At 42.4% G+C, this 576716-nt stretch overlaps 4 protein-coding genes across 22 annotated transcripts; 1 reads left to right on the forward strand and 3 right to left on the reverse strand.

Moving 5' to 3' along the window:
- Window positions 1-16010: 16010 nt before the first annotated feature.
- Window positions 16011-50116, reverse strand: st3gal3a (ST3 beta-galactoside alpha-2,3-sialyltransferase 3a). 4 transcript variants are annotated; one of them, XR_015106096.1, is made up of 13 exons: window positions 49852-50116; window positions 44344-44495; window positions 38078-38120; window positions 37802-37894; window positions 29036-29130; window positions 27232-27295; window positions 24924-25019; window positions 24260-24446; window positions 20033-20179; window positions 19480-19626; window positions 17164-17702; window positions 16957-16988; window positions 16011-16870 (listed from the first exon to the last, which is right to left on the reverse strand). XR_015106096.1 is itself a non-coding variant. In XM_086146112.1 (11 exons), exons 2-11 carry the CDS (start codon window positions 44456-44458, stop codon window positions 17598-17600), a joined length of 1092 nt encoding a protein of 363 aa, XP_086002238.1. In that variant the 5' UTR covers window positions 44459-44495; window positions 49852-50116; the 3' UTR covers window positions 16011-17597. The 4 variants fall into 4 exon arrangements, 1 of the variants encoding a protein (XP_086002238.1); XR_015106094.1 differs by having other exon boundaries at window positions 16011-16988; XR_015106093.1 differs by having other exon boundaries at window positions 16957-17702.
- Window positions 50117-53236: 3120 nt separating this feature from the next.
- On the forward strand, window positions 53237-59742 carry polr1b (RNA polymerase I subunit B). The gene is made up of 15 exons (XM_086146135.1): window positions 53237-53748; window positions 54413-54580; window positions 54651-54797; window positions 54882-55014; window positions 55383-55519; window positions 55603-55826; window positions 55905-56076; window positions 56371-56542; window positions 56633-56914; window positions 57124-57257; window positions 57340-57510; window positions 57895-58051; window positions 58143-58339; window positions 58416-58666; window positions 58763-59742. Exons 1-15 carry the CDS (start codon window positions 53575-53577, stop codon window positions 59643-59645), a joined length of 3402 nt encoding a protein of 1133 aa, XP_086002261.1. The 5' UTR covers window positions 53237-53574; the 3' UTR covers window positions 59646-59742.
- Window positions 59743-61218: 1476 nt separating this feature from the next.
- Window positions 61219-84781, reverse strand: kdm4aa (lysine (K)-specific demethylase 4A, genome duplicate a). 7 transcript variants are annotated; one of them, XM_086146160.1, is made up of 22 exons: window positions 84643-84781; window positions 82535-82699; window positions 82078-82253; window positions 81880-81994; window positions 81607-81800; window positions 79087-79136; window positions 78840-78943; window positions 77669-77806; window positions 74592-76186; window positions 74269-74396; window positions 73783-74192; window positions 72655-72757; window positions 72378-72562; window positions 72082-72286; window positions 69864-69940; window positions 68188-68243; window positions 67915-68023; window positions 67265-67453; window positions 67000-67170; window positions 66357-66476; window positions 65590-65682; window positions 61219-65512 (listed from the first exon to the last, which is right to left on the reverse strand). In XM_086146160.1, the coding sequence occupies exons 2-22, from the start codon at window positions 82670-82672 to the stop codon at window positions 65372-65374; spliced, it is 4497 nt and encodes a 1498-aa protein (XP_086002286.1). In that variant the 5' UTR covers window positions 82673-82699; window positions 84643-84781; the 3' UTR covers window positions 61219-65371. The 7 variants fall into 7 exon arrangements, 6 of the variants coding, with proteins under 6 accessions (XP_086002286.1, XP_086002292.1, XP_086002270.1 ...); XM_086146166.1 differs by having other exon boundaries at window positions 72655-72754; window positions 82535-82703; XM_086146144.1 differs by having other exon boundaries at window positions 82535-82703.
- A 9911-nt stretch (window positions 84782-94692) lies between these two features.
- Window positions 94693-411328, reverse strand: ptprfa (protein tyrosine phosphatase receptor type Fa). 10 transcript variants are annotated; one of them, XM_086146222.1, is made up of 33 exons: window positions 410929-411328; window positions 378830-379002; window positions 353123-353268; window positions 345333-345474; window positions 298806-298994; window positions 290710-290820; window positions 272335-272604; window positions 263192-263773; window positions 257756-257892; window positions 252211-252355; window positions 244853-245158; window positions 236540-236733; window positions 209654-209771; window positions 205181-205762; window positions 203520-203617; window positions 200334-200590; window positions 197669-197750; window positions 183429-183641; window positions 162294-162457; window positions 151667-151779; window positions 146227-146259; window positions 143964-144061; window positions 130479-130602; window positions 130222-130397; window positions 117778-117897; window positions 116891-117045; window positions 115037-115322; window positions 112624-112802; window positions 101599-101725; window positions 100307-100432; window positions 98361-98515; window positions 95393-95528; window positions 94693-94853 (listed from the first exon to the last, which is right to left on the reverse strand). In XM_086146222.1, the coding sequence occupies exons 2-33, from the start codon at window positions 378921-378923 to the stop codon at window positions 94785-94787; spliced, it is 5727 nt and encodes a 1908-aa protein (XP_086002348.1). In that variant the 5' UTR covers window positions 378924-379002; window positions 410929-411328; the 3' UTR covers window positions 94693-94784. The 10 variants fall into 10 exon arrangements, with proteins under 10 accessions (XP_086002348.1, XP_086002338.1, XP_086002321.1 ...); XM_086146212.1 differs by having other exon boundaries at window positions 162294-162454; window positions 203520-203629; XM_086146195.1 differs by having other exon boundaries at window positions 203520-203629.
- Between the last annotated feature and the right edge of the window lie 165388 nt (window positions 411329-576716).

Consider the following 576716-nt stretch of genomic DNA (forward strand, 5'->3'; position numbering starts at 1 on the left):
GTGATCCCCCTCCACCGTGGGATGACAATGAGCTCATCATCGCGTCGTGCACGCACCGACGCGCACGCAGCGTGCGTTCATTCACCCCTTCATTCATAATTCCCATGTTTCAGTCATTATTTACACAGCAATTGCTCCTGCGTGGATGTCAAGTTGTAAAACTTTTCTGAACCTTTCGAATTTATTTTCCCCCTTTGAACTGAAAAAATACGATCAATTATGACTTAATGTTGCTCTTTTTTTCCGATCAATTTAAGAAAAAAATGTATTTTTTCATTTTTACTTGCCATTTGTCACTCATCAACTCACCATTAATTACATAGTAATAGCCCCTACATGGAGGCCAATTTATCAAGTAGAACCACTTTTCTAAACATTTCAAATGCACTTTTTCCCATTATCTTCCAATTTATTTTCCCTTTAAACTTAAAAAAAATTGTGGCCTAATTTTGCTCATTTTTCCCATCCACTTAAAAAAATGTAATGAATGTTCAGGGGACACTGTTTTAAAGACTACAATGCAAGTGAAAGTTCGTCAAGTGGATGTCTGTGCTTGTTGTAGTAGTCGTAGTTGATGTATTAGAAGGAGCAGAAGTAGTAGTAGCAGTACTTGTGGTAGTAGTAGTGATGTACCTGTAAAAAGTAAGCTACTTACATAGTATTGAAAACATTGACATTTCTTCTTCTTCCTTCGGCTTTTCCCTTCAGGGGTCGCCGGACCAAATCAACTTTCTCCATCTAACCCTATTCTCTGTATCCTCCTCTCTCACAGCAGCTACCTTCATATCATCTCTCGCTACGTCCATAAATCCTCTCTTTGGTCTTCCTCGAGACCTCCTGCCCGGCAGCTCCAATTCCAGCATCCGTCTAGCAATATATTCACTATCCCTCCTCTGTACATGACCCAACCATCTCAGTCTGGCTTCTCTGACCTTCTCTTTGAAACATCTAACGTGTGCTGTTCCTCTGATAGACTCATTCCTGATCCCTTCCATCCTGGTCACTCCCAAAGAGAACCTTAGCATCTTCATCTCTGCAACCTCTAGTTCTGCCTGCTGTCTTTTTGTCATTGTAACTGTTTCTAGTCAATACAGCATCATTGATCTCACCACTGTCTTGTACACCTTTCCTTTCATTCTGGCTGATAGTCTTCTATCCCATAGTACCCCTGACACTTTTCTCCACCCATTCCAACCTTCTTGAACCCATCTCTTCACCTCTTTTCCACACTCTCTGTTGCTCTGGACTGTTGACCCTAAGTAACTAAACCCCATAAGGGTTCCTCTCATTTACACACATATAGTCTGTCTTCCTATGACTAACCTTCATTCCTCTCCTTTCCAGCGCATACCTCCACCTCTAGATTTTCCTCAACCTGTTCCCCGCTCTCACTGCAGATCGCAATGTCATCTGCAAACATCATAGTCCATGGAGATTCCTGTCTAACTTCATCTGTCAGCCTGTCCAGCACCACTGCAAACAAGAAGGGGCTCAGAGCTGATCCCTGATATAGTCCCACCTCCACCTTGAACTTCTCTGTTACCCCTACAGCACACCTCACTACTGTCTCACACCAAGCATACATGTCCTGCACCAGTCTAACATACTTCTCTGCTAACAGTTCCTCTGTTAGCACCGTGTCATGACTTTTCTGGGTCTACAAAAACGCAATGTATCTCCCCCTGGCCTTCTCTGTACTTCTCTATTAGTATTTTCAGAGCAAATACTGCATCCGTAGTACTCTTGCTACAACTGTAGTACTCTTCAAAACATTGAAATTTCAATTTCAATACATACAATGTACATACATAACATGTAGACTGTGTAATATATATATATATACGTGTTTGTGTGTGTGTGTGTGTGTGTGTGTGTGTGTGAGTGTGTGTGCGTGTATAAAATATATGTGAATATAGAATACTTATTTGGAATAAATTACATAATCTTAAAAACAAATACCCTGTGCTAAGCTAATCATACAAAGTATATTCAACACCTATAATCAAGTCCTACTACTATTGGGATAGTACTTCAATTTTGTTGTATTATTGTGCAATGATGCAAAAAGAGATTACTTTCCCGTCTTCCTTTTTCTTTCTTTTCAAAGTACCTGACGTCAAATCATGAACACGATTTAACCAAAATATCAAAATAACAACTTTCATTTTCGCTAATCGGTTCCCGGGACTTTGTTGCATTTTTTTCGACGTCTTGTCGGATTTAAATTGCTCTTGATTGGCGGGAAACGATGACAATTATTCAAGAGCAACATTTGCATTTCCATTAGATGGATGAAACAGGAGGATCAGAAAGTGCAGACCTTCATTAATAAATTATCTAAAGCTCTTATCCCTCAGGCTTGCAGGAGGGGGGGGGGCAGCTGTCAGCCTACAGGGAGCTGGGGCTGAACCTGAACCGCGAACCTGTCAATCACAGGGCCAAATTTCAAAAAAGGGGATGATACCTGCTTGACACTTGGTTCTCCCGTCTGAGTTCTCCACATTCCCGTGCATGGGTTCTCCCAACTGAGTTCCAACAGTCCAAAAAGCAGTCAGTAAGCAGTCAGTTGTCCCTATGTATGACCCCTGTGATTGACAGGTGACCTGTCCGAGTCAAACCCCGCCTCTTGCCCCAATCTCTGCTGGGATTGGCTCCAGACAAGCATTATTAATGAAAGTAAAATTCAAATCTCAGGTTAATATACAAACACATCCAATCTCTGATTTAATGCCAACAATATAGTAAAATTACAATTATGCGGATTAAAATTACAGTAAGCTGCCCAAACATGGCTGCCTGTTGCCAAGTTTAGCCTTAATCGCAGTGTAACGCTCATTTCGCCGGCATGTAGACACGGTAATTGGACGCACGCTCACTATTCGGCGATTTCACACAAAAATGTTGATGTTTTTACATTTTGGAAGAACTGCTGTGGTACTTCTGGATTCTGGTATTTATCTATTTATTTATGTGTTTATTTATTTTGCAGGGTTCCAGGTCTATTGGTGTTCAGATGGCTTATACAAGTGGATGGTAAATCATGGGAATAATCATTATGGTGATAATAAAAGAAAGTATTTCTACGAAACGCGAAAATGAGGTATTCAACGGTTATAAGAACGTCAAGATGAACGCTGTATCTTGACTTTCGAGTGAAGGAGCTATTTAAAACCTCTATAAACTGGCGCAGGAGGGAAATAGACGGTGCCGGTCCAATCAAGTGAAATGAAAAAGAAAAGAAAAGCCCACCTGGCAGGCTGTGGCTGTGTGGTCGAACCAAAAAACTCAAAACGAGTCTTCAGGCTGATAAAGCGCGGCCACCATCGGAGGGGTTTTAAGAACACATTTCCTGAGAGTGAATCATGTGTGTGTGTGCGCATGTGTGTGTGTGTGTGTGTGTGTAGGGCAATGCACACACACGGTCCTGTGAGACTTATCAAGATTGGCTGGGAGTCAAATAAAACTCAGCCGCAGCCGCTTAAACCCCTCTCCTGATTGTGGCTCACACGCACGCACACACACACACATGCACACACGCAAATACGTGCACTCTCCCTCTCCTGCACGTAGGACCCCCTACACCACCCCCACCCGAAAACACATGATTAAAAAACCCTCCGAAGGCCGCAGCTCCTTCTATGGGCAGCGGCGGCTGGCAGATGGCCGCCGGAGCCTGACCCCCGCCACGATCCAGCGGCCAGAGTCCCGTTCCCTGCCCCGGCACCTCGGCCCGGAGGGCTGTCTCAAACCGGGCCTGACAGGGGCATCGGTGCTTGAGACAGCGGCTCAGAGGGGCACTGAGGGGTGACACACACACACACACACCTTTTATTCATGGCCAACACATGCTTCCCCCAGAACTGCCAAAGTTTAACTCCAGAAACTTGTGACTCCTGGAAAAAGAAGAAGAAAGGATGATGAGCTCTTTAACTTCTCCTGTATCAGACTCAGAAATGGGGCGTGACCCCCCCCCCCCAAAAAAAAAAGGAAACAGGGAGGAGTTTGTTACTGATTTCACTGCCCCTAGTGGCCAAACGGTAGTATTGCACTGTAGCATTCACCAGCGTGAATCCAGAACATTTTTTTTCCTACGCCAACTGCAACAACCAGTTAAATGTTTCTGATGTGATTGCTTTGGTCTGATAAAGCACTGAAATTCACTGCCACTAAAAGTACGTCCAGATTGAAGTATGTTATCAGCGTTCAAACAGCCGGGGTCTCCGCCCCGGCTTGACCCTTTTGGACCCACAGTGCGGACCAATGAGCTCTCCTGCTTTGCGTCACATGATGCAGAGGGTGATGGGAGGCAAAATAAAACCAAGTTCTGTAGAAGCATCAGCTTAAGATGAGTGCACATGAGACGCCGATGAGATGTCCAAATTCTTTTGCATTTTTCCAAAAATATAGTGAAAATACCTTTTTATACAGTATCTGAGCTATATGGTCTATATATCCATCTACCCATTTTCACAGTTTTTCGCAGGGGATGCTGGAGCCTATCCCAACTTTCAATGGGCGAGAAGCGGGTTACACCCTGAACAGGTCGCCAGTCAATCACATAGAAAGACAAACAACATTTCCTGACTCATTCGGGGCCAACTCCCAGTTTTTTCCCAATTAACCTGCTGCATGTTTTTGGAATGTGGGAGGCAACTCACAGGCTGAAGGCTGAAGCACTAAAAATTACAATTAAAATATTATAATTGGTTAAAAATAGTATTTAAAAATGATAATGAATCTTACTATTATTATTAATACTGGTAAAAACAACGAGATCGGAGTGACAACTGAGAAGGTTAAAGATAATCCAATAATTGCGGCATCCATCCATCCATCTGTCTGTAAATTTCCTTTCTGTTGGATGAATACAGGTCCATCTGAGCTTAACTGTTCACCCATCAAATTCCCTACTGTGGAAAACAACAAAAGTCCATCCATCCATCTATCTATCCATCTATGACAATCCATCTATCCATCCATGTATCTGTCTGACTGGATGGAAAACCTCAGGTCTGAGCCGGATTCGGGCCGGGAGGTCCTGCCCCTTGACAGCGCCCGGATACAGAACAGGTTATAAAATATCTTTGTATCATTTCTAGTTTCAACTTTAAAATAACCTTTCAACAACAGTGTATGTATGTCCCGAGGTCATTTCACTCGGCCCTGCTTCTCATCATCCTCCTTCTCCGGTCCCATCGGCACCATCAGCCGCCCGATTATTTCCCCATCAGTCGCCGCCCGCCACCAGATCATCAGTCCTCTCCACCGAGCTTCCCAAAGGATGTCATTACCATTTCCTCGCCAACAGAATGATGGCTCGACCCTTCAGGAAGGAATTGACGGCCAAAATCATTTGATTTCAATTTTCATTTAAACTCAATTTGGCCGCTGCCAGGATGATGTATGTTCAGGTGCGCGTGTGTCAGCTGCACAAACACTGTGCCGGCACAGGATGAATAATGCGGAGGAAATGGGACCTCAGGGTCGGAGGGAGGAGGTGGGTTGAACAAACCGCAAACTGACCTTTTATCGAGAAGCAGGCGGTTTATTTGATGTTCGTTGTAGCTTGTTAGCCGCTACTTACAAGGCCATACCGGGGGCCAAAACCAACACATGCGGGCAAGGGGGGGGGGGGGGGGGGGCAGGGACGGAGCGGACTCCGGTCATAGGCGTAGGTGTTGTGTCAAAAATAACACCGGCTGCCCAGGTGCATGGCGAGACGGCTAGAATTAACCAGAATTGAGTCGCGGAGGCCCTTCCATGCGCCAAGGTTACAGGAAACCCAGAACCTTCCTTGTTGAAGCAGACCCTTTGTCTCCGTAGCCCCCCTCCCGAGGTCCGGCCAGTATGGAAGGGTGACAGGGGTCGCTTTTATCCTGGGTGGTCACTCAGTGGTCCCTTTACGGTGATGGCTGCAGACGCATTCTTTGGCTCCTTCAAAGCGGGGAAGTTACCTTTCTGGTCGCCAACCTGGAGGACTGAAAAAAAACGTACACCCGATTTCAGACTCGAGTACTAACCAAAGTTATGAAGCTCTCTCACTCGTCCAGATATTCACAAGAGCTCTCCATGGTTTGGAAGCCCCGATGCCCACAGTAGGGTTTTGACATGTTTCATGGCACGCGGTCAATCGGTTGGTTTCCATCAGACTCACATCGACGTCTCATTAGAACTGCAATGACCGATTTGTTTAGATCGATTGCCGCCAAGACGAGAACGGTCACATTTCGTCACGTTTCATCATGTTTCCTCGGTTTCCCAGCATCACCAGTTCGAGAACTGACCAGCATGAATTTTGTTCCGAGAACTACCCTTCTAGTTTTTAGTTTTGTATTTGTACAGGTAAGAGGGACCACGGTAGGGACCGGTTGGAAATGAGCATCTGTGACAGTAGCCATCTTGGCTAACCATCCATCCATCCATCCATCAATTCATCTATCCATCTTTGGAAGGAACAGGTGACAAAAGATATAATTACATAAAGACCTTTGTACTAGCTGGATTCAGATAAGATAAGATAAGCAGAAGATGGATGGCTGGATATAAATAGAAGAGGCATATGAATAGAAGAGACAAGTGAGAACAACAACAGCTAGGATAAAAATAAACAACAGAATGACAACAACAAGGATTCATTTTTAACTCTATTTTCCAAATTACCTTTTTAAAAAGTCATTCTGACTTTACCTTAAGCGACGTGTACCTTCAACGCCGACAACACGGACAGCCACAGTCTTCATGTTCTGCATGGCGGGAAAAAATAAGCACGGACTTTCAAAGGTTCACGGCATAACGAAAATCCTACTCCCTAAAAAGGTTTCTAATAACTTCAAAAAGTTACTACAGTGCCAAAGGGGCTTTAGAACACATGTTGTGAATATAACTTAAATAAGGAGATGCATTCAATGACTTCTAATTTCCTGGAGTCAGCATCGAAATCATGTTCTAATGTCGCAGCAGCTCTGAGAAGGACACGTCGCTGCACTCAAACCAGAACCGTCACCTCGACTGATTATGGCAAACTTGACAATTGCAAACCGCGAATTCAGATCCCGAGCTTAACAGGATGAAATCCTGAAAGAGGAGGTTAAAAAGCCAAACTAGCAAACGGATTATAGAATAAGGTTCGAACATGTAATCCCGCCCCGGTTTTGATCTCGATTAAACCTTCCGTACGCGGTGTCAGAAACCATTTAATAGGATTGTGATCCCTTTAAATGAAACTAAAAGAAAAATCCGGATGATCCTGATCCAAAGAGAGCACGTAGATGTACCTTATGTAATGAAATAAATCCAGCTCCCCTTCGTCAAGTGATTTGGAACTAAAGTGACGGGATGTATTATTTTAGAAGTGGAAAAAAAGTAAATCTGGGAGCATAATAACACGGTAATAACCCATTTATTCTAACTCATTAGCTCCATCCATTCATCCATCTTCCCCCGCTTATCTGGAGTCGGGTCGCAGGGGCGGCAACAGGAGCAGTGAGCCTCCCTCTCCCCTTCCACATGGTCCAGCTTCTCTTGGGGGACCCCAAGGCGTTCCCTGGCCAGCCTGGAGACATAGTCAGGGTGTCCAACGTGTCCTGGGTCGTCCCCGTTGCCTCATCCAAGATGGACATGCCTGGAATACCTCCCGCGAGAGGCGTCCAGGAGGCATCGGCGCCACCTCATCCGGCACCTCTCTCTGCGGAGGAGCCTCTCTATCCGCTCCTCGGGGATGACCGAACTACTCACTTTCTCGCTAAACGGAGAGTCCGGCCACACCGCGGAGGAAACTCATTTCGGCCGCGTCCGACTACATCAAGTCGGAATCTCTCATCCTCACGCACCAGCTCGAGCTCCTTCCCCGCCAGAGAGGTGACATTCCATGTTCCAAGAGCCAGCTTCTGCAGCCGAGGACGGGACCGCCAAGGATGATCCTTCCAGGGGTATGAAGCCCCCGACAACATAGCTCCCAGGATCACGCAAACCCTCCACCACGGTAAAGTGGCAGCTCACAGAGGGGTAACTCATTATCTATTAAAATATTTGTTGCTCAGTTTCAGAAAATGCAAAATGAGAAAAAAGAAATTGTGTGTAGCGAGTGTGAGTGAGCTGAACCCATCCCAGCGCCAGTCGGCCGCCCCTCGATGGGCCAAACTTTATATGAGTGTGTATTTTTTTCGACGCTTGCCAACATTAGGGCGAAAGGTGTGTTTTACCCGGGCGAGGGGCCTGTCACTCGCAGGGGTCAACTAAGAATGGGACATTCATCTCATTCACATCTACGGACATTTTTTATGTCTTCAGGAGAACATGGAGACTCCACATAAGGATGACCCGGTCAGATTTGAACCAGGAACCTGATTTAAATAACTCTTAGAGTCATACTCGTGCAATTCAGTCTTCTCAGAGCTCTCAAAGCATCTCCCTCTCCGTGGCATCCTTTGGAAAGGGAACAAGCGGGTCAGAGCTGCAAAAACTCAACTTGCTCCAGCATCAGCGGGGGTCCATCTTTTAGAAATGAGCCGCTATTGATCATAAACACGGTTTTACCACCAGCGGGAATTGTAAAACATATAGAAAACACCTGCTTCCACATCTGCAAACTACCCCCAGCAGCCCCCGTGTGTGTGTGTGTGTGTGTGTGTGTGTGAGCGAAACTGAAACTGTAAATCCTCAGATAAAGTATCCTGTCAATCAAAGTAATGGGAATGTAGAAAACAGATATTAGAGATAATTTCTAAACGACCCCTGACCCTCGAGGGCTTTTTAGTTTCGAGCCGATGGCGATATCTCCATTACGCCGGCTAGTTCTGGTGTCACGTTGCACCTCAAGCAGGTGTGCTCTCTTGTGAGCTCTCTCAAACCGTCTACGCCACTTTGAGCCACAATCCGTCGGTCCTTTATGTCTGGGAGGAGGAAAAAGGTCAACCGCCTAAATTTCGATTTCATTCATCGAGATTCATTTTCTCAGTCGACTTGATTGTCACGGTCTTGTGGACCATGTACCCAAAAGTCTCTACGGTTGTTTTACACTGCATTTCCGTGCTTGGTGATCGGTGGAACTCAAATGCCGTGCCTGAAACCAGATAATTCTCGCGGACCGCCATTTTTAAACTCAAATATGGTCCCTGGCCAACGAGAAATGGGCCAACAAAGATTCCTGAACTCCTCTGGCCTGCGACGTCATTGAGGGATTTGCAGGCCTCGCAGCAAAACATCAGCATTTTGGCCAAATAAGTACCGAGTTAGCCAATGGCAAGGTAATACACTAAGCGGTGCAGGGAGAAAATTAAAACACTTTGACGCATCAACTAGTCCTCGATTGTTTCTGAGTGTGGCCTTTAAGGTACAAGTCACATGGTCTAGACCTTGGCCCCTTACTGGCTGTGCAAATACAAAGCTAAAAGGTTCCCCTGGAGGAGGGGAGCTCATGGACAAAATTCGAGTTGGAGATTTCTAAGAACTGTTATGTGCCAAAACTGTCTGATAATCCAAAGGAGGAAATCAGTGATCGGAACAAAGTTGGACCACAACTTGATCCTTTGGTCCCGACCAAGATCTGACTGATACTCCTGTTTGGACTCAACCAAGCAAGAGGTGTTCACGAATCCCCGTGTTCTTGACTATAAATCTGCAACACTGGAGCCCGACAGGAAGGGATTCACCAAATCTTCCTCCACGTCACCAACAGGGAGAGAAAATGGCGTTCTTCTCCAAGCTCTCAGCTGCATCCGTTATCCAAGCGCACTCGTATGCCTCTGCGGTGCTGAACGCTCTTCAACATGACTCCAGGGTCCCTCCCGAGCTCCAGTTGCATCATGGGTACTCTGAATGTCCCCTCTAGGTGTTGTAAAGAGGGAGACATTTACTTTTTTTTTTTTTTAGATAATTTGAAACCACCTAGTGGTTAAAGGTCATATAACCTCCCTGCATGAACTGGTAAAAAGGAATACTTCCTGATGTACAATTCTCGGTATCTCTGTAATCCTCGTGTTGTTCTTGGGTTGCTTCGAACCTTCAACAATAGTCAGCCACGTTCTGGAAAGACCTTCGAGAGCACGTTAGCTGCGGAAAAGGCCGTAAACGTTAACAAGACAATTAATCAAAACTTCTCCGATGTACCATTTCATAGCGTTCTGGGATCCAGTGAATCCAGTCCGACCGGAAAACGTTGACCGTCGGGGGGGTGGCGGCCAGGAGATCTATCAACATCGGATTCCATTTCATGGTGGCTATCATTATTTTGTCCACAAAAACACCTGGCAGGTGTAAAATAAGATTCATTTCTCTCCGGGCGCCAGGCGCAGTCAGATCTGGGATGGTTTTAAGGAGATCTCCTGCATCGAGGGTTTTCATGCAAGCTGCCAAATATCCAATGAATCCGCCGGGTCGCTCGTGCTGGGACGGCGAGTGCATGGGCAATACGACCCACCGCGGGAATAACCCTCCGCCCCCGACCCTATGTGTCACATTACATCGCTGGAATGGAGACATAAAAAAGGCAGTTGTCAGAGGGTGTCCTCTGAGATGTCTTTATGGCAGGTAAAGAGATGCATGGATTACGTCTGCAGGAACCCCCACATGTACCGTTGGGGGCGAGGGGGTGGGGAGGCGGCAGGTTCTACCCAGTACAGATGAATTGTCAGTGGGAATAAAGGGGAACGCAACCTGAGCCTGCGCAGCCGCGCTCTGCCGCCGAGCAGAACGGCGGTTCAGCCCCCGGCTCCCGGATTAATTAAAACAAAATGACGAACCACAGGCGATTGACCCGGGTCGGGTTTCATGCACGGAGAGCCGGAGGGACGGCAACTGGAGCCACAGCGGGCCGTTTGTACCTGGCATGCAGGCTGGCCATCCCTCGACGTCCTCGCCATTCCCATGCTGCCACTACGAGGCCACCTACATAGCAGTGGGGAGCTTCTGTTTGTGTGCACTCACCCGCTGACCCCCCCACCCCCACCCCAACACACACACACACACTCACACAGCTTGAGAACGTGTCCGGGTCAAGGACCCTCTTTTTAAATAGTGGCCACCTGCTTGTTTGGGACATTGCGAAGCTGCTTGTGATGTCCGCATTGGCTCGCTAGGAAACGGGATGCATCCTTGAAGGCAGCGTCTGTGGACGCACGCTTTATGTGTAGCAAGATGCATTTCCTCGTCTCGTTCCATTCGCGGTCGTTGGCAATGAAAAAAAAAAAGAAAAGAAAGGTCGCTCTGTAAAGTCGACACACTCGGACGAACAACAATGCAGCTAGAGCTACAATAACAACCAACCCCTTCGGCCGTTGCGGTAAAATGTTTCTTCTGCTTCCTTGTGCAGAGTTTGGAAGTGTCTTAGCTTGAGTCACTTCAGCATGACTCAGCAGATGAGTTTTTCATGATGCTGCAAAAAGAAACCACTTCTGAGGTAATCTGAAGGTAATACTGAGGTAATCTTCTTCGCATGCCGGGACAGGACAAACCTCCAGGTCAATTCACCTTAAACTTTAATGCTCTATTGGTTAGTAATAATTAAGTTTAGTCATATAATTTTTTTGAAAAATATGTTTAAAATTACAATTAAATATATTTATGTATATATTCAGCTTACATTCAGTGTCAGTCCGGCTTCTATTTTGTTAAATCCCTGCATACATCAAGCCCGTGTTCGGGACAGGCTTAACGTCCAAAAAGAAGGCGGGGCTTTTTCTCCGGGCTCTGTTGAATGTGATTGGTTTATCTGACTGCCGATCGGAAGCAGTTTGACAATGTCGTGGTGCATATCCTCCACGTGCTTTCAAAACCATTCACATTGGATTGCACTGGATCAGTGTCTTGCCCAAGGATGCTTCTGAGGATCGAACCGACAAACCGCCCATTAGAGAGGCACCCAATCCATAAACATGTTGCTTTTTTAAAATGGCACGTCGCAGTCCGCAGGGAGCATCTGGTGATGGGCTCGGCTTATGAGTTCCACCAAGCACCTTCGTCATATAAGGTCCTATCGAAGACCCTGCTTTGGAGTCGCAGCTAAAACAGAACTGAGGTCCATGGTCCCTGGATCCTATGCTGTACAAATGCATGAAAACCCAACCTACTTTCTGAAAAGGTTCTAAGAACTACAAAAAGTTTGAAACAATTTATGAAAATTATAGTTTATATTTATTTTATGGCCTTCATATTATCTTTCGTTGCCTCGAAGCTTATTTTGCCGGTAGTGACTGCAGCGCCAAGGAAAGGGTCCATTCGATTTAAATCTGTGAAAGTCAATAGGTCAACTTCAATGCGGCAGCAACAATAATCTGGACGTTCTCAAAGCCGTCCGAATAAACTCGCCCAGACACGTCAAAACCTTGCGAATTCCTCGGAAACCCATGCGCCTCATTAGCATAGCACACGTGTGGGCTAACGTTCATTTGATTTGAGGACGTTTTTTTAATTAAAAAAATGATTGTCTGTTTCTGGAGAAGCAGGCATGATTGGTCACTCAGTAAAATACCATAATTCCCCGCTTTGCCCGTGGAGACATTTCAGAAAAGCAGTATTTTTACAATTTTTTTACGCTACATATGAGATAACTCAGACTGCTCACTGTACTCCCTAGTGGCCAAAACGCAGAAGATCAGGTGGGATTTAAGTCAGTGGTCCCCAAACTACGGCCCGGTGGCCAAATACGTCCCGTCTCCACATTTTGCCCGGCCCCTGAACAATACCAGAGATGCATTATGTTTTTTTTTTTTTCATGCTGGCCACGTAATCGTGACTTGTACATGCATAGAACGTAACATTCTATTCCAACCTTCTGCAGTCTGTACCTTATATGAAACCCCTCCCTCAAAAAAAAAAAAACCTGGACACACCCCTGTCAAATAACACGGAATAATGGCGAAAAGATTAGGTAAGTGGAAAAATAGATTCAGAATACATTTATTTCATCTGGAGGTGTAGTTAATTTGGTGGTGTTGGTATCAGTTCGGTTTCATAGCCTGCTTGCTTTTTGGTTTTCACAGTAAATTTGATATGAAAGAGCTGCAAACAGTTGTGTCTACAATAAAGTTAATGTTACTTGATCTTTTTTTCTTTGAAAAACATGAAAAGGGTCATTTGGTTTTTATTTATTTCATAAATAGTGTTATTTATTTCGTTAATAATTTGGTTATTTATTTTCTGATTTTTGCTTTCTGTCAACATCCCAGAAAGGGTTAATTTTTGGTTATGCGTGCCTTTCTGGAAAACAACAAATGCTTACGTTTAGACACCTCTGCGATCGTCACACTTTTTGTTACAAAAAGTCAGAGAAGGGAAAAGTTATTTGGCCCCCGCAGGAAAAAGTTTGGGGACCCCTGATTTAAGTGGTCTCTTCCTCATTTCCAGTTGATTCATTTGGGTGACTTTTTAAAGAAAAGTCATGTAACACTCCCGCCGCCCTAGATTAACAGCTAAAGAATAACACAGGTAGGAAAAAAAAATAAAAAATTAGGGAATAAAAGACAAAAATATGACTTATTAAAAACAAAAAATATTCTAACACCTGAAATCGAGGGAAATACCTAAAAGGTCTACCTTCCTTATTCCGGCTTTAGAAGCAAAATCGACATCGGTGAGTCACGGCGAAGGAATGAGGGAACATGTCGGGAGGGAACGCGGTGAAGGGAGAGTCTCGCAGGCAGTGATTAAGGAACCATCTGCCGTCCTCTGCGACCGTACATATCTCCCGCCTCATCCAGGTTTTCCAGTTATTCCGAGACGAAGCGGCGTGTCAACTTGATGCAACGTGCAGGCAGGGAGCTCCTCAGGCCTGAGGCGACTGTTCCCACTCGCCTGGCGCTCCAGCGAAGGATCTGACTTCTGACGGGAAACTTGACAATTAAGACTTCCTGTTTCCAGTTTTGTGTAGGTTTCTTTGATTACGCTGTTTTCTTTTTTTTTTGTTAGCACACTGTATATTTTCGTTTTCTGGCTTACTCAACAAATGTATTGTATCCGATACAGTAATGAGCTGACCTTTAAACACACAATAATAAATAATGAGATTTAATAAACAAGATACTGAGGTTCCTTTAATATTTTTCAGTCTATTTTTCAACTAGCCTTTCTTTTTCATGAGTGATTTATCAGTTTCCCCTGATTTTAGTTTACACAGGATTTTGTACCTTGTTCGATTTTGCTGCAAAATTTCTGATTTGTACCTTCAAATATTTAATATTTCTTATAGTGGTAAAATATGTATAGATATTTTGCTAATTTCTAATGTTACCACCAGTTTCCCTGTAATTGATGTTTAGGTGATTTCTGATGTTTTGTTCTGTGGTTCACGGACAAGGACTTGCTCGTCTAAAACACTGACACTCAAAGAGGGCCTGCTCAGCTCGCCTCAGTTGATCCACTTTTGAAAGGTAAATTTTTTTCATTGGTATTTTTTGATTTGCGCTTCATGTATAATTTTGAATTATTTCAGAGCACAAAAAAAGTCATTTAAAAATGTTGGTTACATAATTACCAGATCAGTTTAAATAAATTATTGACTTTTTTCTCTGCTAGCAGAACCCATCAGTTCACCTCAGACAGGAAGAAGGTGAAGCCATACATTTATCTTTCAGCCATCTTTTTTTGATTGACTCAGATTTATTTACTTTTATTCTTGTGCATGTTTTACAATAAATACATGGATATAGTTTGGCTTGAGCAACTGGCCAGTACTGACATGGAGGTGACCGACCAGAGAACATGGAGCATCAACACACACACGCACGCACGCACGCACGCACGCACGCACGCACGCACGCACGCACGCGCTGGGGTTGATTCAAGCTGACAGGAAGTGTGAGGTTCTCAAGAACGTAACGACCCGAGAAATGTTTTGGTTTCTCTTCTGAAAGGTGAATTCAGGTGAAAAAGTGTGTGTGTGATGGAATCCAGTGACCCTGACTGGCTGGAAAAGTCCAAGATTAAAATCAGACCTGGACCCAGATCCTCTCCTCCTCTCCGACCTGACAGCAGCTCAGTTGGAGTCATCAACTCCAGCCCTGCCTGTTGTCTATCACTGCTTCACCTGGTGTGACCTGTGTGTGTGTGTGTGTGTGTGAGAGAGAGAGAGAGAGAAACACTTGTCTCAGTTACAGCAGGGGGTCCAAACTTTTCACACCCCCCAGAATAAAGATGACAGACTCCTGACACTCGCTATCCCCCAGAGGTAATAACATTGCAATAAACTGCTCACGGGCTCGCCTTAGCTTAGTCGAATATAGATTATAAAAAAAGGGCAAGATTTAAATGCATTGAATGGGGGAATGGGGGGAGGGGGATGATAAAATGAGGCTGGTTAAATTTGTTTTACATACATTTGATGTTATACTTAATACTAACTCAACCTGCAGTTTTATAACTGCCTTTAAAAATGAAAATTATATTTTTTGCCATTGCTTTTGTTTTTTTTTATTCATCTGGCAGTTTAATGTTTTTTTGATCACTTACCAATGAAATCTGGTGAACCAATTCAAATGGGAATTTTTATACACAATTTATATTCCACTAGTGTCATTATGTAAATGTCATATATTAAATGGCATGTTGAAACAGAAAAAAAAATCTCTGTGATAATAAAAGTGTAGTTGTTATTCCATATAAATTGTTGAGGGTTAGTTTCTGTGACGTGTGATGCAAAAACTGGTTATGGAAAAATCTGAATGGTTAGAGATGATCTACTTTTTCTGACCAACAGTCTTGCTTGCTCCATGTTACATAACTGGGTTTATGGTCGTGATGCGGCTGCATTTTGTAATTTTGTAATCTTCACAGACATGTCTTTGAACGGGATGGCAGCAGGGGATTTCCCGCCACCTTCGTGATTGTGCAGTCTGTCCCACTGCGGGAAGGTCTGGGGAACTTCGGCTAATTGTCAACTTCCTGTTCGGACGTGGCTGAACCTACGCGGACTGATTCTGGGTGGAAGACGCTGGCGCGGTTGCGTTTGTCCAGGATGGACGAAAACAAACTGACAACCTGGGAAACTGCTGGTGGGGGGTGCAACCAACAGTGCCAAACACTTGCTATTTCAGATTTATTGAAATTACATTCGTTGAACATTAGGGGTGTAACAATCATGCGAGCTTGAAGAGATGATGGATGACATAAAAATTCTAAATGTAACGATTCATTTATTCCTGCATATAAATTTGGAAAAGCACCTTCTGCTGAACTCTTGCTCTTCTTAAAATTACAAACGGCACCTACATTGTGATCGGGGGATATTTTGTCATACAAAGAGAAAAAAAAAGGCAAAATCCAACTTTTTCACATTAAAATGCGTTTTTTAAATTCGGGATTCAGGATTGACAGCCACAGCACCCTCTAGTGTTCTGGTTGACCTATTCATTCACTTAATGCAGCTATCACCCTTTTCTGCTTCGGGACGCTTACATATACATATACATATACATATATGTATCTACACATATATATACTATATACTGTAATTATATATATGTGTGTGTGTGTATATGTATATGTATAATTAATTAGTCTTTGCATTGTTACACCCATACTGAAAACGAAATGTCGAATCTTTTTTTCCATGGCTGAGATATACACCTGAATGAATCTCGAAGTATTTGCATTGATCACAAAAGCTGGAAGTGATACCACATGGGTGCGGTCCATACAAGGATCCCGGAGAAACGTGTCTACTAACAAGGGCAAGGACGAGAGACAACTGGCGGTTTTGGGCTTCCAGCGGTGCGACGCCCGCCATCTCTGCTTCTGTTTGTTAATGCACCTTAGGCACCTTCATGGCTGTGAGAATCTATTTATAGCTGACAGTTGATGGAAGTGCAGGTATCACGATGGGCCGCTATTGCTGTTTTCACACCATGATGCTGTGTGAGGTGTAACCCACCTTGATTGTCTGAGTAGAAAAGAAAAGAAGGAAAAACAAATGCAGCTCGGAGCAAAACGAGGAAAATGGTGCATTGCAGCAGAGCGTAGGGTCACCTTGCGCATGTCCACTTTCATTCCGAGGTCTGCTGCTAATTCGTCAACATACAAAACAAAAAAAGGATTATAAAAATTGCACTCTGTCAAAGGGCCTATGGGATAATAGTTGCAACATGATAAAAAGGAGTCTGGATAATGCAGGTGCAGGTCAGTGCAACCAGATGAACTGGGAGTAGATCTTTGAAATGAAACGCAAGCTCTGACCTCAGGCGGCAGGAGGTTCCAGGACGGCTTGGTCAGGGGTCAGATAGCGTGCGCCGTATTTAGAGCCCGTACAAGTCGGACAAACTTTGATGGAGATGACATTCGGATGAGCAGAAGGACACTTTGAGGGATTATTGCCCAGGCTGATCGCTCAGTCTCTCCCTTCTATGTCCACCTTTTGCCAGCCACGTTGGTCCATGTAACCCCAAGCCCCAGAGAGAACGCGCCGGGGTGGAGAGGGAGCATGGAGGTGCTAAATACTGAGAAAATGCAGAGGCCGTTAGCGTTCAATATGTCAACAAGCAGCCCCCGGGGGAAAAGCGGAGTAGAATGTGTCCTCCCCCTGGACCACCGCAGCGCCTCCCTGCTGGCGGTACAGTCTCTGTTGTCAGATGGAGGTGAGATCGAGTAGCCCCCCTCCGCCCCTTCGCACATCAGCATCCTGCGCCGCAGATGCCGCCGGTCCAGTCCTGGATGACGCCCGCCTTCACTAGCTTCACCAGGAACTCCTTCTCTTTAGATATGTTATGTGTCCATGACTGCAAGGGGGGGGGGGGGGACAAGAGACGACACACGCAGGAGAGCACTCTTTCAGTCAGATAGAGCAAGCGCTATCAACAATTTCCTTCGGCGGGATAAGTAAAGTTATTCTTATGCTTATTCTTACACAGGCGGTTGGGGCGCCGGAGCAGCTGGTTAGTGTTCCGCAGGAGAGGACGGACTAATGTCAATGTGACATTATGACAAAAGGTTGCTCGTCAACATAAGAGTTCGGTGGAATTTATTGCCTGACGGAAGTAATGACAATGCCAAAAGAGAAAACAACAAATGGGAATTTGTGTTTCAAAAAGATCTGGGACCTCTCTAACCAGGTCATAGCTAGCCGACAGCTCGCTGACTGTACGGTAAAAAGCCGCGAGCACTCACGTCAACGATGATAAATGTACGCACTTCCCAAGCTGCGGGACACAGTCAAGATGATCATGTGGCTGATTTCCACTTGCTGACCTTCACAGATTGTGGGGGGAGTTAAGCTGCAAGTGTGCTCACTCTGTTATTGTGTGGTTAGCATACAATAATAAATTATTTGTTATTTTAAACAAATAGCTTCCCCGTGCTTTTTCATGCCTGATATGAATTATAAATAGCTGTAAAGGCACTGATCTAGCTGATATCCTTTTGCTAACATCCACGTCTGCTTCTAGAGTGTGTTTATTTAAACAGTGTTTCCTAATTGGGTGTTTCCTATTCATTTCACTCTCCATGCTACTTTGCCAAGATTTTCAGAGCTTGAGGGACACATTCAGGCATGTATTTTTATTTTATTTTTTTGTCTTTCTGTGAGAAAAAGGCAGTGCAGGACAGAAAAGTTTCCTTCGAAAAGTACTTATTTGAAAATTGTACTCAAATCCTTTTTTTTTTATACTAATTAACTTTTCATTGAAAAGCTCACATATTTTCATTTACATGCAATTTGTGGCTCTGTTGGTTTTGCTAACACGGGTTGGCATTAGTTTGCAGAATCACCAGGAATCGATTATATAAAATGTATCAGAACCCAAGTGTACGAGTAACATCAAAATAGTATCAAAATTAGGCACCATATCAGTACTAAATTAGTACTGAAGTACAATATAAATTTAGTACTTAATCTATGTAATAGACAGAAAGTACATTATGTGAGAAACTAAGAGGTTTTTCAAAAGATTGTAAGAGAGATGACAGTTGAATATTTCTGAGTGAAAATTTTAAACTTCAGAGAATTCTGACCATTCCCTACAAAAGATGCACTTTGACAGAAGCTTTGGTAACAGTTTAATGGAAAAATGAAAATCAGCGCCATATCTGACGACTAAGGTCTAATGTTCCTCATTTGCATTCATTTTGAAAAACAATTCTGAAAGTAAAGGTGACTTTTAGTGATGCCTTCAGACACCGTGGTTTCAGTGACTCCGGCTGACAAATGTGAGAAGACACATCTAGCCCGCAGGTGCATAAATTCTGTCCAAATTCCTAAAAAAGTGTTTTTGAATGGAAGGTCACGGTCAGTGGATGTGACGTGGCGTAAACCGTGGAAACCAGTACCCGGCGGGGAGGTGTTTGGCCGACACGACGTTTGAAATAGGAAGACTCACAGCTTGGGGATTTAAGGTCAGCTGATTTTTGGAAAGATTCATACCTTACTGAATTTTCTACAACAGATCGAAAAAATGGTATGTCGAAAAATCCAATTGCATAAATGAAACAACAATACAATGTAAACTTGTTGCTGAAATGTACTTTGTAAAATCCCCACCCGGTTTTAATCCAGCTCACCTCTCTGATGGCTGACATCCTAACCATCTCGTAGTAATGCAGCGGCGCGTGGGGGGTACTCATGTTGTAGCCGAATCCAGCCACCGCCACTTCGTCACAGTTGTGGAGGGCCATCGTTATGGCGACCGTGCCGAGGGTGGGGATATTCTGAAAAGCAACGGTGGCGCACAGGTGAGCAACCCGTGACCTGCACACTGGCAGCTTGCGGTCACGATCCGAAGGAGCTCTCAGAGGAGCTGTGCGGATCAAAATCTGGAACGTGGTTCTATTTACGAGCCTCATGGCAGTTTTCATGCTGTGCGTGCGTGTGTGTGTCAGTGTGTATGCTCAGCTCTGCTGTGTGTTCAAAGAGGCCTCCATAATGCAAGCAGACAGACCGGGCGGTCCGCAGTCCTCACCATTAACTTACTGTTTGCCGCCATATGTGTGTGTGTGTGTGTGTGTGTGTGTGTGAGTGTATATACGTGCGCGTGAAAAACACCACCGTGCCTGGTATTTCTTCATATAGACTGAATATGAAGTGTGTGATGGAATACAAAACAGGATTTCTCACCCCCCGTCCCATCTGTCCATTGTTTTGAGGTAAGCCAATCAGCTTGAAGGAGGCCTCCTGGATGAAGTAGGGGTTCAGGATGCGCATCTCGCTGGGCTCCCTTGGGACAGACTTGGCTACTGACTTCCAGAAGCCATCAGTGCTGCGCTGAGAGGCAGAGCGGAAATCAAATCAGCGTGGTGAGTGTGAGGGAAAGTGAAGTCAACCGCGAAAGACTGACTGTACGACATTAACACCGCCACGGACAGGAAATACCGCAAACTCCACGGCTATGGATCAGCATCCAGGAACTAGCAGGGCGTAGTGGCCACATCATTTCTAGTTTTTTAAAACAAAAAGCACTGATGGATGCAGCCAACAATGAGACACTTTTACTGCTTTGGTAAGATGTGATCATATAAAACTGTGGAAACAGTAAGAATTAAAACCTTATTTTTATGTACAATTGTGTATAAGAGTAAACTTTCATACAACTTGGGTTGTTTTCAGATGAAGGGGATAAATGAGATCAGCTGAAATACTTCATTTAAAGTAGATGTGGAACCCCAAAATACAGAGAAAAGGCCCGGAGCTCAATCGGAAGAGGAAAAGGTTAATTCTCGTGACCTACACATTGACCTTCGAACAGAGTTTTGGCCGAAAGTGTCTGAGAAAAAACAGGATAGTAGGCCATGGCCCTTCGAAAAAAAAAAAAAAAACACGGCAAGGTGGGCATTAATTATAAATTATCAACGCAATTCAACGGTGGAGTTATCAGCTATGATATTACAGGTACAGATGAAGTCTTCCCCTTAAGTGACAGGAGTGGAAAATACGATGAGGCTGAAGCGTCCAGTGAAAGCAATACCTTGTGAGAGGTCAGGGGGAGGAGGGAAGAGGTGGCCGGGGGAGTCAACACCATTAAGACGCTGATGAAAAACAAGAGGAGTGCACGAAGCTGGATGGAGAGGAAGTGGCTGTATCGGAATACCTGAACCATTAGGTTAATGAATGTCGGCTTGATGGCTCCTAATGAACAGTTACTGGGATGAGCCTCTGGTATATCACAGGGCCGGGAGAAAGCAAACAGCAACGCCATGAGCCATTAGTTGTCTTAACATAGCGCTGTTACCCCGCTTAACGTTGGGGATGACAACCTGTCGCGGCTCGGTTGTCTAACAGTCCAACTGAGGCCTATTTGCTGGTCTATCCCAGCTTAGAACCCAATGCCTCAAAACAAACCGCCAAGACCGAACGCTCCGTCCTTCAGAGCTCCCTGGAAAATATTCATCTGGGTTCCGAAGTGAAAGAACTTTTGAAAACGTCCTTTCGATGACCTTACTTGTTCTGTTGTGTTTACTGATGTGCTTTCATACCAGACACCGATATGATGTTTTTGTTTTTAACTCTTATCATTTCCTTTTATAAATGCTTTCCATTTGCTATGGAATTAAGTTACTTTAATTGTTTATTTGGACATAAAGTAAAATGAAATTAAAAAAATAAAATAAAAATCTAAATAGCCATATTTCCAAAAGTGACAAGATGTGTATCTCAGAATGTGTATCAACATCTTACGCCCAATGGACAACAGAAACCCCGGGCAGTGGCATATAGCTGTGGGCACTGAATAGAAGACTGAAGTCAAGGTTTGGTGTTTGATTTTGGCTGAGACATACAGTTGGCATCAGTAGCTGACGCTGTCCTGATACCGAACCATGTTGAGAACAACCTCGAGTCTTATCTGAACGGCTGAGCTCTGCAAGATTCCTGACAGATTGCAACCTTACTTTACTCGTGCTTCATCGGGGCGTAGTTCTCAAACGTCCAAATGCGTCTCTTGGTTTAGATCTACTGGACGGTCGTGAACATTCAAGTCCATGTGCGAGTCCCTCAGGCGATGACGAGAGAGTACAAAGCAGGTATGTTGTGACGCCGGAGGCGGGAATGTGGTTACAATCCCACTCAAGCATGTGTGATGGCAGAGCCAGAAGCGACAGCCAGGTCTTAGAAAGCAGCCTTGGTATTCTGAAGCTTGTTGTTAAAAAGCCAGAGACGCTATTAATAAGCAGGTATGCAATTATTACATCTTTATAAATACACGTTGACTTGTTCACTCCTTCTACCATCCAAACTCTCCAAAAGTGAGAATGCGATCTAAGACAGAACCTTCCACCAACTGGATCCCAAATTCTGTCTGTGAACGTGCTTATTGTCCACAGACACGGCCAACGAACTGGTCATGACTTTAGGCTACAATTACAACCATTTTCTTATTCATCACCTTGAAATACAAACAAAAAAAAAGATAGTGCAGCTGATGGTTCTATGCAGGTCTTCTGGCCACTGTATATAAAGGGCTTTAATTTGATGAAAATGAATTGGTGATCAAAACACCTCGCTGATCTGTTACTTTTCTGACACCTTTAATAAGATGACTACTTGCTGGGTGGCGGTCTGTTCCGGTGCCCTCTAGAGGGGAGAGCTTCCTTCTCCCAGCTTCAGATAATTAGGGGCAGCAGACTTGGCAAGACGTACTGTGTTACAACCTCCGGGGAATGTGAACGTGTCCTTGGGTTAAAGATATCAGTGGTAACAGAACCTGCACTGTGCTATGAAAAGCCTCGAGAGTGTGTGGTGTATATACATACAGTACAAGTGCTAATTATCAGACAAAGGCAAACACTTGCCACACGATCTGCTGCGGTCCCGTTAATGACACAGAGCCGTGGACTTTATGGAGACGCTTGCGATGGAAAAATTCAGAAAAAAAACGCTTTTCATGCCCCCCGGTGTGAAAAAAAATATCATCAGAAATGCATCTGTAGAGTTGATGAACAGCTATTACACGTATTTATCCTCTTCATCTCTTGCCGATTACGGTATCGCCTCTCAGAGACTTCTGAGTTCAGCTCAAGCTGGATAATTTGCGTCATAGGTTTCCAGGATTGAAGCGTCCCTTAGAAATAACCTACAATAAAGTCACATTTGCACAATAATGGACATCGAGAATCATTTAAGTTTGTTTTTCTTTTCCCTCTTGGAGGTAGAAAAGTTCCCTTATCAACAGAGGGTCGACGTGGATGGAAAGTGACAGCTTATCATATAAAGTAATTAGGTTACTTGTACTGAAAGAAAAATAAAACAAAGTAAAATGTTGGTGCACGTCAAAAATTGAGAGGAATGATTGCTATGTCAAATGGGAAATCAATGGCTGCCAAGTATTTTAAATATGTGTGTATGTGCGTGAGCGCCTGTGAGCCCTCATCCACTGCAAAGATGATGACTGCCAGTGATTTGAGAATTTACGCCGCCAACTGCTTCTCCTTATGAACCAACACCCCATAACTGTCATGGACAGAAAAAACAAACTAGCATTTCCTTTCTCTAACTTTTTAGAAACCTCAAATTGCATTCCTACGGAAATCCAATTATGTGCTGCTTATTTATATAAAATCTTGCCTTTTTGTTATATCTGTGTTCCTGAGTTCACACAAGGCGAGGGTCAGGCACTAGATAACAGGGAGACATTTTGTGAAAACCACGTGCTTTGTTTTTTTAAGAGCTGCCAGTCAACGTGCGTGTTTTTCCTGCCGCACACACACGGCTAGTAGAGGTTGGGGACCTCAGGAGGCACAGCGTACACTGGCTCCCACAATGTTAATATGTAAACAAACAAGAGAACCTCTTGAGGAACACCATTAATCATTTCCAGTTCAAAACAGCAATAGTTATGATAGACTTATTTGATAGATTTCCTTAAATCTATCCCAGGAGCATTCAGCGTCTTTAAACAAAACAATGACAACTCCTGTTGCAAAACTATCGCTGAGCTTTTGCAGCATGCCCACGGAGCAAAGGGCAAATACCTCATCGATGTGCTTTTTATGACACATCCATTACATGAAGCTGTAGGCGGGGGCCACTATGCAACGTGCCAACTTGCAAACACATTTGCACACACTCGACCCCGCTGACAAATGCAGGTACGCGGGAAAAATAGCCTGCAGGCCACAGTAGGTCTTCTTACACACTTGGAATAAGAGGGGTGACGAAAGGGATTGTAAAGTGCAACGTGGCTGTCACCGGATCCGTTGTACGGAGCCATTCAAATCCCCGGGAAGTATGAATTACACATAATCTAAAAGTACATGTGGGATTGGATGATGACTCTGTACTAATAGGAATTTCTCAGAGAGCAACATCAACCCAACTCCGCAGAGTGACAGACAGTGTCAAGCTACTCACCAGCCTCTGATTGAAGACCATGTGTCTGAGCCACTTGAGGTCCAGAGCTTTGAAAGCGGAGAGAACAAAGAGGGAATGAGCCTCGTAGTGCTCCGATTTCTGGATGGCACCCTCGGGGTAGGTGATCCTCATGGTGGTTTTGGAGCCGACGTCTTTCTCAAAGCCTTTCACTGGGGCCTCATTCAACCTGCCAATCATGACGGAACGATCAAACAATCGCTAGGAAAATAGCCCGAGCGTTCATTCATTCATTCGTTCATTATTGATACACACGAAGCGGTGGGGGCGGGGGGTACCAAATAACAAAATAACCGTACCAAATAACACTGGTCCCTTGTCAATCACAGAGCTAAATGTAGAGACACACAACTAACGACTTCTTGTTGAACCTGGAGAGAGCATGAAGACGTCACACCAAAATAGCCCTGCAGCCTGCTGGAATTGCACAGGCAACCTCAACGCTGCAAGGTGACACAGCCTTTTCCAATCTAATGAAATATAAATGTCACTTCCCCCCCTTTGAAGACACTACTGCGGTGGGCACTATGAGACACCCCTATATGATGGAAGGACAAATATCAAGATAACACCTCTGAAATCATTAAACTTCTCACAAATAGTACATTTTAGTATGATCAATGCACGCTGTATTTTTTTTACGTACCTGATCACCACATCAAACTCATCAATCCTCCGTCCGAGAGAACTGTTGACCAATATCCCTCCGTTCCCGACAATGACGCAAGTCTTACAGCTCAAACTGTAACAAAAAAAAAAGAAAAGAAAAATTGATAATGATACCGTCCTGATGTTGTACATTGTACTGTAGTAGTATTTAGGCCATAGCCAGTTCAAGCAAGCTGGAGGTGCATTAAAAGGATATTTGTGTACTACTGGCTATTTTCACGAATCTGCAGAGAAAATATTTTAATGGAAGAGGGTGTAAGGTCTATTAGCTTTCGAAAACATATGGTGTCCCTCCAAGTGAATCCAAATCTAGGATCTTCTTTGAGCCCTGGAGAGATAATGCAACATATGTGAAATTTCAATGTAAACATGCATTTTTCTTATTTATTTTATTTACTTATTTCCTTACTTTCTTGTATTAAATTAATTTTTTTCTCATTCCAAATAAATGGTCACCGAGACCAGGCAATATTTTTTGGGCCGCGAAAAGTACAGAAGCCATATTTGGAGGACCTTGGGATTGTACAAGAAACAAATGGTCTGAGCGCCTCCAGAACAACATAACAAAGAACAAGAACGGGACCAATCAGGAATATTTTGATGACCTGCAGTGTGCTGTCTCAGCATTTGGGCTGGAGATGATTTTTGTTGAGTCAAGGCCAAACGCGACTGGCTATTTCGAAGGTCAATGCATGGCCTACTGCACCAAAGCGATTGTCCAAATCCCATCGTTATTAATGGGTGAATTTGGGGCAAACAAAATGACCCAACCCAAAGGTCAGCTCTCGTGCAGTTTGAAAGGCAGGTGTGCAATCCATGCAGTAATCCACAGAAACATAACCAGTTGGTATGATTGTCTTTGTGAGGAGGAAAATGAAAGAATTGAAAAAAGTCATGTATAAAGACTAGATGATGACCCCGTGCGGTGGATGACATATGGGAGTGGATGGCTGACTTCCTGTAACTTCTGGCATCTGGGTTGTTGTCATGAGACGAGAACCAAAAGGCTCGCCTCCGAATGGAAGCAGACTCAAGTTGAGAGAAGAAAGACAGGAGTATTTGCATTTTAAAAGGTCGCTTGTAATGGGGGCTTTCACTGTGATGCGTCAAACGGATAGTGCCTGCCCTCCTGAGACAACACGGAAAACATTCCTCTACTACACATTCACACTATTTTATTTGCTATCTACAAATGTGTAAAATGACTAATTTGACAGCTGCTTGTGTTAAGCCTGCTGTATATACTGATTATTTAACGATTGGCATCATCACGACATCCATGAATGTTACAAACAGGAAGAGCCAAAAGGGACAACAGCGCCATGTTTATCTCCTCCTTTCAGGATTTTACTCCATGAGCAAGTGAGAAAAGTAAATTCTCTCTATCACAGTTGGTTGATAGTATGGCCGCTTTGTCAATATTGCAGACAACGTGTGTCCCGTGTTTAGTCTGGGCGGCTTAATTCTGGGAGGGAAAGTAAACACATTCCTAATTGTCTTGGTTGGCTGATGAAACGGGCTCACAACAGAGTGTCTGGAAAAATGATGAGGCCCATATAAAGACAAGAGCTCCTACATGAAGGGAATCCCAGTTCGAGCCCAATGACAGACCCGAGGCATCGCCAGATCGTAGTTTCAGATGTAATTTAAAAAAAAAAAAAAAAAAAAGAGACTGGTTTTGGGGAATATAACAATGATAATAATACTAATAATAATAATATTTTTATGCACTGGAGGCAAGTGGTCACTAATTATCATCACATTACTAAGCCAGTAGAACCTAACACCTTGTTCCAACTGCATTTTACACTGCATGAGGATATCCACCCCCAAAAAAGATGCTTTTGAGATGAAATTATCTTTAATGACTGGTCACCAAGCGCATTATTCATTACCACCTGGTTATTTTTTAAACCAGACCCACAACAACTTGACTTTAACATTATACATTGTTTGTCTTGAAATATTTTCTGTATCGACAACAGACAATACACAAGTTTATGAAAGTATGGCTGCAGCTCTAAATGTAAGAGATAAAAATAATACTGCTCCAGATATTGGCAAATCCCAGTATCATTTTTTTTTCTTCAAAATTAGTGCACTGGCACGATATGTAGAGGAGTGTGTTCCTGATAAAGTTATCTATGTACTATGTTCTTTCTGTTATCCAGAGCTGCGTTTTACAGCTGCGGCGTTAAGATTTCCATAATTAAAGAAGTTACAACAAATAAAAGGAAAGGGTTGTTGTGGATCGGTGCATTCCTGGGCAACAATTGCCTACTTACCTGTCAAGTTCCTCCCCCAGGCTGTAGCTCTTGGTAACTGACAGAAGGACATCTATGATCCTCTCTGCAGATATGAGAGAGAGAGAGAGGGGGAGAGGGAGAGAGAAAGAATTAATAACAGCCTTAAATTAAGAGAAAAGTGAAAGAGTATAGCTCTCATGATTGTATTAAATCACCAGGATAACTGCACTTACAATGCTAAACGACGCAGGGGTCAGCACCAGCAGCTGGGTGGGCTTACAATGTTATACAATTCTTCAAAATGGGTGCTTGGACACACCACTTGCCGTAGGAACAGGATGTATACAGTGTAAGACAGTGGAAAGACTGGGAGGTTGTGAATGAATGGCTACAGACTCCTTAACAGCATTCCCTGACAGATAAGCGCCAATTGAGAGGAAGGGGTCATCAGCCTGAGCAGGCTTTGACCCGGCAATGGGCAACGCCGATGTCCCTATCGCTTCTCTTCAGCCATCTTTCTCAAGCGCGAGCATTCTGACCTTGGTGCAGTCACGATCCGGGAGTACACTACCCTCACAGCGCTAAGTACTTAGAGACATCCAGATCATATATAATTGGCTCTCATAGACCATTAACCAAACATATTAATGATGTACAAAAAGGATTACGTTTCAGAATAAGACAGGATCAGTAGTACAAATCGTTCTCTTTAGCAAAGTTAGTCCTGTGGCAAGCCGTCCATAAAGATGACTCCTCCCCCTCACATTCATACGTTATGGCAGTTGAGACTTAAATCACCCCAATATGCCTATTTTGGTTCTTCTGAATGGAACCTGCAGCGCATGCAGGTTGGCGTCCCGCTATATCTTGCTGCGCTGCATGTAAAGCAGTGTCAATTCTGCACTCAGACGGCCCTGCAGGGGGCACTGTCTTACAATATGCAGCATTGACCCGCCAAATTGAAGATCTCTACACTATCAGTGCTCTATTGGCATGGTTTCCTCACTTTGTCTTGGCGGGTAGCCTTAGAATACTAAGGATGAGATTCTGGAGATTCTAACATCTGAAAATTGGACAACACATATTAAATATTTCTGACAGGAAAATAAACAGATGGTCTTAACTGGGGTTAGCTAGATCAAGATTTTGCACGTTTTCACCAGCCTCTTGTGCGATTGTCGAGGTAAGGTGAGATGTGTTGTTGATGGTAATTTTCAAGATGTGGTTGTTTAGAGAAGCATGCCTCTGCCTGTTTGTCAGTTTTAGTAGTTTGTTTAATAGTGGAATTGCTTTGTGATTATTTTGTCCATTTGTTTTATCTCGGGTTTGCACATGTGTCTGTGTTTGTGAATGTGTTTGATTGTGTTCTGGGGTGATTTTCTACCATGGGAGATGATGAAAGTAACCTTAGCTGTTAACCTTTTGCCTTGTGAGAAACGTGATTTTATAGGGATTTACATAAGGAAGCATTTTGTTGCAGTCGGGGACCGGAACTGGGTGCTTTTTCTCGGCAACAGCCCTAAAGTTTTCACCTTGCCTTTTTTTCCCATGGTGCCTAAAGGAATCATGACTCGGTGTTCTAGAACTCACCAGGTGACGCTCAAGTATTATGTGCAAGAATGCAACTGGAGAATCTAAAAGTCGTTGACCTGGTGTGCCAGAACCCATGCAGTGTTCATCAGTGCACGTGTGTTTTCATATATGGAATCACAGAATAAAACAAGCCGAAGTCTTTCGGGAGTGGGATGTGACTGTTCTTTTGTGTGTAATAAACTCAGACTTCTCAAGCAGAGTGGATTCGTGTAACTCTTAGCTCCAACAACCCAAGAAACGGTATCCATACCTTGTAATTTTATTCCAAAGGGTGGGGAATAATCACCAATCTTGAGGAACTGCTTGTAATTTGGATCAAGGAACATTGGCGCCAGTTTGTTGAACCTGTTGATAAACAGAATCATGTTACCACATGTTAGCATAGCAAGGTGGCGCTCGGTGCAACGTCTCTCCCAAACAGCCCCGATGTGAGCACTATAGATGCACTGATTAACAGCAGAGTGATTAAGAGGATTTAGCGGATCGTGTTTCCAGCTAATCCACTGTCTGTCTGAGGTTACCGTCCCCCATCCCCAGCCTTGAGATAACAGCGAGGGAGGGGATGGGGCTGAGGATCAACTTTCATCTCTGATCTGTTGGACAGCCCTAAGGGACGGGCGTGTGAGATGATTTGCTGTTTCGATGGCATTTCAAATGATAGCAACATGGGGAGCAAGCGAGCCTGACTAAGCCCCTTGTTAACCCCAGTGTGGCTGGTCATTTCCGCGGTTGGATTTAACAAACAGGGCTGATTTTGAGAGTGATAAAAAGATAACGGCAAATTGAAAAATTGGTGTTATGGTTGCGCGTATCCACCAAAAGTACTGTTGTTTACATTCATGTGATCATCTTTATATGATGATAGTTTTGAAGTAATTTAGTAACGCCAGTGTCTATTATATGTATTCAGATCCATTTAGACATTGAGTGGAATTCTGTTAATTCTTCGGTTAAGCCCAACAAGTGAAAATATGTTTCTAGAGGCCGCAGCAGTCCTGAGCATCATTAATATATCCTTGAATCCAACGTGGTATTTGTGCCAGATGTACAAACATTTTTGGCATTCCTGAGTTACCATCTTTGTTTCAGTGACCTTACTTTTGACCAAAAAAGTGGAATCAGTTCATTTTCAAATACAAGTGGCTGTTTGTGCCCAATTGGGATTGAGCATCCTCATGATGTTCCTGAGATATGTTAATTTGAACTGGATGAACATAAGGTGAGATTGACCTTGACCATTGACCACAAAAACTATGGGGTGGGAATGGGGTGTCTGCTACTTTTAATGGAATTCCAGGCATATTTCATGAGAATGGGATGAGGTGAGGGGTCACTGGCACCAAACCTTTGACCAACATATCATTAACAGTTAATTGTTAGTGCAATAGGACATTCGTGCCAATTTATTTAACAAATTCCTGCGATGTTATATTCATGAATATAGTGTGTAGTTGGACATACAGAAAGGGCACTGCAGAAAACATTAGCCAATGATAAGAGACTTGATGCTTCTTCTCCTTTGAGTGAGAGATACGTATTATCTTTATCATCTCTTCTGAGAGCAAACCGGGACATGATATGTGTTTTATTATCAAAGTGATGCCGAGGCACAGTTTGTGGACAGCAACACTTTGATGTACAAATTAAAATGCCATCTTGTCAAAGTCAAATTGCATAGACCACATGACTGTCACATCAATTTACTGGGTATTGTTCGATGTCCTCTGTGGCCTTGAAGCATGAATTCTGCGCTCAAAGGCTTACCAGTGGCTTAAAGAAAATCAGTGCATCTGCAAGAACAGTGATGTCCAGACATTCGGATTCAGTCACTGGCACAGTAGGTGTGTTGCTGTTTTTATCATGCATGCTAAAGAATTTACGAGCTGTATTCTTTAAAATTAACCATATTATAGTCATCAAAATCATCAGTCTTCGTAGTGCTTGAATGATTCCCATTAGTAAAAGTAAGAGGAGTAGCATCACGTTTTTTGTATCGCAAACAAAGACCTGCGTGTTTATCTACACTGCGGCCTGAAAGGTTAGATATTCAGAGGACAACATTCAAAGACCTGCTTTAACTCGTGAGCCAAGAGTAATTTATTGTGGAGGAAAATGTTGTTTTTAGGGAGACAAGGGTCAGTAAACACAACATAATTTGAAAGGTAGATCAATGGCTGAGCATCCATTAGCTTGGCATACCGATGAGATGGTTGCTGTGGAGTCACTGTGAAATTGGTTGACTGGCTCTGAGGCAGACAGCTTTTGGTGGCAATTATTAAATCAAACCTTTAATTTCCATGTTCTCCTTGCTGTGATAACTGACATCAAAACTTGTTCGACAACAGTGACTTCTCATTAGAATGTCAACAACCAACCATGTTAAGACTTTTAGTGAACAGGAGCTCAGAGAAGAAATGATAGGGGCAGATTCTTAAGTTTTTAGAAACTTAGAGGGTGACTTAGCAGCAAACAGTTAGGGCTTAAAAAGGTCAGTGTATTGCAGTAATGAGTTTTGAAAAGGCGAGCTTGGAAACGTTGGCCTGTGCCTGTACAGAGCGCATTGCAGTTCAAAAAAACCTTTAATACAATTTTGCTGGATTCACAATTTTTAGCCTACTTGCGATATGTGCCTGTCAGGAAGAATAGATTAGGCGGGATTAAGATACCCTTATCTGGCATGAAGGATAATGCACCCTGTGTTTTGCTGTGCCCTTGGGATTTACTTATCACGAGAAGTTTACTGCCTGACTTCTCAGTCCTGAATATCCCCCCACCGACACAAACTGTCACTTCAAGACATCTCTAAATATACATACCTTTCTTAAAACAAGTATATAAATGCATTGCTGTAGCTCAGTTCAGAGAGGAGTAAACAAATGAGACTGCATTTGGCTAAAATTACCATTAAAAAAAAAAAAAAAAAAGAGCATGATGTGCAATGGTGCAACTTGTCATATTCTATTCTGAGAAAGTCTTTTGCATACCAGAGTGTCACAGATGGCCAGGATTGGAGAACAGCGTTGTAATTACATTGTGGCAATGACTAAACCCATCAGAAGCAGATCCCCAAACTCCTGTGGGTTGTGAAGTGGGGCCCTCATTGGGCAGGACAAAAATGTCGAGCCGATCCCACTGATCCTCGACCGAATTGAGATTAAGGCTGTTTGCAAGCCAAGTCAACAACTTGAAAATCGCGGTTGTAGTACCTCCAATTGACCCTGAAACTTTATTTGCAGTGCAGCAGGGAGTGATACCCTGCTGGTAGAGGCTCTGTCTCCAGTTTTCACTCCACAGACTGCCCCCTGCAGACCGTTACGAACACCCTGTGAGAGTTAGGGTTTTAGTCAGGCTCTGGCCTATTGAACAACTTGGCCCTTGTTGAAGTAACTCAAATCATCACACTGAGCGCTTCCCACTTTCCAAACAGATACGCACTCATAGGATGACTGTTGACTTGCTGCTGGATCCACCCCGCCATCAATAATATTTATGACACCTGTCAGTTGTCGTCATATTATTGCTGAGCTGTGTATAAATTTCAAAAGCCTGCTTTTCCTGTAATTGCTTTTAATTCTTTCCGTTGAAAACAATTACTATCAACTTAATAATTTTCTAATTGCTAATGATTTATTGGAGCAGGTAGCTGATTCAGCAGAAAGTATGCCCACCTGTGTGGTAAATGTGTAAAAGGGTATTGATGGTAATATGGGATGTAAAGTAACGGGCTTGTTGCAACTGAAAGCAACCAAAACAAAAATTCTTTAAATAAGTGTTGGAGATTTCCATTCCGTTTCGCTAACATTTTAGGCAATCTACCAGCATATCGACTAACTCAGAAAATGGTGTAATTTTGTAAATAATATATTTAAATTGTATACACACACACACACACACACACATACATATATATATATATATATATATATACATATACATATATTCATACATTATATATATACATATACACACATACACACACACACACACATATATATATATCGACTTTATCACAGTGTGTGATCAAGTCAAAAGAGGAAGAGACTTGGCATTAGAAATAAACCGATATAGTTGCAATGCGCCATCTTGTGGTACCAATCAGGTATTGCACAGGAAAAAATTCATCGTATGCGACAAATTTTAATTTAGAATTACATAGAATAGACACTGTATGGCTGTTGATAATGTAAATAGCTGGCGGACTAGGTTAAAAAATGCCAGGGGTTTAATGTGGACTGTGGGCAATAGTTTGCCCACCAATGTACTAGCTACTTGGCAATTGGAATGCAAAACCACAAAAATAAAGATTTGATGATGAAATAATGAGGAGACAAGGTCAGCAACAGGTACATAAGGCATGTTACAGTGTCAGTTGGATGTGGGACTGAGATATTCTATAAGTAAGACGTTAATCAAAATATTGCTTTATTTACATAGTGTTGGGATGAGTAGAGGGATAGCTCAGGTTTCAATGGCTGCCCTGTAATCCTGCATGACTGACAGTGGTCAGCTGACAGCCAAACAGCTGCTGGATCAGGGACGAAGCACCTGACCACGCTCCGTTTACGCAGTCGCGGTGTTCGCTGCTCTTTGCGACAAAACTGCTCATTGGTTATAGCCTACCCTTCAAGTTGCAAAAGGCCAAGAAATGCAAGATCCAAGATGCAAACACAATGGGTGGGCGGGTGGTTATGTGTAGTGTTCAGGTGTGTAAACTTTTACTTGGGTGATTTACTCACCACAAACGCAGTCCATCTGCCTGGGTGTTGCTGAACGTTTGTATAGTACTTTGCACAGTTGCACAAAAAATTACATTTAACTAAATTTACTTGGCCTGCTGTATCACAGCATTAAATGTGTTCTACCTGATTTCCCCCCCACATCTGTCTCCATTTCAAGGTATTGACCCCTTCATGACTTACTTTCTTGAGTAAAAGTGGACATTAAATCTACATGGAGGAAAAACATACAGTAGAGATCACAGAAGCTGACAGTCAAACATGCTTAAGTCCTTATGAACATCACTTTAAAAGGTTAAGATTTTCATATCATGAATGCACGGATATAAGTACAGCATGAAAGGAGGTGTTTTTGGGGCGTGGATGGTAGCTCCGTGTCTGTGCCGCCCTGACATTTCATCAGGCCTTGATGTATGATGAGTCTCCCTCTTAAAAGATAAAACCATAAAAGCTTGAGCCGGTGGTTGCATAAGGCCTTATCAAATATGCAATTAGTCTGCTAGCTGGTTTTAAAGGACCCATGGGATGACTGGTAGGATATACATTAAGCATCCTTATTAGATAACTGCCCAAGGACTGGAGAACACTTGTTGCTGTAGTGGATATCGACTCATCCTGGGACTATCTGATGATGTGTGCTGGGTGTGGGTGGTGGTGGCAGACTGGAAATGGAATAAAACAATGAGGCTAATGAACTGCATTTATACTTGGAAAGAAGCCCTCTTAAGATAATGCTACTTGATTCCATATGGACTTGGTCATGATTGAATGAAAAGCCAGAGCATAAAGAACCCACCAATCATCTCTTTCCTGACCAAGTAGTTAGTCTGGGCTTCCTTTAATATCTTGATAAAGGGGATAAAGGTACTACTGTACAAACATCATTTTTAACTTAACACTCTGAAATTACTTTAAAAGCATTATCAGTTTCAATAAATGGCTGAATAAAGCCACAGCAAAGATTCTGATTCTCGTAAGCAGTCACTCCAACTTCTGGAAACCAGGAGATCTACATTAACAGACATGGAACGCAAACTTGAGCCAAACTTCTTGTCACACATTGTGACAGTTTAAACAAGTCTCACTTAAGACACAAATCTAAGAAATAAGAAGTTGCAAAATGTTTGCAGCAAAATATACCTCTCTCATCCTGTCAGAATTCCTCGACCAGCACAACTCCAAGAAATATGTATCAGGGCCTCACAAATGGCGTTTTGTAAGAGCCAAAAAATATTAAGTTTATCAAGGCTTGTAAGGGATTTCAGGTTCAACTGAAAATCACTCAGTGTTGTGGGGATGCCAAAACAGAAGTGTATATCGAGATGAGTATTGAGTCCTATTGAAAATATATGGAATTTGATTTAGAGCATGGACGTGAACACGATGCGACAGAGGATGAAAAAAAAAAAAAGCAAATGACAAACTGCTAAGCCTCTTTTGACAGATACAAATAGATCTGAAGAGGAAACCAATATCGGAGATGGACAGCCATTAGGAAGTCCAGAGGGGAATAAGGAATGTGCTCAGTCAGGGAAAAAAAAAAAAAAAAATCTGAAAATGAATAAAATCCCCGGACAGTCAAGTGATTCTGCTGTGAAAAGGCTCAGGAACCCATAAATAAGTCTCGAGGTGAATCTTGCAAAAAAAATTTGACAGGTATACAAATAGCCATGTATATTAACAGCAATTTCTCGCAGGGGAATTGTTGGGATCATTAACAGCTGAGTGTCTTAAGGAAAAATGAAATCCTTTTGCTCAAAGCACATCATCATCCACAGCCTTGGCAGCAGAATAGCAACCCAGGTCTGATTTTGGGGGAAATAAAAACTGTGCTTCGGTGAGGATTATTTTCCTTAAAAGCGGCAAAGGAACCGGCTAATAGTTCTAGCTTCACGGACTGCCACCTCTGGATTTCATTTCATACAGATACAAACAAAGAGACAGAAATGTTAAAGTGTTGAATAAAAGTTTGTGCGACTAATCCTGAATAAATATAGAGGTAGAAGCCCTATTTGTTTGTAAACAAAGAAATGGGCTGAGGAACATGCAGACTGTCCCAGATGGAAACGTTCAGTGGAGCCTGCCTTGTTTTGTGTGGATTTGTAACAAGTCCACAGTTGTGCTGAGCGGTCTGCTTGTCATGATCCGAACAGCCGACAAATATGTAAGTTATGCTTGTGTATTTTTATAAAACGACTACAAGAGTTTGGCAGCACGAATGTGCCACTTGATAATTACATCCAACTTTGTGAGAGGGATTAATTATTAAAAATATATATTTATTTGTTCCACAGACTTTTAACCTTGATTTCATGACATAGAAAGGACAGAGGCAGCAAGGTCAGAACGATTATGAATGGTTCCTCTTCTCTAAGAGCTTCTGGGCTCTCATCTCACCGGCTGCCAGCTGTAGCCGGACCTCCACCTGCGCAAAGATGGGAATAAATGGGTCATTGACGCTCGGGGCACTTGAGCACTTCCTCCTACCCAGGGAGGAACCCTGCATTCTTTGGACAGGTTCTGGAGTCTGGATGTTGTTGGAGCACACTTCATTAATGAAGCGGCAGGGTTGCGTGTCTCCGGTGCCCAGAGAGACGAGGAAAGTGAACTGGCCCGAGGTCTTCTCACGCACAGGGAGAAGAATGGAGCCCAAGAGGCCAAAAATAGATTTGTGCTGCACATGAGCCCATTTAGGCCGCTACATCTTTGGATGCATTTTATACATAGTGCTAAAAACATAAGCAGGTGGAAGGGCTTTCACGGTGTGGGGGGCTTTGTTGGTCTTTAATAATTCAGGGGCAGAAATGGGATCTTCACTCTCCCATACTGTTCTGACCTCAAAGAGTATTCAAGAAGAACAGGACTGTTTCTTTGGGAAATACCTGACCTGGGATGATTTTTATACCTACAAGTGTTTCACAGAACTGGCTTGGTGGCCTGAGCACAGGGGTGGGGGGCCAGTCAGTTCAGGTGACATTGGTTACTATGATGCTGAGATGCAGAAAGTACAAAATCACATCACTACTCAAAAATCTCACACAGCCCCAAACAACAGAGAGAATCCCCTCAGTTATTTCTAAAGTCATTGAAGGACATCAACTAGATTACATAAAAAGAAAACAAGTTCAGTGAAACTTGGACAGGAGGACTGTGGCGTAGAAAGAAACAATAATAAATAATAATAAAGAATTACTATCTGACAGACGTTTCAACTTTCAGTTGGCTCTGTTTTTCAGCTGCCAATATCGTCCAAACACTAGCCATCTTTTTTTTGGTTTCCCAAAAGTATCAGCCATAGTTTGATGACATGCTGACCTGTGATGGGAAAACTGGGGCCTTTTTGTGACTTGGAGCAGAGACCCCGCTTAACTGTAGCGGCACAGATACCTACTGTCAGGTGAACATTAGGCTTCCATTTGAGTGAATCACACAGATCAAAGAGGTTTTCAGAAAATTTTCAGAAACAAATAGAGACCTTTGTGTGTTTCTATCCACGTGGTCACAGAGAGCTGGCTGAATGTTTCCGATAGGATGCAGATGACATTAAGTGCGCGTAGATGCCAGCACAATAGTAGCCATTTGTTCGTGTCCCATCCAACATAGCATGATTTTAGTTCGACAGAGGTTGCACTTTCTTCAGTACCTAATGTTTTCATTCACTTCTATTTTTCTTTAAATGTCACTTTTTTCCTTACTTCCCTCTTTTTGATTCATATATGAACAGAAACATATTTGTCAGACTTTGTACGCTGAAAAAAAACCAAATGGAAATTGGAAATGTACATAAACAGAGGTAAAGCAATGGAAGAAATAAGGCCGGAATCTGACTAGTGCACTGGGATAAATCCATTATGTAACAACAACAGAACGTGGGAGAAAAAGGTCAACTGCCTGCCTGCCTGCATGGCACTTCCTTGTTTTTTCGGTCACTTTCTTTGTTTCTTCAACAGCATTTGTTGTGTATAAACAGTACAGGGTAATCAAGGGTAAGAAAGACAAGTTGTGTTTTTTTGCCCCCAAGATTTAACATCACTCCAAAGTGAAGACCCATGTCGGCCGTGGCAACCAACATCTGTGATATCTCGGAATTACAAACATGGCAATACCCTGCTTTGCCATGATGGTCATGGGGTTGATTTGGTTTGACTGCATAAAGGAAGAGGAAGAATAATCAACCAGGCTAATTCCCTTCCAAAATCTAGATGATCAGTTTCAGAGTCAAATATCTAAGATGTTTATACTTACTCGGGCCTTTCAAACGTGTACGAAAAGATTCTTACTTTGGATAAATAGCAGTCATCTTGGCAGCCGCAAAGCCAGGCTTACAAGCTCCATCACTGAGATTGCTGTACTTGTACATCAGCTCCAACGGCCTGCAGGAAGAACCGAGTTTGGAATCACTGGATACGTACAGTGCAAGCAAATGAGCACCAGCAGGGAGCATTTGACATGACGACCCGCCGCTCATGCCAGAAAGCCCACCAACAGAACTACAACAAAAAAGACTTAGCGGGAAGAGAATGTTTGTGCAAATGTGTGTTAAAATATGTACTCACAGGGGAGCATCAAGCTTCAGGAGGAATCCTTGCTTGTCATACACTAAAAAACAGACAGTGAAATCGTCTTATTAAAAATGGGGTCCGAAGGTTCCTGTCGAGGCAGGTTCATTCAGTCGTTTCCAGCATTGAAGGAAATTATACAATTTAGCAAATTAGCAAAGCTAAATAATGTCATGAGGCCGCTGGAAAAAAAAAAAAGGTAATTCTTTAAACGTCTTGGGAATGTGTCAGTTGAAGAGAATGAACACACATTTCACCCACCAGGAGTGAAACGGGTTAGATGTGGTGACAAAACATTAAAATAAAATAAAAATTATGTGTAAATAAATACATAAATCATGCAACTAATGCACAAACATGCACCTCTCCTGCATGACTGTTCTTGATTCTGCACAAGCTGCAGCCCATTTGTATAAATGTCAGTTAAACAAAACTTTCCCTTAATACAGTACATTTCAAAACATTGTTTTTTTTTACATGACAAATTTTAAGCTTTTTGATGCAAAAGATGCACGGAAACATTTAAAAAAACCTAGCCCTGGTTTTTGATGAGCACTGTCAGCGCTGATCTCATCTGGAGATATACCGTTGCCTTCTTAAAATAATGGCCTATGTCATTGTTACGGTTTTTCAGAAAACACAAAAAACTGGGCCATACATTGAATGACGAGTTGATTTCAACAAAAAAATAATTTTTGTCAAATAATGACTTGGGCAATTATTTTCAGCAGGTGATGTTATGTGAGGTTGTGTGTACTGACGTGTGACAAATATTTCCAAAACATAAACACACACATACAACAGTGTTAGATTACAACATGATCCTGATGATGCGCTGTCTGAGAGTTTTAAACTGCAGGATTTCTTCTTAAGACTGAAAAAGGTATATGAGAAACAAATGCTGCCGAGTGTTTGAAAAATCCATGGCTATTGCAAGATCTTCCCTTTAGCCATCAAAGAGTGGATGACAAAGGGCAATACTTCTGATGTGTGTGTGTATATATGAATAACACATTTTGAGCACCTTTTATAAAGGGCATGTAAGTTCAATACAATACTGGCTTATAGAGACAATGAAATCAGCCTGATATGATAAAGCTGCCGCCGCCGAGGTTTCTAACTGGACAAAGCTTCAAACAGTCAAAATTGAAACCCAGTCTTGGTCTTCAGAATTTTTGTGGGGGTTTCGATTTCATATCTTTACAAAGAAGAACCGGGTCTTAGACTATCGTCTATTTAAGTGTTGAATAGAGCCCAGAGCTTGTGGCAAAAAAAATATGGAGAAACAGATTCGACTTTTTCAGATGGAGAAAATCCAAAAACTGAATGTATCGGTGGTTCAATAGAAGTTAAGGAATTTTCTTGTCAGCATGATTTACTAATGGATTTTTTTCATTAAAACCGTATTAATTTACTAAATGAAAGGTATTGATGTGTGTCACACATGCACACACACACATATTGTATGTGTATATTTATAAACACACACACACACGCAGACACACACACACACACACACACGCACACACAAATTATTGTATATTAAATATAAATGCATATACATATTGATATCATAGATGAAACTTAAATGAATTATAAATAAGTAATTAATCAATCCATGCCGCTGAGCTTTGATCCATGCCTGAAATATTCATAAATATTGTAATATTTCATCATCCTTCGTTTGGAGAACGATGGACTAGTAAGGAGTCATGGATTTGGTCCATTTATAAAGGTACAGGAAATATTTCATTGCGTTTCATTAGTGGCTGTCTTAGTTGGATTTGGTTTTATTCACATCCCATTAATGTCCAATTTTCCCGGGAAATCAGGCTTCCTGTACCTTTAACACTTTTAAGTACTTTGCGGAAATCCATGTCGTGTCTGTGTATAAGGCGTGTTGGTCCTGACCAAAATGACCAGCATGGGCGTACTGAATTGGATGTGGCCAAGCAGTGAGTCTATACCTGAGTTTACTATTCGTCCCACGGGGAAAATACTACCCGCATCTGTGTCTGCAACGTAGAATTGTCCATTAGTGGCCCTTTGCACATTTGTTAGTCTGTTCACTGTGAAGCATATACTATGCAGCTAAAAAAAAACAAACAGTCGGATGTCATTTAGGCAATGAAACGCAGCATCAATTGGAATCTATACCCAACTTCATCCTGCTGCGTGTGAAGAACCTTCTTCACGGCAGTTAGATCCAGGTGGTCTATTTGAAAATTATACCTGGGCGCAAACAAAGCTGTTTGCCTGTCAACATAGCTGCCTCTACTGGTGAAGGCGAAAGCAATAACCTCAGCATTTCTGCTTGGTTCTGGTATTTCCACATTGTCTCATGTTAAACAAGCCAAGCCATTTGACACGCATGTCAAACAGACACCCTTGTTGTTGATCTGCCCGACAGAGCATATCCCGGTAGGAGTCACTACCATTCACTTATGAGTGCGAAGTGTTTGGGAGTTTCGATTATAGGCTGTTATAATACACAGTACTGTCCTCTTTGGAAGATTAACTGCTTTGTGTTAGGTCATAATTTGTAAAATGGTGACATTTTACACAATGAATGCAGTGGAGATGAGAATCCAAGGGCCGTGCTGCATCCTCCAACGTCAGCATCACGGTGCCACAAACATGCAATGACGAAATGACCTTTAAAGGGATTAGTTAACAGCTGGGATTGTTTGGAATACAAATGTTTTCAGATCAAATGTGCTAAAACACAAACAGTTGCTTGGCTGTCTTTAACACACAATTTTCTAAACAAGCCCCAACTTCAGCAGACGATCAGCTTCAGCTTCAGCAACTCTTCTATGAACTTTGAGCGAGGCCTTTATTCGGAGCCGCCAGTGTAAAAACGACCAATCCAGCCATTTCCCAAATTGCTAGCAAATGCCGATTAGCCCGAGGTGAAAAAGTAATTTTCTTTTCGTTTGAGTCAAAGCAGCATTCTGAAGAGATTACAGACCATGCTCCATAACTAGAGAAATCAAGTGAATAATAAAGGCCAAACAATTTCCCGGTGGATTTCTCGGCTTCCATGTCTAAACATGAGGAGTTGGAATTGGAATGTGAGATCGGCTTGTGGACAATCTGGACCTGAACATGAATTCTGTTATAAAACTGCCATCGACAAGTCGGAGAAACTAAGCAATGCCCTTTTTGATTAGCTGCTCCCATTTCTCTTTTTGGAGGGTCCAGGATGTCAAGTAAGCTGATAATCTGGTTTAGGGCGACACCTGATATAGTCCAGAAATAGGCCGATGCACAATATGGAAGGGGATAAGCACTCTGCAGTTTTATCAGGCAATGAAATTGACTAGGTTTTTTTTAAGTGCCTTGAAATGACACAATACATATAAAATAAATAATACAGCGCAATAGCCCTCTTATGATTGTTTGTCACATTATTATGATGACTTATCCTTTATTAATCCCTTGTGAGGAAATTAATTGTCAGGAATGAACTCAACATGGATGAACCATGAGTTTAGTAGGCTGCCATCCACCAGCACAGTTCAATGTCTTGCTCAACAGCACTTCGACACACTAGGAGGAGCCAGCAATCGAACCAGGACGATTGCTCTGCCTACCGCCACGCAGCCCCTGAGATTATTTCCTCCCCGTCAAGGAATTGAACCCTGATCTACCGCGTGACAGGCAGAGATACTGTCCACTATACATTACATTTTTTAAGACATTAATAACCACATCTAGCAGAAAGAAAGGCATTGTGGAGGACCAAAAATACTGCCCAAAAAATCGGTTATTGTGTCCCATCACTTGAGGACATCTATAAAAAATGCTGCGTGTTTGTAACTCTGAGGAACGCACACACCTACATACCTACAGGGTTATTTTTCCACTTTCCAGTTTTTTACTTTTTTCTTTCTGCATATTTATCTATTTATTCTGCAATATGTTATTGTATATTTTTTGTCTTATACTTTTTTCTATCTTAAGTCTCTAACCCAGAGATGCTGCTATTATTGTATTGTTGTGTCCTGCCATTTAATGTTGTTGGTGTCTCTTTTTGATTACACTGAACCTGAGAGCTGCTATCTCCAAATTTTGTTGCACTCTGTAATGAAAATAAAAGGCTTTGAATCCTTTGAATAAGAGATAAATTGATCAAACAAATAAAGCAGTATCCAATAATTCTTTATACTTAAGAAATTTCTGATGAAGAAACAATAACTATAATTGTGATTATTTTAAAGTTTGGTTTCATTTAGTTTCAGAAGGAAAAACAGAATGGTAAATCTGTAAGTTCTTTACTGTCTACAGTAAAAAGGTTTAACATCATGAATCAAAATTCAGGAGCTTTTAAATAACTACATCAAGCTATACAATTCAACGATACTTACTGTATTCTTTTATTGAGGGATATAGATATTTTGTAATTATATTTGCTTCTTGTATTCAACAAGACCAAGTAACCTATAAAGAACCAACCCACAATATCCTGGCACTTCAAATTGAAACGTTCACCAATACTAATTGGGATTCTCAGATCACATTCTTAACATCTTGCTCAATTTCAAGGTCTCTTACACTGATTTAGATGTTCTTGTTTTAGGACTGTCTGAAAAATGAAAAAAAATCATCTTAAGAAACAATTGGGAGAGATGAAGGGAATCAATAAAAATGCCCAGTTGACCACACAGTAACTCTCTTTGCAATTCATTCTACAAAGCTGTAAGGAAATCTCTTCAGAAAGCTCATTCAACATCTTGCACCTTAAGTCAGTTGACTGGCTCCCTCATCTGGTCAGAAAACAAACTGTATATGGCTTGCAAGATTTCTCAGCACGCCCCCAGCTGAATTTTCCCATGATGCATTTCCATGACTCTTTCTCCTAGAGGTTCAACTGGAGCAAGAACTCGATGCTCACATTACTTTACACGGGTGTGTGCTAAAGATGTGAGGGATGAGGGAGACTAGATATGAAGACATGGCTAAAAACACACAAAAAGTGTCAGCCAAAAAAGGAAAATCACAAGTGAGTTTCCTGGAAAACATGATCACATACTGATGACTTATGTGCAAAATCGATGTTAATTAATGTCAATTAACATCAACACATTAGGTTTTGGTATTTTCGTTCCCCTTTACCAAAATAATTATTGCTTCCGGTTGCTGTTGTAACTTAAGCCTGAAGCACAACGTACAACATAACAACGCGATAATTATATGTATAGTGTGAAACCCATCGGGTGAAGTAATATAATTCATGATTTGTGACACTGCACTGAATAGCCTGCCAATCACAGCTGCCATTGGCCAAGAGTTCAACCTGGACCGGGCACCCGAAAAACACACTGCCATGTACAGAGACTTAGAGCAATTCACTCTCATTCCCACCTGGAGGCAATCTAGAGTCTTCAATCAACCTGCAAGATGGAGAGCATGTCACAGTTGGGAGCAAGGACATGTCTCTCAATTTTTGAGGTTTCTTAAAACTTCCAAAAGGTATAAGATCACAAAGATTGGACATGTGACCCTCACAGAAAAGCCGCTCTTTGTTCAGTGTGACACGGAAAGAAAAGTTTTGGATCTATTCCCTTTCACCATCTACAGGGAATTCCATCCCGTCCGGTTTGCCCTATGTCCCAAAAGACCACTTCCTCTTTCCCACAATGTGAGACCCCTTATTTGTTTGTTAATATTAGTTCCTTGAGCACCAAGACCGCCTACTAGAATCCTCCTACTGTATAGCAAAACTAGGCATTGTGATGCAATCAATACAAGTCCCAGCTAAGGGAGAACCGTATAAAACTGGTCCAGATTAAAACACAAACATTCATGTAAACTCAAAAAAAATGTATGCTTTCTCAACGCATATCATGATGACTGATTTTTTTCTTGTATTATTGTTGAGTAAATGCAATTTAAGTGGTGATCTTTTGAGAATAAAGTTTCTGCATGGGTGCATTATTCAGTCAGCTGAGAAATCCTTAAGTATCTCCTAGTGAATTCTTTCTGCCACCCTGAGCTAAGCTGACTCTGGAGACCTGTCTTGGCCAAAAAGGAGGCAATGTATTCCCGTGTGTTCCCTTGGACTAATCTGGAACCTTCCATTGCACTGAATGGATTTGGTCTGTGTCCATGTGCTGCAGCAAACTCATGTGTCCTATAAGCTTAAATATGGTTGTCGTTTACTTCCTTGTAGAAAGTACTAACATTTAGAAAGTTCCACCTGTCAATGAGTAGTACATTGATAACGTTCATCACTGCATTCACAAACGGAAGAGACTCACATGATTTTTGGCCCCAGCCCCGCAGGCTGACCCTCCCAGAGGAGAAGTAAAGAAACCCCAGGGCCAGCGTGGAGCAGAGGATCAGGAGGAGGTTACGACTGGATTTCATTCTCATCTCAGGCTACCAAACATGGCACATCCCTGGCCGAATCCTGTGAGGGCAAAGGATAAACTGGTTAAATGTGTTCTCAAGACATGGCAGATCACTCAATGCCCATCCCCTCCAAAACGCATGTATTTCATCAGCCGTGATTTCATTTGTAATGATCTTCTCATTTAAGTTTCTCTCGGTCAATTCCAGATACCCAGCGCATCTGCTTTCTTCCCCTTGGGATTTTACAGTTCTGAATTGCAACCGGCTGGATCTGGTTCACATTCCAATCGGCGAATGGTATGTAACCAGCACTCAGGTAAACAAGTTGCCTCAGGTGTCAATCTTGGAATTTGCACAGCGCGCTGTCAATTTAGGGGAACATTGAGGGTGACGGAAAGAGCTCAACAAAGTAAATGATGTAATAATCTGTGAATTGCAGCTCACATGAATAACTTATCGCTTAGTGCAGCAAAATTATATTATAAAGATGTTAATAATAATCAATTACAGACAAAAACCTTCATATGACTCAGATTTCACTGACAGCACCCATAAAATGCCTTGTCTAGACAGAGGCCTTTACAATCATCACTGTTTGAGCATGGCTCTTGGGCACGATGGTTACGCGTCAAGGTTATAGTCATTAACTGCAGTTAACAATATTTTATTCTTTCTCGTACAATGAGCTGTACACTTACGCTTTAGACTAAAGATTTTCAGATTTGAATAAATAACGGGTGGATTTTCTTTCCCAGTCGGCAACAATTAATTTAAAAAATCTGTTAATTCATTTTTGCAGTGATATACACAGCGGAGACCAATTACGGCACCTTGTACTAGCTATGCTTACTTATTCTGCCAAGTGTAGCAGATTTATATAGAGGGGCCACAGGGGTTATTCATATGGTAATAATGCACTTCATTAATATCTGATCAAAAAGGATATAAATGTTGAAAGTTAGTTTTCTCTGTAGGGTGGGCTGTGAGGTGGATAAGCAACTGTATCTCTCCAATAAGAGAGTTTAACATAATCTTTTCATTGGTGTGTAAAAAAACATTTCAGAATTTCAGATTTCTGCTTTAATTGTATGCTTACTTACTAATGAACTAAACGCTTCATTAACATTTCTGCAGGGCCTCTCAGTTTATTTTGCACTTGAAGTAGAAACCATCACAGCCTAGAAAAAAATACACATACATTTATTTCCGGACTTTAAAACAGCAAAACAGCTGATAGCTTTCAAGGAATGGGCGTCAGCCTCATGAACAGGTGGATATATTAACACATGTTGATAACCAGTAAGCTGATGAACTACAAACAAAATCCTTTTCTTCAAACCACATCTCCTGACTACTGTCTGTTACTTGTTTGTTTTTGTAGTGTGTCAGACTAACAAGTCTGTATATTCAGGAATAATAATGTTTACCCCCGCCCCTTTGGCATGAGTGCTCCAACAGCAAGCTAGAAATGATTTACTCAATAACTCCAATCACAAAACCATTTATCTGCAACTGTGGTTCTCTGGTTCACTTGGACAAGATCTACTAGGTATGTCAAATTCTTCTTTGGTTGAACAGTGTCTGATAGTTTGGACATGGCTCAGTGGCCAACTAATGTTCTCTAAAGGAAGCCTCTCATGACACTAACTCATGAAGGTTCCTCAGACTTTCGATGGGCAGCTGTCTTTAGAGAGCAGCTGGTTTGTTGTCGAAAGGAGTGTCGCTCAGTGTGTTTCTAATTGTGAAATTTTGTTTATGCACACAAAGGACATTTTCAGTCCTAAAACTCATATCATGACCTCTATGTAACACGAGGCAGTTTGAACTACACATCCATGGCTTATTGCTATGACAGAATGAGTGAGGGTCTTTAAGAAATACTAGTTTGTTCAAGACCATCTCTTTAAAGGTTCACTTTATGATATCTTGTCAGAAAAGTCAGAGCTATACAAAAAGATGGGCCATTGAGAAGATTTTTCCAGACAACTTTTCAATATTAAAAGTCCATAGAGTTTTATATTTGACTTTCAACACCACTACATTCAATCGTATTTGCACATGCAAAGATGTCAACATTTACATTTACATAAGGAGGTTCTTTTTCTGTGAATTATTGTCCCTTTAAACAATGGCTTGCACATTCATGGATGGTAAGTGTGTTTCTGTATACTCAGTCTCCACAATCATGAACTCTCACCGCTGTAAAAGTACAGCACATTAACACATGATTTTTAAGCTTTAACTTGTTTCTTAGATCTATACTATCCTTGCTGCAGCACCAAACAGGTAGAGCTGGGCTGTAAATGCATGTTAAGTTGCCCTGATCAGCTACAAAGGACATCTAAAGGGCCCCTCCAAATAAAACACATTTCAAGTAACAGCAAGATGCCAGCAAATGTCACTTGGTCTGCAGAGCTGTACTTTCAACTGCAAGTTCAAACACGTTTTAAAACTAAATGGTAAAAGCGCTGCATTTACATAGCACTTATGTGGTAAGCTCAAGGCATAAAACACAACCACACACACACACAGTTGGCATTAGGTGCTGAGCAATGAACAAGGGGCCAACATGCTAACATGCCCATCGTTGTACAAATGTACGTCAACATCGGAAGCAATAACAGGGGCTTGGTATTTCGCTCAAGAACTCCTCAGCGTGGTCCTCTGCCATGGATGGAAACACTAACATTTCTATTACTTCATGGCCACTTGACAACCTGAGCCAAACCACACCGAGCGGACAGAGATGTATTTTTGGTATAAGTATTTGTACTTTTGGAACTTATTCTTTCCCCTAATCTTTGTCCTATTCAGGAGACACATCGTACCGACATTCTCTCACTATTGCTGTTGGCACGACCAAACTTTTTTTTGGTGGGCGGGTTGGGGGGCTGGCTTTCCTCTCACAAGGGAAAAAAAGAATGCGGCTCATCTACAAGAATGAAAGCACCTTTCACTTTGCAATTTTTGCACCAACTGCACAGAATTTCTCAGATACTTTCATTTTGATTATAAATATCAGTTTTTTTTAGAAAATTATTACAATTACTACATCTTAAAAATATTCATGGCTTTTTTTCCCCAATATGCCATGCCTCCTTTTCCATTGCTGACAAATTGCAGCCCTGAATGTGTGGATGCATTGCGTGCATTTTTTCTATATATGACTATCAGTAGTGTATATATGCATTTAAAAGACAGACTATGAAGCAGAGTGGGTATTACTTGTTATATGGGTATATTTTGATAGATTTCAAATGTTTCAAACAGCAAAGAGTCAATTAATGAAGGAAATAATCATCAGATTCACCTAAAACATGTCAAATGTCCCATGACTCTTAGTCAGTACTGATTTAAAATAATTTAGCTACAAACCACTTCCTTGAAAGATGTCTGATGGCAGCAGGCAGCTGTGTATCAACACAAAACAATGGAGGAGACGTCCGTTGCTGGAACAGCTTGTCAGATTTTCATTTATGCAAAAAGACGAACAAAAACACAAAAAACCTTCCAAATCTACTTCCAGTCTGAAGAAAATTTATCAGGAACCTGAAATGTGAACCAATTTCCACAACTCAGCCACAATTCTTATTCATTTGCTTAGGAACACTCAGTCAAGGGCTCTTCTCGAACACAAGTCAAAACCCGCTGTTTCAGAAGCCCTACCCCTCCCAGGGTGGGGAAGGGCAAACAGACACCTGACAGACAGCTCAGTTTATAAAAATAACTGTTTTTATAAACGCAGGCCATATCATTAGAGTAAAAATCCACCAATTTTTGTGATTTGTGTTCTTCAGTTTGTTTTTGTGACAGCGGGGATTTCTGCAGCCAGCTCCCTTGTATGTTATTTCAGTATCAAATGCTAAGTAAACTTTCATATCGAGTTCCTTCATATAAAATTATTCACGACACAATTTTACTCTTGGCATCCAAGCACCTATCACTGTCACATTGTTTCTTTTTTCGTGCAAATATATGCTACTTGAGTAAATTCTTTGTATACTTGTTGTTCATTTTGCTGTCTATTTTTTGTGGATGTCTTTTTCTACCTTTTGTCTTTTATTTATGTTTATACTCATATTTATTGATATTGTCATTGCTGCGCTGCAGTGACAAAAGAATTTCCCCTATGGGGATCAATATAGTGTTTTTTATCATATCAGAACATGAAAAAGCATGATGCAAAAAACAGCACACATTTTTTTTCCTATGACCAGATAATAGATTACAAAGGTCAGCTAAGCAAAGGACTGTCATTTTCTACCTGAGAAAAGGCCGAGGGTCCTTTTAATAATTAACATTAATAGCAAAGTCTTCCGTATCCAACATGTGAATTTCCAAGCAAAGTTGACCCTATGTGTACACATAACAAAATGCATTAGTCAAAATCCACGTGTTCATGGTGGAGAATTTTGCAACTGTGGCCAACAACATGTCAACTGCCAGTAGTCAAATCATTAACTATTTATGGTACTACATTAAAACTCTAGAATTCTTGTTAATAGAAACAGTCTGGCTGAGATATTTTTTGCAAGTGGCAGACAAATTACTTGTCAAAACATGGGCACAGATATCAGCAGGAAATGACATTAAAAAAATACGCCAGAACTAAGTCAATGACAAGATAAACTTGCAGTTACTGAAGTTTCACATTAATAAGATAGCCTTGCAAAGCTTGGTAAAATTTATCATGCAAGACATTCAAATGCCTAGTGTGATAAAAAAAATAAAAAAATAAAAAAAAAGATCAAAGTACTTGCAGTATTATGTATCTAGCATTTTAGCCTCCACTCTAAAGCGTATGTTGTCAGGTATGTCAGTATCAAAAAAGACTTACCCGTTTTCTGATAGTATTGTGCAGAGTTCAATTATGTTGAAAGTGGAAAACGTAATGTAGTACCAAAATCACTTGAACCAATCGCATTTATAACACTTTAAATTAGACACTGCTGATGCAGGTTTAATGTATGCATTGTAATAAAATGTAGTTTTTCCTCCGACTATTGACACCTTTAGTTATTTTGAAGTGAAACTACTGACCAATGCAAAGTTGAGGCGAGGTGAAACTGTTAAGTTTTATTCCGTGACTATGTATTAATCCACTTAGGATCAATTAGAGGGTGTAAAACGGCCGATGGGGAGTGAGCGGCGACAAAAGGTGTGTACTAATCAGGCTAATAGCCGTTAGCTCAAGATGTATATATAGCATATTAGCTAACTAGAAAACAGCCCCGCCGCGACTTCTTCGGTTTGGGTCGGGAAGAATGTGGAATCCCCCGCTTCTTAACACATGACACAAGCTTGGCGAGCTAGTTCAAACCCGACGGCGCTATTTACAAAAAAATAAAACATAAGTGGCAAATGACCATGACTAGCAGGCTAATAAACCAAATAAGCCACTGTCACGGACTCACCGGCGGACGAAAACCGTTAAATTTCAAGTTGACCTCAGATGTGTCGATGCTGCCTGCCGCGGCGTCGACCGCCGAGTCACCGACGTGCGTTGGTCTGTTCTACCACCACATGAGGACATCATGACGAACTGATTCTAAGTAAGCATTTTTTGATTTCTTTTTTTTTTTTAATTTCGTCTTCTCCGTGCGGAGGAAGGAGTAACGTTTGACCACGACTGTGTCCGCTCAGCCTCAGTGTGGCGGAACCGCTACGCCCGCGCCTGTCTGTCTGTCTGCGGACGGAGACGTCACGCCAAACTCTGTAGACGCTTGGCTCGGGGACCCCTGGTATCCAAGGTGTCCGCGGCTGTTGGAAGCCAACGCTCGGCCCGTAAAGTGTAATTAAATGTCGTGTTTGGTCAACTTGTGGCCGGTTGTACCGGATCTGTCCAAACGAACCGGTTTCAAACGGAAAGGAAAGTGACCCTGGAGACCACTTCCTTGTGAAAGAAAATCAATAAATAACATTAAATTAATAAAAAAACAGACCCCCCCCCTACCAACCTCCTCTCACTCACCCACCCCATCAGCGTAATGAAAAATAAACAAAATGAAGAACATTAATACAAGATAAAATAAAATAAATAGAAAAATACACTTTCACCATCGCTGAAATAACATACATAAACCACCATCCACACACATTCTTACCACTGAATGAGTCAACACTGACATACATTTCCAATAACTGCAGTGTTGCAGATGGATCTATCTATCTATCTATCTATCTATCTATCTATCTATCTATCTATCTATCTATCTATCTATCTATCTATCTATCTATCTATCTATCTATCTATCTATCTATCTATCTATCTATCTGGCAAACAAGAGGGTCAGATTGTTTTTGATTATATTGGAGGTTTGGTTGGCGTTCACTTCAGCTGCCACACTATTGTTCCTGCTCAAACCTCCTATCAGGATAGGGCCAGCCAGAGTGATTTATTTTACATTTTCACAAATGAATTTTTACTTTTGAATGAACTTTTCCTAGTTTAGGGACAGCAGCCACACCCTGACCTGAATCACTGTGCACCAGTCATGATGACTGGAAATGGATAAAACACACACACTTACACTTAGTGTAGTGAGAGTTGGGTACTTCAGTCATAGCTACTTCCCTCTTTCCCTCAAAAAAACACGATCATCACAGTTATGTCATATAAAGTTGATGGTCTTGAATTGCTATTATGGCAATAAACATCAATTCACGTGAATATATACTTTCTCTCTCTCTCTAGATATATTTCTAATTTTAAAACTGCAGGGAAGAATATAATGGTAATGCTACTAGACAATCATGAATAAAGAAATACAGCCTGTCAGAATCCCTTCAATCAATTTAGAGTGTGTGTTATTTATGGGATCTGCCACTGCAAGTGAATATAGAATATATATGGGAAGGTACTGAATGGAACATACATCTCTTGCATCTATCACATCAGTGATGAGAACAGATGCCGTTCAGATGGAATGGCACAAATAATGGACCTCCTGCATGACATCAGCCTCTGGATCTATAAATACTCTTTCGCTTTTTGAAAGGGATAGCAAGAATGACGATAGGCTGATTTCTTTTATTGATTTATTTTTACAAAGAAGAGTACACATTTCATAAATGTGAAACTTTCCAGGTTGTTTTGACATTTAAATGCAAAATAATCAAAATTGTTTTTTGAGTGGCAGTTTTTCCTCATTATCGACTTATTTTGTCTCCCAAAACACAAAGGAGACTCTCAGTATTTATGGACATGAAAGCAGATTCCATGTTTGAGAAAAACTGCTTTGTTGAGGGTTAAATGTGTATCCCCATCACTGAAAAAACTGTTTGTTTTTCTTTAAAAAGGTAAAATTTCAGATATTTCTGTAAAGCTTTTCTTTGATTAACCAAGCCACAACATGCAAGCTGTTTGCTGTAAATCTCCTTTTATGCATTTGTTATTGCATGTATGGTGTGATTTTGATGTAAATTTGAATCATGGGGTCGGATTTCATTGTTAATGTGGAACAACTCCCTGCTGGGGTGTTAAAATGTTCACATTTAATCCATATTAATCCCGTTATAAGTGGGGAAAGAGGGGTCAATACTGTCCTTGCTGATAGGGTTTATTTTCTCTGAGGAAAGCACACCAGCACCCAGTGGCGGTTCTTGATTATATAACGCCTTCCTGGTTCCCCACCCGTCTACAGTGTATCCTCCCACCCAAAACACACACTCAACTGTTGTGTTTACAAATCCACATGTTAGAGACTTTGCTCTTTTTTCTTTGCTCACTTTTTTTTTTTTTAAAGATACATACTAAGACTACTACAGTCATAAACTAAATAGGGACTCTTGAATATTCTGATTCAGATTCATAACATGGACAAAATCTGATAAGAATAGAATCAATAAAACATACTTAGCCTTCTAATACTATAATATGCAATTAAATACAACGCAATAGAATTTAAAATTCTTTTTCTGTTATGCACAAATCCCTCAAACATGAAATAAAAATCAGTATGATTTCTGTGGCAGCCTGTGCAAGTGAGGAGGACGCAGATGGCTCATTGTCCTGGCTGGCCGCAGAAGGTATCCCCAAAATATTTCAGAGGTCCCTCTTAATGTGCATTGGAAATACAATATATCAATTACACAATTAAATCTCACAGTAGAGAAAACAATGGGGTTTGCATATCCTCCTGGTGTCTGTGTGGGTTTCCTGTGGGTTCACTGGGTCCCCCGACATGCTAAAAACATGTAGAGAGTTAATTGGAAAAAATTGGGAAAAAGGCAAGAGGGAATGGTTGCTTGTCTTCGTATGCGGCCCTGTGACTGACTGGCGACCGGTTCAGGGTGCACCCTGCCTTTCGGCCATCGAAAGCTTGGATAGCCACCAGAATGGCCTGTGACCCTTAGTGTTGGATGGACAGTAGATAATGGATGGATGGATGAAAATATAATAAAATAGACACCCCCTTGCGCCTTTTGTTATTTCACCTTTATGATATTTATTTGCATATTCTCATATTTAATTTAAAACTTAGTAATCCATAGTGTTGACTTCACGTGATTAATTTTGAAAATGTATTATTAGTATTTCATTATTATTACTGCATGTGTTTGATTATATAGAATTTACTTTTAAGTTTAGTTTCGTCCACCTCCATGGCAATTGAGGGAAGCGACAATTGACCACTAGGTGTCAGTCATGTAATAGTCACGGTGCGAAGAAGAAGAAAAAGATTTTTTTTTTTTTTTTTTTTTTTTTTCTTAAAAAAAACTGCGAGGGGAATATAACATGTATTTAACTTGGTGGTTCACAAGGAATCTCAAACATTAAACTGTATATATATATTTTTTTTTTCCTTAAGTTTTAATGATTTTTTTATATAATTCAAAATCGTTTATAAAGAACGTAAACTAGGGGGAACACTTTTGCATTCTGTTTTCGTGAATGAAGAACTTGGTTAGGCCTAAAATAACATTGAAATTTCTTCATATCTTTTGTTGCTTAAAAATAAACCAAATGTTATAGCATCTCTTGAGAAGGAAACTGGTGACGATGGAAAATTGAGAAGAAGAGGAAGAAGGGGAGGCGGAAGCAGACACTCACCTAGTTCCGGTACAAGACAGACGCACTTCCTGTGTCAGCACACACGTGCGGTAAACAAGCCGGTGCGTGCACCGGCGAGCTAAGCATGGACTTTTCGACCAAATGGAGCAAACTGCCGACGGCCCCGAGCCTGAAAAACCTGAGCTCCGGATTCGGTGCCCTGGAAAAGACTCAGAATGGCGCCGTGCAGGACCTGACAAGGGCCCATGTCGAGTCTTTCAACCAGGCTGTGGGCGACGGGCTCGGCCGCCTGGTGCAGGTCGGTGTGCCCGTCGTCCTTCGACATCACCGGACCTCATGCTAATCTGTTTTCATGTGTCCTTCCGTCGACACCGGAGCGTTTGTCCCGCATGAACAATTATAGTTAATGTGCAGAAATCTGACTTTACTGAGCCTAAATGTGTCGAACTTAAATTTTGTATGCCTTATATCGCGTGTTACTGACAAACTCCTTTCATTTAAAAAAAATCCTAGTTTCCCGTTACCTTAACTATTAGAGCGACGGCACACAAGACCGTCCTATGGGCTTGGTTTGTAAAGCTCTGATGTGAAATGTTAACACTGAAACAGCAAGATTAACGATTATTTATGATAAAAACTAACACGAAATTTTGAAATATAAAGGTGTGAGACGTTCAAAAGAAAATGTGGCCATACGTTATGAATTTTACCTGAAGTTAGCCTGTTTCTTTGGGGCGTAGTCACAATCTCCACATGTTTATATATTTTTAATAGTCCTATAACGTTTGTAAATGTTTTATCTGATGTCCAAACCTCAGCATCACTGATCTGACATCGAAATACATTAAATATTGAAAGAAGCTCTTGGTCGAGATGATGAGTTTGCTTTTAGAATGGTTACTGTTGTAGTTTTTTTGCAAATAAGATATCCATGCGTTGTATTATTTCTTTTATCTCTCAAGGCTATCCAGCCCATTGAGTTCACCTCAAGAAATGACAGGATCACCCTAGCTTTCGTCGACCTTGCCATTTTCAACCCGGTGGTCTCCAAAGGCAGCGTGTGTGTGGAGACGAAGGTGTTCCCGGCGGAATGTCGAGGGAGGAAGTGCTCGTACAAGGGCAAGATAGTGGTAAGTGTTAGCTGAACTGTGGTAGCCTGCCTGAGACGACTTAAACCCACCCATCTTTTTGTCGTGGCAGGCGGACGTCAGCTGGTCGGTGAACGGGATCCCCAAAGGCATCATCAAGCAGGCCCTGGGCCAGTTGCCCATCATGGTGAAGTCCCAGCTGTGCAATCTGCACGGTATGACCCCCAGGCAGCTGGTCCAGCACCATGAAGAGGCTGAGGTTGGAGGCGTGTGCAGCACCAGCAAACCCATGGGTGAGTCCGCCACAGTGCGTCCCAACAGTAATCGGTGTCTCATCTCTCAGGAAATGGGCGGGTACTTCATCGTCAACGGCATGGAGAAGGTGGTCCGCATGCTGATCATGCCAAGGAGGAACTATCCCATCGCCTTGTGCAGACCCAAGTGGAAGGGCAGGGGTCAGGGATACACTGAGTACGGTATGTTACGAAGACCCTTTCTGTATGCTTCTAAAGTCACCATTTGTATCAAGTCTAAGGGAATCAATTTTTTTGCCCCTGAAATATTTCTTCTGTTGTACCGATTTTATTTTGCTCATAACGGCCAGCCTCAAAAATTGACCAGTCCACCACTCAAAGTCAACAACGTATTGCATAAAATTTCCGACGGATTTGTAGGATAGTAAGAAATGACAGTCGAAAAACTCTGCGGGAAACGCCCTGAAATTCAGTCCAAAGTCACCCCGATGGCAGAATATCAGCAAGGAGTTGTTGAAACGTCTTAGAAATTCCTAGAAAAATGCCGAAGTGCTGCGTCTCATTCATCACCTGTGCCCTGTGTCCCCAAGGTATTTCCATGCGCTGCGTGAAGGACGAGCACAGCGCCATCAACATGAACCTGCACTACCTGGAGAACGGCACAGTGATGCTGAACTTCATCTACCAGAAGGAGCTCTTCTTCCTGCCCCTGGGCTTTGTGTTGAAGGTAGCCTTGCCGGGTCACCCGCCGTCCCCTCCAACCCTCATCTGATGGCGTCCCTGAGCCGTGTGTGTCCCCTCCCCCCTCAGGCGCTGGTCGACTTCACCGACTACCAGATCTACCAGGAGCTGATCAAAGGCCGTGAGGACAACGCGTTCTACAAGAACTGCGTGGCGGAGATGCTGCGCCAGGTGATGGAGGCGGACTGCCTCACCCGCCCCAAGGTGCTCAACTACCTGGGCGAGCGTTTCCGGGTGAAGCTGTACCTGCCCGAGTGGTACACCAACGAGCAGTGCGCCAACTACCTGTTCAAGTAGGTTCCCGCTCGCGCTGCGAGGTTTCGGGTGCGCCGCGTGGCCCGTAACGCCACCTTTTTTGATTTCCGCCGCAGCGAGTGCGTTTGCATCCACCTGCGGTCGGACATGGAGAAGTTCTACATGCTTTGCCTGATGACCCGGAAGCTCTTCTCTCTGGCCAAGCAAGAGTGCATGGAGGAAAACCCCGACAGCACTACACTACAGGAGGTGCTCACGCCTGGCCAGCTCTACCTCATGTTTCTCAAGGTGAGGGTTCGATGCTGTGGAGGGAGGTGCGAGACAAGTTTGATTCAGGGGATCCTCTTCGTGTCCTCCCGACTGTCCCGTCTTCCTCCCGCTATCCAAAAAGGGAAGGCTGAAGTGTCTGTAGGTGTGTGTGATCAATTGTTTGGATGGGGTCTCGATTGACTGCTGTCCAGGTCGAACCCTGCCTCTCATTCAGTGCCGACAGCGTGGAAGACGGACGAATACCAGAGAAACCACCGTGAGTTGTAGAGTTCTGATCAATCAATCAATCAAACGCGGCGCTGCTGTCCGCAGGAGAGATTGACTGCCTGGCTGGGGTCAGTGAAGCTGTCCTTCGACAAAAGAGCGAGCAGACTGAGCGGCGGGTGGACTGCCGAGAACATGATAAAGATGTTCAACTCCGGGTCCGATTTGACAAAGTCCTTTGAGTACCTGTTGGCCACCGGGAACCTGAGCTCCAAGACAGGTATCACACAACATTGAGCAGGGCAGTGGGAGGGGGAGACGCCGACGCCATTTTCCTGTGTAGCTAACCTGCGTCCTTGTGTGTGATCAGGTCTGGGCCTGCTGCAGAACAGCGGCCTGTGCGTCGTCGCCGACAAGCTCAACTTCCTCCGCTACTTGTCGCACTTCCGCTGCATCCACAGGGGGGCGGCGTTTGCCAAGATGAGGACAACAACGGTCCGCAAGCTGCTGCCCGAGTCGTGGGGCTTCCTGTGTCCGGTGCACACGCCCGACGGTGAGCCCTGCGGCCTCATGAACCACATGACAGCCCCCTGCGAGATCGTGTGCCAGTCCTGGTCCACCATGGCGCTGCCAGCGTTGCTCTGCACCCTGGGTGAGCCCCACACACGTTACATCACAGTAAATCACTTGTGTATTTTCTATACCTTAGGGAACTTTTATAAAGTTATTAAAAAGGAAATACCACCATTTTATAGGGTAAGAAATTTACCTTTGAGTTGAAGTGATGAGTTAGCTGTTTTTTGTCTTTTTTTTTACAAAAGAAGATGAGTGTGATTGTGCGGGTTTGGATTTCCCCGTCAGGTGTGACTCCATTGGACGGGCGCCCCGGCGCCCCCATCGCTGACTGTTATCCCGTGATCTTGGACGGGGCTGTTGTCGGCTGGGTAGAAAACGATCTGGCCGCCGCTGTCGTTGACTCGCTGCGCCGTTTCAAGGTACGCGTCTGGTGGAGCGGCGCCACCGGGGCGCGCCGCGTGTGTTACAGTGAACCCGATGGTGACGTGATGCTCCCCCCAGGTGCTGAGGCAGAAAAAGATCCCTCCCTGGACAGAGATTGTTCTGATCCCCAAGACGGGGAAGGCCAGCTTGTACCCGGGGCTGTTCCTGTTTACCACCCCCTGCCGGATGGTTCGGCCCGTGCAGAACATCACCTTGGGGAAGCAGGAGCTGATAGGCACCTTAGAGCAGGTGAGGGAGGAAGGCAGGGGGGACTGTATCACATTGAAGGGTCATTTGACTCAGTCTCACTGTAATCAGTTTGAAAATATATTTGAGATAATCTATGTTAACCAACAGGTATTGTTTAGTCTGAGTCTTATCTGTCGATGCCAACGCTCACACGTCCAAAGAGCAGGCGCAGCAATGCCTCATGAGTTGATACATCAGCACTCGCTGGTGGATTAAGTAAACGCTGCATAAGGAAAAATGAGATTTGTAACACCTGTTCTAGTCCCAGCTAAATAATAATGTTGGAAAAAAAAACAAAAAAACAAACAAAAAAAAAACCCTCAATTGTCTCTCAAGGTTTCCGCGTTCTGCCATTGACCCCGGGTCTCCTTTGTACCGCCGCAGCTTTACACTAACGTGGCGGTCACAGCCGATGAGGTGGAGCCGGGTGTGACCACGCACCAGGAGCTCTTCCCAACCAGCATGCTCAGTGTGGTGGCCAACTTCATCCCCTACTCGGACCACAACCAGAGCCCCAGGAACATGTACCAGTGCCAGATGGGTACGTCAGATGGGGGTTGGGGGGAGCTGGCAGACGCCTGCGAGTTGGCAGGGTACGGATTTCCACAATTCCTTTCTCCCCCCCCCCACAGGTAAGCAGACAATGGGTACCCCGTTGCTCGCCTTCTTGGCCCGCTCCGACAACAAGTTGTACCGGCTGCAGACGCCGCAGAGTCCCCTTGTCCGGCCCTACATGTACGACCACTACTGTCTAGACAACTATCCCAGCGGCACAAACGCCATCGTGGCCGTCATCTCCTACACGGGCTATGACATGGAGGATGCCATGGTGAGCGTGGAGTTAACAAATAAATCAGCAAAAGCCTTTTCACACGCAACCTCCTGAAAGACACCTCGGCCCGCAGATCGTGAACAAGTCGTCGTGGGAGAGGGGCTTCGCTCACGGCAGCATCTACAAGACCGAGCTGGTGGACCTGGCTGACAAGGTGCGGGGGGAAGACGCCGTGGTATTCGGCATCAAGCAAGGCGACCCCAAGGTCAGCGGCAAACTGGATGCGGATGGGCTGCCCTTCATTGGATCCACACTGAAGCACGGCGACCCCTACTACTGCTACACCAACCTGAACACCGGGCAGACCTCCGTCATCTACTACAAGTAAAGAGCCGCACACGGCGTCCGTTTTCAATTTGAAATAATGTCAGATGAAATAAGCGAAGTACCTTCATACTCCCGTCCTTCTCTTTTCCCCAGGAGCCAGGAGACCTGCGTGGTGGACAACGTGAAGGTCTGCAGCAACGATGGCGGCTCGGGCCGCCTCAAGCGTGTTTGCATCACCATGCGGGTGCCGCGGAACCCCACCATCGGCGACAAGTTTGCCAGCCGCCACGGCCAGAAGGGCATCCTGAGCCGGCTGTGGCCCACAGAGGACATGCCCTTCACCGAGAGCGGCATGACCCCGGACATCCTCTTCAACCCGCACGGCTTCCCCTCCCGCATGACCATCGGGATGCTCATAGAAAGCATGGCGGGCAAGTCAGGCGCCCTGCACGGCCTGAGCTACGACGCCACGCCGTTTAACTTCTCTGAGAAGAACTCGGCCCTGGAGTACTTCGGGGAGACGCTCCGCGCCGGAGGCTACAACTACTACGGCACGGAGCGGCTCTACAGCGGCCTGAGCGGCCAGGAGCTGGAGGCGGACATCTTCATCGGGGTGGTGTACTACCAGCGGCTGCGCCACATGGTGTCGGACAAGTTCCAGGTGAGGACCACGGGGGCGCGGGACAAGGTGACGAACCAGCCGGTGGGAGGGAGGAACGTCCAGGGCGGGATCCGCTTCGGGGAGATGGAACGGGACGCCCTGCTGGCCCACGGTGCCTCTTTCCTGCTCCACGACCGCCTCTTCAACTGCTCGGACCGCTCGGTGGCCCAGGTGTGCCTCGACTGCGGCAGCCTGCTCTCTCCGCTCCTGGAGAAGCCGCCGCCGTACTGGTCAGCCACGCGCCACCGCAAGACCATCTGCCTCCTGTGCAACAAGAGCGAATCCATCGACACCGTGTCCGTCCCGTACGTGTTCAGATACTTCGTCGCCGAGCTCGCCGCCATGAATATAAAAGTCAAACTGGACGTAAAGTGACCATCTGGTTGGGGGGGGGGTTATAGGAGGGACGACGGAGGAAATGGCCTTGTCAAATGAAGATTGTTATATTTTTAATAAAAAAAGAATTACCTGACCAGTTTCCCGCTGAGTTGATCTTCTGGTGCCGCGACAGTCAGTTCCTCAGTTGGTGTATTCTGAGTGAATACAATTAACTGTAGAAAGTTTGCTCCCAGAGGCCCCGGGTGGATGCACACAAAAGTGCATGAATTTCAGCATCTCAAGGCTGGAATTTCATGCTAAGAGTTCATTTATTATACATCTATCGTCTGCCACTTATCCTATTCAACAACCTTTCTCTCATTCACACATCAGAGCAATTTTCTCAGTTGTTTCTAATGAAACTGCTGTGTGTTTTTGGTCTGCGGGAGGAAACCGGAGAACCCGGCGAAACTCACGCAGACTCAAGGAGAACATGCAAACTCCACATTGAAAGGCACCCTGTCAGAATCGGCCCAGGGTTCTTCATTATCTTTACTGCTTATTCTTTAGTCAGGGTTGGAGCCTACCCCATCCAGCCTTGTTCACATGTGAAGAGACATACAAGCATTCACACATTACACTAATCCACATCTGGGCACAATTTCAGATCTCCAATGTGCCTAATGCAGGGGTCAGACTCGTGGGCCAATTGCGGCCCTCTGAACAATATTTTGTGGTCCCCTGCCTGAAATCAAATCTCTTTTTCTCGCATCTGGGGGTATTATATAGGGGTTCTCAAAAGAAAACGGGCAAGGGAAAAAATGAAAAAGTAACTTAGCAATGTATTTTTTCCTTCAAAATTTAAAAAAATGACTCAAATAAAGGTCCACTGACATTGTTAAAATTATTTCTATAAAAGACCCAAAATTGCTAGCAAAAAAAAAACAAAGCAAAATTAAGATTGATTTAATAACCAAAATAGCCTTGTAAACATTTAACTTTATACATGCTACCAATCAATTTTCTAATAAATTCTAGTGGCAATTTTTCTCACTGTGACTATTTTCTCTTAACTCAATATTTTTAGGGTGTAATTTTGTAATTTCATCTGTTTTTTAATATTCATTTTTAATACTAATTCGTCATGTATTTTTTAGAGGAACGGTTCATGACAAAGATTTTTATTATTTACCTGTTAACCTCCTTTACACTAAAACAAAGGAAAAATTTGGACTTAGTGTTACTTCGAGGTAATGATTTTACTGGTCCGGCCCCCTTGATATCAAATTAGGCCGTTTGTGGCCCCCGGAGCAAAATGAGTTTGATACCCCTGATCTAATGCAATGTTTTTGGACTCTGGGAAAAGACTGGCAAACCTGGTGGAAAACCATGCAGACACAGGGAAAACATGCAACATCCACACAGATGAGACAAAGGTCAAAGACCTCCTTGCTGGAAAACCACAGCCCCAGTGTTCAAATAAAATTTGCAAAAAAGTTTTTGATCAGCGAGCTGCAGTTAAGGACCGTATTGTTTTCATACATGCAGAAACAACCATCGATGCAGGAATTCAAACTTCCTCCTGACTTCAACGTCCACGTCGCCGAAAGACCAGTAGAAACTAGACAGGTGCTCAAGCAGATTTCTTTACTTAAATCAAATGGTCTTTTACAAAAAAAAAAATGTCTAGACGACAATCTGGAAGGTGAACCTGTTTTTTTTTTTTTTTTTAAATGAGGAAAAACCCTAACCCACCTTCCCGCCTCGACATCTTTAAAATAGACTACATGACATTTACACTCCAGAGAGGCTTTCTGTGAAAATACAGAGGACATGTTTTACAAAACAAATGCATTAAACCAGAATATATCCCCAAATAACTCCCTTCCCTGTGTACAATAAGAATCTGACTACTGGACTGGTGACATGGCGTCCGCTACGAGGGAGGGAGGGGGCTGCAACTCTATAAATGTACAAATAAACATTGCGAGACAAGTTAGCTGAATGGCAGCCACTACATTGCGGCCTTGAAAGAAAGTGCAACGCACAGCTGTAAGTAGGGAAGGGAGGGTGGTCGTAGACAAGGCGCTTTAAAATTCTGAACCACAATGAGATTTTTTATCTCTTTGCTGTAGAAAAAATAGAAACGTACACAATCTCGGCCAAAAATTAGACCGCCGGCCCTGCCAGAGCTCGGCGTCCGCATCGCAAAAAAACTGGCGCCGAAGGAATGCAGCATGGTCGGCGGGTCTGAACTGAAATACAACTTGCAGTGAAAGATGTACTTTCTAGCGTGGAATGTTGGGCGGTGGGGGTGGGGTCAGTTTTTAACCTTTTTTTTTTTTTTTTGACGGCTAAAGACGGAGAGCCGTTGTTTCTTGCGGGAAGTAATCACGACCTCCCAGGCCTCATGGCCATAGCTGCCGTCATCATGACTCCGTCAACGCGTCACATTACGAAAGAGGATATTCACATATATTTAAATCATCATTCTTCAAAGCATTTGTAGGTTAAACTGGAATCAAAAATATTTCTAAAAAATTAATGTGCTTTTAAAATGTTTGCATCTTCTTAGGCCTTTTTTTTAGTATATTTATTTTTATAGTATATTTACAGAACAGTATATTTATTTTAAGATTTGGAACTTTTGATTGGGTTTCCATGAAAGGGCTAGATCATTAAAAAAAATAAAGTAAATAATTACTGATGCTGATGTATCAGGGGAGACATCAACGAAGGGCGACCCGGCAGTGAAGAACGTGGAGAATCAACAATATTTTGGGATATTTTGGTCTGATGGCAGACAAAAAAAGACATAAGAATAATAATAAACAGCTGTAGGTCCAAGAGCATTGGGTTCTTGGAGGGGGGGGTCTTTTTTTTTTACGTTATCCCGCCATTTACCATTGGAGAGGTACTGAACACCAATGTCTTGCGTTAAGGCTCATTAGCACAATGACTAATAAATAAAACATTGAACTCAAAAATAAATTAAGTGGAAAGGGATTGACTTAATGTGAAGAAGTTTTGAATTTCTAAATGACCCTTCTGTTTTTTCAGCTGAATATGGTTTTGTATTTGAGATGGGTTGGACTGTGCAAATCGTAGATTGGCCAAACTCAAAAACACCATATTGGACCACGAGGTTGCTCACAAGAACTCATGGTTGAAGAAGACCCGACGCCAAAGACCAATGGAAGGGGTCTCAAAAATGGACGCATTCGGTCGAGAACCATAACCGTAAAGGTTGGGATGGGGGACCCGGGTCATCCGCGGTAGCTGCTTCCTGGGAGCTTTGGCCCGAAGGTCATCCGTGCTGGTTGTGGTGGCAACCTGTGGTCGGAGACGGCAATCGTGTGGCTGTCTTGACTGACGAGCCTCACCAATGTTACGGGGTGGTCGCCCCTACTTTTAAACAGGGACTAGAGAACTTGCACCAACCGGAGAACTTGTCCTAACTGCGAGGGGAGGGGTCACACATATTAGTCGTCAACTCCGCTCGACTACGGATAACCAGTCAGTAAATGTCGGCAAAGAACTAGTCCTCCATAGATATTTCTAGTAACACTAAATATTGTATAAATGTATCTTCTGACTAAAAAACAACAACTGTCAATATCAAACAGATCGAACACTGTGTGATGTGGATGTTGTCCATCAGACAATACAAACAAAACTAACTTTTAACTTGCAAAATCTATTTTCTTACTACCTATTATTCATGTAAATAGAAAAACATCCCAGGTTGAACTGTCCGAACTGTAGACGTTTTGACTGAACTAGACTATTCTTGGGCACCGTCATTCTAGAGTTGAGTAACTCACAGATTGACTTTGACGTCCTGGATAAAGTATAACTTTAATTATGTGATAGCAGTGCAATTTAGTTTTCTGGTTTATGCCTGTAACACAGACGAGCCACATCGTCTGAAAACTATGGTGTTCATTCATTTTTGCTACGAGAAAAAATACACGTTAATTACTGTCTGTGCGACAGTGTTCATCGGGCTGTTGTAGGAAAAAAATAAATAAATTATCATACTTATTAATCTTACTAATATCATAAATTACACAGTCAAGATGTGCTGTAAGTGGAAAAAAAAACTCAAGAGTTCTAAGAGCAATTTAAGACAAAGCCGCAATACAAAAAAGTTGGATGTTATCTGAGATGATTGAGTGGCGAATGTGCAGGAGAGAAAGAGAAAATAGATTAAAAGTGGTAAATTGGGATTTAAAAAAAAAAAAAAGGAAAAAAAAACAACAACAAAACCTCAGATAAAATTCAAGAATCTCTATCTGTGGTGAAGCTACGTGGTTCCTTGACAAAAAAAAAAAATTAAATATCTTCTCTTTACAAATAGCAAAAAAAAAAAAAAAAAAATGTTGCTAGTGTAAAAAAAAAAACAAAAAACAAAGTACAGCTCCTCGGTTGCAGGATGACAGAGACTAACAAGGCAATGGCGTGATGAGCTGGTGTGTCTGAAGAGGTAAAAGCGCCTTTGGCGTGGCGATGGAGACGACCGCGCCTTTGCTGCTCATCCCTTTGTCCTTAGCAACCAGTCGAGACAAGAGATCACCGCTCGCCTTTACTTCAGAGCAGCTCAGGTTTTTTCTGAGATGCTACCTGCCGGTTGGAACTGGGAAATTCCTCCCTGTTGGACCCCAACCCCACGTGGAGCTAACTAAGAGCTGCTAGTTAGCTCAGCACAATATAAGTCGGTCGATGGTACTGGTAGCAAAACTCCAACGAAACATCAAGCGCGCTCTCCTACACACTCGCGTTCGTCATTCGGACCTGTTCTTTCACAGTGTTGGGATGTAAAGATTGTAAAAATCATGACGCCCTGTGAATTTCAGCTGCCATGAATTTTATGACACAAAGTCAAAAATTTTTGTGGATTTTTGCAGCCCAAACGTATCTAAATTAGCAAACTCACGATGCTTATCCTCACTAAAATGCTAACTACATCCTTAAATGCAAAATGCTAACATTTTCCAATGTTTCCTCCCTCAACCAATTACGATTTTCCTATAATTCGCTCTAAAATTCTATTACACAGTGAATAAATAAATTAATTTTGAACTCGGAAATGTGCTTTTGATCATTTTTTTGACAGCTGTCGATACCATAAATGACCAGTCATTGTGCTAAGCTAGCAAGCAGGATGTGGGTTGCTAGCACCCCTTGTGCCTTCAGTTAAAGCTCCTTTAACTAAAGGAAATAAGGAAATAACCTGACCACAGACTATGTTGTTACACCAAATGTGGTTGAGTCAGGTGATATTAATGCTATATATTGAGCTGTTCTGTCATATAACTCTTGTTAGGCAATAATGGCAACAGGAAAGGACAAACAACACGGATATTATTCTGTGAAATGAGGTAAACACTGGAGTGGCAGAGATCGATTCCAATATTGAACACTTCCTTTAAACCTACTGCTTCCTGGTATCCTCTTGTTGGCGTCCCGTGGTCGACGGCGTGCCGAAGCGTCGACCGGGTAGCTGAGCTCAATAAAAAAAAAAAAAAAAAAAAAAAGTACTGCAGTTTCTCAAATCACCGTTCTTAGAAAGCGACTTACCTATGAAGGTGACTGAGAAGAAGATGACGAAAAAAAAAAAAAAAAAAAAACAACAAAAAAAAGTAGAAAGCGTGTCCTGGAGGATCTGAAGCTACACAGTCAGAGGCTAGCTGCTAGCTGCTAAAGTAAGGTTCAGTGACACAGTCCGGGCTGTCAGTGCTGGTGCGGGTGAAGGAGGGGGGGGGAGGTGGCGGAAGCTGGAGTCACTCCATGATGGCCCTGTAAATCACCGGCTCGATATAATCCCCCCTGTAGCGCGAGTTGATCACCCTCTGCCTTTTGGACTCCTGGATGATTTCCTTCTCCTCGAAGATGCCGTCGAACCGCATGTCGGACGCTTTGGACTGTGCGGGGGAGGGAAACAGACGATGATGGACGGGGGAAGGGGGATGGTGGGATACGGCGTTTCACTCGCACTCACCAGTCTGGACTTGACTCTCTTGGGCAGCTCCTCGTCCAGTGTGTACACGTCGTCTCTCTTGGTTGTCAGCTGCGACCCGTCCTCGAACTCCACCTGCGGTCGGTAAGTACACGCACCGTGAGAGCCCAGCATCCGGAGGCGAGTGTCTGCGCGTATTCTCCTGTGACGCGGCATCGTAACCAAGGAACCGAGGAGGCCGGTGCCGGCGAGAAAAAGCCTGCTTGTTTGCCCGATCATCCTGGGGCTGTAATAACACTGCTTTTTAGGAACCTGCCAATTAAACGATCAACGGAAATGAATGGAAATGCATTGCAAAAAATTCCGGTTTCGCTTCTGTTGTCATGGTTTGACCCTACGCAGAATTGATTAAATGTACCGATTGTATTTAATTGCTCGGCATTTCCATAAAATGTGTTAACATGGGAAATAATTGTCACTTTTATGTAATTTACTAAGACGAGATATTTAAACGATAGCGTTAAATGGATGATTTATCCTCGCAAATCAATGGTGACCCTTAAAATGGGTCCAAATTATAGCTGTATCATGACCAACATACTACTGAACCCGGTGAAAACATGATTTCCAACGCAATTTGATCATTTTATGAGTGGGCTGTCGTACAAGTCCGAAGAGATAGCCTGGAAATGACTCCCACAAATCCAGCAACCGTAAAGATCATGTGTTTTAGCTGACTTTATAAACGATGCGATGCAAGGTATGAGTTGAGGTGTCGGTTCAGGTCATTGGGGCTGAACAACTCCTACCAGGTACATTTGGATGACGTGAGATGCCACGAACTTGGCCCCGTAGACCAGACCGTCTGTCCATCGCACCTGGACCACGTCCCCCTGGGGTGGGGGTCCCAGTTGGGCACAATCCCTGCTCTGTGAGACACAAGGGTAGAAGCGTCACTAAATCCAATCGCTGAAAGGCGACCGTTGTGAAACGTACAAAGATGATGATCAGTGTGACAAAGTGGTTTTATTACTAAAGAGCACACGGCTGATGTTGCGTTGTTAAATGTGTGTGATGGTGGCGGCGCCTTGTGGGGATAACACAAGGGCCAGAGCTTCAAAAAAACCACATATCGATCTTGCAGTGAGCCAATGAAAGCCTTCGATTCCGGCGGATATTATAAGTTCAGGACATGGTCTTTGCAACAAATATCTCCCGAAATGACCCCAACACCTAAGTGATGCATGTAACAGGGTTGCTAACATCCCAGATGCTAGCGTGAGTGCTAACTAGCATTATGTAGTTGACTTTCTCAGTGCTCTCGGGAGTCGGAAAGACTCTACACTTGGGAATTTGAATAAAAAATGCACTGGCTCATGAAATACTTGCATCGGATCAGGTGTTTCGGCACGCTCGCAAGCTGGAATGCAGCTCCAATTTGGCTAAACGTACCACGATGTCCTCAGGGAAGAGATTGTCACTGAATGACCCGTCGTCGAAGTTGACTTCATAGAAGGTCTCTTTGGAGAGCTGCACCACATCGCACTGGTAGTAGCGGCCGTTCTTGTGCTTGCAGATCACCTTCTGCCCAACGGTCAGCTCATGCATTGCTGCTTTGTTCCGCTGTCGAGACGAGAGACGGGTGAGGCAACTTTTGAGGCAACCGCTAACAGAGTCCGGATGTGATCAGGTCCCAGCACCGTGAGCTCGAGCTTACCTCGATTTGGGCAGGACCTTTGTGTCGACAGCAGGTGACGTGCACCACGAAGGGCCACTCGTCAGGCTGCATGAGGACGCCGGCGGCCTGAGCGCAGGTGGGGTGGTAGGCAGTGGGGCAACGGCCATGAGAGCACTGGACGCAGCAGCCTGAGGCCTTCTTCATCCTCTTCTTGCAGTAGTAGCATTTCTGTCACGGAGCAAAAAAAAAAAAAAAAAAAAAAAAAAGATCAAAAAGGCACACTGGTCCAAGCAGCAGAGATGATTTGAGAATAATAAAGTCCCACGAAAGGGCGAGGGACTTTAGAAAAACCCAAGTAATATGAGCTCTTTTTATGAGCCAACAGTTTGCCTTTCTTGTTCCCTAAATGCTTGCTGTCAAAATCAGCAGTAAAACTGTGGCGTTACAGCCCTTTTGGAGACAAAAGGACCTCTGATGAGTAAAATCCAATGAGCTCATCCCCTGAGTTCAGGAGGCCCAATTAGAAATATTTCCCTAGGGATGCATTAACACAAACAGGATAATCTCTCAGAGAGACAGCTCACCCTGTCCATACATATTTTGAGAAGTTTTAGAGCATGGCCCGCTCTAAGCAACTGGCTGGCTTAGGATTCCACGAGAACTGGTGATCGATAGCTGTTCTGGCTCACCAGTTTGAATCTCTGCAGAGGGATTCCGCTCAAATCCACGGGGCTTCGTTCGGTGATGTTGACAAAGCGGGCCTCCTGCACCGCCACCGCGCACAGCACGTGGACCCATCTGCGATGACAAAGACAGAGCGCTACAGTGAGTCGGGAAAAACAAGGAAGATTTATACAATCGCAATGAGCCTGGTGTGGTGGAGGCACTGGGACTGAGCAGAGGAAGTTCTGATAGTGATGAAATCACAAAGATGCGTGGAGAAAAACAACAGAAAAACCTACTTGTTGTTGTTTGCTTTCTGCAAGGCTCCACCCCTCAGAGAGCACAAACAGCAGTTCTGCATCACAACACAACATTAGTCAGAAGGTTTCTCAGAAACAGTCAAAACCAGCAGTACATCTGAGTGGAACTAGCAAAAGTTCAATACACTGACACTGGGGAGCGATGCTGCACACTGATTTAATATACCGTATTTTCCGCACTATAAGGCGCACCGCATTATAAGGCGCACCTTCAATTAATGGCCTATTTTTAACAAATATTCATGTATAAGGCGCACCGCATTATGAGGGGCATATAATAGAAGCTACAGTAGTGGCTGGGGTTGCGTTATGTATCCACTAAATGGAGCTGCGCTAAAGGGAATGTCAACAAAACAGTCAGAAGAGTCAGTCAAACTTTATTAATAGAATACAAACCAACGTTCAGACAACTCTGTTCACTCCCAAAAAAAAGTTGGTGCATTTACTATACGGTACCGTACGTACCGGTAGCTCTTACCGGTATTTGCACCGCCTTCGTTCAAACAATGTATTTACAACTCAATTGGTCACAGTTCAAAACGTTTCATAAAACGAAAGCACCAGAAAGGACCGCCTCTAAATTAACTGATGTTAAGTTTACATGCTAGCACTGTTGGCTTCATTGGAATAGTGACCGTGGTGACACTTCTACTTGCTGCTCTCTGTTCAACAACCTACTTTTCAAGTTTGTCCTTTAACTGTAGCCATCACGCTTTGTTCCCTTCGAAACTCTGTTTGGTTTTATTTACTTGGCGCAGGTCATCTTATTGCTTCCTGCACTTCCGCACCATTGGTTCGTTTATGTTGAATTCTCTCGCTGCAGCTCCATTCCCATGTTCTACTGCATGACTGATCACCTTGAGTTTAAACTCTGAGTCGTAAGCGTGTCTCTTGAAAGGTGCCATTTTGGGGTCTTAATATACACACAAGTGGTGTGGGACTGGAATTCCCCTTTACCGCTTTGACCGCTGCTACTGCGGCGACGCGTACACACACACACACACACACACAAAATGGAAATGAAAATGCAGGCTTTGCGCAGTCATATATCTCAGCATGCAGGGCGCACTACTTCTACTACAGGAGAAAATGGAGTCAGCAGCCGCTTCCCGTGGTTGCGAGACCTCTTGCAGCTCAATATTGATCCATATGTAAGGCGCACCGGATTATAAGGCGTACTGTCGGTTTTTGAGAAGATTAAAGGCTTTTAGGTGCGCCTTATAGTGCGGATAATAAGGTACCTTAATCGTAATGCAATCCCTGCTAATGTCTCTTTATTATGTGTGCTCTTATTATGAAATCCCTGATGTAGCCAATGCTATTTGAAAAACTTAGGACAGCATGACTGTTCATCTCTTGGTCATTATTTCAATGGAAACTCAACAATGTTATTGTCCTATATTACTGAAGGACCTGAACTGGAGACTTTTAAATTGGCAAATGTCTGACTTTTCACAGACAATAATCTGTATTAAAGTAATATGTTGACGAAACCTGGAATTTGAACCCAGGATTTTGAGCACTGAATATTCTTAACTTAAAGAGACTCACAAAATGGTATAAATGCGGTGATGACTTTAAGTTGCTAAATGAAAAAACTAGGCTCCTCGAGGCCGCCGTTGCCATAGCAATACTCTGCACGGAAAATTGCTGACCTCAGTCATGGCGTTAGCCTTGCAGCGTGCGCACTTCCACTCCTTGCTTACGCTGGAGGGGTTGACGCCATAACAACCTGCAGCGACAGTGAGTCAATGCACAAATTGTATTTTATGGGCATAGAAACTGGGCTACTGCAGGTCAAAGAAGGAGAGGAGGAAGGCGTGTTCGGAGGCAGAGAGAGAAAAGGCAAGAGTCTGGGACTGAGAGTAGGGACTTTTAATACTGGGACTATGACAGGAAAAGGTAGAGTTGGTTGATATGATGCAGAGAAGGAAAGTGGATATACTGTGTGTCCAGGAGACCAGGGGGAATGGTAGTAAGGCTAGAAGCTTAGGAGCAGGCTTTAAGTTGTTCTATCATGGTACTGACAAGACGAGAAATGGAGTCGGAGTTATCTTGAAGGAGGAGTTTGTTAGGAATGCTCTGGAGGTGAAAAGAATGTCAGATAGACTTATGAGTCCTCTGAAAAGAGAGTAATGTTGTATGGTTTTCAGGTAGTTGAGAAAGGCTCTGGGTTGTCTGGGAGAAAATGAAAATGAAAAGAAAATGAAAGAGAGGCAAGGGTAGAAGAGGTGACTATTGGGAGACCAGAGATTAGTAAAAGTGAATTGAGGAGGGCATTGAAGAGGATGAAGAGTGGAAAGGCAGTTGGTCCTGAAGATATACCTGTGGGGGTGTGACAGTGTCTAGGAGAAGCAGCGGTAGAATTTCTGACTACATTATTCAACAGAATCTTAAGAGAGTGACAAGATGCCTGAGGAAATGAGAGGAAGTGTGATGGTGCCCATTTTTAAGAATAAGAGGGATGTGCAGAATTGCAGTAACTATAGAGGGCTAAAGTTGATGAGCCATACAATGAAGTTATGGGAAAGAGTAGTGGAAACTAGACTGAGAGCAGAAGTCAGCATTTGTGAACAGCTGTATGGCTTAATGCCTAGAAAGTATACTACAGATGCAGTATTTGCTTTGAGATTGCTAATAGAGAAGTACAGAGAAGGCCAGAGGGAGCTGCATTGGGATTTTGTAGACCTAGAAAAAACATATGACAGGGTGCCATGAGAGGAACTCTGGTATTGTATGAGGAAATCTGGAGTGGCAGAGAAGTATGTTAGACTGGTGCAGGACATGTATGCTCGCTGTGAGACAGTGGTGAGGTGTGCTGTATGGGTAACAGAGAAGTTCCAGGTGGAGGTGGGACTCCATCAGGAATCAGCTCTGAGCCCCTTCTTGTTCGCAATGTGATTGACAGGCTGACAGATGAGGTTAGACAGGAATCTCCATAAACCATGATGTTTGCAGATGACATTGTGATCTGTAGTGAGAGCAGGGAACAGGTTAAAGAACATCTAGAGAGGTGAAGGTATGCGCTGGAAAGGAGAGGAATGAAGGTTAGTTGCAGCAAGACAGAATATATGTGTGTGAATAAGAGGAACCCGGGTGGAACAGTGAGGCTACAGGGAGTGGAGATCAAGAAGTTGGAGGATTTCAGGTACTTAGGGTCAACAGTCCAGAGCAACGGACAGTGTGGAAAAGAGGTGAAGAGACGGGTCCAAGCAGGTCGGAATGGGTGGAGAAAAGTATCAGGGGTACAATGTGATAGAAGAGTATCAGCTTGAATGACAGGAAAGGTGTACAAGACAGTAGTGAGACAAGCGATACTGTATGGACTAGAAACTGTTACAATGACCAAAAGACAGCAGGCAGAACTAGAGGTTGTAGAGATGAAGATGCTAAGGTTCTCTTTGGGAGTGACCAGGATGGATAGGATCAGGAATGAGTCTATCAGAGGAACAGCACATGTTCGATGTTTTGGAAAGAGGGTCAGAGAAGCCAGACTGAGATGGTTCTGTCATGTGCAGAGGAGGGATAGTGAATATATTGGTAGACAGATGCTGGAATTGGAGCTGCCAGGCAGGAGGTCTCGGGGAAGACCAAAGAGAAGATTTATGGATGTAGTGAGAGAGGATATGAAGTTAGTTGGTGTGAGAGAGGAGGATACAGAGAATAGGGTTAGATGGAGAAAGTTGATTCGCTGTGGCGACCCCTGAAGGGAAAGCCGAAAGGAGAAATAGAAGAAGAAGAAAAAAAGACTTACAAATGTATATCAGTTCATAAGTCCAGTGTGCACACTCAGACGGCATTTACGTTTCAGCCTTTATCTTACGATGATCACTATATTTATTGCTATGACTATTACTGGCAGTCTACACTCACTGGTGTGAACCCGGACGCTGCACTGGGAGCAGCTGATGAGGAGGCTGGTCCCGTCCTCCTCCAGGTGCGGCCTGGCCGATGGTTCCTTGCACTCCGAGTCTTCCTCTGTAGTGATGGTGAAGCACATCTCGGGGATCAGGGGCTTGGTGCGCATGCGTCCGCCGGCCGCCATGACGGGGCTGTCCGTACTGGCAGCACACTCGGTCTGAAAAGGACACACAAGCATGCAGACACTTTCGTTCGTGCGTTAATGTGTCACCCGCTTGTGGTGTGTGAGTGTGTGTGTGTGAATATACCTGCTGGTATGTGTGAAACAGCATGCATATGGAGCAGTATGGGGGCTTGGAGCCCACACGCTGGTTGTACTCTCTTTCCTTCTTCATGTTTGGGGGTCTGCTCTGCCACAGGTGAGCCAGGGGCTTGGCCCAGCTTTCCCCTTCCAGGCCCCCCTCCTCCACCGGGGACGCCTCCTCTGGGGCCTCTGAGACGCAGAGGCAAATGGGGGATGTGGGTGAATACGCAGCGGTGGACGGAACTCAGACGGACCAGTAAACAGCCTCTGATGCGACAGACCTTCGTCGCTCATGCCGTCCTTGATGAGCGGGTGGTGGCCCGGCAGCTTCCCCAAGTCGGTCTCTCGTTCTCGGACAACTATGGCCAGCTCCTCCGCCCCCTGCTGGACAGAGGCAAGTAGCGTTAACACCGGCTTCCAAGCTGTGTCCTAGTGAGGGGCAGGTCCATGAGCTGGACATACAAAATAGTACTTTGGATTATTTCCTTTTTCTTTGGATGGCAAACCAGGCGGGGTTAAACGAGGGCGCATCAACAAAACCTGTCCGAACCGCCGTCCCATCACTTTGGGTGGAACCAATACATTTATATAAAGAAGCCAAAGCAGATTCTTTCACACTTTCTTTCAAAATAAAACATTCTCCATCTTGAATGCAATACTTGTGCGAACCCTCCAGTCTAACAGAGTGAACTGTGTTACCGGGTCCTTTCTGAAAATATGGATTTGAAGGTAATTTGTGTGAACTTGAAATTTGTTTTCGTCCCCCTCTGTTTCTGCTGGCCCTTGAACTCCAGAGTCAGGAAAGGGTCAGTCGGTAGCCTCTCCAGATTCCAAGGACCCGGAATTTTATTAAAGCTCACAATACCTTTTTTTTTTTCATATTCGTGTCATACCCATGCATTTCGAGTGGCTCTCGAGCACTGGTGCATACCTACCAACAAATCAAAATCAGAATTTGGAAACAGATGAATCTCTGCAAAAAAAAAAACCAACACAATAATAATTGGAATAACGACAACATTCGCATTTGGGGGGTTGTGGGCTTATAAGTCACAGCAACGCTCTTCCATCCATCCGTGCATTTAGAAGATAATAAAACACTCGGTCCGTAAATGTTGTGTAGAGCGTATTTGAGGAGTATCCGCTTTTGCAGCTGCAGCGTCGCCATGGTGACAGAGATTATTACTTTTCCCTCCGGTAATGTTTGCTCTTTGCGTTTATTTCTCCCGCCAGGGAACATGAACACACGATCAAACTTCAGCTCCTGACTCCTCTGATGATACAAGTTTTGTGTCCTGGATGTCAGACACCCTAAAGGTACCACAGGGGTTAAAACCCCATACCTGCAGTGAGCGTACTGGAATGGATTGAAGTAAATAACCTTGAATGTTTTCTGTGTCATTGCTTACTGTTTTGATGTGTGTGCTGTCTTTGTCTGCCTCCGTGTCGCTCTTCTTCTCCTCCTTCGGCGGAACGTCCCCCTCGCCGTAGTCTCCCTTGGCATAGCTGTGGACGTGCAGGACGTCGGCGGGGCTGAGCGTCCTCTGGAATAGCCTCTGTGCGGGGCTGCAGCCGCTGGCCGGCTCCGGCTCCTCACCGCCGCCGCCGCCGCCGCCGCCGCCTGCCTGCACGGAGCACGGCGACGGTGTCTGCAGCTCGGTGGGCTCGGAGGGACAGTTGTCTGCCACGAACGCCCCGTTCTTCTCTTTCTTCGACGGGCTTCTCCTGTTTGATGTTTTCTTGCCGTTTGCTTTGGCCTGCGACTTGGACGGCGGCTTTGCCTCTTTCTTCCCTTCTGACTTGACCTTCACTGACGGGTCTGTGAAAAGAAAAAAAAAAAAAAAAATCAGCTGCAAGATTAAGACAATCCAGCCTCCTCACCGCGGGACATTTACCCGGCTTGGCAGGGGCTTCGGCAGGCGCCAGCTTGGCCTTCTTCGTTTCCACCTCCTTCGGCGTGAGCTCAGGCTTGATGTCCTCGGGCGCCTGGCTCTGACGCTTCGTCCCCGCCTGAGGCTTCAGGCTGATCACAGGGAGAGGTTAGCAAAATGCTGGTCTGGCAACATCACTTTTCTGATCTATGCCTTGTTTAAATAAAGCTAAAGAACAACCTTCAGATAAACAATCCTATTGTTATGATGGTTCTGAATTGCATCTAAATAGCCAGAAAACTGCTGCTTCCTGCTTGATGCCCAAGGAAAAGGTTAGTGAGTCTCACCTGATTTTCTCCTTGGAGGGGACAGCAGGGGTTTCGGCGACCGATTGAGGCTCTACCGAAGGTGGAGTGTCTTGTGGAAGCTCTCCCAGAAGCCCTGCTGGGACTTCTGCTGTCGAGTTTTCTAGGGCTTTTGCATTCATTGCTTCTTGACGCTCTGCAGGAACTTCTGCTTCAGGAGCTTTTGGATGATCTGCTGTAACTTCTTCTGCAGGCAGTTCTGGAACTTCTGCTTCAGGATCTTTTGAATGCTCTGCCGGAACTTCTGCTGCAGGCTCTTCTGGAACTTCTGCTTGAGGACCTTTTGGATGCTCTGCTGGGACATCTGCTATAGGCTCATCTGGAACTTGTGCCTCAGGACCTTTTGAAAGCACCGCTGCAACTTCTGCTGCAGGCTGTTCTGGAACTTCAGTTTCAGGATCTTTTGGATGCTCTGCTGGAAGCTCTGCAGCAGGCTGTTCTGGAACTTCTGCTGGAAGCACTTCTTGAACTTCTGCATTAGGATCTTTTGATTGCTCTTCTGGGACTTCCACACACCCTTCTGGATGCTCTCCTCGAACTTCTTCTGGTACGTCTGCTGGAAGCTCTCCTTGACCTTTTTTGGTAGGTTCTTCTGGACCCTCTGCTGAAGGCTCTTCTGGACATTCTGCTTCCTCTGCTTTTGGCTCCTCTGGATGCTCTGCTTGAATTTCAACTCTAGGCACTTCTGGACACTCTGCTTGATCTTCGACTCTAGGCTCTTCTGGACACTCTGCTTGATCTTCGACTCTAGGCTCTTCTGGACACTCTGCTTGATCTTCGACTCTAGGCTCCTCTGGACACTCTGCTTGAACTTCGACTCTGGGCTCCTCTGGACACTCTGCTTGAACTTCGACTCTGGGCTCCTCTGGACACTCTGCTTGAACTTCAACTTTAGGCTCATCTGGAGACTCTGCTTCATCTTCAGCTCTAGACTCCCTTAGACATTCTGCTTGAATTTCGGACCGAGGCTCTTTTGGACGCTCTGCTTGAATTTCGGATCGAGGATCTTCTGGTTGCTCAACTTGAACTTCTGCTGTAGGCTCTTCTGGATGCTGTTCTTGAACATCTGCTGTAGGCTCTTCTTGATGCTCTGCTTGAACATCAGCTGTAGGCTCTTCTTGACGCTCTGCTTGAACCTCTGCTGTAGGCTCCTCTGGATGCTCTGCTTGAACTTCTGCTGTAGTCTCTTCTGGATGCTGTTCTTGAACATCTGCTGTAGGCTCTTCTTGATGCTCTGCTTGAACTTCTGCTGTAGGCTTTTCTGGATGCTTGGCCGGAACCTTAGCGGTCTGCTTTTTTGGATGCTTGGCCAATGTTTTTGTAGGAGGCTCTTTGGGATGTTCTGCTGGAACCTCTGCTCGATGCTTGGCCGTAACTTTTTCCAGAGGCTCTTCCGGACACTCTGCCAGGGACTCGGCCTGCTCCTCCTTCAGGAACTGGGCGGCCTCGGGGGTGGGCTTGGAGTGGTCGATAGCGGCTGTGTCTTTTCCCGCCTTCCACTGCTTGTAACGCTCGGGCTGGTACTTACGCACGAACACATCCATGGAGATCTTCACCATGTCCTGACGACACGAACACTGAGGGGCAAATAAAAGATGAGCGGTCAAAGCTCGAAAGTATGCGCAGGCAAAAAGAACTTTGCTCTAGTAAAAGTTCGTGATATCTCTTTGCCGTCTTTAGCTGTGGGCTAAAAAGCGCAAGGGTGACGCTCTGCGCCTGAGAACGCCATCTCGATGCCGGCTACTAGGTCTCCCTGCAACTATTTATATCCCTCCTAACCGATACAAACAGGCGTTGACACTTCCTCTTTTGTTTCCGTCTGCTCGCTGTGTCAAGCGCGTCTCCTCCGGCACGTTGAGCAAACCCGTGCTCCGTGAGCTCTCCACTTAAAAAATTAGATCACAAGAGGGATGGCTGTGAAAGCCACGAAAAAACAGAGAAGTTATGTTTTAGTTTTATCCATCCATCCATCCATCTTCTTCCGCTTATCCTGCACTCAGGGTGGCGGGGGATGCTGGAGCTTATCCTAGCTGTAATTGGGGGAGAGGCGGGGTACACCTTGGACAGTCACAATCTCAGGGTCACATATATAGACAAACAACCATTCACTCACTCAATTATTTGGGGAAATTTTCCCAATATTTGGGGAAATTTTCCCAATTTTTGGGAAAACATGCAAACTTCACACAGAATGGTCCCCTGGTTGGAATCCAACCAGGATCTACGTGCTGTGAGGCCAAATCGCCAACCACTGCGCCACTTTTAGTTTGTACAGTATACCCTTGTTTTTTGCGGGGGTTACGTTCCAAAAAGAACCTGTGATAGGCAAAATCCGTGAAGTAGAAACCTTTAATTTTTTTTACAATTATTAGACAATTAAATAGACTATTATACATTGCTGCTGTCGTCCTTATGTTTTTTTCTTCCTTCTTTATGGAACGAACGGAAGATTCATTAATTCCGGAATGCCGACCTACAGCTGCATAGCTTTCACCTTCCCTTCGCATGTCCAGAAGTTTAACTTTATTTGCGATAGATAGCATCTTCCTCTGCCTTTTGGGCCCTGCCGCAGGTGCTTTTGTCGGTCCAGAGCGTTTGGTCAACATTATGGGTTTTAGAGAAACTCGAAATTGCAAGAGAATTCGCGCGTACGTAATGGAAATTTGGCAAGCTGTTTTACGTACGTGTACATATTAAACTGCAATGATATTGACACACAGGTAGAGAAGAAGCGGAGTTGCTTTTTAGCCAATCAGAATGAAGAAAACAATGCACGATGCAAATCCACGAAGTAGCGAAACCGTGAAAAGTAAACCGCGTTATAGCGAGGGATCACTGTATTGGGAAACAAAAGTCCAGTTTAGGTTCGAAAGCTGTTTTACACTTAGTGATTGCGCTAAAATGTGATAAAGATGCGTTCTGAGACGCATCTGTTAAAAGTCATGACTTTTACCCCAAATGCATACAGTATCGTACCTCAGTCCTTCCCCATGTCAATATAGGTTGTTTTTTTTTCTGAATAAATCACGGTAAAACCTTTTCCCAGCCATCCTGCCCACCAGAGTTGCTTGCTTGCCGTAGTCGATCCAGCGCTGGGTGGCAAAGTTGGTGGACTCGGCGCAGTTGAAGCCGTGGTTGAATCCGGCGTGGTAGCCGAACGGGAAAGTGACGATGAACTGGCCGGCCTCCTGGGTGACCTGAGAGACACAATGACAGCCCGTGAGAAAAAGGCTGCTTGGTCAGAAAGAAAACAAAAAAGTGCATGGCACTTGCCGCTCTAATGGGAACGCTCATTTCAAAATACGACAGTTTGGATTCTGAGAAGGAAAAGTCGAGTCTTCTTCTTTTTTGTTTTGGACTTTTATTCCCTTCACGATGCAATGAAAAAAAAAAATCAACATGTTTTTAAAAAAAATGCTACAAGGCTGAGAAAGGATAATGAAAAAAGTTTCTCTAATCCTTCTGGTGTTAAATGGACTGTGAGGTTATCAAAACCCTGGAAATGACAGCTATTGAAATGAAAAAAAAAAAGGCGTCTATGATTTCATTTTCTGCTTATGAAACCATGACTTCTGCTCATTTGTTTTCTTTTAACACCTGCAAAGAGAGGGAGAGACTTGGCGGTCTTGTGCCGTGTTTTACGGGTTTGAACGTGCTAGTGACATCTTGTGGTGAAACTGCAGTTTGCGGTGAGCCTCCATCACCCGTCATCTCAAGGAGTCAAAACCTTCTGGGGCGTCAACAGAAAACGTGCCATTTTTGGGGGGAAAGACCACGGCAATATTGCCCTGCGGCAGCTCAACGGATTCGTTACGCTGTTCTTCTTTAACATGGAGAATTCCAGTGGTTTTCGCTCCAAACATGAACTATCTGCTTTGAGTTTGGGTTTTGAGCAGTTACACCAGCTCTGGAACGCAAACAAGGCGGTGACTCTCCCGAGCCGATTCATCTTGATCACATGTACTAAAAAAAAAATATTATTTGCCGCTTTTTGCTCTGTGTGCTTTTAATGGTTTTGCCGGTGCTGCGACCGTCTTGGCCCTGGCTCTGAAATTGGTATGGCTCACCTGCCTGAATAAAGGTTGCATTACACAAACTATTAGGGGAGGTTTTGTTTCACAAAGAAAAATTACCTTCGGGTGAAGGAACTATAAACAGCAATTGCCTCTGATTTTTTTTTTTTACGGCCGTGTGTATGCGCGTGTATGTCTTGACTGAACGAAAGGTCACCTTCTCGAATGGAATGCCGTATTTCTTGAGGATGGAGGGCGATATCAGAGTCATCTTGTGGCGTAGGAAAGCTTCGCAGCTCTGAGCGTTGCCTGGAAAGAAGCCTGGGCAACACGCACACACACTCTTTAGCAATTTAGAAATTGGGAAGCATTACAATTATCATTCTCGAGTATATATGAGGAAAAAAAAAATTCATGTTCTTAATAGCATGGAAATCACGCATATGTAAATACCCAGAACATACCCTTGGCCAGTCGTTCCAGTCTCTTCCCATGCTCTGGAGGCACCGCGTACCTGAGGAGAAGGTGCGCAACAAGTTAACTCAACACGTAACAACATCCTGAAAAATGTTTATTTACACTTAACGGTAATGATTGATATTGCTTATAAACTGTTTGGAAACTGAGACAAACACAAACAAACAAAAAAAACAAGGGTTGGGAATTTTCAGGCAGTGGAAAACACAGGCAGTTGGAAATTTTGCCTTTTCAGGTCAGTGAAAAATTGCATCTGTTTAGAGACTGCTCCAGCCAAGGGGGAGAAACCGCACTAGAGACATTTTCAGAAAGTTAAACTACTACTTTTTGGTACTTTTTACACGCTGAGTGCACTAAAGGGGGGGTTTGACAAATGACTAATGGATTTTGATATAAAACCACCCTAATTTCTGTCACAAAGATGTTAGGTTGTCACAACATGGCCTTTGGTTGTGACTTAGCGCCCTGACGCCGTCAGATCTTGATCCTGTTTAGAAATCAAAATCCTGAAAACAAAGAAAACACCGTGAATGTAGAATTTGTCCCTGCCACATAACGAAGAGTGAAAGTGCCGCACCGATCGGGGCTGGGGTGAGTTGAACTCGAGCATGAGGACTGTAAACTGCTGACATGTTATTTCAAAATCCCACTATTATTACCTGGTATTGAATATTCGGGTAATATAAAACTGTATCACAAATGGCATTGGGCTATCACTACACTAAATACCTGCTCACTGACCTGTATGGGCAAATCTAATAAATAGCACATTTATCAAAACAGTCCAAGTCAGGTTGCATCATATAAAACCAAGCTTTAGATTCAGAATTAGCAGAAGATGTAATTTCAAGAACATCAGAGCATATAAGCAAATATCAAAGAATACAATAAACTTTTACAATAAAAGAATAGGATGTTGCCCAGCATGTACGTCTACCACATTTGTACATTTTTTAACCTTCAATCTTTTAATGCCATTCTGGAAGCTTTAAATTCACTTTGTACATCTGTTGTTTCTGAATGTACTGTGAGGCCGCTAATTTGCTTGCTGCTTATGCAAGAGGTGAGGTATGGAAAAAAGGACAGATAAAGGATTGTGATGATGAAGAGGCACAGATGAAGTACAGAAGCCATGGTTGCGGAAACCCTCAAAACCCTGAAAATCTTGATTATCCATTCAGATGTCTGCTGTCTCTCAAACTTGCTGGAGGTGAGCGGAAATTCTTTCCTAAAGCAAAAAAAAACCAAAAACTCAGTGGCGATGTGTCTTCAGAAACCAAAAAGTCAATTTACTGAAAATCGAAATACGGAGAGCCCTCAAGCAGGCAGGACTGAAAACAATTTTTATATTTTTCTGGCTCACAACAAAATCTTTACTCTGTAAACAAAAGAAGCTGAATGCAAGCTTTTTTTTTTTTGTTGACAGAAAGGCCATAAAAAGGTTTTGTAAAGGTGATTTTCAGTCAAAAAATAAATATTATCGAAATGTAAATGAAGAACGGCTGAAGCCAAGGTTCGGTGCTATTCGGTTTTCTGCTCTGTTTCAAGCTAGCAGTAGGAAACTTTAAATGCCCAGTTGTGCCGAATTACTAAAAAAAATGCTGAGGGCTGTGAGAGATATGTTTATATTTATTTAGTTGCATGACCTAGCATTTTGTGACGTGATGGTTAAATATTCAGGGACGCTCACAAGGGCGGCTGGACACATCATGAACCTTTCCCACCCCGACAAGAGGAGATAAACATGACACAACTGAATAGAGAAGTTGGAACTCTAAGCGAGAAGCTATTGAGCCCTAAAGCGAGTTTAATGTTGGCAAAAATGAAATGATGTTGTTTGCCTGAACCAAACCAGCTACTGGACAGGGAAGTGGTGTCAAAGAGGTGCCTTTGAACGTGAAGTGGGTTCTCTGTCTGCTCATGAGGGCGCTCACATTTGCGTTTGGCACATGCGCCACATGAATTTGGCGTACGTTGGCCAGCCGGATCCATTCGGAGCCTCGTGGTTCAGTGAGCAGGAACGTGTGGATATCCAGATCAAAAATACAGACTTTTGAGTTAACGGACTGAAATAAATGGCAGCGGCGAATGATCGGGACGGAGAGGCTGGAAATGATTTCGGATTATTGGAAGGCAAGCTACAGGCACAGTGGAGTCAAATGTAGAGAGCCTTGTGGACTTCTGGCAGGAACCACACCGCTGTGATTTCCCAGATAGAACGGTCTAAAGGCAACAATTTAAAACTCTCTCATTTCTTACCCAATCCAGGTTTGGTTTCAGTATCAGCTGCCAGACTGACAAATTCAAACAGAAAATTAAAACACCTTCATGATGCTGAAACCCTGGAGTGAACGGGAGGTCACTTGCTAACACGCTACATGACCGAGGTGTCAAACATATGATCAGGACATTGTGAACCGACAATAGCTGATCACGTAAGGTGAGTTGTGGTGTGTGTGTGTGTGTGTGTGTGTGTGTGTGTGTGTGTGTATGTACGTGTCCTGTACCAGGACTTGGGCTCGCCAAAGTGCAGGTAGTTGATGCTGTACAGATCCATGTCCTCTGTGTGCCAGGCGAAGGCGCTTTTCCACATCCCGAAATACAGGTACGGCGTGTTGACTCCTTTTATCTTGATCCCGCTCTCGCTCTCCACCGTGTCCAGGATGGTGTTGAGGCGGCCGATGTTCCACTCCGTCACGTCCTGGAAAGACGGAAAACCGAACCGTGTCAAGAATGAATACAAGGTGCAAACGAGATGGCGCCGGCTGCTGTGCACCCACCGCATCGTAGAGGGTCCCGCTGACATCAGCGCCATATAGCGGCGGGTTGAATGTCAAATTCTTCCAGAACTTCCTCTCCAGCTCCTCAAAATCCACATACCTGGGGTTACAGAACCTGCAGGCCAAATTTTTGCGGTCAATTTGATGAAAACTAGTCCAAAAACGAGAGCTGCTGTGGGATGTTTCTCAAAAACGTACTTGTCCATGTTGGAGGTTTTGCGGAACTCATGGACGTTCATCGGTTTCTTCTGGATGTTGTACTGGGTGAAGAGGCCCGACTGGCCCGTCACCACCTGCTGGATTGGAGCAGGAATCATCAGGTTGTCGATGTCATCGTAGGTCTTTCTGGGCCTCCAGCCTTTTGGAGGAATAACCTGGGTGACAAGAGCAGAAACATACAGTGAGGTTCTATGCAGCGTAACTGCAGGATGTAAAAAAAAAAAACAACTCCACTTTTCCAATTATAAATATCTCATAGTCTTTGCTTAGGGATGGCAAAATATCCCCCAGTTACACATGGCTAACAAAGAGTCCCCCTGATGATAATATGGAGAAGATGAATGCGGGGAGTTATTTCTGTGTAATTTTGTCAATAACTTCATGCTAGTTTTCCAGGTAAACCAAAAAACATCAAAAACTATAAAACAGTGCTTACTTTGGCCATGCCAGCTCTGTGAGCGCCTTGTGACTCCATGTAGGCAATGTACCGGCTGAAGTCCTTGAACTCCTCCTTAGAGGGGGTGAAGGTCATTATCCTGGAGCCCACGCTCTGGGCTGGAGTGTCCGTGGTCATCCTGGGGCAGTCTCGTTCACCGCCACGCTGTCTGGTGGGAAGTCACATACGGGTGAAATAAATTAGATCACCACTGAATGACCACTTGCTCAAGAGTCAAGAGATATTACATATCCTTCTACACTTGACAAAGAAAAAACATGTAAAAACACTCACATTTGACTGCTAGCTGATCAGTTTATTGCTGTCTGTCAAGTGACACCAGGGTAACATTAGGGAGATCCTTTGCTAAAGTTATTTAATTTAGAAAGGTGACTTAAAGGCATTAAAAATCAACTACCAAATCAAATAAAATGTTGCATTTTGAGCAGACAAGTAAAAATTTAATTTTACTGGTACTTTGCTATCATGTTTGGATACTTCCTGTAGGATTCAATAGAAACCTCCTCTTGTTTTAGACTTGATCGGTTCCTTTAAGACCCCTGGGATCAGCTGATAAACACATCATTGCTTGCCTGTTTTTCTGACTTTCTAGAGATAATAGGTTCATAGACGTCACAGGCGTGACGGCATTATAGATTAGGCAACCAGGACGCAAAGTAACTAAAATGGCCTTTAACCTTTAACAGTAAAATACAATAGACCTGAATCCAGCACTAATGAATTAAAAACACCCGATGAAACGTACAATAATTGACTGCATCACTACTTATTATACTTATACTATTTCACACTTATGTATACTAATTGTGTTTACACACATTAAAATTATTAAAGTTTTTTATGAAAGTAGCACTGTCACCTGCACTACAGCGTAGCTTCGGTTTGTGTCGTTTTGAGTTTGGGACCCAACTGAAACAAGGGTCTTGCAAGTACAGCTGTCCATGTACAACTCAATTACTAACAATATGGCTTCGCTGGGTAAATACTGCTAATAAGTTACAGTTGGTCTCATTATATACCAGAGGCTGCATAGCAAACAGGTATAATTTGCACACCATGGCCCTTGGGGATGGAAAAAGGTTGGCATCATGTGTTAAAAAGTCTGTTTTAAGTTTTTTATTTTTTCCAGAAAACCTAGTGGTAGATGTTGTGCAAACACTCGTTGTCACATGTAAATATCCGGTGATGGGATTTGGGAGCTTATTTTTATCGCAATGTTTTAGTTAAGCCATTTGAGATACAATTTCCCTGGTTGGTTCAGACTTCTTAAAATCCTGCCTGATTAGAAATCCCGTCTTTTAAATGTCGACTACAGCATCATGAAGTTTTCTCGATGGTTTCATTAATGTATGCAAGGCTCCTGGTTGAACGTATTATGTCAAAATAAACTTCGGCTAACGGAGTGACCATCGACCAAGTTTGAATACGCGAACAACACCGAAAGGGGAAGTTAGGGATTGGATTTCAGGTCTTCTACTCCAGGTTGGCTCCCGCTACTTTTCGTTATCATTCTCTCTTGAACACAATTTTTTCCAAAGTATCTAACACAGATGCTACATTGTTGCTTTGTACCAAGTTCCCACGGGCTACTATGCTAGCGTTACTTCTGAAAACGCATCCGCCCATTCTTGACTGTGATTGGTTGTATTCACCATTGCCTCTCATCCTCGGGCTGTGATTGGCCGGACGACACATCCACTAAAAAACGCCGCCCAATGGCACCGTTACTCCGCCACCAAATATTTGGCTATTCCGCTAGCTAACGTGCTACCCCAAACACAGCTTGTAAAGCGCCCATGGAATTTCAACGATGATCGAAAAAATAAAAACACTACCATGGAGATAGGAATACAGTGAAAAATATAAATAGTTATGGACAGGGCGGTAAGCGCTGTCAAAGCAGAGGGGAGTAAAGAGAAGCGGAGATGCCGCTGAGAGTAGCGAACTCATCTGACAGATGCCCACTCTCTGCTAGCAAACTAGCAAACATGGCTTGTTGCTCACCGTCAGCTTCTTGAGCACAAACTTAAAGTTAGTCACACCTAAACACACGTGAACAACAACTAAAGTGTAAAACACTCACTTACACAAGACGAAACGCAGGCGAGATGTTTTGTTACATAAAACACGGGTAGTAGAGTAGAAATACAGACATCAGTCCGGGTATAAAAGACAGTCCTCCATTATTCCGGTGACGCATGCCCAGTGTGTATTTGTTTACATGGAGCTCAGCTTCTGTATCATCTCAGCCAATCAGAGCGCAGTATTTTCTTAACCAATCCTCTGTGGCCTTTTAGTGCAAAGAGTTCAGCTGATTCTGATGCCAACCTGTGGAGGAGCCATCATGAGAGTACAAAACAAACAAACAATACTTGAAAAAACTACCTTTTAAAAATAACACGATTACCTTCAATGTCTACCAAGTTATCTGGTGGACTTAGTCTCAATTGATGTCTAGATTAAACATGCACAGAATTTATAACAATTTAATAATTTATTAATATCGTCTCAAAAGCAATGCAACAATCCAGAGGAAAATAAAATTAATATAAATACATTTTTAACATAAATTCATGTTCACTGGGACAAATGCAAAGCGTCTATTCAATGCTGTACTTGGCTTATGTTTGCTCATTGTTTTCATTGGGTAAACAACATTTTAAACACGGTGAATCCACAGTTTTGTATCATTGCTTCTTTCATAGCATTAATTGTTGTGAAACATTACTTGTATATGCTCATGTTTGTACATGGACATATGCACACATATGCATATATGTGTGATTATATGTATATACAGTATTCATATGCATACATATATTCATGTATACAGTATATACATACCTATATGCACACATAGTGTATTTTTCTGAAATAGTCATCATTTATACAGTGTTTTCATCACCTTGCGGTTTCAAATACCTAAAAAAAGATTGCGTTCATCCATATACACTCACAAACACACACATTCAAGTCCAGGACAGTGGAGCTGCCATGTTAAGTGTTTACCTGACCATGGAGAGCAGCTTGGGGTTCAGTGTCTTGCAGACATGCAGTCTGGCATTGGGGGTGGGGAAGAATCAAACCGCCAACCTTTCGATTGGAGGGACGCCTGCTGTTCAAGTTGTAAACAGCCACATCCACCCCATGAGCACGTATATGTATATGCATATACATTAATACACGGTGCATTTTTTTTTTTTAGAATTTTTTACTTATAAATGCATTTTGTATTTACCTTTTCCTAGCTATTCAACCGTTTCAACATGACAGAAATGCTGCTGTCTGTAAGCATTTTGAGGGCCTTTAATTTTTTTTCCTCACACATTCAGCTTCCTTGTGTTGCCCCTCTTTCGGTCACAGTTAAAATGCTAATGTTGAAATTATGAATTCAATATTGCCATTCTTTCACACATGATTGCACTTATTGGAGGAATCGCCGGGTGAAAGATCACATTTGTGATTCATTACTGCTGCCACATTACATTTGCCTGAAGTAGAGTAATGTATCACATTAGTGTTACAAGAAACAGCATAGGCATAATGAACAAGAAAAACAATAGCATTTAATGCACTCTTCTCTTGTTAATGAATAGATTATTCCAAGGCATTTTTTCCACAGGCAGTGTTAAGCATGGTGTTGTCTTGAATTTTTTTTATTTATTTATTTTTTATTTTGAGATAGCTATGGCCCGCCACCAGCTGAATTCTCCCACAGGCCTTGCTCTCCCCTTTTGTTCTGTTTATTCACCGCATATGCTGTCAACGGCATGGTTTTACTTGAATAAAGAGCATCACTTATGTATACCATTATTTGGTGTTTATGCTTTAATGTAATCAATGCATATAACGTTTATAATTTATTTTATTCATATATTATTGCATGCACATTTCCTTCGATAAATATTTGAGCATCTATTTGGCTGCTGTTTTTTCCTTGAGTGCACATATAGATTACATTAAATTAAAGTACAACAATGCATTGACTCACAAGCAGCTCCTTGTTACTGTGTTGTTTCTGTTTATAATGCAGCACATTATCCTGTTTGTTGTCGGTAAGTGTTCACATTTGGCCCAACTCAGCTTTAACGCTCTGCTGCTTCAACTGTTTAATACACACACACACACACACACACACACACACACACACACACACACACACACACACACACTCACGCGCATACACACACACACATATATATGTGTTTGTAAAGCAGTTGAAGCAGCGGAGCTATATATATATATATATATATATATATATATATCTTCTATCTTATTGCACTGCCACTGTTCTATTGCACTGTTCATACTCATATCTATAACAATATTGATAATCATGTTTACACTCTTCTTATCAGCACACATCCAAATACACTGCGGACAGCAAAGTAGGAATTTCACTGTACGGAGGAACATGTTTCTACACTGTGCATGAGATGATTTAAACGCTTTGAATCTGAAATCAATAGCTCTGCTGCTTCAACTGCTTTATGTATATGTATATGTATATGTATATGTATATGTATATGTAGATGTAGATGTAGATGTAGATGTAGAAGTAGATGTAGATGTAGATGTATATCTATGTGTGTGTATAAAATGTGTCAATTTATTTGGTATGAGGAAGGTATAGGTAAAATTATATTATGAAGTTGCATGTAATAAGAAAAATTATGTCTATGTGTTGTGGACATTATCCTGTCCGGACATCCGCGCTTTAACGAGTATCAGCCTTTGTTAATGGAGGATGTGAAGCCGATTTCATCCTTTGTGCTCCCGCATGAGGCACTTTTGATGTAAAACCCAAGCGTTGGTTTGGCGTTAATACACTGTCTCTGTGGGTGATGTGATAACTGTCATTATTTGAATATGGGGCCGGAGATGATTGATGTCACAATTGTTGCTGTTGGAAGCTGCCGACTCCTGGGAGTCTCATTGAATGGAAACAGAAGTTTGCTGCTTTTGAAAAGTGTCAGCGCGCCGGTGATGGCAATTCAGAAGGGAGTGGGTTGGAACTACCTCACCCGCATTCGTGACTGGTGCGTGGCAGGTTGCTCTTTACTCAATTTTGTTCCTTTATAACGCGCACTAAACAGTGTTCGACGTACATATTAGTGGAATGTTCTCAAAATAAAGTGAACTGAAATCAAATTGACACGTGTGGTGTTGAGGACTTTTGCAGAATGAGGGTGGGTGGAAGTCTAACTCTGCAGGATGTAATAAAGTATTTTTGCTTATTTTGTATTTTTTAAAACCAGCAAGGCAAAATTAGCAACAATTTTTTTGTTAAATAAAAAAAATAATACAATCACGTACAGAAATTTTGGAAGAATGATATTTTAAGGCAGGGGTGGGCAAACTTTTTGACTCAGGGGCCGCATTGACTTAAAATTTGACAGACGGGCCGGGTCAGCACAAGATATGATACCTTTGAAAAAAAAAAAAACGGATTTGTTAACATTTAGCATTGTTAGCATTTGACATTTGTCTGCTTTGAAAATAAAACCAGCTTGGTTTTGAAGGCTCTGACGTTTGCTTGCATTTCACGCACAAACCGTTTTTTTCCCTTGTAGCTTCACGTCCAGCTCATTCATGTGCGTCAGTATGTCCACAGTAAAGGCTAAATCACAAAGCCAATCTGTGTCATTCTCAAGTGTTCTCACGTAGCCCCAAGAATAAAATCATCTCCTGTTTGAGCTCCAACATTCATCGATCCAAACATTCAATCATTCAAGTCAAGTATGAATTGTGAACCAATCTTTGGCGGGCCGGATTAAAAAAGCGAACGGGCCGGATGTGGCCCGTGGGCCGTAGTTTGCTCACCCCTGTTCTAAGGGAAAAAGTGTTTGAAATGATTAAATAAATATGTCTGAGGTCACACCAGTAATGCTGTGTCAGGGGGCAGGTGCGAGTCGCTTGCATGCTGTGTCAGTCGAAAAAAGATTGAAACTCTTCTTGACAGGAAAGCTGAGCAGATGAGGGGGTGGGTGTTAGAAGTCTTCATCATGCAACCCTGCATTATTTTTACGGTCTGTCGTGCGGAGTGAATGTAAAGGAAATGGGCTCTATTTATATCGCACTTTCCATCTAAATGGCACTCAAAATGCTTTACAGTGTTACCTCATTCACCCCTTTGGCACACAAAGACACACACACACACACATATAGGCTGCCATTCGAAATTCCCCTCTTTTGTTTTCACCCTGATGTTTCATGACAATGAGAGGGAAGCGAAAATAAATCCACCGGTCTTTAATATATAAAAAAAAAATAAAAAATCCCTGATTATTCATGTGCCACTTTATTAGCATCAAGCTTTCCATGACATCTCTGTCCTCTGCTTTGTATTAACAAATAGAAAACAGACCCCGACGGCATGACTCTGTGAAACGAATCCTCTTTGTTGTTTATTTCGGAAACCTGCCGGAGCACGGAAATACCATTTTTTTTTTTTGTTTTGCACATCAGCTCATCGGGCTGCGTGTAAAGCTCACTAAGAGACACGGGGGTTATGGTACGCTGGAACGTGAGGACGGCTTTTCCCCAAACAAACAGGGTCACGCGGTTTCTGAAGGAAAACGGCTCAGCCTGAGTTCGCTTCACTTGTATCGGCACAATGTACTGGAAACTCTGCAAAATGAGAAATCCATATTTTTTCAGCAGAAATCCAAGCGCTCGCCTGCGTAAAACCACTTGGACTCTTTATTTATTATTCAAAGATCCCCTTAGACATAAGACATAAATGACATAAAATCATAATAGTAATTTCTTTAAGCTGATTTGAAGGGGCAACACTTTGAACAGACCCCGGAAGGGAAGTACACAACTTGTTAAAATCCTTGAAAAAAAGACTCAAAACCAAATCACAGCCTACACAGCGTGGATTATCTGCCGTATTAATCGGATTCAGGGCAACAACCGCTGAAAAAAAAAAATCTTCATTTATCTATTTTATTTCATCCACAAGCCATCAGTGAGATTTTGGTTTGTCTTCCTCCACATCTTTCGGCATGATCGTACTCGACGTCACTCCCACTTCACGTCCTGACTAGCTAAGCGCTCGCATCTTAACTCTACTTCTCCAACATCCTGCCTGGTACACCATTTGCATGTAAGAGCGTCATAGTCGTGAAGAAGACACAGTACCGTCTCCCGACCTTACAGCAGAAAGGGAGTGAATAGCTAATCTGCCGCGTTACCTTTCGAGTGCTACATATTATTATCCTTTATTGAAAAATTCCAGACCGTCTCAATCTCAATCTGCCTTTTAAAATCTGGCTTTTGAAGGAGAATGGACTTTTTCATCGGCGATTCTGGAACCGGCTGTCAAACTCTGCACATCCATCACTCCCGGCAGTGAAGGTCAAATGTTCGAAGAAGAGGAATAAAACACTCACACGCACGCACGCGTTTTAAATCACATTCTGACTGGAAGGCCACTGTAAAAAGTTGAAATTTAAGATAGTCTGTGCAACAGTGGGGCTGATCTTTAAAACACCTGGTGAGTCAATGAGAAAGTTTGTTTATGTGCAGTTTGGCTGAACATGTAGTTCCAGATCATATTTCAGAGTGTCTGAGTAACGAGTGCTATCTCCCCATCCCAAGATTTCTTACACCCTTGTGTTTTCCTACAGCGTTGTGTAGCTTGTCAATCATTTTGGGAGAGTTTACGACAAAATCAGGCGAGCGCGGTGGACGTCTGGCGATAGTCTGTGGTACATTTGTTTTATTGTCAGCAAATCTGATGGAAGCACCAAAATCCAACCATAAATTTTTTCGCTGTGTATCAAAGCCGTCTGTCCTCTGTCTATTCCTTGCTCTGCTTGACAAGGATTTTATGATATAAACACACACACACACACACATACACACACGCATGTACCCGCACACGTGCATGCGCACAGCCGCATATCCTGCTCGCACAGCGGAGCATGTGAATTAATCTTCGCAACGCTGTCTTTTTCTGCGAAGATTTTAGCTTGTAAAGAAACCGCTGAACTCCTGGTACACAATAAACGCTGTTTCAGGTCAATGCAGACCAAGAGACCATAATTTCAGAAGGGCAATCCTATCGTTGCTTTTTCGCTAAAGGCCTGTAAGCGCTGTAAAAGTTGCTCTTTTTCACGAGATGCCAAGAACAAGAAAATAATTACTTGTGGTCATATTTCAGGGGAAGTCAGGTGAAGAACTCCTGGGAAGTCCTCGCCGACTATTGGAGGAATCTTGACAAAAACTGCAATACGGTGACAACACGTACAGCGGCAACCGCTGGGAGCGCAAGAGTCGCGTTGGTGGTGGTTCCACGTTGTTGAGTTTAACTTCTTCTTTATCCATATACGCTGTTTGGCCTTTACGAAATTTGTCGGGAATGTGTCTTTTATAGGAGTGGATCCTCAAAACTACCTAGTGTACAACTGTTAGCGCCAGAGGAAAAGCAGAAAAGGCAATACTTCCACATGAACCATGCTCCGCTTTACAATTCCAACCAATCACACAATAGTTTTCAGACAACACATGAGGAAAAAAAAAAAGTGTCCAGATGACGTGTCTAGAACAGTGTGACGCCGTCGTCAATTTGTCGCTTGTTGCGGCGAATGTACGAGCCCTGAGTCATGTTAGCTGTTGATATGTATCACTCAGCAGCTCTGCGCTTGCTTAGGTTTGTGTGATCAACGTCATGGGAGCACAACTTGTTTCAATACTTTCCATTAAAAACAATTAACAAACATGAAAAAAAGAAAAATCACTGGATCTTGGAAATTAGGTCCTCAGGCGGTGGTCCTAAAGGTGCTCATGACATGGCTCATAAAATGGCTCACTTGAGGGAATGCTAATAGGTATTAAGGTATTAAATTTCCATATTGGCTCAGAAATAATCTATTCAATTTAAAGAACTCTCAAAATATTTCAATAAAAATAGAACAAAACCAGTGAAACATAAATACAATAATAAGTTAAGAGCAGCTGCAGTCATTAGATCAGATTGGCAAATGACTTGTTAGCTAATCTTTTAAAGCTAGCATATTAGAGGTTTACACATCAGTGATACTTTTTAAAAGATTATCTCTGAAAGTTGAGATTGTGTCTAAAGTGTGCACTGACGAATGAATAAAACTGAGCTCGACATCAACCTAACAAAAGGAACATTTTTGCACCTTTTTCCAACTTACAGAGTCCGACATCACTTTGATTTACGTGGAAAATAAAGGTGCGGACCAGGGGTGGGCAAACTTTTTGACTCAGGAGCCTCATTGACTTAAAATTTGACAGACGGGCCGGAGTAGCACAAGATATGATACCTTTGAAAAAAAAAAAAAAAAACATTTGTTAACATTTAGCATTTAGCATTGTTAGCATTTGACTCATCTGACATTTGTTTGACATTTGCTTTGAAAATAAACCCAGCTTGGTTTTGAGGGCTCTGACGTTTGCTTGCATTTCACACACAAACCGTTTTTTTTTCCCTTGTAGCTTCACGTCCAGCTCATTCATGTGTGTCAGTATGTCCACAGTAAAGGCTAAATCACGAAGCCAATCTGTGTCATTCTCAAGTGTTCTCACATAGCTCCAAAAATGAAATCATCTCCTGTTTGAGCTCCAACAGTCATCGATCCAAACATTCAGTCATTCACCTCAAGTATGAATTATGTACCAATCTTTGGCGGGCCGGATTAAAAAGGCGAACGGGCCGGATGTGGCCCGCGGGCCGTAGTTTGCCCACCCCTGGAGCAGACAATGAAATAACAGGGAAAAAGTCCCACCATCAAAACTAATGGTGTCATACCATTGATCTTATTGCAATTTTGTATTAAAGCGATGAAAAACTTTAGGGCGGAAAAAAATACAATGAATTTCACCAGCTAATACGGCACCACTGGAATTATCACTGACATGTACAATGTCCATAAACATTTAATATCCAAATATCAATCCCCGGGGTGGTGCAGTAGGTAGGTAGCGCTTCCGTCTCACAGCAAGAAGGTTCCTGGTTGGATTCAAACAGGGGGGCTTTCCGTAAGGAGTGTGCACGTTTGCTCCCAAGTTCTCCAGTTTTCTTCCACAGCCCCAAAAAAACATTCACTGGAAACACTAATTTGCCTGGATGTGTGAATGAGAGTGTGAATGGTTACTTGATTCCATATGTGCCCCCCCCTGCGACACTGACTGCAGTATAAGTGGTAAAGATAATAAATGATGAATTAAATCAATTCACATTTTAATTCATATATTTCATATACATATATTTATGGGTCATTTTTGTCATGTTGGTTTCTACGGGTGACAAAATGTCAGAGGTTGTCCTCGTGAAAACGAGTTCAATGTTATAAACAAGTATAAAATAAATGTATTCCTTTTATTTGAAGCAGGCGAACACGCACGCGCGCACCCGCACGTACACGTGTGTACACACACACACACACACACACACACACACACACAAACATACACACATATACGCACACTCACACAGTCCCATGGACGTGATTTAACCATCCCCTGAAACTGTAGAAGGAAAAAAATAAAGGAAGTTTTCTAAAGCTTGTTTAAATACTTTCTCAGAATTTGACGGGGAGATTCCACGCAACCTGTCCTTCCGGTAACATCCAGTGACCTCTTTAATCATTTTTAAAGAATTATGGATTTTTGTCCTCCAATTTAAACGAAAGAATTTTTGATTTTTTTTTTCACTTTTTCCTTGATGACTTTTTTTGCCGTTTTTTTTTTTTTTTGCTGAATTGTGGGCTGCAAAACAAAGTAGCTGTGGGCTTTTTTAGTGGAAGAATTCCAATTTTAGAAATAATCATGCCCTTTCATGAGGTTGATGGGAATTTAAAAAAAAATATTTTAAACGTTTTTTCCACCAAAATCTTCTCATAGCAACTGGACATGATTTTCTTCCTTTAATTCCCCCCCTCCCAACTACTTCACTTCTAAACATCATTATTTTGACACTAAAAACAAACTCTCCCCCAAAAGTGTTTTGGTTTCTTTTATCCAATTTCCTCTGCCAATTTTCATTCTTTTCTTGAAGCAATTTTTCGAAATGCAGCTATTCTCTGAGCACGTCTGAAGTTTGAAATATAACACGGAAGTATTCATTTGTGCATCTCATCCAGCCGCCCTATTTCGAAATTGTCATCCGTGAGTCCATTTTGTTGTTGCCCGGAAGTTTGCTTGGATATTCTGCTGAGTTTCTCGGGCGAGCTCCCGTGTCGGCGTAGAGATGGGAGGGGAAACACAGCCTTTGCCAACAGCATCACATTTCTTTACTTAAAATTCTCCAGATCACTGACAGTTTGAAATCAAAAAGAACGAAAGAAAGAAAAAAATTTGTGTCAACAGTTATGAACAAGAAACTGTACATGTTCAGATGCTAAGAGTCTTTGCACATTTATAGCCACAGGTTCATGTTGTACTGGAGATCACATGGTTTATTTTCGATCTGTTTGGTAGATTTCGTCACCGTTCTGCTGGAGGACGTTTGAACCCACGCTGCCCCCCCTCCCCACACCTCCCCGCTCGGCTAAATAAAAAGAATAATGACAGCTTTAGTATATCATATCTATGGTACAAAATAAAAATCATTAGCAGCCGTGAGTATATGCTCTCCAATGTTAATAAACCGGAGCATGTGGAAAATACATGTCCTTAATGGTAATAAAAAAAAACCAAAAAAAACGAACAAATGTGAGAAGCAAATAATAAAAGACCCATTAAGACGCATAATAACCAGTGTAAGTGATTACAAAATAAATTCTAAGTATCCATAATGATGTAGCAATGCTGGATATAAATGAATATAGCAGAAAAATAGTTTTTGCTATGGGATGGAGGCAGAGGAGGGAGTGACGGGATATGCATTGGGGATGAGTCTGTCAGGGTGGGTGGCTTTTTTTCTTCTTTTTTTTTTTTTCTTCTTTTCTTTTATCAAGGGTTTGGGAGGAGGTTTCGGCGTCACTGGCAGAGTCCGGGACCCGCTCAGGGAGGAGGAGGAGGAGGATGAGGAGGAAGCCGGGGGGGGGTTGACAGGGCAGGGGGTGGCAGGTGGGTGGAGGGCGATCCGGGTTCCCTCTCTCCTCAGTCACCTCCTCATCGGTGGCCCCCGCCCGAAGCCTCGGCGTCAGCTCGCGGGACCCGGCGGGGCTGAGTGGATATGGCTCAGAGGAGACGCCAAAACACTTCGGAGGGTGTCTGAAGGGGGCGTGGCGGGGGCGGGGGCGGGGGGGGGTTATGTTGCATAGTGATCGAAGCTCCCCAGGTACTCCAGGGCGGCCCGGTAGCACAGCTGGTACTGGTCCTGGCGACATGGCAACAACAACAGGAAGTTCCATCAGTCGTAATAAATACCGTAATTTCCGGACTATTGAGCGCACCTTAATATAAGCCGCGCCGGCTAGCCGATCGCTATCTCGGGCTTCCTCCTGCCCACTAAAATCGTCAAAGTGCTCTTCTTCGGTGTCGGAGTTGAACAGACTCAGAATTTCCCGGTCATTTCATCGGCCCGATGTGACGGGGATAAACGTTTTAGCGGCGTGAAGCTCGTTAGCATCCCCCACCCAAAAAAGTCCATATATTAGCCGCATCGTTGTTTACGTGAAAAAAGTCGCGGGTTAACGTCCGGAAATTAGACGAAATTAGACGCTGACGATGTTCAGTAGTTCTGGACTATTTGAATAAAAAAATACACAACTCAATGAACTCCATGAATAAATTAATGTGAAAATAGTGCACCAGCTAAACGCTAACTAGATGTAGAGGTTGTTTGGGTAGTTTGTTGAGTAAAAGTACATGCGTGAAAGCAGATGTGTGTGGAACAGTGAGGCGCTGGGCTGTTACCTCTGTCTGCACCATGGCTGGCCTCTGAGTTCGGAGCATCTTCACGGTCTGAAAGAGGTCGACCACACCTTCGTACCTCATCCTCTCCAGGACAATGCTCAGGGTTATGAACACGCCGGTCCGGCCGACACCAGCACTGACGGGCACAAACGCACACACAGATATAAGTTTAGATATATCATGCTTTTGCACTGTTGGAACTTTTTGCAGTTGAACCTTTTCAGGTACTAGGCCATTGCTCTGTGCATTCGGAAAGAATAGTGACCAGGGACAAAGGACCTTTTTTTAGTCTCTACTCCAAGGCAAGGTCTTTTTACAGTTTCTTAGGAACTCATACCACACTTGTGTTTGGTGGAACCCATAAGCCATGCCCGTCATTAATACTTCTTGCGGACTTCGGAGTGGCATTTTTAGAAAACTATTGTGATCTCTGGTCAAAAAAATGGACATAGCTAGCGAGAAATGGACCGACAAAGAGGTCCAAACTCTCCTGATGGAACATAAAGATTTTGGCCAAACTAAGTAGAGCGGTAGCTAACAGCTGGGTTTTCCACACGGTGAAGAAACGCAAGGAGAGAATAAAAACACTGCCCATTTGAGAGTCCCTGGTTATTATTCCCGGAGTGCAGAACATGACATTCAAATATAAATTCCCTCTCCATCTTGTCATCTTCCTCTTCTTCTTGGTAGTTTGATTTTGAATGTGGCCCTCGTTGCAGATGCTCTCGTAGTCCTTCACTGACCGTGCAAATGCAAACCTGAAAGTTTCCCTTAGAGGAGGCTAGTTCCTAGAACCAAATTCTAGCTGGATAAGTCTTAGAACTGTTTTATCTGAAAGAGGCTAATATCAAACCATGCACGGAGGAGTTTCCAGCTGCAACATGCACTCTGAAACATTAGTTAGCATACCCACATTTAAATTCAAGCTGTTGTAGGAATTTCTCTGAGCCGGAGAGCGTGGAAGTTATGAAATGTGATATATATATCATATGGTGTGTGTTGTAGCATGTGCTTGATCTAGGGCAGGGGTCGGCAACCTTTAACACCCAAAGAGCCATTTGGACCCGGTTTCCATGGAAAAGAAAACACTGGGAGCTGCAAATAATTTTTGACGCCTAAAATAAAGGTACCATTGTATATATTGCTTTTAATTACCTTTACACTTTATATAAACAAGTGTGTAGTGAGTTGCTTATGAAATCCACAAAGTGCTTCGGGGAAAATTAAATTTTATTTACAGAATGAACACATTTTGAACATTTTAAGCATTGGGCTTTCAGAGCGTGTAGCATGGCCTTGACCGAAATTTCCTGAATTTTAAAAATAAATTGGGAAAAAAATCACTGTGTCAGTGAACAATAAAAAATAAATATTTGGAAAATATCTTCATAAATATTTATTTTACCTGGTTAATAGGACTTCTGAACTTCTGCACAAAGCATCTGCAAATCAGGACTATACCGGCTGGCGGGTATACTGGTTTCTGTGAGCATGACTTATTTTGAGCGGCGAAAAATAACACATATAATTTTATTTTCATATTTCAAAATCACAATAATCTTCCAACTTAGAACTAAAATTGAAAAAAGGAACTAACGCAAATAAAATACACTTCAATTAAATATTTATAATTTATTTTCCCGAGCCACTCGGCTTGTAAGGATGAAAGACCTGCGGGTTGCTGATCCCTGATCTAGGGCTATCTCACTACTAGATTGTACTGTTAATCAGAGCTAAACAGCGAACCACTCAAACAATTTGAATGTTTATGCATTTTTAGAGACTATATTTTAAATTCTATAAATTAATCAAATTTTGTTGCCTCAATGTCACCTGGGTCAGAGATGCTAGCTCTGTCGCTGTAAGCTTAGCACTAGTGTTGCGTTAGTGTATAGTTGTCAAACTCTGGCCCGCGGGCCAAATTTTGCCCGAACTGTAATTATAGCCATACTGAATGAATATTAGAGCTGGCCCCCCGGTATAGTTTACAGTGCATGTATCGCTAATTCTACAAATACCAGAATTTTCTGCTGGTGTTTTGGCACGAAAATCACAAGACCCATTAACGCCCTCTCCTCTGTGTACAGTAGTCATAGCGACCTTATGCTAATACTGGCACCCTGCTACTTAGGCAGAAAACATATTTTGCATGTGTGCAATATTATGTTATATATTGTATGGTATTAAACTATGCTCGTTCCGTATTTCGTTTTGAGGCAAAACTTGTTTGGGTTCATTGTTAAATCTGAAGGAAGATTTTTTTCAATAGATATCAATGTGGGCATACGACTTTGTCCCGGTTTTGAAATTTTGGCCCACAGTGTATTTGAGTTTGACACCTCTGCGTTAGTCAAACATACTGCAACCATGCTGTGGGTGAGCGCCCCCCACTGTCGGACTGATGCATTTACAATTTCTGAAAAACAACTGAAGTTGGGAGCTCTATTGGAATGGAAAAGAATGTTTAAATCAACATCTAGCGCTAAAAAAACAAAACAACAGATGGAGGATACTGAACATCGCTAACCAGCAGTTACCTGCTTATTCTGAGAATGGAAACACCCGCGGATGGTAAATCTTACCCAGTCAAATAATCGGATCATCTAGACCATTGTTATCCCTGACCTTCAAGATTTGTCATTTCATTGCAATCTGAATAAGGCTGTGTTGTCCAGATAAGGAAAAATCGGCTCCTGCCTTTACGCTTTCATCTGCCGCTTTTTTAATATGTCAAAATCTGAATCCCCCGCCCTCCGGGGCGAAAAACCTGTTTTGCGAGCCTCGGCGACGTCAGGGCCAGAACCTCTGGAGATAGCATCACTCAAGGACAGCTCAGCCCCGTGTTATCGTTCTCTGTTGTAAAACGAACTCGGGTGAAATGTCGGGGGGACATTTCTTTGAGAAGATCGGCGCGACTTCCCTTCTTTTCGGCCCACGCCGATTAAACGGCTCAAGTTACCGCACGCACCTGCAGTGCACAGTGATCGGTCCGTCCTGCCCGAACTGCTCCTTAGTTTTATGGACTTGGCCAATGAAGTCGATGAATCCCTCCCCGGTTTTTGGCACTCCCTGCTCCGGCCAGTCTGTGAACTGGAACTGCCTGATGGTCCTTGACTGACCGTCCTGCGGGGGCCAGAAGATACCGTTAGTATGTTCCCTGTCCGATGGAGCGGTGAGGTGTAACTTTGATTCTCACGCGCCGTCCAATTCCAAACCATCGGGGTTTTCCCTTTTTTCTGTTTGTCTCAATCTCTTATTTTGAAAGGAGACGCTCATCGGCACACAATTCCTCCTTTTCCCCCTCCCCCATCTCTTCATGTAAATTTAAAACGGTCGAATCAAAGGAAGAGAATACTCTCGTCCGTACTGGCGGATTTGCTCGATATCTTCAACTCCCAAAAGAAAAAAAACACTCTTTGATGCGCTGGAAAAGTCGGACACAACACGGATCGCAGGATAAATACAAGCGCAATTCCGTACATAAACTACCGAAGTTATTTCCTTTCTTTTTTTACAGGGTTGCAGATCTTGTATGGTGGATATTGGGTAAAAATTGAAAGTACATGACGCAGAACAGAGCAGGGCGGTAATTAGTTAGCTGATTGATAAAGTCAATTATAACCCTAATTTTTTCGCACAAGCTGCCAACAACAGGACAAGGTGATTCGTCACATGGCTGCAGGGGATCGGGTTCCCCTCCCGTTCCCCAAACCCTCCCGTCCGCGGTGGTTCCCTCCGCGGGCGCGGTGGTGGTTAGTTTGTGGAGGCGGGTGGCGTTCACCAGCAAACTCCCGTGCGTCTGCACTTTTGTGACCTATTTTACCTGCTGACTCACAACACTGCCCCCCCCCCCCCGCAAACTAAAAATACACACACACATTTGCAGGGAACGCGTTAATAGTATAGGCATCTTGATGTGTAACTCATTTTTAGAAAAAAAAAGCATACACGAGAAATGGAAATTGTATAAAATATTTGAATTTTGCATTGTTGTGCTACTTATTATCCACAATATGGGTACATAAGTGGTTGTGTATAAATAATATTATAATAGCGCCAAGTGGTAAAAATCCGTTCACAAATCATTTTCCTCAAAATACACGGGGGGAAAGGAGTTCAAGCTAATGTTAGCATGCTAGCGCAACACCTAATAACGTTGGAAAAGTGGTTACATTAAAAAAACAACAGTCTGAAGGTCAAGAACAATTGTGAGATGTTCATGGAAATTTCGGTGTTTATTTTCTCCAATACAAACTTTATGATTTGAGGTATTTTTACATTTATTTATTTTTTTCTCAATGTGATTTCTCCCAATAGCAAAAGCCAACACATGCTTTACGTGACAGGATTTCAGGGTGTTTTAGACTTTTCTTTCTTTTACTTCAAGCTTTCAGAACATCTTACAGCAAAAAACGCTTTATATAAATGCTATATGTAGCATTTACAATTTGATAGATTTATTTGATTCATGATTAGAGGTACTTTTGCATTTATTTATTTTTTCTCATTGTGATTTCTCCCGATAGCAAAAGCCAACACATGCTTTACGTGACAGGATTTCAGGGTGTTTTAGACTTTTCTTTCTTTTACATCAAGCTTTCAGAACATCTTACAGCAAAAAACACTACATAAATGCTGTAAGTAGCATTTTCAATTTTCTAGATTTACTTAAGAACATGAATAAATACATTTATTTATTTGTCCGGAGCATCATCCTGCCGGCGTCTTCACTCCGGCAGCCAAACATGCAGAGCAAGGGGAAATCTCTGCATGCAAGAGAAACGCTTCTTCGCCTTCTGAGCTTCAAAAATAGACCCTTAAGTGGCGCCGGTGTACTTTCCAATTAATGCAAGATGAGCGGACACCATTTCCCCGCCGCTACGTCACGCAACGGAAACGGCGAGGAGAACCTACCCGGGCGTCTGTCACTTTGAACTCCCTCAGGATGTACTGCGGCATGTTGTACTCGGCCATGGGATCCACCACAAAGTACTGGTACCGCGCTGAGCGCTCGGCGGGCCAGTACTGATGGCACTTCTCCTGGAGGACGAGAGGAGAGAGGCGTCAAGAACGTTTTGTACCCGAGATCCACCTCAGACTTGTTACCTGAAGCTGCATTTATAATCCGATATTGACGATAAAAATAGAATATTTACGGCGATTTAATTATCGCTTTTTCAAAAAGCTGGATTAGCCTGTTAGAAGGCAAAATTCTGGTCATGCGCCGGCGGCCCGCGTGCATCCTGCGCCGTCGGGAAAACAAACGGAGCTCATTCCGCAAGGCGGGCAAACACGGCAGCTTCATTAGTTTTCCCAACAGATAACCAGGGATCCGTTGCCGGTGCACAAACTGAGGGAAACGGGGGTCAACCATTTCCACGGTGATCACGAGTTGAGGTTGAGCTCAATCTAAATGAAAATAAGGCGGGTGCGGAAACCGCCCTCCCGGAAAACAAACGAAACGGCGACGGGTCAGTGCTGGGTCTCAGCCAGCTGTTTTTTCAATTTACACAAGAATTTATAACTCATACAATATAAGGTAAGTGACAGTAATACGTGCAGAAGTACTTTTGTCCCAAATCTACGCTATTTAGTGTTTGAAACTTATAAAATGTACATATTCCTTTCGGTAATTATTCAACCGAAGTTGAGAAAATTGAGCAGGTTGGTTCTACATCAGCATAGCAATGGCAAATAATCAAAACATGATTTTAGGAAAAGATAAAAAAAAATGACTAGATGAATAGAGGAAGAAATGTTATTAATGAAAAAAACTACTGCAACTGAAATTCTTGAAAAAGTAAAAAGTTGTAGTCATTATTATGGGCTAGGGGTGGGGTTACAGGAGGCTGTATTTTCTGATAGTGTGGGCAATTAAAATGACATTAGTGCAAAAATGTTTCTAAAGAAGTTATGTAATTGCAATTTAATGGTGTCAAAAACGCCAAACCGAGTGCATTTACCGTGAGTACAGTCGAGTACATGAAGTGGTACTAATGATATATTGTCACTACATTAAGCCTCCAGTTTTCACAGGCACTTCACGTAATTAATCATGAGAGCAAATCTGAAGTATCTCCTTTATCGGGATCGTCCGTCTCCGGGAAGTCACTCTAAGACGTCGCCAAAATGACACGCATCGTGGCGGACGGTGTGAAAATTTGAGGACGCGACGGGACGCGCTGTGTGACGGTGGCTGTTTATACCCGTCCCATCTCGCGGAGCTTGGTGAGCATGACCACGATGGTGGAGTTGTGCTCCCACAGCATCCTCCAGAAGTCCTCGGTGGTCTCGGCCAGCGGGCCCTGGGTCGCCATGTACGCCTTCTGCTGCCTGGAGAGTGAAAGGTGGGAGAGAGACATAATGTCTAATGTCCCGAGAGAACTACTCCTACCTTTTGTGACAAAATATTCATTAATTCCCCAATTTCAGACAGCTCATATGCCTGTTTCTTTGTATAACACATTGACAACAATAATATCGCAATTGGAAAAATCGCAATAAAAAAAAAAAAAAATTGGATTATTTTCCGCTTTCTCTAAATATCGTCACCCTCTTAAAATAATCATCGTTAATTTTTCTTTTTTTTTTTTCATTTTTCTTTTTTCAGATTTTTCAGGAAACGACCAGGAAGCAACCCGTAACACCCAAAGAGCAATTTGGACCCGGTTTCCTCGGAAAAGAAAACACCGGGAGCCGCAATTACTTTTTGATGTCTAAAATGAAAAAAAAAAGGTACCACTGTATATATTGCTTTTTATTACCTTTACACCTTGTATAAATAAGTGTGTAGTGTGTTGCTTCTGAAATTCACAAAGTATTACAGAGAAAATTAAATTTTATTTATGTAATGAACTAATTTTGAGCTTTGGGCTTTCAGAGCATTTAGCGGCGCCTTGACCTGAATTTTAAAAATAAATCGGGAAAAAAATCACTGTGTCAGTAAACAATAAAAAATAAATTTTTGCAAAATATCTTCATAAATATCTATTTTATCTGGTTTATGGGACTTCTGCTCCTGATCTTCTGCGCATCTGCAAGTCGGGACTTTACCGGCTAGCGGGTATACCGGCTTCCGCGAGTGTGACGTTATTTTGAGCGGCGAAAAATAATAAATATAATTTTATTTAATATTTCAAGATCACAATAATCTTCCAACTTAGAACTAAAAGTTAAAAAAATGAATTAACACAAATGAAATATACTTCAATTAAATATTTATATTTTGTTTTCCCAAGCCACTCGGAGCCGCAGTGTAAAGATGAAAGAGCCGCGGGTTGCCGACCCCTGACATAGGCAATTTCTACTAAAGGGGAAGAATGGCACAATCTGTTTCACTGAGGATGTAGGCAATTTTGCCAGAGGTGGTCAGCATCATGAGGAGATGATTTAGGAAAAAAAAAAAAAAAAAGTGAAAAAAATGACTTAGGCGATTATTTTAAGAGGGTGACGATATTTAAACAGTTTCGGTGCTTATAATTTTATTCCCCCCAACTTTTAACCACTGTTGACATTTGCCCGTGCCGAGCGTGTAAATGGGGAAATAAAAGAAACCAAGGAGGTGAAAATATATTAATATTAATGGAATATTTAATGCCCCGCTTCTGTCATATTTGCTAATTACTGGTTATCTAATCAAAGGTTTTTATTTGTAAACAGTGTGTATGCATGTATGTGTTTGTATCTATCATGTGAGATGACTATTTATTTATGGCTTCATTTAACAAAAAACTTTATTTGCTGATATCTTTCCTGGATTTCTCAAATGAATATTGTATAATATTTGTGATACAATATACTATATATATATGTATATATAAATATGAATTTCCATAGTTATTCACATATGAATAAATCAATGAAATATCAGATATGATGACAACCTTAATTTATTGGAGGCTGTTCTATTTGCATACATTATAAAAAAATAATAGCATAGTAAATTAAAAATAATAACATTAAAATGTTTCCCCAGCCCCGAGGAAAGAGTGTGTGCGTTGAGGTGGAATGTTTTAAACCTCTGGCTTGTAATTACTCTATTTTTACATTGTGTCTCGGTGCGTGCGCGCATGAGTTTATGTGTGTTTATGATTTTTTTTTAAATCTCAAATCTAAATAAAATGGTTCTTAATATTGCTGATCATAAATGCTATATGGCGTAAATGTCATTTATATGTCATAGTAGGGACAAATATGTCAACGTCTCATTGCTTCTAACTGGACATCAGAGGGTTAGGACTTTTAAATGTTAATTAATGATTTATGCTGTGATATTTAAACGCCTTTGCATCAGAACCGTGACAGATGCGCCCCCCCGTTTGATTCCCCCAGTTGCCGGAGGGGTTACATTTGCATGCCTGGCCACCAGGAGGCAGCACAGCAGCGTTTTGTGTGTTTATTTATGAAGTGCACCAGCACGACAACACCGAGGACGTCATCTGCCCACATCGGTGTGTGCTGGGCTGCGGGCTCTGCTTGCTCCAGCTCCCTTTACCTCCCTGCAAGAGCGGTGCGGCACACACACACACACACACACCACACACACACTGGATGTATGGCCGCATTTTGTCACTCAAATTATGTTGGCTTCACCTGCGGCTTGGGGCCGTGCTGCAAAATCAAATTTTTGAACATCGGGCTTTTTCATCATGATGGAGGCTTGTTTTGTAACCCCTGCCCATATTTGGCCTCCGAGCCCAACCGCTTGAAACCGGAGATGTGGATCGGCTCCCCCCCCCCCCCAAAAAATATAAGCAGCCTATTTAACGGCTGTTTTAAGAGCAGCCATAGCCAACCCCGTTGTTGGATCATCGACAACAACAAATATCATGTCTTAGTAATAAGGTACTGAGATCTCCAAAGTGCCCGAGGCAGCTCAGATTGCGGGCAGCATTTTCATTCTGACCCCCCCGATCCCACCACCTCCATTTAGCACTTATTTTTCAAACATTTTATTTATCTATTTTCGTGGCGAAGTATGCCGGACCGTCGTTCGGCGTTCAGCAGAGCAACTAAAAAGCATTTATCTAAATTTAGTCAATTTAGTCACTGCGCTTGAAATAATACAGACTTAATTAACACACGTTAACACAGAAATATTTAACAGTCATTATTTGGGACATTTAATGATTTATGAAATCCCAGGTCAAGTTTGTCCAACTGCATTTGCAAAGCTGATTTTATGAAAGGGGAAAAAAAAAACAAAAACAAAAACTGCGTTTATTCTCAGGACGGTCCTTCTGCCCGTCCCGTTGAAGACACTGAAAGTAATAACACTAATTGTTTTGGTAATTAAGTGCTGAACGTTAAAAAAAACCATTTATAGTCTACGCTGTTTATCCTGCGCAGCTAGCTGACGTCGGTCCAAGAGACGGAGTTTAACCCCATACCCGAATCTCACCGTTCACTCTCTTGATCACATCGTCAGACAATTCAGCCACTTTGAATCGGAGGGTTGTTTTACAGAAAGGGAGTAGGGGAGGCGAGGGGAAGAGCTTATTACCATATCATAGCGCTTATTACCATAATAGCGAGTCAGTCGGTTAGTAACATGGAGAAATGCATTAGATCGGCTCCTGTATCAAAACTAGGGAGCTTTAGGCTAAAAAGCTCTTATATAATTTAATTTATTCGTTAAAAACCCTGTCTAAGACCAGATATTTGCATTCGTCCATTTTTTTGTGGACTTTTTTTATGACCTTATCCTAAACAGGAAGGGTCAGGGGGAGGCTGATGTGGACGGCGGGCGAAAGGCGGAGTTTAACCTGGACGTGAGTTCGAACCGCCGACGCCGTGGTCACCGAGAAATTTAAATCCCGTCGTCATGAATAATTTATCATTCGGACCGGTCCTCCTGACGGCCAGCAGAACCGGGGAAAAGGATCCAGAAATAGGAAGAAAAAAAAAAAAAAAGCAAATATAGATTAAAATAAAGGCTGTTCAAACACCGCGCACCCTGAGGAACAAATCATAAGGGAAATAAGATATTGAAATAATCGCAGCCAGAACGCTCAGGACCACGGGACCCTGTTCTAGTTTCGTCTTTGACCTTTTGAGCGGTTACAAATCCCTGGCAGCGGGGCTGAGGGGCTGAGGGGCTCGGGGGCCGGGGAAGGAGTGGGTTGGGGGGGCGGGGTCACTTCGACCCTTAATTGCCGCAATCAAACCTCAACCTGTAGAAACAATAGCCAATCACGCGCGGGAACCGTATAATAGCGCCATTATCGACGCCGGCCATCGCACATGGTCATTTCTCATGGCGCGGCGGTCGGGATGCCGTTTTAATTCATCATCGCAATCATGCCTCCGACAAACACACACACCTTAATCTTTCCAAATCCATCTCGTGCACTTTAAAACCCGCGCTCGGAGCCCCGGCCTCCGGCACCTCCATTCACTCCTAATTACTGCAGGAGGAATTAGAAGGGAATTATAGGACAACCCAGCACCCCCTTCCCTCCGCGGTGTCCTCCCCAAGGTGGGTGGGGGGCCCGGGGGACTTCATTAGGAGCCAGATGCTAACACGCCCTCGCCGAAAGAGAGCGGTCTCTCTTCATTAGCCGCTGCCGTACTCTGATAGTCGTGTGAAAAATCTTTCAATTAGCCTTTAATTTTTAATAAGGAGGACGCCGGCCGGCTGCCCCCGATGCGGGCCACCACAAAAAGACAACATCTAATAGACCTTCGCGATCTTAATTTAGCTGCCACAGAGGGATGCGGTGAGGTACGGGGCGAGAGCGAAAAAAGAAAAACTGCCCTGCGAGCAAATTCAAGCCCAAAATAAATGAACCGCGACTGCAACCGCTGATCGGTTCGCCGTTGGCTTTTCAGGGAGTCCGATGATCAATATTGTTCCGTGAACTGGGATAACCGTCTGGTTTCTGGTTATTGGTAGTATTGATAAACATTTTTTGGACGGAGCGATGCCCCTAACTGAGTTTGGCCATGGTTTTGTGACATTACTAGTTGATTACCAGTTGATTACAACCTTTTGGTGCAGAAACCTGCAACTTCCAGCCGAAGCCTTCAGTCCAGTTTTAACAGAAAATCCCTATTTTGATCTAGCGCAGGGGTGTGAAACTCATTTTGGCCCGGGGGCCGCATGCGGCCTAATTCGATGTCAAGGGGGCCAGATCAGTAAAATCATTACCTAGAAGTAACACTAAGTCCAAATTTTTCCTTTGTAAAATGAGGTAAACAGGTAAATACTAAAAATCTTTATATGTCATGAACAGTTCCTCTAAAAAGTACATCACAAATATTAAAAATGAATATTAAAAAAGAATTGATGAAATTACAAAGTGACACCCTAAAAACATTGAGTTAAAAGAGAAAATATTGTGGGAAAATTTGCCACTAGAATTTATTAAAAAATTGTTTGGTAGCATCAATAAGGTATAATGTTTACAAGGCTATTCTGGTTATTAAATCTACCTTTTTAATTTTGCTGTTTTTTTTTTGCTATGGTTTTTTTTTTTTTTTTAGAAATAAGATAATTTTAACAATGTCACTAGACATTTTTTTAATAAAAAGTAATTTTGTTTTTCAAATTTTGAAGCAAAACGTACATTGCAAAGTTACTTTTTCATTTTTTCCTTACCCGTTTTTTTTAAACCCACTGTATAAAACCCCCAGATGAATGTGAGAAAAAAGTGCGGGCGGCACTGACACAAAGATTTGATTTCAGGCAGGGAGCCACAAAATATTGTTCAGAGGGCTGAAATTGGCCCACAAGTCTGACCCCTGCATTGTTTTAGTGTAAAGGAGGTGAACAGGTAAATTATAAAAATCTTTATTTGTAGTGAACTGTTCCTCAAAAAAAAAAATACATGGCGAATTAATATTAAAAATTCAAATTTAAAAAAAGAACTGATGAAATTACAGCCTGAAAATATTGAGTTAAAAGAGAAAACCTTGTCACTGTGAGAAAATTTGCCGGTAGAATTTATTAGAAAATGAAATTGATTGGTAGCATTTATAAGAGGAGGTATAATGTTTACAAGGCTAATGGTGGCTGTTCTGGTTATTGAATCAATCTTTTTAATTCCCATTTTCTTTTTTTTGCTATCATTTTTGTGTGTGTGTTTTTTTTTTTATGGAAATAAGAAAAGAATAGATCGTTTTAACAATGTCACTAGTCGTTTTTTCATCAAAAAGTCATTTTGTTTTCAAAAAATTTTGAATCAAAAAATTTTGAATCAAAAAATATATTGCAAAGTTAATTTTTCAGTTTTTTCTTGTCTGTTTTTTTTAAACCCACTGTATAAAAACCCCCAGTGAGAAAAATACGCGGGCCACACTAACACAAAGATCTGATTTCAGGCAGGAGGCCACAAAATATTGTTCCAAAGGGCTGCAATTGGCCTGCTGGCTGCGAGTCTTAGACTCCCAATCTAGCGGGTCATTGAGGCCCAAAGCTGCTAAAAGCTCTGTGTCAACAAAGCGAGTTACTTCCAGCCTTACGGATTTAAATTACAACATAAATATTGGGACTGATTAACGCAGTGATTTTCTTCTTTTCGGCTGCGATCGCTAAATAATTACACAATTGAGTTTGTTTTTTTTCCTAGTGGGCTGAGAGCGGATCCCTGAGGCACTCCAACCTTGTTGTCACACCCCATAGCACAACGCGTAACTGTCTTTCCGCTTTCATACGTGTTCTGCATCATACATCTATCATATTTGCAGATGACATTGTGACATTCAATGAGACCAGGGAGCAGGCGAGGTGAAAAAGAGGTTGTAAGTATGTTCTGGAAAGGAGAGGAATGAACATTAGCCGCAAAAAGGTGTGTGAATGAGAGGGACCCAGTTGGAGCAGTGAGGCTATCGGGAGTGGAGATGAGGAAGGCGGGGGATTTTAACTACTTAGGGTCAAAAGTCAAGAGCAGGGGTCGTCAAATTTTTTCCTGCGAGGGCCAAATAACTTTTCCCTACTCCGACGGGGGGCCGGGCCAGTTTGTAACAAAAAGTGTCTAAACCTAAACATTTATTGTTTCCCAGAAAGCCACGCATAACCAAAAATTACTTTCTGGGATCTTGACAGGAAAAAAAAAAAATCTGAAAATACATAATAACATTATTAATGACATAAATAACAATATTTATGAAATAAATAATTACCAAATAACCCTTTTCAAGTTTTTCACAGAAAAAAAATTTACTTGCTTGTATCAAATTCACTGTGAAACGCAGAAAACAAGCAGGTTATGAAACCCAACTGATACCAACACCTACCAAGTTAAATACCCTGCATTCTGAATCTATTTTTCTATTGAATTAGTCACAAAGTCACGATTACGGAATGAAAGAAAAATTCATAATGCATCTCTGGTTGTTGTTCAGGGGCCGGGCAAAATGTGGAGGCGGGTTTGGGGACCAGTAGTTTGGGGACCACTGGTCAAGAGCAATGGAGAGTGTGGAAAAAAGAGGTGAAGAGATGGAGAACCCGGTGAAAGGTCCAGAGTGAGAGACGACATATAGAAGATGGTGATGAGACCAGGCTGCAGGGGACGGACGGCGAAGATCTTGGTGGAAGGATGCTGAGGTTGGAGTCCAAGAGGAAGACTGAAGAGGTTTACGGCCGGAGCGAGAAAACCAAATTAGATATGAGAGAAGAGGATGCAAAAGAGGACTAGATGGAGGATTTGCTGTGGTGATCCCTGAAGGGAGCAGTCCAAGGGCTATGAAGATACACTTGAATAATAATAAATATCAAGGATATTTTTAATAAACAAAAGGTTGATTCCTCGTGTGGATCCTTGTCTATGTACTTACAGATATAGTTATAGTAATGAAGTAAATTAATGCATTGGTTATTTTGGCACACCCTGTTTGTTTTTTTCCCTGTAGGTTTCTTCCTTTTAATATCTTGAACACACACATACACACACACACACACACACGCGAGCTTGCGCTGAAATTAATTGCTCTTCATCCTGCTGCCGAGGAAACCTGTGTGACCATCACGCTGTGATTAATGTGCTGCCGAAAACAGACTCCTGACCGACAAACATATACAAAGCACGGTTTAGTTGCATCAGCTGCCAGGTGAAAAGACTGTGCGCCGCGTCGCCGTGGACGACGGGACATGACAAATGGGAGAGGCGCGAAAGCAAATCACAGAACCGGTGAGGCGTGCGGGAAAAGAAAATTCAGGGAACGGGGCGGCGAATGAAGAATCGAGAAGCGACAAATCAAATTACCTGAGGGTGTTTTAGAAAATATAACTGCAAACTGGAAATCTTGATGAAAAGAACAAGTGCCTTCAGGTCTTGGTTTGGTTTTTTTGTCACATTTGCATGGGAATTCATATTCACCTGTGTGACATCATTGTATGACATCACTGCGCAACATCTCTCCGCATCTCCACTGTATGACATCACCGTGAAGATCACTAAAATTCATGTGAGGCCCTTTTGTCAAAGCATAGTGACATCATCACTGTGTGACATCAGTGTGCAGCATCATCACGTGACATCATTCTGTGGCAACACATGGTAATGTGATATCGTGGTAATACAACCAGCCATGACATCATTATGCAAAAACACTGATATCATGGAGAGACGGGAAGGCTATATTCGCATCCAAAAACTTATTTTATATTTTTACATTCTATCCTCGTGACTGAAAGAAGGAATGAGTCGCAAAGTGAACATAAAACTGAGCTCACCCTTACCGCAGACTAGCATTCACCGTGCTAAGCTAAGTTCTTTGCTCCATATAGCATGTGCAAGTGTGCTTCCTTGTGCTTATATTGGAATCATTGCAAGCAGGTGGATCTGCTCCTAAAAAGCCTGTTTAATTCTTTATTTTCACAAAATTTACGAAAATAAATTTGTAAGCATTGTTGTTTCAGTGAAGTGGGTTTGTTGTGAGATTTCTGTGCCTCTTCCCGAGCAGCACGAGCCTCACTGACACTCCTCATCACCCAGGAAGGAAACTGCAGCTCTAACACCTTGGCAAAAAAAAAGTTTATATAAATACTTTAAAAACTCCAGTGTGCCCCAAGCATTTCCCCTAATTAGGTTTTTGGCCCTCCTGCTGAGATGCAATGAGCTTGCCTTGCTGCGTCCTGCCTCCCACACCGTGCTCGAGCAGACACGGCATACTTCCTGTCTGCCCTGGAAGTTCCTTCAGTCATGTCCAAATTGACTCATCAACATATTTTGTGTGTGTGTGTGTGTGTGTGTCCATACATGACGCACCAAAACCTGCCCTGCCAGTATACAGCAGATGATTATTAATATCATCGTCATCATGAGATGATATTATATATTAATAAGCGATAAGTAAACCTACTTATTACTTTTACTACAAGTTTAATGATGAAAAAAATTCAGTAATAATCGTATTCTCTGTATCCTCCTCTCTCACACCAACTTACTTCATATCCTCTCACTTGGTCCATAAATCTTCTCTTTGGTCTTGCTCAAGACCTCCTGCCTGGCAGCTCCAATTCCAGCGTCCGTCTACCAATATATTCACTATCCCTTCTCTGTAAATAACTCAAAAATCTCAGTCTGATTTTCATACATTGTATACATCATGTAATATAATGTATAATGTTGTATCACCCAATGTCAGCTGGGCTCAGCATACCCAGCGACCCTGAGTGCAGGAGGAAGATGGATAGATGGATGTTGTGCCACCCAATGTCAAAGCGGTAGATCATGGATGGATTGATAATACTCGATAATCTCAGTCTGGCTTCTCGGACCTTCTCTGCAAAAGATCTAACATGTGCCGTTCCTTTAGTTGACTCATTCCTGATCCAATCCATCCTGGTCTCTCCCAAAGAGAACATCAACATCCTTATCTCTGCAACCTCTAGTTCTGCCTCCTGCCTTTTCGTCATTGTAACAGTGTTTAGTCCATACAGCATTGCTGGTCTCACCATTATCTTGGTCACCTTTCCTTTCATTCTGGCCTTCTATCCCATAGTACCCCTGACACTTTTCTCCACCCATTCCAACCTGCTTGAACCATCTCTTCACCTCATTTTCCACACTCTCCGTTGCTCTGGACTGTTGACCCCAAGTACCTGAAATCCTCCAACTTCTTGATCTCCACTCCCTGTAGCCTCACCGATCCACTTGAGTTCACATACATATATTCTCTCTTGCTGCGACTAACTTTCATTCCTCTCCTTTCCAGAGTATACCTCCTCCTCTCTAGATTTTCCTTAACCTGTTCCCTGCTCCCACTACAGATCACGATGTCATCTGCAAACATCATGGTCCATGGAGATTCCTTTCTAACCTCATCTGCCTCGTCAGCCTGTCCATCACTACTGCAAACAAGAATGGGCTCAGAGCTGATCCCTGGTGGAGTCCCACCTCCAAATTGTACTTCTCTGTTACCCCTACAGCACACCGCACCACTGTCTCCCAGCCAGCATACATGTCCTGCACCAGTAAAACCAGGTTTAAGGCTATAGGTTAAAATCATATAATAGCTGAAATAATCATGTGGAGGATAAAAAAAAAGGTTACGAAGTTTGCATAAGACTATTATTAGTATCATCATCATCATCATCATCATCAACATCATCATTATTATCATTACTGTTATTATTGTTATAATTGTTATTTTATACTACAGTTGATATAATAATAATAACAAGAATAATTAAAATAATCTCTAGTGAGTGAAATATGAAAGGAAACTGATCTGGATACATTTTTGCAAGATGATGATGAGGAGGATAATGATGATTAGGATTAATCTTAATAACAATAATAATGATAATGATAAAAAATAATCCTGAATAATCAAATAAAATTGTAAAATAAAAACATAAATAAAAATATACCAACAAAGTAAAGTATAATGCATCTTAAGGTATTTTTTTTTCAAATTGGGAACGGTGATACCATCGCAAATAAAATGAATAAAAGAATACATAAATTTGAAGAATGGGACATTGATTTTTGTCTATTTCTGTTCTTAAAGCCTGCCTCTGCCCTTTGTTTTTTCAAAAACACTATCCATACAAACGAAGGAAGGAACAGGAGAGAATTAACAGGCCTGTCAATGAACCCAATTTGTTTTGACAACCGACACAACAAAAGAGTGTGTGTGTGTTTGTGCGAGCCTCTAATTTACAGCCGGGGGGAAAGGTCTACCTCAGTGCTCATTAGAGCTGCAGCCTCTCCACACGGGATCTCCATCCCTCAACCACCACTTCCACATTCCATCGTGCGTCCGCTGAAAACGCGTGGACTCGCCTGTATCCGTCAATGAAGCTGGCGTTGATGTAGTCGGAGCCCTCCACCCCTCTGATAGGCTGCAGACACACGCGGCTGGACTCGAAAGGCATGATGTTCACCAGGCGGTTCTTGAACTTGTTGCACGGCAGGTTGGCACTGATGAATCTTGAGGTATGTGCTTTGGAGTTGGCTAGCTTCTGCGGAGACAAGGCGGAGGACACATCTCAGGCCGGAGGTGGATTTTTTTTTTGCAGCTACGCCCACCGCCATCTACCCAGCGGCCCCCCTTTCAAGTGCTAATGCGGCTAGTGGATGTGGAGTGAAGTGTATGGGGAAGGTTATTAGAGGGCGCCGCACTTTCGCAGATGCATGAGGGTGATGCACCCTGAGCAGATCCCCTTTGTTCTCCGACTTCAAATAAACGTCTGACGCCGCGTGAAAACTCATCCTGAGGCCATAGAGTATAAAACTTTTATCAGTAACGTCCCAATCCGCTGTTTTTTTTTTTTGACAGGCCCTAATGTGATTTCTGTCCACAAGTGTCAACTTGAGGGGCGCTGAACATTTTTCATGGGGAGGATCAGAACCTAATTATGCCCGGTTTAGATTTACAGCCCTCAAGTCGCGTAATTCCAGTAGTGCAGGCCTTGCAACAACTGCTACCCTCCCCCCACCGCCAGCCACGTTAATTCACCAGGGTTCAGGTCAGATCATGGTGAGACCTTCCAGAACCTCCTCGGTTTCCCCTTCACTCTTCTACTCCTGCCATCGCCACCTGTCAGTGCAACCTCAGAAGTTAAGTTTCAGCAGCCAAACATTATCTCTTTTTTGTTTTGTTTCATTCAAAAGATGGTCACTGTTTGTCTGCTGGAATCTCATGGTGACGCTAAGCTAAGCTAAGCTAAGTTAAGCTAAGCTAAGCTGTAACATCTCAGTTAGTAGTTCTATCTTGATTGTTGTTGTGGCATTGAGTCAAAGGTTAAGGTCAAAGATCAACAATAAAACAACGCAGTTAAAATAAATACAAATAAATCTAATTCTATGCCGCTTAGTTAACCTTGATGGAATATTTAAAAAAACACAAGTTACAAAGAAAATACTTTTGAAAAAATTGGCGTATGGATTGGGCCTTGTTTTAAATTCAAAAACATTAGATTAGATTAGATTAGATGAAACAGGTATTCCAACTTCAGTGGCTCACTGAGACCCCTAGTGGCCAGAGCCAGGATTGTAAACTAACATAAGAATGATGGCTGAAAATACAAAAACAAACTAAAAAAGAAAAATTATTAGTCTATATCTTCAAATACACTTAAGGCTTGTATTTATATTTTATTTAAGAGGTTTCGGAGTGATAAAAGTCATAAATTAAGTGAAATCAAAATATTCTATTTCACTCCATAACATTCTGAAACTTTTATCATTTCACGATGTTTCCTGCGGAGAGTGGGAGTCACGCCCCCACCCACCCCCTGGCGTGCGCGCCTGCGTGCACGCCGCAATGTTCAAACTGCACCTCAGGGTCTCCGTAGTGATTTTAGACCCTTTATCAGTAATTCATCCATCCTTTCCTTTGATTTCGCCTTCTCCGGGCACTGCGGATAAAATGTAGCCACGGCGGTTGGAATCACAACATAAAAGTTTAAATTTCTTTTCAATCCTCTCTAGAAGAAGGGGGAGATATCATATAACTACATTTCACATAATAAACTCCTTCAGATATTTATATGTGGAATCCAGTAGCCCTAAAGGGAAAGTATAAAGAGTTGTGTTATATATCCATATTTACTGTATTTTTTTTTCTGGAAAACAGGTGAAAAAGACCTTCTTTTCTTTTTTCATTCGATAAATGGCTCTTTTTTATTTTCATGACTTGAAAGTAATAATGGAATATTTTTTCAATAGCAGTAGCTCTCTATATCACAGCTTGTTGTTCCTTGTTTCGGTTGTTATTCATGACGATGTATCTCATATATAATTTACGGAAAGGCCTTTACTCACAGATAAACTCTGCTTCACATTAAGTGTCTATTAATAATAATAATATAATAATAATAATAACAACAACAACAACAACAACAACAAAAACAACAATAATGATAATGATAAAGAAAACAACGACAATAATAATAATAATAATAATAATAATTATTATTATTATTATTATCATAATAATGACAACAACAACGACAATAATAATAATAATAATTATAATAATGACAACAATAATAATAATAATGACAACAACAACAATAGTAATAATAATAATAATAACAATAATGATGATAATAACAATAATAATAATAATAATGACAACAACAATAATAATAATAATAATAATAATAATAATAATAATAATAATAATAATAATAATAATAACAATAATAATGATAATAATAATAATACAAAATAAAAAGACCAAGGAACCCACCTTAAACTCCAGTTCCATGGCGGTGATGGCCTCTCCCAGAGGAACCTGGGTGAGCTTCTGGATGTGGGCGTACAGGTTCCGGGCGGGGACCTCTGTGTTGCCGCAGGCGGCGGCTTCCAGCAGTGCCTCATGGATGAAAATGTACTGATCCTCCGTCTGCACCATGTAGTTCCTCTGGGCACGCATGCACGTCACGTGGCCATAAATGTCCACCGATTTCTCATGCTTCATCCTCTCCAGCATGGCCTCGATCACGATGAAGCAGCCCGTTCGACCCACTCCGGCGCTGGAGGGGAATAAAAATGGCGGTCGATACACATGACCTTCAACCTCTTTATAATGAATCTCCAGCATGTTCTACAATCTGGGCTCCCCCATTAAATGTAGGAATATGTTTAAATTCAATTCAGAGTCTCTTGTGTGTTTGTGCAGGAAACAGATTGGGGCTTAAAAATCAACCGCAGTGTTACTTAGAAGGTCTGGGGTTGAGATGAAAATATTCTTGAAAATATACTTGAAAATACAAAGTAATCCATCCATCCATCCATCCATCCATCCATCCATCCATCCAACATCCAGCTGATGTTGGGGAAAAAGGCGGGGCTTAACCTGGACCTGTCAATCACAGGGCCACATATGATGACATCCAATCATTAACCTTCGCTTTCTCTTCAATGAACCTACTGACTGGTTTGGGACTGTCGGAGGAAGACAAAAAACGAATGAGAAAATGGAGAGAATCCACACAGAAAAGTCAAACCAACCCACACATACCTTGGCTCTGCATACACACAGTCTAAACATAAAAATGCAGGGGAATACTGATCAGCTGGTGGTAAGTGCAAATTTTATTATTTTATTTTCTCACCACGTAACACCTCTGAATTTCATTAATATTTCACAATTTCTTACTGTTTTCAGAATTCGCCAAATATCATCTATTCTCCTGCTTTTTTGGTAAAGAAAAATACTATTTAAGACAACAGAGTGGTTAGTTTTAGGCCTGACAACGCTGATTTGCAGCTGTAAAGTCAGTAAAAGTAAACTGAGTAAAATCATTAACTAGAAGTAACCCTAAGCCCAATTTTTTCCTCTGTTTTAGTGCAAAGAATGTAAACAGGTAAATAATAAAAATCTTTATATGTCATGAACTGTTCCTCTAGAAAATAAACGATGAATTAATATTAGAAATTAATATAGAAAATTAATATTAAAAAAAGAATTGATGATATTACAAAATTACACCCTAAAAATAGTGTTGAGTTAAGGGAAAATCTTGTGACAGTTGGAAAATTTGCCAATAGAATTTATTAGAAAATTGATTGGTAGCATGTATAAGGTATAATGTTTACAAGGCTATTCTGGTCATTAAATCAATCTTTTTAATCTTGCTGTTTTTTTTTCTCTATCCTTTTTTGTAGAAATAAGAAAAGAAAAGATAATTTTAACAATGTCACTGGACGTTTTTTTAACAAAAAAATCATTTTGTTCTTCAAATTTTGAAGCAAAAAATACATTGCAAAGTGACTTTTTCATTTTTTCCTTGCCCGTTTTTTTTAAACCCACTGTATAAAACCCCAAGATGCTTGCGAGAAAAAAAGCGGGGGCCGCACTAACGCAAAGATTTGATTTCAGGCAGGGGTCCACAAAATATTGTTCGAGGGCCACAACTGGCCCGCGGGCCACGAGTCTGAGACCCCTATTTTAAAAGGATGAATTTGTCCTTGTGTTTTTAAGCTTGAATCCTCAAATCTCACAGCCAATCAGGTCAGTCGATGGGGCTACATGACTTGCTCTCCGCATGATCTTGCAAATGTGCAACATCGCATGCAGGCACATCCTCAGACGACGTACCTGCAGTGGACCACCATGGGTCCTGCATCTGGGGGGTTGCAGGCCTTGACTCTGCGTAGGAAGGCCAGCGTCGGGGTCGGGTACTCTGGCACTCCGTGGTCGGGCCAGGCCATGAACTGGAACTGTCGGACCTCCCTCTTCTCGCTCGAGCCGTTCTGTTGGCCAAAACACGCGGGGGACATTCGGGTGGCTTTGAAGGGTCAAAGGTCAACAAAAGCTCGGTGCACCGCAGTGAGGAAGTTCTCCTCTTTCGGTATTTTATGCAGCGGTGCGAAAAGACAATCCCCGAAACATTTCAACCTGGAAACTTTCATCTTTAAAAATAAGTCTGGGGGACACGTCGCAAGATTTTTTTGCCCAATTTTACCCACAGTGCATCGGTCGGGATCAGTGGACTAAAATCTGATACAAGTGACTTCAATCGCAGTCGACCAAACATGTTTTGAATTTTTGAGCCAGCTCCGGACTAGAACATGAGAACCAATCCAACTGCAAACATCTGTTGCCAAATGGCTAAGAAAATAGCACTGGAAGACAAAAGAATTGGCGATTGCTAAACAACGATGGTGAACAGCAGTGGACGGTGAGGGCCAATGAAGTCAAACTCGACTCAACTAATGGAGGGAAAGGAAGATAGCTGATAGTTTTTCCTCCATGTTTGTTTAACGTCTTGTCGACGTGGTCACTTTGGTGACATGTTCAGTGTTTCAACCCTTATTAGAAAAATCCGCTGAAACCAGCTGGTAAGCGTGAACTCCAAGTCTTTTCAATCAATGGTAACCACAGCGACAGTTGCGTTGTGTATCCCCGACATACGATTCGCTGTCTTTTTAGCGTCTTTCCCACTTTGCTCCTTTTCAAAATAGAGAAATCGAAAAAGTTCTCACCTTATAGAGGGCAAAAGTTCGTACGCTATAGGTAGCAAGCTCCACCGTGTCCAGCATGGTCACCTGGATCATCCCGTAGGTCTCTGTGCCACGGCTCGGCCAGTACTGGTCGCACTTCACCTGGGCGCGCACACACACACACACACACACACACACACACACACGTTTCCTCTATCAAACAATGACGCAGTTATCCAGTGAAGCAAATGACAACACAAAGTGCACCAAAAACATTCAGATAAATGGATTTTATCTTGTTTTCCTGTTGAACAAGCTACAAAATAAACCCCAGGCTTGCGGCCAAACAAAGGTGATGAGATACCGCTGTTATCACCCCTCTTTCTTTAGAGGTGTCAGAGATTTTATTTTCCTTTTTTTATCTCTTGGCTCTCCGAGCGATGACTTTGGCTATAAACTGGCGTTTTTTTTTTTTTTTTTTTTTTTTTTTTTTTACAGTTCGATTATACCGATTGGGTTGGTCAAAGTCAAAGAGGGCACAGCCGCTCCGCCCCCCACCTACATGAGATATGTAGATTGAAGCTCTTTGCCAAAATGCGAAACGGAAAATGAACACGTGTTATGTTAAAAGGGGGAAAAAAAAGCCATTTGGCAGCTATATTTTCACACAATGTATCTTCTTCTTCTTCTCCCTTCAGGGGTCGCCACAGCGAATCAACCTTCTCCATCTAACCCTATTCTCTGCATCCTCCTCTCTCACACCAACTACCTTCATATCATATCTCACTACCTCCATAAATCATCTCTTTGGTCTTTCTCTAGACCTCCTGCCTTGCAGCTCCGATTCCAGCATTCGTCAACCAAAATATTCACTCCTCTATACATGACCCAACCATCTCAGTCTGATTTTCATACATTGTATACATCATGTAATATAATGAAGTCATATTCAGCTGGGATAGGCTCCAGCATCCCTCACAAAGTGTAGGATAAGCGATAGATAATGGATATATTGATAATACAATGCGATATAAAAAATGAAATTAACCAAATGTGAATGAGGGAGTGAATTGTCTGTATGTGTCTTAATGATGTGGGAATGAGAGAATGAATGGTTGTATGTCCCTATATTGGGCTCTGTGATTGGCTGATGACCGGGCTGGGATAGGCTCCGCCCCCTTCCTGACCACCCTGCGACCCCGAGTGCAGAACAAGCAGTATACGTGCTGACTATATGAATAATATATTATAAAGTGGAGTTATGAAACAATTCTGAACTGAACTAGACCAATGTATATAAAAAAAATCTGATAAAACCTGATGTTGATGTACAATTATATAATGTATGTATGTATATATATACATATATATACATATATATATATATATATATATATATATATATACAGGACTGTCTCAGAAAATTAGAATATTGCGATAAAGTTCTTTATCTTCTGTAATGCAATTACAAAAACAAAAATGTCATACATTCTGGATTCATTGCAAATCAACTGAAATATTGCAACCCTTTTATTATTCTAATATTGTTGATTATGGCTGACATCTTAAGACAACTCAAAAATCCTATCTCAAAATATTAGAATATCATGAAAAAGTAATCTTTTTTTTTTCAATTGCAATACAGAAGATAAAGAACTTTATCACAATATTCTGATTTTCTGAGACAGTCCTGTATAAGTGGCCATCACCTGTAACAAGCCTTGGACAATCTCGAAAAGGACAATGCTGTGCATTTATTTGCAGGGAAATGTGAACTATGATGTAATGTGTATGTGAAATGTGAAACAACACCAAAAAAAATAACAATCTCATTTCAAGAGGCTTCATTGTTCTTCTCATGGCCGTGCAAATCTAGCATCCAAATAATGACGGCTATTCAATGCCGCAAACAGCTGCTAAGTCTAGCGGGGATCGACCAGGGGTCATCACTGGGTCCTCTTTTCTTCATCCACCGCTTTCTTCCGCTTGGACAAATTCTCAAACATCACGGCCGGACTGTTTCCACTGAACTCCCCACAGGGACCATAAATACGCTACCTCACCCCCGACCCTTGGCTTGCTCATAAACATGGAAGTCTTGGAAAAAAAAAGGAAAATAAAAATCATTATTGACGGTACTAGAGTTTCACACCTCATCTCACATCTACAGACTTTGTACCTTCCTTGACCCCACCTGTCTTTTCACCCACAAGTGAACAAATTCACCTAATCGCATTTTTTTTTCTCACCCGATCAATGCTCGACACCACCTCAGCTCTTCCCTCTGTACATCCCAGATGGGTTTTCATAAAAGCATCTTATCAGACATTCACGGTCATATCCACTGTGTCTACATGCTAACCTCCACCCTTATCCACTATCAGATGTGGCAGGAGTGTCAAACTCAAATACATAGTGGGCCAAAATTCAAAACTGGGACAAAGTTGAGGGCCAACATTGATATTTATTGAAAAAAATCTTCCTCCAGATTTAACAATGAACCCAAACAAGTTTTGCTTAAAAACGAAATATGGAACAAACATAGCTTAATACTATACAACATATAACTTAATATTGCATGTATGGAAAATCCTGTTTTCTGTCTAAGTAACAGGGTGCCGATATTAGCATAAGGTCGCTATGACTACTGTACACAGAGGAGAGGGCGTTAATGGGTCCTGTTGTGATTTTCGTGCCAAAACACCAGCAGAAAATTCTGGTATTTGTAAAATTAGCGATACATGCACTGTAAACTATACCGGCGGGCCAGCTCTAATAGTCATTTAGTATGGCTATAATTATAGTGCCAGCAAAATTTGGCCCGCGGGCCAGAGTTTGACAACTATGCACTAACGCAACACTAGTGCTAAGCTTACAACGACAGAGCTAGCAGCTCTGACCCAGGTGACATTGAGGCAACAAAATTTGATAAATTTATAAAATTTAAAATATAGTCTCTAAAAATGCATAAACATTCAAATTGTTTGAGTGGTTCGCTGTTTAGCTCTGATTAACAGTACAATCTAGTAGTGAGATAGCCCTAGCGATACATGTACCGTAGACTATACCGGCGGGCCAGCTCTAATAGTCATTTAGTATGGCTTTGCGGGCCAAATATAATTACAGTGCGGGCAAAATTTGGCCCGCGGGCCAGAGTTTGACACCTATGAGATACGGTGTTTATTTTGAAATATTCTTCCCCACCAGCTCCTGCAGATGCTAATCTAGTTTGGGGGCTAGCTATATGACCTGGGCCCTCGGAGTTGTTTCCTTGATGGAACCCCTGCCCCCTTCCCTGCTTCTACCGACATCAGCTTCAAAAAGAAACGAAAAAAAACCTTCAGCTCTACTCTCGCTCCATCCCTTCCTCTTCACTCACACTGTTATTGTTATTTCATCCGTCTTTACTGCCACTAAAGTCATTTGTTATTATGACGATTTGAGCAATTCAGCTTTAAATTGTTCCCGTCACCGCCGTGGGAGGGTCGGCAGAGGATCTATGTGTGTGTGTGTGTGTGTGTCTGTGTGTGTATTTGGGGACAGGAACATACATTTGGACATCCGTGCTGACTTAAGGGGACTGGTGGCCTCAGATTGCCAGGCTGCAGGAGGGTTGGCGTAACAGATGGGAGAATTACGCTTCACAGAGTGGGTTTTTAGGGGTGGGGGTTGAGGGGTAGGGGTACATGAGGCCGATTGCTGAGCACAAAAAGCTTTTTCGCCACCTGGATGATTCTCACACAGCCCATTGAGTCTCGCAAGCAAACACAACTTTTAATTTGAAATCAGAGGGTCTCTCCTCGCCACAAAAACGATGCCATCCGTCAGACCGACAGCGACCCGTGGTCACGTTCCCAGAACCTTTTCACATCACGTGAAACCATTTGTGCGCTACATCGCATTTTTTACATCGTTCATTGTTATGTCCTCCTGTTACAGCGCTTTTTTTTTCAGAACGTTTGTCCTCATTATGGACCCCCTTCCCAAAATGAGTACCCTATTTTCCGCACTATAAGGCGCACCTAAAAGCCTTTAAACTTCTCAAAAAACTACAGTGCACCATATAATCCGGTAAGCCTTATATATGGATCAATATTGAGCCGCAAGATGTATCGCAACTGTGTTAAGTAGCCGCCGACTCCATTTTCTCCCATAGAAGTAGCATGCGGTGCATGCTGGGATATATGACTGCGCAAAAAATGCATTTTCATTTCCATTTATGTGGGTGTGTGTGCGCGTGTCGCCAAAGTAGCAGTGGTCAAAAAGGGGAATTCCAGTCCAACACCACTTGTGTGTGTATAAAGACCCCAAAATGGCAACTTTCAAGAGACACGCTTACGACACAGAGTTCAAACTCAAGGCGATCGGTCATGCAGTAGAACATGGGAATAGAGAAGCAGCGAAAGAATTCAACATTAACGAATCAATGGTGCAGAAGTGGAGGAAGCAACAAGATGACCTGAGCCAAGTAAAGAAGACTAAACAGAGTTTCCGAGGCAACAAAGCGAGATGGATACATTTAAAGGACAAACTGGAACAGTGGGTTGTTGAGCAGAGAGCAGCAAGTAGAAGCGTCACCACGGTCACTATTCGAATGAAGGCAACAGCGCTAGCTAGCGACATGAACATCGAATAATTTAGAGGCGGTCCCTCTTGGTGCTTTCTGTTTATGAAACGTTGGAAATACATTGTTTGAACAAAGGTGGCGCAAATACCGGTAAGAGCTACCGGTACGTATGGTGCTGTATTGTGGATGCACAACTTGTTTTGGAAGTGAACGGAGTTGTCAGAACGTTGGTTTGTATTCTAGTTATAAAGTTTGACTGACTTATCAGACTGTTTTGTTGACATTCCCTTTAGCTCAGCTCCATTTACTGGATGCATAACGCAACCCCAGCCACTACTGTAGCTTCTATTCTATGGGCTTTGTAGTGCAGTGCGCCTTATATATGATTTTTTTTTTAAATAGGCCATTCATTGAAGGTGCGCCTTATAGTCCAGTGCGCCTTATATGGCGGAAAATACAGTACTAGTGGTGTTAAGATGAAGTTAAGAATTACAGTCAATCTGAGGAAGGAAAAAATAGCTTAACCTTGTGTTCGTGTTACAGATCTCGCCAAGACAAGTAAAACGTTTGTACAATCCTGAAGAGCAAAGACGGCGGATGCGACTAAAGGGCTGACTACGTTAAAGAAGCAAAGATCTCAAGTCTTAGAAGACGTTGAAAAGTGATTATTAGTCTGGATGAATGAAATACAGCTTACTGGAGATAGCGTTAGCAAGGGTCTCATATGTGAGAAGTTTTTACTTTTGCATGCCGATTTAACGTATGAAAAGCTGAATGCAAGAGCTGGCAAGAAGAGAAAGAACACATGAAACACTAATAACTATGGTTGTCTTTCATTCCTTTCTGTTTCGTTTTGGTAACAAATAGGCCCATAAACAAGTTTCAAAAGAGTGCAATATGTTTTTCGGGGCTGGAGAATGGCTCAGTGGGGTTTAGGTTGATTTCAAGGGGAAAAATTGATTCTGTATGCAAACATTTTGTTTTGGGAACGGAGTCAAAGGACGATTTAAATTCGTAAACTGAGGTTCTACTGTAGAGACGTACAACCACTCACTGTCTCATTCACGCAACATGTAGACGCCTTCATCCTTTTACTCTCATTAACATTCTATGGAGAAATACTGCACGACTAATTTATAACAATATTCATTCAAGCTAAATGAAAATTGCAAGTGAATTGAAAAATTGGACACGTGTGACCTGCTTTTTATACGACAAACAGTCGTACCCCTCAAACCACGCCTTCCCCGCCTCCTAAACCCGGTTCCCCCCTGGCGCCGTGGTCGCCCTCCCCGGCAAATATATAATGGCGTGATAATAAATCAGAACACGCCAGCTCTACTTTCAAAATGCAACATTCTGACCTGCTTAGAATGTAAATTAATAAACAAACCTCCCAAAATGCTGATCTCGCTGAAATGCAAATGGCCGACTGTAAATAGCCGCTTTGTTTCCTGATGGTGCAGTTTAGGCAATTAAACAACCGCCGTGATTTGAAATAATGTGCTCCCATGCAACAACTGATATTTAAATCATGTATTAGTGAAGGATTTTATGTTTGTGCAACTGTGCACTGACATATCTCGCCCAGATACATCTTGAACTTTGATATTTACCCCCTCTGCCCCTGAAACTTTTCCACGGCGTGAACGCTACATTTTATAATGAACAAAAAAAAAAATCACATGAATATGTGAGATATTCACAGCTTTCCAACTCAAAAGGTCTTTGGGAAAATAAAGGAAAGCGGGATTAATATAGAAAATGTATGCATGGTTGTTTGGTGTGTGAGCGCAATATTTTGGTTTTTGTTTCGGTTAAAGATTTTTTTCCTTGAGACACCCTTTTTTGTCATAGAAAGATGATAGAAAATACAACACAAAAGAATAAAACCTCTGTGAAAACCTGGATCGAGACTTAAAATGCATGCGGCAGTTGCTAAATATTGTACCAGGATAGGCTTCTGAAGTTTTTTTTTTAGCTACCTATTAAAATAAAATCTATGTGAGCTCAAAGAAACTCCACACAGGGTGAACCCATCCTCAGCTTTCCCAGCTAGAAGAACAAGAAATATATCTTTATGTAATAAGTGTAATATTTTATTATATATACATTTACTGTTATTGCTGCTTTGTACAAGCTTGGAAAATACACTGGTAATAATACAATAATTATGTAGTGATAACGGACAAAAATGCCTCGAACGCATGAGAATCATCATCAATATCATAATTTTATATAACTTTTTTTTTATCTTCACTTCAAGAATGGCTGATCTAGCAGTACCACTTGTGACACCAGCATGAGACATATTCCACTTCCACAGTCCACTATTAGTGCGTCCTCTCTGACACTTCGGTCCCATCTAATTACTGCAACGACCTTTAAGGAAATGTTACGTAACTTTGTAGGGCAACAGGATCAGGCACTGATTGAGAGGAGCTGCGTTCCAGGAAACTCACATGCGCTTGAGGGACGCCTTTATTTTCTTTGAATGAGCGAGAAAACTGAAAACAAAATTCTCAATTCCGTCCACAGTCATCGTATCCAGCCAATCATATTTTCCCATCCTTTCTAAGAAACGGAAGAGCTTGTTGTCAACAAATCATTGCTGTAAAAAAGAAGGACAACTACCAGTAGCAGCAGAAATAATAATAATAATAATAATAATAATAATGATGATTATAATAATAACAATAATAATAATGTAATAATAATAATAATAATAATGATGAGAACAATAACTGCAATAGTAATAATAATAATAACAATAACAATGATAATTATTATTATAATTACAATATTATTGCAATCTTTTTAGTGTAATATTACATAATTATATATATTATATAATTATATTATAATCACTTTCTCTCTCTATAATAATAATGATAATAATAATAACTATTATTATTATTATTATTAGCATTATTATTATCACTATTATTATTCACAGTATGAGAAGCATTTTTGGCATTATCGTTTTAAACATATCATGTTAAATAATAAAAAAATTATAATAAAATTTCATTTGACTTTAAATATATAATAATTCAAAACAGTATATTCAAAGGGCAGATATGTGTAACTGGATTACACTTCCTGACCCTTGCTGACAATCAGCCAATCAAGAACCATCCAGGAAATAGAACACAGACGGGTGGCTTAATAAAAAACATCTCTTTCTGGCATTCGTGATGTGACCTGGGTTCCAGGTGAAAGAGCAGCAAATTATTCCCACACCTCCACTTGTAGCACAGATGGATATTACTCACCTCGGCGGAGGCGGCTGATGGTATCTGTCAGGACAGATCAGGGTTTGCTCAGTCCTACCCTTTGGTCGCCGAGTTCTTAAGAGCGTCACCGGAGGGGACGGCATCATCACTCCCTGGCGGTCGTGTGCCTCACGCCGGGTTGTGATGGCGCCGTGGAAGTCTCATCCTGTCACTTGTGTGTGTGTTTGTGCGTGTGTGCGTGTCCTTTACGACCGGTCGGAAAGCGTGGCGATGTTTTGATGAGTGTGTGTGCGAAGGGAGTGTGTTTACACTGCGATTTTCTAATCTACCTCTCGCTCGGGTGTTGACCTCCACCTCGAGGGCCGGCGATTAAAGCTGGAGCCTTTTGCGGAGGGGGCCCCTCCGAGCCGCCCCGGCCTCGGACGCTCATAATTCCTCGCCGGCCGCGGCGAAGAGCTCAGAGGATTATTTGTGAGGGGAAGTTTGAAAAAAAAAAAAAAAAAAAAAAAGGATTGACTGATAGTCTTGTTGAAGTGTCCTTGAGCAGGAGAGCAGGCCCCTAATTGCTCCTGATGCTCTGCCATCCGTGTGTGTGTTTGTGTGTGTGTGTATGAGAGACTGTGTTAGCGAGTTTCCAACTTATCTGTCTGCCAGAGGTGTGTGTGAATGGATGAATGTGACAGGGTTGTAAAATGGCTCTGAGTAAGGGAACTAGGAAAGTTCTGACTATCTATCTATCTATCTATCTATCTATCTATCTATCTATCTATCTATCTATCTATCTATCTATCTATCTATCTATCTATCTATCTGCCTATATTTCATCAGCCACAGATTGCTATGATGACATCACCCTTCAACGTAGGCATTATATCTCACACACACACACACACACACACACACACACACACACACAAACACACACACACATGAACAGACAGCAGCATTTCGACGTCCGCCTACAGCCGGTCGCCAGCTTTGGTCGTTGACCAGGAAAATGGGATTGCTGAAGCCCGAACACTGGGATTGGCCAGGAGGTCCCGCTCCCGTGCCACGCCTTGTTACACAGTTAGAAGCGCGTTAACAGTCGTAGCAGTTAATTCGACAGTTCAGGGCGGGGAACCTCAGACTCGACTGGTACATCCCGAGGTGAGGCGATAAATCGGAGGTAGACTCAATGACACTCAAGGCCGAAATCTTCCCTCTAGAGGACATAAGAGGAAGTGCAAAAGAGGCCCTTTGCTTGTATGACAACAAAATAACTCCTGACGCACTGGCGCAATGCTGGAATTCGGAAATGAAAAACGAATGAGCCGGAATATTTGAATTTTGAGTATTAGTTCATTCGTGCATTACCTATATTGCTGTTCATACCGTTCATGCTCTCGTTCAAATGTAAAAGAGACATTCGCCGTTCACCCCTTCATTCACCATCATAGAGAGCAGGGGGGCTCACACTTTTTAGCTTGTGAGCTACTTTTAAAATTACCAAATCAAAACGACCGACCAACACTTAATGAATTATATATGTTAAATACAATATTATATACCCTATTTTCCGCACTATAAGGCGCACCTAAAAGCCTTTAAACTTCTCAAAAAAAGCGCCTTATAATCCGGTGCGCCTCATATATGGATCGATATTGAGCCGCAAGAGGTCTCGCAACTACGGGAAGCAGCCGCCGACCCCATTTTCTCCCGTGGAAGAAGTAGCGTACGGCGCATGCTGGGATATATTACGGCAAGAACAATGCATTTTCATTTCCATTTGTGTGTGTGTTTGTGTGCGTGTTGCCGAAGTAGCAGCGGTAAAAACGGTAAAGGATCAATTCCAGTCCCACACCTCTTGTGTGTGTGTATTAAGACCCCAAAATGGATCCTTTCAATAGACACGCTTACGACGCAGAGTTAAAACTCAAAGCGATCGGTCATGCAGTAGAACATGGGAATAGAGAAGCATGGAGAGAATTCAACATAAACAAATCAATGGTGTGGAAGTGGAGGAAGCGACAAGATGACCTGCGCCAAGTAAAGAAGACTAAACAGAGTTTCCAAGGCAACAAAGCGAGATGGCTACAGTTAAAGGACAACTTGAACAGTGGGTTGTTGAACAGAGAGCAGCAAGTAGAAGTGTCACCACGGTCACTATTCCAATGAAGCCAACAGTGCTAGCATGTGAACTTAACATCAATTAATTTAGAGGCGGTCCTTTCTGGTGCTTTCGTTTTATGAAAAGTTGGAAATACACTGTTTGAACGTAGGCGGCGCAAATATCAGTAAGAGCTATCGGTACGTACGGTACTGTATTGTGGGTGCACAACTTGTTTTGGGAGTGAATGGAATTGTCAGAACATTGGTTTGTATTCTATTAATAAAGTTCGACTGACTTATCTGATTGTTTTGTTGACATTCCCTTTAACGCAGCTCTATTTACTGGATGCATAACGCAACCCCAGCCACTACTGTAGCTTCTATCATATGCACCTTATAATGCAGTGCGCCTTATATATGATTTTTTTTTTAAAATAGGCCATTCATTGAAGGTGCGCCTTATAATCCAGTGCGCCTTATGGTGCGGAAAATACGGGGATAAAGTATATATATATCCATCTATCCTCCGCTGCTTGTCCTGCACTATCCCAGCTGTCAACGGGCCAGAGGCGGGGTACACCCTGGACAGGTCACCAGTCATGCCAGTCAATTGTAGAGGCCACATACAAAGACAAACAACGTTCACTCATTCATTTGGGCCAATTTTCCAAATTTTTTCCAATCAACCTGCAAAACGGAGAACCCACACTGACACGGGAGAACATGCAAATGCCTCCCACAGAGGATTGAACCAGGGTAACTTGCATAGCAGTATGAACATGTATGGCACAATACAATACTGTACATGCTTGGACCCTTTACCTTAATTTGACGATGTCTTGCACTGAATTTAATCATCCAGGGTTGCATAGTCACACTTACGCCTGATAGTACAGTGATCCCTCGCTATGACGCGGTTTACTTTTCACGGTTTCGCAACTTCACGAATTTGCATCGTGCATTGTGTTCTGCATTCTGATTGGCTAAAGAGTCACTCCGCTTCTTCTCTACCTGTGCGTCAATAACGTTGCAGTTTAATATGTACACATACGTAAAACAGCTTGCCAAATTTACATTACGTACGTGCAAATTCTCTTGCAATTTGGAGTTTCGCTATAATCCATAATGTTGACAAAACGCTCTGGACCGACAAAAGCACCTTGCAGGGCCCAAAAGGCAGTGGAAGATGCTATCTATCGCAGATGAAGTTAAAGTTCTGGACATGCTAAGGGAAGGTAAAAGCTGTGCGGCTGTAGGTCGCAATTCCGGAATTAATGAATCTTCCGTTCGTTACATAAAGAAGGAAGAAAAAAACATAAGGACGACAGCAGCAATGTATAATAGTGTATTTAATTGTCTAATAATTGTAAAAAAAATTAAAGGTTTCTACTTCACGGATTTTGCCTATCACGGGTTCTTTTTGGAACGTAACCCCCGCGAAAAACAAGGGTAGACTGTATTATCGAGATCTCAGATTGGCTGTACTGGATGTCAGTCAAGCTCCAAATTTTAGCCTAACAGCTATAAAATACGCAACGCGTAATGTAGTGTATATTTTTGTAGGAAGAGCTTTGAGATCGACCCGTGCTGCCTTTTTTGATTCCATGGGTAGATCGTGATCCATGTATCGGGTCTCCGATAAACCTCCTGCATGCTACTGGAGAACCCGGCGGGAACGGGGAGGACATGCAAGCAGGCAGAGGCGCTAACCACCGCTCCACTGTGCCGCCAGATTTTGTTTCGTGAACCACGAAACGAAATAAAACAATCAAAATCCCTGTTTTTTTCCCTGACGCTGGATTTTGCTCGTCTGCATCGACACCTTGGAACGACCAAAATCGAGTTACCAGGACCGACTCTTCTATTTACGACACTTTCTGATTTTGTTTGATATTTACGCATCAGATTTATTGACAGCCAATTTTTGCGCTTGCCCAGCACAGCCACCTGCATCTTACCGTTCAATAAATCCCGGCTTCTCCCCTGGTTTCTTTGCTCCAGCTCAGGTTTCAGTGATTAAAAGCAGCCGTTTATCACAGAATCTTGCAGCGAGGAGTTCAGCCGTACATCCCGAACTCCTACTGCAGACTCTGTGAGAGGTTCGAATGCGATCCGGGGCCCCCCTGATGAAAATCGATGATTTAGCGGCGGCTCGAGAAGCTGAAAAGCTGAGACTTGGGTCTCCAGCAGTCTGATCCTCGGGAGGGAGCAGCGGGTTCCCGCTCCTGCCGCTGTCACTATGGCGAGACCCCGGATTAGACCTGTGCCCGATCGGTGTGTGTGTGTGTATGTGTGTGTCATCACTCCAACATGGCCGCCACTGATATTTAATCAAAGCGCTCTCAAAAAGATACAAAACAAACCGCGACCGCTGCTTCTGCCATCTTCTCATCTCATATGGGGGCGCGGTCCGGCGGTAGCTCACCACCTCTGTATTTTGTTGCGTGCGATGGAGAAAACATCCAAGCCCAAGGCCACACCACGTACCTATTTTGAAATTCAACGCCCCCTCCTCCGTGTTTTTAGGTTTTCCATGCCGTGTCACACGATCGCCGTGTGTGTGTATGTGTGTGTGTGGATGTAAACCCTCACCCTGGACTTCTCCTCCAGGCGGGTCATCATGACAACGGTGGAGGTCCTCTGCTCCCACACCAGCCTCCAGAAGTCACTCAGCGTCTCGGGCAGCGGCCCCTGGGTGGCGATGTAAGCGTTCTGCTTCCTGTAGCCGTCAATGTAGTTGGCGTTGATATAGTCGCTGCCGGGAACCCCTGCAAAGGAGAATTGGGGGGGGGGTGAGGAAAGCCTGCAGTCGGCATCCTGGAAAATGGACAAAAAAAAAGCGGCCTTACCATCGACGGGCGTGAGGATGACTCTGGAGTGGTCGTAGGCGATGACATTTGCATAGCGGTTCTTTGGCTTGTTGACCTCCAGGTTGGAGTGCTCCCATGTGAACTGCTGCCCCGGATCGATGGACTGACATGCGGAGGCGGGGGTTAGGAACGGCGGCGGGAGAGAGAAGAGCTTGATTAAAAAAAAAAACAAAAAAAACCTGCGTGCGTTTTTTTTTTTTCTTTTTTGTTGCTGTTTTTCAGTTCGGAGGCGTTTCAATCAATGCTACACGGACGCTAAATCAGTCATCTGAAAAGCCCTGGGTGATGTTGACAGAGTCTGGACGCCGCTATCATCCCCGCCGGCCTTCCACTTATCGCCTCACAGCCTGGACAAAGAGCAGACTCTGTCATGATTGGAGAGGCCGTCGCCGGCGCAGATGCACGGCGCGTCGCCCCAGGATATGGTGATACAGTCCGGTGCGTGCGCGAGAAACCCAAAAATATATTGCCTTTTAAAGCACATTCTAGCTATACAAGTTTCTTTTCAAACAAAAAGGTGAGCTGAAGCGCCCTCCCAGTCCACTGGGTCCAAATGAGACCAACAAGATGAGAAAGCAATTTGGAGAAACGGCTTCGTTCATCCTTTCCAGCATTATCAATACCGACTATTGGCCGCTCCTTTTTTTAAGTGCTTTGAACATTGCGGCTTAACAAATGCGGCTGATTTATGGATTTTTAGGGGCTAATGAGCTTCAGGCTGCCAAAATATTTAGCCTTGTCACATCTGACCAATGAAATTACACGCAGACACCGCCGAACACGCGATTTTAGTGGTTTTAATGCGCAAAGATGAAGATGGCAATCACTTTTCCTGTTAGGCTACTGTATTTTTAATTTTGTTGTAAACCAGATAGGCACTGTGTGGAAAAAAAATGATTTAATTAAAAGTTAAACATATCTTTCTACGTAAATATCTCATGCTATAAATGGATACTTGCAGCTTCTAGACAAGTGTGGCCTTTATATGTACAAATGTTTTATTCTTTTCAAATATAGTGAGTGCGGCTTATACTCAGTTGCGCTCAATATGTATGAAAATTACAAAACAGCGTTACAAAACTTTACTGAAACACTGAAAGTTTCTTGAAACAGGGTTTCTACTTGCAGACGGACAGCACCATGCTTGATGAGCTCGCGTGTGTTCACAGCAGTTTTTTTTTTTTTTTTTAAATTGTCTCACAATCACGCTCGGCGATACGGGCGCGGGATTCTCGACACGCCGAAGATTGTTATTCCTGATTGACCTTTCACGCTCCCGCTACATATCTTACACCATCTGAAAAACAAACACACACACTCGTACACGCACATGTGCAGACAGAATGAACCTTAATATCCTGCCGCTGTTCTTCCAGAACGGCTGATGATACTGACAACGGAAAAAGAGGTTGAATGCACATCTTATTTAACAGCCTGTTAGGTAAGGCTTCCACCAGGCTGCGCTGACAAACCACTCCCATTACCGCTAATGCGCTAGGCCGGTGTGTAAATCAGTTACGGGGCATGTAGGCATAATCACACACACACACATGCGTGCACACATACTGTAGCAAACAGGTGAACACATAGAGCAACAACCATGCGTAAAGCACAGGGGTTACGGCTGTGTGTGTGTGTGTGTGTGTGTGCGTGCGTGTGTGTGGATGATGGAGGGGAAGTTCTGCACAGCAATCACAATTCACTGCGCTTTAATGCAAGTTTAATAACTTCTGAAGTGACGTGAACGTGACGAGAGGCGTTCAAGCAGGCTGGGAAAAATGGGTTTTCAATAAGGACAGGTTTATCCGTACAAGGCAATGATCACCGTGTTGCACTGTTTTCTAATCAAATTCTGGAATCTTACGGATCAATGGAACACTCAGGTAATCCACAGGAAGTCCTCAGATTGAGGGCCAGCACTTATTGAAGGAGCACTCTGACACACACTTACACATACACACTTGCTCACGCAAGCACATAGAGATGCTTACACTTATGTGAACGGAGACAAATACATGCATGCACACACAAACAAACAGAATATAACAAAAACACACACGCACGCATACACACACACATACGCGACTCACACATGCTCACAAACAAAAATAAACGTACACACGTAAAAAAAACAGAAACAAACACCCGTCACACGTATACACACACATTCGCACTTGCATAGATAAACATACAAACATGCTCACACGCACTTTTTTACAAAAATACTTGCCCACTTGCACGTACACACACACACCCACACACACAAGACTACCTCGACTATTACATAACTACTACTGCAATACTAATCCATCTGGCCATCGTCAGTGGCTTATCTTGCACTCAGGGTCGCGAGGGATGCTGGAGCGTATCCCTACTACTACTAATAATAATGCTAATTGAAAAAGTAATAATGATGATGACGATTATGCTTCTATTAATACTATTAATACTAATGATAATGATAATAATAATAATTACACTGCTGCTACTGCTGCTGCTGATTATAATTATTAGGATAACAATAGCAATAACAATAATGTAAAGTGATGATGATGATGATGCTATGTCTTACCTCTACTATTACCATGACTACTTTAACTAATATTACTATTAATGATAATCAAAAAAATATTGATGCTGCTGCTGCTGATGACAATGCTTATAACAATTATTTTGATAATAATTACAATTGAAAATTTAATATTAATGATTTTACAATAACAACAGCAAAAGCATTATTTTTAGTATAAATAATAATTATAACAATCATTATAATCATCTTCACTATTGTGTATTTTTGTTGGTTCCTGTCTTGCCCATTGGAAGGTACGTTGTGATGTACTGCGATTATAAGAGTATTTATTTGTGCTTTTATTTTGTCCTTTCGCGCACGATCCTTTATTTATTTACTCTGTTCCATTGATTTCTCCTTCACTTTATGTTAACATTTACACAGCCGCTGTTGTATCATGACTGTGAAATACTGCAGAGGGTTATTTTCTTTTTGTTGAAGCACAGCTTTACGATAGCTGACACCCCGACTATTTTCTGTGTGCCTTTTCTAAAAGCCCCCTTTCAAAATAAGTGCACAAGGGAGGAGAAGAAGCTTTCCTGGGCTGCGCAGAGGTGGAATTACCAAAATCCACCTGCCTATTCACATCGGGCTTGTTGGAATTAAAATTAAATAAAAATAAAAATCGCATCATGGTGTCGTGGTTTCTTCAAAGCGAAATAAATCAATGTTATTTTTTGTTTCCTTCAGCTCCTCCCCAATATCACACCACTTTCATGATGCTATGGTTTTCAGTGAAAGTCAGAATTATGAGGCAAATGATCTCTCCCTCTAAAATTACAAATCATTCCGCGGTGCAATATCAGTCAGAATAATCACCGCGGGATATTTCCTGGAAATTGCAATGGCCCGATTGCACAGTATAATTCCCGTATTTATTATTTCATATATCACATTTATTGTATCAGCATGTTGGAGGAAATGACGCACAGGGTTGCATTCGAGATTCTGGCGCCTCTGCAGGTGATTGAAATATAAGCTACGTGTCCCGTGTGGTGGGTCAGAGCTCGATGTGCAGGTAAAGGGCTGCGGTGTTTGCCCGACTAGCTTTGCAGAAAAGCTGGACCAGAAGAACAATAACTACAGACATACATACAGAATGAAATAATTTTTTTCTCCCTTTTTTCTATTCATTTAAACAGATCGGGGGGAATTGCAGCAGGTCCTTCCTATAGCCCTGACAACTTTAGCCCAAACAAAAGTAATGCTGAACGCACAAATGCTAATGCTAATGTTAAAAAAAAATACAAAAAATACAAAAAATGAAATCAGCAGTAGTTATAAAACGCATCGGCATGTTTAGTTAAGGGATGGCGTTTTGTGGCCGTCATGAAAACAAACAAACAAAAAAAAAAATGCTCCCAAAAATGACTGCAATTTGTTTCATTTCAAAATGTGACATTAAATTGAAAGATTATGGCGATCTTGTAACATCTAAATAAAACATGTTGAAATATTTTTGGCGTACTTTCTGCATGTGCCAGTAAAAGAAGGACAGCGCACAGAGAGGACGGCATTTTTGGTTTGCTTCCGGTGGATAATTTAAGTGTGTCTTTTTTTCATAAATACAAAAAGGACTCAAGTAGACATTGAGTATTTAGCTTAAAAGTTACCTTCAATCCAACGTCTTTTTTCGCAGTTGCATGCAAAAACGTAATTTCGTTTTCTCTGCAGTCGTTCAGAAAGAAATCAGAAATCTAAAAAAAAACTTTATTTGTTTTATTTGTCTCCCGGTGTTTTCTTTACTGTGGGGAAACGGGTCCAAATGGCTCTTTGAGTGGTAAAGGTTGCCAACCCGTGTCCTAGATGGTGCAGCTATCAACAACAATAAAAAAAATGCCTTTTTTAAAAGAAAATATTTAAAAGGAGCCTATTGCGCGGCGCTGTACAAACAAATATGGGAGAGGAAGCACTGAAGAGGCAAAACCGGTCACCTGTCAGTCACAGGGTTTTCAATGAACCTACTGACAGAATTTGGACTGCAAGAGGAAGATGGATTACCTGCAGAGAACTGAGGCGGGTAGGGAAGTAGACCTCCACAAAGAGAGATCCTTTCAGAGCCCCAGAACTATTGTGTGATTGATCAAAAATCTAAAGCGGTTGTTGTTCATGCGGAAAAGCGGCAATGTTGTCGTTGTAAAGTGATGGATAGGTTTTTGAGGATTGACAGTGCGAGAGGGTGAACACGATGTAACACGTCTAATAAGGCATATAGAGACGCGCGAATGGCTAGCTGTTCTCGGAAAGAGGTAGCCTGCACATCGGAGGGCGTCTGCCACAAACAACGGTGATACGCTTGCCAATTGGCCGATTTTCAGATTCCTCCAATGCTCGGTGTGTGTGACCTGTGGGAGGGTCCCATTAGGACTCCCCTGCAGTTTCAATGAGAACGCGAACTCCAACGCCGCCGTGGCTCAGACAGAAAAACATCACGTATATATTTTTCCGACGCCTCTCAACCAACCACCAAGCGGAGGATGTTCTTTTGAAAGGCTTTATGTGAATATAGCTGGCGAATTCACTCCCAGCCGTCGTGAAAAATGCATTTCCTGCAGCGAGCGAGAGCCATTTAAAGGCGTCTAGTGATGAGGAGCAGCCTGGAGGGGCAGTTAACCGCCTGGTATCTGCTTTAAAAGTACAACCGGGCCTCAAAAAAAAAAAAATATATATATATAAGTATCCATTATTGTGTAATGGAGGGATCTGGCGTTGCGGAGAACATATGCGTTATATGAAGTGATCTTCGATAGTGCAGAGAGGCAGGCTCATTCATCAGACGTAACAAGCTGTGAGATCTGCTGGCGGGACTCATTTTCAACGTGCCCATTATCAACTTTTCATTTCAAGGCCTGCTGCTCGCACCGCGGGCTAATGGCCGCTGGCCCTGGCGCTTTGGGGATGCGGGGGGGGCATGGTAGGCTGCTTGCGGGCCTGGAGGAGAAGGCGAGGGGTCGGATGCACAGCACCGCATGCAAAGAATTCTAATAGGGTGGTTTAATTTGGAAAAACACTTTCATTATACGTAGATGTATGTTTTGCATAAATGTAGGGTCCAGCCATAACATGGCTAAGCTATGCTATGGCTAAGAGCTGCAAGAATGCACACGCAATCATGGCAAAACACGAATGATGCGCATGCACACAAGTAGACACATGCAACTATTACTACTATTACTGCAACTTTTCTTGTTCCTCCTGCTACAGTAACTACTAAAAAACAAAAAAATATAATACTAATAATAATAGCAATTATAATAATTATGAGGATAATAAAGATACAACAACTACAACTACTACTACTGCCAGTAATAAAGTACTATTAAAAATGATGATGAGTCTGCTACTAATGATGAAGAGGAAGATAACAACGAAATAATGATATAATAACAATGATAATGATGATGACACGATGACTACTAGTACTACTATAACAAGCACAATAATACTAATACTAATAATCAATATACAAGTACTACTACTACTACAGCTAGTAATAATAATAATGATGCTGCTGCTGATGATGATGATGGTGATGGGGATAATAGTGATATAATAATAATGATAATGACACTATGACAGCAATAACTACTAGTATAAATACAAAAACAAAGATAATAATAAAAATACCACAACTACTACTACTACTACTAACAATAATTATGATAAGGATGACAATGATACAACTGCTACCACTATTACGACAGCTGCAAGTAATAATAATGAAGAAGAAGAAGATGCTGCTGCTCCTGATGATGATGAGGAGGATAATAGTGATATAATATAATAATGATAACGATGACACAATGACAAGTAGTAGTACCAATAAGGTAATGAAAATAAATCGGTCGAAAAAAACGTCTTATTTATATAAAGATGTATATTTTGCATAAATGTAGGGAGCAGCCATAACAAGGCTAGGCTACCAATGGCTAATGCTATAGCAAACAGTTACAGTGTCCAACGAAGCTGAAAAAAAGGAATACAAAATACGTCAAAACAATACAGCTGTGTTTGTGTGTCGTGGGTCTGCTTTATAAATCTCAGTGACTGTGTAATTACTCGTGCGCCCTCTTCCACAAACATCCATAAATGGAGGCTGACGTAGCCTTAATTATCTCATTTCCATATAAATAACAGTTTTTTTTATTCACTCTTAGGACGTGGCTATAAAATGATAGTGGGGACAAGAGAAATGATCAGGGAGCGCTAAAGGGGGAACTTTTTCTTCTAAAAAAAAGTGTCATTATTATTATTATTTGGATCAATATAACGTTCCGAGAAACCAAGACGTTCAGTGCAAAAGGCGCAAACAGGTCCAGCATTGGCTTCAAAAATTGTTACGAAAGGGTGAGTGATGACAGCGTGTATGTCTCACAGTGGGGTGGTTGGGGATTAACATGGAAGTGGCGACGATGTGGGCTGATTTATCTGACAGGAAGGCCTTGAGGAGGTCATATCTTCATTACCTCACTTTTTCAATCGGGGAGCTGCGAGGCTGGGACTTTCAAAATGAAATTTGGCTTCTAGAGAAATCGTCTTTGGAACCGACCGTTCCTCGTTCAATTCCCGGCTCCTCCTAGCGTGTCGAAGCGTTGTTGAGCAAGACGCTGAATCCCTAACTGCTCCCCTGGCGCTGATCGACGGCATGCCTACTGCTCATGGTTCGTCCATGATGGGTTAATTGCAAAGAACGAATTTTCCAAAGGGGATAAATTATCATTATTATTATTAAAGTTCACTCTCATTCACACCACCAGACAATTCAGAGGCCTGACTTGACCCGAGTCAAGGTTTTGGACTGTGGGAAGAAGGCGGAGAGCCTAAACAGAAAGACCCCACACAGAGAGAACCCCATTGATGAGTAGACCTGAACAGGCTCTTATTGATCTCGCGCCTCTTGGGAATTTCTCCCTGCTGCTTTATCGTTTTCTTTGGACAGTTTCTCTAATGCTCTACCCTCGGTGGTTCACTTGTCTCCGTTGTGCACAGTTATCGACCAACTGTCACCTTGCAAGAAGAAGAATATTTTATCAAGCGATGTTTGCTGATTTAGTATTTTAGCATGGATGCTAGCATACTTTTGACTTACGGCTAACTGCAACGCCAGTTGGCTGATCACTCTGATAGCTCTGGAAATTATACTTTAGAAAATGTGTTTGAATTCAGCCCAGGCGGACATTTTGAAATTATATGATTATACATTTCTTGTTATTCTGACTTTGACCCTCGAGGTCAGGAGTTGGCAACCCGCGGCTCTTTCATCTTTACACTGCGGCTCCGAGTGGCTTGGGAAAATAAATTATAAATATTTAACTGAAGTGTATTTCATTTGTGTTAATTCCTTTTTTTAAACGTTTAGTTCTAAGTTGGGAGATTATTGTGATCTTGAAATATTAAATAAAATTACATTCATTATTCTTCGCCGCTCAAAATAACGTCACACTCGCGGAAGCCGGTATACCAGCCAGCCGGTAAAGTCCCGATTTGCAGATGCTGTGCGCAGAAGTTCAGGCGCAGAAGTCCCATAAACCAGGTAAAATGAATATTTATGAAGATATTTTGCAAATAATTATTTTTTATTGTTTACGGACAGTGATTTTTTCCTGATTTGTTTTTGAAATTCAGGTCAAGGTTCCGCTACACGCTCTGAAAGCCCAAAGTTCAAAATGGGTGCATTACATTAATAAAATTTAATTTTCTCCGTAATACTTTGTGAATTTCAGAAGCAACACACTACACACTTGTTTGTACAAAGTGTAAAGGTAATAAAAAGCAATATATACAGTGGTACCTTTATTTTAGACATCAAAAAGTAATTGCGCCTCCCAGTGTTTTCTTTTCCGAGGAAACCGGGTCCAAATGGCTCTTTGGGTGTTAAGGGTTGCCGACCCCTGGTCTAGGTAAAGGCCTGGTTCAGTCGGTAAGAGTGATCTTCCCGGAGGTTCCTGTTTCGAATCTTGAGCTCCTCCTAACCTTTGGAAGTGTTGTTGAGCAAGAGAACGAACCCCTGACTTTTCTCCCAGGGTGCTGCAACTATGGAAGTTGAGCTGCTGCAACAAGATGTTCATTACTGGGATTGGACAACTTTTCTTCTGTATACACCATTTGGCCTTTTTGCAAAGGTGTTACCATCTGATGCTCTCCTCTGTACACAATGTTTGAGGTACATCTTTCCAAGAATTAATAGCCGCAAGACGGAATATATGTGTGTGAATGAAAGGAACTCGAGTGGATCGGTGAGGCTACAGGGAGTGGAGATCGAGAAGTTGGAGGATTTCAGGTACTTGGGGTCAACAGTCCAGAGCAATGGAGAGTGTGGAAAAGAGGTTAAGAGACGGGTTCAAGCAGGTTGGAATGGGTGGAGAAAAGTGTCAGGGGTACTATGTGATAGAAGACTATCGACCAGAATAAAAGGAAAGGTGTACAAGACACTGGTGAGACCAGCGATGCTGTATGGCCTAGAAACAGTTGACAAAAAGACAAAAAGACTGGAGGCAGAACTAGAGGTCGCAGAGATGAAGATGTTGAAGTTCTCTTTGGGAGTGACCAGGATTGATAGGATCAGGAATGAGTCTATAAGATGAACAGCACGTTAGATGTTTTGGAGAGAAGGTCAGAGAAGCCAGACTGAGATGGTTCGGTCATGTACAGAGGAGGGATAGAGAATACATTGGTAGACGGATGCTGGAATTGGAGCTGCCAGGCAGGAGGTCTAGAGGAAGACCAAAGAGAAGATTTATGGACGTAATGAGAGAGGATATGAAGGTAGCTGGTGTGAGAGAGGAGGATACAGAGAATAGGGTTAGATGGAGAAAGTTGAATCGCTGTGGCGACCCCTGAAGGGAAAAGACGAAAGAAGAAGAATAGCCATTTGCGTGTTGTCCATCGGAAGCAAATTGGGGTTCAGTGTCTTGCCCAAAGACAAAAAAGTGTGAGCTGCTGTTGTTATGTCCTTCTCTCTTGTCCTTTCTCTTTATATCCCAACCCGTCGAGATACTGTAGAAGGCCACCTGCGTTGAGCTCGGATCTGTCCAAGGTTAAAAAGACAGTTTTCCTCGGCACCGTGGCTCATGTGCTTGGTCGTGGGGGACCGTCGGGTACCTGTAAATCATTTTAAAGAATCTACATCGCAAGTGTCAACTCTGCTATGATTCGGCGGCATAGAAATAAATTCTGACTTGACTTCGACATGCAGACGGAAGGAGTCTGAATTGAACCTCCGACATTCTGATTTGTCTGCTCTATCAACAGAGCAACAGCCAACCCAAAATTTGCTTAACTATCTTCCCAGCTGGCAGATCCTCAAAACTACCCATTTGCTGTACGACCTTCCGCAACAGCGGGAAAGCAGAAATGACAACATTTCTGTGTTTTCCATATTAACCATGTCCACTTCAAATTTCTAACCAATCACACGTTGGTTGTCGGACACCACGTGAGAAAATAGACGATGCACCCTGAATGCGTTGTGAGAACAGAAAGTTGCTCTTAGAGCCCATGTGGTATCCTGAGTGCCTCTACAATGGTGGCTACAAGTATGAATTATTCATCCATTCATTTAATATCTATCGCTTATCCTGTACGCTGGATCGGCGGGATGCTGTAGCCTAAAAACGAACTAAATAAAGAAAAACAAAACATTTCACGCATTGATTTTCGAGATCCCAACGACGGACCGGAAGCCGATCCCGTTCGTTTCCGTGCAAATATGAGCGACAGAAGTACCTCCTGTTCTTACGGAGCCGGTTATTAGTCAGACGGTTTATGCTAAACACAAACCGCGACTTCCCGAAACAAGGTAGACGTTCATCATTGAGATTCATCCATTCATTCAGGGAGACACCCACGGCTTCCAGAAACAAGGTCAGCGCTCATCATCAAGATTCCCATCGGAATACAATGTTATCTAGTTTGTCCAATGTGGACACCTGTATGCCTCTGTTTCCCGTTATGTTCGGCCGTGTGGGGAGGGGGGTTTAAAAAAAAAAAACGGGAGAAAAGTTGATTCAGTAGCTGTTCCCATAATTTATATGCCCTCTTCCTTCTGCTGTGCATAAACAGTGCACCCATCTGTCCTGGTTTATCTGCCTGCAAATTCACCACTTTAAATGCAAATTACCTTCCTTTGTAGGACATCAAGAAGCCATAATCCCTCGCTGGCGTTTACAGTAGGTAAAAGCAGTGTGATATTATTTGCGGAAAGGAGAGAGATAATTCATGCATACTTAGCAGCCTCCTTTTCTTTTCGTTTTCACTTTTTTTTCTTTAACCGTCGCCGAACTTCGCTGTCAACCGTAGTAAGCGTGTTTTTTTTTTTTTTTTCAATTCTATTTTATTCATTTTTTTTTTATTTTTTTTTTTTACAGACACAAACAGGTAAACATATTCCTCCTCCAGCTCGCAATGAATAAATGGCGGGTTTATAAGAGCACTTGATAACAAGCAAAAACAAGAAACACAAGCTTCTCAGAAGAGAGAGAGAGTAATTACCGCCCTATTACACATGCTAGTTATATCTCAACTGTTTGAACTTTCAGTTCGGGGCTTTCGGTATTGCTCTTCAACAGCCGCTTGGTTTTCTCCGGCATTCCGTCACATAAATTAATTCCTTTTTGATAGCTCGTGTGGTTCCTGACTGCTCCTCTCGCGCCCCCCGGAAACGCAACTCGGCCGACCCGAGCGCGCCATCGGTCGTTTCCCTACCCAAGCGCCCCGAGAAAACAGATCTCACGTCGCTTCCTCAAAGCTGTCAATCGCCTTAAAAAATGCATCGGGGTATCGATCAAAAGGTGATTTTTAAATATTCCCTGGGATCTTTGCAAACACCACCGGAGAACGTCATTACGAGGCTTCTCTTAATTTGGAAAGGCCTCAGTTTCGGTGCATTTACACCCACGGAAAGGTAATTGAGCGACTGAATAATTTATTTTCCACAGGCGGTCAGCTCCCTAATAGGAACCCATCTCAGTTGGAACAAGTCATGTTATGTAACAAAAACAAAGGAAAGGTTGATTTATGGTTGGAAACTGTTCAGCAGCATGCATTTAACCCTGTTGGCTTCACTTGGTCAGTGCCGACACCGATTTTTAACTTTGACTTTGACGAAACAAAGGACCACTCGTCCAAGGGAGAAAAGCGACGCTTGCGTATTTAGCTAAAATCGGATATTTAACCTCATGCCTCAAAGGGGAGACCCAAACTAATGTCGGGTTGGCTCGGTCAGTGTCAGATCAGCAGCACCACTGTTTCGAGATCCGACACTCCGTCTGCTAATTTTACCTGACGGAGAGATGCTGCTAAAATTTTTGCATCAGCAGTGTGGTTCCAATTGGGATTTTTCGGTGTTGGATCGTTCTGGCATATGTGTCGCAGATTCCTCCCGGATTATACGGCGCAGATACTCATCCAGGTTCTAGTCATCTCTCTTCTGGACTACTTTAACTCGCTCCTTGCCAGTGGCCCAGCGGTGACCATCATACCTCTGGAGCTTATTCAGAAAGCGGCAGCCCTCCTGGTGTTCAACCGTCCCAAATTCCCCCGCACAACTCCCCTTCTACTGTCCCTTCACTGGCTCCCGGTAGCCGCCCGCAACAAGTTCAAGACCCTGGTGCTCACCTACCGGGCAGTTAATGGGAGAGCCCCGTCTTATCTCCAGGATATGGTCAATCCACATGTCCCTACCCGTCCCCTCCGATCTGCCACCTCTCGATCTGCCGATCTGCCACCTCTGGAACCAACTCCCAAAAAAGGTCCGAACGGCGAGGACGCTGCCCATCTTCCGCAGTGAGCTGAAAACATACCTCTTCACCAGGCACTACCCCACAAATCGCACTCAGCCCCAACCCCCCCCAAAAAATGAAGAAATGAATGTATGTATGTACCGTACCCTGACTATTGAGCCCGCCACATTACAAGCCGCGCCGGCTGGCCGATCGCTATCTAGGGCTTCCTCCTGCGCACTAGAACCGTCAATGTCGTCTTCTTCGGTGTCGGAGTTCCACGGACTCAGAATTCCCCGGTCATTTCATCGGTCCGATATGACGAGGATAAACGTTATAGCGGCGTGAAGCTCGTTTGCCCATCCAAAAAAATTCATATATTAGCCGCATCATCGTTTCAGTGAAAAAAGTTGCTGCTTATCGTCTGGAAATTACGGTATATGGTTTTGAGATGGCTATTTGTTAGAGTGGCCACACGTGACTTCCAACTACTGGTACTTTGGATCTTCGGTGACGGAATTGCACTTTTTGTATGTCGCTTTGGATAAAAACGTCCACCAAATGACTGCACTGTAATGTAATGTACTGTTGCTGCATCAACAGGAATATTTATTCATTCAATCATTAATATATTCAGGAACTATACCGCTTGTCCTGCAGTCACAACTGTGTGTCTGTGTGTGTGTGTGTGTGTGTGGGGGGGGCGCTAGAGCCGGATTTAAATGATATAAAATGATTAAAACAAACAGGAAGTTGAAGAAACAGCAAAATAAAACATAACATTTAGAAAGTTTCCCGTTGATTGAAGGCCAATGCCATCGAATCAACACCTCCTAATTGGCATCATCTTAACTCGTTAAAATTGCTCATTGGGTTGCAAATTGAAACGAGAAACGCGGCGAAAGTTTCAGAGAACACGCGTGCGCCAGGAGACCCGGCACGCCTCGCTACGGGGATCCGCCTCACCGTTAATGTACTGATGTTACTTGCCACCAGGCGGCGCCAAATGATGAATGAAGCACAAGACGTGCAGATTGAGATGTCATGGTTTGAGGACTTGGATTTATATGAAGCAATTTGGACCAATAAGAAAAAATTAAACATCCCTTTGCATAACTTTTTCTGTTAATGTCACAGTTATCAACACTCAGGTTGCATCACAGAGGTACGTACCTCGTATTCCTGGGAGAATCGCAGGCCGTCGTTGGCCTTGAGCCTGTCGATGTGGTCTGCCAGGTCGCACGTGGCGATGGGCGGATGTTCCCTCATCCCTGCGCGGAGAAGCAGGGCGGTGAGTTCGGTCACCGCTTGGGCGTGCGCACACACACACACACACACACACACACACACATGTGCGCTCACACACACACAAGGACAATATAAGCAGAGTGCAAATGCATGTTGAAAGGCTCAGCGGCGTGTAGCAATGGTGAGCAGCAGGGATGAGCTGAAGCCACCGGTGACGTGAGTTTCAACCCGCATGCTGAATAATTACAGACGCGCCGCAGAGTGAAGAGTTGCATCATGAGAACCTGTGCATCCTATTTTTCGTTTTGGTGTCATGGCCTGACGGGAGACGGTGTTTGAGCCGAGAACGTCAACTGTAGTGACGGAGGCCAAAACACAACACTTCACAAGACAAACAAACAATAATATATGTATTTTTATACATATAATATATATACATCGATGAATTAAATGTATGTATTTATGCATTGTGACTTATACGTAGTTGCCATTTCATATGAAATTTGTCGCTTTGCGGTGCCTAAATAAGCTGGAGGTCGGTGGACTGATCCAAGTGAAATACCGTTTTAGCTAACCTTTGCTAATTTATCTTGGCTAATGCGTTCATACAGTCTGGTCGATCCATCGCAAACACTTGGAGTTATTAAACTATACTGCTCAAAAAAATAAAGGGAACACTTGAACAACACAATGTAACTCCAAGTCAATCACACTTCTGTGAAATCATAGTGTCCACTCAGGAAGCAACACAGATTCATTTTGACTTGTTTTAAGGACATTACATCAAAGTTGGATCAGCCTGGAGTTTGTTTTTACACTTTAATTTTGAGTGTGATTCCTAATCCAGACCTCCATGGGTTGATACAATTGATTTCCATTGATCATTTTTGTGTGATTTTGTTGTCAGCACATTCAACTGTGTAAAGAGCAAAGTATTTCATAAGAATATTTCATTCATTTAGATCTAGGATGTGTTTTTTAAGTGTTCCCTTTATTTTTTTGAGCAGTGTATAATATAGATATAAATAAAACTTAGATGGAATGAATGGACTTAGTTGCATGCACACAGTTCTTTTAAAAAATTGTAACTAGTGTTCGCAACAGCTGAGCACTGGATCTCAGAACCGATGGAACCATTCTAACCGACAAGACGCGACAGATAAATCGTGACGGTAACTCGCTGTCTGACTGACGAGTTTTCGAATGAAAAACCTCAAACATCTCAATCCCAAAGCCCTCAAGAGTAATGCCGCTTTCCCCACTGCACATTTCCAGCAAGACTCGACTGGTTTCTTAATATTAGCAATACTTTTTTCAAGTTCCTGCTCTGGTGAGGTGATGTTAGCAGACTGCTAGCCAGTGTTTGGCCAGAGGATGTAATCACTGAAATTCAAACTGCCATAAAAAAAAAAAAACGCATATTAGCCTTCTCTGGCTCTTCTCTTTGGTTGACCGGTAGCCACAGCTACTTGGATAGCCCACCATCGCCTCCATTGTTTGTGTTTTGGTTGTCACGTACAAAACGATCTCTACGCTTTGCCGCCACCTTGCAGTATCGGCCCCGCCCATATTGAGGTTCTATGAAATAATGGAAAACCGCCTAAAGCATGTTGAGAAGAGTTGAATTGGGCTGGAACTTTGTGCTGGAAAAGCGCAAAAAAAATGTTTGTAGTGGTGAATGACTATTTGAGTGACTGTGTGTCTCAATATGCTGCTCTGTGATTGGCAGGCGACTTCACACCCCGCTCCTTCGAATTTGTCTTGGCCCACCGCGCAATGGCATCCAGTGGAATTGTTTTTTTTTTCTCTAATGTTTTTCTTTCTTCATCTGTTTTTTTTTTTTTCTGTCTTCAAATTCTGGAAAGCCATTGTGTTCCTTTCAGGCCACTGCTGTTTTTTTTTTTTTAGCGAGATTGTTTATTTTTCATTGTGTTCTGTGAGCGACGCTCCTCCTCTCAAAAAAAACAGACAAAAAAAAAAAAAACAAAAAAAAAAAACGCTGTTGTGTTTCAACCCCACTGTTGAGGTGGTGAGAGCTCAATTCCAAATGACTGCGGTGTCGAACGAAGCGGGGTTGGGGGGTGGGGGGGTGGGAGTGGGGGTGGGTTGAAGGTTCGGGGGAGGGATGGGGGGGTCAGGCGGGGATGGGAGGAAACATTAGTCACACACAAGAGGAACGGAAACTAACTTGGAGTGCTTGGGCAACTGAGGGCACTGGAACCTGTGGGGAGAAAACCAGGCAAAACACACAAGACAGGGGTCAGTTAGGAGGAGACGGGGGAAAAGAATAGAATAACAGAAATGAGAAGGAAGAACTGGGGAAAGAGCTGGATGTTTTTTTTTTTTTTTAGCTTATGAAAGGCCCCCCAAGCTTAATGCAGCCTCCTTAATCCTGATGCAGTTGACAGGAACTTGGGTCTTTTTGCTTGAGAACAAACTGATACTGGATTTTTCTGGAAATAGCTATACTTAGGACTGAAAATGTTGAGTACTTTTTATAGATTTATGTTATATAGTGTAGTATCTAAAGTCACAGTTACTGTTTTATATATCACATAAGGTCTTGAGCAGGGTCATATCTGAGACGTACGAGCAAATGTTGTTCCAAAAAGAAGAAGAAATAATAGCATCTGTGAAAAAAAACATCCGAAAACATTCAAAAGAATTATGTTTTTCGGATATTGACATTAAAAAAGACGGCCGATATTTGGGTCACAATTAACAAATGGCACAGCCGCATTAGGCGACATAAACATATTAAAAATGTCGGGCTTGTTTGATGAGACAAATAAAAACCAGGGCTAGTCTGCAAAGAAAAGCGCACGCTAACATGCTAAATCATGTCACGTCTGACAGGTTAACCTAACAGCCACTATTATATTTAATAATGCCTCTTATTTCTGGTCTCTGTCGGTGCGATCGCTGTCAGCTCGCGGCTCTCGGCCACAGGCCGAGCTTCCACTGCGACAAAGGCTGGCCTGCGAACAAAAAACAGCTAAAAGTGAGCCGACGCATTTTTTTTTTTCTCCTCTTTCTCGTCGGCGTAAACAACATCTGCCGGTTTCCCTCCTACTGCTGCCGGGGGTAAATGCCACCCATCTGATTGAGCTAAGAACACCGCCCCCCCCCCCCCCCCGTAAAAAAAATAAAAAGAAATAAGTAAATAAATAAATAAAAGAAAAGGACAAAAAAAGAAACAATGACAGCGAGTTTAAAACCTCCCACTGAAAGACAGGTGAGAGAGAGAGATAAGACGAGTAGCTGGAGGAGGGAAGCAATAATCAGCGAGCTAAGAAGAGAAAGAGCGGACACAAAAGAGAAAGTGGAACAGAAAGTTATGGAAAGTTTGATCAATACTTTGTGTCAGACCAAATAACAACAGTTGGATCGCCGTGACAACACAAACGGCGGTCATGTTTTGATGCCGAGGGCAGGATGAGTCCACGTTGCCATTTTTTTTTTATTTTATTTTTTTACCACGCCTGCTTTTCTAACACAGCTGCAACACAGCCGTTGAAGAAATACTCCGTTATTTACTCTGCGCCTCGCTCTGAATGGCACCCTGCATCCATTTACAGTAAACACCTTCTCGCTGTGATTCACTTGAGTAACGTGGGAGGATGAGAAGGTATCGCCGAGTTTACGTCTGCCGTCGCTTTGGCACGAACACGTTTCATGTTCCGGTATGCGTGAGTGATACAACGGGCCTCGGTAAAAGCGACTGAAAGAACTACAATCCGACAATCCAGTTCAGACTTAACGCAAAGCAACAGCTATTTATTGACCTCCGAGCATCTTTATCATTTAAAATCGATGTTTGCCCGGTAACAATGAGCTGAGCCGATCAGGAAAATAACAACTGCTTGGTAGGATTGTGGGTAATGTAGTTCTCCAAAGTGCCCTGCGCTTTCTCTTTTTCGAGATTCCCAGGGCCATTCTGAATATTAAAGTTATTATTGCATCCTGTAAGTTATTAGCACGTAACTGTTAGCGCTGTTGTTATTCTTAGTTGCGCTCTAAGCTCTAAGCACTCTAAGCCTCAATGGGATCATTTATCATTTATTTTCAAAATTCTTATCGTAAAAACCTGCAAACACTTTTACAAATTGTTATCAGTATCTTGGCATTGGGTTTCAACCCAAGTTGGACTGCTTTAAATAGATAGAAAATAAGGATTTCCCTTTGCTTTCGGACTGTCGATGAATTCAAGATAAGATTGCAGAATATATATATACAGGACTGTCTCAGAAAATTTGAATATTGTGATAAAGTTCTTTATCTTCTGTAATGCAATTAAAAAAACAAAAATGTCATACATTCTGGATTCATTACAAATCAACTGAAATATTGCAAGCCTTTTATTATTTTAATATTGCTGAATATGGCTTGTATCTTAAGAAACTCAAAAATCCTATCTCAAAATATTAGAATATCATGAAAAAGTAATATTTGTTTTTTTAATTGCATTACAGAAGATAAAGAACTTTTATCACAATATTCTAATTTTCTGAGACAGTCCTGTAGACCCCAATTTGTCATTTGAGGGTGGACTGACTCACCTGTCACAACATCTTCCTGTTGACATTTATTTAATTTTCATATCAAATATTCCTCTTCAGCATCAAAGTTGATTTTTTTTAAAAAAAAGTATCAATATTATATATTACTATTATAAAACTCGGGCCAAAATAGTGATGATGATACAGACTCCATACTGGATTTATTACACGACGGCGAGGGGTGAATCCAAACAAAACGAAGCTTTTATTTCGCTAAATGTCAATCCAATATACATATAAATCGTGGGGAAATACGGGGGAATAAAACCCAGCGGCCCGGTTTGAAATAAAGCATTGTATTCTTTGAAAGCTGTTTTATTTATGATACCGCTCCCCTCAATGCACTTAACAATACGCTGTCTGGGGCTTTTTGATGTGCATGTCAGAGATCAGTCAACGTCTGGCTAGCAGAATAAGAAGGACGCGGTCTTTTGTGCTCACTCGGAGAGGAGGATGATGCATCCGTCACACACATCCGGACAACTCAGCTGCAGAATTCCGCCCCTTGAGCCGACCCTACCCGATGTGGCGCTTTAGGCGATATCTCATTTGTTGGCCCTCTCCATTGGTTATTTTTATATGTTTACCAAATAAATGTTTTTTTTTTTTTCCACTATCTTAAATCTATAAGATAACTTCACCATATTTTTTTTTTTGCTGAACAAATTACAAATAAATTCCCAAAAAACTGAAATAAATTATAAATACCCTTGACACAAAATTAAAAATCCTGTAACTAAGTGAATAACCAACAATAATGGTCATAATAATAATGGGAACAAGGGATCACATCAATAAATATGCCCTTCCACCCCCCCCAAAGAGGTCAAGCATTGAGGCATGAGGAGGAGGGGTATTATAATATATTAAATACTTATTTGGTATTATCATTTATAGTGATATCAAGGTATCAATGATATCAATGTTTTACATTTAAATCAGGGTGAGCTTTTCCTTTTTAAGTATTAATTGTAATAATTTTAAAATGATTATGGAGAAGGGGATTTTTTTTTCCTGATTTTGTGGCACCCCGCATTAGCATTAGCATTAGCATTAGCATTTGCAGCCACGTGTGGCGGGGGTGACATTCACATCTTTTGAAATTTTGCCAACCTTACCACCATTTGCCAACCTTACCTCGATTCCCTTCGGACGAGAAACTTCAATCTAGCGCATCGTCTCGCTTTTGTTGTTAATCGGTTGCTTTTAACTAAACCACTCCCTGAGGTCTGTGCACAATCACTACACGCAGGAAAGTAGTTCCGTCTCTCCCCAGCTACTCTTTTCACATTAAATAACTTGCCATTCCTCTTCACGTCTGACTTCTGGCACAGCTCCGGTTTCCGCCACCTCCAGAAGTTCTCCGATGACTCTTCCATCGTTGGACGCGTCAACGATGACAACAAGGAGGAGTACAGAGGTCTGATCGCGAATTTTGTTGAGTGAAGCAACCAGAACCAGCTGCTACTCAACATCTCCAAGACCAAGGAGGTGGTTGTGGACTTTCGGAAGTATCGGAGGAGACGGGTACCGATCACCACCCAGGGTGAGGAGGTGGAGATAGTGGACTCCTACATGTACCTTGGGGTCCACATTAACAACAAACTGGACTGGTCACACAACACTGACGCACTTTACAGGAAGGGTCAGAGCAGGATGTTCTCCCTAAGGAGACCGAGGTTGTTTGGCATCTGTAGCGGGGGAACCCAAGACCTTCTACCAGTCTATGGTAGCCAGTGCACTCTTCTTCGGTATAGCGTGCTGGTGGGGCGGTGCCAGGACTGGTGAGGTCAATGGGCTCAACAAGATAGTGAGGAAAGCTCGCTTGGTAGTGGGACTGAACCTGGACCATCTTCAATAGGTGGCAGTGGGGAGGGTGAAGGACAAGCTGGGAGCTATCCTGGACACTCTTTCCCACCCCTTGCACGACAAGCTGTGGCTGATGTGCCGAACCGAACGCTTCGGTTCTCCCACGGTTATCAGACTGTATAACAGCAGTCTGACCGGCCTGAGGTTAACCTTACCCCAGTCACTACCTCACCCATTCACATGTCATTTGCTAACACTACTGTCTCTCTTATCCTCGTTTCTCCCAGCCCGCACACATCCTGCCTATTTTTGTTTATTTGTTTTATTTATTGCTATTCATTTCTGTCACTCTATTTATATTATTGTTTAGTTCTAGTTGTGTATTTTCCTTGATGCTGCCCATTGTCATCCCTGATGTTGTTGTTGTTGTCTGCTGTCTATTTATCTGTCGTTTATTTATTTGTGGATTTTTTTTTTTTGTCTTGCTATCTTATCTTATCTTATCTTATCTTATCTTATCTTATCTTATCTTATCTTATCTTATCTTATCTTATCTTATCTTATCTGAAATGGTGCCAAATAGACTCCCGTAACGCACCGAAAGTTTTTAAGTAATGTTGGAACGTGCATGAGGTGACTTTCGATTGAGCGGGGATGCATTCTGCAGCTGACCGCTCCTTGCGCTAAGCAAAGGTGAACTGTGGCACTGAGATACAGTGCATCCATCTACTTCCCCTTCTCGCTACAGGGATCATTAAAAACTGGTGAACCAAAAAGTTGGCACATCCCATCATGCAGTCCAGATTTCCATTATGGAGGAGCCATGACCTCGCACATACAGTAGACACTCTTGCCTTTATAGATTTATATATAACCTTTGATAGCTATCAGGTGGGATACTTTTCTCTAGCCACGTGTGTGTCTATATTGCGTCGTAAAACACTTTGCAGAAGTATACGAAGCGCTAACGGGAGCTGAGGTTACATCCCTTGTATACACCTAATAAAACTGAATCTGTGCACGTACAACATATAGACGGCACGACGGTGAGCTGATTTGGACCGCAGAGCTTTCTTGCACGGACGATTATGCATGTATGTGTGTGTGTGTGTGTGTGTGTGTGTGTGTGTGCATGCATGTCTTTATGCATTTCATGATGAATACATATGAGCTCATTTGAGCTAAGACCATTGTATGCGTGTGTGTGTGTGTGTGTGTTTGGGTGTGTGTGTGTGTGTGTGTGTGTGTGTGTGCCCATGCCTTGTGTTTGATAGTTGAGTCTCCTCATCTCCACAGGGTCCGAGGAGTGGGCCAGCAGTGAGTCCTTAACCCCCGCCATGTGTTCGTCCTTGGATGAAGGAGACGTTCGTTTCCTGGGGAAAGAGGATTGGCGTCACGACAGGAAGTAGCAAACAGTAAACAAACGGTAAACATCCCAGATTGTGGTGGCTAGCTTGTCGAGGATACAAAGATTCACAAGAGGAATGTAGAGTAGAACCATTTTAAAAATGTAAGAGGGTTAATAATTAAAAATGAATGGTGATTGTAAGTGGTCAAAGACAGGATCCTTGTGGGACATTGCTCATCACAACCGTGAGTTACTTGATTCCTTCAATAATAATATAGATTAATTTCTAACAAAAATAATTGAATCAAACACAGCCAATTAGTAGTTATTTATTTCTATGTTTTTTGATATTTTTTCAAGTTGTGAAGAAGTTTGAACCACAAAACGTAAGTCGACGATACGACCACAAAAATGTATCTTTGACGACAATACATTTTTGCCTTGTAATTCCCTGCAATTTTTTAAACTGATAAGCTGCTTTCGGCAATTCTATTGTCGGTAGCACTTTGCTGCGACAGATTTCTGATATCCCGTCCCGTGACAACATGACGCCAATTGGTCATCGGATAGCATCTGAGCTATGCTAGCTTCTCTTGTATGCTCTGCCAAGCCTCCGGGTTTTGGGATTAACTGTTTAATCGAATGATCCACGACAATTTATTTCCAACTCGTGCCTTTTTTTTTCATTTCTTCAGTCCTAACTTTGGACTTTTCCACAGCTGTAAACTATGTCACCGCTCATGTGTTTCTGTCCAATTTTCAGTCTGTTTCTGTGAAAGCACACCAAAGAAAATGGGCACAAGCCATGTGACTTTGAAATGAGGGCCAGTGCACTGAAGCTGATGTTAAAAGAGGCTCTCAGCCCCTCCGTTCCCGTCCCTCCCCCTGGTGGGGAGCCTGCCATCTGAGTGAAATCAGCGTAGGTCATGGATGGCGGTGAATTTCACTGCATGCTACATCAGGTTGCCACTCCACTTTGGCTTCGAGTGCCCACATGAGTGCTTCCAGCTGTAGATGCTTGAGATTCTGTTTATTTAAAATGCTTAATTGCGCTTGTATGACAACGTGAAAACTGGAGGAATCAGCGCGGCAGCCCGGTGTCTAAAAGACTCAGGTAATTATGATAATGAAGCATTACGGTGACATGAGCTGCTAGATTTACACCGCTTGTGCCTCGCATCATCATTCTGCCCAGACAAAGAGGAGACAGGCGTTCACACCGGCCTTTTTTACGGTCGCCTTACAGGAGAAGAACAAGACCGTATTATCTGAATCAAATGTTTTTAAGCAAAGACACCAAATAAGGACAATTTGACACACACGCAATCATGTCTTGTTCAAAAAAAAAAAAAAAAAATCAAGTCTATTTGTTTCTCGCAATGTCAGCGTCTGACCTGAATTTGGTTGCTGTGTTTAAACAGGAAACTGCAACCCTTTCTCATGTGCGTGAGTGGAGCTTGAGGATCTACAATGTGAATGTGAAGCAAAATCAAATTGTAAACTTGTGAGTGCAGGTTTAAGTTGCCTCCTTGTTTCAGGACGTCTTCGCCAATGGTGCCGATCGACCTACCTGGCTAATCCGGACGCGGCCAGGCGAGTGGAAATTCCAGATTTAAAATAATTTGTCTTGCCGGGACACGGCTTCATGAGATTTTGACAAACCGATATCTTTGCTTGGAAGTCCGTTTCTCATTTTATTCAGAAAAACTAACAGAGGAAAAACCATTGACTAAACTAGCCTCTAACATTAACCAACCGGAGTGTTTAGATTGGGCCGGATGTCTTGTCTCCGTTACTTTGTAAGACAACAGCTCTAAACTGAGCAAGTACTTTGCTAATCTGATTAGCTTTCATGCTAAGTTTGGCTAACTTTGTCCCGGCATAGCAAACAGGCTACCCAGAAATGTTCATGTTAAACATATAGTCCAGTAGTTTCTCTGAGACTAACTGCGACAATTCAACATCTGGGACCGTCAGTCATTCCATGCAACACCATTGGGTGGATGCCTGTTGCTGAGGGGCTCATAGATAACAAAAAAAAAGAACAATGCTAACTTTTGCAGCCATGCTAAAAACATAAGAAGCATATTATTTCCATTTTTAGCGCGAAGCCAAATCCAGGCGGCTTCTTTGTTCCTCCACTGTCAAGATCGCAAATAACGACAGATTAGCTACTCTCGGTCACAAAGCATCACTAAAATTTATTGATCTGAAAGGCATTTTTTTCCACAAAATGCCAAAAGTCATCAAAACATTGCATTTATTAGGCTGCACAGGAACTGCGATTCTAAGCGTGAACAGGGTCAGGATTTGCCGTCATAAGGCTGAAAGTCCTGAATCTACCACCTGGAGATCAGTAGCCAAAGTGCTAATGCTACATTAGCTGCAAACAAAACAAACTCGGACGCGCACCAGATAAGGTCACGTCCAAGTCTAAGATTGGGTCTTATCCAGCATCCAGTTTTTTCGTTTTGCGGGTCAAAATAACAACTTTGTCTTTTAAAAACACTAACTTTCACATTCCGCATGAATCTACATTTGTCCGACTTTATTTGATCGTAATGATGATCAAGTCAATTGATCCGTCGAACCTTCAGGAAGCAGAAAGGCCTGGATTTCGGACAGCGGGGAATAAATTTCAGTTATTTTTTTTTCCCTTCCTCTCAAAAAAGTACAAGAGAATGAATGTGTATGTATTAGTGATGAAGACCATCAGCAGTCGGGTCAGGTGTGTGTCAGACCGGGCAAGTAACAAAAGGAAAGCCGTGAAAAGGTTGTTGTGATGTCTAGTTGTTGCTCCGAGGTGATATCAGTCTCGGGTTTCTCAAGTCTGGCATTTGTTTTGCAGGCGAAGCCGCAGGTGTGTGAGGGGTTGAGGGGTGAAGACGGCGCTGAGGGAGGATTATGCCGAGGGGAAGATCGGTGGGATCGGTGAACACGGCACTCGGAGCCGAATTACGGAGAAGAAAAAAAAAAAAAAAACAACATGCACTCAAGATGCCATAAAACACAAGTGGCGAATGCTGGCCGTGAATCAAGGCTCGTGATGCATGTGTGTGTGTGTGTGTGTGTGTGTGTGTGTGTTGGCAGGGCAGTTCAGAGAAGCTGACAGGGCAGTGTGATCCTGACAATGTAACAGAAGCAAAGACTATCTGTCACTTCAAATCATGGCCGTCAGAAAACACCGACACGTCTGACCCAGAAGCGTGTTCCCCGCCCGGCGAGGGGAGGTGGGGAGGTGTGTGTGTGTGTGTGGGGGGATGCAACGTGGCGGCGGTGGGCCCTGCGGCCGCGGGGAGGTAAAGGGGAGGTGGGGTGGTTGAAGTGAAGTGGCGAGAAAAACAGACACAGACACTAACCTTTCTTGTTTGCTGCATCCACAGAAAGCAGGGAGACAGAAGAACAAGGTGGCAGGGAGAGAAAAAAGGATTAATTTACAAGTTGTCAGCAGCCGCAGAGAGTCCCAGTCAACAGAAAGTGCACCTGACAGAGCAAATTACACCACCTTATTTACCCCACCCGCCTCAATTCACAGCCCCCCCCCCAACTCCATCAGAACCTTTTATGTTTTCTATCATTGTATAAAGTGCCGCGTCTGCTGGGGGTGGGGTGGGGGGGGCGTTAATGGATTGTGACACGGCCCTCCAATTACGACGGGACGACACGCAACAAGCAGATATTAATCCATTCGTATTCATTTACATCACAAGCGTCCGATGCGGGCGTTCCGCGTCAAAAAAAAAGAAAAAAAAGAAAAAAAATGACCCCCCCCCCCCCAAGACCCCCAGCCCCTCGGCTTTTGGACGTGTGAAGATGTTCAATGGGTGGACAAAAAAAATAAAAAATAAAAAAAAAATAAAACCCTCACAGCGCCGGGTCCTTTTCTTTCGTTTAAACCTTTAAACATTGCTCCCAGTGCCGGCATAGAAAAATGTTAAAAAAAAAAAAAAAAATGTCAAGGGGAGTAATTTAACCGTTATCTAGCAGAAAATGAAATAGTCATTTTTATTTGTTTAAATAATTAATAGCTTTTCTAACCGGTATGGTTCGTGTTATCTTCCTGCCAACGCAGCCGTCTGCGCCCTGCCGCGGTGGCTCAGCTTGGCTCCACGGATGTACAAATGGAACAAAGTGCACGTCACCCGAAGCAGTCCTAATCTACATTACGTGTGTGTGTTTTTTAAACTTATTTTTAATTTTATATATTTTTTCTACATAGTCCCTGTTGGCCGCAGGGGCTGTGATTGTATTCCCGTGATAAACAGCAACAGTCGCCGTCCATTAATAATGGCTCCTCTTGCAGTGAAATACAAAGAAAAGACACACAACCCGATTTCCTTTTTTCGTCCCAACATTATGAGAAACTAAACACAGAAATATCGGGTGGTGTAATCACTGAATTGGGCTGATAAATAAGTTTATAATAAAAACATATGATATGCTAATTCATTGTCAGGGTCAGGGGTGCTGTAGTTTGTCCCTATTGAACCGTTCAATCTCTCATTCACATGTTTGGGCAATTTAGGGTACCCTCGTCCTGGATTGTTGCTTTGCCTCTCACGTGCGTAACTCTTGACATCTCCTCTCGGCATGTGACGGTTCTGATTGGATGGCCTCTCTGCGGGTTCCCCCCGACCTGCTAAGCGACACCTGGTGAGGAGCGGCGTGATTTAGCATGAGCAGCTTGCTTCGCTGTCACCCGGGCTCATTGTAGCCCGGAGCTTAGATTAGCATTCGAGCCGCGCTAAAAGCTGCAAGACACCTGGCGCTCGATTGATTCGTCTTGGCTGCTCGTCCGGCGCGTGTAGAGACGTAGCCGGCGTGGCGGTGTGGAGGAACGCAGGTTTGGCTTTGACATCCCAGACAGCTGCCGTCATTAGCGCCACAGAAGAAGAGTGTGCACAATGGCATTGAAACACAGTATTGGAGGTGCTAACGCAAATCAACTCTGTCATATTTCAATTTTTTTTTTTTTCTCGCCTTTTATCACATTTTTTTAAACACAACGATCCCCAGCGCACGTGAAAACCACGTCAATCAAACCACCCGTAGCCTCATATCATCCTAGAAACATCCAACAACATGACGGTTTTCGTTTATTGCCATCGCATGTGTTCCTCCAGCATCAAAACGGGAACCTCTTTTTCTTCCCTTTTTGTTGAAATCTAGCGCTAGCATCTGTTTCTTTTCCCAGCCGAGCGCATCGTCTCTTTCTTTTACCTCTCCGCTTGCGCACCATTTCTGGACGGCCACCAGCTCGCATAATTCCCGGGCGAAGAACTACAGCGCCTCTCTTCCCAAAAATGTAAATAAACAACATTTTCATGCGAGCGAGATGGAGCTGCGTGGGTTTGAGCGAGGGGCTTCGGTGATTGCCAGCCTGTAATTGGTGCCACAACAAGCTTGCAAGGGAACCTGTCAGTATTTCTGACGAGAGGCGCCGGCGGGGAATAAACGCAGAGAATTATTCAGCGGTTGGCCTTTTCGAGGAGTCTAAAAGCTCCTGTGCCACAAGTGACAAGAACGCCACTCCGCATCCCGTCCTCCGAGTTACAGCACTGTTTCCCGTGCTTCACTTTGTTTTCGTAATATCCGTGGGACGTGCTAAATTCATAAATGAGCTATGGGTTTCTTTCCCAGAGGACGCTTCCACCAAGATTCTGCTTCTGCTCCTGATCTGACACGAGAAGGAAGACAACTTCCTGCTTTCAAACCCGGGCCTGCGGAAGAGTTAGGAGAGTCTGCAATGTTGCCTACAAACTATTGCTAAATCCTAATTGTGAAGATGCGGCTTGTTGTGCAGAGACCAGTATTTTCCTATGTTATTTGGATTTAAATAACTCGTTCTTTTCGCGTATGTTCTCTGGTCTGGGTTCTCCAGGTTCTCCTGTCTGGGGTTTTGTTCTTGACAATCATCTTGTCAATGAAGACGCTGAATCGTGAATGAGCGGATGAGTGAAAGGTTGGATGTCTCTGTATGTGGCCCTGTGATCGACAGGCTAAACCTCGCCTCCTGCTGAGTGACAGCAGAATTAGCTCTACCGCGATTCTCCATCTCAGCGAACAGGATACGTTATGTACCCTGTTATGGGTATTCGTACCTAGGGTTGTACAGGTGCGAGATGCCTGTTGGATTTTTCCTGCGTTGTGCTCGGTTGACAAACAATCTTGAGGAATCTTGGAAAAATTAGCGGACGTGTTTCCAAGTTATAGAAAGAGAATGAAGAAAAAAAAAAAATTATTGCTATTTATCTTTATCATCATGGATTAACGTGATCGGGGGCAGGAGGTTGTGCGATCGTCTCTGGAGCTGAACATGCCTGGTTTGATATCCGGCTCTTCCTAGTGTGTCGAAGGTTGTTGAGCAAGACACTGAACCGCTAACTGCTCCCCTGGCGCTGGTGGACGTCATGCCTCCTGCTCATGCTTCATCCATGATGGGTTAATTGCAGAACTAATTCTCCCCCATGGGGATTAATAAAGGATAAATTATTATTATCATTATCTTTAAACGGGAGTTAATGGGTGTTTTTAATGGTGATTTTTATTGAAAATGTTGCTTGTTCGCTTTAAGATCTCCTTATTTTCTCTTAAATGTATTCATTTTCAGTCGTTCAATTGTTCCTGCTTCAATTGAACAAAAAAAAAAAAATCCATAAAACACGATCCTGTTAATTAGAGGTAAAAATAGGCAATTTGATCAGCCGGACAAATGGCGGTAGTTTCCGATCACCATCGAGAACCCCAACAGGATTGAAAGGCGTATTTACAAATAAATATTGCCGCCCCGGACGCTAATTCGCCGGGGTTAATGCAGGCCCGATCTCTCCTTGCGAAGCGAAATGAGAACCACAAGGAGGAACAAACACGAGAACAAGAGGGATGGGGGATTCCAACGGAGCAGAAGAAACAGCCATATGGAGGCGCCTTCCAGCGGAGTTGGCGGCTGCAGATGTTTGACCCGAGCGCAGGACGCCGGCCAACTGTCAGCCCGGGAGTGGAGGGGCCGGGGCCGAGGCCGGGGCCGGGGCCCCCCCTTCCATCTGTCACCCGCGCCCCCCCAGGCCGCCGCCGCTAAGAAGGCCGTCTGTCTCTGGCATGAGGACGGGGACGACAAACTCACGCTGCCTTCAAGGTACACAAAAGCTACACGGCCCAACGAGAGCCGATGGCCGCGAAAGACCCAAAACTTAGAAATAAATGTCCAAAGAGTCAACGGGTTGGTATTTACAAATGGATATATCATGTTTTAAGGTCATTGTATGTTTATCCAAAGTCCAATGCCGATGAATGGGGAATGTTTTTTTTTCTCACTGAAGGATTTCTTGAATTTTTTTTTTTTCCACTATCCACCGCTTCGTCTTGGAGCGGACTTATCCCCGGACAAATCGGTTTGAAGAATAATAATGAAAAGCTTAAGCACACAAATGAAATCGGGATTGACGGGCAAGCTAGCTGCTAACGGCTGGCTAACCGCTAGCTGAGCTGCAGCGGTCATGCTGCAGCATCCCTTGTGCTAACGCCGTGGTTCCTCGAGTTCTTCGTTTTCCATTGTTATTCTTCTTATTCTGGGAATAAGGATAGAGTTGAAAAATACCATGGATCTGTTCCATCTAAAAAATAAAAAGGCAATGCAGAGAGATGATGTTCCTGGATAGGGTCTTGGACAAATTGGGAGTTTATCCTGAACCAAGAATGGCTTCTAAAGAAAAGGTTTCTTAAATGAATGTTTTTATTTTCTGTTTTACATTGTTTCTAATGGGAAAAAACGGTTTTGATTTATGAAAATTTCGGAACAAATTCAATCTGAAAACTGAGTTACTGCTATACTGAGATCCATGAAGTCAAAAGTTGGATGCTAGCTTAAGTGTGCATTTTTATTTTTTGGAAACTTTTATTTTTTTTTCCACTGTCTAACAAAAAATACTAGTGAAAACACTACTGTATATATACTCTCACAATGAGAGACAATCTATTTTAACTAATAATGTCATTAGTTTGACTTAAGTAATATAGTCTTCAAAAAAATGCTAACATGTTTAATAACTCGAAATACAGTTTTAGTGGAGGTTTGACTACTTTTGAGAAATCCAGAATAAAGTCCACAAAACATAAATAAAAAGTCTCCTTTCTCCTGATGCAGCTTCTTAAATTTGACCTTTGACCCATGAAAGCCCATTATAAGATGCAGCCTGAGATGTTCCCTGTCTGGAAACTGCAGAACCCCAGTTCTCAGGTAAAGATCATTCCTCATCCACTGTTGCATTTTACCCCCCCCCCCCCCAAAAAAAAAAAATGAAATAAGGTTAATAAATAATATGTGCCAATGTCACCAATTACCCCTCGCTTGTTTAATTATCAATGCAATATCATATGTCCATATACATGTGGTTGTATTTCTTTAGAGGAAACCCCAGGGGGCGCCCTGCATACAAAGTTTTCACAATTCCCAGGGGATTTTCTGCTCCTCGAAATTATAACTTTTCTTTCTCAAATAATGAGCATAAAAATGGAGGGGATTTCTTTGAGAATTTTTAGTGCTGATAAAAGAAAAAAAGGGAGAAAAAAAAGAGGAAAACTTTGATGTTCAGCTGCCATGCTGACTTTAAAAAATATGAATATGAACTATGAAGGTTTTTTAACCATCATGATTGAAAGCACATGCGTTATAGATGTGTAATTACACATTTATACACATTTTATAGTCTCCTCCACAGACCAGACACGTCTACACTTGTGTGTGTGTTTGTTTGCACCGAGGATTCACTTGAAAGAAACTCGAAAAACACTTAACGTATATCGCACGTTTAATGTCTTTACGTTGACCCGATTAAAATCAGTAGGAGAGTCAGCAGTTGTGTTTCGTGTTGTTTCTTGATTTTTAAACAACAATAAAACAGTTCAGAAAAGAAACCGTGAATGAGCTGGAGATTTCACTCAGCAGTACGTGAACAGGGACGCGGGTCTACTTTTGAAACGTGGCGATTAGCTATGTTTGATTTAATGCACAAGTACGTTTTTCACAACTGGTCCGCAGACGTCAAGGAATGCTGCTGGTGTCCGCCAATGAAATTACACACATTCTCGCCTACATGTTAAAATGTTTTTATTTTGGGTGGAGGGTGGGGGGGGTTCTGTTTTTGCTATTTTAAAATGGATGAAGTAAGAGAGAGAGAGATGAAGGTTTTGGTATTCGTACCAGCAAGAATTTAAAACTGCTTTCATCCCAGGACAACGGAATTTTTAAAAAAGTTGCTGACGAGTGGAAACCCAATTATTAACCCAATTATATAAGGTTTATAAACCAACCAATCCTGGATGACATTGTGCAAGAAACCTGGACCTGTCAGTCACAGGGTCACAACCAATCCCTCTCTCATCGACACCTAACGGACAACAGAGGCTCCGATGAACCTACTGCTTTCGAAAGATGGATAACCTGGGGAGAACCCAGACAGAAGAACCCAAAGATGGATAACCTGGGGAGAACCCAGACAGAAGAACCCAATAGCCGAGACAAGCAGACGTCGGAAAAGTTGGATGGTCGGAGAACACGGCCAAAAGCAGATTCGCAATAGTCTTCTAAATTTAACACATCTCAACCCACTTCTCTCTAGACCAGGGGTGGGCAAACTTTTTGGCTCAGGGGTTGCATTGACTTTTAAAATTTGACAGACGGGCAGGGTCACTGCAAGATACGATACATGTTTATATATAAAAAAAAAAAAACGCATTTGTGAATAGTACATATCAGACTCATCTTACATTTGCTTTGAAAATAAAACCAGCTTGGTTTTGAAGGCTCTAACGTTTGCTTGCATTTCATGCACAAACCGTTTTTTCACTTGCAGTTTCACGTCCAGCTCATTCATGTGTCAGTATGTCCACGGTAAAGCCCCAGATCAGGTTGGCAGCAAGTTAGGCTATGCAGTGTGTGTGTGTGTGTGTGTACATTTGTGTGTCTCTGTAAAAAAAAAAAAAAAAAAAAACAAAAACCCTCACTAACCCAAGCTTACTGTTCTGTACATTTCCTGTGCATCGTGTATTTGCAAGTGTATTTGCAGTCCCTATGTCCTCTATTGTAAGTCGCTTTGGATAAAAGCGTCTGCCAAATGCAATGTAATGTAATGTTATGTAAAGGCTAAATCATAAAGCCAAAGTGTTATTCAGCTCAGGAAAATTCTCAAGTAGCTCCAAAAATGAAATAATCTCCTGTTTGAGCTCCAACATTCATTGATCCAATCATTCACATCAAGTATGAATTCTGTACCAATCTTTGGCGGGCCGGATTAAAAAGACCAACGGGCCAGAAGTGGCCCACGGGCCGTACTTTGCCCACCCCTGCTCTAGACAGTAACAAACACCTAGATGATGCAGCAGTGCCATGGCAACAGCCCCATCATTGTGATGCTTTGTTTTGAAACGCAGAACCGGACAAACCAAATGGTAATAACCAACGGCGGATTACTTTCTTCAGAATTAGCCTTCATATTATTCAACTTCAGTGGAACAAGAACACACAGTGTGATAAAGACTGACCTCTTGAAGAGCAGGATGGCAATGACGATGATGATGATGAGGATGACGGCCAGAACCGGCCCCATCACCCACAGCATCTCGGGGTCTTCGCTGTGCCGGGCCACGCCGCTGTGGAGCTTCACCATGATTGGCTCGGAGAAGGGGCTGGCTGCGTACGTCCTCTGCTGCGGGGGAGGAGGACCGGCGATTAGACTACGCATCAAGGCAAAACAGCGAGAAAATATAAAAAAAAAAAACAAAAAAAAAATAAACGCAGAAGATGAAATCCTCCGATACTGGGTTTGACCCGTTGACCCGTCTTTCCTGATGATTTACAGATTTTGTCTTGACAGCTGATGAGCATAAATTTGAATTTTATCTTGATTAAAACTTTTTTTTTTTTTTTTTTAATGCAGCCCAGAGGCTCTTTAAAAATGAGAAAGGAAAAAGTAATCTTGACACTTATTACACAGTTGTGAAGTCTTAACAACGGGGAGGATGATTTCTTCTGCGGTATTTTGAGGAATCTACTAATAGCGGCAGCAGTGCCTACAACAGGGGTGTCAAACCGGGGGCCAAATACGGCCTAATTTGAGGTCAAGGGGGCTGGACCGGTAAAATTATTACCTACAAGTAACACTAAGTCCAAATTTTTTGTTTGTTTTAGTGTAAAGGAAGTAAACAGGTGAATAATAAAATCTGTATATGTAATGAACTGTTGCTCTAAAAAATAGATGATGAATCGATATTAAAAATGAATATCAAAAATGAATTGATGAAAATATACTCTAAAAATATTGTTGAGTTAAAAGAGAAAATCTTGTCATTGTGGGAAAATTTGCCACCAGAACTTATTAGAAAATTGATTGGTAGCATGTATAAGAGGAGTTATAATGTTTACAAGGCTAATGGTGGCTATTCTGGTTATTAAATCAATCTTTTTAATTTTGCCCATTTTTTTTTCTTGCTATCGTTTTTGTTGTTTTTATAGATATCAGAAAAGAAAATTTTTAACAATGTCACTAGATATTTTTTCATCAAAATTTTTTTTTTTTTTTTTCAAATTTTGAAGCAAAATATACATTGCAACATTACTTTTAAATTTTTTCCTTGCCGTTTTTTTTTTTTTTTTGAAACCCACCGTATAAACGCCCCGGATGTTTGTGAGAAAAAAAACACACAGATTTAATTTCAGGCACGGGGCCCCAAAATATTGTTCTGAGGGCCGCAATTGGCCCGCGGGCCGCAAGTCTGTGACCCCTGGTCTACAAACTAATAATGTATCGTGCCTTTTAGCACCAGATAATATGTTACCATTGCACATTTAGCATCATGCTAATGTCCAGTAGTCTTGGGAACACACTTGTATCTAGGAATTTATTAATTTTTTTTCCCAACTTCTGTACAACCTTGACCCCTCCATTTAGCATCTAAATGCTAGTTGCGATAGCAGTCATCAGCATTACATGCTAGCAGACAAAACAAATATAAAGAAAATAAGAACAATTTCCGAAATATTCGTAAACCAAAAATAATTTCTATTTGATTGTTTTCAAATGTTGGGGATAAATAATGTGTATGTGTGTGTGTGAGTTGTAGCTTTAGTTTGACAGTTCTGGATGATTTTATGAGGTCTCTGACTGGGACATTCACAGCCATATCAGTTTATAAAAAAAAAACAAAAAAAAAACCAAAATAAATAAAAGGTGCCACGGAGGGTTGTCATGGTGGTAGGTCTACAACCTGCGACTAAAAAGGGCTCGACAGATTTTTTTTTTCCGCGGTCGTTGACAGGTTGACGAACCCACTCAAATTCGGTCCCACCTGAGCTGCTGTCAAACAAATCATGTGGTAGCGCGCCGCTATTTCATTTATTTATATATTTATATATTTTTATTTTTTTTTAGGGCATGAAACAAGACACCTCAAATAAAATGGAATCCTCTACGAAAAAAGACTTAGCGGGTAAATTTAGCACATATTTCACTGCCCTAAAAATAATCTTGAGATGATCTGCCGCCTTCAGAGGGTGCCTACTAATGTCTGTCAACCGGAGACGTGTGACATCATTTATTTAAAGAGCTTCCTTGAAAAAAAAAAAAAAAAGGAAATCTTGGTGAATTTAATAGAGATAGATTTTAAATAATTGTCTTTTTGGATTACATGGTGTAAAAAGTGAATTTATAAAATTAAAAAACAGGGATGAATTGAAAGAATCTACACAAATAGGATGTAGTAGCATCTTAAGCTTTGTTAGCCTGATGATGTCATCATGTTGTGATGTCACATTGGCTCCGGAAGAAAACCAAACTCAAGTCACAATTGACTCCGAAGTAAATTTAAACGGTTTCAAACACATCCTGCCTCCTTAAGAAAACATCTTGGAACGTGTTGAGCCTTGTTGAGCCGCATTTTGTTTATAACAGTGCATTTTGTAATAAACGTCCAAAATGTAATAACTTTTTCGTTTCATTTTGTAATAAAGCCGCATTTTGTAATAAATTTTGTCGCATTTTGTAATAAATTTTGCTGCATTATGTTATAAGTTATAACATATTGAGAAGATTATTACAAAATGCACTTTCAACTTTTTTATTCTCTAGGAAATGTAATAACATGGTGCATTATGTAATAACAATTCTAAAGCGTAGTTTATTTGTTTGTTAATTGTATTTTATTTACTTTAAAGTATTTGTAAAAGCTAGGCCTATTACTAGTATCACTGTATTAGCCTAGTAGCAGTACTTAGCAATTATTATCAGTACACTATTCAAAGGTTGCATTAACAGAGAATAATCTCAAAATGTAATGACTTATTACATAATGCGGCAAAATTTATTACAAAATGCGCTGGGGCAGTTTATAATAAAATGCTGCTTTATTACAAAATGAAATGAAAAAGTTATTTCATTTTGGATGTTTATTACAAAATGCACCGTTATTACAAAATGCGGCTCAACATATCTCAACGCGATCGGGCCATTGGTTTCAAGTCCGATGGGAATGGAACAGTTTGGCAACTTTTTTTGTTTTAATTAAGCAGCGTATCAAGCGAGACACCTGGGATGGGATTAAATGTGTCTAAAATCGGGGTCGGCAACTTTACCTGGGATAAATCAAACAGGTGAGTTTACTCTTTAGTGATGAATCTCTGCCTTGTCTTTTGAATCTCAGGTGCAAATGTACTTTTAATGATATTTTAATACTCTTTTGATGACGCCTTCTGTCTTAAAACAGACAAGTAAACAAAACTCACCTCGCAATTTATCTAGAGGAGAGAGGATTAAAAAAAAAGGGGGAAAAAGCAAGCGCGACGATTACATTTTGCTTGATAAGAATTTTTTGGAAATGTCTAATTTTTTTGAGTTTTTTAATGATGCAGATGATCCCTGGGGGGTTCAAAGGGGTCTTTCCAGTCATCTTTCATTTGATTGGCGAGGCAACACGCGCTGCGTCACGTATCACGTTCCGACGATTCTGTTGATGCGTCCGTCGCGCCGATAAGTGTTGTTATTGTACCTTTAACTTTTGGCTCAGAGCCGCGGTGGTGAAGAAACAGGGGAAGGGAGGCTGGCGCCAGGGCATTGGCCGTGAGTGATAAAAAAAAAAAAAAAAAAAAAAAAAAGAAAAGAAGAGGAAGGATGACTCAAAGCACCAAAAAGCAAGAATAGCTGCCATAGCTGAGGATAGCTGACACGCTAAAGCAATAAGGTGTTTCGGGCGCAAATGCGAGCTGGAAACCTCTGCCCCAGCATTGGGGCGGAGGTTTCCCTTCATCTTTCCCTTCATGAAAGATGCTCTGGCACACCAACAGAACCAGAAATACCAAAACAGAGGACTGGCTACCCGCAGCGCTGTGACAATTAGCGCAAAGGCCCTCTCTTTTCCCATGTCTAGGTTTCTAAATCCAGCTGTGTTGTGGAGATGCTGATTAGCCGAGGCAGCTAAAGGTGAAAATGAAGGCTGAGAGAGCCGCTGTTTTCCCACTTGAGGCGTGAGAAGTACCAGGGGGTCCGCTGTGTATCACGGTGTTTGGGTGGGTGATGTTAATAGCACCAAAATACGGGGAGGTCTGGTCTACATAACAAAGCTGTAGTAAATGTGTACTTAAAAATTCAGTGGGTTAGAGTACGATTTAACCCAGATGGATCGGTTGTCAGTCACTTAGAAACGTCCAACCACTGAACCTCTCATTCACACTTATGGAACTTTGAGTCTTGAATGAAACCAGGCAGGAGAACATGGAGAACCCAGTCTGAATCAAACCAGGAATCTGGTTCAGAGTGGAAGAGAGATCAGGTTTATAAAGAATAAAAAAAAAAAAAAATCTTTACCGTATTTTCCGCACCTAAAAGCCTTTAATTTTCTCAAAAACCGACAGTGCGCCTTATAATCCAATGCGCCTTATATATGGATCAATATTGGTTAATTATGGCTACCGTAGTCAGGGGCGTCGCCGAAGTAGCTGCAATAGAAAAACGGTAAAGGGGAATTCCAGTCCCACACCACTTTTGTGTGTATAAAAACCCCAAAATGCACCTTTCAAGAGACACAGTTATGACACAGAGTTCCAACTCAAGACGATCAGTCACGCAGTAGAACACGGGAATAAAGCAGCAGCGAGAAAATTCAACATTAATGAATCAATGGTGCGGAAGTGGAGGAAGCGACAAGATGACCTGCTCAAAGTAAAGAGGACTGAACAGAGTTTCCAAGGCAACAAAGCGAGATGGCTACAGTTGGAGGAAAAAACTCGAACAGCGGGTTGTTGAACAGAGAACAGCAAGTAGAAGTGTCTCTACAATCACTATTCGAATGAAGGCAACACGCTAGCTAGCAACATGAACATCAATGAAGTTAGAGGCGGTCCTTCTTTGTGCTTTTGTTTTATGAAAAGCTTTGAACTGTGACAATTGTAGTTGGAAATACATTGTTTTCAACGAAGGCGGTGCAAATACTGGAGTGCACTAACTTGTTTTGGGAGTGAATGGAGTTGTCAGAATGTTGGTTTGTATGCTATTATTAAAGTCTGACTGACTTAACGGACTGTTTTGTTGACATTTCCTTTAGCGTAGCTTCATCTAGTGAATCCATAACGCAACCCCAGCCATTACGGTAGTTTCTATTCTATGCGCCTTATAATGCGGTGCGCCCTATATATGAAAACAGTTTTAAAACAGGCCATTCATTGAAGGTGCGCCTTATAAGCCGATGCGTATTATTGTGCGGAAAAAAATAATTTATTCATCATCTGTACCTCCTCAGGTATGTGATACAGATCTGAGGAACCCCAGCTGACATTGGATTGAGAGGTTTAACTTGGACCTGTCAATCACTTGGCCACACATAGAGACATCCAACCATTAACTCTTTCATTCACAGCAACAGACAGATTAGGGTCATCAATGGACCTACATACTGTTTTTGGACTTTGGCGGAGGGGGACGGAGGACAGGGAGAACCAAAGCAAAACAGTTTGTCAAAAATCAGGGATACAACAATGGCAGACGTTTATGTGGTGGTAACTAAACGCGGAAAAGTATAAATAAGAGGAAGCTGTCGCACAACGCTGATAACCCCTGACACTGACGCTTAATCTTCGCATTTCTCCATCTGTTAATCTGCATTTGTGCACCATGGCGATGCGTTTAATGCCACTCGGCAATGATTTCTCTCTGTTCTCCCACGACAGCAGCGGGATGGTAAAAGAAAAAAAAAAAAAACAGAAAAAAAAAAAAACAAGAAGTATCCGAGTAAAGCTGCTGGAGTCAATGTTTGTGATAAAGGAAAAAAAAAAGGCATTGATTGCTTGTGAGTACAAACACAGAAAATAATAGGCACGGGTCGCATTCCAAGGTAAATACAGTCAGACTCTTAGTTAAATGTCAGACAAAGAAAAGCAAAAGAGAAGTTTATATACGCCCTGCAGTCAAATTACACTCCATTGATCCCCAGGTTCAAATTATACTTTAATGAGCTCAAAAGAAAAATGGCTGCCCGCTATTTATTTCATTTGTCGGAACTCGGTGAAAAACCTAATAGGAAAAAAAGAAAATAAATTAGATGAAAAAATGAAAATAAACAAATATATATATATATATATGTGCAAATGAGGCATTTAAATGCATGTTTCAATATAGTTATTAGCTATTTTCTCGGCATCATCTTGTAAAAAAAAAGAAAATAAAAAACCAAAGTTGTTAGAAACTACAAGATAAACGGTTACCATGGTATTATGACTTCACGTGGAATAAAAGGTTTTACAAAAGCCACTCAGGTTGAAATTGCAGCAACATTAAAGATGGCTGGTTGGCAGGTTTAATACCAAGGTTTCACCTCTTTTATCCGACATTTTTAGGAGGAAAATACTTTTATTGCATTATTTCATTTATCTATTCATTTTAATATCACTAGCAAAAACCGTGTCGTGGAGAGAGATTCAATTCTGGATTATAATCTGTCAGCCCCAAAACTGTGAAACCATTTGAAAAGAGGATGTGTGATTTATGATTGACAGCTACAGGAGGAAGCATGTTGCCCAAAATGAGGATTTTGGGGAAAACTTTTGCAATGATGACTTAGGTGAGTGAATTCACAGACAACTGTCACAATTTACATTTGTTTTGTCAAAATTGCATACCAATACAACTTGTAACAAATAGGTGGCGAGATAAACACAAAGATGATCCCTCTTGCAACATAAGCGACACGATCGTTCACAAGTCAAATTATCTCCATTGACCGTTCATTCAGAGAAGTATTGTTTTCCTTGAGATATCTCTGAATACGAACGGAGAGGTCTGTTGCCCATATGACGAAAGCATGTATTGGGTCTATGAGAGTCTGTGAGAGAACTCTTTCTCATCGAGAGACCCTTTTTTGGGGTGATTTCAACCTGACTAAAAGTCGCCACCGAAAAAAGGGGCAGCCTTCAAAAGGGGCCGATTGGACATTCAGAGGCAGTTACAATGGTGTGAACTACTGTGACAGCGGTAGAATGTGATTTTTTAAATTCTTTTGGTGAATGAACCGACCAAAGACTTTTTGGGTTGGAAAAAGTACCTTTTTCCTCCTTCATGTAAGGTTAATCATTCATTATCTTTACTCCTTATCTTGCAACTACAGTCACCTTGGGACCTGGAGGTTACAGAGTGGTAGGAAAGTGACATGGGAAGGTGGACTATTAGAGGACAGCCAATCAAGGGTGAGACAAAGAAAGGGGACGAGGCGGAGGGTTCGCATCAACGATGACATTTTGGAGCCAATGGCGTATCAATCTGCTGGTCTGCTCCTGTTGTTCGCCCGCCATCGTTAGGTGATGGAGGGGGGCGAAACCAAAGCTGCCGGGCGACGGAATCCGCTCCGGGAAGCATCAGCCTGACGAGTAATTAATCATTATCCTCCAACACGGCGGAGGTGTTGGGGGCGCCATCCTCATTTGTCAGCACGTCCCCTTCTTTAGGATTGCTGAGAGACAACGGCAGTCGGCCCGAGATACGTCCACCGTGGAGAGGAGAATCTCCGAAGTTCTGACCCCCTGCTGAAGTATTTGAAGCTTGTTATCCATCTCTTCCGGAAAAAAAAAAACAACTAAAAGTGGAACTATCGTGCAACTTGAATAAGCAGGCAAGAGAAGAGTGGGTGTGGAGAGTTGCAGGGACTTTGTTTGTGTCCATGGGAACCCCCTCTGTATCATGTCGCCGTAAAGCGTTGGACGATTCTAAATAGTCCATTGGACGGAGATTAAATAATCCAGGCTTTACAAATGCGGAGGAACAATCAGTCACTTGCAGTTCCCGGGTTCGGCCACTAGGAGGAGATTGCCGTCAACTCACAGATGTTAAGCTAGGTTGATTTCAGGTTTATCAGGAAAGATATCAAGGTTTCTTTTACGAACTGTTCACCTGCTGCCAGAGCGTCAGTAAACTCTGTGAGCTCTTTCTTTGCAGTCGTTGGTTTCGGTTGATTCCTTCACCCTCCTGTTACAATCTCAACTCTGATTTTTCTCATCAAGGGAGAAAGAACAGATGAGCCTCTGGGCCGAGTTTTCTTATTCGCTTCCCTTTTTGAAGAGAGGCGAGAGTGTTGAATTATGTACTTAATGCATTAATCATCCTGGATTTTACAGAAAAATAAAATGCCAGCACTTTTCAAAATGTCCAATTAACCAATCTTGGAATTCAAGTTGCCGTAGTTACAGCCAGCATGTAGCCAAAACATTATCTAATCTTGAGATATATTTGAGTATTTCATGCAACACCCTGTTCAACCGGACTATATAGTATCCTCAGAATATTTCATATGCATTTTTATTGAAGTACTTGCACGTATTAAAAAAATCAGACGTCTATTACAACTGTATAAAGCAAAATACCCGTGTGGACCTTGTCCGGTGTGGACATCTTCCACTCCGGTATGGTTAAATGTCATCCGAAGAACAAACTATGTATTTTAAATGCAATTAATAGAAATTTGGTGCTTGATAAAAAGATTTTAAGTGTTTCCATCACTGGTGAGAAGGGCTGGGTTAGGGGTCAAAAAGTGTGTTAGTTACAATGAGAACTGTTAGATATCGGTGATGTAATAAGCATTAAAAAGCAGCCGCTGGGATTGATTTACGAACCGGAGTTGGGTGTGTGTGCGTGTCGGCTGCAGCGCCGTTTGTCGGAGGCTTCTTTCTTTGATTTAATGGACTTTCCTGCGACAATGGGCCTGTGTTACACGTGGCGGCCACCATAGCTAGCACCACCTTTACAGATAGGCGGAACATGATATGGATGATGGAAACCATCCTGACGAGTTTGGGGTCCTGGATCTCGCCAGACATCTTTCACGATTCAATGCTAATGGATTCCAGTTGGAACAAAACACCCATCTGATTACAATAATTAAATTTCTATGTTCTGTGATAATGATCTTGAAATAGATGCAGAATAACAATGTAATGACAGAAATCCATCCGGATTACTGAAATATGACTAACCTGATACTTGCTGGTAAAAAAAAAAGAAACTCAAATTGATTTTTTGCAGCTTTAGCTGTTCATCAATGGTGTTTAAAGGAGGTAAATATAATCAAAAAGTAGAACATTTATTTTTTCTGAATTTGTTCTTGATTTTCCATCTCTGAGTTTTTCTTTCTTTCAAAGCCCCCGAATTATGGTGTCACTTGTTTCCTGCTTCACCGTCGCCATCGTCTAAAGCACAAGAGAGCATAACTTTTGTCTTGTGGGCCACTAGGGGCTCTAGAATTTGAGGGATGCGTCGGGCCAGGAAAACAAGGACAGACAATGAAGTGTTTGTGAACCAAAATAAATGAAATAGAGTAGAAGTACATGTCAAAGCTATTACATGATAGGCTTAGGCCTGTTAGCTAAGTATCAAAATACAAGGCTCATTGTACAAATTGTTTTCCGAATCCATTGATTTCACAGAAGGGAAACTCACATTCAGTTTCAGTGGGAGCAGTGTCGTTGGTCTCCCTTTGTTTACCGTGGAGAAAAGTATGGAGTTAGTTTTGTTTTGTTGACAAAAGGATGTCAGGGTGGAGCCGAGGCGGTGGTCAGCCAACTGGGATCTATGATGGACTTTGTTGGCGTTCATGACGCTGAATGTCCGCTCCCATATGTAGCTCAAGCCAAACAAATTCTTGATTTTATGTAAAATCATAAAACTTGCTTTGTATGTCACGGTTCTCTTTTTTCCTGTGGTTCCACCTCGTCTGCTTATTTAGTCCACCTGGACACACAGCTGCTGCCCATGGCAGGCCATCTGCACGGACCTAAAAGTTTTGTTTCAAGTCCCACTAGTTGCCAGGGCATTTTCTTTCCCTCCCCAGAGGAGGAGTTGCCTTGTTTGCCATGGGAGACCTCCAAGAACTGACCCTGCATTCTGCTGTCACCCTCTTCCAGAGCCTCAGTAAAGTTTGTTGAACTCTTTCTCTATTTATGTGGAATAGGGGTGTTGCAAATGGGTCCATACCACTCCTGTTACATTGGTACTCGACTCTCGAATTGCTGGTTGCTGGTGGAAAAGTGTATAAATCAGCCATCAACCTCCAAGCTTTTGCCGCCTGTTCATGTTGAGTCTCATCACTTGCATAGTTAGCATGCTTCTTGGCAAAGCGACATCAGATATTGTATTCTTTGAAAATCGCAACAGTTTTTTTGCATTTCAGGCACAGCCTCTGATCGTACTTCAAGTGAAAAATATTTTGATGTCCACTCCTTGTTAAACACTCAGCACTCACTGTGCCTTTTTCTTTTCTGTGATCTGCTCATTTTTATAGAAGGGTTCAAAGGGCAAAGTGAAAAAGAGACGGCACACCCCACCAACGGTCTGTGTGTGATGAGTGAGCCATTATTTCTATTATTTCTAGGTGTGTGTTCTCCAAACACAGGGTGTTGTGATGTGTCTAGTGCAGTAGTTAGAGGGAAGGTGCAAACCTACTTCAAGCCTACTGCTTGTTACCTCTTGCTTTCAGAGGTACCGCTGGCTAGCCCTTGTGGTGAATGAAGAAGCAACTCATGTATCAGTCTTTTTCTGCCAGTACAAAGCCTCTCCATCACCAAGACTCCTGCCAGTTCTCCTTGTGGCACACATGGTAATTGGTGCCTTGTGGCTCCAGGCTAACTTGGTAGGGGTTCTGGGAGTAGCAGTGGGTCCTATAGATATAGTGCGCAGGCCCACCAAGGTGGATATACCCTGGCACTTATCAACCTCTGCCCCACTGCCTTGTGGGTAAGCCTGGGAGGACCAAAGGCTAAGGGAGCACACCCTGACAAAAAAGCATCGTGCTGGAGGCACATGTTAGGCAGTACTCCTGAAAACTGGTGCTCCGGTAGCCCCCTGCAATTGCCAAAGAATGCCGGCTGTCTTGGGCCCTTCTTGCCACTGGATTACACCCTCCTGCAGTGAAGAAATGCTACTGGGACATATGCATATCACTCTAAATAATCTCCCTGCAGAAACATCCACCTCTGCTTTGGTGAGACCAGCAACTGGAAATGGTAAAAGTCCGGTGGCGATGGTATGTCTGGTGATGGGAGCAGGTCTGAATGTGCTGGAAGCTTCTAGTCAGAACAACTGTACACCAGCGTCACAGGACGATCTCTAGTCGTCAGCAGCTGGGGTTGAGCGGCAGCTACTCCCATCAGACCCCTGTGCATCTAAACAGCCCATTTTTAGGAGCCACACTGCTTACCCCGCTTGGGGAAGGGCCTAGAAAAGGTGGTCTAAAAATTGTCCACTCAGAACATCCAGGATGGGGAACTGCAACTATCGGGACATTCCACTTTGGATTCGAAATAAATAGAAGAAAATAATCCCTCTCGAATTGACTACATGGAACATACAACCCCTCCTGGACACTGATGGAGTCAGTGACAGGCCACAGAGGAGAACGCATTGCAGTGGAACTTAACCGCTGCAATGTTGACATCGCAGCTCTGAATAAAACCAGGGTCCTGGATGAAGGCTCCCTGAAGGAAGTACCGCAGGGTTACACCTTCTTTTGGAAGGGAAACCCAACCTGCCCGCATCAGCATGGCGTGGGACTGGAAATAAAAAACACACTTCTACCAGGACTCCAAGAAACACCAATGGGCATAAGTGAAAGGCTTATGTCACTAAGGATCCTTACGGCCAAGAAGTGATAGGCCACCCTTCTTAGTGTTTACTCCAACTCTTCCATCGAAGGATGACTTGAAATAACACTTCTACCAAGCATTAGATGAGGCTCTCTGTCGCATACCCAAAGACGACAAGGACTTCTCATTGGGTGATTTCAATGCCAGAGTGGGGAGGACAGCAAGGTGTGGAGGGGAGTCCCTGGGGGTCATGGTATCGGTCAGGTCAATGCCAAGTGCCTGCGGCTGTTAAGTCTCTGTGCTGAGCACGACTTGACCATCACAAACACCCTTTTCCAGCTCAAAAATAAACACAAATCATCCTGGATGCACCCACACTCCAAACATTGGCCCTTGTTGGACTACATCATTGTAAGACGTTCTGATATAAAAGACATCTTGCTTACCCGTGCAAAGAGAAGTGCAGAGTGCTGGAATGACCATCGATTAATATGAAATCAATTTTATGAAAATATGCCCCGCCATCCATCCCCAGAGGTCAGGGCAATAAGAGGCTAGACTGTGCCAGGCTTGAACATCCTATAGATCAGGACAATCTTTGCCTTTCCCTGGCTGGAAACCTGAGGGACCTTGAGTCTTTGCTATGTACAGACACCAATGGCTAATGGGATACAATCACATACAACTTTTATGATGCAGTGAAAAACATCTATGGCCCAAGAAACTGCTCAGTCTCTCTCTTGAAGGCTTCTGATGGTACAACCCTCCGCAAAGACCAGAAGCTCATCATCAACAGATGGCTGCAAGAAACAGTCCCTAACAGTGGAGGGACGTGGACATCATCACCTTCAACAAAGGCAAAGGAGATAAGTCCATCTGTGGCAACAGCTGTTACATTTCATTAATTTTGGTTACCGGCAAAGTCTTGGTCAAAGTCATGCTGCACAGACTGGTGGATACCATCTCGGAGCAGCTGTTGCCTGAATCATTGTTTGGATTCAGAATGAACAGAAGCACTGTGGACATGGTCTTTACAGCAAGGAGAAGCGCAGAGAACAAAACCAGGACCTCTTCATGGCGTCCATTGACCTATCAAAGGCATTCAACCCTGTCAACAGGGAGCTCCTATGGAGTGTCCTCCTCAAATTTGGCTGCACAAGAAAATTTGTTACACCCCTTCAACAGTTCCGTACTGGGATGATGGCACATGTCTGTACTGGAGGCCAGGAATCTGCCCCTTTCAGGGTCTGTACTGGTGTGTCAGGGATGTGTCCTTGCTCCAGTACTTTTTAATATCTTCCTGCTATCTGTGACACTGCTGCTATGTGAAAAAAATCAAGAAGGATAGTGGAATTGTGGTGGATTTCAGGCCTGATGGAAACCTTTTTAACATCAGAAGGCTTCAGGCTGTCACGAAAGTAACCTCTGAGCGCGTCGTTGAGCTACAATATGCAGGTGACTGTGCGGTTGGCAGCTTCCTCTCCAGCGACCGCAGCATGGAAAGAGAAATTCAAAACTGGATCAAGCAAGCATCATCTTCTATCAGAGATAGGGTCTTTCAGAACAAACACCTCAACCTCCATACAGAAGTATCTGTTTACCAGACAGCAGTTCTAACAACACTCCTCTGCACTTGTGAAACATGGACACTGTACCCACGACACGTAAGGATGCTCGACACCTTCCGCATCAGATGCCTACAATGCATCCTGGATATCCGTAAGACAAAAAGCATCGGTCTCGAGGCCACAGTCAGCCAGCATCAGCTCCATTGGGTTGGCCATGTCATCAAGATGCCCAAGGATCGCCTGCCCCGGAAAGTTCTCTACACCCAATTACATCTTGGTCGCTGCTCTGCTGGTGGCCAGAAAAGGCAATACAATGACCAACTGAAAATCCTGATGATGAGGCGCAGCTTGAAACCAACCCAGCTGGAGGAGGCCGCCACCCGACACTCCACCTGGCGCAGGCTCTGCCAACAAGGTGTGCACAGACTTGAGGAGGATCAAAATGATAGACGGATAAAGAAACACAAAAGGAGACATGAAGCCAGCACTGTATCTACAACCCAACCCTGTAGATTCACTTGTCCTGACTGAGGCAGGAAGTGTGGATCAAGGATTGGACTCCACAGCCAAACAAAAGTCACAAGTAGGTAGGACACGATGGACCACCGACAGAGAGATCAGTTCAGGGAAAAGTTATATGGTTGTATATGGCCTACGGGCCATACTTTACCCACGCCTGATCTGAAGTGTTTTGAAGTAGTGGGATTCGAGGAGTGGGTGTAGGAGAGAAGTAGAGGGACAGGCAGTGGCGACAGGATGGTCTAGACAGGGTTTAGACAGGTATAAATATTTCAGCGACGCTGGCAGCATCGCTCTGGAGGTTTGGTTCACTTGGAGGTTTTCAGAACGGCGCTGCTTTTTGAGTCATACACTAAAACTGCAAACGTCCTTGCAAACGTTCTTTATTGGGGATTTACCTCTTGTTTGAACGTCTACCTTTTCGAGATTTCGAGAGAAGAACCTCATATTGGTATTCTCATCATGTTATGAAGAGAAAAACGAGGCGGGATTGAAGTGGTAATCCATTACTTCCATTCATTCATTCGTTATTTATACCGCTTATCCTGCTCTCTGGGTTACAGGAAATTGATGCTTAACCCAGTTGTCATTGGGCGAGAGGCGGGGTTCAACCTGAACTACTAGTCAACCATTCACTCCCTCATTCAAACGTCATATGAAGACGTGCAATTATTCACCCTCTCATTCACATGTCATGTCGAGACATAAAACTATTCACTCTGTCATTCACGTTTGGCCAGTTAAGGGTCTCCAATGAATCTCCTGCATGTTTTATGGCCTCCTGTCAGAATGGAACCAGGCACCTTTTTACCATGAGGTGGCAGTACTAACCACTGTGCCACTAATAACTTATTCTATTAATTATTATGCTGTTTGTCATGCATCCCACCTTCATCACCTCATCCTTCATCTTATATTATTTTATTTTGTTTTCCATCCATCTTCTTCCGCTTATCCCGCAATCAGGGCCGTGGGGAATGTTGGAGCCTATTCCAGCTGTCATCAGGCAAGAGGCCGGGTACACCCTGGACTGGGCGCCATTTTTTTTTATTTTATTTTGTTTTATTTTATTTTATTTTATTTTATTTTATTTTATTTTATTTTATTTTATTTTATTTTATTTTATTTTTGGACCAAGACTTTGCAGCTAGAAAAGCTTCCCCTGTAAGGCGAATAATGGCTCACTGCACTGCTGCGAAATATTAAGAGACGGTAAACGTTTGATTATTTGTCTGTTTAAAATGTAGAATTTTCATTCAACTCGGGCCCCGGGGTTCTGACGTTGTAAGCGCGGAGTGATTATCACATTATCATCTTTAATGAAAAAAGCCGTGGGGGTACAGTGGTTGCGTGTCATCATACGTCTTACTCGGGAAAAGGTCAGGAAACTGTTGGTAAAAATTTGTCAAAAATTAATAGTCCAACACTCGGGGATGAAGAGATGCTGAGACTATGAGACTCCAGAGATACTGAAAGAGAGCGGGCAACAAATCGCACAATTTATTAACAATGAGATTAGAAGAGGGATATTTTATGGGAGAAAAAATACAGCTGGACTTAAGGGTTTGTTTTTCACTGTGCATTTTTTCAATTGCTGTTGTACAATTGTAGTAATCATTCCACTATCCTCACTGCCATTGCCCAATAGTTGTTGCCATTAAAGACTATAATAGTTGCCATTGCACTGTAGTTGATGCCATCGCACAATAGATGTTGCCATTGACCAATAGATGTTGCTATTGCTAAATAGTCATTGCCATTGTCCATTAGTAGTTGTCATTTCACAGACTCTACCATTGGACATTCGTCATTGCCATTGTCCAATGGTTGTTGCCATTGCCCAACAGTTGTTGCTATCACACAATAGATGTTGCCATTGGGCAATCGTTATTGCCATTGACCAATAGATGTTGCTATTGCAAAATAGTCATTGCCATTGTCCATTAGCAGTTGCCATTTCACAGTAGTCTTTACCATCGGACAATCGTCATTATCATTGTCCAATAGCATTTGTACGATAGTCTTTAAACTGGTCAAACAGCTGTGAACTCCCTCAGGATTTGGCCTTTTTGCACTTTACTGTTAACCCTCCGATTCACAAACTCTTCCAATGACCATGGGATGAATTGCAATGAAGGTTCCCTATCCACAACACCTTTCATTCGCTGCCCTTTACTGTTTTTATTTATTCGTATCACACTAAGCTACTATTGTGTCTGCCACACTTCCTGCCACTCGCTGCAGACAGCAATGTAAGAACTCTTTTGCCTAAGGGGGTTCTCTGTCATCCAGGTCACGGTGAACGGTCTAGCTAATGATAAATCAATGACCTGGTGCAATTTCATTGCACTGGGAAAACTTATTTTCCTTACCGTGCCTATGACAATGAACACTTTGGTTGAATCCTTGGTTTGTTGACCACTGCAGGTGGATCTGCAGGTACATGTGTACATATCTGTGTTGGGATGGTGTTGAGTGTAGGTGAAAGATGGCTTGGAAGCCCCCACGGTACAAACCGAATGAGAGAGGTTTCTCAGACGGGTGGTCAAACGTCTTACGGTTACGCTTTGGTAATGATCGACGAGGACTCGGATGACTGAGAGCATTCACACACTAGATTTTGTTCAGGTCAGCGTATTAAAAGTTGGGAAATCAGAACGGAATACATTACAAGCAAGTCTTTAAAATCTTCCTGGGGGATAACAGTGATGAATGAGACAAACCGCCGCGTTTCCTGAGGAGGACAGAGCTTTCATCACAAACAGTCGACGGAGGAAACCTGAAGAGCTGAGGAGGCTCGGAGCTTGATAAAGCCTCCGTCTTCATCTGCCTGCTCAGCTTTCGCGGCTTTTCTCGTCTCTGAAGCACTTTTTCGGCGGCGGCAAAGTGCTGCCTGCGGCTCGGAAAAGTTTTTTTTTTTTTTTCTTAGATACAGCAGACACATATTCTAGGGATATTTAGATAATCTCAGGAGGAGAGTTTGGGAGTGATCAATCTGAACAGCGCAACCCGATAGAAAGCAATCCTCCGGGGGTTGAGTGATGCGCCGCTCCTGCGTGTGCGTACGGCGGCGCAAAGACCAGGAAGAAAGAAGTCGGGTTTTAATAGCAGTGGGAGGATGAACATTTCTCTTTTTTGTTTTCTCTCCCTAATATACCTGGTAAAATATGAGGCGGCTGATAAAATAAGCGGAGAGCGAGTGTGATCCTAATGTCTTCTGACAGCTCTGTTATTTCCCACAACTCGGAAAGATTTCCACCGCGGCAGGCACCTTCCGCTAACAGCTCATCTATCTGTGACAAACTGGAAGCAGTCCAGCCCATTTCCCCACAACACACACCTTCACTTCCTTGCGTGTTATTTCCCCTCAAAAACTTCAGCGTCTCCGTCTCCCGCGGAAGTTCACCCCCGACATCCGAGGCTGCGGACTCGCCCTCCTTCCAATCATCGCCGCGTTTCCTGTCCTCTCAAGAACGTCTATGCGTTTTCCTCAGGTGCCCCTCAACCCCCCCCCCCGACACACACACACACACACACACACACATCGCCAATCTTATCCCTGCATTAAGCTCCCTTTTTTTTTTTTCCTCCCACCAACTCCCGCCTCCTCTTCTCACCTCTCTGTCACTCCCACTGGGCTCAGTGTTGAGAGGGAACTGCCTGGCAATCCCCCTACCCTATCCCCCCCCCCCCCTGCCCCCTCCCCTCAGCGGTAAGTGTTTATAGGGCCTTTTTCTTTTTATCCAATTTCACACGTCCTGGCTTGTTTACCAGCAGTGGGGGCCGCAGAAAGCTGCAGTGCCCTTTTCCTTCAGTCTCCAGAACCCCCCCACCTCCCCATCTTCTTGGTCTTCTTCTTTCCTTCCCCCCCCCGCCCCCCCAAGCTCGCCTCCACCCTTCCAGCAGCTTTGCGGCGGCAATAAAAGCTAAGCTCACTTCCCATGTTTTCAATAAATGTGATTAGAGTTTCTATTTTTGTAACGGAATCGCATCCGGCCGAATGCCATTCAGCCGCTCCGCTCTGAGCGCGCCTTCTCCCGTCTTCCAGACGCAACTTTCGGAGGTAGCGGAGCGTGCAAGGACAAGAGCCGCGTGGCGGGATGACCCGACATGTGAATGCTGGACGTGTGAAAAGATGACGGCGGCTCGCCGGAGAGGACGGCGCGGTGACCTGGCCTGTTTCCGTCCATAACCACTTTTTGCTTGAAATACACGGGCGAAGTATTTTTATTTATATATTTTTTTCAAACAAAGGCAGCCGCGTCTCTACGAAGCAAATCTAATGATGCAGGAAATTGGTAACCGAAAGACTGGTTGCCAAACTGCTGAGTTTTCAAAATAAAACACAAAAACGTCGTACACACCTTTATTCAAAGGGATTCGGAGCTAAGGGATCGGGTCGGATGTCTAGCTGTCAATGAAGTTAATAACACAGTAACTGAACTGAAAGGCCAAGAAAGTGCAATTTACAGACGAAGAGGGAGAGAAAGATGGAAAGTGAAATGATTGCCAGTTAGCCAATGGGTGTGGCTTAGCTGAACTAAAAAAAATATATAAAATAAAAAAGAAAATGCAAACAATATAGTTAATTTTTGAGATCCTTTCTAAGCCCAAGGTCACCTTATAAGTGGAAAAAAAAGAAAACAAGATTCCCAGCTGTTGCAATCTGCATAAGAGAGAACAGGTTTTGAGTTTGGACTTGCAGTAATCTATCAGGCACATAGTTGGTAACGGCTGAGGTGTGCGGAGGAACGAAGGAACGGAGTTTACTTCGCTCCCGAAAAAGAACAAGGTGTGGGGTTTCTGTGAATTAAAAGAGAGCAACTTTTCTTCATGTGACGTTTACCAGAACTACAACCTGATTGTGGAATCGCTTCACGCTGCCCCGCGGGTAATTCTAGATTGCTATTTCACGGTTACGACTAAATCTTGGGACGGCAAATCAAACGTGGAGCAAAACAAAACACTTTTAGCGGTTAGAGGAGAGACGCGTGTCAGACGTCATCAGAGATATCATTCCAGACCAGAGCCCTGACTTCTGCAGATGCTCACAATTATTATGTCTTTCATCAATATCAAAGCTATTATCATATCATGTCAGTTATTAGCATGAAACTGTTAGCGCTACTGCTATTATTAGTATGAAATCATTTGTTCCTGAGCCCTCCGTTCTCACTCCCTGTCCTTTTACGCCAACCAGTGGAGGCCGCCCACACTGAGCTTGATTCTGTCGGGTTTCTGCACCCGTAAAAAGCATTGCTGCCTCGCCGCTGTTGCAAAGTGTTTGCTCATGGGGGGGAAGTTAGGTTTCTTTGAATAATTTTAAAGGACTAACCCCCCACCGGGGTTTGATTCACATATAGTAGACACATTATACGTCCATCCGAAATCTGTTTATAGCGTTTTGTGCCGCATCGTGACATCATTTAGCCTAAAACTGGTGTTAAAAGTGTTAGCAGGTCTGATGCTAATACTGGTATTCTGGAGGGAACTCCTCTGCCTCAGAACTACTTAAGCGACAGCACCGCGAGAGAAGCCGAGTGATCTCGGAAACAAAGGCGCTTGAAATTAGAGGAGCGGCGTCATGACGCTCCCCAAAGCCATGGTGCCGATGAGTGACAGCTGGGGATCGCTTCCGTACCGGTATCTGCATCTGGGCCTGGGGATACGTGCTCAGCATGGAGGCTAGCGCGGTCCCATCGCGATTAATCTTCGACGCCTGAAGTTTGGAAAGGACCTAGAAATACGCTGCTATGGTAGGTACAAGGCTGGGACCCAGAAATGAAGGTTTTTACGAGATGTCACGGGAACCGTCGGCCGGACGACATTGAGAAGGCCACGAATGCAGAGAAAGTGGGCGATAGATCCGCATATTAAAAACCGGACCACGTTCCCCGCTGCCATTCTCTCTTCCTCTGGTGTAGTTTTATGATTTATTAAAGGGCAAGAGGTGTCAAGCGCAGCCTTGGTGTTGGTGAACTTTTCCTGACACCGCATTGCCGCATGCGAGGACGAGCGTAACTTACAGCTTAATCCAGTCTGATGCCCGTCTTTGTCATTTTTCTCACGCCGTAGCGGCTAGCCGGGGCGCTGTCGATCCGCGTATTATAGAAGTGCAGGAGTGCATGACTGTGCGAGATTGGCAGGGTGGTCCGTTTTTATTATCATCAGAGCACGGTTCTGCCTAGGTACTATTGATTACAGGCATCGAATCATTACGGGATGGAGGAATAACAAGAGCGTCTGTGCATGTACGGCAAAATCCTGTCCGCCGAGGCGTTTCGCACGACGGAACCGCCCTGATACAAGATGGGGGCCTTGTTAAGATTGGATTGTGTTTTCGGACGTGTACGTCAAGAAGCGCAGACGATTTTACAGACCGCCGGCGCCGCGGAGGGGCGCGATCTGACGGTGGGAGCTGGCCGGAGAGGTAGCACGTGAGACTTTCCACACCAACACTGCTGTGTGGCAATAAAGTGCGGGGAGCTCCAAGCGGAATCTACCTCATAATAGTGCCGGGCTAGAAATCAAACTTTACTGCAAATAGTCATGTATCCATGTTATTTGCAGATACATAACGTTGGCTGGAATGCAAAACCTCCTATCTGCAAATTTTTCGATTTGGGGTTTTTGCACTGGATGGTGAGAAATGGGATGGCTCCACATTTTCAGTCTATCTGCAAGATAATCCCGCCCTTTCTCTTGACATAAATGTCACATGACAAAACTCCAATGTGCACAATGAAGCAGAAAAATTTAGGGAAAAAGAACACTTATCTGCATTGTCAGTGGTAAAAATGCATGTTAAATATTTTTAAACTATAACATAGAAATATTGTCTGAGAACAACAGAATAGTCTTAAATATCTTCAACAAAGACCATACTATAATCAAATGAAATGTTTTTTTCATTTCCTGAAAAAAGTGTTTTGCATTCCAGGCATCGATAAGTATATCCATATGTATATACTCAAACACAATGTGTGGGTATACACATGTATACTTTCTTTGCACACATGTAGATATGATCTGTTTTGATTTTTACGTATATGTAGGTTTTTGTTGGGGGGCGGCTGTGGCTCAGTGGGTGGCGAGGGCAACCCCCCGAACAAAATATTGGCGGATCCGATCCCCGACTGCTCCTGTCTGAAGTGTCCCCGGGAAAGACACCGAACCCTTAGTTGCACCCGGCGCCCTACTTCCCACCTTGAAACCGCAAGGTGTGAAAGCACAATATCGACCGTTCTTCGTTTACAATTTCCAAATGACCTTGACCTTTGAGTCCGGAGGACACAAAGAGATAATAGCAATGCAAAAATGTCTGTCGTATACACAAAGGTGTACAGGGTGGAAACACTGTGGACTTTGGAGATGCATTTCGCATTCAACCCTTCTTGTGACTTGATAGGGGGTTTTATTCCACGAAGGAGAAAGTTGCGCGTTTTTAACTTTGCGGGCAGTATTTTGGTAACTGTCACTCACAGACTCGTGGTCGGTCAGGTCGGCCAGCACAAAACAGAGGTACTGCTGCTGCCCGGGAAGTGCTTTGTTGTAGAAGCCGTTGTACTTCTTCTCGTCACCCAGAGTGAAGATGTCGGGCAGGGTGGGCAGTTTGGCGGCGATGTAAGGCTGTGGGGTGTCCTGGCTCTGCCTCCTCTTCCTCTGCGGGTTGCTGTCGGATCCATCCCCCAGGAGCTGGCGGAAAAAGGATAGTACACATCAGAGATGATGATGACAGTGTTTTCATGGACCTCCCGGAGCCCAAACTGTGATTAGCCTGAGGGTACCGTGTAGAAACGTATATAATAACAACCAAAACCAGCTGAGTCGGAAAGAACGGTCGTTATAAATCCATAAATGTCATAAATTCCCTCAAAAATCCATCACGTAAGCCGTAGCATTGCTGCGACAATACAGGAACGCGTCTCGACGGATGCTGTTGCCGACAGCTAATGCAGATTAGCCGTTGCTGCAAGTTTCATTTCCTTGAGACGATCTATTAAATATTCTTAAATCAGGAATGGATTTGGACAGAACTCATGATTTAGAGATGCGGATTGATTGAGCTGCTTCGTGATGAAGGGTTGTCAGGGTTTATTAGATAAATGGGCACTTTATACCTTTTTTTGGAGGGAGATTTGAGTTGTTCCAATTAGTATTTCTTTTTTAATGGCTCAAAAATAGTCCGATTTGACTTCAGTGGCCCACAGGCTTCTGTCTAGGTTCTCTATCTTCCAAAAACAATCAATCAGTAAATTATTTCTCATTTCCTTTAGTCCCTCAGGGGTCACCAAAGCCAATCATTCGTCTCCATCTGACCCTCTCATCTGCATCCTCTTTTCTCACACCAACTCCTTTTCGTCCATAAATCTCCTCTCGGCCTCCTACCTGGCAGTTCCCACCTCAGCATCCTTCCACCAAGATTCATCATCCCTTGTCCGTCCATGTCCAAACCATCCCAGTCCGACTAATAACGTGCTGACTCCCCGATGGACTCCTCACTCCTCCTCCTCACTCCCAAGAGAGTACCTTAACATCTTCATCTCTCCCTCCTGTCTTTTCTCGTAGACCAGACAACATCGCTGGTGTCACCACTGTCTCCTGCACCTCTCCTTACATTCTGGCAGATACTCTTTTATCACACCAACATTTTTCTCCGGCTTCCTTAATAACCACCATGTACCAGAACACTTCAAACCCCTCAATACCCCGAGGCAGACGGTTGCACCCCAAGGACAAAACACCCAGGCGTAAGACTGAAAATGTGGTGTATGGTGTCAGCTGCACTAAGGATTGTGATTATGTCTATACTGGGGAGACAAATAAACGTCTGCACAAATGGATGGCCCAACACAGGACAGCTACCACTTCAGGACAGGACTCCGCGGTCCGCCTACACCAGTAGGACAAGGGCCAAAGACCGTAATGTCCGCTTTCTTGCCGGGGAAGACAGATGGTTCAGGAGAGGAGGCAAATAAGCCATTTTAGTCCAAAAAGACATCGCTGAACGGAGGAGGGGGGTTTAGGCACAACCTTCTGGCCAAAGTTTCGCTTACAGAGACCGAACCCGGAAAGATCCGTCACTGAAACCAGACCCAGGTAACTGCCTGAACCTCCGTCCATGTGAACCAATGAGTTTTGCCGTTGTTTCGGGTGACACCTTCTCCCCAGAAGGTCCCCAGAAGGTGTACTTTTGGTCCACCATTAGCAATAACAACTCCCTTCAACCTAGTATCTACACAGTATAGCCATAGTAACACAGACCGGCCCCCAACCATGGTGTTTATACAGTGATCCCTCGCTATAACGCGGTTTACTTTTCACAGTTTCGCTACTTCACGGATTTGCATCGTGCATTGTGTTCTGCATTCTGATTGGCTAAAAAGACACTCCGCTTCTTCTCGCTACCTGTGCGTCAATAACGTCGCAGTTTAATATGTACACGTACGTAAAACAGCTTGCCAAATTTACATTACGTACGTGCAAATTCTCTTGCAATTTGGAGTTTCTCTAAAACCCATAATGTTGACAAAACGCTCTGGACCGACAAAAGCACCTGCGGCAGGGCCCAAAAGGCAGCGGAAGATGCTATCTATCGCAAATAAAGTTAAACTTCTGGACATGCTAAGGGAAGGTAAAAGCTATGCGGCTGTAGGTCGGCATTACGGAATTAATGAATCTTCCGTTCGTTCCATAAAGAAGGAAGAGAAAAACATAAGGACGACAGCAGCAATGTATAGTAGAGTATTTAATTGTAAAAAAGGTTTCTACGGATTTTGCCTATCACGGGTTCTTTTTGGAACGTAACCCCTGCGAAAAACAAGGGTAGACTGTATTCAGAAACTCCCCCACAGTCCATCCATACGATTTTGACAAGTTCTCGAAATGTTTTTACCAGAATTTTCATTTACTCGACTCACTTATCTTGTTTTTAGTTGTATTTTACCGACGGGTGACAAGTCCGGATAAATCCGTCTTTCTCACCAACAACATCATGGATTGCCTCCTCTCATAAGAGGTATGGAAAATTCTTGAACTCGTGTTTTTCTGCGTCAGTGTCATTTATTTGTCCGACCTTTCCTTCTGGTACGAAGGCTTTCCTGGTCCCAGCTCAGCAGGAATAGTTTTTCGGACCCCCGTTGGCTCGCCCTATTCCTGTTGCTTGCGTCTAATCGCCCTCTTCCCACCCTCGTCTTTTCGTCCGCCGCCAGACCTTTGTCTGCTTTGTTTGTGTTTGTGTGTTTGCGCAAAAAGTTACACATAATTTCAATGTCCACTTCGAGTCCCCTCGGTTCAAACTTCCCGTATTTCATCAAATCTAAAAGGTCGGGTATAGAACCCGTATTCAAAGCATCAGCTGCTTTTGAAACAATTCAATTAGGTCATCAGATGTCTTTAAAATTAATGTCAGCAGCGTCCCCCGATGAGACGACAGACCCCATTAACAATAATTAAGATAATTAATTTTGGCGATTTCTACCCTGAGCTTGGGCGTACAGCCAGAAATGGAAGCGTCAGATGCTTTCATCTGCTTCAAAGTATATATTAATGTATAATCGACCCGAGGCTCATACTGTAGTTGCAGGATCTTGCAACTTTGCCTCGTCCCTGGACTTTCTCGACTTTCTTCATCTCTGGACTTTTGGCAGGATTTTAGTTGAAAAATATTGCCGAGGAATCAGGAGGTCAAATGACTGAGAAAAGATAGTCAAATATTAGAGACCAACGGAGACAGAATAACCAAATTTTTCAGGAACAAATGGGCACTTATGACGGGATAATTGCTCATTCAAGGCAAAGGCAGTTCTCGGAGCTGACAAGAGATAAGTGGAACAACCTCCGCGCTGCGTTTTCGACTGCCGTCCGTTTAATTTATAAGCGTGTCATTATTCAATTGAACGCTATTTCTTATTCTGAAAGCGAGGACTATGCGGTTCTATTAGAATATCCAAACTGGGTGCTTTTGGTCAGAGACACCCCCTCGTCACCTCGACTTTTCAGACCCCCTTTTTTGTTTTTGCGCAAGGCAACACGGGGAGTTCTGTTCCTGTCGAAATTGTCAAGCTGAGTGATGCTGACTGGCCTTGACAGGGCTTTTTTTTTTTTTTTTTTTTGAACGAAAGGTTTACTTAACGCTTTAAATTCATCCCTTCAGACAGGTGTTCTCCTTCAAGCTGCCGTGACAGCTGTGCTTAAACCTCACCCAAAAGAGACTGCGTTGCTAAATAACTGGTGGTCAGTGTTAGAACTACCATTTTTTGGCTATTAACTTTTCTTTCTTGTGATGTCAGTAAAAAATAGTTGTCTGGTTTTAGTACGTTCATGTGACAGAGATAAAAAACAAAAACAACAAAAACTACCGAATGTGAAGATTCTCAGTCGAGCTAAAAAATTGCGTCTTAGAATTTCTGTAAGACCTTTCGTTGCTTTTACTCGACAGGGATCTGATTCACATCTATCGGTAATTACCAGTTGTCCGATAATGTCACTTTTTTTTGGGATTTAAAAATCCACTGATGTCCAGAGTTCCGATATTTATAGGTTGAAATCCCATGCTTGGAAATATTGAGTAAAGTGATGGGTCCTACAAGGCTCTATTTACAGAATTTTTTAAAATTTCATTCTAAATTTTGTAGTTTTTTTTTTTTTTTGTTAGGGCAAACGGGTGATTGATCGCAAATTCACCGATTCAAAACCGATGTTTTAGTCATTAGTGCTGAAGCTAGTGGGGAGAAACTGAAAGCGAAAGTACAAACCTTTGCTGTGGAAACGAGTCAAAAAGTGGCTACATTTAAAAATGATCTCAGACATGTAACTGTTGGAAGTATACGCATTATATTATTTTTAGAACATTGCCAAGGTAGGAGCATTTTTCCGGCTATCCAATAAAGAGACTTTATTACATGCTTTTATTACTTGCGGGATTGATTATTGTAATACTCCTCTTTCTGGCCTTTCAAAGAAAAATATACGGCTGCTTCAACGGCTCCAAAACCTCGGCCGCACGTGCGCTGACAGGGACCAGTAAGAGAGCATGATGAACGTCGATTTTAAAGTTTCTGCTTCAAATTCAATTTGAAGGCTTTTATTGTTCTGTTTTGTTGTTTTTATTCTTTTCATGCTCTTAATGGTCTCAGCCCTGTTTACCTCATTTATCAGATTTTGCCATTAACTTATGATCCCTTCAAAGCCTTAGGCCTTCCGTTGGAGGCCTTTTAATCATTGTAAAAGTTTACGAAACAAACAAACTAGTAGAAAAAAAACAATATGCATTAATTTGATAATTTACTCCAAAAGCTTATGCCTTGCATTTCTGAGAACCTGAGGGGTCTGAACATGTTGATCATTTAAAAGGTGAAAAACTGACAACCTTCATTTTTAAATTGAGCCTTAACCTGAATAATATATACGTATTTACATCTCTCTCTTGGCCGTACATAAAGTAAACTTGACATCAACTTCCATTGCTATTTTGATGACAACCAAGTCTATATTTTCTCTAAGTCTCCCTCCACCTTCCTACATTTCTAACTGCCTCATGGTTCTCCTCCGACTTTATCAAACTCAAGCGCAATAAAACTTATTTTCATCTCCACCATTCCCAAATCCCCATTGATACCTCCTTCATCCTTCCCTCCTCTCAGGTTGTCTTTCCAGTTCCATATTACACCTATTTCCCGGTCCACGTATTTCGACCTACAGTTCGTCTTTCACCCCAGATTTATGTTCCAAGGGGTCCGTTGTTAAGCAAGTTCGACGTTTAGCGAAAAAACGTTTCTACCGTACAATATTTGCATACATATCGGCCATTTGTGCCTTGCTATTTTACCTTTTTTTGTCCTCTAATGTTTATATCTGCATGAATATAGTCCAATTATAAGTTCGGGTTAGCGCATACAATACATATGCTCACACAACTCTGCTCCCAGCGCATTCTGCCCATATTTTAATATTATCGCAAAGTCGTCGTTAAGCGAGGACCACCTGTACAACCACTCGATTCTTTTCAGTCTCCCCAATAAATCATGCCAGTTCTTCAGCGGCTCCACTGGCCACCCACAGAATCTAGGATTATTCCTCAAAATATTGCACCTATAAATGCATCCTTGCGTCGCCATACCCGCCCGGCCCCGCATCGTAGTCCCGTTCTCTTTGTCTCTCTCGGGTCATTCGCGACTCGACTTGGTGGTCCCTCCGCCTTTCTCAGAGCGCCGAGTCCCCTCTCGGCATCAGCAATGCCGACTCTCGCCATCAGTTGAAGTTAAAACTCAAAAGTCTGCCGATACTACAATCAGGACTTTGCTTTTCTGCTGCTCCGTCAGCCTTGCTCACTCCTCAAAATCACCTAACTACACTCGCCGAAAGTCATTCGCAGCCATCACAACCAGTTTCAAGACACCAGTCCCGGACTGACGCAGCTGCCAGACTGTCACCTCTGTTAGCGTCAGCGCTGTCAGTGTCATCTTTGTTGTTGCCATCATCAGCTCCCTCATTGCCTGTTGCCTATTAGTGTATGCTTGTGCCGTTAACCAATGACATTTTTAGAGATGTGGTGGTTGTGCTGCATTTGGGTCCCACAAAAATCCTTACTTGTTACAAAAACCATCTGTTCAGACGTATTTTCTCCGGAATCTTGATTCCAACATGTGTAAACTTTTATTTTGTAAGGTGACTTATTATTATATTTGTATTGTTGGATAAACCAAATTACCAACTAGCTTTACTTACTGTCATTTGGGTTACTTATAGTAATGTTTTACTATTAGAAGTTGGATGCTTGTTATCCAAGATAGTGCTGCAGAGAACTGCAGTTGAGAACTGAAGGAGTCTAGAAACATTTTCAAGAGACAAAATCAAGTGCAGTTACCATGACGAGAGTTGACAAGGATTTGAGAGGCTGGTGTTATCCGTCCTGAAGGACATCACGGGTGTCCTGCAGTTGCCAATAGAGCCAACATGTCAGCGGAGGATGCAGTCAACATGGGACTGCACCAACACCTAGACTCCCCTGGGACTTGTGCAATCACCCTATTCAGAGTCAGCTCAGCTCAGGGTTCAACCCTTCAATCTCAGAATTCTTCTGCACCAAATTGCACAATGCAAACCAGCAGGTTTCTAGGATACATCATCTTGGATCCTAGAAGGATCAAAAAAGGCCAAAGAGAGGATGTACTTTCTGCACCAACTCAGAAGGTTCAACCTGCTAATCATACAAATCTGTTCTGTGCACCCTAATGATCTTCTGGTTTGGTTCACCAACCGAATTGGGCAGGAACGGACCTGAACGCAGTCCAATCAGGACTGGAAAGTGAATCATAGGTGACGAATTGCCCTCTTGTCAGGACGTGCACTCTTCTCGAGTCAGGAACCAGCCAATAAATATCTTTACTGTGTCTTCATCGTCTTCCATTTGAGCAAAAGAAGCCTCTCAGATGAGACGAGAAACGTCTTCAAGGAGAAAAACCAAGTCCATGATCGACCATGACCTGGATGAGAACCTTGATGGAGCACTGATTTGTTTTTATGCCATTTCCCCCGCTGTTTCCCGAGCCGACTGTCGACTTTCCTTAGTTTCCTTTACTCAGCTGGTATAATTTTATCATTCTTGAACATTTGCATTGTTTTCAATCACTACGTGATCCAAGATGGGGTGACAGGGTCGAGTACAGTTTGTGTTGCGTTTGTTTTCCTGCGTCAAGCGCTTTGTATCACAACTTTATACAAACTGCTTGAAAAGAGCACCTTTTTTCTCCCCTGTTCGCATTGTTTCAACTCCACAAAGCATTTTGTGCTACACGCTCTCGTATAAAAAATGCAACGCCGATGATGATTTATTCAGGAGTGTGTTTAATGGATGACGTGACTCAGCCTTTCTTTCATATCAGACGGAGCTCTGGATTTTAGATTCCCTCTAAATTTATCGTAAAATAATTTCGCCGAGGTGTGACGATTCTGATATAACGTAATATTTTGCAAAGCTCCTTCTCTGCTCTCTTTACGAGGCGTCACAAGGCCGGTCGACATTGTATTCGCCATCTGAAGTACCGAGGCCGGTCTTTCTCCCCTTGAGATATTCTTGCAGCTAAAAGGTTGGGACCGGAGTTTTTTGTCCTCATCTATTTGTACAAACTCACACAAGACAAAATACTTCAATCTCTGTTGCGCGCCACTGGTAAATTCCTGCTTCACGGCTATCTGACTACCATATTGATCACATTTGATCGGGCTCTCGTCAATAGAATCGTTGCTAAAACGTTGCCTTGAGATGAGACGTCTTCTCTGCTCATTTATTGCTGCTCATTAGTGTTAGTGCTTGTCTGTATATACGAAATATATATATATTGAGTTCGGTCAAATCGGTAAATTTTAACAAGATGCGAGTCGCTTCAGCCCAGTTTGGCTCATGCGTTGCTTTTTTTCGCCACGACTGTTTTCACCAGCTGCAATGATGGATTCCGGATTACATGGCAATTAAGCCGGTTAGTAGTGTTATCATTTTTAAAAAACATTTCGGATAAGTATTTGCGAATGCCTCCTTCGAGGAATCTTGGAAAGACATACATCCCAAAAATGAAAATAAGGAATCGGAAGTTTGGAGGCTTTAAATAGCAGTCTGACTTCTGAGTTTTGTTTGTTTCGCAGCCCTGAGCAAACTCGGCTTCACGGGCCGTGCACGTTATAAAACGTCTGCACGACACGGCGACCCAGTTTGCAACATTCAGGGGCTTGTGGTGACCTTAAGTGGGAGCTTGTATCAAAAACCATGTCTGGTTAGAGTAGCACTGCCGCCCCTGCTATTGTCAGTCTGTGTGTGTGTGTGTGTGTATGTGTGTGCACGTGTGCGAACACGTGTGTGCACGTGCCTTTTTTAACCACCTGCCTATCTCTACTTTATATCATCTTCGAGTCAGACTTACCTGCCACCCATCAATGTTCAAGGTGACACTGACATGCAGAGAAAACTGTCACTACACTCCAACCTCACACACACACACACACACACACACATACACATACACACCGTCTGCAACCGTTTCTTTCTTTTTTTTCTTTCTTTTTTCTTCCTCCCAGAGCCTTGACAGCTCAAACACAGACGTTTTTGTTCAGGGGGCGGCAGGTTTGGTGGGGTAATTTTATCAGCCAAAGACAGACTCAGGATTTACGTTTCTTTTTTTTTTTCTTTGAAAAAAGCAACTGCTACTTTTCAGGTATATCAAATCAATATAATCTGTCTTTTATTGTATTAAGAAAATGTTGGCTCTACTTTAATTGAGCCATTTTTCTGCAGATAGGAACACAAAGAAAGAAAACGCTGACTACAAAGCGGCCGATCAGAAATTATGAGTAAATCACGTATTGAATTTGGACGAATGTTATAGGCAGAGACGCTCTGGTGATGATAATGGAAATCCTGCCATTGTTTGCTGACACAATCGCTTTCACTTTAAAAGCACTGCACGTTCACACGACGGCGGCATCGGAGCCCGCGGACAACGCGGCGCAAGATGGTAGCTGATGAGAGGACAACGATGAAAGCGACTCCGACCTTGTGCAAATGACGGTGTACTTTGTTTTATAACACATTATTGAGGTATTAACAGCTAAAAAAAATATTGTCGGTATCACATCTGTGAAGGTTCTCAGTCATCTAGGTACTAGTTGATCCTTGTCAAATGTTATCATGGCAACTGGACTTGATTTCTTCTCTTGAGGATGTTCCACCTCTCATCCTAAGGCTTCTTCAACTCTAGACTGGCGGCAGTTTTCGATATGCAACTGCTGGGGTTTGTCAATGAGTTGTTTTGCAGAAACTATGTTGAATGGGGTTACTGTGATAATGTGGGCACTGTTAGGGGGAAAAGGTAGTAATTCTTGAGTTACAATTTGGGTACAGTGATCCCTCGCTATAACGCGGTTTACTTTTCACGGTTTCGCTCTTTCACGGATTTGCATCGTGCATTGTGTTCTGCATTCTGATTGGCTAAAAAGACACTCCGCTTCTTCTCTACCTGTGCGTCAATAACATTGTAGTTTAATATGTACACGTACGTAAAACAGCTTGCCAAATTTACATTACGTACGTGCAAATTCTCTTGCAATTTGGAGTTTCTCTAAAACCCATAATGTTGACAAAACGCTCTGGACCGACAAAAGCACCTGTGGCAGGGCCCAAAAGGCAGCGGAAGATGCTATCTATCGCAAATAAAGTTAAACTTCTGGACATGCTAAGGGAAGGTAAAAGCTATGCGGCTGTAGGTCGGCATTACGGAATTAATGAATCTTCCGTTCGTTCCATAAAGAAGGAAGAAAATAACATTAGGATCACAGCAGCAATGTATGATAGAGTATTTAATTGTATAATAATTGTAAAAAAAAAAAAAAAGGTTTCTACTTCACGGATTTTGCCTATCACGGGTTCTTTTTGGAACGTAACCCCCACGAAAAACAAGGGTATACTGTACTGCTAAAGTGTGGATTGTGCAAAACAAATGAAACCTGTTTGATCACTTGGGCTGAAGCTCAGATGAAGATCGCCGGGGCCCGGTCGCAGTTGTGGATCTCTCCGGGTGCGGATATCTTAGGTTGGATCTAAGCCCAGCATTGTCTGTTCAGAGACGTTTTTTTTCTGTTTTGAGAGAGATGGATTCTTCATGTACTCCGAAAAATCCCAGGAGCCTCGTGGAGCTGAAGAAGCCTCTTGGTCGATCTTTGTCAAATCTTATAGCGGCAACTGGACTTCCCTTGAAGATGTTCTTCCAAGAGGCTTCTGCAATTGTTAAAGACTGCTGAGAATTTCAGGATATAATTGCAAGGGTTGGGGGTTTGGGCCTAGTCAGTTTTGTTGATGTGCATGCTGTCTGTTTATTTATTTATTTTTTGACATTATGACCGTTACGCTGCTGCGACAAAGGAATTTCCACCATGGGGATCAATATAGTTTATCTTATCTTAAATGTAAGAATCCAGGGAACTCAGCTGAGTTGGATAGGTAATCGTAAGGTTAACGAGAGGTGAAACATCTTCATGAAAAGAGAGCAAGTCCAGTTGCCAAGAGTTGACAATGGTAATCCCAGTATCCCAGCTAAGCGGTCCATAACGAAGACCCCAGAGAGTGGCCATTATCTTTTCTGCCACAGAGCCAGGAAGCCACAGGAGGCCAAAAACAGGCCTACCCCTTGATACTGACATGTAAACCTGCCGGGCAAAAGCTACGGAGGTCGGCCAAGCCGGGACTAAAAAAAAAGCAAACGGTACTTTCATAGCACAGCACAACTAAATCAGAGAATCTTTCTCCGCAAGGGGGAGGAAAGGCGTCCGAAGAATGATGGCCTGAACCAGCTCGGGAATTGACATTGCGGGAAAATGTGCAGAATGTCTGACACTCGGGTTCTGCATGGTTGTTGCTACCAACCTAAATGGAAGGCATATGACGCTAAGAGACTTGTTACTGTGGAAACACACTCATTAAGTAGAGCTGTGGTCATGTCTCAGTAACTCCACAGGAGGTGAAACACAACATTGTATAGATCGCTGCATTATGTCAATAAGAATTTTGGTCATAAATGCTTTCTCTTCCTTAATTAAAGCACTTTTGATGATTCCTGTACCCGCAGACGTACGACATCACCGAAGTTCCTCAGAGCAGACTGTGTCACTGTCAATTCAGATCGAGTTTTTAGTTGTGGTTTGATGGTCTAGATTATAATTAGGGCCCATATCCTTGAAGACCAGTTTAGCCTGACTAGCTAGGGGTCAACTTCATCCTCCACCTTCAAATAAAAACTAGGTCGTCTATAATATTGACCTTAATGGAGGCTGAAGAGAAAGCTCCAATTTCTTAAAAAGACCCAAATGAGGTTTTTCAGAATGAAAAGTTTGGAGAACTAAGTTCTAAGAACCCAAATTCCATTCAAGGAACCAGCCTCCTTCAGTGAAATCATTTAGTAGAAAGATCCTGCCTAAGAATAGGAGCTAAAATACTTCTAGGAAGTGACGTCAGTGGTCCTGAGTTTCTACTGTGTCTAAATGTGTGAAAAAACTGCCTAAAAAGGTTCTAGGCAATGTCAAAAAGGTCCATGAGTGCAAAAGGGGCTCCACGTCGGCCTTTCCCGTAGCTGTGACGAAGATATAGAAAACGTGTCATGCTAAAAAGAACAAGTAATAAGCCGGAATTTGCCAAATGACGAACAACAACGTCCTCAGCAACAGAATGATGTCAACATAATTTGTTTCGGAGGCCCCCTCGAATCTTTTTTGTTGGTGTCCAGCTACTTTCAAAAACAATGTAAATGCTCAGTGCAGCACGTAAACATATCCCACAACTTCATCCATCTCTTTCATCGAGCGGCCGCTACAGAGATAGGGGAGGCTGCGTCAATCTGTCTTTGTGGCAGATGACGCCAGTGTTGCTCTGATGGTAGTTTTTCTGCAATTTCCACAACTTCACTACAACGTGAGTGCTTCAACGTTTAATTTCAAAGTTGGCAAGAAACTAACTTTTTTGCAGAGGAGGAAGTATTTTCAGACCAGTACAACAACAACAACAAAAAAAAACACAAATCTGACAGCAAGTCAAAAGCCCTGGACAATTTGCACACTTTGGGAGTCTTAATGTTCATTCGCTCATTCATTTTCTGCAGCTTTATCTGGGGGCGGTTACCAGGGTCCCTCCCCACAGCCACTTCTTCCAGCTCTTCCAGGGGGATCCAAGGCGTGTCTTGGGTCTCCTCTAGGGCCTTATCCCTGTGGAATGTGCCCGTAACACCTCACCAGGTAGGCTTCCAGGTGGTACCCTACTCTTAGCCCCTCCCATATGGTTAAAGCTATCCAACAAGACCTCGAGACAGTTAAACCCCTACATTTGGGGCAGGATCCCAGCCCCCTACCCGGAGAGGGCACTTTGACTGACTAAGGACCACCAAATCCCTGGAAATTACAGGTGGTGGGGGAACAAGTGAGAGGTCAGCAACCTTTCCATGTTGTTGACTCACTGTCATGAAAACATGTTGATGATGACAGCGGAACACTTTGATTCTGAGACACATCTGCGTGGTATTTCGGCGATGGTCGTGTCTAAGTGCAACTCAATCAAGGAGTAGCTAAATCATCAGTCTGAGACAGACGCATCGGTGAATGAATGAATTAACAAATCAATGAATCCATCCATCCATCCATCCATCCATCCATCCATCCATCCATCCATCCATCCATCCATCCATCCGTCAACCACCCAACCAACTAACCAAGCAACAAAGGAACCAAGCAACCGACCAACCAACCAACCGACCAACCAACCGACCGACCAACCAACCAACCAACCAATCAACCAATCAACCAAGCAATCAACCAACCAATCAACAAATCAACCAACCAACCAACCGGCCAACCAATTAATTCAAACTGTGACACCATCTGGTTGTAAAAAGTATTTCGTTCTCCCAAGTACAAAAAGCTTCAAAGCGTGTGATCGTATAGGGACCCCAAAGGAAATCTGAAATGGAAGAGGGTTTTAAAGTGACCATAAAGTCCCAAAAATCCCCCAAAATTCCCACTACCCAGCAAGAAAATGAAAGGGAGAATTTAGGAGATAGGAGTTAGATGACTTTGTAAGACGCTGTCGAGGTCTCCTACAAAAAAAAAAATCAGTCACAAGTAAATTTGAATCAAGAAAGTGATGGAGATGTGCGCTACATGGCAGGGAGTTGGCAAAAAAATGGCAGGGCAGCTGGAAGAAATTAGTGATAACACTAGAAGTAGCGTGAAAATAAAACAAGAAATTCTGTAAAATGAACAAGGGATTAATTCATTCAGATATTGAGGATGAGATGAGGAACATCTATCCTCGGTATATTCATAAATGTGCAGCTACAGTGATGAAATTGTAGTTTTAGAGAAAATTACATAAACAGTCTACATTAGTGATAATCCTTTTCAATTAACAAGGTGAAATTGATAATAGTACAATTGATATTTCCTCTCCTTTCAGATTGAGAATTGGATGTTCATCTGTCACAAGTGTAACTTAAAAAGGCAATGTATCAAAATTATAGGCTGATTTGAGTCTGAAAAAAACAATTATCGCATTTTATCGACTTTGAGCAGTGACAAAGTAAGTTTGTGATGTCACTGTTTTTCTATCCGGAAAATAAAATCCGCTGGACTGAGTTGCATTCATGATCCGTCAGGCTGACTGTGCTATTTATCAGGATTTTATTTTCTATTTTAATATTATGCCTGTCGACTTCAATTTTAATCTGATTTGGGAAAAAAAAGAAGCTCTCACTTCATTGATTCATTTTATTTCATTTCTCTGCAAACTCAGTTGTTTTGAACCTTCCGTACTGCATATGATGCAGTTCTACTGCAATGCGGAACTGGAGTACCTCGATATCTAGGGAAATTAAAGTATGAACATATATATCTATATCTATCTATATTTGTGGAGTTGGAAAAAAAATATATACATATATATGTATATATATGTGAATTTTTTTTCAACTCCATCTATCAAGGGGAGTGTCAGAAAATTGAATATACATATATATTGTTAAACAATGAATAGGGGCTGGCGTCAATCTCAGCGGACATTGGACGAGAGGCGGGGTTTAACCTCGACAGGTCCACTGTCAATCACACCATCAGCTGTCAATCAACATGGCCACCACGGTAGCCACCCAACCGCTCGCTCACTCATTCACGGGTGACGGGATCGATCCACGTACCTCGTATATGTCCATGTCCTCTGGGTTCTCCCATTTTCCCCGAGCTGCGGGGGCGACGGGGACGACCACAATGTAGTACCACCTGCATGGGATGCACAACTGCGTTACACAAAGCATGGATACAAAGACAAACATCGCAAAGAAACAAAACAAAACCAATAGCTTGTAAGTGAATTGTTATTGCAGCTGTTGTGGTTACAGGTTGTAATCTCTGTGGTGTTACCCTTCGGCAGATGAATGTATTGTTTAGCGTTGGGGTCTCCTGTGGAAGATAATCACCCAAGAGGTCACCTACCAGATGAGAAGATAATACGCCTGCGTTGTAAAGGCATTGGAGACTGTTGGTAAACTATTGATTTTTACAGATAGAGGACCCCACTCGATTGACCGCTTTAAGGTCTTTAACCTAGCTTGTATATTATTTACATGCAGTGCGGGTCGGTTAAGTCGCTCCCACTTTCCAAACAGTCCAATATGGCGACTCGATCAACTGCCGTTTCCTAGAAACACCTCAGGTACTGCGCTCCAAAAATATTTTTCCGGGATTTGACATCAAAAGGTGTATTGACTGACAACGATTATGAAAATAGCTAACGGGAAAAAAGTCCCTCTGCAGGCAGATGTATTTGTGTAAAGAACACCCAAACAAAAAATTTATTAAGATACTAAAATGACTACAAAAACACTTTGGACCCGAAATGGCTTCGAACAATACTTTACTTGCTGCGACTTGCAAAAACAGGAATAGGGTCCCAATCAGAGCCGTGAGATGTTAAAATAGAGGCGGTAAAACATGACGGACTTCGGAATAAATAATTAAAAAGTGTGGAAGAAAAAGTATAATCAAATAGAGTCTAGATAGGGGAAAAAGTCAGGTGTTTCAATTTTTCACTAAACAATGGCAACAAGTCTGGTGATTCATCTTTTTGTTAAACAATTAGGTCTTGATTTTTTTCTATTTTTTAAACATTTTTAATAGGTTTACTTTATTCTCTATTTTTTAACTCTGGAAATAGCCTGGTGTCTCCAAAGTCTGGTGTTTTATTTTTTCTTTAAATAATGTTGTAAAATGTTCATTTTCACAATTCTTTTCACACGGGAAAAGTTTGGTGTTTTCTATATCCTCTAAACCCCATTATAAAGTCTTGTGTTTTTTTTTTTTTAATTTTGAAGTACTAGTGATAAGTCTGGAATTTCTTCTGTTTTCAAACACTCGTGAAAAGTTGGCCTTTTAGCTATTCTTTTAACACTAGGAATAGCCTGGTGGTGTCTGTATTTTAAATAATGATGCCAAGTCTGATCTTTTACATATTTTGTGAAGAATCTTGTAAAGTTTTCTTTTTTTCTCTATTCTTTTAATACTAAAAATAGTCTGATGGTTTTACACATTCCATAAATGCTGTTATAAAGTCTGGTGAATTTCTATTTTCTATGTTTTCTGTTTTTTTAAGCCAGATGAAAAGATTACTTTATTTCCCTTTTTTAAAAAAAAAAAAAAAAATTCTTTCTATTTGCGAATGGTCTCTTTTTTTGTCTATTCTTTAAACACCTTCTATTTTTTTTTTTTTTTTTAAATCAGTGTTACAAAATCTGATGTTTTGTGAAAACAAGGCTATAAATCCCGGCATATTATGGGAGTGAAGTAGCTTTGAAAAAACAAATAATAAGGTGAAGCCTCGACGGGGTTACACAGAAACAGGAAAAAATACAATTGAGGTATTTCATCTGAACGCAGTATTGCAATTTTGCCATTTGCCTGAAACCTTTTCTTCTCCACCAAATGACCAAGGTAGTAGCTATATTATTTCAAGTATACATAATCCACTTCAAATAAACACATGATTGCTGACTGTATTTCCCACGAAGCTTTCTCTTTATTCCATATCGTCCTCCACAAGCGTCTGATAACAAAAACGCTCAATTTGTGGAAAAAAAAACAACTTGGGTTTGCAAAAATTAGTCACCATATTAAGAGCATGAGCACGGCAAAGTCCCAGAAAGGGGCGAAATATTTGTTTACTGTGAAATCTCCAGGTGATAGTCTGGCCCCCACTGCAGTGAGTACGACTGTTGAAAAAAAGATTCTGCTCCATCTAGCAAAATAATACTGGAAACAGAAAATACACAGATATATACATATAAATGGCCCGGTCTGCTAGTGTGTGTGTGTGTGTGTGTGTGTATACATATATATGTGAGGAATATCAGTTGCCAATGTATGTTTGTTATTGAATAGCGACTGCTCTGAAATTGTAGATATACGCATTTTGGTGTATATCAAGTATGTGTGTGGGTTTGTGCACGTACAATATATAAGTATACTAACATCAGTGTCTTTGCAGGGTTGTGATCCAATGATTACTGGCTTGATATTGATGTGAAAATATGTGCATTTATGAGCATGTGCATGTGTGTGTGCATGCGCACATTCTTGTTTGTGTGTTTATGTGCATGTAGATTTGTGTTTGGATGGGTGTGATTGTTTTTGCGACAGGTCTAATAGTGTGGGGAAAAAGGCGCATTATAGGTTTGTGTTGTGCATGCGTGCATGAATGGGATTGAATCCAGTAGCATCATCATAAGAAAAAGGAACCAAATGGATTTTAACGCAAAGTAAAATATATTTTTCTACAATCTGTGTGCATCAGGTGGGGATTCGACTCACCTGACAGGGGCTCCGGCAGGAACCCGGGGTAGACTGACCGTCACCCTGCCCCCCTCCTCCACATCCAGTGGGTACTGGGCGGGTTTGGCCCTCAGCAGGTCCGGGGCCGTTCGGATGGAGACCTGCTGCTGGAGGCCGCCGGCGCTGTTCCCGCGGCTCATCAGGACGAAGGAGTAGTCTGTGTCGGGCTGCAGCTGCGTGATCAGCTTCCTCTTCAGGTCGCCCTGCACCTCCACGCTCTGCTGGTTGTAGAGGATCTGAAGCGAGAACACACACATCCAGTCAGAAGCTGGTCAGATTCTACCAATCATAAACCTTAAAGAAAAAACTTCAAACTTCGGGTTGAATGAAGCTTTCATAATTAAGCTTTCATAATTTAACGATATATATGTATATATATATATATATATATATATATACATATATATATAAAATATTATTTACGAACTGCTATTGCTCCTTATTAGTGAAATTATGAAATCAATGTAGTTTTCTGTTTGTGTGTGTGTGTGTGTTTGTACTGAGGGTCTACTGAGACTTTAAGGGGCTGAGACCGAGTCTGGACGAGTCAAACACACATACACACACACACACACACACACACACACACACACACTCAAAAGGTTGCCTCTTTGCTGAAGACATTGCAAGCCACGCTCATCGGCTTGAAATGAATGAATCGCTTTATGTGGAGCCTGAAGAGCTTAACCAGTGTTTTTTTTTTTTGTTAAACAAAAAAAAGTGCATATATACCTATATATAAAACACACAAAATATATATATACAGTATATATATAGTTTATATATAGAAAAAAAGTGGGGTAGGAGAATACAGATGAGGGTTAGATGGGGCAGATGATTGGCTGTGGTGACCCCTGAAGAAAAAGAAGAGGATAAAGCCAAAAAGTAGCAAAAGTGGTCTAAGTTGACTGCAGGAAAAAAAAAAAATAACGGTCTTGAGTACTAGGACACCGGGCTGTGCCACCAATATAACGATATAAAAATATGCATATAATTTTAAAGAAAGGCAGAATGGAGCGCTTCCCCTCATATCAATCTAGGGATTAAAGAAGGAAAAAAGCATCAAACTCAATTTGCAAGATTGAATTTCTGCATGCAATAAACGGAAGGGTCAGATTTGGGATTTCGTGTTCGTGAAGACGCATCTAGACGATTCTTACATGTATTATTTATTAAATCTGTCCAGTCGGGGGGATTGAGGGTAAATCTGACTGGGATAAGATAATCGTGTATCTGTCTTTGGGGATAGAGTAAGATGCAGATTTGAGGAGTTTGGTGACAATAAATCTCAAGGTAGAGGCCAAAATCTTGGGAAGAGTCTCATTTCACTTTTAAAAACATAAAGAAGAAAAAGCTTTCACACACGAAACAACGGCTCCTCTATTGCAATGACAAACCCAAGTCTTGTTTAATATGATACATGGCTTGTAATTACTCTGCTACACATTTATTGTATTTTATTTTATTTTATTTTATTTTATTTTCCAGACACTATGTAATGCTGAGAATACACACACACACACACACACACACACACACACACACACACACACACGTATACACGTAAACTTACATAAACCCCCAGAATATTTATATATATGATGAATGAATAAACAAATAGACAAATAAATATGTTTATAACAAATAAAATAACATTGCAGCATCGGACATCAGTATAGACAATAAATAACTCAAATAAATGGATAAATAAGTACATAATAAAATAAAATAAAACAAGCTAAAATGATATAAAATTTATTAAACTGAAATTATGGGGACACTGTTTGTACTTAATTTAAACATTAAATAAATATAATTAAACACCTTTTGCAACACCTGGCATTCAAACTAGCAGTTTTTCCAAACATGTCCACATAGCACTTCAAATGAGGAGACTATTTTTTTTTAGTATTTTATTTTGAGAAATCTTGATTTTTTTTTTTTTTTTGTTGACTCATTCTGCATTAAAAAGAAAGGCCTTGGATGTTTATGAGACAAGGTGGTCGACTTATTTAGTTGGTCCATCCCGGACCGAAGAACCAACCCCCCCCTCACCCCACATCCATCTCACCCCACCTCCCCAAACCCCATAACAAACAGAGTCGGTCATAAAGTACAGTTACGGGCATAATTTAATGCGGGAGCGATTGATTTTCACAGTGATGTATGGAGCTGCAGTTCTATCCAGGATGCCAAAATAACAAAAAGTGTCCTGGAGTTTGTGAAATATGAGGAGGGTGGAGGGCTGATGCAGCAGGGTGGAGGTTGAGGTCTTCACCTCCCGTAACCTTTTTGCATCCCGGGTACAATTGAGTTATTATAATTATTAGGTGTATTATATTGTTCATTGACTGATTAGCTGAGTGATCTGGCCCAGGGCTATCAAAGAGTCAAATACCGTGGTGGGCGCGTGAAAATCCCAGTAGCTGCATTTGCCATCCTTTCCTCTCATTGGTACAATCCTGCTACTGTCTGCTACATACTGGCATTTTTGCCCTTTTAGCCATGTTTGTTTCATGGGTAATTGCTCATAAATGGGCCTTTGGCAGTATAAAGATATAAAACATTTTTATTTATACATATAAATAAAAATTTTAGCTTTGGTTATATAGTCACTTATCCATTGTGACAGAAACATTGGTCACACATGAATAAACTAAGTTGATTTGAAGCTAAAAGCTAAAAGGAAGCAATTAAAAACAGAATATTTTGAAAATAATTCAGAACCACAGTGGCAATGATTATATTTAATTTAATTTAATTTAATTTAATTTAATTTAATTTAATTTATATTTTAAACATCAGTAGTTGCTTGATCTGTTAGTGATATAAATAACTTTTGTGTTTGTAAATTACATGGTATCTTTTTGAATTTGAAGGAAGGCAGGAACAAATAAATACATCAATAAGGAAATTAAATAATTTATTGAATAAACATATATATAAATAACATATATATTTTCATATTTACATTTACTTTATAGATATATAATCCATTAAGAAACAGGACAGAAAAATGGAACTTACATTTTTTTTTGTTTATTTTTATGTAGCAACTTGTAATACTGACCCTAAAACTATATTGTTTTTTGTTTGTTTTTAAAAACATTTTTTATGGGTTTTCAGTCCGGAAACACAAAATAATAGTTCTTTGCATTAGCTTACCTTGAGAGGCACTTGGGATTTATAGGTTTCTGGCACATCCCATGTCAGCAGGACAGAGGTTTTCATCACTGCCTTGACGCCAAAGTTCTTGGTGAACACTGAGGGAAGGTCTGGATGATTATCAGGTGGTTAATTTAACTTTGGATGTGACGCAAGCGAAAGTGAGAGAACAAAATTCATAGGAAAATGCTGAATACAAAATTTCAGGGCAAAAGAAAAGCTCTTAATAACTGTACTTGATATGAAATGATACAGAGGTAAATAAAACATTTCCTACATGAAAAGATTAAGTAGTAAGAGGAAGTTAGTTTGCATCAAGCGTAACATGTCATAACAACAATCTTAAATGATAATAATAATGATCACCTTACCTTAACTTACCTTTACCTTAAATTGCTTAACCCTGATCCTATCTTATCTTATCTTAGGATAGGAGAGAACTTTCTTGATCACTTGGGAGACTCCCTTAAAAATGACCTTCTGGTACCTCAACTTATCCCTAAATTACCTTGTTACACTTATCTTATATTATCTTATCTTATCTTATCTTATCTTATCTTATCTTATCTTATCTTATCTTATCTTATCTTATCTTATCTTTTTGTCTTTATGTTTTTATCAAGAATATCATTATAGGTTTAATCCTAAGGTTTACCTATTGTTTACATTTACCTAATGTTTTCATTTTAGACCAAGGCTGGATGTGAGATGAAGCGGCTGTGGTTCCTCTCGGTTCTGCAGGACATTTGAAACCCCTTTAAGGTCAGAGAACCTTCACACGTTTGTTGTACACTGACAATCTGTCGGCAGTTTATTAACCCAGATGTTTGATTCATTCGGTTCCTGGCACAGTGCGAAATTAAGAGTATAATCATGAGAGGTTTTGTCACATTTTTGAGGGAAGTACATGTGAAGATATTTTATTTTTCTAGTTACTCCAAACAATCTGATACTGTTTGAGTTCTGTGGTCAATTGGCGAACGCACAAATAACGTGGGACGTTTGAAGGTTGAAGTCTCACACGCGTTCGGTAAAGACAAAGCTGAGATCACACACTTACATGTGCACACACACACACACACACACACACACACACACACACACACACACACGAAACGTTGTCTCTTTGTTGAAGACATTGCAAGCTATGCTTATCAGCTTGAAAAGAATGAATCGCTCTTTATCTGGGGCCTTATCCAGTACTCTTTTTCATTAATGAAACAAAAAAGTGCAACCACGACTGTGATTTCACTCCTCAAACCTGTTTTCTTTTTTTGTAAAAAAAAATTATATTCTGGTACAGTTCGATTGTGATCATTTTTCACAGCGATACAACCTGTTGCTACGATAGATAAAAAATACAAAGCTATTGCATGTCATGATATTAGCTAAAAGAAAATGTTTCACTGATAATCTAATTCTCAATGAAAAGCTTGAAGACCCTTGTGGATTTAGCCACTTTCTCGGGGTTGTGGCGAGTTTTTTTTTTTTTTTTTGTATTTCTCCTATTTTAACCAGCCAAACCCGCTAAGCAGCTAGCTTTAGCATCAGTGTCATTATGGTCAGAGATTTATGTTTTCGCATCAGAATGGGGCAAAACAGCTTCATACGTTCTAATGACTATTGCGACTCAAGCTAACTGAAAGTGAAAAGCGCCTCACCTGGCATGGAGGTGGACATGGTCCGGCTTTGGATGCTGGGGCTGACGGGGCCACCCCCCTTACTGGTGAACGCCTGTACCCGGATGTCATAGGTGGTGTCGGGCTGCAGGCCCTGGATGGTCATCTGCGTTTCCGCGGTGCTGTTGGTGTTGTTGCTCTGGCTGTTGATGTCCCGGTAGACCAAAAGGTACTTGACAATTTTGCCGTTCCTCTCGGCCAGAGGAGGGGGGTCCCAGGCCAGATTAGTGGAGGTGGCGGTGAGACCGACCACACTCAGATTCAGAGGGTAGCTGGTGGGGACGTCCTCAGGCGTGCTGATCTCCTTCACGCACTCCTCGCCGTTGCCGGCGCGATTTTTGGCGCAGAGTTTGATGATGTAGGTGGCTCCCTTGTGGAGGCCGGTGACGGTGAAATGATCATCCGTCTTCCTGAAGTCCTTGATGGTAAACGCCTGCTCCTCTGCCCTCTTGTACTTCAGCTGGTATCCGACATGCTCCCCGACCATTTCCTTCGGGGGCTGCCACTGAATGAGGGCGGTGTTGCCACTGGTAGTGCTAATCATCATGGTGGGCCTGCCAGGTACTGGAAAACAGAAAGTACACTTGACAATCCACAGGATTTTGGAAGTACTCCAGCACTTAATTTCACATCTTATTCGTAATTGGTATTTGTGTGATACTGTTTGCACCTAATTAATTACCTGCACCTGCCTATCAGCTAAAAGACCCGGGATCACATTCATGCACACAGATATTACCGAGAAATATGGCATTTTGCTCTATTGTGTCATCGATATTAATTTACTTTTTGAGGATGCTATCTATCAAAAATACACCTGGCTTTCCTTGGCTGACCTCAGACAGCTTCGCAGTCATGCTAGCAGGTTAAAAAAAAAAAAAAAAAAAGAATCGAGATGCTCTAGCTGCTCATATGCTGAGCTAATATCAACTCCAACAGTACAAACAAAGCACACAGCCCTTTAGAGATTAGAATAATAGCTAGTTTACCGGCTACGACTGTACAATGCAGCCTCAGGGCGGCACGGGCCAGTGTGCCCCTAAGCCAGTTTCAAGGGGGCACTGGCCAGTGTCTCTCAGAGCCAGACTCAAGCCCTGATAAATGCAGAGGGCTGGAAGGGCATGCGACTAAAACTTTTTCTAAAACCAAACATGCAAATAAAACATAATAATGTCATACTGGATCGGTTGAAGCCCGGGTTAACAATGACTGCCATAGGTACAAATGACCTACAGGGTACCAGTAGAAATCGGGCAACTCTGTGTCTAAGAAGGAGAGGAGGAAGGCATGTTCGGAAGCAGAGAAGGTGGATAGACTTTGTTTCCAGGAGGCCAGGTGGAAAGGTACTAAGGCTAGAAGCTTGGGAGCAGGTTTTAAGTTGTACTGTCACGGTACTGACAATAAGAGAAATGGAGTAGGAGTTTTCTTGAAGGAGGAGTTTGTTAGGAATGTTCTGAAGGTGAAAAGAATGTCAGATAGACTTACGAGTCTGAAACTGGAAATTGAAGGTGTGATGCTCAATGATGTTAGTGGCTATGCCCTGCAAGTGGAATGTGAGTTAGAGGAGATGGAGAAGTTCTGGAATGAGCTAGATGAAGCGATGCAGAATATCTCCAGAGATGAGAGAGTGATCATTGGGGACTTCAATGGACATGGACACACGCAAGAGAGGGGATGAAGAAGTGATGGGCAGATTTGCATACAGGATAGGAATGCAGAGGGACAGATGGTGGTAGACTTTGCAAAAAGGATGGAAAGGACTGTAGTGAGCATTTTTTTCCCAGAAAAGAGAGGATCATGGGGTAACTTATAAGGTAGGAGCATGCAGGTACACTACATTTGATAGAGACAAGGTAACCCAAAAGAGATCGGTGACTGCGAAGTAGTTGTAGGTGAGAGTGTAGCCAGACAGCATAGAATGACAAAGACGGAGCAGAGGACAAAGTGGTGGAAGCTGAAAAGGGATGAGTGTTTTATGGATTTCAGGGAGGATTTGAAAAAGGGGGTCGAGGATGACTGGACAACTACAGTTAATGTTATCAGAGAGACAGGTAGGAGAGTACTTGGTGTACCATCTGGGAGGAGAGCACACAAGGAGACTTGGTGGTGGAATGAGGAACTGCAGGAGTATATTCAGGACCGTCTCAGAAAATTAGAATATTGTGATGAAGTTCTTTATCTTCCGGAATTCAATTAAAAAGACAAAAATTACTTTTTCATGACATTCTAATATTTTGAGATAGGATTTTTGTGTTTTCTTAAGATGCAAGCCATTATCAGCAATATTAAAATTATAAAAGGCTTGCAATATTTCAGTTGATTTATAATGAATCCTGAATGTATGACATTTTTGCTTTTGTTATTGCATTACAGAAGATATAGAACTTTATACAATATTCTAATTTTCTGAGATAGTCCTGTACATAGAAAGCAGTTCGCAAAGAAGAAGTAGGATACTGAGGGGACTGAAGAGAACAGACAGCGGTACACGGAGATACAGTGTAAGGTAAAGATAGAGGTAGCTAAGGCAAAACAAAGGGTGTACGATAACTTGTATGCTCGGTTGGACAGTAAGGAGGGAGAGAATGATCTATACAGGTTGGCGCAACAGAGAGATAGAGATGAAAAGGATGTACTGCAGGTCTGGGTGATTAAGGATTGAGAGGGAAATGTATTGAAAGATGCTAGAAGAGTGATGGGAGGATGGTTAGAAAACTTTGAAGAGCTGATGAATGAGGACAATCAAAGAGAGGCAAGGGTTGAAGAGGTGACTATAGGCAACAAAGTAGCAGAGATTAGTAAGTGTAAAGTGAGGAGGGCATTGAAAAGGCTGAAGAATGGAAAGGCGGCAGGTCCTATAGAGGTGTGGAAGTGTCTAAGAGAGGCAGTGGTAAAGTTTCTGACTAGATTATTCAGCAGGATCTTAGAGAGTGAGAAGATGCTTGAGCGAATGGGGACAAAGTGTGATTGTGCCCACTTTTAAGAATAAGGGGGATGTGTAGAATTGCCGCAACTAAAGAGGGATAAAGTTGATGAGCCAAAAAATGAAGTTATGGGCAAGAGTAGTGGAAACTAGACTGGGAGCAGACGTCAGGATTGTGGCTTCATGCCTAGAAAGTGTACTACAGATGCAGTATTTGCTTTGAGAATACTTTAGAGAAGTACAGAGAAGGCCAGAGGGAGCTGCATTCTGTGTTTGTAGACCTAGAAAAAGTTAAACAGGATGCCATGAGGGGAACTCTGGTATTGTATGAGGAAGTCTGGAGTGGCAGAGAAGTATGTTAGACTGGTGCAGGACATGTATGCTAGCTGCGAGACAGTGGTGAGGTGTGCTGTAGGTGTAACAGAGAAGTTCAAGGTGGAATTAGGACTTTATCAGGGATCAGCTCTGAGCCCCTTCTTGTTTGCAGTGGTGATGGACAGGCAGACAGATGAGGTTAAACAGGAATCTCCATGGACGATGATGTTTGCAGATGACATTGTGATCTGTTGTGAGAGCAGAGAGCAGATTGAAGAAAATCTAGAGAGGTGGAGGTATGCTCTGGAAAGAAGAGGAATGACGGTTTGTTGCAGCAAGGAAGAATTCGTGTGTCAATGAGAGGAACCCTGGTGGAACGGTGAGGCTACAGGGAGTGGAGAACAAGAAGTTGGAAGATTTCAGGTACTTGGGATCAACAGTCCAGATCAACAGAGAGTGTGGAAAAGAGTTGAAGAGACGGGTTCAAGCAGTTTGGAATGGGGGGAGAAAAGTGTCAGGGGTACTATGTGATAGAACACTACCGGCCAGAGTGAAAGGAAAGGTGTACAAAACAGTCGTGAGTCCAGTGACGCTGTATGGACTTGAAATAGCTACAATGACCAAAAGACAGGAGCCAGAGCTAGAGGTCGCAGAGATGAAGACATTGAGGTTCTCTTAGGGAATAACCAGGATGGATAGGATCTGGAATTAGTCCATCAGAGGGACAGCAGATGTTAGATGTTTTGGAGTCAGAAAAAGCCAGACTGAGATGGTTGGGTCACGTACGGTGGAGGGATAGTGAATATATTGGTCGATGCTGGAATTGGATCTCCCAGGCAGGAGGTCTAGAGGATGACCAAAGAGAAGATTCATGGACGTAGTGGGAAAGGATAAGAAGGTAGCTGGTGTGAGAGAAGAGGATACAGAGAATAGGGTTAGAAGGAGAAGGTTGATTCGCTGTGGCGACCCCTGAAGGGAAAAGCCGAAAGGAAAGACGGACTACGAATCTACACAAAAGATGTACGAAGATGTTAAGCACACTGAGTTTGTACTAGTAGTTGGTACATTGAGCTGTTTTTTCTGTCTAAGCTGAAGTAAAAGTCCAATGCACTTGTTTGAGGATTCATATTTAAGGTTATAAATAAATATAATAAACGTTCCAAACATCCCTGGACACGTAATTATCTCTGAAAACGGTTGTCTCTGGTGATACATACCTGCCCCCGTGGTGGCGACCACCTTGGCCTTGCTGCGGGCTCCGTCACCCTTTGTGGTGTACGCCGCCACGGTAACCGAGTAGCTGGTCTCCGCAAGCAAACCGGTAATGATGGCCTCCTGCGCGGTGAGACGACAGAGGAGGAGGAGAAGGCATGGAGGCGGCAGCGTGGGGGTGAAAGGAGACAGAGAAAAGGGCATCAACCCTCAGGTTTCAGACGTTGCTTCGGTTGATTGGACAAGATGTGAAGACACAGTTTTAGCTAACAGCATGGTCAGTATCCATCTTCGCAGAAAAAAAAGTCAAGAGCTGTGGATTTAAACATGCAGCATATGCAAATAAAATCCTTCAGTAAGTTAATTCCAGGTGATTGACGACGATGCTAGCTGAAGCATAAAACGACTTTTATTTCTCTTAAGGGGGGAACCTCCACGCGGGATTGGAAACAGCTCGCCAACATCATTTCAGATGAATCATATTCGATAAACCGGGACGTGTGTGGCGGGGATTGTGGCATATGGACAACGCTGAACTTAATCCTTGCAAAAGGCAGTGCTTATGTGTTGGGCGGGAATGGTGGATCAGAGGGTGATTTGACAGAAAATCCCATTGGCGGGCATCCAGTTTGCCGAGGACATGAAGTGGCGGTAGTGCTTGGGAGTGCGGGCTGTGACGCCGTGGGATCAAAACTCCAGCGCCGGGGTAATGTCTGATACCGGCTTCAATTTATTATTATCAGTGAAACTGCGCCTTTGGTTGAGAGCTAACAGATGGAGGGTGTGTTCTGCTGCCAAGTTGTCGAAGAAGCGCAACCCCCGTCACAGCCCCTCCACGCCTGGTACAAACCGCGGCGAGGTGGGAGGGGCATGAGAAGAACGCATACACTTGAAACTTTACTGAGAGTCATAATGCCAAAAGCCTATGTGACGTCAAGAAAATAACATAAAAAAATTAGGGTTCACTAGTAACTAAGAACAAAATTAGTTTTACACTCACTAATACATACATTTTGCAGGATTTAACCTTATCCTCATCTGTGGAGACGTCCAACCATCCACTCTTCTGTTCTTCCTTGAAGCTTTTTAGTGTTATAATATTAGCTTTTCCGGTCAGGTGTTGGGATCTATATTCAAAAAAATTTGTGGAATCGAATGCGTGGAAACTCGGCTTCGGTAACAACTGCAATGGAAACTGGTTCACTGTTAAGCAAATGGTAATTTGATGCCAGGGTTGATGTGCCAGATGTTTGACACGAAACCAACCAATCAATCATTCATTCATTCATTTATTATCTATACCGCTAATGCAGCAGTCAGGGTTGTGGCGTAGTTGGTGCTTATACAAGCTTTTGTTTGGTGGGGTCCGGAATTGATCGGTCCTCGGTTTATCACAGCGTCACATATAGAGACATACAATCATTCATTCCTTCATTCAGATGTCATATTGAGACCATCACGCTTTCACACGTCCAATGAACCCACTGCATGTTTTTGGTTTTATACACTGGGACTGTGGGATTCTGTCTGAATCGAACCAGGAACTTTCCTGATGGAAGGGGGTTGTGCAAACCAAAACCAGTCAATTAACTGTAAAAATTTAAAATAACACAAAAAACTGCTTTTCCTCACTGGTTTAAACGTTCTGACAGAAAATAAACCGGTATGTGTGTGTGTGTGTGTGTACATCTGTGTATGGGGGGGGAGGGCGCAACCTGACAGGTCACCTGTCAATCAAAGGTCATATCAGTTCACTGTCTCATTCACACCTGCAGATAATTTAGATCGGGGGTGTCAAACTCATTCTGGTCCGCAGGCCACATACCGCCTAATTCGATATAATTCAAGTAAAATTATTACTTTGATGTAACACTAAGACCAAATTTTTCCTTGTTTTAGCGTAAAGGAGGTAAACAGGTAAATTATAAAAATCTTTATATGTAATGAACTGTTCCTCTAAAAAAATACATGACTAATTAATATTAAAAACAGAAATAAAAAAGAATTGATGAAATTATACCCAAAAATGTTGAGTTAAAAGAGAAAATCTTGTCACTATGGGAAAACTTGCCACTAGACTTTATTAGAAAATTGATTGGTAGCATGTATAAGACGAGGTATCATGTTTACACGGCTAATGGTGGCTATTGTGGTTATGAAATCAATCTTTTTAATTTTGCCTGTTTTTTTTTTTTTTTTTGCTATAATTTTTGGGTTTTTTACAGAAATAAGAAAATATCGTTTTAACTGTCACAAGACATTTTTTCATCAAAAAGTCATTTTGTTTTCAAATTATGAAGCAATAGCTACATTTGGATGCAAAGCTACTCTTTCATTTTTTCCTTTTTTTTGAAACCCACTGTATAAAACCCCCAGATGCATGTGAGAAAAAAATGCACGGGCCGCACTAACACAAAAATTTGATTTCAGGCAGGGGGGCCACAAAATATTGTTCCGAGGGGCCGCAATTGGCCCTCGGGCCGGGAGTCTGAGACCCTTGATTTAGATGAAACATGTATATATTCATGCATGTATTGATGGGATGGATTTCATAAGGCCACATGAAGTCAGCGTGAGGAGCTGATTATACGCACAAATCTCGCGAACACAGGGAAAGACAAACATACACACACACACACACACACACACACACACACACACACACACGTGCGCCACTGCTGTTAGGACAAGGGCGTGCACGGTCGGCCGGCCGGCTGAGAGTCCATTAAAAGGCTCTCTTCCTCCCCGTTGCGGCCCCGCAACTCATCAGCGGAACAGCAGAGATGAAGCAGCATGCCATGAGAGGAGAAATGGAGGCGATGCCTATGTGTGTGTGTGTGTGTGTGTGTGTGTGTGTGTGTGTGTGTGCAGGGGAATGATAGTTCCAACAGAGATCCCAGCAGGTTGTGCCCCCCACCCCCTCCATCAGACAAGGCTGCGTTCGGAACGAGCGAGACCCTGCCAAAAGGCAGCCAGAGGTTCCAGAAACGACCAAAGTTCTAATTAATATTTCATGGACGGCAATTTCGTATCTGTCACAGGATGTTTAACATCTTCCTCGGTTAATCCGAGCGTGGGGCTGCGAACAGAGAGGAATTCAGCTGGGGCCTAAAGAGTTAAGATGTTTCCCTCCTCCCATGTCTCCTCTGCAGGGCAGAGAAGGTGCGAGATAAGAGAGAAGTATGACACATGTGAAGCTTCTGAAGTCCTCTAAAAGCCTCATTATTTTTAATCTAGCCGTATTCCTTTTCACTTGTTGCCAGAGACTTTCTTGCAGTTGAAAAGAAAAGAAGAAGGAGAGAAGAAAAAATCTAATTGGGCTTTCATGTGTCTTTTTCAAGTGTGTGTGTGTGTGTGTGTGCGTGTGTTCCCATGGAACCGAACAGACGAATCCATGTACGTGAAAACAAAAAAAAAAAAAAATTGGAATTAGAGTCTCCTACGAGGCTGGAATCTGCTTTAAGAGGAGCCAATCGATCAATGGTGGCGTCCTGTGTTTTCCTTACTTCAAATACTTGGCGTTTCCCGACCCCGCCCGCCTCCTTCCCCGCCACCATCGCTGCCAGGGAGGGGGAGGCGGGAGGGCTCCGCTAATGTCGGGAACGACTCCATAAAAAAATCAAATCAGCTCATTAGCGGTTACCAAACTGTGCTGATTCATTCCTGCCGAGGCCCAAACTGAGGGAGGGACACTTCAGACGGACTCCGCGATGAGCAGTGGACGCTGACTTTTATTTATAGCCTCCGTCAGTATTTTAGATGTTGCAGCTTTATTATTTTTTTTTTTGCGACATTGATATTTGAAAGGCAGCCGCGGAAGCGTGACTGATTCCCGCGACATTCCGCAACATTAAAATGAGAGATAACTTTGGGATTTCATAATGCCAGGACGGGCAGGGAAGGGGGGGTTACAATATTGTTTAACTATCGAGGGACCTTGGTTATACGACACCTTTTCATCGAGGCTCGTTTTTTGACAACTTCATTATCATGCTTCACCAATCCAGGCTCGGGAGATCATCGCTTATTTTGAGGTGTTAGCCACCATGCTAATGTCACCATCCGATGTTAGCATGGAGCAAGGCGAGTCATGTAGGCCCCCTCGGCCCAGGAGGCACGGTACCTCCCAGGAGCGTTCCCTTTGGTCCGACCCAATTAACCAATCTTTTGCCCGTTGGGTTCAAGGCCGAATAACCTGGATCACCCTTTGAGTTTCCGCTTCCGAGGCCTTGCACTTCGGCACAGCTCGTGTCAAACCGAGACTCGATTCAGGTGTTTTCCCGGGGGCTGATGAATCTCCGCTATCCTCGGGTTTGCTATCATTGCCGACCCGGGGTTTCCTACGGCCTGTCTCCCTCACTACCGACATCACCGTGGCAATGCTGACAGATGTTGGCCGGTCAAAAAAAACTCTGATCTGAATTACCTTTCCATAAATGAATATTTCTACCACCAGCCAATTAGCAGGCTCTCAAACGCAGCTAAAACAGCTAACGGAAGACATTTGACAGTCCTTCCATTATCATTGTACTTTCTGGACTGAATTTGGGCTGTTGATTTTTAAAAAAAACTGTAATTCGACCATCTTTTCCATGTCCTTGTAATTTTGTGACCTCACACTCTGTCCCATCATATCCTAGTGATCTTGGGAGTTCGCACCGCGCCATCCCCTCAGTTGCTTGGTAACTAGGCTGACACTGTTCTGGGAAAGACACGTGTGTGTGTGTGTGTGTGACTTTCAGGGAAGACGAGGACACTTGTCAAATGACACCTGTCACATTCGGACATGTCCGCCGGTACAAACCCATCCGCTTATATCCCACGAAAGTTCAGCTGAATAAATTTGCATCCCTTTAATCCGTAGTGACCTGCGGCATCGTTGGGCTTGTTCTGGAAATCGTCCCAACTCATACAAGACACGAGGCGGGTCCCGAACCCAGTATTTCCGATAGTTTGTTGCAATAAAGCATTGAAGGTATAGTACAGAAATGAAAAAAAAAAAATCTGACATTTCAGCATTAGCTTTGCGATTGTTTTGTGGAAAATTTGTTTTTTTGCGATTGTTTTGTGGAACATCCAAAAAGGTCCTATAAAACGAAAACGACCAAAAAAACAATTTTTTCTCATTTGTTTTAAGAATAGAATTAAATCCGCGGGTGAATATTGACTTAGGAGCTTCCATATTCATATTAATAACACTATCACCAACACGCACATGAAGCAACTTGTCCAGCTTCACCTAAGCGCCCCTCCCTTGCATGGTGAATTCAAATAAATATTAATTGCTTGATAGTTTTTTTTTTTTTTTTTTTTTACCCCTTTCAAACCTATAGCTTTGCATACAAGTATATTTCTGGTTCAAGATTAGCTCTGCACACAGAACAATTAGATCGAGTCATCAATCAAGCTACCATCCCATTCGCATAGGGTTGTTCTAGGTTCTTAGTAGTGGGGTTGCGTGAGCTTAAAGGGGAAAAAAAAAGGAGTAAATCATTAATGCGAATGCGAACTGTAGTGTTGCATCTCTCACGGGGCGGAAAGACGCTTTTGTCATTTCTCGCGCTGTTGCCTGAAATGGCTGAAATGGCGTTTGCAGACATTGTGCGTTTGGCAAAGAATCCTCTGCCAGTGTGATTACAGTGGGCGGATCTGACGTCCGTCGTTTTTTTTGTTTACTGCGGAGCGTTCACCGAGCTTGGCACATTGTGAAGAAACGTTTCCCTTCGCCGCTTTGCTGTGAACGTGCAACGGAGGCGTAATTTGCAACCTCTGTTTTTGGCGTCGGTGAACATGATGGAGGAACGGCTAGCACTTCTGCCATATTTCAGAGTCTCCATATTTTCCACGTTGCTGTGTAGATTTCCTCACACTTGTCATGAATGGTTCTACGTCTCTATATGTCGCCCCGTGATCAACTGGAAACCCATACAGAGTGAATCCTGCTTCTTGCCCAATGACAAAATGGGATAGGCCATCCCGATGACAGGATAAGCAGTTTAGATAATGAATGAATGAATTGTTTGGGCGTCCAACCGAAGAACTTAACAAGGAACTGAGGTATCAGCGGTGCTAAGGGGTAAAAATGTGATGTTTTTAGGGGCGACAGGAAGTGCAGCTGTCCAGGCATTCGGAAACGGATTGGGTAAATTCGAGAGCCGAAAGGTGATTTTCATTCGACGCAGCGAAAGAGCGGGGTCGAAGCAAATAAAAAGCAAGACGCACGCGCCGGAGTTCAGTGAGGATATTTATTGGCGAATAAAGCGAGAGGAGCCGGACTCAGGTCCGATCGATAAGCAATCTATTGGACGGACGGGACGCCAAAACAAACCACGGCGTCTGCTGAAACTCCACTCTTAACAAAACAACAACATGAAAGGAAGAGGCAGCAGGAGACACTCAACTAGAGGCTGAATCAATTGTTTGCTGGGCTAGCTGTGTACAGTGTGTGTGTATGTGTGTGTGTGTATGTGTGTGTGTGTGTGTGTGTGTGTGTGTGTGTGTGTGTGTGTGTGATAAAGATATTCATTCTCAGGCCTGGTGAAACACAAAATCACAAGCCCCACTTTACTGGCAAAACAAAATCAACAGTCCAGAGTGTTTACTGCTTCTATTCAGTGGAAACTGAGAATTCACACACACACATACACACACACACACACACACACACACACACACACACACACACACACACACACACACACACACACACACACACAGTTAGATATCTGGTTGCTCAAAACAAATGTTGTACCATCACAAGGTCTAAAGTCTTCTGGTGTGAATAATACGGCATGACCACACACACACACACACACACACACACACACACACAAACACACACGTACACATAGACACACTCACACACACACGTACACACACACACCTACGTGATAGCCAACTTAATGTTAGTTACTGCATAATAAGCATACGCATACCTTAGCTATTGTTTTGAAATTGTTGAGTTATTTATATCAAATTGACAGAAATAACTAGATATGGATGTTGCATGCATGCGCACCTACGCACAAACACACACACACACATAAACACTTGCAGTTAGTTAACTTCTGGGTGTTCAAAACAAATTTTGCACAATGGGGTGTAAAGTCTTGTGTTGCTTGAGGCCAATGCAGGGCATCAAGACCACATACACTCACACACACACACAAATTTATGGGTACAGCACCTTAAAATGTGTTCCTAAATAACCTTAGCTATTGTTTTGAATGTGTTCATGCAGCCTCACGGGGGCACAGGCCAGTGTCTCCCTGGGCCGGTCCGAGCCCGGATAAATGCAGAGGGTTGCGTCAGGAAGAGCATCCGGCATAAAACCTGCGCCAAAACCTAACTTGTGAATCAAAACTAAGAATATCAGTCAAGGCCCGGGTTAACAACGACTGCCATTGGTGTCGACAAGCTACAAGGTACCAGTGGAAATCATGCTACTGTAGATCAAAAAAGGAGAGGAGGTAGGCATTTTTGACAGTTAAAAGAAAAGGAGGGATGTGAGTTAGAGAATGAGAAGTTCTGGAATGAGATAGATGAAGTGATGCAGAGTATCCCCAGAGATCATAGAGTGATAATTGGTGCTGATGTCAATGGACATTGCGGACAATAGAGGGGATGAAGAAGTGATGGGGAGGATTGGTATCCAGCATAGGAAGGCAGAGGGACACATAGTGGTAGACTTTGCAAAAAGTGTAGTGAATACTTATTTTATCCCCATTAGAGAAATTCTTTCTGAAGGTGATTGCAATGTGGTGGTAGGTGAGATTGTAGCCAGACAGTATAGGATGGTGATTTGTAGGATGACTCTGGTGACAAGGAAGACCAAGAGGACAAAGCCAGAGCAGAGGACAAAGTGGTGGAAGCTGAAAGGGGACAATTGTTGCATGGTTTTCAGGGAGGAGTTGAGAAAGGCTCTGGGTGGTCAGGGAGAGTTAACAGATGACTGGGCAACTACAGCTAATGTGATCAAGGAGACAGGTAGGAGAGTACATGGTGTCTCGTCAGGAAGGAAAGCAGATAAGGAGCTTTGATGGTGGAATGAGGAAGTGCAGGAGTATATACAGAGAAAGTGGTTAGCACAGATGTAGTATAGTCATGAAAACTAGGCTGATGGCAGAAGTTAGCATTTGTGAACAGCAGTATGGCTTCATGCCTAGAAAGAGTACCACAGAAGCAGTATTTGCTTTGAGAATGCTATTATAGAAGCACAGAGAAGGCCAGAGGGAGCTGAATTGTGTTTCAGTAGACCTAGATAAAGCATATGACAGAGCACTGTGAGAGGAACTCTGGTATTGTATGAGGAAGTCAGGAGTGGCAGAGAAGTATGTTAGACTGGTGCAGGACATGTATGCTTGGTGTAAGACAGTGGTGAGGTGTGCTGGAGGGGTAACAGAGAAGTTCAAGGTGGAATTAGAACTTTATCAGGGATCAGCTCTGAGCCCGATCTTGTTTGCAGTGGTGATGGACAGGCTGACAGATGAGGTTAGACAGGAATCTCCATGGACTATAATGTTTGCAGATGACATTGTGATCTGTAGTGAGAGCAGGGAACAGGTTGAGGAAAATCTTGAGAGGTGGAGGTATGCATTGGAAAGGAGAGGAATGACGGTGAGATGCAGCAAGACAGAATATATGTGGGTGAATGAAAGGAGCTTGGATTAAACGTGGATGCTACAGGGAGTGGAGATCTAGAAGGTGGTGGATTTTAAGTACTTTGGGTCAACAGTCCAGAGCAATGGAGGGTGTGGAGAGGAGGTAAAGAAGCAGATTCAAGCAGGTTGGAATGGGTGGAGAAAAGTGTCAGGGGTACTATGAGATACAAGACTAACAGCCAGAATGAAAGGAAAGGTGTACATGACAGTGGTGAGACCAGCGATGCTGTATGGTCTAGAAACAGGGACATTGACGAAAAGACAGAGGGCAGAGCTGGAGGTCGCAGAGATGAAGATGCTGAGGTTCTCTTTGGGAGTGACACGGATGGATAGATCAGGAATGAGTTCATTAGATGGACAGCATATTTTAGATGATTTGGAGAGAAGGTCAGAAAAGCCAGACTGGTTGGGTCACATACAGAGGAGGGATAGTGAATATTTTGGTAGACGCATGCTGGAATTGGAGCTGCCAGGCAGGAGGTCTCAAGGAAGACCAAAGAGAGGATTTATGGATGTAGTGAGAGAGGATATGAAGGAAGCTGGTGTGAAAGAGGAGGATACATAAGATACATAAGATACATAAGAAACATAAGAATAGGGTTAGATGGAGAAAGTTGATTTGATGTGGCGACCCCTGAAGGGAAAAGCCAAAAGGGAAAGAAGAATTGTTTTCAGTCTGTTCAGTTATTTCTATCAAACATTAGACGTCACATACGGAACCATCTGTGCAAAAACACGCAGTCACACTAACACACGTTCAAACACGCACGCACACACACACACACACACACACACACACACACACACACACACACACACACTTACATGAATGGTGCCTTAACATTAGTTATCGAATTATCGAGCATACCTTGCCATTGTTTTGAATGTGTTATAAGTTATTTCTGTCACACCTTAGAAGTCGCATGTGTACAAGCACAAGCACACACACACACACACACACACACACACACACACACACACACACACACACTTACATGAATGGCGCCTTAACATTAGTTATCGAATTATCGAGCATACCTTGCCATTGTTTTGAATGTGTTATAAGTTATTTCTGTCACGCCTTAGAAGTCGCATGTGTACAAGCACAAGCACAAGCACAAGCACACACACACAAGCACACACACACACACACACACACACACACACACACACACACACACACACACACACACACTTATGTGAAGGGAGTCATGCCATTAGTTACCACACAACAAGCAAGCAACCTCAGCCGTTGCTTTGAATGTGTTATAAGTTACATCAAATCTTAGACATACATTCAGATGAAGACGAGCGAGAATAAAAATAACCATAAAGTATAAATGAGCAGGTTATCTAAAAGGGAAATTGTGTTGTAACCTTAAAAGCAAACAGCATTATATACGACTGGCTTTTCAATACAATAGTACATAAAAGTTTTAATGTGCACATAAAATACTAAATGAACAAAAGTAGTATGGGGAGGTTAAGGGTACAAATACATAAAACCCGAGAACTGCGGTGGAAATATCCAAGGTATCATTTTAAAGATAGTTGGTACACAAAAAGTTTTTTTATTTAAGTGCGCTGTTGCTTTGAGCTATGATTGTATAACAACACAGTAATAATAACATAACGACTGTGTTATAATTTCATTCATTAACACCCGAATAATAGAAAGGATTTTGCAGCTTATGGCTGTGTCTCTAACTCAGTCCATACATAAATAAATGTTAGTTATACCAAGATATTTGCATGCATACTAATCAATGGAGATTTCATATATGTTTCGCAACCTTAAATCTTCTTACTGCATGTAAGCAAAGCAGACTTAGCAATTTACTAACATACATTTGGAAACAAAAGGCTTTTATTTGGAAATGTTTTATGAGCACCGGAGGTTATACTAAGTATACCTTAAAAACACAAGTTAATTTTGTCCATGCAAAAATGACTTGTTTGTTCATTAGGCATTATTATGTTAACCGCATGCGTGGAGTCTCAATTATTTCTTAATAAATGTGGGAAATTTCCATTCATGGAGCAGAAAGGGGCAAATGCAGCATAGTTAAAGTTAAAACCATAGCATACCAAATTGTCAAAAAGTATAAACATAAGAAAATATAAGCACTCTTGTGCAAAAAAGGAAACTAGCTGCAGACAACAGTTACTAACGTGACGTGAGAAAGTGTAAGGATGAGTGAATGTGTAAATGATGATGATTGAATTCCAATTAAGGAAACTTAAATTCACAAAGAGAAAAGATAGAGATATCGAATTATTCCCTGATGTGCATTTAATATATATATCCTAAATATGTATGTCAAGTGCTTGGATACTGAAGGGGAAAGTCAATTTCTATTCTGCTATAACTGTGCATATGATTTGATTTTTATTGCACTTTATTTTGATATAGCTTAATAAATTTGCCTGGCTTGCTTTCGCAGCCTGCTTCAATAAAAAAATAAATAAAATAATGACATAATAATGAAGTTGAAATCCAGTCATTGGTCCTCAACTGGTTGATTGATTGCATGTTTTGTGTTAACATGGATACTAGCAGATGTCCACTATAAGGGTATAAATAAATGCCCCTTGGACTATTATACGCTTTACTTAAAAAGGAATAAAAAATAAAAAAAATCAATCATAATTGATAATTTGTCATCTATAATCCTTCCCTTCTTAATTTTCCGAGAGCAAATTGTATTTCAGTGTGAGCTTAATCCAGATCTTAATCCAGATCCCCGTCGTGGCACTGCTGCAGCGTATATATCGAATTTAATTGAGTTAATACTAATAGTATTTAGTAATAACAATAATAATAATCATTTTTTCAGATTGTTTGACTTCATTTCGATTTCGGCCATTTGCCCTTGCCTGAAAAATGTCCATCTAGTGTTACAATAATCAAGTTAATTGTGTGTGTATGTGTGTGTCAGCTCCCTAAGTGTCAAGTTTTTAAATGCATAACGTTCCCCTTTGGGTTTTGCTTTCTACTTCATGCGGCTGTGGACAGAAGAGATTTTGCAACACTGTGCGTGTGTGTGTGTGTGTGTGCGAGTACATCTATGTGTGTTAGTGTGTGTTTGTTTTGGCAGAACATGATGGGAACAGATTCAAAAACAACACAAAAAACAAAACAGAAATCACTGCACACCACACCGACCACCGCCGCCTATAAAGGATCGGTGTGAAGCGCTTCCTTTCGCGAAGGAACTGCAACTCGACGTTAGAAAAGGAGAAAATCACAGGCGGGGAAGATTTAAAAGATTTTTTTTTAAAAATCCTTTTGTAATCCATCGTCTCGGCACACTTCCGGCTCAAAATGGTTCACATCTAAAAGTAGTCATCCTTATTCAAAGTCAGTACTATCTATGTCCACTGGGGAAAGCTGTTGACACCTTTTTTTGAATTTTGTTTGTAATTAAGTCATTGTTTTTCCTACTTTTTGGTGATATTTTTTGTCTGACCCCAAGGGCCACTGCAGAACACCTGCCCCAACACCATCACATGGGGGCGGGTTCACAAAGGTCAAAGTGAACTTTTCTTTTCTAAACATAAATAAATACATACATTTTGATGATATATACTTTTTGAAGTTACCTCGCCATCATCGCTGAATCCAACTAAAGATTCATAAACCTTTAATTTTTTTTGTTTTTATCCTTCGTGGACTTTTCAGTAAATAGAATTTAAACCCTGGAACCAAGACAACTGGCAAGAGGAGGAATAATTACTGCTAAAAGGCTCAAGGCGACAAAATAAAAGGCTGACATAATTACACATAATTTTGTAATTACTAATTCCATTTTTAATTATGCTGCACAGGGAGGGAAAAAGTGACAACTTTTTTGCGAGTAAATCTAAATATTAGACACTGAGGTAAAAAAAAATCAGTTAAAAAAAAATCAATATTGCAGTGATATTAAAAAAGTGAATTACAACTGTGTTGATGATGTTGGATGTGAGATGCTGGACTGTTAGAACTCTGCTATTCCAGCTGACAGTTTTGACAGTTAGCCAATGCTAGCCGACTCATAGCTGTTAGCTCAACCGCCAAAACCAGGGGATGCATATTTCGAGCGAGAAATCCAGTTTAAATTAAAGTTAGAACAAGGTGTCCTCGGGTTAATGTGCAGGAGACGTGGCGGTGAAAAAGTTAGAGGTTGTGATTGGACAAGGCAAGGGGGACGGGGGAGTACGACGGAACCCAAATGTTGTCAGTATGCGCATGGATGAATGAAAAGTGCAAACACCACACACACACACACACACACACACTATGGTACTCACAGAGTCCTCCATGTCCTCATCAGCCAGCTGATTTAAAGAGAGGAATCAGAAAACAAAGTGAACGCTTCATCTGCAAAATCTGTTTCAACCTGTGACCAAGTGATGATGCCCCCAACCCCTAAAAAGGGGTGCTTTGGTGTCCCCTATTATAACACACACAAAAAAAGGGGTTAGCATTAGCATTAGTTATCAGGTGACGGTTGTCCATCTTTACCTGGAAATCATACCCTGCTTTCAGTCAGATCGGGATTCTGACAACCAGGGACAAGGCACGAAAATAGGAATGGATAAAAAGGGGAAATGAAACGATGCACCTGGCAAATGCTCATCGCTGCCTCTGAGCCTCGCTTTAAGAACATCTTCCCTCGACAAAGCAAACCCTATATCGGCAAAAAACGCCAATGTTGCTTGAGGATACGACACTTTACTCGATGAGCTGTCGAGGATTCAAAAAAATATCATTGTTATAATCTCACTAACAATGGCATCCTGGACGCCTCCCTCCTGAATGAATAGCTGACCAATGATCGGATCGGTGACCATGACCCCAACTGACCCCAAGTGTTAACACCAACTGTTGAATTTTGCATTGAATTGGCGAAAAAAAAAAAAAAAAAAAAAGAAAAGATAAAGGTCGTAGCCGGATAATAGAATCTGTCAGATTTCTTATTAAAACCAACAGCAAGTCAATCTCAAACTTTCCCCGAAACTCCCTCCCTGTCAGCCGCTTTCCCTGCTGCTGCATAAATCTTTTAAAACAACTCGCAATTACACCATTTAATTATAGCCGTTTCCCCCCTGGGTCGCGCTCGGAGGGAAAAAAAGAGAGAGAGAGATTGAGACAAAGAAAGAGAGAGAGGGAAAGAGAGAGCCTGGTTGCTCCTCCGGGGAAGATCCTGAGGTGATTTGTGTCTGGGTTGACTCGCCGGTGACTCTCAATCCCTCCATTTATTCATAACTCGTGTTGCTTTTACAAAAAAAATAGTAGGAGGACCACCCGGGACAAGGAGACTGACGAGACAGAAGGAAGAACTGAACTTTCTTTTGCGGTGGGTCCGTTTCCTTTTGATAATACTACTCCTCGGTTTACCAGTTCAATTTGTTCCTGAGAAAGATTCCAGTTAAATAAAGGAAAATGGATGGATCTGCTCCTGGCCCATCAAAATAAACAGTTTCTTAACCGTACTACACCCTGGATAGCTTTAAAAACTTCTGATTGGCTCTGCTTCCTCTCCGCTATCCACCTTTACTTATCGCCTCTTTGTTCTACGTACAGTACAAACCGCCAATCTCGACGTACTGTCCCACAGAGCAAAATCTGAATGCCTCGCTCTCGCACTTCCCTACCATCCTTTTCTCTGCCTCTATTGTGGTTCTCAGAAAAAGCACAAAAACAATTATAGTACATCACAAAGAAACCCATGAGGAGTCCAGTGAGGTGTTAGCACATCGGATGATGGAGAAAGACTGAGGTGTCTGAGCTAGCGGTTAGCTGTCGGTTCAAAGCTAGTTTTTGTTGGTGTGCTAGGTCTTATTTTTTGTTCAGAATTGATTCCAATATGATAGTAGTTCTCTTCTTTTAAAGGCAAAGCACAATAAAACAATAACAATAACTCGCCCAGAATCAAATGAGCAATTTAGGGGGCGTTTGCACAAAGGATGCTGAAGTATGATTGACGTATCTCTGCTAGCAAGCCGTTGGAGCGTCTGCTAGCAACTCCCGCATTTTCCGGACTATAAGTCGCGTTTTTTTTCATAGTTTGGCCGGGGGGGCAACTTATGTGTAAAATTATTGAACTCTCTTGCTCTGATGTGTCTGTGTCTGGGTGTGTGTCTTTAATATAACAGTGATCGTCACACACACACACACACCAACCAATCAAATTCAGAGGCGCGGGTCATGGCATAAGTACTTTGTGAAAAAAGATGCTACCAGCGACTTCTGTACCTATGAAAATTGATCATTTCAACATTCGCGGTAACTTATAAAAACAACTGAGAAGGGCTGAATAAAAATGGCACCGAAAAGAAAATCATAGTCTGCAGGTTACAAGGTGGAAGTAGTGAAATATGTAGCCGAAAACGGCAGTCGAGCAGCAGAAAGAAAGTTTGAAGTTGGTGAGAAACTTGTAAGGGACTGGCGAAAAGTGGAGGTTACTCTTACTGAAATGAAGGAAACTAAAAAAGCTAATTGCGGGCTAAAAGCTAGCCGGCCACGGCTAGAGGAACAAGTTCACACTTGGGTGCTAGAAGAACATGCTGCCGGTGGAGGCTTGTCAACAGTACAGTTGTGTCTTCACACCAAGGTAGTTGCCAAGGAGATGAATAAAAATGACTTTGCGGGAGGACCTTCCTGGCGTTAACGCTTCATGCGACGCAATCGCCTCTCTATCAGGGCAAGGACACCATCCTGTCGGGATTCAGAAAGGCTGGAATAATTGGAACTGCAACTGACGATAACTCTGACGTAAGCAACGTACCGGTAGATGAGGAAGCGGTGCATTGTCTACCTTCGGAGTTGGCAGAGTTGTTCAGAAGTGACACCGAAGAGGAAGATTTTGTCGGATTTAGTGATTGAGAGTGACACTGATTGTTTGGTTGTAGCATGTGCTACATGCTATAGTTATTTGAATGACTCTTACCATAATATGTTACGTTAACATAGCTTACTAGGCATGTTCTCAGTTTGTTTTTTATACCTCATATAGACTACACTAGGCTATACTTATTCAGCCTGCTGTTCTCCATTCAATTTCTATTTTAAATTGTCTTTCAAGATGAAATGTCTATTCTTGGTGTTGGATTTTATCAAATAAATTTCCCCTCCAAAATGCGACTTATACTCCAGTGTGACTTATATATGTTTTTTTTTTTTCGTTCTTTATTATGCATTTTGGCTGGTGCGACTTATAATCCGAAAAATACGGTAGCTGCTTTTGTGCTATGGCATGTTTGGTTCGGAAATTCTGTTCACAAATCAATATGTCGAGGATGTAGTCAGCTCCGAAACCAATGCACCGCCACATTATTGTTGAGAGGGTAAACAAACGTGGAGGACCAACAACTGGTTGCCTTTCCTCAATTAGCATAGTCCAATTTGGCTCTGTTGGCATTGTCGATGTTTTGATATTGCAGCTAATTCCTGTGCTCTTCATCTTCTATTTATATTTCCTGTGTCCTGCCTCCTCTTTTTCATTGGCTGTTTCATAAGCAAGAGGGGGCCCAGTTGGACTGATTGAGTCCAGAGGATTTTTGTATGCAAAATATCGCAAGCGAACAGATTTATGTGCTGACTAGCTACACCCAGCTAGCGCTAACTGGTGGACAACACTGCCGAACTGTGACTCCTGGGTAAAATCAGGCAAAAAAAATTTAAGTAGACCTCATCTGAACGGAATCCAGATCAAAACAGAAAGCGGAGCTGAAAACGTCTCACTGTAATCCAACATCAAGTGGAATCGAAAGAACCTTGACGAAGGAAAGAACAGTTCTCCGTGTTTGATGGTACGAAAGAAAAAAAAGGTGCCTAAATCCAACAAAAGCCAGACCCGCAGAGCCAAGCTATATGTTCCGCGGCCCTGCGGCTCACGGCTCGCGCGCTTTCACGTCATGTCACCGTGAAAGAAAATAACAGCTGCGCATTTGTGAGGGGAAAAAAAAAAAAAAAAGTAAAAAGACATTTACATTGAAAAGGGGAAAGGGGGAGAAAAAAAAAAAAAACATCATTGCCAATTCAGTTGAAAAATTATAGGAACGCAGGCCTGAAGCAACCAACCTGTCAAAATAGAAATTAAATCGGGGCGGGCGCCCGGGCGCTGGGACTTGGGGGGGCAGTTAAAAAATGCAAAGGGGGCAAATATTTTCGTGCGGTGTGAGGGGAGGTTATCATCCAGCCCCCCTCAATTTCTCATCCAGCCCACGCCATCACCACGCCGGAGGAATAATAAAATGGACCGGAAAGGGGGGAGGGACTAAACACATTCACTCATGTTTTGTATACAAATACCACCCTGAGGTACTGTACCCAGCTGTACTCCAGGGGGGGAATACAAACGTGCTTGTAACACCTTCTTCCTCCACTTCCTGCATTGAAATGTGCTGATTGTGACTGTTCGCAATAAGCATTTGGTCATAAAGCGTTAGATCGCATTCCCCAATTCAAACACATCCACTCACACGCCAATGGCGACGAAGTTGCCGGTGGTCATCTAATCAAATGTGTTGACTCTCCCTATTTGCTAATTCTCTCTCACTGAAGGGAAAATTCCATTTGTTGGTGGTAATTGGAAGAAAAAAAAAAAAAGGGATTTCTCATTTGGTGATGCATGTTAAAGGCTGAATTAAATCTGTGATAAGCCCTGTGAATGGACTGTACCCACTGTTGTGTGTTTGTTTTTATCTGGCAGCTCATTACACGAAAATGACGTTGCACTACTTGTTGTCATCGCACAAGTTCTTTGCCTACGCGCCATGATTTCTTCTCTGTTTTGGTGTATTACGGTGTTAGCATTACAGTGCTCCTCATTGCAGTGTTAGTTTTTTGGCTGAACCATCCCGAGTGGGGCTGAAATTATACAAAATTCAATTCTCTTCCCTTTTTCCCCATCACTGTTCAGTTTCCCAACAGCTATTTCTTCATGGTAAATCAAATATGCCCAACATCTGTGTAACGTACAGTTTACCCACCTCCTGTTTGCCATATTGTCTTCGTCCTCTGCAGACTCTAATCTGCTGTACTTTTGATTGTTTTATCTATTTGTTTTTAAACTGAGTATTAATTCTGACTCTTTCCTGCATCCTGTATGTCACCTGACCATTCTGTTTACACTACGATGCAAACACTACAGTCCAAAAACATGTAATAGATTCACGGGAGACCCTAAAATTGTCCAGATGTGCGAATGGTTCTGTTTATATTTGACATGAATGAGAGTGTACTTATATTTTGCCCCATGATCGATCGCCTCTCGGCCCATGACAGCTGGGATAGGCTCTACCCCTTTTGGTGTTTTTTTTTTTTGATCTCAAAGAGAGTCCACACTTTTCAGACGGGTGATGCGAAATGAGTTGGCGCCGCAGGAAAATATCAGCCGAACACCCGGGTTTTTCTGAGCCGTTCGGCAAGCGATGAGCTCAAATAAGCAGCTTCATAAGGAAAAGTAATTTTCAATGCATCGTTCCGCTAATGGGGGCCAATGAACATTAGTCGTCCTGTTTTGCTCCCGAAGACGCCGCCTTACCATCAGTGATCCGAAGGATGAGGCGGGGGTTTGCACGTGGCTCCATAACCTGGTTGACGAGGCAGAAGTACAAGACAAAGACCTCCGGTTTCCGATGAGAAATAAAATAAAAGCTGTTATCATAAACAACTGTTAACGGCGATGTGAAAATGAACTCTATTCCCCACGCCAAAGCTGCGCTCCTGCACTAAATCAAAAGGGGATCCGCTACGCGGAGCAGCAGAAGTCTGTGTTGAGTAGCCATCAGTCTTTCACGCGGTAACTGATGCATTACCGGGTACCACGCCTTGATGTATCGCTGGCTCTGTCGCTGAACCGGTACATTATGAGGATGGATCGCCGTGAACTCCTGATGACTGGCCTGGCTGCCGCCTGTCAAAGTTCCAGGATAGTCTGGGAGGGTTGGGGGGTCTCCAACTGGGACACACCTCTTTTTTTGTGCATACTTTTGCGTATAAGGCGAAGGAGGAGCAAGGATAGAGGCTGGATTAGAAGCCATTTTAATCCCCCCCCCCTTCACCTGCGGGTGGGCTCGGCGACAACAACAAACACGTTGAAACGACGAGAATAATTAGCAAAAAAATCTCAAATAAATACAAATAAAGTGGCGAAAACCATACGACAGAGTAAAATGAACTGAAATTAACAAGAACATTTTTTCTGTTTAAACGTCACATCGAAAAATATACAAATTCAAACTTCTTTAAGACTGTTCTACGTTCCTATTGGGAGAAGAGGTACGTCTAACACAGACTGGCCAGCTGTCAATCATAGGGGCCGCATCCTACTCTTCATTCACGCCTTACGTACGCCTACACTGCATACACTTGCTGGTTCTGGCCTGTTAGGAGAAGCCAGAGAGCTCAGAGAAGCCGGGAAAAAAACACAGCTGATGACTTCCAGCCTTGAGGTGTAAAGGATTCACATCAACTACAATCCTTTCCGATATTAACATTTTTAGTTTCACTTTTAACCCTGCAATACTTTATTAATACCAGTAGATGGCGCCTAAAACTCCACCGGGCCTTTTCTTGTGACAAGTCCCAGATCTTTTCTCAACCTGATTTCATGTGCATATCAACCTCTGCAGTGCAAAGTGAGCACGTGCCAGAAGCGGATAGCAAAAACATTTGCAACTGAATCAGAAATATAGAGCATGCTAACTATGCTAAGAAACTTCTGCTGCGGGGAGCCCCGCTAACTCAGACTCAGCTAAAAATGTTTTATTTGTCCATCAACTAGTCAACAAGTCAATAAGCCACGACACTTAACACAATAATTCCATTGTAATTTATGAATCGATCTCAGGGATACACTTAAAGACATATAACTGTTCACACTTTCATTTATACATTTGGGCAATTTAGGCTCTTCAATTAATGTAGATGCTCAGAGAAGGCGCAAACTCCACTTGAACGGGCAAAATTCTTGCAGTGAGGCTAACTACTGCGCCATCACAGCGCCCAATATTTTTATTTTTCATACACATTCCTATCATCACTTTGAAAAGTGTGCTGAGCAGAATCACTATCAGCTCCAGGTGAAGAGAGGGAACCTGACAGAACCATCACGGCTCCCTCCTGCCTCTCCTCTCTGCAGAGAAAATCTCCCATTTGATTATTTTGTGTCGACTGTCGGGCTCAAAGTTATTTGTTTTTTTTCCTTTTTTTAATCAAAGATGGCCCCGTCATTCTCACCTGAAACTTTTCCGCCCCCAGGCGTGAGACGTTTCGGCGATATATTAGCAACTCTCGCTAAGTATAAAGGAAAACAGTTGCACGAGCGCCGAACGGCAGCTGGAGAGCCATTTCCAGCGGAATATGGCTGCCTCAAAATGCTATAAAGGACTAGAATCGTCAAACTGTGGTCTGACTGACTTTAAATTACTTTAAGTAAAAGGTCTAAAGCAGGGGTGTCAAACATACGGCCCGCGGGCCGGAACCGGCCCGCAAGGGAGTTCAGCCAGGCTCGCAGAATAATTTGAAAGTGAAAAAATGCATAAAAGACAAGGATTTAATTTTTTTAATTAAATGCAATTCAAGAATTTTCCGCTAGGGGGCGCACTATTTTGGTCAGAGTAGACGACAATCGGCATCACTGAGACGGCCCAATCAGCAGACGTTATCAATGTACCACCTGCTGCTTGTTATGACGTTGTTTCTACCCCGTTCTCTACCTCCCCGCGACTCCCTCATTAGCCAAAATGTCGTTATCAAAACAGAGAAAAGTAGTTAAAGAGTGTCGAATTTTTAAAGAAAATTTGACAACATCCTATCTATTTACGGAGACGCACGGGAAACCTTTGTGCTTGGTGTGTTTGCAACAAATTTCGGTATTTAAGGAATATAATATACGGCACCACTACGAGACTCATCAGAGCGAAAAATATGACAGCTTGCAAAGACAACTGAGAAGACATAAGATCAACGAATTGCTGGCGGGTCTGAGGAAACAGCGGTCCACTTTCACCGATAGCCGAGAAATCAGTGATGCAGCGGTAAAAGCCAGCTAGCTAATTGCTAGCGAACATGTGCAATTTAACATTAGTCACCACCTTCACTACAAACGAGTATGATGGAATTCTACTGTTCATGCAACTCCATGCGTTTTCAGTATGTGTTGTATGTGTATTTATGTTTCATATATGAAGTTTACACATTTACAGGACAGGTAAATACTTTCTTCCTTACACATTTAATAGCACTCTTTTTAGTTTGGAGGGTGTAGGCAGGGATTCAATTTAGATTTTCTATGCACATGTGTAAATAGTTTAAAAATCCCTTTCTTTATATGTCTCATTTAATCTTAAAGTGCATTACTATATTTTTCAATACCAATTACTTGTTAAAGTTTTGTGCCTTTGTACGATCAGTGGGATCGCATGATCACATGATTGCAATGCATACATATGAATGATAAAACTAAATTGCACTTCTGTCAAGGGAAATATGAGGTGTTTCATGAAATGTTTTGTAAAAGGATTGTTCATTAAATTCTAAAATTTTCCTTATGTCCTTGTACTTCTTTACACCAAAACAGAGGAAAGACATGATATTTTGGTTATTTATTGCTGCGTATGCTATTATTTTAATGGTCCGGCCCACTTGACATCTCCCTAGGCCGTATGTGGCCCGCGATGAGAAATGAGTTTGACACCCCTGGTCTAAAGGGATAAGACGGAAACCTTGCGGTGTTACGGAAGCAAAACGACCTATCTGCAGGAAGATATGAAGTCATACTGATGACCCCTGATCTTTGGGGAGACCCCCCTGACTTGTAGCTCCATTTCTCCAAAAGAACAGCTGAACCGGTAAGATTGAGTATTTGCGCCAAATTCCAAGGCATCGGATGTAACGCTCATGAAAACAAGGCCAGTTGGACGGGAGGTGGAGGTGAAACAATGGGAAAATTGTTTGGAAAAAACGAGGAGGCTTATTATTCTCTCGGCTAATTTCCACTCTCTCTCCTATATCTTTCCGCAACCGGTGGACCGACATAGAGATAAGGAGGGCTTGAGGTGGCGGCAGACGAGAGTGGTGAAAACACCCGATTAGGCCGTCGGCCAGCAGAAATACAGGCTCATAGGCTGCGTCACACACCAGTTTACAATCTGCGGTGCAGATAAGACGATTTCGTGCGGTCCCTATGATCAGCACGGCTGATGACACAGAGGTGGTTCTATATTTCCAACTTCAAAAGGGGAAATAAAAAAAAAATTCTTGCCATAGTCCTAGCGAGGAACTCCTGCGCTTCAAACTGGGCCAACCTTGGAAATGACAGAGGTCAAATGTTTTCTGTTAAGTCTTCATAAGGTTTACACACACCGTTGCTGCTATTTTGGCCCATTCCTCCATGCAGATCTCCTCTAGAGCGGTCATGTTTTAGGGCTTATGTTGTAGGCAACTCCAGGATCTTGAAATATTTCTTATTTCTCTTCTCATGCCCTGGTGGTTTGTTTGGGATCATTGTAATGCTGAAAAACCCAACCATGCAGGTTTTCACTCGAAATCTCACGATACATGGCCCCGTTCATTCTTTCCTTTCCACGAAACAGTCGTCCTGGACCCTTTGCAGAAATATCGCCCCCAAAGCATGAGGTTTGGTAAGGTATTATTCGGTTGCATCTCAGCATTCTTTCTCCTCCAAACACGACAAGTTGAGTTTTTACCAAAAAGTTCTATTTTGGTTTCATCTGACCAAAGGACCTTCTCCCAATCCTCTTCTGGATCATCCAAATGCAAACTTCAGATGGGCCTGGACACGTACTGGCTTAAGCAGGGGGACACGTCTGGCACTGGCGGCATAGTGTTTTACTGATGGTAGCCTTTGTTACTTTGGTCCCAGCTCTCTGCAGGTCATTCACTAGGTCCCCCCGCGTGGTCCTGGGATTTTTTCTCACCGTTCTTGTGATCATTTTGACCCCACGGGGTGAGATCTTGCGCGGAGCCCCAGATCGAGGGAGATTACCAGCTGTCTTAAATGTCTTCCATTTTCTAATAATTTCTCCCACAGTTGATTTCTTCACACCAAGCTGCTTATCTATTGCCTTTTAAAAAAGAAAGTTTTAGGTCTGTGAGAGCCAGAATTCTTGCTTGTTTGTAGGTGACCATAGACTTATTTTATCAAGGAATTTACCAATGAATTAATCAATGATAATAAGTGATATAATGGGACTTCCTGGATTCTTTCCCTCCTTTCTGTCTCTCATAGTTGAAGTGTACTTAGGATGAAAATTACAGGCCTCCCATCTTTTTAAGTGGGAGACCTTGCACTATTGATGGTCGACTAAATGCTTTTTTGCCCCACTGTGTGTATATATATGTATACGTATACATATACATATATATATAGAGAGAGAGTACTCTCTATATGTGATCAAGTTTGCTGCTAAGATTTCTTATATGTGTTAAATTAGCATTGGCATTACCATGATGACTGTTGTCATAATGCGGTATTAATGATGTCACGCAGCAAAATGCTGGATTTAGGTTTATTCATTCATTCTTTCCTCATGTCCTCAGGGTGTCATAGGGGTCATACCTATAGAGACATACAGTCATTGACTCTGTCACTCACTTTTCTGGGAATTTTAGGGTCTGGTAGGATCTTTTGAAAAGTTTGAATATTCATTTATTCATTGATTCATGCATTCAGCGATGCCCAGATGGCTGAACAGTCTCACGTGAGAGACGCTCACAAGGCTCTCACATGACGGGTGAAAACAATGGAGTAGTTGTCCTCCGGTGCCTCTCTCAATGCCCCGCGCTTTTTGTTTTTTTTTTCTGAGACCGTACCGTAGCAAACACGGTCCCGAAGTGTTGGAGAGGGGTTTTTGCCAAATCTTATCAGATCACGCGACGCTCAGAGCAGAGGCTCTTCAGCCGTTCCGGAGAAGAGAAAAACAAAAAACAAAGCACGCCTCATTGAGATCTTAAAATCGCAGAGTTTGCCAACGGTAGGGAAAAAGCCGCGGAGGGAATGCAGCGTCTGGAGCGAACGAACGGAGGAGCCAGAGAGCCAACGCTGTGAAAGAGCAGCCAATTAGAGCTTTGCCTGTAAGCCACCGATAATGTGGCATGACTGAATTTATTTTGTCATCAAGGTCCTTTCATGACATAAAGCAGTAATCTGCGCTGACGGCTGGCGAGCTGAGCCGAGCCTCAACCAGACAACTTGGGGATTTTCAGGCAGCATCACCAGAGCTCGGCTCTCGCGGCCCGGCTCAGTAACTTTCCCAATAAACAAAAAAAAAAAATCATGCTTTTTTTTTTTTTAGTCTTTGTCTGGGTGACGTCCTGCGGAGTCGGACTCCTGACTGATCCGGGCGCGCAGAAGCGGTCTGAGGCCGAAACCCGCCCCGCTAGAAGATGAGCGCCAGCGGGTTGACGACAGCGAGGAGATCTGAGCCACGACACTCAGAGACCGAAATTATCTGACGCTGCTAACATCTGATGTCGGGGTAACAAACGTGGTGTGGGAACAATACTGCAAGATTTGAAGGAAATATTAGAAAAAAACAAAAACCATTTAAGAAATCTAACACAGAGATGTCTCTTTTTGGTGCTTCTGCAAGACTTCTAACATCCCTAGCTTGACCTTTTGTTTAGGTTTGTCACCTGGCTCTCCATCTGGCGGGTACTCAGGATGAGTCCAGGGTGAATCCTGCCTGGAGCAGAAGCTGTGTAAAGTGGTTGCCGTGATGATTTTTTCTTTTTTTTTTACCTCCCCCCCTGCTTTCTGCCTCTCATCAGCGCCTCAGCTGCCGTGGGGGTTCGGGGGTGGAGATGGGGGTGAGGGTAAACTTATCACAGATGAGGCTTCAAGACAGGTCCTTGAAGAAAAATCCCCTAAGCAAAAGTATGTGTGTGTGTGTGTGTGTGTGTTAAGAGTTGTAGATGAGCGGCGAGATGCGGGGCCTTTATCGGGCCCACCGCCTCGCACAGATAAGCCAGGAATGGCGCTTAGAAAAAAGGAAGTCAGGTGAGACGCTGCCCACCGAGAACAAAACAGTTGATCCGAACGCCACGTCTCTCTCTTGTTTTTTTCTTACTCTTTCTCACTTTTTTTTTTTTTTTTTCTCCTGAGAGACAGCAGCCATACACATGCACATACATGATGTTTGTTTCTATAAAAGGTCAAAAAGAGTTTGGTTTGGAGCAGAGATGAGTATTCAAGGGTCAGTTCTGGTACAATTCGGGGAACATCCATCCATGCATCTGTCCATCCGTCCATACATCCATCTGTCCAACCATCCGTCCATGACGTTGTTATACAACCGTGCACAAAAAATTGAGAAGGTGCACGTGATGGTGGACCTGCTTCTCCGTCTGTGGCATCTTGTCTCAGGAGAGGATCCAGCAGCAGCCATGCTAACATGTAGCGTTCTTGCAGGTTTACTTTCAAAATAAATGGGTTTCATTCCTGTGTTGAAGTTCTCTGGCCAATCAGCTGCCGGCAGTTTGTTGACATCACGCATAAGTATCCGATCCTTTGGAGCCTCACAAGAGGAGGTCCAAAAAAAATACTGTTTTTAGAGTTCCACCACTGATGGCAACGGAAAGAGAACCCATGCAGGTTGTGATGGAAATGTGTCGTGAATAGAAAGTTGGATGGATGGAGATGAATGGATGAGGGATAGATAGATAGATAGATAGATAGATAGATAGATAGATAGATAGATAGATAGATAGATAGAGGATTGTCTCAGAAAATTAGAATATTGTGATAAAGTTCTTTATCTTCTGTAATGCAATTAAAAAAATACTTATTTAATATAAGATATTAGTATTATAATATTATAATACTATAGTAATAATATTATTATTTAATATTTTGAGATACGGTTTTTGAGTTTTCTTAAGATGTAAGCTATAATCAACAATATTAAGATAATAAAAGGCTTGCAATATTTCAGTTGATTTGCAATGAATCCAGAATGTATGACCTTTTTGTTTTTGTAATTGCACTACAGAAGATAAAGAACTTTATGACAATACTCTAATTTTCCGAGACAGTCCTGTAGATAGATAGATGGATGGACGGATGGATGGATGGACTGTTTGTTACTGTAGACAGATAGATATCATCCAAATTACCTTCAAGAGCGACATTTCACATTTCTTCAAATTTATATCAGATGGGCACAAAACCACATCAACAACAGCAACAACAACAACAGGAAGCCATTCCTGTGCGTACGGGTCATTTTGTCAGCAGCCAAATCCTCAATGACCCCGCTAAATGAGTGTTCTGCGAGTGGCGTGCGTTCACCGCCCGAACGTGGAGCTTCCTCTCCGTTATCAGTTGTCCGTGAGTCGGGTCCGACTGCGGCGGACAAATGAGCAGAGCCAGAGGCGTTCATTTAGCCGGGAAGGAAATCTCTCGTCTTGTTCGAACGCGGTGCCGTTAAGACCCGCTGAGCCAGATGCGGCTGACGGAGGTCTTAAGGTGTCAAGTGCCGAGGCATCTCAAGCAGGCAGGCAGACGCACAAACACACACACACATGCGGACGCACACACACAAATGCACAATTTTGCAGGATAATAAAGGCTTTTTTTTCCCCCTTCTTCTCACCAAAAGGAAAATCAAACTGCGATAGATACGAGGCGGAATAATATCTGTGCCGTAAAGGTGTTTCCACCATTGTAATCAGCACACGGCAGGCCGCCGACGACCAATCCCTTTCTTTTATGTAATGTTTCGGCGGGAAAAAATAAGGAATTGCTCTCACGTATGTTGTCGGGAGACGGGTTGAGTCATGTCTAAAATACACGTGAAAGCTTTGTTTATTTTATTTAGGCGATTCATTCCTGGCTTTGTCTGCCTGCACCGGCTTGCTTCTTCCTTGGGGATTCTAGGAGTGGGTGTGAAGGCGAAGCGGTCACCCCTGAATAATATAATTTTTTTTTTTAAAATGCAAGGTTGTAGGGAACGTGAACCTGGACGCTTATTTAAGCGTGAGAAAAATCACCCACATTTGAATCCATCTTCCTTTGCCCCCCCCCCTCCCCCCACATCTGATGTGGCAGCATTGAAAAAAAAACCTGTAATTTATAATTACCCATTCATTACTCATTCATTACAGCCTAATTCTTTGGTCGTGTTGGTGTTTGGGTGGGTTGGATAGAATGTGTGTGTGTGTGTGTGTCTGAACCCGAGGCAGGAACACAACTGAGCATGATGTTTTGATATTCTCACCTGGGCTTCGGGGAGGGAGACGTCCATGATGAGCGGCTGGCCGTGGGGCTCGCCGTTCTCCAGCCGCGAGTAGATCACCTGGTAGCCTCGGATCTGGCCGTGCTGCTTCAAGGATAGCGGTGGCTTCCAGCTCACCCGCAGCGATGTCGAGTTCAGGGCCTCGACCTCCACCTTCCTGGGAGGAGCTCCGGGCACTGCAACACACACATACACACACTGATTTAGAGAGCCCTCCGATCACACTCAGATGTGTTTACTTGCCTCTCCTTCGGTCGGAAACCGCATTCCTTCCAGCTGCGAATGGAGACGATTCATTTACAAATAAGCGATGAATTATGTATAAACTGCTTACTCATTTCTCCACGGCGAGATTCTGTCAATATTTAATCATCTTCAGCGGCCCTTTATGTCATAATATGGTAATTAATGATTTTATAGCAAGTCTTTCTTTCTTTTTTATTTTTTATCACAACACAAACGAACGGCAAGACCAAAAAAATATTTTGCTGTGTTATTTTCCCATAAAAGGAAAACCAAATTACCAAACGATTTTTATCCAAGTGGTTGCAGGACGATGTTCTTTCGCTCAGTCGAGATTCAAAGTGTTTGTTTTGCAAATAAAACGATGGGGGGGGGGCTGGAGCCCGTCAAAGAAGACATTAGGACAAAAGGCGTGCTTTAATTTAGAATGGTCAGCTGTCAAATGAATGTTCCCATGGGCTGTTTTGGCGGGAGGAAATGTGTGTGTTGGTGCGGTGTGGTAGAATAGATAATTTTGACCGGCCTCAATTGTTAATTTCTCTTTGCATATTGTTTCTCAAAAGTATGTCTGAAAACCTCATTCATTCATTCATTCATTCATTCATAATATGTTATCATTATTGTTAGAAATATTATTATTATGGAACTTATATTGGATATTATTATTATGGAAACAGAAAAACTGACAAGATGATTCAATGCCTAATCACAAGTAGCAAAAGAAACACGAAACTTCCCAGGGGTTACATTATTACTAACAGTAGTAATATTAGTAGTCGTATGAGTAGTATGAGTTATTGTCTGCTTTTGTTTCCAATCATATAATAATAATAATAATAATAATAATAATGATAGAATACCACCTATGATGATAACATAAAGATAACAGCTGGGCAGTGCTATGTAACATAATATAATATAATATAATATAATATAATATAATATAATATAATATAATATAAATCTTTTACAATAATATATAATAATCTTTTATAATAATATAATATAAATCTTTTATAATAATATAATATAAATCTTATATAATAATATAATATAAATTTATGGCCATTCTTAAACTAGATAGTAAATGGATAGTAAAGACAGTCAAAATAATATAAAAATAATAATTTGAAAAGAATATTTACAATAAAAGCAAATGCAATATTGAAATTATAATAATAATCACAATAACGACAACGTATTTAAGGTATTTAATTGTGACCGCCATAGCTACCATCCATTTGCGTGCACTTTGCTAACTCAGCTAAGCTTCATATAATCTCAGTCAAAAGAAGCTGCTTCCTGGTGGCAGTGCTAACAGCAGCACACACACACACACACACACACACACACACACACGCACACACACACTCACACCGCTGATCTGATAAATGACATCATAGTATCACAGTTCAATGCACTGAGATGGTCCCGGTCAAGTTACAAGGAATGTGAAGGTTGTCCGCCATCAAAGCTGCCCCCCCCCCCTTCCGAAGGAGATGCCAATGAATACAAATGTGACTTCAGTGAAGAAGAAAGAAATATATATAAAAAAAAAAAAAAGGAGGCGGAGGTGAAGCTGAGCAAATATTAATGAAGCTTGAGGAGAAGAGAGGAAGCAGAAAGGTTAAAATCGTCTGCGTTGGGGGATTAAGGTGCCGGGAGAGCAAAGCATTGAGGCATCGGCGGGGAAGGCAAAGAGAGGAGTCAGCAGTTTGCGTGTCCGACTAATTCCGATCATTTAACCTCACGCGGAAAAACAAGAGGAGACTGGGCCGCCGTCTTCGGGGCCGAGGACGTCAATAAATTGTCGTTAACAGTGTAAAATACAAAACGGGAATTTTTTTTCTGTGGACGAAGAACAGAAAGAGCACGAAGAAGGTTAAGAATTAGTCGAGAATTAGAAGACGTGATGTTTCATTACTAGCTTTTGGGAATTTGAGACTGACGATGACGGTCTTCGCTATTCCTCGGTCACACCTCGCTCTAGAAAGCCCAAATCCACAAAAGATAGACAAAAGGGAGGAAAATGGGAGAAAAACTTGCTAGCTGGTAATGTTAGCAACCCAGTGAAATTAGTTGCAAAATGTTTTGCTATGGACGATTATGCTAACGTTAGCCAGGCTACATTTGTTTTCAGTGGCTAACGTTAGCATTAGCTGCTAACGAATATGTCTGTCATTTGCACAGTTTTTCTGTGTTTAGAGCAAAAGCTTTCCCCTACTATTAATTGGAATATTAATGCTAATATATAGTATGTTGATATTATAGGGTGAAAAAACAACAGAGGTTAATATTCTATTTTATATAACATACAGTCAAACCTTTGCGTCACAATCGAATAAATCAGATATTTGCTATCTGCTTTGGTCAATGTGCTTAAGAGTCAAGTATTTATTCTTTGTTGAAGAAAAGAAAAAGAAAATAAGAACAGGATACTTTTGTTTGGACAGGATCAGCTGGAATGATAGAAAAGTGGTTTAATAAATAACCTACACACTCATACACTCTCTCTCTCTCTCTCACACACACACACCAGTCCTTTGAGTGGTTCCAATGCATTTTAAAATTTGAAAAGGACGTCAAGGACGGATGAGATATTACACGTCTGAACCAATCTATTCCCAAAAAGAAGCGATCCTCCCCTGTGTTGCAGCTGGGCTGCGGCCATGTGGACTCACGTGAACGGGGACCCCTCAGATACACCCCCTTAAAACGAGAAACTAGTCATTCTCTGTCCTTACATAAACATTATCACATATATAATTTAAATTATAATACATATATGATGAATCAATCCAATCATCTGTGCATTCAAGATATATGTTTTGTTTACATTTGAGTTGTTTTGAGCTGAAATTGCACTTGAGGTGACATTTTATGCTGAACACAGGCTTGTTTTTCAAATAACAGTATCATTATCATGCAATAATAACCAGTATTATAACCAGGCTCTTCATATGCAGGTTATAATTCCCGGGCAGCTTAATAGACCCCTGCGATGCAACCGGGATTTGTCACACCGGCCCAAGCCCGTCAGGTCATCCTGACTGACAGTGTGAAGCGGAATAATGTGGCAGCGAATGAGCGAGGTGTCGCCGCTGTAGCAGTCAGTCGCTAATTGCCTCCGCCACGACCCCGCCTGTGTGTAGCCTTCCCGTGGGAATGGCGGTGTAATAAATAGGAATACCGCATTTAAATAGTGTTGAAAGTTAAAGTCCAACATTTACAACTTAATTAACTAAAATGTGCACATTATGGGAAAAATTAATGTAAGCTGTAAAAAAAAAAAAAAAACAGCCTTACTACAGTACTGTGCTTGACAGTATATACACAATGCTTTTTTGGATTTGTGTTACTGCAGTAATATTCTAGTGTTCTGTGGTCATATAAAATTTAATCCTATAATTACATGTTTTTTAATGAAATAATATAATATAGAATAAATAGGATAGAGGCCAGTTTTCTACTTTGTTATATTGATTTTGAAATGCTAACATTTAAAATTTTAAAATTATATTCATTTAAATTTTGCCAAATAAATCCTGGACTCATTACGTGTAATAATTCATTCTGTGGAATCAGTAGTATTTAATTTTAGCATAGAGCAATAAGCCAGAAAGACACACACACACACACACACATATATATAAAATCATGGATATACCTTTAGATTTTGTATATATTTTTTGTTGTGTAAAGATGCTTATGTTTTATCTTGAGGAGTAGGTGCTGCAATCAAAAGCAATTTCTCCTGGGGGATCAATAAAGTAATTCTGATAACAACAATTGTAACAACTATGTTATTACAAGTAATAAGGCTTAATGTGATGCCAATGGTGGAAACTTGACCGCTCTGCTTTTGTGGCATCAAGGCATCATCATGGTGAAGAAACAGGGATGTGTGTGTGTGTGTGTGTGTGTGTGTGTGTTTGTGTTTGTGTGTGCGCACATGTGAAGCGGCACTGTGGCTGATGGGGACCCGTGCTGGATGGCGGTTTCCTGGACAGGGCACAGATGAGGCTGCGCTCCGCTCGGCACGAGCACGGACAGATGCTGCAGAAAATCCGCTGGGCGGTGAGGGGCTCAAAGTCAAAAGGGGGTGTGTGTGTGTGCGGGGGGGGAGATGGAGGGAGATGAAAAGATGGCGGATTGAAATTCAGAGGGCGTGCAGACGTACGGAGAGTGTGTGTGTCGGGTGGAGCGGAGACGGAGGGGAGAGGAGAGCAGGTGGCGAGGGCGAGGGAGGAAACACTGCAATGAACACTAATTGCATCCGTCAGTAAAACTCTGTGAATTTAACACGTTAAATAAAAAAACCTCGGTCTAACGTAGAGAATGATCCGTCCTGACCGCCATTTTCTTTCTCCTGTCGTCCGACTGTTTCCGATCGGAGAGCGTCCATGACCTCATTAGACCAGTCTACATTGGAATATAGCAGCATCTATGCAGTATAACCCCACCACACACACACACACACACACACACACACACACACACACACACACACACACACACACACACACACACACACACACACATACACAGAGTAGTTTTATTTCCTAGTAACATTTGAATATGGCCACCCTGTCATGTGCAGTTAATCCTTTCATTTGTTTATTTATTCCCTGCGATGCTAATCTTGGGTAGGGGGATGGGATAGGAAGACGGGTTTAATCTAAACCGGTCACCTGTCAATCACGGGGTCCCACACATAAAGATATCCAACCAACTAATTGTTTTTGGCCTGCGAAATAAACCTAGAGGGAAACCCGTGGACATGGAGAACCAAAACAGGTTCCCTAACTACTGGACCTGCTGCTGGATCCAATAATTTGTGCAGAATAATTTCTGGTGTGACAACAAAACAAAGGTTGAACTACAAGATGTGAACCTCAAATAATTCTGTATATTCATGCATTTTGGGAATTTGAGTTGTAATGGCTGCCCACTTAAAGCAATTAGTTAGAAATCAAGAAATAGACATGGTGCCTTGTTGTAACTGAGGAACCTATGACGTGTGAGACCTCTGAGTCACCGTGGTGACCTGTTGGATGGTGATGGAAAATCGAATCACCCGATGGGAACTTATGCTTAACTAATGCTTTGCTAGCTTCCTGGATGCTAACTGATCAACGTGATCAGAAAGGTGAACAGAATCCCGAGCGTGGGCGCGGGGATGCTAGGTCACAGTATCCAGCGGGGGGAGCTGAAGCCTCCAGGCTTAGCTTTCGGCATCACACAGCTCTACTAATTTACATTAAGTTTGCTACAATATTAGTAATAAAAACTCCTCGATTCTAACTATGATCGGACTTATATAATAACTGTTAAGAAATACTCATGACTTGTTCAACCATCTTGAAGTCCTAATTTTAGACCGCTATAAAGACGAGGTGATCAGAATCAGATGACCAATTTGCATCCTAGCAGGAGTAATCGAGTATTACATCATTTCAATATCCCGTTTTCCCTCTTGCTGACCTGGCGGAGGAGACGCGGCGCCGTCAAATGAACGCCGACGCCAGCTGGACTAGTAAAGTTAAGACGGGGGGGGATTTCAAAGGCAGAGCTAAAGTTCACGAGGCAGAGCCTGTCAGCTCTTCCTCTTCATCTTCCTCATCCTCCCCGACGTCGCAGGACTCGTCCTTTGATACTCTCATATTCAACGCCGCCCCTCCCGCAACCCCTGCTTGGTGAGTGATCGGCGATGCCACACCTCGGCCACTAGAGAGCGATAAACCGAGCAGGTCATTGGTCGCAAAACAAAAAAAAAAAAAAACTTAATGGAAGCGTTCGTGACGATGGCTGGAATGCAAAACCTCCTATTTGAAAAAAAAACACCTTTTTCAGAAAATGAAAAAAATGTTTTCATTTGATTATAGTATGGTCTTTGTTAAAGATATTCAAGAATATTCTATTGTTCACAGACTAGATTTCGATCTTATGATTTAAAAATACATAGCATGTATTTTTACCACTGATACTGCAGATGGGTGTTTTTTTTCCCTAATTTTTTCTGCTTCATTGTGCACATAGGAGTTTTGACATATTACATTTATGTCAAAAGAAAAGGCGGGATTGTCTTGCAGAGAGACCGAAAAAATGTGGAGCCATCCCATTTCTCACCATTCAATGCAAAAACCCCAAATTAAAAAAATTGCAGACAGGAGGTTTTGCATTCCAGCCATCGATAAGTGTGTGTGTATGTCTTTTACTTCAGTCCTTCACGAAAGCACAAAATTTGAAGTTTATGTGTGTGTGTGTAACATCAGTACTTAACATGAATTGCACCAAATTCAAAGGAAATCTTTTTGTGGCAAAAATGCCAAAAAAATATTAAGGGCATGTGTGTGTGTGACATTAATTCAGCATTTACATAAAAAATAGACATCTAAAAAAACAAAAGCCTACGTGTTAGCACGAATTGCACAAAATGTCAAGGAAACCTGTGTTTGGGTTACAATTAATGTTGTTTCAGAAAAAAATACACATAATATAAAGAGAATAAGTGTGCGTGTGTGCGTTTGTGGGAGTGTGTGTGTAGGAGTCTTCTATTTCAGGATTCAACACAACATGCACAAAATTTAAAAGAAACGTGTGTGCGGATGTGTTTGTGTGTGTTTTGCCATTTCTACCCAAAAAATACACTAAATTTAAAGTAAATGTTTGTGTTTGTGTTTTACTCCAGAACTTCACTTAAAAATAGACAACATTTGAAGGAAATTTGTATGTATGCTTATTCCGCTACTTCACAAAAAAATACATCACATCTTAAGGGAATGCATGAGTGTGTGTAATTTACTTCACCACATAAAATTCCCAACACTTAAAAAAAACTTGTGTGTGTGTTTTACAAACTTCATAAAAAGACACAGAATTACTTTGAGTGTATGTTTTACTTCAGTACTTCTAAAAAATATACAAAAAATAAAAGTTGTATGTGCCTTTAGCCCTTCAAAAAAACGTCACTAAATTTAAAGGACATGCGTATGTGCGTGTATGTGTGTGTGTGTGTGTCTGTTTCAAGTACTTGTTACAGATTCAGTAATGAAAAGCAGATAAATTAGACAGAATGTGTCCTAAGTGTAGTAAAATGAAATAAAATAAAATGAAATATACATGTTAAAGTCCTAATTCCTGATTAAACACCATTATTAGCATTCCACTCAATAATTCATAAATTTACATTACAGTTTGGATTAATATTTTGAAAATGAGGTGCCAGTTTTTGATCGATTATTTGGATTTATTTAAATTACCCTAAGTTGCTCAGAGTGGTGCTGTGGTGTGACAGACACATTTTAAATGATGGACATTTTGAACGATCTTCCCCCCGGATTTATCAGCCTTTGCTAGCGATTTTTTATTTTGAAATATGGTTTTGAGTTTGAGTTACAACAAAAAACTATGAAGAATTAAATTTAAATATCCTAAAGAAAAGAAATGATGAAAAAATACATTTAAACACATTTTCTTTTTTAAACCGTCTAGAAAATAAAAAAAAAGCAGGCCAAGAGTACTTAGGTAAGCGGGAGTTTCGTGCAATATACCGCACAACTGCAGGGAACCGAGTGCTATATAACTGCTTTATTACAAGTTATTATATCACTATATGTTTCTTTTATACCCAGAGGAGATCAAACATGCAGCTCCTGGCATCCCGTGAAATGAGAAATGCATTTTCTTTATCCCTGATGTTTATTTGCAAATTAGCTTAATTTATACGTCTACGTATTTTCCCTGTCGTCACCCACCATCCCAGAAATGTTTTTTTCATGCGCGATGACTCATCCGGCGCTCTGAAGCGTTTTACGTTTGCTCACTTCGCACCCGTTGTTTATTTGGGTTTTAACGGCTTCACCGACGGGACGATAAATTCTGGGTGTTATCTGCAAAGCAGGAAGACGGTAGGCCCTTTCCTGCACTTAATACAACCGGGGTATTTCATTCCCTACCTGTTACCGGTCACTGGCGGGTTAGCAATTACACTTGCTAGCTCCATATGCTAATCATTGTGCTAATGCTACTTCCTGCGGCCCCTCAACATACCGTCCTCCATGGTTCGGATGCGAGCGGCGGGGCTTTCCGGGCCGGGCCCCACATCGGTGTGAGCCCTCACCCACACCAGATACTCGGTCCACTTCTCCAGATCCTCCAGCACGTAGCTGGTGACGTGCGCGCCGATCCTTAACACCTGGTGGCGCTGTGTGTCCTCGCCCGCCACGGCCTGGTAGGCCAGCGAGTAGCGCACTATCTCCCCGTGCTGGCTCTCGGTGGGCGGAGCCACCCAGCTCACCCGGATGCTGGTGGAGCTCGGGCTGAGCAAGTGTACCTCCTGAGGGGGAGCCGATGGGGCTGATGGGAGGAGGAGGGAAGGCAATGGTCAAGCATGGTGGAAATGGAGGACGAATCCTCTCTGGACTGTCGGCTGATGACGTTTTGTTTTCCAGCAATTTCATTTGCTTGTTTAAGCTCATGGGAAGTTGTTTTCTGCTCATGTTACGCCAAATTAAAGTCAGCGATGGTTGCCGTCGCAGGCATCATCTGACGTGACTGACTTGCTAATCTTTGCAGATTGTTAACTTCCGGTAAGCTGCTAGCATTGGAGCCAAATTTTGTGGTCCCTTTAGTATGGTCTAGTTTGATTTTGATTTTTAGATCTCCCTGTCACTGGTGGTGAAAGGGTTAAATGGACCACTGGCGAAACGTGTGTCAGTAATGGTTTCTATCACATGACTTGACCAATTTACTGACATCCGCAGCCTATTAGCTGCCTGTTAGCTTTCTGTTAGCTACTAGCATTAGCGCCAATTTTTGTTGTCCCTTTAGTGTGGCTTAGTTTGCTTTTGACCTTTGGTACCCCTGTAATTGACGATGAGTACCTGACGACTGGGTAGATAATATAATAATTTTATTTTGATTCATTTAAATCTATAATCAATTTTTTTTTATATTTATTTGCGCTTCACTTGTCGTCTGTTAAGTCTTAATAATGTCAACAGAGTGTTGGACTCAAAGACTAACGTCTGTAATTGGTTTCGGAGTGCAAGATTTCCAGTCGCGACAGTCCAGACAGCAAATAAATGAATGAATGAATGAACTAATAAATAAAAGTGCACGACACAGTAGGCACACACTGCAAAATAAAATGTTTTGCCAAGAGACACTGAAAATATAACATTCTTAAATATAGATAGAATAAGATAAAAAAATCAGCAGGGTGAGAGGATGAGGTTTGTGAGCAGTGAGGTAATGAATCTGAAATAATAAACACAGACAGACAGCAGGGAGAACACAAATGGCAAGCTGATTGGTGTGAGGAGTGTTGCAGGAGCTGTCAAGGCTGCACACACACACACACACACAAACACACACACAGAGGTGCGGCAGGGGGGAAGGTAGGGTTCATGAGCCTGCAGCCCTGAGCAAAGTGCGAGCCCTCAGCCTGCTGTTTGAATGCTTTCTCTGAGACTGTTTGCTGGCGTGACCACAGAGACGCTCACGGCATGTTGAAAGCGAATACGATCAAAAGCGACGCCCGGTGAGCCGGCGTCTCCAAGCGGCCCATTAGAGCCCCAATCGGGAAGTGCAACGCAATAGGAGAAAGTGATAGGGTCCTGAGAGAGAGGGAAGATTTACACAGGGAAAACAAAATTATGAAAAAGCATCTGCATTGTCACGGACACTGGAATGTGCCGTGGCGTTCCTGCAACAATTATAAAACGTCGACTTATGTAGTTTCTCTTAGACCTAAAAAAATATTATATCAAAACGGCATGGGAAAACGCAGAGAGATTGTGACGAGTCGTGCCTGAAAATCAGGTTGGAAGGGAATTAACATCCATTGATTCATAGTATTTCTCCATAGATGTGTAGCTCTTGCTTGCTAGCTTAGCGTAGCTTAGAACTGGAGTTCACCTACGTTGTCGTTATAGCTACCGGACAGGTAGTCCCTCTGATGGCTGATTGGTTGGTTCACTTGTTTTTCCATTCATGGGTTCGAGGCCAGATTGAAATTCCCAAGACTTTTTACTTCCTGATGTTTTAGGGTGTCTGTATGACCAGTTCTTTTTAAAATTGATCAGTTGATCAGTGGAGAAAATGCAGCAAAGTTGATTGGACAGCGCTTCACAGTACACATGGATGATGATCCAAAATATACTACAAAAGCAACCCAGGAGTTTTTTAAAGCAAAGAAGTGGAATGTTCTGCAATGGCTGAGCCAATCTCAATCTCATCTCAATCGGGCATGTTTTTCACTTGCTCAAGACAAAAGTTAAGACAGAAAGACCCACAAACAAAAATTAACTCAAGATCACTACAGTAAAGGCCTCCAAAGCATCACAAAGGAGGAAACCCAAGTTTTTGGTGATGTCCTTGGGTTCCAGACTTCAGGTAGTCATTGCTTACAAAGAATTCTCAACAAAATATTGAAAAGTAACATTTTATTTCGGGTTATGTTTATTTGTCCAATTACTTTGGACAAAGTAAGCCCCTGAAATGGGGAGTGTTTGCATAAAAATAGCTACACTTCCAATATGTTTAAGCATATATTTTCTTCAACCCCTTGAATTAAACCTTAATGTTTGCACTTCAATTCTGTTGTAATTGTTTCATTTCAAATCCAATGTGGTGGCATACAGAGCCTAAATCGTGAACATTGTGTCACTGTCCAAATATTTTTGGGCCTAATTGTACCAGGCTGCAGTTTAATACCACCCTTTTTGTCACTGGAACTGAGCAGGGCAGCGAAAACACTGACCGTGCTTCGTTAGCGCTTTTAACTCGGAGCCCAGTCCTCCCATGAATGATGGATTGTGGGCTTAAATATTAAAACTCTGAAAAATATGAAAAAGAAGAGGAACAGGATGCCGTCTCGTTCTCTGACTGAGATACGGCTTGCGGAAACGTATCAGACAGAGTGAACGATCGAACTGGAAGAAGTCTCGGGTTGAAGTCTGATTACGAGCTAAGTTTGTTTTCTTGATCCACGTGATTCAAACCCTGACCATCAATCCGTGGTTGTAAACTGTCGGGTTCAGGAGATGGGATTGTGCTGCGAATTCTAGAATTTTTGTTCCTGATTCGGATTTTTACCGATCGTTTGGTGGTCAATATTTGGTCGATTAGGAATTGTGTTGAAATTTCTCATATCTGTTTTTCAATCAAAAATCTGATGCGACATTATTCCTTTCCTTTGACATACATCTATTATTTTTTTCGGCTTAAAACTTGGTCTTCGCTTTTGGTTGCTTTCACGCTGCCATTTATCAAACAGCCCAAACCATCCAAATGACATATTCAACCTTTTGTTGAAGCAACGCTTCCATTGAAACCCACTATAGCTGAATATTGTAAATCATTAGTTTACTCCCTGATTAACATGATGGACTGTGTTTTGCTCCATTTCTGATCTCAAAAATGAACCGCGAGCGAGTTTGACTGGAAGCAAACGGAAACTCTTTCTCCTCAAAGATAACATGTGACTACGTCCGAAAATGTCGTTCTTGTACTTGTTCTTGTTCTTTTACCTGATGATTTCACGTACAATACCCGTAACGCGAGAGCCCGCCAGAGACGGAATAAGCGAACAGGGCCAGGACATCGAGAAAGATGTTTAAAGGCAAAAAAAATAAAAAAAAGGCGAATGAACTGCGCAAATTGGAAAGTGATTGGCAGGTAGATGAAAAGATAAGCGGGCATGTATTGACAGAAGTGTGTGTGGGGGGGTTAGCCGGCCCCAGCAGCTATTTTCCTTACAATATATCGGGCTCGCGGAGATGTCGACGAGAGACTGGAAATCAAACACGCTAGTTATACACTCCTTTGTTTGCAGTGGGAGCCAGTTCTCCGCTGACAGGTAAAACAAGTGGCAGGGAGCTAGGGCTTTGATTTCTTCTGGGAACTGTCATAAATATTACAGGTTCAAGTCTGCGTCTCCCAGCATGGCGCCGAGGCAACCGCGCGGCTCTGAATACGCAATCCGGCTCTGAATTAAAGGTCTTCGGCGGCATTAGTGTCAAGAGAGGGAAGAGTGATCGAAGAGCAATACAAAAGGGCCTGCACATCAGCACGCGCGTGACAAACTGTTATTATAAAAGAACATGACAGCCATGATAAAAGCCCCGACGCCGTGTGCACAGGTCTATTTGTGTTCGCTCCCTCTTACATCACATCATGCTGTTTGTTTCCTTTATTAGTCTATTTGTCAGAACGCGCAATGGATTTGCTGTGCCGAGGCGGCGGAAAGCAAATCATATCATATCAGGCAGGACTTTACCCCTTTGCGTTTAGATGCTGAGGGAGAAAGAACCCCCCCCCCAAAAAAACAAAAAAAACAAAAAAAACAAAACAGGAGACAGTGACGTCTCTGTTGTTGCCCCGGCAGCAGTTTTACATCAAACTTTCCCACCTGGGCTGAGCTGCTTGAAAGCCGCGGTTGAAATGAATGGACTCGGCTCTGGCAATTTTTTGTAAAAAGTACCGGTCACACAGCGAAGAGTCCATGGTTTGTTCCGACATAAGGGTCTTTCTGTGTGGAGTTTGCGTATTCTGTCTTTGGCTGCATAGGTTTCCTATGCATGAATGGCTGCATGTCAATATGACGTATGAGTGTGATGCACCACCAAAGCACGGAAAAGGAGGGAATTTTTAAAATCACATTCTGACGCATCTCTGACCATTATAGTTTTCTCTGAATGTTATGTCCAATCAGTGTGCAGCGCTGCTTTGAGTAGAAATGCCCTTTTAGGGGGCGATTTTCAGTCCGTTTAAAATCGCCAAGAGTTCTCTTCAATGTATTCCCTATGCGTTCCCTGGAGGGCTTGCAGATGTGTGCTATCGTCATTACGTGAGCTTCTCAGGCCAACAAAGGGCGTCACTTTCGATCTACAATAGTCCCTTGCCATATCTTCACCTTTCGCTGTGATTTTATATAGCAGATAATGCCTCGGATACGTATATAAAACTGTAGAACTGCAGTAGAAAGGTATTTTTATATATTCATTATTTCAATTACCTTCATGGTATGAACATTAATAAGCATTTTTGAGTGTGGCAACCAACCAGAACATGGCATTCTGCATCCTGGGCTCTGATTGGCTCAGTAATGGAAGCATCATTCACTGCATTTTCCTGCTCATAGCATGCATTCACAGTGACATGCGACAACTACTCATCATGTTTTCTTCAGATTATGAGAAAGGTTAAGTGTCGGGCGGGTCATAAAGCTTTATAAACATGTATAACTAATAATATAGAAATATGGTTGCTACTTTGTGGATTTTTGTATATTGCAGCTGACTTTGCAATGTAATCCCCTCAATAAACAAGGGACTACTACTGTCACTTTTTATATTGTAAAATTGCCTTCATCAAGACACCTGGAGTTTGACCAGTAGACCAATCACAATGGACGAGGAGTGAACGTTTCCTCAAAATCGACATGGCTGGGGAGATATCATTGAAGTTTTTCTATGGCTCTTTGGACATAAATGATGGCGTCTTCATCACGCCTGTGTACCCTTTCTTTTTTCAATACTCAAGTCCTGTCATGCTCTGTCCATCACTCTTCAATCTCTTTCCACAAATCTTCCCTACACTGATGGGTAACATTACCTTCAAAATGGAAGAGATGGGTGACTGAGCTGAGCCATGCCACTTGACTGAGCTCGTGTTAGCTAGCAAAAGTTATGATGTCAATTTTAACTGTTATTAATTCTTTGGCTTCAATTCTAATCTTGAAGATGTTCATCTCAGAGGGTTCTTAAGTTTTAACACACCATGAGGGAATTTGTAGTATACAGTGGAACTGTTGAGCTGGAAAGGGAACTGATTCAAGTTGAAGGAAACCCTGAGGCTAATGTGTAGATTGTTGGGAAACAGAAGAAGCCCATCAGTTCTTTTGGTCTGAGGCTTGGGCGGGCGGAAGTCGCCAGGGGACCTAGCGTTAGTTGTTGACCCCAGTTGAGTTGTATGTAGATGAAAAGTAGTTCAATGATGGCCTCTCCAATTTGACAAAGATGGCAACTCCACTTTCAGGTGAGTTCCCGTAATTTATAACTTTGTTTCCCAAACGACACACACATTGTGACCAGAAAGTCCTCACAGTCTAGAGCCTCTCAAATGACAGGCCAAATATATTCAAGGCAAAACACCAAGTCCAGTTGCAATGGTAAGATCTGACGATAGTTGACTGTAACCTTGATGACTGAAAACCTTTGCAAGACCCATGCGGATTTTTAAGATTTTGATTGAGACATCTGACAGTCAAAGAATATGGAGCCAGAGTGCGACATGCCAAAATAGCAGCACAGTGAAGGTGCCCAAAGTGGCTACTGCCAAGCCAGAGTGTAAATGCAATGACGGGGTCCCTATTACAAGAAGCGTATTGCAGCTAAAAGTCTTGGATGTGGGTAAAGAGCAATTTGTTTTATCACCGTTTTCAAATACATTGGGGTTTTTTGGGTGATTAAAATAAGATATTATAGTCAAAGAGCCTTTATTTCAAAAGTCTGTCTTGCAAAAGGGTGTTGTCTTATCTTGAGGGGAAAACAGTACTTCCCTCAAACTAATCAATTATGTTTCAGGTGAAGCTTTCACGAGTCACAAATTGATGAGGCGAGAACAAGTTTTGGTTGCTCAGATAATGAAGTTAATGGATTGAGTTTAAATTTCCTGAAAGTTCACCAGTTACGTATGTCTCATTTTGTAAATGTTTTATGACAACTATTTTTCTTTGGTATGTCCATATATGAGCCTCTGTAGCTGCTTGTTTTAAAGTTCCCACCTAATAGTGACATCCTTATCACTACTACATTTACTGCCACGGTAGATATACACCGTAGCATATTTAGAATTAAGCCCGGTGGTTAGCTTTAGCAAACTTGAAATGTCAGCCTTGCAATTACACGGCTCTGTGAGCCGCCTCGTGTTACAACTGTCTGGGCGCACAGACGACTGGTTGAGAACAGAAGCTGCTGCTCCGTCACACAGGTGAGGGCGACAGTTACAGAGCTCCGGATAAAAACCTGCAGATGCCGCCGCCACGGTACGGAACCATGTCGACGACAGGAATTAAAACGGATTGCAAAAAAAAAAAAAAAAAAAAAAAAAACAAGATCAGATATGTGTAGATCACGTTGCTTCTCATTTAAGATGCAGCGCTGCTTTCACTTCAAATGACACAAAATGCTTAAATGGCTAATCCAGTCTTTCAAAGAGAGCAGACAAAGGTGTTAAAGAGCCAAGCTGGAAGTGGAGGAAATAGACATATGAGAAAAACAGAAGAGGATAAAAGTTTGCACCAACGTGTTAGTCAGACACACTTTCCGGTGAAATCCCACTGCTTCTCAGCTGGGAACAGCTGAACAGAACTAGGTACGAGGCGACTCTGAGGCTGTACTCACTGGACTGTGCGGTCCGTCCCTCGATGGGCTGAGTGAAGACCCCCAACCCCACTTCGGATCGAGCAGCCAATGAGAACATGTACGACGTGTCCGGCTTCAAACTATCCACTGCGTAGGATCCCGCCGCCTCAAAGGTGATGCGATGCTGCGGCGCAATGAGATTGACATTGACATTGATAACATCGAAATGTATTTAGATCAGACCTCAGTTGTTAAAAAAATTCAAAAATATATTTCGAAACCAATACCGTATGTACATCCTCTTCACAATGTTGCAAGTCCAAAATAAATAAATACACAAATAAAATAATAACAAGAACAATGTAGCTCTGCTGTTCCACATTTTGATAAACCTCACACTGGTAAAATCTAAAAAGGCTATTGTAAGCAACACATTGTGGATAGCACTGCTAATCCTGACGCTAGCACTGGCAGGTAGCGCTGTTTTGTTTTCATACCCCAGCTAAATTAGGATTGTAGGATGATCCTTTATTGCATTATCCAAATAACTTTAGTTTTTTGATGTCGGTGCTTGACTGTTACATGTTTGCTGGGTCAATGTGCGCATTTAAGTTTACCATACCTAACTGGCTAGCAGTTAGGTGTAACCTGGCTGCAAGCCGTCAGCCCAAACTTCACGGGCCAAGAGTATGATTTTACCTAAGTCGTCATTCCATCAATGACTTCCCCTAGAACATTTTTTTTATCTTTGTCTGTGCTCGCAAGTTTAAAAAGGAAAATGGTGACAATCAAAACCGGGATCGATCAAATACGAGAACCCAGTGGTGCAAGCTGGAGTGGATCCAGCATTAGGAGTTCGCATCGTAGACTGAAACAATGACCGTGGCATCTGGTGGCGTCCATCACTCGGACCTAACGGTGATGAAATGAATAATAACCCCCACTCATCCCCCTTATTTTTTGGCATCGAAAAAGAAACCGTGTTCCCCCCACTGTCATATATTCATAGAAATGACAACTCTGGGGGTTGAGGGGTTGGGGTGAAAGATCAGCTAATGTTTCTGGAACCAACTGGCAACTTTTTTTAATTAAAAATGAGGGAAAAAAAGGAATAAAAATTGCCTGGCGGGGTAAAATTGTTTGAAAAACCCAAAGCCAGACATCACCCCTGGCAGCCGGGTCTCCGGATACTTGTGCTGCCGGTGGAACCCCAGTGTTCTGGATGGGAGCGTAAACGGGCCGACTCGTTGTCAACCCTCCCGCCCCCATCCCCCCTCTCGTCTATTTTAACCGGACTCTTACACAGGCAACGAGTCGAGAGAACAGTCAAACCGTAAAGGAAAGTTGAAGCGGAAGGCCGGCTCTCACCCGGGTGCTTCTCTGAGCCGGTCTGGCCCACACTGATAAATCCCGCTCTAAAGAATCATCCATATTCTATGAAACTCATTTAGCTTGTTGGACTTCAGGGGCTTGGAGGGTGTGTGTGTGTGTGTGTGCGTGTGTGTGTATATATGTGTGTATGTGGCCGAGTCTTGGTGTCCAGGATGTAGACATTTTTGGGAAATAACCCTTTTTTCAGGCATTGCTCCTATATGTGCCATTAGCAGCTCGAGGTCACTCTGTGAGCTGCATCACAAGGCACAGGACTTGACTCCTTGTGCTAGTTAGCTTAGCACAATAAATGGCTCTACCATCCATCCATCCATTTTCCCCTGCTTATCCGGAGTCGGGTTGCAGGGGCAGCAGCCGAAGCAGTGAGACCTCCCGCTCCCCCGCCACATGGTCCAGCTCCTCTGAAGCGACCCCGAGGTGTTCCCAGGCCAGCCTGGAGACGAAATCTCTCTCTCTCCAGCATGTCCTGGGTCTTCCCCACAGTCTCCTCCCGGATGGACATGCCCGAAATACCGTTCCCAGGAGGTGTCCAGGCATCCATCTCATCTAACGCCGCTCTATGCGGAGGAGCAGCGGTTCTACTCCAAGCTCCTCCCAGATGACCGAACTTCTCATCCTGTCTCTAAGGGAGAGTCCATCCACCCTGCAGAGTAAACTCATTTTGGTCGCTTGTATCCGTAATAATAATAATAATAATAATAATACATGGGATTTTTATCGCGCTTTTCATGACACTCAAAGACGCTTCACAAGTAAAAAACAGAAGGAACAGAACATACACAGAATTTTTGGGAAGAAGTCCATGATTGCAGAGTGTGGCGATGAGCGCCAGTCCAGGAACAAGCTGGAGGAGCTTCGCCGGTGTGCAGCTGAGTGACGCACTGCTGTGAGGAGGCAAGTGCTGGAGCTGGATGTCGGAGATGGATTTTTGGTGGAGGGAGAGATGGTGGAGCAGGAGGAGCAAGAAGATTTCGGCCGATGGAAATGCCGTCTTGCTAGGCGCTATCGGGATCCGGAGTTTCGAGATCCCGATGGCTAGCCAGCCAGCCTGTCTGCTCAGGTCACCGTCGGGATCCGGAGTTTCGAGAGCCCAGCTAGCCAGCCAGCCGGCTCAGGTCGCCGGCTAGCCAGCCAGCCAGCCAGCTCAGGTCAAGATCCAGAGTTTCGAGAGGCTAGCCGGCTAGCTAGCCAGCCAGCCTGCTCAGGTCGCCGTCAGGATCTAGAGTTTTGAGAGGCTAGCCAGCCAGCCTGTCTGCTCAGGTCACCGTCGGGATCCGGAGTTTCGAGAGCCCAGCTAGCCAGCCAGCCGGCTCAGGTCGCCGGCTAGCCAGCCAGCCAGCCAGCTCAGGTCAAGATCCAGAGTTTCGAGAGGCTAGCCGGCTAGCTAGCCAGCCAGCCAGCCTGCTCAGGTCACCGTCGGGATCTAGAGTTTTGAGAGGCTAGCTAGCCAGCCAGCCTGCTCAGGTCGGCAAGCTGGTTTGGTAGCTTGCTGGAGATTGTCCAGGTGAGCCAGGTAATCTGGTTCTTTCGCTCATTAACCACACCTTGTGACCATAGGTGAGGGTGGGAATGTAGATCGACTGGTAAATTGAGAGCTTCTCCATGACAGATCGGTACAGAGTCCGCATCGCTGCAGGCGCCGCGCCGGTCTCCCGCTCCATCCTTCCCTCTCTTGTGAACAAGACCCGAGATACTTGAACTCCTCCACTTGGGGCAGGACCTCTTCCCTGACCCGAAGTGGGAATTCCACCCCATGGCCTGATGAATCCAACAGAACCACGTCATCTGCAAAAGGAGAGACTCGATTCTGCGACCACCAAACCGGATCCCCTCAACATCCTGGCTGTGCCTAGAAATTCTGTCCATAAAAGTTATGAAGAGGATCGGTGAAAAAGGACAGCCCTGGCGGAGTTGAACTCTCACCGGAAACGGGTCCGACTTACAACTGGCAATGTGGACCAAGCTCCGACACCAATCATACTGTAGGGGGACCAAACAGATGCATTTCGGTACCCCACACCCCCCCCTCCCTCCTATGGGGGGTTCTCCCCCTAGAGTTGGGAGTTGAAACTCCTTCTGACAGCAGACGCTCATGGCCTGTTTGGGTCTGCTGGGTCTGACCGGTATCCTCCCCCACCATAGGAGCCAGCTCACCACCAGGTGGTGATCACTTGACAGCTCTGCCTCTCTCTTCACCCGAGTGTCCAGGACATGAGGCCGCAAGTCCGACGGTACGACCACAAGGTTGATGAAAGAACTGTGGCCTACGGTGTGTTGGTGCCAAGTGTACACATGGACCATGTTCAGGGCAACCCGTGACAAGCACAGAAGTCCTATGACAAAACCCCGCTCGGGTTAAGATTGGGGGTGCCGGTCCTTCCTACCACGTCCTTCCAAGTCGCGCTGTCATTGCCCATGTGAGCGTTGAAGACTCCCAGTCGAACTAGGGAGTCTCCGGTAGGATCTCGCTCTCGCGGCCCCTCTAGGGACCCCAAGAAGGGTAGGTGAGGATGACGTGGGAAAGATAGCATTTTTTTTAAGAAGAAAATTGTCCGATCTGAGCTGGGTTTCTAACAGCATCAAGCGAATCACAATGATGTGACAATTAACGCTTGATTATTATTTTTTTTAATTTAAAAAAAAAAACAACTTACATTCCTGCACTTGGACCAACAAGCAAAGTACTTTTATTTGGTTTTTTGGCATCCAAAACAATTCAGGAGAGTAGTTTTCCACCAGCCACCAACCATTCACGAACCTAACCAGCACAAGTGCGGTCCCTCGCTCGTGTTCAGGATTAAGCGTTTCCCTGGAAAGGCTTGTGTGTTCATTCAAGAAAGTGAGACCCTAAAATAAACTTCAAGGGAAACTGAATGAAGTCAACAGAAATGATATTTTTCCAACCAGGCCCTTGTATAGAAAATAATTAAGGTGCCATGCTCCTCAGAACCAGAATTGTCACAAGTGCTAATGAAGTAACTTGTGATCCCTGCTGTTGTTTCATTCTTGAGACAAGAATACAAAAATATAACTGACTCCGTGCACTGAATTTAAACACGAGGACCTCTTGGGTGAGCTGTAACTGCTAATGTGGTATATATTTCCCCCTAATGAAATGCATTACTTTTAAAGGTGCAGATTATTCATTATAATTATTTTATTTATCACAAAAACACATCTCAGACCATTTTTCCTAATTTCCTGGTTGGGTGACGGCTCTGCTGGACAAAATAAGAGCAAGAGAGATGGCCTCGGACTAATACAGGATTATCTCAGAAAATTAGAATATTGTGATAAAGTTCTTTATCTTCTGTAATGCAATTAAAAAACAAAAATTACTTTTTCATGATATTCTAATATTTTGAGATAGGATTTTTGAGTTTTCTTAAGATACAAGCCATAATCAGAAATATTAAAATAATAAAAGGCTTGCAATATTTCAGTTGATTTGTAATGAATCCAGAATGTATGACATTTTTGTTTTTAAGAACTTTTTAAGAACTTTATCACAATATTCTAATTTTCTGAGACAGTCTTGTATATTGCAAATATGTTCTTTGGTGAAATATTCATTCACATGTTTAAATGTTTCATTAACAAAGCTAATGCTATGAAAGGGATGATTTGTTAAACTTTACAATCAGACATGCTTGCGTGCTGGGGATTTGTTTGGAAGTCAGCTGAGAGATGTTTCTGCCCATCGCAGTAAGTTTATATGATCACGTTACTAAAATGAATTAGCAGGCTGGGGGTAAATCACCAAAGTGGAGGACGGAACGACCTCCCTCTTTCAAGAAGCTCAGTATCTCCTTCAGATGACTCAGAATGTAAGTCGCAGCAGGAGTCAGGTCCCCCTCCGGTGCATTGGTGCACAATCAGACTCACCTCCGTTCATTGAAATTAGCAAATGTAATGACTGACTTAAATCCCAGCATCTCGCCATTTCACATGGTAGTTTATGATTTAAAGGGCGAATAGTCGAAAAAATGCTCAGTGATAGCCAAGTCCAATGTCTTGATCGAGACCTGATCAAATCGAATCCCGCAAAACGGGGCCGTATTCTCTACACAGGTACGTTTTATCCGCGAGCGCTTTCAGTTACACATAAGTCGTTTTATATGACATTTCTGGGTTTTTCTTAACACGTCTTCATATTCCCACACAAATATCTGGAAATGAAGGTAGCGCTCACCTTCTCTGCTGGGTTGTTGGCCTCCCAGTACAGAAGCTCGAAGCCGATCACTGGGTCCTGGACGGGCCAGAGCCAAGAAAGCATAATGCGTGTGTCCAGCTCTGCTTCGGCCTCAAAGCCAGACGGTTGCGCCGGAACTGCGGGCCGGATGAAAAAAAAAACACATAAAATGGAAAACAGATGTGAGGAAGGGCTCGTGGGGTTTTCATTAATGTAATTCATTTATTCATATTTTGTTCGTTTGTTCATTTATTCTTTTGATTCATTGGGAAATAAAATTATAGTAATATTAAAATAAGGAAGAAACACTTCAATAGTGGAAGTAGGTCTGGGACTGCCCCGGTGGCCTGATGGCTAACAAATGAATGTTTTCTTTCTTTCCAAATATATTAGTTGCCTCAAGAAAAGTGTCTTCAAATAAATGTATTATTGTAATTAATCCAAGATCGTCAGACACAGCTTTATTTGCTCCGAAGTAAGTTACGTCTTTGTCAATCATAAAACATGTACACGTTTCACTGTATTCAGGGGGGATTCGGATATTTGGTCAACGACGTCATTGATTTGCCACATTTGCCACGAGTGACACCGTGAAGTGTCAGTAACAATAACAGTAAGATCTATTATGTGATATCTATATTTTTAATTTATTGTTTATTTATTTATTTATTTTACTGTTCATACAATTTCCTACTATTATTTATTATTGTTATGTTTTACTTGAAACTCTGGCACAACAATTTACTTTGGGATAAATAAAGTTGTTCTTATTCTTACTCTTACTGTTATTCTTATTCTTATTCTCATCTACACAATTGTGTGTTGACTGTGTTGTTAGCGTGCGCTAGCCCTGTGGCCAGTAACGGTGGTAGCTATTTTTGACAGTAACAAGCTAGTCCGCTAGGCTAACGTGGTCGGGGTATGGAGAAAAAATTCTGGATTGCAACTTTAGCAAGGTTAGTTTTAATGTAATCTCATTTTAAGTGAATTTTAATTAATTTATCTAATTTTAATCAAATCTTTAATTCTAATCTTTAATTTTAATCTCATTTTAATGAATTGTATCAAATTTAACAAAATCAAATACTGTGTTCTCATCACTATTTCAGCGCTTTTCAATCTGAAATTGCTTTGATAATTTTTTGAAGATTATTTCTCCAGGGTTTTTCCATGGCAGGCAGCGAGAGCACCAACTGGAGCCGATGGCAAGCACCCGGTGGCCGGGCCCGCAACCATGGGGCTCGGCCAGGCACGGCCCGATGGATCGACATGGGTCCCTCTTCCCCTGGGCTCAACACCCACAGGAAGGGCCGGGGGGGTCAGTTGCAGTGTGAGCCAGGCGGTGGCCGGAGCGGGAGACCTTGGTGGTTCGACCCTCGGCTGAAGCTGGCTCTTGGCACAATTACTATCACATAATTCATAATTTGCTTGATAATGATAGTGATCGAGCGGGCTTTTGATTGACAGGTTCAACAGGTCGAACCCCCCCTTTCACTCCATGCCGGATGGGATTAGCTCTAGGCCCATTGCAACCCTTTGACCTCGCTTCCCTTTTATTTTTCTTAAATAAATGCATATTTCCCAGCTTTGGGAAGATAGTAAGCTGCGTGACAGATGGCTTGACATTAATCACAGCACCGAAGAAACTCCGGGTAGAGAGACTCTGCGTGTTGCATTCAAGTGAGTAATGATTTATGTCAGCCGGGAAGGATTTCTCCACTACACTCCTAAAATAAATAAAGTGGGTCAGTTGAATTTGGGGGACTTTATCTTCCGTAGAAGCCGCCGCGTTTGTCGCAAACCGGGCTGAAGAAACAGGAAACGACAACTTTGTCCTTGAGGATGAAGACGTTCGCGTTAAAACGCTCGCACTTAAAACAGGATGTTGTTTGTTTCCGACGGATTATTTCATATCTTTCACATTGTTGTGTCAGTTTGAAATATCCTCTTTAGGTATTCCGGGTTGGATAATTTTTTTTGGGCACCATTCCGAGAAGCATCTATTTTATTTCCAGAGATAAACAGACACAATGGAAAAAAAAAAAAGGTCATCGTCCACATCTGATTCCAACCGATGGGTAGGTGAGACTTTTTTTTTTTTAAACCACTGATATTTTTCTATCTGATAGATAAATGGGTCATCTTATTAATCTTTAAGGGGCAGTATTTGGGCAGGAGCTATGGGAAATTTAAACTGTACTGAAAAAAAAAAAAAACAATTATAGATAAGGCTTGTAAACAATATATGGTTACATATTACAACAGATATTCCTGGTGCTTTGTTGTCATTTCCCCCAGATGCCAGTGCTGAAGCCATGAAGTGCAAACTATCAGGTTACTATTACTTTGTACAAAGTCATTCATTATCTAATCGTGCCTTTTAGAAAATACGCAGCGATTAGGCATTTTAATTTAAAAGGTTTACATTTCACTTCTCAGAAAAGCTACAAAGTGAAACATGATAAACTTGACGTATGCAATGGTATATGAATAAAAGTATGTACTAATGTATATGCATCGTGGAATAGTGAAAACAGTCTGCAAATAAATAAGAAATGCAAAAGTTGTATATGGTGTTAAGTTAGAGCAGTGTGCTTATACAATGTGGGGTATCATTGGATTTTTCTTTTTTTTTGAGGGATTTTTTGACTTTTTGTAAAAGTTTTGGGTATTCTCTGAGCATATGTGAAAAAAGCAGCTTGTACAAATGACAATAAACACTTTGCATCCTGAATTTTAAATGCAAATGTAGAAAAACACCAGAATCAGACATTTTATTAGCTTTTTTTTTTTTTTTGCTGGCAACGTTGGGTGACCTGTGTGATGGGCGGCAGGAGAGCCACAGCAGCCAGGTTCTGCTACTAAAACCGGGCAGTCTCGAGCCAAGGGCTGCGCTTCACGCGGGTCTTGTATAATTGAGAAAGTACATTTACGGGCCCCTTAAATGCTCCCTTTCTCCCAGCATTGTAACTCTAATGTACTTGTGCTTTTACTATCTGGCTTTTTACAGCCTGTAAATTTCACTGTCAAAGCAGGCAGTCGTTTTCAGTAAAAAGGGGGCGAACCCAATCTGTCGGGCTCCATATGTCAGGAATCGCAGCTTTCCGACATGTGAAACAACCTAAACCGCTTTTTTTCTTGATTTGACAGTGTCCTTTTTGAAACTCCTTAAAAAATTATGTGGTGCATCAAAAATCCATTTTAGGAAAAAAAAAAAAAAATCCATCAGTCCAACTGGTTTTGATTGAGAATCATCAAATGCAACATCTGTGTTCAAGTACAATTAGAGAGCAGTGGTTGGCCCACGCTGCGAATATGGAAATCAAATATTATGATTATTGTTATTTATTGTCATCAGGTAGCAAAGATTAGACCCCTGAAACTATTAAGAAGAGCTCATCTTTAGGTGTCTACACACCGGGTTTGACTAAATCTCGCAGCTCCTCTCGACATTCCAAATGTCGTTGGACGAAAACACGAATTACAGCGGTTAAATGGTCGGCGGCTACACAGCTGCTTCCCCCAGCGATGCGATTCCATGGGAAAAGAGGTCATTCTTGGACCGGAGTGACGGTGTAATTACACGGTTCAGCCGCTATGTCAAATTGGCTTCGAGCCCTGGCGCTATTCCTGCGGGACAGATGTAAGCCCTTCGGTATGTCCTTCACTGGAACAGCCACTGTCTATTCCTTTCTTAGCAACGGTAACTAGGGTGGGGGTTCAGGGGGGATTGCTGTGAAACTCAGAGGGCAGAGAAGATCTGGATGAAGGAGCGTGTGGAACCTGCAAGTCTGGGAGCAAACATCTGAAGGGATGCCGTATAATTTCGGGTTCTGAAGCCAAAACCGAGGAGGAGTCATGTTTGTGACACACAAGCACACACGCACACAAAAACACGGCATCTCCACTGCCACCGCCACTTTGTTTCTACATATTTTTCCTCGGAAAAATCAGAAAGTGGACGTTATTAATATGCGACAATGAAAAATGGTGAATCTTACTAAACAAGTTTCTTCTAAAGCAGTTGTTTCCCAACCTTTTTTGAGCCACGGCACATATCTTACACTAGAAAAATCACACGGCACACCACCAAATAAATATGTCAAAAACATTTTTTTTAAAAATTACATTGAAACCGTAGTCTCAATTTACTTAGTGTGAGATTGAATATATCTAATATCTGTAGATTCGTCAAGTTGCAATGCAAATTTCCCACTGACGTGCAACTTTTCCAGAACACTTTTTTCAATGTCTGAAGACATGTTATCAATATGTCTGAAAATGGTATTATTTGAGAGAGCTCTGGCTATTTCTTTATCAACGCCAGACCCGAGCATTTCTTCTACAATGATTTTGCCGACAGGTAGTATTAATGTTTTGCTACGGTGTGTGGCTGTTTGGATTTAGAGATGAGTTCAGCATCTTCGCAGCGAGCTTTCACTGCTTTCTCACTTGTCTCGGTAGTTTTCAAAAATGCTGCCTATTTGTTTACGGAGATACAAGTACTTTTTATTTTAAAAATGTATCACGCAAAGCGTCACTTATCAATCTGATACACAGATACACAGGTTAATTCACTACCTGTTGCAATCGAGCGGAAGAACAGTTAATTGTTCTGCCGGTCACTGCCCACATAGACATAGGAAGACACATTATTTGCGTTGAATAAATTATTTTCGGAGCAATCAGGTGAAAGTGGGCATTTTTCCACGGCATACCCGATGATCTTAATGTGCCGCGGCACAGTTGTTGGGAAACACTGTTCTAAAGAACGGTGCATCATGAGCTACCATGAAAATACAGATATCTACGTTAAAATCAAGTGCATGCTCCACAAAAAGGTAAAATCTACATGTATGCGGATGATGTGCCAATGTGACACACATGTGGCGCATCTGACTGGTCCGAGCCACTGTCGGAATTGAACCGATGACCTACTTGTTGCAAGACAGAAGCGCAAAACAATGCACCAGCACTCCACATTTTGTTGTACAGTTAACAAAAAAAGATACATTTAAATAAAATCAATATAATCCAATTCTGTTTGAAACCGGCTTATATAAACAAGTCACAGTGGTTAGTTAATTAATTTGAAAGTGATTAAAGTAAAACAACATATTGACTCACCGTTCTTTCCAAATATGTTGTTATCACAATGTTATACAAAGTTAATTATTTGTTCTGCAATGGGATTAATGGGATGATGGCCTGTGGCGCTCAGAGTGGGGAGTGGGAACAGTTATTTAAAAGTTTATTTCCTATTTATATATATATATAACATACACAGAAAAGGACACGATTGCAGTGCATTGTGAGGAGAGCCGTGGGTAATTTGTGCCTTGACTTTGAAACGAAAACCTATCACACAAAGAGTGCTGATGTCAATTATAGCTTCTCTCAGACAATGAGGTGCATTTAGTGCGCCTTGTCCCTCACCTCCTTGCTGGGTCTTGATGCGCAGGACATCTGATGGAGGTCCGTCACCAACCGAGGTGAAGCCCAGCACCCTCAGGCTGTAGGTGATGTCCGTGGTCAAGCCAGAGATGGTGGTGAGCTGACTGTTGTCGGTGTTATGCTTCTGCCAGGCGCTGAGCGGCGCATCCTGGTCTGAGCTGTAATAGACCCTGTAGCCACGGATTTGCCCGTTGGCTTCCTCCGGGGGCTCCCATTGGACCAACATGGTACTGGAGCTCAGCATGCGGGCCTGCACTTGAAGGGGCGGCGACGACGGCGCCTGCTCGCTCGTCCTGGTGTCCACAGTGGCACTGGCCGGCCCGCGGCCGACGTTGTTGACGGCCATGACCCGGAACTCGTACTCTGAGAAGGGGCTGAGGCCCCCGATGCTGTACCGGGTGGTCGCCACGCCGTCCACCTCCTGGAAGCCGTTATCCGACACTTTTGCGCGATACTGGATCACGTAGTAGGACACCGGCTCTGGGTTGCCGGAGTCCCAGGTCAGCGTGACGCTGGTGGCGGTGGTCTCCGTGACGATCAGTGAGGTGGGGGGCTTGGGGAGAGCTGATGGAGATACGAAGAACACTGGGTCAGACAAAAAATAAAAACCCTGACAGAGCCATTCAACATCACCTGATAGTGATTCAAAAGTCACTTCCACTCCACAGTTTTATCATTGTCTAGCCTTGCCCATGAAAATACATACATACCCCAGCTGGAATCACGCCGCACAGCTCACCGCCAGTTATTTATAAAGAATACAACATCCAAAGCAGTATCTTTAAGAGTGAATACTTTATTGTGCTTTTTCTCCTCCCCGTAACAGTTGGTATATAGTACATAGGCGTTAAAGTGGTGCAGTGAAATAAACGCATCATCTGCATATGATAGCACGTTTTCATGGAGAGGGACATCAGGGTTTGGATGACACTGTTGGCCCATGTTATCGTGGTGGAATTTTGTTGCGCCTTTTTCGTCGATTGACACCTTTTAAAGAATTTTTTTTTTTTTTTTTCAATAGACACGATTCTCTGAGATTTGAGGCTGTTTCCATCGGAGGCGGTTCTCTGCGCCTGGACTCAACGTTAGGAGGCGGGTGAGCTGTCCCTGGCCGCTTCCTCCTCCCTTGTCGTCCGGCTGACCATGGCCTGTCCATCATTGGCTCGTCCCTCAGTGCTGACTTTTAAAAGAAAAAAATTAGACACTTAACTCCGGAAAGCAAAAAGCAAGAAGTTTGTGATTTTATGTAAAGCAGGACAAACACACTGGAACATGAATAATATATTTTGAGAGAAATCCGGACATTCACATCCCATGTAGCTCTTTGAAAATGACGTAAAATATATTAAAATTTACTCGTATTTCTTATTCATACATGCTCATACAAACAGTTTACAGAAAAACGTTGTGAGAAAAAATCTCACATGGGAGCACAAGCGATGAAATCTACTTTCCGCGACGACTCCTTGGGACGAGAAGCCCGCGGTGGAGATGAAAAAAACGCGTTATTGACGTTAATTAACATGTAAGTAATTGGGTTGTTAGGAAATGAATGCACTGCCCAGAGGTTGCAAATTAACGTTGGCAATGGAGGAAAATCACTGACTCACAGGTAATTTAGAGACGTGCACTTGAAAATACATGCGTGGCAGACATCACTTAATTAAGGTTTATGTTATAGCAGAATTATACTCACCGAGGGAAAGCAGTATGGACTCCATTGACAATGTCTTGGAGACCTTTATGCCATTTCTTCTCTGGGTTGTAGGCGATACATTCTGCCAGGACAGCAGTTGGATGGCATTGGGTCGCCCGCCACTCAAAAAAGTTCACCCTTGAGCACGAGCAAAAATTTTATCGCCGATTTGATCGGAACGAGCGAGGTATGTAGGAGTTCAGTACACAGTCGAAAAGAAAAAAAAAAGATTTGGTACGTCCAGGTTTGGGTTAAAGGTTTGGGTTCGGAATAAAGGATGACTGACAGCCGAGGGTTCTGCATATCTGCCAGTCAAAATACTATTTTGTGTGTGTGTGCGCATGTGTGTGTTTGTGTGGTGTGTGCATGTGTGTGTGTGTGTGTGTGTGACAGGTGGTTTGCAAACTTAGAGTAATAGCGCATAGTTAGCACTAACTTAGCGCGAATTTATAGCATTATTATTACAGCATTATAGATTAGCATTACTAACTTTGACTGAGTTTCGGAAAATAATAAATTACTCATTCATTCATTCATTCATTCATTCATTCATTCATTCATCAATCCATCACTACCTATATTGCCCATCCTCTACACATATTCAAAGTTGTGCTGGGGCCAATCCCAGTCCTCACCGCGCGAGAGGCGGGCATTTTGTATTTTGAACTGTCCTCAGTGAAAGACAGATTTATTTATTTTAATCTTTTTTTTTGTTTTTGTCAGGAAATCGACTCTCCCCGCTCAGCGCTCCCCTGGATCCACTTGAACGCGCTCACTCTTATCGAAAGAGAAAAGCCCCTTATCCATTAATGGATTATTTTGTTAGGGGTATAAGATGCAAAACACTTGCACAGAAGCATGCACAGGCACATGCAGGCCAGTTGTCAACACATTAGATCATTCAGGATTGAGGGTGTTTAAAAAAAAAAAAAAAAGACTTAACCGAATAACGTTACGGAGGCCAAAGTTGTTTGTTTGATACTTGTGGTGTCGGGCGACCCGATAAACTGGCCGCTATTTGCCAATTCTACTCACCTCCCCCTCCCCGGCGCACCTCGGCCAAATGAAAATGGCCGGTGTCCTCCTCCTGCTAAGTGCGCCATCAAAACACGGCCGGCGCGGCGTGAGAGCTGACCTTCAAAAATGGTTTATCTGTGTTTCGCCCCGAAACACACTCATGAATCAGTGATGGGGGCCGAAGCGATGAAGACGACCCCGGCGCCGCGGTCGTATATTGCGCTCTCAAAGGTGTTTGGCCTTGACTTAATGAAAACCCGCTGCGGCAGAGCAATTCAGGCGCTAAGCTTTTTCAACATCGAAATGGAGGCTTTTAAGGCGGATGAAAGTTTATGTGTACTTTTTGCTTTTTCCGCTTTAATGCTACATACAGGTGGCAAATGTCGACAGCACTTTGAGACAGCTGAAACCGCTATGGGCTCCTGATCTCCGAATCCTAGGGATGCCAGTGGATCCAAATACTGATCCGACAAGGTGGCGGCGGTCTGAAAACAAACACACTCGAGGTGAGTGACAGGCCAGAGGGAGAGTGTGAGATTGAGCCCTATATATATACATATATATATTCACATTTAGTCTTCTTATTTGGAACAGCGGCTTCCAGCTGATACTGCCCCCCCCCCCCCCCTTCATACAATCTAACAGGAAATGTAAAAGAAAAAAAAACAAAATCTCCCTCCAAAGTTGAAACCCTTTTCTCTGCAATTTCATCTGCACATACTCGAATAGAGTGCTGACGCAACCGGGGACTTTTCGCGGGAACACTTCCATCGCACCGGTCTTGACATCTGCTTTATTACACGAGCCGGCATTCTTCTTATTTAAAATCACAGAGGCTGCAGACCTTGGATGAATGAGGGGTGGTGACAGATCTCACCGTGTCTCGTGAACGATAAAAATCTCAGGTTTGTCCAGGTATATATGAAAAAATGGTTTCCCCGGGTAAAAAGACCAGGTTAGCCGAGGCGCATTTTAGGACTTGTCCTGGAGCCAATTCATGGGACCCAGGTGGATGCTAACTTTCAGTCTACATCTATTTGAAATGCTTGTTTTGATGAATGGATGAACGGCAGATCCTTCTATCTATTCAAGTCCCAGGCTATCTTTACATTTTAACTCCCTCCTAAAATGATGATTAGCACAATTCGAAGATGAGAACTGCCGCCCCAGGGTTAAGGAGACCAGATTACATCTTCCATCCATTCATTCCTGCATTCATTATCTATATCGCTGCACTTAGGGTTTTGGGGTCAGGGGTGTTGGTGATGGAGGATATCCCAGTACCACAAATGCGGGAGATCTTAGCAGGGGTTTTTTGAACTGCACAGATCACCTGACAATCACAGCGCCACATCTAGAGACAACCGTTCAACCATTCATACAGGGACAATTGAGGGTCTCTAATATACTTCCTGCATGTGGGAGGAAACCCAAACAGAGAAAAGCCAAACGTCACACAGAAAGGACCCCCTGTCGGAAATCGAACCAGGAACCGCTAAGTGCAAGCCGAATTATTGACATTCAAATATCTTTTGTTTTCAATGTGAGGGATAAGCATTGTTGCTGCTATGGAAACCAATCAGGTGTCACGTTAAAAGGGCAGACGCAACTTTCTTTTTTCTTTTTTTTTTTTTTAGCTAGCAAGGTATTTCCCAGACATCATTCCACTGAGAAGATAGATTTGTTAGTTTGGAGACCCGACGGCCCTTGAAAGCAGCATGTAATCGAGCATGTTGTTTTCCACCGCATCACTTCCTGTCATGTTCCGGTTCCGACCAATTGTATCCGCAAACATTTTCTCTTCTTTTTCTTTTGTACTGCAGGAAATCGAAGACTCGGCATCTTGGTCATCGACAGGAGATAAGAAAAAAAAACAAAAATTGGCCAGGCGCCTGGATTATTGATCCTCAAGGGTCTGCCTTGCCAGAATTTCACCTGGGAAAGCATTTCAGCCAACCGGCCTCAGGGTCAAGAGTGGCTGATGCAACCCATCCAGAGAAGAAGATGCACGGTAGACGTGCCAAAAATTTCTTCCATCCCCTCCCGTTGGTGTCGAGTGAGTTTTCCTGAACAGAACCGTTTCATCATGTTTGTTACATGGGAGCGGTTACTAGCAGCGAGGCTAGTGGTGAGGCTAGCTGACAAATAGCAGTTAGCTTCCAGCAAGGTCAAGAGGCTTTGCAGTGTATCAGTTTCTCTTATATTTATGAAAAAATACATACACTGGCAAACATCCTATGGAGGGGCAAAGGTTAATGACATTATTCCATGTGTAGAATCATAAAATTAGATTTTGGCATATATGTTGTTGTAATATGACCAGAGCTAGGACTGTATGCTAGCCTGCATCCGGAATCTGTGTAATAATAGAAGCCTACCTGGGTACTACTACTACTACTACTAATAATAAAATAAATAAATAAAATGAATAATGTTAATGATAATAGTAATAGTAATAATAATAATAATAATAATAATAATAATAATAATAATAATAATAATAATTTTTATTTAAAGCACCTACTCAACACTCAAGGACGCTCAAATATGAATAGATACATCGATCTATATCGACTTTAAAGACACAAGAATACGATCGATAATAGTGACAAAAGTTAAAGTACAAGAAAAAAAACAAATAAAAGTGACATAACAGTTGGCAGCCATGATGGCGCTGTGACTCTTCCCTGCCTTCCGACTCATTGGTTTGGTAGGAGTTAAGAAAGGGCTTATAAAAGGTGTGAACTCTTCTGTTATTGGTTTGTGCGGTTCCCATCTTCTTTTTTTCTTTGAGCCATAAATACATGTTAGATACTACCACTCTACACGCACACACACACACACACTAAAAACATCTTGCATGTATATACTGTATTTATGTCTCACTGTCTCTCATCCATCAGTCAAAACTATCTTGTGTATTTTTTCTTGGGGGAATTTCTTTTTTTTTTTAAATTTATTTATTCATTTGCTTTTTTTTCTGAAAAATGTATCAACCCACAAGGTGCTGACTTGTTTTCTTCCTCCCTCTTGCAAACGTTCTTATTGGTCCGAAATCAATCGGTATGAAAAATAAGCAAAACAAAAAAAAACACATATCTTGTTTTGGGTATTTATGACCCTTTAGGAATTATTTGCTGCTATACTTTTGGTATACTGTATATCCACAGTATCTGCGTATATAGTAAAAGGTAAAATAGCTTTTCTTGATTTTGTCTCTTTACAACGAATGTCATAATTGTGACTTGTCTCCGCCCCCTCCACAGTCCAGGGAGAAAAGATAAATAAATAAAGAAATGAGAAAAAAGAGCGGAACAATTTAGGCTGTAACACAATCTATAAGCCATCTGTTGTCCTCTTATGGCGGGTTTTGCTTCTTCTTAAAACTTGTGTCTGAATTCAGACGCAAACTGTGAAATAATCTCGTTTAGAACTCCGCTCTGGCGTCTCGAGTTGCTAATCAGACCGTAAACAATAACTGAATGGAAAATAGACCGGGATGTCTGCCGCATAAAAAAAAACAAAACGAAAAAAATGTGAAAACGCTACCCGAAACTTTGGCCGGCGTTCCTGGAGATGATTATTGGACAATAATTTTTTTTTTTCTCAATTGGAGATGGATTATAGTGACTTTATTTTTCACAAGAAAAAAGGGTTTGAACCAGAAAGATTTGGAAGAGAGACGGCGCCGTAATGAATTCGAGTGAAACGAGTTGAACTGGGGCGGCGCAGTGACGTGACGGGTAGCAGATTCGATTCGGCTAGTGGATTTGATTCCGGCTAGCGGATTCGATTTCGGCTAGCGGATTCGATTTCGGCTAGCGGATTCGATTCCGGCTAGCGGATTCAATTCCAGCTAGCTGATTCGATTCCAACTTGCGGATTAAATTCTGACTAGCGGATTCAATTCCGACAAGTGGATTCGCCTCCAGCGATGGGGAACCGTTTGGCCTTTTCCCCACCTCTTGGCCGATGACAGCTGGGATAGGCTCTAAGATCGTAAGATAATAAATGATAATAAATGAATCGAATAAAACTGGACTTAGGCAGTTATTAGCATGCTAGTTTAGCTTAGCTTTGGGTGATGTGAAATATACAGTTTTCACACAAAGCCTCTAAAAGCCGTCCTTATTTGTGCATATCAAAGATATCACTACAATAAAATGGAGGTTTGAATAATATCTGTAAGGAAGTTAAAACTAATGCTTTGTGAGTAGCTACACTGGGTGCTTTTGAAGGGCAGGCAAGCCATCAAGCCCTGCAACAGCTGAAGTCTTGACCTCGGGTGGAAGCAGATTAACAGACCAGAGCAGGAAAATGAGACTCTCTGATCCTGCAGGGAGGAAATGACCTGCTGCGGGTGAAATAAACGCCGCCGGCCCCAAACCGTTTTCTCCGTTCTACAAGACTGTTGGTGTACTCGGCGGCGCTGTGGTGGTTCATTTGTCCGTTTGCTCCGCACACGGGGTTTGCTGGGGCAAAGCTTAGCCGGGGGATTTAGCAAGAGGCAGGGTTTAATCTATCAATTAAATTACCGGGGCACATACAATAAAAAGACATCCAACCAATCACCCTCCCATTCACAGAAACAGACAATTTAGAGTCTTTAAATGATGACTGTTTTTGGACATTTAGAAGGAAGATGGGGAACCTGGAGAGCCAGTCATGAGAACATGAACCCCCATTTGGCATGTTTGTGCAAAAGTGGGTACTTTTTGTGGATCCGAGGACCTTTTCAGGAGCAAGACATTGAGAAAGCATAGGGACTGGGGTCCCATTTAGCTCCAACTGAAAGGCAGAGTCTTTTTTACAGTTCCATACACAATCGTGATGTAGGTGCTTGGCCATTGGTCCAACTCACTACCAATTGCAGTCATGGGTCAGATGTTTTCTTGTGACAAAATGAGTCCGTGAGAAATGGACCGAGGAAGAGGTTCAAGCTCTTCTGGCTTGCTACGCCACAGAGGGATTTCCGGGGCTCGCAGCGGAACATTCGGACAAAAAAAAAAAGTAAGCGAACGCTGGAGTTCTTTACATGGTGAAGCAGCGCAGGGAGGAAAAAAAAAAAAAAATCAACCCATCTCATCATCCACGGCTATTATTCCTGCCATGCAGGAATGCAACATAAACCTTGTGGCAACTAAAAACAGAACAACCAAACATTGAGAGATTTAAAGGGAATTGTATTGCTATTGGTGTTATCTATGTCCTGTTTGCTATTTGTTGCTTATTTACTCATTTGTAATCCAGGAAGGGACTTGCTTTGGTGCCGACGTCTTGAATAGCAGCTCAACAGTCTTGCTGAGTCTGTGAGTGAGCAGGCTAATATCGCGCCATTACCAGGTCTGTCTTCAGATGGGCATGGCTGACATGACAAATGTTATTTTGTTTGTTTCCATTGCTTTCCTGGCCAATGAAATGAATTGTTGCTAATATGCAAATATCCATTGTGGGCTGGCATTGGCCTGAGGGCTGTACTTTACCCGCCTCTGACTGCACACTGACAAAGAACCCGGGAGAACCCAAGCAGGAAACGCCAACCGCCACAAACAAATACATAAATAAAAAAGAAAACAGCAAGGCAAAGCCATCAGTTAACCGCTTCCAGATTAATCAGCAGCAATTTCCGTGACACATAAATTATCTAGCAGAATTTTTAAGTGGAAAACAACATAGTTCTGTTTTTTTTTTTTTTTTTTTTAGCTCAAGATGAGCTATCGGTTTATTTATCAAATCATCTCAGCTGATGGGGGCAGAGCGAGGCATCTGGAGATCTTTTTCATCGTCCGCGGGGAGAGCGATTTTCCATCATTTTTGACATTTCACAGACCAGACAACCAATCGATCCAACACCAAATGGACGGGATTGAAATAATCGCTTACGGCGGCTCTGTTAGGAGGAACTCTCAGGACGTCTGTGGGATCTACGCCATATTGTTTGACCCTAAAGTCAAACAACAATTGAGACAAGATATCCTGATATGGCTGTGTCACACTGCAACCTCAGATTTCAGAAACAAATTCTGACCTTTCAATTTAAATATATTTTGCAAGTCAGAGAAAGTAATAATAACAACAAAAACAATAATAATATTAATGTCAATAATGTGATTATTATTATTATTATTATTGTTATTGGTAGTAGTAGTGGTCGTGGTAGTTATTATTGGTATTAGTATGTATTTAAAGGCATCACTTCTATTTTTATTATTATTACTATTAAGATTGGTCTTGTCATTATTGTTATTATCATCATCAGAATTATCCTATTCATTATCATTATTGTTATTCTGTAATGAAAGGCATTGCTTTGACCTCATTACTTCCGATCCCCATCCTTTTTTAAACAAGGACATCAATCTGCTGACCTACACACACACACAAAGACACACACACATACGGTGTTTCTGACCTTTGACGGTAATCTGGGCGGTGGTGTCGATCATCCCCAGGGAGGAAATGGCCACGCAGGTGTAGTTGGCCGACTGTCGGATGTTGGTGAGCTCCAGCACGTTGCGTCCGATGGGCATCTCCTCCTCCCGGGTCAGTTCCACCTCGCCGCTAAGCCACTTCACAAAGGGCATTGGGGCCCCGACGGCCACGCAGGTCAGGTTGACGCTGCCGCCGGGCATCACCTCGTGATTGGTGGGGGGGATGGAGAAACGCGGGGGCACGCGGCGAACTGCAGGGAGGCGGGTAGAGAGAGGAAGTGTGAGAGGGTTCGGGGTGGTGGCGGTGGCACTGGGGTGTTGGATGGGTCACTGGGTGGACTCCAGTTTTGACTTGTGTGGCCTTTACTGTGACCAGTTACTTTGGACCAGATTGACTGTCCCATCCTGGACTAAGAGTTTTTATTATTCAAATGGTTCATTATTCTTACAACTATTGCTATTGCAACGACTACTTTACTAAACTGCTACTATAAGTTTACAGAAATATGTATTATACATATGAAATATATATTACACTTTATAGCACTATGATATTATCATATTAGAATAATTATAATTGTTATTATTTAATAATTGTCTCTAGTATTACTTCTACTGCTACTATACTATACAATACTATACTATACTTCTATTGTATAGTGATATTTATTATACATAAGGTATATACAGTGTGGAGATGTGCTTTACTGTACAATTAATGTCTTACTTTGCTGTTCATTGTTGGTACTCTAATAATAATAATAATAATAACAACAATAATAATAATATTATGCATCTTCCGCTTGTCTCGTGCAAACTCCACACAGAAAGGTCCCCTGGTTAGAATTGAACCAGGGTCCTTCGTCCTGTGAGGCTGAGGCGCTAACTACTGCCCCACTGCTATTATTATTTTTTTTTTTTAATATTAAATTATTATCAAAAAAGATTAAAATTATTAACTATTTAAAAAATATGCAATGATTATTAAAAAAATAATAATTGCTGTCAATTATGATCTATAATTAAGTAATTTTAAGGTGCCAAGAGGGGCTTGGAATTTGAAACAGCATGCTAATAATTAATAATCTACCGGTGATCTATTTATTATCTCAATGATCATACTGATGTTTTATTCCAGACCGTCAACATAAGGGAGGTTGTTGCAGACCCTGACGAAGCAGTTTGGGGACTGCAGCCCTAGGACGGCTGAGAATATTAATTATACTTCCTATCAATGCATCCTACAACTATTTTTTGGTACTAAGTGCTTGAGCAAGTATTCCACTTTTGGCTATTATAGAGCAAAACGAAAGAGTGTTAAAGCTGCCATTCCAATAAACCCAGTTCCGAACGAGGTGGTCGAATCGATTCTCAAAGAAACGGCTCATTTGCAGCGTCTCCATTTACGTAATCCGAACAATCTTTAGAGTTCTTAAGTGAGTCTGCTCTTAATGCATTAATGCTAATGCAGCACTCACGGCTACAGATGTGGCGTCCATTGCGATTGTGACAGATTAGAGAATGCGCGTCGGCATCTGCAGTCACCGCTAATAGATTGAAAGTAATGGCCGCCCTGAGGAAGTGAGAGCGGGGTGAGTGATCGAGACCGTGGTCGGATAAACAAACGAAGGCGGCTCAGAAAAACGTGTTGTGACTTGAAGATAGCTTTGGTCATTGTTCACTCCATTTGTGACTCGACCACAAGAGGACCACAATTTTCCAAACATCGCGTTTAGAGTCAAGTCAAGATTAACGAATTTAGCACAACATAAAAGGACATTGATTTGAAAACGTTTCGGGCTGCGGTGTGTTCTGTGGAAATGCAAAGTCAAGCAACTTTTGAAGAATTTCAAGGATGAATATGGCGGCGGTGTTGTTTACAATCCCACTTTGTAGCGCTACGCTAAATCACCCCAGAGGTGATTGGTTATTTGTCAAACCTTCTCCTCTGCTCATTGGCTGATCCATGACTGAAGTTGCTTTCAGCTTATTTAGATAGCTCTAACACTTAATTATTCAGCCTTTTCTATCCAGATTAGATAATTCCGCTTAAATAATTTTAAATATTTCTAGGAATAAGGAGCATTGTAAATTTCGGGGGGGACGAGAGCTAATAGCAAGGCTCTATTTGTTAACAAGCAACGAGGATGCTGACTTCTAAACTGTAGGGAGTCGGTAGGAAACGCAGGAAAAGTCATCAGTTGAACACTAAACTTAGATAATTTCTATTTCTTGTCTATTTTAATGGTCGAACGGTGACCCCTGAATCTATCACTATTCAGGTCGGAGGCGATGGATTCCCCGCATCCGCCTCTGTCTTTTAAAAATCCCAAAATCCAGCGGAACAGTATGGAAATGCTGCATTTTTTTTTATCCTTTCTGACATTCAGTATTTATGTCGGTTCTTGAATTATTGAAATCATTGTTTTATCTTAGCGGCTCATGCAGGAAAGCTTGTTGCGCAGCTCTGGCGAGACAAGGTAAATATAGAGATTGCGCTCGAGCCTAGGTGGGGGGGGGGGGATCTGGCGTTTCCTGTTCGGCTTCGGGGATTAAAATGCACCTGGCGTCTCCGCCGCTTCCGTTGGGAGCGTTTCCAAACCGGTCTTGAGACAGGACAGAATATTGTGAGCTCTCCGCCGAGACGACTCCCCAACACCCCAACCCAGATTGGCTTCTTCGTTACGACGCGTCTTAATTAGCGCTGGAGAGTGCTAAGCAAGAGCACCGTTCCCGGCTCTCCGACTTAACCCAGCACCGAGTCATTAAATCTGAATTGCAGGGTGTAATTTTAAGCTGCGGACTACATCCTGTTTTTTTTTGGGAGGGGTGAGGGGGGGCTTACACCACGGATCAGGGGCTTTTCTCAGGGTTTTCAGACGGGTTTAGCTTAAGAGCGAGAGCAAGGTTACTAAATCCATTGGACTTGCTTTCAGAGTATGAAATCCAAAACCTGGAAAGTGGTGAAATCTGCATTTTTTTACAGCAACGAAGGAAAAAAGATGGCCGGCGTCCAGGCGGATCCCTTTGGAGGAAAAGGACGGAAGGAAAGAAGGGGAGGAGCAAACCACGTGGTGCTTGTTTTGCCCTGTATTCCATGAAGGATAAGTCAAGGTGATTAGACGGCCCTGTATGGTCAAATGCACCAGTATAGCCTTGAAATCAAGGGTGCTTTGAACGAAAGCAGGGAACTGTTTTAGCACAGATTTTAATATTCGGTTTTAGTAGTCGGTTCGTGGACTGGCTGAGGCATCGATGGTGGTGGCGAGGCAGGAAATAAACCTTAAATCAGGTGGTTTCCGGGATCGAATAGGATGCGTATCATTTCAATATGCTCACAATAACTATGTATCCACAGTTGATTTTGTCGTCTCGTGCTCACATGGACAATTTTGCATTTTTTTTAATTTTTTTGCCATGACATCTGCCGCCGCTTCATTTTGCCAGCTCCCCCATTTCCGAGCCGCCAAACTAACGAATTAATCGGGACGTTAACTGACCCGTCGTAACTTGGGATACGCTGGGAATAATTAGCGGGTCCGACTGGGCGTTTGGTTGGACGCTTTCGAGCTTTCGCAACATCGAAACGAGCGTGCTGGTGCTACCTCCAAGAAGATACGCCTGTCTCTTGAACGATTGGAGGAAATTCAAATCCCTGTCTCCCACGGAAATGAGTTCGAGCGGAGGTGTGAATTTTAACAAGGTAACAATCTGCTGTTTTTTGGAAGGGAGCGCTAAACCGCAATGAGCTGAAGCGGCTTTCAATTATTCATCTATTTATCAACACATTTTACCCGCCTAAGTCGAAGTCAACCACCTTGAGGGAAAGATGAGCTTTAACAGACGTTCGGTACCTAACAACTTCTGATGGCAGCCATATTGGTTTATTATCTGACTCTTGAAAAAATACATTTGGATGAATTTGGTTCAGTCTCCTTCATGCTAGCAGGCTAAATCTGTCTAAATGTCTTATCAGCCAAGGCCCATTTTGCACCTCTAAACCACCCCTGATTCCAGCTTGTCTGGGACAATAATACGATTTTTCCCTTTTCAACAGGTACACAACAGAGGCCAGACTTTTATTGTCTTATTTTTTCCAAGCGAACCAACACTCGCAGGCAGCACCCGTCTGAAGTTAACAGTGTTCTGAAAAAGATTTTAGAGCCTGACTGACTCTGGCATGAGTTGGATTATCCCATCTCACTGTATCTGATGCTGTCTCTGGGTGTTGGAACGTGGAAATAAATGGAACCAGACATCAGAACATTGATTTTGTTTATTCTTTACCTGGTTATTTCCTTAAAACGACAAAGTAGAAGAAGGCAGGCTACTTAACACAGGGTCTACTAGCCCCAGCTGGCCAGCGGTGATGACATCACCATTGGTGGTAAATAAATACCGGCTTCAGGGATTTTTCCAAATATTTCCGTGTCATGTGACTGGAATGCAACGCAACAAGGAATTTCCTTAATCGATGTCTAAACTAAGTGTAATAGGCATTCAACTTTTGAGTGAACCCTGATTGGCACTTCAAGTCATATTTATTATATTATTATCATTATCTTCAATATCTTCTATTTAATTTAACCTTTTTCTGTGTCTGTGAAAACCAGTTGATTAGTTTTCTTTATTTCTTTCTTTTTGTTATTGGGTGGGACATCCATCTGGAACGTTCAAAAATCCACGAGTGACTTGGAAAAAGTAAAAAAAAAATCATTAAAAAAAAAAAAAACCCAAGGATTAATCGGCAAGGAGAAATAAAAGCTCAGTAGCAGCAACCAATGGGTGGAAAATGTTATCACCTGTTTGTCTATAATTAATTTATTATCCAAAAATAAGTCCATATTTGTCAGTGAATCTTATTTTCTTCTTCTAGTGAATCTGAAATTAATGTCATTTTATCTCGTAGGACAGTAGTGCTCGGGGGGGGTTGGTGTTGTTACAAATAGTGTTACATCTTTCCAAAATATCCGTCTTCGTTAGCGTTTAATCATTAAAACAATCCAACTTGGTGTAAGGCGTCCGTGTTTATGCCACTAGTATCAAAGTATTGCGTTTGTGTTATCATTGCTACGGTGAACCTACTGTGAACCACTTACAGTAAATATCCCAGAATCTTTAAAATCCACTGAACTGAAACGTGATGCTCTACTTGTCCCTGCATTTTATATTTAAAGGGTCACCGAGCAGAAAAGTTGACACTCTGAAGCAAGTCTTTGACTGATGTAGATCCTTTTTGTATTTTGAGGACCGGGAATATATCATACATTTGAATAAATAATAATAATAATAATAAATATATACATAGTAAATATATTCATATAGAGAATAGAAACTAACATTTTATATCATTTGAATTTTGTACTGTAATTTCTGGACTATATGCCGCGACTCTTATTTCACAGGCTTTAAATACTGCAGCTCAAACAATGATGCGGCTAATTTATGATTTTTTTAGTCTGTTGAGCATCATGCCGCATAAACATTTAGCCTCGTCACATCGGACCAAAGAAATTACCTTTAAATTCTGCGGCTGTTCAATTCCGACACTGAATAAGACAACTGTTGTGGCTTAAGCGTGCAGGAAGATGATAAAGATAGCAATCAGCTAGCTGCTGCGGCTTATATTAAGGTGCGCCCTATAGTCTGGAAATTATGGTATATTACAGTGCAGTGATTACGGTATATATATATAATACAAATATATATATATATATATAATACAAATATACACATATACAATTTGATATACACATATAAAATATACACATATACAATTTGTTCAATTTTTTTTGTGGATTTTTTTCCACTTTTGTGGTTTAAGCGTGCAGGAGGATGATAAAGATAGCAATCAGCTAGCTGCTGCGGCTTATAATAAGGTGCGCCCTATAGTCTGGAAATTATGGTATATCACAGTGCAGTGATTACGGTATGTATACGGTACACATATACATATATACGACTCGTTCACTTTTTTTGTGGATTTTTGTGTTGTGTCGTGGATTCAGATGGAAATAATTGGTGATTTTCACACTTCTCATTCCAGTCACATGACACTGACAGGCCTGCTGATTGGACTGCAGGGCAGCGGCTCTGGTGTGCGATCGGACTGCTGACCAGCTCTGAGGCGAGTCGCCATCTTACGATATTAGTCGATTAGAAACCATGAAGTTACCCATGAACATGGAGGATGGCCACGATGCAATGACAACAGATTACTCAGTTACAACGGATGCCGTTACGGCGACCGCCTCTCTGGACGATGGTCTGGTGAGTGGGTAAGTCGCTGACGACAGGTGAGGGGTGGGGGGTGAGTCTGAAACCATCACTCGGTTGCCGTGAGGACGTTTTAGGAGTAACAGATGCATGTTTGGAACAGCTGGATGTTAAAATGCACACAAACTCTTATCGATATCGGCATGCCAGAGAAGATAGAACAAGAGATTCAAGGGAAGTTGGGGGTTGGGGGGTTGGGAAGTTGGGCGGGGGGCAAGTCTTGGAAGATAGGAGGAGAGCTGGTGGTGTTGACAAAGCTGAGCCGACTAGTGTTTGAGGGAGTGAGCATCTCAGTGCTTGGCGGCTATGGGTAGGGTGGGTTGGGGTTGGGCATGCAGCCGTGCAGGTCGAGATTCGGCGTCGTGCTTCGGCATTTATGGTTTGGGGTAGAAGGGTGGAGATGAAGGAACCGATCAGGAGAGGAGGAGGAGTGGACTGGACAGCCTGTCGGCTCTGATGACCCTTGGCATCAGCGGGTCAGAATTTTCTGCAAATTCTCTTGAAACCCTGTAGGAACATGTTTGCCTTTGGAAAAAAAGGCAATTTTTTGCCTTCTTTTCACTCAAAAGTATCAGGACCCACCATCGTCCGTGGATGAGTCGGGAAAACACATTTAATAGGATACAGGAAGAGTAGAGCATTGAGGCAAACCCTCCTACAGCCAAACTGATGGACTGCAAGCATGGCTTTGCTGAATGAGCCTCCCAAACAAATAGCGGAAAATCTGTAAACAATTATCGAGGAAGATCCATCTGATCGGTTTCCTCGGGTAGGCCGAAAAGAGCCGCTAGGATGCGCCAACTTTCAGCTAGCTAAAGTGCTGTTAGCATCAGAACCTGCTAGCATTTCTTGATCTGTGTGCTAGTCCATCTGCTGTTTTGTTGTGTGACCTTTTTAGCAACAAGCGAAATGTCATGCTGAAGAAACCCTGCTTTCAGTGGGACGTAGACGAGGTCCCTTTGAAAGCTTGGCTTTGTCAGGCAGGGTATTAGCACTGTGAGTCTGGTCGCTAAGCTAAAATTGAAAATCCGCTAAATGTCATTATATTATTATCCAAGTGACGTATGATGTCCAGGACGTTTTGGTGATTCGTATGTTTAGGTGAAATCACTGTCGGACCGAGCATCGGTTTTTCAAACAAAATTCCAAACTAGAGGTTCTGTTTCTGCAGAGAGCGAGCCAGCTGTTGCCATGGAGACCCAGAGTATGAGTGATCATTAAGCCTTCCTTTTCATGCCAAGCTCGGTCTGCCACCAAAAAAGCACAAAACAAAGTTTCAGGCTTGAACTTTTAATTCTCCTTTGGAAAAAAAAATATAAAATTCGACATTTATAAATAATTATATATTAAAGTCTTGGCAAGTATTAAAGGCGTTAATCTTTCACAAGACTTAAAATGACAATAAATGTATGTTTCTTTTCCACATTTCCATGTTTGAGGTCGCCTGCTATATGTTGTATGTATGTATGTATGTATGCATGCATGCATGCATATAGAAATGTATTTATGTATTCGTGTGTATGTTTGTATGCATGTATGATTGTCTGAATGTGTTTGTCTCTGTATTAATGTGTGTATGTATGTATGTATATATGTATGTTGGCGAGGGAGGAATTTTAAATGTTTGATTTATTGGGTTCTTCAATCTATGAATTCTGTCTGAAAATCAGGGTGGCAAAGCAAATATGAATTGACTTAATTTATCTGTTAATAAATTCATTCATTTGCTAATTAATCTATTTATTTTGGTCTTACCATGCGGCTGTAATGGCGGCTTGCTGCACTTCTGTCATACTCCAAAATCATTTTCGCTAACTCCTACCGCTGCACACTTGCAAAGATATTCCAAAAAAATTAAAAAATCAAACTAAGATGAGCGACATCAGTCCCATATCAGATGAACAACTCTCTGCACGGTAGCTCAATACTGTTTCCAACACTGATGCCTGACCGTTGACAAATATGTAAATAAAGTCCATAAAAATGATTTTAAACACATAAGAACATCATAATTTTGAAGACAAAGCCTTCAACAGTTGATTTACATTTCTACTCACTATCATAGTCACGATAGTCAAAGTAATTTCATGTTTCCTGAATATAAATATTGGAAATTTCCAATGCCAACATCTAGGTTAGCCCTCGGCTAGCTCATCCATTCATTCTTTTGCTACACCACTTATCCTGAGAAGGACTAATCTGAGCTGATACCTGCCGCAGGCGGGATTCCACCTGGACCCGTCATCTGTCGAACGGAAGTCAGCTATCAATCACAGGGCCGCGTACTGGGACTTTTGCTTGACCCTTAGACAATTTAGAAACTTCAATGACCCTGCCGACTGTTTCTGGATGGTGAGAGAAATACGAAGAACCCGGAGAGAAACACAGCGAGATCAAGCAAGAACACCGTCCAAATTTTTTTAATCTTTAGTCTCTTTTAGACTTACTAAAGCAGATTTTTGGCAAACAGATCAACGTCCACGGCTCTTATTCAGAGCCCTAACCGAGGACCTTCTAAAGCTGACAAACTTCTTCTACCATGGCATCCTCCATTGATTTGTCTTTGTCGAGCACATAGGATAAGAAGCAGGAAAAGAAAGACGGAAAAAGAATTGATGAACGCGGTGAACGGCTCATTCTCTGCATTCAAACGCCTCAGACACTGACAATCCAAGCCACTTTTTTGAGCTACGCTATTTAACCCAAATGGTCTCTTTGCCGTGGTGGAGCACTTTCTTCCTTTTTTTTTCCTGAAAATTACATATGATCCGCATGCGAAAAAAACACGCGAGTATCTTCACACGACTCGGCGACAAAAGAAGAAAAAAAAAAAAAAAACAACGAAAAAATGTCGCTCTCCGCAGAATAAGAAGCCCCCGCGGCGTCTCTGGAAATCCACGTATCAAACACAAACACTTCAGCTTGCGCCGCAATTATCTTCAATAGTGGTCTCACTCCTATTTCATCTTCAAGCTCCTCCGTGTTCCCCTATTAATGGTCCACCGTTGAAAGAAAAGAAAAAAAAAAACACTGGATGACACGTTTGAGGCTATTTTGTTTTTTTGTAGTTTTTTTTTTTTTCCCTTTGCAGAGGCAGACAGTTTGGATAAAGCCATGTGAGCTGGTTGAAATGACGGCTGGACAGCAGAAGGGTGGTGGTGGTGGTGGGGGGGTGAGAAAACAGGCCGTGCTTTCATGGAAACAGCCGAGACAATAAGGCCGCGATCGGCATGCTCGTGACGTGTGGTCGCCGCAACGTTCGGCGAAGTGAGCACAAACGCCCCCGGGGGCAACGGACCACTCCTGAGGGGCGCATGGAGATTTTAGATTTAGATTTGAATTGTTTCGCTAAGGGGCTAAATCTGAGGCGCTAGCGTCGAGTCGCTGCAGTGAGTGTGTCTGGTAAAAAAAAAAAAAAAAAAAAGAACGATCTTGTTGATTAATTAACATCAACAAGCAAAAACCTTGGAGCAGGCCTGGCCAACCAACGATCATGTCGAATTTTGTGTTTGTGTTCTTTACAGTACATGCACAATGTTCCTTCTACGCTGCGCACTTGAGCAATCGCGCTCTGCTCCAGCATTCTCTGCACACAGCAAAGAAAAAAACAAAACACGCAAACACAAAATTCAACATGAACGTAAGAGCCGTATTCCGGTTCGGGAGCCGCGGGTTGGCCAGGCCTGTCTTGGAGGATACAGTGATTGGCAAAGTATGAAAGAACGCTTCAAATTGCCCCAAGGCAGGTATCTGTCTGGAAGTAAGTTGCATCGTATAGGAAGCTGTACAGAAAAAAAAAAAAAAAAAAAAAAGTCGTAGCATGTTTGGTTCTCAAAATAGGTCAGGAGTTGCGACTTCACCCTGGTTTTGTGTTGGTATTTGTACACACTAATGGTTGTTTGTATTTTGTATACATTGTACACAATATATGTATTTATTTTCTTCAGGAATTTTATTCGGCCTTTATGTTTGATCTGCCAAATTGTCAGGCAATCCTTCTTTTGGTGACATTCACAAAAAGTGACCTGATGCCTTTACATAATCGGGCAGATGCTGTAAGAGGGCATTTGATAATTGAAAATAGATATTGATATTTCTTTTTGGTTCCTAATGTATTTTGGCGAGCCGGGCTTTTGAAGACCTCACACTCATGTACCGCATGGATGTATGATAGGAAATATACGACGAATCAATCGATAAAAATTATTTGCTGAATTGATAAAAAATCAAAGTTCCAGTTGTGGGTTGAAATTCTCCATTCTGGTCTCTGGATCGCGATCTCCTTCGTTACTGATCGATTTGATGCCGTCCCTGTCAGATTATTCGTGCTTAGCTAGCTAGAAGTAGGTTAATGATCGCTTTTTTGTTTTGTGCTCATTTCGCAAAACAGGAACGGCCGGGATTATCAGGGGGAGCGGGTGTGGGAAGGTAGGGGCTGAGTGGTGCAGTGTCAGGGGTGACGCAGAGAGGGGACAGAGGTGCATTTTGGGACTGGGGAGGGGAGGGTGTCCTGAGGAAGAGATAGAAAGAGAGATAGAAAGAGAGAGCGAGAGAGAAAGAGGCCGGGACGGGCCTAAGGCGCCTAGCAAGATGCCAGCGCTGCACGGCTCCAGTCGGCCAGGCCTCAGCTTTAGGAGGATAAAGAGTGAAAAAAAACCAACCTTCCCGTTGATCTGAGAGGTGAGATTTGGATTGTGTTTATTGATGGCGGGGTGCAATGGTGATGGAGGGATTTAAGATAAAGTAGAAGAAAACAACAAAAAGAAAAAAACGTCGGAGGGGGTGAATAAAAGGAACAGGGAGGAAGAAGACAAGGAGAAACAGAGAGAGTAAAACAGGCAAATATCTGCTTATCCGATTACGAGTGAGAAAAATCACAGTGGAGACAATAGCAGTGCAGTTGTGCATGTGCACAAGCACGCACACACACACACACACACACACACACACACACACCATGAAACAGAAAAAGCGCAGCGCAAACTCATCACTCGCACAAAGCAAAAGGCGATGAGAGGTTCACACTCGGTGTCAGATACAGAGGAACATCGGTGTTGATCTGATCATGCACAAACACACACATACACACACGCACACACGTGCGTGCGCACATTGACACCCTCCCTCTCCGGTGAGAATGAACAGACAAACAGCTTCATTAGCTGCGCTAATGCCGACCGGCACTTATTTTATCCCGGCTATTGTCTTTGGCTACGAGCGAAGCTAACGGCGGGTCGCAATCTTAGTATTCTGCCGTTTCCTTTACGAGGAGAGGCACTTACTCACCGTCGGAAAAGAAGAGGGGTTTAATGGAAATCTATGTGCGATAGGGCTTGAACAGCGTTTAAACTCTCTGGACTATTAAGCTGTTTAAATACGTTAACTCCGCTCATATTTGCCATCTGCGGGCTTCCTCTAAAAGCTTTATAATTGACCCCCCCGTTCACGCTGCTTTCCAATTAACTATGTTTTGGCTCTTAACATATTCAGTTGCAAACTGGAGTGCCCCCCCCCCCCCCCCCCCCATCCCATCCCCTTGCTTAAGTGGTGCAGTCTGTTTAGGGAATTAAAAAAAAAAAAAAGGTTCGGGAAAGTATATGACAGCCTGGGAATTTTTATAATCAAGAGTATTTGGATTGTTTTTGGGCGTTTAAATGTGAAAAATCTGTCACCATCCGTTTGAGGTCAGGGGTCGACCTCGGATGACATCAATGTGTGACATCACTGTATCCTTGATACACAATAATAGTAATGGTTTGCTGGCTATGAAAGTAATTTCTGTGTGTTATCACAGTCTGACATCACTGTGCTGTGGGCTTGTGGAAAGTAGATCCAGTAGTTAGAAAGTAGTTTTGGCTGTTTACTAGTAAGAAAAATAATAATTACTGTCCATCCGCATTATGCCAATGGGGTTGTCATGAAAAGTAGTCCTGGTTGTTTACTAGCGATGCTATTAGTAATCACTGTGCATCATCACTGCATGACATCACTGGGCCATGGGCTTGTCAGGAAAAGTATATCCGGTTGTTTATCAGTTGCGAAAACAACAATTTCTTTGTGACATCGCTGCACGGTGTCTTTACACCCTGAGTCACAATAGTTTACTAGCTTTGAAAATAACTATTACTTCGTGACATCACTGAATCTTGGGCATGTCATGGAAAGTAGGCTTTGAGTGTTACAATTTCGGTGTGAAATCAAGGAACGACATCACCGTGCCCAGGGCTCTACCAGGAAAATAGTTCCGTCTCTATTATTAAAATATGAAAATATGAAAAATACCACTTCCTTAGTCACAGTTTCACACAGATGCAATAAAAACAAGAGGGACGGATGTCCCGGTTGCACCTGGACCAGAGTGAGAAAACCCAGAGCCTTGTTTTATCTGGTTAAAAAGGTGCCTATGGGATCCCGTTCTACTCCCACCCAGCTTGTTCATCATTATATGTACGACTTAAAATAGGTCCCGAGACACGCGGTCAAAGGTCACACTTATCTGGGAAGGTACTGATTAAAAAGGAAAAAAAAAATTAGCATTGCTAATGCTATCAGCCATGGTTGGGTATAAGTACTTTTTTTTTTTTTAAGAGTTCAGAAGGCCAAACAGTTGTCCATCTCACAGCTGCAACAAAACTTTATTCATTATTTTTTTTCAAATTAAAGTTGTGTCAGGCGTAAAGTTATGAGCATCCCCTAGGATAGGAAAATAAACTTTTGAGGAGAGGACAAAGGCTTTTTTCTGTCAGGGCTGAGGAGAACGGAAGATGGCGCAAATATTTAATTAGGTAAGAAACACACTTGGTGAATTAGAGGAAAAAAAGAAATAAAACAAAAAACAGAATAAGGCGTCTTGATCTTAATTAAGTGTATCTGAGCATTACGGGCGAGTTATTGAAAACTTTAAAACATCAGAATCCAACCGAGGCCTCCCGTAAAGTACAAAATAATGAATGACAGTAAAGTTAAATGCGGCCGTAACGTTATACGGTTAACGATAAAAAAATTAAAATAAACCCCAGAACCTGAATTTTGATGCAGTGGTGGGGAGCACTCCAAGTTTGCAATCTTAAAAACAAGCCTATATCCAATCCGAGGCCCCTGAACCCGAAAAGCCGTCGAGACACCTTCCCACCCCGAACGCACAGGATGGCGAATTGAGATGAATAAATAAATCAAAGTGAATAATTCATTGCCTTCTCGGAGGGATAAGCATTAGTGAGATGGGGGGCTGAACAGACGGCGTGAGTGGTCGGTGGTCACGGACGCCGGACAGGGTGGAGAAACGAAATGTTGACAGAAAAGCGGCGACTCGCAGACAGAGAGAGAGAGAGAGAGAGAGAGAGAGAGAGAGAGGTGGGTGTTTGCTCGGTTGCCTGCTGAATGAGAAGGAGGTGGTGGGGTGGAAAAATGTGGTCCGGTTAACACCTGGTGAAGGGGAAGTGGCGGTGGTCAGGAGACGGAGGGGTTAAAGGTTAACCTTGGAGGCAGAAGCAAATACAGCACATCGTTCATTGCATGGGTTCAACAGGGTTGACTGCGGTGCTGTGGACAAACTGGACTTAAAAACACGAATTCTGTAGTTTTTGTGTTAATGTGTACAGTGATCCCTCGCTATAACGCGGTTTACTTTTCACGGTTTCGCTACTTCACGGATTCGCTTTGTGCATTGTGTTCTGCATTCTGATTGGCTAAAAAAGTCACTCCGCTTCTTCTCTACCTGTGCGTCAATAACGTTGCAGTTTAATATGTACACGTACGTAAAACAGCTTGCCAAATTTACATTACGTACGTGCAAATTCTCTTGCAAAAGCACCTGCGGCAGGGCCCAAAAGGCAGCGGAAGATGCTATCTATCGCAGATAAAGTTAAACTTCTGGACATGCTAAGGGAAGGTAAAAGCTATGCGGCTGTAGGTCGGCATTACGGAATTAATGAATCTTCCGTTCGTTCCATAAAGAAGGAAGAAAAAAGCATCAGGACGACAGCAGCAATGTATAATAGTGTATTTCATTGTATAATAATTGTAAAAAAAAATAAAGGTTTCTACTTCACGGATTTTGCCTATCACGGGTTCCTTTTGGAACGCAACCCCCGCGAAAAACAAGGGTATACTGTATTTCCCCAGATTGAATTTTTTTCATTTATTTATTTGATTGTTTGTTTTTTTTTTTTTTTTTGTCCGCTATCCTCAAAGGCAGTTTTTATTGTTAAAAGAGAGAAATCAGATCTTTGGGGGGGGAAGGAGGGGTGAAAGCGGGTGATGCATCTGTCCTAATGAGAAAATGAAAGTGTTCATCTGCTCACATCTATTCAGACAAATGGGGGTGCACGGATGCACGCGCATGTGCGCTATGCCGGGAGAAATGAACTATGAGCTTCTGCTTGCTCTTTATCTTACTTTAAAACAAGGAATGGTTTTTTAATGATTTTTGTGAGTCAATTTTTTCTCCGAGGATGGCTGTAATATTTCCACAAAATAGAAATGTATAAACATTTATATATTTATTTACAAAAAAACTGAAACATCAGCCAATGCTGAGGATATTTATTCCAGGGGCGCGTTATTGATATCAGGTCCTTTCCGAAGGCCCTGTTAAAAATCCTCCAAAATTACAACATAAGTACAATTTAATTCTTTTTTTTTTTTAATTTAAGTCTTTACATACTAAAAAGTCTTATTAAAAAAAAAACAATTATCTGTGGTTAGTATAGCCTGAAAATTTAGGCTGTTCACAAGAGCAGGACAATAATGTACTCTTACTTTGCTCCTGAGAGACGTTAAAGGACCGACATGGGTCAAAGTTTGCCTGACAAACGCAGCGTTGTTTGGAACGTTTGTACAGTTTAACTAGCTAGTTTACTCTTAGTCTGCTGAACAACCAATAGAAACACAACATTACCTGGTACAGCTGTCAACAACGCAACTAGAGCTAATGCTAGCACCTCTGTGGTGCAAAGCTTCAGTGCTAACAAATCCACATTTTTGATTTAATTAAACTACATTAATCCGAATGCAAACGTTAGCACCGAATTCAAATCCTCAAATCACAGGGTGTGTTTCTTTGCGGACGGTGAAAAGCGGTGACACCCCGGCGACCTTGAGAGAGGAACGCTGTGTCGGCGGCATGAATTTCTGAGTGTCACCTCGCAGAGGTCTTGACCCAAGCATGCAGATCGACCCTTCACCTCTTCCTCTTTGGATCCTTTCCCTGTACATTTTGTTTTGATGTTTTGTTTAGTTCTGAGTTGGCGGCTGCTATGGGACCCATTGGCTGGTTTGGCAGGTAGCTGCCAGGAACTGGGCTGTTTCTGCATGTATTTGGACAGCAAAGAAAATGAGGAACATGGACCTAAGTTTGTAGAACCATTTTAACACCTACTCCGAAGCACGGTCTTTTTACGGTTCCATAGGAACTCATATCATGTGACACAGATGCTTGTTGATCGGTAGAACTCTTAAGCTTGCCCATTACCAGATACTTCTTGTGGAGCACTATTTTTAAAAACTATTTTAGAAGCTGATCGTAATGGACAGAACCGGCGGGGAATGGACTGACAAAGATGCCCGGGCTCTTCTGGCCTGGTACGCCACAGAGGGATTTCAAGGGTTCGTAGGAGAACGTAAACATTGGCCAAAATATTGGCTCACGGGAGGTTACTTCCCATGGTGAAGCAATGCAGGGAGCATTTTCAGACACTTAAACCTATTTGGTAATCCATGGTTATTATTCTTGCCACGCAGAACATGAACGTCGTCCGTGTCATCTTCCTTAGTCTTCTTGGATGTGGTTTGTTTCGGAGCGCGGCGCTTAAGGCGCATGTCGCAGAACCTTGCGTCTTATCGGTCCCTACTGTGGTCCACTTCTGCCTGCGCCAATGCCAAATTGAAAAACTTCCTCTGGAGGAGGCTAGTTCGTGGAATGAAATTCAAGCTGGACAGTTCCTCTTCACACCAAGAGGCTATAAAATTCAGGGTCTGTTTCTATTTTTACAGAAGGCGGATGGCTCTCTGGCATAAAACCTAATGCTGATGCAGGGGATATTGTATTTATTTATTCCTTTGTTGCGGTTTTAATGTGGTGGCATGTTAGCGTGGCCAGTTGACCGTTAAATGACACATGTAGGAATTGGTTTGGGAAGGTATGCATATGAGCGCATATGCAAATAGCATGTGTGTGTGTGTGTGTTAGCCAGCGAGTCACGCCGCCCTTGCTTTACCAGAGGGTCAAGAAAACACGGCACATTATTTCCCTTTCCAGACTCGATTTAAAGTCCCTCCCAGGGAAATTAGAGGGATGGGAAATTTGCGGTAGCTATAAATGCCGTGATGCATTGCACTAGATAATTGCCGTGCAATTGTCTAGGTATACCGCATCTGTCCCTGTCAAATAAACATTAAACTAGAGTTACCGCCTCTCAGTTCCCCGTCTCCTCTGCTGAGGTTCCAACCACCGGCGCTTGCACTGTCCGGCTTGGAGCAAACACGAAAAAGGGAAATTAACAACACTGAACTCTACGTGACCCCCAAAGGTGCGAAAGCACATAGTTGACGAATGCTCCTTTTTTTGTTTTTTGTTTTCTTGCAGACGGTGATTAAGGTCGACCGTGACCTTTTTTTTTTTTTTTTTTTTCTTAGGGCGCGGAGCCGTTACGGGTGTCGGGAGAGAAGAGATTTGGCATGTTTCACCCAGTCACGGCGACCTCTGGGCCGAAACGCTCCAATCGGGCTGGTTCCCATGAAAGGAGACATCGTCTCTAATTTTAGGTCACGGTGATCTTTAAATACCAATTTAAATGAGCCCGGCAGAATATCACCTCCAGTTATTTCATTATCTCAAACTCGTTGCTCTTGGCTCTGGATAAACTCCCTCCCTGGAGGCATCACTATCTCTGATGGCATTCCCGCTAACATAAGTGTCTTTTATTGTTTTTCTTTTAAATATGGAATGGGAAAAATACAGTTAGTATGACTTTCAAAAAGAAACAGCGGGTCTCTCCATGAGGAGAGCTAGGTTGACGTGATGTTTTTTGGAGGAAAAACAAAACAAAAAAAGCAATAACACTAGAAAGGTATTTTTCTGTTCGGTATGGTTCTTCCTCGGCTGCTTCAAGGGTATTCATTTACAACTGGTATTGATCCAATGGAGGTGCACGATGGTGGCGTCGAGCGAAGAACGTGGCAAGGTTGCTCCTAATAGAACGGATCATGTTGGAGGGGCGGGTCCTCTCTAAATGCCACAACTGGTTAGTCGCCGTGTTTATCAAGAGGAGGCTTCGCCGAAGGAAATGTCAAATGGATGGGAAAATGAAGCGGTAATGAATCAACCCCTACCCCCAGCCCCCCATGCGTGCTTTGAAAAAAAAAAAAAAAAAAAAAAAAAAACTGCCTTTGAGAACCTGAAATTAGTCGGGGCTAATTGAGCCGTTTGTTGTCGAGTCCTACTTATGAGCAGCCCCGGGGCTTGTTTTCACCCTGTTGCCTTGTGTTGCAGCACGAACAGCGCCCAACACTATTTGTGTATGTTTGTGTGCATGTGGAGGCATTCCTGCTGTTTTTTATTGTTTTTTTTTTTTTTTTCCATGCATGCCATATCTAATTGAGAAGGGTTCAGCTTCCTGCTAAAGAATCCCCCCCCCCCCCCCCCCCCCCCCCCCCCCGACACCATCCCCTTCAGTCAAAGCCACAGTGCCGCAGTCAACCTCTCACTCACCCCTGACAAGTCAAAACAACTCCCCCCAACCCATTTCCCGCCGTCACCACCAGGTTGGACGGGTCAAACCCACTAACAACAGAGCAGCGGTATGCTTAATACATAAATCACCATCTGGGAGGCGGGGAAGGAGGGTAGGGAGCGGAGGGGAGGGGTTGGTGTTAGAGAGAGTGTAGCCGACAGGCGTCAACAGGTCCGGCTTTGACTGCGCTTGGATCCAGGAACTGAGAACCGCCGAGGCGGCAAGAAGCGACCGGAGAGAGGGTGGGGTGGAAGAGGGCGGTGGAGGGCCGTGACCTGGATGGAGGTGCAGGGCGAGAGGCAGGGTGGGGCGGGTGGGGAGGTCAGGTCAGGTCAAGAGGGATCTTACCTCGGACGTAAAGGTTGGCCGGAGCAGAGTAGCGAGTCCCGGCGCTGTTGACTGCCACGCACTCGTACTTGCCCTGGTCTGACTCCTCGCTGTTCTCGATCTGAAGAGCTCCTGGGAGGGGGTGGGAAGCCAGAGTGTCATAGCTCACATCGGTGACTATCTCGATCACACACACACACACACACTCTAAACACATCGTTTCCCCGAATTGACTAATTTTTCATTCCCATTAATGCACGTTTATAATCGCAAGTGCAACGCCATAAAACCTGAACCACTACTATCACTCATGGTAATGGCAGGGAGGTGGGGAGATTCATCTTTATCCCTAGTCCTTGTTAACAATTAGGGATTTTGTACTAAATTAGCATAAAGTATGTCGCCATAAATTTGTAGTTTTTAGGGCTAATGGGTTTGTTCTATCTGATTTCTGGCTGTAAATTTATAGCTACACAATGTCTAAGAGCCTACAGAATACTAATCCTCTTCCTGTATGTAGTGCTGATTTGTTTGAAAATTATGTAATATGTATTTACACTTTTTTTTTTCGTTCTGGCAGTTTGCTACAAAACTTCAATGGCCTGATCTGGTTTTCCACTTAAAAGCGACCTTGCAATCCTGTTCCTCGGTTTCGTTTTACGGGTAGTTTACTTGGACGACTGAATTTTGTACTGATGTCTGTTTTGATCAGCTAAACAATTTAGGATCGGCATGAACCAGGGTTTCCACGCCGTGCTGTTAGCCAGGTGGGAAAGCCACTCATAGCGATCCTTGGTCAATGCTAATTTGCTAAAAAAACTAGACATTAGCACACTTTTCCATTAGCCAAGAGACAGTGTTAGCTACATGTTAGCTACATGCTAAAGGTTGTAGCTAGTATTGCCTTATATCAATTTCAGATGCTTTTGCTATTTCTATATTTATGCTAAAACAACACGTTTTCAGACTTAATCTAAGTTTTAAAATGTTAAATGGGCTCCAAGGCGCTAAATATCAGTGGTATAATTTTAATTTCATTTGCTCTATTTTGTGTGACATATATGGATATGAATCAGATTCAAAATTAACATTATAAAATGCTCAGCAGCAGGAATTAGCCATGCTGGTTCAGAGGAGAGTAATTTCTATGTCCTTCTTCTTTTTTTAAGAATTATCAGGGATATAAAAATTAATGATTTCATGTGTAAACTTTAGTCTCAAGTACATTTTAATATAACATCTATCACACCTGGACAAGCAGCCACAGTTAACATTGACATTGGCATTTTTACGATTTGCACACACACTCTGTTAACTGCCAGCTAGCGGCCAAGACGGGATTATAGTCCTAAATTTGAATCTCCAAACCTGTTTTACACATTGTGAATCCGGAACGGTGTATTTGCCGGCATTTTTGACTCGCACAGCTGTTTTTATTTATTAGCAGATAATTACAACCCTCTTTTATCTCCCAAACGACATCTTAGCAGTAGGTCTCCGCTTCCTGCCTGCAAAACTAGCAGTTCTTGGTTTATAATGTGATATATAATTTTTTTTAATCTATACTGAAAGTACTACTTGTTTAATTGCGACTCCACTGTCTCCGACAAGGTTGCTAGGCGACATCATTCCGATGTTACTTAATTTGAAACCCTGGTGCTCACTTACCTGTCCAGCGATTTACCTCCGTCAACATCTACGCCCTTCGCTTCCTAACAACATCACCGTGTTTATGCAAACATTGATATATCACTCCGGCAACGGTTGAGGAGTCACAATCGAGACAAACAACATGGATATTTTTTTTTTTACGTGATGTCTGTGAACGTGACACAAATCATGCAGCTCCCGCGGTGGGCGTGAAAAAATGTGAGAATAAATTAAAAGAAAAAAATTTTTTTTGGAGTACATTATTGAAATGCATCATGGGATGGGCTTGTAGCGAAATGTTAATAGCTTGTTTGTCGGAGGCTTATATGTGTGTAGCGCAGAAAGCAAGCCTGAGATGGAGGAGGAGGAGCAACTTTCATCTGGGATTCAGCCAGATGCTCGGATGCGTGTCCTTAAACTACCCACGCGCTCTTTCGCTCTCAGCGAAGGCACACACACACACACACACACACACACACAATCACAGACTATGCAGGTAAGCCTTCCTTCTTCATCATACAATGCGTCGGGATGATAATGAAAGTTCTCTTTTTCTCAAAGCTCTCGACTTTTCTCCCATCGGGTGTCGGTCCAGCAGCCTTTTTCGGTCAAAGCCCCCCTCCTCGCTTTGAGGCCTGGAGACGGACATATCATTTCCACTGGCGGCGCACGCCTTTCTGTTTTGAAGGTCAACCTCATTGCATTTTCAGCACCTCTGGATGGATGAAGCGTTTTTTTTCCAATTGTTTTTCAAAGGGGGGGAAGTGCTTCATTCTCTCCCCCCCCCCTTAGAATGGCGGACAGATGCGGGTGGACGTCAGGATCGACAACGCCGGAGCGGGAGTGATTTTTAAACAGATGGGGGGACCATGTAGGCGCCAAACTTACTCTGCTCTCCGACGTGGTGAGAGTTCAGTATAGGGAGAAAATTGAAGATCCAGGCACCTAAAAAATGTTTTCCCTGCCAGTAATATTTCTCTCTCTAATGGGGTGACATGAGAAGCATTACATGCATATTGGACTATTATTTTGATGACATAAAAAAGTATCCTCAAAAAATCTTATTAATTTAAAAATGATCATTATTAATCTTGAAATTTCAGAATTTATATCATAGTTAAAAAAGTCTTAAAATACTGGCCTGTATATAATATTTTCCTTGATTGATAATGGATGTCAAATATCAAATCATTTGAAGAGGGAGTTTGTTCATTTTAATTTTTTTGAAGGAAACATTTTAAACTGTGTTCAATCATTTCTAGGACCAGGTATGTGTTACCTGGTATTATGGTATTAAAATATGTTACCAGGTATTAAAAATGCAGTGTCAATAAGGAATTACGCATTTATTAATGCACAATTAAAGATTTATTTCTAATGATTTTGGAAAATTATTTCTTACTAGTGATTTTTATTTTTTATTTATTTAAAATTTTCTTTTTCTTCAGTTTCACGTTACATTTATTCAGGATAATTCAGGGTTATACAACCCTGATTGTGGATTCCTGCAATATAATCTTAAACCTAAGGGGACACATTGTTCCATGGATGAACCCACCTGAGGCAAGAAGCCAGAGGCTAATCCATTGTTTATTTATATCTAAATATAATTCTTAGCTGTTGTGCGATTTTATCTCGAGATTATACTTTCTGAAATGCTAGATGACCATCGGTCAGTTAGCTTTATTTCTAGCCTGGCACTTCGGAGGTTTCGAAGGATGGACTTTCGGCGCGCGTCAGGTGACCTGACGGCATGACAGTGAGCTTGCTTTAACAAAATTTGGACATTTCCGAGACAGGAAGTGAAGTCCGTGTTTGGTTTTCCCAATGAAAAAAAGTATGACAGCTTATTCTGCTCGGTTACAAAGGAGAAGCCAAATTTAACTGGCAATCGAGTTCAATTTTTTCCAACACTTTCTACCCCGCCCCTTTTTTTTCCTAGAGGGTCGACCACGGCATCGCCGGATCCCCGAGGCGAGGTTTTTCCACGTCCGAGGGCTGAGAAAGTGTTGGAGCAAGCGAAGGACGGACAGCTGGAGGTGGAACACGGAGGTGATGTGAGGGAGGAAGAGGAGATGTCGGTGGAAGAAGAGGAGGAGGAGGATGACGTTTATCCGTACCCAGCATTCTTACCTCTGATTGGTGTACCACCTGGTGAGGTAATTTGAATGCAAATAAGATTAGAGAGAAGCATTAGTATAAAACAAAGGTGATAGAGAAAAAAAAAAAAAGACAAGAGCAAAAAGGAGAGCAGAGGAAATAATTAAAGAAATAAAGACCAGCAGAGATAAGAGTGAATGCCCTTCTTACCCTCTTCAATCCATAAATCCTGCGAGAATTAGCCTAGGGCCGCATTGTTTATTCCTAGAGGGACCCATCATTTTGGATAATGGCGATAAAGTTTGTTATTCAAGAAAAGGATCTGCTTTTAACTGCATGACGGAGCTGACCCCCCCCACCCCATCCCCTCCCGCCGCCACCCAAAAAAAAAAAAAAAAAAAAAAAAAAAACTCGATTCCCGACATCGGCCAACGATGGCCCTGTTTGCCTCGCCCCGCACCGCTCCCATATGCCGCCGCTAACAAGTTGCACAAGGGCAGCACGGGATGCCTCTTACTCTGATGCAACTCAAAGAAACCGCCCTCTGTCATGTCCTGGATTACACTGCCGTGCTTCCGCGGAACGGTTGCGAGGGTGGGGGATTGGACCGACCAGCTCGGGAATCAGCCTGTCACTTTTTTCTTTTTTTCTTTTCTTTTTTTCCTTTGCTTAATCTCTTGTGTAAAAAAAAAAAAAAAAAAAAAAAAAAAAACTGACGTATTATTACACACATATTTCACGTAAATTACACAAAGTATTACGTCCCTCCGTAAGAAAGTAAAAAAAAACAGCAACACATTAACACAATGAATTTTAGTTCTCATTAATGAATCCAAATACATCAAGTAAATTTAATTCATCCGTGGTTTATCCCTTTACACGCACGCAGCTACAAAGGGACTTTTGTTTCAATAGATACGATATACATATTTATGCATATAAAAATATAAAGTGAGTGCATATTAGAAGTGTTGTTCATATTTAATCGCTTATCGACCTATCTATTTGTTCATTTATTTATTTTCAACTCGAGGTGCTATAGCTCGATCAAAATTAACTCTACATTAAAATTCACAATGTTAATCAAAATCAACATTGTTCATGCATTTCATTTCTTTTTTTCTTTTTTTATTTATCCATTTAGTTATTTACTTATTCACCCTGAAACATGTCGTTTTTGGATATCTAATAGGACACTAAAGTTTTAAAAGTAATACTAGAGGCTTCTATTTACTTTGTGCCATTAATCTTTTCCCACAAAGGTACGCTAGCCATCCCTAAGGCCAGCCAGATGTCGTGCTAAGCGAATTAGCCTGGGGAAGATGGGATACCGCAGCACTCGCTTCTCTTCTCGTTATATTATGCTTATTAACGGTGACTGCTGCATTTTTCCCTCCGTTCTTCAACGTTGCCTTTGTGGCTCATAACGTTGCAATAATACCGTTATATCCGCCGCGCCATGACATTTCACAAAGTGTTGTCAAGTGTTTCCTACTATTTGATTCAAGGTCGTCCAGGCTAAACAGAAATAAGAAAAAAAAAGTTCCTATCCCATTGACGTTCGTAGCTCCTGGGGTTGGTGCTCAGGTAGGAATGTGATCCGTTTCGGGCAAATGGGGTTAAACGTAGCAAAGGGGTGGAGCGTGGGACGGTTACTATGCAGATGCCGAGGATCTGGATAATAAACCGGGCCACTCTGGAGCCAAAGAGGAGACGTGTCAGAGAGAGGTAAAGATAGTGGAGAGGGTGGTGGCCCTGGAAGCTGTGTGGACCCTGGTGGCTGTTTTGGGAATTGCGTGGGATTTGGGTAACATCAGCAGCTTTCAAAGGGCCGGGCTGGGTGATGCTGAGACCTGCCATGACTTTTAAAAAAAATTTTTCCCCCCTGAAAACTGTTGTCAGATGGTCGGGGAATGGAGGCATCATGACAGGTTTCGGGGAGTCATTGTGAAAAATAATACGCCTTTATTATCTTTTCACAATGGACTGGTTTTTTTTTTTGTTTTTTTTTCTTGGGTTTCTATTAAAAATAAAAGGCGGACGCGGTGAAGGATCGTCTTCAGCTGAGAGCCTCACAGGCTTGGCTTACTATTTCCCTCCTTCGGGGCGGCGCTAACACAGTCGTAGCGAATGTGGACCGTAAACCGGGAAATGTGATTAGCTTCTGTGGGAGATGCTTACTGATTTTATACAGAAAACAGCGGTGGCAGGAAGGGGTGATGACAAGGAGTTTGCACAGGTAGGCTGGCTTGATGCTTTGCTGCGGATGTAGGATCCGAACTCCAGATGCTTTTTTTCTACTTCCTGTTTATCAGTCTGCTTTAACATCATCCATTGTTCAACAGATATTCCCCCAGGGTGATGGGCTTGGTCGGTCATGAAGATTATCTGCTGTTGCTCCCCTTCGTAGCATTCGGTTACCATCTTCGCCGATCGGCCTCACAAGGGGCTGCGCCATTCCTCGGCAGAATTGCCTTGGAGCGACGAATTTTATTTAAAAAAAAAGAGGAGGGCGGACAAAAGGACATTTTTTTTTTTTTTTCTTTTTGTCTTTACTGCTAGAGGCCAAAGGTTGCAAATTGGAAAGCGGATCAATTAATGGATCATGTAAAGCTAACAGGACTAACAAATTCTGGGGCGAATCCAATCAGTCAACATATTCCTGAATAATTACCCGCTGGCGACTCCTCACAGAGAGCCGCCACCCCTCCAACACCCTTATTGCAGCAGGGAGAGTTCTCCTGATGCGTACATTTAAAATGGCGGTGGGGGACTCGGGGCTGGGGGGGTTCCGATGAACCAAATTGAAACAAATTGCTACGCCGCTCCGTTAATAATACATGGCGTGTTTGTCCTTATGTAAGACCAGACAGCGGCTCGGGGGAGAAAGGACTTCAAAGCTGACGGCATCCCGCCGCCACTGCCTGGCTCTCGGTCCTTCCCCTCTGCTCGCACCGGCTTACGCCGACACGGTTTTGAAAGCCCCTCGTACAAGGACGTTCCTTAAAGCGACATTACGTAAATCTAGACACGATGTCCTCCCACGGTGTGACAAGGTTATTTGTTTGGTAGCCATGATTGGAGAGTTTTTTTGGAATTGGGCCTACAAAGGAGTCTGTCCAGACCGATCGCGTGAAATTTCGAACTCGTATGTGCATCCCGGGTCAATGTGATGGAACAATCAGAGGAAGAGTTTGCGCCACTTTCTGCCAAAGGTAGAATTTCATTGTGCGATTTTTTTAGAGTTTCGAGGTGCCGGTTAACGTGCGGATGCTGGTTTGGTGTTAAGAACATCCAAAAGAACCGCTTTGGGGAGCTTGTAACCCCCCCCCCCCATCCCAACCCCAACCGTGAAATATCAGAAATATAAAAATCCGCTCTGTTGATTTTGGCGTGACCATTTCCAGGTCGGAAGATTCCACCGGAACAAATGAACAATGGCGGTGTTCTGGGAACCGAGCTTGGGGGCTCCTTTGAGGGATTCTGTTGCGGTGACTATTATGGCCCTGGATGGAGACACAGTTTGGATCGAAACCAGCCAATCCCAGCTGACACTGTCCGGTAGGCAGGACTCCACCTGGGCCGGCCGCCTATCAATCACAGGATCCCGCATGAAACTCTCTCCGAGTCGTCAATGGAGCTTCTGACGGTTTCTAGGACTGAGCGAGGAAGACGGAGAACCCAGGCAGGAGAACACGGTGAACCAATCAGCTTCTCAAAGGGTTCCACGAAATCTCTACATCACATGGCCTTAAGTGGACGCACCAATGCAACAGAAGCCTTTTTTTTTAGACTCAAGGCATATTTTCCCACTGTTTTTGTTTATTGACAGGAGAAGAAAAAAAAAACTGGATTGGAAAAAACATATATATGTATATATATATACTGCTCAAAAAAATAAAGGGAACACTTGAACAACACAATGTAACTCCAAGTCAATCACACTTCTGTGAAATCATAGTGTCCACTCAGGAAGCAACATAGATTCATTTTGACTTGTTTTAAGGACATTACATCAAAGTTGGATCAGCCTGGAGTTTGTTTTTACACTTTAATTTTGAGTGTGATTCCTAATCAGACCTCCATGGGTTAATGCAATGGATTTCCATTGATCATTTTTGTGTGATTTTGTTGTCGGCACATTCAACTGTGTAAAGAGCAAAGTATTTCATAAGAATATTTCATTCATTTAGATCTAGGATGTGTTTTTTAAGTGTTCCCTTTATTTTTTTGAGCAGTGTATATATATCTAAAAATAAAGGTTATTGAGTCGCCAGGAAGGAAGTTACTCAGAAACTTGTTTTCCCCTCAGACAGGAATAGAACCCCGAGCTGAGGCGGAAAGCATTCGATCCTCTAATGCGTTACCTGAGCGGAGCTGCTTTATGCGTCCGTTGCTGCTGCCGATGTCGACGGGCAGGAAGTCTTTGAACCAGTAGATCTCCGGGTCAGGGTTGCCACTGGCAGCGCAAAGCATGGTGGCGGTGCGCGTTCGCTCCACCACCTTCAGCTGAGGCCCCATGTCGATGGTGGGGAAGCCGTGGGGGATCTGGTCTTCTGCAATGTAAAAAAAAAAAAAAAATGTCTGCCGTGTGAAAAATCAAAGAGGGGAGATATCCGACTCGGCTGTAAATAAATATCGCCAGGGCCACCGGCCATGTCTAATCCCAGCGCGGAATTTCTTGTCACGGATCTTTGTGAACATGAACGAGGGAGATGCTGTCACCCCACCACCACCACCCGCCCACTGCCATACTTGCATAATTCGAAACAGATAATGTGGTCAGATGCAGGTCCTGCCAAATTATAAATAAAATGTAATACCGCGGTGAGGTGGAAAGGCCCTTTCGCTACCCCCTTGAGGACAGAGTGAGGGCCTGTAGAAGGTTGGGTGCTGCTATTGTTGTCAAGTGACATGAAAATTAATCAAACATTATAGGGGCCGGGATATTAGCCCATTTATAGACATTTAGTTTGCTTCATGTCAATAGCATTGTTACTATGCCTTTATTACACTGGGTAATTTGGATTTCCATTGCCTTGAGAGTGGGCAGCCTCTCATATTTAAGCTTGTTTTAACATCAGAAATACCTGTAAAAAAAACAACAAGAAAGCACCAATCCCATGGATCGTCTGATTAGGAGAGAACTATTCGAGGGGGTCTTTTGGTTAAAGCAAGAATACATACATTAACAGTTTGCTAAAGCTTTCAAAGAAGTGCAAATAAAGCTTCTTTTTCTCTTTTTTTTAGATTTCTTCCCCCCTGATCCCTCTGATCTTAAACATCTTGTTGACATTAAAAATGCATAGAAAACAAGAGTTGAGGTCTCGGGAGTTTAACATTTGGAGATTATATATTCCTTCAGGATTAAGGTTTTTACAATGTGGAGCCTTATTTGGAAGGGACATTCTGGAGAGCGGATAAATATTGGCGAGACACAAATGCAGGGAAAATGCGCCTCAAGACATATGGACAGATGATCGGACAGAAAGGAGATATTGTTTGAAATGTCTTCACTTCTCCTCACAATTGAGAGGTTGAATATCTTCATTATTATCATTACTATCAATATTATCATTATTTCTATCAATTTTATTGTTTCTATTCTCTCATTTTCACCATATTTTCTTCTAATAATAGTTATCATCATGGTTATCATAATTATTATTGTTGTTGCTTCATTGGTGTATTATTATTATTGTTTAGTTATTGTTGTTGTTATTATTATTATTTTATTTTATTTTTGCTTATTGTTTGTCTTTTTCAACTTTCCACTTGTGGGACTAATAAAGAATTATGTCATGCTATGCTACACTATGCTATGATAGGTTATGCTAGGCTACTATATTATGTCACATAATATAAGATCACTAACACATATCATATATGTGTAACACATGTCACATAATGGACTTAAATGTACATAGTGTACATTTACAAAAAGTGTACTTCTCTTACCTTACCCTATCCTACGTCATCTTATTTTACCTGATCCCATCCCATCGCATCCCATCCCATCCCATCCCATCCCATCCCATCCCATCCCATCCCATCCTATCCTATCCTATCCTATCCTATCCTATCCTATCCTATCCTACCTTACCTTACCTTATCTTACCTTACCCTATCCTTTCCTGGCCTATCCTAAATCATCATATTGTACTCGGTCTGAAAAGCCTATTCGAAAACATGGCCTCACAAAGGACCCGGGACTCCGGATCAACATTTCTGGTCTGTAATTGGCTCTTGCTCTTGTTAATTGAGTAACACAGCAACATCCTGAGTCGCTCCCAGGGATCGTCTGCGAATGGTCCAAATTTCAGCTGCCAGAATGTGCCCCCCCCCCCCCCCCCCAAAAAAAAAAAAAAAAAGAAAATGAGCATCGCTTGAGACCTTTCTTTTTAATTGCCTTCCTCTGGCTCCCTGTCAAATTTAAAAAGCTGTTTAAACTTCTCGCAGTGCTTGGCTTGCTCAGATGACCTCCACCGGGTATCCTCTACTTGTTAACAATCGAGCTCCTGGCTGTGGGATCAGGATATGACTGGAGCTCAACACCCAGGGTTCAATCTCCGGGCGATCTGCCGAACTAGTGGCTAAACACTATGACCCCCCACCATTACACAGAAGATCTATAAACAACTCAAACACCTGAAGAAGAGCAAAAAAAAAAAAAAAAAAAATTCTCCGTATTTGATTGGATACTCTTTTGAAACATGGAAAAACTGTAATGTTTGCTTCATCCATTCAAGATGCAAAGCCAACTGCGGCTTCCAATCACAGGGCCACATATACCAATGCCATTTATCAATACCTGACATCTGCTTGGACATCACACGAGCTTCATTTATTGCACTGTTAGCTTGTTGCAGAAGCAGTTATTGCACTTAATAAATGTTGTCGATGTGTTAGTGCTAACACCTTATGACTAGCGACCCTCATGGACATGGCGAGGGGAAAAACCCAGTAGATGAGAACGCGAAAATGCTTGCTTGAAGCAAAAGCACTGACCGGTGCCGCATCAGTCCGATTTCTATTCGACGTAACAAATAATTTAGATCGGCTACGTTCTTCGCGATACTGAACGACGTTCCTCTTCCCTTCTGCTTCAGGGAAACAAAAAAACTGAAACACAACAGTTGGACTTTTGCTCAGAATGCACTCGTTGCTGTGATTTTAACATCCCGTTGCAAAACCAGGAGTCTCGACCGGCGGTTACATCTATTTGACTCATGATAGAGATTTGGAACTTTAACGGTTCCAATATGAAGCGGGATATGGAGGGCGAGCGTTAGTAACACCCCCGCGGCCCCCCTCCGACCCAATGAAAACCACATTAGGCCACTTCCTGTTTAACCGCTGAACACGCTCTGTGGTCAATGAGGCCCTATTTCAAATAAATTATCAGCAAATGAACAAAATTAATAGGACAAAAGCCTGCTATGAAATCGGAGCGGGAAAATGACAAATGGCACGGAGGAAACTGCAAATGGAGGCGCTTTAACGCCGGGGAGAACAGCGGCGGGGAAATAATGAGCCCCGGTGTAAAATTACCAAAATGAATGGTCTGTTTTACAGGAGTGAATTGGGCGGCCGGGCCGAGGGGAGAGGGGCATCGGGACAGATCTCCCCGTTGCAGAGCAGGAAGTTCTCAGAGAGTTCTGGTAAGAGGAACACAAACATGAACCCGTCTCTATGGATGAGGAGTCCAATTCCAGACCCCTGTTTTATGAAGAACTCGCCAAACTATCAGCAAATCAAATATGAATATGATATCTCTGTGTAGAAATATCACCATTGTCCATTATTAATATTGTTAATCAGTGGGAGTAAGTGTAGAAGAAGTAGTACTTTATTTTTCTATCTTGGTGTTTACTATATTTAAGTTTTAATACTTGTGATTTTTTTTTTTTTTAATGGGATTTATTTCAAAATGACTTCTCACACCGTTAGTAGGTACTGTGTGACTCAACATATTTTAGTGACTTCGAGGAAATTCTTCAGGTGTTTTCTGGAATTGACTAGTTGGATTGCTGGTGAACTGTCAGTGAAAAACGGAATGTACCATCACCATGGGTGCACTATCACTAGGGACATACCATCAACATGAACACACCAGCGTCACGGGTGCACCATCACCCTGAATGCACCATCACCATGGACGTACCATCACCGTGGATATACCACCACCGTGGACGCTTCCTTACCATGGACCGACCATCACCTTCGGTATACCGCTACCATGGAAGTACCATCACCATGGATGCACCATCACCATGGTTACACCATTACCGTGGACACACCATCATCATTGGTGCATTATCCCCTTGGATGCCCTGTAATGTATACAATCATATTGCTGATGCAAAATCAATATAGATGCATTTTTGCTAGGTTCACCATCACTATGGATCACTATCACCACCATCGGTCCCACAATATAAAAAAATCTCCTGGGCCTGTGCTGGAGACTAATCTTTAGCAAATGGGGAAATTTTAATGATTATTTAAAAGCTGTAGCCTTTAATTCATCCCATATTTTTCCCTTTCTTTATTTTCACTGGCATAATTTGCAAATGCATCTGTCTAACACAAAATATCTATCTAAATATTTATGTATGGTATGGTGATGCCATTAAAATCAACTCATGGAATGCGACAATAGCCCAGACACAGTGTGACGCCTGCTTTCAAAGAAATCACCGTTTTTCGCATGATATGTTCCAGCGAGGGGGCGGGAACGTGCGATGGGTTTCCAATTAAAGGCGCGCTCTGTCTTCGTTTTCAGGAGACACGCGAGCCGTGTCATGTGACATAGCGGGAGCCGTTGCCGCCGGAGCACTGCATTGTGACTGAACTGCGGCAAATCTAATTACTTTTCCTTAGGAGCTTTTGCACCGTGGGATCCAGAGAGCGGCTTCTGCATTTGTGTCGCCAGACTGAAGACGCACACTTCGGTCACGCCCGCAGCCAATAAGCCTCTCTCGTCCAGGATGACACGGCCCCCATTCGGCAGCTTGGACATGCTCCGTGACAAAGGACCAAAGCTGGTTACACATGTAGGACGGCGTCCCTCCCTGGACACCTGGTATCCACGGGTGAGCTTGGGATTCTGAATAAAATTACTTTAAACGCAAAAGCGACGGCCGAATCGCTAAGAAAAACGGAATCAGGGTTGAAAAAAACCACCTGCCGTCACTTTAACTCAATGCTCCCACCTGGAGGAACTGGGAAGACGGCGCCGCAACCAGGGTTTTTACAATCAGTTCTGTAATGGACTCCTGTTCGTAAAAAAAGGTTACAACGCCGGTTAAATCGCATTTTTTTCCGACCGAAAGATGTCTTTATCGCGCCGACCAATCGTTGCAATCTGATGTGTTAATGAAGTGCTCACGTGATTCGCTGTTGCAGGGTTTGCCCAAAAAAGGAGGTCCTCTTTAAAAAGAGTGCCAGTAAAAAGGCACATCAGGCCTTTCTGGAGCTGAACTAATCTACCCTTTAAATGAAATAAAGTTTATAGCAAGCCGTGTCGAGTGTTGGTTCACCTAATTTGTCATGACCGCCCTCCTTCCTGTCATGACAGTTTAATTAATGAGCTATTATACCATATTATTGGCCATATTTTTAAACACTTACTGGCTGGTGTCTGCGTCTTCCCAGTGTTGTTGCGGTGACGGAAATTTACAAAAAAATTGCACCTTATTAAAAGTAATATCAGCAGTATTACGGTACTGGTATCTGAATATCGACATAAATTGCCAGCTTGCCGGGAGACAGGATCTCTTTGAATTACTCGTGTGGTAATGGAATCTCCGTATTTTTCTAAATGCCAAGACTTTTAATTTTTAATGTGCTAGTTCATCAATCTCGCCCCAGGGTTCCTTCACAGGTACCTTGTTCTTTTCAGACGTTTCCTCAGAAACCTTCAAAAAAGGTGTACAAGGAGCTTCTACATGTGCTCCAGACCAAAGCACGAATTTTTATCTTTTTGTTTTGTTTGGGCAGTGCAGAACAGCTGTGTCCTGCAGTTTGCTTCCCCAATAGGACTGAAGGACTTCTGTACATCTGATTTTTTTTAGTATTTTATTTTTAATTATTATTAATATAATTAGGCACAAACACAACAGCAACGGTGATGATAATAATAATAATAAATATTTATTAATGAATTATATTTATTTTTGATTGTATTAGTATTTTTTGTTTCCTTTATAATATTTTTTTTTTTCTCTGCTTTAAACATGATTCCTGTCAAGTATGCTGGGACTACTCATCTAAGCATTGGGTATTGTGGAATGGAAAACTGAAAGAATAAAATCAAATAATCTCAAATTAAAGACAAAAAAGAAATAAAATGAAACAAAATAAAAGAAGGAAAAAAAACAAAATAAAACATAACTTCTAAAATGAACAGCATTTCAGCTTGATGTAACACAGCAAAGAGGCAGTGAACAAATATACCATAAATTAAAATTGATACATAAATAAATAAATGCCTCCACGTTGTCCTCAGTTGCTCTTGCTGTGAGTAACTCTCATCAACAAGTGTCCTGTCTCGCACTGCTCACTGTAAAAGAGTGCATTAGCGCCGTCTTCTAATGTGCTAATGTTTAATATTTCTTCCATTCTTGTCGTCACTGAGCCACTGTCAGGTTGTTTTTGGGGGGCTCTCAATGTTTTCCCAAGTGAAAACCTGTTGTTTTAATGGACATGTAAATAAAACATAAGTGCGACCTCACTGGATTGGTGTGAGATTTAGAGAATTTGCCAATTTGGAGTTCGGCTATCAGATATCATCCATTAAGACATGAGGGGAAAAGACAAGCTCCTTTAAGGAACAAATATTTTTTCAAATCCCTTGTTTAAAACAGTACTCTGAACTGGATTATTTTGAATATATTGCTTTTACTTTACTAAGAGGTGAGGTAACTGATCAGCTGTCAATTAAGAGGCTGGACACATTTAACCACTGGCTGCCTCATTCAAAGCTACGGACAGTAAGGGGTGGCCAAAGTCTGCTAACATAAAGAGCTGATAAACACGCCTGCGTCTCCATGGCAATGGACATTTATATGCTTATCTACAGCAGGACAGCGTTGAGGCCCCTTTTTGCTAAATACAATGTACGTTAACAGTTGCGTCTCTCTCAAACAATATCAAATGTCACCGGACGCATACTTCCAATGCTCCTGTTGATGTAGTTTTTAAGAGATTCATCCATTAGAGAGCGGCGCAGAGTCCAGAGTTCACTCTCGAGCTGACAGAAAGAAAGGCAGCGCAGCAGACGGCGGTTGTCCGCGCCCATTAAAAACGTGGCGGCATGATGATGGAGATTTCTTCTCCCTAGTTTTACCGACGCCATGTCGTCTTATTCTTCTCTGCTGCTTTTACTGGTTGGCTTCTCTGAGTTTACGCTTCAACATTTGAGTTTGCCTTTGGGCAACTCCTTGCAATATTAGAATGAAGGGAGCTGAAGTGATGCTGCTGGTTTGATATCTGACGTATCAAACAGAAAGGCTTTCCTTTTGTTGCTGCTTGAAAAAAATATACAACCCTGTTCTTCTCTTTGAATTTGGGCTTTGATTTCGCGTTTTCTCCTGACACATTTCGGTCCACATTGTAAACATCATGACCGCTAAGTATACTAATGCTACGTTACACATGTTTCAAGGGGAACGCACCATCGGGTGTGTTATGGAAAGCTGGAATGACCCCGCCAACCCTAATGTGCCTAAAACTCAAATATATCGACAAACCCATGGCGAAACTGACTCATACAGTTCATCCAATTAAATTCAAGCAACAACATACTTCCTGGTTTGTCAAGTGCGCCGCTACTGCCCCCGGAGGCAGTTTTAGCCAAACAGACATGAGGCTACGGGACTATCAGGCCATATAAGTATATCGAGCTGTGTAAAAGTACAATATTGAACATCAATTCATCAATATATCATTAAAACAGCCCTGTTCCCTACACATCATTAGCCAGTGAAGACCATTTTTAATATCTGACAAAAGGTTGTAAAATACCTCTATCTGTGCTGCTATCTAGAAAATCCACATGTATTATTAATGTAGAAAAAAATAAAAGGGCAAGGAGGGGGTGCATTGCTAGGATTGTCTCTGAATCCAAAAGTCGTTCTTTTATTTTCATTTCTTTTTGTTCCTATTTTTTAATGTGGTAATTGCTAGATGCCGCCTGCTCATCATTATTCATGAAATGTTTGGTTGATCAGCGTGTGGCAAGGATGTTGTTTTCTAATCGTTATTCATGAAGAACACGCGGATCGCTGAGAAACCGATGCCGAAGCGTTCGCCACGGCAGTCAATCCCCCCCCAACACACACACACACACACACACACACACACACAACCCACCCTCCCCCAAACCCTGGTTTGGACAGAGCCTAGGAAAAGCCCTTCCCGATGCGCTCCGCCAGTGTTCTCCAATCAGCGGCGGATTTCAGCGAAATCACAAAGCTGGGAGAAAAAATAAATTAGCTTAACGGGGAATCCTGATAAGAAAACAGCGAGGAACGCGACGAAAAAAAAAAAGGCAAAGACATGAAGGCTTTTGGCAGTAACAGGAAAGCAAGGAGCAGACTTGTGTTCCTTCCCGGGCCGGATTATTCATTTATTGCCCGGGGTGAACCCGAGGGCACCAGTCGAGATGACAAATGTTTTAAATTGCTGGTCTTCCCTCCGGCACAAAGCAAGCCGAAGAGATGCAAAAAAGGGCACCAATGGATGAGATGTCTGGGACGGGTGGCTGAGAAGTACTGAGGGATCTTTTTGGTTGTATCCAAATATCCAAAACATACCAAGCATCCTCCAAAACATCCCTTGAAAATTAAAAAAAAAAAAAGGAATAGAAATAATTAAACAGGATGAAATACCTGAGAAAAATTCTCAAAATAAGTAAACCAGTAAAATTATGATCAGGAAACAGCTCAAATTACCTAGAGTAAAAAAAAGAATTGTATGTGTATAAAAAAATTTAAAAATCCTGGTAAAAAAAACAAGATTCCAATCCAAAGAAAAACACTCAATCTTCCTCTTCTTCTTTCTGCTTTTCCCTTCAGGGGTCGCCACAGCGAATCAACTTTCTCCATCTAACCCTATTCTCTGTATCCTCCTCTCTCACACCAACTACCTTCATATCCTCCCTCACTAAGTACATAAATCTTCTCTTTGGTCTTCCTTAAGACCTCTTGCCTGGCAGCTCCAATTCCAGCATCCATCTACCAATATATTCTCTATCCCTTGTCTGTACATGACCCAACCATCTCATTCTGGCTTCTCTGACCTTCAATCCAAAACATCTAACACATGGTGTTCCTCTGATAGACTCATTCCTGATCCTATCCATCCTGGTCACTCCCAAAGAGAACCTAAACATCTTCATCTCTGCAACCTCTAGTTCTGCCTCCAGTCTTTTTGTCATTGTAACAGTTTCTGGTCCATACATCATCGCTGGTCTCACCACTGTCTTGGACACCTTTCCTTTTATTCTGGCCGATAGTCTTCTATCACATAGTACCCCTGACACTTTTCTCCACCCATTCTAGCCTGCTTGGATCAGTCTCTTCACCTCTTTTCCACACTCTCTGTTGCTCTGGACTGTTGACCCCAAGTACCTGAAATCCTACAGTTTCTTGATCTCCACTCCCTGTAGCCTCACCGTTCCACCTGAGTTCCTCTCATTCACACACATATATTCTGTCTTGCTGTGACTAACTTTCATTCTTCTCCTTTCCAGAGCAAACGTCCACCTCTCTAGATTTTCCTCTACCTGTTGTCTGCTCTCACTACAGATCACAATGTCATCTGCAAACATGGAGATTCCATGGAGATTTCTGTCTAACCACATCTGTCAGCCTGTCCATCACCATTGCGAACAAGAAGGGGCTCAGAGCTGATTCCTGATGGAGTCCCACCTTCGCCTTAAACTTCTCTGTTACCCGTACAGCACTATGTGCCACTGTCTCACAGCTAGCATACATGTCCTGCACCAGTTTAACATACTTCTCTGCCACTCCAGACTTCCTTATACAATACCAAAGCTCCTCTTTCGGGACCCTGTCATATGCTTTTTCTAAGTCTACAAAAACACAGTGCAGCTCCCTCTGGCCTTCTCTGTACTTCTCTATCAGCATTCTCACGCAAATACTGCATAGTAGTACTCTTTCTATGCATAAAGCCATACTGCTGGTCACAAATGCTAACTTCTGCTCTCAATCTGCTTTCCACTACTCTTTCCCATAACTTCATTGTATGGCTCATCAACTTTATCCCTCTGCAGTTGCCGCAATTCTGCACATCACCTTTATTCTTAAAGATAGGCACAATTTCACATTGTCTCCATTCTTTCGGCATCTTCTCACTCTCTAAGATCCTGTTGAATAATTGAGTCAGAAAATCTACCTCTGCCTCTCCTAGACACTTCCACACCTCCATGGGTATATCATCAGGACCAACTGCTTTTCCACTCTTCATCCTCTTCAATGCCTTCCTCACTTCACTTTTACTAATTTGTGCTACTTTGACGTCTACAATATATACCTCTACCCTTGCCTCACTTTCATTTTCCCCATTCATCAGCTCTTCAAAGTACTCTTTCCATCTTCCCATCACTCTTCTAGCATCTGTCAATACATTTCTCTCTCTATCCTTAATCACGCGGACCTGTTGTACATCCTTTCCATCACTATCTCTCTGTTTCACCAACCTGTATAGATCATTATCACCCTCCTTACTATCCAACCGAGCGTACAAGTCATCGTACGCCCTTTGTTTTGCCTTGGCTACCTCTGTCTTTACCTCACGTTGTATCTCCCTGTACTCTTGTCTGTTCTCTTCAGTCCTCTCAGTATCCCACTTCTTCTTTGCTAACCGCTTTCTCTGTATATACTCCTGCACTTCCTCATTCCACCACCAAGTCTCTACTTTCCTTCCAGATGACACACCAAGTGGCCTCCTACCTGTCTCCCTGATAACACTACCTGTTGTCCAATCATCTGGAAGCTCACCCTGACCACCTAGACCCTTTCTCAACTCCTCCCAGAAAACCATACAACACTCCTCCCTTTTCGGCTTCCACCACTTTGTCCTCTGCTCTGCCTTTGTCCTCATGATCTCCCTTGTCACCAAAGTCGTCCTACAAACCACCATCCTATGCTGTCTGGCTACACTCTCACCTACAACTTCTTTGAAGTCACTGATCTCTTTCAGGTTACCTCATCTATTCAAGATGTAGTCTACCTGCGTGCTCCTACCTCTGCTCTTATAAGTTACCCTATGTTCCTGTTTTTTTCTGGAAATATTAAGCAAAATAATAAACGAAATCTAGAAAGCGTATATTAAGGAAACATTATTTTATCTGATATTGTGTTGAAACACGAAATGTATAAAAATGAATAATAAGTAAATAAAGCGATGGACTTAGTCACCTCATCATGTTATTTGTGTTTGTGTTGTAGCATAAAATAGATGAACAAACACTCCACTCATCACTTCATCATTAGGGACTGGCCCTTGGTGAGGCTATCGCCACTGTTTTATTGGTTGCTTTAGGAATGGCCAATCAATCCCTCTCAAGAAATGCTTGAGACCCTGGGAAAAAAATGAAAACAAAAATAAAAATAAATGCTCCTATTACTTCTCTTTCTGGAATGGAGGACTGGAGTGATTGGGGTTGACGTGAACCGCGGCGCTGAACTGGATCATCAGATAGCGGTTTCCCGTTCTGCGCAATCTCTCACCATACCCGCCGGCCGTTTGACGTCACCCCTCTCTGGAAAGAGTGAGTAACGCCGAGGCCTGTTCCTTCGACCCAGATACGGCCCGCTTTTCCTCCCAGCTGGCCTTGATTCGCCCCGCTTAGCATCGCCGGGCTATTTCATATGAAAATTTCCAACGGACCACGGAGCAGACGTTGCCGCACACTCACTCCGTCAGCCGAGGACAACCATCAACAGGATTCGATAAATGTCCTAAGCACAGCAAAGTCCTGCTTTGCGGCAACATTTTTAATGAAAAGCCCAATCTGATGGTGCCATTTCTGTCCTGTGAAGAAACCTGTCCCTTTTTCAGTTTAGCGGCTGGAGATGAGAGTATACGAATTTGGGGTCGGGCCAGCGGATCTGTGGATTGGATTTAATCCAAGATCGTGCAGATTAACATTGTAGCATTCTAGCTAGTGAATTACAGTGCTGCACCAGGGCTGCAAATACAAAAAAAAAAGGAAATGTATCGAAAAACCTCCAAAAGGGCCAAAAAATCTGGACATTTAATCACAATTCTTGGAAGCTGCTTATAACAGCTTATAGATTGTTAACTAATGATCACTCCAAGGTGGTAGCCTACTATCGGGGGAGCGTCGCGAGCATCTGGCCCCGCTCCTCGGGTCATGGTGTCCCCATAATTGGGGACAATACTTGTTTTCAACGCGAAGCGCAGGTGGGTCCGGATGGGCCCGGCTGATCCGGTTCCACAACAAAGGAGGCGAGTTGTCAGCTGTGAGGCCAAAGTAATCACGCACGCAGCCAGCAGTATCGATCAGCGATGCAATCAAGCGTCTCGCAGGTGGATTATGGTCATTCTGTGCTGAGGGAGCATAAAGACCGCGCTTATCCCCTCCTTAAGTTGAATTAAAGTTTAACACACTCCTATGGGCTGTAAAAGTAGTCCGACACTCTCCTCCTCCCACAATCCCCGGTTTCAGGCCGATGGGGTGGCGGCAGGGTTTGTTTGCGCAGAGCTTACTGGCGCATCGTCACGGCTTGTTCGGGCTCCAGCTGCGCTCACATTCCGCCCATGATGCCGCTGGAACGGCTCAGAGAGATGGGGGGAGGGGGAGGTGTGTGTGCGCTCGTGTGTGTGTGTGTGTGTGTGTGTGTGTGTTCGTGGGGGTGACATGTGGAGGTAAACCAAAAGAACAAGTCTGCAAACTCATTAGCCACAAGGTGCTTTGTAAACAGGAAACAATTTGCTCATGTTTTTGGACCCCATTCACCCCTTTCAGCCAAACTGCTAAAAAATGAAAACAAACTGGATATGAATTGGTCTTGCTTTTGACCTTTGACATTTATCACACTTACGTTCACGGCCACCAAATATGATTCATAGACTTAATTAGAAAGAAGCAGCTGCGAAGCAGCTGCAGAGCAGCGATTTCTTTACCTTAATTTCTATTCTATTTATTTGTATTTGTATAAAAAAGAAAAAAAAAATGCGGTTTGTGTCTTTGTCCCTCATTATACTGTAAAAATAGAAAAATAAATAAAAAACACCTAGCGACCAGTTTTTTTTTCCTTTAGCACACAGCCTAACCGCATGCTACCTCAAAAGTCTCCAGCCAAAACATTTTTCTACATCATGCACTGCACTGCCCCAAGTGGACCAAAATGGAACAGCACACTCAGTTCGAGTACACAAAAATGGCCCATTTTCGACAAAGTTAAGCTACTCAATCTGCTTATTTATTTTCATTAATTTCCCCGGGAGCGTAAATAACATTCTAGCCACCATATCTAGCAACACAGCAGATGGGTTGAGCTTCTTTTCTAATACAGAGCGTTGGTTGTTTCCATGGGAAAATGGTCAGTTTTAAAGGCCGTCAGCCTGTCTTTGTACGCTTGTCATCCAATCACAGCAGCTGCACTTTTTGGAACACCAGATCGAGATTCCCGACTTCGCAGAAAGACTGATGTGACATTTTCCCTAACGTTCACGCAAAACTGCCCGGACGTGATAATATCTGGATTGAAATGATGGCGCTGTCTCCCCTCCTAAAAAAAGGGGGGGGGGCAGCGATGGATTGTCCGCCATTGCATCCATTTAAGGGCGATATATTCATAAAGGAATTATAGTTCCATAATGATACACTTTCAATAAACTAGAACAAATTAAAAACACTGCTCAAAAAAATAAAGGGAACAATTAAAAAATACATCCTAGATCTAAATGAATGAAATATTCTTATGAAATACTTTGCTCTTTACACAGTTGAATGTGCTGACAACAAAATCACACAAAAATGATCAATGGAAATCAATTGTATGGAGGTCTGGATTAGGAATCACACTCAAAATTAAAGTGTAAAAACAAACTCCAGGCTGATCCAACTTTGATGTAATGTCCTTAAAACAAGTCAAAATGAATCTGTGTTGCTTCCTGAGTGGACACTATGATTTCACAGAAGTGTGATTGCCTTGGAGTTACATTGTGTTGTTCAAGTTTTCCCTTAATTTTTTTGAGCAGTATATATTAGCAAAAATCGCTACTTGTGGTGTGGTGTGGCGGGGAAAACAGGTGCCGTCGCTTAGGAGGGTTGAGAGCCAAGGGTCGACCATGGTGGTGGCGGTGGGGGGATTTGCGGGCCTCCTGCAGACGAACAGGCTTCTCTGCAGCCTGACACTGCAGAGAGTGGGGGTGGGTCGGGGATCGGTTACACGAAGGACGTTCCCAGGCGGGCTGTGGCTGCGAGGGAATAACTTTTGGACGCTAAACAATGGTTTCCCAGGACTGGGAAGGGTTTTCGTCTGAAACCCGAGACGGCTTCGTTTTGCGCCGCTGTGGGGCCGATACGCTCCCCATGTGTAAAGGATACACACGGCGGCCCCTCGCCATGACAACTCTTGGCTTATAGTTTCTGTCAACCCCCGATGCGCAGCGACACCCGATCCCCTGGTGTCATTTTTTTTTTTTTTTTATAGCCTCTGATTGTAACACAGAGGATCAAAAAAATAAAAATGTCAGAAAAAAAAGAAAAAAAAAAAAAAAAACACGAGCTACATTCCTCTTAGGCGTCAGACGTAGTCAATAATCAACCCCTTCAATGCCTGTAAAGCGATCCCAGGCACACCCACTCGCACTGAGAGATGCCCTCCGGTTGTTTGTCTGCGTGCACGTCATATACCCTTCCCCAGAATGTCAATACTTAACAGTTAGCATCGCCTGAAACCCCCTGCATTCAAAAAATCTTATTTAAAAAAACCTCCACAGGAAGTTTCATTATCCCCTGGATAATGAAAAAAAAAAAAAAAAAAAGTCAGAAAGAGGCGTCGATCGACATTAAACCCCAAAACTTCGCTCGCTCCGATATGTTTCGCACAATCATGGTCCTAAATACTGGCCGGTTGTATTTTGACGCTCATGGAACTTGTTTATCACCGCTGAGAAATTAGTCAGCACCCCCAAAAATAGTCAGCGGGTTACATAAAGACCTTGCGTGGAGGTGTGAATGATAGGGTGAATGGTCGGATGTCTCTCTCTGCACGCCCCCTGTGATCAACGGGGTGACATGTTTAACTTTTGCTTCTAAATGTCTTGCTGGGAATTAAGCTTCCAGACGATGAATAAATGAACCAGTGAATGTTCAGAGAGCCGCGGTTTCTGGAGCAGTCGTTAGCAGCGGCGCCGGCGAAACGATCACGACCAAGTTTGTTGGCGTTGACGACCTCGTCCCCCCGCGGACGTAAAAGCGCCTCCTTTGATATTTTTACGTCTTTAAAGAGGTTTTTGTTCCGCAGATCTGACAGCTGACAGCTGCCACGGAGGGCCGACTTCTTTTCTCTCTACGGTGCTTTTCAAGGCCACTGCTTTATCTGACAGATGTTTGAATGCAAAGAAAAGCTGTGGAAAACCACGCCAGGCGTCTGTTTGTTTATCGGTTTGTCTTAAATGTTGCGGTTACGACAACGCAATCGACATTGTTTTTATACGGGTTTTAACAATATTTCAGGTTTACAACAAAACGATGTGCTCTACACAATGGGAGAGGAATATTCCGGCACAGAGAACAGCTCCATGTGGGATGAACGAGTTCACTAGCATCACCGGGCAACGGCAGAACTGGAACCTCTTTTTGGTTTTGACTCCAAAGCTACTGGATAAACACTCTAGCATGTGGAGGACAGAGTCAGGCCTTGACCGCCGCTACTGTCCTGATGCCAGCTGGTTTTTGGTGCATGATAGGCGCGAGCCCCCCCTCCTCTGAGCCAGTAGCACGACCAGTGACACCAGCCAGGAAGAGGGAACCATGCCAGAGGCTTGGATTGAACCACCAATGATCTCTTGAGGAGCCTCTGTCGCCTCTGGAGAGCTTGAGTCTCAATACCTGTTCGTAGATAGTGGATGACAACTAGTATCCACAGAAATGTAGAAATATTTGTCCAACATTTTAATAACTAATGTCTTTATCATTATTACTACGGATTATGCGGACGAAGCATGTTGTCCTGGTACCGGCTTGGGTGATTTCAGATTACTAGCAGCCGTTCATAGCAATTATAGAACTAACCAACCAATTTAAACCAGAGGAAAAGGGGGCTAGAACGGCCAATCCGAGACAGAATACAAAACCTAGTATTTGCTGCGCAGCATGCTGTGTAGTACGTGACAAAGAAATGTATAGTATAATAAAGGTCACTGCAACAACAGGCAGCATCGGCTCAGAGGTTGATGCCTAAATTTCCAGAGTTAGCGATTTTTTCTTTACCAACAACAAGCGATTCAGGAGTTGGGTACCAATGTAGCAGGAAGGGCACAGACCTGTTTGCTACAACATAACTCAACACCAGCAGAGAAAGCGTTCAAAGAATTTATTGAGGCTCTGGCAGAGGGTGAACAGTTCGGGATAGCAGAACGTAGATGAAGCAGGGGAATCAGAGACAGACAGGGTCAGTTTCGGGAGGTCTCCCATGCCAAACAAAGCAACTTATCCACCGGGAGGGGAAAGAAGATGACCCAGCGACTAGTGGGACCGGAAGCGAAGCTTTCAGATCTGCGTTGATGGCCTGCTATAAGCAGCAGCTGCACAGGTGGGCCGAAGCAGCAGACGAGGTGGAACCACCGTAAAAAGCTCCGTGAACCGTGACAACCAAGGCAAGTTTTATGCTGGCATTCAAATTAGCGTTTAGCTGTGCTTTCATACCTCCCAAAGACAGCACAAAAGATGCTAAAGCTACATATGTGAGCAGACATGCTCATGAACACCAAGTGCATCACAGATCCAGGTCAACTGACCAACATCTCGGCTCCATCCTGATATCCTTGTATCACAACAATACCAACTCCAGACTCCACTGGCAAAAAAGGAAGATCAGAACATGCGTTTCTCTACTGTGTTATGAAATCATGCATTTAGAAAACAATTTGTACAATGAGCCTTGCATATTCATGTTTTGCTAAAAGGCCTAAGCCTTTCATTTTATTTAATTTTACATGTACCCCCCCCCCCCCCCCCCCCCGGCAACACACAAATTAATGAATGGAAAATTAATGGCTGAATATTGATAAGAAAAAATAAATTACAAATAAATAAATAAATGAATAAGATGAAAAAAAAAAAAATACTAAAAATGAGATAAACTGAAAGACATCTAAAAGAAGCTAGCAGTTCCATTTTGTGTCTGTATTGCTGAAGAACCATATAGTGGCTGAACATTTATATATATATACATAGCCAAGCCTGTTATTTTTTTCTTCTTTTTTTTTTTTTTTAAGAATAAACAAGCTTTGGATGAATGCCTCCATATCAGACAGTCAAGGCACGCTGGCGCATGTATATGTATATGTATGTATATATATATATATATATATATATATATAAATACATAGACTACATCTATTCATTAAGAGCAAACCAGCTACACATACAACTCGATGTTTGAAATTTTAATGTTGTACTTGATTGGAATGTCAGACAAACTACGTATAAAGTGACTCATTTGTTAGACCAAACATTTCAAACACAGCGGCTTGATGAATAATTCAGCCTTAGAAAATAGAGACGATACACAAAGTAAAGGGTGTGTGTTGGCCGAAAAAAATTGGACACACTCAGTTATTCTGAGATTACTGATTAGCTGTTACACATTTACTTTTGAAGTTGTAAAACATTTGAATTCACAGCTGGCTGAGAGCTACTGAAATTGATCGTCATTGAATTGTATTGATTTTTGATTATGACATTGATTTAGTTCTTTTTAAATGCGCTGATATTGGACAAGGTACTTGCAGAAGGTCTTGATGAAACTGTCTTAAAAATATGCTGCTAAAAAATTACTAAATCAAAAACAAAAAATGATACTTCTACTACTCCTAGTACCACTTTTTATAATTGTAATAATAATGACAATGATAGTAATAGGACTACCTCTTCCAGTACGACTGCATCTACTGTAGCTTCTGCTTCTAATAAAATAATTTCGATAATCAATTAAACAATTTTGAGTCACAAATGAATAAAGGAAAAGGAGCATCTAAAAAAATAAACTAAATAAACAAAAATAATGATAATAAATAGAACATAATTTATTCATTTATTTATTCCTACAATCGCTCATACAGTCATTTCTTGCCTATCCGGCCTAAAATGTATTCAGGGACGCGGTGGGACTTGAAATGGAGACACATAAATAAATAAATAGATATGTAAATAAATGAATATATGATGGAGCGTTGGGGTCATGATTGTCTAGTATTTTCTTGGGTCCAGACTAGAAAAGGTTAAAGGAGCATGTTGTTGCAGAGGGGCTCCCTGGGGGTCAATCACGCAGGCTGGCTGCGTTCGCGTCGCGCTGCACCCCATCATTAATCTGACGACGTTTTGTGCAACAGTAAATTTAGTAACTGTAAAAACCCATCACGCTTGTGTTTCCGGCACATCCTCCCCGACCTCGGCAACCCGCCCCGATTAGCTTGCCGCCTCTCTGTCTCCGCGGGGTTTCCTTTGTTTTGTCACCCATCTACGTGCATGTGACCTGTGGCGCGGTCTCTACCTCTCCAGGTATTAGCGCCCCAAAATACACACACACACACACACACACACACACACACATACACACACACACACGTTCTGCCATGTGACTGACCTTCGCTTGTTTTCACCGCCGCTAATTAGTCACGCGAATTAGCATTTCCCAGTTTATCTCCGCCTGCATCTGCTCTCATAAGCATAACACAGGCATGTGCATAATTCCAAATAACTCAAAACACACACACGCACACAATCTTTGTAATAAACTGTTAATCGGGGAGGGGTTTGAAGCAGAGCCCCTTGGAGCCCTTCACTGGTCTGCGGGGCTCCGAGCACTTTACACTTTACACAACTGCATAATTACCAATCAACTGGTCGCATTTTTAATCGTGTGTAATACAACAATTCCGGAACCCTGCCTGCCTTCGAATACACATGGTCTACAAACACACACACATACACACACACATACATATATATATATATATAACCAAAAACTGTCAGGGGAGCATGCGGCACACTCAACACCAAGCTAATCCCACTGACATTCAAATGGTATTAATATTAATGACTTGTCATGTGCTGCAATCATATCCCCCCTCCTCGCTTGAGAAACACAAATATATGTTGTTGGGACTTTTTCTTCCCCGCATTTTTGGACTCGGAAAATTACCACGAGATAGGGAAGTTCGTCGCTCTGACTTTCAAAGGTCAAAGGTCAACGCATAACCTGTGTGATATAAACCCAGATTCTACCAATTGGTTACTTATGGGGGTAAACCATCAGTTTTTCCACAGAAAAGGCTCATGGGTACAACGCAACTTGCCTTAGCTGCCGTAAGCTCCTGTCACTCTGGATTGTTTTTATTTAACACGCGGGTCAGACGCCCGTCTGACATTAAAACCCGACGTTAACGTCGCTGGTGTTAAATTGATGGGATTTCTGTCTTTGGCGGTCTAATTGGTGCTTTTCTGTCGAGGAATTGATCCCCTCCCCTTGGCCTGTTACCTTGCAGGCTTGAAACTGAAGACAATCATGATATCATATTGACATCTCACTGATGCGGAATCGATGTCTCGCCAATGTAAGCTGAGCATCCCTCATGTCAAACCGAGTTCACCCAGTTGTGAAGGCGGGGTTTAACCCGATGCGGTCACCTGTCAATCTAGGAACCTTCATCTACTGAGGTATCGACGTGGGGCACCGGCACAGTTCCAATCCATACACAAATTTAGATTAATACAGATAAAATACTCCCCTGTGGCAGCATTGGTAACGCTTTAACTTCATTTTATTGATTAAATTATCCTTATTTCTGCGGACTGTCCGCGCATGTCGGTTGATATTGCGCGAACAGTGTGGAGACCGCAAGAAATTCATCTGGCATGACTGTACAGAGCGGAGCCGACCCTCCCCAGGTCTCACTGCAGAGGCAGGAAGTCCAGTGTTACATAACGTGGCTGGTCTTTCTTTGATCATAAGCAAGTACCTCCCCGGCATAAATAATTTGTGACGGGTATTCACACTCGTTGGCTGTGGATTTAACATACAGCTGGGAGATGATAGCCTCATTTTTTTTTTCATCCTTGTGCTGTTGAGGACTGAACATCACGTGACACCTTGTGAATACTGAACATCAGCATTAGAAAAAAGGGAGTTTTTTTTTACTTTTTTCATTTTAATATTATTTTTTTCATTATTTGATTAATTTTTTTTTCATCCAACATTCAGGAAGAGAATTGCTCAGAATTCCAGGTAGCAATTTACAATAAAGAAAGGAGAAACCAAACCTCTGAGAAAGGTGTAAGATTTCAAGTTCCTTTTTTTTTATTTTTCTATTTGTTTTTTTTTGGTCGTTTTTATCATTTTATAACCACTGCATTTTTCATAATTGATAATCAGAGTTTCATATTCTTTGCTTCTTACACTTTTCTTATACAAATAGATTATAAATAAGCACACACACATTCACATATATATATGTATATATAGAACAATATATAACATAAATACAGTGTTTCTCACTAATAATATGGTCCTATTTATAGAAACCTTTCATTAATTAAATTCATGTTTTTTGTAGGCTGCTGTAAATGCAGTGAACTTGACAAAAAAAAAAAAACAGTCAAATGAATAAATACATCAATGAATACATAAATAAACACAAACTGGGAGAAAGTAACTGCCATTCTGATCAAAATATCTCATAAAATTAGAATAAATTAATTAACAAAAAAAGAAAAAAAAAACTTTAGGCCCCCTATGCTATTAAGATGCTTTATGACAGCAGTGAAAAGTGTCATAGTGACACAATTTAACCGTTTGACCACTGAATAAAAGCCAGGAACCAGGAACTCCTGTCCCTCCATATATAATAAGTATATATGGAGGGAGGGGTGACCATGACGGAAACGGGAAGCGTCACATGTCAAATCATCTCAGCAGGGAATCTAAAAACTTCCAACGCTTCTGTATGAGGTGGAAGAGAAGAAGGGGGGTGAGTCTCTCAAACACTGTGTGCCGCAGTGACGCCGCCTCCCGTGGGCATCATTAAGAAGCCGCTCCGTCTTCTGACGCCACTGCAGGTAACGTCCTGGCAGATGGTGTTCGCAGCACGAAGACGCCCGCCATCTTTTTTCCGAACCCCCCCCCCCCACAACGTCCCCAACCCGATGCAGATTCTTCACGTCCCGCCTGCGAGAACGTGTAAATAAAGCAATTCTCAATGTCAGCCGAGATCTAGGGGGCCAATATGACTGAAATCTGATGGCTTTAATTGCTTCTTTATCAGGCCGCAACACCCAGGGGCTGCGCATGTGTGTGCGTGTGTGTGTGTCGTTGCGCCGCCACGTCGCACGGCCCGGTGTTTGCAGTACGAGTGTGAGCCTGGAGTGCTGGGCCTGTTGTGAGGAGATAAAGACGGGCTGATAGTTGTGTCTGAAATCTCTTTACTGCAGCAGCCACGACAGCGGTGTTAACCCTTTGCTTAAAGCGCCGCTTTACAAGGACACACGCCGAATTTGTGAAGGAGAGGCAACTCTTTAATCTGCACCCCCCTCCCTGTCCAATCTTTTTCTTTTCCTCACGCGCACGAGATCTTAAAGTCATTTGGCGAGACGAATGTTTGCCCCAGAGTTGAGTTGACTTCGACGGAAAACTCAAGACGCCGAAGTTCGGCGAGTGAAAAAAAATAAAGCTTGAGCGATCGACCGTCTTCAGGGGATTAAAGAAAAGATTTGTTTAAAAATACGAGGCGTATCATCGGGAATCGTATCATCAATTGAAAATGACAAGAGAGGTGACCAATTACTGAGAAAATTGCGTGAAATCACCCAAAAGTACCAAAATAGGCAGAACATTTACTCGTGTTACATAAGTTACCTGTGGGAAAAAAAAAAAAAAAAAAAAAATTGGCAAAAGAGTTTACCTATTTCTGAGTGATAAAATTCTCATTAAATATTATATTCATTCATTTATTCATTATCTCTACTGTTTTTCCTGCACTTAGGGTAATGGGGAGGCTGGGGCTGTCATTGGTTGAGACCCTGGACAGGTCGCCTGTCAATCATAGCGCTACAAAAAGAGATATACAACCATTCACCCTCTCGTTAAAAATTTGGGGTGTCTAATGAACGATCTGCATGTTTTTGGACAGTGGGAGGAAACCGGTGAACCCGGAAGAAGAACACGCAGTCACAGGGAGAACATTTGAACTCCACACAGTGGGGGACCCCCTATGGGAATCACACTAGGAACCTTTTTTGCTGTGAGGCGAAAAATCAATGATCGCAGGTGAAAAAAAAAAAAAAAAAAAAAAAGGAATTATATTTGAAAAAATACAAAATATTCATCTTGTTATCTGCAAAGCATTATCATTGCAAAAATGGGAATGAATAAATATGGTTATATTAATAATAAAAAAAAATATCAACATTAGATTTTTTTAAGAATCAGCAAGATCATTAAAATTAATCTATTTTTATTTAGGAGGGAAATGCGCGTGCTTGTGCTCGTGCACGTGCCCTCCCAACTCAAGGCTGTGTTAGCGGGAGGGCAGGGATGTGTGAGGTCGGACCACGATCTGTTCAGTAGACGGCAGGAGGTGGGGTTCGGATGCTCACTGTTCCAGAACGGTGGCGGCGTGCAAAGAGGGGCCTGCTCGGGCCCCTGGGTCTGGTGTAGGGGAGGGGGGGTCACTGTAGATGTAATTGGCATCGCCAGTTTAAAAAATGAAGGAGGATTTTTTCTCTTTACAGAGCATTATGCACCAGACGGAAGCACCATCCATCACCAAGAGGTAAGGTGCCTCTGACAGACAGAAAAGGATATCTCCTTTTATTGGCGCGGCAGGGCGGTGCAGGCGGTGCGGGCGGTATTACGACCACGCCAGGTAATTACATTCCCGACAGAGTGCAGAATAGAAAAGTTCATTTTTTTCTCACCTATGAGGACTTTCTGGACCTTCTGAGAATGAAAGATTCGTCATGAGCTTCGCCAAGTGACAAGAGTCGTCATGTGACAAGAGTCGTCATGTGACTCTTCAGTCACTTCCTGTTTCCATGCTACGCTACAGACATCCTGACATTTAATATTGTAGCAAGTTACGAACACCGGGGCCAATGTTGATACTTGTTTTCTGTGTCATTTTGGGGTTTTTGGTAATTATATGAGTATGGTTTGGGGTGTAAGGAATTCTGTTTTTGTTTTTGTTTTGTTTTTTTAGGGAACAGTTAGCTGTATTGCAGGCTTGTGTGGTGTGGCTGTGGACAACAACAGCTATTGCTCATTAAACAGACATTTTACCATCACCCAGGTGTTTACCCAGCTAAAACACTTAATATTTATTTAAAAAAGATTTTTTTTTAGTGAACAAAAAATGTGTCTTTTTTTATTTGGATTAAGACTGTATTAATAAAAAAAACAGACCAAGCTAAAATGATGCGTTTATGTGCATATAATGGTAGGGAGGTGTAGTTGCATGGTTAGATAGTTAGCTAGCTTGCTAATTTTTTACACTGCTATCAAAAGGAAACTGCAAACCAAACCTAACACAGTATATAAATAAGGGAAACACACGCACACACACACACACAAACACACACATATTTATTTTTACGATAAGATCATGATAGAGAAGTGTAATTATAGAGTTAGGTGGCTACCTGAGTGCAGAAATTACTATCAAATTAAAACTGTAAATAGCTGGTTGACATGGACACAAACATAAACATAAACATAAAACACAAGGGAGTACAAATACACACACAGACACAAAATAGATTATGAAAAAGTACAGTCATACAGTTAGCATGCAAGCTAAATTTTAACGAGCAAGCAATCATAGATAGATAGATAGATAGATAGATAGATAGATAGATAGATGATAGATAGATGATAGATAGATGATAGATAGATGATAGATAGATAGATAGATAGTTTTTTGTTATGTTTTTTATTAATATATTTCACTGTGTGCGTGATGTTTACTTCAGTGATGTAATTCTTTTCCCCCCTGGTGCATTGACTTTTATCTACTTATTTATTAATCTATATTTTAATAGAATTTGCTGTCAGAGCAGCATCCTGCCTCCCCAATGACCGGGGACAGGAAACACCTCCAGCACATCCTTCCAGTCAGAGTCAGATACTGTAGCAGCATCCTCTGTTCAAACACTGAGCAGCTGCCGTGCCACACACGCACACACACACACACACGCACACACACACACGCACACACACACACACACGTGATGATCCTGCTATTGCGGCAGCAGCAACAGTTTGTTCCAGTCAACATTTCCGATCGAGCCGGTCATTTGCGGAGGGGACAAACCCCATGTTGTGCCACAGGGTCAACTGTCACCATGGCGCCAGAATAAACCTAAAAGAGACCGAGGGTGACCAATAACAAGCAATAATTATGGTACGGAGTGAGATAACCATGACCCGTGTACATCGGCCGATGTATTTGGTCTCATCCAGAGTTTAAACTGCGGTAATATTGGATGATGTAATGCCAAGTGAAATTGCTTTGACGTTTGTATAATTCTTTTTTTTTCCATCATTTCCTAATTCCGGACTATAATATGCTATAATTAGACTATAATAGAGCATTCACATTAAAAACCAACACAAGGGGAACAAAAATATGCCATTAAAACTACATTACTCTTTTATGCCACGGTTATTACAATGACAAGTATGGCTGCATGTAATTTTGGGCTGTTATTCTGAACTAGCAATTCTTTCATGTGGCTGCCGGATTGAACCGTTTCCTCCAACTTGGCCTGGGAAACAAACAGATGCTGTTTCTCGTTTCTTGATTTTTCTTTGTCTTTTTTTGTCATTAATTTTTCTGTATTGCATTGAGTGAGAAAAAAAAAACAAACAAAAACAAACAAACAGAAAAAAAAAAACCTTGGGTGAATGCAATATGAAGGGGGGTCATTTGTATTTTGTGTTTTGTGAATGAATATGTGGATTCAGAGCACCAGAAATTACGTTGATGGTATTGAGGACGAGTATAAAGTTGAACACCGTCAACGTGCTAAACATCAACACAAATTTAGATGTTGGCAAAACCGTCCTTTTTTTCAGGTAGATGCAAAGGAAGGGAGGCCTGTGGCTGCTTACTAAAGCTCTATTACTCTGTTACAAACCATATCCATATTTACCTTAAGCCTGGCCGCCGAGGAAAAAAAAAAAAAAAAAAGACGTATCGCATATTCAGCGGACCGTTTCAAATCTCCATGTCTACCATCATATCTCTTTTGGTGGAGAGAATCAGCATGTCTGCATTACAAGCAAAATACAATGGGTGTGTCCACAGCATTAATTCTCTGATACCTACCCCGGGAAATATTCTCGGGAGTACAACTACACCACACCACAATACACACACATACACTTTAGGATATTTATTCCCTGTGTATTTATTCACTTTTTATTCTGATTTCAGGATTACAGTTGTTTCTGTGCCATTTTTATTATAAAATATCTCTGAATAAAATATTAAAACATCTATCAATTAATTAATTTATTGTTTTTCTATTTGTTACGGCAGTTGGGTATAATGGGTTACTCGGTGGGTCTCATCGTGACGGACCATTTTGAGAGGATGCCTAAAGGTTATCCGTGAACCTTCGTATTCAATGTTTATTCAAAATCCTAAGTTATTTCTATTTTCCTTTAAATATCATGTTCTAAATTACACAACAGTGAGATTTTCAATAACAACATGATTTTTATTCAAATTAATTGATTGACTTCTGTCTTCTTGCATAAATATCTCCATGTGGTGCAAAAATGTTTCGGATGGAAAAAAAAATGAAATTAATACGTTGATCATTCACCGATTTTTCTTTCAAGCTATTTTTTAAAAGTTATCTCCCAAAAGTCTCCCATTTTGATGAGGGAACAAAGGTGCGCCGTCGCTTTGCCATGACATTCTGCCACGAAATTCCTAAAGTAAAGATAATAAAACAAAAAAGGTGCGAATGGCTGGACGTCCCCATATGGCCTTGTGACTGACAGGTGATTGGTCCGGGTTAAACCCCATCTCTTCCCCAGAGAGGAAGTGCCATCATTTCTAAAGTTGAAGCATTTAAAATGACATTTAAAAAAAAAAAAATCTGTTTGATTAAAAGTCCTGTGACCCCGTTAAATAATAAATGTTGTGTCGCTTTTCAAAGGGGTGTATATTTTTTTAGAGGATATAAAGGTTTGCTCCGGTCATTCCTCTGAGTAGAAAAAACAAAACAAAACAAATAAATCAAGCTTTGATGGAGGGTCGTGTAAGTAACCGCGTCATAAATTTGTGCGCGGTATTTCAAGTCAAGCGGGGGTTTACGGTCCCATCAGGAAAAGATGATCATCAAATACTGTTTAGTTATGACTTATGTTATTACCAGGGTATACATGTGTCATAACTATATTATGCAATGTGCCCAGAGTGGAATATCGTAAATTTAAATTATGATGTTATGTTCAACAGCTCAGCTGATTGAAGATGATTCCAAACACTCCTGTGTCGTAATGGACCCCCGTCCCCTTAACACACACACACACAGTCACCCTCAACACAGAGAAAAGGTAAGGAGGATTTCAAACCATGGTTGAACCCAGTAAAGTGCATTTTATCGTAATAAAATCATTTTTCTTTTATGTCGATGGGCTGGATGACACTTCAAAACAAGGGTTGGTACTTGATCGACATTAATTAATGCTTGCTAATGCTAATCACTGAAAACCCAATGCAATCTTCCACCGGCCACCACAGATATCTTTGACCCCCCCCCCCCCCCATACACACACACACACACACACACACACACACAAACACACAATCTCACGAACCCACACACAATGACCACACCCTGTCAACTAGCGGTATTTAATGGCAGCAAAATGATATGAAAAAATACTGGAGAAGAATACTGTAATAATATCGTCAAAACACCGTTATGACTGTTGTAACAGTGGAATAAAATTATAATATTTGTAGCGGTTCATGGTGTTTGTCACCACCATGGTTACAGCGGAATATATCTGAATTTCTGGACAAGAAAAAAAAACATTTCCCCACTGATTGACGTTGAGTGACACCGGCGTGGTTGTTACGGCACCGCCACTGAGGCGGCCTTCATCTATCAGGCAAACGACCAGGGTGCATGAACATTTCCATGACGATGTCGACTTTTCATTTCCATCACTCCAACCCCATCGCTGATGAGGCGGGGACATAAATCTTTTTTTTTTTTTTTTTTCTAATGTCATTTAAAGTTCGCTAACGTCCCGTGAGCGAGACGCGGCGCTAAAGGTCGCCTCACCGCATCGCCATCCCCGCCGTTCTCGACTTGAAGAACTGTGGCGAGGGACGAAACGGAGGCGCGCGGCACCACATTAACCACCCCGGACCCCCTCCCGTCCCACCCTGCCTCCCCCAGCGTTGCAATCACATCTCTGTGACAGAGAGAGAAAATATTGCATGCGTGCGTGTGTGTGTGTGTGTGCGTGCGTGTGTGTTTGTGTTCATTTGACAGTGCATTATGGTGGCTGGCCTCTGCCTGACCAAGTGGAGCCCGTGTGGGTGATGGATGAGTATTATTATGTGGAACATCTACTTGCATTGGGATGGGTGGAGGTGGGGGATGAAGGGGGGGTGACTCATGTTCATGCGATATCGTAACAGTAAAGCATCTCTCTCCTCTCCTGAGCCACCCGCCCCCCTCGTCGTACCCCCAGCCTCCTACTGCAACCCGTTTTCAGGTGGGCCAACGCCTCTGGTGACACGGGAAAATCTACATTTAAAGCCGAAATGTATAAATATTCACACCATTTGATGCTAAGCAGTGGAAAATCCCTATGCTTTAATTTTCATATCCACCCTTGGAAATTATTGTTCACAGATTATTGTTTAGCGCCCTTTATTTCCCCGACATCTGTTCTTATATTGTTGTTATTTATTGGGGATTTTTATATTTATGGAATGTTTCCAGATCTTTATCTTTAATGTCATATATAACCTCATAATGAGCGATAAAGCAAAAAAAAACCTTGTCATATTTAGTAAAATAAAAAAATGAAAAATATAGAATATGAAAATTAAATTAAAACCTGAAGTAAAATGAATAAATAAATAATGTATAACAAACATTTATGATTGAAAAAGTTAAATGAGAAATTATCAAAAAATGAAATATGAAATGTAGATTATAACAAATAATGCATAACAACCAGGCAAAATACTGAGGAAAAAAAGAAAAACAATGATGTAAAAAGATGTAAAATGTAAATAAAATAAATCAAAAAAATGACGGTGTTGCTGGTGTTGTATTACAATTCATTTTTTTATCATTATTATATGTATTTTTTGAAAGTCATTTCAGGCCGACAGTTTTTATGCGTCATAAAGCCATCAGATATTTGCCGTTTCACCAATTCCTCTTTGTCTGGCGCTAATAATGGCGCACGCTGAATGATACACCATGAGTGCATGTGTATATGTGCACACACTCTCTCACACACACACACACACACACACACACACACACACACACACACACACACACACACACAGAGAGCCCTGGTGCTCGTCTCCACCCGTCTTACTCCCAAGTTTTGGAGTATAACTCTGATAAGAAATAAGTCCAGAATCTGTTTTTCGGTCAATTATCCATCTCCGGCTGCTTCGGCTGCACGACGGGCAAGACGGCGCCTTTTGTTTCCTGTTTGTTTATGAGACGCGGCGTCTGGGTAGCCGTGGAGGAAGATTACGCCCTCCGCTGACCCGCCGCACCCACTCACCTGCGTCGTGGGTCGTGAGAGAACGGCGGAATTCCTGGAGGGATTTAACAGTGGCTCCGTTTTAAGTTTCGCGGTATATTGTCACAACATGAACGCAAGGCACCGCAGCATTATGCTAACTATTTATGTAATCCTGTCTGAAACAGAATAGCCTGCACTTCTGCAGGAAACAAAAGCGCGGGGCGGGAGAAGAAACAAAATTGGACTCGCCTTGTTTGGTCACCACCTGTCTGAACGGTATTTCACACTGATAACAACTAGGGAGCGGGAATCCGATTGCACACGCAATCGTGGCGGGAACTACGATGAATGGCGGGGGAGGGAAGACGTGCCCGTTGCCGTGGCGCTAGGCAGCCGCAAGGTTGAGAAGATGCAGGAACTTACTGATATTTTTCAGAAAATAATCAAAACTTGCAAATTCTCCTTTTCTGTTTAGGTATATTACATTTGATTTAATATAAATTTGGGTTTTAAAATCAAAATCTGCATCTGTTATTGAGGAAAAAATATAATTAAAATAAATTAAAGCATTGAAAAAATGAAGGAAATATGAAAATGTTGAGCAATTACAATGAAAAATACAAAGTCAAACAGGAAATAGCATCTGTAAATAAACGAGAAATTATAACAAAACAAAATTGAATAAAAAAAGGTGAAAAAGAAGCAGACTCAAAAGTCTTGGGATGTAACCATGAAAAATACATAAATAAATAGAATAGAAAAATAAAAATTTAAGGAAATTCAAACGACTCACTTAAAGATGCTGGGAAAACTAATTCACCATTTGATGACATAAAAAAGAAAAAGAGATGATGACTCACCCCATCGCAAATAAATGACAAAAGAGTGGTCAGAGTTTGGTTGGACGTAAACAATCGAAAGATCGGGATCAAGACGACTTTGTTCCGTCGTCTGAGAGCGTCTGGCTCCCGGTTCGTCGCCTCGACCCTGAGATCAGATCTTTAATCTGAAGGGGATTGTCACAGCTAAGGGGGGATAAATAAATAAGATGGAGATATCAGGGCCTTCTGTCTGTGCACATGTAGACAAAGAAGCAGACTGGTCTCACTTCAAGGAGACCGTCTTGCTTTTTTTCAGCATCATTCAGGCAAATAACGGATAGACGGGAACTTTCTGGAAATATTTTGGACCTTCTGAGACCCTCAAAGATTTTCCAAGAAGTTCTCCCAGACATTCCTGGATATTCAATAACATCCCCAGACCTTCACGGAGACCAAGATGTTTCTGGACACTTCAAGAGATACTCAGATATTCCTGGACCCAGCTGTTCCAAGAGGTTCAACTATGTTTTCAGAACATTCCTAGACATTCCAAGATACTCCAAGATGTTCTTCCTGGGTCTCCCTGGAAACTATAACATGTTCCAGGCAATTTCTTAAGTTCCTTGACATTCCGGAATGCTCCAAGATGTTTTAAAATGTTCTTGATTGTTCCAAGATCTTTCTAGCCACTTCAAGATCTTCGCAGACATTGCACGATATCGCCGGATATTTGAAACATTCCCAGATATTTCAATACCTTCCTGGACGTTCCAAGACAGTTCTAGACATTCGCGGATGTTTGCAAGATGTTCCGAAACCTTTCTCAATGTTCCGAGACATTCATGGGCATCCCAAGATATTTCCATGGAGACAATCCAGAAGGAAGGGATGGACCTTTGACATGGAGCTCAGCGGAAACAAGACCTTGCAGTTAAGCATTGCCGGAAATAAAATGAACAAAAAAAAAAAAAACCACAACTGCATCCCGTCACGCAGCACGACAAAGCTGATAGCTTGACCTCAACACACACACTCATACCAACGCGCTTCCGGAGTGTGTCCATGTGTGAGAGCACGTTAGGCACGAGTCACAGGCGCCTGGGGTCACGTGCTCCTCTGGGAACAGGTGCGTAAAGCCAACATGCACGACCCGAGTCAGGCGACGGGGGTCGAGGGGTCACTCCATCGTTCCGTCGCTGGGGAAAAATGGCGACGCCTGTTCCACGCCACCACCAGCGCGGAACGCAAGCTGGGCTGATGATTGATTTTGTATTAATAGGTAAGTGGGCGAGAGAGCCTTCCACGCCCGACTGGTAAGCCCGGCCACCGGAGGGGAACAAGAGCCAGGATGTTCCCGGCGCCAACAAACGCTCAGGGGAGATTTTATTTTTTATTTTATTTTTTTTCATTTTTTTAGCGCTTTCTCCTCTCTGACCCTCAGAAAAAGTCTCCCTTTGGAATATTTTCGCCGGGCGTAAAAAAGGAAAAGCCATTCGACCTTCAGCTCACGGATCCATTAGCACGTTAGCGCCAAAGCTAACTGACAACCAAAAACACACACAGCTCCATGGAAAGCTCCCCCCAGCGGGCAAAATCATACCCGACACTTCGCAGAGACATTATCCAGAGGACCCGTCCAGCCCTCCACGCCACATCCCAACCCCCAACGCCCCCCCGAACCCCCACGTAATGGCGACCCTGCTCGTTTGACCCCGCGAGACTCCTCACGGTCGCCAGCGAAATAAACCTTTTCTCACCCCCTCACCCACCGCCGCAGCCGCCCCGCACCAGGGATATAAAAAGAAAGGCCTCACACTTTGCTGCCGTGACACTGCCCCACTACCCGGGTCGCCACGGAAACCTGCCGGCACCATCGCTCTTTTTACGAGGCTGCTTTTACCGCTTTTGCACGGCGAACGTGCTAGCGCCTCTAACAGCCAGAGAAAGAGGTTGTGAGGGTGTTATTCCCGGGTTACTAACGCCTCGTGGGCTGTCGGTGTTATTCCGAGGCTTATTAATAATTCATTAACATGTATAGCGGCTTTTTGGCTTTTTGCGTGTAAAATGTAGTAATTAAAATTTTCAAGTTAATTTATTGATGTTATGTTTAATAGCTAGTTTAATCTCTGCAAACTTTTAGAGCTTTTTATTCAGAACAGTACAATCAATGTACTATTTTGTCAGATAGTATAGGAAATAAAAATAATTTCTTGTCATGAGCTGAAATGATTGTCATTTGTTATATCATTTTTATTGCCATTTTTCTAACACTTTAATATAGAATATTTATGCACATTTTATTTTGTTTTAACAATTGTATTATTATTATTATTATTATTCGTACCACTACAATTGTCATGATACTGATATACATTTACAGACTGTGAATTCCATTGCCTTTACAATATTAATATTAGTGCTACTACTACTAATACTAACAACAATGACAATTATTATTGACATTATGCCGATATAAAGTAATATAGAGTATTTATGTGTCTTTTATTTTGTTAATTTTATTATGAAACAGTTATAAAATGTATATAATTTTAATTAAATTAATTATTTTTTAAAAATACTTATCTAGGTGATTTTCAAAACCCAAATAACACAGGTTGATTTTTCAGGTTACAAAATGAAGAAGCAGAAGAGGGAACCACAAAGGGTTAAAAAAATCTGGGCTGGAGATAGTAGGTGCAAGGCGCCTATTAGTGATGGCTGGGTTTCGCTTTTAATATAGTAATACTGAAAATAAATAAATAATTTATTTTCATAATACATTTTCAATATTTTAGATATTTTATTTTCAATAAATAAAAAAAATACTTTCAATATGGAGTCTTCATTAATGCGTTCTCCCTTCTGGGTTCTCCATCAGTTCTCCATCTTCCTCCCGCAGTCCAAATGCACCATCAGTAGGTTCACTGAAGACTCTAAATTCTCTGTTTCCGTAACTTTTTCTTCCCAAAATCATATTATCTCGATCCGTACGTGTAAAGATGATCATTCCAATAGGTACTAAAATATTAATCAGTTATTACACCGGTATAACCTAAGGCTTCGTGTCACAGATGCCACCGGGAAGGGTGCGGCCTCATTTTTCACCGCCTGAGTGGTGGTGCAACTGTCCCTGCAGGCCAGGGGGGTTTGGGGGGGAAAGAGGGTGGGCAGAAAATGAGTGGAGGAGCGGTAGCAATACAGCTATCATTCATCTTTCATAGCACCATTTATCAGGGCTAATCCAGCTCTCTCTCTCTCTCTGCACCCCGAACCCCCGTCCCGTCTCACAGGACGGATGGATGGATGGCTGCCGTCCAGAAGATAGGGGACGCTGACGTTGGAGAAATGCACCGGGGCCTATTAAGGCCCCGGGGGGGGCACATTGAGAACGGGTCACCTCGCACAGCGTGGTGTTTACAATTTCTTCACTTTGTATATTTTCTTATTTTTTGTTGTATTTAATCTTGCATTTTATCGATTCGAAGCCCTCTCTTATCCCATTGTTCAATGCCAGGAACATGTAAAGCTTTTTTTGTATGAGTATTATGAATGAAAAAAAAAGAAAAAGAAAACCTATGACTTATTAGATACAGCAATAGATAATGATACCAATGGTAATAATAATTATAATAATAGAAAAAAATATCAACCAACTTTGTAGACTTATTGTAGAATAAGTCATGGGGGAATTTAAAATACAACTTTAGCACATCCTCAGCTCTACTAAATAAAGAATCACTTCATCACTTCACTTCATGTTGTGGGGAAATCTGTAAATAGATGTGATTAATATAAAATAAGTCTATAATTTAATATGACATCATAGTTCGAAAATATTGGATGCATATCAATAGGCTGCCAAGGCCTAGTTTACGCTCAGTGATAAACAACGTTCATCTGTGGGCGACCTTCAATTTTTCCAGGCTTGTGTATGTGTGTGTGTGTGTGTGTGTGTTTTCTTTGGGGGGGTAGAGGTGAAATGCAGCAGCAGCCTGCAGGAACAGCGGGGTCACTGTCAGGCGGTGGCGGCGACAGCTGAAGCGAGACCAGAACAAAGGAGGAAATATTACTCTCATTACCAACATTATGGAGAATAATTCTCCAACGGTGCACCGCCATGTGTTTGATGTCCTCCCAGGGCGCCGGTGAGACAACGCCACCTTCTTCCCCCTCCTTTAACAAGACGCCACTGAGATCGGCGCACTGGTGAATGCAGACGTTGCCATCCGAGCTAAGCTAATGCATTGGAACGATTGAAAGTCTATCTGTTGCGCATGAAAGTGGTAAAGATTTTAGCTTTTCATAGTTTCCCAATGTCACGATCAATGACATTGCCTTATCATTGATCCCGTGAAGGCACGAATGATCTCAGCAAGTGCAGATCCTAAAATGTATGTGACGGACAGGTGACCTATCTGGGGTTAAAGCCCGGCCTCTGGCCCAACACCAGCTGTTATTGACCCCAGAGTGGTCCCTCCGGTAGCACAAACAGGAATGAATGAATGAATAAATGTTGTAACATGGTCCAGTTATTACACAATAATATCCCTGTTATTACACTATTACACTGGCATAATTAATAATAACATAACAATAATATAATAACAATTTCCTTCGGGATAAATAAAGTTGTTCTCATCTCATAACCTTGCCTCCAATGCATCATTCACTGACTGAATTATTTGTCAGCAGATTTGGCCGCTATGCCGTCTGAATGACAAGAAACAATCGGGGTGGGACTGAAAGGCGTGAGTGAGCGACGGCGTCTCGGACAGCTAGCGCTTAGCTTTGTCCCTTCCCCGGCGTTTAAACCATCGTTAGCAGTAAAATAAGTGAGGGCGTTACAGACACGGGCAGCCCGCTGGGGCTGCTGATGGGAGCAGAGGAATAACTGCTGCTCGTGGTTTTATTGAACACCAGGGTTTAAGAGCATCATAGCCCGTCAGCGGTGCGAGGCGGCTAATTCCTCCCGTAGATCAAATTTACGGTTGTTTAATTTATGCGCGATCATCGATGGGTTTTTCACCACGCATGCGTAGCAGGTGGGAGCTGAAAGTCCAAGCGTCAGACGTCAACGGTTTCTCAAAGCGACGGACTGCAGCCTAAAACAGTGCCCGTTTTTATTCTTAGGATCTCACAAGTATCGCATTCGGCAATATTACTGAATATGCGATATGCAATGTGAACACACCATGTCACCGGTATGTACATTATAAACAAAATTAACTCACAACTCATATATTTTTCTCAAGAAATATAGCTTTAACAAGCTGTTGAAGTTTCATCTCTCCCCTTTAGAAAATTATCCACACCCATGTCACCCGTATCCACAATTGTCGGCTTTTTTTGTTTGTTTAGGTATAAAACAAATTGTTTACATCGCGGGTTAAACAAGTTGTAATTATCATCAAATGTCAGAAGAGATGCTGGTAAATTTTTTTGTATCATTAAAGATGTTTGCAATATTTACTGACCTTTTTCTGTGGGTGGGGGGAAATAAATAAAGCAATTACCGCCTTGATTGCAATGACTGACATTTATTAAATCAAGACACACAAGTTTTCCCCTCCATTAATTGGATCCCCATGAATCCGCTACCCTCCATTTTGGCTATCACTGAAAGCTGATGAGGTGGTGTATTTATGTTATTATCTATTTATAAGGTAGTAATTATTGTATTTGTTTCTTTGACGACCCTACCGCATCGGAATCATAATGACCCCCTTCATCCCATATACAATCCCATATCAAATAATGTAAATAACCACACTGCATACTACTGACACAGACACTTCTCCCCTCCAACCAGGGCCTCACCCTCACCTCCAGCCAGGTGCAGAGGGAGTTCTCCAAGTTGAAGCAGAGCAAAGCCAGTGGGCTGGACAACATCCGCCCCAGGCTACTCAAGGCGTGTGCTGGGCAGATTGCTGGGGTCTCCCAGCACCTCTTTAACCTCTTTCTGAAGTTGCTGAAGGTGGCTGACCTCTAGAAGACCTACTGCATTGTCCCAGTGCCTAAGAAAGGATGTCTGAGTGCTCTCAATGACTACAGGCCAATGGCACTACGTCATTCGAGAGGCTTGTACTCCAGCACCTGTAAGACCAGCTATCTGCTTCCTTGGGACCCTCTGCAGTTTGCGTACAGGCAGCACATGGATATGGAGGATATAATCATCTTCCTCACTCATAGGGCCCTATCCCATCTTGATGGTACAGGAAGCACTGTGAGAGTCACCTTCTTTGACTTCTCCAGTGCCTTCAACAGTGTCCAATCCATCCTCCTCAAGGACAAGCTGCTGAGTACACAACTTCACCCTCCATTCCTCTTCACCACTGACTTCCGGTACAACTCTGGCTCCTGCCTCCTCCAGAAGTTCTCTGATGACTCTTCCATCGTTGGATGCATCAACGATGGCGACGAGGAGTACAGAGGTCTGATTGCGAGTTTTGTTGAGCGGAGCAACCAGACCCACCTCCTACTCAACATCTCCAAGACCAAGGAGGTGGTTGTGGACCTCTGGAAGAATCGGAGGAGACGGGTACCGATCACCATCCAGGTGAGGAGGTGGAGATAGTGGACTCCTCCAAGTGCCTTGGGGTCCACATTAACAATAAGCTGGACTGGACACACAACACTGATGCATTCTACAGGAAGTGTCAGAGCAGGATGTTCTTCCTGAGGAGACTGAGGTTGTTTGACATCTGTAGCGGACTCCTCAAAACCTTCAATCAATCTATGGTAGCTGGCATACTCTTCTTCATGATTGTGAGCTGGTGGGGCGGTGCCAGGACTGGTGAGGTCAACAGGCTCAACGAGATAGTGAGGAAAGCCTGCTCGGTGGTGGGACAGAACCTGGACCATCTCAGATCTGGGGCAGTGGGGAGAGTGAAGGACAACTGGGAGCTATCCTTGACAATCCCTTCCATCCCCTGCACGATGAGCTGTGGCTGATGGGCAGTTCTTTGAGCCAACAGTTTTTCCCGTCCCAATACAGAATTTTTTGCTGTACAGTTTGCTATACAGTTTGCCACAGCCATCAGACTGTATGACAACAGTCTGGACAGAATATAAATCTGACAGACTGGAGGTGCATCTGTGCTACCACAACCTCACTACCTCACCCTATTCACTTCCTCACCCATTCATTCATGTGTCATGCCCTCACTCTGTTATCTTTTTCTATCCTGTGAGTCTCACGCTCGCTTTCTGCCTACTTTTGTTTATTTATTTAACCCTTAAGATTGCTATTGTCACTCTGTTTATGTTTACTTCTGTTGTCTGCTTTTCACCCTTACTGTCTTTTTTTTTCTCCATTATGTTGTCTATTCTTATCCTTGACGTTGTTGCTATTGTTATTCTCTTTGCCGTCTATGTGTGCATGTATTTTGGTTTTTCTAATTATCTCCTAATTGTCTCTCTATTCATTTTTTTTACTTATTTGACACTTATAACTGTTACGCTGCTGTGATGAAAGAATTTCCCCTACGGGAATCAATAAAGTTTATCTTATCTTATCTTACTTACTTATCTTGTGATCTGTAGTGACAGCAGACAACAGGTAGAGGAAAATCTAGAGAGGTGGAGGTATGCTTTGGAAAGGAGAGGAATGAAAGTTAGTCGCAGCAAGACAGAATATATGTGCGTGAATGAGGGGAACTCGGGTGGAACGGTGAGGCTACAGGGAGTGGAGATCAAGAAGCTGGAGGATTTCAGGTACTTAGGGTCAACAGTCCAGAGATGAGGATGTTGAGGCTCTCTTTGGGAGTAACCAGGATGGATAGTATCAGGAATGAGTCTATCAGAGGGACGGCACATGTTCGATGTTTTGGAGAGAAGGTCAGAGAAGCCAGACTGAGATGGTTTGGTCATGTGCAGAGGAGGGATAGTGAATATATTGGTAGACGGATGCTGGAATTGGAGCTGCCAGGCAGGAGGTCTCGAGGAAGACCTAGCAAACTAGCAAACTAGCAAACTAGCAGGCAGGACAAACATGGAGAACCCCAAAGAAGCATCCCTGCCAGCTGCTCAGGGACCTTCTTGCGGTTTTGATTAACACTATTCATCGGAAATGCAATTTGGATTTTAATCTATTTGGATCATCTTAACTAATAATGAAGACTGATATCCAATCGGCAGATGGCGATGGCGGTCACTCTCCAATCCCCAGTGTGTTTGCACCGCACGCCATGATCCGAAAGGCGGGAATAATCAGATTATGCCAATAATCTGGCTTGACATGTTTAACTGCACTTTAGCAAAGCATTATAGCGAATAATACTGACGGCTGTAATCTAGTGTACATAATCCAATAACAGCTTTCATCGGACATCAGGCGATGACCTTTTCCATCACTTGGATAATCTAGTAACGCTGTCAGTCACATTTTAGCGTAAATAAAGACTCCCTGCTAAGGCTCTCAATCATATTTTCTGTCTAAATCACCAGGCATTCAACAGAGGTTGCTAGTGAGATGATACAAACTGACAGAGCAGTGTTTTGATATTAGCATACCTGAATGTAAACTTGGCGCTGGCGTATGCTAACATGACGGCGAAAAATGGAAATACAGCACTGAGATAAAAAAAAAAAAAACATTCGACAGTTGGAGACCAGCGCAAATTGTCTTTTCATTTTTTCCATTATATATTTTCTTTTTTTTAATTATATTTCTTTATTTTATTAGTAACGCTACGTTGGATATAGGCTAACATTACCAGATGGTTAGCAAACTAGCTACTGATCAATCATGTCGGAAAGGGGACTTTGAACACAATGTAGCTACCAGCACTAACAAAGCTGAAGTTGACAAAACAACAACAGAAAAGGGAGTTTATTGGCGCATCATGATCTTGGAAATCTTTGCTTCTTGAGAGGTTTCAAGTCCAAAACAGCTAATAAGAAAAATGCAAAATAAATAAAAAGAATACTGCAAAGGTTTGGATTCTTATCCCGATAAAATACTGTCAACAGAGGAACTCACGTATTTATTAAAAGAGGATTAGACCGAAATGCTTTATTTAATCATCTCCAAAACATCTCCAAAGAAAAAAAATCCAATTAAATTGGAAAAAACCCACATAAATAAATCCGGCGAGAAATGATAAGTGGATCTCAATCTGCTGCCCCGGCTTTTAACAAGATTTTGAAAGTTAAAGAAAACATTTGCCGTCTTCTGAGAGGGTGAATTTAAAGCTCCTTAATATGTCCCATGGGTCCTGTACTTCTGTTGTTATTTTTACACCATCGATCAGATATTTCAGACTAGGCGGCAAGTACTACTCTGATGTAATGAATATTATCAAGACAACAAAAGTTACAGTTTGACATGCACTATATATCTAATAATGATTATACATTTTATTGTAGGCACCTTACTTGAGACTCAAGGACACTGTACCAACATATACATATAGACAAAATACAGATTTAAAAGAAACAATGAAAATTAAAAACAATAAACACAGTGGTTGAATTAAACAACAACAGCATAAACTCAAGTTCAAAGAATAATTGTCTCTAGGGGGTTAAGTCGTTTAGCTTTAATGAATGATACATTCGGCTGTATCATCCATTTATTTATCCACGTCTTTGCTCAATTTCCATTCTGACTGTTTTTGGAAAACGGACAAACTGTAGAGAACCCAAGCAATGGAGAACATGCAATATGCTACTCAGGAAGAACTCGGTCAACCATCAAAAACAAACTGAAACCTTCCTACTTCTCATTATCTGCAATAATTTCCTTTTCTTGTCCAATCACCTGTATCAGATACTAATAGTGAATGACCTTGAGTTAAGTATACTACTTATATCTTAGTTTTATTTTTGTTTTCCTTTTAGTTTTATTTTTGTTTTCCTTTCATATTGATGCTCACATTTTTTTTTCAATCCCTACGCTGTGAGTAGGACCGGCTGCAACCAAGAGCAATTTCAGGGCAATTTATTGATCTCGAGGATCAATAAAGTCATTCTTATTCTGATTCATGTCAGGAGCGCTAACCACCATGCTGACCCTTAATGTCATACCACTTATATTGTGAGACACATATTAGCAGCTAGCTTCCTTTAGCAATGCCAGTAAAATTCGCGATTAAAGCGACCATATCCTGAAAAAGACCTCCACCTGTAACATTAGAAGCTGTTTCACCAAGATGCTTTAAAGCTAAAAATAAACCAGCATAGATCTTTTACAGTGAACTAAGGAGGGCATAACAGCAACAAATTATAGATTAATAGAATTCAAGCTTGGTTCAAAATGATGAACAAAGTGGTGAAACAAAAGCGCCCCAGGCTACCGAGTGGCCTTCCCGATCCCGTCACGCGGCGGTGTGTTAGGTTTGCTCAATTTCATTCGAAGGCTACGCCATAAAAAACGAAAGCAGGAAGCCACCAGTGAAATAAAAGCTATCTAGGTCGGGTTTATTTCAGAACCCCCCCATCGCGTTGAATCTCAACATGGCCGATGGCAATCGTCCGGGCCTGACCCACCTGCTCCGCCAGTCATTGTGAGATCACTGCAGTCATGACCGACGGCGTGAGAAGGCCGTGGGGGACACGTGCACATTCCTTCCGTCTCCCCGAGTGTCACAATTGAACCGATGAAGTTTTTTTTTTTCCTGGGAAAGGTGTATGATTCGCATAAGTGAGAAGCGGTGCTCTTCGTACTGTCTTCGACTGCCACCGTTTCCACCAAACACATACAAAAACACACACACACACACATACACTCATCCCCTTAAGCTCTTGCTGTCAGTTCACCTCATGACTAATGCTTCTTTCTCATTACCCAGAGTCCTGCTGTTGACTCTTCCACATCTTCATCTTCCCCCTCCACCCCTCTTCTCCTATCTTATCTCTCCTCCTTGCCTACTTGCTCTTATTGCCTCTGCTGTTTTCCCCTTACTCTCCTCAGCATCTTGAGGGTAAAATAAAAAAAAAAAAAAAAATGGATGCTGTTCCAAAGCTGATGTCAAGGGGGAGAAGCTCAGGATTGACGCTAATATCCTCCTTGCGGGAAGACCGGGGTGAGATTTACGCAGATTCAGCTTGTGCCGTGTTTTGGAGTTTGACAGAAATACCTTCTGTGATCCCCTTACGAGAATGTAATTTGTGCGATTTGCGGTGAAAACAGTGGAGGCTAGTGTGATCGGAGGACACCCATTGGAAAAAAAATGTTTGAATTGGCACATCCCCCTCTACAGGTCTTAGTCACCGACACCGGAGTCGTTTGGTGTCTTTCTTATTGGGAAAACTGAACAATATGGCAGACTTGAATAGGGTGAATTGCAGAACCATAGAATAAAATTAAAATTATATCAAAGAAAATAGTGTACTGAATGAGGCCAGAGACTGGATTTCAAAACCACAGAATAGAATACAATGTGAATAAAATAAAATAAAATAAAATAAAATAAAATAAAATAAAATAAAATAAATAAAGGTTGACCCTTTTTCCTGGAAAAATGCAAAAAAAATAAATAAAAACTCAACAACAGTACGATGAAATGCAATATGAATAAATAAATAAATGACCAAACAGTTGACCAAAAAATTATGTATTCTAAATCCCCACCACTAGAATAGATGCTGGAAACCTCGAGCCAGAGACAGGGTTTGGTTGACAAACCGATCGATTTCCGCCATTCGCGCTAACCGTCGCTCCACAGAACAAGCAATTAGCCTTCCCGACGTGAAAGGCAGATGCCGTCCAATCCGAGATTGCCAGGTGGATTGAGCTAATTGGAGATTGGATGCATTATAAAGTCAGGGGACAGATGTTTCCAAAGAGAGCGATTGTTTATTTTAGCTGTTTTTAAAAGCCAAGAAACTGGAGAGGCAGATCGAGCCGGATGTGGATCGATAGCGTGAACATCTTTGCGGACCGGGAGATAAGACTCTCGGCGAGATTTTGGCACGGTGTTGTTTGCCGCCTGTTCCGTGCCAACTTAGCTGCGCTCATTTGCCAGCATTTAATACGATGAATATAACATTAGAGGCCCTTCCTGGGATCTTCTCTTAGAAATCGACTGAACTATTTTTTTTTTCCCGAAAACCTGCCTGCTCTTGTGGAAAACACCCATTCGACCTATATCGGTTCAAGAACCGACAGCCCCTACAGATTTCAATAGCATTAATTTTTATTTTTTCCAGATTTTTCCGCATTTTCTCTCCTCTTCCCTTTCAGCGATGATCAATAAAGCAGGAAAAAATAGAAACGTTTCAATAAGAAGCGTACCTGGATAAAGGGGGAGATCCTGCCCTTTCAGTGCAGGAGGACTCTGATTGTGAAATTTCAGCCCAATGAAGGAAATATTGATTTTTTGACGGACGGCGGATAAAATGGAAGCAGCCAGAAAAAACAAAGCAAGAGTGGCGGGACGCCAACATAAATCTGGTTATTTATTTATCTTTTTATTTATATATTTATAACAGCAGAGGAGGCCACTTTTTGACGATCTTTGTCTCATCACGCAATCAAACACATATTGACTAGGTCTTGGTCTCAGATATACTGGACTCAGGATGAGGATGAGCTTATTCAAAACAAAGTAGGCCCTTTTGTTTTTTTATTTGTTTATGTATTTTATTTTTGTATTTTTATTTTTGTCACTGACACTTGGAGCTCTTACCCTGTCCCCCCTTTGCTAAGACTCATAGCTGAGACAAAGAGATGGAGATCTAGGTGAATGATCGTTTCCAAAGCAACTTAGCAGACTCAGGTGATACAGTTGCATTGGTTGGCAGACTCAACTTAGTGACCTCACTGAAACCACCACAGACTCAAATGACTCAGTAGAATCACTTCAAAGATGGAAGTAAGCGGATTCCACAGAAACTCCGCAGGCTCGGATAATAGCTTTTATTTGGTTCTGGACTAGAGTTAGCGGACTCGCCTTAAACACGATGGGGTCGGATTATTCAGTTGAATCAGTTCAGAAACTCAGAGGACTCAGTTGACTCAGTTCACAGTCTCGAGTCAATAGACTCCCTGGATTCATTTGATTTGGTTCACAGTCACACTTTAGAGAGCTCACAGGAGGCACTGCCGACTCAGATAATTTAGTGAAATCCACAAAATCAAGTTAACAAGCTACCCAGAAACAGAAACTCAAATGACTCAGTTGAATCAGTTCATTGAGTCAAGCTAGCAGACTCAACGGAAACACCGCAAACTCAGATGACTCAGTTGAATCGGTTCAAAGACTCAAGTTATCGACTCACCAGAAACACTGCGAATTCAGTGGATTCAGCTGATTTGGTTCACATTCTTGAGGTGGCAAGCTCACCGCAGACCCCGCCGACTCAGATGATTCAGTAAAATCAGTCCACAAATTCAAGTTAACAGACTCAACAGAAACACCACAAACTTAGATGATTCAGTCGAATCAGTTCACAGGCTCGAGTTAACTAGAACTAAGCTGATTCCTTTTACTGAATTCATTTCAGTCAGTGAATCAAAGAAATAAGTTAAAAATTGAGTTAACAACTAAAGTGCCATTTTTGTGATATGGTGACAGACATATTTTATGAATATGATCTGATGATTATCGTTATCAAAATGATTATTATGTTTTATAGCCAACAACACTGGCTGGGAGTGAACAAGATCAGGTGAAGTGGATTACAAACACACACTCACACACACACACACATTCAAGTTATATAAATGTGTATCTTGTTGGTCTTGTTTCCATGTCTGCACCCTCCAGTCTCGGTCTATGTCTTGTTCTGGGTTACTGCGGTCTCGACTACAACACCAGTATACAAATACATGTGTCGAGAAGAGATCAAACACAGAGGATCAGTCGACAGATTCGAATATTACATGGCACCTGAGAAAGGCGCCAAAGTTCTAGTGTGAACCTGCCCGGTGGAGGAACGTTTAGTATTCTTCTCTTGAATTTCTCCAACAAACACTCTTATCAGCCCTTTAACCACGGCAAATGCTCAGCGTAAACATGATAAATCTCAACCGTTCTCGAGAATATTAAATTGGCGTGATTGACGCCCCCAAAGTGCCGGGTAAGGTCGGCCGTCTGCGGCATCTCCATTCACGGAGATGAAGAGGGGGCGTGTCGGCCTCGGAGACTGAGATCCCGCTCCGGGAAAAGCGTGAGCGGAAAAGGCGGGGCGGAGGGGGGCACCTTTGTGTTGTTCGGAGGCGCCGCGGTGATTGGAATGAATGGCCTTGAGGAGCAGGAAAAAGAAAAAAACACTGACGCCACGAACGTCGTGCCGTCGTGCATGCCTAGACTAGAAAGTGAAAACGAGGAGATCCTTGATTAAGACCGAAGGCAGAGCGGAGGAGCCGGTGAAAACGCCGGCATGTTGCGTATTTTTGTCGTATATGGCTCAACCAGGCAGCTGAGCCACTGCAGATAAATTAACTGTTTTGAAGCTTCAGCTGTTTATATTCATATCACAAACAGTCTGGGACTGGGATTTAAGTGACCTGAACCATTTAGCTGCTGTCAAACTTAAAAAAAACACTGATATTGTGTCATGTAATTACACTCCAAACAGAAATAATGCATTTCTTTACAACAAAGCTGTATCTTATTGATTGGGGGAGGATGTGGTTGGTACCATCTAACGTACCTGGGAGAAAAATCGGAATATTTGAATGTGTGAAACATTTATATGTATGCATGAGGTGTTCTTTCACCAGGCTTGCGTGGCGCTCAGTTTTGTATTTTTTGGACTGAATTAAAAAAAAAAATGTAAAAAAGAAAGGGGGTTTTCCATCAGGCGCATCTTCTGGTGATGCAACCGCGGACAAGCAGATTGAATATGAATAAAGACGTCGCTGTTGGGAAAAAAAAGTGGAACCCCTGATTTGTACACACACACACACACACTCAACGGCGCCATCCCTTCTACATATTTTGGGCACTCGGAGATCGGAGCTGGTGATTTTCAGTACCGCTCTATTTTAACAAGAGCAGTTTTAGAGAGATGGGAATAAATAATAAATAAATAAATAAGTCTATTCATTTGCTGCAACTGGCTCTGGAGCCTTAGGCTGTGTTTGCAGCTAACAATATCTGCATGGCAGAGTAAGTATAATGGGCTCCTGAGTGATTTGGAAGAGGCTGACAGAGAGACGGCCCTTTTGTGCCGCGCGTGCTTGTTTGTCTATCAATTACAATGTCAATTAAACAAATGTATTTGGGGCTCCGGCACATCACTGGCAGGAAGTGTGCGCTGTCTGGAGAGCACCTGGAGAAGCCAAAATTTGCTCTGTAAATACCTCTTCCCTGCAAAATCTGAGTTTTGTGCAAAATTAAATCAGTCGGATTGTCCGTTAAAGCGCTGAGTCTTTATGAGCATCAATGATTGCGGTTATGAAATCATAAAGATAGTGTTCGGAGGGGGTTCTTGTCGCCCCTTGGGGCCGCAGTGTTAACCGGTGTCCAAGGACAAATACAAAGAAAACAATGTAACATAGCTGAAATCCCGATTTGCATTTCTTGAGGTCGGAACTCCTGGATGAAGAGGCGCTGATTCTCGGGGGGCTGGGGAGGAGGGGGGTGATAAGTGTCGATGGTTGCACGGGCGCCGGCGGGCGTGCCGTGGGCAAAATTCCAAGACAACGCAGCCTTGGCTTTCCGCGTAAACCTGAGCTACTGAACTCTCCAGGGGAACAAATCCATCCTTCGAAAATTACTGCGCTAGGATCGAACGCGCAGAATTGAGATGCAATATCAAATGAGTTGTTTAGACTTGAATCACACAGAGAGGTTTCATTTAATACAGACAGGATCATTACAAGCGGTACTGATATGAATTTAAGCAAGGGGGCGCTTATTGAATAGTAATATATGTAATTAAGTGGTAATTACACACTGTCCACTATGTAATAATCATTAAACACATGACTATGCATCCATGTCTATTTGCTGAAGTAGTATGTTACGGGGAAAAAAATTGTTAGGATGTTTTCCAGGACGTCTAAGCTAAGTGATCTTTGACCTTTGGGGTTTAAGATGCCTTGACAGTTTCACTGACCTTTAACTGACCAAATCTAATCAGTCCACACGCATGTCTGTGTCCGACCCAATGACACCCCCTGGGCTCTGAAGGGAACGGACGAGCGGTGACTCGACCTCAGGGGCCGCCAAAAAAGGCAGAACAAGCATAAGCTGGCCCCTCGGGTCCGCATGGAGCCGTGTGTAAAAATGCTTTCCAGAAAGCTAGCGGACGGAAATTGGAAGACACGGGAGCCTGTGGCTACGACACAGCGTCGACGTTTCGGGTGGAGGTGAAACAAGACATCGCCACCTTTGTCGCACCTCGGGCTGGATGCCAGGGTCGACCCGGATGAAGTCTGCCGCAGTGGCCCACGCACAACCGGTACAGACTACTTTCCGATTTGCAATGGCATCGCTTTCTCAACATTTTGAGTTCTCACCTGGCTTTGCCACGCCATCGCACAGTCAGCAGAGCCTGTCAGTCACGTCTCATTGTATTCTATAATACGACAAAATCGGTCTAGAAATGATATCGATTTGACATTTGACCGCTAAAAAAATATTATTGCTTGTCTGAATAACTTAATCAATTCATTTTATCCTTTTTCTTTATCCCTCGCATTAACCTCCCACATTAACAAACAAGCAAACACCAGATTGTTCTCATACGATGTTCCCTCGTTTTGTGTTTTGGAGTCGGCTGTTGTTGCGGCGTTTGTGCAACTGGGCCGCGTCTCTCGCGAAGACAAGGGGAAGATTTAGGGAGTCCATGCCATTGCCATAAATACCAAATTAATCCAGCGTGACTTCGGAAAACATTCTGCCTGGGACTTTTTTTTTTTTTTTTTCCCCTCAAATAAGCATGTGCAAAGTTGAAAAAGTTGCTTAACTCGTCTGGCTCAAGACAACTGTCCCCACTGAGAGCCAATTAAGCCCCTTTACCGAAGTATTCCTATTACTGGTGCCACGGAATTTTCAAAAATAAACTAGCCAACGCCAACACGTAAAACCAGCCGCAACGCATGGGCACGCCGCAGACGAGGAGTCCCGCGGCCCCTTCCGACAACTACTCCTACCTTCTAACACGATGAGCTTGGCGCTGGTGTTGATCTCGCCCACGCTGTTGGTCGCCGTGCACTCGTAGATGGCCTCGTCGCGGTGGGTCCTCAGGGGCTGGATGCGGAGCACGGAGCCCGACCCGTCGTCAAACTCGATCACCTGGTCAGGGAGGGAGAGCGGCAAGAGAGCGTTCAGGAAGGCGGAGACTTGGTTGAGTATTTCGTTGCTCCAGTAGAGCTAATGGCTACAATAAAACCCGAACTGAAGCTAATATGACATTATCAACTTTGGAGAAATTTACAAATTTAACGCCCGCTAGCCCTAGGGCGTAGGGATTAACAATGGATGTCAGCAGTGCGCCGAAAACAATTCAAGAAGTAATTAAATAAATCAATTATATATAAATATATATATACACACAGACATGCATACATATGCACAAACACACACACATATACGTATAAATATGTGTATTTACATATACATATAAACACTCACATGTACATACATACTACACACACATTCACGCACACATACATACATACATAAATATACATATATATATGTACATACACAAATATACATATATATGTATATTATATGTATATATGTATATATATATGGTAAGAAAATGGTATTTCTCCCAATCCCTTCTTCATGTATGTTCATGAAGTATGTGGCAGTTCTTTCCTGCATTCCTTCCAGTCATAATTCTTCTTTTCCTCAGCTTTTCATTTCAGTGCAACTATATATTTTTTTTATAGGTTGTATTATATGCAATATTCAAGTGGGTTGTTTTTACAATGTGTTTCATAAAGATTACTGCTAACAATCACATACTCAGTCGCAAGCTGTGATGGGTCATTTTCAAAACTAAAATTAATAAAACCATATCTGAGGTTTTCTATGCTGAAAGAGTGACTGATCAATCAGGCTTTAATATGCATTGAAAAATGATTTTACTAATTTGTAAAAAGTGATATAGTTCAGGTAACAGGAGGTTCCCTCATTTGGGAAATAGAACTTATATATGATTGATATGTATTAGAAATCAAAAAAAGTGTGTATTTCATGTTTCTTGTGTGTTTATATTATATATTATGTTTTACCTTTTTCATAATTTTTCTCAGTATATTAGGCCTTATACTTGAATCTTTGGGGTTTAAAATGGGATAGACTCAAGCCCCTCTCATGATCAAGAGTACAGACCAACATATGTAGATAATGAATGAATTAATATTCACCTATTAATTAATCTGTTAATCTGTTTTAACTATGGGCGCAATTATGTGATTTTGGGAGTTGAACAATAGGCTTGTCTTGGTTTGTGTTTGTTATAATTTAGGCTTTAACCCCAAACCATTATTATTGTACATATTTTCTTGCAGAATTTAATCAAGTGACATCAAGGGCTGGATCCAAGGGTCTGCTTTCGATTCCTGGAGGGAAAGAAGATGTTCTCCTATTATCGAAGCCTAACCAAGTAATTTTCTATTTCTTTGGGTTTCATCCAAGGACCTAAAGTTAACAGCAGCATATAGTTCTTTATTATGACCTGAAATAGTCCATTAAGCTGATTGGTTGTCGGTCCAGTGTGAGGTCTTGGTTCATCCCCTCCTCCACCCACAAGTGATTAAGAATGAACTTCTGCCGGACCCCCGGTCATTTCCTCAGGTCAAAATCAATCCGGTCCCCACGTTGCCAAAAGCTGAAGCGTGAAGGAAAAAGTGCGGGTCGTTGATTAGCCGCTGGGCTGCGGCTACATTTACATATCCACGCCAGACCTCCTGGGGACACTCTGCAAGGAAGCAGTCGTGCCGACCTTTTATTTCTCCGACAGCCGAGGCCGCTTTGCTTCAACTTTCGTCTAGTGTTTAATACCCGAATTCTCCATAAAAAAAAAAAAACAGACCGCACACCATGACAAGTCTAATTTAAGCAAAGTCTATCGAACTTTACGACTACCGAAACCCCTGGTTACCTGCTTTTCAGCTCAAAGCTTGCATACAATCAAGACGCTGGAAAAACAGGAAGAAGCATTGATAAAGAGTCCCATCATGAATTTTGCTGGTTTGGAAATTAACATCAGCTGCGCTGCGTGTGATTCGCTCGGAACCGCGTGACTGCCCAGTGCGGCAGAATGCTCGGCCGGGGTCCGGACAGCGCAACAGTCAGAGGTCGGGGTTAATTACGCCGCGGGGCTGTCGTTGACATCATGCGTAATACGTGTTAGCCGAGACATGAGGCGGGCAGGGAGGAAACAGTAGGGAAAACATAAGAAGGAGCCTCCTGATGTACTTTTACCTCCACTGACTCCATCAGGGGGTCTGAGGCGTACTCACACGAAACCTCAAATATTTCCCTTTTCATATTTTTTTCCTACCTGATCTGTCTTTCATCCTCAAAACTGAGTCTGCTTGTAATTCCATCATTTAGTTAGATTTCAAAAAATATGATGTAATGATAATCTAGTATTACAGTGAAGATATACAGTATAGGTCTACCATGTACAAAACGTCTGGCAAATCAAGTTTCAAAAGATGATCATCCCCAGAAGATTTGGTGGTTTAGCCATTAGCTAGTGGCTAATTATGCACATTGGAGCTGGAAGAGCCAGGGTTTAATCTAACTTGTTTACCTGTCAATCAAAAGGCAACAACTTTGATTTCTACACTCTAAAAAATGGAATATATGTACATTTCATTATTTATATGATTAGCGATTTGGAATTGATTTTCATCTTGGGAATGAATTTAGATGACACTGCCTGGATTGACAGTGCTTCTATAAACCTTAAGCTGCGTAATAATTTCATTCAATCATGCATTCACTCATTATCTTCCGGGCTTGGGCCAATATTCCTACTAATTTTTCATATGTCTGGGCATACAGACAACCTCTCTGAGCACACTGAGGACCACTGTGAGCAACATTAGAAGTGCATGTTGTGGCCACACAGCAGTATCGAACCCGGCATCATAGCTTCCATTTAGGATATTTTTCCATCAGAAAACTCGCTTACGACTTTAGCTTCGCTACTTTAGCTTCGCAGAGCAGACCTTTCTCACTCGAAAAAGTAAAAAATCTCACCCAGTTTTCACCCCTTGTTCCTCTATTTGCACATACTCCGACGGCAATGCTAACTTAAAAGAACCGCATTTCTTTTTTTCCTTTGGTTTGGTGAGTGGATGTATCACATTCACTGCCCGCTCATTTCGTCATGATAAGGGGTTAGCATGTTAGCATTAGCGCCACTTAACTCCGCCACACTGTTATTATTGTTATATAGCAGGTATGGACAGAGCACGAGCACAAGTACTGTCAATGTCGTGATTGGCTGTGTAGTGTAATTGCATCGTATCGTATGATTGGCTGGACACCCGTCACTCACAGAGTTACACAACAAAATGACACAGCAAAAAATGTTTGTTTTTGGTTTTTTTTTCAGGACCTTCAGTGAACCTACTTCTAACCTACTTCTAATCTTCTTGCTCTAATTGCTAGCCTTTGCACTGCCATGCTAGTCTTTATGATTAATATCATTACCAATGTTAATACACAAAAACAGACTGTATTAGAGGCCAGCTTTCATTAGCAGTCTCCAATGAACATTTTGAGTATTTTTGGCCTGAGGAAGGAAGACAGAGAACCTGGAAAGAATCAACAGGGCTGGAGAGAAAAAAACAAAACAAAAAACATGGTAATAATGATATCATTTTCAGCCTGTGATCTCAATGCTTTTTAAAATGTCTAGTTATTTATTTATTTTGTTATAGATTGGATTTTTCTTTTTTTTATAAACTACCACTTGTGTATTTTGCACATATCAAAATTCCCATTTAACACTCCAACAGAGCATATTCTCTTTGACAATTGTCTAGCAGAAGAACAGCAAATGATAAATGGTCTCAACTTATATAGCATTTTAGCATTAGCAACCTTACAGTTTTAAAACACCCGATGCTATATAGCATTCACCGATTCTCACACACACTCACACACTGATGGCAGCACAAGGACACTTCTTAATGGAGGAAACAGCAATGAAACCACCCACTCTGCGGACCTGGCCACAGCCGCCAGGAAAAGGATAAGACATCATAGATGGTCCAAAACTCCCAGACACGTGACAAGTGAACCCGCGATTGTGGAGCCATTTCCAATGAACTGTTATTTCGGAGCCTCTGATTACAAACGGCCTCTTGTGAATCACGTTCGTGTGACAGCTTGAACACTTCAGTGCCGGTCGCAAACTATTTTACTGCCCACTCTGATTCCTTTCCAATGATTTGCTAACAAGAGGTTGACTTTTGACGCAGAGTCACTCCGTGGCCTCATCTGAAATAAGATGTAAAAAAAAAAAAAAAAAAAAAACAAGGGGGCCAGAAATGTCATTGCAGCCCCCCCTTGATGACCTTTGATATAAATCTTACGGAGAGCATTATCTAAAATGAATAAATAAAACAAATTAATAAATTTGAGGATGGCTTGACTGGATGCCATGCAGCATCTCTACAGCTATTACAGCTATGCCTTTTGTGATCTAGGATTTATAATTATTATTGAATGCCGGTATTTTTACTCCACTGTTATTGAGTCCTTTTATTCATTTGGATTAAAAAAAGGGGGACAAATGAAATCCTGGCCAGTCTGTTGTGACGAATTGTTGCTTTTCCAGAACATGACGGATGTCTATATCGACTGTCGCCTGCCAGACTGATGAGTGTTTGTCTAATGTTGTTTTTTTTTCTTATTTCACCTCCTGAATAAGTTCAACGACCCGAGGGGATTTTTGTTTCCAATCTGTCGAATCATCTCGCAGTTCTTTTTCTTGTCAGACTCTGCTGACGGGATCGACGACAACAAAAACAAGGTATGAGGCACAGGTGTATGGCAAAGTGGAAAAAAAGTCCTGGGCTTCTCTCTCATTAAAAATAGGTATTTTTGCTGTACAGGAAGCTCACCAACTTCTCGTGCCATTTTTCAGATGCGCAGCTACATTGGCAAGGTGTAAGCACAGCGCATACGCGGACCGGAACGGCAACCGTACAGATCCGGTGGTTTCAGATAACACGTGAAGTTCGAAGCAGGAGAGGAGAAGGTTCTCCTCTGGAGCTGCTAAAACAGGAAGTAGCGTATACCATGCTGAGGTTGAGTGGATAGCAGGTATGTGTGGAGCTGGAAGGAACGGCGTGGGGGGTAAAGACTCACAGGTCAAAGCACGGGGCCTTTGCACTTGCGACTCGGCCTCTATAAATGGAGTAACCCCCCACCCACCTGCGCGCAGGGAAGCCGTCAGTACGAGTAACATTCCCGACATTCCGCGATTTTCAGGATGACATGAGCCAATTATATTGCGAGTCCGCTTGCAAAGGGGGGAGCAGTTTCCTTGCTCAGTTGTGAAGTGGAAACCGAGGTCTAGTTAGAAAGCAAAGTGGAGTCAACAGTTGTTTTTACTGATGCACCATTGGCAATTTGTGCTTTTTTAGTATTTTAATACAAAAAATACTAACCTAATACATTCTAATCACCAGAGACAACCTCACATTACGCATCTCCGATGCTGCACGAGCACAGCTTCATCGCTGCGATTACGGCATTGTGCTGGGAAACAACAGCCCCATTGCTCATTAAAATCCACTGGGTTTTGGCAGTTTGTGTTTTTTAGTATTTGAATACAACAGGGGTTAAAGTGCCTGGCTAACTGCACTGATGCTGTCCAATCACCGGACACACAAACAATCATCCATCCTTTGTAAGCACGGCTTCTCCGCGGCTATCGCCGTATGGCCCTGGGAACCTGCGGCTCAAATAGCTTAGCGACGTTTCTTAGTATTTCGCTTCTTTGTTTGCCGGAATAGCTTTTCAGGGTCAAAGCCATTCACTGACCAATTGTCGACAATGGCTACATCTCCCGAAGCATTTCCGTAGATAAAGAAACCCCTTCTGTGTAGTGCTCTTATCGGTCCTAATCAGATTAGCCAGTCGGCTATTGATTAAACTTGACTTCTGTTTTCTTTATTATGAAATGATAAAAAGCAAAAGTCAAGCGATTCTAAATGAATAGCAGCCTATTCAAGGGGAGACGACTGTCTCCGAGATCTTCCTGCCTCGGGGGGGTGGGGGGAGGCTGCTACGCCAGCACCGCGCTAACAGAGGGTAGCCATCCATTTGAGCGGTGCTGAGCAGACGGGTGGACAATAATTCCCATTACTCCCAATGACATAAAGCAAGTGTCTCAGTCTATGCAGGACTCCCGTCGCGTCACTTCACTTGAAGTCATCTGGGCTGGCTGGCAGCTAATGAGCCATCCCTCTATTCCGGGCTCCTGCAGGAGGGCTAAAGTAGTCCCGTTTCATTTAATGCAGTCACACGCGGGGAAATGTCCACAATCTGCTCACCTTTCTGCAGATTCTTAGAGAACGCAAGGGCCTCAACAGGAACCTTCAACTTGTTAGTATTTAATTATTTCTTCTCAAAATGCCATTGGAGAGCCATCAATTTGGATATTTTAAGGGGAACCAAATGAACTCAATGGCAATGCTATCAGGCATACCATAAAGGCAGGTTGTTTAACATACGGATACTGCAATCATGAGCAACGGGAATTAGATTGAGTCCTAAGTCACAAGGAGACCCTTCTCCTCTGCATCCAATGTGAAAAGAACAATCTTTAAGCAGCGACCGGCTACTTCGCTCCCTGCAGAGACACCCGGCTTTGAATAACCCGTTCGGCTAAATGAAACCAGTTTCTAAGTAGTGTTTACTTCTTAAGATGTCTTAAAATCATTTATATTACGAGTGCCAGTGTAACGGATCATCCCACAAAAAATAGGACAGAAAATGGGTCACATAAAGTTTTAATTTAGAAAAATGTGCAAGCTATCGACTGTGATTTGTTGAGTCGGGGCCGTGCCGGCCAGGAAAATTTCCTCAGCCAGAGCCGAGCATCTCATAGATAATCCTTTTTTTTTAATTTAATGAAAATGTCGAACGTTTAGGTGCTTATAAAAAAAAAAATAACATGGATTAATCTTGAAGCAGTAAACACTTCAGATGCAGGTTCGACATTATTTGCTAATCCCCCTTGCCTGCCAATACCCTTAAAGCACCGTTTTTGTACAAATCACTGAATTCATTATGCCGTTACTTGTTTTAAATTGATCACGACCGACAGCCGGTAGAAAGTGCAGTTAAGAAATGCCGAAGCAAGACCTCCTATCTGCAGCTACTACGAAAATGTCGCTTTCACCTTTCTGATGGTGGCATTTCAGATCCATGACTGCGTTTAGATTCCTAGCAAATGTATCCCCATGTTGTTATTTCAATCACGGCTAACGGTACTAGCTCTCAACGTTTTCCATTCGTGAGTGTGGAAACTAGGCCAATTTACATCCGCCGCAACTTTTTGGGGTATGCGTCTTATTATTTAAGAAGGTGTAGATAACAGAGAAAAAAAAAAGGAGTAGAGGAGTCTTATTGGGCTTTGTCATATAAATTAAATCACCCCAAAGGTTGAAATTGGTTGCAGGCCAGTGGCTAGACTTAACTCGCTGGGAAGACGACGTTGAGTTACAGATATTCATTAGGACATGGTTTTTGAGCATGCCGGTAATTAGTAAATAAATATAGCCTCTGGCCTTCATCTGAAGCCTCAGTGAGAGGCTCCTGCTCTCGACTGAAACGCTGTAATTGCAGGTATAAAGCGGCAACTTATAACCCGGGCTAGCTAATGAGCGGCGGAGGCGTGTCTGGCATACCAGCACATCAGAAGGGCGAGTCTTTCAGGGAATCCCGGGGCTCATACCTCAAAGCGCTGGGAGCTGACTTTCTTCCCTTTCTTCATCCAGGTGATTCGAGGTTTTGGTTCGCCCACCGCCTGGCACACAAAGGATGCGACACCACCCGAAATCCCTGTCTGGTCGTCAGGGGACTTGATGAAGCTGGGCATGCCTACGGGAAAAAGAGACAGTGATATCAGATGATGAGTTACGCCATGGTTTCGAAATGGTTTCGGGCAATTTTTTGGGATTTTTCATATTTCTACATTTAGCCACAACAGTACACTCTTTCAAAAAAGGTGCCCCTGTCACCACGCCTCGTCGAGAGCAATGCTGGTGAATTATACCCGAGCCCGTCCTTTTTCAGATCAAACGCAGCGGAGACGAATGGATGGCGAGCTTAAAGCGGCGCCCCTTTCAACAAGGAATAAACATGTATTATGCAGGAATACAGCGGAGGGTAATACTGCGTGTTATAGCAGTGGGGGAAGCAAAAGGCCAGTCAGCTCACATGAATGGCTCACAGTGATATTTGGTAGGCAGGTTATTTTTGGTCTCTTTAAAAGATACATTGCAAGCATCACCTGGGACCATAGCCAGAGCACTAATTAATCTTTTTTCTATTTTTTGGTGGCGGTTCTTCAGGTGGCTCCGATATTACGAACTGCCGTTATCCCAGTCCTGTTACTGTTATCAAGGTCATGTCAGACAACTTTTAAAAATAATTTAAAAATGGAGAATTTAACATCTGAACATCTGGTGTCCGATCTGGAATCCAATGTCTTGATTCTTCTTAGCTAGCATTGCTACATCAGGCGATATGGTAATTGGGGAGTATATTTATTCATTTGAAGAGGGTCACTGTTTGTGTTTGTGGCATTTTTTTGCAGTAAAAAATGAAAAAAATGAGAATATAACTGAATTTCTAAAACCTAGGAAGGAGCTAGTGAGAAACTTGAATCTGCGACCCGGGGACTTGGAAAGAAATCCTCATATTTTGATGTAGAAAACTGATACTCAAGTTCTCCAACAGGGTCGGTGATCAAGCAACGGTACTTAATCTTCTGGAGAAGATGCTGAGATGCTCAGATTTAAATGTCTACCAGTCACAGGCTGCCGGACTTACCAAAAATGTACAATACGGTAAGTCAGATGCGGGGGAAAGTACTAGAATAACTGCATAACATCTCAACAGAGGCTTCACGGTCGAACAAATATAAGAACCCGGCCCTTCGGGAGGACGCAGACCCTTTAAATAGGGAGAGAAACCCAAGTTCCAGTATTTAGCATTTCTATGAAGAGCTACAAAATCTCTGAAATTATTCATAGCGACCCCATATCCCGAATGTCGCTAAACATCACAACCAGTCACAGAAGTGCAGTGATGGGAAAAACGGGCCGTGGAAATGGATGGCTTCTGTGTACGGCTTCTTTTTTTCCAGGTTTGCGTCTTATTTGTAATAACCTGATGAATACAGAGTAATGACTCAGGCTCACAAACATCAATACAACGGAGCAAAAACTGATATGTTGACAGATCTTTTTTTCTGGTTCAGCTGTGCAGCTGAATGCCAAAGTGAGTTTCTGATTGATTATTATGTATTTTCCTGTTAAGGGGCACAACCTACCCAAATTACTTTTGCGCATATAAAGAACATTATTGTTATAGGTAGAAAAGCAGAGGCACTCACGTGTCATTACAATGGGATAAATTAATGCCTACATCTATAAGGATGGAACATAGAAAACCAGCATAATACCAAAAACAACAATAGTAATAATAATAACAATAATAATAATGATAATAATAATAATGATAATGTCATTAGTTATTTATAATTGATTTAATTGTTTTCTCTTTACTGAGGTGATTCTGGATTATGGCAAAGATATCTTGAAAATGTTTAGAAGCTATTTGGTGTTGGTGAGATTATACATAAATTTAGCGAGATATCATCCTATTTTATTTATTTATCTTTATTCAATATTTTGAATGGTTGGTTCATGTTCATGGCAAGATGACTTGCATCTGGGTCATTAGGAAATCATGAGAAAAAACATTTTATGAATGAGCGTGGTAACAAGAATAAGGATAATAAAGGCTATGTCGTCCTCCAGTTGATTAAGAGTGAAAAAAGGTCAGTTCAAATAACAAACATAAATATTGGGTGTAAATGAAATCTTATTAGTTATTATTGTTTTTAGTTTTGTTACTAATTATTATTCTTATTATTTACAAAATCTCTTCATCGCAAAACAAAGGTATATCTCTGCCAGCTAATGGCCAAAGCAGATCTTCATAGATACATGCATTCTCCATACAACAATTTTGCCATATTTTTAATTTGAAAACTGTGATGTTTTTATTGTTATTTATTTTCTCCTGATTTCTATTTATTCATTTATGTATGGATGCACATGTAGGCCTGAACAGCTAAAAGCAACACTAGGACACACACACTCAGGGTCTTATAGTGAGACGGGTAAATGGCGATGCGTTCAAGGTTCACACTTTGAACTTAAAAACATCAAGAGCACCACACTGATCGATTGCCTATCTTTATCATGGTGCCACAAATAATGGAAATACTGTTGTATATCCATAAATAAAATATCCTGGTTCTTGAAGTGGGAGAAAAAATATTGAGCAGAATTAAATTAATCCTATTGTCGTCTTAGTACTCCAATGGAGCTCACAAAGATGAACTACACAACCCGTAGCTAGCAGAAACTAAGTGATCGGTGCCCCTGTTGTTAGCATCGACAGGGAGCCCTAACAACGTGCCCTAAAGGGGAAGAGCCAATATTTAAATGCTAACTTTTGGTAGCTGATAAGCACCTTCTGCAAAGTTTACCGCAGTTCAAAACCCCAAAAAGCACTCCATCAGCCTGGGGGCGCACTTCTTTGGCACATCACCATGGAAACCAAGTGAAAACAAGTTTAGTGCAAGAGAATGGGGGGTCACCTCGGGGTCCAAAGGATGGTCGGCGCACAGCAGGGAGACGCCGGAGGCACCACAGAGGGTTTTATCAGAGGTCCGAGGAAGCCGGCGGAGGTGGGTGGAGAGGAGGCGCAGATCGTACCATTATTACGCTATTTATTTCCCACGGCTGCTGCTGGCTGACCCTGTAGCTTGGCACACTAAAATGTAAAACACTCCACCGGCAGTCACGGGTTCCGATTGCTCGCGTTCATCTCCCCGCCTGCCATTAGCCACCTCAAATAAGCCTTTTCTTAGAAAATTGTACATTTTGACCTTGTATATATTCCACATGGATGATGAGCAGGAAGCGGAAACCTTCGAGTTTGCCGAGTCCAGAGACCGCTTTTTTATTAAACGGCTGCTCTTGATTCATAGGGAGGTAGAAAAATTAAATATCAGAAATCTCGGTGTTCAGAGATCAGACCAAGTTTCAAATTCCCTTCTTTGACTTGTAACGTCCTGTGGGGCCCGGGGTGCTTCATACAAATGACATCTGTCGGGTTTGGATATGACACCAACTCGCTCTGCCTCCAGAACGCTGGCTTAGAAATGTAGATAAAAAAGGAAAAAACAAACAAAAAAAAAAAAACAAACATAAAAAATAAATAGATAATACAATCAAAAATAAAACTATGTGTATGTGTGAGTGCACATATCTATTTTTCTATTTATAGTAATATAATACATTTAATATATATATATGTGCATGATTATATTAACATATACATGTAATTGTATTGTATTTCTTTTTATTTTTGTATTCTTTTTTTTTCTTTAATGTCAAGAACAGTGTGTATATCCCATACATAGACAGATGTGAATAAAATATATGTTTGTATGTTCAGTAGCTATAGGTATATTTTTGTGTGTGTGTGTGTGTGTGTGTGTGTGTGTGTGTGTGTGTGTGTGTGTGTGCGCGCGCATGTATCCCTTTCAATGTGCACAACCACCATCCACCATGTTCAGCGCATTTTGTATATGCGCCTGGTATAATCGCAAACAGACTCCGTACATTATTAACATATAACCTGTCGGAGCATTTCTGCCGTTGTGCTAGTAATGGGGGCGGAGGGGTAAAAATAAAATGAAAATAAAAGTAGAAATCAAGGACCTGTAAACACATCCTTAAGTTAAATGATGCTGATTTAAAATCGACCTCCTGGAGAATTAGAGTAACTTAACCTTAACAAGTCTTCAGTCGATTGTTTATTGAGTTACGTCCTGAGGAATCAGTGAATGGAATACACACACTCATACACACACACACACACAAAAAACAAACAAACGGTTTTTGCATCAGGTCCAAAGTGAACTTTAGGACATCCAGTGCCATTGTTCATTTTGCGGCATCGTCTCTAACAAGACCTGATGTTCCAGTACCTGGATGGAAACAGTGTTGCTAAGTAACCAGAATCCAGCATCCTCCGATCATTTGAATCTGGATGCGACTTGTTGGATTCAGCGAATTAAGATTCAGCGGGTGAGTCTGTGATCAGCTGGTTGGTGCAAGGTTCGAGCCAAAGTCGCTGGCTAGGCTAAGCTGGGTCGGTCAAACTTCTTCCGAGGGACTTCTGTATTTTAACATTTCATTTTGTTACCGTGAGAGAGAGAGCGGGGATTCTGTCTGCTCATTCATCCCAAATTGAATTTGTAAATCCAGAGTACTCAACCGTACTCCAAAGTACTCCACCAGCCTGACGCAACATGAAGCACCCCGTCTGATATTGGCTGCTCGGGGGAGATGTTATTTTCTTTTTGTTTGTTTTTAGAAAATACAATTTAAACAGATGCTTAAGGTACCTCTGTAAGCGTCTCAGCCAGCTGGCAGGGTCTGTTCTCTGCTCACCCTCGATTCCTCCACCCACACCTGCTTATTTAAGCAGTCTTCACGCTGTTGACTTTAGAAGATTTACTGCACACGCATGTGTTTGACAATCTCTCCCGGATGACCCCCCACCCCCTCAACCCCACCCCCTGCATCGATCACAAGTACATCCATTTATTTCACCTTTAATTTGCGCATGTATGCCCCCCACTTCCTGCCTGGGTTCTACCCTAGGGTGCCAGGTGCTCCCCCGAAAGTCCTTTTCCAGACAAGTTAACGGTTGTGCTTCTTTACACTGGCAGGTGATCGGCCTCTCAGTGGCTCCAGCCAGAACTAAATATCAAAATAAAATGAAATAAAAATAGAGTTAAATGAATTAAATGAATGCAGCCTCAGGGAGGCACAGGCCAGCGTCACCCTGAGCTGGTCCCAAGCCTGGATAAATGCAGAGGGTTGCATCAGGAAGGGCATCCAGCTTAAAACGTGTGCCAAAACCAAATATGCGAATCAAACCTCAGACTCATATGGTTTTGTTCGAGCCCCGGGTTAACAACGACTGCCATTGGTGCCGATACCTCACAGGGTACCAATGGAAATCAGGCTACTGTGGGTAGCCCAGAAGGAGAGGAGGTATGCATGTTCGGAAGCGGAGAGAGAAGAGGAAAAGCAAGAGTCTGGGACTGAGAGTAGGGACTTTGAATATTGGGATGATGACAGGAAAACATAAAGTTGGTTGACATGATGCAGAGAAGGAAAGTGGATATAGTGTGTGTCCAGGAGACCAGGTGGAAAGGCAGTAAGGCTAGAAGCTTAGGAGCAGGATTTAAGTTGTACTATCACGGTACTGACAGGAAGAGAAATGGAGTGGGAATTATCTTGAAGGAGGAGTTTGTGAGGAATGTTCTTGAGGTGAAAAGAATGTCAGATAGACTTATGAGTCTGAAATTGGAAATTGAAGGTGCAATGCTCAGTGTTGTTAGTAGCTATGCCCCGCAGGTCGGATGTGAGTTAAAGGGGAGAGAGAAGTTGTGGTATGAGTTAGATGAAGTGATGCAGAATATCCCCAGGGATGAGAGAGTGGTAATTGGTGCAGACTTCAATGGACATGTTGATGCAGGTAATAGAGGTAATGAAGAAGTGATTGGTAGGTTTGGAAACCATGATAGGAACGCAGAGGGACAGATCATGGGATCCTTTGCAAAAATGATGGAAATGTCTATCGTGAACTACTACTTTTTTTCCAGAAAAGACAGGAACATAGGGTAACTTATAAGAGCGACGGTAGGAGCACGCAGGTAGACTACATCTTGTTTAGACAAGGTAACCTGAAAGAGATCAGTGACTGAAAAGTAGTTGTTGGTGAGAATGTAGCCAGACAGCATAGGATGGTGGTTTGTACGATGACTCTGGTGACAAGAAGATGAAGAGGACAAAGGCAGAGCAGAGGACAAAGTGATAGAAGCTGAAAAGGAAAGAGCGTTGTTTGGCTTTCAGGGAGGAGTTGATAAAAGGGTGGTCAGGGAGAGGTTCCAGGTGACTGGACAACTACAGCTGATGTGATCAGTGAGACAGGTAGGAGAGTACTTGGTGAGTCGATTGGAAAGAAAGTAGATAAGAAGACTTGGTGGTGGAATGAGGAAGTGCAGGAGTATATACAGAGAAAAGATAGAGCTAGCCAAGGGTCTATGATGACTTGTATGTTCAGATGGACAATGAGGAGGGAGAGAATGATTTATCCAGGTTGGCAAAACAGAGAGATAGAGATGCAAAGGATGTACAGCAGGTCTGGGTGATTAAGGATAGAGAGGGCAATGTACGGACAGATACTAGAAGAGTGATGGGCATGATTGAAAGAGTACTTTGAAGAGCTTATGAAGGAGGAAAATAAAGAGGGGAAGGGTAAAATAGGTGACTATTGTAGACAACAAAGTAGCAGTGATAAGTAAAAGTGAACTGAGGAAGACATTGAAGAGGATGAAGAGTGGAAAGACAGTTGGTCCTGATGATATACCTGTGCAGGTATGGAAGTGCCTAGGAGAGGCAGCGGTAGAATTTCTGGATATATTATCCCATGGGATCTTAGATATCCAGAAGATCCCTGAGAAATGGAGAAGTGTGATGGTGCCCATTTTTAAGACAAAAAGGTTGTCCAGAATTACGGTAACTATTGAGGAATAGAGTTAATCAGCATACAATGAAGCTATGGGAAAGAGTAGTGGAAACTAGACTGAGAGCAGAAGTCAGCATTTCTGAGCAGCAGTATGGCTTCATGCCTAGAAAGAGTACAACAAATGAAGTATTCGATAATGCTCATAGAGAAGTACAGAGAAGGTCAGAGGGAGCTGCATTATGCTTTCTTAAACCTAGAAAAAGCATATGACAAGGTGCTGTGAGAGGAACTCTGGTATTGTATGAGGAAGTCTGGAGTGGCAGAAAAGTAGACTGGTGCAGGACATGTATGCTTGATGTGAGACAGTGGTGAGGTGTGTTGTAGGGGTAACAGAGAAGTTCAAGGTTGAGGTGGGACTTCATCAGGGATCAGCTCTGAGCTGTTTATTGTTTGCAGTAATGGACAGGCTGAGTGATGAGGTTAGACAGCAATCTCCATGGACCATGATGTTTGTAGACGGCATTGTGATCTGTAGTGAGAGCAGGGAACAGTTTGAGGAAAATCTAGTGATGTGGAGGTATGTGCTGGAAAGGAGAGGAATGAAGGTAAGTTGCAGCAAGACAGTACATGAGTGTGAATGAGAGGTACCCGGATGGAACAGTGAGACTACAGAGAGTAGAGATCAAGAAGTTGGAGGATTTCAAGTACTTGGGGTCAACAGTCTAGGACAACGGAGAGTGTGGAAAAAAGGTAAAGAAACAGGTTCAAGCAAGTTGGAACGATGCAATTGATGACCAGAATGAAAGGAAAAGTGTACAAGACAGTGGTGATGCCAAGAATGTTGTATGGTCTATAGTGACTATGATGAAAAGACAGGAGATGAAGATGTTGAGGTTCTCTTTGGAAGGGGGGGTGGAGAGGACTAGGAATGAGTCCATCAGAGGGACAGCACATGTTAGATGTTTTGGAGAGAAGGTCAGAGGAGCCAGACTGAGATGGTTCGGTCGTGTACAAAGGATGGATAGTGAATATATTGGTAGACAGATGCTGGAAGGTCCTGAGAAACAACCAAAGAGAAGATTAAAGAAGGGTTAAAGAAATTAGATTGAAAATTTATAAATGAATGAATGAAAAAATACTTAAATGAATAAATATGATAAAAAAGACCAAAAATTCAAACAAATTAATTCAAACTAATAAATAAGATTATATAATCTTAAGACAAATAGAATACCAAGCTTCAGTTGAATAAAAACCATGATAACCCCCGACAAAAGAGAGAGAGAGAGAGAGAGAGAGAGAGAGAGAGAGAGAGAGAGAGAGAGAGAGAGAAAAGTAATAAAGTTAAAGAAATTAAAAGACAAAAAATGACCAAAAGCTGAAGGTTTTAGAAATTATATTAAAAAAATCTATAAGTGAATGGATTATAAATATATAAATAATGTTAAGAAAATAAAAAGATTTTACTATTTCGTATTTATGTTTTATGATAGATAGATAGATAGATAGATAGATAGATAGATAGATAGATAGATAGATAGATAGATAGATAGATAGAAGCATAACTAAATAAGTAAATAACAATTTGAATAAATAAAATTTAAAACAACGGAAAGTTCAACTTTGTCACTTGACTGTCTGTCCAATCTGACCTTTTCTGACACAGGCGTCACTGCACATGTGCACATAACAGCACATTCTAGCAAGCTAGCGAGTTAGCCTCCAATTTATGTCTTCTAAACTTATGGGTATAAAAACGAATGGAGCTGGACCAAGTAAAAAGACTAAAACGTATCACTTCCATACGGAATGGGAGCTGGACATATTTTTTACAATGTTATTTTCAAAGTGCGTTTGCCTCATCTGCCGGTCTGCTGTTGCTATACCGAAAAAGGGAAATGTGGAGCGGCATTTTCAGACCGTTCATAAAAACTACGACACCGACTTCCCTCGGAAAAGTGAGCTGAGCAGGAGAAAACCGAAGGAACTAAAATCCCAGCTGTCAGGACAGCAGTGATTTTTCTCACAGCTAACTTCAACTACGCTGCTGCCTCCATTCAAGAATAAGGTATTTACCAAAAAAAGTACTCTGTTGTAGTGTGCCATGAGGGTTCATGCAGTTATGCAAGATCCACAAACATTTATTGTGTTAAGTTTACTCATTAGATATATCAATAAATATATATTCAGCAGTTTTTCAGCATCAGGTGGAGGTAGATCATTTTCACATGGTCATTTGCTCACAAGGTGAAAAAGCTTGGGCACCCTTGATCTGAATGGACCACGAGATAGCTATTTAAATAGATACATGTTTAGAGTCAGCTGTTTAATATCTTATATGTAATTCAAAATAATATTCTTAAGATGATATATCAGTGAAGGCATGGGAACCTGTAATTTAATCCTAAAGTGGTGGATTTCCTTTTTTTTTTGGTTATTCATGTTTTTTTTTTTTTTTTGTTTTCATCTGAAGGTGGCTGGAGACTAAAAATGATCCTGCGACTACAGATAAAGTATTAGCATAATAGGCTTAGCTTGTTGTAAATGCCATCCACTCCTCCCTGCTCATTTAGCAGCTGATCTTTGCATAAAGCCAATCTCGCGGAGGACACGCATGGCTGCGGCTGCGGCGGTGGGGTGAAGGGGGTTGTTTAGGCAAGACGAGAGGCGGAGAGACAGCGTGCCCACAAAACACACCAGCACACTGGATGGGGATAATTGTGATGTTTCGGAAGAGACATCTTTGCTCAGGTGCCCGTGATGAGGGCTGCTCCAAATCCAGCTGTATTTAAAGACTCTGTCTGACATATCATAATATTCATATCTAAGAGATATAATGATAATAAAAATAATAATAATAAATTATCATTATTTTTATTATAAGTATTATTTTTTTATAATTAAATGTATTGTGAGATTAGTTCTAGGCCCCTATGTATATACACAAATATATATTGTTCCAAACACATGATTTTCTCCACGCATACTTCATCATCCTAGATGAAGACGAGATTTTTCAAAAATTTAAGAGAAAATAGAGAGACGAATGAATAAATTATTAAACGCACCCGGAAGAACAGATTTAGATCTGTGCCGTCACTGTAAGGAGCACCAGGTGAAATCCTACACTTTAGTTTTGCCATTATCCAAATCACCTGATCGCAGCACTAAAACCTTTGTAATGCGCTTATATAACACCTTGTTATATATGAACACTTTTAAAATACTGACATTGTTAAGGACGCTGTTTGTTAACAGTGCATGAACACATACTAATGTCTATCACGCTGTCATTAAGATTAGCTTTGACAGCTAACTGTGCTTTATCCCTGCCAAACATCTTCGGTGGATGAAGGTCACCTCCTCACCTGGATATGCTTGGAGCTGCTTCGGCGCAGCTTGTCCAACGAAGCCTTAAAATGGATTATATTCCACCGGGGGGGGGTTCCTTTTTGTGTGCTCAGCGAAAAAAAGGATAAATAAATAAAAGCAAACAAACGCCGAAGCTGTTTCATTTGTTGTATTTGACCTTGGGACCGCGGTGAGAATGTCACATGACCTGGTTTGACGTGTGGCGCCTCTAAAAGGTCGCAGAGGGCGAGACAGAACCTGAACTCTGACGTGGTCGTCGATCTAGTCGAGACAAAAATCACAAGAAGTTTCGTTCTGCAACAAAGGCCACGGGAAACATGCATGAATTTCTCAACACCGCTCTCTAAAAACACAAAACCACATTACATTAAAATCCTGATCAGCATGTCGATCAATCCCCATCCTCATCTTAAAGTTCTCTAATCGATATTCATCCAATGATTATCTGTGAACGCCCTGGACAAACGCTTTGGTCTTGGTGTCGCAGCCAATCCCAGCTGTCGTTGAGAGGAAGAGGCGGGACATAAAACAGGAACGTCAATCAACTCCATTCTGTCCCCGTCATATAACCATCCAAAAATACCCTTCACGTCCCAGGAACTACAGTTTAGCCAGCATTTCTTAACCTGGAGTGTTTCTCTGCATTTTCAGAATTCCTGTAATTCCTATTTTTCTCAAAATATCATCCTGCCCCGATGATAGTATGTCTGACATTGTCATTAAACTGTTATTACACCAAAGAGCCGCACAGTACCCATTAAATCTGCAATTTTACCAATCAAGTCGATTGGGGACCTACCGTCAATCAGGTTTATTTTTGTTAATAATGGCGAGGCTGCAGAAATGATACAAAGGAAACCTGTGGAAAAAAACAATAAACTGGAAACTTATTTTGCTCTGCCAAAAACTCTATATGGCATGAAGATGAGAGGGTGAATGGTTGTATGTCCAGTGGCCACTCCAGACAAAATTATCAGACGGGGCAGCAACTTTTGTAATAATGACTTATTAAAAAGGTAAATTAACAGGAAACTAGACAATTGTCACCATTCATGTTTGTCTTGTCAAAACAACATAGCAATGCAACTTGTAACCAATAGGTGACGAGATAAATACAAATTGCAATTGCATTGGGGCAAAATTGCCCCAAAAAGGGGCGGTTCCAAACAGAGCAGCAGTGTGCTGATTGGATATCACATTCAGAAGCAGTGACAATGGTGAGAATTGCTGTAAGAGTGGTATAATGTGATTTTTTGTGATTTTTGGTAAGATAAGCAGAACAGATAATGAATGAATAAATGGATATGTTTGAATCGCCAAAACATATATATCCACTGTGTTCGACACCGCAAGAAACTGACAGAAAACAAAAAAAGTTTGTTGCCGAGTGCTGATGGAGTATCCCTGCACCTGCGATCAAGAGGAGCACATGAATCACATTTACACACACACACACACACACACACACACACACACACACACACACACACACACACACACACACACACAAAAACCATGACTCATAAAACAAGCACTCCACTTCACTGGGTGTATATTTGATGTATAATTTAAGAAAAACAACCTTCAGCAAAATACACAATGATAACAGTCCTTTGGAAGTTTTTACCGCCAGGAAACAAAAGCTTCAGATTTATTTGTCCTGGGTTCTTGAATAAACCTGCCAATGAAATCTTTTTCTTTCCTTTTATTTCTCTTTCTTTTTGAATAATCCATTGAAAATCGGCCATATTATCTCCTGACATATTTGACATATTCTATCCGGTAAAAAGAAAGAGACTAGGGAATAAGAAGGATTTTTTTATCATTGTTGTTGATGTTACCATAAAAAAAAGCAATGATAATAATAAAAGCCATAATAATTACAACACTACTACTAGGACAAATAACAATAAAAATAATGATAAAAACATTGTATGTCAAAGCTTCAAAAAGTATGCCATATGTGGGTTTTCATATTTACCATAGGTTCAATCTTTTTACATATTATTTATTTATCTATCTATTTATGTTCATTTTATTTAAAACAAACAAACAAAAAAGACATCTGATTTTGTTTATAAATCATAAATGTATTTATCCAAATATTTGTTTATTTACCATGCTCATTGTAATAATTTGATTAATTTATTCACAACGGTATTTATTTATTTATTTATTTATTTATTTATTTATTTATTCATCCGGCTTACGCGGGTTCTCATTGGCCATGTGTGGGGGATGGACATGATCCACAACTCTGAACTTTGGCTGTCAAATTAAATCCAGTATCTGTCTATTTTTAGTAGCTCCATGCATGACATATCCGAAGATATATATTTACTTGCATTGCTAGCATTGGGTTAGGTAGTAGAGCAAGCAGCGTTCTCCGGCATGCTTGTTTTTTTTTTTTTTTTTTTTTTTTTTAAAGGCATGGGTAACTGGGGCAAAGCTCTAGGCTTTGACATCCAACTTTTTTTGAGCTAAAAAGTAACACGGCAAAGCACTAGCATCCCTTTCTCACAAGGATTTTAACCAGACTGAAGTTAGGGTTATTAGATTGGTCCACGTGTACACTCAGCCAATTAAAGGGATCCATTTTCAGAGAGGTTTAGCAGTCGACGAAAGAGCTCTCGGATGAGTCACTTAATGAGGCCTTATCTGAGTTGGAGTTGGTGCGCTGGCCCGTGTGTCTCCGCAGGAATGTGGGATGTGTGCTTTCAATTAATTAAGGAAGGGTTGCATTATCCGGAGCACAGGTATAAGACCGAAATATCCTCATAACTGCACGGTGAAGCAAGGCGGCTTTTTAATGAGACCTGATTCCCCAGAGGTAAGGCTAGGGGGTTTCAGAATCATAGAGATGAGATTCTGTCCAGAGTCTTTTCAAATATTATGTTACTGGTTTATTAAAGCATGGGTTGAAACGAAACAAATAAATAAATGATAAGAAATGATGGTCATTTTTTTTCTTTTTGGTATCTTCAAAAACTGCAACAAACCGGCAAAATTTGCCTAACCCAAAACTCATGGAGAGATGGAGCAACCCACTGATATGAATTGTAGTTTATATCAAACTGTGCCTAGGGCTGTGCATAAACATTGTAAAAATACCTTGTCAACAAATACAAATGCCAATGTCAATATTGTCTGTCAACTGCATGATGATAATGTATGCTAGTTATTCAAATTGACATTTTTCTTTCAAACATAAATGTGGAAACAACAGCCAGTCGGAGCCACTGCCAAGCGTGAGTTGTGAGTGTGTGAAACCTGGTAATATACTCTAAGGGCATTTGCAAGCTGAAGTCCTTCCATCAGTCGCAGCTCTGACAAATTCTGACTATTCCATGGCAGGACTGAGTTTTAAACAACAATGTCTTCCTCTGTGCGAAAAACAGGGAGGCTTGAAGCTGCTGTGACACAGCGCCGCTGACCTGTATGCCCGATCAACTTCCCCATACAAGTCCTCTTTTCTGAACTGACATCAGGGAAGGGACCACCTGGAGCTCCAACTTGGGCGACTCAGAAACCAAGGAAAGGCTCAGATTAAAACGGAGCTGGACTGCCAGTGACAAAAGAGCATAATTTGGGCGCAAAAGACGAGGACAAGACGAGGCAAGCTGCAGCAAACCAGCAATCCCACATTCATCCATGCAACGGCTTCAGACAAGGCTTCAGACCCAGAATCTCACGCACTGGTTATAGAAAGCATTGCAAGCCCCAACCTGGATGATGAAGACGACTCCATACTTGACCATGTGTGTTACAACAAGAAGGACGGGGTTTTTGCATACAATACGGAGCTCCACAGAGCCAGAATTGCACTTATCTGTCATACAAAGAATTCCAAACCCCAATCTTGATGATGAAGATGACTCCATACTTGACCAGGAGTGCTGCGACAAGGAGGACAATGACTTGTATGCATACAATAGACTATCTCTATTGTGGTGAAGAAGGATCTGAGCCAAAAAATGAAGCTCTCTAAGTACCAGTCGATCTACGTTCGTACCCTCAACTATGGTCATGGGCCGTGGGATGTGACCAAAAGAGCAAGATCTCAGAGCCAAGTGGTCGTAATGACTTCTCCTCAGGGTGTAAGGGCTCTACCTTAGTGATCGGGCAAAGAGTTTGGCCATTCGGGAGGGGCTCAAAGTAGAATCGCTGCTCCTCTGCATTAAGAGGAGTCAGATTTAGGTGGCTCGGGCATCTGGCCAGGATGACTCCCAGACGCCTCCCAACCGAGAGGGACTCTCGAAGAAGACTCAGGACACGCTGGAGAGAGTATACATCTCGGCTGGCGTAGGAATACCTTGGGATTCCCTCAAAATCTGGGCCTCTCTGTTTCAGCTGTTGACCTCGGGACCCAACCCCAGCTAAGCGGAGGAAGATGATGGATGGAGCCACGCAGAATTAATCGAGTCAGACACGTGGGTGGTTAGTGGATAGTCAACAGGAGACATTCAAATTTTCAAGGTTGACAGGATGATCCCATCACTGTTATAATAACAGCCTTGTCACAAATGAAAATTCTGGGAGTTTAATTTTTCACCCGGGCAATTTATTCATGCGCTAGCTGCGACGTCAGCGGCTAACAATGGATGTGAATTGTTCAATAGCTCATCTTTCTTCATAAGGGGAAATAAAAAAAGTCCCATCTTGACACACTAGCATTCATGGGGATCCCTTAAATCATTAGTTATGCTTCGTGATTTTGAAAAGTGCTCCATAGCTAGCCGGCAGTGGAAATCATCTTCGGAGCGATTGTTTCCGCGGACGCATTGAGGGTGGAATCAGCATCAATATAAATCAACCGCATTCTACAGATTAGGAATTTGTGAGCTTTCTTTACATATGAATCCGTCTGATGTGCCTCCCACCTACACAACGCATTGTGCGGACCGGCCTTGTTTCCCTAACGTCCCCCGGCTACTGAATAATTGGTGGAATAAACGGTATCTGCGATGAGCTCATCTCTCCACGGGTGGTTTAGCTCCAAAGAGCAGCATGTTTCCCTTCATGCAATTACTCGGGTAAATGACGCCACATAAACATTTCGGAAAAGCGCTCGTATTTCCAGCACACGCCGGCGGCAGAGCCGCCTCCCCGTCACCCCTACGGCCTGTCAACACTGTCGGATCCAGAAGAAAACATACATCAAGCCAACACCCCCCCCCCCAAAAAAAAGGGGGTCTCATAAACATCGGGGAACCAAAATAACCCGAAAGCACGGCAAATGTTTTCGTATGTCAACTGAAGTCGCGTTCACATGAAAAGCAACAAAAACCACGTCATAATATTAGATTAAAAAACAATCCAGGGTGTGATTTTGAATAATAGTTTTGAATAAGAAATCCTGCAAGAGGATGTATAAAAAAATAAAATAAAATAAAAAAAATCATGACAGGAATCAGAGACCTGTGAAAATACTGCTAATGTTCATAACATAAATTTAAAAAAGGATTTTCAGAAGCATGTTTGACAAATACAGAGTGAGGAAACACCTTGACTGTCGTTGCATTAACATCTCAAAAGAAGTGATTCAGAAGCATGAGGAAGCCATCCAAGGGTAAAATTTGTCTGCTTTGTCAGACCGTTTGAAGCGTTACGGCCTTTTTCAGATGCTGAAAAAGCTTTTTTTTTCCCCCCTCTCTTTATTTCCAATGCACCTGGAATACACCTGCTGTCAGCTGCACACAGAGGTCTGTTTTTCCTGTCTCCTTTCCTTCGCAGTCATTTTGCATGATTATCAGTAATCATGCAAAATGACAGCGCAGCGACAGAAAACGGGCGCAAATCAGAGCAGGCGGTCCAGGAATAAATACCTCATTAGGTGAGAAGTGACGCGGAGCTGTAATAAGCCATTTTTATTCCTCTTGGATCGATGAATCCCATGATGCATCTGTGATTCCATCATTAAAAATGATCAATATTATCGTGGCAGCCGATGGTGTTTGAGAAAAAAAAAAAGAAATGGTCTCAACATATAGATTTATCGGTAGGAGGAGCGGATGCAGTCCAGTTGATCAGTCACTCGGGTTAGATCGTGATCATGAGTAAAGTGCAAACAGCCAATCAGAGTCATAGCTGCAAAAATTATCGTAAGTGGGATGTGAACTCTGATGGAGGCGAAAAGCCGGCAGGGCTCTGAAAGCGTGTCAGCGATATTTTGGCAATTCCATCTTGGATCTGATTTGTCTGTCGTCGTTTTCGTCCGGTTAACCAGAAAAAAAAAAAAAAAAAACCCAAGGGGAGAGCTTGTACTTTCCCGTCGAAAGAAACGCGCTCCTTTCTCCGCATGTGTACTAACAAGCGATGAACCCTTACCAGGCCGGAGGAGCCTCGCTCTGCTAAATAGTTGAAATATTAAAATACCAAACTGAAAGGTTTGGTTTGAACTCCCTGCTTGTCGATTTTTTTTTTTCTTTTGTATCCGTTTTAACATTCAAAGATACCGGGGGGAGGGGCTTTATTTATAAATGTCGGTCACTATACGTTTTGTTTTATTCATCTTTGTTTGTTAATACTTTATACACACGGCTGGATATTTTAGCTAGCTCACAATAGCCCCGGTTTTACAGCCTATTGTTTCACGTCTCATTGTCATCCACAGCTGCTCGCTTGTCTTACAGGCCCGTTTCTCATTTGGGCCGCCGGATTTAATGGTGTCGAGGCAGCCAGCCAGGCAGTCAAATGTTGCGCGAGGTGGAATAAAGCCGTGTTTCGGAGACAATTCACGATGACAAGTGACAACGCTTTCGCACAGTGTGTCTTCCTCTCCCTGAGACTCATTAGGCCGCTGAGCTGAGAGGAACCAGCCATGCAAATCAACCTCTGATCAGTCAAAGTGACATATAAACAATCTGGCTCTTCGCTTCTGGACACCGAGGAGGCGAGCGACTCTGACAACTCACACACGGAAGCGAGGGGTTGGGGGCGTGGGAGAGCAGGACGTGCTACATGCTAATGTCTTCGCAAATCGAGACGGCATCAAACACCGGTGTAGAAGCCAAATTTAGCCAAAAGGGGGGGAAGGGGGAGTCGATTTACTTAGCATCCGGTACAGAAACACGGCAACGCCACGACTCACCGCTGCGGACTCTGACACCTGCCTTCAGTTGTCCGATTCATCCGCAGCATAGCCGATCATGACGACAGTTGTAAAAACTGGTCTTGTTAAGGAGCAGAGACAGACCGATGTAAGCTGTTTTACATGGACCGTCTTGCTTTATGACCTTCAATCTATTCCAATCCATGGATAGAAAATTAGGTTGAATCCAGCATTATCTCATTTTAAAGATGAAAAAATAAAACATCCAATATTCAATTTCAATGCATTTTATGTGCTTGAAATATCTTTGAGGCCCTTTGAGTTGAAGTTGTTATCGGAGATGCATGGTAAATATAATTATCTATACTCTCAGCAGTAGTAGTGTTATTTACCTTCAGCTTCATGTCATTCTACTGAGCGATTGGGCGGTTTGGGTGAAGCAGATTGAAGCACGTTGACATTTTTTTTTTCCATAAATACCTAACTGAGGATATTACTGTGTTCAGCAAAGCGTCATTCAAGTGCAAAATATTTTATCATCCTTAAACAGCTATCATCACAATCTTGCCTGGCTTATAAATTATCAACTTCTACAGTTTCATTTTGAAGGTGATTTTTAAAGAAAAGGGGCTTAACGACATCCATTTCCTCTGACCTTCAGGCAATCGGATTGACAATGGGGCCCGGCTAATTCCTGGGGAGAAAGCTTTAGGATGTGAAATGGAAAACTAAATAAATAAATACATCTGTGTACCAAAGCCAGGAAATGTTATTCACACGCGGGACATTAAGGTTATTTTAATGCTAACACAGCAAAATCTGCACCGTTGGCCGCATGACCGGTGGGCTGAATTTCATTTCAGTGCACGGATTATTGTGGAACACAGAGACATTAAACCAACGCACTCTCAGCAATGCTAATAAGCAGTTGTTCGGTATTATGGGCTGTGTCGCCGTCATCCAACCCGGGACTGACAGGGATCAGCTCCAGCCCTGCGGCGGCACGATCGTCAAATGATTTCTGTGCGCTGGGTTTTCATCGTGTTTTTGGTTGGATTTTGATCGGAAAGCGATCTCCAGGCCGTATTGCGAGGTTATTCTACTGACAGACGTGCATGGGAACTTAAATTTGTCAGCGGTTGTGATTCACCAGAAATGATTTGGGGTTTGGGGATGTGGCTTCTGTCTAAGATGGAGCTTTTTACAATCAGGTGGAAATTGTTGATTGGGCAGCAAAAATATGCTTGTGGCATCTATTCTCCTTTAATGGGATAAATGAGTATTACAATTAAAATGGCTGTTTAATGTTTCTCAACCACATTTTCAGAGAAAATCGTTGATTGTTATTTGATGAATTCGCTCAAATAATTCTCTGAAGATTTTATCAAGCATTTGAACTAAATTCAAAATGTTGATTTTCATTACAATTATTATTGATTTTCATTATTATTCAAGGATTCAGTGCGTTTGCACAGTGAGTGCTAGAGAGTTTGATAAGTAACAGTGGAGACATAAATCGTTAGATAAGGACATAATCCAAATAATACAATACGCGAAATAAGGGAGCAGTAAATGAACGTTTTGGTGGGAATGTAAACTTTGCAATTATTTTCATGACTATTGTTATTGCTGTCGTTGTTACAACAACAATCAAACAAAAGGTAAAATAGTAAGAATAATAACATTAATAATAACAGATATCATATTCATGTTTTTATGTTTTTTTTCCTCTTGGGAAATAAAATGTGATGTTGGCATGCTAAGGGTCAAGACAGCAATTAGTAGCCAAACCATAAACATTATCCTTTTGAAAAAATGAATAAATCCGGCATTGTGTTATGATGAGAAATCACTCGCACATGGAGAAAAAAAAACAGCTGGCCGATCACATGACGGATGAGATCCGGGCCACTGCTCATTGAGTTGCATGTCACAACTCCCCCTCCCTATAACACACAGAACCCTGCCGGTTCCCCAGCGTCGTTCTCTGACAGGTTCTGTCAGCTCCTTCCTGGACGATCAGGGTTGAGGCGGGTATATAATCTACGCTCTGCTGGGTCCATCCGGAACCGGGAGTACAAACTCGAAGGGACACAATGTGAGTGTTTAGTATCAGGGCTGACGCTTAACGCACGAATCATGAATCGCAAAAGACCCACATGTGCCCCGCAGAAGAATACGCGGCATTTTTCACCAGGGAGGGACAAAGGCTGGGCCACGAGTCCCCCCTCCCTCCTCGGAGAAAATGGAGATTAAGGCTTCCCGCTGGAGCGGTCTATTGAGTAGCACAAGGAGAACGGCACACAAACGAATCAGCAGACTTCACCCTGCGGAACACCCTGAATATAGCCCGCCTGACGGACACTGCGCTGTCAGGAGGCCCCCCACTCAGAATGAGCTGGAACACCGTGTGCGACCAACTGATGAAACACTTGCACATACATTTTTACATTTTTTTTTTTTTTTTTTTTTTTACAAAATAACACTGAAATTAGGCCGTCAAGTTCACGAATGACATGCTAAAGATGGCGATTTTTTTCGGATCTGAATTTCGGAGGATTTTAGGACAGCGTTCGACCCTTCGACAATGCCGGCGGCTTTCGGTGCCATAGAGGTGATTGAGAATTTTTGGGGCCGGGCACAACAGTCTCATCGTGTCCTTGGATCCCGGACAAGTGATGTTGCTTCGGAGAGGTTGCACGTACCGTGAGTCTTCTGCTTAAAGCAGGGGTGGGCAAACTTTTTGGCTCAGGGGCCGCGTTGACTTTTAAAATTTGACAGTCGGGCCGGGTCACCACAAGATACCATACATATAAAAAAAAAAATTAAAAAAAACACATTTGATAACAGTATGTATCAGACTTGCCTGCTTGCTTTGAAAATAAAGCCAGCTTGGTTTTGAAGGCTCTGACGTTTGCTAGCATTTCATGCACGAATCGTTTTTTTCCCTCGTAGCTTCACGTGCAGCTCATTCATGGGTGTCAGTACGTCCATTATATTACATTACAGTCATTTAGCAGACGCTTTTATCCAAAGCGACTTACAAAAATTGCAATTCAATAACCAAAGATCCAGTAGTGGTTATTAAGAAGGCTAGAGGCTAAAGGCTAAATCACAAAGCCAATCTGTCATTCAGTTCAGGATAATTCTCAAGTAGCTCCAAAAATGACATAATCTCCTGTTTGAGCTCCCACATTCATTGATCCAATCATTCAATCATTTAAATCAAGTATGAATTCTGTACCAATCTTTGGCGGGCCGGATGAAAAAGACCAACGGGCCGGATGTGGCCCGCGGGCCGTAGTTTGCCCACCCCTGGCTTAAAGGAATCAGAACCCAGAACAGAGGCAGAAACCACAAATTCCCCCCTGGAGCAAGCACTTGGTGACGATGGCAAGGAAACACTGTCTTTTACCAAGCAAATAAAAGCTCGGTGTGGGTGGCCTTCTGTCTCGACGGGTAAAAATCAAGTTGATAAATGATTGTAGCTGGCATAATACAATAATAGCTTTAATATTCATTAAAGAAATAAAAACGGTGGACACCTGTCAACCACAACCCAGGAACTAGGTTATCCTTGGTGTGCTACCATATGGTAGCATAGGTAGGGGCTAGTCGAGCGCTACCTATAAGCTTTCTCCAAAAAAAAAAGGTTTTAAGCCTATCCTTAAACAAAGAGAGGGCGTACATCCCGCTGGATCGACATTAGAAGATGGACTTACAGCAGAGGTGCTCAAGGCTAGAGGCGGCTAGCGTGAGAAATAAAAATTGAGAGTACAGGAAACTCCACTTGGTAACTACATGTGGCTGTCAATCAAAACATTTTGGAAGCGTGTGTGTATTTGAACGGGATTGAATCTTATGAGACAAGACAAAGACGCTAATGCAGACATTAAACTAACAAGACAGCCTGCCGAAGTCACAAGCTTTTGCCACGTCACAACTGTCCACTGCACATTTCTTAGGCGACTCGAGACACGGACCTAGCGCATCCTTGACTAAGTAACTTTTCGATCGACTCTACGGGACGTGCCGTGATGTGGCGTGAATCATCGGCTCGTCGGGGAGCCGTAGATTCGGACACGAAGGTGGCGGCGATCGAAGAGGCACTGCTCTGTGAATCAGATGTTTCACTCGGTGCCGGGGACAGATAACCATTGTAATGCCATGTTATCGCCCCATGAACTCATTACGCTTCCCCGCTGTTTTTATTCAAGTCGGTCCAACATTAGCTGGCTTTAGCGGTTACCAGATGGTCAGCCGTGATTGGTGGCCAGCCAACGGCTAGTCTGCGGTGACGCTCAGCCAAATCTTGGAAGTTATTTTGGACTCCAGTAGCTCGATCTGATACGGTAGCCGTCTCAGAAGGTACCGTAAAGTCAAATACTGGCAAAAATTTGTTACCCTAAAATTCCAATCATCACCATTATTTGAATTAATTTCCAATTTATCTTTATCCAGCACAGGGGGTGGAATGAGTGTGAAGGGTTACAGCTGGTATCGGGCACCTGTCAATCACAGGGTCCGATACGAAGACATCCCACCATTCACTCTATAATTCACAATCGTGAAAAATTTAGACTTGCATTTACCGACTGTCTGATTTGGACAGAACCAGGAACATTCTTGCTCGGAGGCAAACTTCCCTATAAACCCAAGATTTAAGATATTGTAAGACGAGGAGTGAGAAACAAGGGGAGAAGCCAAATAGAGCTAAGTAGAACACGGTCGCACAGAGAATCTGAAGTGAAGAGTAAAAGTGGTTTCTACGGCACCGACCTAGAGCTCTATTTGAATCGAACACTAACAAAAACAGTCGACCAGGCTCTGTCATATTACAACATATTTACATAACATTTGTGACATACGTTACAAAACCTGCTTGTCTATAAAGAGTCTGTCTTCCTTTCTTATTTTTATTGCTAAATGTGGGTAACAAAACCAATTCAAATCTGATGCATCTGATTGGATCAAAACCTGTCATTTTAATAGGCCAAGTTGTCACTCTGTTTGGCAAATCTTTTCTTCCTGTGCAGCATCAGTTGTTTCGATCTCAGCTGCAGGAACTCTTTGCAGTTCCTAGGACCTTTTTAGGACTCAGACAGTTTCTTTATGCATCAGACAGGATAGGAACCAGGACCTCATTTCCTAAAACCATGTTAGCTCCTACTCCTAGGCAAGGACTTTTATGGTTCTATAGGAACTCATATGATGTAGGTGGTGATTGGTACAACCCATAAGCCTCGTCCATTACCAGCTACCTCTTGTGGAACCGCTGAGCACCATTTTTAAAAACAATTGCTGTCAAGGGTCAGCTGTTTTCCTGCGACAAAATGGAGAGAACCAGCAGGATTCACAATTGACAAAGTGTTCATGGCTCTACTGGCCTGCTACAGCACTGAGGGGTTTCCAAGGTGGAAAATAAATACGGAGTTAGCTAACGGCAGGGGTTACACATGGTGAAGAAGGTGAAAATAAAGACACTCCGACCCATTTGCTAGTCCGTGGTTATTATGAGAACAGAAAAGCAGAACACGAATGCTACAGCAACTTCTCTCTTCATGTTGTTTATGTCGTTTCCCCTTCTTCACGGATGGTTTGTTTTGGAGTGCGGCGTTTAAGGTGCATGTCGCAGACCATTGCTTCCCAACGGTCACTCCCATGGACCCTTACTGCCTGCGCCAATGCAAATAGAAAAAGTTCCCCCGGAGAAGGATAGGTCCTTGTACGAAATTCGAGCTGTTCTGTTCTTAGAACTCTTCAGTCCGAAAGCGGATATAGACAACAAATCGGAAAGTGCAGCTAAACCCTCTGGCTTAAACGACGCCTCCATCGCATGTGTATAAGCCGAAGTTGATACATCGACACGCATCCTGACCCTCTCAATTCAAATACTTGAAAAAATAAAGCCGGAGACTCCAGCCTCAGTGTTCTTGTGAATCAACGCCTTTTTTTCTTACTGTATTTTCTTATCTGAAATGCTCTGGAACTTCAGGAAAGCTTAGTTTTCCATAATATTTTCAAATATACATAAAGAGTGGTTCGGTGCACTGCAGTGGGTTCTCACAGCGGGATGTAATTGCTAATGCTGCCCTACTGACGGATTTTGATCTGCTAAATTATTGGGGGAAATTACACGGTGTGTGCAATTCAGCCATCAAGCAGTTAGCCTCGATAATGAACCTGTTGAAGGAAGGGGGGAGAAAAAAATTCCCCTCCAGGGAACCGCTGACCTCTCCGCCTCTAAGGCTCGGACAGATTCCTGCCCCTGCACGAGGCACAATACATTAAACAACCGCTTGAAGCGAGAAAAGCGTGGAGGATTAGTCAGAATAAAAGCAACACGTGATCGTTTAAATGCATCAGATGTCAGACCCAGTCCTCAAATAGCGCGTAAGGAACCCGGATACCCGACCGTCGATCAGGTTTGTTCGGCCGATACCTCATTTCCTACATGCTACACCTACTTTGATTGACGCCTGGCATCAGAAAAATAATAGCAAGCAAGCGATGGAGCAAATGCTGCATTCACATGCGATCTGGAGAACAGGTGACCGTCTGGTCGCGCATTAATTCCTGCGCAAGGCCGCCCCAGCAGTTTTACTCGCAGTTTAATACCTACAGCTAATGTCATGATAGGACTGGATTGACCTGAAACCAATAGAAATAGCAACCCATTTCCACATTCTGTTATTCCAGATAATAAAATATACTCTTATAAATTCTGTTTCACCCATGGTCACGGAGTTCCGTGTTCCCTGAGTCTGGGAAATACATTTCTTTCTTTTCTTTTTAATTTTTCCGATGTGAAGGACGCTTACAGGACAAGAGAAGAGGTCATTAGATGAGACGGAGGTCTGGTCAGCGTGTGCACAGCGATGGACCATAAGTCAGTCTGTAAACCCAGACATGACCCTCATCCCATCTGTGTGTGTGTGTGTGTGTGTGTGTGTGTGTGTGTGTGTGTATCAAATCTTGAGTATGTGAACAGGGAAAATCTAAGCAACAAATATACATTTTATCAAACTATTTAACTATTTATTTTAGATTTTTAAATTCATTCATTCATTTAATTCTTTATTCACATTCTGGAATCCATTTTGTTGGTTATATTTCTTTCTCAATTTTTTACAAATTATAGTAATTTCTAGAATTCCAAGGGATGTTTTACTCTGATTTGCAGTCAAATTTGTTGATTAATTTTAGACCATTTATATTTGCTGAAATTCTGAAATCTGAATTTCAGATGATGCATGGCGCTATGCATTCATAAAAAAATAATCATTATCCAAACTATAAACTGAAAGAACTGTATGTTTTTTGTTGTTGATAACAGCAACCTCTTGATGATTTTCATTTTTTTTTGGTATGTTTGTATTACATGATATTTCTTATTTATTAAAATTTACAGCTGGCTTTAAATTTGAAGATATTTTTCTCCTTCTTTTTCTGTGATTTTTCATTTTTTTTCTGTAATTTAATATATGAAAATAAACATGAAAACTGAGGATAAGGGAATTTGTTGCAGAATATTGAGTGACTTCTTGTTGATATTAATGGAAGAATAATGATCTCCAGCAGCCAAACACAGAGAAATAAGACTTTCAAAATTCTAACGTGTAATTTGGAACAGTGGCTGATGGTGAGATTAGATTCCAAATACACCAACAAAATTTATAAAAATTTATAAAAAATTTATAAATTTATAAAATTTATAAAAATCAGAGATTTCCAGCCTCAGGCCGGAACGATTGAAAATTATAAATAAGATAAAACAAAATAAAATATAAAAAGCATGGTAAGAAGATGGTGGAGAGATTTTTATTTTTGAGGAGAGGAATTTGAAATTGGACTGAAATTGTCCGTCCATCAAAACATATTTTATCTCTGCGGTCAGAAGATTGATTAATGCATTCATTACATTTTTTCTGTTTGGCATGTTTTCTTCATTTTTACTTTGTGTATGTGTGTGTGTGTGTGTGTGTAAGTTTTAAAGGAATTACAAGTTAAATATTAAATGTATTTTTAGCTTCTTTTTTTTTTCTCTTTTTGCTGATTTGGGCTTGAGTTGTCATATCTCTAGTTTGGCTGAAATCTGGTGGATTTTAAATCACTCTTTCTGTAAACACACACATCAATAGATGCGTACGTGTATGTTTGTGTTCGCACACTTTTTTGCCACATACATACTTTTGCCTCGGATTTCTCGCGCGCATCACCAACAATCCGTAAAACCAGAGGACTTTATTTTCGGCACAGCGGCAAGTTATTAAACTCGCACCCGGTAATAACCCTGGTCTTCTCTGGCGGACACACAGCCGGCTAATGGATAACCGGCGGGTAAAACTGTTAGCGTGTGGGCAGAGCAAGGTGGATAATATCGGTACTCACTCTCGGCGTGGGAAGGCAGGACCAATCGGGCCAGCAGCAGGAGATGAAGGGCTCCCCTGGCGAGAGGCGACAGCCGCCTGAGTCGCAGGTCCATATTGTAACTGATGATACGCTCCTCGGGTGCTGACGCTGCTGCTGATTGGCTATAACGTCACGCTGTCATGGAGTGATACCTGCGTGGAGGACGAAACACAGATCAAGGGTCTGGAAAGGTCACGGCGCGAAGGTTTTCTGCGACGACATTTGGGGGAGGGTGGTTCCCCCCGGCAACATCAATCTTCCCTGGTGGCAGCGTTTTTTTTTTCTTTGAGGAAAGAATGTGATTCTCGGAATTATACAACCATGTTGCAACAAAAATGTCAAGATATTTCACAAAGAAAAGCAGTACCAGGTTTTTATTTACTGCAATAACAAGATTCTCTTTGCTTTACTCGAGACATTAAAGTTTTCTCTTGTCAACTTGCAACATCGCTATTCAGTTTTATCATAGTTACGAGTTGTTTATGTTGCCTCTCTTTTTCTTCTTTAAATATGATTTAGGTAATTTTTCCATCTTTTTGGGATTTTCATTTTTTGTTGTATTTTTACATCTAATTCGGTGAAATTGGTCTGAGTTCAATTTAATGTATTTTTCTTTATTCTTTATGTGCCCCCACTGCACTGTCATATTTAGAGTTTCCACAAAATTCTATGTATTTAAGGGACAGCCTTCTTCTTCTTCCTCTGGGCTTTTCCCTTCAGGGGTCACCACAGCGAATCAACCTTCTCCATCTAATCCTATTCTCTGTATCCTCCTCTCTCACACCAACTACCTTCATATCCTCTCTCACTACGTCCATAAATCTTCTCTCTGGTCTTCCTCTAGACCCCCTGCCTGGCAGCTCCAATTCCAGCATCCGTCTAGCAATATATTCACTATCCCTCCTCTGTACATGACCCAACCATCTCATTCTGGCTTCTCTGACCTTCTATCCAAAACATCTAACACATGGTGTTCCTCTGATAGACTCATTCCTGATCCTATCCATCCTGGGCACTCCCAAAGAGAACCTCAACATCTTCATCTCTGCAACCTCTTGTTCTGCCTGCTGTCTTATGGTCATTGGAACAGTTTCTAAGCCATACATCATCGCTGGTCTCACCACTGTCTTGGACACCTTTCCTTTTATTCTGGCTGATAGTCTTCTATCACATAGTACCCCTGACACTTTTCTCCACCCATTGCAACCTTATTGAACCCATCTCTTAACCTCTATTCCATACTCTCCATTGCTCTGGACTGTTGAAAACCAGGTACCTGAAATCGTCCAACTTCTTGATCTCCACTCCCCGTAGCCTCATTGTTCCACCCGAGTTCTTCTCATTCACACATATATACTCTGACTTGCTGCGACTAACTTTCATCCCTCTCCTTTCCAGCACATACCTGCACCTCCCTTAATTTTTCTCAACCTGTTTTCTGCTCTCACTTCAGATCACAACGTAGTCTGCAAACATCATGGTCCACCAAGATTCCTGTCTAACCTCATCTGTCAGCCTGTCCGGCACCACTGGGAACAAGAAGGGGCTCAGAGATGATCCCTGGTGGAGTCCTACCTCCACCTTGAACTTCTGAGTTACCCCTACAGCACACCATAACATTGTCTCACAGCAAGCATACATGTCCTGCACCAGCCTAACATACTTCCCCGCCACTCCAGACTTCCTCATACAAGAGCTCCTCTCTTGGCACCCTGTCATATGCTTTTTCAGGTAAGGGACAGCCTTGCTAAATAATATTGTTGCTATTGATGCAGCATTGACAACTTTAAAATATAATTCTGAAATGTTATTGGGTCTCTCTCTCTCTCTTTTATATATTTGTTTTACTTACATTACAAATGACATTATATGGGGTGGCGATGATTTAAATTATTCACCTTAGAAGAGGTGACACTGGGATTAAGCCACATCTTCTACATCCCCAAAAATTGAAATGACATGGACGCAGCGTGTGAAATGAGCAGAGCGCTAAACCCATTACCTGAGCTAACCGCATATCTGACAGCCACACACACACACACACACACAAGCATGCACGCACACACACACAAATGCGCACACGTAGACAATGTAATGGGTGTGCACTGGTGAGCCTGATTTCTCAGACAGGAGGCCTAAATGATTAAAATGGATATTAGACCTTCCCGGTCCAATCATTGTCGGCCACAGTAATAAGTGTCAGAAATGCTGAGCTTGCTGACAAGCCATTCATCTGTGTTAGTCCGGGCCAAACAGAAAGTACCGGAACTTGGAGCACCACCAGGGATCTAAGGCCACGCGTCATCGGTTCTGAGTTGCTTTGAGAGTCGAATGATTCACACTCTCAACTTTTAATCATCAGACTTATTAGATGAAGTCATCTCTCATCGTATTGTGAAATCTCCATATATTTTTAATAACAGTTACATGTACAATATTTTTTCATACTCTTGTGGACTCCTTATCTTTTACTTGGTATTTAAGACACTTTATAGTTTATTTGTATTCCTTATTCTCCTTTTTTTTTTTTTAATGTTTATACAAATTTCTACTATTATTTATTATTGTTATATTTTTTTCTTGTAACTCTGGCACAACAATTTCCTTCGGGATGAATAAAGTTGTTAATTGCTAGTAGTTGCTATATTTTTTGAGTTTTTTTAATGTATTCACTATCTGTTTTTTTATCCATTTATTTATGCATCTATTATCATATTAGTTTTTTCTTATTTATCCTATTAGGTATTTATTTATCTATCAATTTACTATTTAACGGGCCAGGTCTGGACCGATGAGCAAAACCAGAGAAAAGGCAGTGGATCATGGGGATAAAACTGAGAATAAAAGCAGTGGTTTCTAAAGGCACAGTTGAACAATGTCGCCTTAAGGGTAAGAAAAAAAAAATCCTGCTCATTATATAAGCCATCAGGGTTCCTCTTCCGAGTTACGTCCAACAGACCAATGATTCTCTTCTTCGTTACCCCGGACCATAACATGAAAAGACATTAATGTCTTCACCCAAACAGCTGTTTTTGAATTAATCTGACAAATCCATCCACCCAATACATGTACAGCTTTACCAGCATAGTATCGCAATCGGGGTTACACCCGGGACCAGTCACCTGTCAATCAAATGGCCTTTCCGTGAACTGCAGGTGGCAACAGCAAATGTACAAAATCAAAATCCATCCCCAAAATGATTAAGACTTAATCGGGGATCGATTAAAAAAATTCTACCCGGCCCTCAACTGAAAGTTGTTCAAACGCCTGCCCGCCGATCTTTGTAGCACTCGACATTCATCACTATATTCCCGGAGCGTGATAATTATACACACAGAGAGCGCTGACCCACAATTGATCGGAGGGGGTGAATTATTTTTGGCTCAAAAGCGGATCAAATCACGGCAACGGGGGCCGTCTGTGTGTTGAATCCATATTTTTTCGAGAAAGACAGATAATTACAGACTGCGCTGTGAAAGGTAAGGCTCGTCTGGATAAACTCTGAGTGGCGTTGTTATTACCCCGGGAGTAAATCGACACAATTCTGGTCTTTCTCTTCTCGCAGCAAAATAATAAGTCCTGTGTATGAGAAAGAGAAAGAAAAAGCTGCCCAGCCATCACTCTAATTTGGGAATTTTCAATAAATATGTGATATTTATTATCAAAAAAACTTAGCATTAGCATGTAGCATTTAAGTTCCCTATCAGTCGTTATGGAGTTAATATCAACAGTTATTTATGGAGGAGTATCTTCTGAAATGAACTCATCCGCTAATCTACGAATAATAATTTGGAGCAAGAGTGACGAAGGTTCTCTTTGCAAGGACTTAGCATGTTCTCCCCATGCCTCTGCAGGCTCTCCGAGTGTTCCAGATCATGACTGATCTGAACTGTAGGTGTGAACAAGTGAATGGATGGTTGGATGTCTCCATATGTGGCCTTATTTATTGACAAGTCCAGGCATATTTCTGCTGACCACCCAGCATCAGCCCAGAATTTACTTTTGATTCAGAATAGAAAAAATATTGAGTTGTAATTCATATGTTTTTTTCCCCAAAATAAACACTAATGAGCCACGGAAACACAAAATAAATATATAACCAACACTAAAAACATAATTTCTTGTTCAATTTGCCAGGAAGTGAGTTAGCCGGTGTACAACTTTGTGGACTTAGCCACCTGGCTAAAAGCAGGCAAGGCAACAGAGCTAAAAATAAACTAATGCATTTTTTACGATACATTCTAACCCCCACGGACAAAATTATTCATCTGGATGAAAAGCCGGAACTCAGCCAGTGTTTAGATATACACCGATAACTTGTGTTTTTATTTTCTGAATCTGCATTTTCTGCACTTGTATTTTGTCATCGGTACAACTAAGAGAGAAAGTAAAAATTAAAATAAAAATACTCCAAAAATATTACGTTTGCTCATCTTCCCTTTTTGATGAACAATGTGAAGAAAAACAAAGGAAAATAAAAAAATGAAATATATGCTTACACACATACACACAACCACAATGAATATACATAAATATACATGCATATATATATATATATATATATATATATATATACACACACACATATATACACACGTACACATATACAAATATATGTATGTATGTATATAAATAGATGTACACGTACATTCATACATCCATACATATAGGTACACACATACATACATACACACACATACACATATATATAAACACATACATACATACATATGTATGTATGTGTGTATGTATGTATGTATGTATGTATATATATACACACACACACGTACATACATATACACACATACACATACATATATATATATATATATATACACACACCCACACACATATATAATATTCACATATACATATTGCTTCCCAGGAGGCATTCTCTGACCAGAGGAGCTGCGTTTCGGATATTAAACTCTCTTAACTTTCTCCATTCCCACTCAGCTGGCGAACATGTTCGTAGATTCGGCCATTTGCAGCCTCAGCATGAGTCCGTGACCATTTCCTTAAAAAAAAAATGAACTTGATACTGCACTCAGGTTTGTCTAACATGTGTATGTGTGTGTTTGTGTCTGTGTGTATGCAGGCAGGCATCGCCTCAGCTGCAGCCGGCAGCTGCTTTCAGCGGGAAAAGCTCAGATAAACCCACTCGACATGACCTTCCTAGCAACAAGCCACGGACACTCCAGCCACTGAGCAGCTGAAGGACCAGATTATTCCCGGGAGTGGGTGGAAATTCCGACAACCCAATTTGACAAAGATGCATATTAGGATCAATTGTCCAAAGAATTGAACCGTATGTGTGTCTGTTATGTGCATGTCCCTCCTGTGAAAACTTCAGAAAGAGGGATTCGAACAACTATAAATAGCATCCCCAAGTGCAAAAGTGTAGCCTAAGGTTTTGTTAGCATTAGCGCTTTTTCCACTACACTTTGTAGAATGTCCGCAATTTGGGCAGGGTTGTGATCACACAGCGATGCTGAACAGCCGTCACAGGGATTTGAACATGATAGAAAACAGCCAAACAATGGAGGACATGGAGGGAATGGTGGACTTGTTGCTCCATCTGCAGCTTCTTCAGCTTCTGCAGCACAAAATAGGAGTAGGGCTAAAGGATGCTACGGGCGATGAGACGCAGTGGCAGCCATGCTAACATTAACGTCTATTTATTTGTTTTTAATTTTTAATGGCATGGTTCATTCTGATTTCAGCCGCGCCATGCTCAGTGACCTAATTCTCTGGCCAATGAGTGGTAGGCAGTTCAAGCAGGTACTACAATAAGCACCGGATTTTGGAAATGCATAGAGGCTAAAAGGCACATTTGAGTGTTAGCATGTTTGCAGCTATCTGGGCAATCATTGAAAGTAAATATATATATATATCTATACATTTATGAAATTTTCAACCGCAATGGATCCTGGGACTGATTCAATGCATCACCCTGGTTTATAGGACGGTGGTTCTTTTAGCTGTAAAAGTAGCACCGTCTGAACTGCACTTGATTGAAGAAGCATTGAGAACGTCAGCCTTATCCTAAAATTCTTCATCCAAAATATGAATCCAGCATTAACGTATGAGACAATACAACAATTTTTTGATCAAAATGGAAGCGCAGGACATGTTGTAATATAAAGGTTTCATGGTGAAACTTCCTCTGGCATCACAAGCAAGATTGATGAGCTCAACGCCAACCCATCCTACCCGCTTTGCAATATTTATTTTCTTAATAACTTCATGAGAATCACGACAGCCTGGAATTCTTCCTCCATGTGACTGGAAGCACAGCTCCGTCTGCAGGTTGTTCAATTAGTGACACTTTTCGGAGAGAAACTCAGGAAAGACTTTCAGGATCTTTGACGCGTCATTAGGCGTTCCGTGAAAGGAGAGCACAAGCGATGTATTGTCACACTCTCCTGTGCCTTGATGGCGTTTTTTTTTTTTTTCTTCCCCTTTTCTTTTTCCCTTCACAGAGCTGCAATTACTTCCCAGCACCCCTGGAGAGAGCAACGAACCCTGGTGGCTGTGACAATACTTTCATGTTTGCTCAGCCATCTCACAAATCACGCCGCACCCATTCCGCAGATTGTCAAACCGCTGACTTCAATACACACTGATTGGTGAGTCATGAAAGTTTCATTCCAGAGCAGCAGAATTTTAGCATATGTACAATAGAGGAGGTATTTGTCTGAGGCGGACTTTTGGACAGGATTTTACTTTCAGTTCAGTGAAGTAAAATATTGCACAACAGCTCGCATCAAATCAATCATGAGACCAAAAAAAAAAAATCAGACATTCAGACATCAGACATACAAAGTCAGATCTTAATTTATTCCTTTTTTTTTTAATGCACAAGTACGATCATCCAGTCACTATACAATCGAAAAAAGGTTTTCTTATGAAATGTCAATTATATAAAAAACAGTTGATTTAATAGAGCTGGTCTGTGCCCAAATCACCCACGTTAATGATTCGAATCTCAGTAATGAACCAGAGATCACTAGCGTCAGGTCTCGGATCTTCTGATTCCATTGGCTGCTGCGAAAAACGCAAGATGACTCGCCAGATTCACAGCGGACAGATGATTCGATTGATTTGATTCACAAACTCAAGTTAGCGGACTCATCGGAAAAAAAGCAGACTCGGATTAGTTCAATATTCTTGAAGTTCAAGTTCAATATCATAATAAACAAGTGGTTGGACATACTGGACTGGTATATTCAATGTACATTATGATGATGACGATACAGTTATATTATTATCTTTATACTGATTAAAAATTTGTTTCGGCACCTAGTTCATGAATGCGGTGGCGTAGCCTTTTGGGAGGTGGCAATGACGATTACTCAAGGGACTCAATTTAACCAAATCACTTCAGTGAGTGACTAACCATAACAAGGAGTACATAAAATGAGCCAATGAACAGTAACACTGATCCAAAATAATTCAAAAAAGCTTTGCGGTTTTAAAGAAAACAACTGATTGGATTCTGCGATACATCATCATTCTGGTATCTCTTTGACCTCTCCTCTCCATCCTCAATCCGGATGAAGAGCCACAACATAGGAGCTAATGCTTCTGTCTCATTGGAGAAAAAAAAGAAATGGTCAGGAAATATCATCTTTCTGTAATGATTTATGTCCAGCATTCAAAGCTTACACTACAACAGCACTAAAGGCGAAGTGAAATGGCCCCAATATTTGTTTTATTTGGACAGGTGTGATGGTTCTAGATTAAAGCTAACACTGTCTAACGTTTATGGCTACATCCTCGGGGCCTTTATTACTTTTATTATAGTTTTGTCATCATGCGCATTTGCCTCTTATTCGGCTGTAGCTGGCATTTTGGTGTTGCTAGAGTCTATGGACTGGCTAGCGGGTTAGTTCCTTCATTTCAGTTAACGCCTTAAGCCTCGAATAAAAAAATCCACCTCTGTTAAAATGAAAAAATAAACAAGTAAAGCATTTTCCTGTCATAATGACTGCAGCAAGAGTACACTTGCGACGTGAAAGACAAATATTTAAGAATACCATACATCTAAAGTTGTATAAAATTACCTAAAATTCTTACTCAATCACAGCGCCAAAGTAAATGGACTCTACTATCAGAAGGTAGTGTCGGTGCTTTTACCTCCAGTAATACATACAACTGTGTGTTTTTGTGCTCTTCAATAAGCGTATGTGTGTGTGTGTCTGTGTGTGTGTGTGTTGTGTGTTGGTGCGTTTGTGCCGATAATGATCTCTTATAAAGCTGAGCTCATATTTAGACATAGTCACTTAGTATTCCAATCAGATTGCAAATGATCCAAAGCATCTTTCTACTCATTATGACTACACACACACACACACACACACACACACACACACACACATATCTATATATATATATAACTATGTACTTTGTATTCAGTTGGCGTCTTGACGTCAAAGCAACCTGACCCAACTCCAGCTGCTCTATTCCCTTCCCCATCTTGCGTCATAGCAATCTATTGGCATGGCGGAGATGCTATTTCCCTCCAGCATAGTGGGGTTAAGATGCTGCGTCTCCCAGATGTGGAGGAAAAAGAAAAATAGAAATAAAGCAAAACAAAACTCCAAGATCCTCTCCATCTCACTTATCTCACAGCTACCCCGGTGATGGAGCCACATCACGGAGGGTCGAGCGGAGGAGAGGAGCCCTGAGCCTCGGAGAAGAAGAAGAGACGTGGCTAATCCTTCATACACTACACATCACACACACACACACACACACACACACAACTCCACCACCACTACCCCGGCTGCACGGACAAATCCCGCAGAATGTGTGGGTGCCACCTTCCACTGTGTGAAATGACACGACAGCAGCTATGCGACTTCCATATGCTAAATGCAGCGCTTGTCACCTTCATTTTAAATGTGTTGGACACACAAGGAGTAAATTTCAGCGGACAGCAGCAGTATGACAAACACACACACACACACACATACACACACACATTGGCTGGGTTACATGGTATTTCTTCCAGGATTGGTTAAATGCTATTTCGTGCTTCGTGATTATGGCTCCTTTCTAAGCTTTAAAAGTTAAAGTCATAATAAAAACAATGCACTGTCCGTGTATCTCAGGTTGTCATCGACAATGAGGGAGATGGGATGGAAAGGGGACGCAGGAGAGGTAGATGGCGTCTGGGGATGGAAGTGGCTGAAATAGGATTAGTCCATAGGGAGGCTGGGCCTGGCCTTGGGGATAGGTTTAGGAGCAAAGACGTCTGAGGAGCGAGCTTGGAGTAGAGACCCCTTTACATCAAAAGAGTCGGTTTGGGCAGTAATTAGGGCGCCTTCAGATAGGAAGAACCCGGAACACGCCGGAGGGATGTTTATATCCCGTCTGGCCATGAAGAGTGAGTGTGACGCTGGTGAGCTGTACGCCAGAGTCGACCTCCTTGGTCCGCCACCGCCACAACCCTTGTCCAGTCGGTGTCCGCACAATGAACATGTTGACATATGTAACCGTATAATTAGTCAAACACGATAATGATATAACAGTAAAAGGCATAATGATCATTTCACTTTGGAGCAGGCCTCGCCACGCTTGTTCCTCCAAAAATTTGATCTGACAGGGATAACCTCTTTGAGTAAAGTTGTCGGTATGACCTGATGAATTTCTGAAAACTCGCCTATCCCTTCAGACGTACTGTCCATAAAGACGAGGCCCTAAACAATGAAACCAGGTGACGGGAGGGCCGAAGAAGACAAAGCTTGTCGGTTTTTGCACGAAACAACAGGAAATCCCCATGGATACCGCAGGGGGAACAAGTCAAAACGTATACGGGAGTACAGGAATGTGCCATATAATACATGGAGCAGGGGGGGCATGCCACTGATACCGCAGATTGGCATTTATTGTGCTACAATAACTTCCACATGTGGGTTTCTGACGCCCTACAGCTGAATGGAGGGAGAAGAGACAGGCGCTTGTCACGCTGTTTTGCAGGTGGGATTGTTGCCAAAAAAAAAAAAAAAAAGAAAGAAAAGCTATCCTTTTTTAGGGGGGCTTGCTTTGTGTGTGGCCTGCCTAACGTACTTGAACGGTATTCAATCCTCGTACTCCAAAGAAGCCAAGCAAAGCTGATTTACTTCTGGTGCAGCATAGAAAAATACAAATAAATATAAAAGCACACCTTAACCTCGAAGAACCCTCTTTACCTCAGTGGCCCGGCGGCTTCGGTTGATCCTTTGTTCCCGATTCAACTCCTCTCGAACTCAGCTGACATTACTCGATGCTTTCTTTCTCCTGAATCCGTATGTCAATCACTCCAGAACCTTTGACTGGGCTGCAGAGGCAGCTGGTCGACAATTATCATAGAGAGCCTGACAATTACGCCTCATTCTCTTCGTAACAGTCAGGAGTCAATTATTGGCGCAGAGTTTATTCGCGAGCATAGTCAACGCTTCTTTGGGACATACCATTTGGTGATCGCTTCAACGTTCTTGCTGCGGTTGGTGGTGAATCGAGCGTCTTTTTGTTAACCGTGTCATTGCATTTGTCATCAAGTACTGCCTCATTACTCGCATGATTTATTAAAACAACAACATGATAAACTGCACCGTGAAACAACGATACTTTTATGGTTGGGAAATTAAGCCCAATCATAGAAAACATTTAACAGCATGCTTGCTGTATAATTCAGCATCTATATGTTTTGGGGACCATATAGATTCCCTTCTGTACATATCAATATAATAAATTACAGACTTTATGGACATCCTTTGGTGTTTTTCCTGGGAGCAGGCAAAGATTTGAGAAGACACTTTATAGTTTCACTGAGACACTTTATAGTTAATAGTTTATTTTTATTTCTAATTCTGCCTTTTCTTTTTATCAATGTTATATTTTCTGTAACTCTGGCACAACAATTTCCTTTCCGGGATTAATAAAGTTGTTCTTATCTTATCTTATCTTAAGTGCTACTGAAACATCAAGATTTGAGCGATTCTTGCCCCTGCTTCAGCACCGCTGCCCCAAAATTTTCTGTTCCAAGTTTTCACGTTCCCTCCACCAAGCCTACTCGGGTCTTCGTCGGGTTCTACCCTGCCAGACCGAATCTCTATCTTCATCTCCATGGTCAAAAAAACAGTAGATAGGTCCATTGAAGAAAGAATTTATGAAACTGTGAATGGTCTGGATGTCTGTGACTGACAGGTGAGGCCTTGACTGACGGGGGCTGGTCCAAGTTAAACCATAACCAGCCCCCTAAACTCTGCATGGATTACAGGTGGTATTTTTGTTTGTTCAAGATTAACTAGTGTGTTGTTCAATCCCCTTAAAGCATGAAATTTCTGCTATTCTTTGGTTGCCCACTCTTTATTATACACATAGTTATATAAAAATAAATATAAACTGTATATATATTTAAACTGTATATATATTTATGTTCATACACACACACACACACACACTACACTGATATATATATATATATATATATATATGTCCACCTGTGTTAATGAAACTTCACTGCAAAGTGCCTTTTATAAGATTTTCACTAAGTTTTTCTTTCTCTTATTAAACCTTGTTACAGCACCAAAACTTGACCGCATCCCACAGAAATAGCTAACAGCCTCATGGCCGCTTCCAGAGCCACGGGAGTTGAGGCATTCCAACGTGTTGACTCAGATATGATATTTTACCGGAGAGGTGATGCCCTGCTGCTGAATGATTTCAAATTCCAGATAACCATTAGCAGAAATATTTTTTTTTTTAATGGGGAGTGCTTCGAAGCCTGTGTTGCTCTCAATTTTTTTTTTTTTTTCTTTGGAGGAAGGGCTTGCGGCTTGATCGTCCAAGAATGATTAATTTTAGTTACAAAATGATAAATTTAATATCTTCTGGGCTGAAGTAGGCATGCGAAGTAAAACACGTCTAGGTTTACGTTGCCGGTATGAACATCGGCAGCTCCATCGATTGGTGGATAAATCTGCAGTCACCTCTTCACGTGACCTGAAGTGCGAGCGAACGTGTCTCTTTCTCTAAAATAGATACCAGAATTTTGGCGAATGACTGGCAGGGTCAGGATTGGAGGGGGAAGCTTGAACCGTTGCGACAACACCGAGCTTTTCTGCAGCAACTTGCGACTCCACTCACTTCGGACATTGAAGTCGGATGATTAGGACCTTGAGGATGGGACCTCTCTTCAAAAGCGCTGTCTCATTTTCCATTTCGCCACCACTGCCTGAAAACTGATATCCCGTGCAGAATCCGAGCGTTATAGTCTGGTTTACAAACACGCTTATTAAAGCTAGCAAGGTTAGTAATCCACCCAGGCTGAGGCAGGAGATTCCAATCAAGGTGCTTACCCAGCCAACCGCAAACTAACCTGGTGCTAAAAGAAAACCTGGGAAAAACAAGAAACCCTCGGAGGAGCGAGCGACTGCACTCAGCGAGAACTAATAAAGTGTTCTAGGAACTTGCGGAGGATTGTTTAATTAGACCTGGGGATGCCCGTGTCACTCATAAAGTAAACAGTTACTGGACTTTTTTTTTTGGGGTGGTTAATTAACCCTGTGACTCGGTGCTCAAAAGCGTCTGCACCTCGCTGGAATATATGTGCCACGACGGCTAATACACTCAACGCTAATTCGCTCATAATTGGCACTGATTACACTTTTATTCCGTGCAAAATGTTACATTATTAGATATTAGATGTAGATTTGATAGAAATGATTGACCATTAGCTTCATATTAAGGCATTTCAAATGATAGTTTATAAGTTTTAGCAGTCTAGAAAGTCCAATCCACAGCATGTCGGGATCGGCGATGTATGGTTCCAATCGCCAAAACGATAACCGCTTTACGTTCTTGAGTGTAGAGGGAAACCGTATCGATTCCTGGATGTGTTAACAGGCAGGTTATCATTTTAAACATTACTAAGTCATTCATTATCAGCCGCCGGGTTAACATGAAACATTCCGGGAAACAAGTCAGATGAATCAATAAGCCGGGGAAACATTCTTTATGAACGAACAGACCAATAGAGGTTCTGACAAAAAATACGAGCACGCGTCTGTTTTCCTGTCACGGGGAAAGTGGATGGGGGGTGATTGTGCGGAATGAGGACGGTCCTCAATCACGGCGCGGACCAGCGGTTTACTGGCAGTGTCGTCTTGCTCAGATAGACATGCATTAGCGGGACCGCGTCTCCCCCCCTCATCGGAGTTGGGGGGGGTCGGCATCTATCATCATCATGCCTGTCAGAAGGGTCGTGGTCATGGGAAAGCGGTGGGGGGAGGGGAGGCCGCAATCCACAATCATCTGCTTGAATTAGCCTCGGCTACCTGCAACACGCGACGACTAGCGTGAGAATGCAACAAGTTGCGGCGGCAAAAGGGGAGAACTGACACTGCCTGGTGTTTTAAAAGTTATTAATCAATTAAAAAAAAAAAAAAGAAAATTAAATTGATCCAATTTTCGAGTAAGTACTCGTAAAAATAAGCTAATCACCTGAAGCAAACAGAAAAACAAACAGAAAAGACAAAAATAGGAGGAACCGGTAAGTAAAGGCAGAGACTGCAAAGAAAATGTGAACGCTTTGCTGCACGGAATTCATCTCCATGGAAACAGTTAAACGGAGCAACTTTGGAGCTGCCGTACAAAAGGAAAAGAAGGAACTGCAGGCTAAAATCTTTGTTCAAAATCTACGATGATCTAAAGATAGCGACGCTAGAGGGGAAAAAAAAAAAGGGTCAGATTCTCGACACGTGCAAAATGTCGACGTGTTGCATAATCTCATCCGGCGCCGCTGCTTTGTTGCTCATCCTGTCTGCAAGACACTTTGCAAGCGATTACTGAACTCGGAGCGAACTGCGGCGATGTTTACAATCCTCATAGTGACTGAAAGCCTGGCGCCACAGAGGTCGGCGCTCCATCCTTTCTCGTCAATTCCTCAGACTCGCTTGAGGAACATCGGGAATCGTCTTTTTTAACCATGCACTTCTTGTCCCTTTACAGAAGATAGAGCGTCGTCTGAGTGGGAAACCAAATCTTCCAAATCTGTATCTCTTACAGTTTTGCAGACGAGCTCGCAAGGCCTCTGGATTCACCAGATCACCCCCCCCCCCAAAAAAAAAAAAAATCCATCATCAATCATGGTTTCTTTCATTGCAGCAAAAGTTGAATATAATGCGTAAAGGAAAACAGCAAACATTGGTTAATTGGGGAGTCCTTCACTGGAAACCAATCACAACTGGCTTTGTCTGCTGACCGGTTGATGTTCGCCCATTGATGATGATTCATCGGAGGTCCAGACCTTCTCCAGACTCCTTCTCCCTTATCACGGTTCCTTGGTAACAAATCGTTTGTCATGTCGGGATACAACTGAAATACCCATTGAAGCACTGAAGTGTATAATAAATGAAGTAGCGCTGAGATATAGCAGTGAAAGGAAGGCAAATCAAGGCTTGCTAACAATAAAGATGTCAAAGTGCAAAAAAGGTCACGCATCCACGCTCATTCAAGGAGGTTGGAAGAGGAGTTAGAAGAGGTGACATCACTCTTGCAGTGGGACTGGAAGACAACCGTTGGCTCAGAGGCCCAGAGCCTAGAAGCTGCTACTGTGACAGCTCTATCACCAAAACAGCAGAGGTTGATCGGACCAGTCGGCTTTGTCAAATCACATTTGAATAAATCAAAAAAAAAAAGTTAAAAATCAAGATTAAAGAGTGATGCACCAAGTGGGATCGACAGCATCACGGGAAAGTGGAAATATCTCAATCGACGGGACAAAAGGCAATGGATAATCTCGTTGCGCCACTGATGCGACACCGAAGGGCTTTTGGGATTACGGAACAAACAATTCATCAATGGCTCGTCAAACCAATCAAGAGGTGAGACAATAACGGAAGTGTTAATTGGATGCAGCCTGATCCAAAACAACATCTATACCTTTTAAGGGACTGTGTTGGGATTTGAGGGTAATGTTAGAGGATTAGCGGCAATCGCCGGTCCTACAGACGGGAATACAGTCTACTGAACTGTCAGCTAGCACAAAGGTTTGCATGTGCGTGCATGTGCGTGCATGTGCGTGCATGCGCGCGCGTGCACGTCAGTCGGTCGTGTGGCGTAACAGCAGAGCCTTCAAGGCACGGACCAATTGTTCGAGCTTTGCAAATCCTTCTTGCTTAAAAGAGAGAAGGAGACAACAACAACAACATCATAACAAAAAAATTGATAAATGAATGATTAAAATCGCGCAGCTTTCATAAACCAGACTTGTCTAAAATAGTCTCCATCCCGGCATCGACTCCCAATGAGACTTAATTGGCAGAAACGTCCGTCTCCGCCATCCTCTGTCGAGAGACTCCGGCAATTAGCTCCCGACGCAGAACACGTCGTGTGACGACGCACCCTACAGAGGTGAATCAAACGCGGCATTGATTCACGCTCAGATTAATCAGAGGAAATGATGTGTTCTGTCTGCAAAAGACAAAAATATATACATCGCTGTATGAGGGGCTGAGCCGTTAGATCCCATCTTCAAGCAAGCTGTCAGGGTAAAGCAGAATTCTGGCGGATCAGTTAAAGACTTCCACGAACCTGCACCCTCCAGCTAAAGCTACTGCCTCTGGGCGACAAATGCAGTACTGCTACCTGCAACCCATCTTTTCCTGCCAGCTTCCAAAACATACCAGTATGTGACCTTCAAAATAAGAGTAAACCCGCTATCCCTGCAGGTAATCATCACACATCACCACATCGATCAAGTGACCAGATGTAAGCCATATGACTCAATAACTAAAAACAGTTGGCCTATGGTCCCCGACCACTAAAACACACACACAAACACCGATTGGCAGCAGACCTGCCGTGCACGGAGCCAACCAGACCATCGGGAGCAACCAGTGGTTCAGACGGGAGGAGCCGGAGATCCAACCGCCAACGTTCCAAGTGGAAGGACGTCCTGTATGCTCATCGATCGCTAAATGTGAGCTGTGTTCTAACACGACCCCGGTGTGGTTAACAAATCTGCACTGTAAAAACAATGAAAATAGCTACTACATACGAAAGCTAATAACATTTCGGTAAAGGGAATGGAATTATTTCAGTTACCATGCTATCATCTCGAAATTTGCATGTAGATTTACGGTCAGAGCAGCATCGACACAGCCGATGTTGAACCCTTGGTTCTTGATACAGAACTAAGTTAAAGGGGAAGGAGCGGGCTGATGAGCAAACCCGCAGTACATTGTATAAACCTTTACAGATCAGCCGACAAAGAACAGACATCCCCTTTATCGGATCTCGGTCTGTTCCTACAAAGCCTGGGGTGCAAAGTCCACACAGATAAGGCCCGGCCGTCGCATGGACGGCATGGTGTCGGAAGTGGCCAGTGCACGGAGCTGTGATTTAATGTAGGAATAAACAGGGATGTGAATGGTTGTCTTTTCTGTCGGGTTATTCCACTCAGTTGTCACCACAACCCGGTCCACTACTCTAACTCCAAATAACTTTATGTCACCTTTCACGCCATCCATAAATCTATTCGGTCTTCCTCTAAGATTCCTACCTCAGCACCCTTCCAGCTAGATCAGGGGTGTCAAAGTCAAATACACAGTGGGCCAAAATTCAAAACAGGGACAAAGTCGCATGCCAACATTGATACTTCCTCCAGATATAAAAGTTACCCTTCTCACCCAAACAAGTTGTGCTTAAAAATTGTATATGGAACAAGCAAAGGTTAATACTAAGCAATATATAACTTAATATTAAAATTAAATTTCAAATTAAAAAAACACATCGATGGCAATTTATCATTCAAATAAAAATTACATAAAAATTGTGTGTTTCTTTTTATTTGCGACCTTCTGTGTTAAATTTTAAACCTTTTACCACAGGCATATAATAAATGTAAAAATGAAATAATAATAATAACAACAACAATAATAATAATAATAATAATAATAATAATAATAATGTATCAATAAAACATTAATTATAGCTCAGTTTGCTAAACACTGATCTACTCTGATCACCTTTTTGCTATTTTTTGGAAGGGTAGTACATTAGCAGTATTAGCATAAGGTTGCTATGATAGCTGTCGACAGAGGAGAAGACGATTATGGGTCCTGTCATGATTTTCGTGCCAAAACCCCAGCAGAGCATTCTGGTATTTGTTGTATTAGCGGCACATGCGCTTTAGGCTATAATACCGGTGGGCCACCACACATTATTTAGTATAGCTTTGCGGGCCAAAAATAATTACACTGTGGGACAAAAGTGGCCCGCCCGCCAGAGTTTGACACCTATGAGTTAGATCTTTACTATCTCTCCTCTGTCCATTTCCAAACTATATCGGTCTAGTATTATTTTAAGAACATCTAACATATGCTGTTCCTCTGATGGACTCCTGTCTTCTCCTCAGTGTCTAAACCAGACGACATGGCTGGTCTGACTTCCAGTTTCTACACTTCTCTTTTCATTCTGGCTGAAACTTTTATCATCCTCGACACTTTGCTCCACCTGTTCCAAGCTGCTTGCACACGTCATTTCGCCTCTCCTCCACACACACCGTTGTTCTGGACTGTTGACCCTAAGTCTTTAATATCCCCCCACCTTCTTTATCTCCCTGTAGCCTCACTGTTCCACTCGGGTCCCTCCCGGTGACACATGTGTATTCTGTCTTTCTGCAGTTAACCTTTATTCCCCTCCTTTCCAAGGCAAACCTCCGCCTCTATGGATTTCCCTCCACCTGCCGCACAACAGATCATGATGTCAATACGGGATGTGACTGCTGACTTCCTAAAAAAAAAAAAAAAAAAAAGCACTATATGGTAACCATTAAGCCTCTGGATGGAAAAAATTTCCTTTTTTTTTTTTTTTTTTTTTTGTGAATGTATTGTGGGTATTTGGGGCAGCACAGTGGCACAGCAGTTAGCGCTTATGCCTCACAGCAGTAAATAACCTGGTTCGATTCCGACTTGTGTGGGTTTCCTCCGGGCTCCAAAAACATGCAGGTTAATTTGAAAAAATGAAATTTGCCCTGAATTAACGAATGAGTGAATGGTTTTTTGTCAATATATGTTGTCCTGCGATTGACTGGTGACCACTCCAGGGTGCACCCCGCCTCTTGCCTGTTGACAGCTGGAATAGGTTCTAGCATCCCTCGCAATCCTGTGTGCATGATAAGCAGAAGAAGATGGATGGATTTTTTTTTTTTTAATTTGCCAGCACGCAAATGCTAACTTGCTTTGATTTGTTTTGTTTTTTTGCCATAGTGATCAAGAGTGATAGGATCAAGTCAAAGCCCCACCTCTTGCCTATGTAAGGATAGGCTCATATTTTAATGGCATAAGCCATAATAAGTGAAAAATGGATGTTGAAAGAAATTTGCCCTTGAGTTGACATGATAATTTTGTTTCTATTTGTTTTCTCTCCTTTGCAAATGAGGATTGCAGTTATGCCAGCCTCAGATGGAATCCGACTCAACTGGTGTCCTACCCAACCATCACGAATAACAATCAAATGAAAATTGATAAATGAACCATGCAAATTTTCATCAAAATGCCAAAAATGTAACAGTTACATGGACCCCTGGTCATCAATCACCGAAATCTAATTTCTTCTTCACTGAGGAAGGACATTAAAAATTCCTCCAGGGCCCGATGGGATTATTTTTATTTAAGCACCCACCATGCTGCTGTGTTCAAACCCTGACCCTCCAACACTGAATTTTAATTACTTTAACTGTCAGATCCCGAGTTAACATCAAAGTTGGGGACTCAAAACAAATGTTCTTGACCTTTGACCCACATCAATCTGATGACACATCTACCTTGACCACGTGACCAGGCGCTTATTGCCACTTCATTGTGTGGAACATTTGTACCAAAATTTGAATCCTTAAATAGATATCTTAATAATGTGTAAACACCGACAGAAACAAAAGGCCTTTGATGCAATAAATCACACAAATATTAACACAAAATCAAATCCTGATAAATCCCATGTGTGGATTTGATATTCTATTATTTGAAAAGTCAAGGAGTCCTGCTGACAAGAATCTGGCTAACTGCAAATATGCTCACCAATGTGCCTGTTCTAGTGTTTTATCATTCCTGACTTTTAACAAAACAAGTCAATTTTTATTCATTTTCCCACATGTATTTGATAGATTTTTTTTTTTTTACATCAGATAAGTTATATTCAATAATATTTGTGATTGCTTGTGAAGTTAATTATCTATGTTATTACAATTTTAAGTGCTGCTAGCGTCACAAGATGCTGCTTTATGTAAGGTTAGCGACTTCGCTTCCTGTCCAAAGACCAATCACTCAACACGGTTTCTTTGACTGACAGTTAAAGTTCATCTTTGTTAGTTTTTTTAAACGGGGTCGGGTCGGAGTGAGCGTGAGTAACCCCAGCGTGGAAGTCAGTCACAGGGCCACACACGAACACAACAATTCGATCTCATGCACACCTACAAGTAACCCGCTGGAATTTAACCAACAACCACCTGTGTTTTGAAAATCATATTAATTACGTTTTCTTTTTTTTGTTTTTTTTGTTTTTTTACAAAAGGATTATTATAAAATGCCATATTAGGGAAACTAGCTGGCTTTCCAGAGATTCACACAAAAAAAAAAAAAAAAAAGGAAAAAAAAAAGGATTGATGTCCATGGATTTTTCAGTGGTGCCTCACAGGTTTCTGGTTCAAATTTGACAGGGGACCCTTGTGTCTGCAGACTCTGTGTTCTCCCCGTGTCTGCAGGGATTGCCTCAGAGTTCTCCGGATTCCTCCCACAGTCCAAAAACATGCAATAGGTTCGTTGGAGACCCTAAATTGTCCAAACATGTGGATGACAAAGTGGATGGTTAACTGTCTCTGTATGGCTTTACCCTAGGTTCCAATAACCAACAGCAAATACCTTATATTTGGAAAACACTTGGCAATGAAAGAATTTCTGATTCTGATCTTGATAGTCCAGTGAGGTTATGTGACATGTGGTGACAGCTAATATCTGTATCACCTCTTATAACATCTAAATCTGCATCTATATATATTAATTATATTGTTTATATTATAGAATTGCTAATATTTAAAATATTTAAAAAACAACAACAATAATCATAAAACAAATTACATTAAGTATAATTATATACAGAATACTAATATTTGAAATATAAAAATAACTATCGTTATTATTATTATTATCATTATTATTATTATTGTTAATAATAATAATAATGATAATAATAATAAATCTAATAATAACCATAATAATAATAACAATTGAATTTCAATCGAAATAATTTCCAATTTAATACACGTTCTTCCTGTCCTGGGAAAAAAAAAAAGAATGTCACTGAGGTTTTATTTGACAGTGGAACATGTTAAACAAATTAAAGAGGAAAATAAAAAGTCAGGAGACAGCCACGTCAAAGTGCAACCAAAATGCGCAAGGACATGTTGTACAGAGTAAAGTTTGCAAGAACAAACAGGACTGGTCTTTTTTTTTTTTCTATTTGGTACAACATGAGTCAATTTCCTCCATTTCTCAAAGAGGAAAAGAGATGGCTCGACTGAATAATTTATGCCTCTCTAAAAGCCATCTCTCAGCCAATTACTGCTGGAGCAGCCCAATTTCCTCGAGGGCCGGTGCGATGTAGAGCCAAAATCTCTGCAATCTTTGGAGAAACAGAGGCCGACGGCGACGTCCAGGAGCGGCTGGCAAAGGGAGGGGGCGGCGGCACCGAGGTCCGGGGGTCTAGTACTTGTCAATAATAGATCTTCTGCGGGTACTTCAACGGGCGCAGTGTTTGACGTTCCGATCCGAAAATCACAAGATAATAAATTCATGAAGGTATCGCGGCTCGAGCGCCGGGTAGGGATTGCCGCTTGACGCTGAATCCTCAACCAGAAATGAAATAAAAGCCGCAACATCTATATGGTGGAGTACCTTTCACGAAAATAAGCTTAATGATACCCTTTTCTTTTGCCAGCCAGATAACGGTTTTCTATACCTTAGCCTTGTGTACAGTAGGTACCTCCTGCCAGAAGGGCCAATAACAACCCCCCCAATAAGCTATTCAATATTGCCACTTTCCATACATGATGGTTTTACTGCTAACGTCACAGGGGCTTAGTTTGGTATGAATAACCAAAGGCAGGTGGAGTCAGGGCACTAAGCGCTGACCATAATAAACCATCTGGCGCAACACTAACATTTGCCCATCCCTCCGGAAGCTAACCCTTGAGCACAAATGGAGCTATAGCTAAGAAACAGCTGTAAACAGATTAGTTTGTTTTTATGGTGAGTAGCAAGTGAAACTGCTGCTTTGCGATCCGCCATAAATAAAAAAAACTTGATTAAAAGAGACATCAAAATTTAATGTCACAAACCGAGGCTGTTTATTGGAGAATTTACGGGCGATGGAAAGATGGAAGGAATAATTTTGTAAATTGATCTGAATTCCAGAAGAAGAAACACTATTTGGCAGTGGCAAGTCATTCTGCTAATTTGAAGTAGGCAATGCCGAATCTGTGTCCTGTGCCGGTGAAAAACGGAGTGCTAGCTCTCTAGCTAAATGCTAGTTCACTGCGTAATTACTGAAAATGTTGCATGTATTATCATACTTACGTCCCCTCTACATCAGATACTTCCAATGGAAGGCGTTGGAAGGTGTAAGGCAAAGGTTAGCCATGCTAATGGCTGCAAAAGACAGCAAAATGGTTCAAAACCTAAAAATATTTCACAGTGTTAATTTGAAATTCATTGGAGGGGAGCAACGGTGTTCAGTCGCCTGCTTGCCGTCTACCGTCTCCGTTTGGATACTTTAATTTTGAAAAATAAATTTACCAATGCTGTTTTCAGTGGCGCCAGACAACATTCGACTAACAGCCAACAGAGCCGTTCTACCAACAATTAATAATGCAGGCATTTTTATGAGCTCATAACTTCTGCAGCATGCTAGTTAGAATTCGTGGGTTAATTTTCTGAAATTACGGTGTAGTTAATAAGACCTTACTATGGTATGTCACTGTAAGAAAAGGAACAACACTGTGTTACCTAATAGTGTTGGGTGTCTCTATAAATCTCCGCAGTGACAGGGTTCCACAGGGTATCCAAGTGTTAACACATTTTGATGCATTCCAAACCAACACCCGACCGCCAACGCGCACCGTCAACAACACAGCGGCCATTGTCACCACATGTCGGAGGGCGCCGGCCTTTAAAGGTGACACTTCCTGGCAGGACAGCTGCTTCGTAAACACCGTAAAATGTGAAGGCGAGAGATGGTGTGGGTCTCTCGGCTGAACACACAAACACACACACACTCCCTCGCACCTTCAGTCCTCGAGACAAAACTGTGTCGGCAGACGGATCAATGTGACACGACCCCGGAGGGGTCTTGGGTGTGGCAGGTCATCGCGGTTGAATGACAGCAACAACCAAGGATTCGGGGCCGGTTGAGGTGAAGTGGAAACAAAAGAAGCGGAACATAATGGCGGAGGATTATCTTTCTCCGTTCCAATTGGGCCTTTTGAAAGGGTCGGGGTGAAAAGGAAAAAAAAAAAGAAAAAGGAAAAACTATAAATCAGACACATTGTCTTTCCAAGAGACACTATACGCAAGTCCATTTCGGTTATTTTAGGTAAGTTGATGCTAACACTTACCAATTGTAATCTCTTGCTAATTTTCGTTAGCATACCTAATTATCTCAAATCTGATTTAAACCGTGCAGACTAATCTTTGCATATAAGGAGACTTCCCCGATTTTATTTTTGTTTATATTCTATTTTGGGTTGAGAAAAGTGTCGGGCGTACAATGTGATAAAAGACTATCACCCAGAAAGAAAGGAGAGGTGTACAAGACAGTGGTGAGACCAATAATGCTGTATGGGCTAGAAACAGTTCCAATGACAAAAAGACTGGAGCTGAAAATGCTAAGGTTCTCTTTGGGAGTGACCAGGATGGATAGGATCAGGAATGAGTCCATCAGAGGAACGGCTCATGTTCGATGTTTTGAAGAGAAGGTCAGAGAAGCCAGACTGAGATGGTTAGGTCATGTACAGAGGAGGGATAGTGAATATATTGGTAGACGGATGCTGGAATTGGAGCTGCCAGGCAAGAGGTCTCCAGGAAGACCAAAGAGAAGATTTATGGACGTAGTGAGAGAGGATATGAAGGTAGTTGGTGTGAGAAAGGAGGATACAAAGAATAGGGTTAGATGGGGAAATTTGATTTGCTTTGGTGACCCCTGAAGGGAAAAGCCATAGGGAGAAGATAATTTTCATATATGAGTGAGAAACACTTTGAGCAAACACATTTTTTCTTATTACATTATGACAAATGCCAATAAATGACATGTTCACATTTATTACAATGTACCAATATTGAAAAACAACATGTAGTTGAAAAACTACAAAATTATTCATCCATTATCTATATCACTTATCTTGCATTCAGGGTCACGGTGGGGCTGGAGCCTATCTCAGCTGTCATTGGGCGAGATGCAGGGCACGTATGGAGCCAAAAAAAGCATTCACTCTCTCATTCACATGTCACACAACCTTCTCTCTCTTATCTCACTTGGACATTTTTGAACCTGCTACGAGTTTTTGGACTGCTGGAGGAAACCGGAGAACCCGTAGGAAAACAGAGATCATGCAAATGCCACACAGTGGAGTTGGAATCCAATGTGGGATCTACTTGCTGTGAGCGGAAGCGCTAACCACTGCTCAACCACGGCGGCAAACACAAGATGAATGCAAAAGCGAAAGGAGAGCCGCGTTTTGATAATGTGATCGTGACCTTGCATCGCAAGCCGATCCCTCAGCAATCACAACCGAAGTAACTCTTGACAGAACGCGACCAAACCACACCGGACAACTTATGACAGTTCATAGCTAATAAGACTTAACGGTGCAGACGTGAAAAACCTTTAATCAGGAAGGAAACCCTCTGTTGGATTAGCGACACTACTATAACTTCACACCATTAGATAATGATCCATGTTTCGGGGGAAAAAAAATTACAATTCTGCAGCTTTTGGCATAAATATCTGCCTTTCCCCAGCAGTATCACTGAGGCACTCATCATTTCCTCCCTGCATCAGCCATCTGCATACTAATATAACAGTAGACAGGCCAGGGTGGCTGGGAGTGGGGTGGGTGGGTGGGGGGCCCCTCAGCTCAGTCGGATGTTAAATACCCCCACGCCACCGCCATCATCCCGTATGCATGATGATACATACTCGAAGAATCCAGGGCCTCCCAAGCTCCACATTTTTTCTGTCTCATCGGTGAAACACCGGCGAAGAGCGGTAGTCTCGGGCCGTAACTCCTGTTATAAGAGCCGGTTGGCTCCCCCACGCTCGCATTCAGACGGCATGCCGGGACACATCCCGCCGTGCGGCGAACCAGCTCTGTGGAAGGGTCTGCGGGCAGCTCGGGCCTTTTTGTCCCCCCCCCCTCCCCATCAAGACAACTTCATCTCATTCAACCTTCAGGGCTAGGTCGCACCCGACCAAACAAAATTCTAATTCTAGCCATTAACAAGCCGCGAGCGAGGTACGTGGCCTGCAGAGCGCATGTGATAAGACAACAATTTGATGTGTTACACTCAAAGCTACTTAAAGCCTCTGCGATTTGTTGGATTACGAAGGTAGCCTTTGGGTTGGGGGGGGGAGGGGGCGACTTGTAACCCAAAAAATATGTAGCCAAAGCAGTTTCCAAACAATCGTAATGGGAAATGTCCTCATGAGCTTCAAGAAAAATGGATATTAGTACCTTAATGCCTGTAAAAGTTTGTGAGGCGAACTTTGATCAGAGAACTGTGAAAGTGCAGAACAGCTGCCTGAACCACCAAGCCGAGGGCAAAAAGCTGCCGGTACGGGATGAAGATGCTAACCTGGCTACCGGTGGTTGGCCAATTTGGTAGATGCAAACTTCGAAAGGAACGCTCTGGAGCCCTTATACGTAAACACGGCATTTCGGATGCTTCGAATGGGCCGGTCTGATCTGTCAGGACCGCCGTTAGGACCACAATTCAAGCCTGAATTTCGAAAGCAACTAGAAGACCTCCGGTAGTACCTTACTCGCCTCGAAGATACCAAGTGATCGCGGATGCATCACATGATTGTTGTTACTGACAATAGAACTGACTTGAAACATTGAACTTTGAATCCTATTTATCAGCCAATCAGATGAGGCAGCGAAGCGAATCAGTGAAGGGGACACCCAAAACTGCCAGGAGCTCATAATCACATGGCTGAAGTGGTTACAATTGCCATTTTTTTGGCGATGGTACTTCAAAATCGCCAGGTGAAGTGTTTGGGGTCGAGCGGAAATGGCAACCCTTCGCATCAGGTGAAACGAGTCACGACTAAAAAGACATGTATAATAAAGACGTTTTATGGGGAAAGTCAGGCTCTTTTGGGGAGGGTGAGGCTTAAGTGTTTTTCCGGAAGGGAACAGCTGGAATTCAGGATGGGGGGTATGAGTCAGATCACGTGGCGCCGCTCATGTTTGCCCAAGAAAATTTGAAACACAAATCATTTTCAACTAGTCTGTGATGAACCTGAGGTCCAAGTCCAGAATCCACCTGGAACTCCAAACCACCTGCTGAGCGCATTGTTGTAAGGGAGTAACGGACACTGTCTTTTTGACCTTCCCGGTGCTCCAAACCAGACAGTGAATGTCACACTAGCACAAATTGCTGTATTTCAGGGTGTTAAGCTGATGAGCTGCTGTCTCGCTGCATTAAGCCGAGGATGTCTGTATCATCGGAGAACTTAATTATATAGTACTTGGGGCGGGCGTTTGTACAGTCCACTGTGTGCAGTCAGAGAACCGACGGCCCTGAGAGACAGCGGGACTTGAAAGTCATTCCTCTTGATGAAAACACAACAGACAGACACTTTTTGGGGGCGTTCTGCAGTTGCTGCATTCCAATTTTGCATACATGTGCAGTACACTCCCAGGGGCGCTTTATAAAATATAGTGAAAGTACACCAACCACAGAGTTTTCATTGTGTTACATTGACGGTTCCAACCACAAGGAGTGGTCATGGATACAAATTCAACCAAGACATATGGAAATCTGGGAACACCAACGGTACCTACAGCTTTCTAAGCAGAACACCGAGGTTCCTGAGGCTGCGATCGGGCTTTGGCTGAAGTAAATGGGTTTGGAGATCCTGGTCTGCGTGCTGATTGGCAGATTAAGATCCATGATCTTGCATAGGAAATTAATTTCTCTTGGCTTGAACTGACACCAATGCAACTATAGGTTGCTAAATGTGCCTAACATGGCTTAATGCAAAACCCTTAACCTCCGAAGTCAATTCATGGTAGCGTTGCCGGGCTGTGGGATGGCTGGCTGGGCTCCAGAGATTCCTTGAAAAATAAATAAATAAATAAATCTACAAGAGATTCTTCAAAAGTTATAAATGAAATGATTTGGAAATTTATAGAAAAACAAAAAAAAAACTTGTCAGACTTTTTTTTTTTTTTTTTTTTTCCCCCCAATAAACCGATGCACGAAATGGTAACCGTTTCCACTTATATAGCACTTTCATCACCTTGCTGTTTCATAGTGCCTCTCACTGGATCATCCTTTCACTCAGCGATGGCAGTAGAGCTTCCAGGTAAGGCGCTAAGTGAGCCATCCAGAGAAGCCGGGGTTCGGTGTCTTGCCCGAGGGCACTTTGACATCCTGATAGGACAAGTCAGGAATTGAACCACCAAATGATGGGTTCAATTCTGGGCAAACAGTAACACTTTACAGATAATAGCGGTATCTTGGTGTACAAATTGATTTTTTTTTCGTCAAAAACAAAGTTCAAAAATAGGATTGATCTGTTCTGCAGCATAGCCTGGAAACTTCAATACTGACTGAATTTGCTTGGGTTTTTCGCCTTTCTGTCCAGGATGGAACAGGCTGACGATCCCGTAAGATCCCAAACACAAACGCCTCGTTCACTCCTCTCCTTGATGTCTTTGTTTCCTTATCAAGGCTCCAAGAATAAAACAAACAAACAAGTAATCTCTAACCATTAGTAAGTGGTTAGCTGGCTGCCAGACGCTAGTTTGTTCATCAACCAAGAGTTTGTTTATGTACAGTATAAATACTTTTGTTCCAGAGGGTTTGTGCGTAAACAGATTTGTCCAGGAAGTAGTCCGTAGTCCAAAGTAATGCTGTATAATGATTTATTTACCTCATAGCCAGGCCCTAATTTGTAAACAAAGTCTTCTCACCCGCACCCCTTTGATTTCCCCAGCCTTTTCTTTAAGTAAATATAGAAAAATTCACTCCTCCGACTTTCTTAACAGACTCACTTTCATCCAAATGAAGAAGTATTTCACCACAACTGATACGAGTAAGTAAAAGTACAAACTGGACAGATGGCGATTTCAAACGTAAAGTGCGGGAAACTATCTGAGACAAAAAACACACACTCATTAACACATAAAAAAATGGTTAAGTCACATGACTGCATGTCTTCAGCGGTGGGGGGGTTTTCTAGACGGATTTTTACTGTTGAAGGAAAGGCCGGAAGGCTTCCTTCTAAATTCTTTTTTCAAAGAAAGATTGTATTCAAAAATATATGTAATATTCTTATTAAACTAGACTAACTGAATGACTGTTAACCGTCTGTTCCAGCTGAAGGGATGTTGCTGTATGCAAATTAGCTGATTATCATTTAGCAGCTGATCTATTATTTATTTGTTCATCTGTTTTTTTTCTTTAATTCCATGCAAAATGTATACATTTATGTAATTTTTTTTGCCTTTTTTTATTGATTTATTTATGGACTAAATCAGTTTGCAGACAATATTGTGATCTGTGAAGAGAGCAGGGACTGGGTGGAGGAATATGTAGAGGTGGAGGGATGCAGAGAAAAATAAAGGTCAGCTGCTGCAAGTCATAATATGTGCATGAATGAAAGGGAAGTAAGTGTGAGATTTAGGCTACAGGGAGTAATGGTAAAGACGGTAGACATTTTTCAACGGATAAAGTCACACTGAGAAGTTTTGGACATGTACAGAGGAGCGATAGTTAAAATCTGGGTAGAAGAATGCTGAGGTTGGACCTGCTAGGTAGGAGGTCTGGAGAAAGACTTATGGATGGAGTGAAAGAGAACATGAAGTTAGTTGGTGGGAGAAAAGAGGATGCGGCTACAAGGAAGCAGATGATTAGCTATGGTATCCTCTATGGCGTCCTTTATTTTTTGTCTTTTAGACGATAGTAATGGTCTGGTTGCAAAGACAGGCAATATATTAAAGGAAATATACTGCTATAAAAAAAAGATGTGCAATATTTGACCAGTCCTTCTGTCAATGACAGCCACTAGATATCACTTTGTTGTGATACCCCCCCCCCCAAAAAAAAAGAAGTCTTCTGTTCCAGAAAACAATGAAGTACTTTTTACTAAAAAAAAAACAAAAATCATGGAAAAAAAAGTCAAACAGCAAAGTAGGAGTAAGTTGGTTTTGTCTTTGTGGAGGCTAAGGACTCTTTGGAAGAAACCCGGACTTCATTATAAATCAGATGGGCTTAACGAAAACCCCCGAACAATCCTTTTCGGGGATTTGCTTTTCGCCGTTTGGATTCTGGGAGGAATCCCCAACTGGCCGCCCGCTGACGGCTCCGCTCCGGTGGGCCGCCTCACGGGCGAGAAGAGGTTCCGGAGCCCGGAGGCGAACGACTCCATCTCTTATTTATGAAGAGGACCGGATTGCTTCCTGTTGCTAACACTTACGTGAGAAATACCATCCAAAGGCATTCCATTAATCATTGGAAAATGGAGGGAATAAATAAACAGCGGCGCCGAGCTGTAAAGTGACGGATTAAGTTCCGCGGTTGAGGACGGATGGAGTTCCAGTCAGGCGAGCCCCCGCCCCCCGACATACGCCCAACGCTGAAAAGGAATCAAACCCGAAAAAAGGAGTCGCCAAAAACGTGAAGGGTGAGTGAGCGCTAATCAATTAACGGCGGCGGAGTCATGCAGTCACCGGGCAAACAAGCTCTGATCTGGAGCGCCGACTGGACAAAAGCTGGATTAGCTCCATTAACGCTGGAATTTCTGAGGCAATTAACCCTTTTCCCGGTTCCGGGCCAGGTGGGGGCTGGGCTGGCACAAAGGTCAAGGGCGACATGATTGAGCACAGAGAGCAGCGATGAGGTGACGGCCTCTTCCAGTGGCCAGTAGGAGAAGATGAAGAGGGTTATTTGTCAGCCGTTTATTTTTTTTTTATTATTTTTTTTTTCACCCCCTTCTCTCAGGTTAGTCTGGAAATCAGAAATGTTTCTGAGCCGTAGCAGGAATATGAAAACCTCAGTGGTGAAGTGACCTTGCATCAGAATAATGCAAAAAAATAAAAATAAAAAATAAATAAAAATACTGCTTATTTACAGAGATGGATAAATATAATTAATCAAACAATTAAACAATTGACAAATTACTCAATCAATTGCATAGTAAATTAAAACACTACTCTATTCTAAGTTATCCTTGGAAGTCACAGGGCAGAGTGATTCTCAGTGACTGGAAAAGAAAATCATTAAACAATTAATAGAAAAAATAAAATCAAAAATAATAATAATAATAATAATTAAATTCTGTATTTTTTTTGAAAATGATGAATGTAGAGAAATAGCTAAATGAATGATGAATCTAAAAAGGAGAAGGTGTATGACATAAAAATAAAATTAGAAAAAGATGTGTTCGCGGTCATGATAAATGTGCTCAGTCTTCGATCATATTTTACTTTTTCAATAAAAATACAACTGTCGTGTCTGACCGGCTGCTGGTAGATATAGTCGGCAAACATTGACGCGGCCATATTTGTGCAGTGGTCGCCCTCAGATAAGCCGGCGATAACGGCGTGGTCGACAGACGTAATCCCAGATGCCTCCCACTATGACCCCCACGCATGCACGTACGCACGCACACAGGCAGACAAACACACACCCAGGCCTTTTCTTAAACGGACACACTCTAAAATGGTGGGGATTTTTCAACTCCATCCGCTGAGTAAGGTTCAAGTGACTTGTAGCAAGAAGAGACCTAGTGGAGCATTCAATAAAAAAGATTATTTGCTCTGTATCTTCTCAACGTCGTATTTCGAAACGTTTTTTTTTTTTCGGCGTTTCAAGCCTTCCTGTGTTTGTATTTTACAAGGTTTAGGAGTCTCAGAAAGTTTTTTCCAGAGAAGAAAATGAACTGAGGTCTCCTCTTCGCCATGCACTCCAAGGGGAACTTTTATTTTCAAGCTCTTATTAAAAATGTAAAGAAAGAGTGAGAGTGTGAAAAGAAAGAAAAAAACGAGGAAAAAAAAGTTATTTTCCGTTTCTGTTTTTTTTTTTGTTTATATTTATTTTTTTAATTCTATTTTTTATTTACTTAAGTGGAAATACCTAATTTTTAAGTATTCCACAGTTGAATTAGATCATAAGTCCTCATGAATTTTGGGGAATTATATTTTCTCATGATTATTTGCCATGATTTATTGATATATTTCTCTATATTTATGGAGGCTATGTACTGATTTCTTTCAATTGTAATGATAACTACTTTATGATATGTATTCATTTTATTTGATTTTAGTTTTTGAGAGACTATGAAACTATCAGTTTATGCTTTACTCACATGACAACATCATTTTATTTGATGTTATTTATTTTTCATAAATATTTCTTTATTTTTTCATTATTCTGAAGTGATTGTGTTTCTTTTGAAAAAACAAACAAACAAACCTATGGAGGTTGGATTATTAAAGTAAAGGATAAATGCTGGGTTAAATGAATTATTAATTAAGAACTACTTGCGAACAAGATTCTTTGACTAAGGAGATTTGTTTGTTTGTTTTTTTTTGTTTTTTTTTACACAGCCGACCCAAACAGATGCAAGAAGTATCTACTTCATTAAATCCCTGTTATCAGTTTTTTGTGTTCTGTTTTCCTGTAAAATTCAGTGTTCCAGATGCAATAAATGTCTTACCTGAAAACAGTTAATATTTCTTTAATAATTGACGTAATGATGAAAAAATCGTACAATTAACCCAACTTGTTGGAGCTTGTTGTAACGGATTGTTATCTGGAATTCGGCCTTTTATTAGATTAAGTGAGCTTCACTGCTTTACTTATTAATTTAAAGTAATTTAATATTTATTTTAGTGGTTACAGACATTAATTTGAATGTATTTAATACTAAAATTAATGGTTACAGACATTCTTTTTTACATAAATATTCTTTTTTTTTTCAATTGTTCTCTTCAAGACATATTCATTTTACAAATGAAACGGAACAACAACAAAAAAAGTTTATGGCAACAAAGTTGTCGGCCACCGGAGGAGCCCCCGATCACCTCATCATGGATCCTACAAGCCTCCAAAAAAACCCTTTCACCATAAAGAATTAACCACACACAAAAACACACACACACACATATATATATATATATATATGTATATATATATATGTGTGTGTGTATGTACATAGATAGATCGATAGATCTTCACTTTGAGAGAATGTGGAGAAACCCTCGCACGTTCCTCCGGGTCGCAACCTGATGCTGCAAAGGTCACACTAGCCCCCTGCTCTATGACCCATCTTTTCACTTTGTGACTTCATTACGCTGGATCCCTCAACTTCATCACAAAGCTTTTCTCATTTCAGGTAAGGAAAAAAAAAAAAAACATGTATAATATTAAGTAAAACCTGCCTTTGCTGAGGCGAGAGGCCGCTGATCCACAGAGGTGTCTAACAAGGACAGTGATGTATATTATCCACACTGAATCACATTGGACTCTGCCTTGTTCACTCTCACAGCTACTCTGTCTCACTTTCTGCCTTGTGTGTGTGTGCGTGTGTGTGTGTGTGTATGTGTGTGTGTTTGTGTGTGAAAGAGCAATTGCAAAGACCCTCATCTGTGTCTAACAGCCCACCAGGGCTATTTTTCAGCCCCCACTTTCCGTATTCTACCATCAGGTGAGGTGGACTCTCTAAAGTGTCCATATATTTATGAAAACAATAAAAAATAAAATAAAAAGTCAAATAAAATCTAAGAAATCAGGTGCAGCTCTTACCTGAGTTGACATGAAGGTCCATGGAGAAAAGTATCCGGAGTTGTGTGTGCGTGTGTGAATTTTATGTGTCCGTGTGTGTGTCCGTGTGTGTGTGTGTGTATGTGTGTGAGTCCCGCCTGCAGCTCCGACCCTCGCAAAGTGACACAACAATGAGCTCACAAAACCACTAAAACAATTCCGTCAAAGCCGGCTGAGCTGAGCAGTGTGTGTGTGTGTGTGTGCGTGTGTGTGTGTGCGTGTGCGTGTGCGTGTCGTGATACAGGGAAGACGCACCGGAGTCCCGCTGCAGCGCGACCGATCCTTAAGGAGCCCACGTCGGTGTGAGATTGACAAAAATAAAATAAGAAAGTGTGTGAGCGTGTGTGTGTGTGTGTGTGTGTGTGTGTGTGTGTGTGTGTGTGAGAGAGAGAGAGAGAGCGAGAGAGGGAGAGAGAGGAGTGAGGAGTCTACGTGCGTGATGTCACAGGTGTTCGGTGTCAGGCGGAAGGGGGCGGGGCGGGAGGCGGGGCCAGCGCCCCGCAGGTGAGAGGGGTGGGAGGCCACGCCCCCTTTTGGAGTGGGCTGACGTCACTCTGTCGCTTTTCCTAATACGCTCATTTGATTGGCGTCGATATCTCAAAAATACGAAACATTATTTATAATATTTATAATCACCGCACAACTCCTATCAATCCTACAACTAATAAGGGTAATATTATTATTTGTAATAATAATCATAACACTTTTTTCATAGTTCATTAGTATATTGTGTCGTATACAGCTGTGTTTTCCTTCTCTTTCTTCTCTTTTCTATTTTTTTTTCCGCTTATCCGTTCAGGTGCCACCACAGCGAATTAACCTCTTCCATTAAAACCTATTCCCTTTATCCTCTTCTTTCTCTACAGTTCCAACCCTAGCATCCTTCTGCCAATATATTCACGATCCCTCTGTACATAACAGCCTTATTTTTTGGGTTATTTTATTCTTGAAATGTGTAAGCTTCGGTTTAGGTCAATGGTCTTAACACCTCATTGTTTTAATGCACTTTACACCAGATGTATTTCAACAGCTGGGCTGACATTGCAAAGCCTTAACCATGCTTTTGAGAACAACCTCGGGGTCAGTGTTTTGCCAAAAGACACTTTGGCATGCCAGCAGTAGAAGCCTGCGATGGAATCCTCGGCCAATTGGAGGGCAGCGTGTTCTCCCAACTGAGCCATGATTGGTCATGGAAAGTACTAATACTCCTACCTGTCAATAAGTAGCCAAGTCATTATACTTCAATGCTGTGGTACTGCTGAGTAAACATTTGAGTTACTTGTTCTTTGGCCTTATCGTACTATTTTATTACTTCCCTTTGTATTTCAACTGCAGTCCTTATAACAGGAAAATGCAGTATTGTCTGCACTACATAGACTGATCTTTTATATATACAGTGCATATATATTCTGTATATATGCACACACACACACACATACACACATATATATGTGTGTATGTGTATACATATGTGAAATTAATATATACATATATAGAGAGAGAGATACGTGTGTGTATACATATATATACATATATATATATATGTATGTGTATATATATATATATATATATATATATACATATGTATGTGTGTATGTGTGTGTGTGTGTGCGCATATATATCCTTCTCCAGGCAGATGTTGCAGATATGCGACAGCCAAATATCAGATTTTTCCTGCAACTACAACTTAATTTGAGCCTGAGAGGGTTAAATATACGTATACATACATATATATACACACACACACACACACACACACACACATATGATTTATATATATATATATATATATATATATATATATATATAAAAGTGATCTGACATTTCAGTGCGAGGAGACTTTTTCTTAAGCTGATAGTTTTAGAGATTTACTGTTAGTCACCATGGAGATGAGGTATTAGAGGGCCAAAATCATCTATCTGTCTATCTATATGTATAACATTCATACACATGAACACACTGCATCTGCTGCATCTGAATTATGTTTTAAAAGATTGTGTTTCTGAACATTGACACCCCCAACCTGCATCCCCGCTCCCCCAAGAAAGAATGTTGGCTTCATGGACTCATTGTGAAATTCTTGGTTCAAGAAGTCATGTCATATGGAAGATTTACGCACGTTATCTCCAAAAACGTAGCGATGTGGAGGAGGCTCAACTTCACAACCATCTATTTAAGTCATTTTCTTAATTATTACTCCCCCTCTTCAAGGGAGAAGTCTGTGAAAGCAGATTGCAGGGGCATCATTATTTCCTGGTACACACCTGCAGGGGGCGGGCAGGTTAACAGTCCAAGCGCTCACCGCCGTGATGACTCCCTCTAGCACATTAGTTTAAACATTTCTTTGTCTTCGCTGCAATTAAGCTTTTAAAAAAGGGAAAAAAAAAACAATTACGCTGCCTGCGCCATAGCGGAGGGGCTGTAAGCTACTCGACGTGTGCGCCAAAGAAATCCCTCCATCCATTAATAGCAATTGTTATCGAAAGCATTGTTGACAAAAACACAAAGGTGCTGATTTTGTACTATCGATTACCATATTTTCCGCACAATAAAGCGCACCTAAAAGGCTTCAATCTTCTCTAAAACCGACAGTGCGCCTTATAATCCAGTGCGCCTTATATATGGATCAATATTAGCCGCAAGAGGTCTCACAACTACAGGAAGCAGCCGCCGACTCCATTTTCTCCTTCAGAGGAAGTAGCATGCGGTGCATGCTGGGATATATGACTGCGCGAAGCCTGCATTTTCATTTCCATTTGTGTGTGAGGGCGTGCGTTGCCAAAGTTGCAGCGCTGAAAACGGTAAAGGGGAAATTCCAGTCCCACACCACTTATGTGTGTATAAAGACCCAAAAATGGTACCTTTCAAGAGACACGCTTAAGACGCAGAGTTAAAACTCAAGGCAATCAGTTATACAGTAGAACATGGGAATAGAGCAGCAGTGGAGAATTCAACATTAACGAATCAATGGTACTGAAGTGGAGGAAATGAAAAGATGACCTGCGCCAAGTAAAGAAGACTGAACAGAGTTTCCGAGGCAACAAAGCGAGATGGCTGCAGTTAAAGGACAAACTTGAACAATTGGTTGTTGAACACAGAGCAGCAAGTAGAAGCGTCTCTACAGTCACTATTCGAATGAAGGCAACTGCACTAGCTAGCGACATGAACATCAATGAATTTAGTCGCGGTCCTTCATGGTGCTTTCGTTTTATGAAACGTTTTGAACTGTGACAAATGGAGTTGGAAATACATTGTTTTCGACGAAGGCGGCACAAATACCGGTAAGAGCTACCAGTACGTATGGTACCGTATAGTGAATGCACTAACTTGTTTTGGGAGTGAACACAGTTGTCTGAACGTTGCTTTTGTATTCTATTAATAAAGTTTGACTGACTTTTCGGACTGTTTTGTTGACATTCCCTTTAGCGCAGCTCCATTTAGTGGATGAATAAAGCAACCCCAGCCACTACTGTAGCTTCTACTCTATTTGCCTTATTATGTGGTGCACCTTATATATGATTTTTTTTTTAAATAGGCCATTCATTGCAGGTGCACCTCATAATCGGTGCGCTTTATGGTGCGGAAAATACGGTATATTACAAGAAAATTCCGCTTGCGGCCATTAGAGGATGCAATTCTCCTGTCAGGTCATCTTATCGAATACAATTAGACGAAGTTGTATCATTGTAGATGGTTATGCATGACTCCAGATCACAGGGTAAAAATGGATAGCACAGTAATTAGTACTTCCGCTTTGCAACATGAACGTTCCCGCTTCAATTCCAACAAAAATCAGGTGGTTCCTCATCCGTCTCCCATCGTCCAGAAACAGGCAGAAGTTAATGAGAAACTCTTCATTATAAAAAGTGGCTCGTTGATTGGCAGGTGACCGAAGCGGGTTAGCCCCGCCTCTTTCCCCAGACGGAACTGAATTGTGCTACCACACATTTATTATCATCACTTGCATGCAATTTTTGGGATACTGCTCTTGATGAAATTTGTATATTTGGGGGGGGGGGGGGGGGGGAATTAGGACAGAGCAACATGGTAGAAGTTTTTTTTTTTTTTTTGTCTATTTTCTCAAGAAAGAAGAAATTCAAGCAAATGAAAACATTAGCGTAACATGTTTCCCCTGTGACAGTCCATTAAGTATTTTACCACTCCCATCCAAAAAAGTTTTGAAAGATGCAGTTAGGTTCCTATCACTGCAGACCGAAACATTATAGTTTACACAGGTAATTATTTTTTTATTGGACTCATGGGGTCTTGTGGGTTTTGTGCCAGGGTCAGAGCAGCATGCACACCATCAAAATCAGGCAAGGGGGATGAAAAATACATGTTTGGGAGGAGTCGGGGGGGTTATCTAACTCAAGTGTGGGAACAAAAGGAGCACAGCGGGGATGCGGTATTGCCACATGTTTCTGTGGCAATTAAATATCCAGAGGATATAGAGATAAATGAGCGCTAATTACTTCCATTAGCCTCAAAATGTGAGAGGCAGATATTATGACCTGGGCTGCAATGATTTTACACTTGGTTTAATGACCGCAAACTGAATTTTAAAAATATGTTTTTGTGAAATGTTGCAAGATAAAACGCGCTGTCCCTTTTAGATCACTGCGGAGGAGGACGTGTCACCTCAGAGACGTGCAGGTGTTTTCAAGATGGTTAAACAGATGTGTATCATTAAGGAGAGACTAGAACAGAAGGTCAGACTGATGATACATGAGTATTTATATAGACCCGCGTTTTATTACAATACTAGTAGTCCATTGTGGAGAAACACCAGACTGTGTTCACCATGGGGTTTTAAAACATCTAATAACTGCTGATAAGCGGAGTGGCTTGAAAACCACAATGGTGAGTACAGAAGGGTGACGGGTTTTAGTCCAAGATGACAACAAAAGTAGTTAGCTCCGATTTTTTTTTCAGTGCCTTAATGGCTAATCATGCTAACACTGCCTCGCCTTTTTCCTACTTGGAGATGTCCCCCGCCATCCCCAGAGTAGTAGTTTAAAAAAAAAAAGTAACCAGCATTGTAGATCCAAACCTACTTGGGACAGAAATGGTTATTTTCTTGTTTTCAACGACATAGAAAAACATCTTCAGGGTTTCAAAATCTTATCCTCTCATTGCCGAGGCCTACAATCTAACCATTCCCAAACTCAACAATGGTGAGTGCAAAGTGTGTGTGTGTGTGTGTGTGTGTGGGGCTCTTTAAAGAGAAAAAATGCATAAATACAGTTTACATTCGCCACTCCCAGTAACAGAATGATAATTAGTTTAGTAATAGTTTGTACGGACACGGGGGGGCAACGATACAGATATGATCCCATACATGTCCAGGCCCCTGCCTGGAGATGTCAGAACATCACGCAACGTCTTCCGCTAGTCCGGCTGTCACAGGCTGAGTTACGCGCCCTGGCGTCTGCGCCGCCCGCCACGTATCGATTTCCTGCTTTTAAAGGGTAATTTAAAACAACCTGAAAACCGTGTTTCATTGTTGACTTGCCAGCTGAGTCTGGAGTGTCACGGCGTGGCTCTTCTGTCCTCCGTCTCCACCTCAACATTCGTTCGTTCACAGGGTCGCCAGGTGGAAACAACGGGTTGCGGGACAGATCCCCCCCTGGGAGATATCGTGGCAAGACACGACGTTTAACCTGATTGACCTGTCAATCAAACAGCAACGTTTTGAGACACACAGCCATTCACTCTTTCTTTTGTACCGACACACAATTTAGAGTCTTCAATGGAGCTACTGACTGTTTTGGGGCTATGGGAGGCATCACGGGGTCCCGGTGAAGATGGAGCGGAGCCAGAAGGGGGAAAAATCCCCAATTTGCCGGTCGATTAACAACCCCAGACCCGGCCTGCGGCGGCAAGCCTCACGGTAGTGACCTTAAGAAACAGACGCCTGTTAGAGGCGGCTTCGATAAAGAGGCCCTGGCTTTGACTCGGACATGGGGCCAGGAGCTCAGACATCCGGGGAGGGAGCGCCACCGAGCCGGAATAAAACTGGCGAGTGTGGAGCCAAAAACCATGGCATTCCAAATAGATTGCAGTTTACATTTTCGCCCTTTGGGGTGCAGAGATCAGCACCGCTCCAACAACTGATATTTCCTTAAGGAAAAGAAGGAGCAGAAATGAGGATTCAAACAACACAAGCATAGAGCTTTCTGTTCGTAAAACTCTTAGTAATTTTTATCGTTTTTAGTTATTGTTAAAAGTCTATTTTGCATCAATTTTACTAAGGGTGAACCAGCAGGCAAGCTAACAGGCTTTATCAATGGAAAATGGTCCCAAGAGCTGTCATGCAAGGTGCAGACCAGGCCATTGGGAGTAACTTTGGGTTCAGTATCTTGTCCAAGGAGCCCTCAGCATGCATCAAGGTGGTGCTACGAGCCGGCGATCTTTAGATTAAACTCCCACTCAGCCATTGAGTTAGTTGTAATGGAAAAAAATTAGGTAAAGGTAAATAATATATTGAGTCATTACCTTGACTGCTTATCCTTTGCGAGGTTGGAGGGCCAGAGCCAGTCTCAGCTGATAGAGGCGGGTTTAACCCGGACAGGTCACCTGTCAATCAAATTGACATATTTAGTCCAACATAACAATTTACTCGGTAATTTGCACAGACAGTTTAGTGTTCAATGCTAGCTGTTTTTGAATTGTCAAAGGAAGACTTTGAACCTGTAGACAACCCAACAGGGTATGTTACAGTGTTTTCTTGAGCTAATAAAGCATGGTGAAAGCAAATATGTAAATGACTATGATAAAAGGAATATAAAAATATGGAAATGAATCTAGAAATATCAATTTATTCATATAATTACTTAAAGTTTAACAAAAAATGAAAATACAGAATTTGACAAACAAACAAAAATGAAAATAAAATACAGGACTGTCTCAGAAAATTAGAATATTGTGATAAAGTTCTTTATCTTCTATAATGCAATTACAAAAACAAAAATGCCATACATTCTGGATTCATTACAAATCAACTGAAATATTGCAAGCCTTTTATTATTCTAATATTGCTGATTATGGCTTACATCTTAACAAAACTCAAAAATCCTATCTCCAAATATTAGAATATCATGAAAAAGTATTTTTTTGTTTTTTTAATTGCATTAAAGAAGATAAAGAACCTTATCACAATATTCTAATTTTCTGAGATAGTCCTGTAAACAAAGAAGCAAACAAACAAATAACTAAATAAATAAGTCTGTGAATAAATAAATAAATAAATAAATAAATAAATAAATAAATAGATTCATTAATACATGAATAAATAAATAATAAAAACCTTAAAACCAAATGTTCATAGTTCATTGAAAGGGTGAAAAACTCCTGATTATGAACCATTACTCGAAAGAACCCAAGCGAGTATGTTTCAAACGCACACACACACACGCACACAGACACACACACCTGTAATAAAGTATAAAAGCATGAACATCTTCTGCAGGTAGGACAAGGCTATCTTTCACTCTCTGTACTGTGTGTGTGGCTTCTTCAACATGGGAGGTGGTGGGGGGCATTGGAGTTTTTTTTTCTTTTTGTGGCAGGGGATGGGTATACATTTCAACTTAACATCACAGAGCACGTTTTCAAAAAAAAAAACCCTGCCAGCTCACGTTTCTCATAAAGATTTATCATTTCAGAAAAGTGAACTCCCTGTGATTTCACAGGGTCAGGAGACACATCAAACAGGTTGTGGTCGGACCCCCCCCCCCCCCCCCGCAACCCACCGCCCCCTCAAAGCGGACGGCCACCTGGTAGGGGGAAACGGCTCGTAAACTACCCGCTCCCATCATTCGGTTACAAAGCAATATTCTGCATCTGTGATTAGGGGGATGTGAGGAGCCCGGTAATAACCCCCCCGGAGTCGGAGGTTTCATGCGCGTGAGACGTGTCTTCTCGAGATCCGGTGAGAAGCCCAGGGATCCCTCATTCTGGGATGAAAAAAAAAAAATGGCGGGCAGAGGTCTGGAGGAGCAGTGAGGTTTAATTATCTGCCGTGCAGCTGGCTGCAATGCATCACTCTAGCCCTCTGGGAAAGAACTCTGACACCCCCTTTAGGGGAGGGCTGCTCATGCGAGGAGCGTTAGGGCAGCAACACACTCCCTTTACCTTCGGCGGAGAGCAGAGCAGGACGTCCCATTCGGTTATTTCTACCCAGCTTGACAGAATGCCGGGTAGAGATTTTCACAGTTAAATTTGTCTGCGGGAACCATTGGGATAAAAAAACAAATAGCTTGAGTTTTTTATCGGGTAGCTTGATTTGAATAGAAAAAAAACAAAGATTTAAAATACGACAAATTTTATAATTCACATTTTCTCTTTTGATGAGCGGCCATATTGAATGACCCCAAACAATCAGTTATTTTGATTGAAGCTGTTTTGATTTGTTATTAAAGTTTGAGGGGTCGACAGATTTTCCGCAGTTTTTATTTTATAAAGTCAGAAAGAAGGTGGGTTTCACAGTTTACTCGGATTTAAAAATAGCAATGTCGCAAAACTAGTACCGTATAACTCTCCCTTCGTATTTGATCTAGTTTAATGACGAGATTTATGGGATTTGTAACACTGGATTCAGTGCTTCCACGATCAATCCGCTGCCTGAGATTATGTGCACGGAGCCTGAGCGCAATATCATCTGGACAAAATCACACAAAGTGACAAATAATACTCGTCATGAGAAATGTAAAAAAGGCAATCTCGTATTATGCAAGGTTCATTTGTAACGATGCAACTGACATGTTACATTTGATTTATCAAAAGCAACACTTTTACAAATACCTTCTCTTTTAAGAATAGGCTTAAAACCGGCCTTTTTGGGAAAGCTTCGAGTTAGCACATTAGCACACACTTCTCCTTTTTTTAATGTATTAAAGCTAGCACAGTACAACCTTGGCTTACGAACTTAATTCCTTCGATGATTCCATTTGTGAACAATGATGTTCGTGAACCAAATCAGTTTTTCCCCTTGAAATCCATTTAAATCCCCTTGATCAGTTCTCCAGCCTCAATGAAGCACTGGCCTTTTTTAAAACTTTTGCATTTTTTTTTTGTCGCAAAACCAGAAAGAAATGAAAGATAAACTTAATTACTTCAGTATTTTTGCCGTTCTGTCTCTTCTTGCCTACACTTGTACTTAGCGTTTCCTTCAGTAAATCAGAAAAAGTTAAGCCTTCTCGCGTATGAGACCGTCCCTAACGCTATCTCTAGCAAGCTGTCTTTCATTTATCCATACTGACAATAACTTTTCTACTTCTTCTAAGACTTGAAGCTTTTGCTTCATCAACATAGTCACTACTTTCAGCCGTCTTTAGCGTGTCCTTCTTTAGGATTGTACAGATGGTCGACTAAGCCATGTCGTAGTGCTTGGTGAGATCATTAACACGAACACTACGCTCACGTTTGGCTATTATTTCCTTCTTCAGATCAACTGTTTTTAACTTCCTCTATATACCACTAGCTCTAGTACTCATTTTGGGAGCCATAATGAGGGCTAGCTGAAAAAAAAAAAAAGCATTATAACAGGAGGACACAACCATGAACTATGTCAACAATGAGCTTAACAAACAAAACTATGCCAGTTTGTTTATTTGTGTGTTCTTGCACCAAAGCTTGTTCTATTTGTTCTTGATTTAGGTGTTCGTAAGCCGACGTTCTACTGTGTTGTATCACGTCACATTTTACCACGTAGCTGTCAGTGCTACCAGTGTTAGTATCAATCCTTCTCTCTCCCTTGCTCTTTTTCTACGCTGACCAGTCGAGGCAGAAGGCCGCGCACCACTGACCTCAGATCAGTTTCTACCCTGCTTCCATCATGTACTTTTACAGTAAGGAAAAGTGTAATGTACAGCTGTTTTGCGATCTGGCAATATCTAAACATTTTAGGGATTTTAAACATATGGCCTTTGGTTTATGTTTGGGAAGAAGCATATAAATGAGAGGAATGTACGATAACGCTGGTGTACGGCAACATAAAGGTTGTGAGCTTATCGCAGGTTAGCATCAAGATCATCCCTTTAAAGTTAAGACTTAAAGTCTGTGAGGAACTTTTTTCTCCCCTTGTAAAAATAGAGAATGGAAAAAAAATGGGAAGATGTTTGATCCGTGCTGCTGCATTTTAAATTTAACTAGCCTTTCCTTGCGCGCAAATGAAGCTCTTTGAGAGTTTTCAAGGTGAAGCTGACGCCCGGTGAAGTGCCGAACGTCTGTAGTTGGCGGTCAAAGAGTGACGAAGGAAAAAAAAAAGTCTTGTCGTGAAAACTTCACGGAGTCTGAGTCGGAAAATCAAACCGATGACAAGCAGACATCTGTAAATTTAGGGAAATGGAATCCGGTAGCGTGCCTTGTCAGGTAGCCATTCCCACATAATCCAATTTATTGACTGTATATTTTTTTTTTTTTATGATGCAACCTCTCAAGCGAAATAAGGTGTTGAAAAGTATTTATTTCAGTTGAAAACTTGATGGCGAGTAGAATTCCTGCGCAAAAAACAAACTGTAAAATTGGATGGATTTCAGAAGTAAAACAACTGGTGACTCAGACTGATGTACTTTATGGAAGTAACATCAACGCATGATTCATCCGTCCCCCTCCATCGACGCCGATGCTGCTGCTATATTGTGGGACGGAGTTGAGGAGGCGGCGTTGTGAAGCGCGAAACCAGGCGTTTTAACGTTAATTCATCTATTATCCATTCCACCCACCAACCCGGCAGCCGCTGGGGTGAGAGGCGGGCTTTTTCCTGGACCTGTCACCTGTCAATCACAAGTGTGACACATGGAGACACACAACCGTTCCATCTTCCGTTTTCACAAGCGAGACATTTATAGAGCCTTCATTTCAACCGCGTCGTGTTTTTGGACTTTCAGAGGAAGAAGAACCCGCAGGGAGCCTCATAGAGAACTTGCAAACTAAAGAACCAAGTATGACACAGGAATATGACCAACGCTTTGTTAGCTTTGAAGCTAGCATGCTAACCACCGCTTTTAAACATACTAGCAAAAGTTCAAGTTAGACAAAAGACTTTGTGTTCTGATAATGAGGCTCACAGTTATTTTCACGATGCTCGCTAGGTGGCACTGTTGGGCTGTGATATCATTATTTTTACCAATATTTTCACCAATATTTCACCTAGGGTCTTCTTCCTGTTTCCTGTAAAGACTTGAGAGACTTGTGTTCAGACTGCAACCAACATCAATAGGAAGGTAATGTTAGCATGCTCGCCCAGAAACTGAATCTAAGGAAAATAAAGCAGCCACTATCAGTACCAAGGGAATATTAGCATGCTAGTGCCACACTGCCATCATAACTGAATATAAGAAAAATTGACAACTTCGCCATATTGCTTCATTCCATTTGAAGTTCAGTGAGTGGTTCTGGTGAAAGTTTATGACATTGACGTCAAAATACTAATTTTCATTTGCTCTTTAGAATGAGTTTCTATGTGGAGGTTTGTGATTATTGGACTAGCATTTATTTGGTTTTAATTACTGTGCTTCTGGCAACAGTCCACAATTGTGCTGTAAAATACATAAGTGTGTGTGTGTGTGTGTGTGTGTGTGTGTGTGTGTGTGTGTGTGTGTGTGTGTGTCTGTGGGGATCATTTTCCCACGAACATATTCATAACTACTAAAATTAGAGGTAGCCTTACTCAGCACTTTGCTAATCTTTACTTAACTTCATGAATCCGGCTAATATGACTTATTTATATGCTCACAATCTGGCGTTAGCAAGTTTGAACATGTCATGTAGTTCATTTCAAATACACAGTTGTCTAAGCTTCCACGGGAAAACCAGAGCTTAGCAGAGCAATGTAGTGTGTGTGTCTGATTGACACATAACGGATGACCATGAGAGCAAATACAAATGTTCTTTTTGCCCGCTAATATCTTTAGCAACCTAGCCATAGCTTGTTGATTAGCTGGTGTGTGCAGGATCAAGGTTTTGTGAGAGCAGATGCTCTGTTTACACAAGTGGAGACTGAATATGGATTTAATTAATCAGAAGAATTTCTACCTCAAAGCTGCAAAACAAAATCCATCCCATATTTAAAATATTGCTGATTTTGTAAGCCATCTTGGGTTTAATCAAAATTTAGATGCCGTCTATTTTCAAGGATTATATCATTCATAGGAGAATAAAGGAAAACACATTTCATCCAGCTTATTATTAGCATAAAACTGATAAATTCCATAACAGAAAAAAGAGTTACTTCAGGATAGCTCACAGCAAAAGTCTGGAATTTTTTTTAAGTATTATTTTAAGTAAAATTCAGAGGGAGACTGTGAAGTAAAATTACTCCATTTTGAAAGTGAATAATAATGTTCTGGGTGCGCTAAACCAAGGAGAACCGTTTATGATGAATATCCCTTTTTTCCACTCAATTATCAACCATTGGGCTCAAGACGAGGCTATTAAAAAGCGAAATAAAGGGGTCTTGAACCATTCGCCTTTTAAGATGATGCACGCTTCACAGTTTTTACACAATGGAAGCAAAAACACACGCCGGGGCATTTAATCCTTGACGAAATTGAGAAATTTGATTGTGGCCGCTGGGCATAAAACCCAGGAACTTGAGAAAAGGCGCGACCCATCTGATAGAGAAAATACGGAACATGTTTGTGAAATAGCGTCCGGTCTTATCAGCTCATTCCTTTAGGCCACTAAAAAAATTTTGACATTAAAACTGCTATCGGGTAAAATTTATTTTCAGCCATCTTTTAAGTGCGTGTAACTTCTTCCATTAAATATCGGGCGCCCCTGGTCAATTGGCAACTTGTGTTGTGAACCTTAAGCCAGATTAAAAAACACAAAAAGGGCTTTTTATACCTAAAAACAGTAATTTCCAAGCAATTTTTTGGGGCACTAACGCATTGAAATATTGTACGTTACTATGGCGACACAATTATTTCTACTCTTCGTGATGAGCTGCTCCATGAATCAGAAAGATTACTGTGATATGAAGAGAAGGAAGTCATGCATGGATGTAAGTCAGGCGTTACATTTGCTAATTTGAATGAACAAGGGTGAATTTGACGGTGCGTTGAGCCACACCCGGCCGTCTCCAGCCGTCTCCGGCGACGTCTGCTGGTGTGACTTGCATTCTGAGACGTTTGAAGGACACCCATCCTGTCCTCCTCCTGGAGATTAACCCAAAGCCCTTTCACTCACCTTAGTAATGTGACCATCAAAACAAACCCCAATAGACAGATACAACTCCAGACTACCAGCTTATCTCTACGCATCAACGCATCTGATCGCAATATTCTATCCTTCCATTCCTTAGCTAAAAGTGAAGTATCAATAAAACATCAAAAATACATATCAATTTTTTTTTATCAATCTACATTAGTCGGAGGCCGTCCACATGCTTTGGAATTTGATTAGCACAATCGCAGAGACAACCAATCCGGAGCACCCCGGCCAAGTCTGACACGTGTCCGCGCGATAAGTAGAAGAATAACACACCTTGAAATGCACCTTGAAAATCAATGCATTCCATTAGCGCGTGAGATTTATCGCATTAATGGTTGAAGGTATAACAGTGAACCCTGGAGGTCCCGCTGTTAAATCCCCTTGTCTCTGAGAGGACACGAGGGGTTCATGCAGAGGGGTTAGGTGATGTTTCTCAGTGGAAAATCATTATAATTTAATGTAAAGGGAGAAATAAGAAGACTTTGCATCTATTAATAATCCATCCCTGCTCCATGTTCCATCATTTGGGTACAGAAGTGGATCAAAACAGCTTAAAAGCGATTGCAAAGCTTTTCCCGCCGAGCGTGCGGATGGTATTGAGCCTGATTCGATGCGGTACCGATGAAAGGGGGCCCTGACAGTCTGCTTGACTCGGCACGATCTATAGACGATGACAGTTCTTAGATATGAGATCACTGGCTGTTTTAATTACCGTGTCTTTTAAATGTCATAAGAGACGTAAAATCTATTTGCCTCACATTTTCCTCTGCCTCTGCCGTTTGTTTGTTTTATTTTTTATTTTTTTTCCTGACCTGTTGTCCGCCACTTACGCTTCAAATACTATTCGGGTATATAAACTGCCTTTATTTGCTCGAGGAACATGTCCAATAAGTCTGACATCGTGATGTTTTTTTTTTTTTTTTCATCTTTGACTGAAAAATAATAATAATTTCACCAACACGCTGCTTTTCCATACGTATGGAGGCAGCTGGAAGGCTTCTTTTCATCCTTCCCAGGCTTGGAGAACAAAAGCAGTCACAATCACTCGACCACTCACGATCAAGTGTTTTCATGTGAGAGATTCAGACTGATGAAGAAGCTAAGGTAAGTGATAAGACACTGAATGGCTGGATGTGTTTACACATGGCCCTGTGATTGACAGCTGAACGAACCAGGCTGAATCGCGTCCCTCTCCTAATGTCAGCTGCGCCCCTCCCTGCAACCACATGGTCAGGGTAACCAGTATAGATAACGAATGAGAGGTGCCTTAGCATGCTCTAGCAACATTTGCTTCCATTAGCCGTAGCATTCATACATTAGCAGTAATAATGCAACTGCGGCCTCGGATCCTTCGCAGTTGTCAAAAAAAAAAAAAGGAGACATTTAATTGCCGTCAAAAATGACAGAAATTGCTACCGACTGAAACATCTGTCACTTTATTTGTCTCATTAGTGACAAAATGACTGTAGCACACGCTAGCAAGAATGTTGGCGCAAGACTGTTTTCTTTCTGTTTTCTGTTCTAGTTGGAGGGGTCAATGACTTTAAGTCTGTTCATCCATCATAAAGGAGCCCCTGGACTTTTCCAGCGCTCTGCTATCAGATATAATCTAAAGAATGAGATAGCCGGTGCACAAGAAGAAAATTTTCTTTTTCTTCCAGCTATGGTGTTTTGTTTGTTGCATGCATTTTATCACGGCAGCATGAAAACATGTCGAACAGCAAACCCAACGCACTGAACACAGATATATTTGAAATGTATCAGCTAACATAACTTTGTTTTGAATGATGCAGTTAAAGAAAGAAATGATTCTATTTTGGTGCACGTACACACATATATATCCATGTACATGCGCATACATAGTGCCTACTTATATTGTAATTACCATGAGCAGTCCTGAATTACATCTACATCACTTTTACTATTATGAGTACAATTATTTTTTAATGTATTTTAGTAGTTCTAGTCGCACAATACCATAAATATGTCTATAATCATTATTATTACTATTACTTTTATTATTTTAAGAATCAGAAATACTTTCTTGATCCTGTAGGAAATTGAGTTAGAAGTAGTAGTATTGACATAATATTATATTGCTATATTTAGGGCTTATTTCTTGCTGCTTGTCATCATATTTTTTCAGGGATATCCTTATATCTTATTTATGTATTTTTCCATTTTTGGCCAATTACGTGACACTGACATTTGCCTTCCACATATTTTTTTTTTCCGATTTTTAACAGCCAATGGTTTGATGGCCATTCATTGTATTTTATTTAGACGGCAAAAAAAAGGAGGAAAAAGAAAAAGTATTTATTACTCTAACATGGAGATGCAAATAGATACAGTGAAAAACTATGGACCAGATAATATAAACTATCATTCTGCACACAACATGTGGAGAGAAGCTCTGCCGGCTGTGCGGTGAGCAGATACCAGCGGCCATTAGCATGACGCGCTGTCTCCTGAGACGGCTGTGGCCACAGACACCGGAGATTTATGCTCAGGCAGCGTGCCTACCCTCCAAAGAATGCATTAACATTTTCTTTCTCTAATTACAAACACAGCCTCCGTTCATCAGCGGATAATTAAAGGTCTGTCTAAAGGTTGCCCAGTGGCTTTCTGACAGCGTCGTGCGGCGCTCTGCTGTAGGGCGGGCGCCAACGTGATGGCTGCACCTGCTCTTCACCTATCATACCCTCTGTCACACTCCACATCCCACCAATGGCCCTTCAGGAGTGATTATTTCAGACCAATCAGCTCAGAGTATGGACACGTCATGCGATGCCTTGCTGCCTATTTAATTTTATTTCTATTTTTCACGCTCCTGGGCGTGGAAGAGTTTGCCAACTCCTCTCACCTTGGTCTGTGAGGGTTGACATCAGTGACCTTAAGATTACATGTGGACAGTGGGCTCATTTCAATGAGGGCCGCCGTGTAATTTCTGACATGCTGGGCAACAGCTCTCGTCGCGTATGCAGGAATCCGAATATGTTCATTAGCAGCGATCAGAAGGATCCTCCATGCGGCACGCCTGATGATCTCTGCTGATGATGTGTTTCGAGTGGCTCCCCACCAAAAAGGCGCGCTGTCCAGTGGGGGCTCTGTAAACGCTACAATAACAACCTGCGGGTTTTGTTTGAGCCGATTGTGCCAAGCAGGGATAAACCCTACACCTGTCTGACAACCCTGCTATGACAAGAGTCGTATGTAGTCACCAGCAGCTGTGGCAGTAATGCACGTTTCTATACTGATGATTGCTTATTCACAGTGTGATCAGACGATTGCAGGTTTATAGCCGACGCCGGCATAAATCACGCACGCCCATTACGCCGGGGCTTTGCTCGTGGACCGAGTATGGCTTGCGTCGCGGATCTCATTTCTATGTGAGCCCACACACACAGAGGCACCGTCCCTTGGCGGACAGGAAAGCATTTCATCACCTTCGCCAAGCACAAGAACGGAGGATCCAAGCCACTCCGTCTTGGCTGTTCCTCCTGTCCGTCGTCTTCATCTCGGCGGGACTACTGGCGCCGATAAATCAGTGCGCTCACACTTCCCAATTTGTCATACATGAACACTTGGTCAGCGGCCCTGCGCTTCACGCTAAGATGCTACATGCATTCCCCTGTGCCATGTTTTTTTTTTCCTCAAAGTAAATGACTGCATCGAAAGCCAGCTGCATGTGTTGCGGTAAATCACTACACCCGGCTGACATGACCACGTTTAAAGGGACACGAATAACCTTGACCGTTTATCACAATCTGATAAAGGCCGTAATGTCTAGTTTGATTCAATCCAAACTTGTGTTTCATTTCCTTGAGTCTCCTTATGTTGCTAGCTCTCCAGCAGCACACTGCCAAGCAAGGGCGACCGTTATGTCAATTGCGTTGTCCCTGTTAATCACAAAGGTAGTCTTCCTAGATCTAGTGGCTTTAAAAAACACAAGGATGGTTGACAGGCTATTATCCATCTGCGCTATTTTCCCGCGCTGTACATGGGCTTTCATTTGCAGTGGCCACTGGAAAACTCTAACAATCCAGTCACCTCATTCTCCTCAAATTTATCTATACTAAACACGAGAAAGGGTACAAAAAGGAGTGGGGGGGCTCGGCCTAGTAAAAAGCGAAAAATCTTAAATACGGAATGGGTCGAGGTTTTTTTTTTTTTGCCCTCAACGTCATATTCGGTGTGTGCCTCATCTGTCTGTTGCTATTCCGAAGCAGAGAAATGAGGAGTGGGATTTTCAAAAATTATGTTTTGAATAAAGATGTTATTTACCATGAAACATGAAGAGATATAAAATCAGTTTCTTATTTGATTTTATCATCACAAAATGCATAGGTCTGAGTTAATCTTTTTCTGGTTGATCTTTTCAGCACTTTTCAGCAGTTGGAAAATGCCTTGTGGCAGCGGCTTATGCTGACAGCAACGCCAAACTGTAATATTTCTTTCTCTCCGACCTTCTGCTGAGAAAGAAACAATAAAGAATACTCAATGTATTTACATCTCAATATGTTTTAGATTTCTAAAAGAGGGTAGATTGTTTCGAATTGTTCATTTACATTTTGCTTGAAAGCTGAAAAAGTGTGGGCACCCCTGGCGTAGAGTAATGGTGACATGAATAAGGCTGGAACCCTTCACATAATTCTATTATTGCTTCCAGTTACTACGACCTTTTTGGGACAAGATAATCGAATAAGTGTTTCACATTGCGTTTTATTAGTCTGGGTCTGATGTTTATTATGTTATAACTAGATAATTATGAGCCAGGAAAACCACAGTCAGCGCCTCCTTAATGCGCAGTAGGGTAAAGAGGGCTGTCTCAAGAAACAACCATGTGAGCACAGATGTGATTTAAACTCTGCGTGGGAAATGTTAACCATGGAACAGGCTTTTTAATCAACATCTTGCTTTTTTTAAACTGAATTATCGATGTAATTTAAGGGCTTTTTAACACCCCCCCATGCAACATTCAGCTGGTGAAAATAGATCCAGGGAAGACAAGCTCTGCAAAAGAAAAAGCAACCATGGTGCTGAAATCCACACATCCAATCCAGGGATCGCGCTCCTGACTTTAGCAATGTTAGCTGGCATGCTAATAAAATGCAACGCTTGAAAACGACAAAGGAAAGCACAGGTTTCTTTACCTGATGTCTTCCAGGGTTGGAAAAAGGTTAAAAAAATTTAAGGATTTGTGTCAAAAAATGCTATGGCAGGGCAATCTGCACCTCCAACGCTGCATTGGGCTATCCTGTAGCACCCATGAACTTTCGTCATCAATGTAAACATTGACGCATTCAGTCTTTAGTTAGCTAATGTTGTTTGCAGAACCATTGCTGGAAGAGTGTTGGTGCAAAGTTTGGCAGATGTGAGTTATAGCCGTGATTCCTGCTTCATCGGTGCAGCCGCTAGTAAGATCCATGTTTGAGATGATTTATAAAGAAAGGAGAAGTCAGGGTGGAGTTTTTTTTTTCTTATTCCCCTTCCAGGCCAGCAACAACACGCCAAAGATTAAGGGTTTATTCATAATCTTGGGCAGTACAGCATTTACATTTGGAGCCGACGTGTTTATTGTTAGCGTGACACCCAAAAAGCCGGTCAATGGAGTGTGTGATGGAGTGAGTGTTTGTATTTCTCTGTGTGTGTGTGTTTGTGTGTGTGTGTTTGTTTGTTTTTTTTTGGGGGGGGGGCAGTTAGAAGAATCTGAAAAGCAGAGGAAACAAGTACGATTGTTGCTGGAGAATTTGGTGCATTTGTCAAAGTTCCAGAGGTTGTTGTTTTTGACAGCAAAAAGAGCATTTGTGCACTTTATACAAGAGGTCAAAGTTAGGATTTCCTGACCAAAACCCTCTTGGTTATTTTATACATGGTTGTGGTTGAGTTATTTCATACATGGTTGTGGTGGAGTTATTTCATACATGGTTTTGGTTTGGGTTTTTTGGGCACTAAAATTATCTTCAAGATAATTGAAACGTGTATGCATCTGGGCGTTATATGAATACAGCAAGAGAGGGATTCCAGAATATATTTAATTTTAGAAATGTCACAATTTTGAGGAATTTGGCAACTATGACACCTCTTAATTGATATTATTGAGACATAATCACAGTTTTCATTGCTCTCTCTAAAGCTAAATGTCTTTTACGATGTGCAATTGTTATGAGTCATTCACATTTCAAGTAAAAGTTAAAAATTAATAAACCACATGCAAGCTGCTCTGTATTTTTTATCGGGTCATGAGTTTATTTATAAATGGCAAATAAACGATTAACAGACTCGGAGAGACTCTGGGAAGCATTATTCATTAACAAATGCAATTTTAATAAACAGTGAATAAGGCATTTACCGATGGTTTATATAAAGTAGAGCGGTTAGGCCCTCGACAGGCTCCTAATTCCATGACCACTTGAGATTTGTCTATGGAAACCTTGAGACATGGTGTGTTCCTTGATCTAGAGCGAAGGCAGAGTGGGCCATTCTGCGCAGGGTTCTCATTTTCCACGTTCAACATTGACGAGTTCTGACCGAAGTTTTAGATAGAGGCTGACACCAAATGAGGTGAAGTTGCGGCATTCGTTGCGTCACGCTCCTAACGAACAAATCCCCTCAGGAAAAATGCACATCAGCGGATGTCACTACTGAAACACCATTTCATGCACAACACACATTTTCCAACCGGGGGAGCTGACAAACATTTATTTTCTGCTCGGCAGGGAAGACGAAGAGCCTAAATGTCAGCAAACTTTTAAGAGCAGACAAGTATGTTTGACCTGCAAGGTCCTTTATTTGTCATTGATATAAATGAAGCGAGCTACAAGCGCTAACCACTACGCCACCGTGCTCCCCGACTAGTGAAATCTGGCAAATTGCTATCGCTACTTTGCTGCAGACTTCGATCAAACTTGGTTCGCTCACTTTCATGTTAAACCATTTTAACCCATAGGTTAAAAGTGAGGTTTGAAGAAAAAAACTGAAACTGAAATCAATGATAGCACTGATGAGAAATAGCAGAAATAGCAATAATATCTTATAACTAAAATGGCAAATTGCTGATTTTTGCATCTACTCAAATGTGCTAAATATTAGCCTTGTAGACTCTGCCTTTGGTTCTCCATGGATTGATGGATGCTAGCCCACAGGTCATTGCCAGCAGATACCAAACTTTGAAAAAAAATGTATCTGTGAATAAAATTGAAAATTACAACAATAAAATATTAAATATAACAATAAAATCAATAATAATGGAAAGTGCCAGAAATGCTATTAATATCATAGAGCTTCAATATCTACTTGGTAATGCATGCTTCTTCTCAAGTGTGCTAAATATTAGCCTTGTGGACTTTGCGTTGGGTTCTTCCTGGATTGAAGATGCTTCATGGACACTAATGCTTTCCTGATGAACATTAATAAGCTTGTCAGGGACACAACAATGTAGAAAAATTGAATATATTACTGATAAATATCATTTAGGAGTGTCTCCTGGCATGTTTGGGCCCAATGGCAGAGTGAGCATGACATGGCAATGACAAAAGATGGCTTTCCTTTTTTGGTAAAGCAATCAGAGGCTGTTAGTGGAAAAAAAAAGAAAAGAAAAAAAAAAGAACTAATTACTGCTGCCGGTTCATGGGCGCGTAGTGTTCTCAATCAATTTTGCACCAATTACAAAAATTAGTGCCTCTATTAATCATTTAGACTCCTACACCAGGCTAATGGAGGGGATGCTGTCAGAAATAAAGTGCCTGTTGTGTCAGAACGGCACCTCGTTTCGAGACGCGGCGACCCAAACAGGCTGCCCTTCCACATAATATATTGAAAAAAAAATCAGTAATTGTCAATTGTCAACGATCTTTCCCGAATCAGGGGACAGACAGCTGAGAACAGGTCATTGTCCCGGTGTTGGTCATGTCACCTCCTGCGATCTGTCAACGGCAATGTGTCTAACAAGGCGGCGGGGCCTGAGAGTCGACAGGTATGAGGACAGAGTGGCGTGGCCGGGAGGCCGACACCTGTCAAATTAATGTCTTCCGCCACGAGCCGCTCAATAAATCCTCCCAACAGCACCTGATGAGGGATGTGTTCCCCGCCACCGCATCGATCTGCACCCCTGATACAAAACACGCCTCACGCCTGGTCCGCAATACCCCGTCTCCCCACTACACTCTGAATTATTCACATGTCCATTGTCATGTTTCCTCTTCTGTATTTAATCACAAGGGCTCCATTATTTAACGTGCTCACGGCCATTATTCTTGTTTACTTTCCTCGTACAGGCGGCCATTGTTTTGGTGAGGTGGCTGTGCGCGCCCTTGCGCGCCACTTGAATAATCCGCCGTCATGTAAAAGGGTGTGAGTGTGTCGGATGGTGTCCCAATGGGTGGCGTGATGGAAGTGCAGAGTCAGCGCTGCCTCCCGCCTCCCGGGATAAAAGCTGCCATGGCGGCTTCTTTCATCCGCAGGTATTTGGAGAAATCCAAAAAAAGGAAAAAGCAAGCATTTCCTCTCCTCCGCTTGGAAGACAACCGTTTCTTCTGACACTTATCTGCCGCCGGTCACCTGCGGTCGCCCCTAACGCACATTTAATGACATCATGAATAAACAAGCCTATTAAAAAGAGGGGCTACTTATTGTGTTTCAAGGAATGGAAGGACCTTATGCGCCTCATCTCCACGTACCTTTGCCACAAGCATTGTTTCATTAGAAGTTTCCTCCTGAGGGGAAAAAAAATCCACGCTCTCCCATCTGTTTATGTGTCTCATTTGCATTTTTGCTGTTCACTTTGTCTCAGAAACTTTCTTTTCTTTTTGCGGAGGATTTTGGAATGAGAGTGTGAGCGTGGGGATACTCATGCCAGATTAGCCATGGGGGTCATTTTCCTCAATTAAGATGTTTGTGTTGATACCTAAGTTGAAAAACACATAGATTTACCTTAAACACCGGAAATGCTTCACCTTACATCAATGTAGACTCTGGGATTTCTCATTTTGATTGGAGTTATGGATTAACCACACAAATGGCAGCTAGCTAGCAGGCTGCATATTAGCGTTTCATATTAACAGCAGGGTTCAAGGAGAAGAAATTCTGCGAAAAAGACCAACTGGAGTATCGCAATACCAAAGTCAAAATAAAAGACATAGATCTCTTACAGCTGTTTCTGTCCTTCACTGAACAAGAGTAAGGTTGACTGTCAAATCGACTTCATGGCCAGATGAGTATTGGCATTAAAAGTGGATATTTAGGCTTTTTTTTTTTTATTATCAGCAAAACTCCCTTTCCGATTTTCACGGACTGCCATTTGATTCAAAAGTTGGGTAACGAGCTGTTTCTCTTGCATTTCGCTTGCTTCCACTGAGAGCCTGGGAACACCTGACATTATTCACAGTGAAAAAAATAAATAAACTGGGCTAAAAAAGATTGCTTAAAGATTTGGTTTGGATATGTCCCTAGTCCATAGGCTCTCTTATTTTGCAGGTTCTCAGGGCACGTAGCTTGATATACTGCAGGCATCCACCATCATTTCTTTCATAACTATTAAATCTGTTACTGTATCATGTCAGTTAGCATGAAATAGTGCTACTGCTATAATAAGTATGAAATTATTTGTGCCCTACCCTCATACTCCCCCTCAAGTCGCCATCGCAGTCTTGCTTTCTATCTCTGTCTTCTCTCACATTCTCCTTCTATCCCCAGCGGTTGAGACAGAAGGCCGCCAACATCATCGCCGTCAACAACTACTTGCTTGCGGGAAGTGTTGGCTTCCTGTAAATAATTTCAAAGAGTGTGGTCCAGACTTGCTCGACATGGATAGCGTCATGAGACAACTGTGTTGTGACTTGGCGCTTTAAAAAAAGCCTCCATTTGTAGATTTTTCTTTTTCTTTCATGCCGCATTAATATCTTTACCATTCCACAAGGAATGGGAAATTCATTCGTTATCTCAAACCGTGGTAGTTCATATTCTGCGTGAAACTCAAGTGTCTCACTCCTCGGAAGTCCTCATAGACCCCGTCTATTGGAAGGCACATCAAACATGCTAAGCTGTGTTGGAATCTAACAGAAACAACATCAATAAAGTGACAGCAGGGTAATGAAAGCTGTCAGGTTTGCAAGTATTTTTTATGTAAGGTCTACAATGTTGATGGTGTTCACATACAACCCGCTGGCCTGGGTGGTTGGTCTGGAAGGCATTGCTATCTTTTGCTACAGGCGTTCTCTTTGCACCGTATTCAGGCTACCTCTCAAAGATGTACTTCCTGTTTGCATGTCTTTATACGCCTTAAACTCAAAGAAACATGCCATAACCGTCCCCGTGGTTACTGATGTTAAAGACTGGACTTTAAATTAGCTAACCTCTCTGGCGGATGTCTGTCTGAGGACTGAAGACCGGGGATCAGACAGACATTTAACAGATATGCCTGATGAGGGATCACAGATGACACATTTGGTCAAACTAACTGAAGCCAACTTAAGGCATCAAACTCTCACGAGAATGTGCATGTGTATGACGACAGCAGTTGAACTCTATCGCCGAACAGCTATCTGCTATTTCCTCAATCAGTGTAGTCCAGTTTTGGCTTAGTCTGCTTTCTTTGCTGTGCGCCATCATTGTTTGATATTTCAGGTATTTCCCATCATCTTTTTCTTCTGACGGTACTTCATGTGTCCCATTTCCTCTTTTTTATTGCCTGTTGGCGACATGCATTTGCAGTTGGATGGATTCTCTGCAAACATGACCCGATTGTGGTCAGTAGTCACCTCAATAATTCAAACATGTTTGATGGACTGCAACTGAGGTTGTCTCGGGTCTTTTCCCATCACACACTAACGGTTTTCTTTAGCGGCCAATGGTCCCAACTGATGCTGGCTGGTGAGGACTCTGCCCGGCTGTCAATCCTGAATAAAATTGGGCAAAAATCATCTTTAGTGAGTCTTCGGCTTTACTAGATGTGCCACATACACTTTCATACTTCCTCATCACTTTGGCCGGCGGATGCTCAAAGCTATCAGATGCTGGAAAAAAGGAGGAATGACAACAATTCTGCTTTTTGCATGAACTGTGCTCACTTTCAATTTCCGACCAATTCAGTGTAATCGCCAAGAATAATCTTTGGCAATTTCACTGTAAAAAAAAAAATCTTCCCGGATGATGTGCCAGGAACTAGCTGCAGGGACCCCCTAACCAGGTTGGTGAGAATAAATTTCTCGCCTTTCGCGTTGAATGTACAGGCCTTAAAGCATGCATGGTGAGCAGTCAGCTTAAATCGGCGTGCTGTCAATTTCCGAAATAAAACCGCCATGAATGAATTAGTGCTACAGCTAGGAGGCTTGTATGTAACATATTTAGGCTACTTGGCTTGGAGCTGAGACATTTACTTAGACGTCACTCAGAACCCTCAATTAGAGATGCTGATTTTTGTTGGTTATTGAGACTCATCGGAAATTATGTAGTATTAGGGGCAAATTATTGCTTTGTACATTTGTTGAAATTAATTTTTTTTTTTTCTTTATGAGATTGTATTTTCCGAGATCAAATTTACATAAATCGATTTTCAATTATTATTATTATTGTTAAGTTTTATGTCAGACACATCCAAGCACACATGAAATACATGTAGATATATGTTTTATATAATATTCTTTAATGTATTCATTTTTTTTAATCGCATTTTCAACGTCAGCCATATCTCACAACTGACCATGAGTATGTCTATAAAAGTATTTGAATATTTATTTTCTTCTTTTTCTTTTTTCCGCTAATCCATGACTAATAAATGAGTCTTTGTAGTGAGGCACGCTATCGTTTAGCCTAATACACTGTTACTAAGTAATTATAAAAGCTACAAATATGAACCGTCTTCTATCAATCGTCTTCTATCGTCCTCTATGATTGCAAACTTATTTCAAGCTCATGCAACCTTCAATACATTCATTGCTACTTTAGCTTCCCAGAACAGTAAATCAATTGCACACTGTGTCTCTTTTACATCTCCTTTCAAACAAACTATGGACAAATCTGTGACTAAATAATCAGCCAAGAAAACAATCACAACTTGCTGCTGTGACAATGATCACAAATATTCCAGATCAATTTTAACTGCCGGAGCAAAGAGATGGACATTTTTTCAAACAGAAACCAAACTTTCCATTTTTTTTTCACTAAATCTTCATCAATAAACTCCCTTTATGATTAACTATCGTATGCAAAGTAATAAAAACATTAGATTGTAAAATGTTAGGTAATTAATTAAAAATTAAAATTTTTATTTGTGCTGTTAATAAATCAACCTTGTCTAGAATCAGCTGGCAGCATGTCAGCTTCAAATCTAAAAGCAGCAAAGCCACATGTTCTTGCTCTGCTGTGGGCAATTAGAAGCCAAGGATCCGGGAGTTGCTACGCCTCATAAGGCAAAGACGTTTTTCGGAAAGGGGAGCCCAGTCCGAGTCACGCGGCACCTCATATGCCGCTGTGACAAAAGGGGTTTCTGAAATCAATATGAAAACTAACAAGTACTCGAACGGTCTCCATGTTGAAAAACAAAGTATTTTGTCATTGGCCGGTCACTCAGTATCTCGGAAGGACGGATGTGCCGACGATGCCAGGCAATTATTCATGTTTATTGATGACACTTTGGTTGTGAGACTGCATTTGTAGATGATTTCCATGCGCAGGAAAAAGTACCGAACCTAACAGCCGTCACATTCTGAGTTGAGGAACAACATCTTCAATGCCTTTCCAGGTAGACAAAGAGTCACGGTAAAATTAGGATCTAATTTTAAACCCAGGATAAGTCTGCGCACCTTAATTTAGTCAATGTCATCAGGTGAGCCTGACGCAATTAGCCGGTGCATAACCATCACTTCTGTGCGTGACTTTGAGTGCTAAATAGCGGGGATACATTTATATTCATGAATGCGGCTTCACTAATACCGCGAGGTCCTTCGGGTGCACGGTGGAGAGGGCACTCCTTGTGTGATACGCGTTCCGAAAGAAGGCCGGCGCCGTCTCTCGCTACCCCTGCCAAAGCAAAGGTTGTTTGCCCACATGCCATTAACCAGCACACTTCAACCAGCAATATTGACTGTCGAGGGCAACTCTCGAATCCAGAGCCGCGGCGGACTGTGATTACTATTCCGCACTAAGGCAGGAAACGAAGAGTAAGGGGGGGCTGGAAGTGGGGGACCGCAGAAAATTTAAAAAAAAAGCTGTTTTGAATCTTTGTTCGAGATCATAATAAGCCACCGTCCAAGGACAGTACCAATTTAATCAAGTGTGCTGTCTGAGTCTGAACATGTTCTTCCCCGTGTACCCGGGAACTGGGAACTATTTTATTTGAATTTGAGGTAGTTTATCTGCATTAATCACCTGCTCTATTGAGAGAAATGTAAGAAATCTATTTTCCAAGCCTCATTTCCACATGACTCCAATGTATAATTGAATACCACAAGTCTCTTCCTTGCTAAGGAAGGGACTTTTTTGCTGTATCTTATCAATTATCACCTTGAGTACTCTGAAATTCCTTTTTTTAAACCTGCTATTAATTAAGCTATAGCTACCACGCCATTTCCTGCTTTTTATTATCTAGTCATTTAGAGGCAGCTCAGACTCATACCACAGGACCTGCCATATATACGCAGAATCACAGAAGCCCTATGAAACTGTGCAAATTGAGCTTCCACATCTCAGTTATATGATAAATTACCCAATGCTTTTTTTATTATAAAATAAGATGAACAGAAAAATGTTTTTTTTTATTGCAAAGAAAAGACTACTTATTCCATGGTTTTGGATGGGGACTCATCTGTCTTAGCGCAGTCACTAGAAGCTAGCATTACTCTTACGTGGCTTGTTTTACCTTTTTCCTCTTCTTGCCACATGCCTAAGAGTTGGCCCTTCGCGAGCGAGCTCCTGTAATGCAAATATCCTAAAGGACGACTCGGCGCCCAGACAAGCTCGCAGCAAATTCTTGCTTAGTTGGTGAAATATTATAAATGAAGGAGCTAAATTTCAGAGCTCCATCAGAATGTCCAAACTCTGTTTTACCTGAATTGTTAACGGATCTTTTGAATTTGGAGTGTTTTATATCACAATGTTGGTGCTTATGTTCACCCATTTAACTTTTGAGAAATCTGGTGTTAATGTACAACTACACAGCAAAGCAGTGTAGGCAGAAGTCTAGATTTGAGCTACTCTGCTAAGTCCAGCTTTTCCATATCTTTTGATTTAGTAAAGATGATTGACTGCTCAGAGATTTGGTGATGAGTAACAACCAAAATAAATCGGATCAATCTTTTCATTAGGTTCCATTGTTTCATGCACCTGTCAGTTGGCTTTAGCACAAGTCTTTACTAATTGACGAGACAAAAAAAAAAAAACAAAACAGCAGGACACATGGGTTTAAGGTTTTCTGGATTTCAGATAATTTGTTGAGTTAGAAGTTTGTCCTTGATCGCTCAGAGGTTTATCTGTTATTTTGGGCAGATAGCATTTCCAAACTCCATAAATCAGATTCAAATAATATGACAATGCAATATAGCGAAGACTGAAAACCCTTGTCGGATATTTAGTTGTAAGACAAGCTACTCAATGATGCCCTAACAGAGTGGACAAGAAGTATCTACAAGTCCCCTGGTTTAATTTGGTAGGTTTAGCAGTGGCAGAACCTGCGGCCGGTTAGCATCAGCAGGGCTGCGACAGATGTAGTTACCTCTCGATGAAAATAGAGAGTGCGCCACTTTGAGAACACGAAACAGTCTCCACTCCTTATGTTTCAAATCCTCGATGGCCTCCTGCGACTGAGAAATGAGGTGACTACCAAACACCTGCATCATCTGACCGCTGCCGTGAGCTTGTCTTTGGACCGATCCGATTACAGCATAAAACGATGCAGAATGCATCGACTGAGACCATATTGTTAGATCCCATCTCAGGCCCATTCCCAGACAAAATGTAATACTGAGCTAATCTAATCACCGTCAACTCCAGACTTCATATAATAGCGGAGGCTACGGGCTGTGTGTATAATATACGGCTATTATCAACCATATGACAAACAGTGTGTTTAGAGTGTGATTAGGCCGGGCGATCGAGACACTTTGGAAAGTTAAAAGAAAGGTCATTGTTATAAAAGCTCCCGCAGTCTGCAGCAGCACGCTGCCAGACGTGCAACATCCCCATATACCACCCTCCTCACCACACCTCATCCTCGTAAAGGACACACAGTGTCCTCCGCCGGCACTGAACCGTTGGACCGGACATCAACTGTAAACGCCGATTCATGGTTCCCAGAGACGCCAGGCAGATTGAGCAGTATATAATCTGTAAACAAGAACTAATATTATAAACACTAAAACAAGACAATTGCCAAGAGGTGATTGGTTGTGTGCATTGCTGAAAAATTCACGACTGGAATTAACTTGGTGAAAAAACATCTCTGATATGGCGACCCCTTTTTTATATATACTAAAGACTGAGAAGGGATTTATGTCACGGCAAGGGACTTGGTGTGAAAGAATTATAAAAGGTACTGGCAGTGTCTAGCGGTTAAACATATAAGGAAATTAAGATATGTGGGAAAAGTGATTAGCTATTAATGGGAGGATTTGCTTTTATTACTTAATGGACAATCAGATACGGTGAGGGTCTAGTTGTACTTATTACAGGTTTTCTTCTTCCTGCCAGGGATGTCTTTCTCTTTTACAAAAAAAAAAAAAAAAAAATGTTAGCATTCTAAACACAGCTCCTCTACCAAAATCAAAAATTTACATATTTATATTATGTTCTTTCCGCAGACATAAACATTATGATTTGTCTGCTTTTACCAAACTAACCGGCAGCTGCTCCCTCTCCGACCCCGGCTTCCACTTTGACCCGGGGCCAGATTTCATGGATCTGCACCACGTGATGATATCCAGCAACGGTATGGTGAATTAGACGATTAGATCTCAGACTTGGAATCCATGCACGAGCATGTGAGACCTCAAAGCGTACACCATTCTAAATATAACTTCATTATTGTGTAATACTGAGGAAACATGTCACAACGTGTCACAACAAATACCTGTGACCTTCTAAAAATTAGCAGCATGTCGAGGATAAAAATGAGATAAAATGCCATACTTTTAAATAAGCCAGAGCTATGTCTGGGGAAAAAAAAAAAACACTGCGTGATTGCCTGAACAAAAGTGTAACTTTCATTGGACATGGTTATCGCAAAGTTACCATGAAGTGTGGCGGCATTTGCAAAAGAGCTGGACGGTGCAAATGGCTAACTTGTTCCACTGCAATGGATCAACAGTAGAGAAATATAAGGCTTGGGCTTTAAGCTATGATGCATTGGAAATGCCAAATATCTTCTTTTTCTTGGGAAAAGTTGCCGTACACGGGAAAGAGTGTGAATGTGGTTGAAGACGATGTGATAGGACAGAGCTGTTCAGGGTTACTTTTTCTTTTGCCGTGCACCTGCATTCTGAATTCATCTGCGGCAACTGAAATGCATAGGAATGATTTCAAAATTAAGATACATAATCCGCAAGGGTTTCACAAAGTCTCAGACACACAACAGGTCATAACCGGCTAAAAATCAAACAACAGAGACTTTACTAACTTTGGAATTGGTCGAATTCCACTCAAATTTCTAGAAACATTCTTGGGTGCAAGAAGGGTACGCTGGCTTTAGGTGGCCTTCATCATTCATTCAATGAAATAACCAACAGTCAGAAAAGACCATTACAAGAAGTGGTGAATGCTTAAAATAGTAGTGACCTTTGAGGCTCTTCTGTGGGTGAAACATGCAATTGGACACTCCTTCCCTTAAGCCTGCTATAAAACAGTGTTAACCAAACTTTGGAAAGTAATTTTCACATTTGGAAAATGGCAAAATGAAACAACCCCGTCCGTGATAAGCATTCGTCGGCAACCATAAATAAAGGCTATCTATGTATACGTCGCTCTTACTTGACATTATCACAGCCATTTGGTTATGACCACATCATTTTCAAATTCAAAAATGATATTTGTCCCCTGAGGGTAATTACGGGAATCATTGAACAACATCATAACAGAAATACCTTTAATTAATCGCAACTTTATTTTCTAGACATGTTATTCAAAATATGACAAGCCTTCATCTGCTAAATGCTAATAGGTGTACTCAGTAGTTTTAATACATGCTTATTCAAACAAATTAAAAATCACATTTTGGAAGAGCATTTTTCTTTCAGTCCCCTTTAACAAAGGAACAATGTCACCTTCCTCATGCCTATTGTTAGTATAGTTAGTTACTTGTTCAAATCTTCTTGTCTGAGCAACTGGACTTAAGGTTCCTTCACTTGAAGACGTTTCAGACTTCTTCACTTCTAAAGACCTATGGGGCGTTTTTCCGATCATAACTGACCGGGTAGTAGGTGGATCTCGGTCATGGTCGCTTGTTGTGTAAATTGAAGAGTTGATCTGCAGAGATTTGGTGTAAGGGGGTTGTTATGCTAATAGGGGTGTCATTTGTTGGAAAAAAAAAGCATTAATGTGATTATAATTCTTATTATTCCAGTTCAGAAACTCAAGTCCAGTTGCCCAGACAAGAAGATTTCAACAAGAATTCACCATGAACTGGATAACTGAGAAGCTCCACAGACAGATATAGTTAGTTGCCAAATTTAGGCTACCATTAGCCCCTGCCTCATCCTTAATTGGGCTTTTTCGGCTGGATTTGTGGAACTGCATCATTTCGCATTCATTCTCATAAACATACAGTGTGTCAAATTGGCTGTAGTTTGGTTGTCAGCCAAACATTTCTTTTTTTTAATGTATCCATTTTCAGGACATGAGCAATTGCCATTAGCATCCTATTCTGGAATGGAGACAGGAAAAATGGTACTAGATAAATCATGGCGCCCCCATGCAACTAAATTGGTGCATTGCAGGTAAAATATTGTTTAATGACAGTGTTGGAAACTGTGATTTTTTTTTTTTTTTTTTTTTTGCCATCAACCAAAACCCTGGGAGCCATGTGTGGGTCACAACCCCAACTTATATGGCTTTAATAGACCTGCTGAGAGCTGCAGAATCACCCGAGCTTGCCAAAATGCACCAGGGGGGGAATGGTACCTGATGCAAGTGAGGCCTCAGATGATGTGTATGACTGTAGGGTTAAGTGCCGGGGGGAGAAATGAGCCGTACGAGGTCAGGGATCGGATCCAGCGGGCAGCTAGTGTGACACTTCCTCCTCGATCAGAGGGGACAATGAAGTGAGTGAGGCCCTTTTAGCGGACAGCCTGACTGAGCTGGACGAGTTCAGAGAACAGCTTTCTCTCTTGCAGAAATGATGATCGATGGCTATTACAAGAGGGAAACATGGAATACAAATGCGTGTCTAGCGCGACGACCAGTTTATATAAAGTAAACAGAGGTGTAACTCCCTGGTAGCAGTTTTGTGTGCTGATTCTGTTTGGCGATGGACACATCTGATGACACGGCTAAATATTTACCCATTCATTTCCATTCTACATCCTGATGATGTGAATGTTGGTGGGTTGTAGGAGGAAACCGGAGAACCAAAATAATACCTACAGCAGATAAGCGGCTACGAAAGGCTACGCTCAGACAGGTCCCAGTCGATACTGAGCCAGGAATCATTTTGCTGTGGGCCTAAGAGTGCTTAACTCGTAACACTTTTTCGAAATAAACCATCTGGAAAGAAAGCAGCCACCTTATGATGCTTTAGATGGATCTTTTCAAAGGTTTCCCATGACCATGTCCTGGTTTAGGGTTACCTTGTCCTGATAAGTAATCATTTAGTTCCAATGCAAACATGGGAATGAGTATGTACACAAAAATCCCCCCTGTATATGTTCAGAACAAGGCGTGACAACTTTACCGTGCATCTGTCGCCGTCAGAAGCCATCGCTCTAAAAGAGGCAGCTCAATAGCTCCATTGTTTACTTGTGAAATGGAGTGGAATTCGGTATTTAAGCCACGGCTTCACCGTGTCACACTTTAGGAATTTCAATACTTGATTTGCGACCGTGATTTGTGACCACGGCAGCCCTGGATTGATTCTATGAGCCGCGCGGTCCATTTTACATTTACACTCGATGTGAGAGCGGTAGAAGATTATTCCTTTTGTCAGCAATGGAGAGAAACCCAACCAAAGACGTGTGCTTCAGTAGTATTAGCCCACAGGAAAGAATTTCAAGCTTAAATCCTTCAAAGCCAGAAACCCATTCTGCCCCAGCTGAATACATTCAGGGAAGCGACCTTAAATCCTTCAGGGATTGAAAGTGGCTAACACCCCCACACCTGCAGACAAACAAGGCAAACATGCATCTTGCTGCTCCAACGCCGCATTTTAAAAGCTGCTCTGACAACCTTCCCCGGCCTGATGCAAGCAGATTTTCCCCTTGGCTCCAATCCTCGCAGACGTCCAGTGGCAGCAGGACACCGACCACCTTTGGCCTCTTACCTGAGCCTGCTCTGGATGAGCATCTGGTGCAGAGCTTATGCAAAACCTTCCAAAAAAATAAATAATTATAACTCAAAAAACTTGAATATATTTATTTCCTGCTTTTATTGCCTTTTCCTACACTAGTGTTATAGCGCTTCATTTGGATTTAATGTGTCATGTCAGAGTGTTAGCATTTACACCAAAGAATTGATTCAAAGCACAATAGAATGAGTGAATCGGATTGACAAAAGGGATTAAACATTTCATTCGAGGAGAGGATACAGCAAATTCACTGAATTCCATCCTGTCAAATAACAACGGTATACTTATGTAGCTAAAACAAAGTTAACAGCGCATGAGGCCAAGACCGATTCTGAGACCTCCATTGTTTCTGGGAGTTTCATCAGATGCCCAATAGTACGTGACTCCACCTGTTTTCAAGAAACCAGACAAGTTTTCATCTGAGATCAATTTTGGCTGATGTTTTTCTTTTCCACAACCCGACACCGAAGCCTCAGCGGCCATGTTTTTTTTATTTCGCTACTTAACAACAGATGCAAAGTCAGGTGCTAGCCGGTAAAGATTGGTCACCTATATGTCAAAATGTGGACCACTTTCCTCAATCCATGTCAAAAGAAGGTATGCAAGTGTATTGCAAAACACCCAAGCCCAAAAAACAAAAATAAAAAAGGAGTCAACAGCGACAGTTCTCAAACTTCAAGTGAAAGTGACCTTAACGAACATTACAAGTTCTTGCTCCGCTTGAGTTTAATGACACTCCATAACATCTGTGGATTTGGATGCGGCTCAGTATTTGGATGATGCCAGAGAGGAAGTACAGAGGCATTGTGATAGGCTGTCATTAGCTCACGATTCAGTCTGACTATTCATTTCTGGATAAACCCCTTTTCACGACAGCAGAGAGCTTTGAGCTTCCAGTGATGTCGCCAATGTACTGAAACTACCGGTCAGAACTGGCAAACTGACGGATAACTGCTATCTAGTTCATTGTTTGTCCAGCAAGAGGTCATCAGAGTACACTAATCCACCGGGGATATCTTGACTTAATTCCTCAGCCCGCTGTTTAATCCTGTCAGGTCCCCATAGCGGACCGTGCTGAAGCTCTGGGTCATAAAACCAGGTTTTCAATATTTCAGCAGCTAATGTCAACACACTGATTGGAAGCAGTCGGCGTGGTGGTGCGGTAGTTAGCGCTTCCACCTCACAGCAAGGAGGTTCCTGGTTCGATTCAAGGAGTTTGCATGGTCTACCACGTGTCTGCCAGGGTTTCCTCCGGTACCATCGCGCTTCCTTCCGCAGTCCAAAAACATGGAATAGGCTCACTGGTGACCCTAAAGTGACTTGTGAATGAGTGAATGCTTGTATGTGTTCGCACATGGCATACCATCCAGGGTGAATCCTGCCTCTTGCCCAGTGACATCCTGGAAAGACATTTTGTGTGCAAGATAAGCGGTATGGATCATGAGTGAATGAATGATTCGTAACACGCTGCAAGCTTGTTTCTCCAGCTCTGCTTGAGCGATCGTCCTTGGAACTGGTTGGATTCCAAGCTCTTCCTAGTGTGTCAAAGTGTTGTTGAGCAAGACACTGAATCCCTAACTGCTCCCGTAGCGCTGACAGGCGGCGGCCAACATCTCATGGTTCATCCATGACGGGTTAAATACAGAGAAGGAATTTCCCCAAAAGGGATTAATCAAGTATTAATTATTAAAAGCAACACGGTTCCAGTGATACCACTACTCTGATTTCGAAATGCAAATTCAATTCAATCAAATTCCACCCTTCCTTGAAAAAAAGTCAAAATGTGACTGCCATTCTTCACTTCCGCAGCTAGCGTGCCATTGCAAAGTTTTGCCCCGACTCCCCGGCAAACCCAGGGAGGCTTTTTTGGCTTTCTTTTAAGCCCCACCCCGCTGAATGTTACTTTCAGGGAGGAACTCAGTTAATATTTCATTACCTGTCTTCCCCTTGTGATGTTAATTCAGGCTAAATGGAACTTAAATGACCCAAATTGAATGTTTTGCTGGTGAAAAGCGGCACGCTAGGCCTGTTTGGAAACGGGTCCTGCAGCGCACGACTGCGGAGCACCTCTAAGTGCGACGTGCTCTGCCTGGCGGCTATTTTTGACAATCCCAAACCCGCCACTGCCCGCTGAGCACCGCTCCTTCATATAAACAAGACTCTGTGGTGGAAATACTCGGTGAGTTTCTTTTTTTTTGTTTGTTTTCTTCATTTCAGGAGGAGATTTGATTCCTGTGGCTCCTTGACGTCTCCTGTCACACAGGTTTTATTTTTACGGCAGGGAGGTGATACTCTTGTTTGCGTGCATGTCAAAATAAAATTATCTGAACACAGATCAGTTGGTGTTTATATATAGTCTGTGTCTTTAACTTGGGCCTCTGTCTCACTTATTCCACCGGTGGCACCGGGAGCGGCTCTAAATTTAAATGCGCCAACTAAAAAATTCCTTCCAAACACGTCTTCTCCCACCTCATCAGGCTTTTGTTTTTAAATATACTCCTGAAATACTCCTGAAATCCTGCAGATAAAAACCTGCTAATAATAAAGTACTTATTGACAATGATGCATTATAGAGGATTATCATACACTGCATACAGTAATAAGAATAAACCCCACAGTCAGTAGCCCTCATTTTAAAGATCAAGAAATAAACCCTCACCATTTTGAAATTTTGGTTTCAAATATGTTAAGTAGGAGTGTTTATTATAGGAAATTTGTAATAAAATGATTTCCAGCTTTCCTGCTATATCCTAAATTCTAGAAATATTAATTCATTTATTCATCGACACTGCTTGTCTTGCAGTCGGCCATTCACTCAGTCATTCACGTCATATAAAGACATATAAACATTTACTCACTCATTTACACGACACAGAGAGGCATACAACCGTTACCTTCCCATTCCCCAACATATAAAGACAAAACCATTCACTCTCTAATTCACATATTGTATAGACATGCAACCACTTGCTCACCCATTCACGAATCTGGGTAATTTAGGGTCTCCTTTCGGCAGTGGTGGCCCGTCAGGGCCGGCAAGGCCTTCTCTGCTGGCCTAAAAAATATCTGAGCAACAGACTGATTTTAACAATATTTTGTCCGTGAATACTTATTAAATAATTCCGAATGGTCTGTCTGCTTCCTTTCATAGCTTTTTCCCTTGGCTGTGCTGCTTCCAGCCATGTATTTTCATACTAAAACATTTAGCCAATCACATTTCAGCTATTATTCGTTGCCAGGCAGGGTCAAAGTCAACGAATCAGATTGACGGGCGCTCTCGCAAAAAATAAAGATCAATGAAACTGTTGCTTAAACCAATCAGGTTTTGAGTTGCAACACCAAGGCCTTCGAGAAGGCCGCGGTAATGTCAACGTGTCACACGCGCTTTGATTTGATAGTCAGAGAGCATACTAGCCAGAACTAGCAGGCCACATCTGTAGCAAGCGTTGATATACTAGCTAATTTGTCAACCCATGACGGCTGAAGGACGAGAAGAAACGGATGTGGTTCCAGATTTATTGTAAAGACCATTTTCAAGATGGACGTTTCAAGTAAAGCTGGACATGGCTGAGAAAGGTCGGGCAATGCCGAAGCTGGCTGGCCTGTTACAGTGGGGAAAAGGATTTGTCTATCACTTTCAGTTCGCTAACTGCATAATAAGATGGGTTTTATAGCAGTTATTGAGGGGTGGATTGATAAATTTATCACTACTGAAGGCCTAGATGTGAAATGCATGGCCCGCCGCTGCCTATTGGCCAACTTGATGTTTCGGACCGTGTAATGTCGATTCCAGAATTGATATGAAAAAAGAACTGAAAAAAAAAAAAATTAAAATGATCTACAAAAATGCGAATTTTGCCATTGCTTACATTTGCTCTTTTTATGCTTGAAGACTTAAATAACTACAGAGATGAAGGAAAGGAAAACGACTCCCCTGATGGCAGGGGAACAAATGAGGCAGCAACAAAAAGTAAAGCCAACGTGAGGGTCGGGTTTTGACGACGCGGAAAAGGTACAAGCCATTTGTTGCAGACGCAATGCGTCTAACCCAGGTCAGGGCGGTCCAGTCCAAAACAAACACTAAAAGTGAATATGGCACGTTATTTGCGATTACAGGTGTCGGTGTTTCTCTGCTCCTAAACCCGCGCCGAATTCCCAAGCAGCTACCAAAACAGTTATGAGACCCGAAGAGCCCCGACCGGTGCTTCACTGACTCACCTCGCCTATAAAAGTATGCTTGTCCACCGAGACTCCTGGGAGGGCCTTGTTAAAACTCGCATCAAACTTAAAGGACGGAGAGAGGACGGTTGGGGCGGGCGAGGGAGGTGAGTCTGAGAGTATCACAGGACTAATTAAAGACACGACAAGTCAGCGGAGCGCAGCGAGGACAATGACGGGCTCATTATTTATGGCCCTTCATTGCAGGTTCAAGAGGGAAAAAAAACGCTCGTTAATGGCAGCAAACGAGGCCCGCCGCAGGTTCACACGATGGCGCGTTGAAAGAGCGGGTCCGGACCCTGGTTGCGCCCACCCCACCCCCCCGCCCCCGTGATCACAGCGCCACACATTCTTCCCGGCCGACGGAGGCTAATTACCGAGTGAGTGGGTTCAAAGATCCGGACCAGGTGGGTTAGTGTTACGGCCGATGCCAAAAATCCAAGCTTCTTAGATCTGGTTTCAGTCAACACAAAAACAAGTTTGTAGTATATCTTGAGGCTAAATAAGCTTTTATGTATTTTGGTTATATTGTGGCCAGATATTTTGTTATTCATCGTCCGCCCGTCCTCCAGTCCGAGTCATGGTGGTGGCTGGAGCCTATCCCGGCTCTCATTGGGCGAGAGGCTGGGCTCCTCCTAGTCTAGTCGACAGTCAATCACAAGGCCAAATATAGAGACATACTACCATTCACTCTCATTTATACGGTATATCAAAATCAGAAATAGTTAACTGATCTTCGAGGAAATTGAGGAATCACAGATTCTCCACACACTAAGCAATAGATGAGATAAACAGATGAAATAAAAGGGGTGTATAGAGACATACAACTATTCATTGTCACATTCGGGCAGCATGGAGTCTCTGACACAGCATGTTTTTGGATTGTGGGAGGAAGCCAGAGAACCGGGAGGAAACCCAGGCAGAGACGGGTTAGAACGGTGAAACCTGACAGACAGCCACCGCCGTCGGAAATGAAACGGGGACCTTCTTCCTGTGAGGCCGAAAGGCTAAACATGGCACCATTGTGCCGCTGATTAAGTAGCAAAATAAGAAAGTGGGAATGGCAAGGTGGTGCTTCACAGCAAGAAGCTTCCTGGTTCTATTCTGTGTGAAGTTTCTGCGTTCTACTAGTGTCTGCGGGGTTTCACTGTTCTCTGCTATCCACCCAAGACCAAAAAACATGCATTTGGTTCATTGGAGAGCCCAAACAGCTCAGAAATGTGAATGGTTGTAACAAGTTTCCAACAAGTTTTCCTCCCACAGTCCAAAAACACGGAGTGGGCTCACTGGAGACCCTAAGATGCTCTAAAAAGACGTCAACAGCGACAGCCAGCCTGACGTCAGGCAGACGGTTCCACGGAGTTGGTGCACACAAAAGAAAAGGCCTCTCTTGCCAACAGATTTTTGTTAAAGACCTTAGGGGACATAAAAATGGCTAGAACCACGGGAGCGCAACATACAACTCCGAGTCTAATAAACAAGATGGCGTGATTCTATTTCACAGTTGAGGAGCATCACGTTAAAAATCATCTAAATAGTGGCAAAAAAGCAATCAGCTGGATATTCTTGCTAACGGCATCCCCTTTGATAAAAACTACACCCGCATCAGTCAACGACATATTAGGAATTGTGCGTTTTAATGTGCTGAACCTCAGGCGGACCGTCTGATCACTGCCTTTGAATCCCAATCTCCTGCAGCCGTCAGCGAGCTGAACTGGAAGACGTCCAATAGCGGCGTTTCGTTAAAGGAACCGTGAATCGAGCCATCAAAAAGAGATTGAAATAAGGGGATCGCGTCTCGGGATTGGGAATTGATGGTTAAGGCTCCATAACTGCACAACCGATCCCAGACCGGAGGCCTCGGAGCCCGCCGGGACATGATGGGATGGAGCTGGACCATACATAAAGTATGAAGTGTTTTCTGTTTCAAGATATTTGGACACATTTTTTTACAATTTTTCTTTTGTAAATGACAGAAATCAATGTAAAGTAGAAAGTCTGCTCACCCTTATCACAAACAAGTCAAATTTTGAACGCGATCAAGCCTCCGTGCACAAACACAAACAAACTCATATGCTTTTCACGTTGCGGCATTGTAGTGTAGCTTACTGATTTTGGACTGTGGGAGAAAGTGTGTGCACGTGTTTGGGTTCTGCACACCAAGGCTCTCATTTAGTTTCCATGCTTTGTACTGTATCTCTGAAATAGGTTTGGACCGGTCACCCCTCAATCACTGAGTCCACATATAAAAATTGCCGAAAAATTGCTCTCGCATTTACACCAATGGACAATTTAGAATCGTCAATGAACCTGATGAGGAGAACACTAAAAAAATGTAGGAGCACGGCGAGAACATTGTCGGGAACTGGAATCAAACTGTTGACCTTCTTGATTTGAGGTGAAAGTACTTACTTCTGTACAGCTTTACAATGTCAGTGTTTATTTTTTATTCATACTTGCTTTGTTCGAGTTTTCTTTTTTTTTAACATGCACTCCCGACTGACCTTGCACCTCCCCCCCATTTCACTGCCACCCCAAAACACCACACGTGGACAGTGCCCTTTCAAAACAAAGGCATTCTGTTTTCCCCTTATAATACTTGAAAGTAATTTCTTCGTGAGTTGCCCGGACGGCGCCCATGTGTGTTTACACCTCTGATGAGTTGCCAAACCCTGCTTAACAAACTGGCTCCCATACAAATCAGGATCCGTCTGTCTGACCCTGGCTGGGTCACACTCAGTTCAAGATCATGTGTTTTTTTTTTTTTTTTTCCCCAAGTTGTTGACTGAACAAACCCACCAAATTAGATCACTGTCTCTCTCTCTCTCTCTCTCTCAGATGCAGTTAGCAACCACACCAGGATGAAAAAAACTTCAAACGGGCGTTATTTGAAAACCAAGACCGTAGCCGAGGGAGACAACTTTTTTTTTTTTCGTACAAGAGCCGGGGCGTAATCTGAGCCAGGGTGACTGGCCTCCTTCCAGTCACTGTAATCATTACTCCGCTACCGCCCTGGTCCCACATCACTGGATCGTGTGTGTGTGTGTGTGTGAGAGAGTAAGGATCACGCTGTAGAAACTGCCAGGTGCACCAGCTGTGTGGTCATAAGACGTTCACTTTCATCCCGGGCTTCGACAATAAAGATTGCCTGAGAGCCCCGGGGCGAGTTACACGCTACGTCGAGGCAGTAAAAGTGAGCGGAAGACGAAGAGCAGTTATGGATTTGGGCCCACCTGGCGACCGCACTTTCCTTTTTTGGACGGATCCAAAAAAAAACGAACTTGAAAGATGTGTGTTTTTTCATTCATTGACGGCGTCAGCGAAAATGTGCAGGACCTACTGGGGCACAACGATAACCAACGGGGGCGTGGCTCGGACAGTTTTGCATTCAGGACCGAACGACTGACCTCTGGTCCTTCGGAGTTGCGAGAGCTGAGTGAACGCGGGGGGTCAGGAAATGCCATGTCAATCACTCGTGGCTTTGTTAACACAGTAAAAAGTTCTTTCCGCATACTTTATGAAGGCATTGGTGAGAGGTGATGTCGTGTTTGGGATAAACGCTCCAGCAGGTTGAGAGCTGGCCAACAACCTCTAGAGACTGAGGTCATCTTGCTTTCACTCGGAGGACCACTACTGGCCGAACAAAACAATATATCAAGATGCCAAGGGGGTGATGTGGACGACACCCAAGAAGAGTCCCCGGGACAAAGGGAGCACTTCCTGGTCACGGCACATCCGAATCAACTTCCCCCATCTAGCCCTCTCCTCTGTATCCTCTTGTCTCACACCATCTCCCCTCATGTTCTTTTTCCCTCCATCCATAAATCTCGTCTACGGTCTCCCTCTACTTTTAGTGCCTGGCAGTTCCAATCTCAGCATCCTGCTACATAGGTCTTGACTATCCCTTCTCAGTCTCCAAAACATCTGAAACATGCTCTCAATCTGATGGACTCATTCCCTGATCCTATCCATCCTCCTCACTCCCAAAGAGAGCCTCAACATCTTTATCTCTGTTACCTCCAGCTCTTCCTCCTGTCTTCCCCGCACAGTTTCTATTTCAGAATCAGAATTCATTAATTGATCCACATGGGGGAAATTGCGGGTCTACCCATCTTATAGATGTTTCCTATCTTACTGGTTGACTCTTTCTTTGCACATCACTCCTGATATTTGTTTTCCAACAGTTCCAACCAACTAGAACACATTTCTTCTGTTCTTTGTTCTGGACTTTTAAGTCTAAGGACTTCACATCCTCTTTATCTCCACTCTATCTAGCTTGAGCGCTCCACTCGGGTCCTGGTCATTCACAAACATGTATTCTGTCATGCTGCGGCTAACGTTCAGTTGACGACACACCTCCAACTGGATACTTTGTCCCTCCCGAGATGCTCCAACAGCCTCACAGATCGGTAAGGATACAACTAACCCCGAATTAAACAAGCAGTACCACCGCTAGCTTCCTGCTAGTGGTCAAAACAATTTTACGTCATGTTTCATAACAATACTGAGCTCTTAAGGAAATCAAATCACGCACCGCTTTCAGCTACCTTGTACTCAGAACCCAGTCCATCTTTCTACCTCAACCACAAATGTACACCCCGAGCAACGTACACGTTTTAAACGGACACACAAAGAAAGGGGGTGACACATTTTCTTACTTCCCAACGCTAATTGTAAAACTCATCTGACTCGATGGTCTATTTGGTAGTCACCATCCCCTTTGCATTCTTTGGATAATCCATTAATTTTAGACAAAAGATACTGGGGTTTTTGCGTAAAAGTAGCCAGTCCAGAATTAGTAAATTGGATCCTGGTATGGGGGAGTGTGTAATTTGCTGAAATACACCTTATTAAATTCAGTGTACATTCAGTGTACATGTGCACAATCGTGGTCATACTGTTTCTTTGATTCGCAAAGAAAAAAAGGGTCATGCAGATGGAAAAAATTAAAATGCTCAGAATTTCCCAGCCCCCTGCAGGACAGTTTCAGAGTTGCAAAGACTCGGTTACTCAATACCGTCGGCAGCAGTGGCGATCGGACCGTATGTTTACATTAGTATACTATCCCTGCAAGGTCGCGACAACAAGTTGGAGGACATTGCAGGATCAGGTAGGAAGGGCAAGCCTGTTGACGGATAGAATTATTTTCAAGATTATGTTTTGAAATGTTGATGAAGAAATAATAAATCTTGCCAATCACAGCTGTTTTATAAATTATTGTATAATCTTGTATATATAACCATTTAGAGCCCAAAGTGGTCCGAGCACCAGAATGGACACCATGCATCATAGTGTTTAGTTAGCACATAGTTAGCTCTAGGCTAACCTTGATATGCTGCTATAGGCTCTCTGCTGAGAAATCCCGTCATGCACTTCCCTCATTCTTCCTCCTGTCCCGATCCTTTCTGCACACATTTCCTATTATCAATAGTTGCAACCTCATATCTTCCCCCAAGCCCTTGAGCTCTCATTTCCCGGGTTCCCATAGGGAGTGGCTTTATCTACTGCAGCAGTCCTGCGAGGCCGCAACCATTATTTCTCTATAAATATAAAAGTCATTGTATCATGTCAGCTATTAACATGTAACTGTTAGCGCTACTGTTATTATTAAAAAGAAAAAAAAAAGAAAGAATGTGGTCTAGACCTGATCAAGTGTCATGAGCATTGTCTTTTGGCATTACAAACAAAATGTGACTTGATGTCATGGATGGTATTTCGCTTTATCAGTTTCAATAACCAATAACCAATAACCAATAACCAATAGATGGTATCATTTTGGTTCAAATGGGACTGTCTGCCCTCCTGTGGACCTCGGTACGCTGTCGCCATTCTTCAACCGGTTGTCACACACCAAGGTGTTTTAATGGACCTTTAGTGTAATTGAAAGTGAATAAATTCATTTATTCAGTTCAACTTGTTACGCTTATTGTAACGGCCTCTATACTGGGATCAGCCCGACTTGTGTCACTTGTCCAGAGGTGCTCCAGAATGCTGCAACTTCTTTAATGGATGCACAGATATGCACTTATAATTGTTTCAAAAAAAGGTATTTTATCATCACTATTCAGCACTTTGGTCAACTTTGTTGTTCATAAAATTTGCTTGTGAATGAAAATCAGATTGGAATGGATCAATAAAGTATAAATAAAGAGAATGTACTTAAAATTGACTGAAGTGTAAGTAGTCGCCATTTCCAATGAGAGTTTTGGAAAACCATCACCATGTTCATCAAACCATAGAACATCAAATATGTAAATTTCTGAAATATGGAAATACTGCAAAATGCTAAGAATGGCTTGGACAAAGTGAAGTCTTCAGAAGAACGAACCCCAAGCGATGCCTAATTAAGATCATCCAAATTAAGAAATTGGATATTTTCCACCCACTTTACTAGAAAGAACAACCTGCAAAGATAATAACTTGATGGATTGATTAAGGCTCGGGGAAAAAGAGCAAAATCATTCTTCTTCTTCATTTGCTTTCGGCTTCGCCATTCAGTTGTCACCGCAGCCGATCAACCTCCTCCATCTAAACCTTCTCTGTATCCTCTTCTCTCACACCGACTAACTTCACCTACTCTTTCATATTCTCTTTGGTATTCCTGCCTTGCATTTTCAAGCTCCTTCTACAAATATGACCTCATCTCCAAAACATCTAACATGTGCTGTCCCTGAAATGGACTCATTCCTGAACCTGTCCATCCTCATCTATCTCAACATCTCCAACTCCAACCTCCAGCTCAACATCCTGGCTTTCCTTCAATGCAATGGTCTCAAAACCAGACAGTATTTACGGTCTCAACCACTGTCTTATACTCCTGTCCTCTCATTTTTATTGATACTCTTATCACACAGTACTCCTGACACGTATCTCTAACTGTTCCAACCAGGAGAAGACCGAAAAGTACCCCTGACACGTATCTCCGACTGTTCCAACCAGGGGAAGACCAAAAAGTACTCCTGACACGTATCTTCGACTGTTCCAACCAGGGGAAGACCAAAAACATTATTGGCAAATACCATCAGCCATTGGACCAGGTCAAGCTACAACTAGACATTAAGTGAGCAGATTGTTGACGTCATTGGACATTTGTCGCACCCAACAACTTCTTAGGATAAAACCAAGATAGATAGAACGGGAGTCATACCGCTAGGGTTGACCCAACCGAACATTGCAAGTGACTTCAACCTTAGTTGTGGGAAAAATGTTTTCAACTTTCCCTTTTTCAAAGGAGCGCGGTCCCATATTTTTGCGTTTTCAGGCATTGCATATGCCGTTCTAGCTTAGAATGACGGCCAATAACATGACAAAAGTTCAATGTTTTCAACGGAAAACGTGTAAACCGGGCTTAAACTCACTCACCCTTGCTCACTGACGTAATAGCTGCCTAGCTCCTAATATTGCCTTCGTTCGAGCCTTTAAACCGATTGTTTTAAACCGTTTTGTTTTCCAGAGGAGCAAAACGGTCGAAAATCGATTTGGAAATAAAAGTTGAACCCTTGTCATCTGATAAGTTATTGTTTTCTTCTGCTGAACGTGAAATCAGTCGCATCTGCGGCAGGAGAGTAAATCACGATTTCTTTGGCTTTTCCTTGGCTGTTTGGCACAGAAACAACAGGCTTTTATTGAAACTATTTTTTCCTGTTTTAGCTATTACAATAGTGCGGAATGTTAAGAATAGAATAGATAGCTGGATGGTGTCAAATTTTGATTTATGCTAATGAGCAAATTAATTACGGGAGCTCTCAGAGCTAATTCATTTATGTGTTTTTGTTTAATCAGTTTTCCTATGATAATGAGTTATTCATATTATTGTCACAAAGTAAGAGAGCGGCTTCTCCAGATAATTTTTCCCAGTATGTTTTCCTTTCATTTTCATATCGTCTAATTTTCCTGAACAATTAAAGCAGTAATATGGAGAAAGCAAAGTGTAAATATTGTCAGATAAATACGTCTCCTACTCGTCATGGCAGGGTGATATCATGGTGGTATCAAATTAAAAGTTAGCCTGCTAACCAACGCTATCATTTACCTTCTAAATAATTGTATTAATTTTATTTATTTATTTATTATGCAAGCTAACTGACGGTGACAAGAGATGAGGTCTGAAAAAGGTTTGCTATGTGTTTATCTTTCCTTCTGGGGTGTATTTGATGGCGCTGCTTTGTTTATCCTATTTTTCTGGCACGGCGTGGCCCTAATGCTCCTACATGGAAGGCGGGCGCTCCGGCGGTCCCGCCCCTCAGCGTCCTGGAGAATCAGCAGATTGCTGGGCCCCGGATCTCTGCCAGGCTCAGTGGGTCACATCCCCATCGCGGCCCGGGCCAGGCTGCCGGCGAGCCAGAAGCCGACCTTCCCGCCACCGGGGACGTCACGCTCGGAGTGAAACAGGGCCGGCACCCCGCCTGCCCTCCTCCTTTTTTCAGCTCGCAGATGACCGCATCATGTGACGGACATATGGTCATGATTCATATCCGCCAAGGAGACTGCTCCGGAGAAAAAGCCGAGCTATAAAACCGCAAAGAGGAGCGAAGCGGGGATGATACAATGGTGAGGAACAGGCTAAAGCTCTCTCTCAGGAAAAGCGGAAAAAAAAAAAAAAACTATCAGGTGAGTGTCCTTAAGTATGGGTACTTCACAATGGCACATCATGGTAATGAAACAGAGTTTACATCATTGAAGAAGACGAAAACATGACAGGCTAGTGGGGAAACCCAAATTTTTTTTTTTTTGGTACATCCCATTTTGAAGCCCTCATGCCGCCCCCTTTCTAAGCGTGGCATCGCTGGCATGCACCATTAATCGAACTTGGCCCGGCCGCATCGGAAATGCTCCTCCATTGAGTGAGCGAAGTACTTTGTCACGCAATCGGAAGGTACAATGATGAGAATGACTATATATTACTGTATATAGCAGACTGGAAGTACCCTGGAAGGAACCATTAAAACTAATGTGATAATGATGACGGTCTCTTATCAAGCAATACATTCACCAACATGCGCTGCAACGATGGAAAAGCTTTGCATGAGTATGTGTGTGTGCGTGTGTTCGTGTGCGTTTACTCTAAACCCATTCGTTTAATTTCAATTCCAAGTCTTGATTTTTTGGGGAAATATGTGTTTTTTATTATGTATGTGCATATATACATATATATATATATATATATTTTTTTTTTTTTAGGGGGGAGGGGTTATGGATAGATGTAAGTACAAATTTTTCTACCAAAAATGATTATGAATGCATAAATAAACACACACTTAATGCATAAATTAACACACACGCTTTTTTCTTTTCCATGCAAACATGGTTTTAGTTTAATTTTCAAGCATTTTCTACAAAAAATATAATCTGAATAAAAAAATGAAAAAAAAAAAAAAGTGGGATTTGTTACGCCGCACACTGGTCTCCAGTGTGTGCATGTGTGTGTGTCTAATGGGGGGGCACAAGAGAGCTTTTTTTTTCCCCACAAAATGTACCATTGGGAATTTGTATCTCTTGAAACCAGGGCACATTAATAACGAATAAAATGTATTTAAAGATCAACTGCAGTGTTACGAGTGCGTGTGTGTGTGTGTGTGTGTGTGTGTGTGTGCGTGGGTTGCCCTGCTACTCTAGCTCAAGCACACAGAAAGGAATTCACTGGCCTTGTCATTTGAAGACAAACACTTTCTTTCAGGGTCTGCGTTCACATGCACAGAATTCTCTGTAATGAATCTTTACTGGATAAACTTATACACACATATATATATGATTGTATATGTATATATACATTGAAATATATGTGTGTATTATACAAACACAAGACACAAGTACTGACAACCAGCCCTCGTCCGCATTTATAGTCGGCTCCGTTCTATATCACCTGCCGTGAGAAGTAATATCCCGGCTTTGAATAGATGTTGAATGAATAAAGAACAGAAAGAGAAGGAAAGGGAAAAATGGCATGAATGGTTGTGAATGGCTGGAAGGCCCGTTCATTTATTCAGGACTTTTCCTCCCAGCTGCCGCCACCAATGCGGCTCGCTGGCGACAGGAGCTAATACTGATCGGCGTTCAGCTGCACCTTTAAGCCTGTTGTCGAATCCCAAAGAGAATGATTATAACGGTGATGGACCTTTTTTTTTTTCTCTTCAAAACCGACTTTAATAACTCTCCTGCTTATTAAAGTCGGGTTTTAAGGGCAAGATTTAAGGGCGGGAGGGGGAGTCTGGTCGGATTTGCCGCGGGGTGGGATGGAGACGACAGGTTAGAATAGAAAGCTGAAGGTCAGAATTGCCCGATTGGTGCTTCCAAGATGTTGGTTACTGGAGCTGGTTCACGTCTCTCATTAAAACCCGTTCGATCCAGCCGTGGCCGACGCAGATGGCGTGGGTGTTAGGAAGTGCTTCACTTGCTAAGGGTCTTATGGTTTTCTCTTAAAAAGCGGGCATCCGACATGATGAATATGCATCGTTATGTTGTTCTCGGATTGCTCTCGGCCATATGGTGGGGAATCCGGGCCAAAACTTTTAATAAATCTACGATAAATTAACTTTAAAACTTAACTTTAAAATCTATACAGTTTGGTCGCCGGGGGCTTGGAGTATATCCCAGCTGTCATTGGGCAGACACCGGGGCTTAACCTTGAACCCGTTGCCGGTTGATCACAGGGCCACATATAGATGTACGAGCATTCACATGTCATATGGATACCATAAACTATTCACTCATGCACGTCTCATATAGAGACATGCAACCTGTGACCCTTCATATAGAGACATCATTCACTCTCTGGGCAACTCAATGTCTCCAAAGAACCTAGTGTATGTTTTTGCACTATGGCAGGAAACCAAAGAATGTGCAATTCAGTCAGAATCGCACCAGGGACCTGTGCACCGATGTGACCCGTGACTCTGGAAAAACATGGGTAAAATACAGCTAATGCGTAAATGGTGAATTGATTTTTTTCCAGACTACTACAGCAGTCCGATATTAATTTTTACAGACGCCGTAACCCAACCCCAAAATGGCTCCGCCTCCTCGACTGTATATGACATCATCTCCTCAGCGGTCAATCGCAGTTTTATATGCAAAGCTGCGTGGGTATTCACTGTTAGATGGATGGATCGAGAAAAAAAAAAAAAACTGGATCAATGTTCATCTCCTATTCCAGGACCGCGAGATGACGCCAATTTAAAAAGACGTAATAATAATGATGATCATTCAAAAGACCACCGCAAGCGTCATCATTCCCCCGGACAGAAGTCGTTATTTGACCGCGAGCCAAGCCGCGGAAGGTAAATTTGGTGGCGGGCCTGACCGGGTTCTGACAATTGGTGGCTGCGAGCGAGGGAAACAGAAAAAACAAGATAAATGGTTCAATTCATTACTGCTAGCGGGACCAGATCCAAAAAGCCACCGCCAGATAAGACCGCAGGAACTGAATTTAAGCATACAGAATTATCATAAAGGACATTGATCCCGGCAGAGACGCTATTAGACGAGAGACGGTCGGCCTCGGACATCAAAAACCGCGGCATGTGATCAAAGCTCAGCGAGGATTATCACGGGCAGGCCGGAGTTTTGCGAGCACAAGTCGGATTTGAAAGACTAGAAAAGTCCTCGCATGTGCACACAATGGCGGCGGCAGATGCGTCTAAATCTGCGTTCGGGGCCAGAGGAGGCGGCACGAGTGCAACAGAGAGGCGGCTTCCACGGTCGGTTGGCTCGGAGAAGAGGGGGTTGGATTCCGGGGGATGTTAGAGGTGCAAAGTGCCAGATTTTACACGAGAGACTGGGATTTACATTCCAATTAGGATCTCATATCAACAGAGGCGACGGAGTCTGCTAAAACAGGGTTCCCCCACATCCCCTAAAATAACTTTGGCTCGGGCTCACAGCGCCTACTGTCCCCCGCCGATTCCGTAGATCAGTCCTCACATACTTTAACAGTGTCTCTTATCAATGCAAGGCCTTTTCTAATAGGTCTGAAGTTGATTTCTTGAAAAATAATAAATGTTTTTTGAATCTTCTCTCATCTCTAATTACATGCTAATATACTCATTACTGATTTTCCGACCATCCATCTTCTGCCGCTTATCCTAGCCTATCTCAGCTGTCATCGGGCGAGAGGCGGGGTAAAGACCTTCTTCAACTGTAAAGCTAATCAGGTTAGCATATAGCACAGGTCAGGTTCTGACCTATCATGATGTAAAAAATTGAATAAAATTAAAAAAAACATGAGCTGGAATACATACTGCTGCAGGGGCTATTTGGTCAAAAAAATAAATTAAATTAAATTAAATTAAATAAAACAGGAAATTCAGATATAGCATGTAGGCGCCAAGAGAAAAAAAAAAAAAAGCAGGACAAACCATGACCTTTTAAAAGCGCTCATTGCAGATTTATTGTTATTACATTTGATTGGCATTTAAACGTGGAAATTCCAAAAGACTATGTTTCAAGTTGACACCAAAATCTGCTGAAATTAGGATTTGCTTTCATCCAAATCCCATCAGCCGCTGAAGCAATCGATCAGAGATGTGACCCAAGTTGCGGCTCAGGGCTTTAATTAAAGGTAAGTAAAAAAGTGTGTTCGGACGCCATTGACAACCTTGGAAAAATCGAAATTTTAAAATTTATCTCCCATTACTGTAGGCTGCATTTTGAACATTGAGACATTTAAAAGAGCCCTAATTTGGTGGTGGTCTGCGCCGGAGACCCCCATGTTCCCCAAAATATGACCCTAACAGCCAAAAAATCCTTGAAGAAAAAAAATTATATAGGAAAATATGGGAATAAATAAAATATGCTTATGTTGATGCTTTTGAAAACATTTCCCTTTCCCCGGTAGATGGTGGTGAGGTCACTCAATAACAAAATTTAAGGTTGATTTAAAACAGAAAAAGTCAAAGTTTGGATATTCTCCCAAAAAAGACAAACAAAGGGCAATCACTTCTAGTAACAGTTCACAAACCCTATATGGTCAATGTCAGCTAAGCACACGATCCAATGGGCCGGTTGGACTGAAAACCTGAAAATGGTACTTCCTGGTTCCTGGCCGGGTGGGTGGATCATTGTGTATTCTATTAATTTGAGCTGGAACCAAGGCGGCTGTCGCGTCCCCCCCGAGGGAACCTTTAATATGCCGAAGAACAAAAAAGTCGGAGCCCGAACATCACATTGTGGCCAACACTCCATTGTAGGAATAGCACCATGTGCCGTCGCCGCCTCTCCATGCCGTGTTAAACACAGCTATGGCGATGTGACAGCGTGGACATGTCCCACAAAAATATTTACCGGAATATAAATGACCAATTAGGTCGGATCAAATCCACCGCGAGGCGCCTTTATGAATGCTGATGGGGAAAAAAAAAAACGCGGATGGTTTTGGGTTTGGCCCATTATGTTTCATTTTCTGTCAAATAACGTTGCGGTGTCAGATGATAGTATTAAACCTGGCCGTAGTTTTAAATAATGAGGTAAACATATGTAAATTCTATCCCCATGAGCGAAAAAAAGAGAAAAAAAGAAAAACTCATTGTGAAGACGCGAGAGACGATACGAAGCGGCAGGAATACAAAGGGGACGGTGGGGTTGGCGTGGGGTGCCGAGTGAAAAGATCGACGCAACAGGATTAGAGGGTGGTATTTGCTGACTTCTGGGACGTATGAAAGAGACTTACAGAGCAGTGAGTAAAAAAAAGAAGACTTGAAACATATATATCTATACAACTATATACATATACCGTCATTTCAGGACTATTGAGCGCACCTCAATATAAACCACACCGGCTAGCTGATTGCTAGCTTGGGCTTCCTCCTGCGCACTAAAACCGTCAAAGTCGTCTTCTTCGGAGTCGGAGTTGAACGGCCTCAGAATTTCCGGGTCATTTCATCTGTCCGATGTGACGGGGATAAATGTTTTAGCGGCGTGAAGCTTGTTAGACCCCCCCCCCCCCACCCTCCCAAAATAAAAATCCATAAATTAGCCGCATTGTTGTTTAAGCCGTAGTGTTCAAAGCGTGTGAAAAAGTTGCGGCTTATCGTCCGGAATTTACGGTACATTTATTCTTCTCCTTCTTTTTCTTTTGACTTCCCTTCAGGGGTCATCGCAGCAAACCAATCCTATTTTCTGTATCCTCCTCTCTCACATCAACTAACTTCATGTCCTCTCTCACTACGTCCATAAATCTTCTCTTTGGTCTTTCTCAGGACCTCCCGCCTGGCAACGTCAATACCTGCATCCATCTACCAATATATTCACTATCCCTCCTCTGTACATGACCCAACCATCTCAGTCTGGATTCTCTGACCTTCTCTCCAAAACATCTAACATGTTCTGTCCCTCTGAAGGACTCATTCCTGATCCTATCAATCCTCGTCACCCCCAAAAGGAACCTTCGCATCTTCATCTCTGCGACCTCTGGCTCTGCCTCCTGTCTCTTCATCATTGTCACTGTTTCTGAACAATATACAGCATCGCTGGTCTCACCACTGTCTTGTACACCTTTCCTTTCATTCTGGCTGGTAGTCTTCTATCACATAGTACCCCAGACACTTTTCTCCACCCATTCCACCCTGCCTCTTTTCCACTCTCTCCGTTGCTCTGGACTGTTGACCCGAAGTACTTGAAATCCTACAACTTCTTGATCTCCACACCCTGTAGCCTCACCGTTCCACCCGGGTTCCTCTCATTTGCACTCGCACAGTCTGTCTCGTCGCAACTAACCATCATTCCTCTCCTTTCCAGAGAATAGCTCCATCTCTAGATTTTCCTCAACGTTAATCCTGCTCCTACTACACATCACACTGTCGTCTGCAAACATTTACATATGCATTTCAATGAGTTGACAATATGATACGATTTCAATTAATTGTGTGGATGAATGGGTGCCACAACAGTTAGCACTTTCAGGGTGAGGGGTCCCCTGTTTGATCCTGACAGGAAGCCCTTCCTTGTGGAGTTGTTATGTTCCCCAAGCTGAAACCCCCCTCTCATCCAATGACAGATGGGAGAGGCCCCGCCTGTCAATTTAACAGTCTTGGGTTAACCCAACAGTTTTGACTGGCCACCTGTCGATCATAAGGGCCACATAGCAAGAAACACAACCTTTTGCATGTTCCTTTTGGAGGAAGATGGAGCGAATCCTCGTGGGTGCAGCAGGAACGTGCACACGAGAGACCCTGGTTAGACACGAACCAGGAAGGTACTGGAAGCTATGGTGCAGTGCAAACCTCAACTAGCCGATTAGCAACAAGGATCTCTGGGAATTTTCTCCTCCCTGGACTTTGTCCAGACATGCGAAGGCAAAGACCGATTGGACCTGAAGCAGAGAAGGAGTAAACCTCACAAGAAGTCACCTGGCTGCATTTTGATGGCGAACCAGACGCTCGTGGTTTTGACGCCTGATGCCCGCAGAGAGCGGTTGGCCGGTCGTCTGGCCCTCGCCAAGCATTACTTAAAAAAAAAAAAAAAAAAAAACAGCGGAAGGGGAGGAAAACGGAGAGCTTCATCAGTATTCAGACACGTAGCCGCTCACACATCGGAGTGCAGCGGCATCAGATAAATATCAGCCGAGCGAGCAGGCCCCCGTCGCCGCCACCGCCACTGCCAGAAGATGCCCCCAGACGTCAGCACCTGAAAAACTGCAGGTTTTGATGGCCCTGAGCAGGGGAGGGGGGGGGGGGGTAAGAAAAAAAGATGAAGAAAAACAACATCCTGCCTAACAGGTTTGTTGTTGACACTGGAAGTGTGGGAGAATGTCAACGCCGTTCCCATCAGAGATGAGGAAAGAACCTTCCCTGCTCTGTCATCGTTGGATGAGTCACATTTTTTACTGCGCTGAATCGATGAACCGCGGATATCTGAGGGGGAATTTCAAGCGTTTTTTTTTTTTTTTTTTTTTTTTTTTTTTTTTACCCGTTCTGTTTTTGATCGGTAGCTCTGGAAAACATATGAAATAAAAAAAAATTAATAAAAAAAAAAAAAAAATTGCACTGTTTACGCCAACGTTATTTCGGTCTCTGCGCTGTCATCGGCGACAGCGGGCGGTAAAAGCCCTCCTCTGAATCCCCATTACGCCCACCAAACACAAACCTGGGACACATAACGGCCCAGGAAAGCCGGAGAAGATAGTGGAGTGTTTAGCGGCTAAAAAAGACAGATATATATCTTGGTAAAGACCCATTTAGAGCGGAGTGGGGTGCGGAGAAAAAAAGCGAGGCTCGAAATAAACGCCACCGTGTCTCGGCGAGATGGGAGATAAGTGAAAGGTTTTCGCTGTTGTTTTCTCTTTTTTGCAGGAGTTATATATTATTTTTTCAATCCTGAATCTTTCAGTATGACCGTTAAGGGCCCTGTCAGGTGTTTATATATATGTCTATACATACACTCACACACACACACAAACACACACAAAGTCAAGCCAGATATCATCCAATTATTCATATATTCATACTGCTGAGGTTAGAATAACCCCAAGGCGTGACTGCATATCTAAATACATAAATACATATGTATAGACGCTATATACAGACACACACATGCACAGTCACGTGTGTTTGAATGCATATATGTATGCATTTATATACACACACACACACAAATATATATCATATATATCTGGAGGATACAGGAAGCACAGTAAGAGTCACCTTCTTTGACTTCTCCAGTGCCTTCAACAGTGTCCAATCCATCCTCCTCAAGGAGAAGCTGCTGAATTAGCAACTTCACCCTGACATCACTGCCTGGCTCCTGGACTACCTCACAGGACGGCCGCGGTATGTCAGGGTGGATGTGTGTTTCCAAGGCCGTAGCGTGCAGCACAAGAGTCCCCCAAAACTGTCCTGTCCCCATTCACCACCGACTTCTGATACAACTCCGGTTCCCACCACCTCCAGAAGTTCTCTGATGACTCCTCCATTGTTGGATGGATCAAAAATGATGATGATGAGGAGGACAGAGGTCTGATCGTGAGTTTTGTTGAGTGGAGCAACCAGAAACACCTCCTACTCAACATCTCCAAGACCAAGGAAGTGGATGTGGACTTCAGGAAGACTCAGAGGAGACAGGTACCGATCACCATCCAAGGTGAGGAGGTGGAGATAGTGGACTCCTCCAGGTACCTTGGGGTCAACATTAACAATAAACTGGACTAGACACACAACACTGATGCATTCTACAGGAAGGGTCTGAGTAGGAAGTTGTTCCTGAGATGACTGAAGTCGTTTGGTGTTTGTAGCGGACTTTCTACCAGTCTATGGTAGCCAGTGCACTGCACTTGGTATAGTGTGCCGGTGGGGCGCTGCCAGGACTGGTGAGGTCAACAGGCATAAGCTAGGGAGGAAATCCCAGTCGGTGGTGGGACAGAACCTGGACCATCTCCAATCTGTGGCAGTGGGGAGGGTGAAGGACAAACTCGGAGCGATCCTGGACAATCCTGCCCATCTCCTGCACGATGAGCTGTGGCAGCTCTTTCAGTCAACGGTTTATCCCACCCCGATGCTGAACTGAATACTTCAGACGGTCATTTGTGCCCATGGCCATCAGACTGTATAACAGCAGTCTGGACAGCATACAACTCGGACCGACCGGAGGTGCATTTGTGCGACCACAACCTTTCTACCTCAGCCCATTCACTACTCAACCCACTCGCATCCTTCCTATTTTTGTTCATTTATTTTAATTTTGTCATTGCTATAGTCACCCTGTGTTGTTGTGTAGTTTTGGTTGTCTGTTTCCATCCTTACTGTCTATTTTTCTTTCATTCTGTTCATTCTCAGCCTTGATGTTCTTGCTGTTGTTGTTCTCTCTGATGTCTATTTTTTTTGTGGATGTCTTTTGCTTTTTCTAATTGTCTTTATTGATTAATTAATAATTAATAATTATCTGTCTATTTATATTTATATTCATAGTTATGGAGACTTATAACTGTTACGCTGCTGTGACAAAAGAATTTCCCCAACGGTGATCAATAAAGTTTATCATATATATATATATATATATATATATATATATATGCACATACATATTATATATGTGTGTGTGTGTGTGTGTTTATATTTTTAAATTTTTGGGGGGGGGATTTTTTTATCATTTAAATGGTCATTTCGCAGAAATTTTATACAGTTAGCCCCAGAAATATTTGGACAGTGATATAAGTTTTGTTGTTTTAGCTGTTTGCGAAAACATATTCAGGATACAATTATATAATTAATATTGGCTTAAAGTGCAGACTCACAGCTGTAATTCGAGAGTTCACATCCAAATTGGAGCAAGGGTTTAGGAATTACAAGCTCTTTAATACGTAGCCACCTCTTTTTCAAGGGACCAAGAATAATTGGACAATTGACTCAGAAGGGTGCAAAAAAAATAACAAGGCTGCATGGGCTGTTCCCTCGGCAACCTGCCATCAATTAACCAGTTAAAAGGTCTGGAGTTGTATCCAGCTGTGGTGTTTGCATTTGGAAACTGTTGCTGTGAACACAAAACATACAGTCAAAGAAGCTCTCAGTGGAAGTGAAACCTGAGGCTGAAAAAGAAGAAATCCATCAGAGAAATAGCAGAGATGTTAGGAGTGGCCAAATCAACAGTTTGGTACATTCTGAGAAAAAAAAAAAGCGTGCACTGGTGAGCTTGGGAACTCAAAAAGGCCTGGACGTCCACGGAAGACAATAGTGGCGGATGATCGCAGAATCCTTTCCATGGTGAAATAAACCCTTCACAACATCCGATCAAGTGAAGAACACTCTCCAGGAAGTAGGTGTATCCGTATCCAAGTATCATAAAGGGAAGACTTCATGAGAGTAAATACAAAGGTTTCACTACAGGGTGCAAACCATTAATCAGCCTCAAAGATAGAAAAGCCAGAAGAGACTTTGCCAAAAAACACCTGAAGAGGCCAGCCCAGTTCTGGAACAGCAATCTTTAGAAAGATGAGACTAAGATCAACCTGTACCAGAATAATGGGAAGAAGAAAGTTTGGAGAAGAATTGGAACAGCTCATGATCCAAAAGACACCGCATCTTCTGTAAAACATGGTGGAGGCAGTGTGATGGCACGGGCATGCACGGCTTCCAATGGCAACTTGTGTTTATTGATGATGTGACAAAAGACAGAAGCAGCTGGTTGAATTCTGAAGTGTATCGGGATGTAGTTTCTGCTCAGATTGAGCCAAATGCAGCAAAGTTGATTGGACGGCGCTTAACAGTACACATGGACAATTATCCAAAACATGCTGCATGAGCAAACCAGGAATTTTTTAAAGCAAAGAAGTGGAATATTCTGCAATGGACGAGTCAATCACCAGATCTCATCTCAATCAAGTGTGTATTTCACTTGCTCAAGACAGAACTTAAGACAGAAAGTTCAGGAAAGGCCTGGCAAAGCATCACAAAGGAAGAAACCCACCGTTTGGTGATGTCCATGGGTTCCAGACTTCAGGCAGTCATTGCCTGCAAAGGATACGCAACAAAATATTGAAAAGTAACATTTTACTTGGGGTTATGTTTATTTGTCTTGTCACTTTTGAGCATTTGTATAAAAAAATCCAATGTTGTGGCATGCAGAGCCCAAATCACGAGGATGGTGTCACTGTCCAAATATTTCTGGGCCTAACTGTATATATCTGTAAATACAGACACATACACAGACATACATATATGTGGGTGTATATATATACATATACACATATACATATTTACATGTCAAGGTAGATAACATAGATGCAATCATGAAGATGAATGGATGGATGGATAGATGGACAGATATACAGTACATACATGCAGAGAGAGATGGATTATCTGCATGCATACATTCCTACATAGAAAATTTCATTCATTGAGATACATATACATATATGCACAGTTAACACAGAGCATAGGATTGCACAGAGATGGATTGATGGATGACAGAGAGACAGAGGTGCTCCTCGACTTGCAGCCTATCAACTTTAATGGGATTATCCCATAAATGATTAGAAAAAAATAAGTTCGCTCGTGCTGTTTGAACGTTACATCTCGCTGCTTCAAGTCAAAAGTTTTCACAGTGGAAGTATAGTACTTTATGCGGTGTCTTTTGGGACAGGTGGCGTTGCTCGGGTACATCCAGAATCACTTCTGGTCCCGGCGTGCTGTGGTTCTGTTTTTTTTTTGTGCATTTTTACCCTTCAATATGGCTCCCAAACCTTTGACAGGCTCTTTGGATAGCAGTCTGTAAATTTCAGATTTTTAATTTTGACATTTTCCATAGTGTAATCATGTTCACCCTATCATATTCATATGTCTTACTTCTGTTTCTTTATATCTAGGTATGACAAGGTCCTCAGAAAGAAAAAAATGGATCCATCTTCTTCCACTTATCCTGCACTCATGGTCATGGGAGCCTATCCCTGATAGGTCATCGGGGGAGAGGCGGGGTATTATTACAATTAGCTTGTTGCATGTTTGTGGACTGCGAGGGGAAACCAGAGAAGACATGGGGAGAACGTGCAAACCCCACACAGAAAAGTCCCCTTGTCAAAATTGAACCAAGATCTTTTTGAGCTGTGAGGGCAAAGTGCTAAACACTGCGTCACCATGCTGCCACATAGATAGATAGATAGATAGATAGATAGATAGATAGATAGATAGATAGATAGATAGATAGATAGATAGATAGATAGATAGATAGATAGATAGATAGATAGATAGATAGATAGATAGATAGATAGATAGATAGATAGATAGATAGATAGATAGATAGATAGATAGATAGATAGATAGATAGATAGATAGATAGATAGATAGATAAAAATATAATTTCTGTGATGTCTCATAATCATCTCCATGAAGTGCAGCCTTTAACAGAACTCATGGAATAAAACATGGAATTTATCATAAGCGGGGGCTGAATTGGCCACGATGGGATGTGTGATAATGATGAAATGTATCGAATTAAAGTTACTTCATAGCTGCAGGGGGGCGATTACCGGAACGCGAGTCGCAAATCAAAGTGGCTGCGCTCAGCGATGGCTCCGTCTGACTGGAGCGAATCTAATGTTGACATCGGACGAGAGGCGGGGCTTCACCGCAACTGATCACCTGTCAATCACAAGGCTACGGCTAATAGGGCTAATGTTGTTTAGAAGAGTCACACCTGACATTGGGTAAGAGGCGGGGTTTAACCTGTCAATCACAGATCCACATACAGAGACATCCAACCATTCACTCTCACTCACAACTTGAGGACAATTTCCCAGGGGACGACTTTGGGAGTCAATCTGTGCTGATACCGGGAGGAGAAGCAGGGTTTAATCCAGGCAGATCATCTGTCAATCAAATGACAACATTTAGGGAAGACTAACTATTCACTGTCATTCACACCGACCGCCAGTTCGGTGATCAATGGACCTGCTGACCGTTTTCGGAGGAAGATCAAGAACCTGGAGAGAGCCAAGGCAGGAGAAAACACACACACACACACACCCACACATACACACAGATAGATAGTACTGGATTTATCCACTATCTTCAAATGTAACATATATCATTACAGTGTTTAGGATTACTTAAACGATGATGATATGATAAAAGTAGATGTTCCTTTTGTACAATAACTTCCCAATAATTCTCATTTGTTTCAACAATTAGGATGAATGATGTTATTGAAGCAAATGGCCAATGGTGGGATTGCAATTTGTTGAAATGTTCTCCATTCAAACCTTAAAAAAAAAAATTACAGAGAAGCAGTGAAGTATTATGTTTTTCCACCTCTGATACATGAAGCCAAAGCCCTGGTGCTTCCATCACCAGAGGGCAACGGAATTAGCCGTGTGATCAAAGGGTAACGCGTCAACAGCGACCGCTCCCCCCCCACGTGTCTCCCAAAATATACGCTAAATCGCTTAAAAATGAAAATAATACCGAATACTGACATTCAGGAGAAGCCGGCAGTGGAAAGACGGGGGAAAAGACAAGACTGGAGCGGTGCCTGGGGAGCCTTTTGTGTATCGCGATGCATTCAGGGGCGCTTCTGTTCCGGCGGGAGTGGTTGCGGGGGGGTGGGGGGGTGTTTGGAGGGACTGGGGGAGCTGCCTCAAAGCGTGCTATCAGTGACAAACACACTCCCAACCATTCAACCGCCTCTTAAGACATAAGAATTCGACTGTAAACATCGACATCCCGCTTATCCCGCCCCCCACCCACCCCCGACTCGCCGCCATTTACTTTATCGTGGCGAGGAATCAAAACCATGTTAAAGTTAAAACCCCTTGTGCTCTCCCCTCCCTGCAGTGAATGTGATAAGGAGGGGGGTTCGGGACACCTGCATCATTATTTTACACCGGAAATGGCATCCAGATCTGTGAGCTACTGACGCTAACTGCTGTTAACAACGATTCATACAACCGCGATTGGACGTTTTGGTGCTTTTTTTTGAAGGTACCGTCGCACGAAGAGTGTTAAATACCGGACGAGTTCAGGGAAAACATAGCGTCAGCGTTTGAAGCCAAGACCAGTGTAAGTATCTGATTGAGAGTGAGAAAAAATAGCGGATCGCTGAAAATGGCTGCCAGTACACTGAATATCTGGCTTGGGATCAAAGCTTTTTTGGAGGCTCTTTTTCATGGAACACTTATATTTATTACACCTTATTTTCAATAGCACTGGAAAAGTATCAGCATGAAACTGATATTTAGAGTAGCGGGGGAATAATCACACTGCTATCTGATGACTATCTGGATAAGATCTGCATATTTAACTGATGCTAATAATAAAACGCATTTGGTTTTTTTGTTTTTTTTGGATTATATTGGTTTTGGAAAGAAGGAATAATCTTTATAAGCCAGTGGTGCATTCAGTCATTTAAAATCCTTAAACTGGCGTGCTGGATACTAGAGCCAAATCCTTTTTTTCCTTTTTTGTATTGCTTTTTGAGAGAAGGAACAAGATTTGTAAGTCACAAGTACAATTGTTCATTCATTCATTCATTCATTTTCAATTCCAAAGCCCTTAGGATGGGGCTTCTATGTGCTTGAACCGATAACAAATTTAAAATTTTTATTGAAAATTACCTTTTTATTACAAAAGGACCAATCTCTGCAATTCATTCATTCACTCTCTCTCAACACTGGCTGCTGGGTCCTGGAGCTAATCCTTGCTGACACTGAGACGAGAGGCATTGTGACCCGGTCACCATGTCAATCACATGGCCACATGCACAGTGCCCCAAGGACATCCAGTCATTTTCCCTCCCAATCACACCTACGGACAATTTAGTCTTCACTCAACCCAAATAAATAGATAAAAAGTATACATTAATTATTGTATTTATTTATTTATTTAAATTAAAAAAAAATAATATATATATATATATATATATATATATATATATATTGAGAATAAATGAATAACAATTATAGTCTTTGCTCGACCCAAATAAATGAATAAAATGTATTCCTATATTTATGAATTTAACCCTAGAACACTAACGTTAAAATAAGTAACACCATCACTAACGTTGGGTATATTTTACCCAATACAATATCCTGGATAAAATACAGTTTTCATCAATTTATAGATGGGCCGATGGGAGGAGGGAAACAAACATACAATTAATAACATCAGAGAGCAGCCTGAAGCTACCCAAGGACCCATAAAACACAATGGCAACACAATAAAAATCACATGACAAGAATTGTGTGGGTGAAAATCAGCCGATGTTAGTGTTCTAGGGTTGAATGAAATAAATAAGTCATTTATTTATTCAAATTGAACAAATAATTATTTATTAATCAAAAAAAAATAGATACAGAAAACCAAGATCCTGTTGGTCCCTTGTTCCTGAGACCCCCCTGGTGGTAAATGAAGGAACGTCTGCACGAATTAGAATAAAAACACAAATAATATAATGACATTGAAATGGAGATTACCCCCCCTTGATGTTTTTCTCCTAATCGGCCACAAGCGGCAAAATCACCTTGCAAGAACGCACATTTGACCGACCAGTCACAAATAAAAACCCTGTCATACCAGCATTTAACTGTAGCCGTGGTGAAGAAAAGCGTAAATCAGATGAACACTCGGGGTGATACAGCACAAAGCTAGAGATTAATAATATTCTAATCGTGAACTTGACCCCGGATGACTTATGGTTTGCTGAATGGCTGAGCTCGTAATCTATATTTCAATTGGCGCTCCGGTGTATTTTGCTCTAACTGCAAGTGCTTGGAGAGAAAAAAATTTTATGAGCAAAACCCTTGGAAGTGAACTTATTTACATTTCTTATTTTTACAAAGCCCACGCAAAGGGCGGACCTCTAGATTCAAAATCATCAATTCCCAGAATAGCAGTCAGATTTCCATCAAATTAGGCTCAGAATATCAATCCAAGTGGAAATTCGCTCCGAAAAAAAAAACAAACAAAAAAAAAAAAACAGTGGAGTTGAAATAATGCCACATCCTTGCAAACTGAATTATAATCTTTGCAGGGCAAAGGGATGAATTAGTAACTGGTATTATTTACAACTGCAAAGTAATTTCCTGGTGGCAACATTCCGCAAGGGGCCCGGAAATCTGTCTGGGCTGCGGCGCCCGTGCGTAAATATCAAGAGGCGATTACAATCGGTCGGCCCTTAATGAGAGGCAGGGGGGTTCGGACCCCGCCGCCGGTGTCCGACCGGCATGCTGTTTGTGATTCACGGGGGTTTAGCCCCTCCATCGATCCACCGCTTCGACTCAGACGTGCGGAAAAAAATAATAATATGCGCATTCACATCGTCCCCTCATTAAAAGGACGCTGTGTTATGCAACAGGTGGAGCCTCTCTCGGCGAGGAGATCTGACAGTCGAGCTGGTTTTGAGTGACGGATCGCTCCAGGCCACCGTGATAATTTAGCAAGACAATCAGTTCTGATCTCCCGAGAAGCAACACGCGACTGTAGCCTGAAGACGACTCGATCCCCGGTGAGGGTTTTCTATTCACCCCGCAACCCCCCGGTTGGCAGATAGCAGTATCGGGGAAAAAAGGGAAATGTGATTGACGGTCAACAGAATGACGAGGCGGAGAACGCAACATTCCCATGATCAAACTGGAAGAAAATACATGGGACAGGAAAATTGTACGAAACAACAACAACAAAAAAAGGTTAGCGTATAATTATCTGGAGGAATAAACTCTGCATGACTTCGGAGCTCGCGCAACCAGCCGCCCCGGGCTGAGGGCCAAATCTGGCCTTCATGTGGCCAGAGATTACAGGGAATATATTTTGTGGAGAACAACTCCGTGCTGCATTAAGGGATTACAGTGCCAGTAAACTGCGTGGCAGGCAGCATGGCGGCACAGCAGTTAGCAATATAGCCTCGCTCCCAGTGACTGACCCCCCCGTGTGTGTGAGTGTGTGTTCTCTGGCTTCCTCCTGCAATTTAAGAAACACACACTGAGTTAGGAGATGGGTCTGAATTGTCCTTATGAGCCTGTATCTCTGTTTTTCGGCCCTGTGATTGACAGGCTAAGCAGACTAAGCCCCGCCTCCAGCCGGGATTGGCTCCAGCCCTTCAAGAACCTGTGAGCGGGGTTAGCGGTAAAAGATAACAATGGATAAACTGTATTTATCTTTTTTAATTTTTTAAATAAATTATGAAGTAGTATAATAAACCAATGGTCCCCAAACCACGGTCATTTGGTAGCGGTCAAAAAAAGAAAATCTTTCTTGGTACAAATTATAGTTTTTTTTCATTAGATCTTCTGGATCTTATTTTGAAAATATATTATAAATATATTGTGATTGCTTAATATAAAGTGTAATCGTTGCATTCAGATTAAATACCGTGAACTGACAAAAGTTTCTATTAGCGGATCTCCCGTAGCTCTAACCTGTCCAAAGAAACATTTTCATGCATAAAACTGGTCCCTGGTACAAAAAAGGTTGGGGACCACTGTAATAAACAGCATAATAGTTGCACACACACACACACACACACACACACACACATACACACACACTTGAAAATAATATTACTGATTCCAAACTTATCCTTTATGCTGTCAGTAATGCAAGTTATGTGTGACCCCCCCCCCCCCTTTTCCCAATGACAAGACCCCAAGTTTGGAATAAGCAATAAAAATTGATACGCCCACATATAGATTCCTTATTTAGTGCAGGATAATCAGATCCCCAAGACCCTGAGAGCAGGAGAAGCAGGAGAGAAAGAATAAATAAATTCGCTACTACACACTTGGTTAATGACGATGAGCTCAAAGTGACTCGTTGGAAGTTTCCCATCTAAAGACGTTCAAGTCGCCGGCCTGTTTAGCCATAAACGTTAGAACACTGAGGCAGGCCCGAATTTCAGGGGCCGCTGGTTTTAACTAGTGCCACTCGTAACGGCTCCATCTCCAGACCAAAGCGTTGGCTGGGGAATGGAGGGGTTGGGGAAGGGGGGCGGGGGGGGTCTACCCGCCCAACAGGAAAGCTGTTCCGGTGAGTTACAACAGGGTGATGACATTTTAATCAAAGAGGAGATAATTGTCCTGAAGTAGAGCTTTGCCTGGGGATTTTCTAAGATCACAACCATTCGGGAGGGGGAATGTGTTGTTTTAGACAAGAGGGTGGATGAGGAGGGGAATACTCGACGACCCATTGTGTACTCTCAAGGACCAGACAAGCTAGCGCCGTGGGTGGCGTGTTCAAATTTAATACGTTAGAGAATTGAAGAAGATTTTTTTTTTTTTCTCTCTCCGGTCCTTGCTCTACCTGACCACAGGGCGCTCCGCTAACGTCCCGGAAAAGTGGTGAAAAGCCCTCGCGGTGAAGAATTGATTGAGCGGGATCGCCTGGAGATGAGCATCTTCGTGCTTTTGTTCGCGGGCGAATGAGCTGGGGGCTGATGTCCCTGGAAAGACACACACACACACACACACACACACACACACACACACACACACACACACACACACACACTGCATGCCAAGGGTGGGGACAACAAATCGATACGCCATCATATTGCAATATTTAAGGGGAATTACTGTATTGTAAAGGCATTTAAAAAGTACCTAAAAGGGGATTTAAAGTCATGTCGGCAAAGTTTCTTTTAACGGCAGCTGAAAAATATATATGTCCAGACTGATGATTGAAATAGAGTCATCGTAAACGATGTGTTCTATATAGATACTAGTCCTCTATTTCAGCAGCTCACACACGTGACACTAACGCTCATATTTGCATTGCGCGAAACTCAATGTTTACGCCTCGTGATCGATAAAAAGCGATATCGCCCAAAGGTAACCTTGTATTATTTTTATTACCAGAAGCTAGGAATTGTCCACAGACCTTCCAGGTTTCCGTTATCCTGTCACAAGACTTCTTCCCTCTGTAATGGCAATGGAGACTAAGGCGCCTCACTAATACGTTAAATCGGCGAGTTTCTTTCCGGAGGGGTAAGAAAAGCAATTGGATCCTTCCGTGTGTTTCCGCGGCAGCCCCGGGATGGAAAAATTAAGGTACGCCAAAAAGGGCAGTTCAAGGTCAAGTGGCTTGAATGAAGCTGTCAGGAAACTAAGGGGAGAGAAGGGGAACAAAGAAAAAAATATATAAATAAATATACTCATGGACGAAATAGCCTTTCCCAAATGGGCGCCGCAAATGAGGTGCTCTGGGGAAAAAAAAAAAGAAAATAATTTAAAACCTTGCACTCCTTCAAGGTCACTTGGTGTTGTTCCAATACTTTGGGTCAGAACTCAAGTCCTGAGGATAACATCTGGCCAGATATGAATTTTTTTTTTCATTTTTATCAAGATAGATGCATTCGATGCCGTGCTGGACAAAAAGCAGAGATAAGGGAAGGGAATGACCGTTCATCCTTGTCCAGCGGGCATTAAAACACAGCTTCCTGCTGGCAGCTCACAAACATCGTCGACGTCATAAATCCACTCCCTCTTTTTGTTCCGTATCTTTCAGAATTTATGGCCGAAATAAACTTGAACTGTGGCCATGAAAATGCTTATATCCCTTGCCGGTAACACGGCTAACTGTTTGTTGCACCTCCGGCAATAAATCAGGCGGTGGCGAGGGGTGTCTTGGCCGAAGCCTTTTCAGATCCATTTACCGCTGATAATGCCTGCTGTTGGAGCGGCGCCCTCCGGGGGCCGCCGGCAGATCCCGTCATGAATAAGCAGACCGGCGCTGTCCTCCAGCCCAAGCCCCGAGGTGCCCAAAATAAATAACACCGAAGGATATTAGAAAAGTGCTGAGATGAGGAGAGGGAGAAATGCCGCGTAATTCTTTTTTTTTTTTTTTTCTATCTTTCCAGGGAGCTCAGATATAGCTTACGCTAACATTAGCTGTAGACAGAATATTTGTTAAACCCATAATTTCGCCTGCGATGAAGTCGAGATCTGTTTTAAAATCAACCTAACCCAGGGGTGCAGGGGAAGGTGACCTGTTTCAATAATCAGCCCGGTGAACGGGAAGGAAATCTCCCTGCCCAACAGCGATCGAATGCGTTGGAAAACAGCAACCGGCGAGGAAAAATTATTTTTAATGTGACTCATTGAAGCCATAATCATCTCACACACCTCCCGATCAATGCGATCAATTTCATATTAGGATTCCTCCTGGACTGAAAATGACTTTTCAGATGGCGGATATGTCGCTTGGATATGACATTGTAAACGTCTGCAACGACGATAACAGCAAATGTCAAATCTTTAGTGTCCCATGCAAATACGGCAACCACAATCCAACAGCGGTGTCAGAAAAACTCACATTCAAGTATCTCAATGTTCATTACAGAAATGATGAATCACTGATAAGGGAGGCTAAAGATATTTTCTAAATATGTTGCAAAGATTTTTTGAAAACAAAGGCCCATTAATTACACTTTTAACTGTACTTGATGTGATTTGGGCCATCTCCTGGTGCTCCTTTAGTTATTTCTTTGCTAGGTTCAGTTTGCAAGATGTATTCAAATGTCAACACTTAGCTATCTATAGGACTGTCTCAGAAAATTAGAATATTGTGATAAAGTTCTTTATCTTCTATAATGCAATTACAAAAACAAAAATGTCATACATTCTGGATTCATTACAAATCAACTGAAATATTGCAAGCCTTTTACTATTTTAATATTGCTGATTATGGCTTACATCTTAAGAAAACTCAAAAATCCTATATCAAAATATTAGAATATCAGGAAAAAGTCATTTTTGTTTTTTTAATGGCATTACAGAAGATAAAGAACTTTATCACAATATTCTAATTTTCTGAGACGGTAGTACTATAGTGATAATGCTTACATAAATAACACATAGCTTAAGTTGCTATATAGATGCATCTAGAGCTGGTTTAAACTCACTTATGTGCTACAGGGGCAGCTGATGCTCTGTAACGTCTGACTGCTCTGCCTCAAGACTGTGACTCACATTTCAATGCGTTGCGCCTCAATCATTTTTATTTTTCCAGTCGGTGAGTAGAGTTTTTGAACCCACACAAGAAGATGTAATTACACAGTCACGGCCATTGTTGTATAAACATTTTTGTAGCGGCATTCGCGAGAGGTCCCCGATAAACAAAATTACAGAAAATGTGAGGAAAATTTCCTAGGTAATGTTTGTAATTAAAGTATTATCGTGAAAAGCAATACCGTCTTTTGTGATAGCATCATTATACTGACTGCTTCAAATGCCTGCATGCATGAGCTTTATTTTGTGAGAACTCAGCATGACTTTAACATAAATACTTAAATAGAGGTTATGAGCTCATACACACACATATATATATATATGTGTGTGTGTGGTTGTGTATATATATATATATATATATATATATATATACACGCACACACACACCTTTTCTAAATAAAACTAGCCAATTAACCAAAAAAATGATAAAAAAAACTAGGATGACACATTTGCAGTCTGAGCGTTTCCGTTCCTCCGGGTCCGTCAATAATTAAGACCTCGCCTGCGGTGAGCCCCTCAGGACCGGCTTGTCTGCTGTGCAGACGTGTTCTGTATGATCGCACTGTATTAAAAACAAAAATAACACGATCACACACACACACGCATAACCTGCAAAAAAGTAATTCACACTTTCCCAGTAAGCCACATTTTCTCCTTAAAGAATCGTCTTCCTACACTTGTCCTTATGCAACATTCTGATATCCTTGGACCCTTAAAAATATTTTCATACAATTTCATTACTTCGTCTGGACATGAAAACAACTCTATACAATAGTGCAGATAAAAATCTATTAACAATGCAGCGTCTGTGTGGATTCTAATATTTTTTATTTTCAGAAAAGGACCAGAGGGGGAGCTCCCTGAGAGCACCTCCCTCGTTCTATTGTCATGCTTGATCCAGCGGGAGAATAAGCCTTATACCTTTAAAATTAGTTCCTGTGGTGGGATAATACCCAACCTTTATGTGATTTCAAAAAAAAAAAAAGTAAATAAAAAAAAGCTCCAGCAGCGAGAGCCTTTGCACTGGCATCTCTCGGCGGAAAACGTGAAAAGCTGTAAAAGACGGAGAAGCCAAACTGAGTTTAATCAAATTGCTGCGCACGCTCTCGTTTACGAAATCATTCTTATCCGCCGCGGTCACATACACCTACCTGTGAGGCGTCTGCATATCTATTCTGTTAATATCCCACGATAAGGTCTTGCTTTACCATCTAATGGATATGTAATTCTCTCTTGAACACCAGGAAAGGCGCATTTTCATTAATCTGATTTCTTTATATTTTCCTCAGAGCGGTGTAGCAGTTAGTGCCTGTTGACTTAAGCATCTGCAATGTGCACCTTGAGTGCCACATTCAAAAGCAAGTCACTGTAAAGAAGACAACACGAACAACACAGAGAGCAGTACAGGTGGACCTCACTTAACAACGGGGTTATGTTCCAAGGGGTCTGTCGTTAAGCGAAACACCATTTCCACCATATTTCCATACAGTATTTGCATAAATATCAGCCATTTGTACTGTGCTATTTTATCTTTTTTTTCCCCTTAAATGTTTATATTTGCAGGAATATAGGCCAATTATAAGCGCGGGTAAGCTCGTACGATGCATACTCACTTACAACTCGGCTGCCAGTGAATTCCATATTTTAAGATCATCGCAAAGCGCGTCGTGACTCTGAGTTGTTGTTAATCGAGTACGTTGTTAAGTGAGGACCACCTGCACTGCCACAGCTTCCCCACCATTAGCTAACTCCTTGCTTATTTTGGGCCAAAATTTTGACACCCTATAGCAGAAGAGCTGAAAACTCTTCGTCGATCCATTTGTCACTGGTTCCGTCCAATTTTATGCAAGTCACGAGAAAACAGCGGACTATTGGCGACAGCATAATTTTTATAAATTGGGAATCACAATCCTCAAGATTGTGTGTCTCTATTCGTCGTAGCTTTTGAGATCGACCAATCACTTGTAAGCTCCTATGCTGTCCAAGTGCACAAAGAAACGGCCTAGTTCTTGAAAAGGCTCTAGGAACTGCGAAAAGTTCTTGCAGCACGAAACTAACTAATAGGAGTGGTTGGGTTGTGGGATTGACAAATAACATATCCAGGTTAGACCCTGCTTCCCACCCACATACTAGATGGACTTAGCTTTGTCTTCCAACGTATTGAATTTCTTCCCCCTTCATCAATGCCTGGTCAGATTCCCTGACAGGATCTGGGGGTAAATAAAAATGGATGAAATAAATAGAAGACATCCACAAGATAAGGGTTGAGCGTCCGACGCATTCATCGGGTGTTTTCGAACCCAAAGGGATCAGATCCCACCGCTGAAAATGTAAATCCATAAACAGTCGCCATGCTCCTGCCTCAACTCGGACGCTCAGTGAACCCGTTATGAAGCCGATGTCTAAGCGGTGTTGGTGTAGGGTCAGAAACAGAAAAAAAAAAATATGCTGAAGTGTTTTGTGATTATGTTCAAGGGACAGGAGATTTCCCGCTGCGACTGGAAGAAGCTGTAAGTCACGTCAGGCGCGTTCAATCCGGCAGGAAATGAAAGACAAGTCTGCATCCGGAGATGAATTGTTCCTTGATACAGCTCAAGGGAGGCAAATTGTATTTTTCCCCGCTGTCGAGAAAAGAAACGCCGCAAACACCACTTCCGCCCACCCGTGTCTCGCCTGATAGAGACGCTCCCCGCCATTCGACCAGCCGCTCAGATTCTGATTCGCATCCTGATAGGAGGAGGGGCGATAAAACCTCTATAAACGACACCCTATATGCTCGGCTTTACGGTGGCCATATTGGCACAAACACTCCCTTTCACTGGCGAGTTACTGGAAATAACGCTTATAACGGAAAACCAAAACATCCAATTCACTTAATAAAAATAGTTGTGGTACAAAGTAGCAAAACTGATGTTTCGCAAGTTGTTTTTGGCTTCATTCTGTCCCGCTAGTTGACAGTCGAATGTCGCACTTGTGATTTTCGGGATAGTTCGGATTTTATCCTCGGCCGTCCATGGTTATTCCTCTTTATTTACAAGCATGAATATTTTGTTTCCAAGATCCAGGGGCCAAAAAAATTGAATATATTTTGAGAGTTACATCAGCGTTGGCTTATTTGCCATGTTGAGAATCAAGCTGGACAAGTCGGTCACGCTCGGGTCACAAGTCGGAGAGAACCCCACTGAATTATGGATGCGTTCTTTTTCTGTTCGGATGGAAACGTTGCATTCAGAATACCGGACCCGCTTTTTTCTCGCAGTGATTCGAACTGACAATGGCGTGATATATACCGAGAGGGTCACTCGGTGAAGAGGAGCCTCGGAACGCCAGTGCCAGGAGCTCAAAATTCAGGGGAAAAGTTAGCACTTGGTAGAGAAATAATTGGAGGATGATTGAAATGATTTACGACCAATAAAAACCGAAAACGATAAACCACAGGCGTCCTCCTTGACTTCTACGCCGCAATTCAACACAGTTGTCGGAAGTTAGAGAAATACATTTTCAGCTCCCCCTTGTAAAACAGCAAATTAGCAAAATCACACATCCCCACATAATATTTCGTGTCATTAAACGTCTCATTTAAATATCAGGCGTCAACAGTTCTCCCAAAAATAGCAAAAAAAAATGTAAATAATTTATACCAGGCTTCATTTATGTAAATTACCCTTGTGTTTCCTAGGAGAGAGAGAGAGAGCGAGAGCTTTGACGCTGAAATATCTGCTACCGGCCACATATGCTTGTCAAATGCATTTGTTTTCCTGCAGAGCGCGTGGACGCAGCGACGGCACCTCAGCGTTCACTGAATGTCGGACTTCAGCCCTGACGTTTCAAGGATACGGTCACGCAGCCAGGCTGAGGATATTAATTAAAACTTCAAAATGCCAGTTGTTACAATTACGAAGCCGCTTGCCACTTAGAAAGGAGGCCGAGGTCCTGCATATTAATCCAAATTGTGTGTTTTAAAAAGACTTTTCATCACAGTGTGGAACAAAATTAAAAATCGCTGCGCCGTGACCGGAAGGGCAAACGTTCATGTCAGGAAGTGTCAAAATCCAATACGGCATGATTGAATTTTTCTATTTAACAAAACTCTATTGTCTTGTACTGAGCAAGATTGTAAGTATTGTATGTCATGCTGCAGCGCAGTAAGGTCTGGCAAAGTACAGAATGTCACAGTATTGTACCAAACAGTAAAGTACTACATGGTGTTTTGCAGTGTAGTCAAACCTGGTGCAAAATCAAGTCCAGTGCAGTATTGTAATACTGTGTTAAATGCCATATTAAAAAATAGTTTTGGATAGCATAGTGAAGCATTGTGTTGTAAAAAAATTGAATGACAAAGTATGGCCTGGTAGACTACAATATAATACATCATACTAATGGATATCATAGCAAAGTATAGCTCAACATATTATAGTATACAACTGTGTATATTTCAATTTAACTTGTATATTTCTCAGACCAAATTGCAACACGACAGACCACATGGTCTCTCTACAATGTCTCATGTTGAGAGGATACGAGCACAGTTGAAAGAAGCAAGGGGTTCATTACCAGGCGAACAGTCCAAACAATCAAACCGAAGGGGGAAGTAGACGAAGCCGGAGAGTCGAGGACGGTAAAGGTCAGAACCAGGAGGTCAGGCAAATGGACGGCTGGAAAGTCTTTCATTGTAAAGAAGTAGAGAACAATGGAGCCACCTGGTGACTGTTAGGCTTTCATATTGGCCCTGACGGCTGGTGATCAGGTTCAGGCGCGTATAATCACGTGAGTGAGAGCAGGTGTGTGCAGTGACCAAGGGAGCTGGAGCAGGGGAAAACAGAGTCCAGGTAGGCGAAGCCACAAACTTTAGCATTGGTATAGTATAGTATAGTATAGTGAGTATAGTATAGTATAGTATAGTATAGTATAGTATAGTATAGTATAGTATAGTAAAGAGTGGTGATGTGTGATATGGTATAGTATAGAACAGTATGGTGCAGTAGAGGTTAGTAAAGTGCAATACAGTAGAGGCCACCATACTGTAGTATAGTATAGTGTAGTACACAGAAGCATTTAGTAAGTGTATAGTATAGTATAGTATAGTATAGTATAGTATAGTATAGTATAGTATAGTACACAGAAGCTTTTTGTAAGTGTGTGGTAAGAGTATAGTATAGTATAGTATAGTATAGTATAGTATAGTATAGTATAGTATAGTATTGAGGGGTGTGGTGTCGTGTGATATGGTATAGTACAGAACAGTATGGTGCAGTAGAGGCTAGTATAGTGCAATGCAGTAGAGGCCAGCATACAGTGTGTACTATAGTATACTATATATACTATACTTAGTACTATACTATAGTGTATAGTATAGTATAGTATAGTATAGTATAGTATAGTATAGTATAGTAAAGTAGAGATTAGTATAGTACAATGCAGTAGAGGCCAGCATACTGTAGTATAGTAAAGTGAAGTAAACAGAAGTGTGTAGTAAGAGTATGGTATGGTAGAGTACAGTCCAATGCAGTAGTAAAATAGACATAAATTCCTGGTTCGATTCCTCTCTCCTCCTCGCGCTCCCCTGCTCCCCTTGATGGCTGCCAATCGAAAGGAACCAGAATCTACAAGTGAAGGAGCAGCTGGTCTGAAATATTTAGGCGAGCAACTGTGGCTGGGAGTTCCGCAGTAGGTACTCTAGCTGCAGAGAGTCTCTGGCTGTTTTTTTTAAATGAAAATGAAAACGATGGAGATGCTCGGGCAGACCCGTCTCCCCTTAGGCTGACCCAGCTGCGGGAACATTGGCCAGAGACGGTGGAGGCAGAAACCCGCAACCCACTCCGCATGCCCTCCTTCCATTGGAAACGAATCGGCCCAAACACGAAGCCGATAATGATTCACCCACATCTGGTTCGGTTTCAAAAATCGCGGCTAAAACGTTGATGTTGGTTGGATCAGTTCCAGCTGTCACTCACGCAGGGCTATTTCAGGTGCACTGCGCTATTTTCACAGGTGGGCCTGCAGGTTAGATAAATCACTATCTCCTGCCAGGAGCTTTTATTTTGTTTTATTTTGCCTCAACTATTTTTTCACTTCACATCCCATCAAACCCAAAATGTAACCACATTGGCACTGTTTTCTTTTAAAGTAAAGTGTCTCCTTACCTGAGGAAAAACAACACGAGTTTCCCTTCCTGCACCTCTGCTGGAAAAAAAAAAGTTAAACTCCTGTGTTTGATTTTGAAAAAAAACAACTTGGCAATTATTATCCTATTGATTATGGCATGAAAAATCACACCTCATTCGCAGAATAAGTCGAACCTCATTACTGCTTTTTTTTTTGATAATCCACGTTGAACTGCCCCTACCTCAACCGCAATGGTTATTTTTTTTTTTTTTTTTTTTTCTTTCCACCTTGATGTTTTCGATGTTGTGACTTCTAGACGACAATCAACACACAGGGAATAGGGCGGATGGGTGGATGAGGCGAGGGCTGGGGGTCTGCTCACAACACCAAAGACTGTCTCAATCCACTGCAGGACAGCAGAAATCAAAAAGAATCAACACAATTTCATCACCGTGTGAAGAATATTCAAGTTGTGTTGCTTTGTTGCTTATTTATTTGTCTATTTTTTTTCATTTCAGCTGATGTAGCCAGGGCCGGGGAAAAGGAGGCCACGTCGAGATGTCCTTGCAGAGCACTCCAACCGCTGCTTAAGATGCAGTACCGCTATATAAAATAGACGCGTATGAACCATCCTCTGAAATTTCCATACGGCAAACAAATACTCTGCCAAATGCATGGATGTAGAGAGCTGCGGGAACAAAATGGTATCATTCTTTTCTCGGGGGGCCCCCGCGGTGTCCGTGAACTATTACGCGATTGTTTGGAAATTGGAAGTGGGCGTGGTTAATGGTGCAGAAAGTTGGGAAGCAGAGGATGGTTTTGAGGATCCGCTGGCCGAGGCGGCAAAGAAGTGTGAAAATCTATGTAACATATGTAGTCATTTATAAAGAGGCATTGGAATGGCTAGTGAGTCTTGGAAAGAGGTAGCCCGTACGGTGTGCACGAAGGAGAGCGCCAATTACAACTGATTGGGGGGACAACAGCTCATTTCACTAATCTGAAACACTGATTTGGGTAATCTGATCGTGATTGTTTAGCAGTATTTTATAACCTTGAACCCCGATCAACGCATCAATTTTATGTGATTTTTTTTTTTCAGAATAAAAAGGACAAGTGACTTTCCACAATTGTCCTTATCCAACACACTCCACTGGCTGGAGCAGACAAGGGGCAAAAGATAAGATAAGATAAGATAAGATAAGATACGATAAGATAAGATAAGATAAGATAAGATAAACTTTATTGATCCCATCGACGAAGTTCCTTTGTCACAGCAGTGTAATAGTTATGTCAAAAAATACAAAAAAAGTAAAATAAATATGCGATGAGATGAGATGAGATGAGAACAACTTTATTAATCCCGAAGGAAATTGTTGTGCCAGAGTTTCAAGTAAAAAACATAACAGTAATAGATAATAGTAGAAAGGAGGAAGAATAAGAAATACAATGAAATATGAATTGTCATAACTGTTAGCTGTAACTACAAAGATTGAAGATTCCCTGCGGCTGAGGGAAGAGGAATTAAAAAGTCAATATAAATATAAATATAAATATAGATATAAATATAAATATAAATATAAATATAAATATAAATATAAATATAAATATAAATATAAATATAAATAAAGAGACAATAAAGATGAACATAAATATGAATACAGGGAAAAATAGAGACAAAAAAGGGGGCAAAGCTTCACCGAAACAGCTCACCCGTCAATCACATAAAGACACCTGACCGTTCAGTTTTTCTTTAAAGAAATATCAATGCATGACGACGCGGATGTCCTGAATGTGAAGTATTTTGGCTTTCAAAATGAAGACCTTGACTTCGGCTCTGTCAATAATCTCATGGATGACATGTTAAGAAAACCACCATGACCCGCCTTTGGATCGTACAGGCAGCCCGTGATTGGAAACCTCTATTTTTTTCCTTTGGATTGGAAAATATTCACAACCCACATTAATAACGTCCAACCAGAAGAATGGCATACTGTGCACCATCATCCAATTCCAACTCTATCAGGAGAACTTAATACGAAGAGAAAACACACACGGCCCAGAATCTTGCAACCTACTCACATCATCCTCTACGATGCAAAAAAAAAAAATCAGAACTTTTTTATACCACCGGGCAAAAATAATTAGTGTACAATGTACACACCTGGCTCTTTCATACATCCAGGGAACACTAGAAGCGCGATAGGGTTTTAACAAGCAACCCAAAACCTCAAGACACCTTGAGGAAGATACTATTAACGCTTACGGAAAAACTTGATCCTATGAGACACACTGGTGTGTTTTACTAGATAAAGTACGAGGAATTGTACCACTGAGTATATCGCAAAACATTGCAGACCCAGAATGAGGAATGAGGGGTGCAGCTAACACAACATTAGTATACACAACATCCAGTCTAGGGATACCACCTGCTGGCAAAAGAGTGAGCGAAACTAGCCAAAAGCTATCGGCGAAAGGCATTGGTTTGCTGTGAGGAACTGCTTAGATACCCTTGCATTCCATGGAGCATACCATTTTAAAATGTTTGAGGTTGATATTTTCTCAATCATGGGCATCCTTTTATTACGCAATCCAGCCATTTCCTCATGGTCAGATTCCATTATCTGACATAATCATATGCAACCACTCCCGCAAATGCAGGGCGCTAATATTCTATATGCTGATTGATCGCATGAAAATAAATGATACTACAATGGTGGCATCCATCGAAAACCATTGCTTTAAAGCGGTTGTAAAACATTAATAGGTTAATGGAACACGACAAACAGCGATATGTCCATGTGGCACAGATGGGATATGTTTAATGAATTAAATCATTTTTGATCTGTTTCAGGCGTCACCATAATGCAGGAGAATTATTCCACTATGTATGTGAAGTCTGACAATGTGTATTTCAGCTCAGATATATTTATTGTTCTTGCATGCCAGACCAAAAAGTGACAATGTAGCATTTTGAAGACTTACCGTTCAATGACCTTTTGGTGCGACTACCGAGAAAAAGAGGCTTAAAATACAAGAAAAGCAGGGAAGAACAGCACATATTTTTGTTTTGTTGGTTTCTACATCATGGTTGAATATTCCAGGCTACTCGATTTACATACTTTTGTTGTGGTGGCTTTTTTAACTTTGTGTTCCCGTCTCTTTCGCACATCTGTTTCTTGGTTTTCTTTTGTTTGTGTTTTTTTATCAAGCATTAAGTCTAAGGTGTGGGTATGGCCTACTTAAAAAAAAAAAAGTCATTGTAAACAGGAAAGAAAAGCAAATAGTTAGGAGAGAAAACAAAGTCGCTCTTGCGCGCCATTACCACATTGCTGCAACTTGGTTTCTTCCCTGTTCCTCCAGCTCGTGTTAGCTTTTTGTGCTACGCGTGAAAAGGGCTACAGACAACGCAGAAGCTGCTGAATTGGATATTTTCCTCTGAATGGACTGAACTCAGAGAGTGGCTATTGGACCGCGGGCTTTTTCTGGTATTGTTATGCGATCGAAAACATCCTTGATCAATGGCAGCAGGTGGAAAACACTAAGGCCAAAGACAAACAGTCTCCCTAGTGAACATCGGCATGCAGTTTCAAGACTCTTGAAAGTAATAGTATAATAGGACCATGAAATATTATCGATACAGCGATATATCACGCTATTCGTTTTTTTTCTTGTAATACCATATGGATTTTCCGAGCCCCTTCGATTTGCTTCCAGACGCCTAGACATCAAGTAGGCGGTGGGTAAGCGGCAATCTTTTAGATTTACCGTGGACGTCTGAGTCAATCCTTACCCTATGCTTAAAGAAATAAAATAGAAGATAAAAGTAAACAAACTCTGATGGCACTGATGAAATAAGTATATTAGACAATATCTACAAGGTTTGCAATACAAATAAGACAATACATTAAGTACAAGTAATCATCAGTCATTAGTAAATTGATATTTCATTAAGACTAAAACTGGAGGACTATGTCGAATTTGTTGTGCTTGTTCGGCTAATCATTGCTAAAAGGAACTGAGCTGCGGGATTAAGAAATCAGATTACCAAAGTCGGCCATTATTTTGGTAAGATTTTGGGGTTACTTTCTCAGTTTTAGCTTGGATACAGGGTGGCGCGGTGGTTAGTGCGTCCACCTGAAGCGAGAAAGTCCCTGGTTCGATTTCTATAGTGTCCGTGTAGATTTCCTCTTAGTTCTCCGGTTTCCTCCCACAGTCCAAAAAAAAACAAAAAAACAAACAAACATGCAGCTGGTTAATATAAGTCCCCAAATTGCCCAGCTGTGTGTATAGTCGAGTAAATGGCCCTGTGATTGACTGGCAACCGATACAGGGTGAACCAAATGACAAATGACGTCTGGGATGGGCTCCAGCTCTCCCACGACCCTGATTGCAATGTAAAGTAGATAATGGATGAATTAAAAGTATGGATAGATAAATAGATAGATATATCATCATGTCCAAAAACATGTTAGTAAATTGAAGGCTCTTAATTGCCCCAAAGTGTGAATTAGAGCATAAATAGCCACGTGTCTGTGTGTGGATCTCTGATTGAGAGGTTACATCCCGAGTCTAACTCCAACACCCTCCGCAAATTAAATGAATACAGTCATCACAACAACATCTGAGGTTACCGCGGTTACTTAGAAACAAAGCTAGGAAAGGTCACATTCTGAGTGTGTTTTGGGAAGTATTATCACACGGTTTAGACGACGCACCCGAGGGTGCAAATGGATCCTGTCCGGCACTCCTCGATGACCCGCAAGGCTGAGTCCCGAACTATTATGGGGTGACGTAGGGGGAGAGGGTTGCACTAGTTGTGTAATGAGCCCAACCTAACTTTGGGCAGATATTGGGCCTTCAAGGTAGTTCTGCACCCCAAATTAGGCTACCACTCTAAGCATAGATCTGTACCGAGCAAGGGTGGATTGATGGTCAAGTGGGAGCAGTTTCGAAAGAGACTCGCTGAGATTCTGGGTTGGAACCGACCTGTTTTCCCGATCCTTGTATTTGGAGCTCGCCGTGTCGGCAAAAATTGCACCCGACGGCTTGATATTTGATCAGATTGAGCGTTGCACTTTCAAATGAATACGGCAACTAAGACCTTTCGGGCTATTTCGTCATTTCAGCCCTGATTACACTCCCAAAAACGTTCCAGGTCACCATTCGTTAAAAAATAAATAAATAAATGAAAAACAAGATCAAGTGATTTCAGACTTGCCGTCAGATTTGGGGTGCTTCCAGCTCAAGGCTCAAGAGTGAGGGGAAACTAAGTCCAACTCAAGGTCAAGTGTGGTGACACATGTTTAAAACTACCGTACGATTGTACTAGAAAAGATCCTGCAGCTGTTTGGCCAGTAGATCCTTTGCAGCTCCACCATCCAGCTGCATAAAAGTGAGAGCAGGAATAAAAATCCACATGCCAAACTACATTGAAAGCACAAATAGCAACACGAGATCAAGATTTATTTATTTTTGTCAGCACCAACGTTAGCTGCTTTCAGGAAGAAAAGTCATAAGAACTGTCAAGATCAAATTTTGTTCCAGGAACTTCCTTCTCAGAGCCAGAGTACGTTTCCATAGATACTATGTGACGTAAGTGTCTGGTGATCGGTGGAACTCATATGCCACATCAATTGCGAGATGCGCCTTGTGGACTACGAGGTGCCATTTTTAAAAACTATCACGATAACTGGTCAGCTGTTGTCTTGAGACAAAATGGACAGAACCATTTTCCCCCAAATAAGTACGCTAACAGTAGGGGTTTTCACCTGGCGAAGCAGTGCAGGGAGAAAATGAAAACCCTTAAACCTAGTTTTAAGTCCATGCTTATTATTCTCAGCATGCAGAACATGAATACTCTGGCGACTTCATGTTGTCCGTGTTGTCTTCCTTATCTTCGTTGTGGTTTGCTTTTGAGTATCCCGTTTAAGGTACATTGCAGACATCACACTGGGCCCTACCGCAGTTCCCCTCGAGGGAACAGAAACAGTTGACCAGCTGCCACAATTTTTTATTTTAAATGGCGCTAGCCTTGGCTCATCACCAACTTATCACCAACGTCATATGAATTTGTATGGAAATGTAAGAAGACCCCGCCTTGGAGTAGGTGCTAAAATGTTTCTAGGAACTGAGGAATGCCGTCATTCCTGAAAAGATTCTATGATCTCCAAAAAGTTCTTACAGCGATGCTTCCTGGACTCTCCTTAAATCAATTGAAGGATCATTGATAGACAAGATCCATAAGGGTTTGATCCCCTCTTATCCCACTCGGACCCCCGGAGACATCAACACGGATTCTGAAGGGAACTCGGCAACCTAAGATTTGCTGAGATGGATGCTGGGGTTTATAAATGTAATCATTATTCCAGATCATAAGGCTTTACATTCCATTAAAGAAGAAACCCTGCTGGTTTTTCGGACTTGAGTGGCCAATGTAGCTGTCACAGGAAACGTCAGTCGAAAAGCCCCCGCCCGAGCTTTCTGGGGGCGGGAAAATATGACGTCTCGCGCGTTGTGGTGGTGGGCGTGTGTGTTTGTGCGGAGGGAGGCCAGGTTAATCTTTTCTAAAAGCAGAAAGAGGTTTAATTTATTATTTTTTTCTAATGTTAAACGACATCAGTTGACGATCCCGTCATCTCAGTGATTGGGGTTCCGCAGGGGTCAGCCGGCGCAGCTGTTGTTCTCTAAATGGGGGTCTGGGGGTCCCTAGGGGGCCACTGGGGGGTCGGCCTGACGACAAAAGGGGGAACAGTTTGAGGTCACTTTCATTTCTGCGCTCGTGGCCAGAAGGAGCCGAAGAAGAATTTCAACACAGAGCCAGCAGTCAAACCCGGGACTTAAATGTCTGTTTTCAAATAATTTATCGTACATTTGGCTTAGCTTCTCTCTCCCGCTGTCTCAGACACTCCCTCTCTTTGTCTCTTTCTCGCACAGTCTGTCTTTCTCCCTCTTTCCATCCCCCTCACTGTCTTACTGTTTCTCTCCTTCAACTTCCATCTCCTTTTGTCTCTCTCTCTTTTGTCTCTATTTCTCTTTCTTTCTCCTTCTCTTCTTCTAAATGCCTCTCTTTAATTTTTTCTCAATTGTTGGCACAATTAAGAAAACAAAAATGGATAATTTACAATTATAAAAAAAAATTAAATTAAATTAAATTAAATTAAATTAAATTAAATTAAATTAAATTAAATTAAATTAAATTGGCAAAGTGGTTCCCACTCCAGCCTCACAACAAGAAGTACCCTGGTTCCCACAGGGGGGCCTTTCTCTGTGGGGTCTGCATGTTCTCCTCTTGTCTGCACGGGTTTCCTCCGGGTTCCTCAAGTTTCTCTCACAGTCCAAAAACATGCAGAAGGTTCATTAGAAAAATGGAAAAAATTGCCCAGATGTGTGAATAAGAGGGTGAATGGCTTTTTGTCTCTTTATATGGCCCTTTGGTCGACTTGTGACCGGTCCAGGGTCAATGAGGTCAATAGGCTTCAGCATCCCTGCGACCCTATATGCAGGCAAGTGGTGGTTAATGAATGAATGAATTAATGTATAAAATAAATTGAATCAGTTCTAAATCACCGGATAATCATCGATAAAAACAACAAAAATCGGCCATTATTGTAGATACTCAGTCGTTCACCCATGCAATGTATAGGAAGTTCTGCGTTTCGTGAATGCGCATGTGCATGATGATCGTCTGACAGGTCAAATGTGTATTCAGTTGATATCCATGTTAAATAAATTAACGTAACTGTTTCCTATCATTTATATTAAAACAATACATTTAGAAATCCTGGATCAGTCTGAGTTCATCTGAGTTATGGTCTACTATTACTATTATTATAGTCTGGGAGTTGGTGTCGGACCAGCAGAGATGCGTGAACCCAGAGGCTGAAAGTGCTGGATAAACAGCAAAACCCAAACAGCGGCGGCTTCCCGCCCATGTGTTTTCATGCTTGTTCATCCCTGAAATTACACACAATTTATCAGCGGGCGGCGATTGGAGCAAACCAGTGGCGGGACCAGCAGCCGCCAGTGCCGAGGTCGACACGCGCTACGCTGGGGGCAGCCCCCCCCCGCCGACCCTGCACCATTAGGCCTCACTGCTAGAACATGCAGAAACGACACTCAAATTCTCCCACAGGCCAGACAGCTATTCAAAGGACAATTACGGCTTCCCATAATGCATCAGGCACCACTATAACTAATCCGACCAATCAGTGACACAGACAAAGCTTCGTCTACTTTCCATACAAACCTGAGGGGAGATTTATACAAAATTCTCAAGCGAAATCAGGCCTGAATTGAAAATGTATTTCGAAAACCCCTCGAGGGGCAAAATATATTGATGTATATATATTGAAGGCAGAGTTAATTCAAGATGAGCAGACTGAATTTTTTTTAAATAAATAGAAAATAAAAAAATGAAAGCCTCGGATTGATTTATACAAAAAAAAAAAGAAAAAAAACACATTGTTGAAAATACAATAGCAAATATAATTTGTGATGAAAAAATAATTTTCTGAAGTAAACAAGACATATAAATTTATAATGGTTTTTCAGGTGAGGGCTGTTATAATTATTATGACAATTATTGATGTTGCTGTTGTTATTATAACAGGATATATTTATCAAAGTATTGAAAATACTGGGACCAAAACAGCTATTTGGATGTTTTTATCCAAATAACAATAATAACCACAGGATTATTCTGGTATTTTTGATGACAAAAGAGATCCACAAAATACTTATATAATAATTAAAATGTATATTAAATCAAATATGTATAAATATTAAATAATTATATAACAATAACACTTGGAATTATTTAAACAGCCTGAAAAGCCTAGAAAGAAAGAAAGAAAGAAAGAAAGAAAGAAAGAAAGAAAGAAAGAAAGAAAACAGTCAATTGGGGGAAAATTACAATAAATTAACTTATTATTATATAATTAAGGTTTAGAACCTTAACAGTGCATTTCAAGAGATATCTTAAAATTGAGAACAATATTATATTGCAAAAAAAATTAGCAGCCAGGTAAATAAACTTTACCTGTAAACTTAGGGGCATGCTTACATGTAAGGGAAAATAAAAATAAAAATAAAATAAAATAAAATGAAATAAAATAAAATAAAATAAAATAAAATAAAATTTTCAATCACATTATAAGAACATTTGATATCACTTTATTTACTCCTCAACAGCACCTATTAATGTATCTTTGTAGGACAAAGGGAGAAGAAAAGTACTCCGGAGGCTGAGTCTATTGTAGTATATGTTGCATTGTGGGTACAAGTAAAACCCCGGGTGTCTCCGGAGATTAAGAAATCCAATCAGGTGTGTGTGTGTGTGTGTGTGTGTGTGTGTGTGTGTGTGTGTGTGCGTGTGTGTGTGCCTGTGCGCGAAAGGCAACATTTCCAAGGAGAGGAAGGTGGAGTGAGAAGCACCTCCATCCCGTTTCTTCCCCTTCAGTCCTCCTCTTCTGATGCCTTGCTCATTAACACCCCGTCAGTTCCGGGTAACCCGACAACCAATTACCGGAGTGTGTGTGCCTGAGTGTGTGTGCGTGTGTGTGCTGCTGCCCCCCCCCCCCCACACACACACACACACACACACACTAAATGTGCCTTTGACCCTCAGTATCATCGCCTCCTCCTCTTCCTCCTTCACTGGAAATCTCCCTCCACGTCCATCTGGATGCCCGTTGTGCCAAGCCGAATTGCGCACGGAGGCTCGGCGCGGACGCACGGAAGCGTGAGTGACTCTCTGGGCGGATCTGTCGGCAGCGATGTGGTATTCGATTTATTTTCACATTGAGTTTGGCGCAGCTTTGCGCAATTTCTATTGCGAAGACTGTGCGTTGAAATCGCTGCACAACACACTAATCATTCGGTTCCGAACACAAATTTCAAATTCCAATCTTAATCTTCATCCAACCGGATGCTTTCCGAGTGGTTTTCTCACATTTTGTCAGCTCGTAGAAGTGTGTGTGCGTGTGTGTGAGGGGGGGACTTGGACATTCGGTGCGAAGCTCTCGGTAGTCTCGGTAACTCACCGGGTTGCTCGATCTGGTCAACGACATCAAATAAAAACAAGAAAAACGTGAAAATAAAGAATAATCGGTGTGTTAATCTGTCATCCCCGGGATCCACCTCAACGGTGCGAGGATGTGGCGATCCGATCGGAGAAGAGACGGAAGGGGGGTAAGAATTCCCCACCGCCGCTCGAAAGAAACCACCACCGGGGTAAATGAATAACAACAACAAAAAAATACATGTATAACTTTTTCCCTCTACATAAGGGCACTTTTTTGCATTTGTTTTATTCCTTACCTCTACCCATTAAAATGAATGGCAGTGAAAGTTGCCATTATTAAAAAAAACAAACAAAACGTCCGTTCAACCGTGCGTGGATTTGAACCTTTTATTTCCCTGCTGCGTGTCACGCATGGGGGTTATACATACATGCATGCCCATATATATGTATATAAATGAAGGTGTGTGTGTGTGTGTGTGTGTGTGTGTGTGTGTGTGTGTGTGTTACCCGTGTAACGTCAAGACACGGCGGAGTTAACGGATGCACGAGAGCACGGAAGAAGGGGGGCTGCAGAAAAAAAAAGGCTGAAAACAAGAAAATAAAAATAAAATTGAGAAGAAATATAATTTAAAAACTCACCATGTCCTTAACAGTCCCCGGACGTTTGCATGATGTTGTCAAAAAGGGGGTCCCCCTTCCTCCTACTAAAATAAAAAAAAAATAAAAATAAAAAAAAAAAAAAAAACAATTCCACGCTCCTGGTGCGCCGGTACTTGATCGAATTCCACCTTTCCCCCCCTTCCGCGCCCTCCCAACCGGAAAAACGGACGCGGCGGCGGCGGCGGCGGCGGACGCGGACGCGGACGCGCGGAGACGGTAAATCCTCCACTTGTTTCTCTCACGGCGGCGGTGAAGGAGAGCCGAGCAGGAGGAGGAGGAGGGATGGAGGAGGGATGGAGGAGGTGGAGGGGGGTGGGGCTGTAAGGAGGGGGGGGGGCGGTCGGTCAAGTCGTGTGTTATTTTTTTTTTCCGTTTGTATTTTTTTTTTTATTTTGTTTCTCCGCCCCCCGCACCCATGAAAGCCGGATCCTGAATGGATTTTTTTTTCTTTTTTTTTTTTCTTTTTTTTTTTTTCTTAAGGGGGGGTAGTCGGTCCCGTTCGCCGTTTTTTTCCGGAAGCAGACGATGAGCGCCCCCTCCTTCCAGGTGGACGTGTCCGAGAATGGATCCCCCCCCCCCCTCTTTTCCCGGGTATGCAGGAGACGGGACGGAGCTTGTGTTTTTTTGTTTTTTTTTTTCTTTCTTACCCGTTTCAAAGGAGACTGACGGTGCTGAAGTGCCATCTATAGAGAGAGAAATATTCCACTCTCTAACCCCTTGCGTGGGGTCTGACGCGACCCACGTCCCCATCTGCAAAAAACAAACAAAAAAAAAAGAGTGGTCTTACTTCATCTCACACCTTTTGTTTCCAAATCCATGCTTTCAACTCCTGTCATCAGATCAGTCCCCGTTGAAAATAACAAGCATCGTTTTTTTTTTTTTCTCTCACGCCTCCTGTAATCCATCCACCGATTTGCAAAAAATTGTCTTAATAACGCAGTCGTATTATAACTGTTCTTACCCTGTTATTTCACATGTGAGTAAGTTAAGTATCACAGTGGAACTCCCAGTTGCTCCAGCTTTTGGTTGTGTTTTTATATATTGTTTATTTCAACTCCAAGGTTTGAAATATTTTCGATGTTACAAATGCCTGCTTGTGGCATCGCCTCTCAGCCGGGGGGAGGGCTGCTAAAATGCACAACACAAAGAGCGTGAGAACACGGTTGGATTTAGGAGGCTGGTTTGCTGAGGTGACACCTGGAGGGGGCTGAAACCAAAAGAAAAGGACGATTTAGCGTAATGAACTACGAGACATGGACTCAGATTTCCCTTTTCTCCGATTGGAGAATATTTGTAAACCAAGAATGTTGTGTCTGGAGACTTTTGAGTATGTTTTTTTTTTTTTACATATTTCAGCGGCATAAGGTGTGTTAAATCCTTCAAATCTGGATCCAAGATGGCACCTGTGGAACATCCGTATTAGCTAACTTCGCCAAAATAGCTCAAGTCCCGCTGACCCAGATCGGAGCGCTGGAACTTCCTGTGCCTGATCCCTTTACTTCCTGCACACCTGATCGGCATAGGAAGGATCTCCCCCCTCATCCCCGTTGGTTCTGGCTTCTATAAAGTCACTTTACATCAGGTTCTCCGCTTTGCCCCTTCAGTCCAAAGAGTAGCAGTAGCTACAATAGAGTCCATAAATTTCCAAAAAAGTGAATGAGAGAGAGAATGGTTGGATATCTGAGTTATTGGGTTGACATTTGGAATAAATAATAATCATAATAGAAAATACGGCGGAGTTACAACTGTATCCTGAGGAAGGCGGGGGATATTGAGTCCGAATGGGACGTGTTTTGTGAGGATGTGCTCCAAATACAGAGGGATCACACTCCTTTGCCTCCTTCGTAAGGATGGATGGGTGGATGAAAAGAAAATGAATGAATGAATGAATTGGTTTCATTGCGTCCTGAGATTGAAGTATCTCTAGAAGTTTGGTCAAAACTTCAGCAGTCACATGACCCAAAATCAGTCCCCCCCTCCCTCCAAGGCATGAGCCAATCACGGGATTTCTTGTTAAGTGGCGAACTGTTCCCTTCAATACCGCTGTTTTGGAATCAGTCACTCAGCACTAAAAATGTAAACACTATCGGAGGAATTTCGATCCGGGAATTCAGGTCAGGAACTATTTCGGGGCTTACTAACAAATTTTAACGGCGCAATTAAAATGGAGACCTGTGTTAAGAGGTTGCGTTCGAACACAACGCGCGCTTCAACCCTCTTGTCAGGGAAAAGTAGGACATTCATTTATTATCTCTCAAAAAGCCCAGGATGTGGTCGCAGCACTCCGGAAATATTACTCTGTCTAAAAGTGATATCCATTGACAAAACTAACTTGGCGGCCGAAAAAAAAACATTTGATTCGGAAGAATAGGGACAATCCTTTTTCTAATAGCCGACTCTCAAATCATGACATTTATCTGTCCCATGGCACCTGAACTCACCGCTGATGTCATTAAATAGAGGAATATGTATGCTGAACAAGTCAGAGTCTTATTTCAGTAAGCGAGCTCTATTTTTTTTTCCAGGCCCTTTTTGATTGGTTCTCACCATCACCACCTGCTCGCCAAGGTTGATGGTTCGGAGAACCAGCCTGACGGCGTGGGAATCCAGGTGTTTCAGCGGAGTGAAGGTGTCAATGAGAAGCGTCTGGAGGGAGAGGAGAGCTTCTTAAAACCGCTTTTTGGGGATTCATGTCTTTTTAAAAGGAGTTTGGAAGTTCTGGAGGTGTCCAAGGGGGGGAAGGGGTGAAGGCAGGTCGGAGGCGGACTGAGAATCCGTCCGAGGCCTTTTAAAGTCGTACTCGGCATTTTTCACGAATCTGAAAGAAGAGATGAAGAGACTGGAACATCAAGAATTCTTTTGAGGGCTTATGTGTGTGTGTATCAGATGGGAAATCAGAGGAGGAGAGGAGGTGGAGAAGATCAGCAATCTCACGCTCTCTTTACCCTGACAAGGTTCCTATGTTGGATCCTTGACTCTCCTGGGTTCTCCACGTGGTTCCATGTCTGGGTTTTCTCCTTCTCCTTTGGGTTCTCTCCATATTCCCCCTCCTGGGCTCTCCTCAGGTTCTCCTGTCCTGGTTCTCTCCATGTTCTCCTTCCTGGGTTATCTCCAGGTTCTCCATCTTCCTCCCACAATCCAAAACCCATCAGCAGGTTCATTAAAGATTCTAAATTGTCCATGGGTGTGAATGAGACGGTGACTGGTTGGATGGCTCTGCATGTGATTGACAGGTGACCACAGTCAATCAGTTAAGCCCCGCCTCTTACCCCAGTGTCACCTGGGATTGGCTCCAGCCCCTCTGTGACACCATGTGCAGGATAAATGGAATGGATGGATGGATGAATGAATAAATGAATACGGCAATGTCAGTCTGATTTTAAAAGTTCATCTTTTGCCACTTATCCTGCACACAGGGTCACGGGGGATGCCGGTGCCTATCCCAGCTGTCATCGTGCGAGAGGCAGGGTACATCATGGACTGGTCACCAGTCAGTCGCAGGGCCACGTTCAAAAACAGGCAACGTTCACTTACTCACTTATTCGGGAAAATTTTGCCGGATCAGTTTCACCTTGAGCCATCCGTGGGGGAGGGGGGTGGTGTCTCCCTGAGCCGGTCCCAAGCCCTGATAAAGGGAGAGGGTTGCATCAGGAAGGGTATCCGGCGTGAAACTTTTGCCAAAACCAAATTCTTCTTTTTCTTCTCTTTTCGGCTTTTCCCGTCAGGGGTCGCCACAGCGAGTCAACTTTCTCCATCTAACCCTATTCTCTGTATCCTCCTCTTTCACACCAACTACCTTCATATCCTCTCGCAATACGTCCATAAATCTTCTCTTTGGTCTTCCTTGAGACCTCTTGCCTGGCAGCTCCAATTCCAGCATCCATCTACCAATATACTCACTATCCCTTCTGTATACATGACAGAACCATCTCAGTCTGGACCTTCTCTCCAAAACATCTAACATGTGCTGTTCCTCTGATAGACTCATTCCTGATCCTATCCATCCTGGTCACTCCCAAAGAGAACCTCAACAGCTTCATCTCTGCAACCTCTAGTTCTGCCTGCTGTCTTTTGGTCATTGGAACAGTTTCTAGTCCATACAGCATCGCTGGTCTCACCACTGTCTTGTACACCTTTCCTTTTATTCTGGCCGATCGTCTTCTATCACATAGTACCCCTGACACTTTTCTCCACCCATTCCAATCTGCTTGGATCCATCTCTCCACCTCTTTTCCACACTCTCTGTTGCTCTGGACTGTTGACCCCAAGTACCTGAAATCCTCCAGCTTCTTGATCTCCACTCCCTGTAGCCTCACCGTTCCACCCGAGTTCCTCTCATTCACACACATATATTCTGTCTTTCTGCGACTAACTTTCATTCCTCTCCTTTCCAGAGCATACCTCCACCTCTCTAGATTTTCCTCTCACTACAGATCACAATGTCATCCGCAAACATCATGGTCCAAGGGGATTCCTGTCTAACCTCATCTGTCAGCCTATCCATCAGAACTGCGAACAAGAAGGGGCTCAGAGCTGATCCCTGATGGAGTCCCACCTCCACCTTGAACTTCTCCGTTACCCCTACAGCATACCGTACCAGTGTCTCACCGCTAGCATACATGTCCTGCATGTTTTTGCCAAAACCAAATATGCAAATCAAACCTAAGAATCTTATACTTGATCGGTCGAGGCCCGGGTTAGCAACAACCGCCACTGGTCCCGATGACCTACAGCGGAAATTGGGCGACTGTGGGCTGAAGAAGGAGAGGAGAAAGGCGTGTTTGGAAGCAGAGAGAGAAGAGGAAAGGCAAGAGTTTGGGACTGGGAGTAGGAACTTTGAATATCGGGACGATGACAGGAAAAGGTAGAGAGTTGGTCAACATGATGCAGAGAAGGAAGGTGGATATACTGTGTGTCCAGGAGACCAGGTGGAAAGGTAGTAAGGCTAAAAGCGTGGGAGCAGGCTTTAAGTTGTACTATCATGGTATGGACAGGAAGAGAAATGGAGTAGGAGCTATCTTGAGAAAGGAGTTTGTGAGGAATGTTCTGGAGGTGAAAAAAATGTCAGATAGACTTATGAGTTTGAAATTGGAAATTGAAGGTGTAATGTTCATTGTTGATGTGTCTATGCCCCACAGGTGGGATGTGAGTTAGAGGAGACAGGGAAGTTCATGAATGAGTTAGATGAGGTGATGCAAAATATTCCCAGAAATGAGAGAGTGGTAATTGATGCAGACTTCAGTGGACATGTTGGTGCAGGCAATAGAGGGGATGAAGAAGTGATGGGTAGGTTTGGTATCCAGGATAGGAATGCAGAGGGACAGATGTTGGTAGACTTTGCAAAAGGGATGGAAATGGCTGGAGTGAATACTTTTTTCCAGAAAAAACAGAAACATAGGGTAACTTATAAGAGCAGAGGTAGGAGCACACAGGTAGACTACATCTTGTACAGACGAGGTAACCTGTAAGAGATCAGTGACTGCAAAGTAGTGATAGGTGAGAATGTAGCAAGACAGCATAGGATGGTGGTTTGTAGGATGACTCATGAGACAAGGAAGATTAAGAGGACAAAGGTGGTCAGGGTGGTCAGGTTGAGCTCCCAGATTACTGGACAATTACAGCTAATGTGATCAGGGAGACAGGTAGGACAGTACTTGGTGTGTCATCTTGAAGGAAAGTACAGTCATGGCCAAAAGTTTTGAGGATGACACAACCATAGAAACATCTGGCAAACACCTAAAAACCCTGAAGGAACAGACTTTGTGAAAGTGTCATTCTCAAAACTTTTGGCCATGACTGTAGATCAGGAGACTTGGTGGTGGAATGAGGAAGTGCAGGAGTATATACAGAGAAAGCAGTTAGCAAAGAAGTGGGATACTGGGGGGACTGAAGAGTACAGACAGGAGTGCAGGGAGATACAACATAAGGTAAAGATTGAGGTAGCAAAGGCAAAACAATGGGCGTGCGATGACTTGTATGCTCGGTTGGACAGTAAGGAAGGAGTGAATTATCTATACAGGTTGGCAAAAAAGAGAGATAAAGATGGACAGGATGTACAATAGGTCTAAGTGATTAATGATAGAGAGGGAAATGGATTGACAGATGCTAGAAGAGTGATGGGAAGATGTAAAGAGTACTTTCTAGAGCTGATGAATGAGGAAAATTAAAGAGAGGCAAGGGTAGAATAGGTGACTATTGTAGACCACAAAGTAGCAGAGATAAGTAAATGTGAAGTGAGGAAAGCATTGACGAGGATGAAGAGTGGAAAGGCAGTTGGTCCTGATGATATACCTGTGGCGGTCTGGAACTGTCTAGGAGAGGCAGCAGTAGAGTTTCTGTCTCGAATATTCAACAGGATTTTAGAGAGCGAGTAGACACCTGAGGAATGAAGATGAAGTGTGATGGTGCCTTTTTTAAGAATAAAGGGGAAATTGTGGCAACTATAAAGGGATAAAGTTGATGAGCCATTCAGTGAAGTTATGGGAAAGAGTAGTGGAAACTAGACTGAGAGCAGAAGTCAGTATTTGTGAGCAGCAGGATGTCTTCATGCCTAGAAAGAGTACGACAGATGGAGAGTTTGCCTTGAGAGTGTTCTTGCTAGAATGCTAATAGAGAAGTACAGAGAAGGTCAGAGGGTGCTCCATTGTGCTTTTGTAGACCTAGAAAAAGCATATGACAGGGTGCAGAGGAACTCTGGTACTGTATGAGGAAGTCTAGAGTGGCAGAAAAGTATGTTAGACTGGTGCAGGACATGTATGCTGTGAGACAGTGGTGTAACAGAGAAAGCTCAAGGTGTAAGTGGGACTTCATCAGGAATCAGAGCTGACCCCCTTCTGGTTTGGCATGGTGATGAACAGGCTGATAGATGAGCTTAGACAACAATCTCCATGGGCCACGATGTTTGTAGATGACTTTGTGAGCTGCAGTGATAGCAGAGAAGAGGTTGAGGAAAATCTAGAGAGGTGGAGGTATGCGCTGGAAAGGAGGGGAATGAAGCTTAGTCACAGCAAGATTAAATATATGTGTGTGAATGAGAGGAACCCGAGTGGAATAGTGAGGCTACAGGGAGTGGAGATCAGGAAGTCGGACGATTTCAGGTACAACAGTCCAGAGCAACAGAGAGTTTGGAAAAGAGGTGAAGAGACGGGTTCAAGCAGGGTGGAATGGGTGGAGAAAATTGTCAGGGGTACTATGTGATAGAAGACTATCAGCCAGAATGAAAGGAAAAGTGTACAAGACAGTGGTGAGACCAGCAATGCTGTATGGCCTAGAAACAGTGACAATGATGAAAAGTCCGGAGGCAGAGCTGGAGGTCACAGAGATGAAGATATTGAGGTTCTCTTTGGGAGTGACGAGGATGGATAGGATAAGGAATGAGTCTATCAGAGGAACAGCACGTGTTAGATGTTTTGTAGAGAAGGTCAGAGAAGCCAGACTGAGATGGTTGGGTCATGTACAGAGGAGGGATAGTGAATATATTGGTTGATGGATGCTGGAATTGGAGCTGCCAGGCAGGAGGTTGAGAGGAAGACCAGTGAGAAGATTTATGGATGTAGTGAGAGAGAATATGAAGTTAGTTGGTGTGAGAGAGGAGGATGCAGAGAATAGGGTTAGATGGGGAAGGTTCATTTGCTGATTCGCTGAAAGCTGAGAGGAGAATAAATAGCAAAGGGTGTAATTAGTGGTATAATTGACATAAAAGTTAATTAATTTAAATTTGAAAGTTAAAGTTCACCTGTGGAAACAAAAGATAAAGTAATACTGAGATGGAAATAAAAAAATAAACCTGTACCACAGACATACTTGGAAATATACTGTACAAAAAAAAAAAAAAGATATAAGCTTTTCAATCTACTGAGAAGAAGATTCCCAGAAAGTTGCAGAAATTTGTCCCTGCGAAAATATGACTTTATTCATATAGTATTATAAAATTATTATTGCACTAATTTTACTTTATCTTCACCTCCTTAAGGGTTTACTAACATATTACTGTCATTTTTTTCTTGGAGTATCATCAGTTTATTGTTGCAGAAGCACAACTTAATTATTGTGTTACGACAATGTTATTATTGCATTTTATCGCAATGTATATCCTATAGCAAATTTTGCAATATTACACCATATACAGTGCTGCAAGTATATTCACATATTATTAAGACATTATTCTCGCATTATTACAAATTCAGTCTCACGGTCATCATTCACACCATGTTAACACGTTAAATTATTTCCATAATATCATTACTTTATTTCTGAAATGATACAAGGCTAAGCTGTAAATTCTGAGTATATTCTGGCAACACCTTAAGTACAATCTTGCAGGAACATGACCTTCTCTTAATATTCGTACGCAGTATTACACTTTTTTTTTTCTCACAATGTCATTGTTCTATTCTTGCGCTATCTCAACTTTATATAATATTAACTGTCCTGTCTCACATTTAAGTGCTATGTATTTATATCAACATCCCATAATATTACAACTTGTTTTCTGTTTTCTCCTGGTGTTGTACATAAGTCCAGCTACTTTTCACTGGAATTGCCAATACTGAATTTTAACACTGTTATGACATTGGTATATCAATAGTGTTTAATTCCTGAGAAAAGTACAATTTCATTCCTCGACTTTACATCTGCGCTGGTGTAGCGTTTTGACCTCGGACAAACTCACCCGTCATCATTGCATCGATAAACTTAGAGTAGGCTCTCACCGCGGAAAAAAAAAAACAACAGGAACACCGGCAGAAATAAAAATAGGGGCGCAGATGTTTCTTTATTTATATATTTTTTCCTCTCACACCCAGGCTGATTAAAGCAGGAAATGCTTCACTTTAATTTGTTTTTGTTTTTATTTTTTTTCACGCCTCTGTCAAATTATAGCATTGACCTTTTTATGTAAAAAATAAAGTGTGTGTGTGTGTGTGTGTGTGTGTGTATGGGGGGGGGGCATGGCTCGGCTGATCGTGCGCAGAGTTTGAGATTCATATTGGGCGACGGGGACAGTACGGCTCTCTAGCATAGCATTATCTTTTTTCCGCACAGCTGCCCGGGGGCCACACAGCCATTCATTATCAACTTGAAACTGAGGTTGCCCTGTTTGCCTGAATAGTAAAGCAGTGTTTGAAGTGTAACTGCTGCATGCGAATCCAATGTTAATTATGAGATGTGTGTGTGTGTGTAGTTGGAGGGTGTTTGGGGGTGTTTGGGTTGGGTCCCGGGAAATGGAGGACGCCATCGAGCGGTGGCAAAGAGACATCGATAGAGGTCTGAAAAAACACCGCTCCGAATGGTGTAAAAAGTGGTTTTGCATTCAATTGTCACATGCTCGTGTGTTTTGTTTCCGATCAGTCGGATGGAGAAGCCATGATTAATTCATTGATACATTCATAATTCACACCCCTCTGATATTAACGATTAAAACGGGGGCCCCCTGTCACTCCCCCCACCCCCTCCCCGTCGAAACCCCGCTCAAGCGTCGGAAAATGTAGCAGAACCGCCAGATAGAGACTCAAAACATTCACAGTCAGCAAGCTGGAATCATAATTGATCCAGAATTGATAATAATTGATAAATTACATCAGTCATTCCCAAACTGGTGGTACTCAAGGTCATTTTGCACTTCAAAAAGTGTAGTACTTGGAGAGGTGAATGCTTTGTGAGGTTCGATTGATAGAAAATAATCCCTCGCGCCGAGACAAATATCAGCTCTGCTTTAGGGGAAAAAAAAATGAAACGCCCTCTCGTTGGCACCGACGGGTTTTTTCTAATATCATACAATAGGATTAAGAAATAGAATAATTAAATAAAAAAAGATATAATAAATAAAAAAAAATATCCTGACTGATTTTAAAATCAGGCTTCATTAGACACAAAGAAAATCCTCCCAGATTAACTTCCCCCTCTAATCTCTGACGTGCACACAGTGCAAGATTTCAAAGTAGCGGCGTGTCGGATTATGGTGTCAGAGTGGACTCAGTATAATTATTCAATTTAATTTTAATTTTTTTTATTTCTTAGTGCAAACTTTTCACCTTTGTGCTATTACTGCTAAATGAGTGTATTTTTCGTGTCGTCAACATAAGTGAGGCCAAGGGTAACATTGGGCAAAACACAAAACCATACAGTGTAAATGTAATAAAATATTAATAGCACGAGTTTGTTCACTGCAGCTGTATTTTCATGTTTTGCTGTTCCCTGCCTTCAGATATTTACAAGCACCAACAACTTCGATGTGCTTTATCCCTGTTCAAACATTTTGCAATAACAGTCACTACATTGCAATAACATTTAGTAACTCTGGTCAGCTTAGTTAGTTAGTTAGTATACTTTAGGCTTTTTAGTCGCAGACTTAAAACTGAAAGTCAGAGGGAAATCTTAAGAGTCTTACCAGAGCCTTATTGAAGCCGCTTCCCATCACCTCAGCCGTGAAATGTAAAAACGTAAAAATAACAAACATGTTTGATATTATAGAAAATTTCTCAGTCTTTTTAGTGATGTAACACATTAAAAACCAATTGAAGAGCTCCAACTAAACGGCAGAAAGGAAACCTGGGAGACAGACGATGGCCGGAGGGGTATTAAGAGACGGTAAGACAGCCTTTATTGATCCCATGAAGTGGAAATTTAATCCTCACAGCAGCATTACAAATAGTGTGAATAGTTGTAATGGAAAAAAGGAAAAAAAAATATATATAAATAACAGAAAAAACAATACATAAAATATGAGAGACACAAAATAAATTACTTGTGATTGGAGGTAGGGCAAAATAGGGAAGGGGGTAGCTGGGTTGTGCAAAAAGAGAAGAGCATTTCAGGATGCTTGTGAGCAGCTTTGTCACTGCCTGCAGAAAAAGTGTTTGTGTGATTTTGGTGATGGCGGATAGGTTGAAGGACCTGCAGGAGTGCTCCTTGCAGAGATGATGTAACAGTCTTTGGTTGAAGGAGCTGTTTACAACCTTCACAGTGTCATGCAGGGTTGGAGGGGTTGTCCCTGATAGATGCTAACTTAGCATCCTTCTATTGCTCACCACCTCGATGGAGTCCAGAGGGCAGTCCAGGACCAAGCCTGCCAGGCCAGCGTATTCAGTCTTTTCCCGTCCACAACCTCAGCAGATCACTGCACAGAGCAGTGAAGGACCTCGGTCTCCTCCCAGTGAAGACTACTTTGGCCTTTCTTATGCAGGACACCCTTTTTAGGACTAGTCCAGCTTGTTGTCCAGATCCTGGACCTTGGATGCACACCTCCAGATCAATACGGACCGTCTGGAAATGGTGACCGTCCAAGATGGTGGAACTATGAGTAGAACATCCAAGCTTGTACAATGTGAACTCCCCAACATATCGCAGCCAAGCGGAGAGGTAAAAGCGATGGACTGAAATAGCAGAGGCCCTGCACATACCTGGAGAAAACGTTGCATGGTGGGAGAAAAATAGTCCCTAGATGTATGAGTGTCATTAATTAGTGTTGATGTCCATTTGTTCCATATCACTACTTCTTTTCCGGGACTCGGGGTGAGTTAGGAGAGGGGTTGGCTTGGGCTTGTCACGACGATTTAACCCGAATTGGTCACCTATCAATAACACACAGACATCCATAGACTTACTGACTGTTTTGGATATCATAAGAAGAAGACGGACCTACTCAGACCTCTAGAATTGAACCTCTGAAACCCATGAGCCTTGAAGTTTATGTAAAGTAAAATATCAACTCATTTGATTTCAGGGCTTCTCTTAGTGCAAGAGGGACAATTAGGGCTAAATCTTCTCAGCTAGTTTCCATTGCTAGTTGCTGTTGCTGTTGCTATGCTTCACTCGCGCAGCAAATTATTGCTGGGTGACATCATTAGCGGTTAGCTTCTCTGAGATGATTGGAGGATGAGAAAAAGAATGGGAAATTAAATAAATAAAAAAGTAAACAAGACGGACGATGAAATTGTCAGTTACTCTAATTTCATCGTCAGACAAAAAAGAATAATATTCACAACAGATTATAATATCATGTCTTGATGATGAATCGATGAATTTCTTATTGAATGAATCATATCATATCATATCATATCATATCATATCATATCATATCATATCATATCATATCATATCATATCATATCATATCATATATGTTATACAAAGGATTTCATTACATATGTTTTTCATTTGCTAATACATAATGATACATGTAATAATTGCTTAATAAGGCATACATTAATAACATAACATGGGACAATTGCTGCAATACATAAAAATGTAGCATAGAATGGCTCAAGCTAATGGGCAGTTAAATCATTTTTACTGCATTGCCACATGTTACATACAGTCCTGTGCTGGCGGCTGCGCCATTATTTCAAAGCACCTGTCAGAAAATGTAATAATGCTACTTTATATTTATCACAGCAGTCATTACTTCTGTTTGCCGGGTTCATTTCTAACGGCCTTCCGCCATCAGAAGCCTGACCCACACCTACACAGTCAGATTACAACATCGACTGCCGGGTCTTCTGTTACACTGCAGGAGAGGATAGAAATAGTAATTCAGATTAGAGTGTAATCCTTCCACCGCTTTTCACATTTAACTTCAAATCTGAAAAGTGTTCGAGCTGCGAGTGTTAAATATGATGGAACAGAGTGGCGGGTTCGTGAAAAAAATAAATCAATGGTATTGATCGACAAACTCATCCACAATTTGATAAAAAAGAATGTGTTTCTGCAAGGTCTCGAGACTTTATTCATGTCTGGGAAAAAAATAATATATATAATCACAGATAGAGAGAGAAAATAATTACTGATTAAATCTGTAAGAGATGTTTAAAAAACATGTGTATATATACACACACTACACAGATAGATAGATAGATAGATAGATAGATAGATAGATAGATAGATAGATAGATAGATAGATAGATAGATAGATAGATAGATAGATAGATAGATAGATAGATAGATAGATAGATAGATAGATAGATAGATAGATAGATGGATAGATGCTGGCTTGAGCAGGGGGACCTTGCGTGCGCTGCAGGATTTTAATCCATGACGGCATAATGTGTTACTAATGGTTTTCTTTGAAACTGTGGTCCCAGTTCTCTTCAGGTCATTGACCAGGTGTATTTCTGGGCTGATCCCTCACCTTCCTCATGGTCCCTGATGCCCCCGTGAGGTAAGATCTTGCATGGAGCCCCAGACTGAGGGAGATTTACCACCATCTTGAACTTCTTCTTTTATACAGGCAAGGAGTTTAAACTAGTGCAGTTAATACAGGCAATAGATGAAGAACTGAGGGGCTTCTTAAAGAAGAACTAATAGGTCTGTGAGAGCGGCAATTCTCAGTGGTTGGTAAGTGATCAAATACTTGTCATGCAATAAAATGCAAATGAATCACTTAAAAATCATAAAATTTCTGGATTTATGTTTTAAATTCTGTCACTCACAGTTGAAGAGTACCTATGATATAAATGACAGACCTCTACATGCTTTGCAAGTGATAAGAGCTGAAAAATCAGCAGTACATCAAATATTTGTTCTCCCCCCTGCACATGTATATGTATATATATGTACATGTGTGTTTGCATGTCTGTGTGTGCATATAAAATGGTATATACTCACACACATATATTATATATATGTGTGTTATATATATATATATTAATATATATGTATAGATATACATGTATATATGTTTGTATATAAGTGGCATGCAGTCAGGGGAGGCAGGAGAGGCAGTGCCTCACTTGCCAATTTTGGAAAGAAAAAAGTGTCAAATGAATAACAGAATTTTATCAGTGATTTGCACTGTAAAGGTATTTTTCATTCAACGTCACCAGTTTTAGACTTTTTTACTCAAAATCGCTGGATTTTCACATTTATTGATCAAATACTAAGAAAAACATGCAGTAAGGCCGCAGACTGTTCTGACTGCTGTCTCTCTGTATGTGGCTATCAATATATTTATATTTAAACTATTTTGTAACATGAACTACATTTCCAATGTACAGTGTTTTTTTGATTGTTTTTTTATCAACACCCACTGGTTTCTTGTGCTTAGTGATCATAAAATGGCTGCGAAGACCCACTAAGTGAGGCACGCAGGTCTCCTGCCTCATGGAAGTCAGTGCTGCACCAGCCATGACCCTCACCGCATATCACTGATGTAAATGATATATATATAGATATATATATATATACATATGTCATGGTATATTGCTCTTTGAGTACTTAATTTTTCTGGTGCAGGATGTGAACGGAGCTGTGCGTGTCATTTTGAAACATAATACGGCATCTTTTCAAAATGCATACATGTCCACCAATTGGATTACTTCTACTGCACTATCCCCTTTCTGTGCGTGAATTGAAATTTCCCCTACTGTGGGGTGATTGATGGGATATTGCATCCTATTCTATTCAATTCTATTCAATCCAGTGGAAGATTTAGGTATGCTTGTCGCCCTGTAAAATTCACTGGCAGCAAAAGCATCCAAACACAGGTATGTCGCTTGTTCTGGATAACAGTCAAAAAAATAAACATTCAACGTGACTGATATTTACTGTACACTGTGACATTGGGAAAACTTCTCATTTACCCCTACCTTTCCCCTGTGTCTGCTTTTTTGATAAACAAACGTTGACTTTAATCCTCCACAAATGTGTTTTCTTTTATTTATATTTTTCTACTGATTTCTTTTACTCCAAACAGGAAGTGTGTGGTTCCACGCCTCGACAGGATCACATAGCATGACTTACCCAGATTGTATTATCAGTTATAATCTCTCATTATAACCGCCGTCTCCCAGAATCCTCTGCTGTGCAACCGGGTAACATTTTTTCGGGGGTGCCACTTTCGATTCTCATCCCATACGCCGGCGGTGATAAATGAAATTTTGGCTCATTCATATTTCCTGCATGTGTTCTGTATATATATTGTAGCATGGGGCTCGCCACAATATATTCAAATCCCTTACATCACCCTTCAAGGTCCTTTTTTTTACATTACTCCTCAGTGGATATCATTAAAAAACAAAAATAAAGAAAGAAGCCACTCAACCCGAACTGCAGATTGATGGAAATTTGCTAAAAACTCTTTACACAGGCATTTGGGTGTAGTTCTTCTGCAGGCACATCAGTCCAGAGAACAATTTCAGCAGGCCTGGTCAGATTAGCCATGAGTGACACATGCTCCATGACATTATTACAACTTTATAATAACTTTGTAATGGTTGGATAACAAACACAGTTTTCTGTACTTAATTCTACTCAAGACTCGAAAACACGATGGGTTTGCATGAAACCGCAAACCACTCAGATCAGAGCAAGGCCCACCCAATGTGGTGACCTAGGTGAGATTTTTTTACGGCGCCAATAGCATTGTTTTTACCATTCTTTTTCATTTATAAGGTAACGTTGCAGCTAATTCACATGCTTGAACAATTTCAAATGAATACCAAAATCTGAAATACAATATTGAATACCCTTACAACAAAATAAAACTCCTGCATAAAGAATAAATCATTATAATAGCTTCAAATTCTAGGGGGGTGGTTGTGGGGAGACTTATTTGGTATTGTCATTTGTAGGTATATTTTGCTTTTCATTGAATCAATATGAGCTTTTTCCATTTTGTGAGTTAATTGTAATAATATAATTATATTGAAGGCCACTTTGCCCCTGACATTTGCTAACATCGCCTAATGGGCTGGCCGCGCCAGATTCCGGTCATGGTTCCCCTATTGTTTTCATTCCATATTTTGATTCTGATGTTTATTTTCGGCACTGACATAAACAATCTAAATATAGTGTCATATGTAGCTCAGCGGTGCAGTCCTGGGTTCAATCCCCAACATCTCCATTGTAAGTCGCTTTGGTTAAAAGCGTCTGCCAAATGACTGTATTGTATTGTAATTGGATTTCTTTCATCAATAAAGTGGCCTCCGCTGCCTTACAAAACCGAACCAGCTAAACCACCTAAAAGAAGGGTTCCTTACCTCCCCTCGAACCCCCGTCACTGTGTTAGCGAGTCATTTCAAGTTATTCCTCTGGGATTGGCTGGATGAGATTATATAACAAGAGAGAAGTGTCACAACAACCGCATTTGCATCTCTTTTTTTTGTCGATTTTTTTTTCATTGCAATAATATCACTTCTGGTGCGTTGTTGAAAATCGATTCGGCGGGCGACGGGCGTTTCTGTGGCAGCTGTCCTGGAGAACAACTTCGACTGATTCAACTTTCTTTTATTATTCCCCTGAGGGCCGTTGGAATTGGCGGCAAGACGAGCCAAGACAAAAGGAGGGAATGTGCAAAACAAGGCACACTCTCGTGTCGGCTACGTCCGCTGATGGAGCGCGCGTGTGTGTGTGTGTGTGTGTGTGTGTGTGGGCGGGTGGTGGGTATTAGAAGGAAGCCATCAGCCTGCTCATGTTTATTCATAGGCTGTGGGAAAAGGACCGGCCACAGAGGACACACGTCAACATCAGAAGCGTTCTTGGAGAACGCCATCCATCCCCAGGCGCTCTCCTCAACCAGAGGCCGGAGCCAGCAACCCGATTTGTCAGGAAGAAGTTCACCCCTGCTCAAGACGTCAGCTCACGGTCTTTTCTTGTCTTCATCGTGTCCCGCATGTGGGGAACGGGGTGGGTGGGGTTTGTTGCGCTTGAGCCATTACGACAACAGGCGGGGCCTGACTTGGTTGCCTGTCAATTGTGAGGCCACAAAAATATTTATTCTCTGAAGCCATCTTTAATTTTGAAGCTGCATCCAATTTTTGGCTATATCACTAACATGACTGGTGCCTATCCCAGCTGTCATTTGGCAAGAGGCAGGGTTCACCCGGCAACGGTCACCTGTCAATCACAGCTATCCAGTGTTTCATTGACGCATCATATAGAGAAATATACCGTATTTTCTGCACTATAAGGCGCACCTAAAAGCCTGTAATCTTCTTAAAAACGGACAGTGGGCCTTATAACCCGGTGCGCCTTATATATGGATCAATATTGAGCCGTAAGAGGTCTCGCAACTACGAGAAGCAGCCGCTGACTCCATTTTCTCCTGCATTTTCTGACTGCGCGAAGCGTGCATTTTCATTTCTATTTCTGTGTGTGTCTGTGTGTGTGTGCATGTGTGTGCATGCGTCATACGAAGTAGCAGCGGTAAAAACGGTATAGGGGAATTCAAGTCCCACACCACTTGTGTGTCTATAAAGACCCCAAAATGGCACCTTTAAAGTGACACGCTTACGACGCAGAGTTCAAACTCAAGGCGATTAGTCACACAGTAGAACATGGGAATAGAGCAGCAGCGAGAGAATTCAACATAAAAGAATCAATGGTGCAGAAGCAATAAGATGACCTGCGCCAAGTAAAGAAGACTTAACAGAGTTTCCGAAATGGCTACAGTTAGAGGACAAACTTGAACAGTTGGTTGTTGAACAGACAGCAGCAAGTAGAAGCGTCTCTGCAGTCACTCTTCGAATTAATGCAACAGCGCTAGCTCGCGACATAAACATCAATGAATTTAGAGGCGGTCCTTCTTGGTGCATTCGTTTTATGAAACGCTTTGAACTGTGACAATTTGAGTGTATTAAAGCGGCGCAAATACCGGTAAGAGCTATTGGTACATATGGTACCGTATAGTGAATGCACTAACTTGTTTTGGGAGTGAACGGAGTTGTCAGAATGTTGGTTTGTATTCTATTAATAAAGTTTGACTGACTGTTTTATTGACATTCCCTTTAGCGCAGCTCCATTTAGTGAATGCTTAACGCAACCCAGCCACTACTGTAGCTTCTATTATATGCGCCTTATAATGCGGTGCACCTTACATATGAATTTTTTTTTTTTTTTTTAAATAGGCCATTCATCGAAGGTACGGCTTATAATCTGTTGCGCCTTATGGTGTGGAAAATACGGTAACTATTCACTCTCTCAGTCATGTATCATAGGTCAGGGGTGCTCACGCTTTTTCACCATGTGAGCTACTTATAAAATGACCAAGTCAAAAGATCTAGCCACAACAAAAATGCAGAACATTCTTTATGAGATGAGATGAGATGAGAATATGTACAATATGTATATATATATATATATATATATATATATATATATATATTTATATATGTACAATGTATGTTGATATACCTTGCATAACCGCATGAGGCAATATTGCACAATACAAAATAAATGTACATTTTTTGTCATTTTCCCAAGTTCAATCCGATGACTTGCACTGAATTGAATCAGCCAGAGACACATATACCGGACAGTAGCTGCTAACAGCCGGTCTTATTAACGATGACGTGACTCACCTGGAACGATGTTTCAGTCACGACTTTTGCTTTTGAAACACTGGAAAAGTGACAGAAAAGTTCCTTTCTCATTCTCAGCTCGCTTTTCGGCGGAATGCCCTCGTCGTATTGTCCATGAACAGTCCAAAAATGCTGCTCCACATTACCCTTCTTTGGTATTGGGATGGCAGACCGGCAAATGAGGCAGACGCACTTCAAAAATGTCATCGAGAAAAAAAAGGTCCCCCTCCAATTCCGTATGAAAGTGATATGTTTTCGTCTTCTTACTTGGCCCAGCTCCCCTACTCATTTTATACCCTTTCTTAAGTTTGAGAGAAAAAAAAACAAGGGCTTAAAATAGGAGGTAACTTGCTGACTAGCCTGTTAGTTTTGCTGCGCTTTGCGCAGTTCTTTGTGCATGTGCAGTGACCTCAGTGTCACAAAAAATCACATGTCATCTGACTGGCTATCCTGTATATCAATCAAGTGACAGGATGGATGATAGGCTGATGTCTATTTTTTTTTAGTGTCATGCAATCCACCAGTATTACCTTTGCGATCGACTGGTAAATCGCGATCGACGTATTGAGCACCCCTGATATAGGTAGATATGATGCCCACTCTAACCTCAGCTTACGAACGCCCCATATCATGTAAAAAATGTCTCATAAAAAGAGTTTTCAATCACATTTTGAATCAAGGTACCAAAAAGCTTCGGTGCACAAACACAAACAAGCTCATTGGAGTTTCGTATCGTGGCCTAGCATAGCGGCAGTCGTGCGGGGTACTCTGCGTTGTTTATATCGTTCACTGTTGTATCCTCCAGTTGGCATGTTTTTTTTTCACCAAGTTAGCCCTCATTACGGCTCTCAAAAATGCTAATGCGAGTGGTATTAAGATTTTCACTCAATCTGAACAAGGAAATAATAGCTAAACGGTGGCGTGGTGTTCGTGTTACAGATCTCGGCAAGCACTACGACAGTGCTAAGTCGAAAGTGGTTGTTATTTTGGATGAATGAAAGACAGCTTGCTGGAGATAGTTTTTGGCCAGGGTTTCATATGCAAGAAGACTTTTTGATTTTGAGGATTTAGTAAAGGAAAATTAGGCTGGCAAGAAGAGTAGGAACACCAGAAACACTGATAATTAAGGTTATCTTTAATTCTTTTTCTGTTTTTTTTTTTTTTTTTGTCATAAATAACAGAATAATGACGTGTTACTTCCTGCCTAGCCCAATGGAATGGAAGCCATCCCATTATCCTGATGCTGATCTAAAAAAAACAAAATTAGCAACTCCTTTCATCCTGTGTTATGCACTTTTGTTTTGCAGGTCCCCAAGGGCTGTGGCTTGATCCCCATTGTTATTTATTTTTATAAATATTAAAGCTATAATGATATTGTTACAGCATTTCCCATGTATCTCTCTGTCTTTCTCGCTCACAGAAGACCGAAGACCACAGAAGACAGAAGACCACCCAGTTCGGATCTGTCCAAGATTTCTGCGTTTTTCCTTACCATGGTTCCAAGAGACAGCGGCGTTGTGATCCTCGTCACCTTCTTCCCAGTTTCATTAGCACAATCAGACTTTCTAAAATCCGACCTTGGAGCTGCAATACTAACTTAGTTAACATTGCAGAGACGATTTCTCCTTTTTTTTCCTTTTTGCTAAATTTGATTTTGCAAAGCCAAAAATGAGAGAAGGGTTAGGCTACCTGGGATGGCCGGGACCTCGTTCCCTGCGTGGCCGTCGGAATAAATCATAAAAGGTAAACATACAAGTTGCGAATTTCGGCACGTGGTATCACGGCACCATTTTTAATTGGAAAAAAAAAGTCCAGAAATCAGTCTCTGTCTGCACTCTAAAGAACCCTTTTTTTTATACCCTTCAACATCACATCGGAGATGATTGAATATCGATTCACTTTTCCATTGCTGTGCATTTTACCGGTCGCTTTTTTTTTCTATTTGGGCCAAATGTTTCAGCGGAATTCTGTTAAGAAGCTCTCCAGGCTCTGTCAAGTGACAGAACCCAACGGTGTACATCATGTTAACGCTGTTTTTCGGGATTTTTTTTTTTTCCGGGAGTTGGGCTTTGTGAGGAGACGCCTGGAGTTTTGAGAAAAAAAAAAATCTCCCGCAAATTATTTATCAGTGGTCTGTTTTAGGCGGTTGAGGTTTTATTTGTTCGAGGATGAGGGGGGACGGCGGTGGAAGGGAAGATGAGTCAGAGCTGCATTACAAACATCTTACGCGCATACAGAACCAAACATCCCATAAATTATTCATCATATCAGATCATCCGGAGTTCGGAATTCCATTTCCAAGCAGTCTGACCCGTACGTCAGTGGCTTGTTTCTTTTACGGGCCACTTATTTTTTCTTTATTTTGGCAGATTTTATTAATTGGACACTGTGTTTGGGTCTATCTCACACAAACACACACAAACATTGCACACGAATATTGCAGCAGCAGTCAGGGGGTTTCGTGCCTTCCTTCGGGCTGAGTTGACCGCCCACAGATATGTCAGAAGGAGAGATGTTCCCGAAGGGGGCAGGTTTTTTTTTTTTTGAGTCATTAAAAAAATATGTTTAAGGATGATAATGCCAGTCTGTTTAGCTCAACTCTGGTCCAGAATACTTTCCTGCGCTGTCTCATTTTGAGTGTACCTTTTTTTCGTTTCAATGCCGGAAAATTGTGACCTCTGGATGGGTCAGGAAAGCGGGGTGGCTTTAGAGACCAGCCATGAAAAGGCAAGGTTGAGTGATGCGATGGTGGCGGCGTTAAGGAGTCCTTAACAACAAATGCTGGTTTGTAGCAGAATAGAGCGCCAGGGTGTAAGCGCATTGCCAACAAAACCACATCAGACATTGGGTTAAAATCCCAGATGGTTTCGATGCTTCAACCTGGTGTTATACTGCTTTTAACTTGAACCTTGGTTTTTGGGAAAGATTTGAATTATCTTCCTAAAATACAAAAATCATTCTGCTCTCAGGGTCATAGGGGGTGGAACTTATCCCAGCCTATCCCTGCACCTGTCACCAGTCAATCATATGGCCACATATAGAGAAATACATTCACTCTCTCATTCAAGCGTCCTAAAGACATACCACCATTCACCCGTTTGTGTCTGTGGAGGTTCTCAGCCATCCAGGTCATATCAGTCATCCAACATTTTAGCAAAGCCCTCAAATCCTGTGGTTATCCTTATTGGGCCTTTGCCAAATCAAAAACCACGAGAAGCAAGAGCACAAAACATGAGGAGAGCAGTAACAAATGTAAGGATATTGTTATACCGTATGTTATTTTAGAAAAACAGATGAGTTTTCAATAAATACCAAATAACAGTACACTTCAAACCCACAATATACTGAGGCAAAGACGGGTTCCACCCAAGGACAAAATACCCAGGCACAAGATTGAAAATGTTGTGACTGCTTTCAGCTGCACTGAGGATTGTGATGACGTCTACATTGGGGGGAACAAAACAATCTCTGCATAAACGGATGGCCCAACACAAGAGAGCCACTACCTTAAGACAGGACTCCACGGTCCACCTACACCTGAAGGACAAGAGACACTCTTTTGAAGACAGCAACGTCCACATTCTGACCAGAGAAGACAGAAACAGAAAGGAGTCAAAAGAACCATCTTACCAAAACAGAAAAAACGCCTCGGAACAGAGGAAGGGGCCTTAGGTGCGACCTTTCGCCTACATGCAATGCAGTATTGGGATCCATCACTTGACAGATTAGGCTGCACAGACCGGGCCCGGAAAAATCCATCACCAGAACCAGACCTGAACATTCATGAACTTGAGTCCACGTGATCCGACGAGTTTCTCTCCGTTGTTTCACATTCTGAGAATTCTGGCGACACCTTTCCAAAATTTTAATCCAGATATCTCCCCAGAAGCTGCACTATCGTTCCCACCTAACAACACCCCCATTAGAACAACGATCCTCTTCGGCCTAGTTTCTACACAGCAACTCCTTATTTGCATAACAAGTCATCGTAACCCAGACCAGTCCCCAACACTGGTGGTTATATTCGGAAACCTCCGGCAGTCAGTTCTATCTGAAGAAGCCTCTCGGTTGAGAGGTGAAACATCTTAAAGGGAAGAAAATCAAGTCCAGTTGCTATAAGCTATGACAAGCGTTGCCCCCTTTCATTTACATCTCATGTAAAGACATACAACTGCTGACCCTTTCTTTCGCGAATCTTGGCAGTTTAGTCTCCGCTGACCCATCTGGATGTTTTTGGACCGTCGGAGGAAACTGCAGAACCTGCTTTTTATTTTCGAGGAACCAAACTTTCGGCGCCCATGAGGACGGGCACGGGGCACGTCGCAACCCTGCGATCCAGGGCGGCGGAGCAGGCTCCCCCATCCGAACCACATACAGTAAAACAAACAAGGAGAACGCAAACGCATTTTTCCTCGCGCCAGCCCTGTTTTCAAGACATTAATGGGAAACGTTGCGGTTGACCGGCGAACTAGACACTTCAGTGAAATGTCTGTGGGGCCATTTGAGTTTTTTTGTTGATATGTATACAGAATATATACCCCTTGTCACATTTCATAGCCACCCGTCTCGTCTTCTGCCCCCGTGAGTTTACCCCCCTTTCTTGGCCCTCATGCCTGTGGCGCAGCATCAAACGGGGGGAGGGGAGGCTGACCGGAGGGTGCGGAGTGAAACTTCAGAGGAGTTGCAACATGAAGTCTTAAATTCATGCTCATGTCGTCAGTCTTTTTCTTTTTTTTTTTGGGCCCCCATACAGCAGTGTTTGGTGACCTGACCCCACGGCAAGCGATCGCCGCCATTGGCTGCCCAACTTGCCCACTCACGCCATTAGCACTTCAGCTGCATTGACCGTGAGTGGGTGTTTAACGTTTCCCCACGCCAATTCGATCTAAATGATGACTGATAGTGTATAAGCCCACTCCTACCAGGAAACGGGGGCTTTGGAAAAAAAAAAAAGGAAGAATTTTCATCATTTTTTCATTAATCCCATCATCTGCAGTCTTGCCATGAAGGGCCATCAATACTCTTATTCTTTTTGCAACAGATTATGAATCTGAAAGAAAAAAAATTAGGAGTGGGGGAGGGGGACGTGATATATTATAGATTTGATCCAACATCTCTGCGGGAAACGATTTCTGGCCTGGTGTTTTTGAGCTCCACTTCATCGTTTCAGAGATGAGAAACGTTTCTGTAATTTTTCTTCTTTTTTTTTTTTTTCTTTTTAGATCTGGAGGGATTCAACATTGACTGTGGGTCTGCAAAAAAAAAAAAAAAAAAGATAGGTATTCTTGTGAAGACCAAGTAGGGGAGATGATATGATTTCCATTAGCTCTAGCTTGGGAACGGTGGGTGTGGCTAGTTTGGTAGAGTTGATGTGGATAGTTGCGTTCCAGTTGCAGCCAGTCAAACATGTCCAGATTTTTTTGCCGACTCAATTAGGTAATGTGTGCCGATAACCGATTCGTCCGCGTGGCCGACAGCCAATGAAAGACTGAAGACAAAGATGACAGAAATTAGTGGGAGTATCGAGACAACAATGACTATTGAAGCCAATCTGGACTACACTAACGGATGATGGCTTAGTTGGCTTGAAAAAAAAACCTCAAAAGTAATCGAACACATCCCAAATAATTTGTGTTTGGACTAGGAATTATAGGCGTTGTAATAAAAGGTTAAGTAAATAAATAAGAGCCCAAACTACTTCCTTGTATAGCACCCATTGCTGTTAGCACCTCTCTATTGTACTTTTAGAGCTTGTTATCTAATTGGAGGGTTAACTTGTTTACAAAGCGAGTTGTCATCTCACACATAAATGTGACAAAACAGGAATTAATGGTGTTTTCACTTGTTTGTTTTTTTCACAGAGCGGGGTTTGGGGGATTGTTATTGCTACTCTTGCCTTGTTTGGATACAAACTAGGGAACCCATCAGGAATCATCCATGGTTATTAATCATAATCCACGCAATGCAGATGGACGCTCATCTTTCAGCAGCCTGTGGAATTTCCACACAATCTGGGCAAAGACCCACGTCGGTCTGAGCCTTTGCTCTTTTTGTCTGTAAATTGTCTCCGCCATGTGCTGCCTGTGTGCTTCTGCAGCCAACTGGGATGTGAAATGTACACAGTGTGTGTGATGACTTTTTTCACTTATGCGCGCATGTGTGTGTGTGTTGAAGTCAATTGGAGGTGAGATCACATTTTGCCTTGCATGTGATTACTTTACATAAGGTTATTTAAACTGCAGTCAACTGTATTTACATACGGTATACTGGATGTAAATTTTGTGTGTGTTTGTGTGTTCATTCTATTTGCCCCAGGGACAGTTGTCATAGGGTAGCCAGAGCCAATCTGAACTGGGCTGGGCTTGATCTGGCCATGTCACCTGTCAATCACAGGAAAAACACACATCAAGGTCCTTCGATACACACCCTGTAAGTGGACTGTGGGGTAAAAGACCAAGAACTTGGAGAGAATCCAACCAGGATAACATAAGGAGTCCATTCCTGGAGAACCCAGTCAACAACCAGATTCCAACCTCATTGCTGTGAACCGTACACGCATGCATATAATGAGAAAAATGTTAAATTACATACTTCATTGATCCAACAGACACACACACACACACATGCACAAACGGCATCAATGGAGGGAGGGGTGTAGTGAGTTGGTTGCTATGGAGCAGTATCAGGGTCCTGTGCCTTGCTCAGGAGGACCTTGGCAATGCAGAAGAGAAGAGGTATATCTATATGTGTGTGTTTGTGTGTGTATGTATTTGTTTATACGAATATATGTATGTCAGGGTTCACAGCTGATCCCCGTTGTAATCTGCGCCAGCTGCAGTAGATGCCGCTAATCGAGATCCCTATAAAGGGCAGCGGCACTCTCTGCCTGGCGCCGGGGGATTGTGGTCTTCATGGATTACTGTGGGACCCTGCCACGACCCGGACCTCACCCCTGCTATGACCGGACCTCACCCCTGCTATGACCGGACCTCACCCCTGCTATGACCGGACCTCACCCCTGCTATGACCGGACCTCACCCCTGCTATGACCGGACCTCACCCCTGCTATGACCGGACCTCACCCCTGCTATGACCGGACCCCACCCCTGCTATGACCGGACCCCACCCCTGCTATGACCGGACCCCAGGTGTGACCTCCTTTCCCTTCCCGAGTCACGGCCGGGCCCAGTTGGCCGGCGTGACCTCTGTTCCCTTCCCGAGTCACGGCCGGGCCCAGTTGGCCGGCGTGACCTCTGTTCCCTTCCCGAGTCACGGCCGGGCCCAGTTGGCCGGCGTGACCTCTGTTCCCTTCCCGAGTCACGGCCGGGCCCAGTTGGCCGGCGTGACCTCTGTTCCCTTCCCGAGTCACGGCCGGGCCGAGTTGGCCGGCGTGACCTCTGTTCCCTTCCTGAGTCACGGCCAGGCCCAGTTGGCCGGCGTGACCTCTGTTCCCTTCCCGAGTCACGGCCGGGCCGAGTTGGCCGGCGTGACCTCTGTTCCCTTCCCGAGTCACGGCCGGGCCCAGTTGGCCGGCGTGACCTCTGTTCCCTCCCGCAACCCGTACTGTTGAGGCCCAGCCTCTGCCGTTCTGTCTGCAACTCGTCCTGTCTGCATCCCGTACTGTTCAGTCTGCCACCCTGCCTGGGGCCCGCCCCGTCTGCAATCCGTACTGTTGAGGCCCAGCCTCTGCCGTCCCGTCCAGTCTGCAACTCGTCCCGTCCAGTCTGCAACTCGTCCCGTCCAGTCTGCAACCCGTCCAGTCTGCAATCCGAACTGTTAAGGCCCAGCTTCTGCCGTTCTGTCTGCATCTCGTCCAGTCTGCAACCCGTCCAGTCCAGTCTGCAACTTCAACCAAATAAAAGCGCTTTCCACCCATCTCTGTCCCGAAGTGTGGTTCCCTGCTCGAGTCCGCCCCAGCACATCGTGACAATGTATGTATATATACATACATACACAAACACACATGTACTCACAAATGTATGTGTGTGAGTGTGCATGTACATGTTTATGTATACTACTCAAAAAAATAAAGGGAACACTTGAACAACACAATGTAACTCCAAGTCAATCACACTTCTGTGAAATCATAGTGTCCACTCAGGAAGCAACACAGATTCATTTTGACTTGTTTTAAGGACATTACATCAAAGTTGGATCAGCCTGGAGTGTGTTTTTACACTTTAATTTTGAGTGTGATTCCTAATCCAGACCTCCATGGGTTGATACATTTGATTTCCATTGATCATTTTTGTGTGATTTTGTTGTCAGCACAGTCAACTGTGTAAAGAGCAAAGTATTTCATAAGAATATTTCATTCATTTAGATCTAGGATGTGTTTTTTAAGTGTTCCCTTTATTTTTTTGAGCAGTGTATATATGTATACGTGTGTGTGTGTGTGTGTGTGTATATATATATATATATGTGTGTCTGTGGAGGATCCCAGTCATCCAGGTCATGGTGAATTCTTGTTGAAATCATCTTGTCTTGGCAACTCTTCCACCCCGAATCTTAGAGGTTTCTTCAGTTCTGATGACTTATGGGGAGTTTCTGAATATAACTGCCAGGTTTTTGGACAGATCTAGATTATGGGGGCTTGTTATGTAAGGGGAAGAGTTGATCTACAGAAATTAGGTGTGTGTGTGTGCGGGGGGGGGGGTTTGTTATGCTAATTTGGGCATCATTCGTTGGAATGAAAGAGCAATTTATTAGGATTACCTGGATTGGAAAGTGAAAAGGTAAAGCTAAACAAGAGTGAAACCTGTTGAATCACAAGAACGCAGGCTCATGTGGAGATTGCTGGGGGCTGGTTCTGACGGTGGGTCTTTCCTTGATGTTTGGCCTGGTATGTGTGTGCAAATCTGTCTAGGTATTGATCCCAGTACGGCGTTGTATGTTTGTGAAAGGTTGCATCTGAGGCCCCCTCCTCTGTTCAGAGGTGGATTTCCTGTTTTGACAAAGATGGCTTCTTTGACTCCTCTTCTCCGGCCAGAATATTGACATCGCTGTCCTCAAATGGATGGCCCTTGTCCATCAGGTGTAGGTGGACTGCAGAGCCCTGTCCGTAAGTGGTGGCTGTCCTGTGTCGGGCCATCGGTTTGTGCACAGGACGTTTGGTCTCTCCGATGCAGACATCATCTCAGTGCAAGTGACAGCTTACATCACATTCTCTATCTTGTGCCTGGGGGTTTAGTCCTTGGGGTGCACCAGTTTTTGCCTCAGGGTGTTGTGGGGTTTGAAATGTACCAGTTTATGGAGTTTGTTGAACACCCTTCGGAGTATCTCCAAAACACCAGTTGTATTCCTCCTGTTCTATTTTCCTGGTGATTTCTGATTTGGCAAAGGCGCGATTAGGGTAGGGTAGCTACAGGATCTCAAGGCTTTTCCTCACGTGTTCCTACCTCTTCACCAAGCACTACCCCACTAATTGCATCTAGCCTCCAACAAAAAACAGCCCCCCTGAAAAAAAAAAACGAAGAGATGAATGTATGTATGCATATGGTTTTGAGATGGCTATTTGGTGGTCACTTCTGATTTCCCACTACTGGTACTAGTAGTGGTACTTCGGATCTTCGGTGACTGAATTGCACTTTTTGTAAGTTGCTTTGGATAAAAGCGTCTGCCAAATTACTGTAATGTAATGTAATGTGTTTTATCTCAGTCTTCCTTCCTTCAGCAGTTGAAGGGATATTGCTGGCCTGGTGGTTTAGAGTTCTGATTACCCCCAGTTTGTGCTCAGGGGGGTAAAAAAGTAGGTACTGGTGTGTTGGTTTCCTGTAAATCTTGATGTCCAGGCTTCTGTCCTGTTGCATGTGAACGCAACAGCCCAAGAAGGGGAGTTGGTCAGCAGTGACGTCTTCCCCTGTGAATTTGATGTGGGCATTTATCATGTTGAGGTGAGTGGTGAACGCTTCTACCTCATTCTTCTTGATCTTGTGCCATGTGTCATATACATACCTGAACCGGTGGGTTGGCGGTATTTCCCTGAACGAAGCGAGGGCCTTTCTCTCAACCTCCTCCATGTATAGGTTCGCTACTATGGGCGATACAGGCAAGCCCATGGTGCATCCATGAACTGGAAATAGGTGGTCTGTAGACAAAGGTCCAGTTGGCTGCCAATGTGTTCTGTGAAAAGTTTTGTTCTGTTTGATTTTGATGTGATGATTTTCCGAAGTATCGGATTCAATCCAATTTTTTCAACGCCTCTTTAACAGTCAAGGGGGGAATCTGTCTTAAGGGCTCTTTGTTGGATGGCTGCGGCAAGATCTCACCATGGCAATGACAATTCCTCCGTTTATATTCATTTTTTTTTTTTCTCCCCCAAATTGAAATAACACAAAATAGCGCCGCTTTAACCAAAATTCGGCACTCAAGAAGACATAATGTTGGAGGAGCGTCTGTTTATGTTTGAACATGATCCACCGTTACTGAGGAGCGATGAGCCGCTCTCCCTCGGAAAAGAAATGGAACCCCGAGATCCGGCTCCCTTCAAAGAGCAGTAAATCCCATCACTATTAAAAAGGCAACATCGGCATGATTTCAGCACGCCGGTTTAGCGGCTGCGGCTCAGTCGTGGGACCAGCAACAAAGGGAGCGTCACTAATATAGCTTTTTCTTTGATGTCTCACACATTAAAGAAAAGTCGGTATCATTAAATTAAAGGAAGTGGTAATCTGAGCAGAGGGGCCTCCAGATGAGCGTCTCCCCGCCTGCAGTTGCGCCTCAGAGGCAGAAAGTACCGACGCCGATCAGAGATTCTGGGTTTAGTCAATGACAAAGCAAAGCAACAAGGCCACCGTCGATTCACATGCACGCGACGACTGAAAGGAAGATAAATTTAAAGCGGCTATGTCAAATTGGCGTGTCGCTATTGGTGGTAAACATGGCGGGTGATGGGTTCACTGGCCTCGACCTTGGGGGAAACCTCCTGATTGGGCAATAGAGTGAACTTGTCACTATTACTCATGTTCTCGTGTAGCATTTCAGGCAGCGGTTGCTCAGTTTGTATAGCATGCACGCCAAAAAGAAGGTCGGTGGTTCGATTCCTGTGTCTTGAGCGAGATGCTGAACGCCAAGTAGCCCCCGATGGCCTGGTTAGCGCCTTGCGTGGCAGCTCTGCTACCACTAGCGCATGAATGCATGTATGTGAATAAGTGAATTAAATCTCCAACAACCTTTTCTTACAGAGACATTGTGCAAGTGAGTAAGATAAAATTTACTGCAATTAGGATAAATTAGCTCTGTACTAAAACATGTATGATGTGTAAACTAATGCATTCTTGGTCAACAATGTGTTTAAAATGATGATAGCAGAATGATTTATATACAAGTGGTAATAAGCCTTGAATTATGCTGGTCTCAAACCATGTGTGTGTGTGTGTGTGTGTGTGTGTGTGTGTGTGTGTATGTGTGTGTGTGTGTGCGCGCGCGCGCACGCTACTGGGGCTCCAAATGCGACAGCCTGGCATTCTGATATTAAATATTATGTCTTTTTTGAAACCAATACGAAAAAAAGCAGGAGGGGGAATTTCAATGTGAATACAAAAGCGGCACACACTCGGTCAATTTCTGTCAAACTCCAAATTACATTTCTCCCCGGAAAACCATCTATGAAAAGGGAGTGGAGAGACATGCAAGGTATATGTTTGAGACAAAATATTAACAAGACCAGGAAGTCTGCGAAAACACGAGCAACAAATCCCCATCAGTGAATTAAAAAAGGTAGGAATTAGCATATACATGGAACATCACCGCTGGAAATTCCAGCAATTATTCTATGACTTGTTTGTGGTTGTGTTGGGTTAGCTATGTTGTATTTGTATATTTATACATATATATATATTTATACATGTATATATATATATATATATATATATATATATATATATAGATATGTATATTTGTTGATGGGAATAGTTAGCATGAGTTAGCACTCATGACCTGAGTGGAAGTGTTGTTGTGCTGCATTTGCAAGAATTGATAAACCTATTATGAAAGAAAGAAAATATTTTGAAAAAATGGCTTGATCCACACAACCCCTGCATGCCCAGAAAAGGTTTAAAAAAAAAGAAGATGAAGACCACAGAGAGCTCCTTTCGAAAGCTGATTTGCGCCAAGAAACAATCACTGACCTTTATGATTAACACCCCCCTTTCTGCCCCCCTTCAATTCTCACTCCATTTTTAACAATTTTTTTTGAAAATGCAATTTCCACTCACTAAAAACATTTCAATTTCCGGCTTGTAATTGAAAATTTAATCGATGTCACACACACACACACACACACACACACACACACACACAACGCGCTGCCTTTTTCCACCAAAGCAAGGGTACCGCCGACCCCGGCCCCTCGATCGAATCACCAAAACCAATGTGTTTGAGGTGCTTTCGTCCAGCTTGGATAATCATGGCCTGATATTACATTTGCGTTGAAACAAAATGAGGAAGCTCTCTATTAAACTGCGACAATAATTTATTATCAGTCTGGACCTGCCATCGGCAGCAGCGGTCTGCCCCCCGCAGGTGGTCAAGACACCGTGTTAGTGACATGACCGATTCAGGGGGAGATGGGGGTGTTCGGATATTTGACCTAAATGGATGAAGACAACAAATAAATAAGAGGTGATTAAATAAAATCAAGAACCCAGGCTGATCACCTGTCAATCACAGGGCCATCTGTCAGTTACAGGGTATGTATTAAAAAATACATTTCTAAAAACCAACACATATAAACACTTCAAACGTGCTTGAATTTTTTTTCTTTTTTTTTTTTTCTTTTTTTATTTAAGCCAATTCACTCTAATTCCTTGTTTTGTTGGTTAGACGTTGAAACATCTTATCCAAAGGTTTGTTTTTGTTTTCCTGCGTGTAAACCCCGAACCTGCCAGTTCCATCTGAATTCAAGTGTTTGATGCCAGAATTAAAATGCCCATATTTGTTTCAGAAATTCAGCAAACGTCCTGATTTATACTTCTTTAGACAAGGATGTGTTATTGTACTATTTGTTACCCTTTTTGTGTTTTTTCACAGGAACTGCAACAATGCCTGTGTATGTAGTGTGTTCGTACGTGTGTGTGTGTGTGTGTGTGTGTGTGTGTGTGTGTGTGTGTGTGTGTGTGTGTGTCTGTGTCTGTGCCTGGGTGGATTATCTCCGGGCTCTCCTTCTTTCTCCCACAGTCTAAAACCTGTTCATTGAAGATTCCAATTTGTCTCTAGGTGCAAATGAGAGTTAATGGCTGAATTCGTAGCCTTTGATTGACAGGTTAGTCCACGCCTCCTGCCAAGCTGGGATTGGCTCCAGCCCCAACCTCACAACCCTGCCTAGAAATTTTTGGATGAATGATTTTTACAACCTATTTCAATGACACACTCAAGGTTGGCCCCACCCCTGGCGCAATGAACGAATTACGGATGCTTTTCACCTGGCGTAAAACCAAGTACCCAGTAAAACCGCCTACTACGGGTGGGGGCCCATCACAGCCCCCCTTTGAAGCGCTCTGACGTCATAAACCCGTTAAAACCACGCGTTTCGAACTGAAAGGCCGCTCTAACAGCTACTCTCGAGCGCACAAGCGGCAACTGTATATAGACCGGGGGTCCGCAAACTTTTTTCCGCGAGGGCCAAATAACTTTTACCCTTTTCTGACGGGGGGCCGGGCCAGTTTGTAACAAAAAGTCTGACGATCCCAGAGGTGTCTAAACGTAAACATTTATTGTTTTCCAGGTGGCACACATAACCATAAATTAACCCTTTCTGGGATCTTGACAGGAAAAAAAAATATATCAGAAAATAACTAATAACATCATTAATGGAAAATGTCTTTTTTCATTTACAGATGAGACAAACAGCCTTTTCTTTGAATTGAACAAAAACATAATTGTTTGTCCTCTGCCGGTTAAATACCCTGCATTTTGAATCAGTATACATGTACAAGTCACAATTACGTTGCCAGAATTAAAAAAAAATCATAATGCATGTCTGGCATTGTTCAGGGGACGGGCAAAATGTGGAGGCGGGCCGTACTTGGCCCCCAGGCCGTAGTGTGGGGACCACTGATATAGACTTTAAGATAATTTTTCTTGTTAATCGGACCGTGGTTCAGAGCTCAACGTCCCGACCCGACTATTTGACCTCCAGACTGCACCCGAAGTTCTCCGAAAGCCAACCACGTCTCCGGCCGTCTCTCGTCCCGGGTGGCGCGGCCAGAGGACACCTCACTCCTGTCGACGACCACAAATCCATTGCGGATCCGACGCGATTGTCATCGGAACCGACCCTTCCATTCCAGAACATTACATCACTGATCTACTCATTGCAAGATGCTAGTATTAGCATCTGGGCAAGTATGAGTTATTGATCAGTTTTGTGGTAGGGTTGTAACTGCTGTATTTCTGTCGTTCCTTGCGTAATCACTGTATTCCCATGTGACTACTATTGTTACCTCATTAACTTGCTGCTTGTCTAACTCTCTCTATTTTTTTTTATTTTCTTAACACAAATGCACCTCCACGTAATTTTTACACAGGAAATTATCCAGTGGCATCTGGGCCCGGTCACGTGGTAGCACCAGGTGGTAGCTCAGACCACCATTTTGTAGTTTTCTGAGGCTGCCGCCATTTTTGTAGTCCTTCAACACATACACACACACACACACACACACACACACACACACACACACACACACACACACATACACACACACACACACACACACACACGCACACAAACACACATATGCATTTCGGATTGGAAAATAAACTTTATCATATTTCAAAAGGGGTATTTTGTGTGCGAATATTGTGACAAGACTGTGTGATAGGGTCAGTGCTTGGACTTACACTTTGTTAATGTAAATCACATCATTAGTGTTAAAGATTGACATTTTAGAATAATACCTATTTCTTGAGACCGTGTTCCACTTATCAGTTATTATTTTCCAGCTTTGCTGGTAGTTTCCCCAAACGAAGGTTGGTGATATTATTGAGTTCACGATACTCCAAGAGTTTTAATTGATAACAAATGATCATCATTGATAATTGTAAGTTACTACTTCACTGCGCCACAAATGGTGCCTCATGTTAGGCTAGAGTAGAAAAGTGCACAACACAGGGTTACCGATGTTGGAAAGAGTATGTATTAATTGACTCGTAACTGTTTTTTTTTTTTTAAGAAGACTGCGGCTCAGACATTTAATGACTGCACCTGATGAGGGGTCACAGACTCTGCGATGGGTCAAACCTCTCATGAGAGCAAAGAGTGTAAACAACATGAAGGACTTTATATTATTGTGGCTGTTTAGCGCAGCTATCTGCTCTTTTCTCCGTTAGCTTAGTCCAGTTTAATATCATCAACCGTCTTCAACGTTTGACACTTTTGTTTTGATATTGACGCTTGTTCCGGCCATTTTTGTCTTCAGATGCTCTTTCCTGTATCTCAAACCCTCTTTTTCATTGGGTGTCTTTACCCAATAGGGTTGAGTTCACACTCAAGCCTATGTCTGATTGGATGCAACTGAATCAAGAAAATTCTTGACTTTAAGGGAGGATCTTTTTTCAATTTCTTTTCTTCTCCTTTTTGTTTTATGTCTTTTTCATGCCCGTGAACATACAGTTCACCGTTGATGTTTCATTCCATCTTGAGAAGATGATCAGCCTTGACATGGGTTCGCAATGTCAGACCGATTTCCTTGTTTTTGGTTGTACAGCGTTTTTATCAAATGGAAAAGAAATGGCGATCACCAGCGATCACCAGCGATGTCGGCTACATTCACTGACGATGCAAAATTTTTGGCCAAAGAGGTAACAGGTTTGAAAGACGCTGCACACAGTTATTGTCTTGATTTTCTTTGGGCTGTACAGATTGTGAATCTCAAAATATGAGTCAAAGGGTTTTTAGGATTATTTCAAGCTTTTATACAACATGGCTACCGTTGAGAAACCGTGAACTTGTCAGACACATTTTTTGTTTGTTTTGTTTTCAGGGGCGAGGGTTGGAACTAGCTCTGAAAGCAGCATGCTTTACGATAAAAGCCACCGCCCTTCCTCTTTCCGTGTACTTTGCCGCAGCCGCTGGGTAAGCCCGCCGAGGGGAAACGACAGGGGCGCCGGCCCCCAACCGGAGGACAAAAGCTCAGCAAATGCTCATTTGTGATGTGGGCTCACGTCCCACGGTGATTTATATGTGCTAATTTGAGGAGATCAGAGCTTGGGCAAACAAATTGACACACAGATACTACTTGCTGCTTCGCTGTATTCCACGTGAACAGGGAGATTACTCAAAAAAACAATTTGATGTCACTTTTTTCTTCGCCTGATAGGCTCACTCCTAACCTCCATTACACTGTCTCAACGCTTTTTAGAAAAAATAAAAAATGAACTAATCACAAATATCCGCATTACACGTGCATGTTTCTACCCCTCCTTCCGCTAACTTAGAAATTGTCTGCCACTCACCGGATCCGGTCGTATTTTCGCTTAATTTATTGCTCCCATCCCAACTTATTTAGGATTTGCTTTGAAGTAGTTTTTTCCTTCTGTCTCATGGCGTACCAGGGGGGTGGGGGGGCTCTGAATATCAACCCTCTGCTCCTCAATTGACAGCACAAAATAAAACACTGACCTGGTTAATTTTTAATTACTTCCAATGCAGAGCCTGGGCCACGGTTTCCCTCAGCTGGGATCGGATACCCACACCACCTCCCCTCCTGGTGCAGACGCAACAGTCTTCTGTGAAGGAGTGGTGGAGGTTGGAGGGGGTTTGAGCGGGTGGGGGCTCCCCTGTGGGTACAGTATCACCAGACTCCCGTTTCACTGCAGAAAACAAGCCTCTCTATCCACCGTTTCTTTGTCTCTGGCAGCAGAACAGTTGCAAGTCCATTCCTGCTAAAGCTCGATATTCTCTCAAATGATACGCCTCATGACTTCTTTTTTTTTTTCCTAAGAAATCGGTGCTGTACTTTTGGAGGGATGGGTGGGAGGGGTTGGACAATGAGAGTTCCAGAGAAATCAAGTAAGTCCAAATGTTACCTTGGAGGTTGATTTCATAAAAAAATAGTTCCTTCGCCGTGGTTATTTCTTATGTTGAGGCACAAATTAGATTAAAAAAGGCTTCTTCTCTGCTGATTGGCTAGAAATCTCACAGAAGAAGGGAGAAGGACATCCAAAAAAGACTTGTATCTTGGCATTGCTTCACAAATGTGACGTGTCACATGAAGAGCCAAAACATACCCAACGAAATAACACTTTTAAAGGTGTCTCAAAACCACTAACTGGGAAATCATATGAGAAGGAAGAGGAGGAGAAGGCGCGCTCTCGTATCGATCACACCGTGCCGACCTTGGACATGACTCAAGGTCAGCTCTCCATCTCTGCCCTCCAGAGGTCACTTCCCCCTGGGAGGGGTTGGATGTGACTCCGTGTGCATGCTTCTAAGATCGGAGGCGGAATCAGTGAGTCTACTCCAAGGTAGAACCTTCACTTGTCAGCCTCCCCAAAAGAAAAAAAGAAAAAAAAAACCTTTAACATTGAGTTGTAATCTCAGAAGACATTCCTGGCATCATAAAATTAACGAACCGCCAAACCTATCCGTGGACAAGTGTCGGAATTCACCCCCCCCACCCCACCTCACCCCTGCCATTTTCTCATATCATCTTCTCTTAAAAGGGCAGACTGCTTTCTACGGACGGGCTCGGATTCTCACCGGCATAATCGGTTTACTAAAAAACGAAAAATGTCGCGTCGGTTGAAAAAAAAGAAAAGTACGAACAGAATGCAATCAATCCAACAGCATGTTGCATTTAATTCGGCATTACTTAACGAAGAAGGGTTTTGTTTTCCCTTTTTTTTTCTTCTCCGAAATATGAAATGTAGCACTTAATAAAATGCCAGTGAATTAAGGGACCAGATACAGTTGCTGAATAATACAGTCTGAATGTTTAGTGAGTAAAAGTCTGCCAGAAGAAGAAGAAGAAGAAGAAGAAGAAGAAGAAGAAGAAGGAAAAAAAAAAAGCTTGTGCTTCTACATGAATGAACCTGTTTGCCCTGCACAAAGCATGGCTGTATTCAAATAGCCTTTCCGCTCTCGCTGCAGGCACCGCGGGCTGCTCGGGGACCGCTTTGGCTCCCCGCGGTCGACGCATTCAAAAACACTCCTACATTCTAAATTTGTCCCACCGGAACACGAAAAAAAAGCAATATATGAAAATGATGTTTTTTGTTTTTTTTTTTTGTTTTCTTTTTGCAAACAGTTACATGGAATACATCAAAAAACAAAGCAAAAAACCGCAAAGATCGGTTTAAGTCCCGACCGCTTGCGTTGACGATGGAAAGTGTGCTCTGGATGCATAATTCCTAGTACTATTCTCCGAAACGGCTCGTTAATCAAATCTGCAAATGAATTCATTTCTCAGATTAGATTAGCAGTTTGCATTGTCCCCGACAGGCTTGGACATTTCCACAGGACATTTGTTCACTAATCATCCATTCACGCTTTACTTCCTGTGTAGCTTTTGGTCCGGGAGGAATGTGCGCCGTGACAGCGAGCGTGACTTTATTAATCGGCCTCAAGGGTGAAGTTTGAATTTTTTTTTTTGCGGTGTTCCTCTGTAAGAAGATAAAACAAAGCAATGTATTTTCTATTAAGTTCAACATCTTTTTTTTTTTTTTTTGCCATTTGGCTTCTGAAGGCAAAGTGACATTGAAATGGCAGAAATTAGATTTTATTAATAAATGCAGAATTCGTGACGCTTTACCCGAGGCCACTAGGGGCGCTCTTTGAGCAGATGCACTTGCCCAAAGTAGTTTTATTAAAAATCTACAGTCTTGATGTATTCAGCTGTTTTACATAGCAATTCATGATGCTGCTACTCTTTATTCATAGTATTATTTGAATTGCTAACATATTTATTTAAACGGCTTTCGTTTACAAATACACACACATTTGATTTATTTTGTTTTTTCGTATGATTTTATTAATTTTGGGTTGTTTTTTTTCCCTCTGATTTCACACTCTGTCATCAAGGAATTGAATGAAAAAAAAAAGCAATGAATAATAGGTTTTATTTTAATTTATTCATTTTTCGTTTTCTCTACCGCTTATCCTGCAAAATCTGTTACAGTGCGACTGCAGCACTCACCACTGTGCCGCAGTGCCTAGTTTTCCATCCTTCTTCTTCAGCTTATCCTGCACTCAGGGTCACGGGGGATGCTTGAACCTTTCCCAGCTATCCCGGACTGGTCACCAGTCAATCCCAACATATATAGACGAACAACCATTCACTCATTCATTCAGGGCAATTTTTTCCAATTAACCTGCATGTTTTCTTGCGTGTTGGATGGAAACCGGAGAACCTGGAGGAAATCCACACAGACGCGAGGAGAACATGCAAGCATCTCGAAGGTAATGCAACTTATTCTGGTGATAATAATTTTAAATAACATTTTATTCTAAAGAAAAAAATTCTAATATTGCTTGTGTATGTAAATACTTTTTTGTTTGTTTGGTTTTTTTTTTTTTTGTTTTTGGAGCTCAATGGAGCTGGCACCAGGGATGGATTATGATGTTTTGCCAAAGACATAATGATCTGCAGTGAGCGTGAGAGGGGTGGAGGAAGAGGTGCCCTGGAAAGGAAAGGAAAGGAAAGGAAAGGAAAGGAAAGGAAAGGAAAGGAAAGGAAAGGAAAGGAAAGGAAAGGAAAGGAAAGGAAAGGAAAGGAAAGGACGCGAGATGCATCTGCTATAAAGAAGGTGGAGGATTTTAAGTACTAAGTGTCCAATGGCGAGGGGAGCGCAGAGTAGAGGACTAGAAGGAGGCAGATGATTGGCTGTGGGGACCCCTGAAGGTAACAGCCCAAGCCCAGCCTAAGTCAGTATCCAGGTCCAGTTTTGCGTGATTTTTACCCCCTGCAGCTCCCAAAAACCCCTGTGTGAACCCCACAGGTGACAGCAAAGTGGGTCAATCAATTATCAAAGATTCAGTGCGACAATTTGATGGAAACCATCCAGAATGTCTCGCAAAGTCTAACGGCCCTCGGTTTGATGTAGCAGCTGCTCAATCATTTCCAGCAGGCCCTGGAATACGCCCTTCCAGTATTTCTTCTATTCCTTCCTTCCTTCTATTCCTTGTTTGGTCAAATATAGACCTACCGCAGCTGAAACGCAGAAGGAAAAAAATCACATTCTCAATTTCCCCTCTCTGTCTCTCTCTCTTTCTTTTCTAATACAGCCTGTCGTTTAATATCATCGCGCCGGCAGTAAGCAGTGGAGGCGACAACGTTCGGCGACAAGCTGTGAAGAAACAGTTGATGATGAATAATTTTCTCAATAGTTCATTTTAAAACCGTTTTTGTCTACGCTTATGTGGGAGGTAGATGCTCTGTGCATCGTGTTTTTTCTTTTGTTTTGTTTTTGTCTATCATGAGGCAAGATTAAGCACACCAAAACCTCGAATTACATATACACAATACATCAGTTTATAGGGAGGTAACATGTTTTCCCCATTTCTGCGCGGGTTTCCCCAGGGTTTTAGAGTTTCCTCCCACAAGCCAAACACATGCAACAGGTTCTATGGAGACTAAATTTCCCAAATGTGGGAAAAGCAATAGAGTATCGCGATGGTAATAATAGAATAAAAAAAAAGTCCGATAAATGCAGCAGGCAGGAAGTGGCGTATAGGAAGTGGTGTGCAAGAGTACCCAAGAAGATGGATCAGACATTCCCCAATTCGATGCAACTCATACAGTCACAGCTCTACCCCCATTTTCAATACTCATCCGTATCCTTCACCCCAGATGCCGTTCTTCCAAAGACTTTTTGAATGAATGATCTGCGATGACTTGTTTGGAATTGGGCCACTGGGCAGGGAAGGCACCTCTCTGACCAAATGGTTGCTGGCTCGATCCCTGACTCGTCCAATCGGGAACAACTGAACCCCCAGTTTAGCACCTAGCATAGAAGCTGTGAATGGGTGAATCCAGTGTGAAGCGCCTTTGAACCCCGAGATGATAAAGACCATTTTCCTGCAGACGGAGCCCGCTACAGACTCCAAACAACCTCAGTGTCCTCAGGAAGAACAACTTGCTCTGACCGTTCTTGTAGAGTGCTTCAGTACTGTGTAAGCCGGCCCAATTTATTGTTAAAGTGGACCCCAAGGTACTCGTAGGAGTCCACTATCTCCACCTACTCTCCCTGGATGGTGATTTTTACCTGTCTCCTCCGACTCTTCCGGAAGTCCACTACCACCCCTTTGGTCTTGGAGATGTTGAGTAGGAGGTGGTTCTGGTTGCTCCACTCAACAAAACTCACGATCAGACCTCTGTCCTCCTCATCATCATCATTATTGATGCATCCAACAACGGAGGAGTAATCAGAGAACTTCTGGAGGTGGCAGGAACTGGAGTTGTACCGGGAGTCGGAGGTGTGGAGGGTGAAGAGGAATGGAGAAGGGACAGTACCTTGGGGCACTCCTGTGCTGCATGCCTTGGCCTCAGAAACAGCCATCCAACCTGACATACTGAGCCCGTCCTGTGAGGTAGTCCAGGATCTAGACAGTGATGTCAGGGTGAAGTTGTGTACTCAGCAGCTTGTCCTTGAGGAGGATGGGTTGGACACTGTATAAAGCACTGGAGAAATCAAAGAAGTTGACTCTCATAGTGCCTCCTTCACCCTCCAGATGGGATAGGGCCCTGTAATTGAGGAACCCACACCCATGTGCTGCCTGTGCGCAAACTACAGAGGGTCAAGGGAAACAGATAGCCATCTTTTAGGGGCTGAAGTACAAGCCTCTCGAACAACTTCATGACTTGTGATGTTAGTGCCACCAGCCTGTTGTCATGAAAGCACTTGGACCTCCCTTCTTGGGTACTGGGACAATGCAGGAGGTCTTCAGGAGGTCAGGCACCTTTTGCAACCTTAGAGAGAGGTTGTGAAGAGGTGGTGGAAGACCCCCGCAAGCTGCCCAGCGCACACCCTCAGGACCCTGGGGCAGATGTTGTTCAGCCCACTGGCTTTGCTCTGCCTCAACCAGGAGAACTCCATCTGCACCTGGCTGGATGTGAGGGTGAGGCCCTGGTTAGGGAGAGGGTGGAGGGGAATGTCTGTAACAGTATTTGGCGGGATGGTGGGGGGGGGGGGGGGGGGGGGGGGGGACGACACTGACTGAGGGAACTGCTGGAGGTTGTGTGTTTGTTCCATGGATGTAGTGGGGGGCTGGGAGAGGCTGTTTGTGGAGGCTTCCGGAGGGCAGCGGGAGGGGGGCTGGTGGTGATGTCTGTGCTCAGATGGGATGGTGTGGTGGTGGGGGGCGGTGACAGAAGGTAGCCTTAAACACACAAAAAAAAAAACTTTTTTTTTTTTTCCGGTAATCAAGCATGGAAATGAATGTTATACAGATGATATGTGTTTAAAAAAATAGTCGTGAAAGATAAGGTTGCACCTCATTAAAATGTCAACCATTTCTTTTTTGAATATGCCATCTATCATGAAACAGTTCATTAAGGCAACTCACTTGCGGAAACAACACAGAGGCCATGTCCTTATTAACATCCAGGATCGCTCAATTATCAAACATTTACGTCCTCGGAATCTATTCAAATTGGGTGACACATAAAAAAAATTAAATCAAAAAATATGTGCAAACGCTCGTATTTTCTTTCCCTTTCAGTAGAACTGTAGCCTCGTGACAGTTCTAATCCGGGTCCTGAGGGACCACGGACGCACTGGTTAGTGCTTTGATTGAGCGAAAGGAATATCAATGCTAGGGACTTTCCATCTGGTCAATGGATGCGGGGTAACTTCCGCTGGGGATGTGATGCAGAACTGGCAGAATCTCTTTAAAAGGATGATGTACAATAATATACATATTCACTTTTTTTTCTTCTGGAAAATCTCTTACTACATAAATAACAGAAGAGGCAATTGTGGAAGCATGCAAAATAGGCCATTGCGCAGGATGGATGCTATCCGACTGCAAGTGTTGGACTTCTCTCAGCTTGCCCCCCCCCCCCCACACACACACACACACACACACACACACACACACACACACACACACTCACTCACACAAACACTCACGTGCCACTTCGTCCGTGCAAATCTGACAACAGGCCACCAGATGGCCTTCCCCCTGTCGATGCCGCCACTGTGCCTGGGAGATAATGTGGCTAATATAAGTCATATCGGGGCGCCTCACAAGGTACGTCCATGGACAGATGGCACGAAAGCGTTTTTGACTCCCACTGCAACGCAGCCACACCGGAAGGACAATTCTGAGGGGGAATTGGGGGGTGGATGGGGGGGGGGGGGGGGGGGGTCTGTGCATCCAAGGCCGGAGAGGAATTACACATTAGAAGAAAATACTGCCAGGGATCACGGAAGTTAATTAGCAAGCAGGGACTGCGCTGATGATTTATTTGAGCTCTACAGAAAGATGGAGACACCCCCATGACCTTGCAGGGCCAGGAGCGGGCAACTGTTCGCTGGCACCGGTTCAAAACTGACAATTTGTTTTGCAAGTGTGAAACAAACCCCATTGGAACTGCATGGCATCCAGCTCCCCTCACCATGCAGCTTCACAGAGAGCTGTGGGAGATATTGTATATATATGATCTTCAGTTGACAAATATGTCAATATGTCACATTGATCTAATATCAAATAACAATGGATAATAAGACAAGAGGATATTTATCAAATAGACTCTTCTCAAAATATGGAGCTATAGCTTGGTAGTTTTAGTGACATCCAAATGTCAATTATTATCCTTTACTAGTTAGCTTACTTTGCTAATTTGGGGATCAATATTTCAGTTTAATCAGTTTAATTTACTTTACAATCATTGGGGAATGACCATAAACAAAATATTGGGGTGAATCAAAATAAAATAAAATAAATGAAGACAAGACAAAATAAAATAAAATAAAATAAAATAAAATAAAATAAAATAAAATAAAATAAAATAAAATAAAAATAAAAGTGAGGGCCCCCTATTTCTGGGGCTGAAGTTTCCAAGGTACGCAACTCCAACTCTCTTTGGTGGTGGGGCTCCGGGATGAATGAAGTCCTCCCTCGTATCTCAAGGCTCTGGATGTTGCCTCTGTAACATTGCATGGAGGGTGGGGTAAGTGCCGCTGGATTGGCAATCCGGGGTGGTGAGCTCCTTCTTTAAAAAGGGGGATCGGAGGGTGTGCTCCAACTACAATTGGATCACTCTGCTCAGCCTTCCTGGTGAGGGGTACTCGGTGGTGCTGGAGAGGAGAGCCTGCCAGGTCATCAAATCTCGGATTCAGAAGGAGCAGAGTGGTTTTTGTCCTGGTCATGGAACAGAAGGACCAGCTCCGTACCCTAATCAAGGTCCTCAAGGGTGCATGGGAGTTTGTCCAAACACGCTACATGGGTTCGTGGACCTTGAGAAGGCATTTGACTGTCCTACAGGTAGTCCGTTTGTGGGGGTGCTCCAGGGGTTCGGGGTTACCGACTCCAATTATATTACTTTTCGGCCCCTGTATGACTGGTGTATGAGCTTGGTCCACACAGTAGGATTTGTTTCTGGTAGGTGTTGGACTCCGTCAGGGCCGCCCTTTGTCACAGATTCTGCCACAGTCAGGGTGGCAAGGAGATCCGGTTTGGTGGTCTAGGGATTGGGTCTCTGCTTTTTGCAGATGATGTGATTCTGTTGATTGATTTACAGCCCTCGCTGGAGCGGTTCCCAGCAAAATGAGCACCAGAACCTTTGGATCTAAGACTATGGTTCTTAGCTTGAAACTGGTGAAGTGCCCTCTCCAGGTCAGGGATGAGGTCCTGCGCAAAACAGAGGAGTTCAGGGTTTTGTTCACGAGTGAGGGAAGGATGAAGTGGAAGATTAACAGGCGGCTTGTTACGGTGTAGGCAGTGATGCAGACTCTTCACCGGTCTGTCTTGATGAAGGAGCTGAGGCAAAAGGCAGTTAGTCTACATTCTTACCATTACCTATGGTCACAAACAAGGTTATGGTTCAAAGCAGCTAAAATTAGTTTTCACATCACAGGGGGTTGGGACCCTCCCTTAGAGATAGAATGAAGGGTTCGGCCATCCGGGGGTAAAGTAGTTGCTCCTCCAGGTGGAGAGGAGTCAAATAATCAATACTGGACATTTGAACGTCTGGAAGTGCTCTGGTTTAACTTGCAGACAAAATGAAATCTGTGGAATATGGACTGCAGCCACCATTAATATTTACTCGAAAATGCCTAATGTTAGTTTATTTGCGCCCACTGGAATTTAGTCAGCTGACATCTCGACCCGCTGCTACATATTGACATTTAAACGGGAGTGATGGGCAGCCAATCACCGATGGGCAGATGGAAAGATGTTTATAGGAGGAAGGTGCCTGACGGGACATTGAAATAGAGAGTTATTGGATAAAAAACTTTGGAAACGGTCCTTGAAAACCATGCGGTCAGCACAGGCAGTTAACCGAAGAGATGAGAGCAGCTTCTCCGGTACAAACAAGACTGTAAATAGAGAGCGACTGATAAAGTGGCTTTGCGGAAAGCATTAAAAAAAAAAAAGGACTGTTTCAGCAAAAACTCAATCAGAAAGTCCGGCTATAAAACGCAGAGTTCAAAACTAAAAAGAGTGACTTTGCCCCACAAACTACTGCTTGGGTGTGGTAGACATTCATCTTCACCCATTTTGATGTCCTGGCCCCTTGTCGCTCCAATCCCATGCCTCGACGTCGAGTCAAATCGAGTTAGATTTTATTTATATGGCACCAAATCACAACACAGTTCTCTTGCGTCACCGTCCACGTAGAACCCAAGTCTCCCATGGAGACCACACCAGAACCCAACAGTCTCCCATGAGTAAGCATTTCGCCACAGTAGCAAGGAAAATCTAGGCGGACACCTTGGATCGCTCTGAGCTCAATGCAGGTGGCCTTTTGTCTTCCCCCTTGTGTTGGGGCAGAAAGAAAGAGAGCGAGAAAGGACATGAAGGTAGAAAGCGACGGTGTGACAGAGACAGAGTGGGGTATGAGTATTAAAAGGGACAGGGATAAATGATGTCATATAACAGCGGAAGTGGTTCTCGTGGACATGATACAATAATTGCTTTAATATTCATTAAAGAAAGAACAATGGTGGACGTCTGGTGAGATGCTGCAGTACATCAAGACATGACCCATGGGGACCTGCAAAGGGAGAGAGCCCGGGGACTCGGACGGAGACAGGAGGTCACTATCATGCACTGCTGAAGGGACATAAAGAAAAGGAAAGAGTGCATCATGGGATATGACGATGTGACAATATGGGCTAGCCTGGTCCTAACTGTTCACTTTTTTTTTTTTAAATGAAAGGTTTTGACCCTATTCTTAAACAAAGAGAGGGTATGTATGTTTTTCCCTGTGTCTGCTCGAGTTACGTCTGGGGTCTCTGGTTTCCTCCCACAGCCCAAAAACATGCAGTATGTCCACTGGAGACCCTGAATTGCTTAGCGAGTGAACGGCTATATGTCTTTATATGTGGACCTGTGACGGTTTAGGGTCCGTACCTTACACAGTGACAGCCGGGACGGCTTTACGAAAGGGTAAGTGTATAATGTATGAGTGAACTTGGAGGGAGTTATTCAAGACATGATAAATCTCAACTCATCTTGAATCTGTGAATCTTGAATCTTTTGTTGCAGAACCTGGATGGTGTCACAACCACACAGTGGAAGGCTGACTCGAGGGGTTTGAAAAGGAAGGTTCATTTTGTTGTTTTTACAAATTCGTTCGACCCAATTCGTGAGTCCAATGATCATGCCTTCAGTCAAATGTTCTTCTGGAACATTCAGTGAGCTGGATGTTTTTTGGTGAGTTGGGATTGGAGGAGATACAATGACCTATCCATGTAATTCTACACCAGCATAGTCTTCATGCCTCATTCTATCTTTAAATTTATGGAATATAAGTATATAATTCATGGATGAAATGGAACGCACGGGTGAAATAAAGAACCCAAGCTGAAGATCGGGCTGATGTGCATCGCCACCGCTGGTACTGCTGGCGCTTTTAGACAGATGAACTGTAATATTTGATGGAACACAGCGGGATTAGAGGCATCGCTCCCGTCAGTACGTTGAATCATGAGTCAGGCAAATTTGGCTTTGGCTTTCGCTGGGGAGATTATCTGAACGGGTATGGAAATGCTTCACTGTGTTTTCATGATCCGCAGCTTCACAGACCCCTTTTTTTTTCTTTATTTTCATTTATTTTTATTTTTTTTTTAATTTGCCTCTAATTCAAACGTGGATCTCTTGTACAGTATATTTTGATCTCATGCAAAATAGGGCACAAGATGAATACATACGTGAAACTGAAAGATGACAAGAGTACAGTATTACCTGAAATCAGACCATTTATGAAATATACCCTTTATACCCCATACAGAGTTGCAATCCTAAGAGGCGGGGCTAAACATGGAACTGTCGGATGTCAATCAAAGGGCCACAATTGGAGACACACAAGCATTCAGGAGTCAAGATTCAAAGATCCAATTTTTTTATGGTCATATGCACATAATGAATACCAGAAAGAATCATTTTAGTATAAAATAAACACAAAATAGTACACAATTAAAGCCATTTAAAAAAGGCAGTACTATAGAAAGACCAAACAGAAATATAAACTATCATAAGTTAACATTATGCAATGGTCCATTAAAAGTGGAAATTGAGAAAGTGCGAATTGAAAAGGTAGTCCATCAGCGTTACTGCACCGTAGGAACTTTTTGCAGTTCCTAGAACCTGTGTAGGAGCTAGGCCCACATCTTCTTCCTCACCTTTCGGCTTTTCCCTTCAGGGGTGGTCAGGGCGAATCAACCCTCTCCATCTAACCCTATTCTCTGTATCCTCCACCCTCACACCGACTACCTCCTGCCTGGCAGCTCCAATTCCAGCATCCATCAACCAATATATTAACTATCCCTCCTCTGTACATGATCCAACCATCTCAATCTGGATTCTCTGACCTTCTCTCCAAAACATCTAACATGTGCTGTTCCTCTGATAGACTCATTGCCGATCCTATCCATCCTCGTCACTCCCAAAGGGAACCTTAGCATCTTCATGTCTGCGACCTCTGGCTCTGCCTCCTGTCTTTTCGTCATTGTCACTGTTTCTAAACTCTACAGCAATGCTGATCTAACCACTGCCTTGTCCACCTTTTCTTTAATTCTGGCTGATAGTCTTCTATCACATTGTACCCCTGACACTTTTCAACATCCATTCCACCCTGCTTGAACCCATTTCGTTACCTCTTTTCGATACTCTTTGTTGCTCTGGACTGTTGACCCCAAGTTCCTGAAATCGTCTAACTTCTTGATCTCCACTTCCTGTAGCCTCACCGTTCCACCTTTCATTCACACACATATACTTAATCTTGCTGCAACTAACCTTCATTCCTGTCCTTTCCAGATCATACCTCCACCTCTCTAGGTTTTCCTCAACCTGTTTTCTGCTCTCACTACAGATCACAATGTCATCTGCAAACATCATGGTCCATGGAGATTCCTGTCTAACCTCATCTGTCAGCCTGTCTAGCACCACTGCAAACAAGAAAGGACTCAGAGCTGATCCCTGATGAAGCACCACCTCCTGTCATAGTCCTGATATTCAAAGTCCCCAATCTCAGTCCGAGACGCTTGCCCTTCCTCTTCTCTCTCTGCATGCCTTCGTCCTCTCCTTCTTCGACCCATGGTAGCCCGATTTCCAGTGGTACCCTGGGGATCATCTGTCCCAATGACGTTCGCTGTTACTTGGGCCCCGACCGATCCGGTATGATATTCTTCAGTTTGATTTGCATGTTTGGTTTTGGCAAATGTTTTACGCCGGATGCCCTTCCTGACACAACCCTCTACATTTATCCGAGCTTGTGACCGTCTCAGGGAGCCACTGGCCAACTCCGCCCTGAGGCTGCATAATTTTTCAAGATTACTGTGGTAACTTGTCAACTATTATAGAAATGGACCGACCAAAAGGTTGAAGCTCATCTTGCTTGCAATGCAACAGAGGGGTGTCAGCAGAACATCAACATTTTTGCCAAAATGGGTACAGAGTTAGCTAGTACCTAATTTTCAGTATAGAAAAATGACAAGACTGCAACCCAATTGATAGTCCATGGTACCTATTCCCGCCATGCAGAACATGAATGCTACAGCAACTTAATTCTCCACAAAGGGACAAATCGCAGATGCTTGCGTCAAACCGCTCCCTACCGTGGTCCCTTACTGCCTGTGAGAATGCAAAACTAAAAGGTTCCCCCGCACGGAAGGAGTTCCTGGAACAAAATTCGAGCTGTACCATTCATAGAACTACATTCTTGGAAATTTTCTGTTTCAACAACTCCAGCCTGGTGGTAGGAGGGTGAACATTGGCATTCTGAACAATCCAGCTGAAGAAGTTGTTAGGGATCTTAGGTGACGTTCCTTAGAAAGTACACTCACCGTTGAGCCTTCTTTCTCATCTACATGGTGTTGAGTGACCAGGCGAGGTCCTCACTGGTGGAAACCCAGGTATCCAAAGCCGCTCACTCTATCTATATTATCTTTATAGATTTACAAGGGGAACGGTGGCCGATAAGTTCTTTTCACCTTCCTCATGCCCATCTTCTTCCTTCTCGTCTTGACTCTCCTGCTTACATCGAAAAATAATGTATAATCTTCAATGAACCCCTTAGTTTGTTGTTGGACTGTCGGAGAAAGACTAGAGAACCCACGTGGGCACATGGAGAACACACCAATCCTTTCCACACCACAATTGTACCTTTTAGCTGTGAGATCTGGAAAAAAAGAAAACAGTTTTTGGTCAGTAATCATATTTGATACTCCAATTTCCATATAGCCTTTTTCCAATTTGTTGCACAATTTTACTCAGAGGAGAACCAATGTTATTCCAACCAGGGAGCGGCTTTTTGTGTGCTCCGCCCCTCCTCCGATGATCTTGCGGGGCAGTTTATCTTCTGAGGAGTAAGAGAGGACATACAGGGAGGAGAGCACAGTAATGAAGGCCACTGATGTTCCGTCCATCTGGGAAGCAGAGAGGAGTTCTTTAAAGGAGGGGGTGGAGGAGGATGTACACAAATAGTTTCATTCATTCATTAGCTACACCGCATATCCTGGAGTCAGGGTCATGGCAGGGGCTGGAAACTATCAAAGCTGTCATTAGGCAAAAGGCGGGGTTCACTCCAGAGCAGTCATTAGTTGATCACAGGGACAAATTTAGAGACATGCAACCATCGACCCTCTCATTCACAAGTCTGGGCAACTTAGGGTCTCCAGTGAACATACCCTGTAGGAAACCCTAGCAAACACAGGATGAACATACAAACTCCACACAGAAGAGCCCCCGTCAGAGTCAAACCAGGACTCCTTCTTGCGGTGAGGCTAACAACACTGCCACCGTACCGCCCTCCCTCCAAGTTCCCCATAAGCATATAAGTACATTATAAATTATAAATTCAAAAAAAAATTATCAGCCCGTCATAAGTATTTTTTAAGGTATTCCCCAATTTCATAATTCAGCACTCCCAGCTCATTACAAGAAGGACCCCCTTTGCTGGTCAAAGGTGTGTATATGCATTATACATTGCATATGTATATATAATGTATATTCATATTTACAGCATATATATATATATATATATACAGTATGTCTGTAAATGCATACAGACATACTTTTTTGAAGGTGAAGGGATTTTGAAGACATTTAATTCTGATCTGTCTTTACAAATTTGCATTTTTTTCCTAAGAAGATAATTTTACAAATCATAATTTTGTGTCATTTTCTTTGCAAATTTCCCATGAAACCAATGTATTTAATAGGCATCTCAGCACCTCTCAGTACTGATCTATGGATATATGATACAACTCTGCTTTTTAATTTTTAATCTAATATATTTCTTTTTAACTTTTTTTTTAATACAATATATATTCACTTCTCAGCTCTTGAATTTGCATAAAATGATTATTGAGAAACTACATTGATATGGGAAGTGACTTGTTTCATGACAGAACTCTATCCTTTATTGCATTCACAACAAGACATTACATCAGTTTCTTTTATAGTTCTTTTTTTTAGATGTACTTAAATGACTCTTTCTTAGGTTGGCTCTCTCTTTCCTTTTGTTCTCCTGGTGTGGAGCCTATCAGGATATAAACGGCTAAATTTGCAGCTTGCTTAGTTGAATGCGTCACACTCTACGCTAGTCTCACAGAGCTAACATACTGTTGTTACCATCGATTTGCCTTGCGCAGGAAAGTGCGAGTGGCGTCAAGGCATACCACTTTGTTTGCTGTTGTCCTGCAGAGCACATATACACACACACAAAAACACACATACACACACACACCCTAGTATCTGCGTCTGCTCAGGCCTGGTCAATAGAGCACGGGGGAGGTAATCTGTGTGGAAATGCAGCTGTTAGCAGCAGGCTGGACGTATCTCACCACACCCGTGCAGCTGTAATCTCGGTGGGGTCAGCGGCAGCAGGAAAAACAACTTTAATTCCCTTTCGAATGTGCACTGGTTTGTTTTGAGTGTGCAACTGTGGGCTGGATTTGAATAGTAATGCGTGTCTCTGCAGAACAAAGGTTCAGGGTTGGTGTTAATTGTGCTGCATAAATATTTCCAGGGATGGAACGTCGCTGACCCTGGAGCTATTAGAACGGGCAACAGAAGGATCAACTAAATAAAGCTGAATAGCTGATGCAGATGTGGCACTGCACATAACTGAAACAACGTCGATATAAAGTGATGAAGAACGTGCCTTGAGTTTAAAAAGACGACTCGTTTCCTAAAATGGGGATCTCTGTAGACACCCTTTTCCAAATTATGAGTCTCAGACAATCATGAATTTAGGCCATTCTTTGGTAATAAAGTACTTCCAGGATGTCTTTTTGTGCAATATTCTGATTTAATAATCATTTTTGATTTACATACCAGCTACTCTTTGCTCGGTGTCTGATTTTGTGCATTTGAGCAGAATATCTTGTATCTCCAGTTATTAATCCTTTTGTTATTCTGTGAGGTGAGACTCTTTCCAGAGACGACCTACTTCTCTTTGACATTTTACCTAGGGGAAAAATGAGGGGTAAATTCCATAAAATGGGGGAAAAATGGGGGGAAATATGTTTCAAAATAAGACAATTACTAAACTGTACACACATATAACCAAAATCTTTCTTTGGTGAGTCACCATGATGACGCTTGAGCATGAGAGCATCAACTCTGTGAACAGGGATCAAGAAAATGTTACAGTGCCATTGTATACAATGGTGTAATAATAGAGCTGAGGCTCATTTATGCTCAAGGTACATGCTCAAGATACTTACGTACATGTAGTTTCAAGTATTGTCAAGCATCACCGCTCACACTTTCCGTGGTTGTTAAGCATACATTCAAAGGAGGGTAGTGCAGAGTTCAGAGTTCCCTTCCATATATCAAGTTCTGTTTCAGACAACAAACAAACAGGGCAATGGTGGAGGAGTTGGTGATAATGTACATTCAATTGAAGAGGCATTCTCAGGAAGAGACACAAAAAGAGGCAAAGCATTTGACGATGGTGGTCTTGGGTGACATTAAATAAATACAATTCTCTTCTTGTTCTCTGTGCCTTTTGTATTTTGCACAAGAAACTAGAAAGTAGACACACTTTTTAGCTACTTTTCAAATGACCATGTAAATATGATCTACTTACACTAAATGCTGAACAAACATTCATTTACATATGTACTGAGTATACTTACCACAATAAATGGTTTCATAACTGCATAAACCCTTAAGGCACACTACAACAGAGTACAGTTTTGGTCATTACCTTACTCTAATGACTTTCACTCCATGGAGTAAGCCAGATAGGTATAGTTTGAAAAGTAGCTGCCCGGAGACAGTCTCAAGCTTTTGAAATCACTCCTGAGAAAAATGACATCTGTCTGGACAACTGTGATTTTAGTTTCCTCACCTTACTCCCTCTCAGCTCACTTTTTGGATGGTAATTTGTGCCATAGCTTTTACGAACAGCCCAAAAGTACTGCTCCACATTTCCTTTCTTCGTGAGAGCAATGGTAGATTGACAGATCAAGCAAATGCACTTTGAATGTGACATTGAGGAATAAAAGTCTTCTTCCTATCGCTCATGGAAGTGGTGAGTTTAAGTTTTCTTACTTGATTCAGTTCCCAGAATAATGTTTTACCCTTTCTTTAGAAGACATGATTTGTAAGGCCAACTTGCGAGTCAGCTTGTTGGAACTTGCAATTATTTGCTCATGCTTGACTGCGCACGTGGTGCCTCGTGTGTCAGAAAAAGATAATATCTGAGACTGGCTGCCCTGTATTTTAATCAACTGGCAAGTGCATGGGAAAATAGATGACAGACTTTAATTGGCCTGCAGTCTAACAAAATTACCGATTGACGTACAAGGCACCCCTGCACCAGAGCATACCAGTTTAGGTGGTACTGCACCATTTGCTGAATTTGGCTATGCATTTGCAAGCTCCCTGAACAGTAGGCATAAATGAGCCTTTACTGGAAAAACAGTGCTGGGAGAAGTCGGCATGAGGAAATTGCATATTCCATGTTGCCATGAAGAATGAAAACATGTCCTTGCGTCAATTGCTCTTCCTGTTGTTTTCTTGGCAACTGGTGCACTGGATGCTATCAAGTCCACGATGCTACTGTGTCACATGATACCTTTCATAAAATGAGATCCTATTGATTGACAGACAGGTAGACTTCAGCACCGCAAAAGGTGGTAATATTATATCTATTATGAGTAGAGGGAGCGGTTGTATTGGGAGTGATACTATTCTGATTTTTAAAAGCACAAAAATAAATGCGAACCATTTAACTTTTAAAATGATCCTTTGTTCACTTGTCGGCATGACGGAAGTCAGTTATAAATCTAAACTTTAGGATGTTCCTCTTGAACAACTCAACCATGATATGGCTCTCATTTTTTTTCATGATCTACAACCATGGTGAAAATGAATCAATATTTTCTCACTCCTGGTTGGATTCAAAGTGCAGGCTTACATTAAAAAAAACGGCCCAAAGTGAAGAAGTGATTTGAAAGCTAGCAAGTGCTAGTTTTCAATGTTCTCCCCTTGCGTCCATGGGAGCCTGAGCATCCAAGAATCAAGTAATTTGATCTTGTTCTTAGGGCTTTAAGAACAGAATGACGTCCTGCTCTGAATAGTTTGTGTGAATGGTTGGAAATGTGAAGTGGGCAAGGGAACTGCAGAAAAGCAGAAGTTCTCTTTTTCCCACTGGCACAGAAAGTTGTACAGCGATAGAGGCAGCTTCCTTGCTGCCTCGGGCAGAAAAAATTTGTGAAAAACACAAACGGCGAGGCAAACTTTCAGAGAGGTAGCACTAACGTTGTACACAGAGGAGAGTGTCCCTCGCAAAAGATATAGACACCAACTAAATTCCAAAGGACCATAAAGGCGTTATTTGGATACAAACAAGTATTGACCCCGCTGGTAGGAAATAAATCCCAGCACTGTACACCTAATAACAGCTGCTCGACGCTTCCATTAAGCAAGCTAACAACATGCTAAGCGCGGATAACTTGCGCTGCTGTGGGTAGAGCCTATAAGGACTTTATTTGTTGTGCACTTGTGTTCCTTGCAATGAATGAACTGTCAGGTCAGAACAAACTTTGTTAGTGTTCTTGCTACATCGATCAAAAGAGCACAATTCTGTGTTCTTGCAGAGTATATACACTGGACCTTAGGGTACCTCCATCCATGGGGTGTCAATTGTTGACATGGATGTCTTTCATTTTATGGCTGTAAAAAATGTTCAAAATGACATTCAGATGTACCCTCAAATGCAATATTTCTTGGTGTAAGCTTCTCATTTTGTTAGCATGTTCTTATCGCAAAATGGGTATAAAGGTCCCATTGGGCTTGCACAAGCTATTGTTCCAGAAAATTCAGAGTGACAGCATGAGTGTTCCAAGCCGTAACATCGACCAATGCTGGAAAAAGGGATGAGAACACCGGAACAAAAATTTGAGATTGATTCTTTGGTCATTGAAGCATTGCCCCAGCTAGCATAATTATTTTAGTTTAAAAAGATCTTTATGCTTGTGAATTAGAAACCCTGCGCCTACTTTGAGTGGTCTCATATTAATTAAGATGAATATTCGCATGGCAGATTTGTCGAAAGACATTCACTCTGGAAAACTGTTGGTGAAGGGCTGTTATTGTTCTTTTTTTTTTCCTTTTTTTTTAAGAAAAAAAAAACAATAAAAAAACAGCACTGGAAAATTAGTTATTAAGTAATTTTACAAGATGTCAAACCAACACACCCCCCACTAGTGTCTGGCCATGATGCATGCAGTCCATCGTCCTTGCCAAGACAGCAGTCCCAGTTCAAATTCAATACAATGCTGATTAACTTGCTCTGTTAAACCAAGACGGAGGGGCAATGTGTGTGTGTGTGTGTGTGTGTGTGTGTGTGTGTGTGTGTGTGTGTGTGTGTGTGTGTGTGTGTGTGTGTGTGTGTGTTTTGTTTGTCTGCTCACACAGCGATCTGTCAATGAAGCACATATATAAACCCAGCTCATTCATTATACATGCAATCAATTTCATCACTTCCTCCTGTGAACTTTGTGAAGTCCGTTTTAGTCAGTGTGTAAACAAAGGTGTAATTGATAAAAAAAACAAAAGCAAATGATGGGTCAAGTCCGTTGGCTGCGTCTGAGTCCGGTTTTACGATTTTAATTTCTCCTGTATTTACCCCAAAATGAAACATTAAAGGGCCCTCGGGCTTTTAGAGCTATACAGGTCAGAATCCAGGGGGCAGACACCTCTCCACCTTTAAGGGCAAGCTGTAAAACTTCCTCTATGACAAAATTTAGAGTTGGAATGGCTCCTCATCCTCTTCATTTTTGCTCTTTCATTCAGAAGGGCTGCATTTTATTACCTTCCCTTCCTCTTTCCCGCTGTGCTCTTGTGCATTCCCATCTCTCCTCCCTCTCTCACGTTCCTTTCTGCAGGTATGTCTTCATCCTCTGCTCATGGGTCAGCTACTACCCCCTAGCCACTGTTATCATTAGCCAATTTAGCATTGCTGGTATTGATAACCACCCATTACCGTTATAAGTTTTTGGTTACATCTATATTAGTCTCATCACAACTGGATCTTGATGTACAACTTGCATTGAAGTCTGCCTTCTTACTGAATTGCTTATCGATGAGTTGCATTGACAATTGATTTGGGGAAGCGTAGTGGCGCAGTGGTTAGCACCTGACTTTGAGTGCAAGATAAGCTGTAGATAAGGAATGAATGGATTAATCAATCAATCAATCCGTTGAACAGCTGGGATAGGCTCCAGCACCCCTGTGAGCTTGAGGGTAGGATAAGTGGTATAGATAATGAATTAATGAATAATCTGATTAAAACTGAATCAAACTAAATCATATTGAATCAGATTGGACCGAACTGAATGCTGATGGCTTATAGAAGCGTGGTGAGTTGATGAAAAATTATGCTAGAGGTAGTAGTTCTACTTCAGCTGTTTGCTTTTGGTCATTGTGTTATAGTTTTATCGGCAAAACCAGCCAAAATATTAGTCTGATTCTAAACTTCCAGGCTTAAAATCTGTCTGAGTGGAAACAGTGAATAAATCCAACCTTGCAAAGTATGATAACACACCCACATTGATACAAAGTTCATTTGAATTCAAATTCTTTTGTTATGTTTGCGCAATTTTCTTGAGAGGTTTTGCAGTTGTGCCGTGTTTCGTGGACCACGGCACTTGCCCTGCGGGTATCACGATTGCTATCAGCTGAAAAAAAAAAAAAAAAAATAGCATCATGCTTAGATACTAAACAGTCTGATTCTTCAGAAAATCGTAAAACACAGGCAAGGATCATCAAATAAGATGATGTCAGTGGTCACGATAAAAAACATCTTGCGTCCTGCAGGTGCATATATATATTCGGCGCCCCAAGCACAGGGGAAAGACTCTTGTTTTGTTTCACCAAACTGTAACATCTTGGATCCCAGTCACAAAGAAACAAGTCCATAAACAGAAGAGAAGGACTTAGACTTCGCCCTCATCCACACACACATACACACACAAACGCACACACTTTCTTGAGATAACTGCCCCCATGCATTAAATTAGTCTCCGTAATTTTTATAATTAATCAACCAACCACAGAGAGTCAACCTGCCCACTGTTTTTCTTTTGTTGGCGGCGATCACTTCGGTCGGGGAGAAACAGAATGAGGACGATCCCCGGCGGTTTAGTCATTTTTATTCAAAGGCTCTTCTTTCTGAAGAGGTCTTTCAAAAAAAGAAAAAAAAGTTTTATCAGAATTTCTGAACAAAGGCAGCAAGTCCAACCAGTTTTTTTTTTAATTTGCATGTTGGTAAGAGATTATTTACAAAGTGCCTAGAAAGTAACCACGCGAGGTAAAATTTGCATATTCGCACCTCCGGGTGCAGTTGCGTTTCGGACTTTTATCGTAACGGACGATAAGCTCATTATAAACAACAGCCTGAAATGAAAAAACTCAGGTTGTTAGTTTCTTCTATTCATATTTTTCTATTATATTTTCTGAAAAAGAAAATAGACTCTTGCTCTATTTCACAAAATCAGTTCGTTGTCATTTTTGTCTATGGCCTTGTGCTTCTTTATTTCTGAAGCTGCATAACTCACAGCTTCTCACGATGAAGCCATTAGTCATGAGTCTACTCATCTTTCTCCCCCCAAACCTGCTTCATCATGGGCAGTGCGTGAGAAGTCCAGCCGTCACCTTGGAGATTTCTGATGTTGTAAAATTGTAGCACGATATGATCCCAGTCAGAGCACAGATGTCCCTGCGCAGTAAAAAAAAAAAATCAGGAGGGGGATCTTTGCCAGACCGAAACACCTGCAGGCTCAGTAACAAGCGGTGGTGACTCTGAACCACCAGACCGCGGATGACAAACAGCAGGGGGGGGGGTCGTTGGCTTCGGCCCCTGCACTTTTCCCACTTCAGTGAGAGAAAAATTTCAGTTGGGATAGAAAAAAACCTTTTGTTTTTGGTTACTTCGCACATTTGCTAATCACAGTATACTTGTTGCAAAGCCGGCCGAAATACGTGAAGTCTTAAGCCACACTGATGCTGCAACGTCGGTCACCATGATATCCCTGTCGTTGACATCGCACACTGTAAGCCCCTAGGTGAGGGGGGGGGGCAGGTAAGGAAGATGATAAATTATAAATTATTTTTTTGAAAGTTAATTGAAAAATAGTGGAACCGTGAGGGTGCAAGGCAGGTGCCTTCTCCGCTGACAGGCATAGAGAAGAAAAATACTTAATTTCTGGGCAACTTTTTGGTCTTTATTAAATTATTTGGGGGAGACCTCATTAAAAAAAGGAAACAATTTCAGTGTCACAATAACTGTTATCTCTGATAGAAAATCTAGTGTATATTTTTCACCCCGACAAAAGGCAGCGACGCACCGCACTCAGAGGTGACGAATCACATGCCAGCTCTGACAACAACGCTGTTGTCGGCTCCAGAAATGTGTGGAATTGAAATTCCACACGTATAACCCATTCATTCACTCTCTACAACACAGATGCTGCTTACAGGGTCGCACTGGGTCAGGAGGCAATCCTGGCTGTCAACCTGCAAAAGGAGGGACTTAACCTGGAACGGTCATCTGTCAATCACAGGGTCACAAATAGAAATATTCAGCAGTTCACTCTCTCATTCAAAGGACAATTTAGTCCCCAGTTAACAAACTGACTGTTTTGAACCCTGGGTGGAAGATGGAGAACTCCAGAGAAATCAGTTGGGAAAGCATGAAGGAAACACTCTACACATTTATTCTCGTGTTTACTTGGGCACCGCTGTGGCATCGAGCTTTCCCGTCCCTCAGATGACGCTGGCCAGCGCCCCTGCCCTTCCAGAAATGCCATAAAATGTGATTGATCAGAAACTTGTAAGGCCCCGGAAGTCGGGATGAATCAGGAGTGTAGCCAAAGTACTTCTAATTGTTTAAAACAATCATTGCCTGATGAATATTACATGCGGAAAATACATGTGGTGCCTTGATCTGAGACAGTGAAAATCCATTTATCATAAACAATTCAATAACCAAGTAGCACCAAACACGTTTGATCCTATAAACCCAATGCTACATTAGTGTCATGGATAATGATATATAATGTTGAACAGGGCTGTTAATTACATGATGTGAATGTATTTCCACTAAAGACTGTTATTTGTGTTTTGCTTCAACAGTAATTAGTTGCTAAATTGAAACCTGAAATTACATTCTGGGTTTCCTACTGTCTACATCATGGCACACATAGAGAACACATACAGATAGCATTACTGCTACTTAGCATCAAGCTACTGTCAAATGGGTGCAATATTCAGTATGCACCAAAGTAGCGCTAGTCGAGTAAGTTGGAGATTATTTAACTCAAGGGTGCCCAACCCGTCAATGGTGATCAAACTGTCAATCGCCAAGGGTCACAGCGCATGCTAGGTCAACCACGTGAGCTAAAAGATTTGCAAATCTTGACTGGACAAATCCCCTAGTTAGCAGATTCCAATTTATTTCTACTAAAGAAATGGTCTGGAAAATAAAACAAAAACATACGACATTAATTTGGGTATGAGAGCTGGAATAACTTCTGTCTGGACTATGCAACCGTGGGTGATTCAATTTAGCATAATGAATTTTATTGTGCCATACATGTTCATGCTGTGATGCAAGACAAACATTACACATTCTCTATATAAAAGTAAATTCCGTACATATATATATGTATTTGTTGGAGTCAGCACATGTTAGATGTTTTGGAGAGAAGGTCAGCGAAGCCAGACTGAGATGGTTGGGTCATGTACAGTGGAGGGATAGTGGATAATTTGGTAGATGGATGCTGGAATCGCCAGGCAGGAGGTCTAGAGGAAGACCAAAGAGAAGATTTATGGATGTAGTGAGAGAGGATATGAAGTTAGTTGGGGTGAGAGAGGAGGATGCAGAGTATAGGGTTAGATGGAGAAAGTTGACTTGCTGTGGCGACCCCTGAAGGGAAAAGCCGAAAGGAAAAGAAGAAGATGATAAATATATATTTGTTCAGCATTATTGGTGTTGGTTGATCATTTTGACTTGGTTATTTCGAAGTAGCTCGCAAGCCAAAAAAGGGTTCGCACCCATGATTTAACCGAGGATCGAGAAATTGAGACCCTTTGTTCGGGGTAAAAAGGCAAGTATAGATGAGATCAGCTCAACTTGAAATGAGCTGAATAATATATGAGGATGAAATCCGTCTCATGCGGCAGAAGCAGTGCAAACCCTTCCAGCATCTGATCAATATAAATGCACCACATGCTGGTCTCCTTCAAAAATTGCTGGTGACTGGAACACTTGCACTCATCGCATTGTTTCACCTCTCACAGCAACCTCTGCCTCCCCTAAGCCTGTTGTGTGTGTTTATGTGTGTGTGTGTCGCTGTGCTTCATTGTCTGAGTGGAGACAGATGTGCTACAGATAGAGAGCGAATCTGCTTCAGCTGCTGCTAATTCACATGATTAGTCACAGAGCAAAACAGCCAACCTCACCAGCACCATCAGCGTGGCGCAGCTGTCTGGAGGTAAATAAAGTTTGGAGTACCTCTCACGGCCATCTATTGAGGCTTCCTGGAGGACTTGGAAGCTTCTGGAAAAGGTTCATTCACAACTTAGGTGGAGAAGAGGGCTGTGTGGGAAGTTCTGTGGCCTGAAAAAAAAAAAAAAATTATGATTAAAAATGATGATTTTAAATATATACATTTTGGGTTTGTTTTTATCAGGGTTTTCCTGGTACAATGCCTGAGAGTATGACGTAGATGTGGAGATGCAGAGCAGGACTGAAAGTCTTAAGTTGTTTTACTTTGAAAATTGATCAAAATGCATGTTGTTTATCTTTTTTTTTTTTTTTTTTTGTTTTGCAGCACGCTTCCTGTCTGGTGACGACATGCTTTCAGATTATGCTGTCTAAAGGGCCTCTGATTTGGATTCAGCAGCAGAGCCAGCTGGCTCATAAGGCAATATAGGCTAATGCTAAGGGTGCCTTCGTCTCCAGGGTGTCTTTAAATTAGAAAAAGATACTTGATTTTAAAAAAAGTAGACAGGTTTCATTCAGTGTATTTACCATGAGGATAGAAGACATACTCTTGCTTGATATACTTGTGACACACTTAATGCTAAAATGTATTGCTAAAATAAACTTGTACACCGTGCTACACTTTACCACTAAACTAATTGCTTTAGAGTGAATGCCAGTCCTCTTTTTTTTTTTTTTTTAATGATCAAGCCAGCCCAAAATGGTTTTGAATAACTCTTCCGATGCCTGTATATCAAAACTAGTTACCACTATTTACTCTTAAAATGGAAAAGTTCGCACTGATTTGAAAACTTAAGCAATGCCCAATTCTATTACTACAGATAGTATCAAATAAACTCCCCAAATGATCAGTACCTGCTCACTCTCTGTGAGGAGGGAATTTATTGATGTGAACACTTGTATCTATTCATTTACAGGATTTTTATTTTGTGATAAGATTTTTTTTTTTTTTTTGGTATTCAAGAATGCATATGAAAATACCTTTTAAAAAACATCCATTAATCCATCTTCTTCAGCTTATCCTGCACTCAGGGTGGCGGGGGATACTGGAGCCTATCCCAGCTGTCATTGGGCGGGAGGTGGGGTATACCCTTGACTGGTCGCCAGCAATTCACAACCATTCATTTGCTCATTTTCCCAGCAATTTTCCCAATTTTCCCAAATTCTCCAATTTTTTCCAATTAACCTGCATGTTTTTGGACTGAGTCCGGAGAAAAGCCATGCAGACAGGGGTAGAAGATGCAGACCTCACACAGTAAGGTCCCCTTATCAGTGTCATTTGTACTGTAAGGCCAAATTGCTAACTACTGCACCACTGTGCTGCCCTATTTAAAAACAATGCTATTTGGTTTCTTCTTCTGTGTTCGGAAGAAGAGAAAGACAGCTAAGAGTCTGGGACTGAGAGTAGTGACTGAATATTGGAACTATGGCAGGAAAAGGTAGAGAGTTGGTCAACATGATGCAGAGAAGGAAGTTGGATATACTGTGTGTCCAGGATACCAGGTGGAAAGGTAATAAGGCGACATGCTTAGGAACAGGCTTTAATTTGTACTGTCATGGTACTGACAGGAAGGGAAATGGAGTGGGAGTTATCATGAAGGAGGAGTTTTTTTAGGAATGTTCTGGAGGTGAAAAGACTGTAGGATAGACTTATGAGTCTGAAACTGGAAACTGAAGGTGTGATGCTCAATGTTGTTTGTGGTTTGTGTTGAGAGTGGTAATCGGTGAAGGCTTCAATGGACATGTCGGTGAAGGCAATAGAGAGGATGAAGAAGTGATGGGCAGATTTGGTATACAGGATAGGAACACAGAGGGACATATGGTGGTAGATTTTGCAAAAAAGGATGGAAATGGCTGTGGTGAACACCTTTTTCCAGAAAAAACAGAAACATAGGGTAACTTATAAGAGCGGAGGTAGGAGCACGCAGGTAGACTACATCTTGTATAGACGAGGTAACCTGAAAGAGATCAGTGACTGCAAAGTAGTTGTAGGTGAGATTGTGGCCAGACAGCATAAGATGGTGGTTTGTAGGATGACTCTGGTGACAAGGAAGATCAAGAGGACAAAGGCAGAGCAGAGGACAAAGCGGTGGAGGCTGAAAAGGGAGGAGTGTTGCATGGTTTTCAGGGAGGAGTTGAGAAAGGCTCTGGGCGGTCAGGGAGAGCTTGCAGACGTTTGGACAACAACAACAAGTGTTATAAGGGAGACAAGTAGGAGCGTATTTGGTTTGTCATCTGGAAGGAAAGTAGATAAGGAGACTTGGTGGTGGAATGAGGAAGTGCAGGAGTATATACAGAGAAAGCGGTTAGCAAAGAACAAGTGGGACACTGAGAGGACTGAAGAGAACAGACAGGAGTACAGGGAGATACAACGTAAGGTAAAGATAGAGGTAGCAAAGGCAAAACAAAGGGCGTACGATGACTTGTGTGCTCGGTTGAACAATTAGGAGGGAGAGAATGATCTATACAGGTTGGTGAAGCGGAGAGATAATGATAGAAAGGATGTAGAGCAGGTCCGGGTGATTAAGGATAAGGAGGGAAATTTATTGACAGATGCTAGAAGAGTGATGTGAATATGGAAAGACTACTTTGAAGAGCTGATGAATGAGGAAAATGAAAGAAAGGCAAGGGTAGAAGAGGTGACTATTATTGACCACAAAGTAGCCGAGATTCGTAAAAGTGAGGTGAGGAAGAAATTGAAGAGGATGAAGAGTGGATAAGCGGTGGTCCTGATGATATACCTGTGGAAGTGTCTAAGAGAGGTAGCTGTAGAGTTTCTGACTAATTTATTCAATAGGATCTTAGAGAGTGAGAAGATTCCTGAAGAATGGAGATCAAGTGTTATGTGCCAATTTGGGGGACGTGCAGAATTGCGGCAACTATCGAGGGATAAAGTTGATGAGACAAACAATTAAGTTATGGGAAAGAGTAGTGGAAACTAGACTGAGTGCAGAAGTCAGCATTTGTGAACAGCAGTATGGCTTCATGCCGAGAAAGAGTACTCCAGATGCAGTATTGCTTTGAGAATGCTAATAGAGAAATACAGAGAAGGCCAGAGGGAGCTACATTGTGTTTTTGTAGACCTAAAAAAAGCATATGACAGGGTGCCAAGAGAGGAGCTCTAGTATTGTATGAGAAAGTCTGGAGTAGCAGAGAAGTTAGACTGGTGCAGGACATGTATGCTTGCTGCGAGACGGTGGTGCAGTGTGCTGTGGGGGGTAACAGAGAGGTTCAAGGTGGAGGTGGGACTCTCCTAGATGGAGAAGGTTGATTTGCTGTGGCGACCCAGGAAAGGAAAACCCGAAAGGAGAAGAAATAATTAGTCAATGGAAAGGTTGCACCATTTAAAATCTTGCATTGGATGCCACGATAAGTGGCTATCCCTTTTTAGATGGACCTGATGGAAGGAGCAGATCATGTCAAAGTTTCCCCGTATCTGCAAAATATCGTCTGGACAATGCTTCTCAGGAGTTCCCTTTGTACCTTTGCTGGGTGAATGTTGCCTCCAATGATCCTGACCTTCCTGTACCAATCAAGAAATGGGTTCGCCAATCACAGATTAGTATTAATCTGTATCTATTTGACATTCATCAATAGCTTCGTGATTTGGTTTCATTCATTATGTATACCACTGATCCTGCATTCAGGGTCATGGGAGGTTGGAATCTATCCCAGTTGTCATTAGATAAGACCACATAAGGAGCGCATTAACCATTCACGCTCATTCAAATTTCCGGGCAGTTAACATTCCCCAATCAACATACACATTTCTGGACTGTGGGATTAAACTGGAGTTGGAAATGGACCTCCTTGCGGGGTGAGAGGGCTAACCATTGCACTACGGTGGCACCAGATCTGTTCTATGCACCTCAGATGTGAAACTGAGTGGAACTTCTCTCAGACCTGTGGTGTCCCAACACTCCACCAGTTCTTCTTGCGTGCTCCACCTTAACATCTGCGCTCCCAGAGCCCTCAATTCATCCCACAAATTTGGACAAACACAACTCGCTGCTATTATCAGATTCTCATTCAAAAGGGGTCAGTGAATGAAACTGGTGCCGATTCACAATTTAAGCTCATGTTTCTGAACTACACACCTCCGTTGGCTGTTTCTTTTTTCTTTTTCTAATTTCAAACTTGTCTGTTCGTCAGTTAATTGGTTGTATAGCTCAAATGATTTAGTTTGATTACTGTTTTGATTGCAAGCACCCAAAAGGATTTAAGCAAAATTAGTTAGATTTTTTTTTTTGGGGGGGAGATTCTAGGGATGATATTGTTTCATCTAATTCCTTTCAATAAAATGTAATTAAATCACCACGTGTTTGGTCTCCAGACACTTTAGCGCAGAGCGGCTTTGGAACAATGTCCAAATTACAAATAATGAAGCCACACGTAAGACGGTGAGTAATTTATATTCCTATGCAACGCACTGAAATGCATTTGGTTTGCATGTATTCCCACTGCTGGATCAAGATGTTTCCCTTGTTACCTCTCATCTGTGTCGAATGTAGCATTCTAGTCAGGGAAACACCTGGGTGATGGTAAAGTGTCTGTTTAATGAGCAATAGTTATTGTTGGCCACAGCTGCACCACATGAGCCTGCAATACAACTAACTGTTCCCGCTGAATTCTAAGTAAAAAAAAAAAACAGAATTCATTGCACCCAAAACCACACCCACGTAATTCCCAGCAACCCCGTCCAGGAACACCAGACACTCAGAGCGAGGTACGACTGCTAACACCCTCTATAAGGTGCTCAAAGGTGGTTGGAGCATTGCAGAGTCCAAAGCAGAGAACCTTAAACAGCCACAGTCCTTTTCCTGTGCAGAATGCTGTCTTGGACCGAGGTTCAGCAGAGAGTAGAGCCTGCCTGTATCCACTACATCGGTCAAGGGAGGAGAACCAGGAAGGCCCAGCCACCAGAGCCAAGCACTCGTCGAGGCATGGGAGGGGATAAGAGTCTTTTTTTTGGTGACCACATAGAGCTGTTGAAATTGACGAAGACCCACTCACCCCCCCTTCTTGGGCACCATAACCACGGAGGATCCCCAGGTGCATTCAGACGGCTCAATGATGGCCACACACTGCATTTTGGCCAGAGTCTGCTCTGCTGCTTCCTGTCAGCCAAAGGGGAGGTGGCGTCGACACTGCTGACACTGTCATATAGGTGCAGCAGTGCCTGTATCTATTGAGTGTTGCACTGACCCAGCTCCGCCTTCTCACTGGAGAAGCAGTCTTGGAACTCTTTCAACAGCTGCCAAAGCTGCTCCTGCTGTTGTGCGTTGAGGTTCTCTGCACTCCTTTCCCATACCCTTTGCCATACTGCATACTCATGCAGTGCTTTTGTTTTTTTCTCCTCCGAGCCTACTTCCACAGCCCCCTGGCATTGGTGCCGGGGGCCCCAGGGTGCCCGCAGGAACAGCAGAGAGGCATGTGACCTGCTCTGACCATTGCTGAACAACTGGGAGGGTTGCATCACGTGTAGCTTCCCAACATCTCTGATGCCCAGTCCTGGACGCAGCACTGCTGTATGCCAGGTATCTAAAGGCCCCATATTCACCACCTGCCCATCACTAAATCTCAGGGTAATTTTACTCAGGTCCAACTGCCAACTCTTCTCACGCAAAAAGTCCTGTCTCACAGTGCATGAGTGTTGTATGTCTAATACCCTAATACCCTCAGCAGGCTCCTCCCCTTCATTGCTGCTAGCTTACCAGTAACCATTCAAAATTGAACCGCTGTGCCCTCCAGCTGTATCGCCACGGGCACCACCTCAGGCTACACCTCTGTAACTGTTGACCATGACCTTTTCAGGTGTCCGACCCAACTGCAGCCCCAGCAGAGGCGTGCCTGGGCTTCTGGCTGTGTCTGCTGGACTGCTACTTGTGTTCTTTGGCAATGCTCCACAGCCACAGTAAGGCCCTTGATCATATCAGCCACCTCATGGTGGCCACTGGACAGTCATATCACACTCCCCAGCTGCTCTAACCAGGAGAGTAGCACCCTGCCTATCACCATCTCTCTCTCAAGCTCATTATTCCAGGGTGTCAGTCAGGGTCAGTGGGGGCAAGCTAGCTGGGTGTGAACGCCAAGATCAGGAGGGGAAAGTGCTCTGATAAACTGGTCACATGCCAATTCAGTTTTCACGGTTTTGGGCATGTGGGCATATGCCCACCATTTCAGCCTCTCAATATCATTTGCACGGTTCTCAGTGACTCCCCTCCGCATTTGATGTCCCTGTAGCTCTGACCTTAAGCACTCTGAACAAAAACACTGTCCAAAGCGCCGCCCTAGTGCACCCGTAAGCATGCCTGTCAGCACGCCCATAAGCACGCCCATAAGCACGCTACAATTCGAATTGAGCATGGAAAGCATCCCGGTCTGATTTCCAAGCGTATTTAGGAGTCTTTTTTTACATCCTTGCCAGACGCACTGCCTTTTGTCATTGGTGCACAGGGAAAACACGTTTTGCTAACCTTTCCTATCCCCCCAGCAACCACTGCGTAAAGCTCTTCACAGAGCACTGATTCACTCTCCACTTTGGCGTTTCTGATGACGAGAGTGAAACTGTCCTCTGCCCCCGGTGTAGAGCAACCGTACCCTTCTTCCTCCATCATGATACATACGGCACGATCCATCACATCGTCAGAGCACTGTGCCAGTGAGGATAACATTTCTTCAACCAGACGAACTGATACTGAAAGAACAGTAAGTTTACTTCTAACACCAGTTGTAGCGTTTTAGTCAGGGAAACACCCGGGTGACGGTAAAACGTCTGTTTAATGAGCAATAGCTGTTGTTGGCCACAGCCATCCCACACAAGCCTGGAATACGACTAACTGTTGTCAATTCCAGGTTAAAAAAAAAAGCAGAATTAATTGCACTCCAAACCACACCCACATAATTCCCAGCAACCCCAAAATCACACAGAAAACAAGCATCAACATAAACCCCAAAATTCGTGACTACAATATTTTGGAGATGCAGAGATGTTACTCACGTAGCCAGCGTTTACCGACGTATTAGCCAATCATCTTTATTTGCTTTTGATATCTTACTGGGTTGGGATTAGCATTTGGAGCTAACCCTAGCAGGAGGCGGGGGAATCACCTTGCCAGAGTCAATGTGACGCAGTTATTACTGACTCCTAGAGATGGGAGAGTAAACGTAAGTCACCGGCCATTTTTAGTCTGCATTAGATGTATTTCCTCTACATATAACAGTGAAAATAGTTGCTTGGTGATTTTTCTAGAATTGCCATTATTTCTTTTCAGGCCACTGGGACATCAATTTTCTTTGGAATATTCAATCTCCATAGGAGTAAAAGACCCACATTTTTTCTATCGGGATTTGAATGACAGTGACCTTCAATCACATTAATCAATTTCACGTTTTGAGACTCTTTCTTCTGCCAAATCACTGACCTTTCTTCCTTCTTTGTTTTAAAAGAATTTTTTTTTTTTAGAAGTTTTTCTTCATTTGGCTTGAGGGTCTAAGGGCACAGGGTGTCAGACCTTGTATAGATCTCCAAACCCACAGGGACAAACTGTGTTTGTTATTCTCTGCTCTAAAAATACAAACCCACTCATTGTGGCTGTACTGAACTCTATTTCTTATTTCTATTTCTTTTCTTCTTTCTCTATTTTGGTTTCCTAGCCTGAGTCTGAGGTTAACTATGGTTACATTTATGGGGATGAATTATTGTTACTGATTGGTTTATGGAAAGGCAGCTGTGGGGCGGAAGCAACGTAGGTCACTTTTCTTTAAAATAGATACACACAGGTCCTTCTCAAAAAATTAGCATATTGTGATAAAGTTCATTATTTTCCATAATGTAATGATGAAAATTAAACTTTCATATATCATGGATTCATTAATTCAACTGAAATATTGCAGGTCTTTTATGGAAGATAATGAACTTTATCACAATATGCTAATTTTTTGAGAGGGACCTGTATATGGCCAAAAGTATTCCTCACCTGCCTTGACTCGTATGTGAACTTAAGCAACATCCCATTCCTAATCCATTGGGCTAAACATGACATTGGTACACCCTTTGCAGCTATAACAGCTTCAACTGTTCTCTGAAGGCTGTCCACAAGGTTCAGGAATGTGTTTATGGGGAGTTTTGACCATTCTTCCAGAAGCACATATGTGAGGTCACACACTGATGTTGGCATGAACGCCTGGCTCTCAGTCTCTGCTCTAATTCATCCCAAAGGTGTTCTGTCGGGTTGAAGCCAGGACTGTGCAGGCCAGTCAAGTCCATCCACACCAGACCCTGTCACCCATGTCTTTATGGACCTTGCTTTGTGCACTAAAGCACAGTCATGTTGAAAAAGGAAGGGGCCAGCTCCAAACTGTTCCCACAAAGTTGGGAGCATGGAATTGTCCAAAATGTCTTGATATGCTGAGGCTTTCAGAGTTTCTTTCACTGAAACTAAGGGGCAAGCCAAGCTCCTGAAGAACAACCCCACATCATAATCCCGCTTTCACCAAACTTCACACTTGGCACAATGCAGTTTGTGCATTCTCCTGGTAAACGCCAAACCCAGACTCGTTCATCAGATTTGCAGATGGAAAAGTGCGATTCATCACACCAGAGAATGTGTCTCCGATACGCTAAAGTCCAGCGGCGGTGTGCTTTACACCACGGCATCCAACGCTTTGTTTTGCACTTGGTGATGTGTGGCTTGGACATGAAAACCCATTTTATGAAGCTCTCTGTGCACTGTTAATCTGAAGGCCACATGAAGTTGGATGGTCTGTACCGATTGACTGCAGAAAGATGGCAACATCTTTGCACTATGTGCATCCACTGACCCCGCTCCGTCAGTTTACATGGCCCACCTCTTCGTGGCTGAGTTGCTGTCATTCTCAAACACTTCCATGGTCTTATAATACAGCTGACAGTTGACTATGGAATATTTAGGAGCGAGGAAAGTTCACGACTGGACTTATTGCACAGGTGGCATCCTCGCACAATGCTGGGATTCACTGAGCTCCTGAGAGTGACCCATTCTTTTACAAATGTTTGTAATAAATAAATAAATAATTAAACAAATAAATAAATAAAACGGTCTGCATACCTGGGTGCTTGATTTTATACACCTGTGGCCATGGAAGTGATTGGAACACCTGATTCCAATTATTCCGATGGGTGAACAAATACTTTTGGCCATAGTGTAATAGAGTTGAACCTTGGCTTACAAATTTTAATATTTTCTTTCCCATTGAAATCAATGTAAATCCCATTGATCCGTTCTACTGCCCGATAAAGTATCCCACACTCTTGAAACATTTGCATGGGTTTCTTTGTGGCAAAAATACAGAAGGGAATTAAAGACAACCTTAATCATTTATTGTTTCTAATGTTCTTTCTCCTTTTGCATTTCCTTCACTAAATTAGCATGCAAAAGCCTTCTTGCATATGAGACCCTTGCTGATGACTTGACCCTTGTTTCGTCAATGCAGTCACCCCGTCAGCCGTCTTTGGCGTAAGTTTGTTCTTCAGGATTGTACAGACATTCAAGTTAGCCATGCTGTAGTGCCTGGCAAGATCCGAGAACACCGTGCTCACTTTTGATTATCATTTCCTTCAGATTGACTATACTTCCTAACACCTCTAGCAGTCTTACTTTTTTGGGAACCATAATGAGGGCTGACTTATTGAAAAATGCGTTATAACAAAAGGACACGACAATGAACGATGTAAACAACACGGAACACCGCATGCAACTGCTGCTATGCTGCAATGCCACAATGCAGAAAGCCCGTCCCTTTGTTTGCTTGTGTTTTCGTGCACCGAGGCTTTTTCGCAGGTTGACTCAGAATATGAATCAAACGCTGCATGTGGACCGATTTGTTTGTTTATTCAGGGTGTTCGTAAGGTGAGGTTCTGATGCGTGTGTTTGTTTATATATATTCTAACAGAACTTGTGATTTGACCCCAAATTTTAAATGTAAAAATAAAATACTTTTCTAGCAGCAGGAAATCATTACTGAGAATTACACTGATGCCTGTGTTTGTGCCAAATCCCGTGGGGACATGAATGTGTTTATGCAGTCACATTGTTGGTACCTGCCAACCCAAACATTCCGAAGATGCAAATATTTAAATCTTGAATTTTACAGGTGTGCTTAGTAAGAATCACATAGATGGCGATGATGAATATGAGCCAATGGAATTCGTTCTCAGGCTATACAAATATCTGTGTGTGTGTAACAGTCGTGGTGTAATGAGGGCTAAGTGTTTCTGGTGCTTCGGTTCCAAACCAGTACCCCGGGTATCAGATCCTTCAGAAAATACTGATTTGGTAGCAATGTGAAGTGTCCGAGTCGAGGACTCTTAGCTGAAAACTCCAAAGACTAATGCGTTCCCATTTCCAACCGGAATCACAAACCACCTACATTCCAGATGTTGATGTCGAGGTTAAATCTGTGTTGCAGGTCTAAATATTCATACTTTCAGATGACTAATGCACAAGTTTGTTGCATAGCGTTGTCCAAAGAAATGGGAAATGACAATGGATGTGAGTCTCGTATTTTTCAATGACTAGTATATTAGAATATTTTTCTGCTCACATCCTCATATTTGATCTGGAAATTGTGACCGACTACATCAGTAAAATCAATATAAAAGGCACCCTGCTGTTTGTATCCAAGTTAATGAATTATGTGTAGTGGATGTTTTATTACAGAGGATGAAAAAAATGCTTTGAGTCATGTTCATGCATAAGCCTCCGCGAAATATCTCCTCCTGACCATCCATGTTGGATGTGGGCGTGTTGGGGGTTGAATTGGATGATAATAACTTCTCGCATTCCATACCGTGCAGTGAGAAGTGCTTTTACCAGCAAAAATCTCTGAAATAATGGATGTTAAGCAGAAAACAGGTTATGACAACAGCGTAGATTTTAATACTACACAAAAATGCACATAACTGACAGGGATCATAATAAATGAACAAATTTCTGATAAGAACAGAAGTTGAAAAACGAGATTTTTCAGATTCACACTGCATGAATCACAAAAACAAAAAAAAAAAAAAACGTAGAGGTGGAGGTCAAGCAGTCAGTCACAGTGTGAGACTGACTCTTAGAAACTTCATATGCGAGTCAGATTGGAAACGTCTACCACACAAAAAATGGAAAAGAGATGCAGGCCCAAGGACGTTCCCTGGGGCACACCAAAAGCATAACTCAATTTCGTGATCGTGTGAGATCCAGTGGTTCCTCGAATAGATAAATTGCAAAGTTATGATAAAATTAAATTCACGGTTTACAGCATTAACTATTATGACTTAAGCTGTTGATGAGCCATGATTACATGTGAAATCTCAGATGCTTTATTCTTATTTTTCGTTTAGGTAAGGGGGGCATTTAGATAAATAGGACTTGATTTAAACCAGCGCTTGAACGATCAGTTATTCCATAGAGTGGTATTGTTTTATCCAGCCTGTTTAATGCAATGGTTTCATTCTTGAGCCTTACAGGCAGTGGGAGATACCCTCACTTTCATTCTTCTATTTTTTCTTGAATTAAGGTATTGATTGTATTCAGAATGATGGAAGCCAAAGAAAATACATTGGACCGCATATGCGGCATGGGTTGAAGAGCATTAAGAGCAACATTTTTTTCTCCAGTTCCAATTCCGTAATGTATTCAAAGAAACTCCGTTTCTTGGACTTGTCATTGAAACCTTTTTTTTTCTTCCTGCCGCATTAGCAATGCTTGGCCTTTTCAAGGTGACCCCATCTTTTAAGAAACTCGTATATTCCTCACAATTTCAAAGGGAAGTACTGACTATATGTGTCAGGTAGGATTTAATAGCCTACAGATGGCAGAGAAAAGAAAGTTCCCACTCATCTCTGCAGGATTTTTGCAGAAGTAGCTCCATCTTTCTCTGCAGACACTTTTATTACGGGCAGCATTTATTCTTCTTTAGAATCCCTGTGTGAATTTCCTGCTTGGCTTTCCCAGCGTGTTGTTTTCCGCTTCCAAATTGGATATTTTCAGGTCGCTAACACTTATTCCAAGGCATACCCCTGCTTTTTTTATTTTATTTTTCAATCCAATACTGTAATGAATCCATCAAAATCACCTTTGAGGTGAATGTTGAGAACATTAACCAATCTATCAAGATGATTAAAATTCTGCGTACCTAGAAACTAAAATTCTGACTGGCTATACCTGTTGCATTATAGAACTAAAAGGGTAAAAAATGTATTCACTAATTCCAGCTTACTCTCTTGGATACGACTGTGTTATGACAAGATTATGAATGAAGCCTGTAACACGCTGCCTTCAGACTGTTGAGACTACAAATGACTTAAATGCTTTCGGCAAGAGAACTCTTACTCACAGGGATCCACAAAAAATACCTTTTGCAATTATCTGATTATAACAGGCAACGATGAGCAACACCATTTGTGTAAACAAGCCATGGGATCTCACTCGTACTTTGGGAGGTTGGTACGACGGTAGTACTATAAAGGATGAGTCATTTTGCGAGGTGGAATGAATAAATACAAAGAAGGAAGAATCGTCAAAGCTAAACCTCTCACAATTATTTTCATTTGAGTAGATGGCGCAGCGCCACCTCCACACTTGGCTTGTCTCGCTAAAAGGAGGAAAAAACAAGATTGTATTTAGCAGAGACATGGTGGTTCTTAGCATTTCAGACTTGAGCATTCTATGATGTATATCCGTCAACATATTATGGTTCATAATTTAATTCTCTTGACTATTTTGAACAAAATCACTCCAAATCTTGACAGTCTTGAGGATCCTTGCTGTTACATAACACATTTATTGAGGTCAAGGGGCAGAACGATGAGGTTGTGACTACAAAGCGGCTAATCCAGGTCTGCACATCAGGATTTTCAGTGTGGGTGTATTTTTTGGTTGAGAAATGGTGCAGAGCTCCACAAACAGATTTGAATTTCTGATTATGAAAAAAATGCAATTGGCAGATAAAAGATACATACAGCACAAAACCAGCAAAATGTGTCCACTACTGTGAAACTATTATAGATGAGCAGAAGACTACCACTTAGCAACACCCGGCGGAGCAGTCAGGAGTTCATTGTCTTGCTCAACAACACTTTGACTGGCTAAGAGAAGCTTTGGAATCAAACCAAGAACATTCAGTTCCCAAATTCGTTATTGCCGTCTGAGCCACGCCGCCCCCAAACCAACTGAGGCCATAGAGACAACAGAAGGGCCTGAAGGAATCACTTTTAAGGTTCCCTTACATCCAGTTGAATGTGATTAGAGGCTGCAAAACATGAATTGCAGATCTAAATGCGTTTGACAAAAGGGCCAGAAGTCAACCGATGCACATCAGACACTGGTGACACTGTTATGCAGGACAGGAAGCATTCTGTCCTAATATCACTCACAGCCGTAACTCAGATGACGAGGAGGGTAATGGGTTATGGAGAAGGCAGTAGAGGAGCAGACCCTGACTTGCCTGGAGCCGCAAATTATCCCAAATTGGAGAATTCAGTTTTGGGCAAATTTGACTTTTTGAGGTTTTATCATGGAAGGCAATTTGGCTAATGGCTGCCAGATGTATAGGTACAACTCTGGTAGTAGGCTACATCTGTGCTGCTTGCAAAGCAGGGGAGCAGTGCAAAGTATTTTTGATAGGGTTGGGTCAAAGTTGGATCTTGAATGCCACGGCTCTGTTCAGGTGGTCATATGGAGCTCGATTGCCATGGAAGCGGACCACATAGGTCAACCAAGGCCACCTACAGCTTCTTGGGTGACCTCAAGCCATTTCCAGGCCAGCAAGAAAATCTCACCCCAGTGTATCCTAGTTGGACTGACATCCTTCAAGGTGGAGGTGTTACAGGTGGCGCCATTATCAGATACCAACCACCATCATGATATTAACTAAATGCAGGGAAAGAAAACTAGCAAATATGGTGCTAATAACTTACCCATGATCTAGATCTGTATCAGGTAGTGTTGCGAGGGTGTAATTTTTCCTGGGCAATGGTTCAAAAATTCAAAAATTTTTTAACGCTATTCATGATGGAGTCAAGACCTTCATACACAACAGGTCGTAGAAAAGAGCATGGTATGCCTGCATATACCCCTTTATATGGCTGCATTTCAATGTTTCAATACCACATTTTTCACATTTATCCTTCACAATGGAATATTTGAGCCAAATGTCAGCTTCACCATGTGAACTGCCATTTTCACATGCCAGTGGGTACTCGCGCTACAACTAAAAACGTATATATCAATATGTGATTTGTTTTATAACAAAATAATTCATACTTTTTTACATCCGGTACATTCCAATGGCATGTTCAAGAAAGTCATTATCAGCGAGTTCGTGAAATGAACTTACGTGGGTTTGTTGTGTGGGAAGAAATTAAACCAGCATTAAAGTGTTTTTAATGCTGCCCCAAGGATTCCAGTGAAATGTGTCTTGGCGGCATCTCCGTCAATCAGCCTTTTCCCGCGGCAGCGATTCAATCGATAGACAACTATGTGATTGGCCTGTCGTTGTTCCTGTCGTCGGCCTGCAGTGATCCTTGCCTTGGCGGGGGGGGGGGCTCAGAACCATAAAACACACAGTTAAACGGGGCTATATTTTTTTTGTAACGCCACACACACACATCCTTGTGAGGCTCCTCACTGAGTGGAGTTGAGTAGTTTGCGTGCAGTTTGTGTGAAAAGGAGATTTCTCTTGCTTTTTTTCATCTCTTTTAAAGTAGAAGTATGTCTGAAGGTTGAAGGCAAAGCTTTATAAAACAGTCCAAAGTGGATTTGTTCTGGTGCTGATTCAGAGCTGCGGATGTCTTTCAGGAGAGATGCAACGTGGCCAATGTCGGAGTCTGTCAAAGTTTGGCTCGGCAAATGTAGACGTAGAAAAAGATATTAGTCGTGTTTCAGCAGAGACATCAATAGGAGGCATGTCCACGTCAGTGGTGTATGATGGTTTGTGTCTCAAGCATTGTAACCCTGGTTTTAATCAGATGATATGAACTTTTCATGCGTGCTTTAACAGACTCAAAAGATAGTATTACAACACTGTTCTAATGCTTGTGGTAACAAGGCTCAGTTTGCAGTTGATTGTTAGATAGCTGATGAAAGAAAACAGAACGTTTGTTTTTGCTATATCCCAACACAAAAGGTTGAATGCAGTTGAGTTCTGGACACATATTAAATATATTTACATATGTATCTATGTATTTTTACATAGCAAGCAGATAGGGGAGAACCTTTGACTCAAGATTCAAAGTATTTATTGTTACATTGACAGTGTAGAAACGTGTTTCCCCGCACAGTAAAATTCCAACTTTGCCATCCCCATGTATTGGAATATGTGCTGGTAGAAGAGTGTAAACATTATAAATATGATTATAGATATGAATGATAACATTGCAAAAGAACAATGAGTAGAATACAGTGCAATAAGATGTTTGAGTGCGGCTTGGTGTGCAACTTACAAAGTGCAGGTGCAAGAATGAGTACATTTGAAGGTAAATTCAATGGCAGTAGACTTTACATGTGCAAGGAGAAGAATGAGTGTCAGCTGTTTAAGCGTCTGATGGTAGTCTGGTAGAACCAGTTCTTTAATCGCGTTGTTCCACATTTCACACTCCTCCGGCCGGAGGGTAGGAGTGTGAACACTCCATGTTAGGGGTTGGCGTGGTCCTTGGCGATTGAGGCAGGTGTCCTGTGGACTCTGCGGTGGTAGGTGCTCTGCAGGGAAGGCAGTGGGGTTCTGGTGATCCTCTCTGCAGTCTTCATCACTTGCTGCAGGCGTCTGCGGTCCAGAGCAGCGGTGTAGCTGTGCCACACAGTGATGCAGCTGGTCAGGATGCTCTCAACAATGCTGCTGTAGAAGTTGCTGAGGATCTTAGGCGACATGCCAAACCTCCTCAGCCTCCTCAGGAAGTACTGTTGAGACCTCCTGGTTGTCTGCATGGTGTTGAGGGACCAGGTGAGGTCTTCGCTTATGTGGACACCCAGGTATTTAAAGCTGCTCACCTTCCCAACCTCAAGACCTTGGAGGTCGCTTATGAGGTCTCCTCTCCTTCCTCATGTCCACTATCATCTCCTTGGTCTTGTCCATGTTGGTTGTCGTTCTCAGACCACTTCACAAGACTGGCCACCTCCAACCTGTAGGCCGTTTCATCTCCACCAGTGATGCATCCTATCACTGAGGTGTCGTCCCCATGGTGTCGTCCCCATGTACAAGTGAACTTCAGTATGACGTTGTCCTCATGAGAGCCGACACAGTCGAGGGTGAACAGGGTGTAGAGGATAGGGAAGAGGACACATCCCTTAGGAGTGCCCGTGTTCATGATGATGCTGGCTGAGGTCCCTTTCACTCTCCCAACAGACTGGGGTCAGGAGGTCCAGGACCCCTGTCACAGAGGGTGGAGTGCAGGCCAAGAGTGAACATTTTGTGTGTCCACTCATTTTGTGAGTGAACATTTTCTGTTGGTAGGAGTCTTTTTAGGTGTAGATGTCGGAGTCTTTGTTTTCTAGGTGGGAGAGGGACTAGTGGAGGGTGCCAGCTACGGCGTCTGAGGTGGACCCGCTGGGCCAGTATGCGAATTGCTGGGGGTCTAGGATTCCTGGGATGTCGTTCTGAAGCATCAGTGCTTCTCCCTGGCACCATTCTCAGGCCAGTCTGTCCACTCGGGTTCAGTGCTTTAAGGCCATCTTGGGGGTGGTGGTGGCGGTTGCGGTAGCGTACAATGATGTATAACTCCTGTGGTTTAAAACCTGTAAATTTCGGCTATGTTTGGTGTTGTCGATATCCGAAAGTGTCTGCCTGCTGGAGAATAGTGGAGGCATTCACGTGATGTAGAAAAAGTTGTCCTTAGAGTAGAGGGGTCTACTCTTATCGAAAAAAATTGGCATGTAGCAGGGGAGCGAGCAAACACGTCTGCCACGGAGAAGGCCATGTTGCAGACCAAGAAGGGTACCATGGAGTGAACCCAATAAAGGAACAAATATAAAAGCACAATTTGTAGCATTACTTAATACTACGTATTACTTCCAAAAGCAGACGTGCATATCTAGCAATTTTAAGAAATAAACTATTGCCACTGCTAACTTTGAGGTTGTACTTGTCCCAAATACTCACAGGCATAACAATTAAACACATATTGATGATGTACTTATGTAATACCTTATGAAGTGGTACTATTTATCAATAATTATCAGTTGTCATCTGGGGCGCCCAGGGGGATGGCTTTTACTTGTTGTAGTTTTGGGAACAAAGAGTATCGGAGCATCAAGATACTTATTCCCAGGCAGAGAAATTCTGTGAATCACATGTTATATGAGACGCTGTCAAAGCTATCGATTGGAAATTATGGAACCATGATTTATAACATGTCCCTGGAGACGCATTGTCTGCGGTATGTGGTTAGCGCAAAAATTTTCTTGTGAACCTCAGCGCCTGCTCAGCCCACCACCTCCATCCGTACAGCCACCATGACAAACCCATCACTCAGAAGCAGGGCCATTACATGAAAGGCATGAATATTATCCCCCGCTAAGACAAGGAAAAAATGAATAATTGAGTGCAGTGGGCCAAAAAATTAGCAGGCAATAATGCTTACATCGAGAGTGGGATGGACGTGCGAACCCCCAGCTTCCTTCAAGTAAATGAAAAGGCTCCCTCTATCAACTCGGGGAAATTAATTAGCTCGGGATAATGAATTGAATCTGATAGCAATGATAAGACGGAAGAAAATATGCTAAATATGATAAAAAAACGAAATTCTGCAAAACCCAGTCATATGGCAGTGCACTCAGCAGCTTTACCCCCCACAGTTCTGGAACTTTGCGAGACCTTGCACCTTTTTTTGTATATGGACAGCAATAAATGATAAACTTCAGCTCGATGAGACAGTAATTACAACCTTTTTTACAATGATCCAAAACAAACAAATTCAAGAAACATTGTTTTTTTTCGCATCAGGAAGAAAGAAGGACATGCAGTTTTGTAACCATTAACCCCCAATGGATGGAAGGGGGCTTCATCTTTATTTACTATAATGTTACAAATACTTAACTGTGTGTTTTTTGAGCAGTTAAAAAAAAGAAAAAACAGCGCACTGCAGTTTTTTAGAAGATTGTCCTTGTTGAAATCAGCGACTGGCATCGATCAGGACTGGCCTCCGCTCGTTCCCCCGCAGTGCATGCTGAGAAGAAGTCTCCAGTCTCTGTGAGGTACGTTTCTTCAGACACCCTGGAAATCAATGCAACTTCAAGCAGGGCGACTGACTAGTAACTCCACAGAAAAAGAAACAAGCTAGCATGAACATTTTATAATAAAAATATTTTGCCGACTTCAATTGTTTTACTTGTTTTATTCATTCATTCATCATTCAAGATGGGGGACTTTATGGCGGTTGCCCTTTGACATCTTTTTGGGTGAAGCTTGGGGTCGGATGGTCTGGAGCCAATCCCAGGTCCTCATTGGGCAAAGGATGGGGTTTCGCCCAGACAGGTCACCTGTCAATCACAGGACTGCACTTCCGGCCATTCATCCTTTCATTCACAACCATGACCAAATTTGTCTTCGATGAAACCACTGCTTTATGACTAAAGGAGGAAAGCGAGTATTCCCTAGACAGAACACACACAGGTGGAACCAGGTTCTTGATAATTACTTTGGTTTACATTAAATTACATTACATTGCAGTCATTTGGCAGATGCTTTTATCCAAAGCGACTTACAAAAAGTGCAATTCAGTCACCGAGGATCTGAAGTACCCGTGGTCGAAAGTCAGAAGTGACCACTCTACCAAATAGGCGTCCCAGAACCATATGCACATTCATTTCATCCTTTTTTTTTTTCCGGAGGGGTTGGGGGCTAAGTGCGATTAGTAGGGTAGTGCTTGGTGAAAAGGTATGTTTTCAGTTCACAGCGAAAGATGGGCAGCTACCCTGCTGTCCTGACCTTTTTCAGGAGTTTGTTCGACCACTGAGGAGTCAAGCCCGATCCCCCCTCCACCAAACTTCCCACTTGGCGCATTGAAATCAGACAAGTACTGTTCTCCTGGTAAACACCAAAACCAGACGAGTCCATCAGATTGGCAGATGGACTAGCGCGTTGCGTGACTCCAGAGAATGTGTCTCCAAGGTTCTAGAGTCCAGCGGCGGTGTACTTTACACCACGGCATCCAATGCTTTCTTCTGCACTTGGTGATGTGTGGCTCGGAGATGAAAACCCATTTTAAGAAGCTCTCTGCGCACTTTTAATCTGAAGGCCACATGAAGTTGGACAGTCTGTACCGATTGACTCTGCAGAGAGTTGGCAACCTCTTTGCACTATGTGCGTCAGCATCCACTGACCTCGCTCCGTCATTTTACATGGCCTACCACTTCGTGGCTGAGTTCCTGTCATTCCCAAACATGTCCACGGTCTTATAATACAGCAGATAGTTGACTGTGGAATATTTAGGAGCGAGGAAATTTCATGACTGGATTTGTTGCACAGGTGGCGTCCTATCACACTTCCACACTGGAACTCACTGAGCTCCTGAGAGTGACTCATTCTTTCACAAATGTTTGTGAAATGTTTGTTTGTTTTAGGGCGGCAAGGTGCAGGAGGTAGAGCAATCGTCTGTTAAACCGAACATTCCTGTTTCGATTCCCGGTTCCCCCTAGTGTGTCGAAGTGATGTTGAGCAAGACAGTGGACCCCTAACTGCTCCCCTGGTGCTGATGGACAACAGCCAACTGCTCACGGTTCAGCCATGATGGCTTAAAAGCAGAGAATGAATTTCCCCATGAGGGTTAATTAAATCTTTATTTTTTTGGATGGGTGAGTGAATACTTTTGGCCATAAAGTGTATATAAATAATTTTTCTTTTAAATCATCATCCTTAAAAACACTACAGGGGTGCTGGAGAAGAGGGGTCTTTCTACCTTGCATGCAGGAGGTGCAATGTGGTGCAAAGTGGACCAGCTCTACACCCTCGGTAGGGTCATTGAGTGGGCATGGGAGTTTGCCCTACTGGTCTGCATGTGTTTTGTGTACCTGGAGAAGGCATATGACCGTGTCCCACATGGAATCCTGTGGAGGGGCACTCCAGGAACTACGGCTACTGAGCCCTGTAATAAGGGCTGTTCATTACTTGCATGAACTGTGCCAGTCAGACTTGTTTCCGGTGAGGGTTGGACTCTGCCAGGGCTGCCCTTTGTCCCCAATTCTGTTCATAATATTTATGGACAGAATTTCTAGGAGCAGTCTCGGGGATCTGGTTTGGAGGCCTGAAAATCAGGTTTTTGTTTTTATTTTGCAGATAATGTAGTTCTGTTGGGTTTATCAAACCACGATCTCCAGCTCTCCCTGGAGCGTTTTGCAGCCAAATGTAGGACATGTGGGATGAGTATTAGCACTACCAAATCTGAGACCACGGTTTCTTAGCCAGAAACGTGTGGAGTGCCCACTCCTGTATGGAGAGGAGCTCTTGCCTCAAGTGGCGAAGTTCAGGTCTTGCAGGCGGATCGGTGCTTGTTGGCCGTGATGCAGACTCTGCATCAGTCTGTTCTGGTAGAGAAGGAGCTGAGCCAAAAGGTGAAGCTCTCAGTTTATCAGGCAATCTACGTTCCTACCCTCACGTATGGTTACGAGCGGTGGGTCGTGACTGAAAGAACAAAGTTGCGTATCCAAGCGGCTGAAATGAGTTTTGTCCGCAGGGTGTCCGAGTCGAAGTGTTGCTCCTCCGCGTGGAGAGGAGTCAGATGAGGCGGCTCGGTCATCTGGTTACAACGCCTCCTGGACGCAGGCATGTCTGGGAAGACAATGGATGGATGGACTGATGGATTAATGATCAGCTTCACAGCCAGTCAGATTCCATGGCTTGAACATCAGCTGATAAAAAGAGCAAATGCACGGCTTCAATGTTAAAAAATACTGTAGTGAACCTGAGGTACTGTTTTAGAGGAATGTTCGGAGTTCTGTGATTTCCTGCTGGGTGTGGATGTGTTTTGGGGATGAAAGAGGGGGAGGGGGCACAGTGCAGATGAGGGAGAACAAAAGGCGCAGAAGATGAAGTTGAGCCACTGTTGCTTGAGTGTGGCATAACCGTTCATAATTGTTCTAATGAAAATAAGATTTGTCAACCAGCAACTTCGGATACTACAATATTTTTAGTATTTAGTATTTACAGCCCTGAAATTGACTGGCGACCAGTCCAGGGTGTACCCCGCCTCCCGCCCAATGACAGCTGGGATAGGCTCCATCATCCCCCATGACCCTAAGTGCAGGATAAGCAGTAGAAGATAGATGGATGGATGGATGGATGGATGGATGGATGGATGGATGGATGGATGGATGGATGGATTTAGTATTTACAGCGCTTCACTTTTCCAAAATTTTAATATGTTACAACTTTATTCCAAAATTGATTGAAATTAATTTTTTTCCCTCCAAAAAATCTACACACAACATCCCATCATGAGGACTTGAAAAAAGTTGATTATCTTTGTTTTTAATTTTCAATAAATTTGCAAAAAATCTCAAAAAAAAAAAAGTTTCCCACATTTTCATCATGGGATATTGTGTGTAGAAGTTTGAGAGAAAATTCAATTTAATCCCTCTTGGTAATAAAGTTTTAGAATAACAAAACATGGAAAAAGTGAATCCCTTTGAATACTTTCTGGATGTCTTTCAAATATACATGTACTCATTGAACTATTAGGATTCATAATGTAGTTTAGTCAATGAACTTTCAAAATAATAAAAAGCAACATAATCACCTAATAGCAAAGTAACCAATTTTGAATCCAACCAATGTCAATAGCAATTGGTGAAAAAAAAATGTAACTGTCAGATACGATATATTTAAAGGTGTACGTCAATAAACGTTAATAAGTGAGCTCAAATTGGTATAAATTGTCAGCGTTGGGCGACATGTGATTGGTAGCTGGTCCTGGTCACCGGCAATCAGGAAGGGCTTATAAGCCAGAGATTGAGCCTCACAGGTTGCCGGGTCATTTACCAATTTCCCTTGTTCTTCCCCCTTCTTCCCGGTGGTGTAAATCCTTATTTATGTATGCTAGCGCCTTCCGCCTACCTGCCTGTCCCCAACTGGACCTAGTGGCCTGTTCCTGCCCTGCGTCCCCCCTACATAGTCTGCCTTTATCCGCCCTGCATCCCCCTACCGAGTCTGCATATACCTGTTCATTGATTAAATAAAACTTACTGTTTGAATCCAGTCTGTCCTGGTGCGGAGTCCAGTGTCTGACTTTGGGTCCTACCTCCAAAATCCAAAACACTGGACACTGCACCAGGATCAAACATGATGTGAGGAGAATCATCAGGATGAGCACAACACCAGACATGGAGTCAAGGTTGAAATTAGGAATACCGACAAATGGGGAATCAGGGATCAAATCAAGAATAAAGACCAGGGATAACCACGGGAAGAGGAATTTGGGATTTGAATTATCATCACGACAGGACCCTCCAGCCAATCAGCATGCGAGGGGGATTTGTGAGATCAACCTGCGCGAACTTATCACTATTGCCGTGACTCGTAGCGGCCTTGCCTTGCGGTTTGCCTGCTGCATCTTCGATTCCCAGGAGTTGACGTAAAGGGGACGGAGTTTAGTCTGAGTGCAGCCGTCGTTCAGGGCGCACCTGCTTATCTCCTGGCCTGACACCTCAGAAGCCAAAACTAAAGCGACGGATCAATCGGGGGCTGTTCAAAGCCCCAGGAATTACTTCCACCTCATGTTTTTTCAGCTTCTTCGTCTTCCATCAAATTTTCTTATGGCTACTGATGCAAGCTGAGCGATAAAAGCATGGGAAATATTCATTATTTCTCATGAGCACTGCCAGCAGAAATCAGGGGTCTGACCTTTACAATTCGATCCTGGATGTATCGTATTGACGGCTGTCCGTGCTTTATTAATTTAGCTTTAAATTGTGAATGTCAGGCATATAAAAGATTATTTATATTAAAATGCCCCTTTGTCCGCTAATTACCCATTATAATTTCCACCATTTACACTTCACTTTTCAAAATTTGTTCCACAATTTGACCATTATTTCACCATTTATACACCTTTAGGTCAAAATAGCATTGAAATGTGAAATTTGTTTTTTTTTTTCCCCGCCACTCAGGTTTGCAGGGATGGGACTGATTGGATCACGCTCCCGTGATTTTCCTTTTCGACACTTCTTAGGGGGAAGTTTGAGTGGCGGGGCCAGAGAGCGGATGTAAGCTGACGGTGACAGACATGAAAGCTCCGTCAGGTCTCGACCTCAATCCTGAACTCCTTTGTCCAGGCCCTCCTCCTACAAGCAACATCCCCATCACAAAATGAGAAAAGCTAAAAAAAAAAAAAAAAAAAAAAAACAAAAGAGATGAAAAGCACTTTCCTGGGGGAGTGTGTTACATTTTCAGTGCCGTGACCCGCAGATGGAAGGAAGGGAAACCAAATGGCAGCATCTCCGACGATGCCGGCACACTGATGTGTATCACCGGTGTGAGCAGGATGGCGTTGGACTGAGATGTGATGCTTTATTATGAGGTTGTTTGGGGGGGGGGGGGGGGGGTTGGTGTCCAATTGCTTATTAGGAAGTCGAATGTGCTTCAAATGTCATTGAAGTGTTTTCGATTGCGTTGGAGTTTCAGGAATACGACCGTTGGCGTCGGGATCTGGTGCTGGTCGAGGCTGAGTTGAGTTAGTTATGCTAATGAATGTGTTGTTTTGCCACCAGACCACTGGACTCATT

This window comes from Fistularia commersonii, chromosome 1 (assembly GCF_037954325.1).
Source record: "Fistularia commersonii isolate RoL2024-O1a breed Wild chromosome 1, RoL_Fcom_v1.0, whole genome shotgun sequence".
NCBI classification, from domain to species: Eukaryota; Metazoa; Chordata; class Actinopteri; order Syngnathiformes; family Fistulariidae; genus Fistularia; species Fistularia commersonii.

What these genes read in the sequence shown, in the direction of transcription:
- kdm4aa (XM_086146160.1), bottom strand. Translation starts at nt 82,672, where the DNA reads ATGACCACGGACACTCCAGCCCAGAGCGTGGGCTCCAGGATAATGACC. An exon ending in CGAAGCCCCTGCCAAGCCGG is followed by an intron (nt 74,193 to 74,268) that starts GTAAATGTCCCG and finishes TTCTTTTCACAG; the next exon opens with ACCCGTCAGTGAAGGTCAAG. An exon ending in AGAGAGTCAAGTCCAGACTG is followed by an intron (nt 65,513 to 65,589) that starts GTGAGTGCGAGT and finishes TCCCCCGCACAG; the next exon opens with TCCAAAGCGTCCGACATGCG.
- ptprfa (XM_086146195.1), bottom strand. Translation starts at nt 378,923, where the DNA reads ATGGACCTGCGACTCAGGCGGCTGTCGCCTCTCGCCAGGGGAGCCCTT. An exon ending in CATCCGAACCATGGAGGACG is followed by an intron (nt 236,734 to 244,852) that starts GTATGTTGAGGG and finishes TGTGTGTTGCAG; the next exon opens with TGCCCGGAGCTCCTCCCAGG. An exon ending in GAACTTTTGCCCTCTATAAG is followed by an intron (nt 117,046 to 117,777) that starts GTGAGAACTTTT and finishes TTTGGCCAACAG; the next exon opens with AACGGCTCGAGCGAGAAGAG.
- st3gal3a (XM_086146112.1), bottom strand. Translation starts at nt 44,458, where the DNA reads ATGAGAATGAAATCCAGTCGTAACCTCCTCCTGATCCTCTGCTCCACG. An exon ending in ATGGACAGATGGGACGGGGG is followed by an intron (nt 19,627 to 20,032) that starts GTGAGAAATCCT and finishes GTTGCTTTTCAG; the next exon opens with AATATCCCCACCCTCGGCAC. An exon ending in GGATGTCAGCCATCAGAGAG is followed by an intron (nt 17,703 to 19,479) that starts GTGAGCTGGATT and finishes CCCCCCTTGCAG; the next exon opens with TCATGGACACATAACATATC.
- polr1b (XM_086146135.1), top strand. Translation starts at nt 53,575, where the DNA reads ATGGACTTTTCGACCAAATGGAGCAAACTGCCGACGGCCCCGAGCCTG. An exon ending in CCCTGGGCTTTGTGTTGAAG is followed by an intron (nt 55,520 to 55,602) that starts GTAGCCTTGCCG and finishes CTCCCCCCTCAG; the next exon opens with GCGCTGGTCGACTTCACCGA. An exon ending in ATGACATGGAGGATGCCATG is followed by an intron (nt 58,340 to 58,415) that starts GTGAGCGTGGAG and finishes CTCGGCCCGCAG; the next exon opens with ATCGTGAACAAGTCGTCGTG.